At 54.6% G+C, this 446,062-nt stretch overlaps 6 protein-coding genes and 2 long non-coding RNA genes across 17 annotated transcripts; 3 read left to right on the top strand and 5 right to left on the bottom strand.

Annotated features, from left to right (window-relative positions):
• Positions 1-4,116: 4,116 nt before the first annotated feature.
• Positions 4,117-118,482, bottom strand: GRK3 (G protein-coupled receptor kinase 3). 2 transcript variants are annotated; one of them, XM_028527900.2, is made up of 21 exons: positions 118,268-118,482; positions 94,879-94,955; positions 65,915-65,988; positions 56,305-56,406; positions 54,462-54,536; positions 49,535-49,596; positions 46,460-46,511; positions 44,203-44,294; positions 42,377-42,476; positions 35,410-35,488; positions 33,200-33,330; positions 30,836-30,930; positions 28,133-28,240; positions 21,808-21,874; positions 21,234-21,334; positions 19,043-19,109; positions 17,928-18,023; positions 14,203-14,365; positions 11,315-11,451; positions 8,879-8,992; positions 4,117-8,291 (listed from the first exon to the last, which is right to left on the bottom strand). In XM_028527900.2, exons 1-21 carry the CDS (start codon positions 118,378-118,380, stop codon positions 8,130-8,132), a joined length of 2,067 nt encoding a protein of 688 aa, XP_028383701.1. In that variant the 5' UTR covers positions 118,381-118,482; the 3' UTR covers positions 4,117-8,129. The 2 variants fall into 2 exon arrangements, with proteins under 2 accessions (XP_028383701.1, XP_035870426.1); XM_036014533.1 differs by lacking the exons at positions 65,915-65,988; positions 118,268-118,482 and having other exon boundaries at positions 94,879-94,957.
• Positions 118,483-179,628: 61,146 nt separating this feature from the next.
• On the top strand, positions 179,629-191,740 carry LOC118497862. The gene is made up of 3 exons (XR_004900372.1): positions 179,629-179,640; positions 186,129-186,134; positions 191,685-191,740. It is a non-coding gene; the product is annotated as an uncharacterized LOC118497862 (long non-coding RNA).
• Positions 183,711-191,242, bottom strand: CRYBB2 (crystallin beta B2). Its single transcript, XM_028528797.2, has 6 exons — positions 191,166-191,242; positions 190,597-190,676; positions 187,747-187,865; positions 186,691-186,823; positions 185,446-185,588; positions 183,711-183,975 (listed from the first exon to the last, which is right to left on the bottom strand). Exons 2-6 carry the CDS (start codon positions 190,648-190,650, stop codon positions 183,807-183,809), a joined length of 618 nt encoding a protein of 205 aa, XP_028384598.1. The 5' UTR covers positions 190,651-190,676; positions 191,166-191,242; the 3' UTR covers positions 183,711-183,806.
• Positions 191,741-197,059: 5,319 nt separating the features above from the next.
• Positions 197,060-203,500, bottom strand: CRYBB3 (crystallin beta B3). 2 transcript variants are annotated; one of them, XM_036014144.1, is made up of 6 exons: positions 203,445-203,500; positions 202,084-202,178; positions 200,616-200,734; positions 199,585-199,717; positions 198,578-198,720; positions 197,060-197,358 (listed from the first exon to the last, which is right to left on the bottom strand). In XM_036014144.1, the coding sequence occupies exons 2-6, from the start codon at positions 202,156-202,158 to the stop codon at positions 197,193-197,195; spliced, it is 636 nt and encodes a 211-aa protein (XP_035870037.1). In that variant the 5' UTR covers positions 202,159-202,178; positions 203,445-203,500; the 3' UTR covers positions 197,060-197,192. The 2 variants fall into 2 exon arrangements, with proteins under 2 accessions (XP_035870037.1, XP_028384556.1); XM_028528755.2 differs by having other exon boundaries at positions 202,084-202,174; positions 203,445-203,496.
• Positions 203,501-206,452: 2,952 nt separating this feature from the next.
• On the top strand, positions 206,453-206,948 carry LOC118497922. Its single transcript, XR_004900437.1, has 2 exons — positions 206,453-206,594; positions 206,628-206,948. It is a non-coding gene; the product is annotated as an uncharacterized LOC118497922 (long non-coding RNA).
• A 1,500-nt stretch (positions 206,949-208,448) lies between these two features.
• KIAA1671 (KIAA1671 ortholog) lies at positions 208,449-371,878 on the bottom strand. Of its 3 annotated transcripts, none has more exons than XM_028529058.2 (13): positions 371,793-371,878; positions 325,062-325,215; positions 321,674-323,278; positions 319,598-319,685; positions 313,934-316,726; positions 309,286-309,420; positions 220,100-220,218; positions 218,283-218,538; positions 216,747-216,921; positions 214,816-214,940; positions 212,582-212,715; positions 211,717-211,799; positions 208,449-210,490 (listed from the first exon to the last, which is right to left on the bottom strand). In XM_028529058.2, exons 3-12 carry the CDS (start codon positions 323,224-323,226, stop codon positions 211,721-211,723), a joined length of 5,457 nt encoding a protein of 1,818 aa, XP_028384859.1. In that variant the 5' UTR covers positions 323,227-323,278; positions 325,062-325,215; positions 371,793-371,878; the 3' UTR covers positions 208,449-210,490; positions 211,717-211,720. The 3 variants fall into 3 exon arrangements, with proteins under 3 accessions (XP_028384859.1, XP_035870035.1, XP_035870036.1); XM_036014142.1 differs by having other exon boundaries at positions 208,449-210,486; XM_036014143.1 differs by lacking the exon at positions 309,286-309,420.
• Positions 371,879-377,164: 5,286 nt separating this feature from the next.
• On the top strand, positions 377,165-382,911 carry TMEM211 (transmembrane protein 211). The gene is made up of 4 exons (XM_028527752.2): positions 377,165-377,290; positions 379,401-379,618; positions 380,423-380,561; positions 382,643-382,911. Exons 2-4 carry the CDS (start codon positions 379,418-379,420, stop codon positions 382,903-382,905), a joined length of 603 nt encoding a protein of 200 aa, XP_028383553.1. The 5' UTR covers positions 377,165-377,290; positions 379,401-379,417; the 3' UTR covers positions 382,906-382,911.
• Positions 382,912-383,879: 968 nt separating this feature from the next.
• Positions 383,880-442,615, bottom strand: SGSM1 (small G protein signaling modulator 1). 6 transcript variants are annotated; one of them, XM_036014786.1, is made up of 26 exons: positions 442,506-442,615; positions 442,374-442,417; positions 426,472-426,547; positions 424,355-424,517; positions 422,151-422,303; positions 419,717-419,784; positions 419,283-419,437; positions 419,028-419,159; positions 416,007-416,131; positions 413,791-413,858; positions 412,520-412,683; positions 412,215-412,347; positions 409,883-410,047; positions 408,220-408,358; positions 405,864-405,928; positions 403,864-404,009; positions 400,110-400,238; positions 398,781-398,963; positions 397,448-397,516; positions 395,947-396,537; positions 393,849-393,973; positions 391,481-391,563; positions 390,800-390,909; positions 389,443-389,539; positions 388,224-388,391; positions 384,923-385,911 (listed from the first exon to the last, which is right to left on the bottom strand). In XM_036014786.1, the coding sequence occupies exons 1-26, from the start codon at positions 442,522-442,524 to the stop codon at positions 385,823-385,825; spliced, it is 3,459 nt and encodes a 1,152-aa protein (XP_035870679.1). In that variant the 5' UTR covers positions 442,525-442,615; the 3' UTR covers positions 384,923-385,822. The 6 variants fall into 6 exon arrangements, 5 of the variants coding, with proteins under 5 accessions (XP_028384160.1, XP_035870679.1, XP_035870680.1 ...); XM_036014787.1 differs by having other exon boundaries at positions 385,823-385,911; positions 419,292-419,437; XM_028528359.2 differs by lacking the exon at positions 409,883-410,047 and having other exon boundaries at positions 383,880-385,911; positions 419,292-419,437.
• Between the last annotated feature and the right edge of the window lie 3,447 nt (positions 442,616-446,062).

Raw genomic sequence — 446,062 nt, 5'->3', positions numbered from 1 at the left:
GCAAACAGGATGCCTTAAAAACTGCTTCCTCCACTGCCTAGAAGGAGCAAAGTAGGGGCTTCGACAGGTTACGTGTAGCGTGCAGGTCCACACGGCTGGGGTTGGGGTCAGGGGCGGGGTCAGGACTTGAATCCAGGTCTTCCTGACTCTGGAGCCCGCAGTCATTGCTGCTTCTCTCAAGAATCCTTTCAACCAGCAACACGGGGCGTAATTCCTTTCCTTCCTTACCGGGCACAGCACGTCCCCAGCTGGGCTACGATGTGACTTGGCCCCAGTTACAGAGCCAGCAGCAACGAGAGGGGGAGGAGTGGGCCTGCTGGGGCCCATGTGGCCACTGCATCATCATCCCTCAAACAACCTCCAGATAACGTACTAGAATGTTCTCAGGCTCTGACCGGGTAGCTCAGTTGGTCACAGCATTGTTCCAATACGGCAAGGTTGCAGGTTCGATCCCCAGTCAGGGCACGGACAAGAAGCAGCCCAATGAGTGCTTCAATAAGTGGAACAACAAATTGCTGTTTCTCTCTCCATCCTCTCTCTCAAATCAATAAATAAGAATTTTTAAAAAAGGAAAGTTGCCCTGGCTGGCATAGCTCAGTGGATTGAGCTCGGGCTGCGAACCAAAGTGTCGCAGGTTTGATTCCCAGTCAGGCCACATACCTGGGTTGCAGGCCATGGCCCCCAGCAACAGCATATTGATGTTTCTCTCTCTCTCTCTCTCTTTCCCCCTCCCTTCCCTCTCTAAAAATAAATAAATAAAATCTTAAAAAAAAAAGGAAAGTTTACTTTTCAAGTGCGGGTGACAATGCGGCACAACCAGTCTTCGCTCTGCACCTGGCCGCAGCCCTTTGGAAAACAGTTTGGTATTTTCTAGAACATGTGAACTCGGGGCGCACCCTACGACCCTCGGCTCCCGCCCCTGGGGAAAACCTTTACATCAGTACTCCAGGGGGCGTGTCCACAGATGGTTAACGTAGCGTTGTTTGAGAAAACAGACAAAGACGGTGAAGGAAATGAAAGCCCATCGGCAGTAGCATGGATAAATGCAGCGCATTCCTGCTACTGAAACCCACACAGCAAGGCAGGCGGATCGGCCACAGGTCCACGGACGGACCAGCGTGAGAGCAGCACGTTCAGTGAGTGAAGGGCAAGCTGCGAAATTCCTTGTATAGGACGATCCCGTTTACGCCAAGTCCCATATGGACAAACTGAGCAGTATGTCATTTAGGGACACCATTCTACACAGATGATAAACGTGCAAGAAAAGAGAACGCTGAACGGAAAACTCAGAAAAGCGGCTGATTAGAGAAAATCCAGAACAGGGAGTACATCTCGGGGAGAGGAAGGGGTTTGGAGGTTTGGTTTCTAAGGGAGAGTGACAGTTACCCACAAGGCAATGCAGAGAAACCAGGGACACGAAGGGGTGAGGGGGAGCCTTTCCTTTTTGTTCTCCAGGGATGTCCACCCTAAGCCCCTCACAGTTACCCTTAGAAGGGGGGGGTGTGTTTGGCTGGGATGGTCCCGCAAGAGCATCTAATCCAACTCCTCCAGTTTAGGGATGAGAACACTGAGGACCAGAGAGAGCTTGCTGGGAGCTGGGTCCCTAGGGCTACCCGCTCCGTCCAGGTACTGGGGAAACAACTGGACGTGTGCGCCTCTCAGGAGGGGACCTCGGTTCCGTGATGCATCCGGCCGAGGGCTCCCTCAGGCTGCTTCGGCCCCAGGAGCTAGCTGCCCACACAGGCGTTGCATGGTTTTCAAACTGGCAAGCACAAACACCTTCCAGAAAAACTCACTGGCTACAGGGCCCCACTGTGACCTCCTTCTTTCCTGACTAGCAATGCCCAGGAGGCGTTCCCAGCTCCAGGACAGGAAGTACCCACCCTGCCCTCCACCTGTGGACCCACAAGCAGACAGCTCTGCGCCGGCGCGGTGGCTCTGGGGACACCTCCTCCACATGACAGGCACATGCACCATGGGGTCCTTAGTATGTCTCCACACGAGCAGGGATGGAGAGTGAGAGGCCTCAACCCCAAGACCCCCCGGGAGTACGCTGGGGAGCCTGGCGTAGCTCCTGGACAGACTGGAGACGAGATGGGCCCGCTGGCTTTGCTCGTGGCCCTGGCGTTCTCTCCTTCCTTCAGTACATCTTACAGGAGGAACGGGCGGGCAGTCCCCAAACCCCCGCAGCCATGGCACTGGCTGAGCTCCGACGATCCACGAAACCAAAAGAAATGCCTGTCGGCAGGCCATCCCCTTCCTCTCTGTAAAATCAGCCTCTCCACGCGTTTCCCCCAAAGTCAGGATTCTTCAGAGTGAGTCACCTCCTGTTGTCTTACAACTGGATAAACGCCGTTGTTAACTGGGGGGAGCAGGGGTTGGGGGAGGCAAGCAGCACGCCAAGGGAGGCATCTTTGTCCAGATCCTTTTTATTGAGATTTACATACGCCGTTTATCAACACAGAGACACCAGCCTCGCTGCTCCGAAATGACTGTTAAAGACGGTACTGCGGAGGGTTACACACCACGCACAGCAGCTCGGGGGACCGTGGACGTGCGACAGCATCTGAGCAGCACCCTACTCCACACGTGCGCTAGTGGACCCTTCTTAACCGTCCACACAGATGGACCTCTCGCCGAGGTTTAATCAAACACAAAGGCTTTTGCCTTTGTGACCTCCTATTTTGAAGCATCTTGAAACAGCGAGAAGAAAGTCCCATTCAAACGGGCCACTTCCCGAAGCGGTACTTGCAAATAGTGGATTTGTGAAGACCAGGATGTGCCTGGGGAACCTTCCGGTAAGCACCTGCTAAATCTCGTGCAACAGTCGAATCTTGAGGCAATGGCAAGACGGATGGTGGTGATTTGGCACAAGACAAGTAAGACATGAAGGATGCCTTGCAGGCCAACCTCAGCTCCTGAAGGTTGACCTTGAAGGGACCTTGACCCGCCTGCTCGCTGGGGCTCATACACAAGGCTTTACAGGGCTTTACAACCAAATCGACATCACCGGGGAGTGACAACGAAGGAACGCTTTACTGGAATCCTTCCACCGGTAGCCAGTCGACAGCAAAGCCCTCGGAGGCCTTTGGAAGAGGTAGAGGAAAGCAGATTCCCACGCGCTCGCCACTGGACGCCACTAACAGCGCACCCTGCTCTCGGCACAGGCCGGAGGGTGCGCTCTCGCTGGAAACAGGCCACAGTGGTGGGCAGACGTGCGCCCCACTTGCTATTCGCGGGATTCCGATGTTATTTGGGGAAAACAGAAAGGACCACCATTTCTTTAAATTACCAACTATAGACACAAAAAGGAGCACAAAGGATAAGGAATGTTTTCAATGAAAACAAACTGAAGGAGTCGATAAATCATATAAAATGCTTTGGTGCTAAAATGGAACTCTTGTGTTATATGTATGGAGTTGAGCAATCTTTATGGTAACCAGCAAGAGCCAAATCTATTTATTATAATTCATTAAAATATAGGAAAATTCGATTTAACAATAAAACTGAAAATAGCCAGTGTTTAGCTTATAAACCATGTACCATATATACATCATGGGACATGGTCAGCTGAGAAACAAATCCCATTTCAAGTCCTTTGTAACATAAACACACGATTAGAAAGATTTCCCCATTCTGTACTCTTCCATTTTATATTAGGACAAAATTTAAAAATGGAAGCATCGTTCCCAGTTTCCACAGATGATGTTGAGATTGTTAGGAATAGGAGTGTTAATTCTAAGCATGTGAGTTATTTCATTCTAAAATGCAGGGGTTTTTTTCATGTATTTTGATGAAATGCATATACTGCTAACCCATTTTCTGTAGTGTGTGTGTGTTTGAATAAAGGCAACTAAACGGTGGGGTGCCGCATTTACCGGCCACCACCAACCCAGGCAGGTCGGGAGTGGGGCCCCCCCGAGGCAGCAAGGGTGCTGGTTCTTGGTACCCTGGGGCCTTTGGATGCTGCCCTGAGGGGGAACCTGTTCCTCTTATCTCTGAGGACAAAGGAAACGGAAAGCCCACACTGACTTGAGAAAACAAAGGATTATCTTTTCAGAGTTCAACTTCTGTGAATTCTACTGTAATTTTTTTTAAATGTGGCCTGCATTTAAGAAAAAATTACATTAACATGAATCTAAGTTAATTCCAGCCTCTGAAGTCAACCTTACCATGTTACAGCTTTAGAAATTAGAGTCTTGAAAACTCGAACCATCCGAGCTCACTCTAGAAATGGGTACAGCTTCAGCAGCAGGCTCAGTCCTGTTTTTCTGGGGGTTCTACTGCAGTTTCAATGGGTCTGCAGTCATGTCCGAAACTGACCGACGGGGGAATGCACCCAGCACCCACAGCCACCCAGATGCCGTGGTCCTCCCTACGGCCGCAAGGCACACACACACACACTGAGACGGGGCTTTAGCTCCGGGGCCCCTGAGCCTTCCTGAAGATGCTCAATGACACGTGGCAGCAACTTAGTTTCAACAGAAGGTTCTCGTGGAGACAGCAAAGGGCTTCTTCAGAACTTAGGCAGCTCCACGTTCAAAAATAAAGGGACCAAGTTTCAAAATAATCACTAGCCGACTTCTCTGTAATCAGTGTGCTTGATGGTGGCAAAGGAATGATTTTTTCCCCATTTCTCCCACTGCTCTCCCTGTGACACCCAGTCCACCCCCCTCCAGCCGCCACCTGGCACAGACCCCAGGGACGCCCAACTCCTGTCTGGGTAGAAACGACAGGTCTGTCGCCCGATGGGGAGCAGTTAATTCGTCAAGCATCTCTGAATGACACCGAAGCACGTCCCTCAACATGACGACGAAAAAAAAATCACATATGATTAAACTGCACAAGGTAAGTATGAACTTAAACCAACACACTTCCAAGTTTGTTTGTTTTTTTACAGACTTACATCAATCCAAAAAAATCCAGCTTTGAGAATTTTGCTTTTATTTCTCTCTAGGTTAACATTTTGAAACATCAGGAAAATCAATTCCACTGACAAATCCAGTGTCTTGAATTGGTCCAACTATAATCCTGAATGAAATAAAAAATCATTACCAGACAAAGCACACTTTGGCCTTTTTAATCTAGTTGAATCATACTGTTAATTGGTAAATGATATTTTTTTAATGGTCATTGAGGGCCTTAAAACAACTGCTTCTGATATTTTACGATGTATGTCCAACTGCAAAGCAGAGTAAACCTTGCTTAAAGCACGTCGCCGTTTGCTGTTGCAGTCTTCCTGGGCCTGGTGCACCGTCCGAGCTTCCCCTCCTCCGTGCACCTTGACCTCCGGCCCTTCCTTTTCAGACACAGAATCCAAGCAGCAACTTCAGTGAACCGACCAATCAGAGGCACGAGGGAAGGAACATCCGAGGCAGCAGTGACATAAGAGCTGATTCCTACAAGTTTTGCTGAAACATCATCTTTAAATATCATATAAAAGAAAAAATCATGATGGGAGGGATAAATGCACCGAAGAGAGTGTTTTAGGTTAAAAAAAAAAATGACCTCAGATTCATGAAAGTTTTAAATTTTCTCCATATATATTGTATAGCAGCTTAAGCAACCTATTTTTAGATTTTACTTTGATTCCTCTGAATTATTAAATACTTATTATAACATAACTGTATAAAAATAATATCAATTCAATCATCTTCTTTGACAGCGGTTAAGTACCCCAACCATTTAAACATACTCGTATATATATCTCTAAAATAACGAGACAACTTGTGCAGAATTTTTTCTTTTTTTAATGGCCCAAACACAGTAAGGGTCAAACATCTGGGAATGACACTTAATACCGCCTGAAACAGCCACGTACACCCGGACTTCCACATCGATGGCCTTTGGCAGCGCTGGCACCGGGTGCTGACCGACCCACAGGTGCCCAGGGGTGTCTCCCGTCTGGTAGCAGGGACATTTCCCCCGCCAGAAGGGCCAAGGCCTCGGGCACCAGACCGGCCCCCGCAGGACTGCCAAACTGGAGCCCCACATCCCAGAGACCTGCCCAAGCGAGCTGCCACCCCACCTCCACCCCCCGGCACGGAGCACCGTCATAACCTCCCCCCATGCAGGTAACATCCTTCTCAGCCACACTGTTGCATACCAGGTGTGAGCTGGGGGAACGGAAAAGCTTACTTGGGGTAAGTCAGGGCGTAAGGGTTCCTGGGCCATCTGATTCCAGTTCCTATTTCTAACGAGCCATTTCTAAATTTCTAAGAGATTCACCTTCCCTTCCATGCCAGAGCAAAAATTGTACCTTCTACAGAGAAGCGAGTTGGTGAGGCTAATACCCCGGCCAGGCAATGTGGGGCACCACGCCCAGACCCTGAGGGGCCCAGGTGCCTTCTGCAGAGCAGCTGGGAGACCCCTCGATTCTGCATGCTCGTGTGTGTCTGCCGTGGCGGGGGTGGCAACAAGCCGGGGCACCCTCCCTCTTTACAAACCGCTCTTCTGTCTCGGTGGGCTTTTCGGCCTTTTTTTTAAAAAAAAAAACCCAGAACTTAATGACGGTTCTTCCCTTTCCGAACCAGGACTGCAGGCCACACCCCGCCCCCTGTGCTGGAAACAGCAGACGGCAGACGGCAGTGTGTCCGTTTAAACTCCAGTGAACAGTTGAGATGGACGGTGACCCTCCAAATTTCTTTTCCAAAGTAACTCCCATGAAAAATAAAAGACACTTTCGGTAATCATCTTCCCAACTCTGAAAACAGACTTTCCTTCACACAGCGCTCTCTGTCCCAGGGAACATGGCAGGGAAGTGCATGGAGATGGGGAGCCGCCAAGAATACCACGGACAGGACGACTGGGGGGCGAGTCACGTGTACTGTTTGTTAGTGGTTGACCTGGCAACGTACATGCGACTGCACTACGAGCAGGACAAGCAGGTGGACTTTCAAAGTCATCATGATCATGACCTTTTCGTCTGACGACACGGAAGGTGTTGGGGGAAACTCCCTGCTCTCATCCGCCAGCATTCCCGGGGCGGGAGGGGGGCAGGGCACTCGCCGGGGAGAGGCCGCTGCTGAGATCGGGGGACCATCTTCACGCTCCCACGTCACGGTCACCGCACACCCGCCCGGAGTGAAGGGTTAGTCACTGACGACAGGTAGATGACAACGTAAAGTCCACATACACAGCTGACCCATTTTGACACATTCATTCTTTTTTCAAGAAACTTCATTTTAAATTATACTAAGAGGTGAGACAGTCTCCTTCCCTTGCACATCCGTCGCTGATATGTTTTCTGGGGTCGGGCAGAGGGATCCAGAACTACCGTGTCACACCACGGCCTGAGAGGGGACACCCCGCAGCCTCAGCCCCGAACGCGATTTCTGACAGTCGTTATTGCCCTGAATTTAACACCCGCCTGCCTCTCCCTCCCCCAGAGTCGCTGTAAACGTTCCCGATGGTCTACCTCGGAGCGCCCTCGGTGCTGAGGGGCCCCCGGGGGCTCTGCGGGCGCGCTCCCTCTGCTCCCCTCGGACTGCGGGCCCCCGGCCGAGGCAGACCCGCACCTGCGGGGGCCCCAGTGCCGCCTGTGCAGGGACCGCCTTCGGCTTTCAGCCCCAGGCCACGACGGGGGCTCTGACGCGCACAGAGGAAGCCCCGGCCGGCCCCCACCCCCAGCAGCTCGCGGCAAAGACACACGGAACCGGCAGTGACTGTTCATGGGTGAAACGTGGCCGCACCGGGACGACCGATGGCCCGACACTGCGGGCAGTTACGTTCCCTCTTGGCGAGTCGAAGGTATGTTTGATATCGGACGTAAGAATCCAAGTGATAAGTAGGAGTCGCCTCGAGTTCAGGGTTCGTAGGTACCAAAATGAGTGTGTAGCAAAGAGAAAACTTCCTCTTCTTCAGTAGTTTTGCGTGTGGACAGTGGGACGGCGCGGGCGGCGCTCTGCAGAGGGGGGAGGCGGCCCCAGGCCTGAGCAAGGTCACGACTCCTATTAGGAGTGTCTCAGCGTCCGTCCGGGGTCTCCCCAGCGGCGGGAGAACCCCGGAAAGGGGTGGGCCACCCTCTGCTCCTCGTCCTCCTCCGGAAGGCTCCCCTCCAAGGGCTGGAGACGCCCGGTGTGGACTTCCTCAAGGCCCCGTCGGGGCCAGGACCCGCCCCGCCCGGGGTGTCAGAGGCCATTGCTGTTCCTGTGGCAGAGGGGCGGCTTCGAGAGCTCCACGACACCCAGCCGGGGCCTGTTGAGGAACTTGGGGGCGCGCCGCAGCACCCGCTGGGCCTCGGTGAACGTTTCCGTCAGCTCTTTCTTCCACTGCACAAACTCGGGGTCGCTCTGAATGGAAACACACAGAGAGGGCGTGACAGCACGCTGCATTGTGCCAACACACGTGGGCGCTGCTGCTGGTGGTGGCCAGGGGCCTCTGCGCTCCCCCCCCCGCCCTCAGTGTATCCACTGGGGGTCCCTGTGGAGGAGACAGTCCCCGCACCACCCCACCGAGACCGCGGCTGGTGTCGGTCCAGAGATTACCCACGCTCCCTGGTTTCCAACCCAACTCAAGTCAGAACCATCGCAGCTGAGGAGCTGTGACGAATTGAACACATCTTCACAGGTGGTAAGGAGGTAACTACACGCATGTTTGTATCTACTACTGGTCACTCTGGTATCTTACGTTTATTTAAATAGACCAGCCTCCAACTCAAACCTGCTGCACGATCTGGAAAATGATGTAACAAGTAAAATTCCAGGCCCCGAGTCATGACTGGGCAGAGTTTCCAGACGGGGTCATCGAATTAACTCACGGACTTCCTCCTCCCGTGTGCTAACATTTGCTTCTCTGGAAGTAATTTATCTTTTCTGAACATGGATAGATGGACAGATACTGTTCTAAATTGCACCCGTAAAAAATGACAAAGACTCACCTCACACTGCAGGACAAACTGCTTCCCTCCTTTTATCCTCAACAAAATGCACTTTTTGTCTTTAATCTGAGTTTCTTCCACCGACACGATCTGCTCCATGGTCAGCAAATTTTGCTAATCCAAAAAATAAAAAGCATCAATTACTTCAAGTCATTCAAGATTTAAGTCAAATCAGTAAAAAAAAAATACTGAAAACTACCAACTTAGGAAAAGTAAACAAGAAAATGTGGCATTTTTCTTTCTTTGGCAATGTTCTAGAAGTGGGGTGAGAGGACTCACAAAGGCCACACACAAGAGTTCAAGTCATAACAGCGCAAAAAAAAAAATTCCCTGCGAAGAAAGGAGCATCTGTATGAGGCCCAACAGCACAGCTGTTCCCTGCACACGGGCCCGGCGTCTGAGTGACCTCGGACCCCAGGAGTCCGCATCACACGTGCTTCTCGACTCTGCCGGCCACGCGGTGAGGGAGCAGGGCTCGCTCCCGTCACTCACGGGGGCCCGGGCTGCACTGAGAGGCTGCGGTTCAGCTGCCGCCCAGAACACGCTCGGCCAGGCCGGCGCGCTGGCTCCCGCTGCTTCCAGGACACCAGAACGATGTGGTAAACACAGGCGACGTCCTCGGGAGACTGTCACACCAGGCCCTTAGCCTCACTGCGTGAGGGGCATGCTGCGGTGTCCGGAGCACCTCACCCACCATCTCCCGTGTTTGGGGGAGCACTCTAGGAACCCCAAGTGGGAGCACCACCGTCATCGACGCTCACGTCTGCTTTTTTCTCACTGACACCGCCCATCCCCCCGTGTGCGTTAGGTAGCTTCTCACACAGAATACTGAACGCCTACTCTCAAAACTACGTAACGCATTGCATCTGATGTTGAGCAAAGGAAGATTTTTATTTAGTTTTCAGATATCCTGGAAAGGGGGACAATTTCTGTCCAAAGTGCACAGCAGCGCCCAGTGTACGCAGGGCCCTCATTATCCAGAATTACACATAATAATACTAGTAATAATAATCATAAACTGTATATGAATCACAGTTCAGGTGCTGAGTGCATACAGAGCTATGCATTACAATGTATGTTACGTACTGCATTATTGTATAATACGTAGCAGCACCTGAGTTATAATTCAGGACCCTCCACAAAGGGTCTTAATAATTTTAACTCAGATCCTAGGTGCATTAATTTTTACGAAATGCCTTTTATGGCCTTAGTAACAGTGAGAAGATCTTGTTCGTTTATAAAGAATGTAATATGGTGGGGAGTGCTGGGGGGGAAATGGAGACAATTGTGCTTGAACAGCAATTTAAAAAAAAGGAAAAAAAAAAGAACATAATATATAACAGCCGCTCGCGATTACACAGCAACCTCACCAACGGGCTTTAAAAAACACACCCGGGGCAGCCGACCAAGGTCTGGGCTTCCCCCTCCCCAGGCTGCCGACCGCTGGAGGACGGACGGGCCCTGCTGGGACAGGGCCAACACACCAGCCGCGCTTTGAACCCTGGGAACCAACAGCAGAGACATTCTCCCCATGGCGACAGGCCCTGGGCTCCTCACCCAGGAGGCGCCTGATGAAGGCTGCCTGGCCTGCTGGAAGGAATCGTGTGGACCAAGAGAGGCTTTTTATCTCGTTCCTGAGCATTAGCTCACGCAAGGACCTTACGGAGCAGCTGTATCTTCCTGTCTGTCGTAAGCAGTCCACCTACACGCTTCCGGCGAGGCAGGGACAACAGGAGGTTTGGTTTGCTGACTGCCTTGGGGCCCAGCACCACGTGCCTCCTGTCACGTGTCCCCTGCCACGGGAGGCCGGCTGTGCAGGGAGACGCTGAGTGCACAGGCGGGTCCCGGTCAGATCACCCCGCACGGAGCCGTCCGGCTGTGTCGTGGGTGCCAGACCTTCCCTCTCTATGCCCCAGCTCCCTCTTCATAAAATACGAGTTGGGCCCCCAAAGGTTGCTACGTATTAAATGGCTGTTTTAAACAGCACCTCGCTGAAGGCGAATCTGCAAAAGGGTGTAATGGCTGTTACGTCTTCTATTCCTCCCACTTTACGGATGAGGAGACGGCTCAGGGAGTCAGTGTAACGGCCTCAAAGTCCCCGAGCCGCCCAGCAATGGATTTAAACACCTCCGTTTGACTCGAAGTCCTAGGTGTTTTCTCTCTTTGGATCTACCCAACTGTTCTCCAGCCTTCTTCCAACCTGTCTGCTTTGGGCCTCACTGAGCAACACCTTCTATGTGCAGACATCGCCAGATCCTTCCTTGACTCGGGCGTCTAAAACTTACCGTTTGAACGTCTAACTCTCACACACACACAAGTTAAAACCGATGCACAGAGCTTTGGAGGATATTTTGCAGAACACGCCGGCAATGCGGAATAACCACACGGCACTCAGTGTAACGGCAGTGAGGGCTTGGCGGTAAGCAGGAGACTCACCCGAGACTCGCCCTCTCCTCTCCATTCGAGCCTGTTTGGAAAGAGGTAAAAATACCGGCGCTGCCACTGAGTCAGGAACGGGTTTCCCAGTTTCAGCATGTACCCGTGCATAATGCAGTCTCTCCCCAGGGCGTAATCTGAGGAACAGAAAACGTCCGCAAGTTAAACACGGTCTGAAACGGAAGGTCTGTATTAGTCGTAGGAAAAAAAAAAAGAATTACACCCTTTCTGGAAAAATCAGATTTCTAGCTATATGCGTTGTAGAAATCATTGCTTCTTTGCAAAAACTTGTAAACATATTGGGGTGACACTGGTCGATACCATCACATGTGTTTCCGGTGCGGGATTCTGCGTCGTCCGTGCACTGCACTGTGTGCTTCCCGCCTGAAGTCCGACTTCCGTCCATCACCGTGTGTTCGATCCCCTCTGCCCTTCATTACGCCCCCCCCACCCCCCTGAGCCCCCTTTCCCTCTGGGAACTGTTGTCTGTGCCTGCGAATTTCTGTTTGTTTGCCTTGGTTGCTCACGTGCTACAGAGATCATTCTTTCAGTCTGTGCACGCACGGGAACCAGAATTTAAAGAAGGGAGGTTTCTTCCGCTCTTGCTCTGATGTCAAGCAGTCGCATCTCCACTTTCTGATCAGTTCACGGCGGCCGATTACTGCTCTGAGCGGGCAGACGTCTGCTCCGAAACCACTTTTCAGGGTGCAGAGCTAATGCGCACCAAAGAGCAGGGGGCAATCGGGCCCTCGCTCCGAGAACCTTTGCCTCTACGTGACCTTTTCTCCCTGAATACTAACAGCATGGGAATTTTCATATCCAACTAAGCTAAAGCAACACAAGGATCAAAGCTGTTTGTTCCTTGACTTAAAATTGTATTTACCTCTCAAACAGATGGCCAGGTACAGAGGCCAAGCTAATATACACGAGTCCTGGGTGCCTTTTTATAGCGATGTACTGTCTCTCAAAAAAAAAAAGGTTCCCTTTAAGTGGTTTGCTCTGCCTTCATTAAAAGCGTGAGTGACAGTGCTAGAATCAGTCACTCTCACTCATTCATTCAACAGTGAGTGAGCAGCGAGGTGCTGAGCGGGTTCCAGCCATCGAGGACTCAGCAGTGAGCAAGACGACACTGCTGCTCGCCCTCGGGGAGATGCAGACTCAGGTGCGCAGGCCACGCCCACGCTGTGTTCCGAGGATGCGAGCCCGAGGGCACAGAACCACAGAAGGCGGGCTGGGGAGGGGCAGCGGAGACGCCCGGCGATCCCAAGGTGCCATCTCAGTGGGAAAGTGTCTGCATTTCTAAAGTGTATTTAAAGTCTAAGTCTTGCTCGTTTTTACCTCAGAGACCTAAGCCCAGACTATTTCGTTCTGTGAAGGTGACTTCTGAGATCTTCATCCGAGACCTAGTTATACCCAAATTAATTACTTACACATGAAGATAAGTTCATTAATTTGTTCGGCATTCTAATTATAGCTTTCATTAAAAGGAAACACTTCAGCAAGGACATTGAGGGGTGTATTTTTTTTTCTCTGTCTAGATTCTGGTGACACCACAGCCCTCCCCAGAGCAAATGACCTTGGACAGAACTAGAACTCCATCACTTCTGAGTGACACCTGCTACAGCAAACACCATCCACAGTGATCTCCATGGACCCTTCCTCTGCAGAAGAGCTTGGAGGCAAAGCCCCTTTCCCTGGGGAACAGAGGTGGCCGCCTGGCGCACTCGGGGGGCTTGTGAGCAAGGGGCGACTCGTCAAGGACCAAGGGTGCTCCTCCCGGCAGGTGACACATGCTACTGGGAAACGCTGGGCAGGACGCACAGGCCTCACCACGAAGCTCCCACACCCCCCACCAAAGTAACCACAGTGGGAAGCCGTTCCAGGTTGTTCTATTACACAAAGTTAACCTCAAAAGGTCTTTGCTGAGAGGCAAAACAAAAGGGCATCCTGCCATAATCATCCATCACAATCTGGTCAAATATCCAAGAGCCATAACATCTTAGAAAAATCAAAGAGAGACAGTATTTAGGGAGTCAAAAAGAATGATCTATTTAATATTCAATGTTATGTATTCAACTTTGAAAATCATAATAGGCCACTGGACTTGTAAATACAACTACGAGTTGGCATTTCTTAATGCTGTTTGTAACGTGAGTGTGTTAACACACGTGTATCTCTTCACAAGTGACAAGCAGCGCTAAGTCCCTCACCAGGACTGGCCACATGTTTTGCAGGGCCGAGCAAAAAATGAAAACGTGGGCCTCTGGTTCAAAAATGATGAAGCACAGCCAGGCAGTGAGGGTGGAGCTTCAGCAGAGCAGGTGCACCGGCCCCAGGACGCCCAGGACGGTGGCCCTGGCCCTGTCACACTCGCCCGTCCAGGGAAACCTCCCGAGGAGCCCCAGCGCTCCAGGAGGACACGCTAACAACACTGCTGACCGTCTCCACGCATTCTCATTTACATGTTGACTGCAGCTTCGAAATATTACACTGAAAGCCCTGGCTGGTGTAGCTCAGTGGATTGAGTGTGGGCTGTGAATCAAAGCATCGCAGGTTCGATTCCCAGCCAGGATACATGCCTGGGTTGCAGGCCATAACCCCCAGCAACTGCACATTGATGTTTCTCTCCCTCCCTCTCTCTCTCTCTCTCTCTCTCTCTCTCTCTCTCTCTCTCCCTCCCTTCCTTCTCTAAAAACAAATAAATAAAATCTTAAAAAAAAAGAGAAATATTATACTGAATCCTTCCAAGAAGACAGAACTAAAACAATTTATGAAATTTCCCCTCTCTACCAGAGAGTGCTTTGTAACCCAAAGACTTTCTCAACTTTACAAGACATTTTGAAAATCCATTGCCTCAGGAACCTCACGAGAGACATGAGCTGTTTTACCTTCTTCGTGGCCAAGCTGCTTATTTTTGGCTCTCTTCCTGGCCTCGATTTTATCCGTGTCTGCGTTCACCGCCTCATAAATGGTCTCCACCACTTCCTGCTGCCAGCGCTCGGAGATCACCAGCGGGAAGTTCCTGTAGAGCTCCTGGTCGCAGTCCAGAAGCTGCCATTGAAAGAAATCGAGACATTTATGAGTTACCGCACTCACAAAGGCGAGAGGTTCAGAAGTCCCCTAACCATGTGCAGGAGCGTGACACTACCGTGGCATGTAATCGTTCAGAACGTTTGATTGTGACAAGTCTCTGCTCACGACAACCAAGCCACCAGGACCCACAGATGGCCGTGACGGGTGAGCAGTTGCACCCCCACTCCCCCCGGGGCAGTTAGACTCACTGATTTTGCTGACGGAAGCTAACACACACAGGGTTTTATCTGAAGGGCTAAGAGGCTCTGACAACAAACAAAACGTCACGTATGGTGCGGATAGTTTGTCCTGGAAAGAGGCTCCTACAGTTTCTAGAAACACGAAAAGGGAAAAGCCGGGAGACTTTTCTAACCACCTTCAATTAATGTGAAAAGTGAGGAAAACAGATTTTAAGTGGGGCTGAATCTACCTTTCATCCCACGAACCTTCCAGCTGATCCAAGTTCAACCGTGTCGTCAAATGTCTGAGCAGGAAGCTCAAGGTGCACGGGAAGTTTGGGCAACTTCGCATTTTGTTGTGTGTAACGCACACACAAAACCATGGTGTGCATTGTACACGGGGTAATTATAATGCGCATCCTTATTTTCCCCTCAGAAACCTCGGCAAAAAAGTGTGCACTATACACAGCAAAATACGGCAGCCTTTCAGCGGAGCCGCAATAAAAACCACACTGCGTGACCGTTTCTTCCCCACCCTCTCCCTAGTGAGGCTGCACGCTGAGTGCGGGTGCAGACTACGGCTTTGGGCATCGGGCTGCGGTCTTGTGACAGGAAGGCTAGTGGGCCCACGGAGGGAAAACCACACGGGTCCTTCCAAAGCACAGGTGCCGCTGTGAACCTGATCTCTCACTCCTCGGCCAGAGGGGCAAGTACAGATGGTCTCCGACCTAAGATGGTTGGACTTAAGGAAGTTTCGACTTTACGATGATGTGAAAGGGATGCGCATTCAGTAAAAGCACGTTTCACATTTTGGATTTGGGTCTTTTGCAGAGCGAGGGGTGTGGGGTAAGATACTCTGCGATGCCGGGCGGCAGCAGCGAGATGATTCTGTCCAGCCGCGTTTAGGTGGGCTGGGCCATGCTACGATGCTCTGCAGGTCGGGTGTGTCATGTGCATCTTCCACTGACAGCATCTGCGACTCACCACTGGGTTTATGGGGACCGAACCCATCATGGCCGAGGAACACCTACACTGGACCGACACTACAACAAGCGAGTTACTCACAGAAGGAGAAGACAGGATGAGCATGGGTGAGGTACCGGCCCACGAGCCTGGGGCCAACTGACACCATACTGGGGGAACGGGCACCCCGGGGCCCACCCTGGGGTGCCCCCACCTGCTCTCCCCTGCCCGCTGCAATCCTGTGCTGATCTCAGGGGCACCGGGATTCATTGAGCTTTCCTCCCAGGTTTCTCTGGGCGTCCAGACCTGGCCCTGAGCTGATGGGCTCAGGTGTTCTGAGTGTGAACGCTCGAGGTGTGTACCTGTGAGTGTGTGTGTGTGTCAAGCTGTCAGAACACCAAGGCCGGAGGAGCACCCTGGGCTTAGGGACACTGGGCAGACGCTGAAGAGTGTGGCCAAAGTAAAAACACTCCTTTCCTAAGCGGCTGCTCTGAACCGGCCAGCTCTGCTTTCTGTGCAAACCCGTTCCACCTCCCGCAGTTCCGGAGAGCCGTCTGTGTGACCCTCCCTGTGCTGCTAAAAATGACTAAAGCAGGGAAGGACATCTATCTTTATGTGTGAGCTTTTACAAAAAATATCTACCATCTGGGCTGCTTTCTAAGGATAAAGAGCAGAGAGTTTCTTCCAATGCGGCCCCCTGCGGACCAGGCCTCCCGGGACCCTCGCCCCGGGGCTCCGGCTGCAGCCCAGCGGCACGCCACGTCTGGCTGCCAGTGCGCTCGTCTGGAGGCGCCGAACCACGACGACAGCAGCAACTGGTGTGAGCGCCATCATGTGCCGGGAGGCTTCACCAGGCTATGTCATTTATGCTCAGAGACCCTCGGCAAGGAAAGAGGTCGCTTCCCAGGGAAGGAAAGCGACGCTCTCCAGGCTGCCGAAATGGCCCCCGTTCTCTCGGCCAACGAGTGCAGACCTCAGCCCCGTCCGTCCGGCTGCAAAGCCCAGGTTGTGGTTTACGAACTTTCCAGTACGAGAATCTCTTCTTAACCTCATGATGTTCGAGGGCCCCCCCGAGAGAGGGAGGGTAGTGCGTCTGTTGGCACAGTTCCGCCGTGACAGCAGAAGGCCTCTTAGATAGCTTTGTAAGTGGGCGGTTCCCCAAAGCCCTGCCATGGGCACCTGCACCCCGACTGGCGCTGTCTCTCCAGAACACAAAGGATGCCTAGTGGTGCCCATGTCAGGTCCCCGTCACACAGCTGTCGCCCACGAGAGCCACTACTCCAGACCAGAGGTGGCCTTGACGTTCTCCACACCCCTCTCCCCCACTCCTGGGAAGCTGGTCCTAGGAACACCAGCCTCGCCTTTACAACTCAGCTCCCCCTCTCCCAGCCCCGACCGCCACCCCCTCCCGGGTTCCCGTCGAGCTCAGCCTCCTCCTGCTGCTCTCACTGGCTGCTCGCCCTCCCGGCAGCCTCCACGTCTCCTCCAGCAAGTGCCCACCCATCTGCACCCGTGTCCTGCTTCGCTCCGGTCTGTGCATCACTGGTCTGTGCATCGCTAGTCGCAGCTCCTGCGAGGCCCTGGTGCTCCACCTGCCAGTCTATTGCCCGCACCCTGCTGGTGTGTTTGTGAGTGTTAACAGCACTGCAGCCTTCTGGAGGGGGAGCCACTTGGTAGGGAAAATTGAAAAATTGCGGGGGCTTAGATAACAAGGCTACAAATGCAGGCAGCTGAGGGGAGGCCAGGTGCACCCGGGAGGGCGTGGGGAGAGCCTGAGGCAGGGGTGAAAGTGGGGCAGACGAGAGCATGACGTGCAGCAAGACTCGCTGACTCTGCAGCCCAAGGAGGGCTCTCTGTTCCCTCGTGACTCACCGTCGCTAATTATAACTTGTCTACTGGGGAAAATAATATATGAACCAAAGTTTGAAAAATGCAGAGGGTTATATTTAAAAACAGTGATTATTTCACTTCTGATTGACAAACGCAACGTGATTCACACTGTTTGCACCTTTCATCCCGACGCAGAGGGATGGGAACACTCGGAGGGAGCGAGGTGGCCGCGTCTCGGGCACGAGAGGGCGTGTGCTTGCTGCGCCCGTCTGTTTCCTCTCCCGCTTCCTGCACGAGTGAGTTCCCCTCAACCACGGACACACGCGGACCACTAAAAACCTGACCACGTTGCAGTTCATCAAACATAGTGTAACTAGCCCCCCCCCAAAGCTTTCTGAGTTTCTACCTAATTTAGTTCCTTGACTTCTCCACTCTCCAGATGTGCAGTATTCATCTGTGAGTTACAGCCCGCCAACGGGCCAACACTAAAACAACCACAGTTTGACTTCTACTGAAAGACAAGCCCCCCACCCCTTCCAGACAACCGAGAGCAAATATCACACGTGTACCTTGATGCCCTTGGTGTCCTCTTCATCGAAGGAGCCAATGTCAAAGGCGTCGGCAGCATTGACTTCTCCCCGGGGAGGGATCAAGGGTGGAGGGTACTGGGAAGCCCAGAGAAATGAGGTTCAGTTACCAGGTGACCCCCCCCGACCCCACCCGCCACTGCACGTGGAGAAGGCAGAGGGAGACCCAGCACACACCCCTCTGCAGCACCGTGGCAAGGCCCACACACAGCACGCAGCCTGCTCCACAGGCGAGCTCCTGCACTCAGGGGCCCCAAAGACAGATTTTAGACAAAGACTCATGTTCAAAGTCTTTGGATAATTATTAAGTGTAACGGAGGCTCAAGACTGCACACCCTCCTGGCTCAACTTGAAGGAAGCACCTTTCCCCAGGGGATGCGGGACCAGGTTCACTGGCCGGGGCCTTCACGTTCTGCAGGGCAGACAGGGCGCATCACACCCTCCCAGGCCCCGAGGCTGATGCTGGCCGAACCAAAGCTGGGCCTCTCGCTCTGAGCGGGCAGGACTGATGAACCACTATTTCTCCACAGCCTGAGTGCACGCAAAAACGAGCCCAGAGCTGATCATCAACATAAAAAAACCCCACCTTTATTTTGGGGTATTTTCCTCATCAATGAGAATACAGAAATATCTTAAAATAGGGGAAGGGAATTATGCTGATGTACTGTCATGTGAATTCTTACACTGTGTGGTACTGGGCTAGAAAGTGTATGGAAGTTTACAACAAAGGTTTCCTGTACATTTTTACATCGAAAAATATAAACATACTGAGATAAGAAGTCAAAAGGATGAGCTAAAGCTAAAAAAGTCTCAGTTATATGGCCATTTGAATTAGCTGGATAACAGCTCCATCTCACCATTTATCAGTTTGTACAGAAAGTATTTTCAAAATGTTTAAATCGGGAAATGGAGAGGCGGCAGTTAGTGAGCTATGCGGAAGTGACCACCCAGCCACACCTGGATGGGACAGCAAGGAGGAGGACACCATGGATGGGAAGCCGGGGTGGGGGGCAGCCGGGTGACCCTGGGACAGACCAGGGAAGCAGACCCGGGAGCATGGTGGTGCCGGGGGTGGCGGTGGGTCCCCCAGGCAGTACCTTTTGTAAGTAGACGTGCTGCCAGTCGACGCCTTTGAAGAAGCTGTGCTCCTTCACTTCCTCTGCACTGGGGGGGAGAGAGGCAGAGCGGTGGTGAGCGAGCGCCTGGAAATCTCAGAAACATTCTGCAGAAATGGGCTCCCATTAGGAACACAGGGGGGTAACTATTTCTGGTTCCTTAAGAGAGAAAGTAAAGAATACTTCCTTCACAGCAACACAGGAAACACTGTGATGTTTTTTTTATTTTATTTTTACTTTTGATTTTAGAGTGGGGAAGGGAGGAAGAAAGAGAGGGAGAGAAACAGCCACCAATTGCCTTTTGTACAAGCCCACAGCCGGGGCATATGTCTTGACTGGGAATCGAACCAGTGACCTTTTGGTTTGTAGGACAATGATCAATCCTCTGAGCCACACTGGCCGGGAACACTGTGATATTTAGAAGTGCTGCAAGTCGAAGCTAGGAATATGGTCCCACATATCATTTATCTGGAACATTTATTCCAGTGTGGGAGTTTTCACAGATTATATATTTATTTATTTTTCCGTAACCATGAGAACAAATTTAAATAAGAATTAAGGAGATTTAGACATTAGAGGGATTTATAGCAATGCCTTAGAGTTACCATAGATAAAATGATAGAAATATGAAGCACCAAATATTTATTTCGAATCAAATTACAAATCTAAAAGAATCCTGTATGCCATGTCCGGGGGGCAGCGGTGTCTTTCCTCATGGAGGGGATGTGACACACACGTCGCACAGGAACTCAGGGCTCAGTACCAGGCGCAGCAGAAACTACGTAATAAACACACTTACATCGCCTTGTAGTGTAAATACTACTTCTTTGTTTGCAACTCTTGAAATCAGCTGATGTGCAAACCATAAAGACTGATAGTGATTACAGAATGGGGAGTAAACAATATCAAGTTGACAACGTAAAAATCAAAATGAAGAATGACAAGCCCTGGCTGGTGTGGCTCAGTGGATTGAGCACCAGCCTGTGAACCAAAGGGTCGCTGGTTCAATTCTTAGCCAGAGCACATTCCTGGGTTGCAGGCCAGGTCCCCAGTAGGGGGCGCATGAGAGGCAACCACACATTGATGTTTCTTTCCCTCTCTTTCTCCCCCCACCATCTAAAAATAAATAAATTAATTAAAAATAAATAAATCTGAGAAACAAAACATAACAAAAAATCAAACAAACAAGAAAACCAAAATTAACAGTGACAAAAACTAGTCAGTGGGAGAGAAGACAACAAAGAAAGGCAGGAGTGGCAAAACCTCAGTTTCATAAAGTAGGAACTCAAGAGACACTGTTTGTAACTGATGGAACAAGGCACCACTGGGTTAAGTCTGTGACTCAAAGCTACAAAGGTCAGGCAAAAGAGAAACCAAAAATAGTGTTTCATTTATTTTGAGAAGGTGGTAGAAAGGGAAGGCTCTGTAGATGGTAATGAGGGAGAGGTATATTGTCATCTATTATAGTAGGAACTGGAAATTTCTGGAGTTAATAAACATGTCTATTACACATTATCTGGCTACCAACATAATATACATACAATATGTACACAAACACATATGCTACTTTAAAATATACACACACACACACACACAGCACACACATACATAACATATGGTTAAAAGCTGTTTCTTATGCAGAGTGAGCCTGGGGGTGGGGAGAGATATGGGGAAGGTCTGTGTTAAGTCTTCCATAAGATTCCAGGCATTCCTGGGTTTTTTTCCTGTTTTTTTGGGAGGGTGGGTGGGTGGGTGTGGAGCTGGGGGGCAGGCAGGAGATGGGCAGAAAGCGTGTGTAAGACGGTGGTTACACAGCAGAGAAAATACGTGAGAACCCAGTCAGGACGTCACACCCCCCCAGGTGCAGACTCGGTCATCACGAGCCGGTGCTGACCACCACTCAACCCTAACCAGATGAATCCTGTAGTATCAGAATTCATTTCCACCACCGACGTGATGGATCTTTAAAGTTAAAACGTTAGCGACTCCTTCAACTCGTCAATTACGAAACCCATGAAACAAACAACACACATAATTTCTCGTCTGATTTCCGCCCCCTGGAACTGAAAGGGAAGACTCGCACGGACCGAAGAGGGAGGATTTCCGACACACACTGAAAACGACCGTTTTGCCTCCTGAGTCAAGATGCCAACAGGCAGACGCGCCAGCCTACCCGCCTCCGTGGCAGCCGAGCCGCTTACTGACTTCCCGCTGCAGCAGGCCCTCCAGCAGGGACCGCAGCTCCGGGGAGAAGGCGTCCGGGAGCTCCACATTCTGTGGGGAGACAACACAGGGTCACAGGTGCGTCCGTGGAAACGGTGCCCGCGCAGCCAACCGGCCGGAGAACACCGTTTCTTGGATAAGGATTGTGTCAAAAATGACAGCTGCGTCACAAATTACTACTTCCTCTTAAGAAGCAAAACGGCTGCTAATCGCTTTGGAAGTCAGTGCACAGGCTGGGGCGAGGGGGGAGAAAGGATCGGGTCTCCCCGCTTTGGTGCATCTCAGTAAGTTTCCCTTTCGTTTGACTTCTTCAGTCTTGCCCTTGATTTTCTATACCTTTTTCCTCCCGATTGTTAGCCCGTCTTGATTTTTGCCTCAGCGTCTATTTCCATTATTATTTTTTCCTTTTTGCAGACTCTTTTAGGGATTGGGCCTTCAGTAATGTATTTAAAGAGAACAAAATTTTGCACCGGTCGTAACGGAAACACGACATTGAATGAAACGAGAGTTTCTGAGACCCTTACCACGGTGAGCGTCATCCGGTCTATTTCGTGCTTGTCCTTGGTCTTATGCTGTCTGAACGGGCTGTGCCTGCGGGGATGAAGACATGCAGCACGGATCACTGGCCGACATTTGGGTGGAGAACTGTGTTCTGTCACCACTCACTCAACACCACAGGACTGCACAAGCCCCCTGGACCTGTCGCTCGCAGACCACACACGGCGGCCAGGTGCGGCAGGCCCCGAAGAGCCAGGCATGTGCGTGCCCACCAGGGCTGCCTGGTCACCCCAGCACTACAGCACGCTTTAGCAAACGAGCTCCAACTGACAATCTGAAATGCCACTAGAGAAATAACTAGCCAACAGGTAGTTGTTAAAAAATGAAAGCCACCTGGCTGGCGTAGCTCAGTGGATTGAGCTTGGGCTGGGAACCAAAGTGTCCCAGGTTCGATTCCTAGTCAGGGTACCTTCCTGGGTTGCAGGCCATAACCCCCAGCAACCGCACATTGAAGTTTCTCTGTCTCTCTCTATCTCTCTCTCCCTCCCTTCCCTCTCTAAAAATAAATAAATAAAATCTTAAAAAAAAATGAAAGCCATTTATACAACATTGGTCACCTAAGTATTTGAGATAGTAAGTTTCATATGGATTTTTTAAGAAAAACGGTTATTAGTCCCTCAAACCACCCAAGCAACTGCGGTCGAACCACAACGTGGCCGAGAGGGAACCGGCAATTCTAGGCAACACCTTCCTCTGGCGACAACAGAGATGCACGAAGAGTTCTGGGGCCGCTCGCTCATTTGTCACTTCGGGAGACCCGGTCCTATTCGTCGGACAACCCGGGTTCGAGGTGTGACTTGGCAGTTTACTGGGCCGTGAGCCGGTCACGTGAACCTCAGGATGGATTTCTTCACCTGCCGACGGGCATCACGCCGCGGACCTCACAGAGACGGCGGAGGGGACACCCAACGCGGCGGGTCCGTGCTAGTGGTAAAGACGGCGGCAGCCCAGAGCGGGCGCCCCGCCCAGCGGCCGTTTGTGAGGCTAAGAGAGAGGAGTCTCACTTTATAAAGTGAGCATCTGCTCGGTACGCTCTGCAGAACAAACTGTTCTCACTCTTTCCCATGCTCTTAAAACCCTGCAGGAGCTGGTCTTTAAAGGGAATCTCAGCATTAGGAGAGTAGTTAACATGCAAATTGGAAAACCACAGCCTTATTTACTTATTGTATTTGAAAATTACATGGCGAGACATTAAATCTTATAGTGAGACACGCCTGTAAAATTAGTAATCCCATGTATACACTTATCTACAAGGCATACGTAACATAACCTGAGGTGAGATTTTATGTAAAACATTTTAAAGTTAACTATATAAAAGGGATTAGAATGTTGAACACACAAATCAATGGGATTTAGAAAAAAACTAAAATTCCACTTATCTCTGCACTACCTACCGCTTACTGCAGCTGATCGGGCCACCGTACTGAATTAAGTTATGCACCGAATCCTCTCTTGAGATTATTACACTTCAGAGCATTTATTACCTTAAATATTTTAATTTTCATTTTGTACAAGAGAGGGCGCTCTCACACTTTATGTTCTTTCTTACCATGCAATGAAATACAAAGTAATTGCCATCTCTTGAAAGCACTAATTTGAAAAAAACAAAATCTAAACAAGGAGAATTAGTACCAAGCAAACACAGGCTAATCTTTGAAACTGATTTTGATCAGAAGTACCCTTTTCACCCTAATTGCTTCCACGGACAAAAAGGTAAGACCACTGCATTTGAAAAGCAAGTAGAATATAAGAGCAAACCGTATTGAGTTGTTATTTATAAGATACTAAGCATTAAAAAAACTAGCATTATTCTTTTATGCAAACTACACAGAGATAGTAGCATGTTCCTGGGTCCAGAGAAAAAGTTCCTGTGTTCAAAGATAGTGTTCAATCTTAGGACAACCGTGGCCTTCCTGCTGGACACAGCTCTTTCCACCAAGTTCCCGGATGTTCGAAAGGGACCATGTGACGTCTCTGAGTTTCTGTGAACCCTACAGCACAGCTCCCGGCTGCAGGGTGGGAGGACCCTACTCGGCTCCTGACCCCGCGTCGTCGCCTGCACCTGCTGCCGGAGGAAAGGGCTGCGCCCCGACACTCTCGGAGGAGGGCTGCTGTGTTCTGAAGGGAACGCCCTGTGCTAACTTGAAGACGCCTCCCGTGAGGCCAGAGGGAGGCTTGCGAGGGAGCTGGAGTCAGAGCTGGTGAGTGAGCCCCCTCCCGGCACACAGGCCCACCGCTCCCGCTCCCACCACTCCCGTTCCCGCGTTACAGATGCAGCTCTTCCCTTGTCCGCTGGAGCAGGAAGGGTCGGAGACACGTTCCCGCTCCCCAGCTCTGTGCCGCGGCGCTGAGAAAGGCTGCGCTTTCCAGTGCAGACCCTGATGCACATCTGTTTCCAATGTGTCCTTGATGACTCTTTGTGAACGAGACCAAAGACTCGGTTTCTATTTCGGAAAACGTTCAAGAAAACCTCCAACGGCAGTAATCGCCACTCGGAGCGAGCACGCGGCGCTGACAGATCCTGCGAGATCGCAGCGGCTCCCCCACGCGGCCCCAGGCCTGTCAACGGCTCCCAGGGCGGGCCCAGTTCCCCGAGAGGCGCAGGCCCCATTCTGGCCGCCCCAGGCGATGTTGTGGGCACCCCATTCCCACGGCGGTGGTCAGATGCGGCTTTGGAATTACAGGCAGAGTGGGAGAGCGGCAACGCTCCCCCACACGAGCTGGGAAATCACTCAAAATGTGATGAATGATGGGCACACGCACACGTACTATATTCACAGTGCAGGGAGTTCAAACATAACACCTTCACCATCGCCAGTGACTAAAACTTCCATCAAAAATTAACTCCAGAATACCAAAATGACTGCGTGTTACATGCATCCTGAACCGCAGCCAATGGCTGTCAAAATATTTACAAACGTTCCTTTTCCCCCTCTCTCTCCATAAGGAACAAACTCCACAGCCTCAGGCAGGGCCCAGCTCTCCCCAGACCACCCCTGGGCTCTCTCCCTGCGTCTGACACCTCTGGGGAGAAAGGACCAATGGTGACAAGCTTACGATCAGGCCACTGTCACTCTGATCCTTTTCTCAAGAGACGTCATACCCAGACTGAGGATCATGACGGCAGTTCCACGCCTGCAGCGTGGACACCTCGTCACACGTGGATGCTCCTCAGTGCCCGACGGAGGCACCTCCGGTGGGAGTCGTGCCCAGCACCCAACCCGTGGCCTCTGAGTGGCTCGGCCCAGCAGCACGGTGAGTCCAGGCGTGCAAACAGGTCCTCGAGCCTGGACAGCTTCCTCACATCCAGGTCCCTTCCGCTCCCGCCCTGAGGCATTCTTCCAGGGGGTCAAGTCGACCCCGAAGCAGCAGGGCACACTGGCGCGTGCAGGAAGAATTCAACCACAGGAAACGGAGGCGAACAAGACCCCTGGTGACCGGGGCGTCCACCTGACTGCCCAGGTGTGGGAGGAGGGCAAGGTCTGCTCTGGAGCAGTGTCCCCTCCTCAGCTGACCTTTTGGGTTGGGGGCGGCAGCTGTCCTGGGCATTAGCAGCAGCCTGGCCTCTGCCTGCTAGGTGCCAGAGGTAGCCCCTCCCCCAGCTGTGACAACCAAAAGTGCCTCCAGGCACTGCCACGCACCCCTGGGGTGGGGGACGAGCGCTGGGTAGTGGCCTGCACGGGGTGGGCTGCTCCCTGCTCTCTGCCCCCTGCCTGGCCTGCTTCAGCCTCCCAGGTCCCTCGTGCTGGGGCTCCCTCTCTGGGAGTGTGAGGGCTGAACAGGATGCTCCACGCACATTTTCAAGGTTCTCCCACTTGCCGCCTTGCGAGAGAGCAGAACAGGTGACATTATCTCTCCATTTACGACTGAGGGGGGAGGGCCCTGAGCGTGGCCCCACCTCTTGCAGCCCCATCCCAGCACTCTGCTTCTGAAAGGCCCGCCACGCAGCCTGCAACGCGGCTCCGGGACACGGCCACCGTGTGAGCCGGCACAGCCCACCAGGCTCCTGATCCCGGTGTGTAAATCCACCTGCTCTCGTGCGAGGTCCTCAAGGACTGACGAGGTCCTCAAGGACTGACGGCCTGTGGCTTCCTTCCACCCCACCCTCCCTCTTTCCCGCCCGCCTTTCCCCGCAGCACCCAGCACAGCCTCGCACATTGTAGGTACTCAGTAAACGCTTACTGAGTTCAACCTAAATCAATTAAGTCAGAAAATATTCCCCCGCCTTTTGGTGTCAGTGCCGAGTCCTTTCCAGTGAACGGCTTCCGAACGACAGACTGGCGTTCGGTCATGAACCCCTGTGGGGAAGAGCCCTCGAATCCAACCCCGTGCACGCCGGCCGGGTTCCTTCCCTGCTGGGCTGAGCAGACGGCCACCGGGCAAGTGACAGGGGGCCTGCTCTCCGTGAGGTAGGACCCGTCTTCATCAGGTGGCTCAACTGCTTGGAGGGCCACTCTGGCGTCCACCTGAAATCCTCTCCCACCCTTCAGGTGCCCGCTCCCTGGGGCTGCGCAGCACGGCTTCTGCCCAATCAGTACTATGGGCGACCCAAGAGCTGGAGGTCCGTTGACCGTCTCCAGCGGGCCGGGATCTCCAGCCCTTTCCCTTCTCGTCCGTCCCATCCCATGCTCATGAGCAACCTCGGGATGCCTTCCTGTCAGCCATGGCTCCTCTAACAGGGCCGCGCTGACCGTGACTCAACCAGGCCCGACACCAGGTACTTCCCCAAGGAATGGATACCTCGCAGGCCCGCACTCCGAACTTGACTTATGGCCAAATGAGACTGAATTCACTTTGTTAACCACAAATCACATTGCCAGACGGTGTTGCGTTCATTCGACAAAAGCCTCGGATCTTTGAAAACCCCTGTTACGCCAGATCATCCCTGATATATATATATATATATATATGCGCATGGACGTTATGACAAACAGAATAGCAATACTAAACAAGATAAACGCGTGCACCAAGCCCCAGACACCAGGCTTTTGTAGGTCTCCTCGCATCGTTTTACTGCAGGTTTCTGAATTGTGAGTCGACCGTTCAACAGCCGAGCTACTTCTCAGTTTTCATCACAATGAACTTCCCGCAGGTGTGCACTCTGGCTCCGACCTCATCTCCAGCGAGGTGACCCAGGTCATGACCCGGGCCAGTCTGCACGCCTTCGCCCAGCACGCGTGAGTCCCTGGGCTGGAAGGATGTTTCGTGTGGAAGTGGCTTTCTCTGATTAGCCTCGCAGAAGCTCTCTAATTAGGTCAGCTAGTCTGATGACATGAATTAAGGCTGCCCAGGCTCCACAGATAGAATAATTCAATCCAGGACCCACAAGCCCTGACTCTCCAGGCAGTAATACAATTTTAGTTCCCAGGCGGGCAGGGCGGGCAGACAACAACTGGACTGTGAGTCCTGGGCGGCAGTGAGGGTGCTCAGGACCTGGCTTGGGGGTGAGAGGTCAGACCCGCCCCCTCTCCAGAATGTGCTAGATACAGTGAGAAGGAGCAGTGGCGCCCAGTGAGGTTTTCCAAGGGAAAAGGGAAAAGTTTAGCAAAATACCAGCCTCGCATGTTCAGAAGAGAAATCGCCAGAGGGAAAATCTTGACTAGGAGCTTTTAACATGAGGTGCTTTTTGTCTCTCTGTGAATTTTTAAATGTCCAGCATGAGAACGTGTTTTGAGAGTGCTTTCATTTCACCATCTTCCCACTGTACGTCACCATTTTGGGTAGTTTAGGATCTTACCCTTAGGTCGGATATAACAAATTAAGCACACAAACTTACACAATTTCATTTTTGTGTTTAAAAAAAAAGCGTGCACCTTAAAACGGCTTCACTGGGGTCTTTACCCACTTTTGTAACCTCAAGATGCCCACAGCCCCTCAGACAACCATGAGGGAGTGATTTCTAAGGGAAAAAACCCCAACACTCTTCAATTACCCACATTTTAAAACAATACTTATTCTCAAACAAGTTGTGTCCATGGAAATATTTCAAAGCAGTCTCATTGTATTTTTAATTAAAAAATGTTTTTGCAGCAGTCTTACTTCACATTTAAGTACGCTGGGATTCCTGTACGGTGTGGATCGGAAACACCACACCGTGAGCTCCCGTCTGCCATCGTGGGCACGAAGCTCCCCCTCCCGTGAGGCAGGAAGAGCCCCGTCCAGACCAGCGTCCGGCCCGGAGACCCCTGCGTGACCAGCAGTCACATGGGGGACCTGGTGCAGCCACACCTGCCCGGGGTCGGCCAGCGTCCACGCCCCGCGGCGGCCCGGGGAAGGGCGCGCTCCACTCACCCTCTGAGAAGCTTGAACAGCATGCAGCCCAGGGAGAACCAGTCGGCACTGCTGTCGTACGCCGTCCCCTTCTGCAGCACCTCCGGCGCCATGTACCCGTGGGTGCCCCTGGGGAGAAGACGGGGTGTGCGCGTTAGCGGAACGTGTCCCCCGGATACGACATCGCCAGCTTACCGGGAGGTCCTGGCACTGCTCTCTCCGAGGCAAACGAGGGACGGGGGCCTCGGAGCTCCCGCACAAACCGGAGTCATCCCACACCCACCGGGGAAACGCTTTCTGTCTTCACTAGTAAAGGAATTAATGTAAATAAACTGCCGTGCAAAACAAATGTGAAGACTCGCCCACTGTCTAGGAGATGGAATCTGATTCTCGCTAGTCCCCTCTCCGAGACAGCCAGAGAGAGCGACAGGTCTGCTGCCCAATCAGGAGCTCTTGTGAGGAGCCATGAGGGACTGGGGGAAAGAGGGGGACATCGGGGGACACAGGGGGGACATCCACTCCCGTGGACCTGCACTCACACACGCTCAGGCAGAGCTACTTCTTTGGAGTCGGACAGAATCGGACTTTAATTCTGGCCCCACGATGCGCCAGGTACGGGACCTTGTTCAAATGACTTAATTTCCCTGAACCTCAGTTTCCACACCATAAAAAAGTCGACAGCGAGAGCCATGATCTACAGGGCTCTTGTGACGGCAACAACCCATTCAAAGCAGCTATAGCCACGCTCGCCCGGGCCAGCCAACGTCCACCCAAGGGCATGGACAGTACTGTGGCCACTGGGCCGCCACCCTGCTCACTGGGCCCTGCCTGGATAGCTCCCTGGGCCGCTGGCTCCAGGCTGGGGGCCCTTCCTGTCCTGGCCCCGCTGCACGGCCAGCACCTAGCGCACGGCCGAGGGTAAGGAATTGCTTGCTGAACGAAGTAGATGACGTAACCCTCAAAACTGTCAAGTGAAGTAAACATCATTGCTCTCTCCTCTTTACAGGGGGAAAAAAACAAGGCTGGCACAACTGCAAGGAGGATTCGAACCCAGATCTGCTGGCTCAAAAGCCTTTGTCCTTAAGTTGCAGCATGCCTTCTTGACTTAAAAATAGAGGAAGTCCTTTCATGTTCCGTCTTTTTAAGTAGCAGCCTCACCACTGTCATGTAAACACGGAGACCAACCTCCCCAATCCCACCCCTGCACAGATGCTGCTCAAACACCGAGACCGGCCCACCTTCCGAGCTGACACGTGAGGTGCAGCAAGGGTGGGGGAGGCTCTCTAAAGGAAAGAAATAACCCACATCCGAAAGTCAATTCCACTGGAAGATTAGCTCCTACGAGCCCTTGAACCCACACGCAGCCGTGGCTTTACTAAATTGAAGAAATCAGCGCACTGAATAGCTGGGGCATTAAAAATTCCAACGACTCTTAAAAATATCTGATGAACTCCCCGGGCGCAGCTCACACAACCACAAGCGGCACTTTCACAGACGTGAAGTGCTGCCCAAATGCTAATGCCTTTATCACCACGCTGCAGAGTCTGCAGAGGGAGAGAAGCCTGTTTACAGAAACGACGCTGCCCGCTGTTAACACACGATTACAGCTTTAAGAGGCGCGTCTGATCTAACGCAGGCCCTCGGAACGCCTTGCAATCCAGAACGTTTTACTTTCAGGCCACAGAAAGCAGGGTCTGTGGTTGATTTTCTGCACACACGCAGGAAATGGGCCTCCTGTGACCGCACGACACAGAGATAAGCGTTAGCTCGAGGGGAAGAATAAAGAGTCGTTTTAAAAGAATGATACATTTAAAAAGAAAAGAGTGCAGCAGAAGTTGTCCGCTTTTCCACAAACTGCACACCTGTCCATACTTTCCACCCACACGAACTGATAACATGAAAGAGATACTCTGTGTCGCGCAGCCCAGAGACACTCCTGCTGTCGTCTGAACAATGCTGGGCTCGGAGGGGTCCCCAGGCCAGTGTCGGCACCCTCCCACTGAGCACGGTCCCCGCCGGACACGGCTCAAGGGCTGCGGAGGGGCCGGGTGCCGGCGGCCGTTCCCCTGCGTGGTCCTTTAGAAGACCGACAGAGTTCTCAAATCCAACAGCACGACCTGCATTAAAAGCTTGAACAAGCAAGTAGATGGTTGGTTTGGTTTTTAATTTAAAAAAAGTATTCCTGATTTCTCCTCAGAAAATAAAAGAGAAAAGTGCTATTTTGAAAAGGAAGGAAGACACAGACAGAGAGAGACACCTGACCCCCGGCCATCCCTGCAGAGGTCCCTGCGGCTGCCCCTGCGCCTGGCACGTCGGCCTCCTCGCTTCTCCCCACCATGGCTGCCAGAGGCCCAGCTGACCTCTGCTGTACGGAGGGGGATGCTGGGGCCCAAGAGGTGGAATGCCTGACCAGGGCCACAGAGCCGGCGGGATCCGGGCCTGCTGCCAGGGCCCCTCTTTCCCACTGACCGCCGGGTCCCCCCACAGTTACCCGGGGTCGCCTGTGCTCCGCGAACAGTGAGAGAGCGCGCACGGCTCTCACCTCCTCTCCCACACCACGGGGTACGGCCCCTCCCTGACCCGGCATGAACATAGAAGGAAAATCACTGATGGCAAGAAAAAACCTGGGGGATGGCGGGGGGACCCATGATAAGGTCGGGGTCTGAGGAAATAAACGAGCTGCATTACAGAAACGAAGCGAAGAGTCGGCGATGCGCTACTCACACACTCGCGTGCGGCTTCTTTTTGGAAAAATCACAGGCGAGACCGAGGTCCGATATCCTAACGTGTCCGTATTCGTCCAAGAGGATGTTTGCTGGCTAAAGAGAAAGAGAAGATGACCTTTGAGAGGGCCCCCCAGAGCCACAGAGCCTCTGGGAACTTCTGAAGCTATGGGCACTTGATATCTCGTTATTTTATCACACTTTCCTCCCAAACACAAACTCTAGCTTTACGTTATCACAACCAAGTAGGGCACCTATAGTATTTCTCCCGTTAACTTCAGCGGAAGAGTGGTGGTGACGACAGAAGCTAAGGGCTCTGCCACTCAGAAAATGAAACACGAGGTGAGGGGGGAGGGGCTGCAGCCACAGTGCATCAGAGTTCGAGAGCACACTGTTTGCACGGAGTCCCGGCCACGCCAGTCCCGATCAAGGTCACTTCTGTTTGTCGGTGCGTGGTCGACACCGGGCCCTACCGCCTGACCAGATACCAGTTTGACCACAGCTCGGGTGAGTGTGCCCGTTAAGATTAGATTCAGTCAGCACAATCATGAAAAAGCGGGCTCCTCTCCCTAATACACATCGAATTACTGTCATCTTAATATTTTTCTGCTGGAGATCAACTATTGTTTTGCATGAAATAAAAAATAATGGCATGCTATTATAAAAAGGGAGCATGAATAATCATGAGTGATTAGAATTAAGTTGGAACAGAAATTAAATAATGCCACTGTCTACTGAATAGCTTAGAAAACAAAACTACAGCAGAAAGATGATGAGAAACCGGCTACAGATGCAAATTAAAATGTATTACAATAGCGCTTTATGGGCCTTTGGCATGCGTTTGATTCTTCTGCAAAGCTCACATGAGGAAGGAAAAGGTCGCGTGCCAGCCACTGTCTACTTATTTCTGATTCGATGAAAGTAACATGTTTTTCTTCTCTATGCTCATGTGAGAACTAAAGGAATCATTCTTTAACTTGGAAGAAAGCGTTAAAATTTACTAAGTATTTCATGACAAAGACAATGTGCTAAAAAATAAAATAGTTTAGGGTCACAACAGGTAACCATAAAAAGCAAATCAAAATGTGTTTGCTTCCTGGAGGAAAGACGGTGACCTGTGACCTGTGCCCTGCCGTTGGCTGCCTCTGGTTCATTCGAGCAGGAATCTGAGATGGGAGGCACACATGGTCCCCCTGGGTGCTGGCCTCCCACTGGGAAGTGGTCACTGCCATCATTTTCTTCTCCGTGTCCCCGAAACCCTTCTGTACCTGCCCGTCCGCTTCCACAATGCACCGTGGCCCCTTCTACGCTGCGGGCCAGGTGCGTGTGGTGCGGGCCAGGTGCGTGTGGTGCAGCTGCCCTGAGCAAACCCTGAGCCCCCGGGGACCGCTGCCCCCGGGGCCACGCATCGTGGCCAGAATGGGAAAACTCAGAATAGACTCATTTTACTTTTTCAACTCCAGTGAGCTTTTCAAAATGTGTTTGTTTATGCATGTAACACCCCCTTCTGCCTCTCCCCCAAGTTAGCAACCATCAGCTTGTTCTTCTCCATGGGTCTGTTTCCGTTTATCCGTTTGTTTTGTGCATTTGTTTAGATTCCACATGTAGGTGAGATCCTACTGCATTTGTCTTTCTCTCTCTGACTGATTCCACCTAATACCATCTTGGGTCCATCTACGTTGGTGCAAATGGCAAAATTTTGTTCTTTTTTACTTTATTTTTTTATTTACTTTTTTTTTTGTTAATTTACTTGCTTTCAAAGTCCAGGGAGATTTTAAAGCAAACGAGAACAGAAGCCCAAGAACAGCACGCTGGGGCTACGTAGTTCTAGGATGGAAAAATGGACCCATCCATGGTTCTCCGGGTGACCTTGGAACGAAGCCATCTGGGAAGCTCTGCAGGCCGCCCCGCCCCGCCTGGGGTGCGCTGGGACTCGGCCACTCTCCGTCTTGGGTCACCAGTGAGAGTCCCGTGAGACGAATGTTCTTTGCCTGTTATCTCTGCCCATCCCCAGTTCTAACCCAGAGCCAGGACCAGAGCAGTTGCTTAGTGAACATGAACTGAATGACAATTAACTGTGAAATGAGCTCCGCCAAAAAAAAAACTCCCACCCTGCTTTCCCTGAATTCACCAACTCCCGTTTCCGAATGAGAGTATGAGCTGCACCAGGCACGGTGGCAGGCGCTGAGGTGACAGGGACAACTAGGACAGAGTTCAGAGTCGGGAAGAGGCAGGTGTCACACAGATGACAAGGTCTTCAGGGAGACGAGGAAAGTGGCAGGCCGCAGTGGAGGACCGGGGCTGCCTGGAGGGTGCAGACCCAGGGGCAGGCCTCCCCCGCCTTCCCCTCCCCCGCCTCCCTCACCTTCAGGTCTCTGTACACCACGAAGCGGCTGTGCATGTGCTCCAGCCCCAGGATGATCTCGGTGGCGTAGAAGCGCATCTCCTTCTCAGAAAACACCCCGTGCTGGGAGAGGTGGTAGTGCAGGTCGCCCCCTGGAGGCGGAGACGCAGAATTTAACCCAATAATCGTCGTCCTAAATAGTCACAGTGTAACAAAAGAAGTCTGCTTCGTCTACAGGCCTATCTTTGATTTCTGCGGTCTGACAAAACGCTTTAAAAATTAAAGAGAAAAGTTGAACACGGAGAAGACTTAGAAGCAGCGCTGGCTGGGACCGCACAGAACGGAGCCATCGTTCTCAGGCTGGTCCCAGAAACACCCCCGGGCGGGGGAGCTGTTCTGTTTTGATCCCCCAAATCCCATCTGATAACTGACTCGACCTACATGCAGCCATGCAGCAGCTGTCTCAGCAACCGGCTCTATGGACAAACCACAAACAGACAGACAGATAATAAACTGGTCGTACTGATAGACAGTTCATAAAGCAAGTGACAGTAAAACTTTTGAAATTTATCTTTCATTTACAGTTGACGCACCGTATCATATTAGCTTCAGGTGCACAACACAGGAGTTAGACATTTATGTAATTTACAAAGGGATCACTTCGGTGAGCCTAGCGCCCACCTGACACCACACGCAGTGACTGCAGTGTCACTGGTTATATTCCCTGTGCTGTTCTTCACGTCCCCGTGAGTATTTTCATACCTCGCAACTTGTTCTTAATTCTTGCACCTTTTCTACCCTTTCCTCTAACCACCCTCCCGTCGGGAGAGGAGAGTTTCTGTTTTGTTTGTTTGTTTGTTTTGCTTTTTAGATTCCACTTATCAGTGAAATCACATGGTGTCTGTCTTTCTCCAGCTTTTTCAGTTAGCGTCATACCCTCCAGGTCCATCTGTGTTGTCACAAGTGGTAAGATTTCCTTCTTTTTTATGGCTGAGTGACACTCAGTTGTACAAATACACACCACACCTTCCTTACCCATTCGTCCACTGACGGACACTTAGGATGCTTCCACATCTTGACTACGGTAACTAGATACAGTAAAACTTTAACTGGTAAAATCCCGGTAGGGTTATTTGGGTGTCCCCAGAAAAGTTCTCCCAACTTTGCTATGGGTTTGACATTTTTCATACCAAAGTGCTGGAAAAAGCAAATAGTCCCACGGCCCAATGCTACAGAGTCAGAAAACGCCACCAGCAGGGAGAGAGACCGTTTCTGTGAACCCGAGCGGCAAGCGTCCATCGATCTGCAGAAGTTACTGTGTGTCTGACTTGAATGCTCCGGCTTCTGGGAGTACTGTACCCCCTGCCCACACACACACACACGTGTTCCTGCACAACCAGGATTACAGGGTCCGGGTCGGCTCCCAGCCCCCCGCTAGGCGAAGGGAACGCCACGTGGACCTCTCTCACCACCGACTGGCGCTGCCTGTTCTGACGGTCACAGGAACAGCGTCACCCAGAACGCGTGCTGCCGTGTCTGGCTGCTGCTGTTCATCGTTATGTCTGTGACAGTCCCTCGTGCTGGTGGACAGGTCCAGGCTTCAACACTCAGAACACAGTAAAACTTCGCACGAAGTTCAAAAAGGGCCCTTACCTTGTTGAACTGTATGCCTTTTCACTTCAGCTCGTTACTAAAAACACTTTCAGTATATACAATGCCACTTTCTGCTAGCAGACACTATTGCTCTAACTACCCTTTCCCAGCGTTCTCAGGGCCCTCATTCATTCCCAGTTTAACAGATCGATGTCGAGCGGATCTGGGCTGAAGGCACAGAAAACTGGGCTCAAATCCTTCGAAGCTGGTTTTCAAATACGTTTAACTAACATTCTCACGAGATATTTCATTCCTGAAAGTTGAGGGTCAGGAAGACAAGCTAATTAGCGATCGGAGCCAGCTGCGGTCCAGAAAATCAAGTTTCACTGTCAGTATTTTAGGAAAAGCTTTTCAAGAAAATGCCACTTCCTGGGGAAGGACTGGGAGGGCCGGGGGGAAACCACGGCCCACATTTTTAAATGAATTCTAACTAAAAATCGCAGCGTCAAAAGTTTCCTTAACCTTCAGGAAGCAACTCGTTGTCAGAAGGGCCCCGACCCCCCCGCCCGACCACTCGCCGAGATTCCACGGCACAGCCAAGCCCCTCGGGGCGCCTGGGCCCCGCCGGCCCCGCTCACCGTTCATCAGGTCCAGGATGAAGCAGAGCTTGTCCGGGGTGTGGAAGGCGTAGGTCATGCAGACGATGAAGGGGCAGTCCTAGGGTGAGAAGACGCAAGGAGGGGTGAGAAAAGCGAAGGCTTCCCTGAGAAGCGCCCCGACCACCGGATGCCACCGACGGGTCTGTGCAGCCACGCTGAGCAGAGACGCTGTGCCCCCCCCCCTCGATGGCGACTTCGAGGGCACAGGGAAACGGGTCCGGGTTCACGGTCAAATGCACAGAGACACGGCGACACGAAATGGAGCGGAGGAACTCAAAGGTCCTCGCTCACCAAACTCAATCGCGGCTCTTCTGGCTACAACTCCAAAAGACTCGGTTCTACAGAAAAACATCACTGCCCTGCCAGTCTTTCTTTGGCCTGCATTTGCTTTTGGTGGGTCACATACCCGTTTCGATCTTCACTTCTAAAGCTGGAACGCTGTACTGTTTGTGTGTGTGTGTGTGTGTGTGTGCGCGCGCGCGCGTGTGTGGAGGGGGGGGAGGGGCGGTGTGTAAAGCTCTCTTTGCCCGACTGCCCTGAAACACTGAGAATAAAAGTAAAACTAAATTCCCTTTGGAAAGCGCAAAACTGTACCAGGGTCAGGGACTGAATAACTCAGCTGCGACTATGTCCATTTTCCCCAAATTAACCTATAGATTCCCTGCAATGCTAATTAAAATAAAACTGACATGCTGACTCTAAAATTTACGTGGTGACGGAGACAGAAAACAAAGCTGGAAAACCCACAGTGCCGGGCAACAAGACTTATTATAGCCAACCAGAGAGCGCGGCAAGTAACCCAAGGACACACGGATAGGCAGTGGACTAGAACAGAGCCCTGAAACGGCCCCACACGTGAGCGGTCCGTGTACTTGTGACCCAGTGGCAAAGAGAGCTGGGGGAGTGGCCTCTTCCACCGCTGGTGCTGCGGCAAGTGGGTTTCTGGGCAGTGAAACTGACCATGTCCCCTGCCTCGCACCACACTGAAGTCCACTGTGGGCAGGTACACGTTGAAAGGTAAAACAATAATGCTTCTAGAAGAGAACAAGAGAGAGTGTCTTCCCTGGCAGGTGCAGCTCAGTGTCTGAGTGGGGGCCTCTGGATCAAAGGGTCACTCACTGGTTTGATGCCCAGTCAGGGCACATGCCTGGGTTGCAGGCAGGGTCCCCAGTAGGGGGCGCGGGAGATGCAACCACACATTGATATTTCTCTCCCTCTTTTTCCCTTCCCCTCTCTAAAAAGTAAATAAATCTGAAAACAAAAAAAAAAAGAGAAAGTATCTTCATGATCTTAGGGTAAATATCTCCTCAACAGGCCACAAGAAAGCACTAACAATAAAACATTGATAAACTGGACCAAACAAAACTAAGAATGTCTGCCCTTCAGAAGGCACCATTAAGAGAGTAAAAAGACAAGGCACAGAATTGGGAGAAAATATCTGTAATCCATAAATGCAATAAGGCCTCTTATTTAGAATATATAGAAAACCCTTGTAAATCAACGAAGAAAAAAAGCAATCAACCCAATGGGAAAATGGCAAATGACATGACAATAGTAGTTGCACGGGCACTTCATGCGAGCGGCTAGCAATGGCCCGCAAGCCTGTGCACAGAAGCTAACCTCAGTTGTCCCCAATTAAACACAAATTAAGAATCACAGCGTGCCGTCGCTCGGACTCGCAGACGCTCAGATCAGAAAGACTGACAACGCCACATGATGGGAAGGCAGGGAGTGAGCGGAGGGTCTGCACGCGGCTGCGAGGAGAGTCGATGGAACAGCACTCTCACCGCTGGGGGCTGGCCCCGGCCAAAGCTGAGCGCCGCCTGCAAACTCGGAGCGGCACGTCCACTCCGGGCCGTCCACTGCATGGGAACCGGTCCTTGTGTGCGCCTAGGGGCCTGCACGGGCCTGCTCCTCCCAGCACTGCTCGAAATGGCCCAAACCAGGAAACAGCCCAAATGCCTACCAGGTTAGAACAGATCCCTGAATCGTGGAATACCGGAGCACAAGGGTCAGCTGACTTTTTCTACCAAGGGCGGGACAATAAGGATTTCAGGCCCTGCAGGCCCCTTCAGTCTCTGTCACATACTCTTTGCTTATTTTCTTTGCAGCTCTTTAAAAACATCAAAACCATCCTTACTGCATGGGCTGCACAAAACAGGCCACCAGCCGGATCTGGCCCACCGGCTGTACACAGCTGGCCGACCCCCGTGTTTAGCAAGGGAACACACTGTGGTCGAGGGCGACAACACGGATGGGTGTCACAAGCAACGCCGGATGACAGGAGCCAGTCACAAAAGAGAACGTTTACACCAAGTTCAAACACAGGGAAGGCTACATGATGGCGTCAGAGTTAGTCCGGGCGTGGGGAATGGGGCTGCGCGGGGCTGTGGGTGGAGGCTCCTGGAGCCCCGGTGACTTTCTGTCCTGCGGCCCGGGTGCTGGGCACACACACGCACGGCCCCCTGGGGAAACCCCTCAGTGCTACGGCCACGCCCTCTAACTGGGTCTGCACAGACTCTGTAAGTACAGCGGGCACTTGCCACTCTACTGATTCAAATACAAGATGGCACAGGGGATCTCTATCCACTTTTTTTAAAGATTTTATTTATTTATTTTTAGAGAGGGAAGGGAGGGAGAAAGAGAGAGAGAAACATCAATGTGCTGTTGCTGTGGGCTGTGGCCTGCAACCCAGGCATGTGCCCTGACTGGGAATCAAACCTGGGACACTTTGGTTCGCAGCCTGCGCTCAATCCACTGAGCTACGCCAGCCAGGGCTTCTATTCACTTTTTTTTAACAGAAATAATCTGTAACTAGAATTCACGTTGCTCAAACCTCTGTGTGAAGGGCCTCCAGATAAACTTGAGTTCACAGATTCCTATAAACTAAAGATGCATAAACTTGAACTCCATCTCCAGACATCTTTTGGAGGAAATGACTTCAGAATGAATTACAAAATTCATTTTGTGGTTACCTAGTTTTCCTTAGAGTTCTGTTGAGAGAGTATTAGTGTTTCCTGATTTCAAGATCTGTTTTTAAATCTTTATTGTAATTTTTTCCCATTACCATTTAGTCCCATACACCCCACCCCCAGCACTCACGGCACCACTGCCCATGGCCTTGAGCCCTTTCTCCTTCCTCGCTCAGTCCCTCCACCCCCAACCTCCCCCACACTAGCTGTCATCTGCTCTCCATCTATGAATCTTCCAAGTCTGTTTTGTTTTAAATTGATAAAATAAAGATGTGAGCATTTTTTATTCAAAGCCATGTGACCCTTGGGTGGGGGGCACCGTCCCACTTGGAAACCCACCCACATCTCCCTCGTGGCGCTCCTTCCTGAATGGGGTTCTCCACAGGCCCCGGTTTCTGGTCTGTGAGCACTTCAGCCGCAGAGCGGAGACGTGGGTGGACCCAGAACTCAGCAAAGCCACGGCCTTTCCTAGCTTGGGGCAGCAACTGCGCTCGCTTCACCGAGGGGGCGGGCAGCCCCCCCCCAGGGGTGTTTCTGAAGATGACAGTACACGACCTTGGTTCAGGACGGTGCTGAGCACACGCCCAAAGGTTCAAGTGTACTTAAGAGAAATCAGGTTATTAAGGATGGGCGTGAATTGTAGATCTAGAATCCTAGGCTATCTGAGTAGAAAGGGCCCTTTAAAAAAACTACCTGGTTCGACTTCTTTATTTTAAAGATGAGGAAGCTAAAACCCCAAAAAAGGGGAAATGACGTGCCTGAGGTCACAGAGAAAGTTGGTCTCTGGCCAACACGCGAACCCCATGCCTCCTGACCCTCTGCAGGGCTCCTCTGTGAGGCCTCGTGGAGAAGCAGGACCTACACCGCGACGTGAGCTCGGACCCCGGCTATTTGCCCCCCACCCCCACCAGAGCTCCCTGGCCGGACACCTCCCCTCTCCAGGCTGAGCAGCTGCCACACGGAGTCCCACGGGGGCTCTGGGACACAAAGAACCAAACCCTGACCGACGAGAGCCAACAGGCAGCAACCGAATGAGCGGCGCTGGCACAGTTCCCAGGGTACCTACCGGTAAGGTGTTCTGTCTTGATGACAGATAAAGGTCAACAAGAACTAGTGAGTTTTTAGAGGCACAGCCTTAAATAAAGTTCCTCAGCAAAGAACTAACTGTCTTTGATTTCCTGTTGGCAGTAAGCGAAAGGGCTGAGTTTTGCAGCAACTCTGTATGAAACTGCGATAAAACAGACCGTGAAGGGTTTCTCTAAGAAACGTCTCCACTTCGCAGGCAGAGGGAGCTCCTCAAGCAGCAGGCACGGCTCATTACGTTACCTTCCCCCTGCACACACCCAGTCTCCAACTGCTGTCAGATTTTTAAAATCCTCAGCGTTGGCCCGGAAAGCTCTCCACGGTGTGGTCCGGTCTGGCCTGTGCCTGCTTCTCTCTCTCCAGCTCCATCTTGCGCTACTCACCCCAGCATGTCTGAGCCCCGCTCTGCGGCCTTCCCTCCGGTCCCCAGTGCCCCCTGCTCGGGACCGGACGTGCTCGGGACCAGACGCGCGCTGGCACCTCCTGAGACCTCACGGGAACGCTCCCTGACAACATCTCCACTCTGGTAAGTGCCTGCCTGGCACTGCGCCCTCACCGTTCACAGCTCTGCCCATGTGTCCCGATCCCCCTTGCGCTTCTGGGCTGATCTGAATACCACCGCCCTCTCTCGGTCCCCATGCAGCTCGATGAGAGCTAGGAGCAAAGGCTCCTTCTGGGACCCCCGCCCCACGGCAGAGCGTCGGGCACGGTCAAGGTCCTCGGCTGCGCTCTCCCCAGCCACGGGCGCACTCACTCTGCCTCTCGAACACGACAGCCCTCGTTACGACACACGGAGTACAGGGTAAAGCCGGCAGCAGCCCTTCCCAGCAGTGCAACATCCCACTTGACATTGAAAGGAAAAAAAAAAACCCCACCCTTCCCATAAGAAAATAAACAATAAAAAAACCTATCATGAGTGACTGCAGCTCAGAGTCACACCACTATCTTAGAACATCATGTTGATAAAGGCTGATTTAAAGCTGAGCCTCATGAGGCCATTTTAAACTGAAGATCACTGAGAACCTAGAAACAGTGGCTTCTGGTTAGCGAAAACAATGCCAAATAATTTTATTACAGCTCTTTTGGTTAAGTGTTATATTTATATATATATTAACACAAACTGAACAGTTTTGGTATTTGAATAAACATATAAACTCCTTTAAATTAGTTCAAAGCAGTAATCCAATAAAACCCCGAATTTCTACTTATCTCCCCCTTAGCTGAGCGCGTGTAACACTGCTACACGAAAACCGCGTGGATACTTCGCCAACACCCACAACTGCTTCCCGCAGGCTTTCTTGAGACTGCGTGTCCGAGGCTTCGAGAAAACTCATCAGACACGAACACCCCCTAATCGCCGACACTCTGCAGTGAGCGCACACCGCTGTGCGGAGTTTAAGACAGACATTTTGGCTGAAATCAGACGCCGGAGCCGCGCACAGCGAGTCCACTCGGGGGCGCAGGCTGCTCAGCTCCCATTCCGATGGACGGAAAACTCGGTCCGCGCACAGGCCAGTGGCTCTGACCTGAAGCGCTCAGCGCCCACACGCTGGGCGGTCGAGGCGCATAGCCAGGAAGGGTTTACAGCTGTGGCATCCTCGCTTGTGCGAGTCCAGCTAAGTTACGACGCTCTTTTGCTTCAACAGCAGAGAGCCCTTCCAGAACCATTAAAACTAATGCTAGAACACCATTAGCCACAATGCAATCAGCACAGGCGATACACGAAAAGCACGGGGCCCGGACAGGGATGGTCAGAAGGGAACCCTGGGAGTGTGCCGGGAAGCCAGGGGCTTTGGGTAAGGAAATTAACCTCCTGGGTCTCCGGTTCCCGGCCTATTAGACGAGAGAGATTCTTTGATTCACCATTAGAATCCGGTTCTTCCAAACCCTCGGGGTGAAGATGACCTTATTTAGGACCCAGTCGTGGTAGGGGGAGGCCCCCCCACACCTCACTGCGTGAAAGCCTTCCTATGCAAATCCATGTGGGAACTGTGCAGCTCGGGTCTGACCACTCCAGGCTCGCTGCCTCCCTTTCCTTCCAGCCCCGCCCCCCGGCCTCCGAGAACACTGGCCCCCAGGCCCACGGGCGGGAAGGGCACGCCCAGGTGTCTGGGGTAGGGAGTGGTTCTGGAGGGGCCTTTATACACATCTGTCCAAGTAACGAAGAGCCAAGTCTTCCTCCTGGGTGATGCCACTGACAGAAAAAAAGTCAGAATGGGACACTCTTTTGCAAGTAAAGACACAGGGTCAAAGCGTGTTTTTGCACGCGCTGAGCTAAACATACCGGCTAGACATACAAATTACACGCCCAAAAGGCAGGCACACAGCCCTGGAAATGGAAATCACCAAAGACCACAGCAGGTGCAAAGTGGCAGGTGCTGAGAAATAAAGTCACCTCAAAAGGAAACACTGCCTGGGACAACCCCCCAGGGACGATTCAGAGTCGGCCAACCCCGGGCGCTTCCTCTCCGTCTGTGTGGGAAGGGCGCCGGGACACTCCCCCATTTCTTCTCTGCGGGTGGGTCCTCCTCAGTCTCGCAGTCGGTTCTCAACTACCCCTGCTGTTCTTGTCGCCGGTAGGATTGCTTTCCTGCCTTCCCTCCAACCATCTTTCACAGAGAAGTCAATCGTAACTAAGCACTAAAGGGAGAAGGCGTGGGTGCTCCCGGTGATGGGTACAGTCCTCTCCTAACTCCAAAACGCAAGAGCTGACACCTGAATTGGACGCCATCTCAGTGCCCCTGTTCCCTGTTGCAAATGCCAACCTGCCCAGGGACTGGCCAGCCCCCTACAAGTCACCGGAAAATGCCTGCATTTCGAATACACCGTCCTACTATCAAACAAACAAGGACATTAAAACAAACAAGCGATGTTCAAAATTCAATACTTACTCCTGTGCTCACAAGCGACAACATAATCCTCTCGTTCAAGGCTAACGTCTCGCCTTGTTTCATCTTGATCCTCTTCTTGTCTAAGCATTTCATTGCGTACCTGGAAACACAAACATCGCTGAGAAGTCAGCACTGGGGACACACCCAGACTGACGGAGACACGGCGTACCACCCTGGGGGAGCCTTCTAAAGACTGGGGCAGTGTTTAAAAGAAGCAAACTGGCACCCAAGCGCCATGCAAAAAAATGTCATTACGTGTATGAAGAGAAGGGAAACCAAGCCCCTCTCGCGGGGGTGGGGGGCGGTACGACCCCCCTCCTTGGCCGTGGGCCGTGCAGAGTGACTTCCAAAGGGCACAGCATGGAGAAGGGGGAGAGCAGCTTCACGGTACAAACGTCTGACAGACACGACCTCAGCCAAGGGATCAAGGTCAACGTCATCAGTGCTACTGCACTCAGACAACAGGTAGCTTTACTATGATGTGGTGGGAACGGCATCTGACCGCGGGGTCTTCCTTCTGAAGGCCCATAACTCCAGTCCCACTGAGGGAAAGAAAGGCAGCAGACAAAGGCCTGAGCTGGAGGACAGGCTTACTGCATGTGCCAGCTTTTGAGAGTCACGTAAAATAACAAATGTGCATCAAGAGACAAGTTGATGCTATTTACTTCTGCAACATCATGCAACAGGCTACACATTCAATTACCTCAACAAGCTGCAACAATGAGGTAAAACTAATAAATGTAGTGAACTGTAGTAAGCGATAAGTGAAGTGCATCGTGTAGGCTGGAAGGGCCCACCGGGGTGAGTGCAGGACCGAAAGGACGTTTTCCTAACAGGACTCCGCTCTCACAGCGCACCCTCACTTTTACTTCTTACGACAAGGCAGGCACGTCTTCTAACCCTACTTCACACACTAGGGCACGGAGGCCCCGGGAGGCCCAAGCTCGGCCCAAGCGAGGGAGACAGTGCGGAAGTGCGTGTGCCCTAGCCGTGCGACTCCAGGGGCCCACACTCCAGGTCCCTGCGCTACCTGTCCCGGCACGACACCAGGCTTCAGACACCCGGGCGCCAGGCACCGGGCTCGCCCTGCACGGGGTCCCAGAGCGGGAAGAAGAGCAATGGGCACAAATCAGTGAAGGTAAGTTCCAGCCCCCACATGATAAAAAACACGCCAACCACTGGTCTAGGACAGACGCAGGCAGGGGCTGAGTGGCAGGCCCCAGGTGAGGGGACCCCAACTGCTTCTTCTCACGCCAACTCACTGATTCCGTAACCAACCTCACAGACTATGCCACCTGCCCGCCGTTCTGACCCGCCTGTCACTTCCTCAGACTTCTAGGTCTGTGTCTAACAAATCGTACTTTTCCATTGTGTTTTGCCTTCTGAAATGTGTTCTTAAACTGCTTCTCCATTAGCAGAAATCCCCCCGCCCCACTTCAGAACTCCACCTGCACTTCCTAGAAGACCCTTCTACCCGGCTCACAGGCACTTAACTGCCTCGCATCAACCCCCATGAGATAAGTGACTGCGGTGAGACATGGAACCCCACGATCTCGACCCCCGTACCAGGGCACCTGCCCTTGCCATGGGCACCCAGCTACCCATCTCTGGAAGCCACGCCCCCTGGGATGCTGTACCATCCCAACTGCACACACTAAGTCCTGGGTGGGTCATGATTTCGGAGAGAATGTCTACTTCTTTCAGAGCTACATGACTTCAAGAGCGAGATCCGGGGCTTCCAACCATCCGTGCAGGGATTTGCTTTGGATGCAAGCACAAAGTCCTCTTCACAGCCCCAGAAAAATGCGTGAGCACCGGACACTTACATCTTCCCAGTGTCCGCCTTCCTGCAGCCGTACACTTCACCGAAGCCTCCCCGGCCGATGATCCTGTGTACGCTGAAATCATTCATGGTCAGCTGTGAATTCAAAATGCAAGACGGGATCATGCAGCTGCGTGAAAACTATGTTGTAAAGATTTACTTCCGTGCAAAACACAGACCAGTTGCTGAAGCGGCAGCTCTGCGGGAGGGACCTGCCCTTTCCCTGGCGGACGCCTGATGCGGACAGAGGAGCCGCACGTGGCGGCCAGGCTCCCCAGGACCTCCTCCGGCTCCACCCCTGAGACGCACAGAACGGAGGCACCTGGGGACATGACAGAGCGGAAGCCGCGCCAGACTGCTTTTCCAACCTCATCACCCTTAGGCTGCAAGACACATCCCTTGAAGACAAGTGATTGTGAAATTTCCAGTCAAAATGAAAAGCAGCTGCAGCTACGCTGGAGCCTCGAGTTTGGGAAAACTCGGCACTTCCAGGCCCCGGCGTGGTGGAAAACTGAGTCCACGGCGAGGGCATCAGCGCTTCCCTAACCGGGAGCCATATGGTCAGAACACCCAACAGATGCTGGCCATGTGAATTTTTTATCGATAACATCAGCGCAGAGAGGGGACTCGTGCTGGGCATGTGAGCGTGAAACAAGCCTGAGTGTGAGCGAAGGACACACAGAGGCTTTATTCATAAGCACTTTCCCCTTGTGTCAATGCTAGCTCAGTAAAGCTCTGCTTCATGCGGACTTCTAACAGCTCTGGACGGTGCAAAGGCAGCTAGAAAACCCGACCGTCATGGAGCGAGGCCTCTGGGTAAGAGCAAACGCCCGCTGTCCACACACCCTGGCAATGAAGGGTCGGGTTCCTGAAGGCTCTCCCAAGAACCCCTTAAAACTCCATGCGTGCGCCAGGGTATGGGCAGCTGGCCCACTGGCCACCCCGGGAAGCATCCCACGGGATGCTGAGAGGACACCAGGCACGGGCATGAGGAAGATCCACAGCAAATATCAGGGATTTTTTTTTTAAGATTTTATTTATTTATTTTTTTTAGAGAGGGAAGGGAGGGAGAAAGAGAGAGAGAGACAGAGAGAGAGAGAGAGACAGAGAAACGTCAATGTGCGGTTGCTGGGGGCCATGGCCTGCAACCCAGGCATGTGCCCTGACTGGGAATCAAACCTGCGATGCTTTGGTTCGCAGCCCGTGCTCCATCCACTGAGCTATGCCAGTCAAGGCGGGATTTTTAAAAAACTATGTATTATTGCCTTTCATCAGGAAATGTGACGGAAAGGGGAGATTAAAAAAATAGGTAAATAAGCCCTGGCTGGCGCAGCTCAGTGGATTGAGCGCGGGCTGGGAACCAAAGTGTTCCAGGTTTGATTCCCAGCCAGGGTACATTCCTGGGTTGCAGGCCATAACCCCCAGCACCCGCACATTGATGTCTCTGTCTCTCTCTCTCTCTCTCTCTCTCTCTCTCTCTCTCTCCCCCTTCCTTCCCTCCCTAAAAATAAATAAATAAAATCTTTAAAAAAAATAGGTAAACAAAAACCAACTCCTCTTCCAACAGAACCATTCAAGTAAAAAATGCTAAAAAAATGCATCCAGCTGACAATTAATTAATTTTTCCCCACTGCAAGCCCACGTGTGGGGGGGAGGGGGGCGGGCAGGTGGGAGAAGGCAGGAGAGGCCGCCCAGAGAAACGTGCGTCCTAAAGGCGAGGCAGCGAGAGCCCGGGGCCTGGCGCTCCTGACGCTGACACGAGATGCAGCACCGAGGAAGCACATGGTGGAGGGCGGCCAGCGTCTGAGGGCTGCTCTCAGCGCCCTCAAAACAAAACAGGAGACTCTGGTCTAACAAAAAATGTCTTCGTCTGTGTTGCACGATCACACCTACTCACTCGGGAAAGGACAGGCACTTTTACCGCGGTGGCAGAGGACAGACACAGGCACACGAGAATCACGTCACGCAGACTTGTACTTGCACTGCTATTTCTGTCCAAGGGTCAGCCGCTGCCTAAAATACCCTTTCTTAAGTCAATAAACACATTCCGACGGGAGCATGAAAAAGGAGAGTTAGAAAACCCAGCGTGTTTACAGCGGGGGACGACGGGGGACGGCTTGTTCGAGCCGAGGCCGCAAGCAAGCACATCTGCTCGGGCGGCCTGTCGCCCTGGGGGGGTCGGCTCTGGGACCCAGCGCTTTCTTAGGAGCCGGAGGGAGCTTTTATTTTAAGAAAGAAAGGAAGGCGAAGATGATACTCACGTGGATATTTAATTCTACGTTCTTCCACTGGCAAAATCTAGTGAACTTGTCACTGAAAAAGAACACAAACGATTACTTGAAAAGTGAAACATCGAATTAACCGGATTTAGAGAGCGGCGCTGGAAGAGAAGCCAGAATCGCACTCCCCTAACAGGGCAGGTTCCTATAATGCGCCCTCGCTAGGCAGCCCCGCGGCGGGTCTGCTTTATGCTTCGCAGGAGAGGCACCACGGTCCTCCTTTACCTGCCCGCACACTTCAGGGGTCTGTCTTAATCCACCCTGTTCCACGGGCCCACCCAAACCACATATGTAAAATCACATGTTAGTGGTGTGTTTGATTTAACCCCGACATCTCAAAAATTATCATTTCAGCGTGCAGCCCACATAAAGTTACTGACGAGAAACTCCACACTCTTGCTTCTCCTGAAGCCTCTGGGGCCCGGAGCCCAGGTGCGCTGCCGGCCCACACGCTAATGCAGACCGGTCGACTGCACTCCACGCGCTGAGCTGCGACCCCTGGACAACGCAGCTCTAGATGACCAAAAAGTGAGTGTTTACAGGTAACTGTGAGAGCAGCGGACCCCCGACGTGCTGGGCTCCGAAGGCCCACTAACTCAACTCGACAGCCCTACAGGCAGGCACTGTCCATTTCCATTGTACCGCCGAGACCCAGGCCTGCCCAGGGCCACGCAGCGTGAGTGGGCGGAAGAGAATCTAGACCCGGACCACCCACCGCCTCTCCAAGAAGCGCAGTGTCGGGCAGGAGCCCTTGGACCACAGGCATGCTGCAGCGATATGCAGCTGCCTCGGCTGCCGGACGGGCGCTTTGCATCCGTCAAGTAAGAAAAATGTCTACTTAAGAGATACGTTAATTTGATTACTTTTAAGTTAATGTTCTTATTAAAGTACAAGCTACAGGTATTATCAGCATTATAATAAAATGCCCCAAAGGCATCTAAATACCCCAGTTTTCCAGGAACTTCATCGAATATGCATTCCAAGAATTTCTTTAAAATATTTCTGGGGCTAATAAGCAAATTGAAAATCAAAAGCAGAAGAACTCTTTGTTATTAATAGTATCTTTTCCCATTGAATCTAAAATGACTTACAACGAATGTTTCCTTGATCCTCCTAACATCTCCGTGAAGTTGGTAAAATAAACTGTATTTTGAGATTTCATACAGTTTTTTTTAAGTACGGTGAGAGCAAAAGGCGGAACCGCATTGAGCACGCCCTGTGTTTATAACCCCCGGCGGCTCTGTGAGATCCCCGTGCTCTGTCGGCTCCACGGTCCCCGTTCCTCACACACATTCCCAGCTGGCAGCAGGGGGTGGTGCTAGCTCTACACTCTAGCCGGGCAGGGCGAACAGCCCGGGGCAGGGAGAGCCCAGCAGGCCCAGAGGAGGGTGAGGGAGGGAACAGGGAGAGGTTTGGACCCCGAGGCCGGCCAGCGTTAGACTGCTCAGCAGTGGAAGTCCACACTGCCCGAACAGGGCCCGTGGGCCTCGTTCAGAGAAGGGAAGGCCTCCCCACAGACTCCACCCGCCCTGCCAGGACCCTCGGGGGGAGGAGGGGGCGGAGACAGAAGAGGAGCCCTCACTGCTGAAGACTCCCCCTGTATTACTGCACTGCCCTGTGGCCTCACAGAGTGTGGCCAACGCCACCCGCCCCCGCCAAGGACAGGCAGCAAGGCTGCAAGGTTCTATTCATGGAATGTCTGCATTTCAAAACCCAAGCTCCGAACTCTTGGTCTGGTGACGGGTTTTTTAAACACTCATTTGAGAATGTATTAATATAAAAAGCACCCGAAACCAAATTGATTCAAAAATAATCCGAGTATATAAAATAGCTTCACTTGTATTTCCTGTGACAGAGTGACCAGCTCACTCGTGGGGGGAAAGCCACTGGGCAGGTTGAAACTCTTCCCCAGTTTAAATTGCCACCCCCACCTCTCCTCTGCCCCCCAAGGGTCACACAGAAGCCGGGCTGACCCAGACTCGGGAAAGGTCGGGTTCGAGAACCAGGAGCCACGGAGTCAGCCCTGGGCCAGCAGCCGGGCCCCTCCGTGGCTCTGCTGCTCTCTGGCCCAGTTCCTGCTCCCGCCCAGGAGAGTGCGACATCTGTATGCACATTAGCTTCCCAAAGCACTGACTCGCTCCAGGATAAAATTATCTCTTGAACTCTAGTAGAACCACAACACAAAATTGTTTTTCTCTAAATCACTTGAACATGTGGAGGAAAAAAAAAACTGTGATGAAGCAGCATTTGTTCTTAAAGGGCAATTACGGCCCAGCTGCACGGGCTCCGACGAGGAGACGCAAGCACGCTGCCCGTCACGGGTGTGCAGCCGGGCTGCGGGGGGAGGGGGGAGCTCGGGCAGCAAGAACGCAGACTGGGCTTTACGGGGCGTCACCACAGACCAGGGCTCCACTCGCTGACACCGGCGGGGAGGTGCAGGACACTCAGACAAGCTGGACACTTTCACAGATGTCGCTGCAGTGTTTCAGACTTCAATGATAGGCACGCTCCTCGGCAGCATGAGTGACCCACAGGGACTTATGTATCAGGTGTGTCAGTGATACGCAGGGTCAGAGACGTGCATCTGCCCACACCCTTCGGATTCTACGAGAGCCAGGTGCACAGGCCTGTCCCACTCTGGGGACGTGGTTCCAAAGGCCGAACAAGTGAGTCAGGTAAACTACAGAGCGGCGCTGGCATCAGCGAAGGTGTCCCAACGGGGTACTTTTCATACTGGGGTTCCCCAGCCTATCTAAGCTTTAGGCCATTTCGAAGCTGAAGAGCCACTAGTCAAAGGGACGTTAGGCTACGAGAATCAAATGACGCTGTGGCGTGTCGAGGGCACGGGCGGACTCGAAGCCGGCCACACGGCACGTGGTCAGCACCACGTGGTGCGTGAGAGAGTCAATGCGCACAGGAAGGGCAGCATCTGCCACGTTCAATGAGGTACGCCTGCACAGTTCAAGATTTTGTATATGTACTAAAACTGCAATATAATGTTCAATGTCAAATGTAGCTCATGAAAAAGATTTTATATATATACATAAAGTTTCGTACCTTTCCATAAATTTTTGGAAAATGTTGCCGCGAAGACTGTCACAGATCTCCTCTATGTACGGCTGGAAGGGAGAGAGAAGAGAGGTCACACCGCGTGAACAGGAAGGCATGAAGTTCATGACCAGCAGCTGAGACTCCATCCGGGCGCGGCTGTGGGTTCGCATCCCTCCCACCGCGCCTTGCACGTGCCCTCCTCGGCACACGTCCGGTTTTCACCAGCAGATCTGTCATCGTGACTGTTTACTTAATAATCGTCCACACCACTCGACGGCACATTCCGTGACGGCGAGGACAGGTCGGTCCTCTTTGCCATGGTAACCCGCCTGCCCAGCCCGGCTCCCGGAGGGTCGCAGACATGTCTGCATGGCCGGGGTCGGCTCAGCGGGGGCTCGGCCTGTGCAGGCCCTCGGGGCTCACACTCGGAGCTCCACGGTGCTTCTTGGTTTGGTGACTTGCTGTCCCCGTCATAAAATTCTTAGTAATTTCCGAACAAGGGGTCCCTTTTATTTCGTACTGGGCCCTGCGAGTTCCGTGGCACATCGTGTAAATGACTATTAATTATATAATTACTACCAATTACGATCATTATAAACTATCAGCATTATTGTTGAGTTTTAAAGACTAAAAGCTAAGGGACCCATGGAGTAAGATTTTTTTTTAATCTTTTTTTAAAGATTTTATTTATTTATTTTTAGAGAGGGAAGGGAGGGAGAAAGAGAGAGAGAGAGAAACAACAATGTGCGGTTGCTGGGGGCCGTGGCCTGCAACCCAGGCATGTGCCCTGACTGGGAATCGAACCTGCGATGCTTTGGTTCACAACCTGTGCTCAATCCACTGAGCTACGCCAGCCAGGGCTGGAGTAAGATTTTTTAATTAGCTATTCTTCTTATTGATTTTCTGCCTCCTGGAGTCAGGAGTTGAAGATAACACAATGGGTGGGGGAGGGAAGGGGGAGGCTCGTCTGCACCCTCATTTTGCACACAGGCCGAGGGCAGACATGTCCCCATGGGTTGTGAGCAAGTTCACGGCCAAACCGCGTGGAGAACAGTCTCCTCCAGTTTCGTGCCGCTTCACAGGCCAACACGCACACAGCCTGGCTTCTACCCTCCATGCGAGGGCCTTTAAACCAAGAACTGCAAAACTATCAAATGCCAACCTTTCACAGTTCAGCACGGAGTCAACTAGATAGTTTGGGCAAATACCTCGATACCCTGCACTCACAGAAAGATGCAAACTCAGTGCTTTTCTGTCTTCCTGGATCATTCTGAAAACTTGCTGACAATAACAGAGGACCAGATCTGACACCGTCCAAGGCAAGTGATGAGACCAGGAAGTCGGCAGAAGCCACAGGAACCGAACGCAGGCAGCAAGAGACAACCACAGCCCTCTGGGAGCCCCGCCTCCTGCGGCAGAACGGAGACTCTCGGGGCTGTCGCCGAGCTGGGCGGGGCACTGGGACTGGCCACTGAAACCAACTGGACTCTGTCCCCTCCTGGCAAAAGGGAAAGCCGAACTATCTCTGAAGCTCTTTCCACTCTGAAATCTTGTGCTTCTAGGATGACGTGTAGTACTGATCTCAGCTAAGTCCTCTCGATGCGAAAGGCTGAGGGCCACAAGCCTCATGGGGGCCACAAGCCTCAAGAGGTTCAAAAGACATCCACAGAGCAAACAGTCAAGCATTCAAAGGTCTATGAGAAAGCTTGATTTGTAGATCACAGACGTCCTATTTATAAAAACAATTATATTACTTTTACATATTTTATCCAACATCCCATGCTTTCTGCTAATAAAATAAAAGACAAAAGTTACTAGAAATTGTTAAGATTGAATAGTATATACCACATTGTCACTTTTCAACAGAAAGAACCACACCATGCGCCAGGTGAGCAGTGCAGAAGCCGGAGCTCTGCGTGGGCTCAGGGGCTGCTTCGCCTCCTGTGATCTGCACAGGGGGACAGTTGTGGTCGTAACTAATCTACAATGCGATCACGAGAACTCAGTAAGATAAAGACTGCTGAGCCCGACACAGGGCCTGGCGTGGTTTAGGCATACTTTAAGGCTAGTACCCGTTCCAACCATTGTCACCAAATGTGCCTATGCAATAGTCTACTTCTAAAGTCAACTCTGCAAACAAAAAGAATAAAAAGCATTTTAGCCCTGACCGGTGTGGCTTAGTGGGCTGAGTGCTAGCTAGCCTGCGAACCGGAAGGTCGCTGGTTTGATTTCCAATCAGGGCACGCGCCTGGGTTGTGGGCCAGGTCCCGGGGTTGGGAGCGTGTGAGAGGCAACTGTCTCTTTTGCTCATACACAACAATGTTTTTCTCTCTCACTGTCTTCTTCCCTTCCCCTCTTTCTAAAGATAAATAAGCAAAATCTTTAATAAAAAAGATTTTTAAAAAGCATTTTATATTTACTTTCAGAGTATTTGTTTCACTCCCTTCTCCTTGATAAGAAATTTCAACTCACACATCATACTTCCTGAGTTCCTTCCTATAGCAATCAAAATAGCTTGGTTCTGGCATGAAGAAGTGACACTATAGATCAATGGAACCGAACAGAATCTGGAAATAAATCCACTCGTCTGTGGTCAGCTGATGTTTGGCAAGGTGCCTAGGATACACTGGGGGAAACGACGGTCTCTTTGATAGCTGGTGCTAATAAAGCTGGGTACCCACAGGCCGAACGAAACTGTTCCCTTACCTCACACCATATACACAAACCAACTCGAGATGACTTTGAGACTTAAATATAAGACCTGAAACCATACACCTATTAGAAGAGAACAGAGGTGGGAAAGCTTCTTGACATGGGTTTGAGCAACAATCTTTTTTCAGATAGGATGTCAAAAGCGCAGGCCACAAAAGTAAAAACGGACAAGCGGGATTGCACCCAACTAAAAAGCACAACCAAGGAAACGAACAACAGAATGAAAAGGCAACCCAGGAACGGAAGAAAATATGTGCAAACCATATATCTGATAAGGGAATAATACCCAGAATATATAAGGAACTGAACTTAATTGCAAAACAAAACAAACAAGCTAGCAAACAAACCTGATTAAAACTGGCTGAGGACCTGAACAGACATTTTCAAAAGAAGGCAAACGAGTGACGAAGAGGCACACTGGACGGTGTCCAACGTAACCAGTCACCAAGGAAAGACACACCAAAACCACCACGAGATGGTCACTGCACACCCATCAGGATGGCTGTTCCCAGAAAGGCGAGATGGGAGTGTCGGTGAGGATGTGGAGGAAAGGAAACCCTTGTGCACTGTTTGTAGGAATGGAAACGGGTGAGGCCACTGTGAAAAACAGTATAGAGGTTCCTCAAAAAATTAAAAATAGAACTACCGTATCATCCCACAATCCCACTTCCGGGTATTTATCCGAAGAAAATGAAATCAGCCTCCTGCAGAGACAGCCGCGCCCCCAAGTTCATTACGGCGGTCAGGACACAGAAACAATGCAAAGTGTCCGCTGTCGGCGAACAAAGGAACAGTGGGAGGGGACACATACAAGGGGCTATCACTCAATCTTTAAAAAGAAGGCAGCCTTGCCACAGGGCAACATGGATGAACGTGGAGGCCACTACGCTACGCGAGATAAGGCAGACACAGAAAGACGAGGACCGTGTGGTCTCACTTAGATGCAGAATTCATAAAAGCAGAGGGTGGAATGGCTGGGGCGACCTGGGGCCCTGGTGAAAGGGTACAGAGCTTTGGTTGCGAGGATGAGTAAGCTCTGGAGAGCTCGTGTGTCATGGGACTGTATAAGGAAGAGACTGGTCTTCAGTGTTCGCACCACACACACACACACACACACACACACACACACGATGAAGCGTGCGAGGTGACGGGCGTGTTAGTTTGATTGCAGGAATCACTCCACAATGCATACACATATTGAAATATCGCACTGCATGCCTAGAATTATTTACAATTTTTATTTGTCAATTATACCTCAATAAAGTTAGGGGGGATTTCAACTCAAAGAATGTCAACCAACCTCGTGGCCAATGACCCTCTATAAACAGGACATGCAAGTGTCCAACGTCTACTTACACTTGAATGTGTTCTGAGGGTGCACGTTACAATGAATTGCACTAACATGCTCCTAATTTTAATCAATTTAATAATGGCTTTTCCTTCACCTTTGAAATAAGAGCCCATTCTGTATCTTTTTTACCACATCATTTTTGTATATATATTTTTATGAACAAATCAGTAGTGTTTTTAAAAGACATTCTGAAGAAGTAGCTTTTAACTGGGTGCTCCCTGAAGGCAGGAAAAGAATGTTGCTGACCTGTGCATCTCACCTGGAACTCTTCCTTCGTGTTACCTGTGCTACAAGAAGAGCTAAAACCAGAGTGGTAGAGCCCAGGTACCGTGAGCCTTAGCAACGTTACATGCAACTGGCTACAAGCCTGCCTGTGAACCTCACCAAAGCCAAGTGGACACTGAGCTTCTGACACTAGAATACCATGGAGACAACACAAAGCAGTTATTCACACTGTGTTTCTTGAATGGAAAAATCTGGTAACAGCGAGCATTTGTGGGCACTGTGGTAATAGGCCCAGTGCAAGGCAACTCACGTGCACCTTGCTCACGGAACCCTCGAGACACACCCCCCTACCCGCCCAGGGAGAGCCCACCGTCATCGCCACCCACACAGATGAGGACCAGGGTCAGGAAAGGCACACAGGTTTCTCCATGCAGGTCCATGATTTCAGAGCCCAAGCTAATGACCAACTAGACTCTACAGAAAGGTCCCACAGCTGAAGAAGAAAAGTCCATCTATTAGTAACTATTGTGGCAGAAAGGTTAACACTCATTTTGTTCCTGTAGCCACATGTCCCATGGCCCACACGTCACCAAGTCCAACGGTTGGCAAATGAGATACGTTCATTCTGAAACACTCTCCTCTTACCTGGAAGAGGGCTGACGTCACTTGCTTCTTCGACAGATGGCTCTGGACATGCTCGACGGCTTGCTTGGAGAATGGCTTTTAAAAACCAAAAACAGTATTTTTCAACAACTATAAAACACAACCAACCTTTGTGGTATACGATACCACAACAGAAATTTAACACAACAATTATTAAACAGGAATCCAGAAACATAAAAATGGTCATTATGTTAACATGCATCCTTTAAAAAAACTTCTGCCAGATGTTTGTGGGCCATGGGAACACACGCTGGCCCCTCTGAGCTTCCGGGTCTCAGACGCCACCCTGGGAGGAATGGTGAGAGCTGAGAGCAGAGGCAGCTGACTGGTATCTGACCCCGCAAGAATTCAAGAGGACTGTGATTCAAAAAAAAGTATGAAGAATTTTATCGTCACCTTATTAACCAAAAACATCCATTGACTAGCTGATAACGGGACACCTAAAAACATAAAATAGCTACAAAGTTGAAATTTCTATATAAGAAAAAAGTGAATGCACGAAGACATGTGCCTAAGTCTGAAATGCCAGGGTTACGAAACTGAGCCAGGGTGTGGTGGAGGCTCTGGGTGAGGGAACAGTTGGCTGTCACCACCACCGAGGGCACCGGCTCTAAAGGAACGAAACTCATCCCACTGACGGCAACTGCAAACTCTGTCCTCCCCAAAAACTTCAACTTATGTCTTCTTCTTTAATGCACAGTAAGAAACACTTAAAAACCGCATCACACTGCTTAAAAAAAAAAAAACCCTCCAAATCGCTGAACAATGTGAAAACTAAGTTGACAGAGGCTTCCCCAGCGGGTATGTGGCACTTGCCACAGTTCAGCTGCCTCCCGCCAAGGCTCGGAGCACCGACGATGAGCTCCAGCCCGGCGATTCTCTCTGCTCTGGGGCAGGTGGGCGCAGAGAACACCACAGTGACACCGCCAGAGGTGCCGCCTAGCACCACCGCTATCCGAACGCCAGGTGAGAACTGAGAAAGCCGCGACCGATGCAGAAGCACCGGTGTGCATCCTCCTCGGGGCCGTGCCGTGGAGCGAACCTTCCGTGAAGAGGGACGCACTGTGTGCCGGCCCTGTCCACTACCGGGGCCACGGAGCCACGTGTGGCTACCGAGCACTTGACGTGTGGCTCGTGAGAAGTCAGGAATTGAATTTTTAATTCCATTTGATTTTAATTAAATTAAACAGCCACTTGGGGCTAGTTACTACCGTACCTGACACAGAGGGCCAGGGCTACTAGGGCATTCCCTTGGAGGACAGTCTTAATGTAGAGAAATTACATGGGAAATTTTTATTACTAATTTCTGCACCCACTCCTGGTAGAGTAATTTCCTAGGAACTTAGTTTATTCTAGTGACCGAGTTGAACTATTCACCTGATTTACAAGAAAAAAATTCAACCATTATTCAACAACTGATGGATACAGTGAATATAATAATTACAATCTTCCTTATTAATTCAAAGAAACCACTGAAGGCTTACATTTATTCTACTTCTGATTAACCTAAATGTAAAAGTATAACTTAAATTAAAAATAATAAAGTTTCACTTCCCTGAGAAAGTCCTGAATTGAGACCAGCCGTTGTTCCGAATTAGCTATTGCATTTCATCATTTTTGGCAGAGAAAGTATCTGTTTTTTTACTATAATAAGAGTATATGGAGCAATGGATGTTGTGTAAGTATCATCAGGAAGCAAATGACAAAACGTGGGTAGCATTTCATTTGTAAGCACCTCCTCCTGTTTTGCTTTCACTCTGGAAACACGGCAGGCTGCCTCGTCGGCACCCACAGGAAGGCAAGAGACCCACAAAGAAATACTTACATGTGAACAAGACAGCAGCTCCCTCATGATGTAGGTGTCGTAAATCTGCCGGCTTCTGCAAAGGCGATCTTCCTCACTCTCGAGCTTCTCATACTCTTTTATCTAGATTTTAGAAAGTCATCGTTGTTAGGCACGTCTTCCTAGAAACCTGCTTTATTAAAAGACATGACTAGCCTTGGCCGAAACCGCTTCCACGCCAGATCCCGAGAACCGTGGGACCCACTAGCCCACAGGAAACCACCGCCCGTGCTGCTGTCACCGTGAAGTTGGGACCACTGAAACCCAACGCCAAACCTACAGGTAAAATTTTTCTGCCCAAATATTTGAACAAATTCAAGGAATAATAAGCCTTCCTGGAATTGTCATCCTTGAAAACAAGTGTAACGAAACGGAAACCTGCGTTCCGGGGAACTGTGAGGCAGGCTGACACCTGGTTAAACAATGCTGATTCTACAGGAGGTTTTCACGAACTGTAATGATCCAGCCACACCGGAAATTCTAGTTTCTCGGGCAAATGGTACGCTGAACCATAACACTGGCTTTATTAAGCACCTTGTGCTTCATAAACTTCAACTTGAACAATAGAAAAGGTAACTCTTTTTTTAAAAAAGATTTTATTTATTTATTTTTAGAGAGGGAAGGGAGGGAGAAAGACAGAGAGAGAGAAACATCAATGTGCAGTTGCTGGGGGCCATGGCCTGCAACCCAGGCATGTGCCCTGACTGGGAATCAAACCTGCGATGCCTTGGTTTGCAGCCCGTGCACAATCCACTGAGCTACGCCAGCCAGGGCAAAAAGGTAACTCTTAGTAGGCCACAGATACTTCAGGCTCTTACTTTTACTATTCAACATTTACTATTACCAGTAAGGCCACTCATTAAAGAGCAGGCAGTCCACTACCGGTTAGCTCCAGACAGGATGTCCTGATTGGAGCAGAACAGCAAAGACGCCACCCCCAGTTCTGGCAGTTAGCTCGTCCTGGTGACCTGGGCAGACAGAGGCCTGACTTCAAGGTGCAAACTTTGAGTATCTACCTACCCATTTGACATTTCCACACCCTCTCTACCCCAGCCAAACATGCTCTTCCGCTCCTCTTCTTTATCACAAAAGTGAGTAAAATCACACTCCTAGTAGCTTAAGCTAAAAAGGAATAATCATCATTTTTTCTCTCCCTTGCTCACACCCCTGCCCCCACCACCCTCTAGATCCAACTCCTTAGCCAATCATCTTGGTTTTATCCTCAAAATACATCATGAACCCAGGTTATGCTTTGGGTCATAGCCGACTAACCGCTAACAGAACAATCCTTTTGAGGGGAAAAAAAATTCTGGACACAGAGAATACACTGAAGCACTGGAATGAGCAAAGTACACTGTTGGGAACCGCCCTGCCTGGTTTCAGAAGCTGTAACCCTCCCCCCACCATGGCTAAGGCTGAGTGAGCAATGAGCGACCTTGGGACCATAAGCCACTAAGGAGACAAAGCTTATCTCCCTGGCAGGGGCACCGAGCCTCTACTCCTTTTACTTCACCCTGCCTGGCCCCCAATGCTTGATTGGTTAGCCAATGACGGGTATGATTCCTTAAGGGAGGGACAACCTAAGACCGTCATGATCGTGGGGGCCCCCAGGGAAGAACTCGGGGGGCTATAGAAAAGGGGTAATGGACCCTCACTCCTCAGCTTTGACATAGCCTGAGTCTTCATTCTGTCTGTAAGAAGTCTCCTAATCTCTTGGCTGCCTTACTTCCCCTGCCTGACTTAAGCCTGAAACAATGCCAGAGGTGGGTACTGCCCTGTGCTGGAAAGGGAGGGTTCCCTATGGCAATCAGGCCTAAGAAAGAATGCATAAAATCCTATGAAACATGCTTTGCTAATACCCTCAATTTAAATGATAAGGGACCAAGCAGGAAGTGAGTTTTTTCCCCACAGATTTATAGCCAGGTAACTATCTGACTCTGAACCAGAATAAGCCCTCAGAGTTCTTTCAATGTTATCTATTGTTTAATCATTTCTGCCTGACAATGATTTCTGAGCTTTACGTATACACCCTGTATTCCTATTCAAATTAAACCCAATAAAAGCCTGTCAAGGCAAGGGTCTGAGGCGCTCTCCCCCTGAGAGAGAAGCCTTGCTGTCCCTTTTCCTCCACAGGACTCGGTCGTCCGTGTGAATTGTCTCATCCACAACGCCTTGAACGCTGCGGGCCGGTATCTGCGTCAGCACACAGCTAATGGGGAAGGGCATCAAAGAGAAGCTGGAAAGTGCGAGAGGAGATTCCTGAAAATAAGGAGCCAGAGGGGCAGCTCCAAAACTCTGTGGATATAAACTGTCACATCTCTGCCGGGCCCCACGATGGCACATGGACATGGCAGCACAAAGAAGAAGTCCAGCTGAGGCGAGAAAACAGAACCAGCTCCATTGCTTCCAGCTGTTTGAGAGGACAGAGCGTGATGGCGAATAAGCCGAGTTAACTACTGAAACAAAAAGCAACACACTTTGGAGAAGCGCCCGTTTCTCCAAACGGCCATCTATAATACATCAACCAAAATGTTCCCGACACAAGCTAAAATTACTCTGCATATGAAGAAACAGGACAATGTGCCCTGCATGTGACAGAACGGACCATGAATGAAGACCAGTCCGAGATGGCTCTGATGCTGGGATCATCAGACAGGGGTTTACTCAAAGACATAACAGAAAATATGAGTGTAATAAATGAAAAAAGAACAGAAAGTAGCAGCAGAAAAATATTAACTATGAAAAGAACCAAATGGAAATTTCAGAACTAGCCCTGGCTGGCTTAGCTCAGTGGATTGAGCTCAGGCTGCGAACCAAAGTGTCGCAGGTTCGATTCCCAGTCAGGGTACATGCCTGAGTTGCAGGCCATGACCCCCAGCAACCACACGTTGATGTTTCTCTCTCTCTCTCTATCTCCCTCCCTTCCCTCTCTAAAAATAAATAAATAAAATATTAAAAAAAAAGAAATTTTAGAACTAAAAAAGACAGTACCTTAAATAAAAAATCCAATGGATGGAGGTCATTGCAGACTAGAGATGCCAAAAGAAAAAGTCAATGAGTATGAAGACAGAGCCACAGAGAATACCCAGTCTGAGCAACAGAAAGAAACCATATTTGGAGGAAAAATTGAAAAAGACTCCAGTAGCATTTAGGATAATATCCAAGGATTACAGATTCACGTAACTGAAGTGGCAGAAGGAGGGAAAAGAGAAACTGAAGTAGAAAAAAATGTTTTAAGAAATAATGGCCCACATTTTACCAGATTTGGTGAAAAGATACCAAATGTACAGATTCAAGAGACTCAGCAAATCTCACAAAGGACACACACGGTGTCTATGATTACTCCACTGAAATGAAATGCAGGCGAGGGTACAGTGGGGTGGGCAGGACCCTTTTACACGTGTCTAAAAGAAATACATTGGACATATAAAAACACTGAGAGGGCATGGAAAAGATATATCGTGAGAACAGTAAGCATAAGGACACTGAAGTATTTATATCAATATCCAATGAAATCTCTTTCTTTCTTTCTTAAAGATTTTATTTACTTATTTGTAGAAAGAGGGGAAGGGAGGGAGAAAGAGAGGGAGAGAAACATTGATGTGTGGTTGCCTCTCATGTGGCCCCCACTGGGGACCTGGCCCACAACCAAGGCATGTGCCCTGACTGGGAATCGAACTAGAGACCCTTTGGTTCTCAGCCTGCACTCAATCCACTGAGCTACACTCGCCAGGGCCAATGAAGTCACTTTCAAAGCACAAATACTACTATAAAGAGGGAAATTTCATATGAGAAACATAACCATAAATATATGTGTACTTAGTAATAGAGTTTCAAAATACATGAAAAAATTTGACAAAAAAAAATTGGCAATTCTACAGTCAACAGTTAGAGATTTTAACACCCACTCTCAGAAGTCGACAGAACTGGATATGAAAATCAGTAAAGAGGTAGAGGATCTATCACATCAGCCCCTTTGATCTGACTGATATTTATAGACTACTCATCCACCACCCCCCTCTGTTAAATTCTCCACGGGCTTCAGAACACACTCCAGACTTGTTACTCAGGCCCCCACGACCATGACTCTGAGCTGGTCTCACCCTCCTCCACCCCTCTCGCCCATCACAAACACCCCACGCTGGGCTTTCAGTTCCTCCGACACACTAAGTTCTTTCCCACCACACCAGGGGCTACCTCAGCCATGACCTTAACCTAAGACGGTCTCCCCAGCCCCGCCCTGTTCCTGTCTTCCAAAGACTAGCCTCCTTGTCATTCAGGTCTCAAGTTCAGATGCCACCTGCTCAGAGAGCCAGTCTTTGACCCAGCTCTCTCAGGTGGCCACCAAGTCACAGTACATCCGTTTTGAGTCTATTTTGAGTCACTGCATAGTAGTTATTACTTCCTGATATATTTCTTATGTTCCGAGTCACTGCATAGCAGTTATTACTTCCTGATACATTTCCTGTTTATTTATTACTTGTTTATTGTCTGTTTCTCTCAACAACAACAAAAAGAAGCTAAAAGACAGCAAGGACTTGGCCTGTCTTATTCGTCCAAACAATACCTCCCAGTATCAGTGTTTGATAAATATTGGTTGAATGAGTGAGGAAAATTCTTTAGAGTCACTTTACTCCCATCTCATATTTATTTTGTTTTCTGTGATTTATCTTTAAATCTAGGTATCAGACACACACTTTTATACGCTGCCTCCAAATCTCACTGGAACCAGCAAGAGTATAAACCAGCACACTGAGCAGGAGGTAACCATGTGCCAGGCACTGTTCGGGTGTGCTGCGTTCACGCAGGACAACCCTACGGGATGGGCGCTGCTGTCACACTCATTCTTAGCTGCAGAAAGCCGGGCAGAGAAGCTAGGCTGCCTGCCCGAGTTTACGCAGCCAGCAACCCCTGGGGCCCGCATCCCCAGCCAGGCAGTCTGCATTCAGAGCTGGAACCCTCACCCGCTGTGTTACGGCGTCCCGTCTGCCTGAACACTACAGTACAGCAATTATGGCTTAGAAAGCCGCTGTCCACCCAGCATCCTACCTGAGCCTCAGTCAGCCTATCGTGTAGCAGGAGATGATTCTAACCTTATTTCACAGATAAGGTAACTGAAGCCCAATATGAAGTCCCAATACTGTGAGCTCCTCAAGTACAGGAACAACATACTGTTCACACTCTTAAGCTCCAGGTCTGAAATGAGGCAGATGCTTCCGAGTTTGCTCAGTAGCTGGGCCCACATCCCACAGCTAGTGGGAGACACAGCTGCACCTAGGTCCTAGCTAGGCCTTCTGTCTATGAGTCACATAACGGTCAAGATGGAAACTGATTGCACGCACACACGGCGAGCATACATTAAGTATTACACGTGGGCGTTACAGACAATAAACGGTGAGAGCGCCGAGGGAGTAAGCGACACAGGAGACTGGGAGAGCGGTACAGGCAGGCCCGTCAGAGAGCACAGAAACTGAACTAGACCTTAAACTGAGCCGGGCCTGGGCTCCCCACGGCTGAGAAGGGGAAGCAGCACTCCAGGCTGGGGAACGGACAGAACAAGCGAAGGAACAAAGAGATGGGCTCAGTGAGTTGGAAATGTGGGTTATCAGGGGAAGTTCTACATGAGAAGGTAGTGAAAGTTAAAGCAACGTAGGCAATAACTAACAAAGAGCTACGTGGCTGTCAGGATAAGCTACTAGGACCTTAACCCACAGGAAACAGGTAGCACTGAAAGTCTGGGGCCACAGAAAAAGGGAAATACGACGTACAAAACAGACACTTTAAGATAGTCCACAAGAGAGTTTCCCAAGGGTTGGAATCATCACACAGCCACCAGAAACACGCAGGCTGATGAAACCGAGGAGTCGGAGAAGGGCCACTGACAGCTCCAACGCCTCAAGACCACGCTGACTTAGAGGACTGTGTGTGAAGCCCGTGGGCTGGCTGGCTAGCTGCAGCGGAAGGAGACAGTCCCAGTGGCTCAGGAGCTTCGCAGCATAGTCCTCCCAGAGGATCATCTGATCAACCGGCTCCACGGGGTGCTAAGCCAGAAGAAAGGTGAGCAGAGCCGGGGAGGGAGCCAGCACAGGGAACCCCGATGTTGAAAGATCAAATGGAAACACTGAAGCAGCAGCAGCACACACGCCACGTGGGCAAGAAGCACCTAAGAAGCAACCCCAAGCAGATGGCCCGGCTGCTCCCTCCGAGCAAGTTATCTGTTAAAGGAGATTTCTCCATATTCGACTAGGTGGCTTACGCATGCTGAAACTGGAAAGGTGACGATTTTAACAACAAAGAAGGAACAATTTTTTTTCAACAGGTATAGCTGAAATACTCATAAAATGCCTGGTTATGATTCAGAATGAAATAATGAAGTTCCTTCATGCTGAGCAAAACCCTTTTGGATTTCACTCACTTCTTACACAGTACTAAGTAAATGTGCATCGCAATTTGACCATTCTTCCTGGAAATACATTGATGTAATCTTAGCAGAAAAAGATCAAGTTTTCATGTATCAGTAACCCAGAAAGGAAGCAACGGCCCTCCGATTTTCAAACCTGTGCAAAAATGACTAATATCAACCCTAACGATGCTGCTTTCTTTGGGGTAAAGACACCTCAAGTTCATGGGAACAGCACATGTCATTTTAAAAGTATGCTTTAATTAAAAATACCTCCTAATTCCTGTTTGACTTTTCTCTCTGAGCCATCAATTATTTAGAAGTGTGTGTGTTCCCAGACAGTCCGGGATCTCCTGGTGAACTCTGCTATTGAGTTGGGTCTTAATTCCACTGCGGTCGGAGAACATACTCGGAACAATTTCAGTCGTGAAATTTGGAGAAGCTTTCTAATAAATGTTCCATACGTTCTTCTGAAAAAATGCAAATTCTAACTTTGCTGGGTGCAGCATTCTGTGTCTGTCAGCTGGGTCACGTTTATTTATTACTCCACGGAGATCCTCTCTGGCCTTAACCAATTTCTTGTCTGTTCCATAAGCTCTTGAAGTACACATGTCGTCCACTAGGATTACAGGTGTATTTTGTTTTAAACCTGTCCAGTGTTGCTTTGTATATTTTGAAGTAATGTTATTTACCACGTACACACTTAGGACTATGGTACTGGCCCTTTTATTGTTCTAACATAATCTCTCAGTCTCCAAGCAGCATCTGAGCATCAGGGTGCTCGGATGCTGGCGTGGCTACCCCAGTTTGTCTAGGTTGGTGTTTGTGCTGTGTATCTTCTTCCACCCTTCTGTTTACAAGATGTCACCTGTAAGCAGCATGTAACTGGGTTTTTGGTTAGTTACCAAGTTTGACAAACTTAGTCTTTTACTTGGAGTACTTAGTCCACTTATGTTATATATAAGTAGTTACAGATGGATTTTAGCTATCATCTTACTCTTTGTTTTCAATTTAACCTAACTTAGTGTTTTATACCCCCCTTTTATTCCTTTTGTAGATTAATACAATGTTGTTTCATTCCATTTCCCCCTGTATTAGTTATATATACAAATTTTATCCTTTTAAAAGTTACCTTCGTGATTACAATATGCATCCTTGAATGATATCCTGATGCAAATCACTGCTATTACCATTCCCCCCATAATTCTAGACTCTTAAAGCACTTGAACCCCTCTCCACTTGGGTGCCACTGCCATGCGTGTTAGTTTCACATGCATTTTAAACTCTAAAAACATTTTGTTACTGTTTTACATGGTAAACACCTGTTCGTATGTTGCATGTTTATCCTTTATGATGTCCTCCGTTCCTCCTTGTGTTTCCATCTGGGGTCATTTCCCTCCGCTTAAGGCAGCTCCCGTCAGCATTTACTTAAAGCAGGCCCACTACTGGCAAATCCCCTCAGTTTTTGTCTGAAAACACCTTTATTCCACCATCATTTTTCAAGGAAATGTTTGCTGAAAACAGACCTCTGGGAGGGGCAGATTAGTTTTCCTTTCCGTACTTGACAGTTGGCCATTTCATTGTCTGTCTGATCTTTCTTAAAATTCATTGACTTCTAATAACTTATGTTTATTGTGCCTTTCCCACCACTACTGATCCCTCTCGGAGCCCCTCCCTCCCGGTCACAGCCACCGCACTGCTCTCCACGTCCCCACGGCCTGTTTCCTCTCTGCTCCGTCATTTCTTTTACAATGTCACCGTCACCTCAGTCAAAATATTGCTCCTCCGAAAGTACTGTGTCTTTTTCTGCTCTCCGGAGCCTTTAAAATTGTTATCTCTGTCAAACGTTTCCATAGTCTTATACTGATGGGCAAAGATATGTTTCCTTCATAGACATTTTGCTAATGGTTTTCTGAGTTTTCTGAATCTGTAAATTGCTTTCATCATTTTGTATAATCCTTACTATGATCTCCTCGAATATTGCTTCCGCCCAGTTCTACCTATGTTAGGCCTTTTAACCACGTCCCACATGTCTGTAATGTCCTTACCTTTTTCTTTCTTTTCTCTGTGTTTCAGTTTGACATTATCTATTATTCATTAATTCTATTACGTATTATAACCAAGCTGCTATTGGTTTTAGCCATTAATTCTAATTTCAAACATTATACTTAATGTTCTAAATGTCCAGTTGGTTTTCATAATGAAATCAAATCATGCTGAAATTCTCTCTCCTTCCTGAATGCCCATATTTTCCTGTAGTTACTGTCTCGCACATATTATTCTAGTTGCTTGAAGCTCCTGCCAGCTGTCCCCAGCGTCTGATTCATCTGTGGGTCTGCTTCTACTGCCTGGTTTGTGAGGCACGTGACCTGGCCTCGTCCGTGTCTAATAGTGTCTTACTGTATGTAGGACCCTGCAGATTCTCTGCAGTTACATGTTCTGCCTTCAGAAAAGACAGAGAGGGCTCCCCTCGTACCCTGCCGCACAGGTGCTGAGGGGCCAGTCACCCCACAGGGACTGAGCCGGGCTGGGTCTGAGTTGGCTTCTTGTCTCCCGGAGCAGCCTTCGGCCCAGGGCCAGGCCTGGACTCTGTTACCCCCGGACTGGCCAGCTGACCCAGGTGATCAGCAGCCACAGATCCTGAGCGTCAGCAGAGCACGCGCCTGCCCTGTGTTCAGACCCCTGCCCGCAGCAGGGTCCCACATACGGTCCGGTGCTGCTGCGAGGCTGTGGGGGACTCCAATGCCTTCCAGGAGCTTTTAGCTCCTCGCCGCCACTCTCTGCCACCCTCTGCCGCCCCGTCTCCAATCTGTCACTCTAGCAACGTGCGACCGGAAAACTTCGTTCATTTCTCTTTCCTCCAGTAGTGGCCCTCTGCCGGAGAGAATGTCTCCAGAAGCTTCTGCGGCAAATAACACGGCTGGGAACTTTCAGTGTCCCCCTGGGTGATTCTCCCGAATCCGGAGTGCAGCTCCTCCTCGTTGCTTCCGGAGCGCTCCGGACCCCTTGCAGGTAGGGTCTGTGCAGACGTGGTCGGCAGCTCCAGGAAACTGCCTAGGATACCTTGTACTACTAATTACTTTCAATGAATTTCTAAGTCTCTGTAAGATTTTTACTAGTCTGAGCATCTTTCAAAGTACATTTTAAATATGCTTCAAAAATAAAAGCACCAGTAAAACAGTTACTTCTTACCTCTTCATAAAACTTCACCTGAGGTACAGCTTCATTAATTTCATTCAAACAAAAATCTTTAAATAGCAAGAAACCTAAAGGAAAAGAATAAAACATTTCAGGGTGGGCAATAAATCGAAATTGTACCCCACAAGGTATTTTCAAAGTAATGCACTTACACGTCAACCTTTTCCTCCCCTAACTTAAAAATATAAAAACAAAGATTTCAAGAGGCTAATTATACCCTCGAGGGAAGGACTCCAGGTAAGTAAGAGTCCCCCACACACGGCTCTTTGCTTTGGGGCCCGTCTCTATGGGCAACACCCCCCCACTTCCAGAAAATGCATGACAAGCAGGGCTGGCGGTCACCACCACCTGCAGCCGCTGCTCACCACAGTGAGCAGGAGGATAAACAAGGGGACAGGAGACTCGGGTAGAATGCAAGTGTTGGCAAGGGTCACCATGGAGCTAGTAAATACTATGTCCACAGAAACGGGGCGAAACTCCCTTAAAAGACAAAAGGGCTTCCACAGCCTTTCTAGTTTCTTCTCTCACCACTCACTACCTCGGAGTCCAGGCCAAACACCTCACGCCGGAGCAGATCGCCCAGTCCCGCGCCTCACCTTCACACGGTCGGCGGCGTGCACCTGGGACGCCGCCCCACTGCCCAGTGCCCGGTGCACAGTGGGGGCGGCGCACATCTGCTGAGTGGGAGTGTATCTGCTTGACCCTCCCAATGATCCTCCGTCAGAGCACTTAGCGCGCTCTGCTTAATTCTCCGATTCATAAGCCCCCGCCCCCTTGCACACCTAGTGCCTAGCTTAATGTCCGACACAGGCAAGCCTGAATGAATTCACGAAGGTGAGCAGGACAAGCTGATGTCAGTCAAAAGCAACCGAAAAGTGAACGTAATTAAAGGGCTGCTGCAAGTCACAGCAGGGAACTGAAGGAGTCACAAAAAGTCTCAAATGCAGGAAGAACACAGACAGGATTCCCCAAGTACAACAGAACCCAGACAAGGGAAGCAGCTCTGGCAGACTTTTAATTAAAGCTGGCCTAGGAATCACGTGACTGGAAATTGCCTGTTGCTGCTCCATAAACTCCTCTCCTTAGTTCCAAGAACATAACCTTTGAAAGTGGTGAGTGGTCACTCACTGGAACTGAAAGACAAGCGCTAGGACTACTTGGGTGAGTAGGCAAGGTCAGACCCCCGGGGCCGGGAGCCGGGGCGGCGAGAACCAGGCCGCACTCACCCAGGACCTGGGCAGAGGCCGGCACCTGGGAGAGGTGAGGGACTCAAGCCGCAGACCAGGAGGGAGAGCTGACTTTCCACCTGTAAGACTGTTAGTACTTTCACTTGAAATAAAAGCGATGGCTGCCTTTTTGTTTTCATTCATTTCAAAGTGATTTTAAATTTCCCTTGTCATTTCTTCTTTGACCCCAAGAGTCATCCAAAAATGTTCAGTTTAATTTCCCAATATTTTATTTGTTTTTTTCCCCCCAGGTATTTTTCTGATACTGGTTTCTCTTTAATTCTCTTGTGGTCAGAGAACACATTCACTATGATTTCAATGCTTTTCACGTCACTGAAACTTGATTTTGGTCCCAAATTTGGTGAATGTTTCATGAGCACTTGGGAAAAGAAAAAAGTGTAGAAGGTAGAGTGTTTCACTAGACAAAATAAAAAGCCTATTAAGCAAACTTGGCTGATAGTTGAATTCAAGTCCATCCACTAAATCCTTAATGAATGTCTGTCTATTCTTTTATCCATTGTTGAGAGAAGGCTGTTGAAATCTACATTTGTACTTACAGATTTGTTCTTCATTTTACAATTCTGTCAGTTTTTGCTTCATGTATCTTGTTTTTATTTTTGGAAGAGGAAAGTAGGACAAGAATGTGAACATATATTTTGATCATACTAAAGATGTTTTTAAAAATGCCTGACACCCTGGCTAGGTAGCTCGGTTGGTTAGAGTGTCATCCCGATTCGCCAAAGTTGCAGGTTCGATCCCCAGTCAGGCACATACAAGAATCAACCAATGAATGCATGAATAGGTGGAACAACAAATTGACCTTCCTTCCTCCCTTCCTTCCTCCCTTCCTTCCTTCCTCCTTTCCTTTCTTTCCTTCTCCTTCCTCCCTCTCTTCCTTCCTTCCTTCCTTACTTTCCCTCCCTCACTCCCTCCCTCCCTTCTTCTTCTCTCTCTCCTCCCTTCCTCCTTCTCTCTAAAAAATGCAATAAATAAAAATTTAAAAGTAAAATGTCTAAATGGCAACATGAATGAATCTACCACACACGGGCCACTGGCTTTTGACTGCACTTGGAATCAGACTGAACGTGGTCACCATGGCCTCTGGAGTCTGGTCCCCACTTTCCTCTCCAGCCTCACCTTACAGCACTCGCTCCCATGCTCACTCCACCGAGGCCACGTGTCTACATTCCAGTTTCTCCAACACTTGGAGATCAGTTTCTCCAAACTCGATCTGTTCTCGGGGTCTCTCACGTGCTGTCCCCGCTTCCTTCAGCACGCCTGGATCTTGTGGACTGTCAGAACTCAGCTCAAATGCCCTAAGGCCTTCTATGTTCTCACCCATCTTCATTCCGCCTGTCTCTCTCTCTCCCCCCACCCTCATCTCTCACTCGTTCCCTCTCACAAACACAAACACAGGTGTGTGCACACAGACACATTTTGTTTATACCTGGGATGACCAAAAATCACCGTATGCATATACCGACTTCTTCACCACCCCGTCCCCACCGCACTGGACGCTGCCCTCAGGCCCCACGCGCCTCGTCCTCGGCACGCGTGCAGGAACAAGCACGCTGACTGGGACAGCAGAGGGGTCGGAACAAAGAACAGAGGAAGGAAGGAAGAAGTTGTGGAGAAAAGAAAGGGGAAAGTAAGGAAAGTAAAAAGTCAGGAAAATGGGAGGGAGGAGGGACAGAAAAGAGGGAGGGAAGATGAGGAAGATACTGGGGAGGGGAGTTGAATGAATGAACAGCCAACTTAAAGTGTTTCCAGCTACTTTCTTCACTGCAGTTGTCCCGCTGTCGACGTGTCCGACGAGCCCAAGAACCACCGTAAGGCACCGAAGGGGAGGAAAGCCCCTGCCTTCCTCACGTCTTCACACAAACTGGAGCTCTGCTTCCCCCGCAGCCGCTGCTCAAGGGGAGCGGCCAGGAGACACTTTGCCTTTGGGCTGAGCTCTAGAGCACCGTGTTCCAGGCCGAACGCAACTGACCTTCATCAGACTTAAATCACACTTCAAAAACAAATGAAGTTCTTCTCTGATTAGAACAAAATCGAAAGGACAAAAACTGGGAAATAATGTGCCTAACAGGTTCCTTTCGTCAGATTTCTCCAGACTTTAAAGAGTAATGACCCACCAGCTGTTTACCAGACGATTATAGGGGCTGTGTTTGCCCTTGTTTCCACGGCGAGCTGCACGAGCACTGACAAACCTCCGAGGGCAGCACAGTGTGGGAACGGCAAACCACCCCAATTTTCCGCAGCAGTGTGCAAAAATCAGCAGAAAGAACTGCACTGCCTTTTATAGAATATTAATGAGAAGTTCTGAAAAATGTTCAATATCAGTGGGGTCTAGGAGAAATTTTGAAATTTTAACTCCTAAAAATTTTTAAAGGGAAAAAAGAAATATGAAAAAAAAAAGTTTTGTGAGAAATAATACGTGCGCTGGGTTTTGCCCAAGAGACGCAAACGCTGGGAGGGAAGACGGAAGGCGTGACTGCTGAAGCGCCGACCCATCCGGGCTGGTCTGACAAATCGTCTCCTAAACATCTTCTAAGGGCCCCTGCGCTCCGCACTGGGAATGCGGCGGGGAGGGTTTTCTCTACAGGGGTCTGTGGGAGGGTGTGAGAGACAAGCAAGGAAGCCAGCAGTAAAGTTAAGTGTGTAATTTATGGTAAATGACATAAAGGGATTTCAAAAGGTGTTGAGATAGATGATAAAAGGAGAAAGAGATTCAGAATTCAGTAAAGACTTCTCTGAGCTGTGAGATAAAGTACAAAGCATTTCCATTTAAAACAGGCTAAGATGTCTAATCTCACTCCTATTCCATAATTTATAAGCCGTCTTAGCAAGTGCAGTAAGGTAAGAAAAGGAAATACAAGTTATTCGAAACGGAAAGAGAGAATTAAAACTGATCCTATTCATAGATAAACTGGTTATCTACATAACAAACCGAATCTAGGATAGACTGGGACACCTAAGTGGATTTAACTGCATTTAGCAGGGCCACAACACGACAGGCCATTAGATGAGAATCAATGACGTTCTGATAAGCTCACATCACACAACTGGAGAGCAAGTCCGCCTGCAACAACCTCAAAAAACAATCAATATTTAGGAGCCAATACATAAATAAGAGATACGAAAGACCTCTATGCTGGAAACCACAAAACATTACTGAGAGAAGCTGAAGACCAGGTACAGGACTGGAAGGATGTGCTCGGTTTACGGACGGACGGGAAGGCTCGGTGTCCCCCGCACTGGAAGGCTCCGATGGCAACTCCCCCTGCACTGATCCTCAGGTTCAATGCAATCCCTACGTAACCCCCGCAGGCTTCTTAAAGCAACTGACCTGCTGACATTAAAACGTGAGTGGAAATACAAAAGAAAGTAGAATACCCAGAGCATCTTGAGAAAAAAAAGTTCAAGAGCTTAGACCGCCCCACGTCAGCACTCGTTACACAGCCACAGGAACCAAACAGCGCCGTACTGGCCCGAGGCTGGTCGGCGGAACAGAAAGGACGACCCAGAAACACACCCACACGTACACGGTCAATTTATTTTCAAAAAGGGTCTCCAAAACGATTTATTGGGAAAAGAAGGCTGTTCAACAAGTGGTACTGGAAAAACTTACATCCACATTTTTCCATTTAAAAAGGAAGACGACCCTTACCTCACACCTTAGAGAGAATTAACACAGAACTAAGTTCTGATCCCAGAACTAAGTGCAAAGGTAAAACTATATAGCTTCTAGAACACGTATAGGGTATCTCCACAGAAAACAGTTATTCAGGAGATTTCTTAGGCAGGGTACAAAAAGAAAGGATAAATCAGATTTTACCAAAATTTAAAACTTCTGCTCGTGCAAAGGCATTTGTAAGAACACAGATCCACCATAGACTGGGTAAAATATTACAAAACTTAAACTGGAAAGAAGAAGCTTTGTATCCCATTTCTATATATATTTAAAACCCTCCTACAAACAATGTGTAAAAGAACGGGTAAAAAAGTGTCCCCTTCACAAGCGAAGAGACACGAGTGGCCGATAAGCACACGAAATGGGCTCGACAGCGCTGGTCGCCATGTGAACGACAGCCAACCACGTAGAGGCCACCGCCCGACCTCCTGCAGGACCCCTGCACGGGAGGGAAGACGTCTGACCCCAGCAGAGGCGGCGGTGGGAATGCCCACCTGCTGAGAGGTGTGTGCTGAGAGGCCCCACGCCCCACGCCGCTGCCCTGGCAGGCAAAGAGGGGGCCGACTGTGCTGGCTGGGGCGACGGATTCTGCGCACTCACACAAAAATCGGACGCAGACATTTATAGCAGCTTTACAGAAAACACTCAAGAGCTAGACACAACCCAGATGTTCTTCAGTTGGCACACCACAGTGTACGGAACACTTCGCAACAACACGGAGGAGTGCATTGCTGGCACCAGCCCCACGCGTGGCTCTCCAATGCATCACGCTAAGTGAAAGGAACCAGGCTCAAAAGGAGGCAGACTGAACGACTCCACCTGTATGTCATTCCGGGAAAAAGGAAACCGTGGAAACAGAACACGGGTCAGGGTTCACAGGGCTGGGGTGTGGGGTCTGGTCTGACTATTACAGGGGTGCTGGGAGAGGTTAGGTGACGAACTGCCCTACACCTAGACTTTGGGGGTGGTTATGCAACTTTATGCACTTGTCAAAACTCATAGAACTGTACACCCTAAATGGCATACTTTAATTTATGTACATTAAACCATGAAAGAAGAGAAATGAGATTCATACAGTTGAGCCATGTACAAGGCTCAAAAGATGCTCCTGAATAGTAGTCACACACTGGGGTCTAACATTTCTGGAGGCCAGTGCCTGATCACCTACTAACTCACAGAGTTCTCGTCACCTGCAGGGTGTTCCTCACGAGGCACTGGTTTGTGTGGGAGATAAAATCACTCGCGCCCAGAGGCTTGGGACGAAGTGAGTGATGACAGTTCTCCGTAAGGCAGAGGTCAAAAACAACTATTTTGACGCATGTGGAATACACAATATTCTTTACAAGCGAAAATAAAGGAAACCTTAAAGGATCAATAGAAAAGCAAACTCAAAAATAAAGAAAAAAGGCATGCCAGTATTAAAACTGAAATCTCATCACATCCCTCCTGGCTGAATACTAGTCACCGAAACTCTCCAGTGAGTCCCTTTCCGTTTCTTCCAAGTTCCAACAGGAATGAAATAATGTAAATCAAAATGGATTTTAGCTCATTGTATGTATCTATTTCATATAAACCTTAAACATGCAGTGGGACCTCAGTACCTGTAGGCTCCTGAACTTGTCAAACCTGATGCTCAGTAGCATTCTGAAGAGAAAAAATGTTTCAGCACTAGCGCTCGGTGCTTGCTCCCAACTGGGTGCGCTTCCTAGAACTTGGATGAGCAGACGCCGCCCCGCAAGAGAAAATGCTTCACCCGTCGCGGCGCCGTGTGCTCACCCCTCGTCGGGACGAATTAACGAACGGTACCAAGGTACCACTGCGTTTATTTTCATTTCACTCTACTTAACAAGCTGGAACTTGCACTTCTTGACTTAAAACTTTACAGAAAGAGAAAAGAATCAATGAAGTGTAATTCAGGAATATTGTAAATAGTTAGATCTCCTAAAATCCAAGTTATCCATTCCACGCCCCGCAATCTAAATTCAGCACATGCGGGCTCAGTAAAGCCCTCCCACATTAGCTAGCGGGACCATTCATCTAGACACTGGGGAGATGCGGGGCCCCGGACACTGAGGCTCCTCAGACAAGTGGACAAACGGTAACGAATGCGGCCAAAGAAAAACCCATGGAACGTTCTAAGCCCCTGACTCTTCACGCAACGGAGAACAAAAAGAAAACTGGGACTGGGAGGAAAAGGTAAAAATTCAGTGGCAAGAAATACCTACCTTAACTCTTCTAATAGTTGGATTACTTTCAGCCTTTTAAAAATATTGTATCACAAAACGATAGAAAAGAAAAAACTTCTGGCCCTGTCACCAGCCTGTGGTCACAATGTTCACTGATCGGAGTTCTGTGCACAAACTAACAATTAAAACAAAGTGAGATGTAACGTGATTTCAAGTGAAATGGAAATAGTATTCCGATCAGCCACCTGAAGTGTATTTATTTCCCAAAGACTTCCCGCAGAACAAGGACTGACACCGGCATCAGGGGAACGAGGGTGAGGGTGCTGCACAGGTCACACACGGCCAGGGCACAGGTGACGGGTGGGGACTGAACCCTAACCGCGGTTGCAACAAGGAAGAGACACGATGAGGGTCAGTCAGTTAACACCCATGTGTTCACTCGGTGATCGATCACTCGTGAGGCCGTGTACTTGGGATTTGTGCCCTTATGCATATTTCAATAAAACTTTATTTAAAACAAAAGAGAAGCAATCAACAAGCATGCATGGCATGATACTCGAGGGGTAGAAGGAAGTTCTCCCAGCAATGGTAACCGGTTGCAAGGCACTGACAGGCAGACGTAAGAGATAAGACCTGACTGCACTGCACGGGTCAAGTGCCAAACTCGCTTCATAAGGTGGGAGAGAAAGGGGCATCATGCTCCTCCCGTTACCACACTGCAAGCCCACTGGGCTCCTAGTGGCCCTGCATGCTGCTGCCCCAGATCAGATGGTGCTGTTCCAGGCTTCTGACCTTTTCCCCTTGAGTCACACAGGAGGTTGGGTACGACCAGCCTCCTTCATCTGAAGGTCCGCACACCACACTCTGCCCACAACCTCCTAGCACCAACGCACAGTGGGTACCCCCCCTGCCCCGCACAGTCGGCTGTAAGCACCTGTCACTCAACGTGCCAGGAGCCCTCCCTACCTACGGGGGGAGGGGGGTCATGCTCCCCCCTCTAACCAAAACACACTCCTCCTCTCAGCACCCACTCCCTTCTCACCTCCACCGACTGTCTCACAACCCACTCACCCCCTTCCACTGCACCTGGTTAACACCCTCTCCACCTTCAGGACTTCAGCCAAGCATCACGGAACACAGTCAACTTTGAATGACCCCTGCCGAGGCCAGCTGGAGCTCCCCCCTCCAACTCCCAAATCCCAGGGTTCCCACCACTTCTGAGGCCTCACCCCACCACACTGCCACAGTAGAATTCTATTGTCCGAATGGACAACACGTTCAAACTTTTAAAGCATATATGAAAATAATCGAAAGAGAAAAGTTTCCTCCTCACCCCGCCCCTCGCCTCCCCAGCAGTCACCACCACCTTCGGCCCCAAGGGACCCAGTCATTGGCCCCCGGGGCCTTTTCCGGGAGGTGTCATGGGTCATTTCTGGGCCAGGGTTGTTAAGAAAGCAGGGTGACTTCTTCACCCTCGTTCACCCAGCTAGAGGCAGAGGACCGTGAGTCCTGAGGGCACCAGCACCACAAGGGGGAAGCTGAGCACATGCGGGGGGCGGGGGGGGGGAACCTGACACCTGCACCCCCTGCCCTGCCCTGTTACCCGAGAAAGAAACGCTTCTGTGTGGAGCCGCTGACATTCTGGGTCTCTTTGTGACACAGGTGTTTGCTCTTCGTTCCGAGACAACAAAAAGGCACAAACACCAGCTCTCTTTTGCCCCACATTATGCACGCCGCCTGCCTGGGCCTTTCCTCCGTGACACCGCACCTAGGAGATCTCCCTGTGCCCATCGGCATGATCGGCCGCCTCTCCAGCTGCGCGGCGTTCCCTCGCGGAGGGAAGAGCACGCTGTACGGAGCCTGTTCCCTAATGGCGAACGTTTGCGATGCTGCAAACATTCCGCTTTCACAAAACTGCCACAGTGCCCTCCCCACACATCGTGTCTCGTGTGTCCACGCATGCCCAACTCCTCAGAGTGAAAACGTCACAGGGACGTTCTGTGACTTCACTGAACCCGACCCAATCAGCCCCGCTGGACCGGTGCCCACTTCTGCTCCCGCCGGCAGATGGCCTGGGGGGCCTGTTCGAACGCCTGGCCACACCGCGAGTGGGCTACTAAACTTTGGGGGGTTTTGCCAATCTGAAAGATAAAAAATACAGTATTTTCAAGAGTAACTGCAATTTGCATTTCTCTTATTTTTTAATAAAGTTCAAAGGCTTTTCACATGTTCTGGTTCCATTTGCTCTTCGTTTTTCATGACCTGTGCGCATTCTGACTCTGGGTTAGGGCTCTCTGGGTCACTACGGCCTTTCTGCACTGGGGTTCTCCGCTCGGGGAACCTGCCCCGCTGCGCGTCGCCCGCCCCCTCTGCCCAGGTACTTGGCCCCGTCTGGGTGGTCCAGGTGCCCATTTCCGGTTCCGTGTCATGTTCCCGGCATTCAGGGAAACACCTCTAGCACGTCCCCAATAAAGGAGACGCTGGGCTTTGGGACAGGCAGCTGGGATTGTGTTAAGAAAGGATGCACCTCTTTCTGCATCAATAAGGGCCAGTTGTGTATATTCATGGACTCAGCGCCTTCTCTGATCCCCAGCACAATGGCCAGGACTTAATTGGCTCAATAAACATTTGATACGTTTCCTAAGGGGACAGTCAGGACGGCTGGAGGCAGGGTCCCCGGCGGCTGCGGGAAGCAGTGAAGCAGAGGCTGCCGGCACGGGGAGAGGAACAAGTGCTCCGAGGCAGGAAGTTTCCGCGGACAGAAGGAAAGAACGAGACTCCACATCTGGACGGTGCGGTGCCCACAGGAAAGGGCGGCAGGGATGCTTCGTGATGCAGCGATGCTCTCGAGGGTGCCGAGGGAGCTGGGTGTCCTCCAGCAGGCGAGGGCTGCATTTAAAAGAGTCCCAGCGCCTCCAGGTATTTCCCCGGGAGACAATACTCTGTGTGTGCCGGATGCTTCGAAATGCCAAAAAGCCTGCTGGGGAATAGCTTCTAATACAAGTGGGCAATTGTTTCATAAAAAAAATTACAGCTCAGCGTTCAAACCCAGGTCTGAGGAGTTCAGAACTGGGGCTCTTCCTCCTTTGGACTAGCACACATGTCCAAAACTGAGCAACACTGAATTCGTACCCCTCCCCCACCACGGCCCTGCGCAACAGGATACCCATGTGCCACCACACTCGTCCCTGAAGGCCCTTCGCATCCTCGTCCCATTCCTTAGGCCGACCTAAAACCAGTAACCTCGGCGTTGAGCCCTGCACTCCAACAATGCCTGCCCGCCCCTGCCCCTGAGGGCTCCTACTGGGTTGGCGGCCCCCCGACCTTTTCCAGCTCGCAGCACACACAAACTAATTACTAAATTCTGTGGCATGCCAAAAATATGTATTGTACTTTTGCTGATCTGACCAAAAAACCCCACAACAACTGGTATAATTCTGATTCACCCGCACCGGATGGCTATTGCTGTGCTGGCTGTTGTCATTTTTTTGACACCCTAAGGAAAAGGAGGCCAGTGTCCCTGACTAAACAGTCGGGTTCTGCACGTTTTAAAAACTGCAGCTCACCGCAAAGTGAAGATGCTATCACGGCGAGAAGCTCCAACGAAAGGAGCCTGACGGCAGCTGTCGGGGTGCGGCTGCCACTGCCCACCCGCGGGGGCCAGACGGCCCACATCCGCAGCTGCGGGGCCTCCAGCGCCTTGTGGCTGGGGCTGCTTTTCACACTCTGACTTGAAGTTGAATGACTATGAAAGGGCTGCTTACTAGAGAAATGAAACCGCTTCTGTGATGATGATGCCCTAATCTACTCTAACTTATACCCAGCTGATGACACAGTCCTTCTTCAAAGGCAGTGAGTGGCGCTCTGGGTCTCAGACCACCTCCCAGAAGTGGGACATCTCCATGGATCAGGAAACGCTCCTTCCGGCCTCTGTGCACGGTGTGGCGGGACAAGTCCCCGCGGTCTGTCTGCTTGGAACTGACGCCCCGCCCACCCCTCTGCTTCCGCGACGGTCATGTTGCACCCATCCCAGCAGGGCACGGACGCCCATGGGGGCTGTGGTGGAGGGGACACGGGGTGTGGGTCGGCGGGCCACCGCTCACCCTGGAATGCTATCATCACACTGAGAAAATAACCACTTGGTATACAAATATCCTCTTAACACAAAAAGCCACGAATGAGAGTTTTTACGGCGATGACAGTTGAACAGATTCCACATTAAAACAGAAAGTCAACAGGAGAAAAGGAGGCAAGTCCTCCGACGTGTGGAACGCCGACCCGGATGCTGCAGAAGCACCAAGAGGGAACAGCCTCATCGCAGGTCGCCTTTGGTCCAGGGCGCCTGCCCTCCAGCTGGAGAACAGCGCTAATGGGTACCTGGTCACAGGACGTCCCCACGGCAGGTGCCAGACAAAACCCTCCCCACTCCCCGTGCAGCAGGGACAAGAGACACCGGGCTGCTGAGGGTCCAGCTAACGCAGGAGGAGCGCAGGCCCAGAGAAGGCGAGCCGCAGGGGAGAGAACACGCAGGTGGAAGCAGAAAGTAGGTGACAGAGCAGAACTGACACTGGTCATCCGAGGCGGGTGCCAGGAGAAAAAGACGGAGACGAGAGAAAAAGGCGGACGCCAGCTCGGGGGACTTGAGTGACAGTAACGAATGGAACTTCATCCTGCAGTGGGGGCGTAGGGCACGCACGTGGCGTGATGACGCGGTCTTCTTCAGATGACCTCATCACAGTTAGAGACAGGGCTGGAGAGTAAAAACAAAACTAGGGTAGCCAGTCCTGGAAAACGGGCGTCAGGCTGGGGTCCAAGTGACACTTTATCCAGAGGCTGGACCGGGGTGCGACCACAGGTACACACGGAGGTGGTGGTGGTGGAGAGGGACAATGACAAGGCGTGTGTGACAAGGTCAGACAGGATCAACAGGCATCGCAGAAACTAAGTACACTATCACCCCCGCCCCCCAAATGGTGCTTAAGATCTTGAGGCTTCTTTTCGCTCACTCCCACATTCATTAGCCAACCCATCAGCTCCTTCATCCAGAACAAAGCCCCAACCCACCCCCTCCTTGGATTTCCACAGCCCGATTATGACGAAGCCACCGTCGGCAACCTCCGGGAGGGCAGGAAGAGCCTCCTGATTCATTCCCTGCTCCCACACCCCCACTTCTGCCCTGACAATCCTTCACCGTGAAGAGGCGAGGATGCTCTGACAACGTCAGTCGGACGTGGAACAAACCCACCAGAGCCTCCCATCAATCACACTCACGACAGAACCCCGAGTCTTGCCCGCCTCTCCCGCTCTGCCTTCTCCCCGTCTCCCACCCCTCGGTGCGGTCAACCTTGGCCTGTCGGCTGTTTCTGAAACAGACCGCGCTTTTCCCATCCCCAGCTACTTATGATGCTGTTCCTTCCACGGAGAATGCTGTTCCCTCTCTGCTGAGAAAGTTCTTAGGCCTGATCTTCATGGGGGCGGCTCTCCTCCTTTCTCAAAGTCAATCACTTTCTGCAACCACTTCCTCAAAGAAGCATTCCCTACACAACTACTTTAAGCAATTGCCCAGCTACCGTATTTTGCTGCGTAATGCACACCCTTATACAATGCACACCCACGTTTTTGGGCACATTATGCATGGGATTATTATAGTCGTTATTATATGCATGGTATGTAGCCATTATACCCATGTATAATGCGAACCCTTATTTTTCCCTCAAAAATCTGGGCAAAAAAGTGCACATTATACATGGCTAAATATGGTAGTTTCTTTGTTGTCACTCACTTGTTATCACCCAGTGACAGCCACAACACCTGGAAGTCAGGTGCCCCCACGCCCCAGCCGTGGTGAGTGCCCCCTAAACCCTGGCTCCACTGTCCACCAACAAGCTGCATGGTTTTAGTCAACTCACTTTGTGCTAATGCTCCTCAGCTTGCTGAGCAATAAAACTACGGGTCTGCGGTAGACAGAATCTAGTGTATCATTCAAGCCTAATATTCCATGGTTTCATGAATTCAACTGTGACTGAGATTTTTTTTTTTGGTTTTCTTTAATTAAAAAAAAAAAAGGTTTTGATTACAGCTGACGCAGGGCATTCTATTAGTTCTCCTTCCCCTTTCTGCCCAGCCACCCACACTCCTCCCCTCTGGCAACCACCAATGTGTTCTCTGTATCTAAGTCTGTTTCCGCCTTGTTTATTCGTTTGTTTTGGTTTTTTAGATTCCACATGTAAGTGAAATCATTCGGTGCTTGTCTTTTTGTATCCAACGTGTCTCGCTCAACATAACATCCTCTAGGCCCTTCGTGCTGTCACACGATGGCATAACATTCCTGTTTACAGCTGCGTGGTATTCCACCGCACACACGCACCGCAGCTTCTTTACCCGCCCGTCTACCGATGGACACCGGGGCTGCTTCCGTATCCTGGCCACCGTAAGTGATGCCGCAGTGAGCATGGGGGCGCACACATGCGCTCGGTTTTGACTTCATTCCTTTCTGCTATTGCTCCTCTACTATTCTGACAGGGGAAGAAAGGGGAAAAGAGATAAAGGAAAGAAGTGGAAGAATGGAAGGAGAAAGGAAGAAAGGAGGAAGGAAAGAGGAAGGGAAAGGTACAGAGAAGGCGAGGGTTTCTACAGAAGCACTTCTTCTGGGAAATTAGTCACCCTCCGTCCCGGCAACAGCAGCCGGTTCGGGAAAACACCAGCCACTTCACGCTCGAGAGCTCGTATACCAGAGTGCAGTCGACCTGAACGCCCGGCTGCCCCAGGAGACACTCGTCCGCGAGGCAGGAAAAGCCTCCTCGTTAGTGCGGTGAGTCAGCGTGGGGACTGAGGGCTGAGCCCTGGAGCATGGCAGGTCCCTGCTCTGCACGGCCAAGTCTCGCGCAGGCCACCACTGCTGGCAAGACACCTCACAGGGCACTTCACCCCCGAGCGGCGGTCCTCTGACCCGTCAGGCGGGGCTGTTCTGGGGACTCAGTGACGTGCACACACAGAGCACTGACCACGTAAGGCCCTGGCAGCTGCTGCCCCGTCCTTCAGGCGGCCCCACCCAGACAGGCTCAGGGCTCCGCCTCCTTAGATGCCACTGCAGGTGGGCAGAAAGGATGGCCATCCTCGCATCCCTCTATGGAGTTGTAGCAACAGTGGTGTGCATCTTGGGTTTCACAGGGTTTCACAGGTGGGCCCGGTTTTACAGAGTTAACCCGTTTTCCCGCCAAGAGCATAGTACTTTCTTTCAAAAATAAAACTACACTTCAGGGCATGATACAGTAACAAGGGCCAGACTTAGCCTCTTACCTTGTCAACCAGAACACTCTACAAACTGTATGAAACAACAGTTTTCGGGCATGGAAAGGGAAGGGTGTGTGGGAGAAGAGCAACAGACGAGAGGGCCCGGGGAGGGGCCAGCCCTCGGCCTGGAGGCACCTGCTGAAAGCCGGTGCTGGGAGGGGCCAAGCAGACCATGCAGCCTTGCTGAGGTACAGGCACCAGGAGCTCAGGGGAGCCGAGGTGCCTGGAAACACCAAGAAAATACGTAAATGAAAGGAAGAGCTGCAGCTAATAAGCCAGTAGTGATAGCAATGTAACACACTAGAAGACACACAATCCAAAAGAAGACAAGAAAAGGAAAAGCCACAAGGAAACGAATAGGAGACTGCGAGACATAAATCCATCTACACTGGTAACTATTCCGTCGTGAATGGTCTAAACAGTCCAATGAAGAGTCAGAAAACAGACGTACCCGGCAAACACTGATATCGAAAAAGCTGGAGTGATTCTATCAGTATCAGACAAAGCCGACGTCAGAAAAGTGCCACCAGGATACAGGACTTCTCATGAGGGCAAAGGGGTCAATCCATCAAGATGACCCGTCAAGATCACGACATGCAACAACCGTGGCGTGCGCCTGCCAACGGGAAATCCGGCAACCCGGCACACGCCCGGAGCAGCGGCAGGGCACGCACGCAAGGCCTGTGTGAAAGCGCCCGCGGCAGCTCTATTGATAATACCCCAAATCTGAACAAGCCCAGTGCCCGTGAACAAGTGAGTTGTGTGAAGTCAACACCACGGACTACCACTCAGCAACAAAGGAAACAGAATCCCCACACAATGAGCCCCGGGGCGGGCATTGTGCCCAGGCCAGTAAGCCAGACACAGATGAGTGCACACCGTCTGATCCTATTCATGTGAGGTTCTGGAAAAGCCAGGTGCGACCTGCTGTGGCTCACGGCAGACCGGAGGGTGCCTGGGGCTGAGCTGAACGCAAGGTAGGACATGGTGCGTACTTTTGTCAAACCTTGACCTCTGAACCAAAATGGATGCCTACTGTTGTACGCACTCACACCTCCCTAGAACTGTTCTTCAAAAACAGGAACACGTCATATTGCACATTAAGCAATAAACAAACAAACCCAAAAGTAACAACCGGATTCTTACACGTGTGGTGCCGCAGTGGGAGGGAGTCAGGCGCCTTCTGAAACCCGCCCACTGACCAGAGACAGCGGGAGCGAAGGGCCCAAACCGAGGTCCCCAGGAGCTATTCCGGGCCAAGGTCTTTTCCATCGCCCATTCTGAACCCACTTGTTGGTTTAAGAGTAGAAGCCACAAAACAAAACTAATTTCAATCTTGTCAAATAGTCATGAATTGTATGATACGCAAATGGATTCCTAAAAAGCAAACTTTGAAGATCAACGGTGATTTTTTAAAGAGTTACAGTGAAAATTTCAATTTTAAAAAAAGACTTCTTTGGCGAGTGAGTGCATCTTACAAGGTAAGAATATTTGCTTCTGCAAGAGGCTGCCCTAGTTCCTATCTTTGTGCTCCGCTGTTTTAAATTAGTCTCTTTGAGGGGCTGAACAACTCTCCCCGCTCCGCCTCTGCCGGGATCTCTCATCCACCCCAAACCCTAAGAACCTTCTCTGTCCATCGGCAAGCAGCAAGCCAGCAGAGCTGGGACAGAGCTCTGAGCTCAGGCAGACCCAAAAGCACCAGGCAGAACCGAAACCAGACAGGACAATGCTCCTCAGCAACTGGCCCACTCTGCAAATCAGGTCCCGAATTCCAAGATGCATGGACAAAAATCACTGCTCCGTACCCTCAGCTTCTTCCCTGAGCCTTTCCTGCACCTTCTGGCCCCAAATGAACCCGAGGACATGGTGTCCCCTGCAAGCCCCTGTCCCTCCCACCCCCTTGTGTGCCACAGTATACAATTCATTACATATCCTGTCCTCAAGACTGGAATTCAGTGGCCTCTTTCCACCTCCACGGCTACCCTCCCACGGGTCCAGAACCCAGCACCCTCGTTCACCCAAATGTGGCGGAAGCTGCAGCTTCCAGGGCCACTGGAGAGCTCTGTGAACACCTCAGTCAGACATGCCTCCCCCAGGCTCAAACTTCCCTGCATGCCACCTCACTCTGAGTGAAAGCCAAATCCTCATGATGGCCTAAAAGCCTCTAGACTCCCATACCTGTCACTCACACTCAGTCCCTCGGCCATAGCCCCGCCCCTGCCTCCTGCCACACGGCTCCAGGCTAAGGGCCTCTGCCCTGCTGAGCTCTCTGTCCCCGGCCCACATCCCCTGGATACACACACACACGGGCTCGGCTGCCTCTCCTCCTCAGGTCTTTGCTCCACCTTTTGCGCCCTTTATAAGTGGTGCCTTCTCAAAATGCACAGTTTGAAACCCACGCCAGCACCCCCGCCTCTCTCCCTGGCTCTCCAACTCTCCACACCGTGTCCCTCCCACCGCGTGTCCAGGGCGGGCACCCCGCACCCCGCTGCACTACGCTGTCCTGGGCCTCCCAGGGGCTGCGTTTCCTCGACGCCCAGGCGAGACGCTCCACCAGCAAGAAGGCTGTGACTCGCTGAAGGCTCTGGCGATGGTTAGCATTTTTTACTGTATTTTTAATGAAGGCGTGCGCCTCATCTTTAGGCAGAGAGCTACCGCACATTTAATAGACTACAAGTTGTGTAAACATGGCTTTTCTACACACTGGGAAGCCCCCAGATTCACGTGACTCCCTTTATGGCCATGTTCACTTTACTGCAGTGGTCTGGAACGGAACCCACAAGATCTCCGAGGTCTGCCTGCACACGCGTGTTGGTCTGCCCCCCCCAGCCCCGCCCCCCCCGTAGAATGTCAGCTCCATGAGAACCGGCCTCGGCACTGGCCACTGAGGCCCTCACTCCCCGGTGCGTGCATGGCGCACGGCGACCCCGGCCGACTGAAGGGCCGCACTCCCGGCAGCAGGTTTCAGACGCGGCCCGGCCAGCCCCTCAGAGCCTCAGCCCACGCTGCCTGGCTTTGACTTTGACCGGAGGTAGGAATGCTGAAACAAACCAAGGCGAAGCTCTACAACTCTCAGAAAAGATATTTCTTTCCAAAAGAGCTAAGACCAGGGGATGCGATGACAGTGCCCAGCCGCCTGGCACTTCTGAACACACCGGGGGCTCTGCGCTCCTGCAACGGCCCCGTCATCCCCTCGCCATCAGTTCCAGAGCTGAGATGCGCTTTCTCCGGGAGAGGAGATGCTTCCCGCCCAGGCCCTTGAGCATCGTTGTCTGTCGGTACACATTAAGACCCCTCACTTGCTCATATTGCTGGAGCATACATACCACTGTCTCCCCTGCAGTAGGCGGGCCCTGGCAGGGAGAGGGCGGCTGGTGGAAGGCTGATCGGCAGGGCTGACTTCTCGGCGGAGCGGAGCTTCCCCACGCTCGCCCGGGACTTAAACACATGCCTCAGCAACATCGCCGGGGGCCCCCCAGGAATCTGAGGGGCTCCTGGGCAGCATGAACGCACCTCACCCCGCTGAAAGCCGGCACACCAGGGCTCTGTGGCCTCACTCGTCTCTGTCTCCGCGCGCACCTCTGTTTAGTGGGACGGTCCCAGGGAGTCCCAGTGAGGCACTCACACGAGCCAGGCTGTGGACGTCTCACCCAGCCAAGCACAGAGCGGACCTGCTCCAGAGCGACCTCTGTGTGTCGCACCCAGTTCTGGATTTTAGTGTCATAATATACGAGGGGGGACCCGAAACCTGGAATTTATTTATTAAAAAATTGTGTGTTATTCTCACATGTTTAAGCTTTGGTCGCCTTCGAAGTGCTCTCCCTCTGATGCAGCGCACCTATCGAGACGTTTTTCCTTCCGCTGCTCAGAACGGTGTTTGAACTCGTGGATCTTGATTCCTTTGAGTGACTCTGCCTCTTCCCCATCGGCTAACTGTTTCCCCTTTGGGGTTTTTTTTCATCAGGGAAACAGAAAAGTTGCTCGGGGCGACACTGGGTGAACAGGGAGGGTGGGGCAACGGGGGTCAGGCCAGTTTTGGTCAAAAACGCCTGAACACAGGGCAGTGCGGGCAGGTGCACTCATAAATCCCCCACCATGAAATGATGAAATGGGCCAACACACATGAAAGAGTCTTAAAAAAATTCACTGAAGACGAAGGCAGCCTCTCCCAACAACGCCAGCTGGTGCACTGGTACAGATGGGTGCTGGATCCCGCACCCAGCACCTAGCGGGGGAAGCCTGTACTACAAAGGCCCTGTCCCCCAGAAGGTAAACCAGGTTTTGGGGGTCCCCTCTTCTTTAAATGTAAATTGTATAGCGCGTGTGTGTGTGTGTGTGTTTTAAAGGAACTCTGCATGCATGGTAATTTAATTTCCAAACTAACTTCTCCTGGTGATGGGCAGAAAAAAAAGCGGTTGTTAATGAGCACACGCCCCATCCAGGCTCTGCCTCTCAGGAGCCTTCCTGGCACGGGGAACACTCAGCATTTCAGTACACGTAGCCATCACTGCCTTAAACTAGGAGTAATTCCGACCAAGCAAGGACTCCGAAAGGCTCAGGGAAACCAAAGAGCAACAATCCAAAAGATCACGGAGTCGCCAGCCTGCGGATCGGAAGGCTGGTGTAGTGGGCACGCACCGGCGTCCCCGCCGTCCTTGGGATTGGCTGAGGCGAGAAGGTTGTTATTCCGGTAGAATGAAGCTTTCCTGAATTGTTCTCGGCTGATCTTACTAGAGCTTACATGAAGGCTCTAAAAAGGAAGACCAGCTCTAATAAACAGGTTTTAAAAAGAGAGAACTACGTTTTCTCATAGAACTGGCTTGGCTCTTGTGTCCTCTCTGATACAGAGCTGCCTCGCGTCTCTCAGACACCCCAGGTGTTTGGAGCAGCAGGGGCAGCACTGGGGGGCGGGGGGGGGGGCGGCGGTGTCCCCCAAGCTGGGCCGGCTCCGACATTAGAAGTGGTAGCAGGCTTCCTGAAGCCGACACAGATACGAAAATCCACTGAGCCCTGGCTGGTGTGGCTCAGCGGACTGAGTGCCGGCCTGCAAACCAAAAAGGTCGCTGGTTCTATTCCCAGCCACAGCTCATGTCTGGGTTGCAGGCCAGGTCCCCAGCTGGAGGCATGCAAGAGCCAGCCGATCAACGCATCTGGGTGTTTTTCTCACACACTGATGTTTCTCTCCTTCTCTTTCTCCCTCTCTTTAAAAAAATAAACAAATAAAGTCTTTTTTTAAAAAATTAAAAAGAAGAAGACAACCAACTGAGAAGACTGCCTGCCAGCAGGTCTGTAAGCACCAACAGCTCTTCCCTCCTCCCTGGTGTCTCTCTTGTCTGGGCAGCATTTCTATTAGGAGTCCCAGGTGGAAAGTGCGCAGAACCTGTGCCCCTGATTTGTCTGGGCTGAAAACCCAATTAGCTGTGCTCAGTCAAGTGTTCATCTCTGCTCTCGGAAAGTTTAAGTGGATCTTTAACTTGTTCCCTCACTAAGGCTGCACAAAGACCTGGATAATTGATGCAGAATTGAATGGGGCCCCAAGGTTCTTCTCCTGGCTGGCGGGCTGCGCGCGCTCGGCTAGAGAGAGTTCTCCGGGGAGGACAGGATGGAATCCGGGAGCCTTCGCCGGGGAGAAGGAAGGCCCTGCAGGGGCAGAAACTACCGCAGCCCAACAAAGGTGGGAAGCAAAAGGGAAACAGGGACTGAAGGGCTGAGGCTGGCCCCAGGGTGGGATCTCTCTCCCTGGAACCACAGGCACAAGTGCTCAGTTTACTGTAACTTAATCCCAGCCTTGGAGTTGGAAGTTGCAGTTATCAATATTTGCAGGTTTTAAAAAACAGTAATTTGGTAAATTGTAAAATAGATTGGAACAGACAAAAAATAACCTTAGCATGTTTTATTCTGAGTGTTTTGTGTTTTTTAGTATTTCTGTGGTCTTGTATAATTACCAGTGTTTATTAATAGATACCTATGACATTTGTGTCCATCTTTACTTCTTTATTCCTACAGGGACAGCTCAGAAATGTCTTTTAAAAGGACTTCTGATGCAATTCCTGTTTTTCCAATGTACTGCTTTATAATGAAACACCTTTTCTGTCACCAAAGCGCCTGGCAAGTCTATTTCTTATGTCTGAATCCAAAATGCCAAAAGTAATTTATGCATCCTTTCTACATAAATGTCCTTTGAAATGATGCAAATATGTTTGAGACCAACGTTAAAAAATACGTACGTAATCAAAGTGAAAGTAAAAATTAAAAAGCAGAGGCACCAGACTGGAAAGAAGGGAGTCACATTGTTTCTGTTCCGAGAGAGGGCCCTGCAGAAGGAGAGCCCCGAGGAACTCACACACACAGGTGAGCGTGTGCAGGCACACACACACACACACACACACACACACACACTAGAACTGGTAAACTAGTTCAGCAAGGCAGCAGGGTGCAAGGTCACTGTACAGAAGCCCACTCCATCCCCAAGCACTAGCAGTGACGCACGAAAAATGACATTAAGTAAACAATCTCATTCACAATAGCGTCAAACATACTCGGGAGCAAATTTAACTAGAAGGCTAACAACTCCAAAGCACGGCCGAGATAAAGTGAAGGCGACTGAAATAAATGTGGAGACATTTCACTTTCGTGGACTGGAAGACTTAATATTGTTAAAATGGCAACTCTCTCCAAACTGACCTATAGAAGATTCCTATCAAAATCCCCCAATTCTTTTTTTTACAGGAATTGAAAAACTGACGCTAAAATTCATGTGGAAATGCAGAGGACCCAGAACAGCAAAAAAGGCAATTTGGATTTTAAGAAAGAACAAAGAGGGAGGAATTTTATTTCCCAATTTCAAAACTTACTATATAGCCACAGTAATCAAGACTGCACGTTAACAGAACAAGACGGAGAGCCCAGAAATAAGTCCTCACATTCGTGGTCAACTCATTCTCGACAAAGGTGCGGAGACCACCCAGTGGTGGAGGGAAACACTTTTCCATAAGCGGCTTGATTCAGACGACGGGAGATCCTCATGCAAAAAGGGGTCGATTTAGACCATTACTTCACACCAGTCACAAAAATGAACTCAAAAATCAGCCAAAGACCTAAATGTAGGACTAAAAATGATGTGACTTCTAGAAGAAAATCTGTGGATTTTAGGTAGGCAAATAGCTCTTCTACCTGATACCACAGTATGATTCACAAAATATATACATATAAACTCCACTTGATCAAAATGAAAACTTACTGCACTTCAAAAGTCTCCATGAAGAAAAGAAAGATAAATAAATAACCCATTAACTGGGAGAAAATACTTGTAAATCATACGTATGATAAATAACGTAAATGAAGACAATCAATTTCTTAAATGGGCAAAGGAGTTAAACAGACATTTCACCTAACACGATGAGCAAATGGCGAATTGGCACAGACGCGTCCGATATCGTTAACCACTAGGGAGACGCGAATCGAGGCCCGAGGAGGTGGGCACGGCTTCCTCCCCCAGAGCGCGGTGAGCCAAAGGGCAGACAGCAGCAAGTGCCAACCAACATCACTCTGGCAAACCTGGGACTCTCGCAGAGTGATGGTGAGAAAGTAAACCACCACAGCCACTTTGGAAAGCGACTAGTCACTTTCGAAGAAGTTAACCGTGAATTTACCACACAACCCCACAAGTCCCACTCCTAGTTATATACTCGAGAGAATGAAAACATGCATGTACACGCTTGCACACGAAGGTGCACAGCAACGTCGCTCGTCACAGACACAAAGTGAGGGTAAACCAAGTGTCCATCAACCAGTGACTGGATTAAGAAATGGGGTCTGAGCCCTGGCTGGCGTAGCTCAGTGGATTGAGCACAGGCTGCGAACCAAAGTGTCGTAGGTTCGATTCCCAGCGAGCACACATGCCTGGGTTGCAGGCCATGACCCCGAGCAACCGCACATTGATGTTTCTCTCTCTCTCTCTTTCTATCTCCCTCCCTCCCTCCCTTCCCTCTCTTAAATAAATAAATAAATAAATAAAATCTAAAAAAAAAAAAGAAATGGGGTCTGTCCGCATAACAGAGCATTACTCAGGAGCAAGAGAATGAAGCACTGGTTACAGCTGTGGCGTGAACCTCCGAAACCTTGCGCTGAGTTCAAGAAGCCGGTTGCAAGAGACCGCAGTCTACACGCGGTGAGACTCCATGCACAGGGAAGGCTCAGAAAAGGACCGTCACTGAGAAGACTGAGAGCAGGTTCCTGGCTTCCGGGAGCTGGGATGGAATCGGGGGTGAGGACAGAAGGGCACGGGGGTCTCTTTCGGGCTCGGAAGTGGTTTACAATCGGAGTGTGGAGACGGTTGCAATGTTACAATTTACTAAAACTCATCAAAGTATAACTCACAGAATTATAACTTACAGTGAGTGACTTTTATGGCATGTAATATCATACCTCAATAAAGCTGTTGTTTTTAAAAGTGAAAACTGCACAAGTTTTGTTTGGACCAAAATCATGGTTTAGACACAAATATTATTTCATGCCAGTTCAAAAAGACTAATCCTGAACCTCTGGGGTGAGCTCTGCAGCCAGTGGTATAAAGCGACATGTCTCCCGTGGCAGCACGTGATGTGCTATTACATTAACTGTGATGTTCTTCATGCAGGAGATTAACATTTGCATAACTCATGAGTTAAGTGTCTATTTTGGAGTCTCTTCATAATCAGGAACATCCTCCTCTAATAGGAGAGGGTACGCAGACAGAGGAGCTAAACAGATTGTCGACAGACAGATGGAATTTATCAAATGCCATGTTCCTTGCTTGCATACGATGAAACTGTCATTTCCATATATATTATAGGAGAAAATTGTAACAAAATTATCTTAGCCATTACTGACAAATCCATTTTACTGTCTATTCAATACCCAGCACCCCTTTAAAACTATTCTTTCAATGAGCCAAAGCAAGAACACTGTTTCATTATCCAAGTATGTAAATTTTACTGACAGCAAATTAGGAACCAACTTAATTAATACACATTAAGACATATAATTTCTGTGTAAGAACGAGGAGGATAAAAGCAGCCCTTTTATTCTGAAAATTGGCAATTAAAAACAAAGAATTAAGCATCTATCCTGCTGCATTAGTTTTCCACGTATTAAATCACCACACACTCAGTGACTTCTAAACGACACCCTTTCTTTATCGCCGCGTCCAGCTGGGCTCCTTCGGTTTCTCTGCATAGGGTCTCCCGAGGCCAAGGGCAAGGTGTTGGCAAGCTGGGTCCTTATCCAGAGCTTCGGGGAAGAAGCTGCTCCCAAACTCATTCAGGTTGTTGGCAGAGTTCAGCTCCTATGACTGTAAGGCTGAGGCCCCTGTTTCCCCGTGCCTGTCAGCAAGGGACCGCTCTCGGCTCCCGGAAGTCACCCCCGCATTGCTTCCCCTGGGCTCCCCTCCACCTGCGAAGCCCGTGCGTGTGCCGGGATCTCTTCTGCCACCCGCCTGCGGGAACTCTCTGCTGGAGGGAGGAGATGAAGCCCGCCCAGGCCACACCCACCGTTACAGCTGCGAAGTCACTGGGAGCAGTAATGCCAGGGGGCGACGGTCACTGGGGTCATCTTAGAATTCTTCCAACCACACCTGCCTTCCCCGTATGCACTAAATTTAAAAGCAACCCAACAGTTTTACTTTATGAGTCCGAGAAACAAATGTGGAAGGAAGAGCATGATTAGAAAACTCACCCTTTTGCAACTCCCTAATAACTGTTTTAGACACAGATCATCAGTGAAAAAGGAATAAACGGCAGATGACAGCTTCATGCGGAACCTGAGAGCTCAGCACACCTGAGCTCACTTACAGACAGGGCCAGAGTGACACCTCTGTGTCGTGTCCCTCCTGCTGGAAAGTACACGGCCCCACCTGTGAAGGACTCTCGCCAAAAAGGTCAAACCTAAATATAACCAAGCTGCCAGAGCTCACGCTCCGTCCACGGGAAACGGAGGACATGCAGGTGTGAGCTGAACGATGTCACGAAGCAGCAAACAGAAAAACCCAGAGCGTAAAAGGACCTACGACACAAGCGGCCCAGTCTCTTCCCTCAGTCACTTCTCTGTGGGGGGAGGGGTGCCTGCTGTTGATTAAAAGAGGCATTATTAATGATAACAGTACGAGAATAATATTTGGATCCTGCTGATTCAAACCAACCAGGAAAAAGGCATTTTAATCAAAAAGTGGACTATAAAAACTCAGTGTTAGAGTGTACTAAGAACCACCACGAATTTTCATTGGTTGGGACAGAGGAAGGCCTTGAGGTGGCGTGAGGAAACACGCACATTTTTTAGAGCTGCACACAGGGCTGAGAGGCCACGCGGACTTCACTAACCGCTTCCGAGTGTTTCAGCAACCACAGAAGGAGGGGACGAGCAACGCAAGTGGAGCAAAACGGTGGAAAATACTGACCCCGGGGGATGATACATGTTTGGGGGTTTGTTACTCTAGTCCTCCTCTGTGTATGACGAAAATCTTGACAATAAACTATTTCATTTGCGAGCTTTCACCCACTGGGCAGCTGCCGAGAACAAACCCTTGAGTGGAGGGCCTTGCACACATTCCCTGCTGCACCCTCACAGCAGCCTCCTGCAGCAGCTGCATCACGTCCCTGCGTTTACAGATAAGAAAACCCATGAAACGACCAGCAGTCCGGGGGCGGCCGACAGGTCTGCCCATCACCCAGTCTCCCAGCACAGCCTCAGAGGCCCAGAAAACGGAAGGTCCCTGTGTTTTTCATTTCACTAAACATTTTTACAAGCTGGCTAGAGCTCCGGTTGGAAGGCGCCCCCCCCCACTCCCCCGGAGTTCTGCGCTACCCATCGGCAGGGGGCATATGGGTGGGGAGGGAAGTGAGAAAAGGAGCTGATGGGCGAGGAGATGGGGAGTGAGACAGAAACAAGAGAGCCACAGAGTAGGAGTGGCTCTCCTTAAGGAGTGGTTACTCCTTAAACCACAGGAGTAACTCGGAAATCAACACGCTGGCCACAGGAGGAGATGGTCCCGGTCAGGGGCAGACGGTATGTGGGGGCCTGTGGGGGCCGGGGAGGGGAGTCGAAGGGAGGACGCAGGTGCTGAAACAGGGCTCCAGGCCTAGGGAGTGAGAGCGCTTCTCTCCCAGCTCGGTCCTTCTTCCCCTCCTCCCCAGTCCCCAACGCTGGCCAGAACAGGAGCGTGCCACAGAGCAGCAGGGGGAGGGCCCAGGCAGACAAGCGCTGGACACATTAAATATGCAGCCATGTCAAAATGGAGCTAGAGGTTTCTGTTGGGCCATTCACCTCGACCCCCCTCCCCACCCCACCTCACCCCACCCCCATCGGTCACTGTTCTTCTCTCTGAGCTTCCAAGTGTACACTCAGCTCCTCCTGGCCAGCTCCAAGCTCACAAATTGGAAGGAAGGGAAGAAGGAATTATTTATTTAAACAGTGTTTTAATTTTTTAACAGCTGAGTTGAGATGAAATTCACAGACCATCAAGGTCCTGTGAAGGGGGTCTTGGGGAAGAATCGGTGTGGCTGAAACTAAAGTTCAAGGCCACATTAATGCCACTAGCCCTCAGAACAAAGGTTCCTGCCGTCTGTCAGGTGAAGCTTTAACCAAAACAACAGACAGGTCGTGTCTGGGGGTGGGGGGCCGCATGTGTGTTGGGGGGACGGCAGACAGAAAAGGGGTCACAGAAGGGGGAGCAAGGGGCAGCGAACACAAGGGAGAAAGAATCCTCCACGTGTCTCAGAAAGTGGGGTGAGAGCGGCGTGGGGGGTGGGGGGGCAGGCCTGTCACCACCCACCAGGACATCTGCATCACAGGGACCCACCTGCACACGGGCAGGCTGGAAATCCCTTCCGCTCCCAGCAGCATCATCCGCGGTAGCTGAGAAGTGGAAACAAGCCAGACGCCCAGCAGTGAGTGAACGGACAGACAGAACGCGGCATGCCCACACGCTGGAACAGTGTCGAGCATAAAAGGCGATGAAGCCCTAACTCCTGCTCCACACGCCACGGGGGAGCCTCCCAACCATGATGCCGAGCGCTCGGTGCCAACGGCCACACGCTGGAGGATTCCACTCCCTCAGAACGTCCCACACAGGCCAAGCCGCTGGGGCAGAAGCTGCTCAGCGCTCAGCAGTCTCCAGGGCCTGGGGGAGGGGGAGGCCGGGGAGACACTGCCGGCGGGCACGGCGTTTCTCCGGAGGGGGCTGCGGACGCTCCAGAACGAGAGCGTGGTTGGCGGCCACTGTGCAGCTCTGCAAGCACACTGAAAAAGCCACTGACTGCACGCGGTGGGCCAAGTGCACACTACGTCAGCGATATCTGAGTATCGTCTTTAACTAAGAATGTTATTAAAAATGTTTATAATACAAATAAAGTTTAAGAATGTGTTTACATTCTTTTACTCTAAAACTCTTTCATTTTAATGAACAAGCCATTTCGTTTCTCCCTTTCCTCTCAAAGATACAGTGCTTCTCTCTTGTTGCCATGACAGTTTCTTTCTTTCTTTCTTTGTTTATTTAGGTCCAAGTTCAGAGGCGGAGGAGAGCGTTTCCATACCGATGACAATAAACCAAACACCATGAAAACGATGAGAAGCAGCAATAAAAAAAATGAGATGAAAGCCACAGCCTTTGAACCAAGCCCTGAAGGTGAGGACGACACAGCTCTGCTCTCTGTGAAGGGCCGTGAGCTTCCCACACACTGTCCTCGGAGCACAGAAAGGCTGCCCTTTGCCCGGATCACGCAACTCACCTTCCCACCCCATTTCACAGGTTTTCAAAGAAGCGAGGTCTACTGAAGGTCACCATGAGAGACTGGCTAATTTCTGCAGAGTAAGTACAAATTGGTGTATAAAAACCCAAAGACTTTCTGCCCTGGTTTCTGCTTTACTGGACCAAAAAAGAACATCATAACTCTTTCAGAAAATAAACCTATCCAGTTCTTACCAGGTGACCTTCTGCAGCACATTTTATGTTCATTCTTTCCTTCCCAAGACAAGTTATCAGAGCAGAGAACTGTGAACCAAGACAAGTCACTTTGACCCAAGTCCACACCTTCTCACCTGTGTGTGGAGGGGCACTCTGAATTATATCTAAGAAGAGTCAATGTCGCCCTGGCTGGTGTGGCTCAGTGGACTGAGTGCTGGCCTGAGAACCAAAGGGTTGCCGGTTCCATTCCCAGCCAGGGCACATGCCTGGGGTGCAGGCCAGGTCTCCATTAGGGGGCGCATGAGAGGCAACCACATACTGATGTTTCTCTCCCTCTCTTCCTCCCTCCCTTCCCCTCTCTCTGAAAATAAATAAAATCTAAAAAAAAAAGTCTGTGTCCGAGGGGTCAGTCTGTGTTTATGAGTCATGGGAACAGAACAGAATGCAGAATTAAGAGTTCCAGGAAACTGCAGTAAGGCCTTAATTTCTTGAAATTAATTTCTTCTAGTAGTACAATAATTAAAAAACGGAGACTCAGCTCCTCGGCAAACCTGGTCTGAACAACCGTGGGAGGCACACAAGGTGCAGAGAATGGAAAGGGGCACCCACTCTCTCTCTTCCGCTCTGCAGATTTCAGGTAAAGACCCCGGAAGGACCCGCCTACCACACCACCACGGGCAGATCAGCAACGCCGCCGGCTGGCAGGCCAGATGACGAGTCCATCCCGGCTGAGAATAAAACATCACTCTGGAAATTTCTGCACAGCACGAACTGATTTTGGGAAGTGGAGGGAAAAGGGATGTGGACTGCAGCGCCTCCCTAAACTGGCCGACCGTGCGTCACCTCCAAACAATCCGCGGGCCTTTCAGAAGGCACGTGAGGACAGAGCTCATTTCCTCATTGGCCCTGAAACTCCTCCACTTGGAAGCAACTGTTCAGTCCCAGTGTCCCCGGGCGCTAGCAGTGGGAGCCACAGCGCACAACCACACCACCGTACGTCTGCACGCGCCAGGGCCAGCATCAGCCACGGCCGGGCACCGCCGAGAGAGGCGGGTCCTTGGCCTCTGTGTAAACAACAGGGGGAGTCCTGGTGACCTGCTGGGCACAGACTCTGAGTGGGGCCACAGGATACACCTAACTGATGTGGAACCGACAAGGACGAACGGCATACGAAACCCATAACCCACGAAAACTGCCGAGATCGAGTAACCCAGCGGCACACCGTGGGAGGAGACCGCCGAGACTGGGGTAACTAACGTCTGTGAAGGCCCAGGCCCACTCCCTGTGATCCCAGAACGTGCCGGAGCCCCGAGAGAGGCTGGGGGTCCCAGAGGTACGTCCAAACAGAGAGAGCTTATTTCCGGTTACCAGGTCCCCGGTTTTGGCAACCTCCCGAACTTCCTTAACTCAAGCTAGTCAGTTTCCCACTAGTTTACTCACAAGACACATTACTAAGAATACAAGTCACCATTAAGTACCCGACTGATTACATGAAACTTCCTCCGTTCCCAGCTGGAAGGAGCAAGTGTGTAAAGCATCGGGGCTGCAGGTATACACTCCCACAGGGTCCCTCGGTGCCGCTACTGAAGTTACAGTGCGCTAAAAGAATAAGCAGGACTTACCGATTTTCTGATTGAAAATCTTGTCAAAGGTTATTTCATTCCTCTCCGCCAGATACTTCTGCATCACGCTCCGGATACTAGAAGAGAAGAGTGACACGGTTTTAACCATTACAGCCTGTACCACGTGCAGCCACTGCCAGACGGGAAACTCAAGCTGTCTGTTGTATGTCGAGGATGCCAGCTTGACGAGAGACGCTCTTACGGATGCCCTCAACTGCTCGGAAGGCGGGCTCGCCCAGGAGCTGGGCACATCGCAGCGCCAGCCGTGACCCTCTCCTGCGCCTCAGGGCCGACCTGACGTGCCGGCTCACCTCCAGAAAAGAACTCACGGATGTGGGGACTGTGCATCACTGACAGCTGACAGCACGGCTTTCCTAAACATGCACAAGCATGCACACGCACACGCGGAAAAATCTGCTCCTCGATCAATGAGCTTCTCAAAATAAAAGCTAAAGTTCTCTGGATATATATGATTAATATTTTTAAAAATTGTATTTGTGCACACCAACAAAAAAACTACATAATCAGAAGAATGCCTTCACTTTCAATAAAATAAAAAACATCAAATGCCTTCAAAATATCTGAACTTTATAGGGAAAATTACAAATTGTATTAGAGACATCAATGAAGATCTTAGTAAGTAAAAAGATACACCACAGTTGGGACCAAAAAGATTTAATATTGTAAAAATCCAAAGACTACCCAAATTTATCTATAAAATCAATTCGGTCCCCCACCAATACCCCAACAGGGTTTTTCACGAAACACAGAAACAGAGAAGCTCTTTATAAAATGTACACAAAACGGGCTCATGAATAGCCAAAGCATTTCCGAAGAAAGTGGGTGACGATGATAGGGCTTGTTACGAGGCTAAAAGGATTAAGACGGGATAAACAAATTGATCGGTGAAACGGAACAGACAGCACATAAACCGAGCCACACACCCATGGAACTCGGATATGTCACAGAAGTAGCAAGGCAGAAAAATGGGGAAGGGGGGATATTCAGTAAGCGAACCCCAAAAGTGATTATCCAAATAGAAAGTGTACAAATTGAATCTCCATCATTCATTGATGGACAGCAACTTGGCATTGCTTTTTTTTTAACTTTTTAGAACAAACTAATACAGGTATACTTTACATATAACTAAAAGTATATTTAAGTGCACCATTAAATGAGTTTTCACATGTAACTACTATCCTGACCAAGATCTCAAATATTTCTATCACCCCAAAAGGTGCCTCTTTGCAATCGATCTCCTCACACTGTAAGATCCAGGCAACTACCAATCTCCTGTTCATACAGGTTACTTGCTCCAGTTTGAGCATGTTATACGAATAAAACCCTACAACGCCTTGTCTTTTCTGTGCAGCTGCTTTCACTTGGAGGAAGCAAGCTGCACCCATATCAGTGAATGCAAAAGCGTTTAGTGTTTTTGCACTGCTGAGCAGTGCATCATTGTATCCCGCCGTTTGTTCACCCACTCATCTGTGGACAGACGCACGGGCTGTTGTCGGTTTGGGGCTACCGTGGACAAAGCTGCTTTAAACACTTGTGTGTGAGTCTCTCCTCACGGGCACGTGTTTTCATTTGTCGTTGGTAAACATCTGAAAGTGAAATTGTTGGCCATATGGTAAACTATACTTAACATCGTGAGAAAGTGCTCAGCTCCATTCCAGACTGACTGCACACTGCGGTCACATTGCCACCGCCGACGGGTGACGTTCCCGTGGCCCCTGCCGAGACGTCGGCTGTCAGTCTCTCTGGTTTGAGCGACTCTTGTTGGGTGTGCAGTGGCATCTTACATGGGCCTTACATGGGCCCTAGTGAGAAATGATGCTGAAAATGTTTGCACACGATTATCGGAATGAGTTTCTCTTCCTTTGTGAGGTGTGTTGTGAAATCTTTTGCCTATCTTTTCACTGAGTGGTTTGTATTAATGGAGTCAGTTGTAAAATTTCCTTATATAGCCTGGACACAAGTCCTGTGTCAGCTTATGAGATAATAGTATTTTCTCCCAGTCCACATGCTGCGTCTTCCTTTTCTCCATAAAATCCTCCTAAGGCGAGCAGTATTAGTTGGTGAGTTCCAGCTTACTGAATTCTTTTTCTGGTGGGCAGTCTGTGCTGAGAAATCTTTCAGGTCCCCCGGTCCTGAAGATTTCAACCTGCATTTTCCTTTAGAAATGTTCAAGTTTCAGCTTTGGTGTTGAGGTCTAAGATCCAATTTTTGCGTATGATTACAAGGTAAGATGGAGGTTCTTTTTCTCCGTATAACATAATACCAAGTTGCTCTGGTATCCCTGTTGAAAACACTACCCCTTCTTCAATGAGTTACCCCTGCGTCCGTGCAGACTCCACCCACACGCGTGTAGGTCTGTCCTTGCACTGCCCTGCGGCACTGATCGACATTTCTGTCCCCGCACAGATGCTGTCTTGTCCTGAGCGTTACAGGTCTGTAGTAAATCTTGGAACCAGGTGACCCAAGGCTTCCATCTTTGTCTTACTGCTTTTGTTTGTTTTGTTTTTTCTGGGGTGTTTTTTTCTCTCTCTCCCCTAGGCTCTTTGCGTTTCCATGTAAGTTTTTTAAGTCACTATGAAAATTTCTTCCCAGAAAAAGCTTGCTGGGGCTTAATTGGGATTGTGTTGAATCTATAAATCAATTTTGGGGGAATTAACCTCTTAATAATATTGCATATATAATCCATAAATATGACATATTTCTCCATTTATCTGGGTCTCCTTTAATTCCTCTCATCAGTATCTTATAGCTTTTGATATAGAAGTCTTGTCCTTTTCTCGTAATAATTTTCTCTGGTTTGGGATCAGGATAACGTGATTCATGAAGTGATATGGGAATTATTCCTTTCTCCTTTATTTCCTGAAAGAGTGGGTGTAACATTCTATTAATTCTTCCTTAAATGTTGAATAGAACTCATCAGTGAAGCCATTTGAGCCTAGAATTTTCTTTGTGGGAAGGTTTTAAATTAAAATTCCCACTTCTTCATAGACACAGGGTTATTAATATTTTCTATTGCCTCTCATATTAGCATTGACATCTTGTGTCTTTTATGGAATGTGTCCATTTCATCTGACTTGTCAAATGGACTTCCGAGTAACTAAGGTGAGTAACAGCAGCCGATCTGAGAGAACGAGAACACAGTATCTGATTACAAAGGGGCGGGAGCCACAAGAGCAAATGCCGGGGTAGGATGTGGACAGTACAGTTTAAAACATGTGCATTTGGTCTTTGTCCCAGTTCTAGGCACAGAGCTCCTAAAACCCTTGCAGTAAGAGTGTCTATTCTCAAGGAGCGCTTTCCAACCGTACATGACTTTATGCTAATGAGGTGACTCCTGGGCCCTTTGACAGCTTCCTGATAGGGCTGGCTGCCAGAGGAAGCCACCAACCACCAACCAACCATGTGATTAGAGGCCTGGGACTTGCAGCTGCACCACTAGACTCCTGGGAAGCTAGAGATAGAGTTCAATTACCAATAGCCAATGATTTAATCAATCATGCTTACAAAATGAAACTTCGACGAAAACTCTAGAACGATGCAGTTTGGATGACAGCTTCCGTGTTGGTGAACCCACGGGTGTGCTGGGAGGGGGTGCTCCTGGATAGGACATGGGAGCTGTGGGCTCCCTCCCCACCAAGCTGGCCCTGGGTAATGACCACTTTCCAGTTCCAGAGCTGTACCCTTCACAGTAACACAAATCCTAAGCATAACACTTTCTGGAGTTCTATGAGATGTGGTAGTGAAATACCACACCCAAGGGGAAGGTCACAGGAACCTCGGGTTGGTGGTCAGCCAGGCAGTAAAAAGCAGGTGAGCTGAGGCCCCCATCTGCAGTCGGTCTATGAAACGGGCCAGTCTCGTGGGACTGAGCCCTCACCCTAGGGGGTCCATGACGACTCTGAGTTGTTAGCGTCAGAATTGTTTTGACTTCAAGGACACCCAGGTGGTGACAGAGAACTGAAAATTGTTGGGAGAAGACATAATGCATGTGTCTCAGACCTTAATTTGGGTCATGGCTTCACAGGGGTAGACAAAACTTACCCAGGTGTATACTTGAAATATTGCCGTTTATTTTATGTTAATTATACCTCCAAAGCTGCTTTTTAAAAATTATACCACAAGGATGCAATCAGCAAAATCCTAGGTGTGGGAAACTCTACACAACAGACAACCTGGTTTCCTTAACAAAAGACGTCAAGAGGAAAAAGGATGGATGAGGAACCTACCTATGGTTCAAAGAAGACTTAAAAGAAATAACCACCATCAGGCATCGTGTATAGACCTCAGTTCAAACTCAAGTAAAAAAATAATCGTGTAAAAATTGAAGAAATGTAAATACAGATGGAATATTTAATATTTAGGAAGCATTACCTTTTCAGCAGCAATAGTATATTATCGCGTTTTGATGTTTTAAAAGTTATCTTTTAGGAAAGCAAGCAGAAATATCTACAGATGAAAGAACACATTGTGTCTGGGTGTGTTTCAAAATAACCCAAGGGAACTAGGAGGTGTGGATGCACCAGAACTGGTAATGTGTCGGTAACTGACAAAGCCCCCTCCCGGCCCATGGCGACATCAATTTCCATTATATTATTCTCTCATTGCAGAAGTTTTTTAAAAATTCAAATTCTGGCCTCCCGATTCCTGGATTATTACTCTATATACCTCCTCATCAAATAACACACACACACACACACTACATGTATTGATAATACCTTATATATTGATTAGAAGCCTAATTTTTTTTTAAAATTTAGTATCAACTGGCTGAAGATACATCGACCCTACCTACCACGACCTGTTGGGGTCCTGCTGTAGAAGCACAAGGCCAGTACAGTAAATGTTGCATCGTGACTTTTAAAGCTCTTCTGCTGCTACGGTGGTTGAGAGACCAGCCGCCGGGTACCTCTGCTCTGCACTCGCCCAAGAACGGGCGAGCTCTGCGGTGCCTCCGAGCCTGACTACTTACTAGCAGAGAAACCGCCGTATGTGTGACCCAGCTAGACGTCTCCCGCTATTAAAAGCCTCGACATTCTATGCGAGGTTTAATTCTGCTCTACTGTTATGTCCAAAGAAAAACGCAGTTAAACAGACAGTTCAGATAATGTAAACTTAGCACCGGGGAAAGGCAGCGGTGCCTCCCTGGGACAGTTGTGAAGACCGAGCAGGCGGGTGCGAGGAGGGCTTTGCCGGCGCCAGTCGGTGCCACCGCTGACCACCTGGAAACCCGACGGGCAGATTGTTCTGAGAGATAAGATGATGAGGCAGTCACATCAAGACTCAACTCCCCCCAAAGGAAATTGCTTTCTCTCCTGTGGAGTAACTAAACGTTGTCCACCAACCATGAAAGACCCAAAGCAGAGCTCCCTTATCTGGAGTCACAGTAAAAGTGTTACCACCAGGTTCAAAGCCACCCAGCTCTGCCGGATGACTCGGAAGGGGTCTGTAAAAGTTTCTGGCACAATTTAACGCCCGTGCTTTTCCAGTTTCCTCCGTTCACCAGATCTCTGGCAGAAAGTCTTGCATATAATTTACATACCATTAGGCAATTCCGCATGAGACCATTTACATTCAGAAGATCACAATCCAATTAAGCTAAATGTGACTCCTTTTGAGTTTTTTCCTACAATGCTTTGACAATCCACATCATGTTTTTAATGTCTTTTTCTTGGCAATGTATTACCTGATACTGAAGTCATGTAACAGACTCGCAGCTCCCCGGACTAAAAGGCCCATCATCATATCCAAAACTCATCCCCGAATGGGTGCGATCTGAAGGGTGAACACATGCATGGGGCCATCAGTTCACCTCATCAAAGCCTGTAAAGATCTACGCAGTCCCTTCGAATTGGTTACAATAATCACTTTAGGATCCACTCCTTCTTACCAAAATACTTCCGAATGGACAGCAGTACATAAGCAGCTCTGCCCTACTGCTGGGCTGTTCTGGAGTGAAATTAGGCCCCAGGGACTGGGAGACCACAGGCAGGGCAAGTCCAAAGAGCCTGGTGCTCGCTCTTCGCTTCCAAGAGCCATTTTTAACGCAATTATCTCACTGAAGAGACATCGAGGGCCTCTCTCTGGCCCATGGTCCAAACTCCTTAGCACGTTACAGGGAGCACTTCCAAAGGGGCCCCGACCCAACCATCGCCACATCCGGCCGCTGTCTGGCTCTCACAGAGCAGCCACACCGGATCTGTTTTCCCTGTCCTATTATCCTGTAAACCTCGGTCCCTCTGATGCTTTTCTTCACCTGAAAACCTCCCATGCCTCCCAGGATCCTCGCTGTGGTCCTCACTTCAGTTCCCACTGCATGTCTGATGGCCCTGCTGCATCATGTCCCACAATGCACTGTTAAAATACTTTGCATAATAAATGATACATATATATATATAAGTAAATGCACAGTAAATATATATTATGTACACATATAACCCGGAGCCCTGGGGCAAATGCAGTCCCATTGGTCAACAGCGTTTCTGCTCAGGGAACACAGACTACAGCAAAGTGAAGAAAGAAGGCCCGAGATTCTGAACAAAATATTTCCTTTCAGTACGAAGTTGCTCAGAATGAAGATCTTCCAGAAGCCATCTGCACAGTCTTCCCCTTGACAGGGAAGTATTTCCTTTCTAAGGGCAGAAAACCATGTTGGTGTGCGGTACTGGGGTGTACCTGGACTGATAAACATCTGAAACCTGGGAAAAAACCACTGACTCATTCCTTCTTTCAGAACACGCGCGGCAGCCTTCCCCGGGGCCAGGCGCTGTGTGCAGTGGGGCCCACCGCGTCCCCACCCTGACGGCGCCCGTGTCCGGGGGGGGGCCGAAGCACAGTCAGCAGGAAGCCCCAACGTGATGTGACAAGTAGGTCTCCACAGGGACAGGGACAGGGGCTTCTGACCCCGTTCAATACGACCGGACTGCAGGACCCAAGGGGCAAAGACGAAGTGCCAGAGAAAGCGTGGGACCACCCGGGAAGGGTAAGTCACGTTGGCCAGCACCAACTAACTGAATGAAATGGACAAAGGGCAACAGAAACTTAAAAAAAAAAATACCCAGAGAAAAAGGCCGGACCACAAGTAGTCTACGGCTTTGCACTCACTTATTTCCACCTCTCTGAGAATACGCAAATTATCGCCCACAAGACTAACACCCAGCTTTTCGTGGCTTATTTACAGCAAACGTCTCCCTTCCGAGGACTGACAGGTGGCATGTCCTTCCTACAAGTGGCAAATTGCTGACTTGTTGGATGCAAATAGGCCTCCTGCCCCCACTCCTTCCTGAGACGACGTGAACCAGGGCAGACCGCAGTAAACAGGTACCGTCGAGGCGAACAGATTTGCACACCGAGATGCGCTCCACGTGAGACCATCCGGTGTAATTTCTCTACGACTTGTTGTTTTAATTCGATGGATGCCCTTTGGCACACGAGAACGTTTAGCTTGTGCCACAGGCCCATCAGCCTTCCCCTTTACGATCTGCAGGTCTGGGTTGCCTGGGAGAGCCCTTTGTTACTCCAGAGCACTAAAACGATATTCTCACATCTTTCTGTTTTTAATATTTTCATGATTATCCCATTAAACACTCTGTGAACCCCAGGCAACCTGAGTGAGGATCCGAGTGAGAATTTTAAAGAACCTGACGAGCTGATCCTCATTCATCTGCAGGAGAAAAATGGGCAAAGGTACCTATTACCATTTTTAAAAAGGAAAACAGTGGCGATCTCTCCAAATGTAAAGCATTGCTATGAATTTATTTTTAAAGATGTTATTTATTTATTTTTAGGAGAAGGGAGGGAGAAAGAGAGGGAGAGGAACAACAGTGTGTGGTTGCCTCTCAAGTGCCCCCTACTGGAGACCTGGCCTGCAACCCAGGCATGTGCCCTGACTGGGAATTGAACCGCCGACCCTTTGCTTCCCAGGCCAGCATTCAATCCACTGAGCCACACCAGCCAGGGCTAGCATTTAACTTAAAACAGTGTGGCGTTGGTTCGGGCACTGACACTTAAGTGGCCCAGCGTGCAAAGTCATGTATATGTCTATTGACATTCAACTATGCAATGTAATTTGGTTTATGTATGAAGGGGGCATTCTGAGTCATTCTGGGGGCATTTGGTGGGGAAAGCAGGGTGTGTGGCCCCGCTGGACCCTGACCCGGGCCACCTCAGATTTCCAGGTTCCCTTGGAGAGACCCGGCCTCTTCCCGACAGCGAGTCTTCCCATCCAGGACTGCCCCACGGCTCCGCACGGGTGCCCGATTTCTCTGACTCCTCTTCCCGAAGTTTTGTTGCTCTTCATACTGGCCTACTTGGTCATCAGTCAGTGAGCCCTGGTTTAGAGCAACACACTAAAAGACACTTATTTTAAAGTGATAATTTTAAAATGTTTTGACAAATTAATATTCAAATAATTAAAAAGCAGAAAGCCAGCCCTGGCTGGCATAGCTCAGTGGATTGAGCATGGGCTCGGAACCAAAGTGTCCCAGGTTCAATTCCCAGCCAGGGTACATTCCTGGGTTGCAGGCCATAACCCCCAGCACCCGCACATTGATGTTTCTCTCTCTCTCTCTCTCTCTCTCTCTCTCTATCTCCCTCCCTTCCCTCTCTAAAAAACAAATAAATAAATAAAATCTTAAAAAAAAAAAAAGGCAGAAAGCCGCTCAAGTGATTTTAACGAGAGGCACGCTGCACCGTTTCATTAGGCGTGGCAAGCACACTTAGGCGGCAGGTCATCTCACACAGCACGGGTTATTCTTTCCCTGCTTCATCTAAACGTTGGAGTTATGATTTAATAGCTGCTTGTCACTGAATAAAGTTCAGTGAGGTTGTTTGTACTCAGAGTGAACGGACATGATTTTCTGAAGTTTCAGTCTGACTATGTGCTCCCTCTCCTACAGCCTCCCTGCATCTTTCTCTTCTCGGCCTTCTCTGAGGCGTTGCTGGGGCCGGAGGTTACAAATCTGTCTACGCTGCGTGCATGAGTCAAGGCTCTTTGGCTGCCCATGAAAACTCTACCCACCTCTCTGCATCGGTGCCAGGAAGCTTGGTGTTGAGTCACCTGATGCAGTCTCCAAAAAGCACATCGTCCTCCCTCCTGTCTGAGTGACAGTCTGTCTTGCATCTGTGCACGGAGCTCTCACAGGAAGCTGTGTCCTAGGTCACGGGTGCTCTCACACGGGACATGGGGACGCCTCAGGTTTCCGTCAGCCCCGCAAGAACACAGTTGTGGTCCTCACACCCACGCATCTGCTCTACTGTTTTTAAAAACTGTTGCAAGAACTTTCAAACACGCAGTGGAGTACAGTGAACCTCCATAACTGTCACTCGACACGTGTTATCAAGATTATAGTCTGCTGCTTTTGTCCGCCCCGCCATGCTCCCCCGTTTTTTAAAGCATTTTAAAGCAAACCCCAGACCACATGTCTTTTTACCTTTACTACTTTCGTTTGCATTTCTGAAAGTTAGGGGCATTCTCCTTACAGAAGCACAACCCACTGTCCCTCCCACCCCCACCTGGAAATAATAACAGTAACTCCTGAAGATCTAACACGCAGTTCCTATGCAAATTCCACGATTCTCTCATTTTGTACAGTTGGTGGGTTTGATCAGAATTGAATGAAGATCGTACATTTGTTTGAATGTTATGCCCCTTAATCCTGTTTTCATCTGGAGCCCATGAAAACTCTACCCAGGTGGAGTAGAGTTTTTCCATCCCCACCACCCACCTTCCATCCCCGCACCAGTGACTCGGGGAGGAAACCAAGCCAGCGGTCCCGGGGGGTGGCTCCATCCTGGGTGTACCTGCCTGCTTCCTCCTTTGCTCCTACCCCCAAGTTTCCTGAAAGCTGACAGGGACCTCTCGAGACCTGACTCTGGCCCAGTCCCCCTTCTGAGGGCAGGGATGCTCACCACGTGGCCTTGGTACTTCACGCCGCCTCACCTACAGGGAGGCACAGAGTTATTCTTCTCGGTGACGTGAAAAGGACTTCCAAGATTCAGTTGATAATTCTCGGAAGAATTAGCCTCCATCAACTAGGACCTATGGGTTACCCTAAACTGTCTTTCTTACAGCAAAGGCAAGAGACGTGCTTATTTGTTACCCTTTTGATTGTCACTATTCAGAGACAGAGCTGGTGCCCTATTCTTCCTGCCAACGGCGATGAGTACGGAGGGTCCTTTTCCTGTATGTTCGGGGATCCCTTTTGTGGGAGCACGGGAGTGCTGGCCTCCTACTGTGGATGTGACATTTGGGTGGTTTAAAACAACAGAAAGCCACCACCTCACGGATGGGTGGGCGGGACGCCTGGCATGGGTCTCTCTGGGCAGACGAGACGTCGAAGTGCCAGCAGGGCTGTGGACCCAGTGGAGGCTGAGGGGAGAACCCAGCTCCTCACGGCCGCACTCCTGGGCCCACACGCCCACTCCACCCTCAAGGCCAGCACCAACTGGCAGGTCGGCCCCTTCCTGCCTTGTAATGGTACCCTGGGCCCCCCCACAAACCCAGGATAATCTCTCTATCTTCGCATCCGCACGGGAGCTGCCTTACTTCCATCTGCAACCTCGCCCTCGCGCCCTGCACCACAGCACACTCAGAGGTTCTGGGGGTGAGGAAGTGAGCGTTTCAGGGGGCCATTATTCTGCCTATCACATGGGTTTCAAGAGACAGAGCATCTTAATCAGCTGCAGCCATATTCTTTCCATGTTCCAACTGCCCCATCTTCGGCCAGGCGAATCCCTTCTTCCGGGGTGTGTGTGTGTGTGTGTGTGTGTGTGTGTTAGGTTTGGTGCCCCCCTCCCCACCCCGACCCCCGCCTGGCTCCTCTGAGGCCGGACACAGCAGGGGTCCGGGCTTCCTGCCCAGCCCCTGACCACGCCCTGGGTCAGGTGCGGCCGTGCGGCTGCCCGCTGAGACGAGGCTGCGGGTTCCGCTCGGGCTTTTCCGTGGCTAGGGAGGGAGGCTAAATACACAGATTTGAAAAGAAAAAAGAATCACGAAGTTAAAATGACTTTCTAATTCAAATTTAATCTTACAGGGTTTTTACTTAGCTCTTGCCATGTACTCATGTATTTGCCATTAAGATCTTAATTCTTATTACCCAGCTGTATCTGTAGAGTCTCTATGAAATAATTTTAAATAATAGCATTGAGACTTCTGAATGCAGCTCTACTTATTCTTAAAAATACAGAGGGCAATTTGGCGTCACCTGGCAAAACCGTGAATGCCTGTATCTTACTTACTTCTCCGGGGGGCTATCTACAGAACACACGGGTCCAGGGATCCACAGGCAAGCACATTCCCTACAATAACAGCAGCTGTGATTCCGGACAGAGGGGTAGGTCGGTAGCAGGTTTTATGGCACATCCGGCAGCAATTCAGAAGCCTGAGATCCATCTGCACGTTACCAACAAGGCGAAGCTGAACACGCCCCACTGGGTGGGGAAGGCAAGTTGCAAATGCGCTCACTAGTGTGCTCCTGACCCAGAGAACTCCGCGCCAGCACGAGTTCAACCACCTTTCCGAGCAAAGGCTAAACACGCGACCTGTTCTATTAATTTTCTATCACGACTTAGAATGCGCCACCAACAGCGTTATCAGAAACAACATTATACCATTATCTCAGTACATAGAAATCCTTTGTGTGCTGAGGGTAACTGATAAGGGTGTTCCGAGCCAAGGAGACCCATTTACCTGGTGACAGGGAGAGAGAGGAATTTTAATTTTGTTTTTAAGATAAGGGTGCACGTGAAATTATAAAACCATGTTTGGGGTGAGAAAATATCAAAAACCCTTGACATGAAGCTTTTCTCAGTTTGTAGCGCTGCCATCATCATTTTTTTAAACAATTTTATTTATTTATTTTTAGAGAGAGGGGAAGGGAAGGAGAAAGAGAGGGAGAGAAACATCAATGTGTGGTTGCCTCTCGTGCGCCCCCCACCGGGGACCTGGCCTGCAACCCAGGCACGTGCCCTAGACTGAGGATCAAGCCCTTTGGTTTGTGGGCTGGCACTCAGTCCACTGAGCCACACCAGCCAGGGTGGCCATCATTTTTGATAACTATCCTGTTACTTACCATAACATTTCTGACATCTCTTAAGGAATTACTCATATATTTACTATTAAATCGGTGTCTCCAGGAGAATCATATGTGAGTCACTGGAGCACCCCTTCAGTTCCCTGCGGTCGATAACCCTTTACTGAAGGAAGACGATGCATTTTCAAATGCGTTAGTAATGTCTGAAACTGATGATGTTCCTCCGCCCAAATCTAAGAGCCTTATTCTCTCAGACGGTCTAGGTGGCAAAACACAATCTGCAGGTGGCCATTAAAGTGCATAGAGTTAGCACTGAGGCCAAACTGAGCCTTTTGCTGTCAATGTGACCTTGAGCAATTAGCTTCCCTTTGAACCTGAACTTCCTCCTTCTGAAATGGAGATGATGAGTATTGTAGAGACGTTCCCCAGGGATCAGAAAATACGGGAAAAACCTTGTCCTCTGAGAAATAAAATTTTACATCGATACGTGACACAGAGGGCAGAGAAGTGCCAAAGGCTCTGGAGCTGGCTAGCCTGGCTGTGGCTTCAGGGGCCGTACTGGCAAACCCAGCAGAGGCCGCCCACCACTGGGAACAGGAAACACAGGAACATGGGAACACGCAAAGACAGACAGACAAGTCGACACCAAAGCCACTCCCCGGCAGGGAATTCGAGCATCCACATCCAGCGTAAAGCCACCCAGGGAGGGATGACTTGGTCCCAGCTGGAGCGGACGAGCCACAGGCCAGACCCTCTGCTGCATCCGGTCACAGGCTGGTGCTGGCCGTGCCACCCTGCAAGGGCCACTGCACTTCCGGGGGGGCAGTCCGCAGGACCGAGCGCTCTGCTCACTCAGACCTGGGGCACTTAGACTCCTGGGAGAGTCAGTGCTGAGTGTAAAGTAGTAAATTTTACATTTTAGTTACAGCTGGGATTTTTAGATGACCTGCTATGTGAGTCAATGCACTTTGGAGACTGGTGGCCTCTAGCTTCACAGATTCTCAAAGGGGTCTTTAAGTTTTAAAGTAAGAACCACCAGTCTCTAAGAAGAAAACGGCTGACTTGGCTGACTGGCATGAACTTCACGAGACCCGCCCAGGGCAGGGAGAAGACCCAGGCTCTGGTCTGAAAGGCCAAGGGCCGTCCGCCCGCAGGGCCACGGGAGAGATGCCCGCGTCTAGCCAGATCGCCAGCGCTCCCGCAAATAAGCAAAACACGCCTCTCTGCCTCTCCACGTGGACAACGCTAGAATAATGTTTTCTTTTTAAAATTTCTACCCACTATAGAGAGTTGTAAGAACTAAGAAGAAGAATGAATACATGTCAAACTATAAAGCATTATACACAAGTATCAGTGGAAATGTTTTTGCTCTGAATTCAAATCTAGGTCATAAATATGAAATGAGTATCTGAGGTTGCTGGGTTTAACAAGTTACATACACACAGGTACACACAGATGTACCTGTGACGCCCAACATGCTCATCCTCATCATGACCATTTCAATACGGACCCCAGTTACAACCTGGCTCTCAGGAAAGTCACCCAGGGGCGGGTGAGTGTGAACGGGGTGGGACCCCGGAGGCCCTGCAGCAGGGCCCTGCTCTTGCCGCCTGCTCTGGCGTCCTCTGTGCTGCCCGGCAGAGTCCAGAGGTGACCACTGGCCGGAATCTGAAACCTGAAACTCCAATCTCCTGTGGAGGGTCTTCCACCACCTGCCTCACTTTCCAGGATGAAATGGCCAGAGGAAAATAAGTTATTTTTATAAAGTAACCTGAGTGTTACAAATCATTCCAAACATCATTCCCCTGTAAAGCCAGTCACTTGATTTAAAGGACAGAAACACAGAGATACTAGCTGGTTTTCCACATAAAATTAAAAAGAAAAAAAAATCTGCCAAATGATTAAACCCTAAGAAACCCCTGACCATAAAACTCAGGGGTTTGGGGGGGTGGGGGGAGTAATCACTGACGTAGCATCTTCTCATTCATTATTTACAAACTGCTACTGTGCGGAAAACACCTTTTCCTTCTGGACCAATAGTAGCTGCGATGTCTTATTACATACATAATAACCTTTCCTCGACTGTCACTAAAAGCCAATCAGGAGGAAGCAAGTCCTGAATGGAAAAGAAAGAGTGTGCCCTGGCTGGCGTAGCTCAGTGGATTGAGTGCGGGCTGCAAACCAAAGTGTCGCAGGTTCGATTCCCAGTCAAGGCACATGCCTGGATTGCAGGCCATGGCCCCCAGCAACCGCACATTGATGTTTCTCTCTCTCTCTTTCTCCCTCCCTTCCCTCTCTAAAAATAAATAAATAAATAAATAAATAAAATCTCTAGGAAAAGAAAGAGCACAAAAACGTGACACTGCACACTCAGTACTGTCACGACGAGAGTCACTGCGTCATTCCTTTCCCAGTTATGGCAATAAGGAAAACAAAGGCAAATGTAGGTGAAAGAAGTGGGACCCCCTGAAGATGTGTACTCAAGTCCCATGGCCTCAGGCATTAGGGTTACTTCCATTTCTCCCTGGAGGATGAGCCCCCACATCCATAGCAAACACAAGAGCCACCTTTTTTTTTTTCAATCCTCATCCAAGTACTTTTTTTTCATCACTCTTGGAGAGAGAGAAAGAGAGAACCATCAACTGGTTGCCTCCAGTACGCACTAGGACGGGGGATTGAACCCACAACCTAGGTATGTGCCCTGACCAGGAATCGAACCCACAACCTTTCAGTTACAGGACATGGATGGATGGATGGATGGATGGGTGGATGGATGGATGAGAGTTTCTCCAACCAACTGAGCCACACCGGCCATGGCATCATCTTTTGAAAAGATACATCTAGTCCTGGCCGATGTGGCTCAGTGGATTGAGTGCCGGCCTACAAACCAAAGGGTCACCAGTTCGATTCCCAGTCAGGGCACATGCCTGGGTTGCAGACCAGGTCCCCAGCAGGGGGCATGCAAGAGGCAACTACACATGGATGTTTCCCTTGCTTTCTCCCTCCCTTCCCCTCTGTCTAAAAATAAATAAATAAAATCTGTAAAAAAAAAAAAAAAAAGATACATCTAAAATATCATCACAGCCTTAGTCACAAGGCAAAATGAAAGTCTGCAGTATTTCACAGCTGTGTAAACGCCTTCCCATATAACATCTAGTTCATTTTTAACTTAAACCCTTATCAAAAGCAATACAGACACAGAAAATTTAGAAGAAATAACCTGAAAATATAACCAGGGTTATCTTTCCGGATAAGATAACAGAGAGCAATGGACTGACTTAATTACGCAAGGCAGAAGGCAAGAGCTTATCATCCGGGAAAGCGGTTTAACGGTGCTGTGAGGTTTTTAGCTCGGGAAACGCACCCCCTAAATCCCTCAGAAGAACACTTCAACACGAAGCTCGCTTTCTCCCTAAAATATTTTAGCTCATAATTACCTAAAACTTACACGGGCCGAGCACTCAGCCCTCCACAGAGCGGTCGCCATCACGACACGCCTGTAGCCCTGCATCCGGCCTCCAGATGCTGACCACGGGGACAGCAGTCCCCTGAGTGAACCGCGGCAATGAACTCTAAACCATCTGAGGCGCCCGAGGGTTTCTCCCGAGGATGGACCTGCACAGGGACTCCACCGCACCCTTGAGACAGGACTTCCTACTAGGTTTGCCATCACTGAATTAACTATAGTACTTCTACAAATACGTTGTTGGTCTTCGTCAAGTTTGGTGTTCTCCCTCGGCCAGGTGGCAGGGACACCGAAGAGCACAGATTCCAGACGGGGGCGCAGACCCCAGTGTGGGGGGGGGGGGGGGGCGGGGGGAGTGACTGAGGAACGGAGCACGGCTTCCTCCAACAGGCCCAGGCAGGTGCTTTCTAATGTCTGACGGCCTCTCAACTTGTTTGGCACGGCCACAAGGTGACAGTGAGAGGTCAGCGCGCAGAATGATTTACAGGAACACTTTCCGACGCCACGGAGCTTCCACCAGAGATGTTCCCCAAAGACGACCCTGGATGTCAGAGAGGGAAGGCACCCACCCAGGGCACGAGCAGACTGGACACCCTCCGAGATCTTTTCAAACGTGATACCCTGCAGTGTCACGTGAGTGACCGTGACCCAACGATGTCTAAGGGGGACTAGGATGAACCGCCTCCACTCAGTGTATCGCAGCCTGTGGCTTTTACATGATGCTTTTGGTTCATTTTACTGAAGCAAAGACCTCTAAAGCGTGAGTCAACTCTCCTCACTGCTTAGTTATCTATGGTTAACTAATACTGAGGCTAACGCCGCCAGAGCCAGATGGATGTATGGATGGATAGATGGATGGATGGGGGGATGGATGGATGGGTAGATGGATGGATGGATGGATGGATCGGTGGGTGGATGGGTGGGTGGATGGATGGGTGGATGGATGGGTGGATGGGTAGATGGGTGGGTGGATGGATGGGTGGATGGGTGGATGAATGGGTAGATGAGTGGGTGGATGGATGGATACATGAATAGATGACTGATGGATGAATGGGTGGGTGGGAAGGAGGGAGGGAGGGAGGGAAAAAGAAATGGGGAGAGTAAGGGAAGAAAGAAAAGGAACCAAGTAAGACACCATGTACAGAAGGTTCTAGACACAGAGACAAACAGAGCTAGGGAAGAAAACTGAGAAGAAATCTGGGAAACTCGTTTGGGTATAGGTCTACAGTCAACACCGGCTCTGCCCCGCCCCATCGGCAACCCGACTTTACGGAAGCCCCGCCTCTGGAGCTGTCCCTGGGAGCGCAGGGCCTGAGGGCACCCCCGTGTGTCCCGCCTCACATCTGCTGCAGCCTCGTGCTGTGTGAAGGTGTAACGTCTTGTACTGCGTATGACCCCAACAGCAGCCATTCATGGTGTAACGAAAAGAAAATCATCTTGTGATACTTCAGTCGTTTTCTCTCGAGTTATCTGTGACTGAAATTAGTGTTTCCTCCTGTTTACAAATACACTGCATGGGCAGAAAGTGCTCACAAGAGACTTGAGATTTTTATGGAGACACTTCAGGACCAGAAATGAACAGATGTCACGTCATACAGATGGGAACCAGAGTACGGAGGGTTCAAGCAACTTCCCGAGGACCCGTGGCAAGTTGCCAGCAGAATCAGGTCCATGTTGCTTCATTCCTAACCTACAACTTTCTCTTTTATTGCATGTGACATACCATAGCAGGGAGGTCACAGGAAAATGAGGGGCCAGCGATGACAGCTGGCCTCCCAGCTGACTGAGGAGGAGGGTCTGGCCCAGCTACCCTCCTAGAGTCGCCTTCCCCTGCTCCCGCGACCCTAGAAGAAGGGAACGGTAGCGAACAAGGACAGGCCCATGGCTGGGTCGAGGCTGCCTGTGACCAAAGCACCAGTCACCACGTATATAAACTGCAAAGATGTTTCCACTGTCCTTCCTAATGGGCTCGTCCTACAGGGTCCTGCACAAAGTACTGGAACACGTGTCTGCTCCACACGGAAGCTGAAGCACAGACGACCTAAAAGAAGATTTCCTAAATTAGAAGAAACGGGATCTGAGTGAGGAGCCAAGGTATTACTTCTGCATTTGAGACTGCCGGTAGCAATCAAAAAAAAAAAAAAAAAAAAAGGCCCAGGGGTTCTAACGTCTAATCAGTGATTTAAAAAAAAAAACAAAAAAACAGAGAAGAATAAGGAAGCGAGAAATAAAAGCAGCACAGGCAGGTCTGGGACATCCAGCCTCATCAGCATGCAAGTCGCTTACCATACAAATGACTTAATAATGAAGTAGAAGTGGCCAGCTAACTCAATCGTCCCCATTTCCCCGTTGCCAGTGCCCAGAGAATGCAGCCGGCCAGGACCATCTGGCTCGCACAGCGCAGCTTCACCTTCGGCAGCCTCCAAGCACACAGCTTCCTTCGCGGAGGAAGGTATTTGAGTGGAAAGTGATTGTTATTGCAAATAAAGCAAAAAATACTGTTTTGCCCTTTTCCCTGAAATGGAGATTTGGCGGGGGGCGGGGGGGGGGCGGCAGGGGTGCATAGCCTGAGCTGCCCTTTTTTCTTAATGGTAGAAATACTGTTTGCAGGCTAGGGGGAGTGGGGGGGGGGTGGTCTTGTATACCATTCCTCATTAAGAGCAGCAAGCCTGCACTCCTTGTGTTAAACAGAACAGGCATTTAACCCTCCAGCTCCTCGTGGGAAATGAGGAACGGACTGCTGATTCACTTAGCCGTAATTACTGTTCTCCAGGGTCCCGGAGGAACGGCTGCTCTCCAGCAGCCTCTGAGGCCGGGCCTGGCTCTTCCGGCGCTGTACCAGCAGCTGATGGAGGCAGCCGCGAAATGATGTTTCCCCAAACACCAAGCATCGCTATGCTGTCCATTCCTTGCAAAAGGAGAGGAGAGGATGTTCATTATTCCTTTTCAGGAGAGGGTGCAGCAGGGTAGAAAGAACCCGGACCGAGGGAAACCTCGGCCAAGTTCAGCTGTCATCTGGGCCGAGTTCCTGAACCTCCCCGAGCACCTGCTCCTTCGGTGAAATGGGGCTAATGTTACTTCCATGACAACACTGGGGAACAAATGTATCACTTCTGCAAACTGCCTGGAGGAGGGTAAGTTCTCCATAAACGGTAGTTAGTGGGTAGTGAGTATATTGCTGCTTCCTGGAAGTTACCGTTCTCTCCCTCATCAGGGCTACAGGGACCCCAGCATTCTCTTCTCTGTTACTCTGAAACCCAACTCTGCTGGCCAGGCACTGACTGATGAAGACCCAGGCTTCCCTCCTGCCAGCCTTGGTACCTGACCCAAAAGTTCCCGTCTCGGCCCAAGCAGATGTGGGCGAAGCCAAGCTCAGCGTGCTGAGGAGGCGCTCTCAATAGGCGGTCTCTAAGACACTGCACGTAAGAGACGGGGGTGGGGCCTGGGCCTCGGCGTGATCTAAATGGGCGGGCGACTCCTAGCGCTGATGCACGGTGCCCCGCTCTGGCAGACTCCAGAGCCCCAACGGACCGCACGGAACGTCTATCTCCAGGAACTGACAGCAACGCACCACACTCACACCTTCACACGCACACAAATTAGCTCTGACCAAGAACAAAATAAAACCTGAAAGGTCAGAACAAACTGCACTTTGTATCTGTACCCCAGTGAAACAGAAGCAAGAACATCACCCCTGTTTCTTAAGTTCTTTCTCCCCACCTTGACTTTCCAGGTCAAAGCCAGGCTGGGGCACAGAGCGGGCAGGCACAGAACACCGCTAAGACCAAAGCAGAGGGGACTATTTCAAGTTCTCCCCCTGCCTGGACTTTGCGAAGTGACCGAAGAACCCCCACTTCATGAAACTGAACAACTTCTCGAGATCAATTTCCTATGTCAGTTTCACAAATAGGAAGATGCAAACTCCCATAGCATTTGACTATGTAGATTATGGCGAGGTAGCTCTCCAAAGGAAATAATTAAGAATTTGTTGTAAAACAATGAGCAAACATAATGTGTTCTCTGAATGCAGACTAATAAAAGCCATCCCCAGTCTTCGGTTAAAGAGAAATCTTCAAGAAACTTCGCTTTAAAGTAAACCTCTCTCTTGACTCAAGTCTGGTTACTTCCCACCAGGCCGTAAGCCCCTCAAAGGAAGCGGCTGCGGCACGGAGTGGGGTCCATTGGAGCATCCCCTTTGGTGCCTCAGAGAAATGGCTATACAGCCTCATCCTGAATTTTAATGTCATGAACACCACCACCAATCTCCTTAGGTCTGTCTTAATGCTCCAAAGAAGTGAAAAAGAGAATCTTTATAAAAGGTTGTTTTCAGAACCTCTTCCCCTATTCTGTGAATACTTTGAAAGGCCAAGGTTTGCAACCGATGATCCAAAATTTGCAATGTGCACATAAGCAGAAATGCCACTCCCGGGGAAAGATCAGGTTCGTGTTTCTCAACCTCCTTCAACCACGTGGGAGGTCAAGTCCACCCAACTGCAGTTTGTTTGGAAAAGGTTTACAGAGTAATGAGCCTAACGTAAAAGCTGTCTTGATCACCCTGGGCCTTACTTTTAAGATGCTGATCCCCTGTAAGCCTCCGCTTATGAGACTTAGACCCTATTAAATAAAAGTATTTCTTTTCTGACACAGCCTGAGACAACCGGCATGCCTATCTGAACAACAGTGTTTGGAACAGGCCCGCTCCGTGAGTCCAGGGATCAGTTTGCTCTTCCCGATAAAGCCCATTATCTGCTTCATTAGCTCAACAAATATTTCAGTAAGCTAGAGCAGCTATACAACTTGGACAAATAGTCAGCTTTTACAGGATTTACACTCATTGGTGCGTTAATTGAATAACGTGTCAAGATAACAAAACGGTTGTCTCTTGCTATCTCAGAAAAGTAACATCCCCCCCGGGGCAGCCTGGCCCATGTACTGAGGTTCTCCCCTGACGCCGGGGACTGCAGCCCCAGCGTCTCCTGTCTCATTCCAGTTCGCTAGAGAGCTCTGCCGCCTTCGTGTGCAAAACCGTGGAAAAGGCAAAGCAACTAAAATAAGGAAGCGCACAGATGACTACCAGGGACTTCAAACAATTCACTGGAAATAAAAAGTCACTAGTGAGAGACCAGGGGATCGTTTCAGGTTTCTCATTTAGATACTAAAAACGCAAATCCACCTCTCCTTTTCGAGAAGACCGGTGACTGGTGAGCACACGGATCACTCCAAAATGAACGAGAAACTCTCGTTGGAAACGTCTTGTCCGACCAGGAGCCGAGAGAGTGAAATCGAGCTAGCCTTTTTGAGTCACCACGCTGAGGCATTTTCACACTCGACTGACTCTTAAACCACATCCAGAAAGCCCCCAACCTTCCATCCCCACCCCGAAATCCAGCAGGTAGGCCACTAACAGGCCCTGCAGTGACAGGAGGAAAACTTGCAAGAGGTTTCACCTGATCATCTCAATGTCGAAGAACCCTCACATCCAGCCCAGGGAGTGGTGGTTACCATGTCGATGGTCACATTAGGGAACTAAAGCCAAAGCCATTGAGATAAACACAACAACAAATTAGGATCCCTGGGGGAGGCTCCAACGGCACAATCCAAGAGTCTGTTTTAAAAATAGCAACAGAATATCAATTACTAAAGAGCCGTTTCCTAAAATGACTCTCCTGTTGATATCTCTCTCATTTCTAAAATGTCAGGAGAAATATGCTCCCAGTCACTGATTCTGCCTTATAAGAAAAAAGCCTTACTGAGGGATACCACCTAAAGCAAAGGCATTTATTTACACAAGGAAGTGAACACCCTAAGCACAGAAGCACCTCCTAAGAACACTAAAAAGCAGAAGTCACACTAAGTTCGAAACACTGAGGGAAAAAAAATGAACAGAGGTTCCTAACTTTAGTAATATTATATATCTCACAACACCCCCCCCAAAAAACGACTGCACATGAGTCAAGATCTATTGAATTTACATACAGAAACTCTACATATTTAGGGCTCCTTGACCTTTGAGGAGGGTCGGGAAGGCAGCAGAAAGAGGAATTAAGCATTTTATTCCACATTTATAGAAATGTAGTTTGTTATTTTTAATTAAATTCAGGTTTGTGGGGGGGTTGTTTTAACCCATTTCCCGTGTGCTGGAAATTTTAAACAGCACTGATTACTGGATGAGCTTTGGATGCCTTCAAGTCTGGACTAGGAGTGTTAATGTCACAACCCTCCAAATGGTCTGCACTCCTCGATTTTTACTGTTTGGCATTGCTTTTCAAAGAGCACTGCCTACGGAACCCACCCAATACGTGGGCTAAGAAGGGCCAGCAAGCCAAAAAGAATGAGCAAGTGTGTGTTCATTTACACACTTTGGCTTTTCACAACAAATAACTCGAAGGGGCTGATCCTTTCTATTGTCGTAGCACTTGGGCTCATACATGGGCCTGTAAAAATAATCTGGTGATGACTTAGCATCAAGAGAAAGATTTGTTTTTCTTATATCTAGTTCACACTGAAGCAGTCTTGGGCGTGTAAGGCTACAGAGGCTGATGCTTTCCAATGGCGAGTGGCATTGGTGTAGATTCCAGTATTTGACAAGACCACATGGCCTGAAGTTCACCATAAAGAGGAGGTCTCTATTATTAATTCCACCAAGAGCTGTCTAGGGTCAAGAAGCCGCATTTGCTGACAACTCATGACAGCGTGAATTAGGAAAGTGGGGGTGGGGGTGAATCCAACCCTAATGCTGGTTTAAAACACTATTAGAAAGTCACCATTCATCAGATGAAGAATCTTTTCTGGGGTTGTGCTAAGGATGTGAATTAATGAAGTCTTTTACTAGCTCATCAATAATAAATCATTTTGCAGCTGAGATAAAATTACAACTTGGTAACCAATGTCAACTCAATAAATTTAATTTAAAAAAAATTTTTAAATTATAAGTTGGTATGGCTTCACCAAGCCCCTTGCCAATTCCACGGGGTCCTTCTTCTGGCCGTTTAAACAACAACTTCCAGTCTGGAATCACCCATTCAATGTGCATTTTTAAGTGAATCCTATTCCAATCTTTTAACCAAGTCCCACCAGTGGACCTGTAAGTTGAGGGAAGCAGCTCAGGTGACACACTCGGCACCCAAAAGAAGATCGAGTGGGTCGCGGTCCACTCGTTACTGCCCGGGACACAAAGAGGAGAGGAAAGGACGGTAGGCAGCTGACTAGACTGTTGGACCTCGAGGGGAGCGAGCCCTGAAGCTGCAGCTTACATACCTGGGACAAAGGGCACCACGCCTGCACTGCCCGGCTAAGGAGCCCCGAGGGAGCTGAGCAGAGGATGGAGTTGGAAAACCGGACAGCAGGAACCAGGGAAGGAACGACCAGAATGGAAGGAGCTCAAGGGAATGACAGGAATAGACAGAAGAAGACGAGAAGGATGGGCTGGATAGGGAGGATAGGAATGGGGTAGAATGCACGGCAGCGATGGGGCAAGAGGGACAGGGACGGGGCAGGAGGGAACTCCAGGGAGGAACATAGGGATCAGGCGAGAAGGATAGGCAGGCATGGGGCTGGACTGAGAGGCAGGGATGGGACAGAAGGGGGCGACAAGTATGGAACTGATCCAGCGAAGTCACAACCACATCCTCACCAGCCCCTCGCTGGAGCGCTCGCCGCGCGCGGGGCACTTTGCGGCGCTCCCTCCCCGAGTCCCCCCAACAGCCCTCCGCTGCCGCGTTCCTGAGACGGGAACTGGGAGGCCGGCTCCGCAGTGCCCACTCCCCGAAGTCGCCGGCGGGGGAAAGCAGCAGCCGGGCGCCCGAACCCTCCCAGACGCAGGGGGTCGCTGGCGGCCGCTGGGGACCGCGACGCGGACCCGGGGAGCCGGTACCTGGGCTCGGGCAGGACGATCCTCTTGCTGGCTCGGGCGGCCGGGGTCGCCTTGCTCTTTTCCATCGCCATCAAGTAGCTGACATCGGCCAGCACGGCCTCTAGGTCCGCCATGTTGGCGAGCGGCGGCGGCGGCGGCTCCTCGGGACCCGGACGGGACGCGCTCCCGCCGCCGCCGCCCGCTGCGCCCCGACGTGGGGGGGCCGCCCCGGGGCAGCCCCCCCGCGCGCTCCCGACCGCGCGCGCCCTTTCGCGCGCGCTCCTCCCGCGTCCCGCTCAGCGCCCGGCGCGCAGCAGCCTCGCGCCCGCCGGGGTCACCGCGCCCCGCCCCCCGCGCGCGCCGCCCGGGGCCCCGCGCACGCGCCCCCGCCCCTTCCGCGAGGGGTCTGCGCGGAGAGCGCGCCCAGCGGTCCCGGACCCTCCGCGCTGGGACTGGCTGGCGAGGCCCTCCCAACACCGTGCCTCCTGGCGGAGTCCCCACAAGCACTGTCCCGCCCTCCCCTCGGGGTGGCCACGAGGGACTTCCTCTACTCCTCCTCCTCCGGACTTCCCGCCCCCTGCTCCTCGCGCTCTCACGCCCCTCTCTCGCCCGGGACCACTGCAAGTCGGACTTGGGCGAGACCCGACGCCTACCACCCAGGGGGCGGCGGGGAGATCGCTGTGCCCTGGACAAAGTAGTTCTGAAACTGCATGGTTCAATCAGCATTCTTCCAGAAGGTCTGGGGTGGCCCCAGCGATGTCCCCGCAGGTGATGCTGCAGCCGTGGTCAGGGACGCTCCTAAACAGAGCCCCCCACACCTCCTCCTGACCCTGAACATCCCCTCCGTAAACTCAGCAAAGAGAAACCCAACAGTTGGAGAAAGTTATGTGTCTCATGCCAAGCAGAGCAAAGTGGGGTGAGAGCTCCCCACTGGGAGCCAGGCAGCCCTCAGGGAGCCCACCGATGGGGGAGCTGTCTGCTCAAGGTGGCCACCGCTCCATTGCAGACAGGTGCCAGAGGTTTGAGTTTGGTTATTAAAATGGTGGCTGAGAACTAGAACTAGTATCCCTCCTGTTGTTTTTCTCAGTTAAAGAGAAAATTAGGGAGCACCTCCTGTGCACGCTGACCCACCACAAGGGTGATTTGGGGAAGTGGAAAAGCTAGAAGCTGAAACACCAAGGCAAGAGGGAATTTCCAGCTTCCTAATCCTCAGTCTCAGGGTCTGGTTACCACTCCCCACGTGGGCCTGGGGTTTTCATCGGCTTCTTACTTTTCTAGAGCAGTACACACACTAGTGCACATTCAGAACCCATGTGGTGCACTGGAGTGGCGTTAAGGGACACCCAGAAGTCTTCAGAAGACCTGAGCTAGGAATTCATTTTTAAAAATCCTTTCAGTTCATCTGCATGGATCGTATCACACCGTGAGCCTAGATTTTACTAGGATTTGCGTAAATGTTCTGTCAGTGGCTTGCAGGGTTTAAAGAGTTCACCAGAAATGGCTAAGGGTGAATTTTGGACATTACATGTGATGTCACAGCAGAGGCAGCCTGACCTGGTCATCACAAGAACCCTGCCTTCTTTCATTTGCTCTCTTTCCCTTTCTCAACCGCCCCTCGCCCCGGCCCCAAATCTGCTCCTCCTCTGTCTGCCATCACAATCGGCAGGTTTTACGAGACATTTCTCAAGATCCACAGCGTGATGTTTGTGAGGCTGTCCAGAAAAGGACAAGGGGGGTATAAGAAGTAGGAGCACAAGTCGACAGGGTTTGGTTGGGCAGCAGAAGCTCTAGATGACCAATGAGCACAGAAGAACAAGAACAAGACCAGGATTTTCATGAGCCAAATATCAAACTTCATCTTCCACCCACTTTTTTTTTTTTTTGCCTAAAAACAGGAACACAGAGTGTCTTGTCAAGGGTCACCCCAGGAGGAGGGGTAAGTTCCCAAAAAAGCCAAACATATTTAATACAGTTTCTTTCAATGTGTCTTTTTATCATGCCAGCTTTCTCATGATCAGATCATCAAATAAATACATGCTTCTGCCTACATGTTCATGGTCCTCCAAGTACAGAGATTTTTAAACTCACCTCTTTCACTCAGTTAAGAATTTTTCTTTTTTGGTGGTGGTGGCTTATTTTGTTTTTGTTTTGTTTTGGGGGCGTCGCAGCCTGGTGTAGTAAGTTTGGAACAAGAGACACACCTGAATTTTTAGATTTTATTTGTTTATTTTTAGAGAAAGGGGAAGGGAAGGAGAAAGAGAGAAATATCAATGTGTGGTTGCCTCTTGCATGGCCCCTACTGGGGACCTGGCCTGCAACCCAGGCATGTGCCCTGACTGGGAATCGATTCAGGGACCCTTTGGCCTGCAGCTAGCGGACCAAATCCACTGAGCTACACCAGCCGGGGCTAGAGACACCTGAATTTCAATCCCTGCCCTGCTCTGACTAGCTGGGTGATTTTAGAAGCAACCTATTCCATCTCTGCGTTTACTGTTCTCATTAACACTGGCACCACTCCCTCCTGCGTTGTTGAAAAGACGAAGGAGGAGAGACATATAAACATGCACCGTCCCTGACACCCAGTAGGTCTCCAATAAAGATTACTGCACTTCCTCTGTTGATTTTGCTTTATTTTACCCTAGCAGGCTAGATACTGAAACTATACTTGAAGCAGGAAGACCCCTTACTGAAAATAACATCTCCCTGGGGCATTTCTGGGAACCAAAATGGGCAAAAAAATGATTAGCCTTTATAAACATAAGCAATTGCTCTTTGAGAAAAAAGAACAGAGAGTCCAGAATTGGATCCCCTCCACCACGGACGTCGGCAGGCTGGATCCCTCCCGGATGTCTTTCTTCGGTGTTAATAGTGTGTCAGCCTCGGTTCCGTGGCGCTCTCCCTGGCTCCGTCTCCTCCTCCACCCTCCTCTCCTCTCTCCCTGGACTCGCCTAATGCTGAGCCGTTTGGTGTTTGCTGTAAACAAAAGGCACTAATGACCCTGATGAAGTTGTCATAACCGACCTGCTGCTGGATCCTGTTACTGAACACCATCCCCAGCCTGTCATCGCTACAACCATTACAACCAAGGGAGCCAATAAAGAGCCACCCATCTGGACTCAGCCAATAATGTTCCCCGGAAAATAAGTTTCCTCCCGCCCCCTTCCCCAGATGATTTACATGACTTTGGGCGCTCGCTGCTTGTGAGAATAGATGAAACTCCGGACTTTGAATGTTCTCTTTTTCTCTTGTCTAGGACTCCCCCTGGTTGGGGGAGGTGTTGCTGAGATGGATGGGTTCGAGTGTATGCTGCTCTCCATGGTTAATTTGAATAGCAGCTTCAAAAGAAAAAACTAACTTAGAGAATTTATCTGGGTTTTCCTGGGACTTCCTACTTACAGTGAGAAAAAGCTGAGGGGAAGGGGCTTATTCCGGACATTCATCAAGCATACATAAAAAAAAAAAATCAACTCTAAGACTCCAATGAGAAGATTTCTGACTCAGGAATATACTGGACCTTAATTCACTAATATCACAAAATATTGAATCCAGTCTGTGCTGAGAGATAACTTGATTTGTGTGATAAGCAGTCCCCTGAAGCCAGTCGCTTCTCAAGGAGACCACAACACAATGGAAGTTTGAATGAGTTTATTTCCAAATAAGCTCACTCTGTCAAGTCTGCAGGGCCCCGGCCCCACCGCACTCCCATCTTTCGGTCACACGTCTGCTCTTGCTGCGCACGTCACAGGAACTGCTTTTTTGCTATTTTAACAGCAAAGCTTTACGAACTTGAAAGGCAGCTCCATACATAGCAACTCAATACTTGAAAAGATCTGCCCAAAGGTAAGAAGCCAAGCTTTGGTTTACCCAGCACGGAAATTTTGTTCGGTACAGAAGGACCTGCCTTGAAATATGTGGGTGGAAACAAATTTCTCTACGGGGGCTCCTGGGCAGGGCAGCCCCCTTGAAAGAGAAGTCAAGCTGTGGTTCTGAGGGTGGTCTCGGAAACCAGGTGGGCTGAATTAGAACCCCAATGCCCGTACTGGTGTGCTGTGTGACCTTAGGCCGGCTGCTTAGTCTCTCTGTGCCCCCACACTCTCTCGATGGTACTAATGGGGTTTCTATGAGAACAGTGTGGTGACTTATGAAAGCACTTTGAACAGTGTCTGAGACACAGAAAGCACCGAAAAAGCATTATTGTCATCATTATCCTCACTGGCATTGGACTATCTCCACATGACACAAGGCACGGTGGAAACGGACCAGTCCTGGAGATGAAAAAGCGGCGCTGGACGGGACTGGCTGGCTCTGGCATCGCTGACTAATTATAATAAGCAAGTCTCTTAAGCTTTTAAAATCTTCCTCTCCACCGCTGCTTAATGAAGGGATGGAATGAGCTGGTCCCCGAGGTCCCTTCAAATTTCTAAAATTCTCTGGCTTTATTTAACCCTGTGGTGAATCCCTTTGCAAGGGGAAGAACTCTCATAACCTTCAATAACAGCTTGGGAGTTTCGGTTTTTACTGTCCTGGGCAATCCCTAAGTATTAATAATTCTCACTGTCGTCACAGTCACAGGTGATATGAGCAATCTACCGGCAAGTTTCTAGAAACCAGCACATTTGTATCTGTCCCTCGGGCATCTGCATGTACCATGCCGACCTTGCTCGATAAACATGTATTGAATGAATAAGCGCATGAATGAGTGACATGAAAGGCTGTAGGTCATTTGCCTCAAAGACTCAGCCTTCTATCGGAAGCTAATCTAAAGACAGGGAGAAAAAATGCTATTGAAAACCACAAGTGCCCACTAAAGAGGGTGCATCCTGGTAAAGGAAGGGCCCTCGCCGTCAGGTCCCTGCTGGTTCTTGCTGCTGCTAATGGCCTAGAAAGCTCTCCAGTAGCTGAGAAGCAAGATGCGCTGGGGCTCTGCGAAGGTGGGCCTGGGAGCTTCCGGCCTGGGGATGGAGACAGCAAAAACCCTTTGCCTAATAGAAGGCATGGAGGAGGATTGGAAGAAGGAAGTAAGAGAAACCAAAGAGACAGCCCGAGGGATGGGCAGCCAGTAAACACCCCTGGAGGGCGGGGTGGTCCAGAGAACATTCACGAACAGGAAGTCTGTTCTGTCTTCTGCACCATTTTAAGTTTGCTGCTCTGCACACAAATGTCACGTCTTTCTGGTGACTCTGACGACTTCATGACTCCTATTTGTGGTGGCTTTGATGGCGGGATGCAGGGTGGTGGGGAGCCAGAACCCACACGGGGATCTATGCCTGTGATAAAGAAACAGCTCAAACACCCAGAGAACACGAGCTCAGCAGAGGCAGGAAACCAGGACCAGCAGTGGGGAAAGTGGGCTCCCCGGAATCCTCAGACTCCCAGGGGGAAGTGGGGGGGGTGGTTTGGCTTGCCCACAGGACTGGGAAGCCCACCTGGTCTCCCTCTCAAGGAATGAAAAGATGACCGCTGGGTATGCGAGTCCCAAAAGGCCAGAATTTTCCCACATTGCCCAGTTACCCTTAACCTGGTGGCCTTCCTTCCAAGATTCTGTCTGAAAGGGCATGCGCCACTCAGCTGAGAAATTATTTCAAGACCAACCCAGGAAAGGCCCCCCGCCCCTGGCCTGCTAAGAAAGACCTCGCACCCCACCCTCACAGTGCAGGTCATCTGGGGGCATGCCACATGGGCCAGTGACTCTCCCCCCACCTCTCAGCACCCATCTTGTCTCGTCCGGGTCTGTTTCTTCTCTCCAGACTGGGGCTCATAGCAGCCGAACTGGTCTCACTCTGTCAGAGCTCATGGGTATAGGCTCCAAAAGGCCAGACTCAGTCACAAAATGATGGCACCTGGGCCAGGCCTGGTGTAACCCTGAACCAAGAGGACCCCCCAGGAGCCGCCAGCAAGGTGGTCGCATGCCCCTAAGAGGTGCTTGAAACCAGAACCGCCAGACACGTGTGTGCCGAAATGGCCAATGTGCAGATTCAGATTCAGATCTGAGGTCTGAGGCAGGGCCTGAGAATCTGCATTTCTCACAAGCTCCTAGGTGGGGCCCCTGCAGGAAGGTTGGAACCTCTGGCCCCACCCCCAACTTATGAAAACAGCGTCTGCCCTGTGACACCCCAGGGATTTCCAGGCAGGTAAAAGTGTCAGAAGCCTCCCCGCTAGGTCACTCTGGAAGCTTTAGCTCAGGCCTTAACACTGTTTGGTCAGTCGGCACCGGGGGAGGATCCCAGATTAGAAATGGGTCAGATCAGCTGAGCCCGAATGGGAAGCCCCTAGAGAAAGGAGAAGGAGAGACATGTTAGACAGGTCAGCAGGGCGAGGCTGTGCAGGGGCCGGGAGGGGAACCGCAGCTATCTGGGGACAGTGGGAAGCCAATGGCAGGTTTCAAAGGGAAGAGTGATAACATCATGAGTGCCTTTTTGTAAGATTCTTCTGGCCCGAGGTATAGGACGGGTGAATGAGGGAGAACCCTAGAGTGGTCCAGGGCAGCCACCCTGGAGGCCTGGATGAAGGTGGCGATAGTAGGCAGACCAGCACGTCACAGGTGGAGGCGCATTAGGTGTGCCAGCTTAGAGGGGGCAGTGGGGGGGGCAGGGTGGAAGCCTCCAAGGTGTAAGTCCGAAAAGAAAGCCTGCCTTCTCTTTCCTCCGAAACCTCCAGAGCAAGTCTCCCGTAGTCATCACCCCAAGATGCCCACAGTGTGCCAACCATTCATCCTGCTTTTAACCTCTCCCTCCAATTCATCTGAACTTCATTGCCCCCTCCTCAAGAACCTTCGATAACTCCCCATTACCTACCAAATTATCTTCTAGCTCCTCCGTCCACCCACCTTTTTATGCTCTGCCTTCTATTTCTGCCCGATCCATGCCACATTAGTTCATGCTCTAGTCAATAAATATTTATTGAGTACCATCAATGTGGCAAAGAAATCACTAATCTGCCAAGAGAGAATCAATCCCAGGGAATTTATAATGATAATAAGCCACTTTGGCTGTATAAAATGTAAATAGTAGGTAACACGTATTACGTGCTTACTGCGTGCCAACTATCACTCTGTGTGACCATCTCATTAAATCCTCCCCAAAAGCCCATGACGGAGATGGTTAACCTCAATTTAAACTTGAGATTAACACCAAGTCATTTCAAAACAAGTGTGATAACTAAATTAACGGGATTTGAACCCGGGCAATCTGAGCCCAGAGTTGGCTCCCCTAATTCTCACCTTCTAAATGTCCCCACACTCACAGTCACGGGTTGCGGGGTCAAACAAGTTAGCACAGTACAGCCTCAAGTGTGAAGTAGGCCGTAAAAATCCCATTAAAATGATCTTCCCAAACTCACCTCCTACTGCTCACAAGTCCACTCACTCGGCCTGGGTCACACTGGGGCCAAGTCAATTCCAAATCTGGAGGCTTTTCCCCCTGGTGCCTTTGCCTGGCATGCCCTCCTTCAAGGTCTTTGCCTAGCCTCTCACCATTCAAGTCTCTGCTCAAATGCTATACCCCAAACAATAATGCAAAGCGGCAAAGAATTCTCTGCTGAGGCTCTCTATCCTAAGCTCTTTTTGCTTTTCTTTCCCTTTTTGCTCTTTTTCTCTTCCTCTCCCCTTGCCCCTTTAGCCCTTCAGGCACAAATGTCCCTTTCTTCGCCATGTGCTGGTCCTTTCATCAAAAGCTGCTGTCATGAAAAGGTCTCCTATCAGTCATTTACACTTTAGTGTGAATTTGTTCATAGGTCAACTTTCCCAGAAATGTCTGGTTCTCTAGACCACACGCTTGATCATAAAACAATAGGTTTTCCCCTTCTTACAAGCATGCGATTCACCAGGATCGTTTATGTACTTGTGTGTGATCTTTTAGGGGCAGCAGCTCTGTGAACCCCAGACATCATTCACCTGACCTCTTTGGACTAGAGCAGTTTTGGGGTGCTGGCCTAGTTGAGAGGAAAAAGAACGGTCATTGACGTAGGCTTCAATTTGCATTTCGCTTTAAACATTACCTGCACAATCGCAGACTCAGCGGCTTAGACTGTCTCAGTTGTCTCCTCTCTCGTGATGGGAGTTAACAGTTACAAAGATTATTGTGAGGACAAACTGAGACAATCAGGCGCACAGTAAAGGCTCAGCTGACTTGAACGAGTGATGTCCACAGAGGCGGTGCAGAGAGGCCTGACCGACTTTGTGCCTCGGCCTGGGGACACCCACAGGTGCTCCCAGGCCCCCCCCCCCCCCCCCCCCCCGCACACCATTGTTTCTGGAAAGAACTGCATGGGGAGCATGGCCGGAGACCACAGAAGCCCTGAAATCCAGGCCACTTGCAAAGCTTGAACACTCTCCTTCCAAGAATCGCATCCTTGAGGCAGATTGTGAAGCATTTAAGACTTAATCGGGCATGGGAACCACTCCAGTCCTGAAGCTCTTCCTCCCGTCACAGCAACCAGCCTGTGTTGCCCCCAGCCATGCTGGCCCACGACGTTCGGCATCGGTGGAATCTGTCGGCATCACCAAACCCGGTCTCTCAGAGGACGGAGGTCAGGCCCCTGGCGGGAAGCATAGCCCAGCCACTGTCAACCCAAAGCTGAAGTGATAATAATGGAACGATGGTGAGGGTTCTCTGTCCCACCTCTCCGGGTCAGATTTCAGATGAAAGAATTATCTTATCTCCACTCATTCCTTTATTCACAGATTCCTTCATCCCATCAATCACTTATTTAACAAATGCTTGTTGCGGCCCTACTGTGTGCCAGGCACTGGGGTGACAGTGGAGCCAGTAGACACCCCCCAACTTCACAGAACAGCATCCTGGCAGGGGGACTTCATCAGCAGTCAATTGATCATTTAATCAAAATCGTTCTGTGTGCCAAAAGGGTATGGATGTCAGAGAGTGCCTACAACAGGAGACCTTCCCATCAGGTATGGATCCAGGAAGTCCTCTCGGAGGAGGTGACATGGAAGCTGAGAACTGAAAGATGAACAGAAAGGGGGGTAATTGGCTTCCAGGTGGAGGGTAGGCCTAGGGAGAAGCCCTGAGCAGAGGAGCCTGGGCAGAGAACAAGCAGACCGGGTACGAGGTGAGGTCTGAGACAGGGTCCAGGTCCGTGCCTTGGAGCCCACACCAAAGAGCTGGTTTTTGTCCTGCGAGCAGTGGGGAGCCCTGGACGGCATTCAACGGGAGATGACATGACCCATTTGGCCTCGTGAACGAGAGCTCTGGCAGCTCTCTGGCTAATGATCTGCCCCACCCTTTAGCCCAGTCCCAGAAAAGGTATGTGTGAAGGTGGGGGTGTTGGGGGGCAGGCTGGATTTTTCGGGAAGACTTTCCTTACCCACTGCTTTAAATAGGAAGGAGAGGAAGCAAAACAAATGGTAGCTCTGTCCAAACTGGCCTTGATTTTTCTAAACAAACAAGACGCAGGAGCAACATGAGGCCGAAGTATTTCCACCCCGAGGCCTTGGAAAGAAACGCCTGTTTTGCTTCCTCCTCCGAACTGCCAGGCACCAGTGTGTACTATGCAAAGAGATGACACATGCAAACCGTAACTCGCTGGGCTGATGGGTTGACGACAAAGGTTCTGCAGGGTCAGCGGGGGATGTGGGCGCCGGAACTGTATTCGCTGGCAGCTGACCTCTCCCCAGGGGGCACCCATCTTTGTTGCTCCATCGTCCCATCACCATCTCTGTGGACACCCAGCGCATGATTAGCAAACTCCTTCCACTGAACCCTTGCTCAAGACATGTTGCTACAATGGGCAGCCCGCTTGGGAGTCCTTGGGACTGTTCCGATCACTACTTAGAACCCAACAAATGTGCAAGGGAGAAAGTGGTTTCCCAAGACTGTGGGGTTACAGTCCAGACATCATGGCGTGCTTGGCCCCCACAGCCTTCATCCGCCAGTCAGGAGTTCCAGGACTTAGGCAGCTCCCTGGGGGCGTTCCGCCCATCTAGAAGTGGTGTGGTTGTCCGTGACCAGCACTTGGATGGGGCGAGGCCAGTTGGCTGGTCAGAGCAAATTTCCTGACTGCATTCTGCATCTCCATCCAGAGAAAAGGCTTTTGTATTCGTTATTGTTTTACAATGAACATGGCCGAAAAGGCTTTTTTATTAGTTATTGTTGTGTAATGAACATGACCGCAAACGCAGCAGCTTAACACAATACAGTTTTAGCATCTCAAAGTTCCCATTGGTTGGGAGTGTGAGTATGGCTGAATGGGGTCCTCTGTTTGGGGTCTCACAGGGCTGCACTCTCAACCGAGGCTTGATTGGGGAAGGGTCTGCTTCCAAAATTATGGGGTTACTGCCAACATTGAGTCCCTCGTGGCCTGTTGGATTTAGAACCTCAGATTCTTACTGACTATTTGCCAGAGGTTGTCTTTAACTCCTAGAAGCTTTACTATCTACATGAACTTGATCAGAGGCAGATGGAGATGCATGCCCGCCTGCGGCCTGGAGTTCTCCAATGCAGGACACAGAAACATCTGCCCCTCTGCTCTCCCTCTTCCTGCGGGGGAGGACCCTGCCCGCAACATCCCCCTGGGCCCCCCTGAGGTCTGCGCGCCCACTGCTTCTCAGGACCTTGTGACGGTGACGCCCGGGAGACTTGGTGTGCTCAGTCCCCACATTTAGAATATGAGCAGCCCTTCCCAGTAAAAAACCCTGGTGCTGCTTTTCTTGTGAGGGTGTGCAGACTGGGTCGCGCTCTGTGACCACAGTAATGTCAGGGGTAGGTGTTTTCCACTCTCCCTGGTGTGAGCAGGCATTGCAACAGCACAGTTTCCATTATTCTGGTCTCTGGGCGGGACCTGTGGCAGAGGTCCGCTCCCCTCACTTAGACCCATGAAATCGCCTCTGCCATATCATTAGACCTCTGTTATTTTTATTTTGTTTAACTCTCCATCACTTCACACACTCTAAGCACTCAGCGAATGGGAGTGATGATCGCTCCTCGGCAAACATGAGCGTGACGGTCACTAGAGAAGTGACGCTCACCGTGGAGCAGAAGTAACCCCGGGCAGCCCTGCTGAACTTGACCTCTAGACGCTATGATGCTCTCAACTCTAATTTGAGGTAACAAGGGACTTTCTTGTGATTAATTTTGAGAACTTCTGAGATTTGGTTACAAGAAGAAATCCCCTAGATCAGCACTGTTTAACTGCTACTCAAGGCCAATTAGTAGGTCATGAAATACACTCAGACGGACGCAGGCAGCAGTGAAAAATAATGAGGTAAAATAGACTGGAATAAAAATCATCAGACAGTGAGCCACACAGGTAGTTTTAAGTCTCGTTTTGTGAGACGTTTGTCCCAGAGGTGCAAGTGTGTGCTCGCTCACGTGTGCTGGGCTGTTTTAAACAATGAGCTTCTTACTGTGGGCCATGATCGCAGACTTTGAAAGTCCACAGGCATTCTGGTTACTGCCAGGATAAATTAATCAGCTGACTTGACTCAGGTGAACTCTAAAATTGAGGCCCTAGCCCTGGCCGGGTAGCTCAGTTGGTTAGAGCATCACCCTGATACGCCAGGGTTGCAGGTTCAACCCACCATCAGGGCACATACAACAATCAACCAATGAATCCATCAATACGTGGAAGAACTACTCATCTCTCCCTCTCTGTTTCTCCCTCCCTCTCTCTCTCTCTCTCTTAAATTTAAAAAAAAATAAATACATGATAAAGTTGAGTCCCTAAAACAGAGGCCCCTCCCTGATCCGTGGCTGCTCCCACCAAGATACAGCCGCCCGAAAGGAAGCTCTGCCCGTGTGGTCCCCGATAATCGCCCTCGCTCCGCCCACTTTCATGGAAAGTGGAAAACTGCAACCACAATGACCGATGCAAATTGTTCTGGGTGAAGAGGCTCTCAGACTTCTCGTGTTGGACAATCAACACTTCGGAGAGTCGGCTTTGAGAGCGTGGCCTTTTAACAGACAGGACACTCATAAGAGGCTCCTATACAAGGCCAAAATGAGTGCTGTGTGATTTGGGACAAGGCACGTAACCACTCTGGGCTTCCGCGTTTTTGATGGCGACACAAGGAGTCAGTGGAGCTGGGAGGCAGAGGAGGAGACATAACCTTTGCTCATTGCTTGTCTATATTTCTCGATTTCCAATCAGGGGGTGTTGCTTATCGGAACGAGATTTAAAGGTAAAAGGAGAGACGCTACACGGTGATTTCTCAACGTTGGGAACTCGTGCCCTCTTTTAATACGGTGGAAACTCTATGTGCTTGAACTGCCTTCGCAGTTTTTGCTGTTTCTAGGCCAGCTTCAAACCTGACTCAAGACATCTATAAGGAAGAAGGGAAGGGGGGGGAGGGGAAAGTAGCAAAGCCAACTTGAACGCATGGCCTGGGGGTGTGGATTTCCCTGAAGATTTGGCGGAGGTACGGCAGAGGGAATTACACCCCACAGCACACAGCAAAGCTGCCCGCGTGCCGCCTGGGACCTCTCTGCTCCTCCTCCGTGTTCCCTGGGTACCAGGGCCGTGTCTTTCTCATCCTTCACCCCATCCCACCCTGCTGAATTTTGTTGGCAACGTGCTTATACTGGGAACCGGGTTTCCCAGATCGCCTTTCTCTCCATGGTTGTGGGTTCGAGTTCCCGAAAGTGAAGTAGTGAGGGCCCAGGGAGCCTCCAGGGGAAAGCAGCCGTCACACTGGGAAGGTCATCCTTGGTGGGGAGCAGGGGGAGGCTGACAGATGCAGAGGCGGCAGCTCCCGGTCTGTGCCCTTTCCTGCCGTGTGTCCACCTCTCCCTGGTTCTGCTGGGCAACGGTGATGTCAAGCTCACCTCTGGACACTGAGCTGTGAATTCAGGCGGCAGCCGTGAACTTCTGTGGATTTCCACATTAGCCCTTTTCATGGGCCCCTGCATCAGCCGTATGCATCAGGCTTCCAGATTTCCCAAGCTCCGGCTCATGTACTCGCACCAGCCCCTGTTAGTGATCCTCTTCGTCCTCAGCTCCCCCTTTGTGAACATTTTCCCCCACCTTCTTGCACAAACGTGTTTGTTCTGTTTGTATAACATAGCCCTTAGTCCACAATACCATGTGGTTCTGCTTCTGTGACTGCCCCTCAGTGACCCCCCTGCCAGGCTCTGCTTCCCGACCCCCAACTTCAAAGACAGCAGGTGTGAGATGGAGCTGGAGATAGCAGTGAGCATCCAGGCCCTGCAGGACCTTACGGCTTAGAGAAGGACCACGGGCTGAATCCCGAGGGCACTAGGGAGCCGTTGCATGTGTTACACAGGCGCGTGGCATGGCCATGTTTTCGTTTTCACACCACAGTGCTGTGAAGAGAGTGGATTGGGGGAAGCCAGAGAGACTGTGGGGAGCCCAGTGAAAGGACCGTCACATAGGCCCCAAGTATTCATTTTTATCTCTATGGATAGAGCAGTTGTGCAATGAAAGTTAAACTTTAATCATGACGTGAAAGGTAATCAATCACTCGTGGAGCAAATATTGACCATCTCTGGGCTCTGGCTCCTTAGGGAAACGTAGAGGGTCACCTTGCTTTCCATCCATGATCCAGAACTTCAGAGTTCCTTAAAATAGTGACAGTAGGGGTCAGGTCAACAAAACGAACTAGAAATAATGGATGAGTAGCCCTGAGATGACGGACAAGAGGGGACATTTTAAACAATAGCAACATGACGGCACCCGGGACCAAGTTCGTAGAGGCAGGTTCATCGGCCATAGGAGAAAATGTTAAAGATAAAGAACGTAGCCCTGGCTGGCATGGCTCAGTGGATTGAGCGCAGTCTGCAAACCAAAGTATCGCAGGTTCGATTCCCAGCCAGGGTACATGCCTTGGGTTGCAGGCCATAACCCCCAGCAACCTCACATTGATGTTTCTTTCTCTCTCTCTCTTTCTCCCTCCCTTCCCTCTCTAAAAATAAATAAATAAATAAATAAATAAATAAAATATTTAAAAAAAATAAAAAAATAAAGAACGTTGAAAAAATGAAAACGAACACTCTGGTCTCCATTACCATCCAACCACTGCCATTTCAGCTCCATTTCTTCATTCGTTCTACTCTTTTATTTTTATTTTTTTATTTTTTTGATGTTAGAGAGAGAGGAAGGAAGAGAAAGAAAAACATCAATTTGTTTTCCCACTTACAGATGCATTCATTGGTTGATTCTTGTATGTGCCCTGACTGGGGATTGAACCTTCAACCTTGAGGTATTGGGACAATGTTCTAACCCATTGAGCTACCCGGCCAGGGCCCACGTTCACACTTTTTTCAGTTCATAAAGAACAGGGTGTGTGCACACCGATTTCTAGAGCAGTTTTCTGAGCCTCTGCCTCAGTATGACATTATCTTTCTGAGAATTAAGCCCTAAAAGAAACACCTACATTTTTTTTTCTTTCTCTGACAGAAAAAGAGAGAAAAATAAGGAAGAGAAAGGTGGGATTGGAGTATATATTTTGGTTTTGATTTAAAAAAAGATACAGCTGCCTCGAGCGTCATTCTTTCGAATTTCTGCGTTGAGATTTACATTCAAGAGAAGAGAAGGTTCCCCTGAGATAGGGGCCCGTGGACCTGAGCGAGCAGCAGGGGGCGGGGAGGGGTGTGGAATTACCCAATGGCTCAAAGAAAAGTCATTTTCATTTCTTCTGAAATTAAGGGAACTGTCTTAATTCCCAGCTCGTAACAGGGAAGTAGAAAGAACTGATAATGCTGGACTGCCAGGGCTCCGGTGCCCTTTGGTTCACCCGCGTGGGTCCCCGGGGACTGTGACGTGGAGGAGACGCTCCTGGGAGCAGCAGCGGCTGGGAGAGAGCGCAGGCCCCGGGGCACCCGGCGGAAGTTCAGGGATGAGCGCGGAAGCTTCTGTGCCAGTTCTACTTCTCCGGCAGGGGCGGGGGCGGGGGCGGGTGTGGGTGCTTGTCTCTCTGTCTTTTTCTCTTTCTCTATATGTCCCACACACACACTCATTCCTTTTAGAAATAATATTGTAATGACTATAAGTGGTGTCAGGTGAGTGCTAGATTTATTGGGGTGATCACTCCATAAGGTGTGTACATGTCTGATCAGCCCTGACTGGTGTGGCTCAGCTGGTTGGGCGCTTTTCTGCAGAGCGGAAGACCACCGGTTCAATTCCCGGTCAGGTCACCTGTCTGGGTTGCGGGTTCAGTCCCTGGACGAGGGCACGAGAGGCCACCGATTGATGTTTCTCTCTCATATCAGTATTTCTCTCCTTCTCTCCATCCTTCCCCTCTCTCTAAAAATAAGTAAATAAAATATTTTTTAAAAAAGGTCTAATCACTGGGCTATACACTTAAAAGTAATGTAATATTGGATGTCAACTGTAATTGAAAATAAAAAATTGTTTGAAAAAAGAATAGCAGTGCGACCATAGACACATGAAAGAATAAATACTCTATGAATACGCTTGAGCCACGGTTCCCAAGCAGCGGGCTGACCCGGCCCCCTTCCACGTCCAATCCTGTAGTTTGTCCCTCCTGTAAACTCCTAACCCTGCTCTCTTCTGTGACCACTTGGCGAGTCCCTTCCGTTTCCCACTCCTTGCCAAAGGACATGGCTGCCTCCATTTGGTTCCTAAGGTTCTGACCGTTTTGCTAACCTGTGTCAGGCACTGTGCCAAGTGCTGGAGACATGGGGACACCGGCCCGGGCAAGGGCCCTGCTCTCGGAGGGTTTGCATTCTCACAGGAGACAGAGATAGCAGGTGACTAGATGCACCAGGCCCTGCGAGACTGTGACCAGTGCTGTGAAGAACTACACGGTAACTCGGAAAGAGTGCCGGAGAGGGGGCTCCCTTTGGCTGGTGGTCAGGGAAGGCCTCTCTGAAGAGGAATGGAAATCTGCGTAGATGCTGGAAAGAGGAGAAGCAGGAGAAGAGCACTCTAGGCAAAGGGGAGAGCAAGTGCAAGGGTCCTGGGGCAGGAACAGGCTCAGAGAATTTGAAGTTCAGTGAGCGGAGGGTGATGGGTGGGAGTACCACTGATGAGTTCAGAGAGACGGACAGGAGTCGTGGGTCACAGGGCACCTGGGAGAGCGTGTGAAGAGACACAGGGACCCACGGAAGGCTTTTGCTTGTGTAGGGGAAGGTCTGTAATTCCTTTGTGGAACATTCACAGTCCTTTTGCCCAAAGCCCCCAAACATTCAGACTCTCTTCGGTTATCAACATAGACATGTTTTTATGTACAGATTACGGTAAGCACTTGAAGCGTTAGGGATTCACACTGGGCCTCGTATATCCCAAATCTTAGAACTAAACGCAGTGTCTGAAGGTTGGCTATTTCAATATCATTTATCATTTTACATTTCCTGACTAATTTTCTTACTTGGTTATGAAAGTAATCATGTGAAATCCATTGAGAATACTTTGAGAGTGAGTAACGAAACAAATCATTTAATAAATAAAGATGACGATCACCATCACTGTGTGCCATATGCCTCGCGGCTTAGTTATGTGACCTTTATGCCTTTGCCCCGTCCTGTGAGAATGAAACTATGGTAATCATATTTCATAAATGAGGAAGTTGAAATGCCAGGAAGTTAAGTGACTTTCTCAGGGTCGCACAACTGTAAATGTGAAGCAATGTGTTAAAAATCTATGCTTAAACTTCCGTCTTTATCCTCCAGGGATGCCCCTGGTCCTATTTTTTTTAATGAACTATTTTTTCAGTATTACATGGTTTTTAAACTTGCTTATTTTTTAAAAAAGATTTTAGTTATTTATTTTTCAGAGAGGAGAAGGAAGGGAGAAAGAGAAAAAGAGAAACATCAATGTGTGGTTGCCTCTCACACCCCCTGCTGGGAACCTGGCCCACAACCCAGGCATGTGCCCTGACTGGGAATCGAACTAGTGATCTTTTGATTCATAGGCTGGCACTCAACCACTGAGCCACACATCAGGCAGGGCTGTTTAACTTTGTTTGTTACTCCTATTCTCACCACCCCCTGCCTTTGGCAACTGTCAGCTTATTCTATTTATGGGTCTGTTTCTGTTTTGTTTTGTTTATTCCTTTGTTTCATTTTTTTAGATTCCACAGACTATAAGTGAAATCATATGGTACTTGTCTTTCTCCGTTTGACTTATTTCATATAGCACAATACCCTCTAAGTTCAGCCATGTTATCGCGAATGGCAAGATTTTATTCTTTTTTATGGCTGAGTAATATTTCATTATATATTTTATATTATATTATAACACATATACCTCACATCTTCTTTATCCACCCATCTATTGATGTATATCTAGGTTGCTTCCATATCTTGGCATATCTTGTCTATTACTAGTAATGCCATAGTGAATATAGGGGTGCATATATCTTTTCAAATTAGGTTCTATCATTTTTTAAATAAACTTGCTATCCGAGAATAGATTTAGATCTGCAGATATATTGTGAGGAGAGAGTTCTAACATGCCACTCCATTTCCCCTCTTATTCATGTTAGTTATATCTTACATTAATATGGTGAATCGGCCAGAAGTAATAAACTTCTGTTTTGCAGTAGGAAAAACAAACCAGGGAAATTTAACTTCGCTAACTGATAATGAATAAGGAAATCATTGCCCCCAATAGATTGTCCATGCTAAAAATGCAAAACGGTTTTGATAACCGTTGAGATAAGTGTATAAATACGCACGAATGTACGAAGTTTTGCTGGAGTGGTAGCCAGGGTTGTTGGCTCATGACTCTTTCTTCCCTCCCTGGCTTCCTGCCTTCGCTTCAGAATAAAAGCATGGACTCCCCGACTCCACCGAGGCATGACCTGACAGTTGCTTTGGCCGATGGCCTGTGAGCAGAGGTGACGCAAGCAGAGGCTTTAAATATACTTGTGTGCTGTGACCTGGCCTCGCTCCAGGTGGCCACTGCTCCCTCATCCCGGCCCCAGTGAGAGAGACACAGAGAGCTGCCCTGCGTCCCAGCCCAGGGAACCTTGGCTGATATCCACACCCAAGGGAGGGGGAGAGAGACATAAATGCTGTTTGTTGTGAGCCATGCAGGTTTGGGGGTTGCTACGCACCATTATCGCAGCAGTAGCTGACACAAGGGGAGTGTGACAGAAACATTTGGGGGCCCACCATGTTTCTCCTTTTGTGTTTTATGTTGACTCCATGGAAGCAAAGTGGCCCTTCCAGGAAAAGTAAGCAATGCCCCCCCTTCCCCCGAAGACAGACTCCCAGAGGGAAGAAGAGGTGATCGCACATAGAAAATTTACATCTTGGGCTGCTTAGGAGTTTTTGCCACAGTATCTTCATTGAATACTTCTGTTTCTCATTTATTTCCTTTTTCCTTATAGTTCTTAATCATCTACAGTATAGCTATTCATAGAGTAGCCATTATAGGCTAAACACTTAAACGAAGCAGACGCTTCATGGAAATGACCCCCACGACCCTCTTGCAGAATTAGTTTTGCCCTGGCCGGGTGGCTCAGTTGGTTGGAGCGTCATCCGTTAACCAAAAGGTTGAGGGTTCCATCCCCATTCAGGGCACGCACCTGGATGGCGGGTTTGATCCCTGGTTGGGGCATGTATGGGAGGCAACCAATTAATGTTTCTCTCTCACTCTCTCTCTCTCTCTCCCTCTCTCTCTCTCTCTCTCTCTCTCTCTCTCATCAATACACATATCCTCAGGTGAGAATTAACAAGATTAGTTTTATTGCCCTCAGCTTACAAAGGGGAAAGCAAAGAGCTTGACTGAGTCACACAGCTGAGCCCTCACACCTAAGCATGCGGGTTGAGTTTCCATCGCCTTTATTTTTTTTTCCTATTGCAACCATTTTAAACTGGACACCTAGAATTAAAGGCTGGGATCAGAAACGAAGAGCTAATACTGGGCTTAGACACCAGGGCAGCTTGGTGAGAGAGTCCCCCAGGGCAGCTAGATGAGAGTACTTCCCAGAAACCCACCGGCGAATCTGTTTACTAAGCACCTACTATATGCCAGGTATGCCATTGCCGGAGACGCAGAGCATCCCAAGGTAAAGAGTTTGAGTTTTGTTCTGAAATCATAGGGAGCCACAGAAAACTTTTAAGTTCTAAGGAATCAATAGGAAGGCTATTGTAGGCACCCAGGATAAATATGACAGTGACATGGACTGGGCGAAGGTCATTCAAAAGGCACTTGGAGGGAAGATCAATAGTGTGGGCTGGGTCATGGGGGCTGCAGTGGAGGGAACTAAGAAAAAGGAAACGATAGAGTTTACTTCAGATTTTTTCCCAGGAAACAGGGTGACTGGTGGTGCTATTCTCTTAGACGGGGGCTCTGGGGGAAGGAGAGATCTCTGTGTTTATTTGAGAGGAGTTGGTGAACTCGCTTTTCGATAGGTTGAATTGCAGGCGTGAAATACAAGACAGAAGGTTTATAGACGACTGAGCGTAAAGGTCTCAGGTACAAACCTGTGTTGACTGCTATTCAAATAAGATCAGCCCATTCAAATTAGGTCCGTGTCCAAGTCCTGATTTCCCAAGAGAGAAAGATCACCCCCGCTGAATCTGAAAGAGCCATGCAGCTGCGGTGTCTGAGTTTAAGAAGGCTCCTGATATGTCTGTCCTGGGACACGTCACTAAACCAGAGAACCACCATGTTGGTGTTTCTTATGCCTAAGTGTTTTATTACAGAAAACTTCAAATATATACAAAAGCAGAAAAAGTAGTACCTCCATCTACCCATCCTGGAGATCCACCTACCATCCTTCATGGTCATTCTTTTTTATTTTCTTCTAAGATTTTATTTATTTATTTTTAGACAGAGGGGAAGGGAGGGAGAAAGAGAGGGAGAGAAACATCAATGTGTGGTTGCCTCTTGAGTGCCCCCTGCTGGGGACCTGGCCCGAAACCCAGGCATGTGTCCTGACTGGGAATCGAACTAGCAACCTTTTGATTCACAGGCTGGCACTTGATCCACTGAGCCACACCAGCCAGGGCTGTTCATGGTCGTTCTTGTTTCGTCTATACCTACCCATGGCCCTCCTGACACTGGATTATCTGAAGCAAATTCCAGACATTATATTATTCTATACATGTACATTTCAGTGTGAATCTTTACAAGAGAGGGACTCTCTCTCTTAAAATATATAACCACATTATCAGTATTACTCACAGACACTTAGCAGTAATTCATTAATATTATCAAAAACCCAGTCTTCAAATTTCCCTGCTTGTATCTCTGGCCTACACACTTTTTTTTTTTACAGCAAATTTGAGTTAGGATTTAAACAAGGTCCACACATTTGCATTTCGCTGGTATGTATCTTTAGTTTCCTTGATCTGTAGTGCACCTCTCTCTCTCTCTCTCTCATTTTCCTTGCAATTTGTTTATTAGAGAAAAAAAACTGGGTCATGAGCTCTATAGAGTTTCTCACAATATAGAGTTTGTTCGTTGTATCTATGTGGTACCTTTTAACATGTTTCTCAGCCCTTTGCATTTCCTGTAAATCGGTCATTGTACCGAGACTTTTGATCTGAATCAGGTTAGAGTTTGGGGCAAGAATATCTCTGGGGTAGCTGAGTTAGTCCATCAAAAGGCACAGGATGCCTGGTGGTCTGGGGGTGGGGGGCTGTGATCCATGCACCGATTGCTTCAGGCATTTGCAAAACGGTGCTATTCTCATCCTGTTCCTCCTCCTTTAGTAGTGGTACTACTTTCATAGAACAAGCTTTTCTGTATTGACTACGTGATCACACTAAGATGCAGTTCTCACAGGAAAGGTAAGATAATTGCTAATTCTTTTATTTCCCAATTTTCAGAAAAATGATTTGGTTCTTTAACCTCCTGCAAAGGAAGCCAATGAGTTTTGGGGGTTTTCGTTTGTTTGTTTTGTATTATTTTTAGTGTCATCACGAGCTTATAGACTTTAACATATTTGGTGTAACAATGCGTTGCTGGTGTTATTCTCTTAGGCTCTCAAGGGGTCCGTCCCATCGTTAGCCGGTGGGAGCCAGTGAATTGGTATGAGTCCTTTTGACACCAACGCCATCATCTTGGAAGTGGGGGTTCCTTGCTTTCCAATGCAACAAGTGTCCCATGACCATCTTACACATTTCCTGCCCCAGTTCCGAAACCAGCCACTTCTCCAAGGAGCTCTGGTTCCTTTCATCAGGAAATTGTCCACGGAGACCTCAGTCTGGCCCGTTATTCCTGGGTCAGCCATTGTTTCTAGGTTGTTACAGTGACCAAAGCTGGGAAGGACAAACCTTTTTTCAAAGAAATTATATCACGAGTCCATACCACTTGCAGTTCAAGTTTAGGGTTCCGAGGGTATGTTCACTTGGCTGATTTGGTGTTTTCATATCTTTCCTCTTTGGCTGAAAATCTTGGTTCTTAACATTAATATAAGAGTGTATTTATACACTCTTATACACTTTATTTATACACTTTTACTGTTATACACTTTTATTTATACAGTATTTAAACACTTTATACATTAATACAATAATGTATTAGTATAAGAATATACATAAAATAGTATTGAAATTATAGTACCAATGGCATTATTACTAATACTATGATTGATGAGAATGCTTTAAGTTGTCTTGGTTGTTCTTGCTTGTTGTTTTTTACTTCTTTTTTTCTCGGGGGCGTCCCCCTCCAACTTGCTGAGTTTCAGACTCCCCTGGGTGTGGTGAGCCACCCCATCAGTGCACAGTTGGGTTCGTTTGTTTCATGTTGCTTTTGCTTTTTAAAGTAACTTTGCATTTTCATTTTGACTCTTCATGGTTATAAAGGAAAGGTACACAGTTCCCAAGTCAAATCTACAAAACAAGATATTTTCAGAGATGAACGTTTTTTTCACTGTGTCATCCGCTCCTTTCAGACTGCGTCTTAGTGTCTGAAAAAGCTCCGAGTACCTCTTCGAAAGGACAGCAATAATGCTGGGTGTCATTCAGCCTGTGATAAACGATGGGGTAGCTCTTTTTCCTAAGGAAAGAAGAAGGGAAGGTATGCCACCTGCACCTTGGAGCCACTTTTGTTTCCCCCAACGAGGGCCAGCCCGTCAACATCCCATTTCAAAGCCCTGAGGCACGGCCTGCAGGAGGACACGATGCTGCCCTGATGCCCAAAATCGACTCCCTTGGAGGTTTTTCCATTTGCATGCAGCTAGCTTCCTTTTAAGACAAAGAATGCTTTCCAGAAAATCTTTATTCTCTCTTTGGGATTTTTTTTCCCCCTTAACGCTTTTTGAGTGAATGTGTCAACACAAAATCAGCCGTGTCTGTAACTCCCTTCTGCAGACACACACACGGAATATACTGAGCCTCGAAGAGTGAACTTGCGCGTTGTCCTGGAGGACTGGCACGGCCCGGGCTTGCAGCCTCGACCTCATCGTTGAGTGCTGTCCTCTCTCTTGCCTCATCGCCAGTGGTCTCTCTGTCCTATTGGTCCCACCGCTCAGGGGCTCGGGGATCCAGCCCTGGAGACCTCTTTTCCGCCTCACCCCATTCCTCTGCCAGCATCTTTCATGGTGGATGAGAGCAAATGCCTAGGCCCCTGCCCCCCATCATTCCACCTCAACAGAACCACCACAATGGTCTTTCTAGGGAATCACGCACCTACAGGCCTTACGCCCTTGCTTACAAATTGCCGATGGCTTCCCATCCATCCATCAAGGAACAAAATCCCAAATCCTTAGCACGGTATTGGCACCTGTGATCATCTTGTCCCAACCTCATGTTTTGCTGGTCCAGGGAACTGCCTCTCTGCTTTTCCCTCTTCACGTTCTCAGAGCATGTCATGCATTGTTCTTCCTCTCTGCCTTTGCTCGCATCGTTTCGCTATCCAAAGTGTCCTTCCCACAGATCTCCACCTAACCAACTCCTACGCACCCTGCAGCACCCCGTTGAAGAGTCGCCTGTCCCGTGGATCTCATCTCCCTGGAATTACTAAAGGGGAATTACTAAAAAGATGTTAGAAGCTCTAGGGAGAGGAGGAAGAGGAAAGACAAGATGGGTGTTGGCACTGAGGTCCTATGAGTGGGGGGACGGAAAATCTTGTTTTTCCTTGTTCTTATGCCATGTAAATTCTCTTCCCAGAGTTCCTGTAGCAACGTCAGTAAAAGACTTATTTTTCATAACAGACTGTGCAGTTAGCCCTTGGGTTTTTGTTTGTTTGCTTGTTTTAAGATTAAACCTAAGTGCTAAGGTAGCTTTAAGGTGGGCACACAATGAGGACAGAGATCTCCATTAGGACTCGGTCATATTTAAACTATAAACATAATGACCATTATACCAGTTAGAATGCTTTTCACTGCAAGAAACAGAACCCCAGCTTGAAGTGATGTGGATCATAACAGACATTTGTTGATTCGTATCAATGAAACTTGGTCAACACCAGTTTCAGGAACAGCTTGATCAGGCTGCTGACTTCATTTTGTGCAATTGTCTTATTCTGCCTTCTTCCACATGATGGTTTCATTTTTGGACTCACTTGTATTACAGTGACAAATGACTGGATCAGTTCCATACATCACATCTCCTTGAAGGAAAGAGAGGGCTTCTTTATCTCAGTCACCCAACAAAATTCTGTTTCACTCTAACTGCACCAAACTTGGGTCGCATGCCCACATCTGAGCCAATTGTCATGGCCAAGACAACTCATTTAACGTGCGGTTGGGTGCCCTTCTCTGAAACAACCAAGTGCAATAGTAGAACTTTCCTTCTTTCTTTTCTCCCAAATTTATGGAGATATCATTGACATATAACATTGTTGTGCAAGCTTAATGTGTACAATGTGATGATTTGGGACAGGTATGTATTGTGAAATGTTTATCACAATGTGATTAGTTAACACACCTTCACCTCATGTAATTACCACTTTGTGGTTATGGTGAAAACATCAAAGCTTTTCTCTCATCGTATCTTTCACACATGAAATACAGTATTGTTAACTACAGTCACCATGCTGTCCCTTAGATTCCTGGAACTTGTTTACTTTATAACTGAAAGTGTGTACCGTTTGGCCATCATTGCCCATTTCCCTCCCCCTCCCACTCTCTGGCAACTGTCATTTTAGAGAATAGCATTTTCTGATTGGTTTAGGCCAGCTGTGGGGCGGGGCTTACCCCTGGAGCTGGAAATAGAGTTCACTTTTCCCTAAATTACCTGACTACCAGACACACTGGGGGTGGAGTCAATATCCTTAAAAATCACAGACTCACACCTGCAGGGAGCAGATGTGAGGCTGCTGCTCAGAGATTAACAGTGTCTCTCTGGACAAGATTTCCTTTTGAGATTTAAAGAGTGCCTTTCACTTTGGCCTCTGACCCTCTACCACTGTATTCTATTACTCTGCTGCTTCCCCAGTGAGCACGGATGTGTTCGCAACTTTTCTCTGTTGGATATATTTCATCAAGGGCTCCAAACGCTACCAAAAAGGTGCTCTTGGATTTGAACTTTATTTGGAAACAACTTTGACCTTGTGTATGCACTTAACCACGTGTACCCACCCACCTTGTGATCCCTGCTCCTTCTGTCAGGCAGGAACACACAGTGGTTAGGAATTCAGACTGTGGGGCTGGATGGCCTGACTGCATACAGTAGTGGTTCTGCCGCACACTTGCTCTGGACCTTGGAGAACTTACTTAACCTTTCAAGCCTTGGTTTCCTCATCTGCAAGGTGGGGTCATAGGCGCTCACACAGCATGGAGTGGCCATCGGAGTGGAAGGCCATGATGATGTATATGCAACACTTGGTCCAGGGCCTGGCACACAGGAAGTGCTCCATAAGTGGGATGAAGATGAGGGAGATGATGGCAAGTCACTGGCCTTGGCTTTTGCTGGGTCCTTGCCAGCTACGTGGAGTCTGTCACTACAAAATGTGACATTCTCCATGGTTCGAATAACAAAATCTAAAGGTTACTTTTCCTTCACATCTGCTTTTTCTTTGGCAAGGATTTATAGCACCACAAACAATGCAATCCAAGGGACGCTGAAATCTGAAGTTGGCATTTGTGTAACACTATTATTATAAAAATAAAATTGTAAAAGGGAAATGGGGGAAGTACTTGAAAAGTGATTGTAGCACTGGAGGTATTAAACTATTAACACTGAATTATTAACAATAATTAATAATGTTGATGTTAAGCAGTTCCTCCCAGAAGAGTAGTGTCAACCTGTTTCACAGACAAGGAGCACCCCCTTCAGGAGAACCGTCAGTGGTCACGGAACAGGAAGACACCAGGAGTCATGCATTTGATTGCAAATAGCCTCTAGGCCCTGGCCAGGTGGCTCAGTGGGTTGAAGCCTCATCCCAGCTACGCCAAGTTTGTGAGTTCAATCCCCGGTCAGGGCACATATAAGAATCAACCAATGAATGCATAAATAAGCAGAACAACAAATTGATATCTCTCTTTCTTGCTCTCTCTAAAATCAATAAATACATTTTTTAAAAACCTTTAGTTTTCAGTGAAGCAATGTCTCTGTCCCTTCCTTCTCAAACAGAAACCCAATTTATAAAAATCCTCGTCTACCTAGATTACATTCCCCGCTTCTCTTCTTTCCTCCCCTCGCTGAAATAGTCGCTCATGAAATCCATGCCCCAAACACTGCCCTTTGCGGAAGACACATTCCGGAAACGAAAACCAGACCCAGAAGGAATCGCTGCCCTCCCACGTGCGTCGTGGCACTGTTGACCATAGCCAAGACTCCGAAACAACCTAAGCACTCGCTAGCAGAGGCAGGGGCAAAGACCACGGGAGGTGTTGTGGAATACACCCAAGGGAACGTTCCTCAGCCACGCGCGAAAGGAGGAAACCCTACCTTTTGCAACAACGCAGATGGCCCTTAACAGCGTTACACTGAGTGAAATAAGTCAAAGCCAGAGAAGGGACACTGCATGGTGTCCCTTATAGGTGGGAACTAAAGAAAGTCAAATTCATAGAAACGGAGAGGAGAAACGTGGTTGCCTGGCGCTGGGGGTGGTGGGGGCAATAGGGCGAGGCTGGTAAAAGGGAACAAATTTTCAGCTGTAAGATGAGTAAGGTCTGAGGATCTAATGTAAAACACAGTGATTAGAGTTGATAACACTGCATTGTATAATTGACATTTGCTAAGAGAACTTAAACGTTCTCACCAAATACATCTATCTCTCTCTCTCTCTGTATCTATATATATATGTGAGGTGATGGATGTGTTCATTTACTAGGTGGGAGGAACCTTTCACAGTGTATACATATGTCAAATCATCGTGAGGCACACTTTAAATATCTTATGATTTGACTTGTCAATTATGCCTCAATAAACCCAGAGGGAGAAAAAAAAAACACACAAAGAAAACGGCACATCCCACACCCACTCAGCTTTTGTTATATCACTCAGCTCCGGTGTTCGTGTCGCTACAGAAACATCAGCGCTAAGGAGAGAAATCAGGTCTCCAAAATCTCCAGCAGATGCAGAAACTTAGGCGATTCTCAAGATTTGGAAGCTACTAGAACCCTCTGCACAGGCAAGTGGAGGTGAGAAGAACTGGTTTAAAATGAAGACGTTCGGGCCCAATCCCAGAGACCCTAAGTTACAGTGTCGGGTGGGGCCTGAGAGTCTGCATTTGCCCTGGCTCCTTGGAGGACTCTGAAGCAGGGGTGGTCTGGATGCTTCAGGGACCTGGTCGGGAAGCTCAGAGGACTGGACCCCTACCGTGGAAGACACACACAACAGACACTTGGTAGATTCCTGTCTCGGGAGTGTGAGACAGGGTGTGTGTTATGGAATGAATGTTTATATTCCCTCAAAATTCATATCCCCCCTGGCTGGCGTAGCTCAGTGGATTGAGCGCGGGCTGGGAACCAAAGTGTTGCAGGTTGGATTCCCAGTCAGGGTACATGCCTGGGTTGCAGGCCATGACCCCCAGCAACCACACATTGATGTTTCTCTCTCTCTCTCTCTCTCTCTCTCTCTCTTTCTCCCTCCCTTCCCTCTCTAAAAATAAATAAATATAATCTTTAAAAAAAATTTCATAGCCCGTCTTAGCTGTCACCACTTTATCACCAGGCCAGCTGTACCACCTTCCCCTCTGCCATCTCTCTGTCCCTCTATTTTCACCGTTGCCTTACTTCGACCCAGCCTCCATTCTGGGCCTGGCAAGATGTTTAAGATAGGAGAATCCAATCACTCACCCCCATTTTCAGAATTCCCCTGTGACTGAAAAAAAAGTTATACTTCTTCAACTTAGTACCCGAGTATTTCGGAGTCTTTAAGAACACAAATTTTCCATTATGTCTTTGCTGTGTTAATACATGCTTTCACTGCAAGTGGCAGTGAATACAACCCAACCTCCCGTAAGCACCAAAGAAAAGGTATTGGTTTATATAAATGGAGAGTCAGGCAAGAATGTGGGCTTCAGGCATGGCTTGATCCAGGGGTTTGTGCCATCACCAGGACTCTGCAACAGGTTTCTTCTTTTTGTAGCTCTGCCTTCCTTTGCTGATTTTGTCTGTCTTTGAACAGCTTTCTACCCAGCAGGAACATGACCCCAGAGCTCCACACCTCATAGCGACAATCCTTTAACCAGAACAACAGGGAACAGGCTTTTATTCCAGCAAGGAGCTCTGAAATTCACCCTGATGGAACCTGTTGAGATCTCATGCCCACGGCTGGCCATACCGATCAATTCAGGGATTATCACAACTATTACCATCCAAGCCTTTATTGCATGCAACGGCAGTCTATGTTTTCTCACTGGCTTCCAACAGATGGTGATCGTATTATTCCTCTCTGTATAGTGGTGCTCTGTAAATGTGAACTGGATTTTTAGAACACACGGGCGGTTGTCCCCTTTTCTCATGCACCCTGGCACTAGCCCAACCCAGGCCTCAGCAATGTCTCCGTGGGGCCCCCATTCATGGTAATGAATAAGTAAACCTCACATTTTACTGCCTCGCCCTCCCTCTGGCTTCATAGGACCTCAGCTCGTACAATGCCCTCTGCAGCCAGGTGCTCGTGACTTCTCCGAGGCTGTCTCCACACGAGCTTATAAAACGGCCGTGTTTTCCCTGTGGAGTGGTGGGCGTTGCTGTCTTTACCCGAGCTCCATGTCTTAGGGGGTTCAGTCCCCAGTCTCCATCCCTGGGTCTCCATGGACATCCCGGATCTCTCTGAGTGGCAGAGTTGAGGACACAGCCCATCCTCCTAGTGGCTGGCAGGCCCCGCAGCAGTGCTGCTCTGGCCCCCATGTGTCACAAAGGTCTCTGTGGAGACCCCCTCAGGTTCCCTCTCTTCCCTGGGCCCAGGCACTGATCTGTGTACCAGGCTGGAGTCAAAGACCAGAGGCGGTCATCACGCTCCACTCAGAATCACTTCTGCCCCCTGGTTTGGAGACACAGGACTCGAGTCAAGTTTGTCCTGCTGGGTGCCTGTCTCTCTGTCCCTGGTGCCCAGAGACTCCTGGCTGCACCCAGAGGCCGCCTCACTGTTTCTCGCACTGGCCTGGGTGTGTCTGGTTGTGGCTGAGACCTTGGCCACGAGGACTGCACTCACAAGGATGCCTTGGTCGTGTCCGACCCTCTCTGGGTGGTGTGCGGGGGCTGGCCTATTGGGTGACTGACTTGCTGAGGCTGTGGTTAGTGCATCTGTGGAACAGGGCAATACTCCCAACCTCTCAGCTCTGCGGGGCACCTAATAAAAGACTTCGAAATGCCCAAGGGGGGTCTCTTATTTTATAGGTTGATTTAGCCCAGTGCCCTAGTCCCCTGTGGTGCTTAGAAATAGCTCCCTGGAACACTTCTGATGGTCTAACACACCTGCTTTGCCCAGGTCATGGAACGGGGGTCACGTACAAGATACGGTCTCTGCCTCGGCATAACTTTCACCGAGAAGAGCTGTGTCTAAATCAGTGAATCTATCATCTATCTATGTATCTATGTATTGGTTATTCCTATTTGTATTTTCAGTCTCCAACCCAAGCGGAATGCAGAGTGGACAAAGTCAGCTGATCCACCAGTCCAAGCTGAGACTTACGGGGCACCTACTATGCACTCTCAGCTTATGGGGCACCCACTATGCACCAGGCTGTATATCAAGTATGCTGTCTTCAGTACGTTATCAGATCCTCACAGCGGTCCCACAAGGTAGGGACCTTCTTCTTCCTAAGTGAGGAAGCAGAGGCCTGGAGAGGTCTACCCATTTGCCCAAGGTCACGCAGCAGTTAAGTAGCAGAGATGGGATTTGAACCTGCATCTCTCTGATGATTAAGTACAAGTTTGTTTCTCATTCAAACATGTTTCCTAAACATAGGTGTCATCTGTGTTTGAATTCACAAGATGTAATTCCTTCCAGCACACAGAACATGCCACATGAATGTCTGATTGATTCAATGAAGAAATATAGCAGGGTGATAGCTAGGTAGCAAGTGAGATGGCTAGCTAGCAAGTGAGATAGTCAGATACATTCATAGATGGGTGATACATTGATTCATAGATACATAGATGTGGGTGATAAATTGAGTGATTTAGACACAGCTATCCTTGATAAGAATTATGCCAGGGCAAAATCTGTACCTTATGTTCTTTCTGACTCAGAAATCTATGCCAAGCTGTGTGCCCAGTAAATATTCTTCATCTGCTTACTAGATTACAGCATCCTGGGTGGTTAGGTGTGCGAGCCAAGGATTTTTTAAATGAAGGTCTTGCTTCTAAGACCTCGCATGTGACCGGGAACCGTCTCTGACAGCACCATCTGAATGTCCCTGGGCCCAGAAGGCCGTGCAAGACCGACACTGCGGGATGGTCCCATGGGTTCCGTGCTGACGGGCCTGGCTGCGGTCTATTCCGTCTTGTGCAGGTCAGTTTCCATCACAGACCAATGGGAGCTCCTTCGTTTTTGGGGACCAGAGCCCAGGGGGCTTCGGCAATTAGAAACTTCATTTCATGATGACACATGATCCAGTGGGGGGAAGGGTGTGTGCCCAGGCTGGAAAACGGGTCAATCTCATTGTCAACAGAGCCCATACTTGCAGGAGCTCTGCACTGTGATCCCATTCAACATATAACCCAAAACCAGGCTGAGTGCCGAGGGCCTGGCTGAAGGGTCTTGATTTTAGCGATCGCCCAGAACCCTCAGGGTGAGGCCATTCCTCCTGGAAGGGCAGCCCCCACAGCAAATCCCGAGAGCGGCATGATGTGGAAAGTGCCCTGGACTGGGAGAGAAGAGGCTGCCTTAGCCCCACCTCTGCCACTAATTTGCGGTGTGACCTTGAACCCAGGGACTCTGTTTCCTTAACTATTTAACAGGAGAGTTAAACACAAATAACTTCCTTGCTGACTTTCCATCTAGGATTCTGTCTAGGGTTTGGGAGGGGGGAGGAGGAGGAAAAAGGGAGGGAGTAGGAAGAGGGAACTGGAGGTGTGCGGGAGGCAGTTTCTACCCGTCTTCACGAGAACCATTGTTTGTGCTCATTCTTTTTGACTCCGAATCCTATAGCATTCTGTCGATAGCTTGCAATTGCAACGGGCCGTGATGGAAGTATCCACCTCATGGAAATTTGCAGTTGCTACATCAGAGCTCTTTTTTTGTTTTTTAAAGAACCAGTTGCTAAACATTTACGATCACTTCACTGGCTAACATTTACTGAGCACCTACCGTACACTAGGCACTGTATGTAGATGATGTCTCTCTCACTTCTAGCTTCTACAGCCATGTGACAAACTTTGCAAAGGCTCCAAGAGATGCAGTGACTTGCCCAGTGTCACCCAGCATGCGGGAGATGGGGCTGATATTCAAACCCAGGACTGACAGAATCCAAACTCTATGTCCTCCATCCGCCACCACTCGTGCCTCTCTGAATGTGGAAAGCCCGAGGTGGTCAGAGCCACAAATACAGCTGGACCACAGCCCCGAAAGGCACCCCAGGGAGAGAGGGGTGCTGGATCATAGAGATGCTAGCTCTTGTTTCTCTGCCCAACAAACATCTTGGGATAGTCTCACCACACACACACAAACACACACACACACACCCCGCCCCTTAGCATTTCCCAGCTCACACTGCGAACACTGAACTGGCCTGGGCTCCACTTTTCCCATTGCCCTCTCCTGGCGGCTTTGTGTTCCGTGAACTTACAACCACGTTATTTAGTGCCTTCGCCAAATGTCGGTTTACAAGGCTGCTTTGGGCGTTGAAGGTCAATAACACTGTAAATTTACCCCTGTGCTAGGCTGATGCATATACACATCATGAACCAATCAGAGGACAGTCTCAGGGTGTTGGATGACGGGTTAGACCCTGTGCTCCCAATGTGGACATTGCTATGGATGGAAGGTTCCACATAAGCTAATTCAGGGGGGAGAGGTGCAGTTCACTGCAAGCGCTGCGCCCCCTTGGTTCATTAATGGTTCACCCCTCCAAAGACCTTCCTTCCTCCCCTTCACCACAGGAGGAAATAGCTCCCAACTGGGTCTGGAAAAGCAACCCGGCAGAAACAAATGATAACTAAGGTCCATTATCAAAGACATTTTGAATAAAAGCCATATGCCCTTAATGAGGTCAATCGAGCGCCCAGAAAAGTGATTTTTTCAATGGTCCCTATAATGTCGAGGCAACTCACTCCTCTGCCATTGACTCGGGACTGAGTTGAGCTGATTGGTTTCCCCAGGACCACAAGGATGCCCTCTCACACCTCACGCGGCTGAGTTTTAATCGGCGGCAGATGCTCGGTGACTTCCTGGCAGAACTGGTTCAGTAGCAAGCCCGCTGTCTCTGGCGGGGTCTCTCTGGACCCTCACTGGTCATACAACTGAGCAACGTGAATTTCCCCTGTAGCCTGATTTCCCACCCCTCCAGTTACTTCCCATGAAGCCCAGTGAGCTCCGTGGAGTACATGTGGGTAGAAATTCACATCCGCCAGCATCTCTCCCGCCGAGGTGGCTGGGAGCCTCATTGGCAGCTCTCAGTCTTTGGCTCAGAAGTGGTTTAGCGAGAAGCTGTCTCTGGCTCCTTGGTAACCAGCATGGAAACACTCAGCAGGAGGATTTCAGCGTGAGGTGCTCAGCTGTGGGGTGCCCACAGCTGAGAAGAGCTGTGAGCACCCCACGGTTAGGAAGTGAGTACCAGGGATCCAGATGAGTTTTGCTCCTGACTGGCCGTGGGGGCTTAGCCAGGTGACTCTCATCCTGATGCAGACCTCAAATTCCCTGGGAAATGTGGCGGGTGGGCTTACCCAGGGCTGGGAGAATCGAGTGGCTTCGGAGGTGAGGCCAGTGGAGTGAGTGAGTTTGGGGCACGGGACTAGGAAACCAGAGACTGCCTGTCCCACCTGAAAGAAAACCAGCAACAACATCAACGATAACACAAATAGTAGCCGTGCCAGTTAACACGATCGAAGGCGGGTCATTCCGGGTCCCGTCTTAAACACTGCGCATGCTCATGGGGGTCTCATAACACTCCACTGACTGAGTTCCAGCTCCACTCCCCCAGTGAAAAAGCGGAAGCACAGAGATGCTCAGACACTTGCCCAGAGTCACACAGCTGATGAGCGAAAAACAACATCCTCCGTGGATCCGAGCTGGGAAACACGCGGCCAGTCTCAGTCTCCATTCTAGGAGATCTCAAACCTCCTGCCAGTGCTGCCAGTCTTAATCTCCGTGGAAAGCAGAATCTGCTCATAATAGCTGCTCGGTCAAGGCTGATCGAGTCATTATCTGGGAGTCCCGTCTCAGGTGACAGCATCGGTTCAGGAGTTACCGGTTCCGGGTTAAGCATCTCCAGGTTTTCGTCCACGTTGGCCGAACTGCACAGAGGCTGACAGTGCACAGAGCCCATTTGCTCTCTGGCCCTTTAAAGATGACGTTTGCCGAGCCCAGGGCTGGCAATACCAAGGGGCAGGGAAGCGGGAAAACCCAGTGGGATGCACTGGAGACGGCAAGGGGTGCGCAGGCTCCAGCGGGTCAGGGGAGGTGAGCGACCACATGGTTAATGGGTGGGTCGATGAAAGGGAAAGTGGTTAGGAATTTGGCCGAACGCTCAGCCCAGGCCAAAACAAAAGTCTTCCGATGTGGAGCAGCTTCTCCGGGCAGTAAACAGCATTGTTCAAAGGCAAGGGGCTGGATCAGGTCCTGGGCTGATTTTGAAGCAGATGCTGTTGCTATTCACTCAGCCAATCCATGCTTCGTTCACCAGGAAGGAGGAGAAGCCCGGCAGCGGAGCGTGCTGGAGTTCAAGGGAGGGGAGCTGGGTTGCAGGTGGGGAAAGCCTATCTTTCAGTCCCTCCTCCCTTCCCTCATCCCTTTATCAAATGCCCACTAGGTATCGGCATCAGACAGGCACCACCGAGTGAGGAATGATGCAGGAGCATAGGACGTTAAGGAGACAGAGCCTATGGGAACATGAGAAGGGTGCAGAGAAGGGAGAAAAGGAAATGAGAAAGAAAGGGAAACACAGCAGAGGAAAGGAAGAACATCAGCAAGGGAGGCACACAGAGATACAGAGGCAGAGAGGGAAGAAAGGTGGGAGAGGGGGTCGGAAAACGAAGGGGATCCACAAAGGGTTGGGCTGTGAGCGTCACAGTACATGACCACCCTTCCCAGTTTCCCTCTGCAGTGCTGGTCACATGCCGGGCACGGATCCGACGCCACTCCAAGCCCTGAGCAGTTCGGAGGCCGTGGTCCACTTGGTTCTCGCTGGAGGAAATTCGTCTCTGATGTGCCCCTTGGGAGGGCAGGACATCGCCCGATGGGGTGTTAAACTTGGACATGGACCGGCTCACAAGCAGAAAGTCTCCCAGCTTAGGTATCTGGCAGAAGAATGAAAAGAGCTTAATAATCTGAGGAGATGAGACTTATGGACAAGTAACAGGATAAAAGTACTGTGGAGTCACAGACTTTCGGAGCTAGAAGAATCCGAGTGATGACGACGATGATGATGATGATGGTGGGGGATGATGACAACAGAGCAGCAAACTAGCACACATATTGGTTTCAACACATTCCAGGCATGATGTTCGTTGTTTTGTCAGTTTTGTCTCTGAATCCTTCTAAAACCCCTACAACACGTGTTTCTGTTATCTCCGTTTTTCAGAGAAAAAAATTGAGGCTCTGAAAAGCAAAGCTACTCACCAAGGTCAAAGGAAGGTGGGGCTGGGATTTGAACCCTTCTTTCTGAGCCCCGAGCACACACTAAGAACTGCAAAGCCACTGGTTTTCTGATTATGGACCCTGGACCATCAGCATCAGAATCACCCCAGGGTGTGGCCATTTAAGATGTAGATCCCTAGGCTTCACCCACACGCCCTGAACTTGAATGTCTGGGGGAGGGTGGTCTCCGCTCTGCATTTTGAACCAAGTTCCCCAGATCAGGTCCCTGCCTTGGCTGAGGCTTGCAAATCACCATATGAGACTCAGGTTCCAGGGCAGCTCTTAAAATGATTCATAAACAGCCTCGTCCCTTCAGGGCAGTGCAGACCGTTCTGCCCCATTGACTTTGAATGAGACCACGTGACTGACTTCACCCAATGGAGTGTGAACAGATGGGATGTGATAGAACCTTGAACCCCGTTTGCACACTGTGCCTTGTCTCTCGAGCTTCTGCCATCCACACAAAAAGGAAAGAGCAGCTGTCCCTTCAGAATCAGACACGGGGCAGAGCTGAACTGTCCCAAAACCCAGATCCAAGCACAGCCAACCCATTGTGTGAAATGGAAATGCCGCATCTCACCATAAACACGTAAGCAAGTAACCAAAAGAAGCAAGAAAAGTAGGTGCTTGTTGTTGGTAGTCATTGAGTTGAGGGATGATTTGTTATGCAGCATAACTTCAGCTATGGCTGACTGATACAGCTAAAATATATAGCCTGTGTCGTGTGTCCACTTCTATATTGTGGGCCCACTGTTCTGGGGAGAAGGGACAGAGAACTTCCAGCAAATTGTCAAGAGACCAGGGGCCCCACAAGTATTGAGAGCCACAGATCTACTGGAAAGTCCTCCCCGTTCTCTGCGGAACCCCAGGCCCCAGGACTGACTTGAGCTGAGTGAGTTTCCACAATCCCTCCCTGCCTCTTATAATGCAAATGTTTATTTCAGCCTTAAACTTTAAGGGGTCTGGCCGAATGTGCTACAGCAGTTCTGAGGGATAGCCTTCAGATCCACTTTCAAATCTTTAAACTCTTAAAATTATCACAAGAGACAAAAAGAGAGAGAGAGAGAGGGAGGAAGAAATGGGAAGAGGAATTCTTAAAGCTCAGAGACATTTTCTAATATTCCCCCCCTTTGGAACCTTATAACTTGCCCATTTATCTCTCCACTGGAAGGAAATGTATCTCTACCTCTGAAATAAACAGCAGCAACTCAGTCAATGTTTTGCCAGAAACATGAAAAATTAAAAATATCAGGTCGGGCTGGCTTCTGTGTAAATATGTACAGGATCTACATTCGACACCTCCATCATGAAAATTATGTTAGCATGTCACAGGACATTAATATTTTCAAGACCATTGGGCAATATTTCTAGAAATGTGCGAATACAGGCAATTTACATTTTTGTTTGGACCTGCAGGCCATGAAGGAAGAGCCCCAAGGACACTTGGTAGGAGGGGCGAGGCCCCCCGGAGGGTGGGACGTGACTAGTCAAGGTTTCATTTGTTTTGCGTCACTGCTCATCTATTATCCAAGTCGGAGGCCAAGCAAGCCGGTCTGTTAGCAATCTCTTCGCCTGTGCCGGCCGCATCCCCTCGGCTGCTATGGGTGGAACATTTCATCACGGATGGATGGGTTCTGCCCGGTCAGGGAGACGCAAGTGAACTTGAACGGAGTCCAGCTGGCAGGGTTTCTGATTGCCAAAATGCCCTGCTGCTTTCAAGGAGAGCAGAATTCACACAGTGATCGGTGAGGTGATCAAGGTGATGCAGGGTGAGAAAGGGCGCCGGCACTGGCAGGCCACCACGAAGGAGGGCCGCACCGGAACTGCAGGAGAGGTTCCGCCCCCGACCCCGCTGCTTAGGATGGCGGGAACGGAAAGGGCTTCTCCTCCCCTCCACCTCCCCTCCACCTCCCAGTAGCGGTCATGCTCTCGGTCCTGTTACGTTTTGATGCATCTTTTGTTTGTCATTGTTGTCAGCCTAGGTTTGGATCCCAGATTTGTTGTGCATTGCAAAGGCATTACTTAACTTCTCTGTGCCTCTGTAATCTTACTGCACAGGGAGGACAACACGCCTTGAAAATTAAATGAGCTGGTAAGATGGGTAGTGCCATGCGGAAGTTAAGAACATGGGCTGTGCAACTTCTGGCTGGATTCGAATCCCAGCTCTACTGCTCACCTGCTGTGCAGCCTAGAGCAAGCTGCTTCGCCTCTCTGTGCTTCAGTTTCTTCATATATGACATGAACATGGTAATGGTTCTCACCTGGAAGGCTTGTCTTCATGTCACTACAGTCAGCACTTCTGGGCCCAAGTCTAGGACCTGGGGGATTTATAGTGTTCTCCCAGCTGGTTCTGCGAGGAGGTGGGAGCGCAGGGCATCTCTGTGAGAAAATTGTCTGTGCGTCCTTGGATAACTGACTTCCCTCCTCTGAGCTTCGGTCTCTGCATCCATAAAATGGAGCAATTAGACTGAATGGTCTCTTAATTGCTCCTTTAAAACTTTGTGATTTTTGTGGGCACGTACACGGACCCCAAAGATGCTGCTTCATGCCTCTGTGCCTTTGCACATGCTGTGCCTCCTGCCTGGAGAAACCACGCTCCCTCTGTCCCCCGGGGAGCATCTGCTCCCTTTGCACACATCGGGCCTCCGGTTGTGTCCTCGGCAAACCCTCCGTCTCATCCACGCAAAGAGGAGGAAGCCTGGCCCTGGCCTCTCTACTCGCTCTTAGACTTGGGCTCCTGGTGCACTCACCCCCTTGTGTTAAACTCATGGGATGCACACAGACCGAGCCTGTTCATCCTCCTGCAGCCCCACCGCCAGCAAGCCACGGAGACTTCCTCCAGGGGGGTTTCCCTTAACAGACATAAGCTGGACCTCTCTGCAGGAAGGGGCCAGGAGACAGGCAGGGGGACAGGGAGGGTGGTCCAGGCAGTGAGTGAGGTGAAGACAGGTGTGGGGGAGAAGATAGGGAGGAGGCCAGCTTCTCTAGTTTGGAGGCGAGCACCGCAAGCCCTGGTTTTATTCTGGCTTAGGATAGAGCTTAAAGTAAGTGTCCAATGAATATTTGTAGAATGATGGAGAGGATGGATGGATGGATGGGTGGGAAGGGATGAGATGAAATTGGATGGATGGGTGGATGGATGGATGGGTGGGTGGGTGGATGGGAAGGGATGAGATGAAATTGGATGGATGGGTGGATGGATGGATGGGTGGGTGGGTAGATGGAAGGGATGAGATGAAATTGGATGGGTGGGTGGGTGGGTGTGTGAATGAATAATCGTGGAGTCAGGATGAAAAGCCAGATGGAAGCCTGAAAAGCCACAGGGACAACAGAAACTCAGGAAACCAAGACCCAGATGAAAGGCAGTGTATGTTTGTCTGGGGAGAGCCATTCAGAGAACGGGGTTAGCTGATCCCAGCCTCATGGGCGAGCATTTGGGGCATCACCGGAGTCTGTGGGGTGAGTGTACATCCAGGGTTTCCTGCAGCCGGGCTCTGAAATGGAACGAGCGTGTTTGGAAGTTGCCACTTTCAAGCACCAAGATGACAGCAGAAGGAGAAGAGGGGGCTTCCCAAACCCTATTTTCTCTGCTGAGGATGCCCCTCCCCTGCCCTTGACCCTCAGCCTTTCAGCCCCTAGTATCACTTCTAAAGGGTCTGCACCGCTCTCTGGCCTTGAAGCATCTCAGCTCCTTATGCGGCGACCTCCAGAGAGCCCACCCCTCTGCGTTCCCCGCCATGATGGCCCTGGGCCTGCACTGACTTAACCTACTCCGTCCAGATAATCAGTTCATGGGCGAGAGTGCTCCCAGCATATGAAGGCAAAGGAACAATATAAACTATACGTCATCAAAGATACATTATTGCAATACAGACTGCAGTGTGATTCTGACACGGACGACCCAGAGCCAGCGCAGGCTCCCGGGCTCGGAGCAGAGCGCCAGCAACACCGCCTGGACTCCAGATGCCAGCCGCCAGGCCAGGGGTGCCCCGGCCACCTGCATGGCTGACCTCCTGGCTACAAAGGTGGGGGTTCCCACCACCTCCCAAGGGTTTGATGATTCACCAGAACAACTTACAGAACTCAGGAAGGTGCTATGCTTATGCCACAGTTTTCTTGTGCAAAATGAAAATCTGGACCAGCCACATGAAGAGACACATAGGATGTTACGGGCTAGATTGCACGGCCCCGAAATCCATGTTGGAGCCCAGACCCCCGACACCCCTGAACGTGACTATATTTGGAGACGGGCCTTTACAGGGGTGATTAAGTGCAAATGCGGGCCTCAGGGCGGGCCCTCATCCAACCTGACCTGTGGCCTTACAAAAAGAGGGACTTTGGCACAGAGGACAGACCATGTGAGGACACGGGGAGAAGACAGCCACCTGTCAATCAAGCAGAGGAGACTGAAGAGAAACCAAACCTTCCGCTGCCTTATCTGGGACTTCCAGCTTCCAGAACAGTGAGAAATCAGTTTCTGCTGTTAAAGCCAACTGTCCTGTGAACAAAGATACCCGTGTCCCCTGGGAACTCCCAAGGGCGTTAGAGAGATGCCCCCTCAAGCATCAGCGACGAAGACCAGCCCAACCCAAATACACGATATAAACATATGTGCTTGGTACATGTATATATAAATCCTGTTTTGAGTTGTTCTGATTGTGCAGATGTGGGCAAAGGTAGGTTTACAGCGGTGATACAGGTAAATAATGCAGTCATTAATAAACAATAATACAAGAACAAATACACTCTGTGTTTTGCGTACTTGACCCTGTATACCCGTGTTTGCTCACCCTTGTGTACTGCGAAGATCTGCTCGCTTACATCAACAGGAGTCGTCTCTGGCTGGGAGATCTTCCTTCTGGGAATGTCAACGTTTGAGTGAAAATGCGTTGTGGTCAGAATTCTATTTGTCTTCGCTTCTCACGGTCCGTCTCGGAGGCTCGGGCCCATTGCAGGGGTTAAGAACTTGGATCAGATTCCGTCTCATGAGCCGGATGATTTTTCCCGGATTTTGCTTTCTCCTGTTGCCAGAAGGAGTTTATAACCATGGCTTCTGCCCCAGAATCGCCACCATGGACGGAGCCTGATACGGTGTCTGGGACCCAGTCATTGGCTGTCATGGGAACACCATTGTAGCGATCACAGTTAACGCTGTTAGAACTCATCTCGGCACCTGGGAAGTCACCTGGGAAACCACATCAGTGAGCACCTATGGCACGCGCAGCAGCGGGTGAGCAGAGCAAGGACACCTGTTCCCCCCGATGCTCCTAGAGACTTACAACCTGGAAGAAGTTCCCTGAGCCCCCACAGGACACAGGGTGGCACATACCCAGGAGGGTCATCTATTGAGGTTCTGGTGGCACCCGAAAGGTAAGGGACCAGCAGGGTCCCACAGGGCTCAGGGAACGGGGGCGGGGCTGTGTCACAGGAGAATGGCACCAGGGCACAGGGCCAGGGTAGTCTCAGAGTGCCCATCATGCCTGTATCTGCCTTTCCCATCCCAGTCTTAGGGGTGAGCACGTCCCACTCCCCGCCTCTTCTGGCTCACGTACCCTGATGCGTGACGCGTTTCCAACAGTAGGTGATGTGAACTGCGCAGGAACCAATGGCAGACGCCAGGAAGACTCTCATTTTACAGGCAGGGACACTGAGGCTCCAGGAGGTGGTCAGGTGGCCAAGCTCACCCAGGTAGTAAGTGGAAGAGTCAGGATTTGAACCTGGGTCGGAAGCAGGAGCAGCCTCTTCAGTGGCCTGTGACACCAGCATCAAGCCAGGGTGGAGCCAGTGGCTGGTGGGCGGGGCCGTCTCCTTTATCCCTCAGGGACAAGAATCTTTGCTCTCCTACACCATTCCAGATCTGCACCTTAGTACCAGATTATAACGACCTAAGGAACTTTGAGAAAAAAACAAAAAACAAAAGCCAGGAAACATCATCCACTTAAAGATGGTAATTTACTGCACATGGTAGTGCCCAGGAGAAATTGTTATCATACCTTTGCAGGGGAGTGGGTGGGGTGATACAGTTTTAGGTTTGTGTGTGTTTGTTTTTAAATCATGTGATTTGCATTTTAGAATTAGATTACTGGGTCTCAGTGACATCTCCAAGGCCATTTTCTGAACCACAGTTGAGTAAAATTACCCCGTAGGAAGGAACAGAGGGAGAAAAGTGAACACTTGTTTGTGTCCTAGAAACACAAGCACTGTGCTAAGTGATAGACACGCATTCTCTCAGTAAAACCTCCCAACATTCCACGCTGAAGCTACCAGCATTAACCCATTTCACAGACAGAGAAACTGAGGCTCAGAAAGGCGAAATGACTTGCCCACCCTCCCAGCTACTGGGTGCGTGCCTCCCTCTGTGGTCACGCTTCCACTGCAGGGAGCACGATGCCCACCTCACACAGGTTGCAGAGCCCCACAAACCCAGGGCTCACTCTTGGCTTTGCTTCCTGCCCGGACCGCTTTTGAACAAGCATTTTCTCAGAGTTCCTGTCCCATGTCTGCAAGACCAGAGCCATGATACTCATGTGGCAGGGCTGTCGTGAGTGTTCAGGGGGAGGTCCTATCTGTGAAGCACTCAGCACAGTCCCTGGCACTGGGGGTCACACCATAGATGTCCTGGATGAAGCTGTACCCAGACCTTGAACATGAAGGAAATGGTCAACAAACCAAAATCCTGGCCACACCCACTCTTCTGGCTACATATGAGGAAAGAGATAAGCAGGAAGAGACGTAATTTTTGCTGTCACAAAGCTCACAGCCTTGACGGTGAGAGAAGAAAGACCATGGAAACAGAAAGCAACCGAGTGAAACCATCTATGATTGTGTGAGTCAGGGCACTTCCAGTTGAGAAAGAAATGCCTACTCAAACTCACTTTCTAAAACACATTTATGGGCTCATGCAATGGAAGAGTCCACTTAATTTTAACTTTAACTGTAAGGTGTCAGTGTATTAATTAAGAGCTTCAGGTCTGGTTTGATCAAGGAGTATCAACACCAGCAGGCCCAGTATCACTCAATAACAAATGATTTCTCATGTTGTCTTTACAATTCTGAAATGAAATCCACAGATAATATAATCCACCCATCACATAGTTTAATAGAAAACAAATATAGTGTCCTGTTTATAAGGGAGAGAAAACAGAATAGATTTATACTAAAAATTCACATCAACATTTAAATATTTACACACAACTCCACTAGACTATATAGTGAAGTAGGCAAAAGCTTGTGCATTTCAGAGATGGGAGACACCATGTAGCTGAACATTGTCAACAGACTTACTTCAGATTTAACACATTAGCTTAAGGGCTACATTAGTATGTTCGTACATACAAGCACGTCCTGTAGAAAGTTACTAATTATCATTGCCCAGTAGAATGCTTCTTGGTTTTCCATACCTAAACTTCACAGAATGTATGTATCTCAACATATGTTGATGTTTACATAGGAAAAAATTGTATGTGTCTCCAATATTCAATGCAACATTTTAAACAAAATGCTGCACGGACTGCCTCTGATGCTACACTCTGAATACTGCTGGTGGGCCTTCAGGGTCACTTTAGAAAGCACATCCAGTGTCCCCAAAGGTGAACCGGTGTCACAGCTGCTAAGAGAAGCCGTGTGACCCTGAACAACACCACTGTGGATTTTCTCTTCTAGCCCCATCATGGAAATACGATTCACACACAGTAGCCCGCACCCCTGGAAAGGCAGTTATTCAATAACACCTGACAGGGGTGCACACTTGGGAAACCAGCACCCCGATACAAACAAACAAAACCTCCACCCCCTCCAGATCTCCGTGCACCCCTCTGCAGTCCGCTCCCGCCGCCACTCCCAGCGCCAGGCAGCCACGGACCGAAAGCTGCAATGCCATTGCTTATGTGACGACATTATAGACACTTCATGCCTCAGGGGGAGTGTGTCAATAGCAACTTTACTGTGTTCTGGTGGCATTTCAGGTTGGGCATCTAGCACATTATAATTGTCCTACTTGAAAATAATGGAAATAAGATTTTGCCTCCTGGGAAGGTGACATAGAAGTAGTTTTTCCTATCCCTTCCCCCAGGTACAGTAGAAACAACGTAAGAAGAACTTGCAGGGTAGAGGGAAGATGGAGATAGGAGAGGGATGTCTGGACTGGGGAGAGGGTGCAGGAGGACGTAGTCCGGGGTCCTCCTGACCTCCTGCAACCCAGAGTTGGGGCTCTGAAGCTGGCAACACAGACACACCAATGGGTGAGGAGAAAAAGACAGAAAAAGAAAAGCCTGCTCTTTGCTGGCACGGGACAGGGAAAGAGGAAGCCTAGCAGGACACAGACTTTTTGGGTTTTTAAACAATTTTTATTGAGAGAGAGAAATTTGTTGCTCCACTTATTCTCACATTCATCGGTTGATTCTTGTATGTGCCCTGACTGGGAATGGAACCTGCAACCTTGGCGTGTAGGAACGACACTCTAACCAACTGAGCTACCCAGCCAGGGCTCAGGAGAGAAGACATTTATATAATCAATGGTCTCCTGCATCCAAACACAGAAATATTGGTGGCCCCACACACACCTGCACCAGCGAAGCCAGAGGAGGGAGCTTAGACTTCTGCCCTCTTGGAGCTGCAAGGCAGTTCCCAATCCTCTTGCTGGGATGGCAGCAGGGAGGTCCAAGTAAGGGGCCAGGACTTTTATACCCACCAATCATCAATGAGCTCCTGCTGGACTTTGACTTCCAATTGGTTGGTCATGCGGAGTTCCTCCTACTTCCCACTGGAGTGGCATTAGAGGAAGCCTAGGAAGAGTCAGCAACTTTACCATGGCTCAGGGGCCACCCCACCCCAGTGTCAGTGGAGACCACTGAGGAGCAGGAACTGCCCACCGGTAGTAACAGGAACCCCACCCCTCTGGTATCGATGGTGGGAAACCTGGACTTCTCGCTCCTTCCGGCAGTGACCAGCTGACACCCCTACCACTTGCCCTTGTCAGGGAAAGCCAGCTCAAAGCCCCAGGTTAAGATTCAGTCTCATAACATAACACAAAAATGTCCAGGTTTCCATCAAAAATCACTTGTCACAGCAAGAACCAGAAAGAGCTCAACCCGAATGAGAAAAAGACAATTAATAGATGTCAACAGCAAGAGAGCAGGGATGTTAGAATTAGCTCAGAGCGATTTCAAAGGAGCCATCATACAGATGCTTCAATGAGCAATTACGAACTTGCTCGAACCGAGTGAGAAAATAGAACGGCTCGGCAGAGAATTAGGACAACTCAGCAAAGGCACGGGAGCTGGAGGGGGGGAAAAGAAAAAAGAAACAGATGGAAATGTCAGAACTAAAAAGTATAACCGAAATAAAAGTCTCTGTGGGTCACCTAACGGGAGAATGGAGGGGACTGGGGAAAGGCCCAGCAAACCGGCACAGAGCACAAGAGAAACCATCCAGTCTGAACAACGGAGAGACGCCAGACTGAGAAAAAGGGACAGGCTCTGGGACCCGTGGGACTGTGACCGTATGTCCAGTACTCGTGGTGTCAGAGCCCGGGAGGAGAGAGAGGGCAAGTTGAAAACTTACTCAGAGAAAGAATGGCTGGGAATTTCCCCAATTTGTCAAAGCACACGCCCTGTGCTTGCATTCAAGAAGCCAGGCAAAGCGAAGCCACACCCTGATTGCATCCCTGAGAACTGAAGACAAAGAAAGACATTTAAGCGCAGCCACCGAGAAGCTTGTGAGATGCATGTAGGATGTGCATGAGGCAGGGAGCTCATTCATTCTGTCTGTGTAGCGTTTTGTTGCACGAAAACCCCACCATTTGTGGCCCCGTCGTCCTACCGAGGGACATGTGGTTTGTTCCTGTTTTTGTGTGTGTGTGTGTACGTGCTGCCGAGGCAAGCACTTGTTCCTTTGTGTGTGTGTGTGCGTGCCCATTAGAGAACAGGGCTGCCGTGACCATTCTCATGCAGGTCATCGGTGAACACGATGTAGGCATTTCTGTCGGGGATACACGCACGTTGGGATGCAATTGCGGGTAGCTGTGTGTGCTCAGCCTTCAAAGGAAGTGCCAGACTGCTTTCCGAAGAGCTCCAGGTGGTCCCCGTCTTTGAGAAAGCCAGCAACGTTGGACAGCTTCCTAAACTCCCCCTAGGGGGTGATACCGCCTGCTCTGAGCATTCACCCAGATGTCAGGGGGTCCTGGCTCCCTCCCTCCCTTCGTCTCTGCCTCAAGCTGCCTCTGTGTGGGTTTCGCCTTTAGATAGGTCCCCGCGTGATGGCCGGACAGCTGTCAGCAGCTGGTGGAAAATGAGGCATTGCTCTCCCCTCTCCCAGTCCCCCCGGCCTAAGTTGAGGAATTGTTGCCATTCGCATTCATCACGTGTGCATCAGTAACCAGTGATGGGGAGGGGTACCACACCGATGGGCCAGGCCTCAGTCATGTGCTCATCTGGGGATGGAGGTGGAGTCAGCTCCACCTGAGGTTCTCACGTGGGGAGCGAGGAAGAGATTTCCCAGAGAAAAAGGGCGCCGTTACCAGAGAGTTGCCGGGTAACAAGGATATCACGTATCTGTCACAAAGGTCAGAAGCTGCACCCTGTGACACGGGCAGAGCTCTCCACAACGAGAAGTGTGAAAATGGGAAGGGTTTCTGAGTCAGCATCCAAACAGAAGTCAGGAGGCCAATCTTAAAAGATGACATTTATAAGGGGTAAATATAAAACTTTACACTGAGGTCTTAAAAATCGTGCAAGATGGATTTTGCCAAAGCTCCTGTGAGTAAAATACATGGGCTATTTTCCAGACTCAGTGCAAGTCCAGAGGACATCGTCAGGGCCCTGGCCAGGTGGCTCGGATGGTTGGAGCATCACCCCACACACCAAAAGGCTGCGGGTTTAATGCTCAGTCTAGGTTGCGGTTTTGATCCCTGGTTGGGGCGCATTTGGCAGGCAACCGATTGATGTTTCTCTGACATGGATGGTAAAAAACAACAACGGTACATTGTCAGGGATGTAAAAGTAAAAGACTTTTTAGGCTACATTAACAGAGGTATTAGGTCTAAATGAGGGAGGTGATGATGCACACTTGGAATACTGAATTTTGTTCTGATTCACTTCAAATGATAAAGGACAGTAGAAGAGAGTATCCAGCTAGACAGAGGGAGCTTGACAGCAGCCTTCTAAGATGTGGTTGAAGAAACACAGAAAACCTTGCTTAAAGGAGAGAAGCTTGGGGCCTGGAGGGCAGGGAGGTGTGACAATTGTCTGTGGACCTTGGAAGAGCTGACGCTCGTAAGACAAGATTGCTTATGTTCTGTAGGGCCAAGGAAGGTGAGCCCAGGGGGTGCAGCTGCCTCTGCTCGGACGACGGTCGTAACGGTCGCCTGAACAGACGCATCTGAGCCCCGGGTCAAGGCTGACTGAGCGCTTCCCGAGAGTGCCGCAGCTTGGTTCTGCACGCCAGAGGGGTGCGCAGCCGGTCAGCGTTCCTCAGAGTGTGTCCTGCTGGACTTGCTTGGGAGTCCCCTGGACATGGAAGGCCTCCTTCTCACACCCACATCACACACGGAGCCTGTTAGAGGTGCCCACGAGGCGTTCGGCCGGGGGGCCAGTGTGGCTTCCGTGGAGCCAGCATTGTCCAAACCCATTGGCCCAAAATATCTTCTTTTTTTCTCCTAGTAACATGTTCTAACACCATTAGGACTCATGTCCTGTGAAACACAGTTTGAGGAACTCTGGGCATTAGGACCTCTAGCTCAGCCCATGAGCCCATGACTTGGTGGGGTGGGAAGATCAGGAATGGCTGTATAATCTCTCTCTCTCTCCCCCTCACCATTTTACCAGGGAGGGCACTAAGCAGGCGGCAGAGGGGGAAGGCCTAGTCAGACTGGCATTCCAGGAGGACCTGGTGCTGGGTGGAGGAGGGGCCAGAGTCGGAGCTGGGTGCGGAGCGGGATGGGTTCTGCTGAGCTTCAGATGCCGAGGGGGAGCCGGGCGGGGGTGGATCACTCAGCCCATCAAAATGCAGGAGACGTGGCGTGCTGCAGCCGGAAGGCGGCCCGTGGAGAAGCAGCCCCATCCCCTCCAGGATTTTCTCACCCTTGTCGGTGCCTCCCGGTTGGCATGTCTGCCTCCTCCCACACAGGCATCCCGAAAGCCAGAGCCCAATTCTTCCCCTGCGCTGGGAGGGGGGCACATAAAAAAATTCCACAGGGGGGAATGGCATCTGCTTTCTGATGGACCATCTCTAAAGAGTGGCAGAACCTCAGGTCCCAGGCAAGGGTCCTTCCCCTCTTCGTCCCACGGACACACACACACACACACACATGCACACGCACATACACACACACTCGCACACACTCCACACCACCTCTCACGGCCTGAGACGCCAGCGCTTCGCCATCTCTGCGCAGGGCCCTGTTTTTCTCTCGGGGCCATCTGTCGCTGACTCCGCTATAAATCTTGCTGTGTTTCCTTGCCATATGGCGTAATTAATTGCTTCAAGGCACAAAGGACCCTACTGCTCCACAGGCTGGGAGCCAGCTGGCTCGCTGAGGAGCAATTTGCCACGAGGGGACACGGCCTGGCCCCTGTAGCCTGTCACCCAGCTCCCACAGCGGGACCCCAATTGGCCAAAGCCCCCGCTCCCCGTGGCAGCATCTGACAGCCGCTTGGCAGCAGCAGGACACTTGCCGTGACACGGGTGGCATTTACAGACAGTAAGGACACATACCACCTATTGCCATGAAAGGGACTGAGTATCTGTTAGTTCAGCCTGGACCCCCCATGTCATTTATCTTTGTCATTTAACCACTGAGTCTGTCAGTTCCACCGGGGCTGTGGTTTGTCGGACTTCCAAATCTTTGGGCAACAGCTGAGGGGGAAAACTAAACACAGCCACGGGAAGCTGGGATATGGAGCAAACCCCTCGCCTGGTGTTCAGCTGCCACATCGGTAAACAAGGAGGATGAGCGTTCAGTTCCTTTCCAGCTCAGGTGTGCCAACATACCTCTGATTGACCAACAAATACCCAATCCACAAGCAGCCCTGTGCTAAGTGCTAGGGACACAGCTCTGGTGGGCAGACAGGGCCCCTGTCCTCACAGAGCTTGCTCCTAGAGAGGAAGAACCGTACCCGCACATGCTCACGCACACCGTATCAACAGACCAGAATAATCACAGATGTTGGCCAATGGGATGAGGGGCTGAATCAAGCAGGGGAGGAGTTTCAGAAAATATCCGGGTCACCGCCTTCAGAGAGAGGAATCACGGAGGCCATCCTTGAGGAGGTGATTTTTTTGTTAAATAGATTTATGGAGATATAACTCACATACCATAGCATTCACCCTTTTCATTGTATACTTTTAAAGCATACAACTCAATGGTTTTTAATAGATTTGCCAAGTTGCTCAATCATCATCACGATCCAGTTTTGGAACATTTCTTCACCCCAAAAAGAAGCCACTTCCCATTCCTCCCTTCCCCTTACCCACTGGCAACCCCTAAGCTACTTTCTGTCTCTACGGGTTTGTCTGCTCTGGACAGTCACTATGAATGGAATCACATAAGGTGTGACCTTCTGCGAAGGGCTTCTCTCCCGGAGCATAACGTTTCCGAGGCCTCGCCACGGCACAGCAGGCATCAGTACGTCACTGGTTTTTATTGCCAAATAAGATTCCATTGTAGGGACAGACCACGTATTTTCTATCCATTCATCAGTGGATGGACATTTGGGTCATTGCTACTTTGTGGCGATGGTGACTGATGCTGCTGAGTTTCTGTGTGGACACGTCTTTGCCTCTCAGCGAGAAGTCTAACCTGAAGTCCGGGGGCTGAGAAAGAGCCGGTCGTGCAGAAAGCTGGGGAAAGCCTATTCTTGGCTGAAGGATCAGCTCAGACGAAGGTCTGGGCATGCGTGAACTCCAGGACCTGCTGGGTGTCCACAGACTTTAGGGAAAGTAAATAAGCATCTCGTGCGAGCTACACAAATCTAACGCCACTGACCTTTGAGTGGCCTCGTCCTGAGCTTTGTCATCTGTGGTTACTCGGTCCAAGGGGTTACCATCAGCTCAGAGGAACATTCCTTGGGTTGGGCAAATTGGGGTGACTCCTACAGGTGCCCCAGTTTGGGGGAAGCGTAGGGATGAGGGGTCGAGGGGATGGAATGGAGTGGTTCATGGTAGCGGCCAGTGTACGGGTAGGGGGAGCTAAACGGCGGATCTTGGCACTGGCATGCACACATATACCCCACACCCCACCCCAGGAACCCCACAAAACCCAGCCTGGTTGCCTGGTTGCAAACATCCTCTCCTGGCCTCTATATCACCTTGGCCACCAGTGAGAAGTTCTTTTCCCCTTAAGGGTTAGGGACTATTTGTTTTCCTCCCAGCTTTATGGGGATATAATGGACTTATAACATTGTGTAAGACACTCATATGTTGCAAAACGATGACCGCCAGAGCATTTGCTAACACCTCCATCAGGTTGCATCATTTCCATTTGTCTGGGTGTGTATAGTGAGGACATTTAAGGTCTACTCTCTTAGCAACGTGGAAGTATAAATACAGCGTTATTGCCAAGAATCGCCTTGCATTTGGTTTTAACCCGCCTCCTCCTGGATCAGCCTGCGCTGGCTGCAAGGGGCCGAGCTCAAATGGGCTCAGATGCTCCTTCTGAGGGTCCGGGGCCAAATGCTGCTGCAGGGAGGTCTCACAGGGTGTGAGACAGCAACAGGGCGATGCATCTGCCCACTCAGCAGTGAAAGGAGATGAGGCTGAAAGCAGTTAGGACCACAGAGCCTCGGTCTAGGCCACAAAGCCAAAAACACAAGGGTTGGGGGTGGGGTGGGGGGAGCTGGCTCTTGAAAGCGGATTCTTGAGTTCTTTTTAGAACCCCTCGGTCCACGAGTTTTTATAGCCAATAAAGCTTCTTCACACAAGACTCAAGCTCCTTATGTCTTTCTGTTTTATCATTCTTAACACTTTATCTCATAGTCCATAAGGGCTGTTGTAGCGCCAGCCATCACATCTATATCACGGGCAGGACACAAGAGGAAAAGGAGTACTATTTTCACCAACTTATCAAGTTTGCTTCTTTTAAGGATGTGTCCCGGAAGTTGTATCTGACAACTTTTGCTTACATTTCCTTGGACACTCCTGTCTGCGAGGAAGGCTGGGAAACAATGCTTACGTAGCCAGGGATGTTGGCGATCCCAGCAGCAGAGCGTGGCTGTTGCTCAGGTGGAAGGGGATGGTGTGTAACAGGCAACTAAGAGCCTCCGCAGAAAGTCCTGATGTTAGTCACCTCCTCAGAGAAGGCTCCCCTGCCCACTCCATCCAAAATAGCACCTCTCACTCTAAACCTCCCCTCTGATCCGTGTTTCAGAGATTGTATCAGTCCCTGAAATTACTTCTGTATTAGTTTCTTTATTTGCAGACTAACTCCCCCCTCTAGCATGGACACTCCGTGACATCAGAAACTATACACGTCTTACTCATCACAGGACAGCCACCCAGAACCGCAGGCGAGTGTCGAGGGGCCCCCACCCCCAAGGGGGCTGTGAGCTTTTAATGAGACGCTGAGTACAAAGCACTGAGCCCAGAGCCCACCGTGGAGGGGCTGGGACTGGTTAGTGTTTGCTACACCATTGGCCTTGGCATTGGCATTGGCATTGGCATGGCCATGAGATTGAATTCTGGCCAGTGGAATAGGGGTGGAAGTGACATGAGCCACATCCAGACCCGGCCTTTCAACCTCTCAGGCCACCCCGCACGCCCTGTCTTTCCTCCTTGGCCCCCGACTGAGTGGAGGCCCCTTAGAACAGGGAGGAGCCTCACTGTGGAAGGAAGAGGTCCGGGTTTCCAGAGGATGGCAAGGAACGCAAGCCCCCACTCTCATCGGACTGGGACGAGAGCAAGAAGTAAATCTTCACAGTTGGGGGCTGCTTTTCGAGGCAGCATTCCATTCACCGTGGCTGCATCAGAGACCACCTCGAAATGCACCTTACAACGAAATCTTACATCTCACGATTCTTTGGATCCCTTGTCTACATTCCCCGCCAGTTTCGCCTGGGGTCATTTCCATGGCCGCATTGGGCTGGGCCGCAAGGTCTGAGAGGGCCACACCAATGTCTGGCAGCTGATGCTGTCCATCCTGGGCCACCAGTGATGTCCTCCCTGTGGCCTCTCATCCACGAGGAGGCATGCCTGGGCTTCTGCACAGCCCAGTGGTCCCAAAGTTCTAAGGGGGCAAGAGACACTTCTGGGCCTCATACAAACGACCTAGCCTCACAGGCTGCAAGCATTGCTCGAGCCACAGAGCAAGTCCCAGATTCGAGAGGGGGAAGAAACAGACTCCGCATCTTGCTTGAAGAGTAACCCAAGCCCATTTGCAAAGGACTGTGGACCCAGAGCCACGGGACCTTTTTGTGTGTATGTGGGGGGGGGGGGTGGTCTTAGTATGTCAGTCTACCCCAAGGAGCTAACGTCACAGGATGTCCATGGCTGGCATTTCCACCCCCCACCCCTCGTAACCCTTATTTCTGTAGGCATCTCCTGGCGCACATGTGGCGGCAACAGGGGAGTCAGTGGGAACCGAATCTCAGCAGGACAGGCCGCACTGACCGAGCTCGTGAGCACAGGGAACTGCCCCCCACCTCCCCTGCCCCAGGCTTGGCTCAGCCTGCAGCTCGGAGGAAAGGTCACCCTCTGGGCTGGCAGGAGGTCTGAGGCCAATAGCTGTTAAACCAAACAAACACCCATTTCCACTGCCGCCTACGCAGATGGGACCGATTCTTTCCTTGAGACAGAAAAGGCTTCTTTGTTGTTTGATACGCTGACCTCGGCAGCATGGAAACTAAAACTAATGCCGACGGGGAGAGTGCTATATGCTTATCCTGTTCTGCCTCGCACTCACAGACACCTGCGCCTGGACACCGAGGTGGGGGAGGGAAGAGAGCTCCGGACGTGAGCAGAGGGCCAGGGGTCTTCAGAAACCAAAGCCGATGTTCCTCCTATGAACCTGTCCATCGGTACCATCCCGGACCTGTTCATCCATCTACCCATCTTTCTCTCCACTTCTCTGCCATTTCCCCATCCACCCACCTATGCATCCATCCATCCATCCACGCACCCTCCCACTCATCCGTCTGTCCATCCACCCATCCATCCACTCGTCCATTCAGCATTTACTGAGTATCTTCTCTGTGCCCAACACCATGTCGAGAATTCACTGGTGAACGAGACCCACGAAGAATTTGGCCTCGTGGAGCTCACCGTCCAGAGGAGGATTCAGACAACCACAGAGTAAACAAAGCCATAAATATTGGAATTGCTGTGGGCAAGCTCGCTGAGTCACTGCCCAGGGGGTGCAATCTGAACTTCTCTTCTGTGTCAGTGTTGCTGTAATAATCGTGTTGCACATAATTATTTTCTCATCGGATTCCCATCGCCACTTTATGAGGTTGTTACTATTAATATTTCTGTTTCACAGAAGGGCAAGTGGAGGCTAAGAAGGGTGACTTGCCCAAGGCCACAGCTGACAGGTGATGGAGCTTGGATTGGAGTCCAAGTGTGCCCACGGGGCATGGCAGAGCATCAGGAGGAAAAATGGTCACATCCGGGGTCTTCCGCTTCCATCTGTTCCGGGCCTGTAGCCACGTCAGGGTGAAGCCACGTGGGGTCTCCCACAAAGTCGCCCTCCTTGCACCTGACCTTGGCCTGATGACTGCAGCCTCTGGGAATGAGATAAATATTAACCCAGCTTGCCTCCGCTGGACTCCGTGACACCCCCATCTCCCACAGGGCCCATATCCTGCCTCCCAGGGAGTCGCCGCACCAGCTCGGTCCCTCCTGGACATCGGCACATGGCCGGCAGCCATGGAGTCTTTAAAAAGGTCTTTGAGGACGTAAACATAGACGTCAGTCGCAGACAGAGGGAGGGGTCACCACCCCTGGGGCTCGGAAAGAGCCTCTGACCACAGTCCTGCTTCCAGCATCCACACTGCCACAGGCTTGCTGTGCGGCCCGGGGCAAGCTCTCCCCCGGACCTCTGCTGCCCGCTGCCCACTACCGATGGCACAGCGCCGGCTGAACTCGTCCATCCAGACGTGTTTGAGGACCGGCCGTGTCCAAGGTTGCAAGGCAGGCCCCGGGGAGTGACTAAGCATGGAGCCAGTCACAGCAGGGACGGCACAGGCTGACATGGGAATGGGGAATGGGACGGCTTGACCTAGATTGCAGGCCGCAGAGGACTCCCTGGGAAAGTGACATTTCAGCGGAGACCTACAGGATGGACAGAAGATAACTAGGTAAAGAGCCAAAAACGGGAATTCCAGGCAGAGGAATCGGGATCTGCAAAGTTCCCAATGTGGGAGAAGCCACGAGCCCAGGAAGCTGTCAGAATGGCTGGACCCCGGGGTGAGGGGAGGACGGTGCAGGGAAGACACCCAGATGCCCCAGGGCCTGAGCGTGCAGGGCTGTGGAGATCCCACCAAGTGTGGGGACCTTCGGCAGAGCTAGGAGGAGGACCATGAAGCTCCGGGCGATCCACATAGTCACGAAACAGGGTCTGCGGAGCCACAGAGGGAGGCCAGGTGGAACACTGGGGCTTCAGAAACAATCCTGAAAAGTTGCCAGGAGTGGATTCTGTCCCAGAGCCTGGTTGGTGGATAGGGAGACAGAGGCTAATGGCTTTGAGTGGAGCTGGAAAATTCTCACTGTAGGAAGGCAGGGCTCAGAGCCCATGTGAGCAACTGCATAATTCATTTACCCTTCACCACTGGCGAGAGCACCCCCTTGGCCCTGGGACCACACTTGCTGTGAGAGCCGTCAGTTGCAGGTAGCAGAGTAAAGAGAATTTATTGGCTCCTGTGTTTGAATAGCCCAGGGGCGGACCTTCAGGTGTGGCTTGATCCAGGGGCTCAAATGATGTTACCAGGATCCAGTTTCTGTCTCGCACTTCTCAGCTTTACTTCCTTGGAGTTGGTTCCCTATGTAGAACCCTCATCAAAACTGGGGTTGGCAGCTCTGCATCCCATTCTTCATCCCTCCAGAAGCATCAGAAAAGAGGCTCTTCTCAGGACCTCAAGCCAAGCAACAAACTCTGATTGGACCCATATCTAGACCAGTCAGTGGCCAGGGGGATGGGATGTGCTGATTGGCTTAGCTTAGGTCACATGTTCACCGCTGCATCCAGTGGGTGGGGCCAGCCTCCTTCAAAGCCTAGAGAATGACAGGACGAGGGGCGGGGGTCTCACCTTAGCAAAACTGGGGCACCGTTGCCACATAAAAGACGAGGGGGGGTGTTAAGGGGGCGGATAACAAACTGGCTGAGAAGAACCACCACGTTCGTGGAGGGCCCTTCCTGGGGAACGGAAAAGAGTTATTTCAAGGTTGCTAAGATTTGAAGGGTGATATCACTACCGAGGGTGTGGGAGGGGGGCTGGGCGTCAGTCAGCCCCCCCATAGATAAGGGGAGGAGTCATCACCGGAAATGGAAGAGCGGGAGGAAGTAGGGGAACTCCTGGATTGAATTGCGTTCTGAGCCCGCAGGTACGATCTCTCCATTGAGGACAGCTGCTGGCCGCATCCCCTTCTTTCCCAGACACCTCTGCGCTCTTAGGACGACCGTGGGTCCGGGCTTGCCCGCACTGTCTCTGTGCGTGACTGTTGTCCCTGAGTGGTTCACGGTGCCCCTTTCATTCTCCAAGTGTCCCGGGTTGGATGAGAAATTAGAGTCCCTGTATCCATCCCTCCTTCCCCCGTCCCTGCCCACTTCCTTTCTCACAATAGCCCCGATGATCCTGAGAACGATAAAAACCTGAATTCACATTATTAACAACCGAAAAAATGCATTTCTTCCCCAACAAGTCTGACCTTTAAACAACTGTGGTCACCGTACCTTCCCAGGCATGCTGTTATCCAGGCCCGGGCAGAGGACCTTCCCACACAGACGGGTGGGATGACTCCTTTTTAAGGAGCGAAGGAAAGAGATTTTGCATGGACCCAGTTCCAGCCCCACAGGCTTTCCTGTCTTCACCTCCCTCTGCATTCCTGACCCCATTCGTCTCCACAATAAATCCCCTGTTTGAAGGTAACTTGCGTGGGTCTGTTTTTGCTGCAACAAAGAGAGGTGTACCTAAAATAGGCCAGGGCCTGGGCCCGCGGCCAAGTTCGAGCGAGAAACTGGGTCAGGCAGGGGAGGGAGCTGCAGGCGGGGTTCCTGGAGGATCCGGCCAGACGGCGCCCGCCGAAAGGGTTCTCCTCCGTGCCAGGCGCGGACTCGCAGGTTCCAGGGTAATTTTATTTAATCCTCACATTTCCCGAGGAGGGAGGAACTATTACCTGCAGTTCAGGGAGGAGGAAACTGAGGCTCAGAGGGTCAGGATTTGGGGCTCACTACCCAGTCTCCTGAGTCCAAAGTCTGCCCTTTGGGGTGCAAAGCAAAGCTGGGCGGTCCAACACTGCAGGTCAGGTGGGCGCTGCTATTTGTGCACGCTTTACAGGCGAGGGAACGGGCTCGGAGCGTGGGAGTGACTGGTCACGTGCAAGCCTCCTAGCGAGCAGGCATCATGGCCAATATCTGCACCCAGGTCTGTCCACGGGCGCATAACCACTGCTCCACACTGCCTCTCCCCATCAGTCCTCCCTAGACAAAGGCTCCCAACACTCCAGTCCTTGGTCCCCATACGCAGGGTTTTCCATGCCTACTTGGTGCCGAGCACACAGTAGGGATGTGCTGAGTGCGAGTACCTGCCTTGCCCTTAGAGCCCCCCGTGCCTGCTACGGGCAGCTCCTGGAGTATATATACCCCATCAGGCCTTTGAGCAGATCCTTGTCCCCTCCCCAGCGACAAGGAGGGACCTGAGTGACAAGCTGAGTCTGCCCAGAGGACTGGCATCTGTCCCCACGCAGCCGCCTCCCTCCTCGGATGCATTTTCATTCCCTTTGAGAACTGCCCAATTTGGGCAGCTCAGGAACAGATGTTCCTTAATGACCACAGTTTATCATGAGTATTTTTGGTTCCTTAATCTTGGGAAATTGTGGGGACTTTGTTGGTTCTCCAGGGAGCCGATAAAACATTTTCCATCAACGTCTTGGAAATGGCCGCAGTGAATCGGCATCATAATTAGTTAGCTCTAACTGCATATTAAATCGTCCCAGACCTTGGCAGCTTCGACAAGAAGCAGTTGTCTTTGTGGGTGAGGAATTGAGGAGCACCTTAGCTGGGTGGTTCTCGCTCGGGGTCCCTCATGAAGTTGCCGCTTCCATCTTGCTCTGCTCTTTAGAAGGGAGCCAAGAAGCCCCGCCCACAGTCACAGGCTCCGCCCTTCGAGAGGAGCATCAGAGAATGTGTGGGTGTGTTTTCCACTAGTAACAGGCACTGTGGTAGAACCCGACGTGAGCCCGGTTCTTTCCCCTCCCTGTATTCCTGCTCTTGCCAAGTGACCTGCAGTTCCTCCTGTTAAAGGGATGGAGTATAGTCCCCACCCTTGGGTGCTGGGCTTGGTCCTGTGACTTGCTTGAGTCAACAGAATGAGGCAGGAATGACTCTGTGCGGGTTCTGAGCCTATGCCCCGAGAGGCTTTGCGTGTTCCGACGTGCCTTCTTGCACCCTGACGTCTCTGTCATAGGGCCACGTCCGAGGTGGCCCCCTGGCCCCAGGAGAGGATGAGAGACACGTGAAGCCTACCAGAGCTGCCTGGCTCAGCCAACACGCATTAGATGGGTAAGTAAGATTGACACTCGTTCAATGGCACTGAGATTCCGTGGTTGTTACGCAGCATTACAGTGGCCATACCTAGCTGATACAGGCAGGCGGGCTCAGGAATCAGCCAGTCCTGAGTCCAGATGCCAGTTCCACAACTCCCCAGGTGTGTGCCCCTGAGCAAATCACTTCACTTCTCTGGGCCTCGGTGACCTCATATGCAAAATGCGATGATATCGGCACCTCTCTCCTGGAGTTTTTGTGATGATTAAGATCATGCCGATACGGTGCTTAGAGCAGTGTTGGGCACTGTGGTGTTACCGTAACAAAGTGCTCTGAGCCTATGGCTCCAACACTGACGTGCGGCCAAGGGTAGGAATTGACTCTCTAGCTCAAGCATCTGCTGTAGCTCCCTAGTTCCCAGTTCCCTCCTCCTCGACTCGCTGGCCACTCACCCTCTCTCTCACCAAATAGCCAGGACAAGGGCACATCTTGGACCTGGAGCTCCAGCCCTTCCAGCACATCTGGAAGCTTCCACACCGGGCTGGCTCAGCTCCTGTGTGACCGTGGGACAGTCCTGAAACCAGCTGGGCCACAGAGCGATGAATGGCACAGGTTCTAGAATCTGCCACATTGGGCTCTTAACTCTGGCTTCGCCGCTTACCGTGTGGGCGGCTCTGGAAAGTGCCGGTACCTCTCTGTGCGTCTGTTTCCTCGCCTGCAAAGTGGGGATCGTCAGGACACTTCCCTTACCGCACCGTTTCAGGGGTTTGATCCTTTCAGACATATGGGGTCCTGTCCCTACACCAGGCATGTCTGAGGTGTGATAATAGTGGTTAGCGGACGTGACTACTCATAACCATAGTTCCTCCATCTGTAGATGAAGGGACTGGCGTTGTCCTGCGGTCCCCTAGGGCACAGACAGTGGAAGCAGATGCTGAAGCCTCCCATGGGTGGGGGAAGCCTCCCATGGGTGGGGCATGGGTAAGATAGAGAATCCCCCTGGGTAGGACTCCAGGCCCCCCACTTCCACTCTGACACTCTCTTATCTGCTTTGCATAGTAGGGTTCCTTAGGCTAGATTATCCAGAAAACAATTTCTTTGCCAAAAAAAAAAAAAAAAAAAAAAAGAAAAGAAATCGGAGACCTTGAATCAAATGGTCTCCCAGGGCCTCCCCAGCTCTGTGTTTCGGGATTTCATTGCCAGGAGCTGACTCCGGGCTGAGCAGTGGGCGCCAGAGGTCGCAGCGCCGCCGCGTTCAGACCCCTAGTGACTCCCAGGGCCAAGGCGAAGCCGCCCCGGCTCCAGATGTGGCCCAGCGCCCGCTCCGCTCTGCCACCCCCAGAGCACCCTCTCCCTAATGGCCCTCCTGCGCCAGACCGCGCCATGCTCTGTTTCCTTTTGTGTATTTTAAACCCGCCGCTTGGCTCCCTGCCGCACTAGGCCAGAGGAAAACAACTTGCAGGGGGGAAAATTCCTTTAAACGTGAAGATGCGACGCCAACCAATCACCTCCATACACCGAAAGCTCCGCGGCAGGGGTCATCGGAGGGGTGCCTGGGGTGGGGGTGGGCTTTCTCCCTCCCCCTCTGTTTTGGCCTTGTGTGAAGCGCTTGTTTGGAGTCTGTGGTTGCCACGCTACAGGAGCATGTGGTGGCTGTTTCTGAGAGGCGTGTGGAGGACTGTTTGTATCAGTCCCACATCTCGACGAGCTCAGTGGGGGGCCCAGCAGTAGGGCCGAGCCAGGGGAGGGGGGGTCCGTCTGCAGGAGGAAGTGGGCTGGCCCTGAAGACCTGCCACAAGGACCAGCCCAGCAGGGGGTGCCTGGAGGATGGCCCTTCCCCCCAACATGCTGTGTGTTCTGCAGAAAGTTTCTCCACCTCTCTGAGCCTCAGTCTCCTCACCTGGCCAGGAGGATCACAGCACTTGCCTGAACCGCCTTGTTCCCTCAAGGCAAGGAACCACAAGCGAGGTGAGAAAAGTGCATCTTTGCTGAGCGTCTGCCGAATGGTACCCGTTGTCTTCTTTACTGTGCCCATTTCACAGATGGGGCAGGCGAGACCCAGAGAAGTGCGGTACTTCAGTAACATGGGAATCCCCACAATAGCACTATCAGCACTGCTATTATGCCTGTTTTTATGAATGAGAAACTAGGATTCCTTAGGTAACTTGCTAAGTTTCCCGTAAGTTACGGGGCTGAGATTTGAACCCAGTCAGCCCAGTTGTGGAGTTCTTACCATCAGAACTCAAGGAGTTTAGAGAAAATATGGGGTGAACGTATGGGGTGTCCATGGTTCACAGCAACCCATAAGGAACAACGTAAATGTCCACCCACAGGGGCCGGATTAATAACCCCCACTATGTCCACGCAATGAACCACCTCACAGGGAGTAGGATGAACGCCCTACACCTGCTACATGTTAGCACGTGAATAAGTCTTAGAAACACAATGTTGACAGAAAAGAACAAGTTACTAAATGATGCACAGTTACTACATGATCATGTTTAGGAGAAGTGTGGAAACAATACTGTATATATGGCTCATGGATATTCACAAATGCAGCAGAAGTAAAACTAAAATAAAGGTACAGGTGGCACCTCAAGGCAGGGGAAGAAAAGGGACTGGTTTGGGGGTTGCGGTTGAGCGGGGATAGCACTGTATCTGTAACATTTTATTTCTTATAAAAGAAATGTCTGAAGCAAGAAATGAACTGTTAAAGGGAAAACCACAGGCCCAAAATGGCGTCGCCTGTGCCAAAAGCCCAAGATACGAACCTAGATTTAGTACCTGATTAACTGCAGTTTCTACCTCTCCCAGGCATATAATCTAAGTCAGCCCGTCTGGAATTTTCTGGTCAACACCAAGTAGGTCATCTGTCAGCTGGGCCTCTCCATCCCCTGTTGGGAACCACCGTGCCTGGTTTCAGAAGCTGTAACCCCCCAAGGCTAAGGCTGAGTGAGCGACCTTCAGACCAGAAGCCACTAAGGAGACAAAGCTTATCTCCCTGGCAGGGGCACCGCTTCTGCTCCTTTTTCTTCACCCTGCCTGGGCCCCAGTGCTTGATCGGTGAGTCAATGATGGGTAAGATTCCCCAAGGGGGGAACAACCTAAGACAGGCACAACCATGGGGAGGCCCCAGGGAAGGACTTGGGGGACTATGGAAAAAGGGGATGATGGACCTTGCCCCTCAGCTTTGACAAAGCCTGAGTCCTCCTTCTGTCTGCAAGAAGTCTCCTGATCTCTCGGCTGCCTTACTTCCCCTGCCTGACAAGCCTGAAACAATGCTGGAGGTGGGTGTGGCCCTGTGCTGGAAAGGGCGGGTTCCCAAGGGGATCAGGCCTCAGAAAAAATATGTAAAACCCTGTGAAACCTGCTTTGTTTAGAATGCTCTCAATTAAATAAGGGTCCAAGCAAGAAGTAAGTTTGTTCCTCCAAGTTTTACAGCTTTTTAGCTATCTGACCCTGACTCAGAATAGGCCCTCAGAGTTCTTCGTGTGCTATCTATTGTTTGACCCTTGCCTGTATTCCTGTGCAGATGAACCCAATAAAAGCCCATTGAGGAACAGGCTCCTGGCCCTTCTCCTTTGAGAGATCAGCCACTTTTCCTCCCCAAGCAGATCATGTCTTGGTAGACTTATTCTCATCAGTGGTAGCCGGGGGTGGGAGGTGGGGGGCAGGGGTCCTGCAGGCAGAGACCCCCCCCCACAATCTCCCACCCACTCCCACCTATAAAGAAGAGGTAATCTACATGCTAAAAACCCTTCTCCTTCTCTTTCCTCCAAAAATGATATCCCAGCCCCCAAATAATCTTTTCTTTTGTTGATAGCTCCCTTGCCCCACCCTTCTCCCTCTTATGTATGTATCCGTTGGTGGATTCTTGAACGTGCCCTGACCAAGGACTGAACCCACAACCTTGGTGTATGAGGACAATGCTCTAACCAACCAAGCTGAGTTACCCAGCCAGGGCTCCACCCACTCTTCTTCATGTGTTTTTTTTTTTTAAACAAATTTTATTTATTTATTTTTTTAGAGAGAGGACAAGGGAGGGAGAAAGAGTGGGAGAAAAACATTGATCAGCTGCCTCTCATATGAGCCCCAACCCAGGGACCGAACCTGCAACCCAGGCATGTGTCCTGACCCAGAATCGAACCAGTGACCTTTCACTTTTCGGGATGACACCCAACATAGTGAGCCACACTGGTCGAGGCCCACCCTCCGTCCTATAAGACTTTCCATTTCCTGCAGCCCCTCGGAGAGGCCTTCCGTTGTTAGCCGGGTGCTGCCAGATCCAGGGACCCTTTGTCAAGACAATAAAATCTCCAGATTTACTCAGTTGAATTTTGTTTTGTAACAGAACGAGTGTGCTCTGAAAATGTGAATGAAAAGGGGGCTGGCTATGCAACAAACCTGGTAAGCTCCGTGGCCACAAACGACCCCACAGGGTGGTCTGGTCACAAATTCCCGACTGAGCCAGTAGTCATGTCCCGGGCCTAGAGCTTCCTTAGCCAAGTGCAAACCTCATCTGAAGCGAGCTGCGTCCATTGTTCTCGTGCATCGAGGCTGACCTCCTTCGAAATGTCAGAGCAGTTTGTTTCCAGGCCTCTCGAAGTCTCGGCCGCAGGCACCAGGGCACAGGACCTCGGGGCACTAGACCACAGAGCCTCTCATCATTGTCTCGTCCCCCCGCACGGTCTGTGTGCTGTAAACGCTCACTGTGGACTAGCCTGCAACCGCCTATGTAAAGGAAGTGTGCATTTCTCTGCTTGCTTTTGATCCCGTCCCACAGATTTCCCCGCCTTGCTTTCTCCCGCCTCCTCCATCTACCACAGTGGCTTTCGTGTACCTTCCTCGCATCATCTCTTTTATTCTAATGTATCAAATAAGCAGCCAAACTGCCGTCCTCAAAAGAGCACCTGAGATCTTGCTCCCAGCCTATGCCGTCAGTTTGGCTCCAATAAACTCATAAAAACTTGCTACGGGTTTGGACGTTTCTTATGTTGACACAAAGTATAAAAAGTAGAATCAGGTGAGCAGCACAACTGCCCCTTACGAGGAGTGGGTGCACCGGAGACGCCCCACCCTGTCCCTTGGTATGCCCTCACCCCAATAGTCACTCAAAGAAAACAGCTTCAGGCCTCCCCCACACCCGCCCCTCAGGTCCACACACTACCCAGAGGGAGTGTCCTCCAGTGCCCACTGGGTCAGACCAAGTCACTCCCTCGTTGAGAACCCTCCCATGGCACCCCCTGTCTCCGGATCAAGCCCCACTGTTTTATGTCAATATTTACCTTCGCACCCTGGGCTCTGCTCCCTGGCCTCTGGCCATCCTCCCTCCTCCACTCCGAGGAAAGAGGTCGCGGTTCACACCTGCAGGACCACCTGCGTTTCCCCTCACCTGATAGGGTTTTTCTCACCTTGCTAATTTCGCACACGTGAACCCCTTGTTCTGGCAACCCCTCCCCGGCCAGCCTTGTGCTTCTGATACTCGGAGCCAAACCCTCCCCTCCTGGGCCTCCTGGCCCAAAGCTTCCTGGGAGGTGGGCGGTGCCCCACTTCCCCTTGTCACTCCCTGCTGTCATTGTTGAGAGTTTGCTCGTGGTGAGCAGTTGCACGTCAGTTGCACGTCAGTTGCACGTCACAGCGAGGGCCAAGTTCAGCTCTTTTCATTCGCAAGCCCATGCGGGCCCTCCAGAGTCTACTCAAAGGACAAAATGACCCCATCCTCTCATCTGGCCCCCTGGCTGACCACAGGGGTTCCACCTGCCCACCCTCCTCAGCCTCCTCCCACCAAGGCTCCAAGACCTAAGGACCACAGGCAGCAAGCAAATGCACCCCAGATTTCTCCCATATTTTCTTCCCTGAACAAAAGGAAGGGAAAATGTGGGGCTGCATGTGTGTGTGCCCATGCAAGGAGGCACAGAGGGAAAAGTCTAAAATTCCTTTCCTACTTGTGACTCCACATCCATTTTTAGTGGAGTTGCTATTTACATGTCAAACATACAGGGTGGGGCAAAAGTAGGTTTCCAGTTGTATGGAAAAATAACACAATGATTAATAAATAATGCTATGAGAATAAACTTTGTTTTGTGTGCTCACAACTGGATACCTACTTTTGCCCACCCCATATATATATTATATATGTACATGTTAAATATATTATTTATATGTGTGTGTGCGTTTTGAGGCACCAAAGTGTCGCTGCTGGCCTCCAGGCCTCAGTTTACCCGTTTGTGAGATGAGAGACTGGGCCCCCTTCAGCCCGGACCGTTCATCTGAGCCTGTATCACAGCGGGGAAGGGAGGGGGGGGGCGGAGTAAAGACCAACGCCCAAGGTGTATACTTTGTTCTAGCCCTTCCCCTCCCTGTCTGTAGCCCTGACTGAAGTCCCACCATTTGTAAACCCCATTCACCATCCTGTTTAAAAATATGCTCACCCCCAGTGTGAGTATCCCCAGTTCCCCAGAGCGGTGGTTCTCAGCCTGGGGTGATGTCGCACCCGCACCCGAGATACCGGGCTGTGGACACTCGGTTGGCCGGCACGACTTGGGGTTGGTGCTGACATCTAGTGGACAGAGGCCAGAAATGCTGCTCAAATTCTCGCCAGGCCCAGGACAGCCCCCAGGGCTGAGGGTAAGAAGCGCTGCCCTAGGCCAGAGGCGTTTATCAGATACTTTTCTCACATGCCCTAGACTGAGACGGCTGGAGCAGCCTGGTGGCCCCGAGAGAGGAGAGAGCGCTGAAAGTGTAAAAGAGGGAAGGTGTGTTGGTTCCGCGGCAGCCAGCTGCCTGGCTCTGGAGCCGTTACTCCGCGGAGCCCGTTCCTGCTGCATAGGCCCCAGGAGCCTTGTTTTCAGATGAGAACATTACGGCTCAGCTGGCGAAGGTGCGCAGCTATGAAGAGTTAGATTTACACCTAAGGACAGATTCCCGAGTCTGTGCTCTGGAAGGGACCCGTGGGGATGGCCACCAATTCAAGGAGGAAGAAGCATGTCTGCTGGAGCCTGAGCAATGAGTTGGTTTCAGAAAACGGAGAGATCAGCACAAGCGTGGGTCGGCCACGCGCGGAGCACGAGGAATCCATGAAGCCATGGCTCTGCCCGCACTGTGACCAAGTCCGGGGGAGCAGGTTCCACCAGCGGACGTTTCCTTCCTGTTACAGCAGCTCTTGGAGCAAGAGAGAACTTCATTGGAGAAGGAGGGTCGTCTACGCATGCGCCCCGCTAGGGCCCTGTGCCCGCGATTGTGTGAATGCGCAGGGAACAGGCAGCGAAGCGAGCAGACGCACCCTTGTACTCGTGGAGTTTCCGGTTTTGTTGGGAAGGAGGGGCAGACACACTGTGAACAATTACAGTATATCTGCAAAAAAAGCGAGGGGCTCATGGGAGGGTCTGATGAGGAGACCGGCTAAATGAAGATGGATGGAATCAGGGGTAATAATGATGAATAGAGAGTGCCTACCCCGAGTCTAAAAGAAAATAAAGTTTTAGACCAGTGTCTTGGGCAGAACTGCAGCTGTGGACACTGGCAACATGGACCACCTGGGTGGTCTTCCTTCCTTCCTGGGTTAAGGCAGAGAGGAGATTTCTCCCAAACCCACTCATTTCTGTCTTATTTAAGGGAAAGCGAATAATAATGCCACAAGTCACAGCATTCATCACACAGTTCTCTGAGCACGAACATCTGCCTGCTTTAAAGAGAAAGATGCAGAAAGACAGGCTATTTCAAGAGACACAAAAGCCTAAAGCGGTGGTTCTTACACTTGGCCTTGCCTCGCTAAGCACAGACCATTGGGCTAAGCACAGACCATTGGGCCTACCCCCGGGGGCTAGATTCTGATTCAGTAGGTCTGCCATGGGGCCCGAGAACACACCTTTCTAGCAAGCTCCCAGACGCTGCAGCTGCTGGGCTGGGGACCACAGGTCGAGAACCATGCCCCAGGGCAGCCAGACGGAGCTGGGGGTGGTTACTAAGTCCAGGCCTGCTCAGACTGAGTGTCTGTGTTCTCAAAGGAGGAGCGACGTTGATCATAACGTCTTCCAGGTGTGTCCACGGCGTAGCAGACGGCAGGATTTCTTTCTTCCTAAAGGCTGAGTGACGCGTCATTGCACAGATAGACCACATTTTGCGTTCTCCATTCATCTGTCAGTGGGCATTTACGTGGTTTCTATGTTACCTTGTGAAGAATGCTGTAACGAGCATGGGGGTGGAGACAGTGGTCTGGACACCTGGATGAGACACCTTAACGAGGTCACCTGCTCCACCTGTGCTTCCCCTCCCCCCTTCAGGCTGCAGGGAGTGGGAGTGGGGTGGGGCTGGGCCTGGCTGAGTGGCTGCATCTGGGATTGAGCTCGCACCAGGGACGTGACAGTGAGGCGAGGGAAAAGAAGGACGAGCATGGGGAGAATGTACGTGCTGAGTGAAGAAAAGGTGGGCATTCAGGAGGAGTCCGAGCACTAGAAGAGAAAGGCACTCCGGGAAGAGGACAGAGAGAGAGGAGGAAGAAGATGGGAGTGAATGTGCAAATTAGTGAATGAAGGGGCGGAAGGCGCTCCCATCCTTGAGCTCCTGGCAAACTCCTATTCTTCCTACAAAACCCCGCTTAAAAGCCCCGGAAGCCTTTCCTGACTGCACCCCACAATCTCACAGCCTCTCCTCAGCCTTTGTCACATTGTGTTCATTTATTGAGTCCCCGCTGTGTGTCAGGCACTGCCCTAAACACTTCACACACTCCTTGCAACCCAGTGAGGGAGCACTAGCGTTTCCCTTATTTCAGGGGAGACAGAGGCGCAGAGAGGCTACTTTAAGTCATGCGGCCGTGTGGCAGGATGAGGCTTTGTCAACTGCCTCCAGCGACAGCGGGTGAGAAAGTGATTTCCTTCAGCAGAGAATCATTGCTGGGTGGGTTCGTTTGTTTCCCCTCCCAACAAGCTTTGGGCAGGAGAGCTGCAGAAAGAGATGGGACCCTGAAGGCCTGTCCCTGTCCTGTCAAAGTCCCAATGAGACCGTGGTTTCCACCCGCTGGCTCTCTGAACCTCTGTTTCCCTGCTGCGGGAGGAGGGGTTCTGAGACCTCTGTGACTGACAGGTCTCGGCTCCAATCAGGGGCCAAGCTGTTCTGACCCTCCCACCACCACCACCTCTCCCACCTGCAGGGAGCTTTGAGGATGACGCTTTACTGCCACCTGGTGCTTAAAGCAGAAAATGTTTCCTTGAGCGCGGAAAGGAGAGGACGGGCCTGCCGACTCCCCGCCGCCCCCAGACAAAGAGAAGGGGAAGCTGTCTGCCCTGAGAGGAGAAGTGGGTGAGACCTTGTGGCTCAGGACCTTGTGAACACACCAACGCACGAACATGCCATTGTGACCTGCCTCTGGGGTGCAGTGGGGAATGCAGCATTAGTAACTCCCAGGCTCAGCGTGGCAATGCACTCAGGTGAGAACAACAGGCAGTGGGTACCGTTTCAAGGGCTGGGGCATCCATCACATGCCCCTGGGAGCAGCCCTGTAAGAGGGACCCCAGGTGGTCAGCCGTGCTAGCCACTCAGGGGGCAAAGGGTTTGTCGTTCAGGCAAGAACCAGAGGCTCAGAGAGGGTGGACTATGTGCCCAAGGTCACACAGCTAAGTAGCTGCAGAGCCTTATGGCTCAGTGAGGGCTCTGTTGTCCTACCTTCGCCCATACTTTCTGGCTCTGGCTCCCTCTGGCTCTCTCACACACCCACACAGCGCCCCGCCTCCCACTGGGGAAAAAAAGACACTGCAGCCAGAAGGCCAGTTGCAAGTCACACTTTATTGTTCACTCACCAAGAGGTGTGGGGGGTCCTGGGCAGCAGACCAGGCCCCTGGGAAAGGGGAGATGGGGGGCATCAGTTGGAGGGGTGGAAGGCGCCCCGTTGGTGCCACTGCATGTCGCGGATGCGGCGCACAGACTGCACCTGGGGGTGGGGGGCCCCAAAGTCACTGCTGTCCTTGTAGTCCCCCTTCTCCAGCAGGTACTGCAGCCCACGGTAGCCAGGGTACTGGTAGCCGACCCACCTGCAGGGCCAGAGGTGGGGGAGGGGAAACAGATGAAGGTGGGGGGGGGAGAATATATTTAAGCCATTAGGAAGGGGAGAGCCTCCCAATCTTCATCCTTTAAAGTCCATCCCCTGCTTTCCTCCTCCTAATGGGGAGCTCACTACCTCATGCAGCAACTCTTGGCTATAGGCCTGGCACGGGGATCAGAGGAAGGAGTGATCTTAAGGTCCCTTAAGCTCAGAATAAGACAGGCCTCTCACCCCAACCCCAGGCCCAGCGGCCAGGCCACAGGAGAGAACGAGGCAGGGCTGGGGTGGTTCCCGGAGCCCCTGTGCTCCCTTCGCTGTTGGAAGCCATCACCACTGAGTGAGGGGGTTGCTCCCTCTTCCCAGTCAGTGCCTGATGAAAGTCCGTCTTCTCCCCAGAAAACATCTCCCGGCCCTGGCCCTCGGGGCCCTGCCCGGCCATCCCCCGTGGACACCTCCGCTCTGCGTCTCCGTCCCGAGTCCCCACGTTAGCGCTATGGTCACTCTGGCCTCTGCAGCGTCCCTCACACCCACCAGGCTGCTGTCTTCGGGACACCCCTCTTCCCCCGGGGACCCCCAGGATTCCTCAGGGAGGGAGTCTAGAGTGTGTGATTCTTACATTATTTACGCTCGTCCCCAACTGGACTATAAGCTACGCAAGGCAGAAGCCGGGTCTCTCACACACAGCACCTGGCTCGTGCAGGCCCCCACCCCCACCCCTGCAAACTGAATCAGTGAATGACTCAACGAGCGAGGCAGGGGACGATGAACACGGAACTTTGTACGCTATTTTAGGAGTTGGGCAGCCCCCAGAAAGCGAGTCTGTGTCGGTCAACTACCTCCCTAGGGGAAACAGAATCTTGATTTTAGCATATTCCAATTTCCGTGGTGTAAAAACTCCCCCAATGGCTGATTACACGCTACCAGCAATCCCACCACCGGCTCACGGCAGTTCTGAAAAGTTAAGAGCCAGCGCTCACAAGCTGGTACAAGCCGGCCACAGCACGCCACTGTGGGCCCCCTGAAATCCAACTCCTTCACAGTGAGAAATCCCCCAACCCCGCTGGCCAAGGCTTGCGTGCTGAAGAAGTCTGGTCTGGTGGGAAATGACAAGTCCTTTCACCCAACTCAGGAATCCCTGCATTCCCAGTCTCCTGCGACCCGTCTCCGCCCACCCGCCTCCCCACCACCATTTCCTGTCCCGCTCTTCGGGGCTGAGGTTAACGCCAGAGTCTTTGCCCTGCAAAGGTAAGGTGTTGCCCCAAAGGCAGGTCTGGTTGGAACTTCAGGGGCTGAAAGCCCCCACCCTCGGGCTGATGATACCCACGCCCACCTCCCGGCATGAAGGCTGAGCTCGGGAGAGTGCAGGATCCCCCGAGTTCGGGGTGGGCAGGATGCAGGACACAGGACCCCAGGGCCTGGGCTCCCAGGGCAGGGCCAGCAGGACCGGGCCTGGACTCACGTGCCGTTCTGCACCCGCACGGAGGACACCTTCTCCTGGTAGCCGTGGGCGTGGAAGCTGGGCACGTCGTCGTCTATGATCTCCATCTTCTTCCCCGTGAAGTTGGGGTTCTCGTACAGGATGATCTTGTGCTCCTGGCTGTCCTGTTGATGGGGAGCGGGGCAGGCGGGGAGTGTCAGTGCAGGGGGGGCGGGGCGGGGGAGCCTTCCCTCCCGTCCTCATGCCCTGGGGTTGGGGGTCAGCAGCTATGACTGCGGCCCTTGGCCCTCCGCCCCACCTCGGGAGCGTCTGTGACAACTGCGGGGAACAGCGGCCGCTTGTCCGGATCCTACTGGGAGCTGACAGGTAACGGGCACTCGGGGCTCTGCGCTTCAGGGAACGTTTGACTCTGAAGTGTCATCTTCCTTCCCATAGCCTCAACTCCGTTTTTAAAATAAAGGAGAGCCGGGACCTACACACACACACACACACACATACACACACACACACAGCCGTGTGGTGTCGCCAGGAGACACTGGACATCTCTGGCCTTCCTCCCTTCCTCTCCACGTTCCTTCTGTCCTCCTGTTCCTGCCACATTTTCCTTAGTTACCTTCTTTAATCCTTTAAACCACTCTCAGGCCACTTGGCCAGTGAGGAAACAGAGACTCAGAGAGGCAAATGACTTGCCCAAGGTCACACAGCTGGGAGTGTCAGAGCCAACCTAAGAGCCCGGGTCTGTAGGAGGTCAAATCCCGTGTCCTCCAATCTCCTGTCAGGCTTTGGGGAGACCTAGGCAGGGCCGGGCAGGTGTGGGAGTGTGACCGAGCCATGCTGGGTGCTTTGCCCGCTCTGGAGCTCACACCGGCTTGAGTTATTAATGAGAGCTAAACCCCCTCTCCACCACAAGCCATCCCAGAATTTCTTTCAATATTCACAAAGGCTAAATTTATAAGTAACTGAGCGATTGCCCTCTGACAGGAGCTGTGCAACCTCAGGGAGTGGAGCCCTGTGGGGTGGTGCGATGCAGCAGCTCTCAGGCTATGCATGACGGAATCTCAGGAGAGTAGATAGGAACATACCCATTTTACAGAGGAGAAAACTGAGGCTCGGGGAGGGGAAGTGACTTTTGCAAGGCCACATAGCCAGGAAGTCCCCTGCCGACCAGAAGGGGCACGCGACTGGAGGCGAAGGCTCTGTCTGCTCCCTAGACCCCCTGCCTCCAAGGGGACAGCGACACGAAGAAGGACGAGGGGTGGCACTCACCACCTTGATGGGCCTCAGGGAGCTGAGGGAGTCCGTCCTCCGACTGCTGGTCCACGAGTCCCAGCGCGGGTACTCGCCCTTCTCAAACACGAACTGTTCGCCCTTGCAGTTGGCTTGTTCATAGCCCACCCAGCTGCAGTGGTGAGAGAGACAGAGAGACAGAGAGAGAGAGAGAGAGAGGGAGAGAGGGAGAGAGGGAGGAGCTCACACCTGCTCAGCCTCACCAAGGAACGGCAGCCCCACCTAAACCCACACCCAGCAAATCCAAGAGCAGAATCACCCTGGTTATCCAGCACCCAGCGCTATGCTGACCCCATTCGTCTGGAAACCACTCAGGAAGTAAGACAGGTGCCCACACGACAGCCTGGCAACACATACGGACCGACAGGGCCCGTGCACAAGGTCCCGTGGTGTGTGGCATCAACAGCCAGCGCTCGGGCACAAAGGTGAAGGAGTGGCCGGGGCCACAGAGAGAGAAGCCCCTGCAGGCTGGCTCCACTACGTGACGTGACAGTGGTCACATCCCACTAATCACCCCTCCCCTTCTCTCTGGGCTCAGGGCCAGGCCTGCTGACCCCTGAAGGCACTGGGGACTCTGCTAAGACCCAGGGCAGTCGAGCTCTGGGAAGGGCGGTGTGGACGCAGAGCCAGGACACCTGGCTTTGAAACTCCCGGGAGAGAGGATGTTCCCGGAGCCCCAAGAGTCGCTGTGACTGTGTCCCTGCCTCGAGGAAGTGGCTGACCTCAGGGTCAGGCTTTTCACATGAGCTCTGTCCCTTCCTCCTCGGGAGGACATGGCTGTCCTCGTCCTACAGCGGAGGAAACTGAGGCTCAGAGAGGGAAGTCAACCCAGCCCAGAAGTGGTGGGGGCAGGATTCGAACCCAGCTCTCTGACTCTGAAGCACACATTCTTCGGATAGGCTGCCGGGCCCCAGATCCTGGCCCCCCGGTAGCACGGTCTAGGGGCACAGTGAGGGCAGGTCGTTCCAGCTTCACAGCCCGGTCGCCGCACCCTGGCACCCCCGACCAGGTGAGGCCGCCCTCCCCGGTACGTACGGTCCGGCCTGCACCAGGACGGAGCCTGCCTTCTCCACGCCGGTCTCCTTCAGGTTGGGGCAGGGCCCGCTGAGCTCGTGGGAGTGGCCTTGGAAGTTCTCCTGGTCAAAGATGATGATCTGCAACAGCAGCGAGAGGAGAGTCAGGCCCCAGCAGGGTGGGGAGGAGGGGCAGCAGGGCAGGGGGTGCGGGGGGGACCAGAGAGCCTCGCCGGAGGCTGAAGGGTCCCACGCTGGGGAGTCACACACCGAACGTGAAGCCAGCCGGTCACCAGCTGAGAGACCTTGAGCCTCAGTGTTCCCGTCTGTGAAATGGAAAGTGAAGCCAGAACTGACCTCACAGGCTCGTTGGAAGGATTAGAGAAACGTAACGTCAGCACACAGTATACAGTACTGGCTCGTGCAGAGGAGGCAATAACGACATTAGTTACGGCACCGGCGGAGGCCAGTGGCAGACCTGAACTTGGAGGCCACGCTTGTCTGACGCTGTTTCCCCCGGAGCAGCACTTTGAAAACTCTAACGCGGGCACACGGCACCCGGGACCTTGGGAAGACGCAGCTGCCGAGTGAGCAGGTCTGGGATGCAGCCCCAGCGTCTCCGTCTCCCACCAGCTCCCGGGGAGGCGGGTCCCACTGGCCTGAGGTCACAGCAGGAGCAGTGGGGTGCGAGGCCACAACGCTGGAGTTTCTCCCGCTCCCGTCAGAGCTGGCCTGGGACCACCGTCCTCCACCCACTCGCCCCACCTCGCCAGGAAAACCACACGCACATGTGCCCTTTCTTTAAGCCTCAGAGGCTTTGCCAGTCTCCCTCTGACCTCCACCCCTGACCTCCCTCTGACTTCTTAAGGGGACTTCACTTCCCTTGCCTCACCAGGTCCTCTGAACGGCCCAAGGCCTCAGAGCCAAGTGCTAACGGGGAGGCCAGCGGCCACATTTACGATTCCCGAGAGCATCTGGGAGGGGCAGGGCAGAGGTTTTCCAGCCACGCTTCTGGGAGTTGCCTCGGGCAGAAGAGGGCTCAGGGCAGTGAGCTCCCGGCGGGCAGCCGAGCAGTCCACACGGCCAGCAAATGCGTGCCTCTCTCCCAGGCCAGGGACTGGCCACACAGAGCCCAGGAAGAAAGGCCCACCTGGGCACGGAGACAAATTCCACGGGCTCATCTGGCCTTCATGGTCACTGCCTCGGCCGCAGAGGGCCAGGAGACACGGGCACTGACAGTGTTTCAGCCACACCCAGCTGCCCAGCCCTAGGAAGCCACTGGACTGGGCTGAGCCTCGGCTTTCCCATCTGTGGAATGGGCGATCAAGCTGGTTTTGCAGGGTTTCCAAGAAGAGTCAAGACTGTGGAAGTGGGGGCCAGTTTATTGTTACCCTGGCCTGGGAGACGAGGGCTTGCAGGGGTGAGAGGAATACAATCTTCCCATGGGTGTGGAAGGCCGGGAGAGCCCCACAGCTCAGTAATGAGCTGCTGTTGATAACTAATGGGCGTTCGGTGTTGCACGTGGTGCCTGCCCCTTTAAACCTGCGCTGTCCGACACGGAGGCCAGAGCCACGCATGTCCACTGAATGGGCAGCAGCTAGTTCGAATTAAGATGTGTTTTCAATATGAAACACCCATCAGATTTCGAAGATTTAGTATGGATACCCTAAGGTAACACAGCTCCCTAATCATTTTGCTATCGATTATACATTAGGATATACTGGCTTTAATGAAATACGATATGAAAACTCATCTCACGTCTCTTTTTACTTCTCGAACGCGGCTGCTAGGAAGTGTAACACTGCGTGTACGTGACCCCAGTTCTGTGTCTGTTCCGTGACAGAGCTGCTCTCAACCCGCCACACTGGCCTTCCTGCTGCTCCTCTGGCTCCTCCAGCTCGGGGCCCCCCTGCCCCCTGCCTTCGCACCTGCTGTGCCCTCCGCTGGAATGCTCTCCGCTGCCCTTGCTCCCCGGGGGTCACACGGCTGCTCCCCGACTGCACCGGGTCTCCGCTCTGATGCCACCTCCTCAGAGAGGTGCTCCCTGAGTGGCCGCCAACGCACCGGTCCTCGTCCACCCCAACCCTCGGGACCCTCTGTGTTCCTTGCCAATACTCCTTGAAGTATCTATTTATTGGTCTGTGATTGTCTGTCTTTCCTCTAGAAAGTAAGCCCTTCAAGGGACAGAACGGGGTGACCAAGGGCCGTTCCAGGATGGACCCCCTGCCCAGGGCCCAAAGGGCAGCCTGGTGGACGGTAGCGGGGAGAGGTTTGGGGTGGGGGGGGGAGTGATGAGCTTAAATTGGGATAAGATCCCACCACCCTTGGGAGGGCAGGGAGAGTGAGGAAGCAGAGAGACATCGGGAGAACCCGGCACGAGCCAGGTGTGAGGCCGAGTCTGTGTTCTTTGCCTCTGCACAATCATCCCATGTCGTAAATTCGAGTCTCTTCATTTTGTGAATGAGGGAAAAGAGGCTCAGAGAGGTCAAGTGGCTGGCCCAGGTCACACAGCAGTGTGTGGCCAGGGCTCAAACCCCATCTCCTCTTCACAAGGCCTTTCTTACACGGGGCTGAGGGTCCACCCTAGCCCTGGGAAGCCCCCACAGACAGTAGGGTGTATGTGTGTGTGGGGGGTGGAGGTAAGGCAAAGAAACCCTAAGTCTCCAAAGCTGGAAGCTGGTGCTGGGAGCTCTGGCATGCTGGTCATGGGCCAGGGTGTGGGCAAGCAGGGGACACTGAGGCCCAAGTAGGGACACGGACAGAGAGAGGGGAGCCCGGGAGGGCAGGTGCCAACCCCACTGTGCAGAAGGGAAACTGAGTCTGGTAGAGGAGCCCTGCTTGTCCCCTGCTGCACCCCCCGTGTGGTACCGACCTTGGGGTTGAGGGGCTGTGGCTTGCCCACTTGGGTCTGGGGGTCCGAGGCCATGGCGGGCTGTCCCGTGCAAGGACGACCTGGAAGACACGGGGGAGAGGCAGTGAGGACCCTCTGGGCCCTCGGCTTTCTCCTCTGGGGGCCGCAGGCCAACGCTGTCTTTGTGTCCCCGCTTCCCGGCTGTCCTAGAACTGTGCGGCCAGCAGGCGGCTGCCCAGACGCCCATCCTTAGCTTCCCTTCTTTGCATGCAGACCGGCTCCGGAGGGAAATCTACTAGGAAGTAAAGCCATACATCGGAGCTTCAGTGGCGCCTCAAGTGGGTGCCGTCACTCAGCTCCAAACGAGCGCTGCTACGCAGAGAATGCAGCCCCAAGGAGCAAAGGAGGTGTTAGGACCCTTCTCCTCATGTAACAGACAAGAAAACGGAGGCTTAGGGCATGGAAGTCTTTGCCCAAGGTTGCCTTGTCAGGGAGGAGTGGCACCTGGATTCACACGCAGGTCTCCCGCACCTTCTGTCAGGGGTGAGCATGAGAGAAAAAGGCAAGACAAGTGAGAGAGGCGTTCTTACCAGTGACAGCGGCCCCTGGGAGTGCCTGTGGAGCCCGGCCAGCGGGAGGTGGCCTTTATACCTTCCCCAGGCGTGCCGGTGCCAAGACGGGTGACCGCTGTGTCCCCGCAGAAAGCAGGGCGAGAATGCCGGATTAAGTCCGCACCAAAGCCCGGGTCAGCAAATGACCACAGACATTGTGTCTCCGCACAATAATGTCATTAGCTTTCAGATTTGGCCATGCCAGGGCGGTCAGGCGGCTGGACAAGGAGATGCCCGGTTTGCATGCATCAGCCGTCCGGCTGCCAGGCTGGGGGCAGGCTGGGTTCACTGGCATCGTGGTCAGGCAGACAGAGGCAAAGCCCGATGGCTGTGGATAAAAAGATCAAGTCAAAGAGGGTGGTTGGGCATCATGCATCCATTCATCTGTCCGTCCGCCCATCCAACAAATACTTATCACCCATCTACTCGGTGCCAAGCTCTGCTCTGGCGGGGAGGGTGTCAGGGAGGGGATCTGTCCCGGCCTCGGCCCCCCAGGAGAGCTCACTGAAGAGACATCCTCTTAGCCTGGGAAAGCAGGCGGGGGAGAGAGTTCCAACCAGGGGCAGGGCTGGGGCGGGCTGGGGCCTCCTCGTGCAGGGCGAGGGGCACTGAGCTTCACAGTGAAGGGCGCTGGGCTGTCCCAGCACCTGCTGCTCTCAGAGAACCTCTCGGATCCCTCCTGCCGCCCCCCCACCCCCTGGCGGGCCCTTGGCCTTGCTCCTGTTTCTTCCTTGCAGCCAGCCTGCGCCTCGACCAAATCCAAGGTTAGACAGCAGAGAGCGGGCGGCACTGGGGCTTGGAAACCAGGTTCCAGCGAGGAGACCAGCTCTCTCTTGCCTCTCACGTCCCTAATACACACACACACGTGCACACACACGCACACACGCGTGTGCCCCGCTCCCTAGCCAAGCTGTTTCCCCTGTGGCACTTCTCACCACCCGACATGCGTTACTCCTCTCTGCGCTGTGTTTGCAATCAGAAGCGTGCGTCGGTGAGCAAACGCAGTGTGGCCGGTCCGCACCATGAGATGCCATCGGCCTTAACGCGGAAGGAAATTCCGACACGTGGCGGCATGAATGAGCCCTGCAGACATTACGCAAAGTGTGATACCCCAGACAGGAGGGGACGAATACCGCACCGTTCCACTTACAGGAGGTTCCCGGAGAGTCAGGAAGCAGGGCAGGGGGTGCCGGGGGCTGGGAGGAGGGCAGTGGGAGCCGGTGTGGCCTGGGTGCGGAGCTCCCGTTCTGCAGAATGAAGCGCGTTCTGCAGACGGTGGCAGGCGATGGGCGCGCAACGGCGCGGGGGTGTGAACACCGCTCGACCGCGCAAAGTGATTTAAATAGTCAACTGTATTTTACCACCATAAAATAATGTCGACTCCCACCCCCGTGAAATGTATTGGCTCTCAGTTCCGGAGGCCGGGAGTTTGAAATTCAGGTGTCAGGAGCCGGGCAGTCTCTCACTGCCTCGGGTGGGGCGGGGCGGGGGGGGGGGGGGGGGCGGCGGGGAAGGGGCGGCCTTCCTGGCCCCTTCCCGCTTCCGGAACCTGCCCTCCGGCCTTGGTTTGTGGTTCGTCGCTCCTGTCACGTGACCATCTTCTCCCTGGGCGTCTTCCCGTGGTCTCCCCTCTGCGCATGTGCCCAAATGTCCCCTTTCCAGAAGGACTCCGTTCCTACCGGATTCAGGCCTACCCTAACGCCCTCATTTTAACTCAAGTACCTCTCTAAGCCGCTGCATCCAAATCAGGTCACGTGCTGAGTACTGAGGGTCAGACTTCAACATACGTTTTTGGGGATACAGTTCAACCCCTAACACAAGTCAGTTAACCTTTGCAGGATGAACGGACAGATTCAAGGCCTGGCTGTGTTTCAGGAAATAAGAGACAGCTGCTTGCGTTTAGACGGTATGAGATCTCATCCTGAGACAGGCACTGTCCGCACTTATCGCTTTCAACTCGCCCCACAAATCCAAGAGGTCATTGTCACCGCTGTCAATCACCCCGTTTTACAGAAGGGAGAGCCGAGACTCAGAGAGACCGCGCAGCTTCCTGCAGGCCGCAGGGTCGGTGGGAAGCAGAGGAGGGCTCTGTGGGCGGGGCTCCGGCTCAGCTCCCTGGAGGGCTGTCTGCCGTCTCATTACAGTCAATCCTCACACTTTTGAAGTAGGTGATATTAGTCCCTCCTGTTACAGATGAAAAAGCGGAGGCTTAGAAAGCTTAAGCGTCTTGTCCAAGGTCACACAGCAAGGAAGTGGGAGAGACAGGATTTGAACTGAGAACTCAGGGTTCCTAAGACTCCAAAGCTTTTATCCTATGCTACTTCCCTTCTCTTACCTCGGTTTTTTCTCACCTGCAAATTGAAGTGTCCTTCTCCTTCACACTTGGAAGAATTTAAATATCACAGCGTTCATAATTGCACCCTTCATGAAAGGAGCCAATCAGGAGGAGTCCTCAGTGGAATTTCTGATCCCTATAAAGCACCGAGTAACTGCACCCCTTCCATTATGCATTATTAGTGCATTTGCCGGGGCTGCAATTTTTCAAAGCCTTTTATATTCATTCCTCCTCCATTCCCTTCCTCCAAGGGGTGAGGCCAGAGAGTGTCAGGAACCTGAGCGTTCTCTATGTGCATTCATTCATTCATTCATTCATTCCCACATCCTGAGCACCTACTGTGTGTCGGCTGTGGACTCGGTGGGGAGTGATGCAGTAGCATCCCTGTCCTGGTGAGACGTAGGGCCCCAGTCCTGTCCCCACCAGCCCTGCTCAGCCCGGGCCCGCTGTCTGCACGAAGGCTTGTCACACTGCGGAACCTCCAAGCCTGGCCCCAGAGTCCAGTCTCCTTGTTTCCACTGGGGCCCCTGACTGTCTCGAGTGACTGGGAGGGGTCTCTGCTCCCTGCAGCCATGAACAGGCCCCCGGGCCACCCCTTCAGATGAGGAGGAGGAAGATGAACACGTGGAGAGCCCACCCTTTGTGTTACCCATTGTTTTCAACCTGGTCTGCAAATCAAACTCACATTACTATAGAAACCTATGAGATAGGGACAGTTTTCTCCCCATGTTAGACATGAGGAAACAGGGGCACAGAGAGGTCCAGCGAGGTGCCCAAAGACACACAGGAAGTGGCAGAGTCTGAGAAGGAGCCCAGGTGGGGTGGACCAAGGGCCCAGCGCAGTGGGGCTGCCTCTGATCCTCCGACCATCCGCTTCTCACCATGAGGCAGCACTGCCTCTCAATGGAACAGTAAAGTGATTTCAGGGCCCTGAGCCGCACGCCCCTGTGACTGAGGGATGATGCTCTTTTCCCCTGTCCCTCCCAGGTGGTGCCCCTGCGTTAGACAGAATCTGAGCCATGGCTGGAGCTGAAAACAGCCTCTTGGAGTTAGGCCTGCCGTCCAATGCCAGCCCCCAGGCTCCCCGGCTGTGCGTCCTCGGCAGCCGGCCTGCCCTCTCTGCCCGCCCCGGCCATTGGGAGGATGGAGTGGGACAGTGTGTGCGGGCACGTGCGGAGGGCTAGCACTCCCTGGAACAGACGGCTTTTGCAAGTCTGAGGCTTTGGACAGAGTCACTCAGACATCCGTGACCTCCTGGGTCTGCCCTGGGTCTGGGGGTCCAGCTGAGCCTGGCCCGAGGGAGGGAGGGAGGGAGGGAGTGAGGGAGGGGGCACACTGAGCCAGCACTGGCCAGGACTCCTTGGAAGCCTCCCCCTGACCCCTCACCGGGGAGCCCGTGCTGGGCCTTCCTGGCGTCAACGGCAACCAGGCACAAAGGCCGGCGCCTGGCCCGACGCCTAGAACTCAGTAGGTGCCCAGTCGGCGGAGGCCGTGCCCGCAGGCAGCAGCCGCGGCAGCAGAGGAGGCTTCCGGACAGCTCTCCAGAGCAGGAGCAGCCCGAGGGCTGGGTCAGATGAGCTTTGGGGACAGAGGTGAACTGTGGTCCTGGCCCCACCCCTTAGAAGCTGTGGGTGGCCCTTGGGGTCATTCACAGGCACACCTCGGAGATAATGCGGGTTCCGTCCACACCACCGTGAGCGAGCATCACACTGAAGTGAGTCCTAATCCTTGTGTTGGTGGAGGGTCGTGCCTTCAATTTGTAAAAAACGCATCATCTGCGAGGCGTGGCCGAGTGGAGCGCAGTAACACGAGGTCTGCCTGCCCGTCAGCACCCGGGGCCTCGGTTTCCCTCTCTGCGAAGAAGGGTCATCATCACGCTGTAAAGCACCCGCCTGCCCCTAATGGATACGCCGGAGGCTGTGGGGCTCATGAGGGAGTGTTCTAGAACAAGCACACAGCGCTCAAACCTCAGCGCTACCGCGTCCTACCTATGCGGCCCCGGAAAAGGGATGCCCTCTCCGAACCTCAGTTTCCCCACCTGTTACATAAGTGAATAATGTGCTGTTTCCCAGGGTCATCTCTGCTGTACAAAAAGCCCCAGCATGAGGTCTGGCCTCCGGGGGGCACGTGATTATAAAGCCTGACAAGGCCTCTCTGTGTGGGGGAGGGGGGCGGTTCCAGTGGGGGAGGGGGTGAGGAGGGGGTGCTGCTGACATCCATGTGGGGGGCCCCTTGCCACCACCCCACCAAGACTGAGGCCCCGCCCCAGCTCTCCCATACTCACAAAGTATGAATAACTCAAAAAGATTTCTTGCCTATGCACGTTTTTGTAAATATGCAGGCTGAGCTCACTGAAAATCCCTGTATTCTTTGCAATGCCTTCCCGAGCAGCCCCCCACCCCCAGGCCTCCCACGCTCCAGCTGGGTGCCGGCTGCGGGGGGGGGGGGGGGCAGGGAGGGGCTCTGGGCCCGAGGTGTAAGCGAAGTGAGGAAAGGAGGCAGGATCGGCTTCTGGGGGTGGGGCCCTCCCGGAGGCCAGCTGGCACCTGACTGTCAGACAGGACAACTCTCCCTGCTTTTCCCCTGGGGCCAGAGGAGACTCATATTTATGCCTGGCACTGCCACATGGTGTCCCCCTTGGGCCCACGAAGCCACTGAGGCTCAGAGCAGTGACAACCCGTGGCAGGAAGTGGGATGGGGACTTGGTCCCCAGCCCAGGCTGCAGGACCCTCTGGGCAAGGGGACAGAGTCGCTGATGCAGGAAGAGAGCTGGTTGGGGGATGACACCAACTCGGTTCACACAGACCTCTGCAGTCCCTGCGGGCCTCCCCGCATCCCCTCGGTCCCACGGGCTCTGCCCTTTCTATCCACTGCTGCGTCCTCAGGCCTCGAGCAGGGCCTGGCATCCGCTGAGTCAATGAACGAAAGCAGACTGGCAGACAGAGGGGGAAATGACGGATAGATGAGTGGATGGGAGGAAGAAGGGAGGAAATGGAGGGAAAGAAGGAGGGAGGGAGGATGGGGAGGGAGGGAGGAAGGGAAGGGAGGGAGGAAGGGAGGAAGGAAGGGAGGAAATGGAGGGAGGGAGGAAGGGAGGAAGGAAATGGAGGAAGGGAAGGGAAGGGAGGGAGGGAGGGAGGATTAATGGGTGAATCGATGGATGGAGGGGAGAGAGCCGGTGGGGTGCATCGATGGGAGAGTGTGTGGCAGAATGGACAGAAAGCTGCATAGGTGGAGGAAGGATGAATGGATCAGTGGGAAGAAGAAAATATAGAAAGGTGGAAGGAAGAAAGGCAGGCTGGCTGGCTGGCTGGCTGGCTGGTTGGCTGGTGAGACTGACAGATGGAGACGCGGACAGCCAGACAGTAGAGCTGTACATGTGGCTCCGCTGGAGGGACTGGAGCCCAGGGTACAATTGCCGCTCACAGCCCTCCCCTGGGGTCTCAGAACCCCCGAGCCCCAACCTCCCTCGGGCAGCCCCTCCCACAGGCTCCGCCCCCCAGGCCCGGCCCACTCAGGAAGTGACTGCAGACGAGCATGGCAGGTGGGGGACCGGCCCCAGGCTTTATTGCGCAGATTCTGGGGAAGGGGGCAGCCGACCCTGAGGCGTCCCCTTCTTGCCCTTGCTGCCCCGCAGAGCAGAGCGAGCCAGGCCCCTGGGGCGGCGCCCTTCAGCTGCTGAGGAAGCCGCCCCGCTTGTGCCACTTCTGGTCGCGGATGCGGCGCACGGACTGCAGCTGCGGCTGGCTGGCGTCCCACTCGTTCCAGTGGCGGTACTCGCCCTGCTCGAACACGTACTGGCGCCCGCGGTAGCCAGGGAACTCATAGCCAACCCACCTGCCGGGAGACCGAGGCTTGGGGTGAGGGCTGCCCCCTCCAGCCTCCCACCTGCAGCCCCACTAAGCCCTTCAAAGCCAGCACCTGGCCGTGCTCTGCACCTGCGCAGGTCCCACCTGGGCTCCCCAGTGCCCTAGGGGTGAATGCAAGCTCCGCCCCTCAGCAGGTCCTTCCCTACACACCTCTGCCCTCATCGCTCAACATTCCTTCTTTGCACCCCTGCTCCAGCCTCTCTGATTGGACTTCCCTTGAACTTGCATGCCTCTGAGCCCTTACACATGCTGTTCCTTCTGCCTGACACACTCTTCCTTGCCTGATCCTTACGCCTTTCCCTTTTTCATTCATTGTCTTTACATCCCAGTTTGGATGTCCCCTCCTCCAGAAAGCCCTCCCCGATTCCCTCATAAATCAAGTGCCTAGTGGGGACTCCCTGAGCCCCTCTGCCTGTCCCATCACCACCCTGATCACAGTGACTTGTGAGCACCTGGGCCCTTGTCTCTCTCCCTCTCAGACAGTGAAATGCCCGAGGCTGTGCAGTCCTGGGTGCCCCCTGCTCCGCACACCCCAGATGCTCAGTAAACAGTGTTGGGTAAATTATTCTCAGGGAGAGGTGGCACCTTTCCAGTCTCGCCCCCTGGATCACAAGCCCACAAGTGAGCCGTGGTCACCAATGCAGGGAAGGCAGTCCTGAGGTCACATTAACAGAGATAGGGAGCCTCGAAGGAGGGAGGTGATGGGGCTACTTCCCAAGTATTACTCAGGTCGCCCCTAGAGAACCAGGGTCACCTCCTCCCCTGTTAGGAAGGACAAGGATTGTGTAGAGGAGGAAAAAAAATCTGAGCATCTGTTCAAGGGCCCAGGGATGTTCAAAAAGCAGCGAAGACTTGCATGGGGACAGGCAGGGGAAGCAGACTTCACTGGATTCTTTAAAAAGATACAACTTCGTATAAGATAAGTCTTCCTGGGAACCCAGTGGCACAAGAGTGCAAACGACTGGACCCTCTCAGGACGAGGGCTCTCGGGCGGGGCTCTGAGCAAGGACAGACGCAGCAGCAGCAGCTGTCCATGACCCTGACCCGAACACAGGGCCCCCAGACCGGAGGCTCGGGAAATGCCAGCTGTCCAGGGGACAGTGAACAGACACGCTGTTTGCAGCCAGGGGCGTGACGGAGCGGAGGACGGATGGGGCAGGGGCAAGAGTGGGGGTGGGGCCCCTTACGTCCCGTTGACGGCCCGGACGCTGGCCACCCGGTCCTGGAAGCCATGAGCCCAGAGGCTGGGCACGTCATCGTCCACTATCTCCATCTTGCGGCCGCCGAAAGCCGGGTTCTCAAACAGATGAAGCTTGTGATCCGGGCCATCCTGGGGGGCAAGGTCATGCTGTGAGCCGGCCAGAGCAGGGGTCAGGCGGGCTCCAGGCTCAGGGAAGGGTCAAGTCACCACAAAATAACACCCACCCCAAGCCCCCTGCCCGAGGGAGGGGATGCTGAGGTTCCTTCACCCCCAAGCCCACTGCAGGAGGGATGGGGGTTTGGGGGGGTCCTCCAGAGCTGGCCTCCTTAGGGACCTTACAGCCAGAGATCCATGAAACCAAGAGGGGGAGGCCCTTTCAGGTCTCACTCAACATTAACAGCAGAGAGGGAAACTGAGGCATGGAGGGCGTAGACACAGGCCAAAATTAGTAATGTGGGAACGTTCCTTCTGTCCTAAGCCGACTCTGATTGGGTCTCCCCAGCTTTCCCTGCCCACGACTGTGACAGGAGGCGGGGCTGGAGCAGCTGCGAGTGTGAGGGAAGTAGGTGGGGGACACGAGCGACATTGTAAGTGTCACACAGACCGAGTCCCTTTCAGGTGTTTGAGAAACGCAAGCAAAGAACCCAAGCTGTTTCGCAGTTCCTTTCTGAAGCCATTTTCCAGGCTGTCTTTCTTCGACCACAGTACGGATCTGAGACAGGACTGGACGGCTCAGCATTTTCACAGGGTTACAGGGGGGAGGGCCAGCGCCTGCTGGCTCATTCAGGATGTGACTCCTGAAGTCCTGAACCCCAGCCCAGGGACCATCCAATCAGCCAACCCTATCATTTGGGTCAGAAATGATGAGGACCCTTCCCAGGCCAGGCCCACACCAGCCAAGGCCTCCCCAGAGCGGTGTACCCAGCTGGCCCGCCCAGCTGGTGGCCTGTCCCTCCTCTCAGAGCTCCCTGAAGGGGGCAGCACTGTACTCACAATGTGCAGAGGCCGGAGGGACAGGAGGCTGTCACTGTGGTGGCTGTTGGACCAGGCGTCCCAGCGAGGGTAGTCCCCCTTCTCCAGGACATACTGCTCCCCGCGGAAGGCCCTGCGCTCGAAGGCCAGCCACCTGCGGGAGCACGGAAGCCTGGCTCACCTCTGCCGCAGGTGAGCCCAGAGCGCACGGCTGCTGACCTTTGACCTTGCGCCCCCCTTTCAATCCTGTTCCTGATCCTGGGTCCTGCTGTTGAAGGATCTACAGGGACAAACTGGGAGCTGGGCCTCGAGCCTGAAAACCATCCCAGGAAGTAGTATTGAGGGGCTGTTTTGCACACGGCCTCTGTCTAGGGCGCTCTGACTCTGAGAAGTCCTTCCTATGACATCTGGAGTACAGTGTCCTTTAGATGACTCCTTATTGTTACTGTGGCCTTGTCACCATCTACATGTGTCACTTGTTCATTTCACACAGCCTCTCTCTGAAGTATGTCCCGTTGTTCTGCCCACTTGCCAGATGGGGACACAGAGGCCCAGGGGGTGAGCCCCTTGCCCAGGATCACGCAGGCGGTTAGCGCCGGAGCCTGGGCTTTCAACCCAAGGGGAGAGCCAAGTCCAGCTGGGACACCTGTCTGCCATATGGACACGGACCTGACACTTAAGCCCTCTGGCCTCAGTTTCTCCACCTGTTCAATGGGGACGAGACTGGCAGGTCTCTCCTGGGCAGTGGCGAGGATTCGGGGCTCTGATGCATGTTACACTGTAGACGGTGTGATCGATATTGAAATTACACTGATTAGACCCCTCCTGTCGGCACTGACCTAGGGGCTGGGCTGTCCTGTGCTCTCTTTCCACCGCACCCTGCCGTTTACTGCGGAGATGTGAGCCAGACGACTCTAAGAGAATCCAGCCCGACTCCCTCGTTTTACAGATGGGAAAACTGAGGGTGCTGCAGCAGATCTTGAGCTCAAACCGAGCCTCCCGACTCCCAGAAGGCTCGGGCTGTGAGGAGGGGCAGGGGTCCGGGTACTTACGGCCCCGACTCCACTTGGATGGAGCCCACCTTCTCCAGCAGGCTGTCGGTCAGGCTGGGGCACTCGGTTGAGAGCTCGCAGCGCTTGCCCTGGAAGTTCTCCATTTCATACACGGTCACCTGGAAGGGCAGCGTCCTGCATGTCACAGTGGGGGTCCCAGTCCCAGTCCCAGCCCCACCCACTGCCCTGCTCGGTCCCCTGTGGGGCAAGGAGGGAGGTGCAATCACCAGCTCCAGCAGCTCAGCCTTGTACCAGCCTGGAGCCAGCACCTCCACGGGCTTGCACTGCCCCCTGGTGGCCATGGAGGGGCCTGCCACAAGGAACCTTAAACCGGGGATTGTCCCTCTGGAGGAGCCAGTCTGGAACCTAATAGAGTGAAATGACCCCAGGAAGGGACAGGAGGGAAATGAAGCCATTTGCAACCAGAAAGGAGTGTAGACCCTGTCCTAAACTTTGCAGTCGAGGCCAGAAATCTATATTTTCCTTAATGTGAAATATCCCCTTTTTACAAAGCCTGTGCAGGATGGACCAATTGTCAGCTTGCAACCTCTGGGCTGGCCTCTGCCTGCCCAAGGCGGGGGGGGGGGGGGGGGGGGGGGGCAGGGACCGGGCTGCAAAGACACGGGGAAGTGCTGCCTGTCCCCGCCTGGAAGCACAGACTGTCTCTGCAGGAGGCCCTCGAGGGACAGACGTCTGCTCAGAAAGGGTAGGTCACTTGTCCCGGGTTGGTTAAGTCAGAAGTTCCTTTGGCCCCTGCACTGGAGTGGGCGGGGCAAGGCCCACAGGCGCCAACAGCGGCGGCACCCGCCTTCCCGCTGGGCAGCTGCCTCTGGTGATGTGCCAAGGCCCCGAGAGGCCGTTAGATGACACGGTGCCCCCTCCCCAGGGGGAAACTGGGGGCCTGTAGGGCAAGGCTAGCTGACATCGCCCGTGGGTCAGCCCAGAGCCAGGCGGGCCTCTCAGAGGCTCTTCTCCTGCCTCCTCCCCCACTCTGGTGAAAGTCACCAGCACATCCTCAGGAATGCCGCTGCCCCCAGGTATCTCTGGAATCAGCCCATCCTTGGGCAGTCTGGGATGAGAGCCCCCAGGGACCGCCTGGAGAGGGCGGAGCTGACCAGTCCCACCCCCGGTGGCTGGCATTGGCGATGGCACTTGCACTGAGCCCCCATGTCAGCTCTGGGGGCTGAGGAGCACGGCATTGCTCCTGAGTTAAAGGTGGGGCGGTGGAAGCCCGGAGCAGGCTGGGGATGGGACCGGGGTCTGCAGAGAGTCAGTGCCGGGACTCCTGAAGCCGCTGAGCCTCTGTGCCCGGGGAGGGTGTGTGTGCCCAGGCGCAGTGAAGTCACGAAGCAAGTTCATGGCCAAGAGGTGAGGTGTCCTCCTGGCCCTGTTGGCTCCTTTCTGGAGTGAAGCTGACCCCGAGGTCTAGGAGGAGCCCTGGGCCCAGAGCCCCCAGGCCCTTCCTTACCTTGTAGCTGCCCCCAAGGCCTCCATGGCTCTTGCCAGCGGCAGCCCGCTCCGGTGCTCCGTGCTGCTCTGCCATCTCCTCGGGGACCACTCTGGCTTCAACCAACGGAGAAGAGTCACCAGGTCCTTTGGAAGATGAGCTACAGAACCTTGCTGCCTATGGGACGTGGTCATTGCTCACAGCCTACATTTGATCTTTCAGTCATTCGACAAACATCCACTGAGCACTGCCCATGAGCCCACCATGGGTCAGTAGGACCAGGATTGCCATTTTACAGAGAGCAACCCCAAATCCCAACTAGGTGAGGTCACTCCCCTGAGGCTGGGGTTGGACCTGGCTCTGAAGCTCATGCCCTTCGCCCTTACCCAACCGCTCCCCCAAACCAGGGTGTTGGGGCTCTGTGCAGACATTGCCTCTGGGCCTGGGCGGAGGGCAGGCCTCAGGGGTTCCTCTGCAGGAAGATCTCCCACCCCCGCCCCCCAGGCTGCAGTCCTTTGTCCACTCATTGCTCGGTTCACCAGCTTCCTCCAGCACCTGCTCAGGGCCTGGCCCTGGGCTGGGGGACCAGGAAGAACAGGAGGCCACAGGCTGGTGGGAGAGGGACAGACAGACAGACATCCTGAGACAGTGTGATGCGGGACCAGGTCCCGGGACACCTGCTCCAGCCCAGGTTCCATCCATGCGCTCATTCATTCTGTGCGTACTTCCAGTGCAAGAAACACACACGGCTCCCCTCACCCCCACGGGGATGTAACACACAACTCAGGCCGGCCACAGTCATGTGGGCGGGTTCTCCTGACTGTCACACACACACACACAGACACACGGGACTGCGCTCCAGTTTATCGGCACAGGCACCTGCACACACACGCAGGCTCCCACGGGCTTCCACGGTCACTGTGCAGTCACTTCTTGCCCGCCGCAGGACGGCTGCCTCTGTCCGTCTGTGTGTGTCTCTGACACACACACACACGCGCCCATCTCAGACACCCACAGTGCCGCACAGGCACCCTGCACCCAGCCGCACACAGCCGTGTGGCTCGTACACTCAGGACACAGGCCTGGTCCAGCTCGGGGGAGACTCCCAGAAGACATGGCAGCCCCCAAACGTGCCCACTCGCCTCCCTCGTCTTTGCAGGCTCCCCGTTCCAAGCACACGCCCAGGGGCTTAGCCCTGGCTGCTGCCCTCTGTCAACAGCAGGGCTTGGTGGCTGTCTCAGGTCCTCCCTCTCAGCTCCCACCAGGTGGGTCCCCAGTTGGGGCAGAGGCCAGCTCTGCACGCCTCGGGAGGCCACCCCAGGCCTGGGCCTGCTGGGGCCGCTCCTGCCTCCCCGCCCCGCCCCACTCGCCCCAGAACGAACCTGTCGCCGCTGCCCGGGAAGAACAGAGAAGCCAGCGCCGCCCGCAGACGGTCCCCCTTTGCGAGGAGCGTCCTATTTATGGGTGATTTCCGACAGCCCAGCACGTCCCGGCCTGCTGAGGCAGCGGCCTGTCCACCCGATTCCATTCGGGCTGTTTCACTCCAATGACGGGCCCAGGGAGGCCCCAGGGCCTGTGTGCCCTCAGCCATGGCCTCTGACCACGGCCCGGGGGTGGACAGACCTCGCCAGCCTTGTGGGGAGCCCAACAGCGCCAGGAGCGGGCATGCAGGGGGGTGGGGGGGCAGGAAATTCTCCAGTGACCACCCCCACCCCTTGCTTTGGCCTCTTGGTGCCACCATCTTCCTGCTGAGATGCCTGGCGCCCTTGGAAAGGCTCTGGTTCTTGGAGGGAGGGACCCCAAACCCCTCAATTCTTCCAGGTGCCCCGTGGCCTAAATTATAAGTTCACCTTAAACAGAACTTCCCAAGTGGATCTAACTCCACCCAACCACTTCCATGGGAGGCTGTGCCAGACTCACCTGAGATGGGTTTTGTTCCTATAACAGGCATCTACAAAGGACCGCTACCGTTTATTGAAGACCTACTGCATGCTGGCCCCTGGGCCAGCTTCTCGAGCATCGTGTCTACGCCCCGATCAGCCCTCTCCGGGGGGGAGGGATCACGATCCTAGGTTACAGGCGGTTCGGAAGCTGCATTCAGAGAGGTGGAGCCACTTCCCCAGGGCGCATGGCAGCGAGGAGGAGGAGGAGGAGGAGGAGGAGGAGGAGGGGCCGGGCTGCTGCGGGTGATCACGACTGCCCCCGCATTTACCACCGAGTGAGTAGAGCCGTGCATTTAAGTGTCGAGCAGCGCCGCTGGCCCAGGACAGGCGTTCACTGTGGCTAATGTGTGAGCACGCTGAGGGGCAGGGGTTTCTTCTGTTGCTGTTTTTGGCAAAAATTCTCAGCTCTGCGTAAAACCCGTCGCTCCACACCTTTGAGATGTTGCTAGCACACGGGGTGACAGGTGGGCTGAGGGGACAGGTGGATCTGTGTGGCCTTGGGTGAGTCACAGGGGGCTCAGACCACCTCTTCGGGAAACGGAGCCGTCTCTCTACTCGGGTCACGGACGGGTCACGAAAGCAAAGCTCTCTCAGCACAGCTGATCCCTTCCCTGCTTTTGTTCACGGAGCATCTGCCTGTCACTGACAGTTCGGGCTGAGGGGGGCCTTCCCGGGGGGCAGGTGTGTCATGGGGGGCAGGGTTGGCTTTGCACCCCTTAACTTGGGAGGCAGCCACCACCTCCTGTCAATAGAAGGGGGGAGACAGAGATGGGGACAGCCTATGTGAGAACGTGACTCCCTCCCTTCAGATCCTCTAGGATCTTGAGGACCCACTATGCGCCCAGCACTGCCGTGTGCCCCATTTCCCTCACCCAGGGTTCCCAGCCTCGGCACTGTTCCCCGGGGCCAGCTCGCCCTGTGCACCGCGGGATATTGAACAACATTCCTGCCCCCCACCTCCATGACGAGATGCTGTAGCAGCTCCTTGCCCCCCTTGTGACAACAAAAAAGTGTCTCCTGTCGTTGCTCAGTGTCATCTGGGGACCATCATCAACCCATGAGAACCACTGTCTAGAAGTCTTGCCCACCGGTGTCACTGTCCCACCCCCGTTTCAGAGAACCCATGCTCAGGGAGACCCCACGGCCAGGACGTGATTGCATCAGGGCTCCACCCCACGCTGAGTGGGAAGCCGGCTCTGTGCTCACGGCCCCCTCCCGGGACCCCAGCCACCCCCGCCGGCTGCCTGGCGCCCAGCTCAGCCCAGCGCAGAGGCCGACTCGGCGGGTGCCGGCGGCTTGCACGAGAGAGCCCGTTCGCTTGCACGCCGACACACCAGCGTCTCCAACGCAACTTGCATCAAAGCTTTATTTGCTATTTCCATGGTGCGAACATCTCTGTACATGCGGAGGTCATCCGGTTTCGTGGCAGTTGACGAGGTCCCCAACTGCTCTGGGCGTGCGTGTGAAACCTCTTTGCAGTTACAAAATATAAAAGCACTTGTCAACGTCCAATACTCGGTGAGGTCCGGGGAGCCCCGAGGTTTCGGCGTTAAAAATATAGGCATTTTTCTAGATGGAGTCTCAGTCCCGTGATGCGAGGTTCTCTCTGGGGTTGGAGAAAGCGCCTCTGGCCCGCCCTTCGCTCCGAACTGCCGGGGCTCGGGAAGTCTCAGCAGGCAGCCGCTGGAGCTCCAGCAGGCGGGGGCTGAGCTTCCCCGCATGCGGCCTCTGGTTCCCTCTCGGTCGTGACTCCACGTCCGACCAAGGGACATGGGAGGAAGACTAGGAAAACACATAGTATAGGCAGAGATACTCCCACTCCCCCGTCTTACAAAGCATTTTGGAAATCAAACTCATGTGGGAAGCGCACGGCTTGCAGAATGTTGGTGTGGTTCAAGGAACAGCACAGTACAAAATACCTTCCGTGACACAGTACATGACTCCGGGAGCCCCCTGGTTACAGGGTCTGTAAGGCCGTGCGGAGTAAGATCATCAGAAAGCTGAAATTCTTGGGCGATGGCGTAATAGTTTTGAGTGGGTGTGGCACCCCCAGAGACGCTCAGAAAAGAGCCGGTCTGACTCGGGAAGACGGGGAAGACGCTGAGGCACCAGTTACAGGGGCAGCTACTGCAGGAGGGCCTGGGGGTGGGGTGGGGGGAGGGGCTCAGAGGATACCCTGCCAGAGCCCTCAGGCTGACTTTCTGGCACCTGGCTTTCTGCCCCACTCCCTGCAGGGACCAACCCCAGCAAAGGACAGACACCTCGAGGGCGGGGCGGGGGGGGGGTGGCAAAAGACAAAGGGAGAGACGGCACACACAGACTGGCTGAGGGCATGCGCACTCATTCCAAAGGGCTCCATCCCCAGAACCTCGCTGCCGGGAATCCCAACAAGGAGGCTCCTAGCAGCTTCTCAGCACAGAGTTCGGGATGTGCAGCTCTCCACGGCAGTGGAGCCCCAGGCAGAGCCCCTGCCAGCGGTCCAGTGGGTCCCGCCCACGTCACGTGGCTCCTTCTACTTGATGGTCGTCCCTCCGACCCCTGGCACTGTGATGCCCCTGGGTGTTTGCTTCCCCGATGTAACACGTGGATGTAAACCGATGTAACACGATGTAACACGTGGAGGAGGAAGAAAGGCACAGTCAGAGGGACGGAGGTTCCTGCGTTACCGGTGACATGCCACAGCTTAATTCTGGGGGTGGGGGGGGTGGATGGGCAGAATTCCCCACTAGAGCGCACTTTCCTCTCGCCTCCCCATCTCCCCTTAGGCTCACCCCGACATGCTAGTTCATACAAATCAGCGGTCATCTAGCTGCCTGTATTAGGGGACAGGGCTTTGTGGGAGGGGCCACAGGGACTGACGGGGAGACACAGAGACTGGAGAGGGTGGGGGAGGCTCAAGGGCCCTCTCCTTGGGTGGACACTGTCTTCCCCCAGGGCTGGAGACCCCAAAGGGAGCGTTTGGTGTGGGTGACCCAAGCGCACACCTGTGGACTCTGGGCTTTGCGATGACACCCGGCTCCTGGGGAAACCCAGGAAGAGCGAAAATGTGTTGAGAGGGCAGCTGCCAGCACCCGGCGGGGGCGGCTGAGGTCTCTCCTTTAGGAAGTCACGCCAAGGGGGTTCGAAGTCCCTTGCACAGCTGGTAAGGTTTAGGGTCTCAGGCCTCTGCCCATTTCTGTTCTCCCTCCTTAGCGGTGCCTATAGCTGGCCATCTCTTCCCGGGATGCACGAGAGAAAATGCACTTGTCCAACAGCACATGACCTGGCTCGTCCCCCTGGCCAACATCCCCACCTGACTGTCTCTGCCCCAAGTCCTGGACAACCCGAGGCTGCCAGGTCACCGTCCAAACACCAGGAGGCCTGTCCCGCCCCAGAGGTTCCCCGGTGGCATGGAGCAGTTCTCCACAACACTGCTCTCCGGGGCCTTGCCGGGGGACTTCACAGGCCGGAGGCCTCTGTTTCCCTGGGCAAGAGACCATGGAGGGGATCTGCTGGAGGGGAGAAGACACAGACTTATCACGAGATCCTCAGTCAGAATGCGGACGTCCAAGGGTGTGAGTGAGTAGGCGGAGGGAGGGAGGGGGAGAGAGACAGGGAGAACGGGGAGGGGACGAGCAGAGATTACACACCCATCGTCATGTGCTTCCTGCGTAAGACCCTCATTCGAGGAGAGCCACAGGCCCAGAGGAGGAAGGTCAGAGGGCAGGGGACTTGATTGCATACAGAGGATTAAGGCATATTAAATTCGTTAAAAAGGAGACGGTTTCCAAAGATGACTCCAGGCTAACTCGAGAAACCAGCACACAAACCCGTGCTTTGCCCCGAAGAGCTCACCCAGTTTCGGAAAAGGGGAGAAGCCCAGGCCCCCCCCCTCAGCTCTCTGCAGAGGCTCCGGGCACCATCCCTCCTGACCTCGCCGCACCGGGCTGGCAGGGAGCCCGCAGGGGGAGGGCCGCCGCTGCCCGCCGTGGCCATCTGCCCTGCGGTGGGGAGGTGAGGCTGCCGGAGGTGAAGGAGAGCAAGGAGGATGTTCGGGGCCTGCTCTGGTCGGTGGAAAGGGGCGGACTTCATGTGACTTAATCTCCAAAAAATTAACTGGCTCTTAATTTCCAATCAAGGTGTGTGTGTGTGTGTGCATGGGCAGGGGGCGGGGGTGGTTAGGCAAAAGAGCTCCGGCTCAATCTCATGGCCAAGTGTCTTTCTTTCCTGCCGGCTGTACTTGGGCTGAGACAAGCCACGTGCAGAATGGAGAGCCGTGCGTGGTGAGCACTGACGCCCTCACGGAAGAGAACAGGCCATTTCCCGCTGCAGCCCGAGAAGGGGCCGAGGGGCCCTTCCCACCCCCGAAAGACAACGAAAGCAGCAGCCGAGAAAGGAAGTCAGAATGCCAGCAGTATCCTACAGGGGACTGAGGACCTGGAAAGCCACCACATCGACATCGTCATACAACAAGAGATGGCCCTTAAACCCACAACAACAAAAGTCAACCGAAGCAGTTCCTGGAGGAAGTGAATCCCCAAATGGCCAGAGAGAACCGACTGGCCACTTACTCAGGGAATGGAGAGAACACAGCTATGAGCGAGGGAGGCCCAACCTCCACACACGGATACGAGGGTCTCCGGGTGCACCAGGCTGGGCGGGCGACAGGGTCCCACCAGTGCCCATCAGTAAGCGGCCAGAGCTCAGCCTGCAGGACTCAGGGAGGGCGGCTCCCGTCCCTGTCCATGGTGCTGGCGCGCAGCCGCTCTCCAGGCAAAGGCGGGAGAGACGAGACTGCTCTCTGCCCCAACCCCCGCCCTGCCCCCCCCACCCCCGAGAGAGGAAAGTGGTGGGGAGATGACAGACCACGAATGGTGGGCAGATAAACAAGGACTACCGGAGAGGTGGCTGGGGAGAGGGGGACTTGAACACCATTTGCAAATCACGGATTTATGAAGAAGGGTTCCCACCTTTCGGGAAGTTGCAGGGGGGAGGGGCATGCATGTGCTGTGCCCCTCACTGTCACATCGAGCCAGCGCTGTGCAAGCACCCACTAGGAAACTGAGCCCCAGGGCCCCTCAGCAACCACAGGGGGCCTCACGAACTGCCCGAGCGTCCTTCTCACTGGTGGGCGTCTCCCAGGTGAGGTTGGCACAAAGTTTATGGCAACTCCGGGCATGGCAGCTGGCCAGCCGGGCACTTCTGGGATGTGTGCTGGGGCCTCGGGCTTCACAGGCGGAGGAGGCTGGTGCTGAGGATTTCCGAAGAGGACAGAGTCGAGATGGCAAGGGGGAAAAAAGGCAAGGTAAACCTCACACATTGCTACCTGGGATCTAGCACTTCTGTCCAGAGTCCCCCTGGTCTGGCAGGGAGCGGGGTCTCCCCTCCAGAGAAGGGCTTTCAGCGAGACCCTGCCTTCCTTCATTGGGCCCTGAAAAGAGCACTTGGTCGGGGGAGCCCAGCGGGGGTTGGTAGAGGAAGCGGCGAGAAGGAACCCTCGCTCAGGCCGTGTTCCGAGGCCAGCGTGCAAACGCTCTCCGTGCCCGCCGCTCGGGTGGCGTTCGAACGCAGCTCTGGAGAAAGAGACGCGCGGGGTGGGAAAGGCACTGCCGTTTGGGCTGTGGTGTATGAGCCCTTGAGGTCAAGGGACAAAGGTCAGTCCACAGAAGTCAGAGCACAGAAAGAAGAGGAACCAGGAACAGGTAGGCAAGCGTGACCACTGGGGTCTCCAAGACGCCGGGACAGGGGTCGGATAACCTGAGATGATCGGATGCTTCCAGCAGAGCAGGCCCACCTCTCCGCCCACTCTTCACTGCGAACACACGCACACACAGCAAACTTCAAGGGGGAGTTGGCTGATTATTGCTTTGTCACCTTCGGAAGCAAACAGATGACACACGGTACGAGAGGGCCACCACGCTCGGGGCCCCCCCGGAAGGCTAACCAGAAGGATGGGCATTATTGAAACATCGGGGCTGCTGATCCTTCGGGAGAGAGATGGGACTGGCCGAAAACGTCATGGGAGCCACCCCCGCCCCAGGGACCTGCCCTGCACACAATTCAAGAAGGAGACCCAAGTCCTCTTGACCAAGACCTGCCTGGGGGTTGGGGGAGGAGGTGCCTTCATGATTCAGGTGTTCTCCGGAGCCCTGGGAGACGATCCAGCCTGACACCCACGCACCCGGAGCTGCTGCTGCTGCAGTGTGCAGAAATGCATGGTTTCTACATACCCCCCCCCACACACACACACAACCACCAGCATGGGTGTCTCTGGGCAGCCTGGCCTCTCTCCCAGGCCGACGACGTGCGGTCCAGGGAGACAAGTGAGTGCTGAGGAGGGCGGGCCTTTCCAACCCGGTCAGAGGTGCGGTGCGGGGCCCTGGGCCACCAGAAGGAGGGGTCCCGGCAGGGAACCGTTGTGCAGGCAGGAACGGCAGCAGCGTGGCCTCGTCTCGGGGGCTGTGACAGTTAAGGCTTCTGTTCGTGACACGTGGCAGTGACCCTGTCTGGGCAGGAAGGGAGAGTCCTGTCAGCAGGGGACGGGGGGCCCCGTTTCGCTCTCCCACTGAGCCTCTGAACCTTTCCTGGCATTCCCCGAGCCGGCTGCCCACCAGCCATGGGCCGGGAGGGACAACGTGGGCTTTCTGTGGCCGCCGGTTTGTTTCCTGAGGGGGGTGGGGGCTCGGAAGGGGGTGGGTGGCTGGAGGCCGTGGAATGAATGCGGATCTAGAGACTGGTCAGGGTTCCGGCCTCGGCGTCCTCAGTGGGTTACTGGAGGCTGGACAGAGGTGTCACGCACACGGCCCTAAACACGGTAAGCGCAGGCTCCGACCCCTTACGCGGGACTGTTCAGCACAGGTTTACCGCAGGAGTCGGAGCTGTTTTGGAGCTGGTGACACAGAAATACGCACACCTATACGCAGATGTGAGTGTCATGTAACATACGTGACGCCCCCGTGATTGAGCACAGGACGTGCCCGCAGTGCAATGCACGCGTGTTCCCACCAAGTGGGGAAAACGGTCTAAACAGCACGGACCCACGCGGGCCAGGTTCTGTCGCTGCGTGGGAGAGGGAACGCCCCGCTGCCTGTCTGGTTCCAGGTCTGCAGGCAAGGGGCGGTGGTCTCCAGCGTAGCTCACATTGGAGCCGGCGCTCACGGAGTGTGGCCTGGGTGCCCCCCGGCCCAGGCCTTCCAAGAAGCACGTGCGGTGTCGCTGCAGGGAGCCCCTGGGACCACCTGGCCCCTGGGGGCCGTCACCCGCTCCACAGACGGGGAAACTGGAGGGCAAGAGGCTCGGTAGTCCGGGCCCTACGCCAGGGCGTGTCTGATCATTGGCTTTTTAAATCTTTTTTCCCCAAATTATCTTCCAGTTACGCAGGTAGAATATAAACGCAGAGGCTGGGCACCTCGCAGACGAGGCTGCTCGTGGACCCGCTGTCCTCTCGCTCCATAAAAGGGGACAGAGACGCCGTGAGCAGGGCCGGCCAGGGCTCCGGCTGCCTGGCCCCTCGCCCCTGCCGCCCAGGCGGCCCAGTGGTGTGTTTGTGCCTAAAAGGGAACGCGCTGTCGCCACACTGTGCGGGAACCCAGAACAGCCGGGCCCGCGGTCTTTCTTCCCTGGCCTAGGGTTCGCAGTCCCAGGCCTCTCTGACCCTCGGCCCTCCGCCCGCCTTCTCGGACTCCTTGAACTGCAGGCCCTGCCCGGGTCTCCCCACCAGGGCCCCTCGTACCTGGTCAGGCCTGGTTCTCATACAGGCTTTGCCTCTTCTTAGATTTCAGCTCCTTTAGCCACTGGGGTGAGGGCTCTTCGGACCTGAAACCACGAAGCCAGGGAGGGTCAAGTGCAAGCGAGGCCAGGCGCACCCTTCAGGCAGGGCGGGGGGTGCCCGGCTCTCCACCTGCCGCCGTGCCAAGGGGGATGCTGAGCAGGGCGCTGGCCGATGCCAGCCCCGCCCATGCTGGTGTGATTGACAAGCAAGCAGTGGCCATTAGTCCAAGCCTCCCCCAGTGAGATGTTAAATAAGCCCTGGCACGTCCACTTGATGACATAATCCGCAGCTATAAAGTGACACTTACATGACATTATTTCCGTCCATCCGACCATCTGCCACCCGAGCATCCTTCCACCCCTCCCTCTCTCCACCCACGCGAGTGCCCGCCGCGGGAACGTGTGTGCCGGCCGGGCCAGGCCGTGGAGTCCAGGTACGTGGTCAGGTGTCACTCTAGGTGTGTCTGTGCAGCTGTCTTCGTTTTAGACGAGATCAGCATTTAAATCTGTAGACTCTGCATCCAGCAGATGACCCTCCGCAGCACGGGGGGCCTTATCCACCGGGATGAAGCCGTAATAGACAAAGACTGACCTCCCCGAAGAGGAGGGGGTCCGGCCAGCAGACCGACTCTGAGACCCGAACTTCGACGTCAGATCTTCCTGGGTCCCCATCCAGCCTGCGGCCTGCCCTACACGCCTGGGACCTGCCAGCCTCCAACACCCCGAGAGACGATTCCTCAATACAAATCTCTCTCTCTCCCCCTCACCCCCAAGAAGCGCACCCCGAACCTGGGAGCGCAAGGGCCCTCGTCCCCAAGACCCCTCACCTTTCATCCTTCTCGACGCTGGTGGGCAGCACTCGACTGCCCAGCTGGAAGGGGGACTTGGGGGTCTTGGGCTGCGGGGCCCAGCCGGGGGACTCGCCGGGACTGTCCGCCTCTGACCTCTTGTGCAGCTGAGCCTGGGGAGGGGAGAGAGCCGAGTCTGTGACCACCTGTGGGGTGGGGAAGGGCCCCGTCCGGTGACATTGTCACTGCATGGTGACATGCGGTCCCCACAGACAGGAAACACGGAGGCGGGGGCGATGCCACCTAACTTGGGAGGGTCAGAAAAACCACAGGTCAGCCCTGCTGCCCGTGCGGCTGGCCGTGACCACCAGGCATCAAGGAGCCAGCACCGAAGTCCACAGAAATTGTGGCTGAAAAGCCACCATGTACAGTGTCCTCGGCACAGGACAGTCCATCTCCTTCAGCTCCGCTGTGAGGCGGAGATACTAGCAGGAGAGGCTGACCTCTGCTCAGCCCCTTGCTCCTGCATCCATTGGAATGGAATGCACTGCAGTTTTTCCAATCCGATTCCCACAGCCAAAGGGTGGGGTGGGTCTCTACCCACCCATCAGTGGAGGGCACGCAGGGAACAGAGTGACTCAGAATGGCGTCCGCAGAGTTCCCTTGGGGGACCACGTGTGTGTGATGGTGGCGGGAAGCCTTCGTCCCCGACTCAGTCAGGGGACAGCCCCGGCAACGGCGGCCACCCCCACTGTCCTACTGACGGCTCTGCGCACGGAGCGCCCAGCGTTTGGACGCCGCCAGGCACGAGTTATATGACGTAGGTTTCCCCATTTTACAGGGGAGAAGCCTGAAGGCCAAAGGCCGAGCACTCTGCCCAAAGTCCCACAGTTTTCAAGAACTGGGACGGCCCCTAGTCTTCCCGCCTCTGATTTCAGGGGGCTTCCCAGAAGGAGCCAGACAGCCCCGCCTGACTGTTGACAAACGCTGGGCGCTGCCCCCGGCTGGCCGAGGGCCACCAGAGCAGAGGGGCTGCCGCGGGCCGGGGAGCTTGTGTAGGTGTGAATGGCAGGTGCCTCGTCCTCCCAGAGCGCGGGGCTCCGGACTGTGTTCGGGGGCCTCGGGAGTCACTGGGGGCATCCGCACGGGCGCCCCCTCTGGGGGGCAGGGCCTTCTGCTACCCCCTGAGTTAGGCTGCTTCATAGGCTGCCATTTGTTCCCACGCTTAAAAAAAATAAGGCCAGAAAGCTCCTGGCCGACGGCAGCGGCTGCGAGGCCGTCACGTGTTAGGGCCTGTAAAGTCAGTTACGGGGATAAGCGTGCGTCTCTGCCATGTGCTGGCTTTCCGCTCTGGCGAGAAATGACACGGAAAGCAGAACTCGTGTCCACTGAAGGGGGGGCACACCCACGGCCCTGCCAGGGGCTTCCCAGCCGGCAGGGAGTGTCGGGGTGAGAAATCCCACAGACAGCTCGGCCGCCTTCACCCTCACTTCCTCTCCAACAAAACGGGAGGAAGGACCCACTTCGGGTGGCGTCGCTGGGGCCACGGGGCGAGTACACAGTGCATGGTGCCTGGTCCAGAGCGGGGGCAAGGGGGTCCCCTCCCCTACCCAAATGAAGCACCGTTGCTCCCAGGACCGTGAGAGATGACTGGTGGACCCGGGGAGGGAGGAGTGGGCCGCCCCTCGCTGCCTTGGGATTCCACGGTCCAGCTGGGATTCCAGATCAGAGAGTGGGCAGTGTGGCTCTGGGGCTGGCTTCCCACCGCCTTTGGAATGGAAACGATCCCTTCACGTGGTTACCGTCCCTAGCAGACCAGACTCAAGGACATCAGGCTGCATGTATTCCCTCCCGTTCCCCTGACACCCAGCTCCCCGCCCCATGCTCATGGGGAATGGTCAGCCCCTTGACAGAAGAGGGCGCCAGAGCTCAGCTAGGAGGCCTGACTGAGCAGCAGGCTTGGGGACGGAGAGACACAGGGTCCAGGATGAGAGGCACGGACGTCCGCTCCCAGCCCTGCGCCACGGCCGGGGTCCTGGCTTTGATAACACATGGTGGTCGTGTGCGGTGTCAGCACGGGGAGAAGCTGGGTGAGGGGGTCTGGCCTAGTTTCCCAACTGCTTGTGAGTCCAACTGTTTTAAAAATGAGGGCGGGGCGGGGGAAGGAAGGGGCTAAGTAGGGAAGGAGGGAGGGAGGGGAGCGAGAGCATGGGGCGCGGGGCCTGTCCTTTCTGTCCTCTCTGCTGCTGGGTCTGGGGGGGGGGCACTGGTACCTTCAGCGCGGCCGGGTCTACGCCTGGAAACACCGGCATCCTCTGGGGGTGGCTGACGGGTGTCCTCTCGGTCCTGGGTGGCTGCTCCTCGTCGTCGGACTCGTCTCTCCTGGGGGATTTCTCTTCTGTTGCACAGAAAAGGGCAGTGAAGTCACTGGCAGACACCAGGCATGGAGCTGTGGGTCCCAGATCCTCTGCGCACGGACCCCCACGCAGTCCTCACAGTGGCCCTGACAGAGGTTATGGCTGGACCATTCTATGGGCGAGGACAGACTCGGGGGCTTGCTTTCTTCGGCACAGCTCCTGCCGAAAGGTGGCGGCAGAATGGACGGGCATCTTGCTGCCGGGACTACGCACAGGCAGCCTGGGCTCCCGGCTCGTCCCCCGTTGGGGAAGTGGAAGGGCCTCTCCGACACAGGCAGGGAAGGAGACAGAAGCGCCTTCAGCGGCTGGTGCACGGGGCCAAGCCCTCGGAGAGAGGGGGAGGGGTTCTGCTGTCTGTGGAAGGGCTGCCTGGAGTCGGACCTGGAAGCCACCTGCCTACACCCTGAGGCCCCCTTTCTGGGACTGAACCCCACTGTCACGCTTCACCTCGCAGGCAGGCGAGACTTCTGGGGGACAGACAGCAGGTCCCCGCTCCTGCAGGAGCGAGGGTGAAGAGTCCCATCCTCCTGGGGACAGGACACAGGACTGGGCACAGTGAGGAGAGGGGCCAGGGGGCGGGGACCAGTGCTCCGGGGCCCCAGGCCACGCAAGAAACGGGGATGTGTGCAGAAAGGGCACCCCAGGCCTTCCCCAGCGCCTGGCCGGTTCCCGAAGGCTGCCATGCACCAGCAGGCTGCTGCCGGGTTCCAGCGCTGAGGCGTGGGGGGTGGGGGGGCGGTAATTGTATACTTTCAGGGGCGATTGTGTGCTTCTGTTACCACTTTGGCTTTTACTTGCTCCAGGCACCTCCGTGCAATTTGGCTCAGAAAACCAGGGCAGTGCACAGAGAGAAGTCTTACTCAAGACATTTAAACATTTCCTTGAGTGACAGACCTGAGACAGGAAAGGGAGCGAGAACTTTCCCAGCGTTTAGGTGTCCGGTCAAAGCCACGCCCCTCAGAAGCCACGCCCCTCACTCAGCTCCGAGCCTGCGCAACCCAAGTAAGCAAAGTCCCTGCAGCAGCTTTCGGGGGACTACAGGCCATGTGTGGAGGGGGGCATCACCTGCTATGGTTTCCATTACAAGATTTCATTGCTTAAAACTCTTCCATGAATCTCCATCTACAGATAATGTCTAACTCCTTGGCAAAGAACCGTGGCTTCCCAGGAGCTGGCCCCGCCTACTTCCCCAGCACAGCTCCTGCCAGAACCGTGGAGAGAGGCCCGAACCCGGAGAAAGCCCGTACCACACACACAGAATGTCCTTTCCACACCTCTGGTCTTCAATCTGTTAATATTCTGTCGGGACTACCTTTCCCTGGCTAACTTCTACCTGCCCTTTAAACTCAGCTCAAGATCTGATAGAAAATGCAGCCAAAGAAATCCTTAGAGGAAAATGTGTAGCCTTAAATAATTCATCAGAAAGCAAACAAGACGAATAATACAGAAGTGGATCCTTCAACTTGAGAGTCTAGAAAAAGACCTGAAAACAAACCTGAATGACACACAGGATGGACTTAGTAAGGGTAAGAGCAGAAACCAGGAAACCCTATTAAGTTGTGGCTTTGTCCTTTGCAAACTGCAGAGCTCCAATTAGTGTGTCATTCCTCAAAAAATTTTTTTACTTAGTTGCTAATAAGCTGTGCAGAATAAGAGATCACGGTTTCCTGGGTAATTACGTTCTAATGCCCTACAGCCCTCAGATCAGAAAGGTCTTTCCAGTGCTTCACCACCCGCCCCCCTTCCTGCTGCTCACGACGGCCCGTGGAGGCCCCTGAGGGGCGTACCTGTCGAGTCCTTGAACATCCACGCGCTGTCGGCCTCCTCCTCCAGCGGAGACCTGCTCTCTGACTCGCTGAGCCGGCTGCGCCGGAGCGAGTGCGAGATGGGAGCCCGGCGGCGGCTTCTCTTGCTGAGCTGCACCCGGGTCTTGAGGGCACTTGAGTCTAGGACTGAGGTTTGCTTTGGGAGCGGCAGGGAGGAAGAGGGAAAAAAGTGAGGGACCACTCGCTGAGGACACCACTTGAGAGAGAGAGAGAGGCACATGGGTAGCTGCCCTGACACCCGGGATCCTATTCAGGTGGCATGTGGGCCAGCATTTCCGAGTTTTAATAGTAACCTGACACCCCCAGGAATCGAATGAAGGCCTGTGCCTGGCACGCAGCGGGCACACGATGGGAATGCCTTTCCCTCCTGGTGGCATCACACGAGCCCATAAACTACAGCAATGCTCAACACATGGCAGGGGCTCCCCGGACCTCTGTTGGGTGTATAACTGAACACAGCACCCGATGCAATCCTCATCACCCACACCGTGTCCGTGTGTATACAGTGGGGCGCCCCATGGAGGATGAACTCGTGTCTTCCCCCATCTCTGTCCTTACTCAGGGGTGCCAGCGAGATGCCCTGACCGTACTTAGGAAGGGGAGTCCCTTGGGGGCCCTGGGGGAAGCCCTGCTCCCAAAGCAGTGGTGGTCTTTCTCTGGGGGAATCTGGGTGGCCGCCCCTGAAAGTGTGGGCTCGAGGCTTTGCTGCCAGGAGGGCAGGTCCCTTTAGCTTCTGTGGCTGAAGGGGGATGCACCTTCAGGAGGGTGGGGGGGCAGCCCTTTCGTCAGGGAAGGAGGGTAATGGGACCTCCGTGTCTCAACGACTGACAAGGGAAACCCACCTGGCCTTTGTGGGTGGGGCTGCTCGGTGGGGGGAGGGGAGGGAAGAGGACACATAAGGGTCTGGAAGGGGCTGGAAAGGGAGGCAGTGGGGCCTGGGCAGCTGGCATCCTGGAGGGTGCCTCTGCTGGGAACCTGGAAAAGCTGAGTCCTCTGGGCTGTCCCTGGGGACCACACAAGGGGTACACACCCCTGGAGGGTCTCCCCTTCTTAGAACCACTACCTCCCATTTTCAGAGATGCCTGGGTGCCCTGGTGCTGGGGGCACCTCTCACTAAGCAAGACCACTATGAGAGCACCCGGCAGGAGTGGGGTCGAACTTCCTGCTCACGTAACAGTCGTGGGCTGGGACCAGGTTAAACTTGAACCCACGCAGTTGTATCTGAGGCTGCAGAGCCCGCTGTGCTGGTTGGAAGTGGGTGAGGAGGCAAAGGCTCAGGGATGTGAAAGCATTTGCCCCGGGACACACAGCAGGCGTGTGACAGGTGTAAGTCACATGCAGACAACAGTCCCACCTCAGACTGTGCCCTCTGCACCCACCGGAGGGCGCCGGGCACACACATGCTGCCCCGGAAAGGGGCGGTGCACCAGGAGGTGCCGGAGCACCCCTCTAGGAGGAAACGACCATCTCCGGCACAGGCTCCCGGTGGGAACGTACATCGATGAAGGAGAAGTCGTCCACGGTCCTCGCCGAGCCGGTGTCCGGAGGGGGCAGCCCGTCCGTCCCATCGGTGGACTCCAGGTCGGTGCTGGAGCGGTCCACGCTGGTGCTCCGCTGGTCCCGGGAGCAGTCCTGCTGGTCCCCGGTGGAGGTGGCCTCCGTGTGGGAGGACAGTGAGGACAAGCGGCTGCTGGAGGCCTGCTTCCGCGCCGACGCGGCACTGCTGTCTGGCGACGGGGACTCGGGGGCCAAGCTAGGAGGAGGGAAGGGAGGGAGGGCGACCGGGTCAGGCGGGCTGTTTCCGAGACTGGACCATCGAGTGCAGGAGGTGGCGGAAGGAGACAGGGGCGCGGGCTGCGCTCTATACTCCGCGGAACGAGGCCGGACCCCCAGTGGGGGAACGTTTCGCGTGCACAGCCAGGCGCTGCTCGTGTGCCCCCAGAACACCGGGAGGGGTGTGGAATGGGAGCATTAACCTCAGGAAATTAAACAGTAGCCTCTCTAAAGATGAGGAGGCGGAGGAACACACACGTGCAGTAGCTTTCCCACACAGGAGGGACTGACTCTAGAGTCCGTGTCCTCGGCCTTCTTGACCTTCTTGAATTTCTTCCCATGACAATACACTCAAGTGCCACTTGGGTAACGGGGATCACATAAAATAGAAAACTCGTAAGTAAATCAAGTCGTTACACTGAAAAGGCTCTCCCTGCGCATAAAAAAGACACCCAGGTCAAGGGCACAGGAGAGCCTTACCCTGAGGAAGGGTGTGTGGGCGTACCAGCCACTGCCTCCCTCCTGGGAGGGCCTGTCCTGCAAGACACCTCCACCCCGCTGCACCCTTCAGCAGAACCTCCAACCCGGGGGTGCTGGTGCTTTCGTCAGCTCTCGGATGATCGGATGATCGTACCACTGGAAACAGACAGGGCTTTCCCGTGCAGGGTGGGATTGAGCCAAATCCACAAAAAAGAAGAAATACCATCAAGGTGGCAGCAGATGGCGCTGCTACCTAGGGCTGGGAGCACAGCGGCTCCCTGGATGGTCAGGCAGGGGGCGCTGCAGTGTCGCTGGGAGACAGGAGGGGGTGCCTTCCGCCCCCGCACCCCGCGGGGATCCCAGGCCCCCGGTAAGGGCTAGGGGATTGGAGACCCAGAGAGAGAACAGGGCGGGCTATCCCGCAGCCAGCGAGCGTGGAGCTGGGATTCCATACAGGCCTGCCCCCTGAGCCCGGGCTGCCCTCGAGAGCCCTACGAGCCGAGCCGTTAAAAGCAGCAACACTGAAGGCAGGCGCGGCCTATACAGCCACGTGTTCCCCCCCCCCCCCCGCCCCCCCCCCCCACACTGAACAAAGTCTAGAAAGACAAAAACCATTAATGAACGTTATGTCTGTGCTGAGATGACTGGTGGGTTTCATTTCCTTTATGGTATTTTTAATGTGGTAAAATACACATAACGTGAAATTCACCATTAGCGAGAGGGCGCATCTTGACAACGCTGCGCGCCCATCTCCACGTGGGTCTAGTGCGCCTTCGCCACCCCGGAAGGAACCCCGGCGCCTGCTCAGCGGTCACTCCCCACTCGCCCTGCGCTCCGGCCCCTGGTGACCACTAACCTGCTTTCTGTCTCTGTGCGTGTGCCTATGCTGGGTATTTCACATATCATTCAGTATTATTTTTAAATATTTTCTCAATTTCCTCTTTACAACAAGAATGGTTTGCTCTTACAATTACGGACAAAGCAAGCTCCAGGAATACAGAACACTGACAGCCACCCAGATGCCCCGCCCAGCAGCCAGGAGCCCCGCCCACCCCTCCTACCTCCCCCCACTCTGGTGCTGGTCTGTCCACGTCCCATACTGGCTGTCGGCTTCCTGTACGAGGGTGTCAGTGTCCTTGGGCTCAGGGGGCCGCCTGGTGAAGCACTGTTTCAGCTGATCCTAAAAGGGCAAGCCAGACAAGAGGTTACTACTGCGGGAAACTCTCAGAACCTGGTCCCAGCCGATGCAAGCAGAAATGCATTGCCCCCCGCCCCCCTCAAGCTACCCCAGGTCCCAACTGCCTTAGGGGGGCAGGTACAGATGTCCCCACTGGGCACTAGCGTGACCAACCGTCTGGGTTTGCCCAAGATGTCACAGGATGCAGGGCTGTCAGTGCTGAAGCCGGGCAAACTGGGACGAAGGAGTCCCCTCCCCAGTCCACAGGGTCCTGCTGGGCCTGTTCCCCTGCCCAAGACCATCCTCAGTGCCTAGCTCCGCCTTGCACTGCAGCCAGGCCGAACCTCCCTCCACCTTCAATGCTCCCAGGACTTATCAGTCTGTCGCCCACCATGTGTACCCCACGCCGGGTTTCCACAGCTGCCACGCTTCCCCCATAACGACCAGCCAGCACAGTGTTCTTGGAGCATTTAACTTGTGCTGGGGCCCACCAAGCTGTTTACATGTCGCCTTGCACCTTGCAGAACTACATACACTCCCCTGGAAATCCCACAAGGTGGCGCTTATCACAATCCCATTTTACAGATGAGAACATTGAAGCTTAGGAGGAGAAGTGACACCCCCCCAAAGCAAACAGCCAGTAGGTGGCGAAGTGGAACTCAAACCCAGGTTGGGTGATTGGACCCCCAAATCCCTGGGCAGGAGCCCCCAAGTCCCTTGAGTGCTTGGACCCCCAAGTCCCTGGTAGCCCCTGGGCCCTGAGTGGCCTGGACCCCTTGGAGAGGGTGCTGGCTGCCACCAAAGCGGCTGCAGGGCCCAGCCCAGTGCCTGGCAGAACATCTCCATTAAATTGAATGAACTGCCGACTCCCCAACTTGTCCGTGTGGGAGAAGACGGAGCGCTCCAGGTGGAACCAAATGCCAACCCCCTGGGTGGCCACCGGCACAGGGACAATTCAAACAGCCTTGGCTCCTGCGATGTGAAGGGCACCCCCAGAGACCAGTTTTTGAGGACCTGGGGCCAGCAGGTGAGGAACACGAAGGGAGATGGGGGCCAGGGGATGACGGCAGCCTTGCCCCCGGCCCCAGGAAGAGCAGCAGGGAGGTGCCACTTCTGTGCCCCACCTGAGGGCAGGAGGCAGGGCCTGCGTATTCAGAGTGTTCATCCCTCCCCATCCTCTAAAGATAAACAAACAAACAAATAAAATCTTAAAAAAAAAAAAGATAGAAAAGATGTACACGAGGATGGGATTCAGAGCAACCCCGTCGGCCACTCCCAGCACATGGCCGCACCCAGAGGCCCGAGCTACAGCCACTGTCCGCCCAACCCTGATCCTGCTGCCTGTCGAAGCCCTTTCTGGCTCTCGGTAGCAAAATAACACGTGTTCGCTGAGAAACACCGAGGCGACACAGAAAGCCCCAGGGATAACAGTTTAAAATGACCCACCACCCAGGGAGGACATTGAGTCCAGGCTCCGGCACACAGCAGCTGTGTGACCTTGGGAAACTTACTTAACGTCTCTGTGCCTCAGTGGCTAGACAAAGCAGGTGTGAAGCCTTTGGGAGAATGTCATCTCGGTCACTACCCTTTCCCACAGACTACCCGAATTTGAAGGGATTCGGGGGTCAGGACAATCTAAGGGAATCCACTTCACACATGACGCTTAAGGAAGCAGGCTGCTGCTTCTCAGCACTGCCCGCAGGCAGGGTCCCGGGTCACCGGTGCAGATTGCCGGTCAGCCATGCCTCCACGCACTGGCAGGCCCTGGCCGGCCGACCACCCGGCAGCAAGGCTCGGGCTTCTCACCCAGGGCTGTGACACCTCCAGATCAACCACAAAAAAATAAATAAATAAAAAAAGGGCCTGAAACTCTTCTAAAAACTTCCTAAAAGTCAAATTTTTAAAATCTGCTTTACAGCATGTTCTTCCAATCCAGCCTCGCCTCACAGGCCACAAAAGCCCTCCCTCTTTGCGGGCCAGCGGATGTCCACACGGGAGTCTGAGAACACAGGGTGAACTGAACTGCTGTGGGGGACACGCGTGTCCAAACTGCCCCCGTCTGGGCCGTGTGCTGGCCTCTTTCGACATGTATTTTATCAGACATCCCGATCTGCATTCAGCTGTCACTGTCCCGGAGGGTGGTCACATCTGACCATTCAGGCCTACGAGGCCCTTGGAGCCCTCCCTTTCTGGGGGAGAAACTGAGGCATAGAAACAGGAAGTGCTGTGCAGCTCTCAGCTCTCAGGGCGAGTGACAGGCGGTGCTGGGGGGGCCTGGGCCCAGGCTGTGGGGCTCCGATCTCAGCACTGCTCCCAGACGCCCGACATCCACCCGCCCCACTTCCCTCAGGAGGCCTCGCGAGGCTCGGGTGAGGAAGTGCACACTGAAATGTTCTAAAACGCCTCAAGAACTTTGCGGGTTTAAGAACCACTCGCTGGACGAGTTCACCGAGCTGGGAGCCATGGCGGAGGGAAACTCCGGGCCCTTGTCTGGCCGGCGAACGGGGCTGCCCCGGCCCAGGACGATGGCGACAGCTCTGCAGCACCCGGCCCGGGAGACCGGGCTACCAGACGCCGAGTTTCGACAAGTCGTAACCCGTCCCGAAATTGAAAGCTCGCATACCCTCGACTCAGCAGTTTTCATTCCAAAGTTTATCTCAAGAAAATCATCAGACCCACTTGCCAAGACCTACAAACATGGACACTCCCTGCAGAGTTGGTTCCCACGGCAAGACGCCGGACGTGACTGTGACCTGAAGGCCCCAGGGGTGGGCACTGGGGAGACACAGCGTGCCAGTCAGGCACTGGGGGAACACAGCCCAGGGACATGGTGTTCGGAGGGAGCATGGACTGTCCCTGAAAAATGCCTGCTGTGCACCAGCAAACGCTTTTTAAAACATGATACCAAAACAGCATGCGTGTTGGGATACCAGTCTTGTAAAAGCAGACACATGGATGTACATGCGTGTCCGTAACGGAAAACCTCTGCGGAGTCCCACAACCCCTGGGCCCACACCCGCCGGTGGCGCTGTCTGTGCCGAGTGACAGGCTGTCTTTTCATTACTGATGCTGGTTTTCCTTGGTGTCCACGCTTGTGATTCTGTATCTCAAAATAACCGGACGATAAAATGAAACACAGCCCCACCTCCGATGCTCCCCCCTCGTACGTGTCAGGAATGTGGAACAGCCTGGAAGGCGCCCTCTCCCTGCCCGTCTGTGTCACAGCCTGCGCGCTCCTTCTGTAAAGGGCCAGATGGGACACACCTGGGCCTTTGGGAGCCATCTGGCCTCAGTCCCAAACACCCCACTGAGCCGTCGTTACCCAGAAGGCAGTGCGAGCAGCATGTGAGTGCGTGTGGCTGTGTTCCAATAAAACTTTATGTGCAGACAGGCGACTGGCTGCCCGTGGCCCGCGGGCCGTCTGCTGACCCCTGCCCGCAGCGCTCAGACGGGCTGTCGGCGGACTCGCCCACCACCGGGTCTACAGTGGCTGTGGAAGGAGTGTTTGTGGGAAGGGGACGTTTCTGAAAATAACTTCTTTGCAGGGAGTGGGCATGAACTCCTGAACCAAAGGAGAGAACGCAGCTGGCGAGAGGGCAGGGAGAGGAGAAGCTGTGACGCCTGCGTGTATTCTGGGGTGTCTGACACATCCGCCCAAGAAAGAACCCTGAGTCAGGGCAGCCTCGGTGGCCCACAGCTGACAGGGCAGTTCCGAGCAATTCAAGATGTGCACCCCACCCCCCCTGCAACTCAACACCCCCAGCTGTGCAGGGAGCTCTGAGGTCACGGGCCGGGCTGGCGTGCTCGCCTTGCTGTCTCAGTGCCACCGGGGGTGGGGTGCACTCAGCACCTTCCTGCACCGTGTCGGGTCAAACCTGCACAAGGGCTGAGCGACAATGGCAATGAAAACTTCGAAGGCTAGCGCTGAGTGCTGATGCTGTGCCGTGCACTTGGCCTTCTAATGCCCTCCACAGCCCTATGCAGTAGGACTTGGCACGGGCCCATCTTACGGGGGGGGGAGACTGAGGCTCCAAGCGGCAGTCTGACATGCCCAGGGTCAGAGTTGGAAAGCTGGGGAGCTGGGGTTTGAACCCAGTTTGCCTGGTGTCCAGCCTTGAGCTCCTAAAGCTGCTGCATTCTCCTGGCTCTGGCTTGATACAAAGAGCTCTATGGGGTCCTCGATGACCATGTCACAGACAGAAAAACAGAGAGCCAGGGAGGCGCAGGGGTGCCTGGCCAGGCCCAGAGCCCAGGTGCCCCGACTCCATCCCTAGGCGTGTCAGCTGATGGGGTCTCAGGCCCAGGAAGTGGAGAAGGGGAGGGCCAGAGGCCAAGGAGAGGCCAAGCCCCCAGCTTGTTACACTCGCCCCACGCCTCACAAACCCCGGCCCCCATCTTCAGACGAGAAACTGCAGCCTGCAGGGCCCCAGGTCTCCTCAGCCCCTCTCCTGCCCGCTGTGCCGGGGACGCTCCGCCTGGCTGAGTGCTGTGCCCTCCAGTGGCCACAGGGGGCGTCAGCCTCTCCCAGAGCTTCCCAACCCCGGGCCTCGATGGGAGCCCTGTCTCTCAGCACCCTGACCCCGGGGGTGGTTCTAAGTCCCTTGCATGATTTGTTGGGAGCCTGTCCCTCCCCGTACACACCCCGTCCAAGAGGCGAGAGCTGAACTTCATCACCTCTGCACTCCCTGTGCTCGGTCACAGTACCCAACTAAGCGTCAGTACTTAGTAAGCGTAAGTAACTAAGCCTATTCACTAAGGGTAAGTGCTTGGTAAATAGGAAGAAAGGGAGGGAGTGCAAGGAGGAGGAGGGGGGAGGAGAGGGAAGGAGGTCAGGCCAGAAGGAAATGGACAGGGATGGGGACCGGGGCTGGGCAGACCCCTCCCCCACAGCTGCCGGCAGACACTCCCCAGTAGCCCTTCCTGAGAACCTGGGTCTCAGCTAGCGGGGCTCAGGGCCGTCGACAGGCTCCTGGGCAGCCCATAACGCCACCTCAAGCCATAGCACAAGCCAGGCCTTGCCCCTGCCCTGGCCCAATGGCAGGGGTGAGATGCTTCTCAGGGAAGATTGGGGGGACAGTAGCTGCTAAACCCTCTAAACAGGATCTAAGAACAGTGCAGGTGTGTCCAGGTGTGGCTAAGGTGTGGCCGGATATGGCTGTGTGTATTGGCTGGGCTAGGGGCATAGCTCAGGGTCCAGGCTGGTCACTTGGCTGGAGTGGTTGCCCACGGACTCAGGACACACCATGGGCACCGTGAAGGAAGGTCTTGGGGTCACCTGAGATTGGCAGCAAACTTGGGGTGGAGGAAGGAGAGGGGAGAGGTGAAGGACAGGCAGAGGCAAACAGAGGCAGAAAGAAGCATTGAGAACCAAGACAGAGCAAGACGGAAACCGAGAGGACATGGCCAGGACCGAGACACACGCAGAGCCGGACCTAGAGAGAGACGCACGGGCGAGGGAGACGAAGAGGTGGAGCGGGGTGAGTGTCTGGGCCCCAGGACCAGGGGCTGGAGGGCCCCAGGACAAGGGGCACTGTGCTCCGCCCACAGGAGCACACCTGTTCCTGGACTCCATCCCCTGACCTGTCGAGGCAACTCCAGCTCTGCTTTTTGCTGACTGTGCCTGAACCCTGCTGACCCTCAATTTTCCCACCTGTAAGAGGGGGAAAGGGGAGGCACAGGGGCGGTGGGAGAATTCCCTACAACGCCTGGAGAGAGCCACACAGGTGAGGCACGAGGTGAGGGCCCAGTAGATGCCAGCTGACCCGAGGAGGACGCTCTCCAGTTTAGCTCCCAGAGCACATGACTCGAGCAAACACTCTGACACCCCGCCCGAAGGAGGCCAACAGTCGCGCCTTTCAGCCGAGAACAAAGGGGCTGCCCAAACCAGATCCGCAAGCGTCTCCCTCGACCTGGGCACTGGCCCCGCTGCTCCACTCCACAGGGCGCCTCGGGAAGGTCACGCCACACAAGGAACTGGGCTGCAGCTCCGCCCCGCGGGCCTGTCGTCCTCCGGGGCTGAGCCGCCCCCCTGAGCACCCGGGCTGCACAGCGACAGCTCTGGCAGTGACACACGGTCTCCATGGGACATGTGCATCGCCCCAAGTGACAGGGACACACGTTTGCAGCTGGTCCTCAGGGGGCGTGTTCGGTTTCTCTCAGGAGTACTGGACAAGGCTCCAGGGCGAGGCTCTGCTCACGGCCCCAGAGGCTATAAACAGAAATGACAGCTGGGTAGGGCCCCCCCGGCTCCTATCACCCCGGGGGCAGAGTCCCCCTGACTCCGGGAGCCCAGCGGGCAGCCTGCAGCCTGTGTTCCGGGGGTCAGAGGTGAGCAGGGAGGTGCTAAGAATAGGAATGACCTTGAACACTCCGGCAGCACTGCCTTTGCCTGGCCCCATGTCAAATTCCTTCCGTGGGCCACCCAGTTTCATTCCTGCGGTTAGAGACTATTAACATCCCCATTCACAGATGAGGCAGCTGAGGCTCTGGGAATTAAACAACAGCAGCATCAAACACACACGGCGCTGACTGTGCGCCAAGTCGCCCATTTAGTCGTCCCGACGGCCCTCAGCAGCAGCTACCGTTGTCCCCCCTACTTTCCAGATAAGAAGCCGGAGGCACCGAGAGGCGGAGGGACTCGCCCAGGATCTCGGGAGGGAGGGAGAGAGCCTGCTTCAAACCCAGGCGCGGGCTCTGAGTCGACGGCCTGCTCCCCAGCCCCTCCCTCTACCATTCCCGTTAGCAGGGTGTCACCCAGGCATAGCCCCTCTGGGGCACTTCTTGGTGCGATCCGTCAGCTGCCGGCCGCAGCTGGGGCCCCAGCTCCTGCAGGAGGCCTCGCCCGACTGCCTCCTTCCACAGAGGAACTTGGCCTCCCCGTGGGGCCCCACAGAGGCCCCTGCGCTCAGCCCAGCAGAGAGCCTCCCGTGCAGGGCTGAGCTTGGAGCTGGCTGGACTGTCTCCGCCGCACTGCGAGCTCCCTGAGGGCAGGCACTGGGGTCCGCTCACCCTCACACCCCGGTGCCCAGCTGAGAGACCGCCACGTGGAGGGGCTGATACCAAACAGGCGGATGAATGGGTGAGTGAGGGAGGGAGTGAACGAACAGACCCATAGCGGGTCGCCTCTCTTACACCTGTGAATAACACCGCCGTTCATTCGGACTCTCGCACCGTACCACAGGACTGCCTGTTTTTCTGTACGCCCGTAGCATTGAGCTGACATTACTCTTCAAATAAACCATCTTCTCTGAAGCACCGCATTCAGCCTGCTGACAGCAATGAAAGTGGACTGGCGACTGTGGTTTTTTTTTCCAAGGTGCAAGACAGGAGAGACTGGCTCAGGAAAGTAGGACAACCTCCTAAATAACCAAGAACCTTCGCACAGGGGAAGGGAAGGGGTGTAGAACATTCTAGAAGTACTGAGATACGCTGTACGAAAACAGACAAATTCAACTTCCCCTTGAAGTCTCAAGTCCTATTAATGGAAGGAACGTGGGTCTAAGGTTACGACGAGCCGAGGGAAAAGAGAATTGGGGGTTTTAAAAAAAACGCATTGAACCTAAGTGCCGGGACCACCGTCGCGTGGAACGCTGTTTATTCACTGAAAGGAACTGCCCAAAGGGGCGGGGCGGATGGACGGTGTGCGCTGCTGGGGGGTGGGCTCCAAGGCGCACTGCCAAGTGACACGCTGCCAAGTGCGTACAGCAAGACACGAAACAGGCGGCGGCTCGTGCCTGTGATGAAACAGTGTAGTGTGAGCGTCTGAAAACCACCCGACCCTCAGAGAAGGACGGACTGTGATGGGGTGGGGGAGGGGAGGGAGGCAGACACAGATTTTATTCTACCTTTTCTGTAGCATGCTACCTGTTTTGTAGCATGGCTAGGAATTTTATAAAAACAGGTTTAAAAAGTGCAATTCCCTCCGAGTATATAATCTTTTGTCTCCAGCTTCTTCGCGTCGCCGGCGGGGAACCTGCCCCCGCCCAGCCTGGCTCGGCTCCTCTCAGAGAGTCTGAAAACAGCCTGAGCCGAATGCGGCTTCTCTCCTCTGAAACGTCGCACGTGCAAACATCCATCTCTCGTGTTTATTTCCGGCAAGGGCCCAGCTAGTCAGGGACAGAACTGCAGGCTTGAACACGCAGGCGGGAACCTGGTGGGAAGGCAGGGAGCTGGCCGTGTCCCCTACTGCCCAAGGACCCCAAATCACCAGGACCTGCCCAGGGCGGGACGCAGCTGCCATCGCCACCGTGGCCTGTGGCAGCGAGGACTCCAGGGTCTCAGCGCTGCTTCACCAGCCCCCCATCTGGTGGTCTGCCCAGCCCAGATACGGACACAAACCCAGATGCGCACATACACAACTACACACACACACGCCCACACACACACACATAAACACATCGACGTATGCACGCAACCAAGTGTGCACACAGCCACACCCGCACATACTACACATACATAAAACATGTGCACACAAGTGCACACACAATACATGCCCACACACACACACATCTACATATACACAAACACATACACATATATAAAACTACACACACACATAGAAATAGGCACATATGCAAATAACAAACATACACAAGCACATACACATACAACACATGTGTACAATACACACACACACACAAGAACACACACAGGCAAGCATACACACAAATTCGCACACCCAGGGATGTTCACAACAGCACCGTGTGCGGCCACAGGTGCCTGTCCACAGGGCGTGTGGCCCTGGTTTATCCCTTCAAGGGAACCCGGCGCTGCCCAGGAGACAGCGGAGACTTTTAAGTGCTGACTGGGCCCCAGGATCACTAGAGGGGTCCGACCCCAGGGACCCGAGGTCCCCCTGGGCCCAGAGAGGGCCACGAGGAGGAGGCAACGGAGCTTCATCAAGGGCACGTGACAGGGCCTAGGCCTTGAAAAGTGGGTCAGACTGGGACAGGTGCGGGAGAACAGAGAAAGCCGTGCAGGTGAGGGAGCAGGCTGGGGACAGGTGAGGCGGGGACGTGACAGTCAGACTCTGCCGAGACGCCACCACGTGATGGACTGGCCGGCCCCTGCGCCGTGGCCCGCAGAGCAGTGCTGCATGGGAGGGGCACAGGGAGGATGTGGGGCCTGCTTTACAGGCGCAGGGGCCGGCGTGCAGGCCTGCGGCCTCCAGGCAGCCCTGGCCCAGCGGAGAAGAGAGCTCAGGACCTACACAAACAGGGCGCCCCTTCCCTGGGAGTGGGGCCCAGGCAGAGGTAGGGGCTGAGCCTGGACGCCCACTACCCTCGACGGGCACAGTGGCACCCGTGTGCAGATACACCCAGCCCTGGTGAGGGCGCAAAACCAGTTGGGCTGACATTCCATCCCCTGGGTGGGAGCCAAGGGCTCCGTTTCCTTCTGGTGCTTCGCCCAGGCTGTGGCTTTGTTCTGAGCCCCTGCCCAGGGCCCAGGGCGCCGCCTGTTGTAGCTCACAACCCAGCCCTCGGAAAGCCAGAGGTCCTGGAAAACGCCCTCGAGGATGCTATCTTTCTGGCTAACTCTTCACCGGGGCAGAACCATCTCCTCCCGTGTTTCTGCCTGCCCATCACGTGGCCCTCCCTGGGTCACCAGTTGGTGAGAGCGCTCAGAGAGCCCACACTGAGCTCCTGGGTGCAGGGCGAGGCCCCAGCACGCTGGGAGCCAGCTTATCAGCGGGCTGCAGAGACTGGTGCGCAGGGAGAGCCTGGAGACCTGTTCGGGCAGACACTGAGCCCTGGAACAGCCCACAGAGAAAGCAACGGACCCGTCTGGAAGGAGCTGGGGCCACGCAGGCTTGTGGGCAGGCTGCAGGAGCCCGGGCATCCTTGGGGCCAGAACTCCCCGGGTGGGACTTGGAAGTCAGACCCCGTGACACCTCGGGCTCCCAAAGGCTGCTGAAACGTGCGGCGAGGCGTCCGGCTGCCGAAGGACCCTTTTCTCAATTTGGGGGCAACAAGCAGGCTCTGGGGACTGGAGGAAGCTGGCACGGGGCCTTCTGGCCCATCTTGGGGGAGCGGGTACCATGGCCAGGTGCCCAGCAACACCCTTCGCCGTGTCAGCCCCCACAGGGCCCTCCCGCCAGCTTGTGAGGTGGGTCGAGGTGTTGCAGCATCACTGGCCCCAATCCCACCCTCACGGGCCAGGTGCATGTCAAACGTGGGACTTCTTGGGTCTTAGAGAGGCGAGGGGCAGGCACGCTGTGTGTATGTTGGGAGACGGCCCCGGTGCGGTCTCCAGCGGGGTGCCCCTGCCTCGGCCCTACGGCACGTGGCCGGCAGTCCGTAGGACGTTTAGCAACACCCCTGTCTGTGCCCACCAATGCAGCCCCGCTCCCAGTCCTGACCACCAAAAATGGCTCTGTACACAGCCGGTTCTCCCCTGAGGGGCAAAGTGTCCCGCGCTGGAGAACTACCGGTCTAGGCCAGGCAGTCTGGGTGAGCGTGAAAACCGGCTCTTGCGAGGGGAGTGGGTACAATCTTACTTTTTCATGCAGGCCGTACATACAATGTCACCGTGCATTAAAATTTCATGGAAAGGAATCAAGAAAAACTGTTCTAAAGACCCTTTAGGGACCATAATAAAAAACACCACAAGATGTGGGGAACTACTGGTGCAGGGCGTCACCCCAAAGGTGAGCGGTGCGGAGGCCGCAGCGCACAGGCTAGTGATCTACAGTGTGTGACGTGCTCAGCGCTCGGCCGGGCACATGGTTGGCAGTCAGGGAGAGAGCGCGCTCCTCACCAGGCTCAGGAGTCAGAGGACCCCTCCCTGGCTCTGGAACCAGCAGGAGACACAGCGCTGAAGAGGCAGCGTGATACTGGAAGCTTTTAGAAACTGTTTTCCAAATTCTTGGCATAGGTCTCCACAGGGCCAGCACGCTAGCCGACCTCCCTCAGAGGGTCCGGCAGAATTATAGGAACTGGAAGGATGCTTGCAGCAGTGACTACCCTGGCTTCCAGAAAAATAAGGCCTTGGCTACAAACGCTGCTCTCTGGAGGGTTAACCGCAGCAATTACGGGAGTGAGACACAGGGCAGGACAAAGACCCTGGGCGGGGCAGAAACCTCAGCTGAGCCCACCCCCCCCACCACATGCCTTTGCCAGGCTCTGAGGGGCAAACACCCGGGGAGCTGGGAGGTCCTGGGCTGACACCTCTCTCTCCTGGGGCCAGTGCCGGCTGGACAAAGTCCAAGCTTGTTGGCTGGTCACTTGCAGCCACCCCCCGCCCAGGACACCGCTCAGCTGGCTGCTCCTCTGGCTTCAGCGACATTGGCCTGTGTGTGGTTCTGTGACAAGCAATGCCACCCTCTGCCCCGCTGCTGTGACCCTCTGCCCCGATGCCCGTCCCTGCCTGGTCCACTGGGGTACTGCTGCTCCACCTTCGCGCCCCAGGTCTCCCCCGAGCAGGGGAGCACGAGGTCCTCACTCAGAAGTCTCCCAACGCTCTGACCACCTGCGCCCCAGGCCGAGTGCCTCTGAGGGCTGGGGCCACACGGGGTCACATCCCTCTCCCACCGTCTCTCTCCCCACCGCCACACCCAGGGCCAGAACACTAAAGGTGCCCAGTGAATGTCTGAGGAGGGAGGGAGGGCGGGAGGGAGGGAGGAACATGGTCCAGGCTGTGGACAGCAGAAAGGTACCCAGGCACTAAATGACCGAGGTGCCAAGTTCCAGTGTCCTCAACCATAGAAACGGGGACGGGAGGACCCACCTCTCCAGGCTGTCACAAATCACATGCAGTGAGTGAAAGGCCCTAGCACACAGGAAGCCCTTCTCTCCTTCCATTCATTCGTTGAAGCACCTACTCTGTGCAGACACTGTGGACCAGGGGTTGTCCTTGCTCTGGGGGAAGCTGACGTTCTGGGGGAAACAGACAGAATACAGGACAGACTAGACTACAACTGTGGCACAAGGTGGTCCTGAACCTTGGAGGAAAACAAAGGCGAGGCAGGGGCCAAGGAGTCCAGGGCCTGGGGGTGGGGCCTGCAATCCTAAACAGGGTCAGGGTCAGGGTCAGGGTCAGGGGGAGTCTCTTCGGAGACGGAGCAGAGCTCTGAAGGAGATGAGGGTGACAGCCACGCAGATGTCCCGGAGGAGGGCGTCCCAGCAGGAGGGACAGGCCAGGCCAGGGCAGGGGACTGGGGGCGCCCCACCATTCCCACAGGCGGCATTTTTGGCACTTGCTGTGCCGGTTTAGGCATCTAGGCGGGGGGCCAACGCGCCCTCCCTCTCCCCTGCCCCCAGATCACATTCTAGGTCTACCATTCCTTCTGCTCGCCCTTACACCTCGAACTTCCCACAGGAAAACATGCATCAACAACACGAGGTGTGAGGTGCTTACTCCGCCCCGCAGACTGCGGAGACTGGCCCCGGGTGAGAGGCGAGGGAAGGGGCAGGAGGCCAGGGTCAAGGTCGCCCTGCTCGTGCAGCGCCTCGATTCCCAAACAGTCCCTGCTGCTCTTTGCTCTCTCTCCCGTCTGAACACTGACCGAGCGCTGCCTGTCTCCGGGCAAGGCCCTCTGCCGGGAACATTCGTAACTCTCCTCTCCAGACACGAACACCGCACTTGAGGCCCTCCCATAATCCGCTTCCACTGGGGGAGGGGAGCACACTGGCCACATTTTCCAGGTGGGGAAACAGGTTCAAAAGGAAGTGACCTGCCCGGGGACACACAGGCGCCAAACCCAGGCAGCCCAGACCAACTCTGCTTCCGCGGTTACCTTCCTGGCCTCCCCTTATCCACCCAGGGCTGCGGCAGACGCAAGCCTGGCTCTGGGGGCCGCTCTGGTCCCCGGCTGCAGTCATCGTAAAGTAACATTTCGGTGATCTGTTGGGGAGGCCTGGCGGCCAGCCTGGGAAAAGCCTGAAATGCAGGTGAGGGATTCATTTGAGCGACAACACCTTGGAAAAATTCTGGGACGTGGAAATCCAAGTGTCCCGGTGGATCTGAGGTCAGATGGACCCAGGTTTGAGTCCTGGCTCTGCTGCACGCCGGGTGTGCGACCTCCGGGAACTCGCTTCACGTCTCTGAGCCCACACCTGCTCCGTTCTTGTTTACACTAGTGTTAGATTCTACCGCACACCGATGAGATGAGCCTACCCACAAAGGACCCCACGACCAATGGAAAGTGGACTTTCTGCGGAAGTAACCTTCTGAGTGTGTCACGGGGTTTTTAACACACAATCTGTAAAGAGAATCACACACACACACACGCACACACAACACCGAGGCAAAAGACGGCTCTGCTTGCCAGCCCCGAGTTTCCCACTGAGTGCCTTGGCGCTGGCTGGGACCTCGTTCTAGAAACAGGGAATCCGAGGCCTGGACAGGGAAGGGGGCTGGGCAGGCGACTCTGCGAGTGGCGGCAGTGTTCACAGGGGACTCTAGAGGCTGCTCCTGCAGGTTGAGGGGCGCCAGGACCAGTCCCTCCCGGCCCCGGCCCTGGGACATACCGGCAGAGCCTCAGCTGGGCCACACGGCAGCCTTGGGGGACTCACGGTCTCTGTCACTACCCAAGGGGCAGCCCCTTGGCGAAGGCTCGTCTTTGAAACCCACGGCCGCAGCCTGCGCCATGACGGGGTGAGATCTGGGTCCCGGCCGCCCCCACCCGGCACCCCCAGGCTTTCTGGGTCTGTGCCGCCTCCAGTCTAGTGGGTTTTCAACTCAACCCGCCCCCTGGGGGGATGAGCCGGAGGCGTTTCTTATTCTCCCTCCAGCTCCCCATCAGCAGCCTGCTGACAGGCAAAGGGAGGCTTCCAGCAATAATCAGGGCACTGGCACTAGGCCGGGGCCCCGGGCGGGCCCTGTGGCTGTCAGGTGGCTCCGGGGACTGTTGGGATCCACTCGCTGTCCTGAGGGGACAGGATTCCCGGCTGAAGCACCTGGATGAGGTGCTCACGGCGGCCGAGGGGGATTACAAGCAGGTCAGTCAAGCACTGTGGAGGGGCGAGAGGGTGTTTTCCCCTCCGACCCTGAGGTCGGAGGTCACACCCCTTGCTGCTTTTCTCCATTTCTGCAATGAAACATTGTCAGACGCTGATGTCAGCTGCACGGGGACCCTGGCGGGGCTGGGGCTTAGGAACGAACGGCGAGGGAGGCTCGCTCAGCACCTCCCAGGGAAGGAAGCAGGTTCAAAGTGAGTGGGGGCCCCGGGCGGAGGCAGGCCTGCACTCCAAAGCCCACTCTGCCCCTGCCTGGCCGTGGGGCCCTGGGCCAGTCCCTCGGTCCCACCGGGCCTCGCTGTCCTCGTCTGTCCAGTGGGGATTGTAACTGTGCTCAATCCCCCCAGCCGTTGTGAAGACCACACAAGTTCCTGGCTTAGGTCTGGCGAGTCTGCTCCTCCCCACGTGGGAGGCCACGTGACTCTGAGAAGTGTCCCAGCCGAAAGTCCACACTGTCCTGTCAAACCCTAGACCTGCTGGATGAGCCCATCCAGTGGCCTGGGGCGGGGGAGGGATGTCCTCTACTGAACCGGACCCAATGGACAGCCAGGGGCCAGGAGTCAACATAAAGTTTACCAAGGAGGACACCAGCCCCTATAAAGGAGCTCAGAGGAGCTGGATGTGTACGCAGACTGCTAGGGTCTAAGTAACAGCAGTGGGTGCCGATTGCTTGTCAAGTGGGAGACAAAGCAGGGAAGACTACCTGGAGGAGGAGGCGTGTGAACTGGACTTCGGAGGATGGGGACACCGCCAAGAAGTAACAATAAGGGGGATGGAAGCAAAGGCGTTCCATGGAGAAGGATCATTCAGCAAATGGTAAACGCAGAAAAACTCAGAGCCTTTAAAAAGCTAGTTAATAGTATTAAAAAATAAAAAAAGAAAAAGTGAGAGAACATGAGTTGTGTTTCTTATATGCCAGGCAGACATGTCCACAATGAATCCCCTCAAAAACCCTATGATGTAGATACTACTGTTATCACTCTCGTTTTACAGAGGGAGAACCCGAGGTTCAGAGAAGTTAATTCACTGGGCCAAGGTCACACAGTACATACACGCAGAGCCAGGATCAACTTGGTCCAGTCTAACCCCAAACCCAGGCTGTCCTAGTTTTTCAGAGCTTTGCCTCCGGGGCAAGGGGTGGGGAGCACACATCCGCCTCAGCCGAGGTACCCAGAAACTGGGGCTGGCATCTGTCCGAGGTGCAAGGCAGCAGCTAGGGCTCGGCCGTCCCTGGGTCCTTGGGTGCAGGAGCCCCATCTGTCAGATGAGAAGCAGGAGCCAGAGGAGCAGAGACCAGCGTTTCATGTTTCAGAGGCGGTGAGGATTTATGGGAAGGAATGGTGGGAAGGAGGAAAGGAAGGACAGACTGACAGGGAGGGCACCCCGCTGGACAGCCGGCGCTTTAATCTGCTACATCAGGAGAAACCTGAGAGAAACCCAACTTTGCCTTTAACAACAATCCAATTCCAAGCAGATTTCTCAAATACGCGAACGCCCGCCACTTAGCCCAGTGCACGGCTGTCTAACCACCATGCTGTACGCCCGAAACCAGTGCAAAATAATATTGAATGTCAAGTGTAATTGAGAAGGAAAACTCAAGAAGTAAATAAAACAATATTTGAACGCCCTCAAATAGTGACAAACTTCACTGCCAAACAATGTTTGCCAAACTCAGTGCCTTCTGCAGGAAGGCAGCGGTCTCCTCCTGCCTCCTCATTGGCTGCAGATGCACAGGGGCGGGGCCTCACCTGTGGCCCGGAGTCTGCACACCTTGCCTAGATGACAGCAACTGGGGGTGGGGGTTGGGGGGGTGGGTTCCAAGTTTGAGGACAGGAGCTGCCAGACTGACAGCGACATCACCCCACTAGCCACAGCCCGTAACACTGTTTCGAAGCCGGACCTGCAGGCCAGATGGCAGCCGGTGCCAGGTCCTGTGGGGCCAGGGCTGAAGATTCACGGGGACCACGCGCTCCCTGTGGCCAAAGAACCGGTTCCGCGGCTCTTCTGTGGCCTCCGAAATCTCACTCGCGGCGTGAGAAGGCTCGGGGAGGGGATCGGGTTCTGCAGCGGTCGGACGGGGCGGTGCACGCGGCTGGCTTTCTCTTTCTCGGGTAACTGGGTATCGGCGCCATCTCAGCGGGGGAAACATTCTGACAAATTAGAAGATCCACCTCTGTGGGGCTCCTGTTGCTAGGCAACCAGAGGCTGCTGCTACAGCGCAAGTCCCACCCCCTGCCCACCGGGACTGGAGTGTGGGATTACGGGGTGCTTCAGATGTGAGAGGTCTGCCTGCAGAAATGCTTGGTAGAGACTGTGCGGCTCATTAATTCTTAATCTTAAGCAAATGACCGTTGTTTTTGTGGTGTCTCATAGATTGTGGAGTGCTTCCGTGGGGTTTACCCCGTTGTGTTTTCCTTTCGTTTGTCCCCGTGAAGCAAGGACTATGGTTGTCCCCACTCAAAGCCAGGGGACCGGTGAGAGTCAGGGGCTTGCCCGGGGTCCCGGAACCAGCACTACTGGAGCCAGGGCTCGGATTCGCGGCCACTGAACTCCGGGCTTTGGAAGGTGCCAGCCAGACCCGTGAACTCTCGGTGTAAATGAAAACCACCGGCATGCAGCTTCAGGACGGTAAGAAATGAACATCCACTTTGATGGGCCGTCTTTTTAAAATAAAATAAAATAAATACGGGGAGACGTGTGGCCCCTTGATCGGCTTCACAGAGCATGGAGGGGTGAGGGGTTAAAAAGCTGTAGGCCTACCCAAAGCCCTGGTGGTCAGAAAAATTTTTTTCCTGATTCCAGAAGTTACATGTTTCCCTGTAAAACACAAATGCACACCTAGACATTCAGATACAGACGCACTGACAATAAAACGTTATCGGAAGATAAACGCCACCCACCATCCCACTGTCGGAGAGAACCACTGTTCAAATGTGGGCGGACGAACTGCACTCCCCGTCAGACTTCTGAGTGGCAGCGGATCCGGAGGGGGAAGGGCTGCAGGGCAGCCTGCCAGTGCGACGGCCGCTTCACGTCTGGGTCTCCCAGGTGAGCCGAGGGGCTGCTCCTGAGAGATGCCAGGCCCCGGGTCTCACCTGCTGTCTGGGCTCAGGAGGGGAGGAGGCTCCGAGGGGTGGGGATCTGGTAAAAGGCCACACGGTGAGTCCCGGGAAAAGCCTGAGAGCTCTGTTTTTGCAGCCCCCCTCCCGCCCCCATTACTTCCTCCTTCCCTTACCTGCTTGGTCAACACCCTGGCCAGGAGCTGGGGTGGCTGTTAGCAACATTGATGACTATTTATGGAGTGCTGACTTCGACGCAGGTGTTTCGTACACTGACGACCTGCCCGAAGCCGCCCACGGCCGCGTGCAGAATGAACCCTGACATCCTCACCGCGTCCTGCCAGGCCCTCACTGCCCACCCACCACTCCCCGCTGCTCCGGCATGGGGCCCCTCGTCTTGACTCACCGCCTGTGTCAGGCAGGCCCCGAGGCGCACCCGCGCCACAGTCCCAGCCTTGTGAGACCCCTTCCCCTAAGGGGGCCGGGACCCGCAACTTGCTTCGGACGCACTGGGCTCGGACACCACCCCGTGTTTGCATCACACCACAGAAGACTCTGCCTCACTGGCCGACTTGCTCTGTGGGGCGTCCAACCTGCTGGCGTCTCCAGGCCACAGTGGATGGGGAAGAGTTCCCTTGGGCCACACAGTAAATACACAAACACTAACAAAAACAAAACAATCTCATAATGTTTTAAGTGAATTTACGACTTTATGTTGGGCCACATTCACGGCCACCCTGGGCCACATGTGGCCCGAGGGCTGAGGGTTGGATGCCCTGCTGGAGATACCCCCTGCTGTCCCGACACAGTGGTGGGCCCCGCTGAGAATGCCCCCACGGCAGTGGAGTGCAGGCAGCCTCCAGCTGACAGCCCAGAGCCCCCCGGTCCTCAGCCCATGGAAAACTGAAGTCTGCCAGCAACTGGAGTGGACCCAGAAGGGGACTGATCCCCGGTCATGCCCCCGCAGCACACAGTAGGCCCACAAAAAGCATTTGCTGCGTAGAGGAATGGTCTCAGCAAATCCATGTGACACCTCTGACAACTGCAGAGTGTCGATGCCATTTTTGAAGGGGAAACTACAGCTCACAGAGGTCAGTGACTGACCCAAGGTCACACAGCAAGGAGGCGGCGGAGCCGGGATCCAAGGCCAGTCTGGCAGACCCTCACTGGACACCACGCACAGCCTCCCCTCCTACCTCCCAGGGCCTCCCCGGTCCCAGGCAGGCCTGCTGCTCTCCAGGCTCCCCCTCACGGGAGCAAGGCCGGAGGCCACAGCCCGCCAAGCCTCCAGGGTCCCACGGCCCTCCCCGGAGCACCACACCAAGGGGGCCTCAGCTCCCCCTCCTCGCTACGTAATTGCCTCTCCAAACATACCGGGCAATAAGCATTTATTTTACAAGTGTTTTCAGAGCAGCATCCCCAGAATTTCCAACCAGAAAGAGATGAGCACACATGCTCAGGAGACCCCTTAAGACTACGCCTAGACCCCTTATTAATCATTCCTGCACTGCCTCCCTGTCAGGGGCTGGAGGGGGTGGGATGTGGCCGGCTGGGGCTTCTCTCTGCTCATGCATGGAAGCTGGGCTTTCCTCTCCCTCGGAGGGGAGAACCGGCAGGGTGGGGTTCCCAGGCCGGCACAGGCAGTGCGTCTGCGGAGCCCTCCTGGGCAGCCCGTAGCCACAGACCCCAGGAGGGTGGATCAGCATCTGGTTCACGGCAGGTGCATGGTAGGTGTCGCCCGCCCACCTGGAGTGGCCCAGGACCCAGGGTCTGCTCAGCAGCACCTCGGTGGGCTGGAGAGACACGGGCCTGCACTTCTTTCCCGAACTCTGAATTCTGCTGCAGAACACTGTTGTTGGAAGGTTTTTCCCACCACAGCAGGGTGGCGGTCCACCTCCAGGGTAACCGCCAGGTGAATGAACAAATGGAAACGTCGGGATCAAGAACTGTGCTGCACTTGATAATGGGAATGGGTTCCACTTGGCTCCTTGATAAATCCAAGAACCAAGAGCAGAGTTACTCCCAAGGGTGGCTCTCGCTGTCGGGAAGGAAACGGTGGGCCTGCTTTCTACAGATAAATACATAAAGTTCATGCAGAGACTACGGCATTCTGAAGCTCATGTATTTACTGCCTCTCCCTGCAGAAGAGTTAGACACCCCTCTTAAATGCAGGTGTCATCACATGACCCACCCTAGCCAATAAAATGTGAGTGGAAGTGATGTCACTGGTTTCCAGGCAGAAGCTTTAAGAGCTCAGGCATGGCTGTCCGTGTTCGTGGTCCCTCAGCCACACGACTGGCCACGTCCCAGGCAAGCTGCTCCATCTGCCTGGGCCCTGGACTGGCGACGACGTGAAACACAGACATAGCTAACGTCGGTGGACAGGTAGAGCGCTCAAAAAAGAAATGCTTTTCTGCTTTTAACTGCTGAAGTTTGAGAGGGGGGCTGTTTGTTACTGCAGTATAACCTCACCTACCCTGACAGATACAAAGGCAAACCATTTTTGAGATGAGTGCAAGGAGAACGGGCCATCGCATACTGAAGATCGACTGCAGGACAGCCACTCACTCGACATCTTTAAGAGCAGACGCTTCGGAGGCAGGCAGGCCCAGCGCTCTGCTTTCTGGCTGCGTGACCCCAGGCATCTGTGCTCGACCTCTCTGGGCCTCAGTCTCCCCCACCGTACACTGTTTACTGGCTGGAAGCTTTCCCAGCTGGGTGCAGGTCCTGGCGGGAGGACAAAACGAGTGACTTTTTTTCTGCTTTGAAAAGAAATCCGGTGATGGGAACATGATGACTAGAAACTGCCCTTGGGCAGAAAGAGAAAGAGAGTCTCGGCGGGGCTGGTAAGCCGCACCCACCCTGCTTTCCCCAGCACAGCTCCCATCCGCCTCCGAATTAGCAGTGAGCTTTGGAAGGTAGGCAGATAGACAATGGGGCCCCAAAGGAAACAGAAGAGATTAATCTCAAGTGTCCTTGTTTATGACCTGCTTCCACTGGGCCCGGTTACTGGCTATTGCCAAAGTCTCCCAGCCTGAGGGCAACCCGGGCAGTGAACACCATCCCACGGTTCCACCACCCTTTCCTCCAGCCCTGGGCCTTTACAGAGAGACCGCACAGGTCTGGGGGTGCAGGGCAGAGAACTCTGGGTGTGCGGTGGGCGGCTGCTGCCACCCATGCCCTCCTGTCCCCAGATTTAAAAAAATACAGAAATGATTTTATGTTCGAAGCACAGCACGTTACTCTTTAGAAAACAGCAAAATGTAGAAAGCCAGTAACAAAACCTGGTGGCTTGCCCATGGCAGACATCAATAATCAATTGCAGAACTGAGCCCAGGCAACCCTGGGGAGCCATTGCTGGCCATTTAGCATCAGCAGGTGGCTGCAGACCTATTTGGTACCCTGCTGCTGGCTCGCCAGCTGGTTATTTTTCATCAGAATCTTGGGATTATGAAGCTGAGAGGTATGGGAGAGGTCATTCTAACTCTGCCTTGCGTCTCCAGCATCCAGCCTCTTCTTGCTTTCCACCAGAGACGGGAGACTCCCCCACCCACGTTCCCTAACGTCTGCGATGGCTGTATACCCCTGAATACCTACAGCTTCCAAAGGCATCCCGGCCATGGAACCTGCCTATTCCGCTGCTAGGGAAAACTTGCCGGTTTGCTGTGAAGTAAAAGTCCCACTACTGGTCTAGGCTCTGCCTCGGAGACACCCAGGACAAAGCGCTCCCCCCCCCGTGCCCCAGGGGCCCTCCTGCAGAGGTCTGCGGGTCTGCCCTGAGCTTCGTCTTCCCCAGGACACACAATCGGGCATCTTCTGCTGCAATCAGAGCACACGTGAAGCGCTGCATGCGGACGAGGCTCAGGAACCGGGGAGATGACCCTGAGTGGCACATATGGGCCAACGGAGGCAAAGTGGGGGCAGGACTTTCTCTGGCCCCACCTCGGGGTCCTGCCAGGACACCGGGGCTAAGGTCCCAGCTCCCTGACTCCTGGTCTTGGATTGTTTCCATGACACCGAGTTCCACGTTCACCCTGTCCCTCTCTTCCAAGGGGACAGGACCAGAAACGCCACTGTGTGGCTCAGTGGGGGGAGAAAACGGGTTCGGAGTCCTCCAGACCTGGGTGCGAATCCTGATGTTTACTGGCTATGTGACTGGGGTAGGCCTCTCAACGTCTCCGAGTCTTGATTTCTTTATCCAAGAAACAGGGACCACAATGCTAATGGTGTGTGCATGCGCATGCGCGTGGGAGCGAGGCGGGGAGAGAGAGCGGGAGAGAGAGGAGGGAGTGTATAAAAAGAGAGAATGAAATGGAGCTATATGTAAAGGGCTCATACCATCTGGCACATAAAGCCCAGAGGAGCTTCGTCAGGACTATGAGCTCCCTCCCCTTCTGCCCCCCCTACATGGGGCCAGGGCAGCTTCCAGCTCGGAGCTCCAGTTCGCTGCAGAGCTTGGAGCTCTGGGGCGGCGTTATGGCTAGGCTCACGGGCTTAAGTCCAAAGCCCCACATCAGACGCCGATTCTGTAGCTTCCCAGGCACGTGACCTTCAACAGGGCATTTCACCCCCCTGAATCTCAGTCCCCAAAACTGTTATAAGGCCGAGGACAACACCCACCCCTCGAGATGTCTGTAAGGGTTAAAAGCCCCACACGTAAGCAGCACCTGGGGCAGCCCGGCACACAGTCAGCACCCAGTCACTGCCACGGCCGTCGGGTGGCTGCCGCGTAGCTCTCCCCAGGGGCCCAGATGGGGGTGTGGGTAGGACCCACGAGGGCAGTCGAGAAGGAAATGCGCTCACTGTCCACTTCTGGCACTGACACGCACCAGACAGCCACGGGAGAGGCAGGATCACCTTCTTTCAGTGGCTGCCACTTCAATGACATCTACAATGTCCTATTTCCCCACTTAAGAGGTGTTAATTAGTCACACGTCTGGCTTCAATTCGATTCTCAAGACTCCGAGAGCGGGAAGGAAATTGCACGAGTGTGGATGCAGACGGAAAACCCAGCAGCCCCTGCTCCCAGGGGCAGCGGCAGAACCCGCACAGTGACGGGCACTCGAGAGCACAGCCCAAAGGGTGTGGGACCCCAGGTCTGTGTCGGCGTGAAGGGAACGGTGGGGGTTGGGCGCCAGAAACACACATCCAGTCGTGACGTCACGGCAACCCTTTGGCAGTCAGCGAATCTCTCCGGGACTCAGCCGTCACACCTCTCAAACGGAATGTGTGTGACGCTGATCGTGATGATCACTAACGTTTACAGAGCGTTTGCTCTGAGACGCTCTGCTACGAGCTCCACCTGGGCGAGCTTGTTTCATCTTTACTTTGAGTCTGTGCATGCATATGTGAATATATATACATACACACGCGATTATTATCTCCACCTCACCTAAGGAGAAGCTGAGGTTCAGGGACGTTAGGTGTCTGCCCCAGGATACCGAGCTGGCAAGGGCCAGATGTGGGGTTTAAACTTGACTCTGGCTCTGAGCTTTGCAACCACTGCAAAGCCCTGCCTGGCAAAGCTGCAAAGCACTCGCAGCCTCCCCCTCTCTGGGCTCGCTCAGCGGGCCTGCCTCAGCTTCCTGCTCACCCCAGGACCCCGGCTGGGGTGTGACCCCGGCTGAGTGTGACCCCGGCCATGTGTGAGTGTGGGGTGGCGGAACTGCCGACGAAACTCCTCCTTAGGTCTGCCTGTGTCAGGGACACTCACTTTCACGTGCAGGCTCTCTGAGGGATGACTTCATTTCAACAAATTGATAGAAAAAAAATTGCTGAAAACAAAATGATAGCACTTTTTAAACCAATTAAGAAAGTCTGACACAGTCACGTGGCTGTCAAGGGGGTAGGGAGACCCTTCTCTCTCTCTCTCTCTCTCTCTCTCTCTCTGTGTCACACACACACACACACACACACACACACACACACACGCTCTCTGCCAGGAGGGCTGGGGCAGGCCGGGGAGATGGGCCCCGCCCTCCCCCCAGATCCTGAACGCACGCCAGCCCAGCCTGTGGTAAACACAGGAATGCAGCTGCCAAGCCCTCTGGGGCATTCATTAATTAAACTCTATGGATTTGCTCTGTTCCCGGAAACCTCCCCTCATTTCAATAATAACTGGAGGCCAACCAGGCTCGGGCTGTAAAAACAGCAGGCAAGCTCCTCAGCCAAGGTGGACGGGAGCGGAGCACCGGGGAAGGGTCGGGGCCTGGACCCCATCCAGGCCTGCCCCAGAGGGCTGTGTGAGCGTGGCCTGGTCCGGGCTACGCCCGAGCCTCGGCCCCGTCTCAGAACAAGGGGGGGCTGGCACCTGGACCACAGGGGGAGCTCCTGTGCTGGAATCTCGGGGCCCTGTTCGCCTGCCCCACCAACGCCCGGATGGGATGATCTACACACCTACACACGTCCCTTCCTCTCCGTCCCGTAGAAACAGGAGAGAATAAACTGTGTCGACTTCATAAAGGCAGGGTGCAGAACAGAGTCTCTGAACGGAAGCCCACGTGCATGGCTCCAGGGGCAAAGCAAGGACTGGGCCCATGCACACGTGTGTCACGCAGCGTACCAACTCTGCAGGGAACGGGTACGACTGGGTTCGCCCCGCTGCAGGCACGCGCCCCACCCCCAGAGCCAGCTTTTCTGGCCGTGGGCGTCTGACAGGCGGCAAGTGCACTCACTGCAGGGAGGCGCCCCCGCTCGGGTCAGCCAGCGCCTCCCGAGCACGCCTCTGGACGGAGATCTGAGACGTCCCGGATGCCAAGGGCCATCTCCGGAGGTTCCTAATGTACATGTGCCCAATAAGAGGCTCTGGTAAGTCCCGTGTTAAAACCATTGTTTAACCAAGTGGTTTTTCAATGCATCGTCTCTGGTATTCTTTTACCCATGGAAATCCCAGCCACATGCCGAATGTAGCGAACAAGAATTCTGGGAAACTCTCAGACCAGAAAAGTAAGGGGGAAAACCAGTCATCGGCACCCTCAGTGGAGCCAGGGTGGGGCTGGCTGGCTGGACAAGTGTCCTGAGGCCCCTGCCCCAACCTGGTGTCCAGGGAACACACCTGTGAGATGCCCACCCTGGGACTCATCCACTCATTCGCGTCCCTTGGGTCCCTCCCGGCAGCCTCCAGGGACATCTCACGAGTAAGAGGCCAAGGGCCCGAGAGGCGTGGGAAGCAGCCCTACTTGGGGTTTGACCCAGGGCCTGTCTCCCTCGGACCCTCTGTTCTCCCTGCTCTGTGCCGCCTGGCCCGGCAGCTCTCAGCCCTGGCAGCACCTCGGAATCGCCTGGGCAGCTTGGAAAACGCCAGCTTCCTGGACAGCAGCCCAGACCAATTATGTCAGCCTCCTAAGAGCTGGGGCCCGGGCACCTGCATTTTTCGAGAAGCTCCGTTCCCTAACAATGGTCTGCAAACTGAAAGGCTGAGAGCGTGGCCAGAGTGCGGGTTTTGGGAACGACCTACCTCCTGTTTATGGATTCTGTGTGTCAGGTTGAATCGCATTGATTTAAAACACGTGAGGATCCGAGTGTGCACGTGTGTGTGTGTGCATGCGTGTGAGTGTGTGTGTGTGTAAGGTTGACTTAAATTACTTCTGGGAAGAATGCAAACAATCAGGAACCATCTCTCATATAACAACAACAGCCATGGCCACCGCCGTAACCACCTCGGCGGCCACAGGCGTCCCGGAGGGCTGTCCAAGAGCTTGGCCATTTTACAGGCCTCGCCTGCATCGCCCCTAGAGCAGCCCTGGAAGGGGGTGCCCCATCGCCCCTTTTTGGAGAGGCAGAACCCGAGGCGCCCAGGGACCGAGGCGCCCGCCCAGGGCCGCCCAGCGGGGAGGTGACCGAGGTGGGGACTGACCCCGAAGGCAGTCTCCCTACAGCCCGTGGTGCCTCGGTGAGAAAAGGGATGGCGTCACCGTCACCCCTCTCTCAGAGGGCAGCGAGAGGACCTTGTCTCCACAGACCGCGAGGCCCCCGCTGGGCCCGCCCCACAGAACAAACAGAACCGGACAAAGGGACGGGCGGGCTGGCAGCCAGGGCGGGCCGTTTCCCGGGATGACGTCAGCCTGAGCCAGTGCAAATGGCCCCCTCACCTGACCAGCCACTCGGCCCCGTGGCCTGGAGGGCAGCTTCGTCGGGTCCCCGGAGGGAAGGAGCGGCTCCGTCTGGCCTGCCAGGGCCTGGAGGGGGAAGAGCTGCACCGAAGGCCTGAACCACAGCGGGGGCCCTGAGAAGCAGTGGCCCGAGAAGCAGTGGCCCCGGTCTGCTCGGGGCCGGGAACTGGGCACCACTGGGGGGCTGACAAGGCACCTGGGACATGCTGGACACCCTGCATGCCCAAGACCCCAAAGTGGGCGTCACAAGGGCTGGGCTGCAGGCAGGGCCCCTGGACCCCCTCCCCAGGGCTGGGCAGCACTTGGCTGGGGCCTTGAGCGAAGACCCGGAGCTCAGCGTCCGAAGTCCAAAATGAGAGCAGCCCTGGTCACTGTGTCGCTGTGCGCCACCAGTGAGGTCTCTGGTGGAGGGCAGCAGACGGCATCACGGCCTGTTTCCCACTTTCCTTCTCTTTTGTGAGCTTTAGGAAACTTGCTAAGCAAAATCACAGGCATCTAATGTATCACAGAGAGTGAGGACCACCTGTAGATTAGTGTGGTGGGGGCTGGGGCCCTGGAGCCACCTCTCCTGCTGGTCCCCACGAAAGCCACCAACAGGATGAGCTTCTCCCCCTCTTGCAGGTCTGGGACTCCGAGTGGCAGATGTTCCCCGGGAAGAACACGTGTGGAGAGCAGCGGCGAGAGGGGCTCCTGGCCCGGAGGAAGGGGTCCCTGTGCTGCAGGTGCCGGGGTGGGGATGCCCAGACCCACAGGGAATCGGGGGTGGGAACCGCCCGGACTGAGGTGTGATTTCCTGGTCCCCTCTGCCCCAGCAGGACGTGATTCTCTCACAGCAGCTCACCTTGCTGGAGTCTTTCCAGCGTGTTTCAGGTTTCACGGGGGGCCCGCTCTGCTTCTGTGCACTCCCACTGCACACACTCACACCGCGGCCGATCGAGTTGTGTAAGGACGAGCACAGGCGCAACTAGCCTAAAAAGGCCCGGGATCAAAGACCATGGGTCTCACTCATTCATTCACTCACTCATTAACCCACTCATTCACCTACTCATGCAAGAAGTGCTCACTAAGTGCCAGGCAAGGAGGACTTATTGAAAGGAGCAGGAAGGACTTTTCTGGAGTAATGAGAATGTTCTAGGTCTTGATGTCAAAACCTATCAAGCTGTACACACACTTAGGGTATATAAATTTGGCTGTATGTAAATCATATCTCCAAAATACTTATATTTTATGTACTTACTTACAATATCCTTATAACGCAGCAGTGGCTATAATAACATTCACATGCACACTGAACATGTTTTAGAGTCAACTCTGCGCCAGCATTGTCCTTGGTGGCTCACATATGACGAGCAATAGACCCTTCACGACAACCCTATGAGGTACTGTTATCCCCACTTTAGAGCTAGGGGGACCGAGGCACGGAGACATGGAGTAACCTGCCTACGTCCCACAGCTAGTGGGCTGCAAAGCTGGAGTTGGGGCAGACAGACCTTCTGGCTCCAGAGTCGTGCCTTTAGCCATTGATCTGCTTTTTCCGATTCTCAGCAAAACAGAGCGAGGCCTCTGTCCTCAGGGCACTTGCGCTCTTGAGGGAGAGACGTGAGGCACCCCGAGACTCAGCTCGGGAGAGCAGAAGCGCCCAGCCTCGCTGAACCCCGCAGCCTGACCACGGGGGTAAAGGAACATCAGGCAGGTGACTGCACCCTGTTCTGTTCCCAGCCCTTGGCAGACCCTGCGCGCAGGTCACCTGACGAGCGGCCCCAGGAACCTCCCATGGGCAGTGCCGCGGGCCACCACATCCAACGGGATTCCAGATGAGCTCTCTCTCTGGAGGCTGCCTGACTCCAGCCCCATGCGGCCGCACCAACAAAGACCAGAGGGCTCGGCACAGCTGGGAGAACGTTGGGGTCCAGGAAGACGGCTTACAGGGGTACACACAGGCATGGAGCAGGGGCACCCGCAGAAAACCGAAGCAGCCTGCCCAGTGTAAACAAAGCTGGATTTTCTGTTGGCCGAGACCAGGAGTGACCATCAAGTTCTTGATACTCGACCACAATAGGTCACCAGTCTTTTGTGGTCCTCCCAGAGGACAGCCATGGCCCCGGGACAGGGGGCAGTTTGCCATTGAACAGAGAACTCCATGTTTACAAACTAGAGCCTCTCCAAACCAAGTTCCTAGCAAGAAGGCACAGCCCCACTGAGGCCCAGCCACCCACCTAACAAACGCGTTGGGGGACCCCCGGAGCTCAGAGTCCATTTACATGCTCATCCATACACTCATCCATGGGTCCATCCACTTATCAGATGTTCACTGAGCGTCACAAATGTGCCAGGCGCAGCGCGCAGTTCTGGGGCTGTGCCAGTGCCGATAAGTCTCCGCACTGCTTTGTGGTCCAGTGAGAATTGCTAGAAGAAATTTGGAAGAAGGTGCAGGGACCCCTCGATGAGGTCAGGGGCATTCATAATTCACGCCGCCCCTCCTTGTCCACTCCCTCATTCATTCAAGCACGTGAGTCCGTTAGAGCAAACCTGCAGCAGGCCCTCCGCACGGCCATGCTGTCCCTGTCTTGCTCCCTGGTGGATCCCTTGTGCCTGGCACACAGATGGTGCCCAATAAATGCTCGTGGACCAAGGGAACTGCTGTCAGGACTTGTTTCTCAAGGCGTTGCAACCCCATGGGACAGTGCCACCTGGGGCTCACGCTACACGGGCAGGCTCCTGGGCCCACAGCCAGGACCCTACTCGCTGAACCAGTATCCAAGGGGCCCACCAACTTGCACTCCAACCTCCCAGCATAAGCCCCCGTGGCCCCGAAGAAAGCGACAGCTCAGAGTGGTCAAGACCCTGGGCTGAGGTCCCAGACACGGGAAGGGGCAGTGCCAGATTCAAGCCCAGGACCCCCAGCTCTGCCACTCCTGCTGTCCCCCCCAACCCTACCCTGGCAGCCAGCAAACACCGAAGTGGCACAGACACTTCCCTCCCCACGGTTCAGCGCGCAAACCTGGAAGTTCACACCTGTGGCCCCGCGCGCCTGCAAACCCGCAGGGCCCCGTGTTACATGAAAGGATTAGGGAACTCATTAGGCAGAGCTCTGACAGGCTCTGTTCCGTTTTTATCCCTCCCCCAAAGGGGCCTGTACTTCTGCAGCAGAAGAGGAAAAATAACTATCCAGGGTAGGCTATGGGAAAGCCTCCAACCGCTCTGCCCTCACCACGTATCAGACTGCCTCTTCCTTATCTCTGTACCATTGCCTCCTTCCTGATTAGCTGTGGCTGTTAATGACCCCAATACACTTTCACATCAAGTAGCCACCCAGGGGCAGGGGGGAGGGAGGAGGGAGGGAGGCTCAGGGCGCTGCAAGGAGGGTAGGGGAGCCCAACGGAAGCCAGAGACTGGGAGCCATCGGCTCTGTCACTGAGGCCAGGCCCACCCGACAACGGAAATACACACAGGTGGGGGGTCGTTCTGGGACGAAACAGCCGTTTTAAGAAGAGGCTCAGCCTTCTTAAAACTCCAACAGAGCCTGTGTCCCTGGTCCCATCATTCCAGGCAGAGGGAGCGGCTTGTGCAAAGGGCAGGGAGGAGGGACAGTTGTCCCAGGGTGGCGAGCAGCCCCAGGGGGTTGGCGAGGGAGGCCGGGGAAGCAATTATAGTCATTAACTGTGGCTGCTGAGCGCTCACCACGTACCAGGTGCTTGCTGAGCCCTTGCTCGTCCCCACGCGGAATGCTTACCGCCATGAGAGAAGTACAATGGTTCCCTTGCTACAGATGGGGGAGCCGAGGCTGCAAGCCACCCAGCTGGCAGGCAGGAGCAGGGATTTGAGTGCAGGCTGACTCCACTAGGAAAAGGCCCTAAAGGGTCACACCGGAGCCTCCATCTATAGACAGGGAAACTGAGGCCCACACGCAGGGCTACAGAGAAAGGCTTGGCTCAGGGCCGCGTGGCCTGGATCCTTTTTCTGGAAACTTCCCCAAGGCGGGAGCTTATCTCCTGGTTTTTAGTGCCTCACATGGCCGACTGCAGAGTTGCGCAAACAGCAGGAGCTCAGCAAATGTCAACGCTGAAGGGTATCGAGGTTCAGAATCACGGCTTCTGAATGCCCCCACTTTGAATTTAGAAGCATAAGCTCCAGCCCGGGCTCCGCTGCAGCCCTGCTGTGTGACCGTGTGCAGGTTCCTTGCCCTCTCTGGGCCCTGGCTTCCTGAGCAGCGACATGAAAGGGGTGGACTGGAAGGAGCCGGACGTGCTGACAACGGAGGCACGAGGGCAGGCTCACGCCCGGCCGGCACTTGCTCCTGGGCTCCTATAAAAACTCATGGCGAATGAAGGTCTGTTCACCTTCATACGCTCTCCAAACCCAGCACCAGACGTTCCAGAACCTTCCGGGCACTTCCCACCAAGATGTCTGTAGAGGGTGGGAGAGGCAACTGCCTCCACAGGGCCACCACCTCCATCCCTCGCTGGAACCCGGAACAGAAGGTGGGTAAGCACCCAGAACAGAAGAACAGACCCCCAGCTACGACTGGAGGAGTTACGGAGGTGAGAGACAGGTGTGCCTGGGGAAGGGCTGTTTAGTTGCTGAGCGGCGGGAAGGCAGGGCCCCGATGATTCCTGGCTCTGGCAGAAGGCAAATGGGTGCAGAGCCTGCCGGCACCGGATGGGAATTCGCCGGTCCTCGAAAGGGATCCTGGGACTCGAGGGGACGTGCCCCGCCCTTCCCGGCTGGCAGGTCAAAACTGGAACGACGGTAAAGCACGGCCTGTGTGCGGTGTCGTCCCGGGACACCTGAGAAGCACTGCATGTCACGCTCATAACTCAGCAGACATAGTCTGCTGGGGGAAGAAATGCTCTATCCGAGTGCAAACATTTGCCTAAGTGTGTACCTGGAATCGAAGGTCACCTCACCTGAATGCTAAGGAGTTTCCAAAGCCCTGGACTGACGTTTGGGCTTCGCTCTGAGTCCGGCAGCTAAAGCCTTGTGGTTCCCCAGGGCCTGGCAGGGACCTCCACTCACCCCTCCCGGCTCCCACGTCAGACTCCCACGCACATCGGTGCTTCTCAACCAAGGGCGACAGTGCCCCCGGGGGCACATTCGGGAAAGTCTCGGACCAACAGACAGGGTGCTGCTCAACTCCCTCCAACGCACAGGACAGTCCCCGCCACACAGGGTAATGGGCCCACGTGACCCATCCACCGTGGTGTGACCCCTCCTCGACACCAGGGCTCCTCTCAGGAGAGGCATCCCAGGTCCCCCAGCCCACCGCCCTGACGGGGAAGGACAAGAGATGAAGCATCAGCGGGCCTGGGCTGGAGTCCAGGTAATGAAGGGGGTGACTCTGAGCAAGCCTCAGCTTTCACCACTTGTGAAACAGGGGTCACAAAAACAGTGCTTATACCCCACAGGGCTCCTGCGAGGGTGGGTTAGGAGAATATAGTTCACTCAGTGGCCGGCACAGGCTGCTCTTTAAGCCTTAATTTCCCCACCTGTGAAATGGGACCACAGCCTCTGCTTCGGTGCACCCTGCAAGCGTTGTCCCTCTGGCGCCGGGGAGAGGCCACGCCCTCCCAGATGGTCTTGCTGGGCGACACACAGGTCCCGGAGAAGCAGAGGCTGCAGAGGGCCGCCGGGCCAGTGGCAGACTTTCCGTGAGTGAGAAGGAAATGTTTTTGGGGGTGGGGAGTGGGGGAATGGGTGAGGTGGTGTGGAGGTGACTTCCAGCTGGAAGACGACAAGCCCTGGGGATGCAATGGACAGCGCGGTGACGACGGCCACTGACACCGTAGTGTATGTGTTTGAAAGTTGGCCAGAGAGTGGGTCCTGAAAGTTCTCACGGGAGGAAGAAGTGGAACGACGTGAGACGGTAGACGGTAACTAGACTGACTGTGGCAGAGGTTTCCCAGTTTGTACACAGGCAGTGCCTTAGGTGGTACACTTTGATACGTCACATGTACATCGTATCTCAGTAAAACTGGGGTGGGGCCCTGGCTGGGGTAGCTCAGTGGATTGAGCGCGGGCTGGGAACCAAAGTGTCCCAGGTTCGATTCCCAGCCAGGGTACATTCCTGGGTTGCAGGCCATGACCCCCAGCAACCGCACATTGATGTGTCTGTCTGTCTGTCTGTCTCTCTCTCCCTCCGTTCCCTCCCTAAAAATAAATAAATAAAATCTTAAAAAAAAAAAACTGGGGTGGGGCAATACTTCAAAAGCTATAGATTGGGAAAAAAAATCTGTGTTAAGCCACTGAGAGTAGGCATTTTGCTACTGCAACATACACTAATACTGGCTGTAACGTACTATATTACGTAGCTACTATAACATACACTAGTCTGACTACTATATTGAGATTATAGGAAGACTGCCAGCACTAACGTGCACTCTGCAGCTCCTAGGCTCCAGGCGCTGTGCTGAAGCCCTTCAGGGGGAAACTGAGGCTCACAGAAGACAAGCCACTTGTCTGAGGTCCCACAGCAACTTAGTAGCAAAGCTGGGATTCAAACCCAGATCTGCCTGAAAGAGAAAGCCAAGCTCTTGCCAACACTGACCGAATTCTACCCGCACCCCTTCTATGTCTCCCACACCAAGAAAGGACAGCTAAGGATACCGAATCTATTCAAAAACAACAGTAGAAACTGTGGACAGACTCTGCCGTTTTCAACTCTTGCTACAGCTTATGTTTGGGAACCCCCTTTGCATGGAGCAGGACCACCCGGAGGGCTCCCCCGGCCGAGAAACCGAGGTGGGGAAGAGCCAGGCCTGCACGCCGCGCTCTCAGACCCGAGCACGGGGTTCGCTGCTGTTTACGGCGCGGCCCTCGCGATGAATGTTTGATGAGAGAGATGGGGAGATGAGCACTTAGGACCCAAGAAATGGATTCCCTCCCATGCCGGGAGGTTGGTGCCAACTCCTAAAAGGGTGAGTGGCTTGAAAGCCCCTGGGACCCTGAACCCTGGCTGGCCGAGCAGCCCCCTTTACATGCAGGAGCCCGAGACGGGAAAAGGACCCACGGGGAACACCCAGGGCTGCCGCCTCGCAGACCGTGGGCAGCCCACGCAGGTTCTTCCCGTCTCATGTGTGGCGGGAGGGACTGAGTGATGCCCCCGGCCACCCTCGGGCCGTGGTGGGAAGCGTGGATGAGGAGGAACGTGCATCAGGCATCTACTGCTGCACGACCAACAGCCAGCCCCCGGGCCCAGCGGCTCAAAACGACGAGCATCACCTTGCACCGTGTCTGGAAGTCAGGGACCCCGGAGGGCCTTAGCCAAGTGGTTCGGGCTGGCAGGTGCCACGTCCGGGCTGGCGGCTGAGGGGAGACCTGGGAGGCTCGCCGCGTGGGCCTCTCTCCACACTGCCCAAGTGCCCTCAGCCCACAGCTGCTGGCCGCCCCCACAGTAACTGCTCCAAAACAGGGAGAGGGTGGCTGGGGGGAGGTCACACTGTCTTGTGTAACCTGATCTCAGAAGTGACGCCATCACTTCTGCTGTATTCTGTTTGTCACACAGACCAGGCTGGCACAGGAGGAGACTTCACAGTGGTGTGGCTATCACAAGGGGAGCACCCTTGGGGGCCAGCCTGGAGGAGGCTGCCGGCCAGTGTCTGACTGTGTCTTACCGACCACGGAGCACCCAACGAACGACAATGAGGGATGACGACGACGGTGGTGGGGACGGAAACCAGTTATCGGGACTCGACTACACCCCCAGCTCTGTGTCCAGGGCTCCGTGTGCGTTACCTCCACATAACCTCCCCCACAGCCTCCGAGTAGCGTGACAGCGCCGCCCTGCGTCACAGAAGAAGAAGCCGGGGCACAAAGGGACCAAGCCGCCCCCTTCAAAGGCACATGGCAGTGAGAGGCGGCCCCAGGGCTCAGGCCACGGCCACTGGATGCGCCACTTGCTTTCTTAACCAGCCGCGGGGCCACAGGGGGCCTGCAGGAGCCTGGTGTGGGCCACTTGTCATAAGCTGTTACTGCAATGTCAATGACAGGAACTTACAATTAAAGAAACTGTATAAAAACCAAGGTAAAAACACGCACACCGTATTACTTCCCCGTTACTGCATTTTGCAACCACCCGCGACCTCGAGGTCATCTGTACACGTTAAACCTGCACAGGGCAGACACTGTGTAATAATGACGCCCTGTGCACCCTTCCCCAGCTCTGCGTGCTAACTGGTGGCTTACACTCGGCCCCGGCAGGAGGTTCTACACCTCGGGAATAGGCAACGGCCACAAATCAGGGCTTTCCCCCCCAAAATCCTGGCTGTTGACCGTCTGCCAGCAGACCACCGTAACTGACCCAGCACATCATTTCTTCCAATAAGGAATTGTCTTGACGACTCCCTGCGAAAGAGCCCATTCTTCATAAAATCCAAAAATACCACGTTCCCCGAGATACCGATCAATCCAGATTTCCTTCCTGAAGTTTCCGACTTCCCGGTGAGGAAGCAAGAGGTATTTGTCTGAACAAAACATAATGTGGTCCGAAACCCCAGCGAGGGGCAGAAAGTGAGAGTAACGGTGGGGCCTCCGGGCCCAGGAGGACAGCTCAGAAACGCAGATGAAGGCGGGTCCACCCAGGCCCGCCCCGCAGGCGTCCCGCAGGCCCAAAACGGGCCGACCCACACATGCAGCCACGGGGGCCAACGAACCGGGGAGCACGCACGCAGCAGCACGCTGCACGGGCAGTGCAAAGACCTGTGGGTCTGTACCCAAGACCCGTGTGACCTACATGTTTTTTGAAGGTTGGCAATTTTGTTCAAAAAAGGGGGGGAAAAGACAGGAAGGAAATGCGTGTGAGTGCCAAGAACGGTTTTCACGGATGTGAGAATGGTGGGTGGACTTTGTTTTTGTTCGGCTTCTCTACACTTTCCCAGTGTGAGACGGGCACGCCCGTGTGTTCGGTCGGAGGGAGGGGAGAGGCAATGGACGTTGTGTTACCCAGACAGAGCCCCACGGAGCAGCCACGCCCTTCGTCCTGCCCTGCCAGCGTGTCCCTCCGGGTCCCTCCCAGGGGCACTGCATCTGGGCACGGCTGCCGGCCCCCGGTGGGCTCATGAAGGGGCCATTGTTCTCCGGGTGACATCACTCTGCTGCCTGGCGGCTGGGAAGGAGACCTGAAGCGGGCGCGGCCAGCCCCGAGGAACCAGCCCGGGCCACCTGCCTGCCTGTCCGCGCCACGGCAGAGGTGCTGCTGCTCCACGCTGGCCTTCGGGGCTGCAGCGACATCGGGCACCCCGGTTTCTCGCTCGAAAAGACAGCCCGAGGCCAGAGCACGTGGCAGGGCTCTGGACATGCAGTGGCCGGCAGCGTTTGGCACAGACGGCAAAAGATGAGGGTGGGGGGCATCGCAGCTGCCCCCCCCTCCCCGAAGCCCAGGTCTCCAGGAGACATGCAACAGCCTGTGCCCGGAGCACAGAAGGTGCTCAGTAAGTGGCGGATGCAGCTGTTAACTCCACTCTTAACTCCCTGGCTCAAAACCTTACGGTACTAGAATCCACCATCCTTTCCAGAGCCCCCAAGCCCTATGCAGCCATGACCTGCCCACCTGCTCAAGCTCATCTTGCCCCCAACCAATCACTTTGCTGCAGTCCCCCTGGCCCCCTGGCCCCCCTGCTGTTTCTCAAACAAGCCGGGGTCTGCCACAGGGCCTTTGCACTTGCTTTTTCCCCTCCCGGGATGTTGTTCTTCCTCCAGACCTTCATGCTGATCTCTCCTGAGATTATGTCCCTGGTGACTCTCCCTAAAGTGCAGGCCCCGTGCCCTGTGACCATCTTATTCAGAGCTGTGATGATTATCTGAGAATTTCTTGTCCATTTGTTCAGTGGCGTCTTTGTTCACTGCATTTCCCTGTCCCGTGGGTCCATGAGAGCAGAGCCCTTGCCCACCTGCCTTGTCCTCCGCCTCGCACAACAGAGGGCCTTGAGGACAGAAGCCTCAGTGAGTGAATACACAGTTTCTATTGCCATCATGTCTCAGATTTTCCCATCGGGCTCTTGACAGGTGGAGAACCCCAGACCACCCCAGCCTGGATCCTTGGTGTCAACTCTTGGTGTGTGGCAGGGCCACGCCACTGGTCCTCTCCTGGCCTCAGTGTGCCGGTCTGTGATAGGGCGATGGTGCCGCCAGGCAGACGCAAGCGTGAAGGAGAGTGAACTTCGGGACGGCGGATACTACGTGAGCTCCTGGGCAGGCTGACGCCATCCCAGGCCCCGGGGAGCCAGGCCGACCCTCTCTTGGGGGAGACGGAATAAACCAGCGGAGACTGAGCTCAGTGCCCGGGGGTGGGAACAGGGGGAGGGTGTGGAGACAGATGCATAGTGGGGATTCGAGTCCTCCTTGGCTGGCAGGCAGCCTCCCTGCGCAGGGGCTGGGAGAGGAGAGCATTCCCGGCAGAGGGGATGGAGGGCAGAGGCCCTGGGCTGATGTGGGCTAACTGACAAAGAGCAGGAGGTCAGGGTGGAGGAGGGGAGCAGGCGTGGAGGGCAGCGGTGAGAGCTGAGGTCAAAGGGGGGACGGGGTCAGTCCCTCAGTCCCGCAGGCCACAGTCAGGAGCCGGGACTTTCTCAGTCTGGGGTGACTCCTGGGGATGGCCTGGCCCCTTAGGCTGCTGGGTGGAGAACGGACTGGGTGGGTGGGGCAGAGTGGGGGTGGCCAGGAGGGCGGGGCAGACCGAACAGTGGCCTCCAAAAAGGTCTGTCCACATGCTGACCCCCGGCACCCACGCATGTGACTTGACTTGGGGGAAAATGTCTACGCAGATATGATTACCTCAAGATGAATGACCTAAAATGAAAGGATCTCAAGACGGATTCATGCTGGGCTCTCCACTGGGCCCGAAGTCCACGGACACGTGTCCTTCCAAAGACAGAAGAGAGGCCTGGTGAAGACGGAGGCAGAGCCATCAGAAGCTCTAGGGAGGTGGCACGGGCTGACAACACCCTGAGCTTGGACTTCCGGCCTCCATGACCCCGAGACATACATTTCTGTTGTTTCCAGCCCCCAGTGTGTGGCAATGCATTAGGGCAGAGTCAAGAACTCAGTGCAGAGGAGGTACTGATGGAAACCGGGGCTTCTGAAGACGCGAGTCACAAACATCTCTTTACTTTGAGATCCTCTCCCACTTGCTAAATAAAGAGAGGGTTTACGTGTCTGGGGGTGGGGGGGGGGCACTGGGCCCTGCGGAATATTTCAAGCATCCATTTCACTCTGTCATTGACGCAGAAGCAAAAACTCCCACTCAGCCTTCCGCTGGAGGGCTGAGTCCTCAGCACGGGCGCCGAGGCTTCAACTGTGGCTCTCCACTGCAGGGCGCTTGTGGGTCCAGCGAGGCTGACACACACACCCCCCGTAGTGCTGGAGTCCCAGCCCCGCCGATCCCAGCTGTGTGACCCCTGGCCTGTGGCTTCGCCTCTCTGTGCTTCAGATTTCTCCCCCACGAAATGCGGGCCCACATCCCACCTCCCTCAGGGGCAGGTGTGCAGATCCGATGAAGCCAGTGCCTGGCAAGTGGCAGGCGCTCAGTGTGTGGGACCCCTTCCTCCTCCTCCCAGCTCAGGCCAGCAGAAAGGACACCCCAGCTATAATCGTCGCCTATAATGCCCCCCAGCCAAAGAATACACAGCAGTGGTTCTCCACTGGCGGGGGGTGGCAGGAGGTGATTTTGCCCCCAGGAGATCCTCTGGAGACATTCCTGGTTGTCGCTCGGGGGTGCTACTGGCATCTGGTGGGGAGAGGCCGGGGAGGAGCCTGCAGGACAGAAGGCAGCTCCCCCACCCTCAGAGAATCCCCTGACCCAAGACAGCGACAGTGGTGAGGCTGAGAAACTGACACATGGCAACAGGTGGGTGTTTCGGTCAAGCCCTCGCTACTTACACTCTTTGACATTTGTATGTATATTACACGCTTAGGTGCTGAGGTGTTTGTGTGATCCTCCCCTTAAAAGGCTGCTCGGCAAAGGCAGGGATTGTACCTGTTCTGTTCACGGCTCTTTCCCCGGTGCCAGCACCTGGTGGGTGCCCAGCCCACCCTGGTGGGATGACAAGGCGAGTGAACGAGCGAAGACGTACAGGTAACACAAGCCTTGAGCTCAGTGTGAACCTGGCACCCAGCAAACCCCGTGAGGGCTCGGCCAGGTTCTCACCCTCTCTGCTGGTGCACGGACCGGTCTGGCCACCTCGGCAGGGGGGAGCCGGCACCCATCCCCCCCGACCCTGAAAGGGAAGTGAAATGCACACTTGTTAAGCACTTCCTGTGCGTCAGGTGTTTAACAGGCGCCAGGGCTGTGCTGGTTCCTTCTTGTTCCAACCCACTGGACCACCTACCAGCAAGGCCCAGGTGAAGGCCCATTTTACGGATGAGGACACTGAGGCAGAAATGGGTGATTTACCGTGCCCGGGGCCCCTCAGCCAGCACCCGGCGCAGCTGAGACTCAAGCCCAAGCCTGTCCTATTTATTCCAAAGCCATCTTTGCAGGACAACCCTCGGCCCTGGAAACCCCCAATCCCCACTGCTATTCGGGCCCCAGCCTCCCGTGGCACTGCCCTTGCTCCTGGGCTCTGGAACGCTCTGCAGCATTCTGTCTGGCTCCTGCGTGGGGTCCGCCCAGTCTGCTGGGCCTCGCACAACGTGCCTCTTCCTGCCTTTGTGGCTCAGAAACAATGAGCTCGGTTTCCTTCATTCCCCCCTTTCTTTCTCGGAGGCAGAGGCAGGCCATTAGCAAATTATGTCAAGGCTGGACTTAGACGACATTTCAGGGCACGCCTTTGAGGGTTACTTTAAGCCTGCCACAGTGTCTTCTACGCTGCTTTGGGCAAACACGGGCCTAGGGCAGGCTTTGGAACCGGATGGATTATTTAGATAAATCACGCAGACCGAGGCCCCGCCCCTCTCACCGCCAGCTGCGGGTATTACCGCCATCCCCAAACTCTGAAGCAATTGCCTGTGGCTTTAAAAGTGTCCTCCCATAAAACAACTACCAAAGTGAAGTCCCCAGGTAAAAGGGATTTGTGTGGATCTTCCAGTTCACCGGGAATCTGTGAAAACGTGGTTCGGGAGAAAAGCTTTGGGCGTCACAACTGCCGACTTGTGAAGGTGCATGTACCGTAGGGCGTCACACGGCGGCAGGTACCTCGATGCCCGAAAGGGACAGTGATGGGCGATGTGACCGTGCGATGGGTGATGGCAACCCCATTTCACAGAGGAGCACACTGAGGCCCAGGGACGGAAGGAGCCCAGCAGAGGTCGCACAGCTGGCAGGGGCAGGGCCAGGGTCGGCACCGAGCCCTCCGCGACAGAGCAAGTGTTCCCATCCCCACTCCGCCCTCGCCCCGCTGAGCAGAACAGCCCGGCACCCGACGGAGAGGGCATCTGTGCAGGGGCTGTGGGCTCGGCACCCCGAGGGATGTTTGTTTCAGCCTCGTGAGCCTGAGCTCTACCCATCTGACAGAGCAGAAAACCGAGGCCTGCGGACGGGTCAGGTTTCCTCAGCATGGACACGGGTGGCGGAGTCTGATTCGAGCTCTCGACCCGGGGCCAGCTGGTGCCGGCCAGTCGGTGGACACCGCATGCTGCAGGGGCAGGGACCGGAGGCCCGGGTTCAGCTGGCGCGCACTCACCCTGTCGGAGGCGCCGTAAGGACGGTGAGCAGAGGCAGCGGCGGCCTGCGCGGCACGGACTTCACCCATCCGTGCGGCGGCACCCACTCGTTACACAGACACCGAGGCCAACCCCAGCTGACCCCCGGGGTCCCAGGGCCCCAGGGTGGGAGGGCTGCATGTTGCCAACCCCCACGCCTGAACCGCATCGCCGGAGAGGCACCAAGAGACACACACACACGGATGGAGGCAGAGACGGAGGGGCAGAAAGAAGCCCCTTTCCAGGGGTTGAGGGGCCTGTCTCATAAACTCAGGCCCCACTGACCAGGTCCAGGGCCACGAAGCAGCACAGACCCATGAGAGAAGACGTCACATTCACGAGACACCTGTTTGCGCCTGACTACTCTGGTGGCTGTGTGGCCCCCCCAAAGCTCACTGCACCTCTCTGGGCCAGCCAAGGGGGTGCCGGGTCAGCCCCTGCACCTTGAGGGCAGGTGTGAGCGTCTGCAACTTCGGCAGTGCAGATGGCAGGCCCGAAACCTGCTGCAGCCAGGGCTCCGTCCCTAAATGTTGGGTCCCCGTCGACCATCGGGACTTGCTGCAAGGCTGGACCCAGGGAAGGAGCTGGCTTAGCCCTTCGCCCATCCTCAGCCCCCTGAGAAGCAGGCCAACGCGGTCCGGTGCGACCCTGCCAGCCCCTGTCTCCGAGGTCAGCCCTGGTCGCTGATGTGGGCTGCCCTCAAGTTTCCTACAAGTCCTGGAGAAAGCCGTATGCCAGGGACAGCCCTGGGGTGGGGGTCAGAGCCTGGGGCTGGAGCCCCAGCTTTGCCACTCACTTCCTGCACTGCCCCAGGCGGGTGCTTTCCCACTCCCAGCCCACCTCTCCAAACCACGGGCAAAGTCCTTGAGATTGCATCCACACCATCCCCCAGCAAGACACGGGCCAAGGTTTTAATCATTAGCTGTCATTTCAGCCTGTCTGCCAAGCCCCATCAGCCCTGCCCGAGGGAGACAGGGTACAGCCCCAGGGCCCGGCCCGAGGCCCCATCCGGGCCCACCCATGCCACGCCCCAGGTTCACCGCTGGTGGGCAAGCCCACCCACCCCCTGGGGTCTCCTTAGGTAATCAAAGGCAACCTGGAGACTTTGCTTGATGAAAAGACAACAAAACCCACAACTCAACATGCACACGACAGGGACACTCAGCCATCCTGGGAGGGTGAGAGGAAACGAAGCAGGTGTCAGCTAATCCTCCCTAAAAATAGGGGAGGACAGGCGTTTCTGCCAGGGGCCAGGCTGTCGCCACTCAGATAAGTCATCTGGCAGGGCCGGCCGAGTCCCGCTGGGTCCCGCGCTGGCCCGTCCCCACAGACAGGGGATTCCGGATGATTTCCCCACCGGAGCGGGGCAGAGCGGCTCCGCTGCCGGGGGTGGGGGGCCGGCTGCCGCCCGCCTCCGTGCCAGGTGTGGGGAACAGGAAACGGTGGGGCTGCATGGACAATTACTCTGGAAGAGGCAACTTCCCGGGCTGGGTCTGTGGGACCCCCTCCCCTCCCCACCACCACCTGGGGAATGTGGGAGGGGAGGAGTTTGGACTGCTGTTTTAATACTTAAAAACAAAACAAGCAAAAAAAAAAAACAAGCTTACAAAATCTGGTGGCTCCGAGTCCGGGTGCCTCTTCCTCAGGGAAGAGAACCTCTGCTGGCTGCGCGCGGAGAAGCGGCGGAGGGACTCCCGGCTCCGGGAGGCGAGGTGCCGGAAGGACGAGGTGCGCTTGAAGGGGGTCCGGCTGGTGGGCTCCCCACCGGCCCGCTCGTGGCTCACCGTGGTGGTCACCAAGTTGAGGGCGTCCTGGAAGGACCTCCTCACGGTGCCCACCCACTGGGTCATGTGGGTCTGGGCCACGGTGAGTTTGTCCCCCAGGTAATCCATGGGGCTGGCAGGTGCAGGGAAGAAGCAGTTCCAATGCCAGGGCCCCCCCTCTTCCTACTTGCCACTCCTGGAAGTTTGGGGCTTGCTCGGAGAGAAAAGCTGGCAGCCCTCTTCAGCAAAACCCAGAGCGAATCCACGTCGCCGAGCTAGAAGGCAGCTGGCTGCACCCACGGGTCTCGTTTAGAAGAAGAGAGTTCAGGGTCGGGCTGGGAGTCCGCCCGCCCGCGCTGGAAAGTCAACACGCCGGGAGGTCCAATATCCAGTCCCTGGCGATCACCTCGCTGAGTTGGCTGTGGCCAGGAGCTTGAAGGAACCAGCGGCGCTGGCTCCAGGGCGTGACAGTCCCTCGAGGTGGGGGGAGGAAAAGACGGTGGCCCTGGGCACCCTCGTCCTCACTTTCCCCCAGGTAGGCGGCCCCTCCTGGGAGCACGCTGGAAGGACCCGGTGGGCAGGCTACGAGCCACCGCTGCCCCCTGCCCAGCTGCCCACAGCTGGGTCCCGCTCACCTGACCCATGCAGGTTTTCTGTTCTCTGGCCAGAAATCCCAAACCTGTCGGCCGGCAGGCAGCTAGCTCATTTCCGGAGGCAGCCACCAGGGCCCCCGGGTCCCCTGGCTGAGCAGCCCGGGATGACATCAGTCCCTGTCTTATCGAGGGGCTTCGCTGCCCAGGAATGCAGGAGGGGCCTCAGGGAGGCAGACGCCCAGGGAGCTGACGCCCGCCCCCATTTTCTCCCCCAAGTCTCAACTCGCTCACCGTCCCACGGGGCTGACGGTGACTTCACGTGCCAGGCTGCCCGCCCGCCCTGTGCCCTCGCTGCCGGCGCAGGGAGATGCAGCCGCACGTGGGGCACACGGGTGCATGGACTCGCGTGTGTCCGGGGTCTGGCAGCCCCGGGAGGCTGGAACAGTTGAGGAGCTGCCTCGAGGGTGACAGGCCAGCTTCCCGGGACCTCTGGCTGGCTGTCGGTCTGTCTCCCTCTGGTGGTGGTCTGTCTCTCTGTCAGGTTCTCTTCTCCCTCTCCCCGAGTCTCAGTTTCTTCTCTCTCTCTCTCTCTCTCTCTCCCCCCCTCCCTCCCTCTCGTTTTCTCAGCCTTCTCTCCCTGCCTCCCTGGAAGGCAACCCTGAGCCAGGTGAAACAGCCCTGGAGGTCCCCCAAGGAAGGAACTGGGCTGGGCTGTATTTCAGTACCGGCAGGGTTGCCATGGCAACCCTGGGGCACAGCATCTGCCCCATCCTGGGCGGGCAGGCTCTTAGCACAGGGAGCAATGGGAATGATTCACGGTTTACACTGGGTCACATGAGCTCCTGGGTTTTAACCCTTACGGAGCTGGAACGGTTGAAGTTCGGGGCAGAGGCACGAGACCATGGCGCCTGAGACCGGCAAGGGCTGTCAGGCAGGGTCAGCAGCAGCGGGGGCCCGGAGGGGGGGGGGGTACACTTGCTGCTTTCTCCCGATGCCCCCATGTTGCAGATGCGGAAGTGCAGACTCAGAGACGTGGATTCACTTGCCCAAGGTCACACAGCAAGGGTGCCAGCAGGGCGCGGACAAAGGCATTCCCTCCCCACTGTTTTCCAGATCCCAGAGGGCACCTGGACCAGGGCTGGAGCTCAGTAAATATTTACTGTCCGAACACCGAGTCCAGCGCTGAAATCCGGATCGGTCTCGCTGCATCGGAGTGCTCTCCCCCACCCGCGTCACCTCGGCCTTGAGCAAATATTTGTTCCCCAGACACCGATCAGAGGGCTTCTCTCGAGAGGGTTTTCTCGAAGGCACCAGATGACACAGGTCTCTTTCTTCTCTAGACTCCTTGTCCTCATGGCCGTTTGTCCAACCACTCTTTCTTTCCCTCCCTCCCTCCCTCCCTCCCTCCCTCCCTCCCGCAGGCAGAGAGCGCCTGCTCGGGGCCAGGCGCTGGTGCGGAGACGGAGAACGGTCCCTGACGTTGGGGCTCACAGGCTGGCAGGGCACTCAGTGGTGGCCGGTATTTACTGGAGCCTGAGTCCCGGATGCCATCCCAAGTGCTCCCAGGAATTAACTCATGAACCCGCACGTGCACCCATTTTACAGAGGAAGAAACTGAGGCCCAGAAATGCAAAGTCATTTGCCAAGGTCACACAATGTCGTAGGCAGCCTCCAAGACCCCCCCCAGTGATCCTTGCCCCGTTATTCACACCCCCGGCGGGGTCCCCCGCTACCACAAGGTTAGCCTGTGTGCCCAAGAGAAGGAGGCAGAAGTGACTGCGTGTGACATCTACGGCTAGGACATAAAAGGCGCCGCAGCCTCCACCTTGCGCTCTGAGGTCACAGTGGGGGCAGCCAGGCACCAGGTGGTGAGGACGCTAAATAGCCCTATGGACAGACCCCATGGGGGGAGTCGGAGGCCCCGCTGACAGACAGCGCTCCCCAGCCAGCCACGTGAGGGGACCTCGATGGAAGGGGGCCCTCATCCCAGGTCAACCCTCTGATGGTGGGAGCCCTGGCAGACAGCTGGATGGCAACCTCCTGAGACACCCCGAGTCAGAGCCACCAGCCAAGCTGCTCCCCGACTCCTGAGCCACAGAAATCACAAGAGACATGAGCGCCCTGAGGCAGCAGAGAAAGGGCAGGACAACAGTGGCTCTCACAGCAGCAGGCCCTGCACATCAGGAAGCCCCGCCCATCACACAGATAAGAAAACGCACAAGGGGCCCCGCCCACCACCTACACAGCCTCCAGCCGCCCAGGCCTCCTGGACCCTGAGGCTTGTCACTTCCCTCACACGCGTGTACAGTCAGCCCCCTGTAGCTGGCAGGTCACAGCCCTGCTCCCCCGCCCCGTGGGACAGGAACTTCCAGGTGGAAAGAGCGGAGTCCTGCCCACACCAGAAACCACTAAAGAGCTGGGAAGGACTGTAGCTTTTGAACAGATAACCTGGACACAGAGGTTGATAATCCAGCGGGAACCTTCGGAAGGTAAAACGTTCAATCGAAGCAATAGGTAAAATACCTTTAAAATGATAATACCTGGTGTGGGCCAGGCTGTGGTGAAAGAGACACCTAGGCCCACAGCAGATGGAAATGGGAGTCAGTATACATTTCCTGAAGGGGATTTAACACCCCAGGTCCAAAGTCTCAAAAATAATGGCCTGCCAGTTAATGACACACAGACGAAAGTATATTGATACCTCTAACTCACTTTGACATGCAGAAAGGAAAAAGAAGCGACACGAAGGAATGGATGGATGGCCAGATTTTTATAAATACACGATCGATAGCAAAGGTTAGTAACCTCAGAATCTAGCTGGTGGGTGTATGTGCGTTCCCTGCACAATCTTTCTGTAGTTTGAAAATTCTCGTGACAAAGTGCTGGGGGTGGCAGGACGTGCCTGCGTGTAGACCCTGAAGTTTGTGACCCAGCCCCACATCCTGTAGTCTGCCTTTGGAAATGAGAATGACCTGTGCAGACACTTTGCTAGAAGGATATTCAACACACTCGGGTATGTGTGTGTGTGTTTTCTTTTCTGAAAAATTAGTCAGAACCTGATTGTCCAGCGGTAAGAGGCTTGCTCGGCACAGCCCTGAGCTACGATGACGTCAGAGCCAGACGGGGAAACCAGCCATCCCAATCCCGCCTTCATTTACAGTGTCCATCATCGTGGGTTTGCGCATTCATTTTCTTTTCTTCTAAACACGGCATTACAATATTCTTTACCTTGATTACTGCCATTTGTTGGGAGCCCCTCTGAAGTCTGCATCCTAGGTGAACGCCTCAGTCGCCTCATCTTAGTGAGTCCCAGCCCTGGATCTGCTAAGTCACTACAGTACCATGATTCAGGGGTTGGACACCTGCCTCCGGCTCTTATTAGCTGTGTGACTCTGGGTGGATTACTTAACCTCTCTGATTTTCAGAGATGAGATCATCCAACTTATCGCTGTCCTTGACGCCATCAGTAGCACTTACCGTCTGCCAGGCACCGTTATTGCAGCAACATTACCTCATCTGCTCCTCTCAACACTGAAACCAAGTTCACACTGTGATTACTACCCCCATTCTACAGATGGGGAAACTGAGGCACCTCAATGACCAGTCCAGCGCACGCAGCTATTAAGTGGTGGAGTTTGCTCCCCTCGGCCTCACATCTTTGACAGGGCAGAGGGTGTCCTGGCCCTTCCCAAATCAGCAGGGTGCAAGACAAGTGTCTGCAAGAGCAGAGAAGCCCACGAGGCCGGCATCACACAGCTCCGCCTCCTCCCACCAGCGGGGAGAGGGGTGCAGGAGGGAGCGGGAGAGGCCAGATTGCTTGCCCGTCCCCTCCAGCCTCCCGCTAGGTACAAAGTGCTCCGAGACTGCGATATAAAAAGCGTCCCTCTCCGAAAACTGGGGCAGTGCGGGCACGCTCTCCTCCGGAGGACTGTTTCTGCACACTCTTCTGTTCTCTCCAGGAAACTCTTGGGAGGCTGCTGGGCATCAAAAAGGAAAGAAAGCCATTGCCTTACATAATTAATCCAAAAAAGGCTGGAGCAGCTGCTGAGATCCAGGAAACCAGCAGGAATGCGGTCCACGGTGCGAGGCGGGCCCCAGGGAGCACCATTTCCAGACAAGTGTGCGCAGTTACAAAAATCAGGACGTTGGTCACTCATTCACTCAACAAACGTTCCCTGTGCGTTTCTTTGTGTGTGAGCTCTGTTGGGCCCTGAGGGGGTCCATCGTCCCTGAGGAGCTCGGGGTCGCTCTCTGACCCTCAGCCATTAAGTAGGAAGGGTGTCCCAATGGGCCACTTCAAAGCTGGGGCTACCCTTCTCTCCAAAGTGCCCGATAAAAACAAGCACGCTAGAGGATTCCTGGTCCAATGGAAGAAAACGCCAGAAAAGAACAAGCACTTGCGACAGGTGCACCAAGGGCTGGGATGGACGAGTCGGTAACACGCTGTGGGAACGCCAGAGGGGAGGTGAAACCCCGCCAAGAAAGAGGGAAGCCGAGGAGGGAGGAGCAAGAGGGACACTGACCATTTACTGAGGGCCTGAGACTGGAAGGGGAGCAGCTGGGCGGGGTTTGGGAGGATGCTTGGGAGCGCTCCAAGGGGGCTCACCTCGGACAGCCCGTGCAAAGGCCAGGGCAGGGTGGGGCAGGGCCATTCTGTCTCGCCTCTGCTTCCACACAGGCTGTACATCCCTGCCTAAGGCTGCCCTCCCCCGTCTTCTGTCTGCACTGGGCCGGCCCCACCCCCACACAGCCTGCAGCAGCCTTTCTGAACCTCACTCATGAGGCCCTCCTTACATCCCGCTTCCCCCGATGCTCCACGTTCCGGGACTGTGCATCCCGGGCCTAGAGATAGACTAACGTTAAGTTAGGAGGAAGGTGGCGCGGGAAAAAGAATAACAGCCATTAATTGAGGACTTACTATGTGCCAGGAACCGGCTACCCACACGTCTCGCCTCATTTAACCCTTCCAACAACCCTATGGGGTGAGTCCCATTATTAGTGATCCCCATGACACGCAGAGGCAAAGAGATGTTTGAAGGGCTGAAGGGACTTGCTCAAGGTCCCTGAGCTGGCAAGTGGGGCTCTGGAACCTGAAGCCAGGCCTAAGTGATTCCTAAGCCCTCCCTCTTCTGGGGCACAAGCCAGACTCCACCCACACCTCAGGGCCCTCAGAGCGGTCGGTGCTGCCCCACGCCCCTGCACGAGGCTGGTGGCTATTCTGCACACTTCTCTGGGCCGTCCGCAGACCTCCTGGGGTAAGGAAACGCCGGCAGGAGGACCTGTCTGGTTGTAAATCAGCCCGTTTCCTTTCTCGCCGGGGGCCTGAAGACTAACTCCTGGGAGCACAGGGGAAGGGCTGACTCGCGGACCCAGCTTGAAGCTGCTTTCTCTCCCCCTTGGATGGGGCAACGCTTTCAGAGGGCCGGCTGGTGGCTCAGGTCTCCCTCCAAGGTCAGCGTCCCTTAGACCCCGAGGTTTCATCGCAAAGAGATCAGAAAGCTCCCTGCCCCACTTCAAAAGGCCATGGTAAAGAAGCAACTAAGACCATTCTTGCCCAGCGCATGGTCAGCACCCAACGAATGGCAGCCACGAGGGATGATGATTATTCTGTTCCAACTCCTACCATCTCAGCGTTCGAATCGCAGGATCCCAGACGGTGGGAACTGGGACAGCCAGCTGAGTGCCTGGGCCACCTTTCCACTAGACTGCAGGGACAGGCCCCGGTGGGTGCCTGGCTCAGCACCCACAGGAAACCTGGGCAGGCGCCCTCTGATTTCCTACGGGAGTCACTCATGAAACTGCGCTTCGCCGGGTCTCTGGCCTCACGTCCCACCTGTTCCCCCAGCGTCTCCCCGCCCAGCCAAACTGGACAAGTGGCCACCCTGGGGCACACTGCTGTGCTGCTTGTTCAGCCCTCTGCACGTGCTCCTCCCTCTGGCTAGGACGCCACGGCAGCCTTCCTCACCTGGCCGCTGTCTACTGTCCTTCACAGCTCAGCTCAGGTACACCCTCCTCCAAGAAGCCTGCCCTGATTCTTCACACCCATGGAGGGTCGCCCCACCCTGCTGTGTCGCCCCCACCGCATCGCTGGCATGCTGCACTGAGCCCTGATTTGCCCATCAGGCCCCACCCTGGACTCTGGGCCCATGGGTGGCAGGAATGTGCTCTGCTCACCCTTGATTCCCAGCATGCAGCGTGCAGCAGGGGAAGATGCCTACTGGGTAAAATGAAGGAACCACTGAGGCTTGAACCTCAGCCCCACAACTCCCAACATTCCTCTCCCTAGGCTGGTTTCCAGGGTAACGGGGGAAAGAATTCTGATGTGGGAAAAACCACCAAACACAAAAAATGACTCCCCCAGAAATGGCTCGATCTTACAAGTCCATTCCAGATTATTTATAAACCAAGCCCGAGACGACTTCCTTGTGTACACTTATCACATTCTTATTCAAATAGTTATTTTAGTGGCCTAAGATGCCCTCAGTTAACCTTCAGAGGGGAGAACAAAATAATCTGGATAAAAAAACAATCTAGAAATGACCAGGAACTCATCTCCCTTCTTCATCAGGCTGTGCTGTGGGCTCCAGGGGGAAGAGGCATCCCCCACGCTAGGGACAGCTGGCTGTGTGTCCCGCCTGGCGCGGCGAGGCCGATCTGTAACGACAGCCCCTCCTCAGGGAGCTGGGGGCCCAGCCGCCTCGCCCATGGACACGGGCTGGGCTGAGGGCTCCACCCAGTTCTTCCCACGGGGCAGCCCACTGGCTCTGGGGACAGTGGGCCCCAGATGTTTGCTGCCACCTTGTCCTCAAGTGTCCAGGGAAGGGGGGGTCCCAGGGGATGTCTGTCTGGTCACCTCGGGCCAGGGGTTGGTCCACGTGTTTCTACCATGGCAGCTGCATTTCCACATTTTTGGACCAATTAGCAAAAGAGGAGGATGGTGTTGGGGAGCAGCAATGAGAACAGGGCGAGGGTGTGTGATGTCCTCTCAGGGACTCGCCTCTGAGCGGTGAGCCTGTGGTCCTCGGGGGGAACTGTCACCTCAGCAGCACCCAAGGATGTTAAGGATCTCCATGGGGGCAGTACAAAATTGGAAGAATGAGGAGGCCTTTCTTTCCTTGGTCCCTCCCTTCTGAATGCAGCCAGTATTTAATTGAGCACCTACTATATGCCAGGCATTGTGCCAGATGCTAGGGAGACAATGAATAAGAGAGGATGCCCCCAAGCCCCAGGGGTTTTTATTTGGGTTTTGCACTAAGTATGATAACAAACTGAGGTAGTTCTCACTGCTGAGGGCCTACTGTGCGCCCTGCCACCTCCTGGACCTGTGGTAGCCAGGAAGGTGGAAGCCAGGATGCCATTGTATGGACCAGGAAACAGAGACTCAAGACGACAAAGCCACTGGCCCACACCACACAGCTGCCACTACACACAGAGTCACAACTCGAACCCAGGTCTGGCTGAGCCCCAAGTCTGCGCTCTTACCCACTAGGCTACTCTACCCTTCTGAGCCCCCCCACCCCCACCTGTTCCTCAAACCGAGGCTAGACTGTGGGGGGTGCAGAAGATGGGGCCATGGGACCAAAGATCTTACCCCATGTTCCTTTTTCCTCCTCCCCACTTCACCTCCTCAGCCTCGGGGCAGCCATGGCCCCCTGCTGACCACGTGGGCAGAAGGCTCCCCAGGAGGCCTCGCAGACCCCCAACACCCTCAAGGCTGACAGGGGCTCAGCCACAATGACAGCTTCAGAGGCCAGAAGGTCCAGGCAGCCCACCTGGCCCAGCGGAGGGGAGACGGGGGTGGGCCCAGACCTGGGTCCGAGGCCCGCCGGGCTATGCCACCAACCACTGGGGATCCCCAGGCAGTGCTCCTCCTGCTCTGGGCCCTGATTCCCAAGAGGACGGCCCCAGAAGGCCACAGGAAAGTCCAGCTCAGAACCCTAGGTCCCCTTCTCCAAGGCACCTAGAGAGGGTGCCCCAGACAGGGGCTCAAATACCACGTGGCCTCGGACACACACTTGACCTCCTCTTGCCTGAGCGGCCTCATCTCACAACTGCAGATCGTGACACCTGCCCCCTGGGTAAAGTCTCAGTGGCGCGCACACAGTAGGCCCTCAGGACAGGCCCTCAGTAGGTGCGACGGTGCCGGATTCCAACAGCAGGTGCCCAGGGCTGGGTGCTCACACTTTGAAAACAAGCTTAAGGAGAAAACCGGCTTCCCAGAGGCCAAATCAACATCTCTTCGCCCGAGGCGAGGACACGGCTAATACTTCCCAAGCGCCGGCAGCACCCCGGGTCCCACGAGGGACCATGAGGAGACGAGACCCCAGACGGAGAGCAGAAGGCGGGGGAGGACCTACCTGGTGACCCAGGGACTCAGAGCTCAGCAAACGTTCTGTAAAGAACCTGACAGTCAGTATTTCAGGTTTTGTGGGCCACATGTGGTTTTGTTTTTTGTGTTTTTTACAACTTTTCAAAAACATAAAACTCCATTCTTCGCTCGCAGGCCACCGTCGGGTGAACCGTGCCCCACACACCCCCTCCCACCAGGGGATCGGACGAAGCAGGGGATGCCTCCCAGTCTGACTGTCCCTGGGGGGGGCCGTGTTCCTCTCAGCGTCTTCGGGGATAAAACTCCAGCAGCGCCCAAGCACTGGCGGAGACATGGGGCAGCCGCAGCTCCCCGGGAATGAGACGCACAGAGGCCCAGCCACGCTGGGAAACAGGCCCGCAGGTTTTTTTCAAGTTTAACATGTACTGACCGTGGGGCCCAGCCATTGCACACCAGGGACTGGCCCAGGAGAAAGCCCGGCGTGGGCCCGCACGGAGGGCCGTACGCAAAGAGGTGGTCACAGCGGCCTGGTCCCTAAGAGCCCCACACTGGAGCCGACCCAGCTGTCTATTAGCTGGCGAGTGGATGCACGGACTGCTACATCTGTGCAAGGGAAGAGTCCTGGGCAATAAAAAGGGACGAGCTGTTAGCACACAGCACCCAAATAGAAGCATCTCAGGCTAATTATGCAGCGTAAGAGGAACCAGACAGAGAGGAGCACACAGTGCACGGCTCCATTTATATAAAAGTGGAGGAAACGCCAGCTGACCTACGCAACCGGGAGCAGGTCAGGGGTCACTAGTGGGGGGATGGAGGAAGGGCTGGACTGCAGTGGGGCATGAGGAACTTTGCGGGGGTAGACACGATCCATTATTTTAACTGTCACGATGGTTCCATGGGCATACCCATATGTCAAACTCATCGGATCGTGTGCTTTGAAGATGCGCAATGTATTGTGTGTCCATTATATATCAATAAAGCTGCTTTTAAAACAATGGTGGTGGCTCTTATACTAACCAGAACCCTGAGGGAAAGGGGCATGGGGGGGTAAGCCTTGGTCAAATGGGACCAGCAGAAAACAGGGTGGGGGCTGGGAAGGTGGGGCCTGCAGGGCCAGAGGCCCAGCCACACCTTAGGAGTCTTGGGCGGAAGCTAGGACCAGCTCTGCTGGGGACAAGAGAGACAGAACCCCTGAAAAGCTCTCCCCTGGGAAGACAGGCCCCCACTGGCAGCCCCTGCAGGTGGCTCACGGGTCCCTGTGGGCTCCAGGACCCCCGTGGGCTGTGCGGCCTCCTGTAAGTCCTGGCTGGACTTCCCAGGTGCCAGAGCTGGGTGTGGGTGCTGGGTTCACCAGGGACCCGCCATACAGCCGGTCTCTCCTCATCGGACGAGCCCCAGGGCCCACACCGGAATTCCCCAGGAGCTGCAGACTTCCCCCACTCGCCCCGGAAAGAACAGGAAGAACTCGCAGCTCAGTTCTGCCATCTGCAGCGGGCAGGGAGCAGGCTGGCTCCGCGGCTCCGATCCTTCCTTCTCCATCTGATCCCAGGGAGGGTCTGACCTCCCCCCTCGGGCGCTGCACCTTTACTGGGGATGTCTCTCCTGGCCAGAACGACAGGCCGGGGACAGGGGCCGGAAGTCACGGGCTAGCCAGAGGCGTGGGCCCAGCCAGATCACAAAGGACCAGGGAAGAGACAGATCATGAAACAGGAAACAGCAGGACAGCCTGGCGCGCAGAGATGCGTCTGGGGAGGTTTACGGTCCCCGGTGTGACTGCGGCCCCTGACCCGCATGCTCTTTCAGAGACAGACGTAGACACTACACTTTGGTGCTGTTTATTTTCTTGCTCCTGGACGCTGGAGTGGGACTCATTGTGAAGCCTGGGCCACATGGAGCCCCGTATTCGTAAGAGCCTCTTATCTCCTAGAATCTCCAAAACCACAGCGTGAGACGAAGAGGGAATCACAGAGAGGGAAACTGAGGCCCGGAGGCATTCAGTGTGGTGCTCGAGGCCACCCCGCTGGGCGGTGGCAGAGATGGGCCTGGAACCTGGGTCAGCCGGGCTGGCAGCCCACACCCGTGCGTGCACACATTCCGGAGTGGGCCCCCGTCAGTGCCGCGGGGAGCCCCACGCCAGACGCGGCCCGCTTGCAGCTGCCCGTCTGCTCACCAGAGCACCCCAGCCCCCGAGACGCTCCATCGGTGCCGCCAAACGGACGCGTGGACCTGGCACAGGGCCCCTCACGGTGTCGGCTGGTGCTCGGTCGGCGGGGGTCTGGAGGAGGAGGGAGGAGGAGGAGGAGGGGGAGGAGGAGGGGCTGGATTCCCAGGAGCCCCAGACCCACTGGACACATGGGCTGTGGCCATTAGAACACACACTCATAATTAGGATGCAGGACACACCACTGGTCAAGACATCTCCTTAGGTGTCCGTTTTCACAGTCACCTTTCTCAAGACACACAGCATTTTCTAATGAGGCTGCCCTGAGCTTTAACCCCGCCTCTTCCTATCAGAAAGGGGGCAGGGCCAGGGGGCTATGCTGCTAAAGAGAACTGCCCCCGGGCCCTCCCCCTACTCGCTCCCTTGACGTGTGTCCTGGCCACTCTCACCTTTGACCTCCCACCTCTGCTCTGAAGGCGGGAGGGCGAGGCTGGCCCAGCCCCACCACTGACTAAGCTGACATGTGGCCTTCGGCAGGTCCAGGTACTGCTGGCCCCCGGCCTCCCAGCCCAGGGGACGCCGTCGACGACCTGTGAGAGGCCTGAGCTCAGCAAGCCTCCCCTTTATTCCTCAAACCCCCCCCCAGGCAGGCAGGCTCGCAGCTGCGCACAGCATCCCCCACACCTACATTTCGGCGGCGGACACCTCTGGTCCTGTTCGACCTGCCCCGCCCTCGTCCCTCTGGGGTGGCACCCAACGTCCTCCTCGTCCTTGCGGACAGAACCACTCCCTCCCCACAGAGGTCTGAGTGGCTGCCACTGTGTTCCGACGTAAAAGCCCACAAGGGGTCCTCTGGAGGGGGGCGACCCAACGTGGAAACTGTGGGGGTGGGGGGCAAGGCAGGGCCCCCAAGGGGCCCGCAGGCCAGCGTCTCCCCATCAGGAGCAGAAGGCAGCGGGGACGGTGAGTGGACGTGGGCGTATGCAGACAGGTGAGCATCAGGCACGGTCCCGAGCCCCTCCCTCCTTCCCGGACCTGTCACTTTCCGAGTGTGACGATAAGTGCGCAACTGCCTCCCCTCCCCGCCCAGCGCTCTCGTTCCAAATGGACCCGGTGAGTGAGCTCCCTCGGAGGAAGGGCTTCCCGGAGCGGCAGAAGGGGGTGCAGAGTGACGAGGCACAGGCAACAAATGCCACGGAGAGGGGACCGGTGAGCAGAAGCAGGTCAGGGAGGGGTGGCCATCACCCACACACCCACCCGCCCACGGTGGGCCGAGCGCAGGGTCAGCCACACCACGGGCGCCACTGGGTCTTTCGTGTCACTGATGTTCCGCCCACAACCCCCACCCCACCCGAGGTCCCCTCTCCTGCTGAAAGATGAGGAATCCGGGCCTGAACCAGCTCCCTCTGCTCTCCTCTCCCCTTCCGGCTAGAACCACAGCCCCCCGCCCCTCGCTGCCCAGACCGGGAGCCTGGATCAGCCCCCCCTTAGTTCCCCTTCTCCCCTCACACCCCCACCCTCAAGACTGCAGCCTGGGCCAGAGCACTTCTTCCCCCTTTCACAGTAAAAAGGGGTGGTCTCATTCTGGGGCAGGGACCCAATCTAATCATCATAAATACTATTAGGAGCGAACAAAGGTTTAGCTTGTGATGAAACGGTCCAGCATCTGAACCTTCACGGTCCCCTGAGCCCATGCCTCAGCACCAGATTCAAGCCCCGTCACCTCTGGTCTCCCCACTTCACCCCCTGACCCTCCAGTCCTGCCCTGCCTAACAAGGAGGACTTCACCTCCCTGCCATCCTGCAGCCTCCGCCAGAAGTGCCCCCTCGGCTCCCCACTACAACCGGAACAAACCCCAGACGTTCTCCCCAGGCACTCAAGGCCCCCACCTTCTCCCCGAGCCCCCCACAGCCTCTGTTCATTCCTGGGCCAGCCATATGGGCTTTAACTCCTCCGAGCTGGTTCCCACCTCAGGGCCTTTGCACATGCTGTTCCCACCACCTGAAGCACTCTTCCCCCAGACGCCCACATGGTGGGCTCTTTTCTCAGGTCTCTGCTCAGACGCCACATCCTCTCAGAGGCCTTTCCGGCCACACTGCCCCTCCCCCCGTCTCTCTGCCACATCATCCTGTTTACTGTCTTCAGGTGTTAATCGGTGTGTGCTGTTCACCCCCATTAGCCGTCTCTCCCACTGGTCATGCACTCTGCAGGGGCAGGAGCTCTGCTTTGCTCGTTCTACACCGACGCTCCGTGCCGAGACAGGTGGCACAGAGACACTCGTCAAGTGGACAAAGGAATGAATGGGCGAACAAAGAGTGGAGCGAATACACAGACCCACAACTCACACTCCGTGGGGCTCGGCTTGCTTGCCCCCAACACAGAAGGGGCACCCCCGGCACCCACAGGACGGCGACGAGCCCTGACGAGCCCTGATGAGCGGGGGCCCAGGACACGCTCAGCAAACATCTGCTGTTTGGAGCGCCCCAGCCAGCGCGGACGGCGGGAGGAACCTCCCCTCAGCCCCTCACTGCATCAGACGCACTGAGAAGCCAAAACCCTGCAGCTGAGCGGTGGCAGCTGAAGGTGCAGCGGAGGCCGCGTGTAAGCACCCGATTCACTGCGCCACCCAGTAGCCATGGCAACTGAAATCTTTCAGTATGGCTCTGTCTCGCTTTAACTTTGCACGCAGGAATTTCTAAGGACGATGCTCGGATGTCCTTCTCTGGTGGCATTCCACAGAAGAGGTATCTTCACTCGCTTCCCACAAGGACACAATGCAGAACGCCAGGTGCGCATGAGGTGAGCGGGTTTGCAAAGACAGATGGGTGTCATTTTTAGAACTGTGAGTCTAAATCTGAGTAGAAACCAAATCATCATAATGACAAATACTATTCTAAGCAAACAAGAGCTTAGCTTGTCATGAAAGGAACCATTACTTTAACTAGTTCACTTTGCTGTTAGACATCCATTGACTGCCAACTGTGCGCCAGGCCCTCTGCTGGACACAGGGGACACCTACTGTGTGCCAGGCCTGCTGCTAGACGGGAGGTACACCTACTGTGTGCCAAGCCTGCTGCTGGACACGGGGACACCTATTGTGCATGAGGCCTGCTGCTGGACGCAGGGGACACCTACCCTGCACCAGGCCCTCTGCTGGACGCGGGGGACACCGCAGTGGATGAGACAAGGAAGGCTCCTGCCTTCCTGGAGCTGCTGGTGCGACGGCCGGACTTCCAGGGGAAAGGCATTCCCTGCGAGGATCGGCAGGAAGCCGCGCGGCAGAGGGGAGGGACTGGCCCGTAGGATCATGTAGATCATCACTCGTTGGCTGTGTGACCCTGAGCAAGTCGGTGCACCTCTCCGAGCCTGTGATACAATGGTATAACAATACTGTCTGATGGAGGTGCTATGGGAACCCCTTGGGTTAACAGGAGAAGTGCCTTGCATGGAGGCTGGTATACAGCAAGCACTCAGTAACGACCAAAGAAGAGGGAGCCTGCCCCTGGCTGTCTCTCTCTGAGGCGCCCCGGAAGAGTTCTCTGGGTGTGGGTGTTTCCAGAGGAACCCTGTGTTCTAAAGGGCCCAGGGGGTCAGGGGGCCATCTGAGATTTCAACCTTTAAAACGAGTATGGGGAGAGGATGGGGGGGAGAGGAAGTGGGGCTCAGCTGAGCCATGAGCTGACGAGCCTCACGGCTACCGGGAAGCCCTGGGAGCGCTTCGGGCGGGCAGCCGGGCCAAAGTGGCCATTTGCTGAGAGCAGGGGCCTGCGGGGGGAGGCCGCCACGGCGGGCCTCTGGCCGGACTAGCCACCAGGTCCCTAGAGACTAAAGAGAAAGATCGAGACCCCCCTGGTGGACATGACGCCGGAGCCTAGGGCTCCCCAAGCTCACTGAGCTGCACCCCTGAACCCAAGAGCAGGAAGAAGCACGGGGCCAGACCCCTTACAAGGAGCCACCCATACCCCCTGGCCCCTCACAGCGGGTGTAAAACCCTGGCAGGTGGAGTGGCACCTGAGCATCAGGCTATAGCCCAGACATGAGGGCTCAGACCACTTTTGTGCTTGAGCACAGGCCACCCTGTCCCCAGTTTCCGGCTCCTGCATCTACACATGCGGTTCTTCACACAGAAACAGCTCCCACACCCCTCTCTCCCACCCCTGCAGGCAGCCCCGGCCCACCTGGAAAACCCTATTCAACCTGCAAATGCCCCGGCAGTCTATGCGTGGCTGGGCATGGCCACTGCAGACGCAGCACGCCTCCAATGCATTTGCACAAAGATGTCCATGGCAGTGCTGTTTACAGTGCACACAACTTGACATGCCTCACCTGCCCCTCTAGAGGGCGCTGCTGGCTCATTAAACAATGGTGCAAGGTAAAGACAAGGCCATCTTCAGCGAGAATGAGGTAGACCTGTTGTGCTGATGAGGAAAGATCTCATAGCTGTAAGAGAAGTCAGGCCACACAATACTGCGTCTCACGGGGTCAGACTGGCATCAAAAACGCGTGTGTACCCGTGGGAGGGCAGAGAGAGGCAGGGATACAGTCTCACATGAGCAGAGAACAGGTCTGAAAGGAGACACCGGAAACTGCCGTCCACTTCTGGGGACTGCAGTGGGGAGGCGGCAGGGAGACGTTTTTCTTTGGAATGCCGTTTTGCGCTGTTGGAAATGTTTACCATGACTGTGTGTTACTTCTTCAATTAAACGAAATCAATTGCAATTTTTAAACCTCATCTGTGTTAAATTTCCTCCCCCTAACAGCGGATCTAATTCCGCTGTAGGGTGTGGACATACTCCAGGTGTCAGACCGTCGCACGTGCACCCATTTATATGGGTGTCACCCTCCCCAGAGGCTGGGGGTGCGGGGCCACACCTCTACACCCACCCTGAGAGTCTGGCACCTCCTGGGCACGCAGTAAGTGCCAGAGGAACAAATGACACCAATAACACCCAGATACCTCCTGCCTGCTCCTTAAGAGTTTTCCATTTTTACCCAGCCACTGTTTATTATAAAGCTCCGACTGCTGCATGCCACTCAACTCACACCCGGCTTCTCCCCGATCTGAGTCATGCCTGGCTGACCACAGCGGTGCCACTGGAGCCCTGCTCAGGCAGGTGCCCTGTCCCAGCTGGGGTGTCCCCCACCAGGTTCGGGGGGCTGGTCGCTACAGCTCACAGCCCCTTTGTCACCAACAACAGACCTTGGCCGGTGGAGGGAGAGCTGCCCATTTGCTGCAAGGTGGGGTTTATTTTGTGGTTTGTCCTCTGAACTTCTCCAGGGTCAGCCTGAGTCCAGTTCTCGATCACTAAATCACATACACGTGAGTTCCCATCTCAGGTTCCTGTCTAGGGGACCCAGCCCAAGACCCCCCCTGGCACATCAACTGGGGCATCCAGTTCTGTCGACACAGCAGCTGAGCATCCCCTGAATCCATGCCTCTGAGAGGGGGCGGCCTCGACAGTGGCGCGTGCAAAAGCAGCAGACAGGGAGCCGACACTGGGAAACAGGATCCACCCCATCCAAAGAGTTTATTACACCCATTTTACAGACGAGACAAACTGAGGCTCAACGTCAAGTCCCAGAGGGAGATTTGAACTCTGCTCTCTCCGACCCCAAAGCCTTGGCTCTTCGTTCTGTGCCGGCCGCCCAGCTGTGAGGGGGCTACCAGGCCCGGCCAGCATCAGAACGAGGTGCCTTCAGAGCAGGCTCTGAGTAGAGTGCCCACCCAGGCTTTGCCGGCAGGCTGCTCCGCGGCTCTCAGACAGAGCTGCCAACATGGTCAGGAAGAGGGGTCCAGGGGGCTGCTGTCCCGCAGCCCGACAGCGCTGGGGCTCGGCATGGTGCCTTGGTCCTACACGGGGCCCGCCCAGCATGAAAAGCAACGTGGGAAGCAGCCCTGGGCAGGCCTTCCTGGGGGTTTCCTGCCCACCTGGGCAAACCGAACAACAGGAAAAGTCTGCAGCGGGGCCGGCGGGCAGGGGGCAAACCAAGGTGGGCGGGGCCCTCCCAGCCTGGCTTCCCTCCTCAATCCGTTCTCAGGCAGCACAAGACGCACATACTAAGCACCTGCTGTATGCCTGGCTCTGTATTAGGACCTGGTAAAGAAACACAGGCCCTGCCTTCCAAACATTTTATTCATTCATTCACTCACTCCTGTATTCAGTGCATTTATTGAGCACCTACTGTATGCCAAGCCCTTTTCTAGGAAATGAGGATACACATCCTCATTGAGGGTAGGCATGTCCCTACCCTCAAGGTTTTTCACCTTTTATTCACTTATTCATTCATTCAACTCAACATTCAGTGAGCACCTAGTGTGCGCCAGTGCTAGGAGCTGGAGAGACAGAGACGAACAGGTGAAGGTCCCTGACGGTCAGAAGTTTCATTTACTCAGTCCTTCTCTTCCTTCACTCGGTTCTATAAGCAGTTATTGAGCACCTGCTGTGTGCCCAGCCCTGTGCCAGGCGCCGTGGACGCAGATGTGAAGCGGGACACCCCTGGTGAAGAGCTGACTCGAGGGGCTCCTCACTCACTCACCCACTCACTGAGGGGACGAACGGGGCAGGCACGGTGCTACGTGACAAGGACACAAATTCAGGGTGCAGCTGCTGCCCCCCGTCTCCCGGTCCATTCGGTCAGCACGAAGGACACTGATGGAGTGCCTCCGGCATGTCGAGAACACAGACGTACGTAATCCCTGCCCTTGACTCGCCGGCCTTCCTTCATCACTGACGGGCTCAGCTCACCACACGTGTATTAGGCACCTACGGTATGCCAGCCCCCCGGGGAGCAGATGCATGACACCCAGGCCTGGCCCTGGAGGAACAGAAAAACCTGCACATGGGGCGAGTGACAGCTTGGTTCCTCTGTCAGGACGACGGTTCCTCAAAAGCTCAGAGAGGCGGGCGCTTGGGAAGTTCCGGAGAACTGCAGGGGTTCGGGGGCGGGGCCCTCAGCCTGCAAGGAGGGCAGGGAACTGCCACAGTCAACACCGCAGGGAAGAGCTGGGGAGTGAGGAGGAGGTGAACCAGAAATCCGAGTGAGAATTTTCAAGAACTCAAGGAATATTCTAAGTTTAGAGGAGGAAGGAAAAAAATATCGGCCCCCACATCCAACTGAGGCATGTTCCACACCCCACAGCTGGCGGCCCTGTGGGTTGTGCTGGGTCCCTCCAGTCTTTGGGGCCAAATGCTTGCCCCCCCAAAAAAAAAACACCCAACACACATTGAATCTGTCATCCCGTGGGGCTGTGGGGAGGATTCCACAGGTTCATCCACATGAAGCCCTTGGCACAGTGCGTGGCACATAGTAGGTGCTCAGTACATGTTACCTGGTATCATTTTCTTTTATTTCCAACTGTGGTGCTTTTCCAATATGGCTGCGTATTCTTTGTCACTCCTCCCACGGACAGGCGGGGCCCCTAGCCCCTCCCCTTGAATCAAGGGTGCTTGTGACTGCTTCGATCGCAGAGGACAGCGGAAGTGACTCCATGTGACCTCCAGGGCCACATCCATCACAAAGGGGGACGCAGTGCCTGTGGTCTCAGCCACCACGATGGCTCTGGGGGTGCTGAGCCGCTGGGGTCTGGGGAAGCCCACGCTGCAGCATCAGCCACGTCCAGGCGCTAAGTCAACAGCCCCTGGGACGCCCAGCCTCCACGTCATCGCAGGTACCGACAGCTCAGTCTGGGAACCTCTGCGTGGCTCCGGCCCCGCCACTCCAGGCTCCCAGCTGACACTCCAGATATCCTGCAGCAGCGTCCCCACGGAGCCCTGCCCACTCTCCTGACCCAGTGAATGCTGTGAGCATGAAAAAGCGGTCGGTGCACTGGCTCACATGGCTCAGTTGGTTGGGCGTCATCCCGTAAACCAAAAGGTCATGGGTTCAATTCCCAGTCAGGACACATGGCTGTTTTGCGGGTTTGGTCCTGGGTTGGAGACAGTGCAAGAGGCAACCCAATCAGTGTTTCCCTCTCACACAGATGTTTCTCTCTCTCCCTCCTGCTCTCTCTAAAACCAATAAGCATGTCCCCGGGTGAGGGTAAAAACAAGTGGTTTGTCTGCACTGCATGTTTTGGAGTGGCCCCTTGTGACGATGCATCCCCACCCCCTGCGTCCCTGGCCTACATGCCCTGTACGAGCTGGGGGGTCCGCTCACCCAGGAAGCATGAACCATGTTACAAACTGTGAAGCTGGTGCGCACAGGAGCCCCTGGCACCACTGCGCGGGACACTCTGTCACCAAGGCCACTCACCTCCCTGGCTGGCCTGGGAGACACTGACCTGAACTCACGTGGCAGGTCGCCCCTTTGTTCCGAGATGGGACTTAGGTCATCCCTCTGGAGGGCCTGCTCGAGGACAAAGGCTGCTTTCACTGGGCCCCTGTCGGCCACCAAGGGCAGGCCCTCTGGGGCAGAGCGGGCAGCAGGCAGCCCCCAGCACTGCTCCCCCCACTCTGGGAAGGTGGCCCAAAGGCAGGGTGGGGCCCAGACAAGCTGAAGCGGCACTGGGGGCTGGCAAGGGCCTCCCCGCCCCCTCTGGGCCTTTTCCAATCACACCTAAAGCAAGGACAGGGCAGGGCCCAGAGAGGCGATGGGGAGGTAGTTTGTAAACTCTATGAAATGTGAATGGTTTAAAAAAAAAAAAAAAAGGCATCCCCAGGATTAAAGTCAAATGATAAACACAAATGAACAGGGTGGGCTCCAAGGCAAGACAGCACGGAAGCAAATCTTAGCGCCACCACTGGCCAGCTGTGTGATCTTCTGCAAGTGAATCAACCTCTCTGAGCCTCAGTTTCATCACCTGAAAAATGGAGATGATAACAGCATCTCTCTCCCTGGACTGCTGTGAGGATGATACAGAGCAGCAGAAAGTGCTTTGCCTAGTGCCTGCCTGCCATGGGATAAACTGTGTTTCCCCAAAATTTACATGTTCAAGCCCTAAGCCCAGCACCTCAGAATGAGACTGTATTCGGACAGAGGCCCTTTAAAGAGATGATCAAGGTAAAATGAGGCCATTGGGGTGGGCCCTTCCCCAGTCTGCCAGGTGTCCTTACAAGAGGAGGAAGTTTGGACACAGACAGACACCAGGGCGCGTGTACACAGAGGCGAGGCCACGTGAGGACACAGTGAGAGGACCGCCCTCTGCAAGCCGAGGACAGGGGCCTCTGGAGAAACCAAACCTGCTGGCACCTTGACCTTGGGCTTCAAGCTTCCAGAACGGCGAGAAAACTATTTCCCGCCGTCCAAGTCGCCCCATCTGCGGCATTTTGCTGTGGCAGCCCTAGCAAGCACACACACCGGCACCCAGGAGGAGGTAACCTCGGACCTCCTGTCACCTTGTTACCTTTGTGATTCTGAACTAACACCATGTCAACACGAATGAGCTCGTGTTTCACTAACGTGAGGACGTTCGATACAAAACATAAATGCAACACTAAACAGACTACATCTCCTAACAACGTCCCTCTGCCCCTAAGAATGTCTACGTGGAACACCAGGTGTTCTTAAAAAGAAAGTAAAGAGCAGGGGTTTTTTTTTTCAATTTTTTAAAATTTATTTTCGGCCAGAGTTGACTTGGTAAAGCACTTCCTCCAGTGGTTCGGACCGGACTGCTCGCCCACAGCCTGTCCACTCGCCACTTCGCACTCCCCGAGGAAGAGCCCCAGCCGTGTCTCTGGGGCCCTTGCTCCCCGCCCTCTCCCAGAGCGGCCAGGCCTGCACCTCCTGAATGCCCCGCCCCCCTCTTCCTCGGGCCTTAACGCCCAGCCCAGGGGCCTGTCCAGAGAAGGCATCCGCACACAAGCACAGCACACCAACTCGAGAGAAGCCAACGAGTGCACTTCCAAGACGAGGATGTTGCGCCCGGCGAGGAGCAGGGACTGGCCCATGGTCTCACGGCCGGGACCAGGCGCCAGTGTCCGGGCTCCCGACTCAGCAGCGCTCTCTGCTGGCCCCTGAGGCCTCCCTGCTCACCAGCTCTGCCTCGGACGGGAAAACCACGGATTGGGTCCATTCGGCTTGAAGCTCCCAAACCCAAGTCCCTTTGCAGCTCTGGAAAATCCCTTTGGCCACCAGTGACAAACCGAGGTGGCAGAATGGGCGTCGGCCAGCATCGTGCTTTTAATGTCTGCATTGTTAATGGTCTGAAGCCAGATTTGCTACCCCCCCAAAAAATAAATAAAACAAATAAAAATAAAGGTGCAGCTTCTCTCCAAACACAAACACCGTACAATTTAACAAAACTCCCTCCCCACCGTTTATGCTCTGCGGCACACCCCTGCTGATTTTGGACTTTGCCCGGAAATAACCAGAGGCTCCGCCCGGGAGCTGGGCAGGCTCACCCCACCAGGACTAGTCCTGGCAGTGACCCTGCTCTCAGGGCTCCTCCACCTTCTGGGCCTTCCTGGCCTTCCCGGCCTCGGGACACAGGCGGCAGGACACCCGAGGGGCAGAGACCGTGGGCTCCAGCATAAAAACCCAGCTCTGACACCTCCCCACTGCGCGACCCTGGGCAAGTCAGGGCTCCCCCAGTGTCTCCATCTGTAAAATAGGGATAAAGGGAGCACGGGCCTCCATGGAGAGGGTTACACACACTCAGGTGTGTAAGGGTGTCGCCTCATTCCCACTTTAAACAGGCAGCCGCTGATCAAGGTGATTTGTTGAGCAGGAGCGCCCTCTAGCGTCTGGACCTGGAAATCACTGCAGGGAAGGCAGCCAGCCGACTCCGGGTACGAGATAACAAATACCCTTGGGAAGGGATGTAAAAAGGTAACAGCTCCCATCTATTTAGTGTCTACTATGTGCCCGGTGCTCTCCCCATTATTCTCCACAATGAGAGGCTGACAGTATCCCCATTTGAAAAGAAAGGGGGGCAGTTCTCATCCCTGGATGAGGAACCTGAGGCTCAGAGACGTGAAGCCACTTGCTCAAGGCCACACAGCAGGGAAGGCTGGATTTGAACCCAGGTCTGTCTGGCTCCAACGCCCCATTCTTCACTGGAGCCCTAGAATTGGGAGACTGTGCTTAGGAGAATCCGCCCACTATTTCGGGGTAGCGATAGAGAAACTGAGGCACAGAGAGGATAAGCCGTGGACCCCGTGTCACACAGCCCACACACCTCAGGCTCCGGGCTCCCAGAAGTGTTCGTCATTCCTTTCGGCGGCCACAGGGTCGGCGCGTCCCTTCTCACTGCCCTAAGCCCTGGAATGTCGGGAACTCGGCGCGGCTCCTCTGGGACAGTGAGGGCTGCCAGCCCAAGGGGCCTCCGCCTGAGACCAGGGCTCGTTTCTGCCCGTCTGCGTGAAGTCCCCAGCGGCCTGCTGGGGGCCGGGGAGTGGCCTCTCACGCCTGGGGGCCACCAGCATCGTGGGATTCTCTTTCCTTTGTATGTCAAGGACCCTGCGGACAAACAGGGGCACTGGTCCCGCTGGAGGGGCCACAACAGGTGGGAAAAGAGTGGGAAGTTGTCACCGTGAAGGGACTGCCAAGGGGCGCAGCCTTGGTCCTGCTGAGACCCCACAAACCCGGCCGGGGGGGGGGGCGTTTTTCGGGGCTGCCCACGCTGAGAGGATTCGGCACCTCTTCCTGGGGGGCCCAGAAACGCCGGGGACTCTCTAAGGGGGCGAAGAGTCTCATGATGCGGGTTTGCTGTTTAAATCCTCACGGGAGTCCTTTACAGTCCCTTCCCAGCATCTCCAGGACCTTTAGCTGCGGGCGGGGCAGGAGTGACAGGAAGACGGAGGCTGGGAAAGGACGGGGACTGTGAGGGCGCGGTGTGTGTGGTGGGCGTTCCAGACACAGCGTGCCTGAAGCCAGACCCTGACCCGGCCCCCGGCCCCCGCCCCCTGTCCCCTGCCCCCCCCCCCCGCCCCCTGTCCCCTGCACTATTCCGAACAAATGTTGGCAGCAGCCCCGTCCTTCCCACTGTCGGGCCCCACTCGCCCCGTGGCTCCACGCTGCTCCCCTTCCTCTCCCACCCCACATCCCCTCCCTCGGGAATCCTGTGGGTCAGCCTTCCCAACCTATCCAGAACCCACCCGCTTCTCGCCACCTCCTCCGAGGCCCATGGTCGGAGCCACCATCACCCCCACCTGGACAACCTCGGGGGTCTCCCTGAATCGGCCTCTGTCCTGCTTCCGCTGCCCCCTGCGCCTTCGGAGCACAGTCCTCTGAGGGGCTTCAAGGCCCTGCGTGACCTTGCCGGCAGCTCCCGCCCCTCCCTCACTCAGCTGCAGCCACCCTGGGGCCTCCTTCCTGTTCCACGAACATGCCTGGGCCCACTCAGACCTCAGGGCCTTTGCACTGGCTGCTGCCTCATCCCCCCCGCCTCCCGTGAGCTGTTCCCCCCCCCCACCTTTCTAAAGCCTCTGTCCCAGGGCCACCTTCTTAGGGAAACCTCCACCCTGGCCCGGCCCAGCCCTCGGGGCCTTCTTCCTGCTCCCTCCCTCCCCCCTCCCTCCTGCCTCAGCCTCCTGACACCCTAGGTGACACTCGTGTATCACGGCCATTCTTGATGGCCTGACCCCCACCCGAATGTCGGTCCCCGAGGCAGAGATCTTGGCCTCTCGTTCACCAATGTGTCCTAAGCCTGGCACCCGTGTTTAGCTGAACCAAACGGAGGGGCCACTGTGTGCCACCACCGGGCTCAGCTGCCCAGCACTGACTGAGGGCCTACTGTGTGCCATCACTGGGCTCAGCTGCCAGCACTGACTGAGGGCCTACTACACGTCAGCCTGTTTGTGCTGCCTCACTGAGTCCCCGGGATGTCCCTCGACGGAGGTGCTGTCTTCGCTCCCCTCCTCCAGGTGCCCACTGGCTCTGAGAGGCCGAGACAGTTGCCTGAGGCCCCGAGCTCCAGGAGTGAGTGGCTCCGTGGGGGTCAGAGGCCAGTGAGCCTGACTCTGAGACCCTGACCACTCCCCCCACCCCCACTCTGTAGCCTGGTTCTAAAAGGTGCCTGCAATTCGAGTCACATGCACGGGTCTCCTGATGCAAGCCGTCCTGTGGCCCAAACCTCAGGCCCGACCACGCAGTACAAAAATAGCCCGTTCTCGAGCCAAACCAGACCCTCAGCGCGAGCGGGAGGCACTGAGAGCTGAGATCCAGAAGCCAGTAATAAAAACAGCAGCAGCAACATGCCAGGCTCACAGCCACTTTAACCCCCACAGCCCCTTTGACAGGCTGGAGCATCTGGGCGGTCCCTCAGTCCCCGGCTGTTGAGCACCTACTATGTGCCGGGCATTGTGGCAGAGCTGTGCTCTGTAACCAAGCACATTAGCTTCGGGGCCAGACTCCCCAAGTTCAAGTCCCAGCTCCGCCCCTGGCGGGCTGTTCACTAGCAGGTGGCTACCCACCCTCTTGGAGTCTCGGTTTCCTCATCTGTAAGACAACACCACCGCCCCCTCTCTCAGGCTGCCGTGGAGACTAATCTCGGGGCCACGTGTGGGAGTGCGTGGAGGGAGCGAGAAGCCCACTCCTGCCGTCTCGGGACTATTGTCACCAGTCCTGGGGCGGCGGCCGCCTGGGCGAGGGGTGAAGCTAAATGCATGAGGAGAAAGAGAGCCGACCTGACCAGATTTAGACATTTGGACATTTTTCTGTTGGAAAAAAAAGATCCGGTCGTGCAGTGGAGCACGGGGAGACGGTGCTCACCGCCGCCGTGGAGAAGGGCGTGGTTCCCACCATCCGGGGGAGGGGGAGGGAGAACGAGCCCTTGCACCACAGACGCTGGCGAGGAGGCGTCTGACAGGGGGCCGGCACGGGGCCCGCCCCTGGTCTTGGTCTCCACTGCGCACAGCCTCTTCCTGGAAACGCTGGTGGGGTGGGGGGTGACCTCCAGCAGCCGCCTTCGCTGTGGCTGGCGTGGAGTGGCAGGAGGCGGCCAGCCAAAGTCAGCCTCCCGGGCTCCCCGGGCCCAGGGAGTCCGGAGGGGGAATGCCTGTCACTGTATTCACACACAGGCGTGCGCACACACACATGTGCTCGCACACACACACACACACACACACACACAATCTAAGTACCGAGCACCCACTCCAAGTGCAGCGCTGTGTCAGGCTGCTAACGTCCCTCACCGAAGCTGACCCTCAGCATGGTCCTGCTAGGCGGGGTGGACCACCCCCACCTTCACTCAGGTGGGACCCTGAGGCTGGGAGCGGCCACGTGACTTGGTGACTTGCTTCCGACGAAGCCGGGATGCCAGGCCAGGGCTCTCCCCACCAGGGCCCGGACTGGCCCTGGGCAATGCCCTTCCGAAATCCTCCATCCCGCCAAGCCTGACATGAGTGCAAAGCTTTCCTGCAGCCTGGCAAGTTGCCTCCACCCCACGGGCCTCAGTTTCCCCATCTGAGAAACCGGAAGAGCAGACTCAGCAGTGAAGCAGCTAGGACGCCACGGACGGAGGGGGGCCGGGGCCCTTGGGGGAGCTGCCCCGTCTCTCCGGCTCCCTGAACGCAAAACCGGACGATCTTGAGGTCTCCCCCAGAGGGTTCCCGCGAGGAAACGTGTGGCACGGAAGGCACCTGCGCAGGCCGCCCAGGATGCTGTGAGCGCCCGGCAGGAACGGCGGTGGTGACGGTGGCCGTCATTACTGTCACCACCGCTGTTGTCATTGACGACCACAAGCGACCGGCTCGGCTCGATGCCGGTCTTCCCACAGGGCCACCGGCCCCGTCTGGCTGGGTTATCTCAGCAACAAAGTAGCTTCAGTAACTCAAAGCAGCCGGTGGTGGCAGCGGTCACCACCAGCTACTGTTACTAATGATTTGAAAAAGAAACTTGATCTCCCTCCCCCACTTCCCAGCTGATGCTGGGCCGGGGCCTGGGCCTGACAGCGGGGGTGGGCGGTTCCTCCCCAGAACAGAACCGCAGCGCCCCGCAGACTCCAGCCGCCCACCGGCAGCCGCGGGCGTCCCACCAGCAAGCGGCAGCTCGGCCGACACCCACTGCAGCCCACACCTGGCCTGCTTCTAAGAAGTGGTTTCAGGAAGTGGCGTGAAAGGCCAAAAAAGACTTAAGGCTGCGCAGAATTGTCGTTGAGGGGTTGTGCACATGGTGATCGCCCGGGAACCACACAAGTCCCTGGACCTGGGACACCGCCAATAAGTCAAGGCTGGCGGCAGGGGGGACAGTAAGCAGCCATTAAACCTCGTGTTCACAGAGCGACGTTAAGTGATGTGGGCAAGCGTGCCCGTGCCGGTGGGCACACTCGGAGATGCGTACACCCCACCCCCCCATTCAGGTGCTTGGGGCGACTAGGGAGGCCCTGCAGTGGATGAACCTCAGGCAGCACACCGAGCGGGGTCCCGGACCAGACCCTGAAACAGGAAGAGGAAGAGGACTCCGTAGAAATCTGGCACAACCTGCATCACACGGCGTTTCTCGGCCCCGGTGCTCACCCACACCTCGGGTCAGGTCCTTCTCTGTGGCAGTTCTGGGGGCAGGGGACATCCCGTGTCATCCCCAGCCTCCCCCCCTCCAGATGCCAGCGCATCCCGCCCACCCCGGCTGTCACCCCGGCTGTGACCGTCGAAGCGTGTCCCCAGACACCGCCATGTCCCCCGAAGGTTGCGCTGAAGGGGAGCCCCTGGAAAGAAGCCCGGGGCAGGGTGGAGTCCCAGTGTCACCAGGGGACGCCTGGGCCGCAGGGTGTGCTGGAACCTCCTCTGCTACCTCTGCAGCCCGTCTGTAAACGGGAAGCATCCCACAGCAAGTCTCACTGAACCAGGGCACAGGGCCACTGCTTCCGACCAGTGTCGGCGGTGTCGGGGAAGGCCTCGGGGCAGAGCTGACCCTGACTGGAAAGCCTGCGAGCGGTGAGGTGAGGACGGACTGACCGGGGCTGAGCGAACGGCAGAAGGAAGTGTCTTCCCCACCGTGCGGATGGAGCGGGGAGAGCCGCCACCACCCTGGGCCTGTGTCCTCGGTCACTCTCGACCTGGCGGTGGCTTCCTGGGAAAGAGTGTTATGTGCTAGGGAGCAATGTCCAGGCTGCACAGGAAGGGTCCCAGCCGGGAAGGAGGAAGGCGGCCCGCCCTGGACCACCCGGCTGCAGAGCAATCCAAAGCCTGTGGGTTGCCCACATTCCCAGGAAGGCAAGAGCTTCCAGCCTAACATTCCAGACGGGGGCCAGCCCTGCTGCGTGCGTGCCAGGCCGTCCGTGCAGAGATGGGGACACTGCGGGCGTGCTGCAAAGCCAGCGGCGAGCCCACGTGCTGCTCCACACACGCGGGGACCTCGCCACCTGCCCCCAGGTGACTGAGTGGGGCTCTCTCCTGGCCCCACGCACAGGAAAGGCCTGGTGGACCGCCTCACCCCACGTCTTCGTGGTTCAGATGGGGAAACTGAGGCCCGGAGAAGCAAAGAGGTGCCCAAGGTCACAGAGAGAGTTGGGGCAGAGCCAGGTGAGAGGAGCCGTGCCCCTGTCCACCCCCAGCGCTGCCCCTGTGCGGCCAAGGGCTTTCTCCACCTTCCACCCCCGCCGGCCAGGGTGAGCGCAGGCTGGTTCCTGGAAGCCCCCACAAGCACGCTGACTGGTCTTGCTTGTCCTCACGCACACACCAGCCCTTTGCACATGCTGTTCCCTCTTCCTGGCACGCCCTTCCCTGCCCTACCTACCACAGTGCCTTCTCGCCAGCTCCCACGTATCCCCAGTGCCCAGTTTTCCCCTGGGGGGCTCTCCTGGAACCCGGCCCCGGGTGAGATCATGTCCCCAACAGTTTTGGGTGTGACCCCATCCTCACACACACGTGGTCTTTGCCCCAATGCGCAGGGCCCACGGCGACACCAAGTCCCCCAAGGTTGGGGACCACGTCTGGCGTGCTCCCCCGAGTTCGCTGAGCACAGGACAGTGGCCATCTGCTGACGCGCCCAGCCCCCGCACGGAGCTCCCAGGCCCTGGGGGTGGCAGGCTGCCCCTTGGTCCGCTCTGCGTCTCCAAATCTGACACCCACTCCAGCACACAGGTGCTCCCGTCGGCACCCCCAGTGGTTCTCTAACCCGGCAAACGCCCCACAAGGTCACTCGGCTTAACGCTGGCCGTCTGAAGTTGGCGTCAGATCCCGCCGGTTAGGGGCGCAGTCTGGCGAGACTGCCTGACCGCACCCCACCCCCCTGCTGCCAATACACACTCCAGACACCAGTGGCGACTCCAGGGTGTCACCTGTGTTTCTGACCGACTGGCTACACGTCAGAGGCTCCCGGGACCCTGCCCTCCTGCCTTGGGCTCAATGAGCTGGCTGCGCGGCTCAGGGAACTCAGAGAAACGCCAGTTTATCAGAGATGGACGTGACTCAGGAACGCCGGATGGGAGGGCTGCACAGGGCGAGGGGCGAGGGAGGGACGGGATGAGGTGCTTCCCCGAGCTCTGCGTGCAGCCCTCTCCCCGAATCTCCGAGCGTCCCCCGACCCCGGCCTCTCGGAGGGGCTTCACTGCAGAGCCACCAGGATCCAACTGCGGCCTCCAGTCCCTCTCTCCACCCTGGGGGTCAGGGGGCCCTGGGGGTCGGGGCCGGACTGACAGTTCCCACCCTGTAATCACACTGGTTGGTTTCCCTGGCAGCCAGCTCCCACCCGGAGCTCAGGTACGGCAGAAAGGGGCTTGTAATGAACATCGAGTCATCCTTATCGCTCTGATCATTGAGGAAGTGCCGAGGGTGTTTAGTGGCTCCCAGGGTTTTCAGGCGCAAGGAGGTCTGTGTCTGAAAGGGGGACAGACCGAACACACATTTCTCACTGTAAGTCACAGTACCTCAGCTGCCCTGACACCCAGCCCAGGGCCGGGCACATGCCGGTCACGAGGACCCCATGTGCGGCGGAGTTTGGAAACTCCTTCCTCACGCTCTCCATGATCTTCTGGGTTTTCTACCCCATCCACAGGTGGTTGTTTGATGAAAAACAAACCTACGTTAACACGCGTCACACAACATGCCACCGTCTGAATGTCCACAGTCCAAGGCTCAGGGCCTGGAGGGGCTGCTGAGGTCCAGCGGCTCCAGGGGGTTTGGGAGGGCCGGCGGCTCTGGCGGAGAGGCGGTTAAAGAACTAGCCTCCTAAAATTGTATTTTTAGGGCCTCCGGAAACTTCCCTGGGTGAGAAGGCATCTGAAGTATTTGCAAACATTCAGCAGCAGGAAAAATAATATTTTCCACATCTTTGGCTTTGGCGCCTTCTCAGCCCAGTGGCAAACGTTCTCAGAAGCTCCAAGACCCACTTGTGACAGTCCCCCGTGAAGCCCCTCTGCTCACGGAGCCCCCACGAACGTCCTCTGAACCGCCACGCCCTCCCGCCCACCCTGCAGCCTCACCGATGAGGGAACAGGGCCCCAGAGAGGGGGAGCGACTGGCCTGGGGACACACAGCAGGTCCGTCTCAGAGTCCGAGCAGAATGTGTAAAGCACTTCGCACCCCAAAACCACTTCCACCGCCCCTGGCATGTCACCAGAAAAAGTTTTGTTTTGTTTTCCTTCTGTTATACAGAAGAGAGAACGAAACACGAGGGTTTCAACTCTTTCCTTTGGCTTAGTTCACTAAAAGTAAAGCGAAATCTATTGTCTTCATCCCCTAAAAGCCGGGGCGGTCTCACACGCACACAAAAGCAAGGGGGATATGATTTCAGAATAAAGAATAGCCCTTTAAGGCAGAGAAATGTCGCTCCCCGGAAAACTCACGAACGCTGCCCTTGTTTCTCTGTTGTTTTGTTTTTTTCCCCTCCCGGTGGCCACTTGCGCCCGGACCACTGATCCCCAGGAGAGGCAGGACTCCCACGCTCTCCCACAGGTCCCCGTCCCCTCCCCCGACACCCCTCCTCCCGGGAACAACCGCCCGTTTGTTAAAGAAAACAGAGAGGTTGCTGGCGGGCAGAGCCAACAAGCGCACTTGGCAGGAGGCGGGAGGAGAAGGCCAGGAAGACGACACCGGCCGGCCGCGGCCGCACTCACCCAGAGGTAGCGCAAGAGCTTCAACAAGCCGGGGCAGTAATAATACTCCATCTCGGGGGCCCGGGACTATGCCCACAGCATCCCGCACGCTTCCAGTTTTCCTCGGGAGGGGGCGGCTCTTCCCACTGGGCTCGGCGGGCAGGAATCAAGTTCAAGGCGGCATGAATCATTCAGAGGCCGGCCGGCAGCCAGGGGACCAGCCAGCCAGACACCCTGCGCCCTGCTAGTGGCCAGGGCCGCCTCCGGGGCGGGGAAGCCGCAGCCCAGGTCCCATGAGCCCTGCCTGCAGCATCTCTGGTGGCTGGTCCAGGCGGGGCGGGTCCGGGGCGGCTCCTCCTAGAGCCCGAGGCACTGTCTGCCTCAGAGACTTTCTGTCTCCTGAGGGTGCTCGGGGTATGGTGGGGTTTTCAGCTGTGAGGCAGAAACAGCAAAGGGGTATGTGTGTATGTGTGAGTGTGTGTGCACGTGTGTGCAAGTACGGTATGACTGAGCAGTTGTGTGAGTACCATGTGTGTGGTTCCCCCCAAACCACACATGCGGGGGGGGGGGGGGGGTGGCGGCGGCGGTAACTCTTCACACGGAAAGGAAGTAACTCAGCTCAGGGTCTTGCTGGCTCACAGGGTCCCTGCCGGCCCAGTCAGGTTCCCTCCAGGCTGCTGAGCCACCCCGGGAGGAGGACCCGGTGGTCCCCACCGCCCAGCAGGAGAACACCGAGGCCCAGAGAGGGCGAGGGGCGCCGAGGCCGCACAGCCAGTTGGAAACCGAGCGGAAGCGGGGACGCAGGCCTCCCACCCGTGGGTCCCGGCGTCTGTCCACTCCTGCAGGGGCGGGGGCGCCAAGGAAGACAGCAGCCAGCTCTCAGAGTCGCCCCCGCCAGCCAGCCGCTCCTGCGGGTGGGGGCAGCGCCCGCCGTCAGGGATGGAGAACTCGGACTGCAGCCCTGGCTGGGTGGCCCAGTTGGTCAGAGCGTCATGCCGACGGGCCGAGCTTGCGGGTTCGATCCCGCCCCCGGGGGGCACACACAAGCATCCACCGATGAACGTGTAAGTGAGTGGAACAACAGATATCTGAGACCCGTGAGTTAAAAAATAAAAACGTAAAAACAGAAAGAATGCGAGCCACAGCGTACCTGCGGCCAGCCCAAGGTGACCTCTCCAGGGTGTTCCCCTCATGGGTGCAGGGACTTGCCCGGTCTCGCTGCCCCTCCACGCCCCAGCAGACCCTTCTGTTGGGGGGGGGGATGGCGCCCCCCTGCCGTTCAGGGTGTTGCAGATTGGATGAGGCAGAATGACACCCCGAGTTCGGCCCCCTCAGCGCACCCAGTGGAAGCTGTCGTCCCGCCCACCAGTCAGACAGGGAGCCGGAGCCCAGACAGAGGGGTGCAGGGCGACTCTTGGCAGTGGGGTGGCCCTGGAGCCCCCTCCCAGTCCAAGGAGGAAGAAGGGGGAGGGGCGCAGGCACTTGGCAGAGCTGCCAGCCCCCCCCCGCCCCATCCCACCCCTGCAGGCCCCCGGCCCATCTGGGCGGCACACTCAGCCCCACCGCCCCGTGTGGCGCCGCCGCCGCCTGCAGGGCAGCTGACAGGAAACGCACTAGCACCCCGGGGAGAAAGCTGAGCTCAGCAGCTCGGGAAACCACGGTGACTTCAGAGCCTTTCAGAAGCAGGCCTGTGACTTCCTCCACGCTCAACGCCCACACCCGACCTGCGGCCGGCGATGGGGCCCGGCCAGCCACTGCCCCATGGCGGGTACACCTGGAAGACCAGGCGGGCCCTGCTGGCACCCAGTGGATGGGCGGACTGGAGGGCCGTGGTCGGCGCGCAGCTGGAGGGCAGAGCCCCCCAGGCTGGCTGTGAGACTGGGGTGTGTCTGGTGGGGGAGGGGGTTGTGCTGTCCAAACCACAGTGAAGTCGGGGGGGTCGGGCCCTGCCCAGTGAGGGGCCCACAGAACAGTGGCCCAGGTGGCCCAGGGGTCTGACCGGGGGAAGGGCTGGCAGAAGTGGGCTGGGAGGGGCAGACAGGGGTCAGGTGGGAGGCAGTGTGCTCCCTGAGAGGGAAACCCGTCTGGTGAAGGAGCCATCGTGGAGAGAGGACAAGGCAGGAACACAGATGAACCCGCAGAAGTGGGAGGAAGCAAGGAGACAGATGGCCCGAGCAGCCACCAGGGACAGAGAGAACCAGGCACAGTCAGGGGAGAGCGGGACAGCAGGGAAGAGGGTGGGGAGCGGACCGAGAGACACCCTGGCAAGTCCAGGGTGGGGACAGAGCCAGGCCCGGCGGAGGGCGTGGGCAGGCAGCGAGCCCCACACGCCCACGGCCCCCGGGGCAGAGGCCGCCCACTGCACCCTCACCCCAGGCCAGAGGGACCCCTGCCTTGTCTGGGTGGCCTCACTCTCGCCAGCCCAGAAGCCCCACCCCCACAGGCCCTTCTTCACCCGGCCAGGAGAGCCCCCGGCGTGCAGAGGCACCCCCACCCCACCCCCACACACACTGGAAGCCTCCTCCGCACACCGCTCTCCCTCCACAAACCTTGCCCACCTTTCACCCGCTGACCCCGCAGCAGCCCCGCCCCGCCCCGCCCCACGAGACACACCTGCCCTCGGGGCTCCTGCGCATGCTCTCCCGGAATGCTGCCCCTCGGGAAGGTCTGTCCACCAGAACCTGTACACGTCACCGTATTTGGAAACATGTTTTTGAAGACGTGACTGAGTTAAAGGTCTTGAAATGAGATCATCCAGGACTACCAAACCCAGGAGCCGTCAAACACGGAGAATGCAGCATGTGGGCGGGGGCATGGAGTGGCTGGGACGAGCCCACCAGCCAGAGAGTAGCTGGAGCCATGGGCAGCTGGAAGGGGCAGCAAGGGTCCTCCCAGAATCTTCGGAGGGGGCACAGCCCTCACTGACACCCTGATTTCAGACTCCTGGCCTCTGGAATGGTGACAGAGTGAACACCTACTGTTTTGCGCTGCCCTAGGGTGTGGTGACTCATTATGGCGGCCCCAAAAAAGCATGCACCCCCCCTTTCTCTTCACCTGGCTCACCCCTGTTCATGTTGAGGTCTCCAGCCTGAGATCGAATCACCCAGCCTCCCCGCAGCCTCCAGCCCAGGCTCCAGGCAGCTCCCAGCCACAGGGCCCCCCAGTGGGCCCTTCTGGGGGACATGCTGCCTCTTTGTGAGTCCTCCCTCCACTGCCCCTCCTCCTGGGGCAGCTCCCCCAGGGCCTGCCCAGCCCCAGTCAGCCCAGCTGCCTGCACCCTCACATGGCCCCTGGCCACAGCGGGTCTTCGGACCACCCTCGTCCGAGTCATGTCACTCCTTCATGCCAGGAAAGATGGAACGTCTGAACGGCTGAGTGTGTCTACTCAGAGGGCTTAGCCTTCAGCAGAAACTCCCATTGGTGGGAAGGACGGGAGGTTGTTAGAACTGACATGGAAAACAGCCCCCCGCCCCCCGAGAGGTTCTTGTTGGGGTGCTGGAGTCGGTGGACAGAGAGGAAAGGCAGGGGGCGCTGTTCGGTTTTTCGGTGAATCGCCCGTACCGCGGCAGCAGGACAGCCGCCGGCAGCGATGCAGACCTGGGCCGCAGGGCTGCATTCCTGTGTGGGGACAGGGCAGGGCCGGCGCGCCTGCCTGGGGACCCAACCCGCCGCATTCCTCCCACAGCCCTGGCCGGACTGTGCGGGCCCTCGCAGGCAGCCGAATGTAGGCCTTTGGAACCTAGGCAGCCTGCTCGCTCGCCGGGTCCAGGCGCTGCACCGGGAGCTAGACAGAGACGGCACTGCCATGCTCCCTCCTCACCCCACCCCCTAGAACTCAGAAGGGGCCTGCACACCCCCACACACCTGTGGTCCATGGTGGGGAGGCGCCTTGCCTCTCGGCTCGGCCTTCAGTGCCCTTTGCCACACGGCCGCCACCTGCAGTCCCAGCCTGGCCCACTCCCCGGCCACACTGCACCCTCGGCCTCCCAGCGCTGCTCAGGCAGGGCCCTCCGCGGGAATGCCCGCTCTGTCTGTGGGAGGTCAACCACCTCCCAGGCCCAGTGCACACAGCACGTGCGCAGAAAGTCCCCTAATAAGCACGAGTCACTACGCCCTCCTTGGGCACATCAGGGTGCTTGGTGTGATGACAGCCTGTCATCCCCATGGCACTGGGAACCCCCCAGTGCAGGGCCGGGGTCCCCGTGGAGGTCCTGGGGCTTGGCACAGGGCCCAGCGCTTAGTAGGTGTTCTGTGGCCACTTCCTGAAGGGAGAGAACTCCCAGGTCTCCCAGCAGCAGTCAGTCCTGCTGACAGGGAGACAGCATGTGAATCTATACGTCCATAGCACTCCAAGGGCAGCCCTACTGTGTGCAGGGCACTGGGAGTGCCAGCCACCCAGCGAGGCCCCCAGGAGCCATTCACGTGCCCCTGGAGACTCAGGGCACAGACAGAGCGGAAGGCTGTCCAAGGGGGAGACTGAGGCTGAGGGAGAGGACAGCACGTCTTGCAGAGGCCGGCCGCCCAGGACACCGGTGAGGGGGCGGATGCTGAAGGCAGGCTGCTGGGGCCCAGCCCTCAACCCGGCACCAGCTAGCTGTGTGGTGCTGGGCTGGCCGTGCAGCCGCTCTGTGCCCCAGCTCCCTCAAGAAAACCAGGGGGGATGACAGCTGCCTGCCCCACGGGGTGACTGGGGGGGGATGAGGTAATGCATGCCAGGTGCTCGGAGCCCCGAGCCTGGTGCGCACTCAAACCATCTCAGCCACGACTCCCTGCTGTCACGCCAGTGCGGCCTCGCTGGCTGGCAGGGTCCCTCGGAGGGGCCCGAGCTGGGGCCAGCCCATCAGGACTGGGGGCTCTCTACCCCAAACAAGGCACCTCCGAGCCCATCCCACAGGGGCAGAGCCCACCCATAGGGTGTCATCACCCTCTGGACATTTGAAATCACTTCAAATACACAGCTGGAAAAAAAAAAAAGGCAAAACACCCTCATGCCCACCCTCCCACCCAGCCCAGTCGGCTCCCTCCACCAGGCAGGGGGCTCACGGGGCAGGAAAGCGACTGGAGGGTGGGGGGGAGGGTCAAGAAGGAGCCAGCCCAGCGCAGAGGCCTGAAGCACGGGGCCACACTACCCTGCGGCTGCACCAAACACGAGCTCAGGGAAAGAGGCCGGATGTGAAGACCGCCGGCGGAGGGCCCCCAGTGACGGCAGCACCCTGCAGAGGCAGACCGGCAGAGGTGGGGGGGGGCCGGAGGCTGAGAGGGGCCGGGGCCAGGGCCAGTGGGGCGACCGCTCATGGGGACGGAGTTTCTCTCTGGGGTGAAGAAGAGCTTCTGGAATTAGATGGGGGTGGCGGTTGTGCTACGTTGTAAATTTGCTAAAAATTACTCGTTTGTCCACTTAAAATGAGTGAGTTTTATAGTATGTAAATTACACCTCTGTGGGCTTTTGGAGAGGAGGGGGAGAAGACAGAGGAAGAGGAAGGGGGAGGAGGAAGGGAACTGGAGGAGACACAGGGGGGAGGGGTGGCCGGAGCACAGCCGCTGTGGATGAAAGCCCCCACCTCGTCCCCACCGCGGCCTAGCAGCTGGGACACACGGCGTGTGGAAAGGAAACGGACGAGAACCCCAATGGGGGAGGCAGCTGGTGACACGTGTGCCCTCGTCGATGGCATGCGTTAAAAAAAAAATCTAAATGTCAGGGAAACCTTGGCTTTTTCAGGTGTAGCGTGAAGGGCCTAATGCGGGAGGGAGTGAAAACCAGCAATAACACGCAGTGTTGAAACTAGATCCCCTCCACCCTGCCCCCTGCTGGTCGCTTGGAACACTGCACAAGGAAACGGGTACGGTCTTGAATCAGGAAGGATGGGTGGGAGGGAAGAGAGAAACTGCAGCTAGAACTCGCCCTGGAGGATGCTCCAGTGTCACCAGAATGTGGAGGCTTCCAAGAGTCCTGCCTGTGGCAACTGCCCCCTGTACGAGCCACTGCCCTCCCCCTAGCCTCGGTTTCCCCGTGCGCTGTGGCAAGGGTTCAGGCTGTGTGTGTGACCCGAGACTGCCCACAGCCCGCGTGCTGGCTGAAGGTGTCTGGGTGTGGCTAAAGGTAAACACACACAGATTTGCTCCAGCATATACACATGGAGAGATTTACATGCAGGTTTTGCTCAAGACACTGGACGGTCCGACCCCTCTGGGCAGGGGCGAGCTGGAACACACGTGCTTCCGTCCTCCCTCCCCGCCTGCCACGGAGCCCCCATCCCCACCTGGCCTGGCGCCCGTGGGGGCTCCTGACACAGAACCTCGAGGGAAAGCACCCACAGGCCTGGACTCAGAGGCCCAGAGGCGACCAGGTGCGTCTGCCTGAGGCCAGGCATTCAGGAGTCACCAGGTTGGGGGCTTCTCAGGCGTGTGAAAGAGGACTTGGTTCTTGGAGCTCTGGCCCCCGTGGCTAACTTCTCAATTCCACCCCCCAGACTTCCTCTGTTCAGCACGGCGGGGCCACCCCGAGAGCACGGGGTCCCTCCCAGGAGTCGTGTGTCAAGGACGACAAGTCACTGGTGCGGCACAGTGTCGAGCCCCCTCCCCCGCTGGCCTTGCTCTGGCTGAGCCCCCGACCCACGTGGCCCGTCCAGCCCCCCTCTCTCCTCCTCACCCTCCCAGACCCGGCTCCGCTTGTCCCTCCAGCCTCTCGGGTCCCCCCACAACCAAGGCAGGGGAGACGACGCACTGTCCCCTCCTGGCTGCTGACTCAGCCGCTCACTCGCTCACTCAACAAACACTGGCCGGGCGTCAGCTCTGCACGGACCTCGCGGAGGTAAACAAGGGAGCCCGGAACCCCACAACCCTGCAGTTCTCGCCTGGTGTGGAGAGACGAGAGTCAGAAAACAAGCTAACTCGAAGGGCAGGCAGAGGTCAGAGTAGAGAGGAGATTAAACCAGTGCAGGGGGGCAATAAAAACATGGCGGGTTCATGAGAGCCAGACACGGAGGGGAGAGACAACGGTCCCCCGGCTAGCGAACAGATCACCAAACTCGGCGTGTGCTGACGCACGCCATGGCGAAGGGGGGGCCTTCTGCACACTCGGGTGAGCGAAGGAAGCCAGGCACCAAAGGACAGTGTCTGACTCCATTTACAGGGGCCGGGCGCACACACACCCAGAGGGGCAGACAGTAGGAGACAGGTGGCCCAGGGCTGGGAGGAGGTGGGATGAAGGGGGGTCGGCTAACAGGCACAGCTTCCTTTCCGGGGCTCAGAGAACGTTCAGAAGGCGACCGTGGGGGGTGAGCGAGCTGAGGTGTGCTCTGTGAGCGAGCCAGTTGCATGGTGTGTGACTCAGCTCTCCACCGAGCTGTCACACTGAGGAGAGTGAGTCAGTTCCAGGAAAAACAGGAACTAAATGTAAGTCCACGTGGTTCATGAATGTGGAGAGTTTCAAGGTGATACGAGAGGGACCGGGGTTTGGGAAACACCAAATCCGTGCGTCAGAGCCTCCCAGCAGGCTCCACCTGTGCTCGGACCCCAGGCCCACGCCCTCCCTGCTGCGTGGCTTGGGCAGGTGACTTCACCTCTCAGGGCCTCGGCTTTGTAGTCTGGAGAACAGCCCCGCCCTCGGACGGTCGCGGTGGGAACGGACCACACCACCGGAGCCTGGTGCCTCCCGGGGTGCGGGAGACGGGGAGGCTGTCGAGGAGAGGGTTGGGAGTGCTTGCTGAGGGGAGCCTGGTTTCTTCTGCAGTTAGTACAAGTCTTTTAGAATGGAGGGTTGGATGGGTACACAGTTTTCCGAGTACTGAACCTAAAGCCATCGAACTATACACAGAAAACAGTGGCAGGGTGCAGAGGTAAACCCACTCTCACCCCAGGACCTAGTGATCGTGCTCCGTGGCGTTCGCCCAGAGGAGCCGGAAACTGAGCCCCACACAGAACCACATGGAGAGGCTCACGGAAGTTCCGTTCATGATTAACACAACTTGGAACGACCGACGCATTCTTCAGTGGGCGAATGGACACATTAGCCACGGCATACCCAGACCACGGAATATTATTCAGCGCTAAAGAGAAACGTGCAATCACGCCGTGAAAAGACTTGAGGAAACTGGAAGGAGATACGCTGAGTGACCCCAATTGCAAAGACAGGAAAAAGGGCAGGGATTGCTGTGGGCGGGGGTACAGGGGGCGGGGGCAGCTGGGGGACAGGGTGCAGGAAGGGAGGAAGAGGCAGAACACAGGCTTTCGGGGCAGTGAGACTGCTCTGCGTGACACCCTACGACGGACACGTGTCACATCAGTACAACACACAGAGCAAGCCCGAGTGTCAACTATGGACTTGGGGTGATCATGACGTGTCGATGGAGGCCCATCGACTGCATGTGACGGGTGGCCCACTCTGGTGGGGGAAGGTGACGGCAGGGGCGGCAGGTGCTACGTCATCCATTCACTCCACACACACGTGATGTGTGGCCACTAGGCACCGGGCACTGTGCTCCGTGTTCCTGCCTCTCAGAGCCTCCACTGTGTGATGGGGGGACCCTTCTGTGACAAAGAATGTGCTGGGGGACAGGGGAGGGGGCCGGGTTCCTCCTTTAGACATGCGCCAGGGAAGACCCCACCCCCACAGGGGTGTCGTGTGGGCTGACAGATGACTTGCAGGGAGGGAAGTAGAGAGGGAGGGGGGTGGGCAGGGCGTCTGGAGGAGAGCAAACAGCACGTGCCAAGGCCCTGGGGTAGAACCCCCCTCCCCCGGCATGTTAAGGGAACACTGTGTGGGCCGGTGTGGCGTGCGTGGCGGGAGCGTGGCACGTGTGCAAGCACGGGAGGTCACATGGGTGGCCAGGGGCCAGGCCAGACACGGTCCGGCACACCATCCTGCAGACACCGGATTGGATCACAAGCACAAACGGAGTCCTCACCCTCCAGGAACAGATGCCAGTCCCACTCCTCCCTGGCGCACAGTAGGCGCTCAGCAAACGTTTCTGGAGCGAATCACGAAGTCCGCCCAGAACCCTGGCTGCTAATTCCTGCCCGGCCGTTCCCGGCTTCCAGCTGTCTTTCCCGGCCACTCAGGACGGGCAGGAGCGGGCTTCTCTGACCCGCTTCACGGAAGGGGACAGCGAGGCCAGCGAGGTGTCCACACCAGAGCGGCAGCATCCGAAAGCGGTCAGAATCCAGGTCTGGTGGGGCTCCTCCCTGGTTCCCGAGGGTGTGTGTGCGCCCCTGGCAGGGGGAAATAGCGTGGACCCCAGCAACCTGCCCGGGTGTGGCAGCCCTCTCGTGCCAATGTCACAGGCGCAGCAAGTGATCGTGCCGCGAGCAGTCAGAAGTGCACCTGTATGTCAGCGATGCGTCTGTACCAGAAAACAACAGTCAAGGTTGCCCCAGTGTGAGCTCATCCTCACACATACTTTCCCACGGAGGAAAAACAAAAGGACTGGGTCGCTGTCACCCACTGGGCTTCCACTTCCTCACCTGCGAAGTGGCGGCAATGCACTGTGGGGCTGGGTGGGGTGACCGGTGAAAAGTTACTGTGCTCCACAACCTCCTCCCAGCTCCCAGGAAACCATGGCGCCTGCAATCCCACAGAGGCCCACCAGGGGGCATGCGTGTGCTGGGTTGTGTCCCCCTCCACCACCTCAACCACCTCCCCTGTAGGGGGCCAGGTGTCTCTGTCATTCCTGGCCTCCTGCTGGCTGGGTCTGCACGCTGCTGGGGGGCCACCCGAAGCCTTGGTCCCCGGGGAGCGCACAGTGCCCAGGGGCTCCAGTGGCACAAAAGAAACACAATCCATCTGGGCAGGATGCCATCCTTCCAAATCCTCCTAGCTGCAAGGGGTGAGTCCTCCCACCAGGATACGATCCAGGTGTTCTTGTTTCTTCACTGCGTGTCCTTAGGTCGGTCACCACCCCCTCTGAGCCTCAGGCGGCGAGGTCACTCGGGAGAACAGTGCCAGGAAATGGCAGTGGACAAGACTCATGAAGGACCAGGCCTCCGTTTTCTCCTCTACAAGGTGGGGACATTGGATGCTCACCCCTCGGGGTTTGTGAGGACGAAATGGGATACCTGAGTAATGTTTGCACGTGCTTAGCGGTGTCTGCAATGCAGAAACTCAACGTATCATACAGAGTCATAGTAACAGCAGCAAACACTTATAAGGTGTCACAGAATAACACCTACTGGGTGACAGGCACTGTTCATAGTGCCTTGTGTGCATCAGTCCATCTAACCTCACTGCACTTCCAACGCAGAGGCTCTGCCATCACCCTTGCTCACAGGGAGGAGCAGAGGCGTGGAGACGGTTAGCCTCCTCGTGGTCGGACGCTGGGGAGTAGCAGGGTGGGGGTCAAGCCCAGGTCAGCCGGCTTAAGACGCGTGCTCTTTTCTGTGTGCGTATTGTACTTTAATTTAAAAATTACTTTCCCGGAAACAAAAGGGAAAGTAGATAGATAATTGGTCTTCAGCAAAATAAAAAATCTTTATGCACAGAAGACGGTGAAAAGAAAACCCACAGAATGGAAGAAAGTATTTTCAAATCATGCGTCTGAGAAGGGATGAGCATCCAGAATATACATATAATGTGTGTGTGTGTGTGTGTGTGTGTGTGTGTATCACTCCCATAACTCAGCAACAGGAAAACAAATGAACCGACTCGAAAATACGCAGAGAAGATACTCGACTGGCCAAGAAGCCCATGGAAAGGTCTCAGCATCACCAGTCATTCGGGAAATGCAAAGTAAACCCATAACTGAGATACCACTTCCTCTCATTAGGCTGGCTATGATGGTTTTTCTTTCAAAGCAGAGAAATACTAGTGCCGGCCAGAAGATGGGGGCATCGGCACGCTCGTGCACCGCTGGCGAGCCCACTGTGGAGCACAGTTTGGTCGTCCCTCAGAAAGTTAAACACAGAATCACCCCGTGTTTGTGAGCGATTCCGCGCCCTGGCAAGTACTCAAAACAGCTGACAGCGGGGACGCAAAGAAGCACCAACGCTGATGTTCCCTGCGGCTTTGGTCACAACGACCACAAGGCGGCAACCACCCAAGCGTCCATCAGCAGAGACGGAAGGACAGGATGTGGTGGATTCGGACGACAGGATGTCACTCAGCCCTCAGCAGGAGGGGAGCTCTGGCGCCTGCTCCCAGGGGCATGGGCCCTGAAGACATTCTGTTCAGTGTGGTAAGCAGGGCACGAAAGGGCAAGCAATGCACGATCCCGTGTGCACGAAGCACCTAGAACAAGCCACGCCACGGACGCAGGAAGCAGCACAGAGGCCGCTGCCGCAGGCTGGAGGGAGGCAGGCACAGGGAGGCAGGCACAGGGAGGCAGGGTTCAACAGTGCAGAGTTCCTGTTTGGGATGATGAGGACATTCAGGACAGGGACGGCGGTCGTGGCTGCTCAGCATGAGTGCAGTTAGTGTCCATTTTCTAAGCATAAACTGGTTAAACGGTAAATGTTGTCTTATGTATACTCGAACCACAATAACCTTTTAAAATGATATTGCCCAGACTGCCGCAACAGCCTCCAGCTAGCCTCCTGCTTCTGGCTGATCCTGTTCGACCGCTTTCCACAATGTCCACTAGAGGGCGCTCCGAGCCGCATCTCTGATGGTGCCCTGCTTGTAACTTTTCCTGGCACCTGGGCGCCTCTAAATGAATACCAAGCCTTACTCTGACCCTGAGGGTCCCTCTCCTGCTTGTCCACCTTCTCCTGCCACAATCCCACGCCTCCCCAGGTAACCCCCTTGCAGCTCCTGGAGAATCCATGTCCCCCATTCTTCTGTAAGTATGTGCATGCCATCCCCCTTGTCACCCCCCCACCCCCAGGGAAATCCCTTCTTCCCCCGAGTCCACCTCTGACGTGTCTGGATTCCTCCAGATGCTGTGATGCCTCTCTCCTCCTCGGCGCTCACCCAACACCAGCCTCTTCACACGGACCTGCAGGGCCTGGTGTGACCTGACTCCTGCCATCCCCCACCCTCCTTCTCTCTACTCCAGCCCGAGTGACAGCATCGTCGCTGTTATTACCATCACCTGTCGTGCCACTAAACACATCAAGCCCCAGGACCTTTGCACTTGCTGTTCCCTCTGCCTGAGGCTCTCCCTCTGAGTCTTCTACACGGCTGGGTCCTCCTCCTTCAGGTCCCAGCTCAAATGTCACCTCCTCAGAGCCCCCTCCTGACCCCTAATACGAAATAGCCCCCAACACCCTCTCCCTCTGTCACTCGGCTCCCAGCACCCTGCTCTTGCTGTCTGCACGGCACTCGGCAGCATCTGCAAGTCTCTCGCTTTTGACTCTGGCTCCTTGTTTAATGCCTGTCTCCCCGTCCTAGTGCGAGCCCCGGGAGCAGGCGGATCACACACCACTGCTGCCCGGAAGGGCCGGGAACAGCACAGGACTCACGGCAGGTGCTCAGTAAATAAACACCCGCCGAGTAAGTGATGGGCGAACAGATGAGCGACAGACACTGTTCACCACCTCAGATTACACAGTCATGTGTTTACAGTCTATGGGTGTGAGCAATGCGAGAACAGAAATGACCTTGCTCATCTTTACAGCTTCAGAGTTTTGTGAGTATCAGTAACCGGGTAGGAGATGGGTGGACGGACAGACAGACGGATGGACGGGTGGATGGATAAAGGGACAGACAGATGGATGATGGACGGTTGGAGTGACAGCTGGGTACATGGATGAATCAACAGTCCTCCCGACAGAAAACCAGAGGCACAGCTCATCGTTTGCATCTTAAGACCCAGGAAACAAAGCGTTCTAGTCCGGCTGGTTTCCATCCCGAAAAGGAACTTGAATCGGCTGAGGTGTGAGTTACTCAGGCTTCTCCAGCCCTTCCCACCCAGCAGTGAGAGACAAGAAGCAACTAAGCAATGGAAACGGCCACGTGCCCGAGGACTCCTGGGCTTTCCAAGGGCCTGGCACACCGTCCGGCTTCTCACCACCACCCCACTCCACACGCACGCCCCTGAGCCCAGGCGCCGTGCGGACCCCCCCAGGCAGAGAGGGGGCATGCTGGCCTCTGAGCCGGCTTCCACCCGGCCTATCTCTCCCACCCCGGGCTTCCCTCCCTTCTCCGAGCCTCGCTCCCCAGCAGGCCGGGGGCCTTGGGGGACAAAAACTGTGTCTTCCCGTCCTAGAAGCCCGGTGCCCAGCACACATCTGGGGTCACAGCATTCACACCCTGGGCAGATGGTCTCTCTTGTCCCACATCCTGTGGTTCAGGGGCCAAGGCCTCCTTGTGCAGAACCTGACAACCCTCACTTTCTCTCCGACTGTGTCATACACAATCCTGTTTGTGGAGTGACCAATGGCCCCTCCCAACTTGGCCAACTTCCATGACAGGTTCGGGGACCTGGAGACTGACTTCCCCAGACTCCCTTGCTGCTAGGAGTGGCCCTGCGAGCCAGGCCTGGCCCGTGACATGTAGGGGAAAGTCTGGAGGCCGCCCCGGGAAAGCTTTTACTTTCTCGACTAAAAGGGCAGACCCGGCTGGCATGGCCCATCTTGGCTCCACGTCTTCCTGCCTGCAAGGCGACCTAGTCCCGGGGTAAGTGGCAGCCACTTTGGGGCCATGAGGCTTGAAGCATGAGGGAAAGCCCAAAAGACTCTCAGAAGTGCTGAGCTGAGCTATGTCGGCAGCCTCCGCCTCTGCACATCTCACTGTGTGAAGCAGAGCAGCACTTCCGAGTAAGCCAGTGGGCGATATTCCTGACACACGTTCAGTTCAACATACACAGGCACGGGCCTGCCATGCTACGTGGGAATGCCGAACAGCATGGGATGGACTGACAGTCCACAGCCCAGGCTGCAGGCTGTCCCCTCTTATCTCAGGATGATGGCATTCACAAGGACTCCTAGTACAGCCATTAGAATCCACACCCCCCTGCCCCACCTCAGTCATCATAATAAAACCACCAGGTCCAAGTGCTCTCGGACTTCCAGTGATGGCGCTGGCAGGTCTGTGTGCAAGGACGGCACTGTGATGACAGAGCTGCCGGGAGGCGGTGCCACCCCCAAACACAAGGACCCCCGTTTCATCAGCAAGAGAGGTGGGTCGTCTGCACTCACCATTTAAACGCACGCCGGGGTGTCCAGGAGGGACGCGTCAGAGTGAGGTTTAAAAGCAATGCCAGGCCCGTCCTGGACTCTGGAACCCACTCCTTGTGCGGAGCACAGCTTCACGCCCCTAAACCTTTGCCCAGGCTGTTGCTGCACCGGGCAAGCCTCTTCTTCCCGGGCCACACCCATCCGGCAAACCCCTGGTCATCCTCCAAGACTCACCACAAGTGGCCCCCCTGGGTGAGGCTCCCCCACAAGGAGACATGTCCCCCTCCTCCGGAGAGGCTTTGAACCCAGTAAAGGAAGGAAGGCACATAAAGCACATGACACATAGTAAGTGCTCAACGAACAGGAGCCCTTAGAACCCCCTGCAAGTATTTATCTACCTTCGCATTCACCCACACCCTGTTCACAACTGTGGCCTGGTGCCCGACGCGGCACCTAGCACGGGCAGACAAGCATGTGTCAAAGGAAAGACGGACATCCCCAAGCGCTCCCCCTCAGCCAAAGGGGATGATTTCCCGGCCCCCAAACACACCTCTTGTGTCACCCACTTCCACACTTTTCAACATTCCCACTTCCCAAACGCTGCCCCCCCCTTCCACCCAAGCAGACCCCCCCAGGCCATCCTCAGGCCCCCGAGGACTGAGTGAAAGAATCTCCAGCCCTTCCCCCAGGGCCTGGTGCACGGTGGGCCCCAGGGAATAAGCTCATGGCTAAATGAGGCAGCAATTGCCTGCTGCGGGGTTTGGGGATTTCGAAGAATATTCTCGAGGTTACCAGATGCCCACCTGCCAGCCCCATCTCAGGGGACCCCCGCAGCCGGTGCCTTCAGAGTCACAAGAGGGGCCCCTGGGGGACTGTGACCCAGGGCTGTAACCCCAACCTAGCCGACGTGCTGGGAGATCCCGGCGTGAGTGCAGATAGAAGGCTCACTTTATGGGAAAGAGGGCGCGTCCTCCACGGGGGGGCAGGGAGGAGGACCAGCACCGGGCTCAAATCTACAACATGAAACTGAGGACCTACGGGGGCCCCTTAAAGGAATGGGGGAGGGGGGAGACCAGGGAGCCAGGGAGGCGGAATTGCGGCCGCAGCTCCGCCTCCAGCTGCTGCAGGGCCCTGGGCCAGAGACCCCCACCCCAGGCCTCAGTTTCCTCAACTGCACAAAGCTCCCGAAACTGGGGGCGATCTCCTGTCCCATCAATAGCCCTTGGAGAGAACGCAGGGGAAAAAAAAACACTGACAGCAAACGATAATTAACAACACAGTAACAGCAGGCAGTAATTACCGGGCAGCCCCCCTCTACCACTTCAGCTGCACCCCCGCCTACGAAGCAGAGAAGTGGGAGGAGGCTCAGCAGAAGGTCAGGAGTATGGACTCCACGCTCTGACCGTGGGAGAGGCACTTGCTGGCTCTGAGCCTCGGTTTCCCCGTCTGTAAAATGGGGGCGGCACTAGTGCCTACACCACACAGTACACACCGGAAGAACTAGGTGCTATCGTTGTTACGAATCCCCTCTCTACAGAGGAGGAAAGCAGAGGTGCTGAGTGGCAAGCCACCTGTTCACCTCTGAGCAGTGGCCGGGCCAGGCCTCAGGACCTCACGCTCAGGGTCTGCCCAGCCTGTGGTCCAGCCAGGGGTGGGCGTGGCTGTGCAAACCCGCTCTGGAGGGTACCAGGCTCCCTGCAGCGGGTGGCCGGGGCCAAACAGCTAGCAGCCAGCCCCGGGCAGGACTGTATCACGTTCTCGGCCACCGGGCCCAGGGTGTCTCGTTTCCTCGTGGGCTGACGCGCACCGAGTGCTGTGGGCTCAAGGGAAGAGGGGGCTGCCAGGGCTTGGGCACTAGCCGAGGCACGGCCCCCTGGTGGGAAGGACCTGGGTCCAAGGCCGAAAGTGAAACAGGCTCAGTTTCTGTTCCAGATCCCCACTTGCTAGCTGTGTGGCCCTGGGCAAGGAGCTTTACCTCTCTGAGCCTCAGTTCCCTCCTCTGCAAACGTAGGGGTTTATACGCCCTCATGTGGGGGCGGGACTCGGACTGACAAGGCCTGAGGCTCGAAAACACGGGGACGAACCGGAGCCTAAACTGGAAGCCAACAGCACAAACTCATTCACCAAGACCGTGTGGGACTAGCACCAGGGAAGCCCCTCTGACATGTCACAATGTACAAAACCCAGGTCCAACCACTTTCCTGAGGGGGAGGGGCGGCCAGCAGGGCCAGGGGCACAGGCCCCAGCTCCAACCTGGAGGAGCACCCGCGCTGAGTCAGGCCCATTCTCTGGGCCTCAGTTTCCCCACTTAGAATGAGAGAGTTGAAAGGTGACAAGAAAGGGAGAGGGGAGGAAGAGGGGGAATGAGGAGGAGGAAGGCCAAGGGAGGCAGAAGACAAGGAGAGGATCAGGGAAAAAGTCAGGAGATGGGGAGAAAGGAAAAGTGACCGTGGACCATTCTGAATGCTGAGCGATCTGACTGCTCACAAAAACATTCTTGAGGCCAGACAGGACCATCCTCATTTTAGAGAAGGAACACCGAGGTTCGAGGAGGTCCATGGGGTCACTTGCCCAAGGTCACGCCGTGGCAGAACAGGAACATGAACCCACTTCTTTCAGCCTCCAGAGCCCAATGCTAAGGTCCAGGAGTCAGGTTTTTGAAGCCATTGGGAAGGGAGCTGAACACGGCCACCTCCTGGTGGCCACTCTCCAGAATTGCAGGCATGAGTCCCAAAAGCCCAGAAATGAGGTCTTCCCCTCCAGCCCTCTGGGGTTCAGGCTCCCCCCCCCCCCACCTCTGGAGGAGAGGAAACCAAGCAGGTGGCAAAGGGGCAGGGGCCTCGGGGCCTGAAGGAGGGAGCTAAGGCCAGCCAGGCGAGGACAAAGGCTCCTAGATGAGAGTGAGTGGAAGAGGAGGAGCCGCGCAACCGGGGAGGATGCCGGCCAGCAGAGGCTCTGAAAGGCCAGTTCTAAATGCTCTTCTCTCTGTCACCCTCATCTTCTCACACTCACACACACACACACACACACGTTCAAGCACCATCAGATACGTGGAGTCGGTGCCACCGGAGAGTGAATGGAGGAAAGGGTAAGAGAGAGAGCCGTGGAAGGGAGCATTACATGAAGAAAAGCAGGTGGGTCTCAAACGCGTGCAGGCTGGGGCTGAGGTCTGAACGCTCGGGGAGACGTTCCGGGGCTGCACTGCAGGTGTCTCCCAGGGGGTCCGCGTGCTCTGGGCCCGCTGCCCCGCCCCCAGTCAGGCTTTCTGACTCCGGGGTGGCCATCACCCTGGCAGGTCCCTGCCAGGGCGTCCTCCTCACCCCGTTTTTCAGAGGAGGGCACCACGGTGCAGGGAAGTGAGGTTTCTTGCCCGTGGCCGCGTAAAGATGAAAGGAGTGGACCTAGGGTTCAGATGCGGGAGGACCCCCGTCTCACAGACACGGGGCCAGGCACGAGTATCACCGGAAAGCACGAAGCTGTGCGAGCAGCAAGGACCTGTGAGCGGGACCAGAGTCGCCTCGCTTAAGGAACACCTCTCTCAGAGGCCCCCACACGGGACCCAGGCCCGAAGGGACTTTGAGAGCAAGTGCAGAACTCCGTGGGTCTCTGAGTATCATGGAACGGAAGTCCAAGAAAAAACAGAAAAGAAAAGAAAAAGAAAATCACCGAAAACCGGAAGCGGCGAGGCCCCGGTACCCATCTGGGGTCGCTAAGGCTCTGGAGGAGGGGGCTTCCCTGGGGTTCACCGCATCACCGACCTGCCTCCTTGCACAAGCAGGAAACAGGCTGAGGGAGGGGGTGCTGGCCCCAGGAGACGCAAAAACAATAATAGACATCATAATGATAGCACTCACTAAAGTGTTGGCCGTGAACCCGGGGCCACGCTAGCTACTTCCCACATCATCCTACCCAACCCCTGCATCAGCCCTGTGAGGCAGATACTATTATTATGCCCACTTTACAAAGCAGGAAACCGAGGCAGAGGCCCATCCACACATGGAGCTAGGATTTGAACCCCAGCGACCTGGCTCCAGACCCAGCCTCACATTGCCTGTCTCAGCAGGCTGTCGACGTGCTGGGCCCGGCTCACACTCTCGCTCCGCCCTCCCAGTGGCGCAAGAGAATTAGGAATCGCAATCGAGTTTTCCATGTGACGAGCCACAGAGAAATCAGGTGAATTGCTCCAACAGGCTACGAGGAGACGGGGGTGGGATTGGAACCCAGGACTTTAGGGTCGCAGCACACGTTCTCTTCACGGCTCCGTGCCAGGCAGATGGGGTCACCTCCCTGCACTGGACCGGAAACCGTAGAGGAAGGACGGCTTTCTCGGCACAGCCACCAAAGCCCCTCCACGGCGTCAGACTCCCAGACAGGCGCCCGCCCCCCTCGGCCCCCACAGGCCCCTGGCCGGCCGGGCTCTCCACACAGCCATGTGTCCACAGGTATCTGACGATCTACCCGCCGGCACGGGCACGCTGCGCTCCGGCCACGCCGGTACCACTCACCACGAAGGCCCCGCTCCTCTTGTCCTTGCAGAAGCTGTGGCTCCTCCGGGGGCCCAAGGCCGCAGGGGGCGCCTGCCGGAGCGGCGGCTCACCGCCCTGGGAGGCATCCTCCCTCCCCAGGTCTCGCGACGGCACCTGAGACACAGAACACAGGAAGAGGACTTTCCTGGGGCTTCGCCACATTACAGGGGGGACATGTCACACCACGAGGGCCCCTTCTGCACCTGACAGGGCAAAGCAGAAAAGGAAAGCTCCAGAACGCCCCGCCCCCACTGCCACCCCACAGCCTCAAGGATGGGAGGGGACGTGTCGGAGCAGCAAGTCTGGGTTCAGCCTGGCCTCAGCCATTTAATAACTCTGTGAGCTCAGGTGAGCGTCTTCACCTCTCTCGTCCTTTGACCACGTGGGGAAAAGACCAATAACAACAGCGCTCGGCTTCTAGGTTCCTTCCTGGGAGAACCCAGCAGGGAACAGCACACAGAAAGCGCATGACATAGTGCTGCCACCAGGGGGCGCGCGTGCACGGTCCGGGGCACCTGGCTTGTCTCACACTGGTCTCCCCCACAAACCTGTCAAGTGGGGAGCCCTCCATCGACGTCATCCAGCCTCACTAATGCCACTGGTGACTTTTGCTGACCTCGTTTTAGGTACCTCTCCACGCACCCCAGCACAAACGCACACACGCACAGACACAGAAACAGTGTATGAACAGGACGGGACTACGGACGGAGCCCTGAATGTGGCTGTCTTTCTGCTCAGCCACAAACAGGGGACACCCCCACAGGCCAGGAGACACAAGACGCCAGAATGTGGAGTCTGCCCGTCTCGCACCCTCCCCCCTCGGACAAGGAAGGACCAGAGAGGAGAGGCACCTGCTCCAGCACGCACAGCATCGCTGAGGAGCAAGGTTGGGCTCCAGGTCCCTTCCCACAGGCTCTTTCCTTGCTGCCTGATGAGACTCTCGGGGCCCCTCCTGCCTCCCTGGCTGGTCCTCCGTAGGCCCCCCCACCCCCTGCACCACATCTCAGGGGCAGGTCTAAAGGCAGGTGGGTATGTCCCGAGCCAGTCACAGGGCCTTTTCCTGCCGCAGCACTCCCTTGGGGATCGCCCACAATGCCCTGGGGCTCTCCGTAAATCCATCCAGACACCGACCACCGGATGCTGTCTCTCTGTGCTGGGACTGCAGGCCTGCAGGCCCCGCTGCCCACTCGAGGCCCCCACTCACTGCCTGGCTCATCTCAGACTTCACGCGTCCACAGAGGGCCTCTCAACTCCCCTCCCCCACGGCTGTCCCTCCCCCGCACCACCCATTCCACATAGAGGCTGCCCAGGCCCTCAGGCCACCTGCTGTTCGCCTCCTCTGTCCACCAGGTCAGCTGAGACTTTGCCTCCAAACACGCTGCGAAGCTCACATCGCCTACCAACAACTCAAAATAGATCAAAGACTAAACATCAGAGCTGAGACTAGAAGACACTTAGGAGAAAATACGGGCGTAAATCTTCCTGACCTCGGATTGGGCAAGAGTTTCTTAGATATGACACCGAAAGCACAAGCAACAAAATACGAATAAACTGCGCTTCATTCAAGTGAGAAACTTTCTACAAATCATAAAACCCTACGTCTGGTAAGAAAACGTGTATCCATCATATGTAAGGAATAACTACAATTGAATAACAAAAAACAACCCCGTTTCTTTTAAAAGTGGGAAAAAGATGGAACAGTCATTGCTTCAGAGGCAGGCGAAGGACCCACGAGTTCCCACAAAGATGCTCAGCAGGAAATGAAAACCAAACCCGCCCTGAGACAGCCTCCACCGAGACCCACTGAGGCGGCTGGAGTCAGAAACACAGAGGTGCGGCTGGCGGGACGGAGGGCGGCCGGGACGCTCACGCACTGGCACTGCCCTCGGGGACGGGAAGTGGTGCTGCTGGTTGGACGGCCGCATGGCGGCTCCTGAAGGCGACACCCGCAGTGACCATATCGCCCTCGATGCCACCCCTGGGTGCGTGCCCACTCAAACACTTCGTGCAAACGTCCACAGCAGCATTATTCGTAGCAGCAAGAGGGCAGAAACAACACAGCTCTGGCTGCTGGCTCCGTTGGCTAGAGTGTTGTCTCGAAACACCAGGGTTGTGGGTTCGATCCCCAGTCAGGGCGCATACAAGAATCAACCAATGAATGCACAGATCAATGTTTTTCTCTCTCCAAGTCTCTCTCTCAAATCAGTAAATAAAATAAAAGTAAGGACCTAAACGCCCATCCCCTGATGGAAGGACAGATGAATAAAACATGGTCTGTCCGTGCGGTGGAGTATCACTCAGCCTCGAAAAGGAACGAGGCCCCGACACTCGCCGCACCACAGACGCACCTTGGAGACGGCATCCCACCAGGGGTGTCCAACTTTCTGGCGTCTCCGGGCCACGCTGGAAGAACAAGGGTTGTCTTGGGCCACACATTAAATACACTGTGACACGTGATCACGAGAACACCTCATAATGTTTTAAGTGAATTCTCGATTCTGTGCCGAGCCGCATTCACAGCCCTCCTGGCTGCTCGGCCCAGGGCCCAACACCCCTGCAAGCCAGTCACGAGCACCACTACCGAGTGACTCCACTTGCACACGGAAGGGGCGGAACAGGCAGCTCTACTCGGATGGAGCGCAGGCTGATGGTTGCCTGGGCCTGGAGGGTCCAGGGTTTCCCGGGGGCTGGGGTGCGTTCACAGAGTTCTGCCACCGCCATCACACTCCATTTCAGGATACCTTCATCACCCCCCAGAAAACCACACGTGTGACTGCACCAGGGTCCCTCCGCCTTGGGGCTGCCTTCGGTGGGGCAGGGTGACCGTCTGCAGTGAGGTCCCCGGCCCCCAGCCATGGACAGCCAGGAGCCCACTGTCCCCAGTCACGTGACAGAAGAATGGGCCCAGGGGGGTAGGGTGGGGGGCAAACTGCACTCACTGAGAACCATTAAGGGCCCTGGGGGAGGAGGGTGCCCCAGTTCACGGCCAGACTCATCCTTTGGGGGAGGTTTCCTTTCTGAACCACATGTTTCTACAACGCTGTAAAGTGCACACCAGCACTCACCACCTTTTGCAATAAGGGAATGTCACAATGATAACAAAACACTGACTGAGAAACAACTCGGCAGGGAAGGCGAGTCCCAGAGGACATCAGCACTGTCACGGCGGCCGCCCCTGGGGGCTGGACAAGGGAAGGGGTCCTGGGGTTCACCGTTTTATACACTCCTGTAAGGTGTCAGTTTCCCACAACCGCTATTTTGCATTTATGCCTTCTCTGTATCGGTGTTCGTGTCCTGAAGAGCAGAACGTCTGTGGGCAGGGGGGAGGAGCAGCGAGGAGCCGGCCCAAGGCCTCCCACCTTCATGAGGAAACGGATCCCCAGGCGGCAGCACCGCTGGGCCGCACACCCGAGCGGGCATCCAGGGCCAGGCCCGGCGGCCCCCACCCCCCCCAGCACTGTGCTCCCCCACGGCCAGCAGGGCCCCTGGCGCGGCTGGCACGCAGCTCCGGTGTCCCATTTCCACGGTCCCTTCCCTCGGCCAGCGCTCCCACAACGACAGCCTGCAGGTGGGGATGGGCGAGCCCCCTCTCCAGAAGCCCAGGGGCAGAAGCCGGGAGCAGGCCCTGAGCGCATGCCCACTGGGTGCCTGGTGCATGCTGGGTGCTTTATCTCCTCTCAGCCGAGGGACGGTGCTTTGTGGCAGGGATCCCTGTTAACCCTGGTGGGGAAACTGAGGCACGGGGAGGCCAAGTCACTGCTTTACACAGACACGCATCTGAATGGGGTCACTGCAAGAGACGTGGGTTCAAAGCCAGACCCCACCACCCACCCACCCCTAACCTTGGGCGAACCCTCATCTCCTGACCTCTACTGACATAATCCCATTGTTTTGTCTCCACAGCAACCCTGTCTGAAGTGGTCAGTGCTGCTCCCCAGGGGTCTCCATCAAGAATGAAGGTCAGGTGTCCAGAGTGGTACCCTCATCACCTGCCTTCCCTCCCTGCCTCATCCCACCACCCCTCCCCCAGACCCTCCAGGGTTCACCCCCTAAAGCCACACGGGGACGGCCAGGAGGCTACATAAGACGGCTCCTTCACACAGCCAACCACCATTTCTTCAAAGTTCACAAAATGTCGAGCAAGATGCTGAATACCAGGATTGAACAATGAATGTGACACCCACACACTGGAATACAGCAGGCGCTCAATAAATGATATCTATCATCATTCTAGGCCAGAGGTTTCAAACTAGTGCCTACAGGGAGCCAGCAAGCACATCTTTTTAGACTTAACAGCATTTTTAATAAGCTGTCCTCATTTGACAATGGGAAATTACATATAAAAATCTGTATTTTTCTTTTCAGATTCTCTTAATAAATTGGACCTGCCCTCTCAGGCCCCTTATTCTCACTGGTCAGAACCAGCAGGAATGCAGCAGCAACTGCCCCTTGAGATAGGGCCCGAGCTCTCCATCTGCCCCAGTCCTCACCGCTCCCTAGCGCCTCACGCCCAGCCTGACTCTACTCATTGACACACCCGCCTGGCCCACATGGGCTCTGAGGTTGATGCCGGTGGCCTGCGTGTTTAACCAGCGTTCGACACCACGGGAACTGCCTTCGTACTCACCCTGTGACCGTCTCGAGTCCCGGAGTCCCGCCGACAGGGCGACGCTTCGGCCTCCCTGGCCTCCAAGCTGTCCCCAGGGAGGCTGCGCCGTGCCTTGTGCTCCCGCCTCCTCTCCCTGGCTTCCTGCATGATGGACAGGCCCTCTCGGATCCTGGCAGGAGGGCCCTTCTCCGAACAGGCCCTTTTGACATCCAGCGGTGACCTGCCACGGTGCTGCGGGTGGTCACCCCACTGGGCCGCATGGCCCTCCTCACCCCTCCAGCTGGGTTGCCTCGGGGCCCCTTTCTTCTGGTCGGCTGGGGAGGATCTGGGCAGCACCCCGGCCCCAGCATCCGGGTCCTCCCGGGCGGCGGGGTAGTTCTGACACTTTGCACCGGGGTGCTTACTAGCAAAGGTCTTCGTTTCATCCTCTGAGGTTCCTGAGGTCTTCCTGGGAGCCCCAGGGCCAGAGGAGACCCCTGGGTGTTTTTCAGGAGGAGCGGGGTGTGGCAGAGCCCATAGCGGAGAGCCAAGTTTGGGGTTCGTGGCTGCCCCCGGGGTCTCTGGCAGCGGCTTGCCAGAGCCGGGACTAGAGCTGTGGTTTGTTTCAGCAAAGCTGGCTCGTTTCCAGGGACCCTCAGCTTCCGGCCCTTCCTTCAGGCTCCTCCTCCTCCACTCTGCCCCGCCCGGCAGGCCAGGCCTCTCCTGAGACCAGCCACTGGGCTCCGCGCGCAGGCCCGCCACCTGCTCCTGGGCCTCCTGCTTCTTGTACTCCGCCATCAGGGCATCGATGTCAAGAACGCTGGACCTGTAGCCGTCTCTGACTTTACCTGGGAACGTCTCGCTGACCGCCCCAGTCTTCCTTCTGACCAGGAGGTCGCCGGCTTTCAGGCGACTTCTGGAAGCTGGGGTCATCTGGGGAGCACTGCTGGGGGACGTCTTGTTCCCACTGTCCCTCCTGTCACTCTGAAAACCAGTGCTGTCCTCCGGGCACCGCCGATGAGCACAGACCGTGTCGGGGTCGATGATCCTTTCCGTAGAAAGACCCATGATCCTGTCCCCAAGAGGCGGTGAAGTGTGTGCTGGCTTTGGAGTTTTTGAAATGCTTGCGTGGTCACGCTCTCGGCCCTGAGCCCAGTTTTTACTGCCCACGGTCTCCCGTGGCTCTTCAGGGTTGGGAGAAACCAAGGGAGAAGCTAAAGGATGAGGAGATGGAGGTGGAGCTGTTTTTCTGGAATGTTCTGTCAAGTGTTCCGGTCCTGACTTAACAATACTCTTCACTTTTTGAGTATCGGGAATCTGATATGTCACTGCAAAAAATGTCACCTTGGGTTCCACAGAGGACCCCGGCTTCACTGCGGGAGGAGCCGGGTCCCGTGAAACGCCTGGGTCCCCGTCCTGGGCCGCCACCCTATTATGGGATGGCTGAGGTTTCCTTAAGGCCCCTGCCGTGGAGCTCCGAGGATCTGCGCCTCTCTGCTCCGCCTTCGAGGAGTGTTCCGGGGCCAGGAAGCTGAACTCATCGAACTTCACGTCGTGGGGAAGAGTCCGCCGCCTCCACCTGTCGAATCTCTGGTCGGAGGGGCTCACCCTCCGCACCCTGGCCTCAGGCTCCCGGGCCGGGGCTGGCCTCAGCTCGCCCTCACCGGCGGCCACAACAAGGGGCCCCTTCCGCACCGGCCCTTCGAGATGTGGCCGTGCTGGGAGGTCGGAGGGTTCCTCCTTAGCCCTGGAAGGAGGGTCCGGGGGGCAGCCCCAGAGCGGACCCCTCTCTCCTGCTGAAACACAGCCTCCTGGCTTGCTCCCGGCCCCTTCAGGCCCCTGGTGCCGGGTCTCCCTCATGGAAGCCTGCATGGCCCTCACACCGGAGGCCTCAGCGCCGCAGGGCCCAGCCGAGCGCTCACTGGCGATGACGTTGGGACTCACTTCCGAGCCTTTCTCGTCACTGACCACCACCGTGGCTTTGTGCCAGCTCCCGGCCGCCCCGCCGTTCCACTTGGGCGACGGACCCCGGAACACGTCCTTTGGCTCTCGGGAGTCGGGGTGCAGCCCGCTGACCTCCTGCGTCCCTCGGGCCTCCCAAATCAGACTGGCCCTTTGGACGGACCCCGCCTGACTGTCCAGCCTGCACTCGGGGTGGGCAGGAGTGTCCTCAGGGGACAGCTGCCCCCCCTTCAGCGAGGGCCGGGCCCTGCCACTCCGGAGCGTCAGGGCCTTCTCCTCGGGCACAGTGGGGACAGCCTCACTGTGCGCGCGCTCCCCTACTGTGTGCACAATGTCATACTTGGGCTCCACCCTCCGTGACCTGGGAGGGTTTTCTGAGCCCTGGAGGAAGGGGTTGTTGCTGCGTTTCTCGCCCGGGGGGCCCTTTTCAGGGAGGGGCGTGTGATACTGTTTGGGGTCACCATTCGGGAGAGGAGTCCGTCCCAACTTGTCTGTGTCAGGATTTCCGGGCCGCCTGGAGTGCTCTTTCTGGAGGACCGTCTTTTCCAGAGGCTCCCTCCCCAGCCACGAGCTTCTCTCGGGCCGGGGCCTGGGCTCGGGGACATGGGTCACAGCGCCAGGGGGTGTGACAGTGTGTCTCTCCACGTGATGCTCGAACACCGTGGCCCTCACAGTCTGGAAGCCCCCGTCGTCTTCCGGGGTGTTGTCGGAGGGGCGCAGCACCCCCGCCGGGCTCACCCCGCAGCAGCTGCCGGGGGCCGGGGGGCAGCTGTCTCTCCTCAGTGTCCGCCCGGATGGCTCCCGGAGCGTCCCCAGCTGCCAGGGGCTTCTGGGAGCGGGGGCTCCATCTGAACTAGGTCCTTCCTTTGGCTGAAAAAAAGGAAAAAAAGGAGAAACAATCCGACTTAGGTTAAAGAATACGAAGTGGGAAGGAAGAGGTAAGGCGACTGAAATGGCTGCTTTTAAAAGCAGATCCCAACAGTGACTCTGGCCGGGTAGCTCAGTTGGTTAGAGCATCGTCCTGAGATACACCAGGGTTGTGGGTTCAATCCCCACTCAGGACACATGCAAGAATCAACCAATGAACGCATAAGTGGGTAGAAAAACTAATCGACGTCTCTCTCTCTCTCTCTGCCCCCTTCTTCTCTCTCTGAACCCAATACAAACATACCCTTGGGTGATGAAAACATTATCAAGGATGGAACCCATCTAGAGTGGGCAGGGCTGTGGGGAAACAGACCCTCGGGTGTGGTTGGAGAGAATGTAAGTGGGCACGACTTTCGGACCATTCGGTACATCCACCACGACTTTTAAATTCTCATTTCCTTCCATCCAGCCAGTTTTCTCTCAGGACTCCTTCTTCGCTCACGAGCACAGGTCCAGGCGAGCGCGAGGGTGGCAGCGCCGGTGGTGGGTGAGAGCGAGCGAACGCAGGCAACATCAGCGCCCCCTGAAGGGCGGCGCGAAGTGAATGTTCGCACAGCTGAACCGGGGGACACTGCTAGGACGCCTGGGTCCTCAGAGCGGGGCGGGTCCGACCCCGTGACACCCAAGAACACGCAGACATTGTGCCGAGGGGAGGAGAGCGGGCTGCAGGATGGCGCGTGTATGAGATCGCACATTTATTTACATGCTGCGCCTGCGTGGTTCACGCACACAGGCAGCCGCAGAGGGGGAAAGGACGCAAGTCAAACCGTGAGCAGCAGAAAGGAAATAGGGTGAAAAAAATTACCTTTTAATTTGACACACTTTGGTTCTGTGTGACTGTTGTAATAGGCATGTATTCCTTAGTAATTAAAAAATTTTTTTTGTTGGAAATACGTCTACATCAACAAGTGAAACAAAGAATTAACCACAGGACACCAATTCCATTCTTGGATATACGTCCTGGAGAACTAAAAGCAGGCGTTCAGATAAAAACTTGCACCAAAGGGCACAGCAGTGTAAGTCACTACGGCCAAAAGGTAGACGCCACCCGAATGTGCGCCAGCCGAGGAACGAACGAACACAACGTGCTCAGTGCTTGCGGTGGAGCACCATTCGGCCAGGAAAAGGGGCGGAGTCCCCACACACATCACAGTGGGAATGAGTCCTGAGAACGGTGTGTGAAGTGAAAGAAGCCACACACAGCAGCTGTGTGTCGTGCGACTCCCCTTCTCTGGAATTCTAGACAAGTCTACACGGACAGCAGATGCCTGGTTGCCAGGGGCCAGAGCTGCAGGATGGGGCGTGACGGGGTGAGAGGTTTCCATATAGGGTGCTGGAAAATTCTGGAACTAGCTAGCAGGGAGGGTTGATTGCACCGCACTGACAATATACTCAGCCCCCCTGAACTGCAAAGGACCCCAAACTGGAAACAACCCTAAGGTCCATCGAAGTGCGAATGGATGAACTGTGGCCAACCCATGAAACGGAGTACTGCTCAGCAATGAAGAATGAATTATTTTTTAAAATATTCTACTTATTTATTTTCAGGGAGAGGGTAAGGGAGGGAGAAAGAGAGGGAGAGAAACATCGATGTGTGAGAGAAACATTGATTGGTTGCCTCTTGCGTGCCCCCAACTGGGGACCTGGCCTGCAACCCAGGCCTGTGCCCTGATGGGGAATCGAACCAGCAACCTTTCGATTTGCAGGCTGGCGCTCAATCCACCAAGCCACACCAGCCAGGGCAAGAAGAATGAATGATTAATTCATGCTACAATGTAATGAATCTCCAAATAATTATTCTGAGTGAAAGAAGGAAGACTAAAAAAAACGGCACTGGTTCTGTTTATGGAAAACCCTAAAAAAACACAAACTTATCTATCGTGACAGAAAGCAGAGCAGTGGCTGCCCGGAGGAGGAGAAGGGAAGGATTACGAGGAGGAAACAGCCGTGTCTGGGGACGTTCGTTATCCTGATTGCGGTGACAGTTTCCCAGGTGTGCCCGCATGGATGTCAGACTCACCAGCTTGTACCCTTGCAAGGCGTGCAGCTTACTGCATGTCAATTACACCTCAACAAAGCTGTTTTTTAAAAAACTGCAACTCTGCAGAACCACAGAGCATGGACCACAAACCAGTTCCACCTAGGAATTATTTACGACCTTTTACTTATGAAAGAAACCAAATAAAGGTACTTTTGGAGCAATTTAATTGCTGGTAATATCCTTCCTTCTGCTAATAGGTGAGTCAGGGATGAAAAGGAAGCAGGGACCACAATTAGGGAAAATTGAGGGGGTTTCTATTAACATTTAAAACATTTTTTTATTGATTGATTTTAGAGAGAGGGAGTGGGGGAGGGAGGGAGAGGGAGAGAGAGAGAGAGAAAAAAACATTGATTTGCTGTTTCACTTATTTACGCATTCATTGGTTGATTCTTGTATATGCCCTGCCTGAGGATCGAACCCACAAACTTGGCACATTGGGACGATACTCTAACCAACCTGGCCAGGGCATATTAACATGTTTTAACCTTTATTAAATTCTTAATACAGCAGCCATTCTTACACAGGAAAGCCATGTCCCTTTTCCTCTTTGCACAGAGAAAATAAATACTCAGCAATTGCATTTGCAAAATGCAAAAACATTGCAGAACAGGGCATCAGACCCATCACGCTGGAAGGGACCTGCAAAGTCTCAGCATTAAAAGAAGAGCGGTTTTATTGTTTTCGAGGGGCTTCCGATTCTCCCCTGGCTATTAGATCATAAAAGCTCTTCCAGTGAGCGCAAGCACCCACAGCCAAACACAATGGCTCCTTACCTTCTTCCTTGGTTCCTTAGCAAGCTCGTCACTCAGCTCCGAACACCTCTCATACTTGACTTCGTTGCTTGAAGCAGAACTTGAAAACCTGGCAGAGATCCAAGTTACTTGGATGGGCCGGCAGCTGTGACTCCCTCCACCCCACACCCTAGAACCAGCTCTGGGACCCGGGGGGTGAAATCAGCATGGAGACCATCGGAGCAACAGTGCCCCCCCGAAGGGGCTTTGAGAACAGACCTTTCCTTTCTGGGCGCCAAACCTACAGAGAAGGGCCCCAGCGGGGACAGCCTACCTTAAACACAGCATCGTCGGGAGGCGGGAGCCCCCAGCTTGGGGAAGAGACCTGGGTGCCAGTGCCGGCTCTACCGACTTCCCACTGTGGGAGCTTGGGCCGGGCTGCTGACCTTGCCTGAGCCTCTGTCTCCTGATCTATAAAACGGGGTTAATTAACGCCTCCCTATTACCTTCTGTAGGGCGGAGAAGAGGCTACTCAAAGCCCTAATAGCTACATGAGGGCGTTTAGGGAAGACTGCAGATGCCCCAGGAGGGGTAATGACTGGTTGTGGTTGGCAACCCACAGCCACAACAGCAGCCCCATGGCAGACCAGCCACGGGACTCCCTCGGGGGCAGTGGGCCGTCCTGGAATGTGTGGGGGCACGGGCCTGTCTCTGCCTCTCTGGGTGACTTTGCCCCATCACTGTGCCTCTCTAGGCCTGTTTTCCCACTTGCAAAGGGGACAAGGAAGAAGGCGGAGTTCTGAGCCAGAATTTTTCCATCTCTGAGAAGTTCCCTGGAGTGGATACCTAAAGATTTGTTCAGGGATGGGGGCTGCAGAGAAGGAAAAAGAGAGAGAAAGCAAACCTCTGAAACTCGACTCACACTGGGAGCCTCAGTTTACCCATCTGTCCGATGGGACTAACCCAAGGCCCTACGATGAGAGAAAATGTGTGGGTCCCTGACCTGGGTGCCCCGTCCTGTTACCTGAGCTCAGGTGTTCTCAGGCCAGCACAGGCGAACCACCTGGGAAGTTTTTAACAACAAAGAAGACAGGAGCCCATCTCCCCAGACCGACTGAATCGGACTCTCTGGGGGTTTTTTTCCAGGTGATTCTACATGCTGAGAGCCAATGGTCTCATTCTGGCCTGGCCGGCTGCCCTAGTTCCCAGGCCGGGCAGGGCAGGCTGCCCGGAGGTCCTGCCCCCTGGAAGCTCCACCCCTGACAAAGCATGTCAGTGGTATGCATGTCATTACCGAGCCAGGGGACACGCCCAGGGGCATCTCCCTGTTGTAATCAAGCAGTTGTGGGAAAACAAAGGAACGAGAGATATCAGAGGCTGGGCAAGCTTGGAAAGTCATTGATCCAGAACAGGATTAACGATGTCACTTAGCACTACAACGCAGTGAGGGCTTCCCATGGGCAGTGCGACCCCCAGTACCATGTCTCTGAGTCTCTATCCTTAAGGAAGGTCTTAGGATCAGGAGACAAGAAACCAAGGCTCAGCTGGGGAGGTGACCTGCCCAAGCTATCTCCACCCATCTGGTCATATTCTGAAGGCCACTCACGGAGGTCGCCACAGGCCATATACTGTATTTTGTCACATAGGACACACTCCCATGTGTATGTGCACCCACGTTTTAGGGCTACCCATGTACAATGCACATCCACACGTTTCCCTCAAAAGTGTGGGCAAAGAAGGGTGTGTTATTCACAGCAAAATACGGTAGTAAGTGTCCATAGACTTTAGGAAAGGACAGCTTAGCTGTGGAGACAGGCTCAGCTAGAATACATCAGGCTCCCGCCTTCCTGACAGTACTTTGCCTTCCCTATCCCCGTCTGTGAAATGGGCACAATCTCTCCCAAGTGCAAAGATGAGAAGGGACAGGAAAACCGGGCTCCTGGCCCCACTGCTGGCACACACCTCCTCTGAGGGGTGCAGCTAATGACACTTCCTCTTAAGGCTGCGGGTAAACCCGGAGAGGGGGGTGTCCAGCAGTTCCTTGTCCTGGGGGGCCTACGGTGGGCAGTTTGGGGCAGCTCGGGCACAGGGTGGACCCCGTGGGACAGTCCTACTTACAGTCTGGTCAAGTCTGCCGACAGCGGCCGCGCCTGGAATGCCTTCCTTCTGACCTCCGGCTTGGCCTCGGAGCTCTCGGTGGCCCAGCCTTTGATCCGCTCTTGGACGCTCACCGCCGCTTTCTGCAGCTCTGGCGCAGCCGATGGGGACTCAGGGGTGGCCGGTGGGGACTCAGGCCCCTCGGCCACAGCCACGGCCACAGCCACGGCGGTCTCCTCCCCGAAGAGGCTGAGGCGCTTCTTGACGCTGCCCCTGGAGACCCACTCTCCCCGGGTCCGGATTTCCCCGTCGGACACTCTGCTCTTGACCTCGGCCGGGTCTCGGCCATTCCCCGGCCTGGGCGAGGGGGACTCGGGAGCCCTCTCCGGCTCCCCGTCCAGCGTGGCTCTCTGCTCCCCAGGCCTCCGGTCCTCCGTGGAGCTGACCCTGGCCGAGCCCGCCTGCCTAGAGAGCACCTTGTCCTTCCGTTCTTGGAGCTTCTTGGCCACCTCCAGGAAGTCTGCATCGGGGTCCCGAAGGGGGGCCTCTGCTTTGCCCAAACCCGCACCCTCCTCTTTGGGCTCCGGGTTGGACCGCTCCGGCCCCCGCTGCTGGCCTGCAGGGACCGCTGTGGCCTCCTCGGCCACCTTCCTCAGCAAGGCCTCCCTGCTCTCAAACCGGGCCGTGAGGTCCACGGACAGGGGCCTGGGCCTTCGCACCCACGTCTTCTCAGGGGGCGTGGGGGGCGCTTTCCCCACCACGGCCGCTCCACCGGGGCCTGGTTTCTGGGGCTGAATGGTCTCCACGAAGATGGCCGACACCGGCCTCCTCTTCGGGCGAGGAGGCCTGGGCTCCACGGCGGGGCTGCCCGTGTCCTCCGCACCGCCGGCCTTGGCGGGAAGCTCCCCTGGGCCTGCCTCCTCCTGCGTGGTGGCGGCCGGCATTGCGTCCTGGGACAGGGAGGCCGGGCGGGGGAGGGCTGCCCCGGGCTTTCGGGCGGGCAGGGCGGGCTTGGCCGCCACCTCGGGCTTCGAACCCGACTGGGGCGCCTGAGACACACCCGCGCTGGCCTCCTGTGCCCCTTCCCTGGCCCGCTTGCCCAGCGCGGGGCCGGCTTTGGTGGTTTCGAAGAGGATCTCGGAGCCGGGGATGGGCCGCAGGGAGGGGGCCTTGTGGAAGAGGGACGAGCTTCTCCGCAGGCCCTCCCCGCCCCCCGCCTCCTGCCCCGCCAGGCCGGGCATCCCCTCGCCCGGGGCCTTGGCTGCCGCGTCCTGGGGGGGCCCGCAGGCAGGAGCCGGCCTGGCCGGGCTGGGCTGCAAGGATGCGATGGGGGTCTTTGGGTCCGGAGCCTTCTCCCTGAAGAAGGGTTTGGGGGCGAGCCGGGGCAGGGGGAGTAAGCGTGCAGGACTCCTCAGGGGGCTTTTTCCTTCCGAGAGCCGCGCCGATGGGGACCCGGGGGCGTCCCTGGCCTGGCAGAAGTAGGACCGCGTCAGGGTCTCCTCCTTGGCGACCTCAGCGAGGCCCGGCACTGCTGTCAGGGTCGTTATGGAGCCGACCTCCACCCGCGTCACCATGGCTATGGCTGTGGATCCATGGGGACACCAAATATCCGAAACGCAGGAGCCGCTGTCAACACAGAACAAGACAAACAGAGTCCACTTAACATTTCAGCCCGTGTCTGGGTCGAGGCAGGCCGGGGCTCCGAGCTCTGGACAGCAGCTCCCTGCTGACCTCACCGGGCAAGCCTGGGCCGGCCTCCCCACCTCTCCGGGCTGGGGGTGAGGGGAGTGGACTGAGTGGCTGCTTTTGAAGTTCCTTCCAGATCAAAGGGTGGGGGAGGGCACCAACATTCCCTATCTAGGACTTGCCCAACTCAGCTGATCTCAAGGCCAGCTCTTGGGGTGAAAAATGACTGTCTCCGCTGTACAGATAAGGAAAAGGGCTCAGAGAGGCCAGGAGACCAGCCTGAGTCACTCAGAAAAGCAGCGGGGTCAGGCTTCGGACCCAGCCGGATTCCACGTCCACGCTGCACATGCCAGCACGAGCCCCAGTGACAGCACCCCCGGGTCCCCTCGCTCCCGGCACCCAACTCCTTTCCCACAGCAGAGCCCGCCTCCGGGCATCAGCGTCCCAGCTGATCCTCGTCCCCACCCTGGGCTGCGTGCCAGCACACGAGGGGTGAGTGACCGTCCCCGCTCACACAGTCACCTGAGGCCAGAGTCCCTGAGGTCACAGAGCAGGTGAATGGCACTGAACCCAAGCCTCAGCCACCGACCAGGCCTATCCTCCCCTCCCTGACCCTTCCAGATGCCTTTAAAAAAAAAGCCATCTTGATTTTTCACTCATCTACATTGTTATTTGCCTTTGGGTTCTTTTCTGGGGAACGCCCATTGCATGCTGGCTGCCGGCGCCGTCTCAGTGAGAGTGACAGCTAATGGGGAGGGCACACAGGGAATGAGGCCTCCAGGCTGGCCAAGGGCGCCCTGAGTCTTGCACGTGGTGCCATCCCCCCAACCCCATGAGGGTGGGGGGGCACGGTGATGGTCGACCTCATTCTGAGGCCCAGGCATAGCCCCTTGTCCACCCAGCTCTGTATGACCTGCTCACTCAAGTCAGGGAACCCCCCCGGTTGCATTAACCCCCCACAAGCCCACGAGGCGGGCAGTACCGGCAGCTCCATTACAGAGACGAAGGGAAAGGGCTCAGAGAGGGCGTGCCGTGTGCCCGCATCACACAGCTGAAACTGGACCTCAAGTCTTCAACCCCTTCCTCTCTGCCTTTCCTGAAATTGTGTTTTATCACTTTTCTGGTCTTAAAAAGTACCAGACAAGTCACTATTCCTGAATCCTGCCCACTCCTACCCCACCCCCAGGTCCCCACCATTACAACACGGTTCCGCTTCCCCAGAAAACTGCCCCCCGCCTGCCCCCTGCAGGTGGGCTGGCAGTAGAAGGTGTTTCGGCTCCGTGCCAGCCTCCCGCTTCCCTTCCTGGGGCCCCGCACCGCTGCCCCCGGCTCTGACTCACGCAGCAGCCAGCGGGAAAGAAAGGCAGACAGATTTTGATATTTTCTCTTCCTTACACGCTCGATGGTGCTAACAGATTCCTTCTCCTCAAACCCGAGAACACTGTCTAGACATGTCAGAAGCAGAGGAGAGGGGCGGGTGAGGAGAGGCGGGGAATCCGAGAAAGGGAGAACTCGACCCCCACGGACACAGAAGGCCCTGCTGCACACCAGGACTGTTCACCTTCAGAGACGACCCCTGTGACCTGTGGAGACCCTGCTCAGGGACACATATGTAGCCTGAACATGACACGCAGGACAATAACAGGGCTCAAACGACAGAGGGAAAACTCCCTGGCAGAACCCATGGGCGCCACCCACCCCCAGAACACTCCACCCCGCTTACCCGAGCCGGCAGGCCCTGGCTGGAGAGGCGTGACTGCCAGAGGAGGCCGACAGACGGTGTCACATCTCATCGCACGCGGGGCTGTCCCCACACTCCCATGGCAGAAGCCGGCGGGGGAGGGCGGCTCGTCCCTGCAGGCTGAGTCCCAGCAGGCCTGGGGAGACACGGATGACAGCCTCAGTCCCGCGTCCCAGCGCTGTGCGTGCAGACGGTGCCAAGGCGCCGGCGTCTCCTGCAGCCGGGCCGACTCACGCTCCTTTCGGCTTCCCAGCATCGCGGGCTCAGACACCGGCGCACGGAGAGTGCGGGCCACGGCAGGGGCTCCCTAAAAACCTCCCCTGTTCCTCTGCTTCGTGTTTACTGAGCACCTACTATGGGCACGGAGACGAACGAGACACGTCCCCTGCACCGGGGGAACTCCCCGTCTCACGTGAGAAGCGTACACACATGCAAACAATCATAACACTGGGCAGTAAACACCGTGGCTCACAAAGGGGCACGTGGGGGCACAGGGCTGGAGGGTTCATGCCTAGAACTGGGAGTGGTGGTCCCGGAAGGCTTGCCTGGCTTAGAGGAGGTGACCACGGAGCACTGAAGGCGCTGGCTGATCTGGGAGCCGGCTCTCCCGCTCAGCGGTGCTTGTACATTGCATCTCTCGGAGGCTCTGGACGCCTCCCCAGGGCCTTTGCACACGCCGTGCCTGCCCTCTGAGATGCTGCTCTTGCTCAGACACAGGCCCGCCCCTGAGGTCGCAGCCCAGACCACTGCCCCCTGCAGCCTAGCACAGTCTCCCTCTTCCCTGCCCGCAGAGCCCCGCAGATACGCGGCAGGCCTCCTCACGGCTACGGTTACATGTGATAGTGCATGATGCTCCCACCAGTCTTTCCCACTCGACGCTAAGCCCCCACAGGGCCCCCCGAGTCCCAGTAGTCAGCACAGTGGCCTGGCCTGTAACAACAGCACCACCTACGTAATTACTGAGCGAATGCATAAATAAAGGAAGAAATATTCTCCTGGTCCCGCTCCCCACCCTCCTAGGATGCTGCATGAGTACAGATGTTGGGAGTCTCGTCACACGCAACACTCTGGGACATGAGATGAGTTTCTCTGGCTCTGGCGCACCTCGGGGTGGCCACGGGTCGAGTGCTACAGGGTGACAGGACCAGAGAGCTGTGCAGAGTCCAGCTGGACCCTTGGCCACTGTGGGAGGCCCCGCCGGTCTCGCTGGGCCACAGGGCGGAGCCCCAGTGACTCGGACGGGCCACTGGCAGGCGCCTGCAGTGACCATACTAACCCCACACTGGCACCCCAGCTCATCTGCCCAGATGTGAAGCGGCTGCTTCTCTGGACGGCTGTTCCTGGGAAGGGAGTCGCCACGAGCGACCGCTGCCGACCCAGGGTCAGGGGCACCCAAGCGTCACCCCACTCTGGGCTCATGAAGCCGTCCCAGCAGCCACACCGCAAGGAAGGGGGAGGGAAAGGACAGAGAACACGGCCTCTTCATCCGCACCCGTCCCAGCCAGAGAGGTGCCTCTGTCATCTGTAATCCGCTCAACATTTTCGGGCTTCCCCTCAGTTCCCATTTAAAATGCCTGGTGTGTAAACATGGCTGCACGCACGAATCCGTGAATGAATTAACAAGGCAATGAACGAAGGGGGAGAAGTTTTTAAACCACCAGCGTGAATGGCTAAATAATATTCTGAAGGCGTTCCGTTCCCTAGGTTCTAGGCAAACCGAGAGTAACCCAGGAGTCCCAGGTTTTTGCTGAGCCCATTGTAAAACACAAAGACACTAACTGGAGTAGATGCTTTAAACCCCACTCTCAACGCATCACATATGTTCTGCTTAATTTGAGAGATGGTAGTCTCTTCCAAAACATTTTGGAAGCCCACACAGCGGCAAGATGCTACGCATTCCTGGAGTGGGCCTCACTTGCTCTTTTTAAAATATTTTTTGATTGATTTTACAGAGAGAGGAAGGGGGGTAGGATGGGGGCAAAGAGAGAGAGAGTGTGTGATCAATTTGTCATTCTATTTACTGATGGATTCATCGGAAAGCCCGTCTGTCTGTCTCTCGCATGCACTCATAAACTTGAATTTTGGGTGTGCCCTGGCCGGGGATTGAACCTGCAACCTTGGTGTATCGGGATGATGCTCTAACCCACTGAGCTACCTGGGCAGGTCCTCGCTTGCTCTTTTTAAAATTATTAGTGCTGTGGCTAAAGCCAGGCAAACAAGGCTCCCTGGAGAAAGCTGGGACCCCGGGTGTGAGCCACCCCCTCCTAGTCATCATGGACGTGGCCCTAGGGGACAGAAGGGCAGGGAGGCTGCCCTGGGACGTCAGGAGGCCACGGGAGCCCGGGAGACAGGCAGGTCAGTCCGACCTCGAGCACCTGGAGCAGTGGGTGGCAATGGGTAGGTCTCTGCTTTTTGCTACGCCTGCCAGGTCCACAGGCTTGATTTTGCTGAACTGATTTGCAAAATTTAAAATTCCATTTCCTGCAATTTCGTGCAGACAAAAAGTCCCATTTTTCCTGGGAAATGAGTCACCAAGACCAACAGGTCCTGAAACTGGGTGCCATTCGAGAGCACTCGTCCGTCCATCCTTCAGAACTTCCTTCCACACCCCGGGCTCCGGGCTGGGTGCCGGGCGTGCAGCCGGGAGCCCAGGGTCTCCCGGGAAATCCGAGAGAACCGCACAGGGCCAGAGACGCGCTTCCATTCAGAACCGAACAGTGTGGCAGCTTTTCGCTCCGACTCAGAGGCGCTGATGCGCTCTAACAGCTGTTGCCAATTCTTCATGCTCACACCCTTCACTCCGCTCTGGGAGCTCACCAGCCGTTCACTCAGCCGTCTCTGGGCGCCGTTTCCTGGGAATGCCACCATCTGCTGAGGGGCTCGAGCCAGTCCTGACACCTTCCAGCATCTTCCGGAACGTGACCTGGGCTCCCCGGTCTGCAAATCTGCGTGGCGCACTGGGCAGAGGGCCACGTGTGTGCCCGTGTCCTCCCGGAAGAGCTGGGCTGCAGGAAATGTGTGTGGCTGGTCCACCCACAGGCCCCAGATGGAAAGTGTCTCATGTCGCTGCAATGCAGGCATCCTCTCTCCTCCATCCCCACGGCTGCATCCTTAGCTCATTCATTCATTCATTCATTCATCCCAAAATGCAATTATTGAGCACCCACCAGGTACCAGGCTCTGGGCAAGGTGCTGGGGACAAGGCCTGTTCCCGTGGAGCTGGTGGTCAAGAAGCGGGGACAGACAGTAGACGTAGACAAGCAAGACGAATGTCTGGGAGAATACGCACGCGGAGCGTTGGATGAGGGACAGTGAGGGAGCGGCCAGGGAAAACTTCCCCAAGAAGGGCACTTAAGACCCGCCTCCTCGCTGACACCCCAGTCTCTGCTGAGCCTCCTCCACTCTATGCTCCTAGCCGCGGCCGGAGTGACTCTCTGACAGGCGAACACCACCACCGCCTCGCTGCCCTGCGCAAAGCCCATGCGGTCTCCCCGCCGACTTGTGGATACAAGCCGAACGCCTTCCCTGAGGCCCGGCAGGGTCTGGCTCCTCTCCACTCCGCCAGCTCCAGTCTAATGATGGATACCTCCCCATCCGTCTGTCTGTCTGTCTCCCGCATGCTTACAGTGAACCCCAGACGGGTCACAAGACATGCTGTGCTTTCCGTCATCTTCAAGCCTCTACACTGCCATTTGCTACTACCTGGCTGATCTCTAGCCATCCCTCCATTCTCAGCTCCAAGCTGCCACCTCCTCCAGGAAGCCCTCCCTGATGCCCCACATGAGTTCAGGTGCCTCCTGGGTGCCCTAGTGTCTTACTCCCAGTGCTTCTCTCTAGCCCAGCACTGATCGCGCACCTGGTAACTGCCTCTGTTTCCTCCACGAGACCGGGGAGCTCCTGGCCAGGAGGTACCTGAGTCCAGTTCACAGTTGCATTCCTAGGATCTGACCACCACATTGGACACAAAGCTAGTACCCCAAAAAACACTTTAAGAGAGAGCATCCCCAGATAATAGTATCCATGCCGGCGTGGGTGTGGAGAAACTGAAATGCTCACCTGCTCCCAGGGCCAATGTAAGTTGTAGGAGCAATTTGGCAACGTTCGCTTTCCACTAACATTTTTCCGAAACTCCATCAAGAGGCAGGCATCATACCAAGTGACTCTGTGCTCCTTCTGCCGTCTCCCATTTAATACTCTCAACAACCCTGTGCTTTTCAAATTATTACCGTACTACAGATGAGAAAAACGCGGTTCAGAACACGAGCCAGGTCCCACGCCAGCGAAAGTCGAGCTAGGCTCCGACACTCTACCAGTCAGTTGTTTTTCTCCAGCAGACCCCCCCCAAAAAAACATAGCGTTTTGACTCGACAGTCCCACACTTCTAAAACCTTATCCCACAGAGGCACCTAAAGGCAGAGAAAGCCATGCACCCAAAGACACCCACGGCGGTGTCATCGACCCAAGTGCAGAATGACACAGGCGGGGCTCGGGGTGCTGACCCTTATCTGTAAAAACCCAGGGTTCCTGACATGTCACAGACGTTGCAATGTTGGCAGGCAGACGGACCTCCGGTTCCCCGTCCGCCCAGAACGTCACTCAAAACCCCGTCACCCCACACACTCCTTGACTTTGGGATCAGGAAAGATGGTCGCCCTGGCTGTGAGAGCAAAAATTGAGCAATGATGGACACCCTGTGCAAAAGGTGACAGTGCCCCAGCTTCCCCGTGCAAGGGGCTCATCCTGCAGCCCCGGAAGGGGCAGGCGGGAGGGAGGTCTGTGGGACCCCCTGGAAAGCACTTGGGATAATCCCGTTGGGCGAGGGTGACAGCCCGCACATCGCTCCTAGTCAAGGCTGTGACAATAGCTAAGACTGTTTGTGGGCAAGGTCTGGAAGAGACAAATGAAAAAAAAAAGTGTCGAGGACCTGGGTGGAAGGGCTGGTAAATTTTGAAATGCCTTTTTATTTTATTTCCATTAATGTTGCTTGTGCAAATAGATTCCTTTTCCGGCCCCCCACCAGAGGTTTCCGCCTGCACTGTGCTCCCCCCACCAATTCAAAACGAAGAGCTTCTACGGCGCTCTCCCGCCCACTCTCAGAAGAGCACCCACAATCCCACGTAGAGGGTCCTGTTATGACCCCATCTTACAGATGAGGAAACCGAAGCTGGAGGCCTGCAGCGACCTGACCCCGACCCTGACCCCGACCCTGACCGTGGGAGGTGGGAGTCACCGCTGTTTCCCCCTTCCCTCCCTGTCAGATTTCTCCCAAACCCCACAGGGAGTTAACCACAACACCTGCTTGTATGATGTTCATGGGCAAAGGAAACCTCACTCCCATTCGGGTGGCTATTATAAAACGAAAAACCAAAACACAGAGCACAAGTGGAGAAGGTGGAACCCTTGGGCCCCATGGGTGGGGACATACCGTATTTTTTGGACTATAAGATGCACTCCCCCCACCCCCAAATTTGGGAGGAATAATGGTTGTTAATGCTGCTGTTATGTTTACATTTACTTTGGCAAAATACTTTGTTGTTTGTGTTATTAAATATTTTACCACATTTCTTGCTTCAAAAATTTTTTCCCTATTTTCCTCCTCTAAAACCTAGGTGCTTCTTATGGTCCAAAATATACGGTAAATGGTGCAGCCACCATGGAAAACAGCACGGCGGTTCCTCAAAAAATTAAACACAGAATCACCATGTGATGCAGCAACCCCACTGGTTGATATGGTGCCAAAGAACCGCAAGCAGGGACTCAAACAGAGGCCTGCACGCCGTGTTCAAAGCTGCATCAGTCACGATGGCCAACAGGCAGAAACAACGCAAACGCCTCCTGCCGGATGGACGGGCGAGCCAACTCGGTCTGCCCACCCACACCTCGGAGTACCGTCCAGCCTTAAAGGGGAAGGGAAGTCTGACGGGTGCCTCATGGATGAACCCGAAGACACCGCGCTAACGGCAAGAAGCCAGACCCAGAAAGACCAATGCTGTTCGACTCCACTCACACGAAGTACCTGGGGTAGCCATGTGCAGACACTGGAGGCAGAACGGTGGTGGCCAGCAGCTGGGGGGTGGGCTCAGTGTGCAGTGGGAATGGAGTTTCAGTCAGAGACGACAGAAAGTTCTGGAGGGGGTGGTGCTGATGGTTGAGTGAAAATGTAAATGAACTTAATGCCACTGCATTGTGCACCCAGAAACAGTGAAGACGATACATTTGAGGCTGTGTATAATATATATTGTGCATATAGGTTATGCTGTGCATGTTGATTGATTTTTTTTTGAGAGAGAGGTAAAAGGTTGGGGGAGAGGGAGAGACGTTGATTTGTTGTTCTGCTCATTTGTGCATTCATTGGTTGAGTCTCGTATGTGCCCTGACTGGGGATCGAACCCACAACTGTGGAGAATCGAGACGATGCAGTAACGAACCGAGCTACCTGGCCTGGGTTATGCCCTGTATATTTTACCATGAAAAAAGGAGGAAAGTAAAAATCAAATGTAAAGGAAGCCTAATGCTCAAATTCTAATCACCATGTGACTCAGCTCACGGGCAAATCTCCACGAAAAGCCCTCATGGTCCGCACTGGGCTAGGACCCGCCCCCCGCACCAGGAATGTAGCAGGAAGCAAAGGAGACCCCGCTCCTGGTCACAATGGGTGATACAATCTAGTGGGGGTGGAGGAAATTAAACACCATAAAATAGGGAGGGGGTGGTGCCCGGGTGGGGGAAGAAAGCAGGACTAAAAAAGCCCACAGGAGGAATAGTCAGGGATGCCTTCCTGGAGGAGGTGACATATCAACTAACACTGGCAAGAGTTAGCCATGAAAGGGAGCAGGTTGGTGCCAATAGCAGAAACACCTGTGCAAAGGCCCAAAGGTGCGGGAGAAATACAGTGTGAGCCCGTTCTTGCGCCCTCCCTGGGGCCAGGTGGGGCTGTCGAAGTACCACCAGTCATGCTCTTCTCACCCCAGTCCGAGTCCCACTGAGAGCACAGGACCCCACCCGAACGCCACAGCCGCACGGTTCACGTCAAGGTGACCACACGCCCGTGTTCACCTGCGACAGACCACTCTCACTCTCCGAAGTGTCCACATTTGGACAACAAATTATTTCACCATCCTCTTTTTTTTTTAATTGTGGTAGAAATCATATAACATAACATCCACCTTTCCAACCATTCCAAAACACACAACGCTGTGTGCGCCCCAGTACTGGGCACCCGTCGCCACCACCTGGCTCCAGAACACTGTCACCGCCCTGGAGGAAATCTGGAACCCAGGAGGCAGCCCTCCTCATTCCCCACCCCCGCTTCCCCCGCCTCCCGTAACCACCCATCTGCTTTCTGCCTTCGTGGATTTGCCCCTCTGGGTGTTTAACAAAGACGGATTCACCCAGGATGTCTCTCACCCTAGTTTTGTCTCAGTTCCTCCATGAACCTGCAGGGGGAGCCTCTGTGAGCACCGCCCCTTGCAGGGGGAGGGGCGTGTGCCTCAGTCCCCACCTCTGGGGAAAGAAGAGGTTGAACGAAGGTTCGGGTTCGCTGAATTCCCTGTGATCTTAGAGATTCCGGGATTGGGACCTGGCCAGACTCACCGGGTCTGTGTCAGCCACCTCTCCCCACCCTTGGCTCGTCCCCTGGAGCCCCGCTTTCTGGATTCAGAGACACGTGGTCTAAACCTCCCGGCCCCCCACGGTTCCTTCTAAACAACTGGTGCTCAGTAAAGGATTATGGGGGACTGCACAAAATTCTTACGCCCCCGTTGACAGAAGAGTGAGGGCTAAGTGTCCTGCTGAGTGTGCCCGATTTCTCTAAGAACTGCCTTAATTAGCGTAGTCTTGGCTTCTGTGTGAGGACATGTTTACACCCACAAAAGGGTTCTGTGGTTCATTAAACGGGTTTGGGGAACTCTGGGTCCAACAGTGATAATAAACTCATGTCCTCCCCGCAAGACTCTTGGGAGCCTTTAATGTGCTAACGTGTGTCTTAGACACCCCCAGGTCTTGTCTGAGCCACTGCACGCCCGTACCCTGGTCCACTGCAAGTGCAGGTCCAGAGGAAGAATGTTACAACTTATCTTTGCGCCTCTACTTCAACATCCGCCTTTTCAATCTTCCTGGGCCTATTCCTTCCTGCTATTGGTGCTATTTCTGGACTGGCTAAAGCACTCACTGAAACCATTAATCAAGCTGCATTTTTTGTTTTGTTTTGTTTTTTTGTTTGTTTGTTTTTACCTAGACCAGGAAAGGGCAAACGGTAGTCCCCAGGCCGCATTCGGGCTCACTGCCTGTTTTTTGTAAATAAAGTTTTATCGCAACACAGCCTGTTTATGTACATATCTGATCTATAGCTTCTTCCAAGATACCAAGCCAGACTTGAGGAGCTAGCACAGAAGCAGTTTAGCCCAGAAAGCCATAAATGATTTGCTATCCTGCCTGTTACAGAAAGAATTTGGGGACACCTGCTGTGGACTGTGGAAAACTCAGTCCCCTGAGAAACTGGACTCGGCCGGGGGGGTGGCGGTCCCCTCTTGTAAACATCCAAAGCTCTTGCAGTCTTCTGGCTGTGACCCGCCCCACCACCAGACCTATTCAGCTGTTCCACACGGTAACTACAGAAAATGTAAAAAGACGGCTGAGCGAAAACATTTTTCGTAACCCCAACTCTAGCATTCTGATGTATATCAACGTGTGCATTTCCAAGGTAAGTGGGAACTTTTTGGACAAAGGAAAAATGAACCAGATCATGCATGCTGTTTAGGAACCTGCTTGTTTACGTTGTTTGATTTTAATATAAGTCATGACCACCTTTCCCATCCACAGCTGCACAACTGCACGGCCGACTCTAAAGCTTTTGTGCATTCCGTTACAGGAGAGCCCCTCATTGGCTAACCCATCCCCAGATGCTCAGGCTGCGTCCAATCATGGACCATTCAACTCATCCAGTGATCACCCACACGCAATTACTTTCCCGGGAAAAATTTTGCCAAGAAGTGGGCTGGCTGGTGAAAAGGGAATAGACCTTTTTCAGAGCTCTGGATAGATGCAGAAAGGACCTTCATACCTAAGAGAAACACACCCCTTGTTTTACTTAATTCAAAGCTTCAGAGGTCAGGGTTCCCAGCCTTTCCCGGGAGGCAGACCCAATAAAGATGTGTGAGGAGCCATAAACGGGGCCCCTGGCTGGCCGCGCCCTCTCTGGGAGCCTCACTGGCTCTGATTTATGACACAGGCAAGTTAACTGTAAGGTTTGCCAGGGCAATTGGAACAGCTCACAGACAGAGGATGGAGCCCAGAGGCCGTGTCCGGCCTGGCCTGGACCAGAGGCAGGAAGGAAGACCCGGCCCCGGAACTGAGGCTCCCAGCAGAGGAAACTGAACCTTTTCAGAGCTCAGCTCAGCACCCCTCACAGCACAATGCTGGACTCAGAAAGACAGGATCACACACGCTCCCTCTTTAGGCAGGCTGCGGTGTGCTTATTGTGTTTCAGGAAGAAAAAAAAAATCATTCCCTCCAAGTGCAACAAGGTTTCTGAAGGAGTTCACTTATTTTGGCCTAACAGCTGCAGTATGTGAAAAAGCTCAAACCCTGGGAAGGTCTGATCATGACACTCCCCGGCTTTAACACAAACAGCCCCCACTGCCCATTGCACTGGGCAAGGTCAAGGCCCCCCAAAGTAAGGAACCTGGTCTATACTGCAGGCCCTGCCTACACTCCCAGGTTGCTGAATGGGTCCCGTGACTTGAGTGTCTCTTTCGCTCAAAAGCCTTTTTACCCATAGCACAATGTCCATTTGCCCAGAGCCCAGCCAGCCTTTCAGAACACTTTTAATGGACCCCTCTTCCAGGAAGTCTGTCCTGATTTCCTGACCAAAGTGACTTCCAACCTTCCTTGGCAACTGACCTGATTCTAATGCCTTGTATCAGAGGTAAGCGTGAGGTTCTCCCGCTTGCAAGGTTTAGAGCTCCGCTCCCCAGCCAGCCCAGGGCATAGCCCCTTCATTCAGGGTTCCCCTTTCTAGAACCCACTCAACGCCTGGCACGTGGAAGGAGAACAGGACAGTACTGGTTCCCCAGTGGCAGGAGGCAGCCCCTGTGGCACACGCAATGGTTTTAGGAAGCACCTAGGACGCTGTGATGCCCAGGCACAGCATTACGCGTCTGTGAATGACGTTCCGTGAAAGCTCCTTCCTGCCTGATTCCTGTGGGGCCTTGTCGTGAAGTCCCGGAGTTGGTCCCGGCTCCGGACCACGGTACCCCACACCCCCATCACCCGCTCCTCCCCGGGCTTGGGAAAGAGCAAACAATCACGAGCTCAGGCCATCCGCTGCAGCAGATTTTAAAACATAGTTTTATTTTCATTGCATTTAATGTTACTGTGATTTTGTATTGAAGACAAGTGACACGAGCTTTCTACTTACAATACAGATTTTCATAAAGATTGTTTTAAAATTGTATTTAGCTCTTGAAAAAGTGAAAAGTTTAAAAATAAAATAATGGGACAGGGTTTTGGAAATCACCAGTAAAGTGGAGTGAAAAACTACAGATGCAGGTTCTCCAGCAGCTCCCCTCCTTAAAGCTAACAAGCCAGAGACAAGCGTCCTTAGCCTCCTTTGCAGCTAGGAGGGGCTATGTGACCCAGTGCTGACCAAAGAGACATAAAGAGAAATGTCTAGAAGACTTCTAGGGACGCTTCTGCTAGCTGGTAAAACTGGCAGATGAAGTTTGTAGTGCTCCCTCTCCTTCCTCCTACCTAGAACAAAGGTGTGATGCCTGGAGCCAAGGCAACCATTTTGGGACCATGAGGTAACAAAGGCTACTTTAAGGGTAGTGGCATGGAAAAGATATTTGATGACATAGCTGAGCCACTGCACTAACTCTGAGCCACTCTTCTCTGGATTTCTTGTTGTTGTTATGTAAAAATAATAATAATAATAATAATGTACTATTTAAGCCATTTTTAGATAGTTTTCTGTTATATAAAGGCAAAAGTGTTCCTACTTAACACAGAGAGTTCAGTCAAATTGGACAAATGGACACATTTCTAAGTAAATGCAGTGAACACAGGGTCTGTGACAACCACTTTACCTCCAAAAGCTCATTTTTTTCGTGCATAAATTAAGTCCAATGACACCTGCCTCAAACGACTCAGGATTAAAGGAGACGGTACACGTAAAACACCTGTCAGCAGGCTTGGCACACCGTCGCTGTCTGCAAATCCATGATGAGCGAGCGACTGAAGAAACAAAAAGCACACGAAGCCTAATGCAGGGATTTGCAGGTTGGCAGAATATTTCTGGGCGGGGGGCAAGGAGAGGATCCAAATTCTTTAAGAACTAAGGGACAAGCTCTCTGATGAAGGAATTGGGGAGAGACAGGGATTCAGGGGAGCCCACCGTCACCTACACTCGAAGTGTACCCATTTTACAGCTAGGGAGAGGGAAAGCAAGGACAACTGGCTAAGTGGGTACTGTTTGCGAGGCTGCCTGAGACCTGCCACCAGCCTGCCATCCACACAAGCCTTGAGGAAAGTCGGGGGTGGGGAGTGCCAGAGAATGCAAACACCAAATGGCATCCCCCAACCAGCGTACCAGAAAAACCTAGCGAGTGGTGGAGACTGAACCCACGTCCCAGGGATGCAAACAGTCCCCGGTGCATCCCTGGCCAATGCACTGCACCCGCCCCACCCCCACCAGCCATTCCCGTTTGCACACTGTCCCTGGCAATGAACCCGCAGCGGCGCTGACACGTCCTCTCCTGGTTTTCCCAGGAGAATAACTGTGCCTCCCACGCCCTTCAGGCAACCAGTTCCTCCCGGACCAGCTTCCAGCACCCCGTAAACCTGTCGGGGCCTGGCGTCGCCAGCCGCGGGGCACAACAGACAGGCCCCGCTCCTGGCACTGAGCCTGGGCCTCCTCTGAAGGTGTACTCCTGGCCCCACCACCAGAAAGGGACCCCAGCGAGCTGTTCCAAGTCCATTCAATTGCTTTGTCTTCCAAACTATTAAGTGCTGGGCACTGGGAAAGCCTGGCATTAATAATTACCATCATCAAATCACTAATTGAGCACTGATTTTGTGCCAAACAGCACATTAAATGGATTTCCTTGTTTAATCCACCCTCTGAGGTGGGTCGTAGGATTAGACCCACTTGACGGATGGAGGTAAGGTCTGGGGAGAGCCAGTAATTTGCCCCAGGGGTACAGCCAGGACTTGAACTCGGGCGCCCACCCACTCTTTCCGCCCTATTAATCCTGGCAGCGCCAACAGTTGCCGTGTTATTAGTTGCTGCCCATGGGGTAGGCACTGTGCCGAGGGCTCTACATTTAATGAATTAAATTAAGTCCATTTAATTTAATATATTGAGATTAATTTCTTTTCAAGAAATTAAAAATGGATTTTAATCTGTTCAAACAAATGACCTTCCGGGGTTGATAATATTATCACCCCCATTTTAAAGGCAGGTAAACTGAGGTCTCAAAAGGCAAAGATGAGGCCAATCACTTAGTCAGTTAGCTGACCTGGGATTTTGCTCGCACTGTCCCCAGAGGACGGGGGCTGTGCCATCTCGTCATTCACCCGGACCACCCGGCACAGGGACGGCCCGGCCTGGCTCTGAGCAGGTTTCCAGGCAAGTTTGGGGGTACAGCCTGCTTGTCACTAGAGCACAGTCTGGGGAGGCAGATGTGGCCACAGACAGTAACCACAGCAGAGGTGACACTGAGACCCCCAGGAGAAACAGCTTGTTGTAGACAGAATAATGCCCCCCAAAGAGGCCCAGGTCCTCACCCCCAAAACCCGTGACTCTGTTACTCTACCAGCAAAAGGCCTTTACAGGTGTGAGTGAGGGAAAGCTCTGAGGGAAGGTTATCCAGGATTATCCTTGGGGCCCAATGTCATCAAAAGGGTGCTTACAAGAGGGGCAGAGAGAGAAAACAAGACGAGGCTTCAGAGACCAGAGTGACGTGGGCCACAGCCCAGGGATGCGGCAGCCTCCAGAAGCTGGGAAGGGCCGGGAAGTGGGTTCTCTCCTAGCGCCCCCAGAAGGAACGTGCCCCTGACACTCACACATCAGACTTCTGACCTCCACCACTATAATGGAAGAAGCCTGTGTTGTTTAAACACTAAACTGTGGTGATTTGTTACAGCAGCAATGGGAAAATCATACAGAGCTCAACCTGGCTGGGGAGGGAGGAAGGGGAGGGCTTCCTGGAGGAGGCAGCATGGTGCTGAATGGCTGCCTGACTAACCTCAAAGTTCAGGCCTTGACGGAATTCTTTGGGTCGGTCCCCCCAAGGCCCCCAAAGGCCTTCACCACCCATTCCTTCTCGTTAGGCCTTCCACGGCATCAAATCCTCAAACATACATACTGGCCCTGCATTTTCCATGTAGTTACCAAAGCTTAAATGTCAATGAACTCAAATTAAATAACAACTTAAATTCAGAGCCTCAGTCCTACTAGCCCCACTTGAAGGAACCAATAGGCTGGTGAGGCTAGGGAACTTACAGGACAGTGAAGAAAGTTCCACCAGACAACAGGGTACCATCCCGACACACAGATGCATAAACTGAGGCTCCGAGAGACCAAGTCGCAGGGGCCGGAAGGGGCCACTGGCACTCAGTCCCCGGATCTTCCAACCTCCTTCTCAGCTTCCTTAACACAGGGCACATCGGCCAAGGGCTGGCTGGCCCAACGTGATCTAACGGAACCACAGATTACTCACCCGTTGCAAGGAGTCATGACCTGCAGCAGCACAGGGAACAGTTTATTTTGACCTCTCTGTCCCCCTGCCTTAAACACAGGTGGGCAGAGGAGAGGCCCTGGGTAATGAACGGCTCCGTGGGATGGAGCCCCAGAAACGAAGCCCCTCATTCAGGGCGCAGAGCACTTGTGGTTCAGGCGGAGGGCTGACCACCGGACAGGTGCCCCAAGTCCACGGTCATTATCAGCTCTGCCTACGGGGCGACACGTGAGAATGTGCAGTAGGGCACCAGGGTTCGATTTCCGAGGTGACCTTCATCACTTGTAAGTGAATTAATTCTCTTGGGATTCACTGAGTGATATACAGAGAGTACAGTCAAATTTTCACACTTCTAGTTAACAGCAGTTAAAGAGTTTCAGGGGAAAAATACAGTTAAAAATAAGTTATAAATTCCTTCTGGGGTAGGTGCAGTAATGGGTGGGTAGAGATGAAAGGGAGGTTTCTCACTGTCTACACTTTAGTAACTTTCCATTCTGAATCTTGTGACTGTATTCCCCTAGCCACATAGGTAAGAGTTAAAATTTAAAGCATTTCGGTGCAATATGGACCACTGAGATCCCATTTCTCAGTTTATACAGATGAGGTGGATGGGTGTGTACACACACACACACACACACACACATAAATGGATACTTAGGGAAAGTATCAGAAGAATATATAGGAAATGTCCAGAGAAGTTAACTCTTAGGACAGGAAGATGAAACTACAGGTGTTTTTAATCTTTTTGCTTAGTTATCACTTAAAACTTTTTTACAATAATAACAATAAAATATTTTCTTTTTTACTGCAACAAAGTAGCTTCTATTTATTGAACGTGCAGCCTGCCTGGTGTGAAACACTTTGCAGGCAAAAAAACCTCCTCTCTCCCCGCAGCCTCTGAGGTCAGGGAACACTTTACTCCCATTCTCCCACGAGGAAACTGGAGCTCAGAGACCCTGAAATCAAAAGCCCACCCTCTGAACTCCTCTGCTGGGCTGCCTTCTGATAAAGTGGATGTGTTTGTAATAAAGAAAAGCTTTTCAAACGCGAAGTGGAAGCACAACGTGGAACGGACTGAATTTCTGCACAGAACGCAAACGTCAGCGTGTCCGAGCCTTTCTCCAGGAGGGCGCTGCAGGCGCCTCGGTGCCGGCCCCGCGCCCCCACGCCCCCACGCCCCACATGCCCTCAGCCCTACATGTCCAAGGCTGCTTGCTGAGGGGGCCCGTGACTCTCGGCCCCCACGTGGCAGGTCAGTGCCCGCAGGGCAGCCCTCCTCCAAACACGAGCTGAGGGACCTGGCGCAGCATTGCCCCAGCCCCCGCCCTCTCTGAGGCGGGCGATCGGCACTGTCATCTTACCCGTTACCACACCACCAGCGCCTTGCCCTCCACGTCTCACCTCCACACTGCCCAGCGGTGTTTCCTGGGGTCGCACCACCCCCAAAGAACCACCCATGCTCCTGGGGGAGCCCGCCTGAGCTGCGCCTGGGAGCTCAGCATCCCCGCCCCTGCCTGGTGGTCACCAGTGGGGACCAGGAGCAGCCCCCCTCCCTCAGCTCACAGTGACAGCCAGATCGCCAAGCATTCCCTAGGAGTTGGGAGAAATCTCCCAGTGGTTTTCTTTCTGGATCGTTAAACCACGGCACCTCCATCCATGACAAGTGCTGACCCCGGAAAGGAGACAACCCTGCCTGGGTTTCAGGGCCAGACACTGGGAAAGGGGAGATCCCAGGTGCACCTGCGTCAGACAGAAGAAGGTTTCCAGGGTGGTGCAAGCCAGTCAGAATTATGACTAGAACTTGGGGTCCCTGACTCGTGATGGAGTTTTTTATATAAGACGTATATACATATACTATGTGCATTATATGTACTTACAAGTGTTAGTAAATATTTGCATATCTATATGTATTGTATACTTTATATAACTCATGTACCATAATGCTCACTGTTATATATTTACAACATGTACTTATTTGTGTGACACAGATGCAGCACATACTTGTCTGTACGAAATCAAGAACGTTTTTTGCCCACGGGTTCCATAAGCACGGGCTCTCCCAGCTACAGGGCTCCAGCGTTAGCTGCCAACGTGACCTCACACCAGGCATCATCTGAAAACCCCCAGCAGTGCGCGCCTGCCCAGCTCGGGAGAAAGGCCAGACCAGCCCGGCCGGTTGGTCCAGTCCCAGGACTCACGGGTTAGCATTTTTTAAGACAGAAAGTGCCCTAAGGATGCTGACAAACTGTGACCCGCATCCAATCCTATTCAATCGGCCTCTCCCATCTCTTTCCACGACCCCCACTTCTCTGCAACTGTTGTGGGGGCCAGCCTCTCTCCCCAAGGCCAGACCAGCCCCCTCTGGCCAGGAGGACCGCACCCACCTCCCTCCTGGCCTCCTCCACGCAGGAGCGGGTGTGACCTTTCCGAAAGGCCAATGGGAACACTTCATCCCCTGCACAACAACCTTTCAGTGAGGTAAAGCAGCGAAGCTTCTGGAAGAAAACATGGGATACATTGATCTTAAATAAAATCAAGTAAAACTTCTGTTCATCAGAAGATACCATTAAGAGAATGAAAAGGAAGACAGGGACCGGGATAAAATATTATATACAAATTATACAACAGGTGGGACATATTTACAGATACAATTTGTAACACTCTATAAAACAGTATGTTTTATATGTGCACATACATGTGTACACACACACACACAGGTCACCAAGGGCTCTGTTCAAAATATATAAAAACTCTAAACCAATAAGAAAAGACTATCTCGCTGTTGTTTGTTTGTTTTTTTAAACCAAAACACTTGAATAGGCACTTTGCGCATACAGAAACAAATCTCCAAATGCTCAATCCGTGCATGACAAGACACTCACCTTCGCTGGTCATCAGGTAAACACGCACCGAGATCTGACCCCACGTGGGCCGCGGCAGCCAAAGTGACCGACACGGACATGAGCCAGTGCCGACAGGGGTGCGGAACCGGTTCTCGGAGGGCGCAAACCCTTCAGAGTGCGGCTTGGTAGGAACTTCTAGCGCGGACCTACACCTCTAACCCCTGACCCAGCAGTTCCTGCGCCTGCGGCCGGCAGGCGCGAGGGCACCGGTCGGCAGCACGCGCCTGCGCGAACGCTCGCTACAGCTCCCTGCAGGTAGAACAGCCGAAACCCGGAGCCCCAACCTGCGCATCTGCAGTCAGCCCCGCACATCGTGGCGCATTCCTGTGGTGGAGTGTAAGATAGCGATGAAAAAACCAAACCGCCGCAGCACACGCAAGCATGGCTAAGCATCCCAGACACTGCGCAAGTGAAACAAGGAGGACCCCGAAGGGCGCGTCCTGTGAAACTTCTCTTACACGAAGCTCAGGAAACGGGCAAGGCTGTCTATGGGGACGGAAGGTAGACTAGGTCAGTTTGGGGATCGCCGACTGGGAGACGTGCAAGGGAGCTTTCGGGGGGCCTGGGAATGTTCTGTATCCTGATATGGGGGGTGGTTACATGCTCTGTACGTATGCAAACATGGATGTTTACACTTAAGGTTTGTGTGCTTTCTTATATGCAAGTTATGCTTACGAAAACCTAAAATTTCCATGCTGAGGTGCTTATGAAACAAGGCCACACCCCTCACGGAGCCCCGCAGGATCTGCGCACCCCCAGGGTCTCTGGCCAAACCCGCCCCACCCCCTCCCTCCTGGCTCCACCTACCGGGGAGCTCTCTGCTTCCAGCGGAAGCGGGGCGGATCTGTAGGAATTCCGCCCTTGGGTGGGAAAGGCCTGCAGGAAACGGTCAGTCACCTTCTCTTTTTTTTTTTTTCCTGAGAGTGTCCGTGCCCTCGCGTGAGTGCAGAGAAGGCCCCACAGAGACATCCTGCCCCATCATCCCGGCTCTGAAATGCCACCCGAGCAGATGGGGCTCCGTTCCCGTGAGTCATCGCAAGCCCCTCCGCTGAAGGCAACTCACCCGGCCAGGTTACAGAAAACACTGTACAATCTCCTAACCCCGCATAAACACCGCCGGCTCTCGGTTCTCTCAGGCCCTAATTTTGCCAACATAATCACCAGGTATTAAGAGCTCAGAGGGCGCCGTGTTTGGGGGAAAACATGCAGGGCTGGCAGCCAAGAGCCGCTGGTCCCTTGCCCTGTCTGTGTCCCTCTGTATGGTCCATTGCCCTGTCTGTGTCCCTCAGTATGACCGTGCAGAGCATGGACTTCCAGCGTCCAATCTCATCTAGACCTCTACCAGCTGTGTGACCTTAGGCAGGTGAGTGCACCTCTCTGAGCCGTAGCTTCATCTGTGAGGGTATATAGTCATGTGCTTTTGTAAGGACTAGAGATTACTGTATGAGGTGCTTAGCACAACGCCTGCAGTTGCCATGTGCACAGACTCCTGTCCTCAACAGTATCGTTATCACCCAGAGGCAGGGATGGGGCGGGAACCCGTGGCATTAGACTGCTGGCCAGCTTCTGCACGTGTGCAGGAAAAAGGAATGGGACGGGAGGAGGGACAGGCTATGCCTGGCGTCCCAAAGAACACAAGGAACTCGAGAGGCCTGAAGAGTGTATACAGCAGGCACTCAGTATACAGGAGCTCTGCTTGTTATAAAATTTCTCCTCAGAAAGTGAACCCAAGAAAATGACCTCTCTGGACTTAAGAGATCCTTTTATGCCCAAAGTAACAATTAAAGGTGTGCAGGCAGCCCCCGATCTCAAGCCAACGCAGGCACAGGTGACCTCTCCCTGGTCACAGTCGCCCTCTGCCTGCGGGAGGCAGCAGCGCTCACCCCTTGTGAGCCGCCAGGGGCAGGGCCTGCCCCCGTGAGGCAGAAGCTGCCGGAGCCCCGCCCAAACCCTGCTGGCACAGGTGGGCAACTTCCTCCTGCTGGTGGGACAACCGAGAAGCATGTCCCACAGCCCCACCCCCAGGCCCCCAGAGGACACCTGCCCATCAGCACCCCTAATGGTGCACCACCCCCCAAATAAACCACTTGCCCTGGTCCCCTTGACTCAGGCTCTGCTTCTCGGGGAGCCCAACCCAAGACACCCTTGTTCCTAGAGTCACTGGCTCGGAAGAGGTGGACTTGCTCAGAACGCCCGTTCTCCCCTCGGGTGCCCCGACACAATGAAGAGACACGCCCCACTGTGAAATGGGTCTGCACACACTGACCACCGAGTCAAGTGAGGTCCCAACGCTTGTGCTGGCTCCATTTCTTAAAGTTGCAGTGTATTCAAAAGATTCATTGACTCACTACATATCAGCTCCCCCTGCCCCCGTGTGTAGGGATGGGGAGCTACTGAGAGCCTCAAAAAGTGGGGGTCCCTGTTTATGTATAGTTTAGAGTTAGGGAGTTGAAAAGACAGGGAATGGATAAGGCGACAGGCCAGAACAAAGATGGCAGCATGTGACAAGGCAGGTGAAGGGAACTGGTCTTTGATGTGAATCACAGTTGGGCCCCATGGATTGGGTGATCGAGGGAGGCTTCCTGGAGGAGGTGACATTTCAGCTGAATGACCTAAAGAATCAGAGGGAGCCAGCCAAGGAAAGGCCATGAGGCCTAGGGTTAAAAAAGAAAAGAAAAGAAAGCAAGAGAGCTCAGAGGACTGAAGGAACAGAAACGGCTGCCAGCTTGGCGGGAGGGGAGCACAGGGAAGCGGCAGGGGCCGGCCCGGAGAGGGGGCACCGACCAGACTGTACGAGGCTCCGAGGCCACCTGTGAGAGTGCATCCGGGGCTCTCCCCGAACCACCTTCCTCTCCCCGTCGCCCATGCATTCTGATCCGCTTTTCCGAGTGGGAGAGGGTGGAGTTACCGCCCGCCTGCCAGCAGCCTCACTGAGTCCCCGCGTCCCAGGGGAGGGCATCTCACATGTCGCCATCCTCCATCCTGCGTGTCCAGGTGAGAATTGCTGGCTTCGAGGCAGGCCCGGGGAGAGACAGAGGGAGGTGCTCTGAGACCAGCACCTGGCAAGTGGGCGTCAGAGTCGGAAGGGAGCTTTGGGGAGCAGTGCCTCACACTCCAAACTCGCCTTGACCTTAGGCAAGTTTCTCACCTTCCTTAGCCTCCGTTTTCTCACCTGGCGAGGGGGTTAATAGTCCTTTCTACTTGCAAAAGTGGCCTATGGTCCGTGTGAAAGCGCTTGGCACCGTTCTTGATCCCATGTCTACTGGTCTCCTGCTGTGCACCAGGCGCTGGACGCAGAGCCAGGCCACGGCTGTGAGTGAGACGGGGCTGGCACGGGGCGTGGCAGGGTCAGCGGTCACAAACACAGGACTTCACAGCACGCAGTAGTAGGTGTGTTCCCTCATCTGGGTCCCTGTCCCGCACTAAGGCCCAGAGCCTAGAGCTACAACACGGACCCTGCAGATGGAGACTCGTGTCTCCTGGCACAGACCCACGCATGGCACCCTTAAAGAATCCAGCTCTAGCCCTGGCCAGGTGGCTCAGCTGGTCGGAGTGTCACCCTGTGCACCAAAAGGTGGCGACTTTGATCCCTGGTCAGGACACATAGGAGTTGTGGGTTCAGTCCCCTATCGGGGTGATAGGGCAGGCAACCGACCAATGTTTCTCTCTCACGTCAGTGTTTCTCTCAAATCAAAAAACATATCCTCAAGTGAGGATTAAAAAAAAGAAGAAGAATCCAGCTCTTCGGGGGCGACTCAGCTCTGGCAGGGTCCAAGCCCCAGCCCCTACCCCCACCCCCACAGGCAACACCCCCAAGCCTGGGAGACAGCCTCTCGGGAGATCAGCCGAGGGCGCGGCCACTAATGCCAAGGGTGGTGTCCGCCAGCCCAGGCATGAATCATGTCCCGCCCACTCCGTAGAGGACGGGGAGGGTCCGCCAGACCCACGTCCAAAAACACTGATGTGCTGTGGCCGTGCCCTCTGGGGACAGGCGGAGACGCGAGCGGAGGAGTGGCCAGGGCGAGCCCAGGTCCTGACCTCCCACACGGGCAGAAATAACCCCAAACACAAAGCCTCCGGCGCCCAACGCAGCTCTGAAATAAGCTCTGGACCAAGGTGATCGCTTCCATGCTTCCCCATCACCCTGTCTCGACAGGTATTGTTATTTTTCCTACTTGAGAGAGGAGGAAACTGAGGCTTAAGGAGATTAACCGCCTCATCCCAGGTCATTCATCTTGTCAAATTCCAGAGGCCAAAAGGCCGACCCACTCTGCTGGGCTGGCACGGGCGAAGAGAGGGGGCAATCCTGAAACTACACAGAGGCGGGTCCGAGGGTTGGGCCTGAGTGACAGGTCCTGCCCGGCCAGTCCTGCCGCAAGGCCGAGAGCTGGAGCCCGCAAGGCAGGGCTGGGGGCGGCTGTGACCCTGGCTGGGGACTTCAACTGCGTGTCCTGAGCCTCAGTGTCCCCAGTTGGACGAAAGGGCCCTGGCACACCCACCAACGCCAGGCCCTTCCCACTGATGAGGAGGAAAGACCCGGCATCCAGGCAGCCACTGGAGCTGAGGCCAGCATGCATGAAGCTGCCCACCGGGCCGCGTGACTCCACCTCTCGAGGAAGGGCAAGGCCAGGGCGCAGGCTGGCACCTGCTGTGTCATGCCTGTTGACACCTAGGGGTGACCTGTTCACGCTGGGGCTGGGTTGCAGGTGGAATATTCCACAGCCCATTTCCAATACCGCAATGCAGGGCTGCCGCTGGCGTGCGTGTGCGTGTGCGTGTGTGCGCGCGTGGGTTTGCCCGCATATGCTCGGGTCCAGGGAATAGGCTCCCAGGTGGCTGGGTGGGTACAAGGTGTGTGTGTATATTTGGAGGCGCTGGTTTGGGGTGTGGGGCACCTGGGGACAAGCTGGGGTACAACAGTAAACGGCGTAAACATTCACGGGGCGGCTCTGCCTGGGAAGGCAGGGAGTGGTGCTGGGGGCCTGGGTGTCTCCACTCACCCTAGAGATCTCAGTCTGCCTTAGCAGGTGGGGGGTCGTGGGGGGAGCCAGGATCTGCACGAAAACCACCCCCGGATGGGGAAGAGGCCTGCTGGGAACTGCCAATCACCTTTTCTTTTTCCCGAATGATGCCACTACCTGTGTGTGTGTTAATGTGTCAATGGTGCCCTGATCAGACAGACACCTCCTCCTCCAGGAAGTCTTTCCGGACTTCCCGCCACCACCTCATCAGGCAGGCTGGTGGTTGTGAATGGGGGGAGGGAGGGAGGGGCTGGCCAGGTTGCCGTGAGGGACAGGGAGTGGGCAGGAGGACGTGGGCAGCGTGGGAGCGTGTCAGCAGTGTGCAGCCGTGAGTCCGAGTGCTTGTGTGTGTGCACACAGGTGTGTGTGTGTGTGCACACTGGGGCAGGACAATAGTTAAGAGCTCGGACTCTGGAACCATCCTGCCAGGGTTTCTATCCTGCCTTAGCCACTTAGAGCCTGTGGGATTCTTTCCAAGCCTCAGTTTCCTCATCTGTGGAATAGGGGTAACAGCAGCGCCCCTCAGGGGCTGGCCGTGGGGACTAAACCAGGGAGTGCATGAACGGTACGAGCACAGGGCCTGGCGTGTAGTAACCGCTCAGCGAAGGGCAGTCTTCCTAGCATCACATGCAGTGGCAAAGACATCTGTGCATCACGGGGTACCTGCCATCATGGTGTGGGTCCGTGTGTGTGCCATGTGCCAGTGGAGACACTGGGTGCCACGCCGTGTGTCCCTGGGCGCCATTTGTGTCTTCTCCTCAGACTTTGGGTGCTAACATTAAAAATTTAATTCCTACCTCATCACGTAACGTATACACTCCTCACTCAAACCAGTTAGGACACAAGAAACCGAGGCCCCCTGTTCCAAACACAAGAATGAACATCTGTGAGGCATCAAACTTAACAGCCCCCCGACACCTTCCAGACACCTGAAAATGGGCCCTGGGTTCCAGCAGAGAATGGCAGCTAGGTGACACCCCTGTCCTCAGGGAGCTCACAGTCTAGACTAAGGAGAGATGCGGCAGAAGTCAAAGAGGAGCCCGAGAAAGGTTTCCAACCAAACTGCGGCGAGAGTACAGGGGACGCGTCAAGAAGGTACAACGGGGAAGGAGGCGGCGGAACAGCCTGTGCAAAGGTCCAGGGGCGGGAGGGCCGCGGGGACCTGGAAGTGCACAGCTGGTGTCCGGGGCAGAGGACACCAGGGCCGCACGAGGCTGCAGAGATGGGCCTGGAAACACAAAACAATCTCAGTGTCCAGGGACCAGGACTGGTTAAACAGACTGCAGCACTCAACTCTGTGGCGATTTTACACACTCGTCCGAAACGAAGTTTACAAACCCAGGTGATGGAAGAAACCATTAATGGCGCGATGCTGAGTGAAAAAAGGAAACTTCAAAGCCGTATACATCTGGGGTTTTGCTCTCCCCACCCGCAAAAAAATGTAACCAGCCTAATCCATCTGCGTGAAAAACAAATGCCTCCCCCAAAATATGAGCCCCTACTCCACCGCCCCACCCCGGTATTTCACAGCGCTTCCACGGGCTGCGGGCTTCTGGGTGGTATGTATTCCTCCTGCAGTCGGGCATTTATAATGTCCGATTGAGTTTGTCTTTCTTTCTTTTCTTTTTTTTTTTTTTTGGTATTTAACAAAGACCAAGAAAAGCTCCCTGCCTTCTTCTGTCCAGATCCCCACACCCTAGTGAGTTTTCTGGAGCTGTATTTTTAAGAACATAGGCTTTTTTTCTGTCCAAATCTCAAATAAACAAAAGCGCATTTGGCAGAGGCCCCGGGTGGGGGGATGTGCACCCCACCCACCCTCCCGGTACCAACACTGCAGCTAAGACAACAGCAAGTGTTTTCTCGGGGGGCCGTGGGGAGGGGGCTCCGGAGCCCTTGCTCCAGGGCTCGGGAACTGGTCCCAAATAGTTTCCTCCCCACCCAGGGACCCTCCCTTTCCGGTGGTTCAGGGTCAGCCCTCCTCCCACACTCCTGCTCTGAGCCAGGGCGTCCCCCCAGAGCCCTGACCAGCCCTGGATTCCTGGGGCCTGGAAACCCAGAATCTTCCATCTTAAAGACCACACAGCCCAACTCCCTCCTTACACTTGCGAGAGGACTGAGCCCCAAGAGAGAGGCCCTGAGCTGCCCAGGAATGTCCAGGAAGCAGTGGCAAGGTCCACACTTGAACCTGGACCTCCTCCCCAGGACCATTCACTGGACAAATATGTGTTAGTTTAGCATCTACAATGTGCCAGGCTCTGCTCGGAGTGCTGGGGACGCGGCCACAAAGCAAACGGACAGGGTCCCCGCTCTGGAAGGCAGAGCTTTCGGTAAACAAGGGGACGAAACCGGGTCTGAGCCCAGCAGGTGTGCAAAGGAGATAAAGCAGGATGTGTGTGACTGCGAGTCCAGCCTGGGAGGGTGGAGAGGACGTTCTCAGGAGGTGACATCTGAGCTGAGAAAGAATGTTCCAGAATGGAAGTCACTGGAAGGCCTTAGCAAGGCTGTGACCCGTCTGGAATCTCCCCCCAGGCACCCGGTGGAGAGTAAACACACTGGAGGGCGGAGGCCCTTGCTGCCTCCCAGGTGGGAGACAGGGATGACCGGGCCCGTCGGGTGGCTATGGGGATGGACAGGAGAGAGTGTGGCTTCAGACACAGGTGACAGGACCGGCTGAAGGACTAAGTTTAAAGGGGAGAGAAAGAGTATGAGCCACCCACCCCATCACCACAGCCACACAAAGCCAGGGGAAATCAGAACCGAAGGGAATCCCAAAAAGATCAATGCAGAATGCCCACCACGCAGAAGCGGTGAGCAAGCTGGCCGGCCTGCTAATTCCACACCAGTGCAAAGCACAGAGAGTCAGAGGCCTGGGTTCAAATCCAGGCTTCACCACGTACTACTCACATGACCTCGGACAGGTCAATGCTCCTCCCCAGCCTCATCTTTCCTTGCCTGTAAAATGGGCATGATGATGCTGGGTCCAGGCAGACAGAGAGGCCCCAGTGCAGGACCCGGTGCAGGGAAGGCTCTCCTTTCCCTCCCTGTCTTCGGTGTGATCCCCAAGGGCCCTTCTCAGGTGAGTTAAATCGCCCCAAAGCCCATTTTTGAAGAACTAATATAAATAGTGACTTTCTTCCCAGAGGATCATATGAAGCAGAAAAGGGAATCCTTCCCACCGAAGGGGGGTCAGAACAGAGACACCCTAAAAATAACAGGTGTGTACCCAGTTCCGGGACTGGGGCTGGGTAGGAGCCTCCACGGTTCTGCCCCCTGCCGCGCGGCAGGGCGGGGACAGCCCAGGACCCCGGCCTCTGGCTGCAGCACATCCCTCCATCCCTGGAGAGTGTGGAGCGAAGGCAGTCGGGACTCCAGGTTCAAAGGCTGTGAGGCTCAAATCCGGGCTTGGCTTCAGAAAACCACTCCCCCTCCCCGTGCCTCAGTTTCCCCACTTGTGAGTCAGGAAAAACAAGCCCACCCTTGCGGAAGGCTATGAGACCACCTGTAGGAGTACTTGAGCTGGCTGGGGGCTCAGGCGAGGTGTTCCCAGGACCTAGAACGTGACAGTGAACACCACCTCCAAAAAAATGCCCCGTTCCTCATTGGGGGGGTGGTGCACAAGCCGTGCTACTGTCCACGGCAAAGGGGTCTTTGCAGAGATGTGCTCACGTCAAGGATCTGGAGACGCAGGGGCCAGCCCAGATGATCCGGGTGGGTGGGCCCTAAAGGCAATCACACGCGTCCTTGTAAGAGGGAGGCGAAGGGTCTGGGGAAGAAAAAAGGCAAGGTGACAACCCCAGCGGAGAGACGCTTGAAGATGCAAAGCGTTGAAAGTAGAGGAAGGGGCCTCACAGTGTGCGCAGCCTCCACAAGCTGGAAAAGCCAAGGAAACGGATTCTCCCCACGGAGCCTCCGCAGGCCCGGCACCTCTGCTCGGTGAGACTGGTTCCGGACTCCGGCCTCCAGAACCAGGAGAGAGCGCACCGCCGCTGTTCTAGGCACTGGGTTTGGGACCGTGCGTCACATCAGCCCCAGGAAACTAGCCCAGATGTCTTCCCCATGCCACACCGGATGCGGTGCTGGACGGTCGGAGAACTCCCGCAGGTGGAGGCCAGACGTGGGTGTGTTTTGAGACCTCGCAGGGAGATCGCCCCGGGATGAGAAGCAGGGGTCTGGGAGCCGGAGGGGCTCGAGTGCACGGCCCCTTGGACACGGCCTCCCAGCACTCACCCTCAGGCTGTGGACTGGACTCCTGTCACTTGCCCGCCGCCCCCCCAGGACGGTCTGCGCTCCAGGGCTGGGGTCCCCCCGACTGCCCCCCACTCATTGTCACCAGGTACTGCCCCAGCACTGACACTACACGCTAAGCCCTGCAGACACAGACCTGAGCAAGACGGGCTCCCACCCACCTCGGGAGGAGCTACAGCAGGAAGCCCTAAAGCCCTCGGATGCAGGCTGCCTGGGGGCTGCAAGGGGCAAGTGGGGAAGGCTTCCAGCAGCGGAGACCCCTGAGCTAGGTCTGGCAGGGGACCCAAAACCCCAGTGCAGCAGACACTGTCCATGCCCCCCACCACCCTGCACACTCCAACAGTTTCCGAATACCCCCGCTTCCACCTCTCGGGGAGGTGAGATTCACACCATCCTGGAGGCCCCCGTGGGGCTGAGCCCGTGGCTGCAGAGGCAGAGGCAGCCTGGTTACGAACACACCCAGCGGTGGCCTCCTTCCCTCCCCCGTCCCACTGTGCCCCTCCCAGGGCAATCTTCCCCGGGACCGCCTCCCACACAGGCCACCTGCACCCAACACACTGCCTCCGGGTCTGCTCGGGAGCCCACAGCCCTGCAGGGGGCGGAGTGAGGGAGGTCCGTGACGCGGGAGAAGGCTATCACCACGATCTCGCACATCATCGACCGTCACGGCCCGCATCATGTGTCAGCTGCTGCCTTCGTCACGCCTGCGTTGTCTCCTTCTCCCATTAGTGGAGGAAGGTGCTAGTATCATCCTTTTTTTTTTTTTACAGAAGGGGAAACTGAGGCACAGAGAGGGGAAGTCATCATAAAAGTCTAAAATGACTTGTGTTCCGGCCCTGGTCGGGTAGCTCGGTCGGTTAGAGCATCATCCTGACACACGAAGGTTGCGGGTTCGATCCCTGGTCAGGGCACATACAGGACTCAGCCAGTGAATGCATCCATAAGTGGAACAAATCGATGTTTCTCCCCCCTCAAAACCAACACATAAAAAATAAAATGAAATGACTGTGTCTTCATCCCTGGACCTCACCACCTGTCTCTCTCCACCTCATTCACTATGCTTCAGCCACACAAACCCTTCTGTTCTTGAACTTGCTGCTCCCCCCACCCCACCACGGCGACTTTGTACCTCAGGATCCGCGTCAGCCCTGTTCCACTGCCCAGGGAAGAGGGGAAAGAGGGGGTGCCGCCTCTCCCCGAGTCAGTGCTCTGCTTAGATGGCATCCCTTCGAAGGGGCTTCTCTGAACGCCCAGCAGCGCCCCCGTCTCACTGCCTGCCACATTTACACTCTCTGCACGACCCTTTTCATGACAGAAATGATCTACCTTATTGGTTTACTTGCTTTTTTATCTGGCTGGCACAGAGGCCAACAAACTCTGGGCCATGAGCCACGACTGGCCCACCACCGATTTTTATATGGCCCGTGGTCCAGGGATGGCTTCTGCATTTTTTAAATCACCGCACGGGGGGAATTGAGAGAATAACATTTCACGACCACACGAAAACCACATTTCAGTGCCCGTAAATGAAACTGGATCGGGGCACAGCCGTACCCGCTCGGTTAGCTGCCGCCGCCGGCCACTTGTGCTGTGAAAGGAGGTCAGCAGGTGTGATGTGGTCACAAAACCAAAACTAGTTACTATCGGGCCCTTTATGGCTGGCCCCACCCCGGGGTGCAGGGCCTCACCTGTCGCTTCCATGGGTGAGCCCTGCCAAGGCAGGTGCTCAGACGACAGAGGAGGGAGATGGTGAATAGAAGGGCCCACAGCCAGCAGGGGGCTGGGCATCACCTAGGCTTGCGATGGGTGAATGAGTGAATGAATGCAAGCATGAATGAATGAACCTCAACGGGAAGCCACAGGTGTCTCCCTAAGATTCCTCCAGGGTCCCCCACAGAGGAAGGGTCTGCCATCCCCTGGGCAGGCGCCTCTCCAGCAGCACCAACCTGGCCTTGACATTCACTCTGTGAGCCCAGAGCTCTAAAGAGAGGACGTGATTCATTCCAGAGGAAGGAAACCAGCCCTCAGATCCGGGACCAAATTTAACTCCTCTCCTCCACGCACCTCCCCCCAGACACACACACACACACACACACACACACAGCGTCTCCCCACCTCGCTGGGTGAGGAGGTAAGGAGTGCCCAGCCCAGCAGCCAGGGCTGGGGAGGCCGTCGGCAGCTCCTGGCTCAGCTTTCTCCTGAAGGGGCACCCACAGCTCTCTCAAAATGCAGAAATCCTCCACAGAACGGCAGTATTTCAGAAAAATTCTTCCCTCTCCCCTTCCCTTTCGTCCCTTCCCCTTGTCTCTCGGCCTGGAGACAAAGAGGGAACTAAAGAAACAAGAGACGGAGCAGGAAGGAAGGACCTTGCACTGCCCTGGGAATTTCCAACCCAGCAAATAAATGAGCTGGTCTCTTGGGAGGATAATAACGTCCTGAATGCCTGGGAGACGGCACCTAATTTATGTGTCGTTCCCAGTGGAGGGGGGAATGGATATGCTCACACTTTGCCATGTGTCGCGTCTGCACAGACAGGTATTTTTATTTCCCAGGATGAGACTCCTTTTCCAGGGGCCCACACCCCAGAAACAGCAGCTCAGCTCAAAGGTTCTAACACAGGTGGGATTCTCCTGCCGGTACCTCTGGGTCTCAGCCCGGGATCGTTATCACAACCCTCCAAGTGCTCCCGGGTGAGGAGGCCCGTGTTCGCTGCCCTTTGCCTGCTCTTTCTCCCCCGCAGCTCTGTTCCCGATGGGCAGGACCCCAGAAGCCCCCATGTAAGGCGGTTAAGGCCACACTCACGAAGTTGCTGCAGCTTCCTCGTGCCTGTCCCGTAGCTGACCTTCCCTGGGCTGGCGAGCCCTGCAGCACAGGCAGAGGTAAGATCAACACTCCCTGTTCAGCGACCTTTGAAGATGGACCTTCAAGGTCCACGGACCTTCCCCTCCAGGGGCATCGAGGGCTCACGAGACAGAAGCCAGTGGCGAGGGCCACACTGAGTGCTCTTCCTCTTAGCTCTGTGCCCCCGGGGAAGCTGCTGAACCTCTCTGGGCCCCCAGGGCCTCCGGGGATTTTGGCACTGCGCTCCCCACCCACCAGAGCTCTGAAGATGCAAACCCCCCAGGGAGGTCCATGTGCTCCGGGCTGAGCCTGAAAGCGCACCATCCATCCGTCACTGCCATGCCCCTTCCCTGTCTCTTCTAGGATGGCCTTTCCCCAAAAGGGACTCCGATCACACCGTGCCCCTGCTTAAACCCCCAGAGGCACTCAGAATCAAACCCACCCCCTTCCGCGGCTGCGCCCCAGGCTCCCTTGCGCATTTTGCCGCAGTCACACTAGCCTCTGCTGCACTCCCAGCCTTCAAGCATGCTGTTCCTTCTGCCTGGAACAGCCCTTCTCCCCCTCTCCTCACCCCTCCCTCGTCCCTCACACATCCTTTACGTCTCAGCTTTAACGGCCCTCCCTCAGTGTAGAGGGTTGAATAACGTCCCTGTAAAAGTCATGTCCACCTGAACTCTTGGAATGGCACCTTTTTGGTCTTTGCAGATGTAATTAATTAGGTCTCAGTGAGGTCACACTGGACTAATTGGGGTGGGCCCTAATCCCATGACTGACGTCCTCATAAGAAAAGGAGAAGATGCGGATTCAAGCCCCGGAGCACCACGGACCGCCAGAAGCTGCCAGAAGCCGGAAGAAAGAAAGGACGGGCTCTCCACTACAGCCTTTGAGGGAGGGGGGCCCTGCTGAGGCCTTGATTTTGAACTTGGGGCCACTAGAGAGAACACATTTCCACTGTTCTGAGCCACGCAGGTCCTGGGTACTTGTCAGAGTCCACTCCGAAAGCCCAGCACCAGCCTAAGTCCATCTTCCAGACCTTCTCCGAGGCCTCCTGCTCCTCCTGCTCCTCCTACTCTTCCTCACTGCAGTGTCCGTGTCCCCTCCAGGCCCAAACTCCCAGAGAGAAGGGTTCCTGCCCGGGGCTCCCCGCAGCAACCAGTGCACAGCAGGTGCCAATAGGATCTTCCAAATGAATCAACTGGATAGGCGCACCAAGGGAAGATCACAGAGGCTGAGAGACTCATCGAAGGCCACACACACCAGGAAGAGGCAGGCACCAGCCTGCACACCACTCACTGGCTTCCATACGAGTGACCTGGGGGCCAGATGCTAACACCCAGCCTGCTGGCTTTGGTCCCTGCAGGGGAGCCTCCTTCTCTCTCCCTCCTGATGACCCCCAGCTGCCAGGCCCGTGCCCTCTGGGCTCTGCACCAGACCAAGAGCCTGACCTTGGCAGAGACCTGTCTCAGCACAATGAACCCAGAGATAAAGCCTCTTCACTCCTGTGAGGCTCTGGGGCCACTGTGGGCAAGAGGTGCCCTGGACTCGGGTTAGCCCAGCACCGGCAGGGCCGCTGTGGCCACGGCGCCCAGTGGGGCCCGCTCCCTCTCTCACCCCGCCCCCGCTCCTCCCTCACACACCCTCATTGCCAACTCGGCATTTACGGAGCATTTATGGAGGCGCACAGTCCAGGGGCTGGACGTGAAATGGCACTGACTCACGGGAGACAGGGAGTCCCAGGCAGGAGAAAGCCGCCGCCTGGCGCTGCTGGCCTGTCCTTCACGCTTCGGGAAGGCTTGCTGATCACCCCTTTCCAACAAGGTGGGAGCAAAGCCGGCAGGCCGGCAGCACTGACTTGGCGGGAACCCGATGACACTGTTTCATTTCTTTGGTTTGTATTTTTAGAGTAAATGTCTACTATGGCCGGGGGTGCTGGTTTTTCCCATGTATAGTAATGATACATAGACTTGTATTAAAATATTAGGTAACAACATAGGAGAATATAGATCTGGCAAAAGTCAGAAAGTTGATGTGTGGATGACAGAACGTGGGGACTCTGCCTTCATTCATTCATTCATTCATTCGCTCACCTACTCGCTCCAGGCAGACACACACAGCCTTGGTGGTTCTGTACTAACTTCCTCAGCTTTAGCCAGAATTGAGTACTGTGTTCTGTGGCTGGGCCTCTTGGCCCAGGTGCCCTTCAGAATCATCTGGGGAGATTTCTTTTTTAATACTGATGCTCAGGGCCCTCCCCCCCAGACCCAGTGACTCCGAGCCCCCAGACAGTGATCCCGGCACCTGTATTTCCTAAATTCCCCCAGGGGGTTTCTTCTGAGCAGCCAGTCCCAGGCACTCCCCGTGAGTGGGGAGCTGGGTCCACGGTGTCCAGAGAATATCCTGGAAGAACGGGATCCAGGCCTTAAGTGTTTTCCAAAAAAGACTCACGCCAGGCCACGCGTGCCCTGGGCCAGGGAGAAGCAGGCCAGCCCTCTGCGGGGCCCTGGGGCATGTCCTGAGGAAATTCAGTCAGGGGGTGGAGGCTGAAATAGTTCCATAAAACACAGCGTCACACAACAGACATTCTAACGGGAACTGAGGCCCAACAAATACAGACCCTAAGAGTGTCCCATAAAAATGAGCTTTGGCCGGGTAGCTCAGCTGGTTAGAGCATCATCCTGATACACCAGGGTTGTGGGTTCAACCCCCAGTCACCACATATACAAGAAGCAGCCCATGCATGCATCAGTATGTGGAACCAACAAATCAGTCTCTCTCAAATCAGTAAATAAAAAATTTTAAAAAATAATCTCCCATAAAAATTACACTCCAGCCACACCTACTAGGGTGGCTGGTGTCAAAAATACAGAAAACAACAAGTGCCGGCGGGGCAGCAACGTGGAGAAGCCGGAGCCCTTGCACACTGCCAGCGGGGCTCAGCTGTGAAGCGGGGTACGGCTGCCGCGGGCAAGTCTGGTGGCTCCCGAAATAATTAAAACGAGAATGAGCTCATCTAGCCACCCTAGGGGCTATACACGAGGTGAACTCAGAGCTCTCTGCGCACCCCTATTCATAGCAGCACTATCCACGACAGCCACAACAGGGGAGCCACCCACCCACGTCCATCCACAGACGAATGGTAAACAAACTGTGCTCTCTCCACACAATGGAACATTACTCAGCCTTAAAGAGCAAGAAGGTTCTGATACATGCCACAACATGGGTAATATCATGCTGAGTGAAATAAACCATGCCCTGGCTGGCGTGGCTCACGCCAATCAGTGGATTGAGCACCAGCCTGGGAACCGGAAGGTTGCCAGTTCGATTCCCAGTCAGGGCACATGCCTGAGTTGCAGGCCAGGTCCCCAGTTGGGGGCATGGCAACCAATTGATATTTCTCTCTTTCTCTTTCTCCCTCCCCCTCTTTCTAAAAATAAATAAATGAAATCTTAAGATATATATATTATTTTAAAAAAAGGAAATAAGCCAGTTACAGAAAGACAAAGACTGTGTGACTCCCTGACATGAGGCACGTACAGTAGCCAAACGCACAGAGACAGGAAGTAGAATGGTGGCTGCCCGGGGCTGGGGGAGGGGAAGTGGGGAGTTAGTGTTAAATGGGGGCTGAGTTCCAGTTGTGCAAAATTTCTGGAGGTGGATGGTGGCGATAGCAGCCCAACAATGTGAATGTGCTTAATGCCGATTTTACACTTAAAGATAGTTCAGAGGATAAATGTATATTATGTATGTTTCACCACAATTTAAAAATAAATATTAAAAAAAAAATAAGGCTTGGACCCAACTGCCTGGATTGCACCTCTGACTGGCAGGGTCCCCATAAGGCTTTGTCCACCAGGGAGGGGAGGTGGAGGTGGCATTTCCCCTGCAAAGCCCGGCAGACTCGGGCCCAACCAGAGGCAGGCGGCCCATGGGCCAAGCCGGGGGTGAGCGGGAATGAGCGGCAAAAGGGCCCAAACCTGTTCCTCCACCCACTGGGGTGCTGGGTGCTGGGTGCTGGAGCATCTTCACGTCACAACCTGCCCTGTTGGCTCTGTGTCACCCATGGGAGTGCCTGGCGGGTGGCCAGAGGGTATTTGAGCTCCACCCGGAGCACCTGCACCCCCAAGCCAGCTGACATCTGCTTGGGGGGTGGGGGCAGCAAGGACAGTCCCTCCAACAAGGCGGGAGGGGGAGGGGCAGGGAAGGGGGTGAGGAGAGCAAGTCAGGTGGGAAGACGTAGGGATTAGAAAGCAGGAATCCTTCTAACGTCTTGTCCCACTCAGGCTTAGCTCCCAGCTGGCTGTGTGACCTTGAACGAAACACTCATCCTCTCCAAGCCTTTTGTTCTCTCCTCTGAAAGGAAAGCTTCCAAAGGAAAGGCACAGAAGTCCAGACAGCCCTGTGAGGGCCGGGATCCAATGCCCGCCCCTGGGGAATCTGCCGGCCCGCTCCACAGACAGGGAGCTGCCCAGTGTGAAGCCATCCTCCCCAGGGGCATGCACCTGGCTCAGCGTCCCCAGCTGCAGCCGGGCCAAGAGCCCCGAGTCGCTGGCGCAGGAGGCAGAGAGGGAGGCCAGGCTGTCAGGGGCCCTAGAGACCAGGGATTCGTGAGCTTGCTCAGGCCCCAGGCGGCTGCCGCACCACGCGGCCACTTCCCACGGGGCAGGCCGTGCAGCGAGCCCACTCTGAGTCCAGGGGAGTGGATGCTGCAGTGAGGCCATCCCTGCTGCTGAACAAATAAGCCAGAGCTCCCAACCTCTGCCGGTGAGTCAGCAGCGTCAACACCAAGTGCCAAGGGACCCGGAGGCCTGATGAAAAGAGCAGGACTTTGGATCCCCGCTCTCCCTGCCCTGCCTGCATTTCCTGATTCGCTGCCCCCTCTGGGGCTGCGTTTCCTCATCCAGAAAGAGGAATCAGTGCTGCCTACTTGGTGGGGTCATCCAGAGGCGGTGACAGTACGGTGTCCCACCACTGGTGACCTACAGAGACGGCACTTCCGCATGCCACTGCCCAGCGGGTGGATGGGTGGGCACCCAGCTCGAGGGCAATAAATGCTGGTCAAAGCAGAGCGGGACCCCAAGGTTACTGCGCAGAAGAGGCAGCGGGAGCCGAACTGAGGTGGGACTGAAATCTCTGCTCCGTCCTAGCAGAAGCATGCGTTACTCACTCCCAGGACGGAACGTGAGACGTCTTGTTGCGCACACACCCAGTGTCACCGCGGCCCAGCAAAGTAGTTCCCCTGTGGGCGGCCCGCTAGTTGACCAGGTAAGGTTCCCAGTGCACCGGCGCACAGGGTGTGCGTGTGTACCACGGTGACACACTGATAAATGGGCTGTAGTGTAAGTGATGCACGTCCATGTGCATTAGATCAAACTAGCCCGCTGACCGTCTGATGTTTTCTAAGTTTTAAGAAATGACCCCTATGGGGTGGATCCACACAATGCAATACTATTCAGCTGCAAAAAAAGAACGAAGGCCTGATACACCGTAGGACGCAGATGAACCTTGAAAACGTGACGCGAGGTGAAAGAAGGCCGTCACAAAAGACCACGCCGTGTGCGATTCCATTCACATTAAATGCCCAGAACCACCCAGAGAGACCGGAAGTGGGCTCATGGGGGCTGGGGGCCGGCATAACAGAGGGAAGGGGTGAGTGCTGACGACCACAGAACACTGTGCCCGTAAAAATGTCCCCACATCGGTCACCGCGAAGTCTGTAGAGTTCTGTGAGCACATTGAAAACCATGGAATTGTACACTTCTCTAAAAATGGACACCTTTTTACTGAACACATCTTTTATTGCACACTTCTACAAGTGTCCAAATTTTTTATTTAAGTGCAATTGACATGGAGCACGACATTAGTTTCAGGTGTAAATGTAATGATTCGGTATTTATAAACACTGGGAAATGACCGCCTAGATAATTCTAGTTAACACTAGTCACCATGTATAATTCCAAAAAAATGTTTTTTCTTACAGTGAGAATTTTTAAGATTTCCTGTCTTAGCAAGTTCCAAATATGCAATAAAGTATCATTCACTGCCATCACCATGCTGCACGATACATCTGAGGACAGTTCATTTTATAACTAAATGTTTGTATCCACCCCCACCAGTTCTCCTACCCTCCCCACCTCTCCCAACCACCTGTCTACTCTGTGTATCTATGAGCTGTTTTGAAATTCTACATATAAGTGAGACCATATGGTATCTGTCTTTCTCTGGCTTATTATAATTTAGCGTCATAGCTTCTAGGTCCATCATGCTGTCGTAAATGGCAAGAGTTCATTCTTTTCTTTTCTTTTTTTAAAGACATTAGGAATTGTTTAAGATTTTTTTTTTATTTTTAGAGAGGGAAGGGAGGGAGAAAGAGAGAAACATCGATGTACGGTTGCTGGGGGCCATGGCCTGCAACCCAGGTATGTGCCCTGACTGGGAATCAAACCTACAATGCCTGGTTTGCAGCCCGTGCTCAATCCACTGAGCTACACCAGCCAGGAAGAGTTCATTCTTTTTTATGGCTGAATAATATTCCATTGTACATGCATGCCACCACCTCTTCATCCACCAAGGGGTGCTTAGGTCGCGTTTGTATCCTGGCTGTCCTAAATAGCGATGCAATGAACACAGGGGTGCAGATGCCTTTCTTATGGTTTTCATTTTCTTTGGCTAAATACCCAGAAGCGGAATTCCTGTGACATACGGTAGTTTCAGTTTTCATTGTAAACTGAATTGTATACTTTAAATAGATAAATTGTATGATATGCAAATTCTATCTCAATAAAACTGTTACTTTTAAAAAGTGAGTCGAGATCAAGAAAAAGGTTAACGGAAGAACAACCCAGGTGGTGCACAAATATGAAAATTGTCCAGGCCAACACCAGAGCGACTGGGGCCTGGGAATCAGCACACTGACGGGCCAGAGCCTCCGAGCGCAGCCTCTGGGTGGAGGTGAGCCCACCTCCTCCACGGCCGTGAGCCAGAGCCTCACCTCTCCGGACCTCAGATCCCTCACCCCCCAACACCAGCCAGATCGCTCTCCCCAAATCTGGGAGCAACATCTGGGCTAAACCACGTTGTGGTACAACACTCAGCCTGGAGGACCCCAAGGGTACCCCAAGATTCAGCCGCCATCCTTCAGAGCAGCTGAAACATGAACGGGGCTAGGGGCCCCCTCTTGGGGGGTGATCTGGCACGGCATCGGGGGGGGGGGGGGTGTCGTGGAGGAGCAGACGTTTTCAAGGCCGGCCCCGGGAGAGGACTCACAGGGCAGACGCTCCCAATTACGGGCATCAGGTTGGTGAGGGGCTGCTTCTTGTCCACACAGCCCTGTGCGGCACCAGCAAAAACAAGCCTAGTGACCACTGTGGCTGCCTTTCCGTGATCACCTACCGTGTGCTGGGCGTTCCAACACACACTCAAGCGTGAAGTCACAGTGAAACACACAAGCAATGCAGAATCAGACGTCAAGGCGTGAGTATTATTAATAGCAAGTGTAATGGATTACGAGGATTCAACAAGATGATGCATAGCAAGTGGGTAGCACAGGGTCTGCTCAGTCGGTGTTATTGTTACAAATGAGTGGGGGAGGGGGAGGGAATGGGGAGGAGGGGAGGGAGAGGGGAGGCGGCACCGATTACGGATCTGGTTGTGCCGGGAGCCTGTATGCGTTGTGGCGCGTCAACCTTGTAAGATGAAACCTACTCTTATTAGCCCGTTTCAAGGAAACAGGACGGATGAGGTTTGTAACTGACCCACGGTCATGGAGCTGGTAAAGGGCAGCATCACCCACCCACCCCTGACTCACTTCTGAAAACCAGGCTCTGTGAACCCCTTCCTCTCTCTGTCACGTCCAGGTCCCCACTGGAGTCCCGGTGACTTCCTGGTTTACAGACCTTCCTAGTGGTGGCCGGCTGACCCCGTCACTCTTCCCAGGTGTGGCCGAGCCTCCTGAAGCCGCTGCTGCAGCCGAGGGCAGTGGAGGAAGGGTGCCTGATGAGCTCAGCTTACAGGGGCCACCTCCAGCCCGCTGGGACCTCCAGTGGCTCTAACTTGGAGAACGCCCAGGCCTCGGCAGGGACAGGAAGCATCCGTGAGCGATAAAGATCAGGACTCCAGGGCCCGGAGTGCTGGGTGTGGGCCCAACTACCTGACCAGGCCCCTGTTCTGAGCAGCCCCCACCCTTGAAGTAAGAGCGGCACCTCCGGGCCCTGTCCCGAGAAGGTGGTCCGGCGCCCGCCGGGCCTAACCTCCAGTGCCGCCCATTGTCAGTCACAGTGTTCCCAGAAAGGGGCTGGCTCGTCACTCAAATCAAGAAAAATTACACACACATATAAAACGCTGGTAAGAACTCAGCATCTGCTGTGTGCCGGGCACCTCTCCAAACACTTCACTGATTTTAACTCGTTCCACCCGTAACTCGGCGACCTCACTGAACGGAGGAGAAGGTGAGGCTCAGAAGGGGAGTCAGCTAGGTGTCCTCAGGGCGGCCTCCCCCAGGTCACACCCCTAGGAAGTCACAGAGCCTGAATCCAAGCCACCTGAGGATGCACCCCAAGAGGCAGGGCTAACACCTCTCGGTCCTATGCATGCTGCGATGGACAGGTATAAAAGTCACATTCCAAAATATTAGCACTGGTTATCCTTCAACACGGGATCCTAAGACTCTTAGCTCCTCCTTTTTGTTTACCTGTATTTCTAAACGCTCAATAATGGGAATGTATTGTCATGTGAATGTATCGCAGTCAAGATAAAAAGAGAAGAGAATTATTAATTGGGAAAAGGGAAAGGAGCCAGTGTGTGCAGGTGTGGAAGCGACAGCAGGCTACAGCAGAAGGCACACCAAGCGCACCCAACGCGCACAGTGGACGCTTTATCCCACATCGCCATGCCGTGCACCCCAATACTCGCCCACGTGACCTCGGCCAGGCTGAAAGGCAGGCACCAGCACCCCCATTCCACAGGTGTGAACCCCAAGGCAGAGGGGAAGCCAGTCCCATGGCTGGTGAGAAAGAAGCAAAGGCAGACCTCACCCCCCAGGCTGCCTACTTCAAACCCAGGCTTCAGTGGCTGGCAACTGCTGCGGTCCACAGAAAAGCCACCTTCCTGGAGGTGACTCAGGACCCAGAACAGGAACTGGTGACACCCAGAGAGCCCCTGAGGACACCCAGCTGACCCCAACCGAAAGCCAGGGCAGATGGCTCACACTTGCTCTGCTGGGTCAGCCAGCATGCTGGGCATTCCAGAAATTCCTCCAAAGTTTTTGGATGCCTCTAATCGTCCCCTCTTCCTTTTAATGATCGAAAGAACTAGAGGCCACCCTTGGAAGCATGATCGCTTCCTCTCTGGAGTCCCACCCAACAGTGACCAGGCGCATCTCGCCATCCCCGGAAGAAGGTGTCTGCCGACTGCCAAAGCTTCCCAGTCTCATCCAATCATCCAAGTCCTGGGGGCATCAGGGAAGCAGGTCTGCCTCCAGGCTGGCAGGGGGCAGGACCAGGAGAACACGGTCCCCGCCCCAGCATCACCGCCCTGGGCACACTGTTCTGTGACCCCCCGTCTCCCTCTGTGAGGGCATGAGCTGTGTCCCAGGCAGCTCGGACACACACCCAGGGCCAGGCTCAGGCCCCAGGACACAGTAGGTGCTTAATAAATAACAAAAATGAAAATGATTGGCAAACCCAAGAGAGGAAAGGACACCCTGCGCTGGAAGTTCTGACGGGGGAGAGTATTTCTGGGCAAGCTGGGGAGAAGGGAACTGACTGCGTGAGTTATTCCCGGGAGCTCTAGGTCGGCAGGAGGCGGACCCAAGTTCAATTCCAGCCACCGCCACTTCTCCCCTCAAGCTGAGTGATGTGATGGGGGGCTTTCTGTCTCCGAGCCTCAGTTTGCTTGTCTGGAAAGGGGGCTAGTAAAACCACCTGTCTGGGAGATTCTGAGGATTGATGAGAAGATACACACACAGTACCTCCTTAGCAGAGGGCTTAGCACACAGTAGGCCCTTGGAGAACACAGTAGGCCCTTGGCGAACGGTGGTTTTCTAGGCTCTACCTTTCAAATGCCTGGTTTGGACTCTTCCCAGAAGGGGTAGGTAGCAGGAGCAGAGGCTCTGGGGCCCACTCACACAGTTCTCCCCCACAACCACCCCCACCCACGCCCACGTGAAGGGCACAGAGACGGGAAGGGGATTGCCCGGGGGCACACAGCAGAGAAGCCGGTGCCAGCACTCGGCTGTCGGGGCTCTGGCCCAGAACCGCTCTAGTACTACTCTCTGCGTTCTCTCCCCGTGACCCAGGCCCCTCCCCGTGTCCAGCACAGCCCCCGGCAGGCAGGGGTCAGGTCTACAATCAGAGACAAGAGGTCTCCAGCGCTAGGGCCTGAAATGAAAGGGAGACACAGGCTTGGCCAGCTTCCTAGACCAAAGGGCTCTGGAGTTCCCCAACCAAGTCACTCCCCGGCCCAGCCCAGGGCACTGGGCAGGGCTCAGTGGGCACGGTGCCCACCGAGGCCCAGGCTTCATGTCCGGGCAGGCGGCGCTGTGTGTGTTCAGAGTGACCTCGGTGTACCCAATGCACCGCTGGCCTCCCCTGCAGCTGGGGGCCCGGCATACTCCGAGTTTCCTTCCCCGCACCCCCGGCAGGGCCTCATCGCACCACGCCGCCACGGGTAAACAGGACGGTCCCCAGAAAGGGCTTTTGTCACTGAGGAAGCAAAACAAAAAAGAAAAGAAATATCAACAGAGTCGGCTGGGAAGCTCAGCCCTGACCCGGGCCTTTGAAAATACAGCTGTGTCTCCCGCAGGCAGGACTCACGCCCCAGGGCCCCAGGGCCCCAGGGCCGCAGGGCCCCTGCCTGCCACCAGCTGATAAGTTGGGCGATCAATGCCTTTGACCTTTCAGGGCCTCAGTTTCCTCACTTGTAAGGTGGAAACAACACCAGCACCTGTGTTTCTAGGATGAAGAAGGGATTTGATAAAGGATTTGAGCAAATGCACTGACCCCATACATCAGGGCAACTAGCATGTAAGAGGCAGCCTATCCATGCAAATTATTGTTAATTACTGCCACTATTTCTGCTGGTACTGCAAACAAGAAATATTTATATTGTGATTTATAAAGCAATTCCTTGGCGTAACTTACACAGTTTCGTTGTTTAAACACTAAGCTGATCTTTTTACCGGGAATGGCTCAGGGAGCTTCACACGCTGTTAACTCACCTAACCCCACAATGATCCCACAGGGAAAAATCTTAGCATCTTCTTTCTGCAGGTGAGGACTGAGGCTCAGAGAGGCAAAGTCACTTGCCCAAAGTCACACAGCAATGGCGTGGTGCAGATGGGACAGGATACTGGGGTAGTCCAGCTCTGCCCTGCTTCGCCACCAGGGAGAGAGGTCCAGGACACAGGGGCGGCAGCTGGGCCGGGCCATGTGGGTCCACATGCCTCCTTCCCGGTCGCCGCCCTGGGCACGCAGCGCCCTCCCTGAGCCTCAGTTTGCTCGTCTGTAAAACGGGGACATGAGAGTCAAGTGAAAGATGATGAGCACAGCACCTAGGACAGAATGCTCTCCACTTACTGTTTTTATTCTACTATGAAGCCCAAAAGGAAGTACTCAGAGACGTGAAGTCGCACGCCCAGGGCCGCACAGGAATGCCACACCTGCACTACTCCAAGCTCTCAACCTCCCGACCCGGCTTCCTTCAGACACCCACCCCTGGCGTCCAGCAGGATCCCAGTCTCCCCATAACTGCACAGGACGCACCGCACCACCGACAGGGTAATCTGCTGTCGAATGAGTGAATGAAGGCATGACTTCTAACCCTGCACCCAGGTCGGATGGTCTCCGGCAGGTTCTCATAACCGTGGGCCCCCTGAGGCCTGCTGGGTGCTTCCACCTCGGGGCAGTGTGAATGCCCCTTACATGCACAGCTCCCAGGACTCTCCCTGACTGGCCTGGAGCTGCTTCAGGTTCAAGGACGCTAAGCGGTTGGATGAGGCCCTTTGTCCCTCCCTAGCTAGAGAGGCTTGCTCTGGGAAGAGAAGCTGGTCGACAGTGACCCACGAACAGATGGCCCCCCAGCCACAGCAGAGGGGAGAAGCACCTGCTCCAGAGGCACCTGCCTTCTATCCTGGCTGGGTGGCTCAGGTGGCTGGAACGTCATCCCATACAGCAAAAGGTTGCGGGTTCGATCCCCGGTCAGCATGCATATGGGAGGCAACCAGTGAATGTTTCTCATATTCACGTTTCTCTCCCTTTCTCTCTCTCTCTCTCTCTCTCCCCTCCACCCACCCCCCAGCCTGTGTGGGTGTTGGCAAGGTACAGCCACTCTGGAGGGAAGCTGGACAGGCTAGGTCAACATTCTAAATAGGCTTTACCCCAACCTGGGATACAGTTCCCTATCCCGAAATCTGTCCTGATTGGCTGCAATGAGTGTGCAAAGATGCGAACAGGAGAGTTTATTGCAGTGCTACATGCCACAGCAGAAACAAGCAACACCAACACTCAGTGTCAGCCGACAGGGGACCGGTTCGGCGCTAAGAGCACCGTCAGGCTTCGGAGTGTTGCTCAGCTTCTCAAAGGGGCGGGGTGAGTCCGCACGTTCTGAACGGGCAGAGCATCCACATCTGCTTTTAACTTACCTGCGAAGTTTACTGTTTTATGGTTGTTATTAAAAGACTAAGTCTACATTGCGTTGACTCATTTGTTTATTCCGTGACTATCGACCGTGGAAACAGCAGTGGACACAGACAGGGTTCCTGCCTTTTGCAGGGTCGATTCCAGAGGGGAAAGAGGGCACAGTCATGACTCCACTAAGACCACCCGAGGTACGAAGAGAAGGAAGACGACCCGCACGCACTACGCACTGCACACTGACCACGCCCCGGTCCCGCCCCGGTCCCTTCCCGCTCACTCCGAGCAGCAACCCTTGGAGGCGGGGTCCCTTTTCATCCCCATTCACGGACCAGGAGACTCTGGCTCAGGAGGTTAAGCCACCTGCAGGAACTCACACGGCCTGTAAATGGCGGAAGCAAGATTCGATTCCTTCTGCCTGGCTGCCGAGTGGACGCAAAAATGATTCCGATAATTAGCACGGTGTGATAAGGGCTGGGGCGGGAAACTCACTGTTCACTTAATACGGTATCATTTTGCCATCTTTGAAGTGTTTGGTATGTTATGTGTTATTCTCACAGTGTGTGTGTACCCCTCTTCTGATTCCGTGATGTAAACATCCCCAGGTCACGCTCTGGGGACATAGTACATGTTATTTTCATAATATAAAATACATACATACATACATACTGTGTTTATCACATCTGACTCAGACATGTAAACACCCAAAGATCATATTTTGGGGATACATTTCACATTCTTTTCTTTTAAAGGATTTTATTTCTTTATTTTTAGAGAATGGGAGAAAGAGAGGGAGAGAAACATCCATGTGTTGTTGCCTCTCATGCACCCCCAACTAGGGACCTGGCCCACAACCCAGGCATGTGCCCTGAGACTGGGAATCCAACTGGTGACCCTCTGGTTCACAGGTCGGTGCTCAATCCACTGAGCCAACCCAGCCAGGGTGTATTTCATATTTTTAATGGAGACAAGGCCACAGAACATTTCAAAGGTCATTTAACTGAGCAATTAACAAAGGCAGCCATGATAACAACGTCCCACAGGTCACGTGTAGCCCTTTCACTTTGCCTTCCCCCTCCCTGCCTCCCATCTGTGGACCAGAGTCCTGGGGCGTGGATTCCTGAGGACAGGCGCTCTCTCGACTTGCCCAGGGAAGATGCTCGATCAACCACTCAGCACACCGAAGGAAAACAGTGTGTGCGCATGTATCTCTCAGTTCCAAGTCTGCGAGCTTCCTCCTAAATGGCAGCAGTTTGGGCAGCACAGTGGGAGGGAGCAGGAGGACCACTCGAAGCCTCCGTTTCATAAGCTGCACAATCAACAGTCCCCAAAGCACGTATCACCTGGGTTTGTCATGAAGAATTTTTAAAAGAACAAAATAAAATAAAGAAAGAAGACTGTAAAACGCGCTACGGCCAGCACCGGGCACCCGTAAAAAGTGGCGGCTCTGCCGCATGAAGTGCTTTACCCACATTCTCTCCAATCGTCCCATTTCACAGAAGAAGAAACTGAGGTCCCAGGAGGGAAGTGGCTCCTACAGTCTGGACGGGTGAGTGTGGGAAGGAACGTGACCTCCTGGACAAGGGTCTTCCCGCTGCCCTGGTCTCAGCCCTGAACCCGACCCTAAGACAGCCTTCCTGTCTGGGTATTTAGGGAGGGGCTGGGGCATGTAAAGAAGATTCTGGGTATACCAGTTATTATGCAGTTCTCCAAATGAGCTCTGCCTCTGCTGCTCTCTCTGCCTGGAATGTTCCTTCTCCCCTCCTTGCCTCTTCCTTCTCCTCCTTTAAGACTCAGGTCAAGTTGGCCCCCCCTTCCACACACACAGGCTGGGAGAGGGGCCACCTGCCTGGAACACACCCTGAAGACAGGCTGATGATAATCATACCCTCCCTCGGCAAGCACAGACCGGTAAGGACCTGGCCTGGTGTTTCCACACACTGGTTCACCTGGCTTACAGAACGAGCCTTTGAGAAAGGGGAGCAGCCTATCCTGGGCCCATTTTACAGATGAGAGAAACCGAGGCTCAACACAAGTACCATGCCCAAGACCACAGCCAGGAAGGGGGCGGGGCCAGGGTTTGGCCCCAAATCTCCCTGGCTGGCTCCCCCTCCTTTCCGTCCCTGCTTTCTCCTGGAACCCTCCCGGGATTTATCCCTGCTGTTGCCAGACTCACCCTTACCACCCTTTGTGGCTTCTTGACTCGCCTTCACTGACTCCGAATATCTGCAAACTGCAAGCTGAGAGTTCAAACCCCCCTCTCTGCCCAGGCGGGCTGGCGAAGACCTCCCGCACCACGGAGCCCCAGCCCGCACCCAGGGAGTATGGCGTCCCTGAGGATCTGGAGGTTTGTCCCCCTCCCTGGGCAGGCAGACCAGGAGTGTTTAGGAAGGTTTGCAGAATGGAATGAAATACTGACACTTACAATAATTAAGCCACCTCCCCGGGGGTGGGGGGGGGGTTCCTTCTCCAGATAAAAGGCTAGGCCTCCAAGAGCTCTTCAGCTGAGTGGCTCTCTAAACAGAACGCTGACCCAGGTCTCTATCCAAGTCCGGTCCACCATGACCTCTCACCTGGATTTTTCTAGCAGTCTCCGCACTGGCCTCTCAGCCTTCCTTGCAAACCCTGTCCCAGCCAGCCTCCCACAACGGCAGGGCGAGCTTCCTAAACACAGATCTGACCTCGTCCCCCTCCTGCAGAAGGACTTCTGCATCACCCACCTCACTGCCCTGGGACAAAGCCCAAACCCCTAAGAATGGCTGACTGGGCCCCTGTCAGCCCCCCATGCTCCCTCCTACAGCCAGGCCGGGCTGTTTCTCTTCCTGCCCATACCACCCGCTCTTTCCACCGCAAACCCTCCAAGAAACTGCCACTCCAGACCTCTCCCCAGCTCAGGACAGAAGGCATCGGCCCCTCCCCCCATCACAACTCTCCTTGTCCAGACAATTGCCTCTTTTCACAAAGGCTCGACCCCTCCCTTAAGGATGTGGTTGCCAGTGTCTTGAAATACTTGAATGAATGCATGAATGAATGAATGAGTGAAGGAACATTTAAACTACTCTTTTTTTTTTAAAGCATTGAAGTTTTTTTTAAGATTTTATTTGTTTATTTTTAGAGGGGAAGGGAGGGAGTTACATAGAGAGAGAGAGAAACATCAATGTGCAGTTGCTGGGGGTTATGGCCTGCAACCCAGGCATGTACCCTGGCTGGGAATCGAACCTGGGACACTTTGGTTCCCAGTCCTTGCTCAATCCACTGAGCTACGCCAGCCAGAGCTTATTTAAACTACTCTTCGGGGGCTCTTTTCCTCAGTTGGTTGGAGATGTATTCAGGTGAGGCTGACAGAGGAGAAATGTCAGGGACAGACTGCAGGCTGCTCCAATGTCCTGCCAAGGTCGGCCCTGAATAACAGCCAGCCTCTCCCAGGACCTCCAAGGGGAACGAAGCCCCTCCAGCCTCAGAATTTCGGGCGAGGGCTGCACCCCTACATCGAGAGCCAGCACAGCTGCCTCACAGGACTGTAGCTGATTGCTCCATAGCTAGAACGTAAAGGCAGGAGAACAGATCCTCCACTGCCCTGGGTCACACCATTTCTATAGTGCGGGCCACAGAGTAGGTAACCCCCCATACACACGTGACTCAATCAGCCAGGTCACGTGCCCCACTGAAACGTGCGCCCAGACACCGTACTGAAACCCGGCACTTCTCTCAGGTAATTGCACCCTTGTCAAGCAGGCAAATCCTTTAAAAAGGATTCCCCTAAAACCACCAAGACCGGGGCTGGTGCCTGCCCAGCTCCCTCGGAACTGTCCCGGGGCTGCGATGCCAGCGTCTGGGGGGGAAACGCATGTTTGTCCAGGAGCCCCGATGGATTAGCAAAGGGAAAGTGGGGCCAAGGGAGAAGCCGTGTCCAAACGCCCTGGTTACTGATTAGCCAAACCCCAGAGCTTCTCTCTGCAAAGAGGGGGGTGGGGGTGCAGAGGAACAATTAACCCCTTTGGAAGAGAGACAAAGTTGAGCATCTCTCTAGTCCTACAAGTTTAAAAAGGCAAGGGTCCCGGGAGTCTGCCCTCAGATGCTGCAGCGGAAGCACAGGGGCTGGGATGTGGGAAAGCAGGGGCCACAAATGAGGGCCCACTAGTAGCTGCAGAGCCCCTACCTGTTCTGGCACCCAGCATACCTACTAACCTGCGAGCCAAATAAGCGGATGGGTTGTGATCCCCACCCTCGCCCCATTTTGCCCAGAGGGGAGACCTGGGCTTCGAGAGATGAAGTGTTTTGCCCAAGGTCACAAAGAAGCTGCAAAGAAAAAGCTCTTTCTTTGTGCAACAGGTAATAGCCCTTTCCTTTCCAAAGGTAATGGCTGCTCCCAGCTAGAGAAAGTTCAGGGCTGCGGCAAGAAGCCCGGGCCACCTACGCGGCTTGCGGAGGTCACACGCTCCGCTATGGCACTCAGGGCAGGGTTTCAGGGTGAGGCGCCCCAGCTCCTAGGCGAGTGTGTACCAGGAGGGTGTGGAAAGGTCAGGTTCGGGCGGGGGTCAGTGGGCTGCCTCGCTTCCCAGGCGCCCCGCCTATACCCCAGGCGGCGCCACCAGCAGGGTGGGGACAAACCTAGCCGGCCTGGGAGCCGGGGAGACTGAGCCCGACACCCGTCAAGGTGCCTCTGCCCTGGGAAGGCGTGTGGAGCGGAGCGCAGAGCAGGCCAGGCGGGGAAGGCGCATCCACAGCTCGGGTGCCCCGGGGCCCAGCGCGCAGTTCTCTCTACCGCCCCTGCTGCCCGCAGAATCCTTTTGCCCGGGGCTCCGCTACGCTCGCTATCCTGTGTGTCCACCTCCGGGGCCTCCAACCCACACCAACACCCAGATCCTAAAAGCTCCGGGCTAGGTATCCCGGATCTCCAGCGATTCTTTCAGCTCCCGACCACCACATTTGCCCTTGGACCAGCATCGGGGGTGTAGAGAGAGACACTAGCTCCTAGTCTCCAATCACCGTCCACTGTCACCCCCAGGCTGGGAGCAAGTGGGACTCCAGGCCGCCGGCGCCCGATCCCCTCTTCGGATCTTCAACCCGGTGGCGCGGGATCTTCCCGCGGGATCCACTCCCAAGTCTCGGGAGACAGGCTTCCCGGCTCCCACATCGGGATTCCCCCCTCCCGGCAGACCCCGAGCCTAGGGAGATCCCAGCCTCTTCCCCGGCCAACTTTGCCAACTTTTCTCACGGGGCCTCAGCCTAGCAAAAACTTGGCGGCCACAGCCAGTCACCGCCTTGCTATCCCCTTCGAGAGCCCGGGACAGGGGGCATATGGCCGGCCCCCACCCCCTGCGGCCGCCGCGCAACCTACCCTGGAGCTGCCTTCAACGCTGGCCCGCGCCGCGCCGCCACCTGCCCGCAGCTCGCCGCACCTGCCCTCGCCGCCAGCGGTCCCGCGCAGCCTAGCCTGCTGGGGGCGGGGCCTCAGGCAGGGAAGCGCCCCCCCGTTTCCATGGGAACCGCGGCTGGCAGCGCCTGCGCGGAGGGCGCTGGGGCGGAGCGCGGCTGTTCGGACCCTCGCTCTTTCCCGGTTCTGGGGGCCAAAGGGAGGTCGGGTGGGTCAAAGGTCGCGAGTCCTCCTGGGACACTCCTCCCGGAAGCCCTCCCCCATCCGGTCCCAGACCTCCCGAACGTGCCGTGCCCAACTTCTAATGTTGTTCAGGGTCCCCGTTCGCGTTCTTCGGGCGATCCCCAGACCCCGTCCAGGATCCGCCGCAACGGACACCGACCCGCCACCTGGTCTGCACCCCCAAGAGCCTAAAGCAGCCGGGGACCTCAGGAGGCACTCGGTAAAGTCTCACCCATTGAACTGCGGGGCCTGCAAGCGCCTGTCCGGGAGCGAGCGAGGCCTGCGTGATGCGCTGGCGCCCTCTCGCGGAGAACGGGGGACTGCACGCAGGGCTGGGGGCCTGGCCCCACCGAGTTCCCTACGCTCCCTCCTCTGTTGTGTGCCAGCCTCTGCCACGGTGTTGAGGTGGGAGCTGAACGACGAGGCGTGTGTGTAGACTTTTGGACAAGATGAGAGACTCAGAGGAAGTCGCTCTTGAACGGAAAACGCCTGCTTTGTCGTGCGTTACTCATTTCATTCCATAAATCTTTATTAAGTGCCTACTGTATGCAGGGTGCTGGGGACACAGAGGTTAAGCAGCCTGCAAGAACCAGGCTCTGGTGGAGTTGACAGACATAAATAATAACTGCAAAGATTCATTGCATTTGTGACACGTGTTCCTAGGGAAACAAAAGGAGCGTGAATAACTAAACGAAGGACCTAAAATCGTACGTGCATTTATTCTAAGTTACAGCTCAGTAAAGTTAGAGAAAGGGGAAACCTCACAGTGTGTGGCTGCAGGATGACAGGAAGCTCACTTACCTCGTGTTTGTGTGTGTGTGTGTGTGTGTGTGTGTGCGTGTGTGTGTGGAAAGGGAACTGTTACAGGAGATACACACCATATCCATTGTTTCATTGAATCTGCACGGCCCACCTTTTGAAGTCACAGCCACTGGCCCCCTTTCACTGCAAAGCAACCTGAGTCTCCCTAAGACAGGGGAGTCAAACTCATTTTCACCAGGGACCACATAGGCCTCGGGGTTGCCTTCAAAGGGCGGAATGTAATTTTAGGACTGTATAAATGGAACTGCTCCCTAACTAGGGGCAAGGAGCTTGGCACAGGGTAGAAACAAGGTGCCGGGCCGGATAAAACCAGGTGGAGGGCTGGATTCGGCCCGCGGGCCTTGTGTTCGCTGTGCCCTAAGAGACTCGCCAGGAATGGCGAGCTTGAGGCCCCGTGGGGTCTGATGCCAGGATCTTGTCCTTTATCATCTGGATGGCGTGAGCACAGTGATCAATACCGGGACCCCCACTCAGTGGCTTTTACACACAACTTCCACTCCCGGGGAGACGTCCGTGTGGCAGGAGACAGAATGGTGGGGTCGAAAGTCAGACTCCCTCTAGCTCCGCCTGTAAGCTGGGCAAAGGCCGGCCAAGTCGTTGTCTACTGTCGACTGTCCTCTCTAGAGCTCCCGTATTCACCATGCCCAGCATGGGGCTTTGCACGTAGTACTCACTCACTCAAGACTGAGCTCAGAAAGATACCGGTTAAATACATGAATGACCAACAGCCAGCGGAGTCCATCTGCTACCTCTCCTCCCTAACCTTCTGGGAACTCCTGCCTTTCCCGGGCCAATCCTGGTCAACCCCAGTGTGGGGCTGAGGGCTCTGTTTAACTGACTGTTCCCTGTCTCAGCTCTGCAGACAACTGAGTCTCCCTTGGCATCTCCTCTCTCTCTCTCTCTCAGAACTGAAGCATGGAAGGGGAGCAGATAGCCCTCCTCCTGCCACTTCCCCCTGCAGAAACCCCAGTCCCGGATGAGTTCCCAGCCCTGACCAGCCCAGTCCCCGCAACTCTACTTCCCCCAAAATGCCTCAGCCCAGCGTCAAGGCTTCTACCCCTGTCGAGCTCTGAGGGGTATCAAACCACAACTCCCAGAGTCCTCCTAGCCCCAGAAGAGGCAGGACTTCCTGGCTCAGTCCCACCTTTGGTGATTCCCTGGGCATTCCTGTGTCCTCCCTCCCAGGTGTGACTCCCAGCCAGCACACACCCAGAAATTAGACTCTGACCAAAGAGGTGTCGGGTTGTAGGTTGTTTCCAGAGCCTATACCCCACCCCCATTCCCAGGCCTGGCTTTTCTCTTCCTGAGGATAGAGAACAGAGCCACCCAGAGACTTTCCCAGAACCCCTTCTCTGCTGTCTTCTACCCCCTCCTCCAGGAAGCCTGCCCTGATTTGGCTGCCTGTTCTCAGACTCGCGCAGGCAGTTCTGTCCAACAGCGCTCTGTGCGACAACGGAGATGCCTGACGTCTGCACTGTAACATTAGCCACAGATGACTACTGAGCATTTGAAATGCGGCCAATGCGACTGAGGAACTGCATTTTAAATTTCATTCCATTTTAATTAATTTAAATCTAAATAGCCATGTGTGGCTATGGTTACCATATTGAACAGCACAGCTCTAGAACCCACACGCTCCTTGACGAAGGCCACTGTCATGCACGTTGGGTGATGAGAGCCGGCGCAATCTTTGAGAAGTTTTTCCCAACACCAGACTTTTGCCCATGCCATGCCCTCGGGCCGAACACTTCGCCCTCCACTGGCCCATCATCTGTCATGACTACATATCCTTCCGCTCCGCACTTGAACGTCAGCTCCTCTGAGAAGGCATCCCCTGCCGCTCCTGCCCACCACGCCGCAGCCCCCAATCTTCCAGCACTGATGACGCTGTCGTGTCGCTGCCCAATTACTTCTCTGTCTCGATGTCTAGACTGTGAGCAGCTTGGGAGCAAACACTAGCCCAGAACCCAAAACAGAGTTGACACTCAATAAGTGTTCATGAAATTCAACGTTGAATAAATGTTGTCACGTGATACCATCCAGCGTCTGGCTCGCAGTAATGCTACTAATGAAATTTCTAGTTTATCGAGCCAAGTCTTTGCCTGTGATGTCTCATTAAACGCCACAATTGTCTTCTAATAGATGCTTCTATTATTTTTTTAAAAGATTTTATTTTAGTTTAGAGCAAGGGAAAGAGAAAGAGGGAGATAAATATCAATGTGTGGTTGCCTCTCATACTCCCACTTCTGGGGACCCAGCTTGCAACCCAGGCATGTGCCCTGACTGGGAATGGAACTAGCGACCCTTCGGTTCACAGACCCGCGCTCAGTCCACTGAGCTACACCAGCTGGGGCCTAGATGCTTCTATTATTATCCCCCTTTTAGAGATGAGAGATCTGAAGCTCAGAGAGGTTAAGTAAATTGCTCAGGGTCACACAGCCTGGGTTCTCCCAGAAAACAGAGCCTGAGGCACAACTTCTATGCTGATGCTTTATTGGAGATGTAATTGGGCCCAACAACAATGCAGGAAAAGGGACTGCACTGCGAGCCAGGAAAGGAGGAAAAGCAAATTCAAAACATACGGAGTTGGCCACGACGTCTCAAAAAAACACACCTGGGAGGTCTCTGCAGGAGCCACTTTTTGAGAAACCAGGCAGGTGAAGCGCAAGAACTTCCTCTGCTACGTGTCCCATCTCCTGTGTGTTGCTCTCCACAGTCGGGCCCAACTGCTCCTCACTTCTGGGCTCTGATACCCGAGCCTCGGGGCAGCCACGAGGGATGGCAGCTTCTCGGGAGTCTGGAGGAGGAGGCAGCAGGGGCCCTCCCCTTGCCAAGCAAGAGTCTGGTCCGTCAGGACAGCCTGGATAACCCCTGAGGATGTCAGGAGACTGGGCCGCAACTCAGGCCATGTCCCTGGAGGCTGAGCTGGCCGTGGGGCTGCAGCCACTGGCCCAGGCCGCCTGCGGGGGGAGGCAGGCGGAGGCTGCGCAGTGTCCAGTGCCACACAGGATGCAGCTGCGTGCAGCTGAGAAGGGGCATCGGTCAGGCCTGATGCAGCCAGGGAAGCTCCGACCTGGGATTCAGACCCAGTTCCCGCTAACTCCAAAGCCCCTGGACAAACACTGATCGAAAGGAAACAATGACTGAATGAATGGGGAAAACCCTGGCAATCGCCTATTCCAGGTGTCCTTGTTTTATAGGTGGAGAAACTGAGGCCCAGAGAGGTCGAGGTGCGCTGGCCAAGGTCACGCGGAGTGGGGCTGGCAGAGCTGGGGCTCCAACCCCACCCCAGGCTTCACCGGACCCTCCTGATTCTCACCACACCAACTGGCGTGTGCTCGTTTGTCATGCCAGCATTTCTAGCACCTCTAGTTCTCACCCGCCAGCACCCATCCCTCACCCTCTGCTAACAGCACCTCAGTTTTCCTCCTAGAAACCACTCCGTCCCCCACCTTCACTCCATACCGTTCCAGTGGGGTGAACCTCCAGGCATTCCTACTCTCACCCCCCAGTCCTAAGGTATAGGACCTAAGTGTGGCCAATCAGAACATCCCATTTCCCTGGCCAGTGATTGGCTCACCGGTGGGCACATGATCCAAGTTTGGCCAATGAGAGTTCATCACAATATTTGCAGCAACTGTGTGCAGAGGAGCAGAGGAGCAAACCGCCCCCCCCCCCCGCCCCATCCCCCATCTGGGGTTGCTGAGCCTCAGAAGGTGAGCCTGGAGCCACCAGAGGCCAACTCCGAGAGAGCATGTGCGGGAGAGTGAAGCCAACCCAGCAGAAAACAGCGGAGAGATGCAGAGGGAGAGGGGGGTCCTCAGACATTGCGTGTTCACCTGTGCCTAAAGCCGTACCCTAACCTGTTCGCTTCTGGAACCCCACGCATTTCTACTCGAGCCAGTTGGGAGTTGCCCCTCCAAAATGTCCAACAAAAGACAGAACAAGCACCCGCTCTGTGCCATACCCTACGCTGGACGCTGGGGTCAAGATTTTTTCAGGCCCAGTGCCCATCACTCTCTGGAAGTCCACAGCCCGCAGGGAAGATCCTCTGGAGCCAGAGAAACACGCAGATCCGTTCCCAGGCAGAGAGGCAGAGAGTGAGCGTGGAGGCAAGAAGGGCCACCCCTGGGTGCCACTGCGGCTCGGCAATCCCTACTCGTGCCTTCTCCTGCCCAGGGAACACCACACCCTCACCCGTGTGATCTGCGGCTGGCCTTTCTGCCTTCGCCCAGCTTGCTGACTTAAGGAACCAGGAAGAAATACACACACCCACAGGGCTTATCACACACCTGGGCTTTGCTCACCAACCTGTCTCCTTCAAAGAGAGGGAGGCACCTTACGAGGTCACAGACGTGTGCCTAACACAGGAGCCTGAGCAGAAGAGGCCACGTGAGAGGGTCTCCCCCTGCGGTGTGGTGAGTCCGAAGGAGGACGGGTCAGAGGTCAGGAGGGAGTGGAGAGGAAGCTGCTAGCTAGGGGCCATAATGGGCCCTGAGAGTACATTCCCTCTTTGCATGTGGCTGCAGCCGCGGGAGGGGTGGCTGCCCAGGCAGCCCCTGGAATCCGCTGGGGTATTTGACTTTTAACCTGACATTTTAGGGCTTAGGGCCCAGTTGGGAGGCCAATTCCCTAACTGTAAGTCCCTAGCCCAACACTCGCTTTGGCAGGTGTAAAATTAGCCTTTGTTGTGTCATCTGTCAAATGGGAACTACCATGACAGGACTTACGCCCCAGCAGCCATGGGGCTTATATGGAACAAGGTACTCCAAGTGTTTGGCATGGTGCTTGGGGAGCACTCAGGAACTGCCGACCACCGTCCACAGGCTGTGCTGAGCGGGAGGAGAAAATGTCCAGTCCCTTGCAAGCTCCCCTGAGCTGGATCCCAGCTAATTGGGGCCCGGCCGGATGTGGTTTTGGGTTATAATGCCTCATTTAGCTTCCCGGGCACCTGGACAGTCGGCGTGATTTTCCCAGGTGACATTGAGCACATTATCTGGAGAACAAAACTCCTTTCAAGGTCAGAAACGCCCCGAGAGCCACTGGGGCGGCCAGAGAGAGGCAAAACCACGGGCATCCGTCGGCTCTGGGCTCCCCAGCTTCCTGGCTGGAATTACACCCCTTGGCACCCTGCCAAACCCCAAGGAGAGGCTGATTTGCGTGGAGGAAGGGGGGGGAATCAATATTCCCTCATTCAAAGGGCCACATCTCACTCGCTGGACAGCAGCCACGAGGTTACTTTCAGCCCAGGAATAAAGTCTGCCACGTAACCTTGGCCTACCTGCCCGGGCTTCTCCTGCCCCCTGCACCCCACAGGTGATGTCACCCCCTTTACCCTTCACCACCACCCCACCCCCATTTTCCAGAGAGCTGAGGGGACATGCCCAAGGTCATGGCGCTGGGGAGGGGAGCGTGTGGGCTGTCTGCTTCTCCCCACAACGTCACCCGGCCCAGGGACTGAGGCCACGGCCGCCTGCCCCTGGGGATTTCTAATCTGCTTTCACAGATGGGGAAACTGAGGCCCAGAAGAGTGGGGCAAACTCGCCACAGTCACACAGCTGGGAAACAGTAGGGCGAGTGGCCAGCCTCCGAGCCTGGGGTTCCTGCCATGGTTAAAGTGCTGGCCGGGCTTAGCGCCCCAGAGTGAAACCAAGGTTGAAAGGACTGGCCCTGGGAAGTCTGCACAGGTGCCCTTGGCTGGGCTGGCAGCTCCGCTGCTTTTGACCTTGGGTGCCCTTGGGTAGGCTCAACCCTCGGGGCTCACTTCTGGCTATCAGTGCCAGCGTGGGCACACCACCTTCCTGCTCCTCTAGGACGGTGTAGGCAAACCTTTAAACTGACTCGCTTTGTCATTAAAATAAATTGTGATTGTAAATGGACAACCAGTATCGTGCCGCAAAATAAAACAAAACCACTGTGGCGAATACAAGGAAAGCCCCACTGCAGCCTCAGACGCTCACTGGACTCCGCTGTCTGCTCCCGTCTTTTTAAAGGGAGACACTGCCAAACAGCCGAGAGGGGTTTGAGACCTGTCAGCTTTGTCTCTGATGTGGAGAGAGGGGCTGAAGGAGAAGTGAGAACTAAGTTATTCCGGCTTCTTATGGTTGAGCGGCACTGAAGGCTGGGTCCAGGTGCCCCGAGTGTCTCCCGTGAGGACCACCGAGGCACCGTGGCGGCCGCGGTCTTCATCTGGAAAACTCTAGAGCGGTTACTCCCCAGAGGCCCTCGCCGTGCTAGGTAACGTCCTAAACCCTCTGCGTGGGTTGCTGCGTGTGCTGGAGGGGCTGCGTGTGGCCGGGGAGGGCTCCAAGGCTTGGGGTTTCCGCTTCCAGAGCTGGTCAGGGCAACCCCCCCTCCACACCAGCCGTTAGCTTCTCCCGTCGCATCACGAGGTCGAAGGGAGGCCGACGACCGGGCGCGTGAATGCAGGACCCGATCCCTGGCTGGGCGGTGGGGGCACCTTGGAAGCCCCCATTTCTCTGCTTGCTCTGGAAGTCTCCGCCACTGACCTTGCTCGGCGACCCCCAGGTCACCGACACTCCGTGATGGGGGCCAGCGTGTGGGCAGCCCTGGAACTCTCCCTGACCTGCATCTCGGCCCTTAGCCTCATCTCCCCTGCCTGGTTCCAGAGCCCCACCTTCTCCTTTGGGGTCCTCACCTACTGCTCCTGGCCTCAGGGTGACAGCTGGAACCAGAGCTGCGGGACCTTCGGGTCCCTGGATGATATTCCCGACTTCGCCTGGAAGGTGAGTCCTCAGCTCCACAGCTCCTCAGCTCACTGGGGCCTCAGGGGCACTGCCAAACCCACGAGGGCAAAAGGAAGCCAAGATCTGCACCGCCAGCCCCAACCTGAGCCCCTGACTCTGTAGGTGTGGGTGGGATCTGGCTACCTGCATTTCAGCAAGTCCCCAGGAGGGCTGTAAAAGCGGCTGTCGGTTCATAGAGCACACCTTTGCACAAATTTGGAAAAGGAGCCCCTTCTTCGGGACACTATACCGCCACCTGCTGGAGAGTTACTGTAACCAACATGCACATCTATGAGGATCTCTATGCATCTCTTAGAGCTGTGCAGCCTACAACCTGCGCCTACCTACCTGGCCCCCCTCTAAGCACCATGGGGTCGGAAAACCACAGCTAAGGTGCTGTAAGGCTCTGTTAATGATGCGCATTACAAAATTTGACGGTGGGGACAATGGGTCAGGAATCCCACTCCGATACCTCTAAGGAAGATTCTGCAGCCTTCACAACTAACCATTACAAAGGTGCCTCTCCTGGTCATCCCGCCATATAGCAGGAAGTCGCTTAGGTAGGCTATGGCGGTTGTAGATCCAGATCTTAATCCTGGCTCTACTACTTAATAAGTGGTGCATCCTGAGGCAAATGACTCTACCCCCCTGAGCCTCAGTGTGTGCATATGTAAAATGGGGATGATAATAGCAACACAGACCTCATGGGGTTTCCAGAACTCGGTAGTTGGTGGGTGAGCAGAGGACGCAGCCTCCTGCCCCAACCCCACTCAACGGCCTCTCTCTGCTCTCTCTCCCTGGAAGACCGCAGCTGCGCTTCTCCTTGGAGGCTGGCTCCTGTTGGCCTTCAATGCAATCCTCCTCCTGTCCTGGGCGCTGGCCCCCAAGGAGCTGTGCCTGAGGATGGGCAGCGGCAGAACGCTGGGCATGCAGGCCGCTGCGGGTAAGTCCGCTGTCACATGTAAGACATGTTTTGTGGAGTGAATGAATGATGAATGAAAGGAGGAAAATCCTGTGAGCGGAGGCTGGCCTCCTGGGTCCAGTTCTAGAGACAAACCCAAGGATGGCTGACTATCCCTGGTCCCTCAGCAAGACAGACATGGGGGGAGGGAGGGAGGGATATCTTTAACATCACCCTCACCTGCCCTTAGCTAAGCCCAGTCCTAATAGTCTGGCCCCCTTTATTTCTCTCCTGTCTGTCCACTTTGCATCATCCTTTCCCGGGCCACCGCACACCGCTGGGTAGGCTGTGCACTGCACCAGGGTGCTCAGCTGAGGCTGGAAGGCTGAAGTGTAGCCTACGCTCCCCCTGCTGAGCCGTGGGGTTGCATCCGCCCTGAGGGGCTGCTTTTCTCCGAAGCACACCCGGTCTCTGGATGATCCAGCCCAGGCCTTGACGGCAAAGCATCTCCCAGTTAAATCTTCATGCCCTGTCCAAAGGGCTCCTGTTAACACTGAAATCAGATCCTGCCACTCAGACAGGTTTATCCACCCTTCTTTGACCTCCTGTCACACTCGGAGCAAAACCCAAACTCCTTACGTGGCCCATGAGGCGCCACCTGATCGGCCCCCTTCTCCCACCAACCTCACCTCTTACCCCCTCTGCCAGGCTCAGCGTGCTCCGGCCTCCCCGGCTCGCTGTCTGTTGCTCATTTACACCGAGCCTGTTCCCTCTGCCTGGAATCCGCTGTTCTCAGGTCTTCTCCTCCCTCACTTCCCCACTTCATTAAGGGCTCTGCTCACGTACCACTGCCCCGGTGAGCTCCCCCCTCCCGAGATTCTCCTGTTTACTTTGCTTTAAATCTTGCACAGCACTTACTACCTGGAATCTCTTATGTGCTCTCCCGATTCTTGTCCATCACTCTCCTCCAGAACACCAGCTTCATGAGGATGAGAGTATGTCTGTCTTGATATCACCAGCACCCGCCACAGTGCTCTGTGCACATCACAGACACTCACTAAATATTTGGTGACTCAATGGACAGAGATACAGGGCTCGTCCCAGGCTCGCACGGTGGCGCGTGGTGATGAAGCACATTAGGCATTTACAGCTCAATGAGGATTTCCCACAACAGGGGTAAGCACAGGGTACAAGGAAAAATCCTGGGACAGCGGAGGATGTTAAGGAAAGCTTCCAGGAGGAGGTGTCACTTGAGCTGAGTCTGGGAGGACGTGTGGGGGTTAGGCAAATGTTGAGGGCATTTCAGGTAATGGGAACATCAGCAGCAAAGGCATGGGGACAGGAGAGCAAGGCACGAGCAGGGAACTGAGGGCAGACCAGTGTGGTTGAAGAGCAGCAAGGGAGGCTGAGGCGCGTCTGATCCTCCTGCACTGGGAGTGCCCAAGGCGAGGGGGATCCGGTCCCTCTCCTCAGTGTCGTCAGGGCCCACCACAGCACCTCGGACGGTTCTGATGCATGAACGGTGGACTGGTGAAGGGAGGAATGAGTGAGTGGGTGAGAGGAGGAACTGACAGAGGATGATGATGGCTGTACTAGTGGATAGATGGATAAGGAAAGGGGGGGACTGGAATGTGGTTGCATGAAAGATGGGGATGCATGCATGCATGGATGGTTATGGGGGACAGGTGGCTAAGCGGGCAGGTGGGTGGGTGTTTGAACAAGGCAGGTAGAGGGATGGAGCGAATGCATGGATTAGGGTACAGCTGAATGGACGGATAAGGTGCGGGGGTAGTTGAGTGACGGGTGGATAAAGGAAAGATGAGTTTTTATGATATTAACTTTGTATGGCAACAGACGGCTACTAGTCTGAATTGTGGTGATCCCATCATATGGTACATGCATGTCAAATCACTATGTTGTGCACCTGAAACTACCACATTGCATGTGAACTTTAATAAACAAAAACCGTTAAGGATAGATGAGCTGGTAAATAAGTGAATGGACAGATGAACGGGGTGGGGTGGGGTGGACAGGAAGGCAGGTGAGTGAGTGAGTCTTGGGACGGAACATGAGCCCAGCGCCGCCCCCACCGACATGCTGGTTTTCCTTCTCGCTGTCCCCAGTGACCACCACCGTTGTGGGCCTGCTGGTTTTCCCCATCAGCCTGGCCTCCCCATTCGCCAAGGAGGCCTGCGGGACCTCCTCTGTGTACCGCAGTGGACAGTGCCAGCTGGGCTGGGGCTATGTGACTGCCATCCTCAACGCCGTCCTGGCCAGCCTGCTGCCCGTGATCAGGTGGCCAAGCGTGATCCAGGTGCGGGGCAGGCCCATCCACTTCGCCAGCGACATGGAGAAAATCACGGTCATGCCCGAAGGGAGCAAATAAAATTTTCCCAGGAGGAGGAAAAAGAGCCCGTGCCATAGCTCTATGGAATCGCCACACACCCGGGCTCATGTCCCACTTCCGCTGCTCCCCAAGGCTTCAGGCCCGCCCCTCACCTCTCCGGACCTCAGTGAGTTCTTCTGGAAAATGGGGAGGTGGATACTGCCACCTCGTCTGGTGGTTATTTTGGGAACTCAGGGACCGAGGCCATGACTAGGAAATCACCCCCATCCAGGGTGACTGGGATACATGGTACACACACTGTGTGCAAAACGGCCTCACTGATTCTCCCGCCTAGATCCACACCCCTTTCCAACGTCAGTTTTCAAAGCCCCCACCGAGTGGTGGGGTCTGCTTCCCCATTGCCTGAGTCGGAGCTCGGCCAGGAGACGCACTCTGCCTGAGAGAATGCGGCGGGAAGGACCCGATGCCCATCCCTAGCCTGGGCCTGGAGAGGCCGTGCCCCCTTCTGCTTGCTCTCTCGGGACCCGCCGTCGTGGCCATGGAAACAAGCCTGGGGTGCCTGCAGGAGGACAGGCACGTGGCCCAGCCTCCCCCGCAGCCCCGGCCAGCAGCCTGCTGAGTGTCAGAAGCCACGCTGCCCAGCCGGCTATCGGCTGACCGACCCAGACGCACGAAGAAGTCCAGCCGAGGCCAGCCCGTACCATTGACATGCAGAATCACGAGCTAAATAAATGCCTATTCTAAGCCGCTGGACTTGGGGTGGTCTGTCAGGCTGCGTTATCTCGGGAACCGCTAAGCTGCAAGGGATGAGAAGTGACTCATCTGCCTTGAACTGTGTGGGGAGAGACCAGGCAGCTACTGTGTGACTCCGCCCCCACGGGGTGGGGGGGTGAGTCGCCATGGTGGGAGAGGGCGGACAGGGTGTCACAGACAAACTTTTCTGTCTTTCCAATGAAAAAAAAAAAAAACTCCCCCAAACACAGAAGCAAAAACGACCCGGATTCACACGTTTTGCCGTTTATATATATTTTCTCTCCACACGGACACAACTTTTCAGTAAACAGTTATGAGATGTGCTGGTAACACGGAGAAAAGGAGGGCGCTCCGGAGACGGAGCGGCTCCCGCACGCTCAGACGACACGAGGACGCGGGCGGCGGACGCAGAGCCGAGCGGGCACGGCAAGCTGAATAAATAGGGGTCATTCCGAACCACGAGCATGGACGTGTCTCTGGGACCCCACGGGAGAAGGCAGAGAGAGGGGAGTCTTGTGCTGTGCTGTGCTGTGCGACTAGCCCGCCCAAAACTGAGAGTCGGGAGACCTAGGACCTGGGTCCTGCTAACATAGCGCCCCCTGCAGTGAACAGCTGTGCGGCGAAATACTCTTTCCTCTGGAGAGGCCTTTTGCATGTTCTTTCCCATCTGGGGAGGCTGGGGGTCCAGGGTGAGGAGATGTGCAGTCTTCAGAAGCAAGGGCCCTCTGGGCCTCATCCGTCCGGCCCAAGGGCCCCGCCTGGGGGAAGGTGGGGGTTCGGGTGCGGCTGGAGGTGCTGACGCAGGGCAGGCCTTCCCTGTCCTGGTTTGCTGGGGGCTGCAGGCCCAGCGCTCCCCCGTGCAAACGCCTCTATGTGCTTTCCGTGTCTCCCCCACCTCGCCACAACCCTACCTGCCGCTCTCTGGAAGAGCAGTGCTCCCTGACTCTGTTTCTCCCGATTCCGGAGCATTCGCAGAACAGAATTGGCAGGACCGCTTTCCTGAAGGACAGGTGGGCAGGTGGGCTACCTAGCTCAGGATCTGTTTGTGGACCGGTGACCCTCCGTGAGAAGACACGGCGGGGACCGTTTCCACACCTGGCCGCCGTGGAAAACACACCTGTACACCTGTGCCCTGGCTGACCTCTGTCTTCCTCCTCCATCCTGAGTGAGCAAGGGCACTTGGGGAAGAGCTGGCCTCCCTGACCACACAGCTTCCACCGACACGCGCGTTCCAAGCTCCAGGAGCACCGGACCCAGCGTGTGGCAGGAGAGGCACCGTCTTTCCGAGGGGTGGGGGCGGGGCTCCGGGCCGGGCTCAGAAGAGCCTCTCACTGTCTCACGCTCGCAGATACGTCTGCGGTCCCAAAGACACCTTTCCTGACAAGAAGAAAAGAAGCTTCTCCCGGGGCAAAGCGGAGAAGACTGAGAGAATACAACGAATGGAATCCCACACCCCCGGGGGGAGGGGTGTACAGGACTCCGTGTGCTTTTTCTAAGTGGGAGGGGCCTGGGGACCCGGGCGGCTTGGGTGGGGAGAGAAGGGCTGGGAGACACACCGGCAGCCCCTCCTCTGAGCCAGGAGGTCTCACACGTGAGGGCATCTGGCGATATCCGGGGGCACTCTGGGTTGTCACACCCGGGGTGGGGAGGAGGGTGCTGCTGCCCTCAAGTTGGCAGAGGCCGGGGATGCTCCCTGCTCAGCACCCTGCGGTGCCCAGGAGGCCCCCTGCCCCGGGAAGGGCCCGGCCCGAGGGTCGACGGTGCCGAGGTGCAGAGACCCCCCTGCTCCAGGCCGACCCGCCAGCCGTGGGCCGGTGTGTCTGCAAAGGCCCCTTTCGGCATCTAGGGGTGGCCCCACGGACACCTCCTACGCCGACTTCTCACACACCTCCATCCCCAAGACCCACCTGACACGGCGGTTTGGGGGGCGGGGGAGGGGAGAGAGAGGAGACCGTCCCGGAGACCACAGACAAAGACGTTCCCTCAGTCCACCAGCTCCCGCGAGGGAGAAACCCCACACGCGGGCGATCTTTGGTCACACGGGAAAACGTAAGGCTGAACTCGGGGGACCACCCCATGACCCCCCCACCCGGCGGCCAACGTCGGGGCAGTTTCTCTCTGCACAGACGTCCAGGCTCACGAACATGCCCCGGACCTCACTCCCGGGCGGCCAGGCAGGAAGCGTGGGCAGGACAGGTGGCCCTCACTTGTTCTCAATCAGGGTCTGCACCTTGTACACGAGGTCCCGGGCCAGCTTCAGGACCTGCTTGGTGTTGTGTCGCTCGGCCATTTCTGAAAGAGCAGAGGGCAACAGCTCATGAGCCGCCGCCTCTGTCTGTCCTCAGGACACACCGCCAGCACCCGCCGGGGTCTCCGGGCCTTCCCCGCCACTGTCGCCTGGTGTCACCCCCGGAGGGGCTCTTCCGGCGAGACCTTGGGGATGGCCAGCACCTCTGGACCTCAGTTTCCTCATCTGTGAAACGGGGATGGCGACAGTGCCCACCTCACGGGGCGACGCTGGGTCAGCGTGTGCCTAAAAAGGTTAGGTCTCCCATCCCCTTTCCACAAATGCAGTGACGGGGGGCTAGTTCAGAAAGCGATGCCGGGCACAGCAGATGCTCACACGTCCAGAAGGGAGGACGTGACGGCAGGGGAGGGGAGGGGAGGGGAGGGGCGGACAGAAAGTAAAGTTGATTAATTTCATCAAGAGCCTCACAAAACGATCCGATCTTTAAGGCAGAATAACCCTAAGCTGGGACATACATCAGAAAGAAGCCACTTAGCAGAGGGAAAAGGCGGTAGGACCCTGGCTCCGGAATGGGGTGCCGAGGTCCCCCCCAGCACCACTGTGACCCCGGGAAAATGTGCAGGGAGATGTGGCGATGCTCCCCGTCGGCTGAACCGGCTGAACCGCAGGCACGAGTTCTCAGGCTGCATCGCATCCCCGTCGGGGCCCTCACAGCTGTGCACAGCGGGGCTTCCAGGGAGCAGCTGCCGGGATGACGCAGGGCCAGCACCTCGGGGAGGTCACGGCGGCCCGGGGAACAGGGGTGCCCACGTGCAGCCAACTCCAGGTGTGACAGGCTGTGCAGCTCCCTATAGGCGCACACACCCCCTTGGGAACTGCACTTATCTAAGAATGGAATAAAAATTCTCTCTTCTTTTGAGCTATATGTATTACTTTTTCAAAGGGCTGCTACGTTGTTAGGATGTAAATACTTCTGTGGTTCTCGCCTAACTCCACACTAAGGGGAACTTCTGGCCCAAGGGGCCGTGCGCTGAACCAGGGTGGGGGCCTCTGTGGTCAGTGAGGAACCGCTGTGGGTTCTTGATCACGCCCTCCAACGCAGACAGCCCAGACGCCCAGCGACAGGGCGCGGTCAGTAAGTTAGACAGTCACTCAAGGCATATTCTGCCATCTTAACAAGTGATTGTAAAGGCAGCAGTTTTAAAATGAGTAAGTGGGGAAAAAAACTAGTTACGACTGGATTCTGTGACGGTAATAACATAAAAATATCCACGACTATGGAAAAGTCTGAATGGAAAATGATTTTTTAAAAAATGAACCTACTGCATGTCATGGGGTTTCCCGGCTTGGATCCTGGAGCACAAGAGGACAGGGACTACAAACTACGTGAGATCGATCAGGCCTGCAGTGTAGTTCCCAGTACTGGGTCCACGTTCATTTCTTGGTGGAGAGGAGGGCACCAGCACCAGCTGACATATTAACATCAGGGGCGGCTGGGGCAAGGGTATCAGGAACACTCTTTGGACTGTATTTGCAACTTTTCTGTACATCTACAATTATTCTAAAATAAAAAGCTTGATATAAAAAAATGCTTCCAGAGGAGGGTCCCACATGGCTTTTTTCTTCTTTTGCTTTTTCCAAAACCAAAGTTTAGTTAAAAAAAAAAGAAATAAACACTGTAAATAATAACAGTAACAACAGCTTCCGGCTATGGGGCCGCTAGTATGAGCCAGGTATCACATGACGGGCTTTGTTCCCGTCCTATTTAATTCTCCTGACGTCTCCTGGTGTCTCTGCGATTGAGGCCACGGCATGTGTTTATGCCCCAGGAAGCTGGATCCCAGGGATGTGCAGTCACTTGCCCAAGGACCCCCGTCTCCTGAGGGGCAGAGCCGGATTCAGAACCCACACCTTATCTGGTTTCTGAGGCCTGCCTGTCTCCCGTCACTTCAACTGCCTTCCTTTTCCTGCCTCTCCTGCACGTGTTGGCCCTCTGATGCAGACGGACACTGTCACCCCATTTTACAGATGGGAAAGCAGATGTCCAGAGAGAGGGCGAGTGACCGGTCCACGCGCACAGCTGGTTGGTGGCAGGGCCAGGGTCTGCCCCGAGCCTGATTCCAACGCCCTACTCCTTCTGCCAGATTCCTGAGGAAAACACGTCCTTGGCATTACAAGACGTCGACGCATCCATTTGGGAAGAGACGCAGGAAGTGGACAGAACCCCCCCCACCCCACCCCCTTCCTCGTGCGTCAACCTCAGTAAATCTCCGTCCCGCCCGAGGCCCCAGGAAGGGGCCCTCTAGGAGCCACACCCCTCAGAGGAGTCCCCCCCCCCCGGTGGTCACGTGGGTACCATTAAAGAACTTGATGATGTCTGTGAAGTCCATGTTGTTCTCCAAGATGATGTCCCGGTAGACCTCCACCAGAGCCAGCGCGATGAACAGGACGTAGTGGGCGGACGAGACGTGCTTGGCTGCCCAGATGGTCTCCCAGACCGAGAAGACGTCATCGTAGACGAGCTCTGCGGAGACACCGACGAGCACACGCACGGGGAGGGGGTCGGCCACGGAGCTCACGGGCTGCCCGCCCTCCGGGAAGATCCCAGGCCAGCCGTGCTCCGAGCTTCTGTCCTGGCGCGGTGGACAGAGCTCAGGCCGGGAGCCAGGAGACCTGGGCTCTGTCCTTTGAACATCAGAAGCCTCAGTTTTCCCTGTCTGTAGCATGGGCCAAGCGAACACAGTGAGTGGGAAGTGTCCAGCTCTGACATCCTGCAGGCAGGGGAACTGAGCACGTGCAGGTTTAACGCTGACCTGTCCCTGCTCTGCCCCTTGACCCATGTCCCCCTCCCGCCCTGTCCCCTCCCCCATCTCTTCTAAGGCCCACGGGGCCACCTCCCCTTCCCCCTGCACACAGAGCTGGCCGCTGCCTGTGGGTCTAGGGAAGAGAGAGCATGAAGCAATGGTTAAGGGCAAGGCTTCCTGTGTCCAACAGACTCGGTCTGAATCCTAGCTCCATCTCTTACTACCAAGGTGACCTTGAGCTAGTTACTCTCTCTCCTCATTTCTCATGCGGCGATGCTGACCGTAGCAAAAGACTAACGAGAAAACACACAGAAATGGCCCAGCACTGTGCCTGGCACTTAGTGAGGCTCTCCATGTGTGTTAGGCATTATCCTCAGCATCACCCCCAGTTTGCGAAACAGCAAGGCACCACACTATACGTGACTTTTAGGTCCCATGCGAAACATGCTCCATGGGCTTCAGAGCTCTCGGTCTCCGCTAAGCAGCAGAATAGAGTGGAGGGGACTGGCCTTAGGAGGTGGACAGAGGGGGCCTAGATCCTGGTGCTACTCCTCCTGGCTCTGAATTCGACTTTTCTCGGCCTCAGTCTCCTCATCTGTACAATGGGGACTGTAACCAGACCTGCACTGCAGGATAAGGCAGGTAAACTGGCCATCAGCACTCAACACATGGGCGCTACTCTCCTCCCCCAGCTTCTGCTCGGTGTATCTTTTCCCCTTGAGGTTCTGCTACAAAGAGTCTGGGAACAAGGCTCCAGCTGGAAGTCTGTACCTCGCTTGAAATCCAGCAGGAACCAGCGGTAGCAGAAGTAGAAGTGAGTGTAGTCCCCGTTCTGATGCATCAGCTCAAAGAGCTCGGAGTCCAGGATCTGTTGGGGGAAGCAAAGGCGGGCATCAGCCTTCTGGGCAAAGGCCAGACCCGAGGGACAGCTGAATGAATAATGGTCCGTCCCCACGCCCGGACACCAGGCAGCCCTTAGCCACCAGTTGGAGTTAAAAAAGCAGGCAAAGGGTATGAAATGCAAATCAACCTAGCTCAACCCAACACAGTCATTCCCCCCAGGCAGATATGCAAATGGCCCATAGGCACAGGAGAAACACGCAATGCAATGCCGTGAGTCATTAGGAAAATGCAAATCAACACCCCAATGAGATGCCACTTCACACCCACTAGGTCGGCTACGATACGAGTGACAAGACGGCAAAGCGTCGGTGAGGATGCAGAGAGACGGGGAGCCTCCTACGCTGCTGGTAGGACTGTATGCTGCTGAGGCTGCAGGTGCACTCCTAGACACGCCCCCAAGGGAAGTGAAAACCTACGTCCATATAAAAACTCGCATACGACTGTGCAACATCATCCCTAACAGCCAAAGAGCGGAAATGACCCAACATCCGTCAATGATGAACGGATGAACCAAACTTGGTCCACCCCCTCAATGGAACACGATGGGGGACGTGCCAGCACACGCCCACTGTGGGTGAGCTGGGGGAGCATTACACTCAGCGAAAGCAGCGTGACGTGAAAGCCACGTATCGCAGGGACTAGCGGTTGCCGGGGCCTGGGGAGAGGGGCCGACGCTGCTGGGCACGGAGTGTCTTTCGGGGACAATGAGAGTGCTCAGCACTCAGGTGGTGCTGACGGCTTCACAACTGTGAATGTTCTAAAAACCACCGAACGAAGCATTTAAAAAGGGTGCATCTCGTGGTGTGTGAATTGCATCTCAATGAAGCCGTGTGCGTCTGTGTGCACGTGAAACATACCCAAACATCCCTCAGAGGAAAAGGACCAAAGCAACTGAACATCCTTTTGAAGAGCCGGGGCCACATCCCGGTCACTGTGTGGTCACAGTGCCTGGACGGAGTAAACGCTCACTGGGAATGAATCTGCTATGCCTGATTTGAATTGTTAAATTAAGGTTGAGCTCAACTGAGTTGTTCAGTTCAATTCTGAGTTAAGTTGAATGGAGTTTCTGAGCTCAGCTCACCTGGCTGGGCTGAGCTGAGCTGAACTGAGACAGGTAGGACTGAGCCACTGGGTTGAGTTAAACTGGGCGTGGCTATTGAGTGGACCTGAGGTCCACTGGGTTGCGGGGGAATAAGGTGTATTACTGAACAGGACTGAGTCATACCTGGATCAGGGACCTCATGTTGGCAAAATGGGTGTCCATGGCGCCTCCGTGGGGGAAGTTCTGGTTCATTCTCTTCATGAGCTCCGTGAAGCAGCTGAAGGCCAGAGCCTCTGGGGAGGAGCACGGGAGGCGCCATCAGCTCCGCCCCTGCCCAGGGACCCGGAGGCCCCAGCGGACGGTCTCAGGCCCCCGAGCTGGTTCATATTTGTCACGGTCACTGCTCTGCAGTTTTCTCACGGCGTGCTCGTCTGGTGCTGGTGTCAGGGCACCGGCGGGCCCTTGTGTAAGGACTGGTCTCACAGAAGGACCGGAGAAGCACTCCCTCCTAGTCCATCCCTTTTGGAAGGGTTTGGGAAGAACCGGTATTCCTCCTTCTTTAGGTTTCGTGGGAATCACCAGGGAAGCCACCTGGGGCTGGGTTCTCCTTCGCTCTCACTCATGTCCGTGCCATCAGTGGCTAGCAAAGGCCCGGCTGGGTGTTGGGCACTAGGCATCACGCCGTGGCCATCAGGGAACATGAGGCCTTTTTGCTTCACGAGGACCCTGATGAGCTCACCAGACAGGCCTTCTGGGCACCCACACTGACCCCTTCCTCAGCCTCACAGAGGGAAGCTGACCACCCTCCCCTGCAGTAAGAAGGACATTGCACCCCCAGCCCCGGGGCGGGGAGGACATACTCACCGTCATCCAGAATGACCAGCAGGGGAGCCAGGAGGTCACACATGCCCTGGACGTAGCCGATCTCAATGTGCTGCCAGATGTAGCTGCAAGCGGGATGCAGGGGCTCAGCATGGACACCCACAACCTGCCTCCCCAGCCTGCTCCCCCGCTGCCTGCTCTGCAGTCCAGGCCCTCGAGCCTCACCAGGACCACTCCCTCGTCCCCCTGCTTGCATCCTGTACCCAGTCTCAAGCCCTTCAAACAACGCATGCTCAGCCCCCAGGATGGCCTTCCCAAGCTCCTGCACGCTTAGACACCCTCCCCGGCCCCCAGCGAGTGACAGGCCAAGGCCCACACTCCCCAGCCGGGAGTATATGGCATTGCCCGTCTCTTCCCAATCCATCTGCACAGTCTCCCCTGTCGCTTCCCTGTACTTCCTCCTCTCCGCCACATGCAGGTATTCACCTTGGCACAGATAAAGCACGCACTCACGCCCCTGTGCTTTGGGCCCAGCAGTTCCCTCTGTGTGGAATTCCCACCCGTCCCTGAATAACAATAGCTACCATTTACTGAGCACTTACTGTCTACTCAGCCCACTATGCGTGTACTGCATCATTTAACTTTCAAAGCAATCATAGGAAAAGAATGCCATTTCACCAGTGGCGTTAGGCACAGAGTCATATGCCTAATAATAACTGACGGAGGCACATTTTGAACCCAGATGACTTCACCCCCGGGTGTGTGCTCCTAACCTGTAGGCCAAATGGTTTCTTCAGTTTCTCCTAATTTTGCCCAAGTCCATCTTGAATGTCACCGCCTCTCTGAGGCCTTCCGTGATTTTCCCTGACGCCATAACCAGGCAAAAATCAGTCTATCCTTCCTTTCCCCTCAAGCACTTTTTCATTTTAATGTAACATCATATTGGTATCTCCCAGACTAAATTTTGGGAGGCAGTGATTGCTTAGTTAAGAGGCAGTGCTTATGAATGAGTTAGGGCAGTCGTTAGTAAACCTTTTTAGAGAGGTCCAGATAACAATTATTGTTAGCTTGGTAGGTCACATCTTCTCTGGCTCAGCTACTCAACTTTGCCAAAGCAATTAGTGTGCAAACAAACAGGCCTGGCCGGGTTCTAATAAAGCTTTATTTCCAGGACCAGGTGATGGGCTGTTAGCGTGGAAGGAAGTCCAGGATGTATTATTGAGTACAAAAAGCAAGTTGTAGAAAAACAGTTTGTAGTATAATCCCATGTAGGTGGAAACTTTAAAACGTGTATGCTACTATATTATATATCATGTAACAACAGTCCCCACCTTTTCAGCACCAGGGACCAGTTTCGTGGAAGACAATTTTTCCACGGACGGGGGTGGGGGACGGTTTCAGGATGATTCAAGTGAGTTATGTTCAAGTTCACCTCCTGCTCTGCAGCCTGGGTTCTAATAGGCCTGACGGGTATCGGTCCATGGCCTGGGGGTTGGGGACCCCTGTCATATAATATACCATCTATTATATATGTTATATATAATAGATATATATATAGCGCTCTGGAGGAATATTCCCCTATATATTAGCAGTAGTTACTTCTTCTGGGTGAGTGGCACACGGGAAGAAGTTTCTCTTTAGACCTACGAACTTCCGATTTCCTTGGCTGCCTTAGGTTTTTTATCAAAATATAGAAATGATCCCTGAAAGTACAGTCTTGACTTAGACTTTTTTTTTCAAGATTTTATTTATTTATTTTCAGAGTAGAAAGGGAGGGAGATAGAGAGAGAGAAACATCAATGTGTGGTTGCTGGGGGTTATAGCCTGCAACCCAGGCATGTGCCCTGGCTGGGAATCGAACCTGTGACACTTTGGTTCGCAGCCTGCACTCAATCCACTGAGCTACGCCAGCCAGGTTGACTTAGACTTTTAATAAGCATGGGTTACTTACCTATTTTCAGAAATAAAGGTAATAATTTTGAATGAAAAGTAGTAAGTAGCCCTGGATCTTGGCTTAATAAAATAAAGCACAGATTCTAGAGCCTGAGAGACGTGGGGTGACTTCCCGCTCAGGCCCTGCCCAGCTGGGGGCTGGGGTCGATGCAGCGCCCCCTGAGCCCCCACTCCCGACCTGTAAAGGGGGCTAATGCTCGTCTCCTGGGCTTGTCGTGAGGACGGAGTGAGATGATGTCCGTAGAGGACCTGGTGTGCGGTTAGAGCCTAATAAATGTCCTCTCTTACTATCACTGCTGTGACTGGCGTGCCGTCATCAGCGTGGGCCGGAATGAGACCCCAGGTGGGCAAGGTGCGCGCTGAGAGGCTGCGGTTCCAGCTGGGCTCCCCGAGGCCCCCACCCTGCCAGCCCCAGCGGGTGCCCTGCCGCCCCAGCCCCGCCCCCCGCCCCGGCCACCTGCACATGATGTTGCGCAGCTTCTCCAGGTTGGCGGGCGTGAAGTACCAGTAGTTGCGGTCGCACCGCTGCACGTCCTTCTCGATGCGGTGCAGGTTCACCGTGTACAGGTCCAGCAGCTCCGGCTGCGCGCCCGCGGGGGAGGGGAGGAGGAGAACAGTCACACCGGCCCCTCACAGAGGCTGTCTGATTGAAGCGGTTCCCCCTCCCCCACAACCCCCCCTGCCGTCACTGACGCCAACATCCTCTGCCCCCCAGGGGGGGCCAGCCAGGTGTTTGACTTGGTCCCTGTTGTTGTTTTCTAAGCAAACCTCTTCCACTTTGGACGATGAACACTCTTTTAATTTTTTTCTTTGATAAAACGATCCTATAAGGTACATGGACTTGGCATCCCCACCTTAAAGATGGATAAACTAAGAGAGAGTTACAACCGCAGCTGGAAGGAGGTCCCCCTCTGCTGGAGCCTGCTCGGGAAGAATGGCAGAACTCAACAGAACAGAAGCCCAGTTCTGGAAGTGCGCCTGGCCTGGTGACCGGACCCAACCACCCTCAGGAAATGGCAAGGCAAAAGGAACATTGAAAGGCCAACAATTAACCCGAAAAGGCAAGATAATACCAAGGCTGGCTTCTGTCTTGAGGTAATCTGCCACATAGGGAACATGTAAGTTTGGATTTAATGATGCTGTGGTCCCACCCACCCTCAAGGTAAGGAATCTAGTAAGAGACCTCCCCACATTGGGGCAGGACCCCAAAGAGCCACACCCCCAGTGGGGGAAACTGGAAAAACTAACATCCCGGGGTCTATCTTGAAAATAGGGGCCCAACTAAGTGTAGAAGATAACTCCCCGGACCACTAACAGACTCAAATCAGGGTATGAACTTATGCCGGCTCGTAACCCAAATTCCCACCACCCAGAGGATCTACTTTACAATGGCCTCGGGCTGGCTACGCCCCTGCGTACCAGGAAGAAGCTAAATACAACCCTCTCTTGAGAAATCTACCTTCCACCTAGGCCTCAGATAATGTAAGCGATAAAGTTTCAAGAATGCTTCAGAAGAGATTTGGGCAACTGGCAAAGAGTCTGGGGATGGGGTGGCGGTGGAGGGGGGGTGTGAATTACCGAGATATAGAAAATGTAGCAAACTAAGAAAAAGGAAGCAGAGACTAGAAAGTAAAATCATTTAAGTAAATCACAATTTTTTGCAGGAGAGAAAAATAAACGCAGGTGACAAAACGGCACATACATTATATTATTATAACGTACACCACCGATCAGTCGCTAACTGATGCACGCTGTAATGCAGCATACAGCATGTGACTGCACTGGACGGTGGGGGTGGGAGAGGTCCCACTCATGTGACGAGGACCTGGGGGTGGAGAAGGAAGAGGGCCGAAACCTCTTCTCCCATAGCTGGGAGTCAACAGATAATGTCTAAAACTGAGGAAAAACTACAAAAAAAATATCAAGAAATAGCATCGAGCATGTTGTTTACAGACACGAGGGTAGCCACCAGATAATTTGGGCAGAACAAGCAGCTACTCTGGCCTCTAGGGAGGCCTCTCGTGGGTGGCCGGGGCGGACAACCTCCGGTGGGCGTGTCTGTGCCCAGCCTCCCCTGACTGTTTGCCTCTCTGAGGACCACTGGCCTGCAATGTGTGTCTTTGCCAGAAATAGCGAGTTCTTTGAAGGAAAACAGACGAGTGCTGCAAACCTCCCCCCAGCTCGGACCCGAGCGTCAGCCAGCTCGCTCCCCACCCAGCCTGCCGCTGGCTGAGTGCTCACTGTGTGCTGGGCCCAGAGGATACAGCGCAGCAACTCTGAAAACAACTCAGGCAGACAGACAGGGGAACTGAGGCTCAGAAAGATGAAGCGGCTGTCTGAGCTGGTCACTTTGAACCCAGGACTGTTTGACTGCAAAGCCCGTGTCCTCTAAGTGTTACATCACCTTCTCCCCCAAATGGGTTTCCGTGGAGAACCCTCCGTGGTGGGGAACATGCAAGGAACTGGAGGTCGTCTGGATAACTGAGGTTGGGGGGTATGCTCCCTCCCCACCGCAGCGGAAGAAAACGGAGTGGAGGAGGGTCCCAGACACTTACGGAGTAGGTGACGCCGCTGGAAGACACAGGGGACGCCTCGCTGTTGGCAGAAGTGCCCACGGCGAGGGAAGCCAAGGCGGGGAAGAGACTCTCCATCTCGGGCTCCTCCGAGAGGTTGTCCTCGCTGTCCGCCCGGCTGTGCTTCTCCGCCTCGCCAGCCCCCCAGCCCTCCGTCGGGGCGCCCTCCTTTTCGGGCAGAGCCACGTCCATGCTGCCCGGGATGGACATGAACTCATCCATGCTCTCGTTGGCCAGGAGGTCACTCTCCAGGCTGTCCTGCACGGCTAGCTCCTCACGTGGGGCCTCGTCCCGGGACGTGGTGGCCTCGCTGCTCTGCCCTTCGTCCATGCTGCTGTCCCCAGGCCGGAGCGCCAGGGAGGCGTTCCGCTGGGGGTCCAGGACGCTGTCTTCCGTACTCAGGCTGGGCTCCGAGTGCTCTGAGAGGCCGGAGGAGAAATTGTGGGAGGAAGGGTGGCCGGAGTCTGGGGAACAGGTGCCATTCACCAGGGTCCCGTTGGGGATCTTGGGCTGTTTCTCCTCCAGCCTGCCTTCCGCTTCCACCTGCTCCACTTCATCCACAGACTCAAACACCTACAGACAAGATGTGCAAAGACAGATGGACTAGGATGGACCCTGGTGCTGCTTCCAACAGTAACTTCAATACCATCACCAGGGGATCGGTTCAAATACATGTGATGGAATACTACACAGCCAGTAAAAAGGAGCGAGGCTGAACAATGGGTAATACATGCTCCCATTCGTGAAGAATAAAAAAGTGACCTATGTCCATGAAAATACATAGAACAATCCAGAAAGAAACAAGGAAGCATTGCAGTGGACTCTGTGAAGGGATTACTAAGGAATTTAAATGGAAGGAGAATACCTTTCATCGTACAAACTTATGTGCACACAATTTAAGTAAAATATTAGTTAACGACGTAAGGATCAGGCTGAACAGAGATCACACCCATGTGGCTGACTGTTATGGATCAATTTTCAGAAGTGGTTCGATGCACAGATGACCCTTGAGCAATGTCAGGGTTAGGGCGTCAACCACTGGCCTGAGCATCCACATGTGACTTCCAACTCCCCAAAAACGTAACCAGTGGTCTACCATTGACTTGAACCCTTACAGATGATGTCAGCCGTTGAGCAACACATTTTTACATCATATGTATCGTACACTGTATTCTTACAGAAAAGTGAGCCAGAGAAAAGGAGGAGACACAGCAAGCTGACAGCAGTGTTATTTCTAGGGCAGGCAAGCGGGGGTGAAGGGTGGTCAAAGCCAAATGGAGCTTTCGCTGCAGTATCTTAATTATTTTTACAGGGAGAACAGGTTCATATGTTACGTGTGTAATGAAAAACTCAATCTTTAATGCCGGTATAAAAGCTAAAACAAATAAACCAAAAGTGACCCACAGACGATGGATGTCCAAGCCCACTCGCCCAGGCTGGAGGGCGGGGGCGGGCAGGGAGGGGCGGGGCCTCGGGAGGTCACCTGGGTGCTGCTGCTGGAGTCGCTCTGCAGGCGCACGTTCTGGCGGCCGGAGCTGCAGCTCTGGGAGGACTGGGAGGAAAGAGGCCGGAGGGAGCGAGGGTGAGGCTGTGTCGTCCTGGCTCAGGGTCCCCGCGCTGAGCTCAGGACGGGCTGCTGGGCAGGGAGTCAGGAAGTTTGAGCAAGGCCCCTGTCAAGGCCTCAGGTTCCTATCTGTAAAGTGACAGAGGGTGGGGAGTTTCGCTCCCCGACCCCTGGAGCCTCCTCAGAGGCCACACCAGCCTCTGGGCCTCTACCTCCCACGCCTGCAACCAGAAAACCCCATCTGTAGTTGCTCTGAACTCAAGACTGCTGGCTAACATTTCAGTTTGACTCACAGCCACTTGTTGCAGGAATGGCCCGATTTTTTACTCCCTCTTTGTATAGGTGCTTTTTGCCCTTACAACTTCTAGTTGCTGGCTACTCTGATGCTAGGCGTGGCCACGTGACCTGCTCTAGCCAATGGGATGCTAGCAATGTCCACAAGGGCAGAGGCTTCCAAAGTGCCTGTGTACTCAAGGGTCTGTCTTCACGACCTGTGTTCAGGATGACGACACACCCAGGTGAGCTGGCTGGACAGTGAGACGTGGAGTAGAGCCAAGTCAACCAGGGCGTGTGAAGGTCAGCTAAGCATGTCAAGGCCAACTTTTAGTTGACCTTCAGAGTTCAGAGCTGCCCCGCTGACCCTCAGACACACCAGTGAAAGTAAATGTGTGTTGTGGGAAGTCACTGACCTTTGGGGGTTGTTTGTTACACAGTATTAGTGTGGCAATTGGTGGCTGATACATCACTAGTGAAGAGAATTCACTTTCTTTTCAGTTCCCGCTTTGGGCTACTAAATTGGAGATTCTGTGACAGCAGGTATGTTTGAGCTGGCCGCTGAAGTATTCTGATATTCCAGAACATTCCTGACAGTACCTGGCACATGGTAGGCACTCACTAAGCATTTGTTGAATAAATGAAAGTCTTGCACTGTGGTAGGTGCTTCATATACACTATCTTCCTTAAGCTGCACAGACCCTCCCTATAAATATTATTGCCATTTGCCATATGAGGAACCTGAGGCCCAGAGGTTCGGGTGCTTGCCTGAGTTCCCAGAGCTAGGAGATGGTGGGGCTGGAGTTCAAACTCAGGACTGTCAGACTCCGTAGTCACCTTCCACTGAAAACTAGGGGTGAGGCTCTGTCCCAAGGTCCCGGATACCAGCCCTCACTGTTCCGACCGCAGCCTGATGGAGTGGACCCTGGCTTTCACACCTTCACCCCACCCCCACTCCCTGCGCTGACCCGCCCATCACCTCGTTGCTGATGGTGGAGTCCCGGTGCATCATGCGGTGCAGGTGGCCATCCAGGCTGGCCCCCGACGAGCATTTGGCCAGGGCAGCCGCGTGGGACTCCCGCTCCCTCTGCCGCACGATCGCCTCGCAGCCCAGCCACTCGGCCATGGTCTGTGCGTAGCAGGCGTGAATCTGCTCGTCCACCTGCCAGGGCAGACACAAGGTCACCCGGAGTGCTGGGACCCCTGGGGAGAGCCGACCCGACCAGGAAGACCGGGTGGCCCTGACCTGGGATCCGGAGCTCTGGAAACACCCATCCAACATGCATGGCACAACGTCCAAGCAACATTAACTGAGCACCTACTATGCGCCAGGTACTGGCTAGGCCCTGGGATAAATAACAGTGGGCAAAGCTGCTCTTTTCATCCAATCCTCCCTCCCTCCCTCCTTCCCCCACCTTTCTTCCCTCCCTCCTTCCCTCCCTCCCTCCCTCCCTCCCTATCTCATTAATAACTTCTCTATTGCTACATGCTGAAAGGGTAATACAGGGTTAAATAAGGTATATTATTAAAACTCATGTCACTTTGATGAAAAGGCACACACGTGTGCCACACACATGAGCAGATGCAAAACCTGGGGAAAGCACTAACGGGGTGTGTATTTTAGCTAGTGGGATTCTGTCAGAGCGGAGCACTGCTCAGCCAGGAGACGGAACCAACTGTCCATCCGCACAACAGCTTGGATGGGTCGCCGGAGAATTACGCTCGGTGAAACAATCAACCCAAAAAGGTCCTTTACTGTGTGATTCCATTTATTCACCATTGTTGAAATGACAAAATTACAGAAATGGAGAACAGGTTACTGGTGTCCGGGGGTTGGGGACAGGGGTGAGCGGGAGGCACAAGGACCCTCATAGCCCCAGAAATGCTGTGTGTTGACTGTGGTGGTGACCCGCAAACCTCATGTGTGACAAAACTGTATGGAACCACCCACACACACACACACACACACACACAAGTAAATCGGGAAGCCGGAATAAGATGGGTAGAGGGCGCCCATGTCAACAGCCTGATTGTGGTGCTGTACCATGTAGTTCTGCGAGATGTCACCATTGCGGGGGAAATTGGATACAGGACACATGACGTCTCTCTGCATTACTTCTTACAACTGCATGTGGACCTACAACTATCTCAAAATAAAAAGTTTGTTTTATAAAATGGCGTCTGTGGCTCATGCCGTATTTCTATCTGACAGCGCCGCCCTGGGGCTCCGTGGCTCCCCCATCTCTCTGCCCCACCTTGGTCTGATGTGGGACCCTGGCTCCTTTGGTTGCCCACGGGGGTGACTAACCTCCTTCCTTTCTGTCTCCGTCATCCCGAACTGGTAGTGGCCCAGCAGGAAGGGCCACACAGCCTTGCGGATCTCGGGCTGGATGCCGCCGTAGTAGACCAGGCGCAGCAGCTCCTGCTCCTCGTAGCTCTGCGGTGGGGAGGGGGGAGAGCACAGGGCGCGGTCGACAGAGAACCCGGGGCAGACCCTGTGCCCCGAGAACTCAGACCTAGTTCTCGGAGATCCTGCCACAAAGGAGCACAACCTCATGCACCCAACATTCACTATGCTACGTTATGACAGAACAAACCCTGGGGTCCTCCAGCGGCCCACTGATGGGAAAATGGCACACCCCCAGCAGGGAGGCATCTCAGACTCAAAAGGGTGGGGGCACGTCTGTGAGCGCCCACACGAAACCATGCTCTATGTGTGTTAAGTGGAAAAAACAAGATGTAGATCACGTCTCACGTGAACTCATTTTGTTAAAAAAAAGCCAGTGATAATGAATTCATATTTCTACTTAATTTTCAGTCAATTTTGTATACCGTGCTTATTTGGGAATATAATCTTGGAGTTTTTAATCTTGACTAAAGCTCTAAGAATATTGTCTTAAAGCAAACGAACCCACAACGAACACTGGCAGCTGGTTCTGCGTACACTTAATAACGGGTGGGGGGGCACGGGAGGATGACTTGAACAACTGTTCTGTCGTGGGGCAGATTTCTCTCTGCTAATTCTTTACAGTTCATTTTCAGGCAAAGGCCTTGCGGATGCGTCAGTGGGGCCGACGGACCAGCAGCAGGTTCCATCTGTGTGTGTGAAGGGCCAATGACCGCTGCGAGGCTGCCCTGAAGGGCACTGGGGTTTCCTCTCGCCACTTCACACTACGCTCCAAAATTAAAAGCATATTTCACACTTTACTGCTAGTCTTAGGTGTATCCAACCACAAGGGCAAAAACAGCCACTCTTTCTGTCCCTGCTGGGAATATTGGTTTGTATCATGTAGACGGCCTTGTCAAAGCTGTTTAAAAATCAGAGGACTAATTTATGGCTGGGGCTATAAACTCTTCATCAAAAACCCACACCCTTTTCTCCTGGAACCCATAGCTGGACTCCATCTCCCAGCCTCCCTTGCAGTTAGGTGTGGCCATGTGACTATGGCTCTGGCCAATGGGACGCAAGAGGAAATGATGTGAGGCACTCCCAGGCCAGGGCTTCAAAGAAGCAGGTGTACTCCCCTCACACTCTCCATTTCCCCTCTGCTGCCTGGAGGCAGGTGACCCCCAGTCCCTAGAGGATGGAGGGGCCACAAGACTGGCAGCCCGCTCTGGAGGGCGGAGAGGCGCCCACTCAGCGGGAATGTTCAGTGAGCAAGAAATATTCCCCTGGTGTCAGTCAACTGAAAGAGCAGAGACTCTATCTGTTACTGCAGTTCCGTCTACCCTGATGCGACAGTGAAACTGGGAACGGGGAAGTCACAGCCAAACAGGTTGTAAAAGGACTGCAACAACATCAGATGAGAAATAATCATTTCTGACTAATTTACTATGTCAACAAATTTGTCCTCGGACCAGTGCCTTCTAAACGGGAGAGATCATTAGAAGCATTTGGGGAACTTTCAAAACAACATAAACTCCTGGGCTCTGCTCCCAGAGATGCCCCCTCAGCAAAGCTGGAGCGGAGCCCGGATGTGCATAAATCTTTCCAGCTCCTCGGAAAATGTGCACTTGCGTAGACGGAGGGAAGGGGAGTGTCAGGACCTTTGCTGGAAGCAGGCTGGCACATCTATTCAAATGTTAAATGCACACCAGTCAATTTTATTTCTAGGAATCCGCTCTCACAATAAAAGCACTAGTACAGAGAGGGTTATGCTTATAAAGATGTCAACGACAGCACCGTTTCACATGGCTTTGTAAAAAGGGAGGGGCCAGACGTCTGTCATTAGGGAAAAGTTGGAATGAATTACGGGCCCACCCACCCACGAGGTACTAGAGCTCTGACATTCGGTAGTTCACCTAGAGATCTGAAAGCACGTCCTTAACACAGCAGTAAGTCGGTTACTTAACATACAAGTGTGTCATCTCATCAAAAAGAACCCGAGTACAGATACTCTTACGCATCCATCTATACAGATGTTATCTGTGGGTATGTAAGCGTAGACAAGGTCTGGTGGGGCCTACACCAACGAGTCCTATTCAGTGAGGCAGGGGATCCAACCCAGAGGAGCAGAGCAGAGACGTATTTTTTCGTCCTGTGAATGACTCTCTCCTGCAGAGCCCAACTCCAGACCAGCTTGCTGACCAGGCCTCATCCTTGGGCCCCGTCCCCGCCTGCCTGGCCCAGGGGTAGCAAGGACCCTGCTGTCAGGCTTGTGAGAATCTCCGCCTGCACATCTGATCAGGATCGCCATCCCCACCCTTCATGCATCGCTGGCCTGTCTTCGGCAAGAGTCCCCTACCCTTGATGTCTCCTGTTAGTACTTTTCCATCCACGGGCCCCCTCTCTGCTCGTTGGCCATGGATTAGCAGCTGTCTGTACCGTATGTGGGACTGAGCCAAGTTCTATTCTGATGTCTGGTTCCCCCCTTGCAACAGTACTGAATAAAATCTGTCTTTACAGCCAAGAAGTGAAAATAAAGATAAAAATAAAACATAAAAAATGTCTATCCTTTATGCAAAATTTGCTTTCTTCATTCTTTGAATCGTTCCAGTAAATACGCATTCCTCCTGTAATTTAGAAAAACAATTGTTTTTGGCAAAAATGTAAAACCGCCCTTCTGTTTGTCCAGATTTGGGAACTAGTTTGTTTTTCTCACCAAGTCCCCAGGCAGTCCCGGATCAACACACAGACCAGCCCCTTCTCCCCACGTGGGGAAGCTGCCGGCTCCAGGCGTGCGCCAGCTTGGCCTCCCGGGCCGAGCGGAAAGGCACCGGCTGCCCGAGCCACCGGGTGAGCCAGCGTGCAGGAAACAGCCGTGTCTTCCCAACGCCTGCTCCCGGCAGCAGTTAAACCAGCACCTTTCAAAGCGGATTCCGCCTTCCACCAGCCACGGGAGGGATCTAACACAGGCTCCTGTGGCCAAACGCATCTGGGGGGTGTTGCATGTACCCTCCCAGGCACCCCCAATCTCCTGAGAGTGGCAAGCACGTTAGCATAGTTAAGGTCCTTCAGGAAAGCTGTTTAATCTTATTTCCCAAACTATTTGACTATGATACTTTTTTTTCCCCAAACATACACATTTTCCTTTCAGGGACATGTGTTGTTAGTCTAGTAAGAAAATCTCGGAAATCTATCTCCATCTGAAACACCTGAACTGCAGAATCTCAGGCGCTAACACAGAGACGGGAGAAAGAGTTTCGAAGGTGGCGGGGTTTTCCCAGCCCAGCTGTCTCCCTCTAACTTAGCTGCTCGCACCATTTCAAGTAGATTTGACTGGATTATACATTCCTTCTCATGGGGCCTCATGGCACCTTGTGCGGGACTGAGCATACAGCTGATGCTTAATAAATGCTTAGTGGCTGACTGATTTTTACTCCTTCTCAATGAGGATGTGTATTTTCCATCCTCCCTGGTCCTCACCCCAACAGGCGGAAGCGGACCACGGGTATTGGGACGCTCAAGAGGAGGAGGGGCCTTCAACTTGGGCATGCAGAACTCCAAGATATCAGAGTGTCCTCAAGTCCCCACAAGTAGGGGGGTCTGCTCCCCAGATGACAAGCCGCCCCCACCCCCCACAGTCTCTGTCCCACTCCAGGCCACCTGGGCCCAGCCTTACTGAGCTGTCCCGCAGGTACTGCTCCCAGATCCCGGCCGTCAGCCCGCGTCCAGCGTCACACGGCAAGTCCGCAGACACAATCCTGTGGTTGACCAGGGCTGACAGGTGGGTCCTCACGGTGGACAGGTGTCTGCAGTACGCAAGCCCTGTGGGGGCAGAAGGGGACAGGGTCATCATCCACCACCCAGCCCTCCTGGCCTTGTTACCTGGAGTCCCCCAGGCGCTGTCCACAACCGTACTGAACCCTCACGACCCAGCCAGTTCTCGCTATCCCCCTTTCCAGGTAAGGAAGGTTAGGCTCAGAGAGGTACAGTCACCTACTGGCTTGACTGCTTAACAGCTCTGTGACCCTGGGGAGGTCCTACCGCCTTTCCCAACCTTGCTCAGGGTGACGCCACCTCCTCTGCTGGAATCCAAGACATTTAATGCACAGGCTGGAGGCGAGAGGGGGCTGCTGACCCTGTGGCCTCACTGTGCCCGTGGGCACCTCCAGTCCACGCCAAAAGAGGAGGAGGATGGGGGAGGCGGGCCTGGGTCAGGAGGGTCCTGGCAGTCATGACCAAGATGCTAAGGGTGCTGGTTTGCTTTCAAAGACGGCCCTGCCTACCAACCTTCACCCAACCCACCCCGGGTACCTGCAGGGCACAGTGCCTGGCATACGAGGGCCACTCGGCAGGTACTAGCTTGTGTTCGTTTAGACCACATCCCTTTCTTCTGGCTCCCCCGCCATCACATCCTGAGAGAGGACCCTGGGCCTTCCGGAGCCTGAGGACTGGCCCCGACCAACAACGTGGATAGCCACGATGATAAGGATGATGATGATGATGATGATGATGATGATGATGTAACAGGTAACACTTATACAGCGCATACTACGTGCCAGGGAGCCTTCCCCAGAGCTCCCACAACCTAACTCATTTCATTCTCTCCACGGCAGGTGTCCTTAGCATCCCAGGGCTACAGATGAAGAGACTGAGGCACAGACTGGTTTCGTCACTTGCTCAGGTCACACTGCCAGGAAATGTGGGGTTGGGATTTGAACCAAAGCCTGCCTGGCTCCAGAACCTGGGCTCTCAACCACCATCAGGGATGAGCCACATCGTGTGATGACGTCATTCAAGACCCCTCTCCACCCCCTCCCCTTCCTCCAGGAAGCTCTTCCCTTTGGGTTCCATAAATACTTGTCCATTGTCTGCTCCATGCCCGGCCCCGCACTAGGCACTGCGGATGGGTGGTAATGGAACAGGTAAAAACCTCGATCTTGGAGAACTCATGCTCTCCCCGCCTTTCCAGGCACTCTGGGATACAACCTGTGTGGCTGTTTCATGGGCCAATGCAGGACGTGTTAACGCTTTCCTACACCCCCACACCTGCTGAGAACTGATGGGGCAGAGTAGAAAACACAGAGCATGTGCAGGCAGGCGGGCCTGCATTTTGGTGCCAGCTCTGTGGCTTCTTAGCTGTGTAACCTTGGGCAAGTCACTTGGCCTCTCTGTGCCTTAGTTTCCTCATCTGCTCCAGTGAAACAATCAGAGTACATATATCATGAATTTAGTTTGTAAGTTATTTGGAAGGGACCGGGCCACCTCTCCCTTCTGCTCCTGCCCACAGGGGAAGGGAGCTGACAGCTACTGAGCACCCGTGATGGGCAACGCCAGGTGCTGGGGGCCTTATACACGCGTCTCACTCAGTCTTGAAAACACTCTGAGGGGGGCACTGGGAATGCCTCGGTGATTAAACCACACCCCTGCCACCAAGGAACCACATTGCTCACTGCCCTCTCTTAGGACCAAAGGATACTATTTAGTCCCGATCTGTACATGAGGAAACTGAGGCTCAGAGAAGTTAATGTAGCTTCACCAAAACCAGGCATCTGGGGAATAGGGGAACAGCGGTCCAAACTCCTGAGCCAGCCTCCTTCCCCTGACATTTCTGGCACACAGTAGGCACTCAATAAATGCTCCCTGGAGACCACAGTGGCAGACAAGGTCAATACGCACATCCATAGAAGGCTCTGGAAAGGATCTGGTACTTCATATTGTCACAGAGAAGCTTCAGGGGAGCCCTGCAGGTGGAGGAAAAGGGAGACACTTAGATCAGATCCGCACACAACCCAGCTTTCCTGGGGAGGAGCACAGCTCGTCATCTCCAGGAGCGGATTAAAATGAACCAGTCAAGGGGACTGTGGGGTATTGTTTCTACCCATGCAGCCTCACGGCCCTTCTGCCATCAGCTTGGGAGTCACTGCCCGACTCTGTCCCAACGATTTGGGTGGGGCTGATTCTACCCAGTGCTTGACTCAGGTTGGAGTCACAGTGATTGGGTAAGAGGTGGTCACATGATCCAACCTAGGCCAATGAGAATCAGCCCTGGGACTTTTGTTGGAACTGCGAAACGGACACTCTTCTCCCCGATTGAGTTCCTAAGCCAATGAGATATGGGGCAGTGGCAGCTGGGATCCATTTTTGCTACTGCACAGAAGGGCCTGCCTGAGAACGAAACCATCATAGGGGCAAACAGAGGCAAGAGCTAAAATAACAGAAAGGTTCCTGTTTTGAGCCCCTGGACCCAGCCATACCTGAAGCCACCACACCTGTGGATTTCTCATTTCTGTCACAGATTTTCCTTTTTACTTGAACAAGTTGAAATTGGCACCCAACACCTTCAGAAAGAGTTCTGACTCCCAAATGACCCGGCTGACCCACACAGAGCCAGAGGGGGAATCGGAGTCCAGCTGTCTGCAGTCGGTGACACCTCAGAAATTTCTCTTGCATGGGAATTTTGGGGGGCTTTTGGCAGAAAGAGGAGAGAGGAATAAGGCTCCAGCATTGCTGGAGAAAAAAAACAAACAAGGAGTGCCAAAGGGAGGGTTGTGCATTCTTGCAAAGAACACAGTAGAGCAGTATCTGCATATTCATCCTCAAGACACCCAGGGGACACCCAGGGGACACCCAGGAGGCTGAGGAGGAGGCAGGGCTGAAGTCCTCCAGTTATACATGGAGGCATTAAACTTTAAAGACACCCTCTTGGTGCCTTCAGGTTGATGAGGCTCAGGCTTGCTCCAATTACATGAGAACAGCATCTCACTGACAGCCGTCCCACGGCGTACCTGGCTATCTGCAAGGTGGTGAGCTCCCTATCACTAGAGGTGTGTAAGCAGGTACAATGAGAAGGGGCACTAGGTTAGAACAGCATTTTTCAGTGGTCTACGGACCACCAGCCCATAATCACTTGGAATTTCTCCTACTCAAGCAGGGCCACTAGGAAGCCGTCCAGGAATTACCAGGGTTGGCTGCCCCCCAACCCCCATGGTGATTCTGATGCACATTAAAATGTGAAACTCTCCAGTTACATCGGCGCTTCTTGGACTTGAAAGTACACATGTGATCTTGGGATCCTGTTAAATGCAGATTCTGCGTCAGCAGGTCTGGGATGAGGGACTGAGAATCTGCTCAGGTGATAATGTTTCCGCAGACCACACACTGAAAGCCGGGGCTTTGAAGGCTTCAGAAACTTAAATGCAGCCCCCACCCCTGATGTGCCTACGGCTGAAGACTGACCACCCCCTGGGACAGAGACCCAGCAGCCTGGGCTGAGGGGGAAACAAGGCCATTCTCGTAAGCAGGCTGGGTAGTTCCAAAGAGCCCAAAGCTCTATGTGCAAGGAAAGAGCTGACCTGGGGATTTAACTTCATACAATAAAACAGTTTGTCACTCAGCGAGCATGACCATGTGCCAGGTACCACCTGTTGTCCACTTCAAACCTTCACCTGAACTTTCCTTACAATGGCCCCACTAAAGTAAGCATCTGTGTCCCCATTTGGTGGAGGAGCAAACCGAGGTATGTGTGGCTGTCATTACACGTTATTTCTGGTTTCTGCCTTAAAGGAGCATGAGAGAACTGCATTTCCCAGTCCCTCGTGAACAGGTATGAATGGAAATAACAGGTGCCTCATTTGGGCTGGAGCGCTGAGTTGCTGGTTAAGAGTCCCCACCCCACTAGCCTCCTTCCCCTTGTCACTGTGATTGGCAGTATTCAAGGTGGGGGGGGCTTTTAAGGTGGAGAAAGAAGAGTCCCGGCCTGACCTGTAACACATACATGGTTTGCATGACAAGTCACCCTTCACTGTAACAGCCCCTGAGATCACAGCATTGCTTGTTGCTGTGCTACACCTTGTGTATCCTGACTGATGCACGCAAGGAAGCCCCAACAGCCAGGGCTTGACAAGGGTATGACTGAACCCAGCCTTGGATGATCCCACAGCTTCTGAAGTCACTGCAAGGCAAGCAACAGGGAACCTCCAAATCTTTGGTCAATCCTTCCATTTCCTCCTCCCACAGCTCAAGCCCCTCCTACCTCTCGTGGTTGCAGCCATTGGTTGAGCTGCCATCAGCTGAGCCACTCTGTGAACAGGATGAGCAAGAGGATTTGTGGGGGCTGGGCTGCCAAAGGGGTGGCAGGTTGCTCACGGAGACATCCATCAGGTCCTGGGGCACTGGGGTGGGCAGGAGAGGCAGAAGAAAGGCCCTGGGTGAGCCTATGTGGGCTACAGACACCTCACCCCAACACACGCAGCTCACTCCTAAGCCAGCACAGGGATAGAAAAAGGCCCTGCACGTCACAGTGGGAAACAGCGACCCCAATCACTGTCTGACCCAAGTCCTTGAGCCCGCCTGATCCAGTGAAAGCCACCACCAAGATTTGGGGCCCCCAGCAAATGGACAGAGCTGATGACAGTGCAGAGACAGAAGAAGAAAACACGGAGAGACCAGAGCCACGGAAGCAGGCCCCATCCCCAGAGCAGTCCAAGCCTCACGCCATGTTGTCACTCAGCTACCCTCACAGGGGGCGGGGCCGAAGGAAGGGGCCCCACCTAGGGTTTCGGGGGAAGGTGGACAGGCTCCAGTCCCCACAGGTAGACTCGCTGGGTGAGAGAGTCTCTGCTGGTGGGACAGAGGGAGCCTGACCCATCTGATGAGATAGGGCTGCGAGGGCAGGAACCAGTGGAGTCCTCCAGGGAGGCAGGCGCCTGCACTGTCCATGGTCCTGAACCGAACAGCAGCTCCACCGACCAGCCTCAGGCAGGCTGGCGACCCCCCACCATCACAAAGGAGGCTTGTTATAGCCTGCATCCCACCCCTGACCCACTGAATTAAAACCCTCTGGCACTACAGCCCTCGAGCCTGTGTTCCAGAAACCACTCTGATAGAGCAGCCGCACTGGAGAACAAACGAGGCATGAGGGCTCTCCCAACTCCCCGTGATTCCGGACCAGCTGCTCCCAGGACACAGCGCTGTTTCTGTCCCCCCTTTCTCTCCCAGCTCCAGGAAACCACAGCGTCTGCGATGCTGCAGAACAAACACACTGGTGATGTGGACATAACAATGTCCATGGCTAACTTGCTGGCCTCTTGGCAGATTGAGACAGGTGCAAAAAAATCTTCTTTTCTGGCACAGGGCTTGGGAAACATTTTCTGTGTGAGGCCAGGAGGAGAATATTTTTGGACTTGTGAGCCACTCGGCTGCTATCGTGACCCCTCCGCTCTGCGGTCACAGCGCAAATGCAGCCGTGAACACAATGTAAACAAGTGAGCGTGGGTGTGTTCTAATAAAACTTTATTTATGGGTACTGAGATGTGAGTGTCATGCCATTTTCACCTGTCACAAAATGTATTTTGCTTTTGATTTTTTTCAAAAATCAAAATCTGCAGAGAAAGACCAGCAAGCTCTGTATGTTCTAGAAAAACAGCCCCAGTTCTTCGTCCATCCCAGGGAAACGCTGATCAGCTGTGGCCAGCACGCTCTGCCCCCAGCCCTTCCCCCCCATAGGCATCACCAGTGCATCCCCCTTCCCTACTGAACCCACAACACTCCACGCTGCCTCCTGCAGGGCACAGGCTGGACTGCACAAGGGCAGCGGGCTATCTCCCGCCTCCATCTCCACTGGGACCAGCGCTCAAATGACAACATGGCAGAGGTGGCCGGCACCCAGCCCCAGGGGTGGGGGATCCAGACATTACTGGGGGGCTGCTGCTTCAAGCCCGGCGTGGGGAGGGTGGAGTCCTGTCTGGTTTGCGCCCACTGACTGTCCCTGGCCACCACCAGCATGGACCGGCCCACGGGAACCACCATCCAGGCAGGGCCCATGGAGACGGGGGACGTGCTGCCCACGGGGCCGGCAACAACTTGAGACACAAAGCAGAAAGCATCGGTGAGCTGGAAGGTCCGAGGTGGGCAGAACGCTGGAACGACTGGAAGAAACAGTTCCTGGGGGCTGAACCTCTCCCCTGCCCAGCCCCCCACGGCCCCCAGGTATCGTATGGGAGCGGAGAAAGAGCGAACAGCGACATTCATGAAGCACCTCCTCTGTGCTGGGGGCAATGCTGGACAGAGGAGTGCCGTATCACCCGAACGACCCAGCGAGGGACGCCCTTCCCCCAGTTTGTAGAGGGGAAAACTGAGGCTCGGAGGGACGCACAACCTACTCGGCCAAGGTTCCCCGGCAGGAACTGGCATAGCCGGTCTTTTTGACTGAAGTCCCCGCTCTCTCTTCCCACTGACCACAGCTACAGCTTACTGAGTGCAAGCACGACCCCTTTTACAGATCAGGAAACTGAGGCCCAGAGTGTTTAAGCAGCATGCCCAAGACCACCCAGCTGGTAAGTGGTGGAGCTGAGATTCCAACCCAGGGGATGAGACCCAGAGATCCTATCCCCTGGACGGCTGGGGCGCCATCCCCTGGGGGGCCTCTGGGAGCCAGACAGAACACATTTCCCAGTTTTCTCCCCTGAGGGGGAGCGAGCCGGGCACTGGCTGGGGGCTGCCCCAGGGAGCACTGACTCCCTGGCACTGCTCTGTGCCGCAGCCACGGGCAGAGGAACCCAGGGGGCCAGAGGAACCCCTCAGGCACAGAGACCCTGAGTCTGGAGCTGGCAGGGGGGTGGCGTGCACAGCGGGGAGGGGGGGTGGGGGTGGGCACAGCTGGCATCTCCCCACCAGCACATGCAGGCCATGGAGGCTAATGTTGATCTTTCCCAAACAAGGGACACCCAGCACCCAGCCCGGCTTCCAGCAAGAGCCTACACGTCACTGGTTGGAGGATGAGCCCCTGCAGAGCCAGTTTTCAGGGAAGGTGGCCCCAGGGCCATCGGGTCCTCACGAATACATCAGCTCTCCAGTGGGACTGCGAGCCAATGGGCAGCCTGGGGAGGCTCCAGACCCTGATCCTGGGAGGGAATGGACATGGGGATGAATGCTTCAGGACACTCTGTGGCTCTTACTGACGGAGCAACATGAGACCCTGCTCCCACCTGGCCACGGATGAAAACACGAACTCAGCCACGGAAGACCGTACTGTCCCGCGCCCCCGTCCACCTCAGTGGTGGATGAGGGAGTGAGTACTAGCGTCCGGGCACACTGCCTTCGACCTTGCCGGGAAGGACGTCTGCCCCTCACTGCCCAGCCGAGGCCACTGAAGCAAAGGGAAGCTCAGAGCCGTCACCCACCCAGTGGGATCATGGGGGCCACAGAGAGTTAAAGAACATGAGGTTAATGGAAAGAACCTATAACGTAACACTGATTTGTTTAACAGACATCCATACGGTGCCTCATACATGCCCGCCTCCTTCCAAGAACTCTTCAAATATTAATTTACTTACTCCCAACGACAGCCCATGGCGATGGTAATCCTAACAGCAACAGTCTCCGCTCACTAGGCGTCTGTTTCACGGCGGTCACCGGCAAATTGTCGGGGTGTACTAATAACCATCACCTCCCGTGCTAGTGCCGAGTGCTTTGCTTTGCTCTGCTATTCTGTCACTTACTGAGTGCCTACCGCATGCAAGGCCTTATCCTACGGGGTGTGCACTGATGACCACAGCACCTCACTGAACCCTCACGACACGTTCAAGTACAATAACTCAGCAGCAGCTAACATGGGGGTGTTCTCTGTGCCAAGCGCCTTATCTCACTGAATCCTCCCGAAGGCCCTATGTAAGTAGGTGCTATCGACACCCCCATTTTACAGATGGTGAAACTGAGGCACAGAGTTGACGTGACTTGCCCAAGTTCAACCAGGATTCCAGAGCCCACATCACTACCTCTACCCCGGGCACCGCCCGGCCAGCGGCACTGGCATCGTTGTCAGCTAGGCAGAGGGTGGTTATTTGCTCTCATCTGGGGGAAGCCGAAGCTGCCAAGACATAAACATCCTGATTCCAGGCCCCCTGCAGGTCCCAGAATCCAGACCTCAGGCCGCCTATTTGCAAAGGCCTCAGTCGGTTTCGGGAATGGCCAGCCGACAGGCGGCTCGCTGGGCGCAGGGGCGGGGCGGGGCGGGGCGGGGCGGCTCACCGAACTCCGACTGTAGGCTGGGGTACACGATCCTGAACACGTAGTCTGTGGCCTCGTCGTCTTCCTTGTCCGAGGACGTGGACTCTGCGGAGCCCTGAGGGCTTCGCTTGCGCAGTTTCGGGAAGACCTTGCCCTGAAAGAACACACCCCAGTGCACAGTCCCTGGGAAGCACCCCACCCCTGCGGCACGGCCCAAGGGTCTCCATGGGGCATGCATGAACCCACAGAGCCGCGTGAGGGCCCGTGGGCAAAAAGGACCACTGCCCACGGCTGCACCCCCCCTTTCCACCCCCACGATCACTCACCTTCCCCCGCTGAGACCAGAGCGGAGGGTCCAGCTGCCCGTGCGGGAGCAGCCCGTTCTCCAGGCACGAGAGGAACTGCAGGAGGTGCCCTCCCTTGGGGAAGTGGAAGGGCGGCCTCTGGATGCCATCCTGGCTGACCAGCACCACTGTCCCGCCGCTGTCCACTGCCACCGCGAGCCGGCACAGAAGACCCAGCAGGGAGTCACTAGGAGGCATGGTGACGGGCCCTCCCGGCAGACACCCGCCCCTGCGCCCCCCAGGCATGCCGAGCCAGACACGCGGACCTGCTCTGAGGCTCTGGCAAAGGCCAGGGCCAAGGCCAGGGGCGGTTTCAGCTCCCCGGAGTCCCTTCCATCCCGCCCACCGTCGTTGCTGACCGGGGGCTGTAGGAAGCGGTTAGGAGGAGTGTGGTTGGCCTCCCCTCAGCCACCCACCAATGCCCCCAAACACCCCGTGCCCCTCAGGCACCCTCTACGGATCTGCCTGACCTGTTCTCCTATGGAGGCTTTCAGATCTACCCCTCCTCAGGGCAGCGGGTAACTGCCGCTCGCCTGTACGGAGCACTTACTGGATATAAGCACATCGCATTAAAGGCGGCATCTTATTGTAGTACTCAAAACCTAAGACATGTTATTGCCTATTTTACAAATGATAAAGCCGAGGCTCAGAAAGGTTATGTATTTTGCCAAGGGTCACACAGCTAGTAAGTGGCAGGGCCTGGATTTGAACCCAGGTCCAGCTCATTAAATATGCTCAAATGTTTTCTGCCTCGGTGGGCCACAGAGCCCTTGTTTTCCAAAGCAGGATGACTCTCTGCTTGTTATGAATGTCCCTTCTTTCAGCTTTAAAGGGGGACTCTAGTTATTCATCCCAGTCTGCAGAGCACTGACTTTGGAGTGACAAAGACCCGGGTTCAAGTCCAGGCTCTGGGAGTTACAGGCTGTGTGTCTGTGTGCCACGCTGCTTCCTCCCCTGGGGACTGGGAATGACAGGGCCCCTATCACTGGACTGTTGTGTCGACTAAATAAAGAGCATGTACATTTTCAGAACCACGCCTGGCGCTCACAAGCACTGAGTAATAGCAACCAACGCCCCGGTTTGACACTGAGCCCCTATACACATCGCTTGGTCCTCACAGTCACCCCACTGAGAGGAAACTGAGGCTCAGAGAGGAGCCCCTTGTCGGAGGCTGCCTGGGCAACGAGGGGGTGAGGCAGGCAGGGGGCCCAGATGGAAGGCCCCGGCCCTGTGCTCCCCGCGGCGGTCCCTACCTTGCTGGTGGCAGTGCAAATACACGATCTCCTCCAGGCGGATGGTCATGGCGTAGTCCCAGTAGACGCTGAAAGGGGAGGGAGGGTTGGACCTGCAGGATGTCTGCCCACTTCATCGTGGGCAGAGCCCAGGGGGCCTGAGGACCACACCCAGGGGCTCCTCTACCCTTCCCACCAGGACCCACTTGTCCCTAACATGTGTTATCACAATCTTCCCAGACCCTATGTCCCTGTCTTCAGTCTCATCTTTCTAAGGACTCCCTCCTCCACTGCCCCTAGTCCACGTGGCTGAGGCCCCACCTCACACACCTCCCACCCCTGAACTCCAGGAACAGCCACCTGACAGAGGCCTGACCAATCAGCACATTCCACTGCTCTGGCTACAGTGATTGGTTCAGAGGTGGCCCCGTGACACAAGCAGAACCAATAAGATTCAATTATTGGATTTATGTTAGAATTACTGGTGAGAGAGGCTCCTTTCTGCTGGGAGAGTGGTGGCCAGGATGCTAGCAGCCTGGAGATGTGAGGGGGACAAGAAAAAGCCTGCCTGGGAGTGGCATCAATAAGCCGGGGCAGCGGAGGCAAGAGATGGAATGCATCCGAGTCTTCCTCATTTGAGTCCCTGGATCCAGCCCTGCCTGAAGCTGCCACCCTGAGATTTTTCAGTTCACATGCACAAATGCTTAAGTCAGCTTGAGTTTGGGTTTCTGCCACTGGTGTCTGAGTCTTGACTGACTAAGACCCTGACTTCAGGCCCCTCTATGTTCATGGGCAGGAGTCAGGATAGCCACTCAACAGCCTCGACTTCACGGGTCCTAGCCGTGTGACTTGAAGGCTTGGCCGAGCTTCAGTTTCCTCCTCTGAAAGTGGGGATGATGAGAATACCTGCTTCACAGTGTTGCTGTGGGGGTTCAATGGAATCAAGTGTTTGGAAGGGCTCAACACGGCAGTGACACCTTAAAAAAGTACTTGGCCAATGGTCCCTGTGATTTACTCAAGGTTTGCCATTTTCAGCTCCAAGCCTACCGCTATCTTGAAACAGATTGTTTTTCCTCCTCCGAACACAATGGGAGGTGGGGCCACAGGAACTTGGGCTTGGTGGCAGCCACAGGAAGGCACTGCTCAGGTCTCCTTCACGGGACCCCGCTGTGGGGCGCAGAGCTGACCAGCGGCTCCAGAGGCCACCCCTCTGGGTACACCGCCAGCTCTGTGCCAAGGCCACACTTCCTCCCAGCTAGGACTGAGTGCGCACACATGCCAGTGTCGGCCTATTCCTGAGCGACAGGGGACTCCGGCCAAACGTCCTCAGAACTGCACTGTGTCCGAGGCTCTTCCTGCCCAGCCCCCCTCCCTCCCGCTCCTCCCTCGCAGGGTCCACGGAACACAAGACTAGAGCTCTGGCTGGGCCCCTTGAAAACAGTCCCCACTCTACTGAGACGCAGATCTACAGGTGAGGTCCTGTGACGCCTGCCCGCTGCTGCAGGGTGCTATGCGGAGGGGAAGGGAGGGCGGATGGCTGTTAGGGCTGGGTGACGGGTACTCAAGTCCGGCCTGCTGTTATGTTGGAAACTCTCACAGCCAAACGTTTTTTGAGAAAGACCATGTAAAGGGAAAATGGGGCGAGATGTGGGTGCAGAGCAGCGGACTGCAGGGCTTCTCCTCCCCACCGGCTAGCTACCAAGATGCCTCAGGCTGAACTAATCAGGCCGCCATACCTTTGCCAGGTGGCTTCCCTTTGTTCTTCCTAAAACCGTCCCTAACTGTGCCGGGGCACGGGGCATTGCGGCAGGGAATTCCCAGCCCCAAGTTCCTTTGGAGCAAAGCCTCGGCTGGGTCTCATAAATCCAGAATATCAGAAGAGACAGCCCTAGACTAGAGGCCCACCAACCGACACTTCCTGCCTCCCTTTTGCATAGAGGGATGGGAAAGTTGGCAGCAGATGGCAGAATATTTGCCAACTTGGGGCTTGTGCAATCTTTGTTAAGATATTTCTGGGTTGTCTTTTGGCCAGGATCTGCCTGACTCCCACACCCTGAGATTCTTCCAGTCGGTTTCCAGGTGGTCCCTAGTCTGTCAGTGACCCGTGAGGCCACCGCCACAGGGAGGCTGGGCCAAGCGGCTGCAACCACCAGAGGGAGCAGCGGGTAGGGTCAGGGCCCAAGGGAAGGGCCCAAAGATCCCTGTGCTGAGGGAGGGGGAGGGACCTGGCGCCCCACCTCTTCTCATAGTCCAGGTCTCCCACAGAGCCGTTCATCAGCTGGTTGGGTGTCCACTTCAAGGTCATGACGTCGGCGGTCTGGTGCAGGGACAGGTATCCCGGGACGGCCTCCATGTCGTCTCTCTGTGGAGACAGAAGGACTCAGGCCTGGTCGTAGGGTCGGAGCCCACAGTGAACATGACCGGAACCCGGAGGTTAGGACGCTCCCTCTGAGCCACGGTCATCTGGAAGACCCCAAGCCTCCTTCTAAGCGGCCATGCTAAGCAGAACCGTTTGCAGCCAACCACCCAGGATGGGCTCTCGAGGTCCAGCTGTGACAGCTGCCCGCTCCCCACGCTCTGACACTCACACTTCCCTTCTGAGGCCTGGGGCCCTGCTGCAAGGGTGGGGCGGGGGGGTCCTTCAGAACCAGGAAGGAGCTCCATCCCTCTCAGCATCCCGCTTTCTGAAGCAGGAGACCATCATCTGCCATCATTTTAGCCAGTCCTCCAGGAGAAAAAGTGTGGCAGCTGAGAGCTACCTCCCAGTCCCCGGACACGACCCAGAAGCCCCTCCCTGAGTATCCCCACCATACTCCCTGCCCAGCAGCCTGGCCCTCCATCTCTCCAATCTGCCTGCAGTTTCTCACCTGCTCTCCTATATCCCAAGTTGGGGGGGGGGGGGGGTGGTGGAGAGGGGTGTCTCCAAGCCTCACCTACAGAGGTGACAGCCCCTCCCCCAAATTCACCTCAGCATTTGGAGACACACAGACGGAGCAGCTGGTGTGCGCCCAGCCTGGTCAGGGTCGCACACACTGTCTCAGTCTCACCACCCCCACCCAAGCCCGCAGCCCCGGCAGGGAGCATGGTGCAGACTTCCACCCACTGTCAGTTCACATCTTAATGCTCCTGGAATGAGGATGCCTCTTACCATCAGCAGTGTTGCACCACTGTGACATTGCCATTGTCTGACCTCCCGAGAACTGGGTCACAGCTGTTCATACTGTCACTTCCCTTAAGTTTGGTGCATGGGGGTCACTGTGCATGTGCAGTGCAGGTGCTATTCAAAATGTCTTCAGAAGGATCACCCTGCAATCCAGCTTCGAATTGAAAAGTTACCGTGTGTATGTGTGTATGTGGAAAGGTCGGGACCTGCAGGGACGCCCTCAATATGAGACTTTTTGGAAAATCAACAACCAAGTGCAATGCCTGCAAGAAATGCCGCACCTCCTGTGCTCTGGGTCAGAGGTCAGCAAACTCTTTTTAAAGGGCCAGGCAGGGAATGCTTCTGGCTTTGTGGGCAATACAGGCTCAGATGCTGCCACTCAATGCGGCCAGTGCAGCGCGAAAGCAGCCACACACAGTATGTAAACTGCGGGGTGTGGCTGGGTTCCAACAAAACTTCATGAAAACAGGCGCAGGGCTGAGTTTGGCCCATGGGCTATAGTTTGTTGACCCTTTCTCTTGATGGAACAGAAAATGATACTTGGTGGAAAAATAAGGATAATGGCTCCAAGTCAGAGAGTGATGCAGAAAATTGGACCCTGAAAGGTAGTGTTAGGACTGTCTTTAAAAAAAAAAGATTTTATTTATTTATTTTTAGAGGGAGAAAGAGAGGGAGAGAAACATCATCATGTAAGAGAGAAATAGTTGCCTTTCGCACACCCCCAACGGGGGACCTGGCCCACAACCCAAGCATGTGGCCTGACTGGGAATCGAACCAGTGACTTTTCAGTTCACAGACCGGCGCTCAATCCACTGAGCCACACCAGCCAGGGCAGTTTTAGGACTGTCTTAACTAATGTATTTCAATTATCTTTTCCCTTATATATGCTTATAAGAGTAATGTTATTATTTTAAGAAACTATATCCAAATACATCTCAAAGAGCTCTTCCAAAAAGTACAAAATAAAATTTTCAAGTAGTGAGAGAAACATTGCATGTAATTTAATCTAATTTTAAGTTCCTGATAGCTATGTTTAAAAATGTTCTATCTTAAATCCACGGCTTCTTAGGTCTCAGGAAACAGGGTCTTGCACCCATGAGATCGGGCACTGATGCTCAGACAGAGATGTGACCTGCCCAGGGACACTGGTGATTGAGACTGTGACCACAGAGCTGAAGTGGCAGACAGCTCTCCCTCCACTTCCTCTCAGTGGAGCCCAAACGCTATACTGACCCTGAGGTTTCCGGGGAGGGGACAGCCCACGAGATACCCCGTGACAGTGCAGCTCCTTGTACCTGCTCATCTCCCATCCCTGGGGCCTGGCCTAGTGCGGTGGCACAGGGGGTGACAGGAAAGTGGCATGGACTCTGGCACCAGCCAGCCTGACTTGGAATAATAACTCCGTCCCTTGCTCCACCTGCGGGGGCTCAGCATTACCATTTATGATAACAGCATCGACCTCAGACGGCTGTGGTGAGGTTTAAATGAGCTGGTGCAATTAAAAAGCATTTAGCACGGTGCCTGACACATAGAAAGTGCTTAATAAATATCAGCCGTGAGGATGTTTATTTTGATATCCTAAGCATCTAGCACTTAGCAGGCTCCGTATAAATGTCTGCTGAATGAGTGAAGAATAATAAGAGAGAAGGAAGGGACAGATAGCTGAGTGAACAGGTAGATGGACAGTTGGGCTGGAAAATAAACGGGCAAATGGGTGGCTGGATGGGCGAATGGATATAAATACAGGCAGATGGGTGAAGGGATGGTGGGAAAGGCAGGAACAGGAGGTGGTGGACACAGAGACTGGAAGAGAGGTGGCTGGCTGGCTGGCTGGCTGGCTGGAGGTACTGATGGGATGGGTGGATGCACGGGCGGACTCGGTGGCAGGAACACTGGCATGTGGATGAATGAAAGGGTGCACGGAAATACTGGCATATGGAGAAGGAATGGATGGAGGAGATGGCAGATGAATGAATGGATCGGTGAGTAGGTGAATGGATGGATGAGTGAATGAGCAACACGGAGCCAAAGGGAACTTCTCTGTAACACGGAGCCAGACCCTGGTGGGAGATCTGGGCCCAGGACGAACTCTCACCGGCTGAACGAGAACGTTGTTCTTGCCATACAGCAGGGTGGCCCGGGAGTTCTGGTGCAGGGACTCCACGTAGTCACGGGCGGAGAGGGATGGGCGGTCATCCATGCTGCCGCTCGAGTGCCTCTTCTGGATCTGGCAGCGTGAGCGGAGGGAGAGAATGAGGCCTGGGGGGACCTCCAATGCCCCACTCCATCCTCTGTCCACACCCCAAGCTGGGAACTCAGCCTGACTCCCACACAGGGTCCCAGTGCCTACCCCACTCACACAGAGGGCTGGACGCTTGGTGGGCGAGTCCTGCCGCAGGTGCGAGCTGTGGATGCGGTGCCTCTGGACGAGCTCGTCGGCGGAGGGATCGGTCCAGAAGTGATCCGCCGTCTTCATCTTGGTGTACTCCAGCGCACAGGGGCCCACTGCGGAGCAGACGGGCGCTGGCAACCCTCCGCCCCAGAAAGTCTGCCCTCCCGTCTACCCCCGCATGGGCCCCTCACGCCACTGCCCCTCCCCTCCAGCCAGCTAGGAGGCCCCAGGGTCCTGCTAAGGAGACGCCAGCATAAGACGCTGAGAGCAAGAGACAGGGAACAGGTAAGTTTTTATGGGGAGACTAGAAGGAGGGGAGAGAAGCCTTCAGGCGGTGCCCCAGGGGCCAAGATTAGAAATTTAAAGGAAGCTCAGAGGACCAGACCACTCACCCAATAAAGATGCCAGGATGGGGCCATCCACAGGGTCCATCAGCAGCGCTTCCTTTTCATAGTATTTGCTAGCAAGAGAGCAAAGAGCATGCAGGTTTGGAAGGTGACCAGCAGGTGGCGCACAATCCACTACGGCCTGGTGGTTAAGAGCAGGCAGCCTGGGTTCACACCCCCTCTTGCCAAGGGGTTACCTCTGTAAGCTTCAGCTGCCCCGACTGTAAAATGCGGATAATAGTGTATCTCCTGGGGCTGTCGAAGGCCTTTCGAGGGAGACAATAGATGTGAGGCGCTTCGTTTAGCACAGTGCTGGGCATGTAACTGCTTAATACATGGCCGTAACAAAAGCCTTAATGAGGTAGCAGGAATAATCGTTATATAAGGCTGCTGAGGCCTGGCCGGTTCTGTCTGCTGCTACCACATCTCCCATTTCAGACAGGAAGTCATTTAGAGGCACAGATGATATCTACCCTTCTAATGTTATTGAGGCAATAAAGTGCTTTTTAGCTGTGGTTATCCCAAAGGCTGTATTAACAGGCCTTTCTGTCCAGATAACTCACACGGGCATTGCTGGGCTGGAACACTCAAAAACGCCCCCCCCGCCCCAACCAGCTTCTGACTCTTCAAAATAAGATGTAAAGCCATCAATCAATACTGCAATGTTCAGGCTGAATGTTTTTGGTTTCTGTTTGAGTTGTGGTACAGTGGTTTCTAAGTCTTGGCAGACTTTGCACAGTCTAGACGGTGGCAGAATTTAGCATTGGCAAGGACCTGGTCCTGACCTCCTGAGGGTTCTCGGCTCAGAGAGGGTAAGTAACTTGCTAGAGGCCAACAAAGTGGCAGGAGGTTGGTATTGCTGTTCAAGTTATTACTAACTCCTTTTGATGGATTTATTCAGTAGGAGAATGCAAGGTCATACACCAGAAGCAGTCACTTCAGAGGGCAGGGGCAGAGACATGTTACAATGTACAAGAAGGTGAAGAGATTTACTGGAGCCCCCGAGCCTAGATTTCTTTCAGTTCCTTGCCTGCCTCAGGGCCTTTGCACTCCCTGTCCCCCGCCCCCTTCGCTTCGATAATGCCCACACCCCCTTCAACTGGAAGCTTAATTAACTGTCATGCCTTCCAGGACACTTGCCACAACCACCTGGAGGAGATTTAACACCATCTTTAATCTCCTGTCTGTCTTTATAATTATAATTACTTGACTGTTTTCTCTGCCATAATAGGAGCATCATGCAGGGAAGGACCTTGCTGTGTACTTTCACACCTGTTTTCCTTGCAAACAGGCCAAGAATAAGAGATGACGAGACCTACTGTGTGTGAAGATGTAGTTAAACAGACACTTCCATCTACCCAAAGATGGGGTGATTCTCAGATATTTCTCTCCCACCCCCGGCTGTGAGGAGTCTCAGACTGCAGAGTCCTCGAGGGCTCCCCACTGCTCCCGGCACAGCACCACAGGTGAGACCAGTGTACCGCGACACCTGGGTTAGTGCCTGGCTCACGGTATCGCAGGAGGCCCTCACACGCTGATTAGATGAATACACGGACGAGTGCTTGCCAGGAGGACTGCTTCTATAAAACCCCTACGTCAGATAATTCTGAGCCAGGGGAGAAAATGCAGAAAGAGTCCTCCTGCACTTCCCAGATGCTGGGTGCTAGCTAGCTGCTCTTTTTTAAAAATATACATCTTATTGATTATGCTATTGCAGTTATCCCATCCCTCCTTTACTCCCCTCTGCCCTGCACACCACTTCCCACCCAATTCCCCCCTTTGGTTCATGTCCATGGGTCGTACATATAAGTTCTCTGGCTCCTACACTTCCTATACTATTCTTGCCCTCCCCCCATCTATTTTCTCCCTACCATCTATGCTACTTATTCTCTGTACCTTTTCCCCTGCTGGCCTCCTCCCACTCCCCCGCTGATAACCCTCCGTGTGATCTCCATTTCTGTGGTTCTGTTCCTGTTCTAGTTGTTTGCTTAGTTTGTTTCTGTTTTTTTTTTTAGGTTTGGTTGTTAATAGCTGTGAGTTGGTTGTCATTTTACGATTCATATTTTTGAAATGTTAAAGGGATTTATCTAAGAAAAAGAAGGTCAAAAACATGGCCAAACCCTCTTCTCATCCCTCTCGCATGTGGCGGCAACCCCTGTCCTGTTCACTGAGAGAGAAAACAGGCGCAGAGAAACTGAGTGATTTCCCTCCAGCCACGTGGTTAGCAAGGAGACTGTGGGCTTAATTCACTGGAGAAGGGAGATCACCCAGATCTCAAGACCCCATACCCCACTCCAAATGCGAAGACCCTCCATTGCTATTAAACAACGTAATATTCCCAAGGGTCTAAGCTAGGTTAGTTCAGATTCAAATATCCATGCGCAAGGGGGTGCAACTCCCAAGACTGCCAGCAGGTGGAGGCAGAGGGCACCCAGCTCACCTGCTGTTTTCCACAAGGTAATGCACAATTTTGTCCAGGACCTTCTCAAACAAGGCCGTGCGGATCCACAGGTGCTTGATGGCGAGTGGGGACAGGTTGGGCAGTTTGGGCAGCTTCCGCACATTCTCCTGGAGGCCCTGGATCTGGTTTCGCCTTTGAGATCAGTAAAGGAAAAAACATATTCACAAAACGGAAAATCCAACAAGAGCAATATGCAAATGGAACAAAATGTTCAACCTCTCTAGGAAATAAAGAAGTGGCAACTAAAACAAACGATGTTGCTCCTGGCAAATGGGCAAACAGTTGAAAAAAATAATACACAGTGAGCTTAAAGGCGTGATGAAACAGACAATTTCACACACTGTTGGTGGGTAAGCCAGAATCCCATACTGGTATTTCTCTCAATACCTACCTACCCACCCGTCTATCTGCTGGAAAGGAGTGCTGGCCGTGGACACTCTTGGCCTATCGGTCCTTCCGTGGCTCCTGACTGCCCTTGAGACGACAGGCAGGGCGCTCCGTGACCTTTCTCCCGCTCACCTCTCCTTCCACCCCCATCTCTCTCCTTTCCGACCCATGACCCAGCACAGTGTAGATTTCCGTGGATCCCTAAGGCCATCAGGCTCCCACCTGAGGGCTTTCCCGGAGCTGCTGCTGCTTCCTGCCTCCCCTCCCCACCGCACACTCACACCTCAGGTCTGAGCTAGGACACCCCCTCCGGCAGGAAGCCCACTCAGACCAGCCAGAGCTGGGGAAGGGCCCCTCCCTGTGCCCCTCAGATTCTGAAGCACAACTCCCTGCTCACCTTTCTGTCTTCCCCTCCACATGTGACCTGAAGGGCACAGGCTAAATGTTCCAATTATTTTTTAAAATATAATGCTTCCCGAGACTCCACCACGGGGCAGGAATGGTTCCTCTCCATGCCTGCATCTCGGGGCCAGGCACGGTGCCTGGCACGCAGGAGGGGCCCAGTACACACGTGCATGAATGAGTGACGGCATGAATGAGTGATGGCGCTCCCACACCCCCAGCACAGGTATCTGTAATGCCTCTGTTAACGAGTCACGCCCAATGTTATGGAAGGCCCGTGGAAACCCACCCCTTTAAGAACTTATTATCAGCAACACCTGGGAATTTAGCAGATGGACTGCAAGGCACCTGAGGATCAGGTGGCTGAGGATGCAGATACCAAGTGGGGGCTGGCAGGGCCCAGTCCAGAGCCCTGCCCATCATGCGGTTCTAGCCAGCAGCCCTGGGTGGGCTGGGCCTGAAGGAGGAGGAAAGGGCCGTTTCTCATCCGGTGAAGGGGGGCGATCACCCATGGCAGACACGGCAAACACGTGGCATGCACACCTCTCTCCCTTTCCTTGCCCGTAACAGACATGGTTAATCGATCCATGCACTCTTTCCCCAGAAGCCCAATCACAGCTTCTGAATTTTTCACAACACCATCCTCCAGGCAGCCACTAACATACACTGGAGCTGAAACCTGTCTGCCACCCCTGACCAGGCTCCAGGTTGGGGGACTGGCTGTGTGGTCAGGACTCTGGGAGGGACCCTGGTGGGAGGCGCTTATGGACACACACTCAGGCCAGGAGCCTCCCCAACACACACAATCAGCCCGGAAGACGAGGGAGCGGAGCCACGCCCCCGCCCAGGGGCCGCCGCAGTGTGCTTCCACGGGAGGCCCTGTGGACAGAGGCCACACGTGCTCCACAGCACTCCGCTCGTGCCGCCCGCAGAGCAGGGCTTGGCTCGCCGCAGGCGCTCACTCATGCGACACTCGTTTCTCGGGCATTTACCAGGTGCTAGGCTCTCCCCGACGCTGGGGACACAATGGGGAGTAACACGGGTGTAGTTGCCTGTCCTCATGGAGTTCAAAGAGGGGAGACAGACAACAATCAAATAATAGCAAACAAATGAATAATTCCAGATGGCGATAACCACTGGGGAGAAAATAAACAAGATGGTATGAAAGAGATGTGGCGTGAGGGCTGGAATGTGCCCCTCGCTGGGGGAGGGCCTGGGTGGTGGTAAGGGACCAGCCGCAGAAGATGAGTGACTTGCACCAGGCGGAGGACACGCGTGCGCAGAGGCCCTGGGGCGGGGCTAAGGTGCCGGAAGGCCCGACCTCACAGAGCCTGGGAAGGAGCGTGGCCTGCTGGGGGACGCTGGCCCAGCTTGCCCCCCTGCTCTGCACTCACGCATTCTCGATCAGCTGCTCCAGGTCCTGGACCTTGCGGCTCAGCTCCTCGGCGGGCGGGAAGGTCTTGCCCACCTTCATGAAGAGAGCCGCGATCTTGTTGCTGCGCAGGAAGCCAGCCGCCCGCCGCCGCAGCCCGTGCAGGACGCAGGCCTCCACAGCCGCTGCGGGGACACGACGGTCAGCAGGCCCTGCCCTGCCCACGCTCCCCATCACGCAGCTCGGCCAGAGTCCCAGTCACACGGGCACCGTGGAGAGTCAGGGCCCCCCCCCCAAATCACAGCCTTGTGATGACGTCACAGGGGAAGCGCAGGTGCCTCTCCACCTTCCACCCCAGAGAAGGCGGGGAGAGAGCTCCTGTCCCACACAGCAGACTGGGAGCTCGCTCCGGTCAAGGTTCACAGAACAGAGTGAGAACATGGTAAAAGTTCCTCCGCGCTGGGCCCCTTGTGGGGTGTCAGACCAGCATTCAGGCTTGCCTTGCCTAACGACCCCTGTAACAGCCCGGGACGTGAGAGTCCTACTCAGTGTCATCTCACAGAGCAGTGCGCCGGCGCAAGCCCCGCCGAGGTCACGTGGTGCACAAGAGGAGACTGGGAAGTTCTGGTTGAACTGCGTGTCTTAGTTTTTCGCTAGCAACGACGACGTTCTGAATGCATGTCCGAGTGCTGCCTCGTGGCCCACGGATGTCAGATACTCTGGGCGAGGAACTCTTACCTAGCTTCACTTTTGCATACACGCCAAGCAGCGTTCACTGGCTTATGTGACAGTAAGTTAACCAGCTACTCGGGCTTTGTACCCAAGGTCTGATTCTGCTGCCGGCTCACAGGGACCAGGGACAAACGGTGCCCCAGGGAGGTCTGTCCGGCCCTGGTCGGTGCCACAGAATCTCTCTCCCCCAACAACTGGATTGGAGTTGGCACTTTCTGTTGCTGTAGGTCTTTAGGCGACAGGTATGTTAGCAAATCCTGAATGCGTACTACTGGCAGATAGAATTGCCCAGGTGAAAAAAGAGTGTATGTGTGTGTGTGTGTGTATATATATATCTCCTTATATTTATATTTATGTGTATATGTGTAGCACACCACTATCATATGTATGTGTATATACAGATACACACACACATATATTTGTATCTATATTTCTACGTATGCAACATACATATATATTTAAATAAACATATTTCACTCTAAAAAACAAGACCTTGCCAAGTCCACCAACAAAGAAGTGGCAGAGGCGGGATTTGAACCCAGGTTGGCCTGGCTGCAAAGGGGCTGAACTGACACCAGTGGGCTCCAGGTCACAGTGTGCGCTCAGCATGTCACCGGCCCACGGGTGGCGTCCCCAGCCATCTGGATGGAAGCCAATGGGCCTCTCCACACGGCCAAGACCGTGAGAGGGAAATGACAGCATGCCCTTCATTACGGGACACTGCAGTCACAAATAAATAAACAGCTTTTGGGGGAGAAAAAAAGGAACTTGCCCACTTCTACGTAGACACTGATTATGAGCTGAGTCCTGACGTCGGGGACACGCAGAACGCTCTCTCGCCAGTAGGAGCCTGCAGCCAGACCCTGGCAGTGCGGCTGTCTCTGCCCTCGAGAGCCCAGCTGGTTCAAGGGCAGGAGTCCGAGTCACTCTGAGCCCCGTCCTGCCTCCTCTGCTGACCCAGCAGGACCAGCCCCTCAGGGCTGTCGGCAGCTCTGACTTAATTCCATTTTGTTTTTTTTAATTCCCCATCCACCTCTTCCTTCACTTGGCAACAGCCACCAGCAGAGCGAAGAAAGGACTGGCGGGAAGGACGGGGAGCCCGTTTCTCAGACGCAAGACCACCGTCGCTGGGGGCGGGGCCTGTGCGAACTGAGCCCGAGGAGGGGGAGTCAGGCCTCCCCTGCTAACCATGGTGACCCCGTCCAGGTACACAGGTCGTGCGTAACTTCTCCTCTAGGCTTTTCTGCATCTCCCAGCTCCCTAAGGAAGTCCCTTTGGAATCTGAAAAGAACTTCAGTTACAAAGCAAAAAAAAGGGGCGTGAGGACCCTTGCTCAGACAGGCGGGTTCCCCAAGGCAGCCCCCAGAGGAAGAAGCCACTTTTCAAGGCCACGGGCCACGGACTCACCACAGAAGGAGATGATGTGGCTGCTGTCTTCGTGGACGAACTTGCGCGTGACGGCCTCCTCCATGATTTGCTTCACCTGGAAGGCAGAGGCAGCTGGAGCGGGCGCCCCGCCCCCAGGGCCTGCTCGGCGTCTGGGATGACAGGTCCACGCCCGCTTTCCTTCCACTCCCCTTCCCCTAGGTGCTCTGCGGGCCCACGGCCTGTGGTCTGAGGTAGCTCCATGCCACACGTTTTCCTGCGTTATTCTTTCAGGCTCTTCCCACGACACACTTCTTCTCGGGTGTGACACAAAATGTCATCTAAGGCAGCCTGCCCCCCTCCATCCGCCCCCATCACAGTCTCCCTGCTACAGATACTCACACATTCCCGTCCTGTGTGTCTCCTTACTGCCTGTCTCCCCTTCTAGAACACACACTCCCTGAGGGCAAGTTCACTGCTGTACCCGTGGAGCCTGGCACAGCGCCTGGTGCATACTAAGTGCTCGATAAATAGTTCCTAACTGAGCGGGTGAATGAGTGAGTGAACAGGTGTATAACAGAACCAGGAGGGTGTCGTGGGGAAGTTCAGCCCTGGAACCCAGCAGGCCTGGTTTCAGGCCCCTGCTCGGCATTTATCAGCTGGATCTGTGATCTTAGTTTGGGAGACGGAGGCTCGGGGAAGGGGGGCAGTGCACCCAGGGAAGGGGATCCAGCCCCGAGCGGAGACGGGATTCCGGCCGATCCAACTCCCGGCCTACGTGCTTCTCCTGCTGCAGGCGGTCACTCAGCAGACACTTCTCGAGAAGGTCAAGATGGTCAGGAGGCTTCTACCACTGCCTGGCGTCCATTCTCAGGAGCTCCAACAGCGGCTCGCATCCCTCCCACGATGGGGCTCCCACTCTTTTCGGAACTGGACTGGCTCCAAGGACAGGATGTCAGGAGGCAGCACAGAGGGGCTAAGAGCCCGGAGTGCGGAGTCGCTGACCTGGGTCGAACCCTTGGCCATTTGCTGCCTGCCTGGGCCTGGGCCTGGCCCAGTCACCCGTGTGTGAAACCGAGTGGGTGGTGTCAGCAGCCCTGCCCCACAGGGCTAACGTGGGGCTTGGATGAGACTGTGGAGATGCACCTGCATGTGCACCTGGCACCCAGCAGGGAGTCACACAACAGTAGGGACTCGAGCTGATACTGTCACTGCCTGGCCCGCAGTGGATGCTCCGAGTTAGCCCACCCCCACTCACCGCTGGGGCGGGGCTGGCCTGGCCCCACCCCTCCACCCCAGACCTCTGAGTACCTGCCCACCCCACCTCAGGCCCCACCCTGCTAACCTTCTGGAAACCAGCCTGTCTTCCCGCCATCCCTCCCTCTACCTGCAAATATTTAAACAGCATAAAAGGAGGATTAATCTCAGGACAGAGTCGGGCAGGGAAATCCTGGCCAGTGTGCCAAGTGGGAAGGGGGGGACCCCTGGGGCTTCCAGGGCCTGCCACCTGCCCACACCCAGGTGCCCTTGAGCCGCCCACCTGGAACCCTGCCAGGTTCCAAATCAACTTGCTGCTCCTCCCTGCCCCATCCCCACCCTGCGTGTGTCCATGTCCCCTAAACTGAGGGAGGCAATAGCATGACCCAGTGCTCAGGGCCATCATAGGGATTACAGAAAACAGGCAGAGGGCCCCAACGGGGCATGGCGCACAGCGCGCACCGTGCAAAGGGAGACGCTGGTGCACTAAGAGAAGGAACTGCCGGGCCCCGGTCACACTCCAGCTTTGCATTAGTTGGGTGACTTCGGGACTCCGTTTCCTCATCTGTGAAATGGGCACAGCCCCCACACCACCTGTCGGGGCTGCTCTGTGGGAGTGCCATAAACACACGCACCAGGCTCAGACACGGGGTCAGGGCCCAGACCGCCTCGTCTGAAATAGAGTGTCTGGCTTTATGCTCGTCCTTGGAACTGACCACGGCCGATTTTCACTCCACACCTGTGGGTTTGTGCATTTTGTGTCTGCCTGCTTCGAGGAAGGGATCGGTTTGGGGGTCACCCTGAGTATACTAACAGTACCAGCACAGACAGCAATGCTCACTGAGTATGGTTCCAGGCAGCAGCCTAGCCCCTCTGACACCGGATCTCGTCTTCCCTGCGAGTAAGGCTGGGTCGGCCAACCTTTCTGTGAAGGGGCGGACGGCAACCACTTCGGGCTGTGAGCTAGCTAGGGTTGCCAGACTGAACATAGGATGCCCAGCGAAACCTAAATTTCGGATACGTTTTTTAGTGTAAGTATGGACCAAATGTTGCAACGAACACACACAAAAAGACTACTTACTGTTCTGAAACTCAGGTTTCACCGGGCATTCTGAATTTTCATTTGCTACATAAACGCAGCAAACCTATCTTCAGGCCACATCCAGCCTGTGTTGCACAGTCTTGCTTTCAAGACGCTTTAGGAACGGAAAATCCATGCGTGGCCCGGGGGCCGTACTCAGACAGGCTGGGTCTGGTGCCCCGGCCCCCTGGCCTACGGCACCGGGTGCAGGGCCAGTGGCGCACGGCAGCCCTAAATGAGCATCACCGAGGCTGCCACCTGCTCCTCGCAGGCCTGCTGCCTCAGTCCTGACTCAGAGCGCCCCCGTCCCACCTGGGGTCTCAGGTGGGGGGCGGCTGGCAGCGCTGCTGGGTGAGTCATGCTGAGCCAGCTCTGGCCTATGAGAGGGTGGCCCCCAGGCACCCTGAGGCTCGCATTTGTGAGAAACTTGGCAGTGATGGGGACGGTTAAATTAGGATGCCTGGAGCACCTTGGGTGGCTTTAAAAATAACTCTCAGCATGGAAGGGAAGTGGGAAAAGAGGGGGATGACGCAAAGGCCCCTCAACAACCACTGGGGCAGGAGGGTGAGCCGAGGACGGCCATGCCGCGCCACGGCCGCCCCAGCTGCCGAGAACAAAACACGCAGGCCTGCTCGGGCCAGCAGCTGGAGCCCTGATTCAACTCCCTGGCCCTCGAACACGGGCCCCAAAGGGGCTGTCATGGGCTCACCTCCTTGCCTTTGCTCACGTAGTGCCTTCTGCCAGGGGCCCCTCCAAGTACGCTCCAGCTGGCTAACCTCAACTCAGGCTTCAGCCAGGGGTCACCTCTTCCTGGGAGCCTTCCTAGACTACCCACACCCCAACCAGGAGTAAGCATGCCTCTCCCACAGTCCTCTGTAACACCCGCCCTCCCAGCATTCCTCACACGAACCGCAACTGTCGCTCACTCATTTAGCATTTGTCAGTGCCTCCTATGTGCCTGGCTCCAGGCAGCAATCAGATAGTGTTCCTGTCCTCATGGGGGTCACAGTCCAGCAAAATATAAAGGCATTCATTAAGTAACTCACACGAGTGGATAATATCTGCAAAATGAGGCCAATTCTCTGCAGCAGAAGAACTTGGCTCTATGACAACAAATAACAATGGAACCGGTGGGGAGGAAGGTCATGGTGGGCTTCCTGGAGGTGGTGATGCTCCAGATCTGGAGTAACAGTGAACTCTCTGGGTCTCGGGCTCCCAGCTCCAGAGCAGAGGGAACATTGTCTGTGCGCCTGCCCCCACAGAGCCGCCTTGGGGCTCACGGGAAGGAACAGATGCGAGAACACGGTGGTGGGGACAAGCACTACATGGGAACAGCTGGCGGCTCTTTATTTTTTAAGTTGTCATGGGCGAGGCACGCAGGAGGCGAGAGCTGGGAGGGGCCCAAACAGGGCTGATGGCGGGTGGGCGACAGACACAGGAATTGTGCAGGAAGCTCCAAAGCACAGACGCAGACAAACGTGGTCCGGCGGGTGGGGGAGGGTGCTGCCGCCCTGCAAGCTGTGACTGTTTCCCTGGTGCGGCCTGATCTTCGCTCCTGCCAAATCCTGGCCCTTCCCCTCCCCACCGCCCGAGCTCTGGTCACATGTGCCCTTCTGTCTGTGTGACCCATGTGATGCCCCCACCTGGCCCTTGCTTGCACAGCCTCCTCCACCCGATATCCCCCCATTCCCACCTCCAGCTCCAGCTCTGGAAACGCTACCCACTCCTCAGGACCGGGTGTCCTCAGCTTCACGCCCTCCTTAGGCTTCCAAAGTTGGGGTGACCCCTCCTCTTCTGAGCTGTTAGAGTGACACCCACTGCATAGCTGTGAGAGTCCGGTTCTGGGGTCTAGCTTCCAGAATTCAGACCCCAGCTCTCGCCCTCAGGCTCTTGGGCAGATCAGGGTCCTTCTTTGAGCCTCAGCATTCCCATCAGTAAGACGGGTGATACAGCACTAGCATGTGCCTCACAGCTGTAGGGCGGCCCACCGGAAGCACTGCACACAACAGCAACCACATAGTAAGAAACTGATACTTTGTTTCATGTAACCACAACCAGCACAGATTTATAAAGCGTTCACTGTGTGCTTGCACCTGCTCCTCGGGCTAGTTAGGAGAGATGGGTACAGTTATCCTCCGTCCGTAACAGACAGGGAAACGGAGTCTTGATGAGGTTAAATGACTTGCCCAAGAGCACACGGCTTCCAAACGGCAGGGTAGAGATTCGAACCCATGACTGACTGCCCTGGACAGAGCCTGGCACATGGCAGGTTAATTCCTTCACTCCACAGACATCTGAAAGTGCTTCCCAAGGCACTTTCCAAGGCACAAGCCAAGGGTGGGGGGGGCTTTGCATGCATGAGCCCAAAGCATCAGAACAGCCGTGCACTATGGGTGTCACTGCTATCACTCCCATTTTCCTGCTGAGGCAGCGGGTCTGGGAGGGCCCAACGTCACTGGCCTGCAGAGGCTGGGATGTGAATCACAGTCTCCTGCTTGCGGTCCCAGGTCAAGGTGGGGACCTGAGCAGCCAGGTGGCCAAGGCACCTGCTCCCTTAGCCCAACTCATCCAAGTGTCCCGGCCACAGCCAGTGCCCTGCTCCAGGTGCCAGGGCCCAGCAGCGCCTGCTGCTCCACCTCTGCCCCAGCTGTCACCTTTCCCCATCTTTCATTGTCCCTCCCAGGATCCCCGGGGCCTCCTAGCTGCCTCTCCCTGTCACACGGTGAAGTAAAAAAAAAAAATTCCAACGTGAAACAAAGTGAAAGCAGCCAATCTGCAAAGACTACACACGGTGTGGCTCCACACACGATGCTCTGAAACAGGCAAAGCCGTGGAGACGGTGAGAGACCAGTGGTTGCTGGGGTTTGTGGGGGAGGGGAGATGAACAGGCAGAGCACGGGGGATTCTGGGGCAGTGAAAGTATCTACACGGTGATACTACACAGCGGTGGACACACGTCACTATCCACTTGTCAAGCCCGCAGCGTGGACACCACCAGGAGTGAGCTGGAAGGCGACCGTGGACTCCGGGTGATAATGACGTGCGCGTGGAGACCCAGTGGGGGGCGCTGTGCATGTGGAGATAGGGGGTGCATGCGAAATCTCCATACTTACCACTCTAGTTTTAACAGGGAACTAAAACTGCTCTAAATAATAAAAGAAAAAGATGTCCTTTCCTCACTCTGCTACTGATGGAGGATGTCAGCAGGGGTCTCAGCCTTTCAGCAGACGGCTAAGGGCCTCCCTCCAGTGGGGCCGCTCTGCCTCCGCACCCCCAGCCCCGCCTTGGCCCGCCGGGGGCTCTGGGCTTCAGGGAGGGGGGCCCAAAGGTGTCTGGCTCGTATGGCACTGCGGGAGCTCGGCCACGGCTGGTCAGCGGCCCAAAGCTTCCTTTTCCGGGCTCTCTGGCTCAGTTCAGGACAGCCTCGCCCCATGCTCCACCCCTCCCACACACCCCACCCTGCCCACCACCTCCACGCAGACACCCAGGGCAAAGCCACACAGGTGTCCTCCTGTTGGTGCAACCCTGTGACGCGAGGGAGCTGGGACAGAAAGGACATCAATGATAAAGCAGTGGCATGTGGACCTTCAGAGCATTAGCAAACTCCTCCCTCTTCACCTGCCCTAAACGCGGTTGTAGGCCGGCAGGAGACAGAGCGCCACCCACTCAGCTGCTGCCAGCCCGGCCCCAGTTAATCATTTACAGGCCTGCTACACGGGCACCAGGCACGGTGCTGGAACAGTGGAAGGACTGGCCGGCCCGCCACAGCCTGGATGGAGTGCTGTCCTGTGGCCGAGGCTGGGGCTCCATCCACGGGCCTCCCACTGCTGCCCTGCACAGGGGCCGCAGACACCCCCTGACAAGGGGTTCACCTGGGGGCACCTGGCTGAGGTCCTTCTGGCCAGTGATGTCATGCACAGTCGCTGCTGGAGATGAGGGGGCTGTGAAGACTCCCGCCCCCCCCCCCACACACACAAAGAAAACAGCCAGAGTGTTGCACGTTCCCAGCCCACACCCTGGAGACCAGCCAGCTTCCTCCCGGGTGCGCTGCCCACCGCGTGTGGCGGCTGCCCTGGCAACACACCACACGCCCACAGACCCACGTGCCTCGGGCACGAGGAGCACGCACCCAGACTCTCGAGCGTACCTGCGCTCTCTGGAGGGCTGCCCAGACTCTGGGGGCCGGGCAGGTGCAGGAAAAAAGAAATGGAATTTCTAGATGAGGGCTTAAAACACACACAGCAGGAACCAGAACACCTCCGCCCAGGAGGGGAGAGCAGCTGAATGGTCTGGAGACCGGACTAGAATCCAGGCTCCGCCTCCAACCAGAATGCTGAATGTAAAGCACTTAGCACAGTGTATAGTGCACGATAGAACCTTCTGGAAACGCTCTAACCCTGTGCTGTCCAACCGTATCACTAACCACACATGGCCACTGAGTACTTGAAACATGGCTGGTGTGACCGAGAAGGCATTTTCCATGTAATTGTACTTAATTTACATTTAAGTGGGCACGCGTGGTTCATCACTCACACTGGACAGCACAGGTGGGGAACACAGCAGGTGCCCAGTAAATGCCAGTGATGGTTATTATCAGGGGTTGCTGTGACGGGAGGCGCACAGGGTTAGATACGAGAAGGCTGCACTTCGTGCTGAGCACGGGGCTGCACGGTACTGGCCTGTGCGTCCCGGCATCTCGCGGTGTGGTGCTGAACCGCATCTGAGCGTCTGGGTTGTGGACGACATAGAGGTACTGGTGATAGCTGAGGGCGGCCTCTCCGTACGGCAAGTACAGAGTGTTTGTACGATTGCAGGGCTTTGTACATGCCCAGAGTGGAAATCTCTCATCCGCAGACACCTGCCACACAACAGGTACCCAGGCAGCACCTGGGATCACAGCCAGGCCTGCAGCACGAGAGAGGATCCTGCCGCCACTGGAGGCGGAGCTCCAAAGGCAGGCGCCCTCACTCCTTCGAGATGGACACTGACGGGCTCGTCTGCCTGGTTTCCATCTCCCTGTCTGGCCCTTTCTCCTTGACTCTGCCCTGGGACCCTCCTTTGCTCTCAGAGAGCTGCCTCCCCTTAGCCCCTCAGGCTGGACCAATCAGAGCACTCCGTCCCACCATGACTGGTGCAAAAGAAGGATATGACCCAGGCTGATGAGGCCTAATCCTAGGACCGTTGCTAGAACCACGGGGAGGGGGAAGCTGCTTCTGTTGTGACGCCAAGCTGGCAGATTGTGCCCAGGGAGCTGCCGGGCAACATTCTGCCTCCCCAGAGAGAGAGACGCAGGCCACAGAGCCGACACAGAGAAAGACAGTGCGGAGAGATGGAGAGAGAGGGGTCCTAATGACATCACTGGACCCCCTGGATACAGCCGTACCTGAAGCCTGACTCACTCCAAACTCCCCAAACCCTTGAACCAATAAATCCAGTTTTTAGTGTCTCTTTTCCTTTTCACTTTATGTTGACATAGCCATTTATTGGTGTAGCTAGTTTTATGAGCAACTTATTATCCAACTTGAAATGCACTGAGCTCAGTAAAATATCCTGTTCTGCTGCTTCTCAGCTACGTGACCTTGGTCCAGTTTCTTAACCTGTCCGAACTTCAACTTCCTCATCGGTAGAGAGGAGCTGCTATTTGTACCTACTCTATAGAGAGACTGCTTTGTGGATTAAATAAGATAGAGCACGTACCGCAGTGTTTAATAAATGGTGGCTGTCATAATTCGAACTTACTAATTTTAAATGTAATTTACTAACTAAGGGTAAGTAAAGAAGAATTCATCCAGTGCCCAAGTATCGCCAAGTCTCTTGAACCCTTGGGACTTCAGTTATCTGATGTTTAAGTGGGCCTTAGTGCCCAAGGCCCTGTTCCTGTCCTTTATAAACATTGACGGCCCGAGTTCCTCCAAAGTTTTGCAAAGAAAAGGCACAAACACCTATTCATCTCCTGTCTCCTGGTGCTACTGAAAGAAAGAAAAACAGACCTCTTCTCATTGGAGCGCAGCACCCTGAGCTGCCTCACCCAGCGGCTCCCAGTGGCTAGGGGTGCGCCAGCCCGCTCCCGAGGGTTCCTGGCCTCCGTAGGCGGAGGGCTCACCTCCAAGGGGCCAATGAGCAACTGGGCCCAGAACCAAGATCCGGCTGCCCACCCAGGGCGGCCCCACAGCCAGTCAAGACTCAGCTCTCCTGGTTCCTACCCAATGGCTGGTCCCTTTGAGCCCCCCTACCCCCTGCCCAGCCTGCAACGCTGCTCCTGTGGCACGGGGACCCCCAATCCCGGGTCCACCCAGGGGGAAGGAGCTCGCACGCTGAGAGCACCCGCAACTCCAGGCGGGACCAGAAAGGGCGGCCCGATGTCCTTGTGGAATGGAGCCTACCTGGCGAGCCAACGCAGCACCTGGCTCACCCATGAATGCTGTTGAGTGCCTGGCCAGCAGGGGGCGCACATCAGCACTGCCGTGTGGTAGGCGATGCTCTGGCGGTCAGACACCCGAGGACACTGAAGCCAGAGAGGTTCGCACACAGAGAGGCCACGAAAGGAGAGGCCCACGACCTGACTCGGGACTGTCCAGCTCCAAAGGCCGGCCTCTCCCTGACCCCTCACTCTCAGCATAGCTCACAAGCACGTGTGGGTCACTGCTTCGGGCTCCAGGGCAATGCGGAGCGGGGTTCTGGAGCCAGACCCCCACGCTGTACCGCCGACAGGCTCCCTGCCCTTCCGCAAGTCACTGGCCATCTCCGCGCCTCAATGGGCTTGCCTGTGAAGGAGTGTTGCTCCACCTCACTCAAGGGGCGCTGGGATAATTAAACAACGTCACCCATATAATCAACAAATGCTGTTTTAAAAAACAAAACTCTACCCCATGGAACTGGTTTGGGTGCAGGCCTTGGTTGCCTGGAGAGGAGTCCAGGCTCCCCCTCCCACACCCCAAACATCTTATCAGCTGCAGATTTTAATAAGTCTTAAACACAGACTTGGCAAATTCCGAAGACAGAAAATATCAGGGAAACTTGGCTCTCAGAGAGGGATGTCAGCCAAACCAGAGACTCGAGCTCCTCCGAACCCTGGAGCCTGTCCAACCTCGTCACTTAGAAAGCAGGAAACGAGACAGGGGGCACGGTTGGGACAAGGGGTCAGGTGTCCTCATTTCTCGTGGTGATGACGGAGGTGTCCTTCCCACCCGCCAAGCAGCAGCAGCAAATGCTACCTCCCTCCCCCAGGGCCCTCACGAGGCTGCTGCAGCGGACACCCAGCCAGACTGCAGGGGAGGCCGAGCCAGGCAGGGCAGCCTGGGCCCTGCCATCACATCGCGCTGGGGGCTGGAGCCCAAGCCATCTGTCCCCAACAGAAGCTCCTGGAAGCTGCATTGTCAGTGACCTGAAAAAAGCATCAAAATGCACCTACCGCTACGGCCACATTGTTCTCGAAGAGAAGCTCTGCCGTCTTAAGCCTGAACGCATGACACACAGACGCTGTTTGAGTCAACCCAGCCAGCTTCAGAGAGCCCCGAAATATCCCAACAGAATTCTGGGTTCATTCTGCAAGCATTTCTGGAACCCCACACGGCCCAGCGGGGAGGAAAGGGGGACCTGTGATTCCAGCCCAAGATTGAAAGCTCCAAGAACAAGGCAGAAGTTTTCTCTGGGCTGCACGACTTTGCAGCCCCGCTCACGTGTAACCTACATCTATTTGCGGCTCGCACGAAGCCTGAGCAACCCACAACGGGAGTGAGTTCACGTACCAGCCTCCCCCGCCCCTCCCCGCCCCTGCTTGAAATGCTCTCACAGCTCCTGTGTCGCTCAGAGTAAAAGCCACAGTTTCCCAGGGACGGCCAGCCTCCTGTTCCTTCTCTGACTTCATCTCCTCCTCCTCTGCCCGTGTTTACTACCATCCAGCCTCCCCGGCCTCCTCGCTACGCATTGCTCCCAACTCCGGGCTGTAAACCCTGTTCCCCGTGTCCGCATGGCCCCCTCCTTTCCTTCCGGTCTCCAACCTCCTCCAGACGGTCAGCCCTTCCCACTCCTCTCCAGCCCTTTCCGGTTTTATTTTCCTCGTGGCACTTGTCGCCCCCAATAGATACGTGTTGCTTATCAATCTGTCTCCCAACTAGAGCGCACGCTTCACGAGAGCATATGCACTGGGATGTTGCTCTGCTCTCTTCTCCATCTGCAGTTCCTAGAACAGGGCCTGGCATGTGGTAGACGCTCGGTAAATATTTGTGGACAGGGGAAAAAAGGAAAGGAGGAAGGGAGGGGAGAAGGGGAAGAAAAGGGGAGGGAAAGGAAAGGAGAAAGGAAGAAAGAAGAGGGTGTCTTCTTCTAAGAACCATCAGAAAGCGTCCATCGCGGCCCCCGCCATCAGCTGACTTCCTGCAGAAGGATTCTGAACAAGACCCTCTTTGCTCATACACCCTCCACGGCTCCCCACCGTCTGATGGGGCAAACGCTACAGCCTGACAAACTGGAAGGAAGGGAATTCTCCTGCCTCCTCTCCTTCCCCTACACACCACTGGCCCCCACGGACTCTGCGGAAGCTCATGGCTCCCTACCACGACCCTCTGCGCGTCCGGGTCACGAAGCCACCCATCGGAGCCCGACAGAGGGGGACTGAATCCCGGCTTCTCCGCAGACTGCCTGTGTGACCGTGAGGCGAGCCACTGGACCGGCCTGTGCCTCTGGTTCCTCACCCACCCAGTGAAGGGCTGTCCCGAGAGCAGAGGAGGGGGTGCTTGGGGGTGCCTGGGGCAGTGCCCGCACAGAGAGGCCTCTTGGCCTGGACAGCAGCGCCACGACGGGCTGACCGCTCCTCTGCGGGGGAGGGGGGGCATCCTGTGCGCTGCGGGAAGGGGAGCGGCACCCCTGGTCTCCACCTACCAGATGCCAGTCCCAACCACAGTTGTCACAACCAGAAATGGCTCTAGACATTGCCAGTAGTCCCCTGGGGTAAGGCTGCCAGATTTATCAATACATACTTATACTGAAAATGACTCGTTATCTGTAATTCTAATCTAATTGTGTGGCCTATATGTTATTTGGCAGCCCTACCTGGGAGGCAAAATTAAGAAAATGAAGACCCTTCATTAAGAACCACTTGCGGGCCCAGTAGTAACATCAATTTTTCCTCTCACCTTCCTCCAAACTTCTTAGCGTGCCCTGCCGACCTCCCGACCCCACTGCCTCCCACGCGGGATGGGCGGCTCGGCTGCCCCAGCAAACCCCGCTCAGCCTGTGGTAATGGCTCCCAGGCTGGCCCTGCCACCAGCGCGTCTGCAGAGCTAATGTGGCTTCCTCTCCTGCACCCCCTTTCAACCCTTGCCTCCTTCCTGGGGTCTGTCCTCTGCCAGCAAGCCCCCGCCCTGTCCCCTCCAATTAGAGGCCTCTTAGGCCCAGCCTAGAGGCAGGAAAACAAGTCACTTAGTCACTTTGCTTCCCTTATCAACTCAGTCACGTGGCTGGCTCCTTTAATGGGCGTTGTCATGGCAACGGGAAGCCGGTGCCTGCTCTCTCTGGGAACCAAAACAAAATTAAGGGGTGGAGGTGGGGAGGGAAGAGGAGGGGCGGGTGAAGGGAGCCAGGAAGGAGCCAGAAGGAAGCTGGTAGGATTTAACTGGAGGAGATCATGCTGAGGCCACCCTGTCCCAGCTTTCCCGTGGTGGCCCTGGGGAGACAGGAAAAAATCAGACGCCTGCCCTGGTGACGCTCAGGCTAACTCGGTGGGTGTTTTCACATTGTTTATCCTGACGGCTGAGTAATTTTCATCCCCTTTATGAATACACTGAAACCCAGACACTTGTGAAGATAGCGCGAGTTGCTCATCCGGGGACTGTGCAATTCACAAGCAAATCAGTTTCAGCTCCTTCTCTCCTTTCTGTGCTCCCATGTCCTCCCCACCCCTTCCCCCTTGCTTTTGTAAGAAGACCAGGGGCTCTGGTGCAAGACCCCAGTGCACCCAGCACTGTTCTCCTTCCTCTTGGAACTCTTCCTACTCCTGGTACTCCCACTCCTCAGGTTCACAGAGCTCCCTGCAGCCGCAGTGTTTTCACAGACGCAATTCCCTCTGCCAAGAATAGTTCTCCGTCTCTCCCCACCTCATGCCTTCCTCTAAAAGGCCCCCTCATCCTTCCCACACCTTCTTGGACACGAGACACGCTCACGACACATAACTGCATGCAGCCACTTCTCCACTGTGTACGCTTGCGCTGCAGAGGGCCTATCCTTCAGACCTGGTGCGCTGCCTGTAATTACCTTCGTAATTACACTCGGGAGGTCTGTCGGAGTCTGTCTCCCACACTGGAATGTCAGCCCCAACAGGGACGGCCTATCTTGTTCCCTGCTGCATCCACAGCGCCCAGCCCAGCCTCTGACACACGAAAGCCCCCCCGGGAAATAAATGCGCCAGCATCTGAACCCAGCTCTGGCTGATCTCAAAGCTCCCTCTTGACCTGCTTCATGAGGCTGGGTCACAACAGCTCCCTGGTTCAGCACTGGACAGAGCTTCCAGACCCACAACCCCTGCCCGCCTCGTGGCTTGGGTTGCTCAGGCAAAGCCTGCAGACCTGCCTGGCTGAAATCCAGAAACTGACTGTTCAGCCGCCGCTGCCAGAAAGAAGGATGCGGGGAGCCCTCCAGGCAGGCTGCGGCGGCAGGGATGTGGCTCCTCTGAACCCAGACGGTGAAGGGAAGGAACACCCGATCTGACCCCCAGATCTGTATGCATTCCACTGGGGACCGGCTCTCTGCTGTTAGGGGTAGGTGGTCCCCAAAGAGGAAGGAGAAGAGAGAAGTCTGCTTTGGAGGGAACGGGCTTGTCACTAGGCCCGTAGGAGGCAGCCATGCCGAACAGGGCGGCTCACAGACAGAAGACTTGAACTTGTTCCTCTTCACTTGTGTGTACCCTTGAAACATCACTTTCTCTTTCTGAGCCAGTTTTCTCCAGCGTACCGTAGAAATTATGCCACCCACACATGCCAAAATGACGGCACTGTGCACGTGAGGATGGGCGTGTTTGTGACAGACAGTGGGAACCGCCCGGCTCTTCTGCCAGGCAGTCCGGGGGTAAGTCCCCAGCTCTGCCCCGCCTGGCTGTGCGCTATCGATCAACTCATTCTTCCTTCCTGAGCACGTTTCCTTGTCTGTAAAACGGGGGCAACCTCACTCTCCTCGTGAAGTTCATGTGCTGTTCCTATACAGGGCGGGGCCCAGAGTAGCCCCAGGAAACGGACACTCAGGTGACTAAAAGGACAGGCCCTGAGAAATGTGAACTTCAGGAACAGCCGCCATCATGGGGCTGCTGCGTCTGGCCTCCAGGGATGCGGAGTCAGTGGGTACTTGAGGCCCTTTTTCCAAGCCTGGAAGGTTCGACCCCACCCCCTTCAGGTGCAAGCAGGATCCCAGGAGGTCCCTTTGGTCAGATGGTCTTGGCCCACAGCCGGGCAGAAAGCTTATTCTGTACCCCAAACCCGGCCCTTCCCAGGAGAGAGGATGCAGGCCAGGTGGCTGGCCACCAGGGACAAAGTGTTCCCCAGCCCGGGCCAATTACCCAAACCACACAGATGTGGTGGGACCACCAAGGGCACCAATGCTTCCCTCTCCAGGTGTGGAAACGGAGCCTCGAGAAGGAAAGGGACTTGTCCAGGGCACCAGGGGAGCTGGTGGCGGAGCTGGGGCCAGGGCCCCAACTGGAGCCCAGGCAGGTGCCTCGCTGACAGTCTTCTGCCTGCAGCCCCCTCCCGACGGAGCCAGCCAACTGCCACTCCCTTAAAAACACAGCCATTCCAGGAGCACACAGGTGGGGAGCAGAGGTTACATCCAGGTTTGGTTAAACAACGAACAAAAAGACTGCGGGTCTATAACCCGAAGGCTTTGGCAGGGTGAGGGGGAGGGTGTCCATATACACCCTCCCCCCAAATAGCCATCAGAATGTGTCTGTGGGTTGTGCTGGAAAGAGGGTCTAGACAATTTTCTTCAGGTCCCCACAGGGGTCTCCACAAAGGCAAAGCCGAAAAGCTCTGGGCCTTTCGGAGGGATCCCATGTATCCTGTACGTTTCCTTATTCAGAAAGGTCAGGATGTGCAACCAGCCCTGGGGCTGATCCTGGAAACCACACGGGCACGCCACACACACACCCACGCACGAGGAGGGCGGGGCAGCACCAGGCGCCTGCAGCCTGGAGGCTGCCCTTGATGGCTGTCTGCCACCACAGGGGGAGGGGCTTCTTGATGTTCAGAGCTGGCACCAGATGCTGACGCCCCGAACACACACAGACTCGGGGATCAGGCCAGCCCCAAGATCTGCAGGCTAAGGACTCAGGATACACCCCTGATGCCGGCTCAGCAGCAACGGGGTCCCAGGCAGAGGGATGTGGGTGACCTGAGGAGAGCAACACACGTACAGTCACGGGCCTCACTCGTCCACACATCACACACACAGACACACACAGTCACGATCTCATGCATTCACCCATCACACACACAGACACACACAGTCACAGCCTCACTCATTCACACATCACACACACAGTCACAGCCTCACTCATTCACACGTCACACACACAGACACACACAGTTACAGCCTCATTCATTCACACATCTTACACACACACACGGACACACACAGTCACAACCTCACTCATTCACACAGATTCCTGCATCACACAGACACACATTATACTTAAAAACACAGATAAACACAGATACAGATACATGTGCACACAGTACACAGAGATAACACTGTTATCTCTGGAGGTTATCTCCAGACAGACGCACAGATACCATGCTCACAGCCACATGCCTCACCCACACAGGCATGTACACACATACACACACGCACAGAGTCCAGGCATCTAAATGCCTGCCGGACACCCATCCCCACAGATTCTCCCCTCTGCACGAAGTCATGGGTGGTTAACACTAGGCTAGACCCGGCTCCCCGCTGGCCCCGGAAGAGAGGAGTGGGGCAGCAGAACCCTGTCTGACTCTCACCCTCCTTCATGGGCGGAGGGTGGAGGGTGAGGGGCCCCTGCCTGCCAGGAGAGTGCAGGCACATGCCCACAAGCAGAGTAGCCCTCTGACCAGGGACTCTCAGGGACGGAGTCCCACTGGCTCCTGGGGGTGGCTCCAAGGGCTGAGAATCCGGAGGGGGAGTGTGGAGATGTGTGGGGAAAGGCTTTATTTTCCCAAAGGGTTATCTTCCCCCTTCCCTGAAGTCTAGCCCTCCCGCAGCCCATGCAGACTTCCCCCTCCCCGCCCTGTCAGCCCCCTACCCCTCTGCTGTCTCAATGTAGTGAGACCCACCCACCGGCTCCTGCAAGAGAGGGGGTCCTACCCAGACACAGGCAGGAGAGCCCCACAGCTGGAGAGCCCGCATGCTGCACGCAGCAGAAAAACACCCAGAGCCCCCACCCCCAAACTCCCAGCCTCCTCCAGTCCTGCTGGAGGTGAGCACCCACCCAGGTGAGCCCCACAACCAAGGTGGCCGCCCCCTAGCACCACTGACCACCCCCACTTCTGAGACTCCTTCCTGGGTGGGGGGTGGCCACGACTGTCCCCACCCCCGGGGGTTGCGGGGGAGGGGGCGCCCCCTCCCCCACCTCACCACCTACCTCCTTCTTGACGGTGCGCAGCAGCCTCTGCCGGGTCTCCGGCCCTGTGGGACAAGACGGGAAGGCGGCTGTTCAGGCGCGGGCTGGGGCCGGGATCGGGGCTGCCCTCCCGCCACCCCCGCGCCCCCTCACCCGTGGGGCCTGAAGCCATGGCTGGGCGCGCAGCGTTGCAAGTCCCGGGAGGCAGTGGCAGCGGTGGCGGATCCTGCTCTCCGGCTCCAGAGCTGCCAGTCGCGGTGGGGCGGGGCGGGGCGCCGAGTGACGTCAGGGCCCGTCCTGCGCGTGGCCCCGCCCCCCGGAAGCACACAGCCGGGCCTTCCAAGTTCTCTGTGTGAAGGTCCTCCCCTCGTCATGCACACCCGCACCCCCTCACCTCCAGTGCCGGCCTCCCCACGACCCCACCCCCCACCTTCCTGCCCAACGCCAGTGCCCCAGCCCCTTTATGTGTGGGGCGGGAAGGACCGCATCACTCATTCAATGTCTGCCATGTGCCAGGCTCGAGGAAGTGGCGGGAGGTGGTGGGGACACTCTCCGAACCTCCGTTTTCTCATCTTTACCACGGGTATAATATGACTACCTCGTGGGAATGACAGACTTAAATGAGAGTTTGAATGGGAAACGTTTAATGCAGACCCAGGGAAACGAAGTCCAGCACCTGCAAAATGTCACTGCATGTTCTTCGGCTAAACCCTCACCGTTTTTCATCCAGTCCGCCACCCCCCACCGCTCCCCCTAACAGCTGGCAGTCCATTCTGTGTATCCGTGCCTCTGTTTCTATTTTGTCCCTCAGTTTATTTTGTTCAGTAGATTCCCCCTGTAAGTGAGATCTTATGTTATTTGTCTTTCTCCGACTGGCTTGTTTTGCTTGGTGTGATAGCCTGCAGGTCCATCCATGCTGTCCCAAAAAGTAAGATTTCCTTCTTCCTTTCTGCTGCTTAGTATTCCATTGTGTAAATGTACCATAGTTTTTTGATCCACTCATTTACCAATGGGCACTTAGGCTGTTTCCAGCGGTTGGCTATTGTAAAGAATGCTGCTATGAACATAGGGGTGCACATGCTCTTTTGAAGTGGTGTTCCAGGGTTCTGAGGGTATACTCTCAGAAGTGGAATCACTGGGTCATAAGGCAGTTCCGTTTAATTTTTTCAGGACACTCCACACGGCTTTCCGCAGGGGCTGCACCAGTCTGCATTCCCACCAGCAGGGCACGAGGGGTCCCCTTTCTCCACAGCCTCTTCACACTTGTTTGCTGCTTTATTGACGATGGCCATTCTGACAGGTGTGAGGTGATGCCTCGTGGTAGTTTTAATTTGCGTTCCTCTGATGATTAGTGACATCGGGCATCTTTTTCTGTGTCTATTGACCATCTGTGTGTCCTCTTCAGAGAAGTGTCTGATTCAAGTTCTTTGCCCACTTTTAAACTGGATTGTTTGTCTTTCTGGTGTTGAGTTGTAGGAGTTCTTTATATGTTCTGGAGATTCACCCCTTATCAGTTGTAGCATTGGTGGATATGTTCTCCCACACGGTGGGTTCCCTTTGCATTTTATTGATGGCTTCTTTTGCTGTGCAGACGCTTTTTAGTTGGATGTAGTCCCATTTGTTTATTTTTTCCTTTATTTCCATTGCCCTAGGAGACATATCAGCAAAAATACTGCTCCGAGGGATGTCTGAGATTTTACTGCCTATGTTTTCTTCTAGGATTTTTATGGTTTTGCAACTTACATGTAAGTCTCGTATCCGTTCTGAGTTTATTCCCATGCATGGTATAAGTTGGTAGTTGAGTCTCAGTTTTTGCAGGTATCTGCGTAGGAGCACCTGTTCTTTGCAGGGCACTGTGGTGTCCCTCAGAGAAGGGGCAGGGAAAGCACAGGCGAAGTCCCATCCCTCATGGCCCTTACGTTCCGTTGGTGGAACACCAACCATAAAGTGCCCAGGAGTAAATCTATCACATGCCCTGTAAAACCAGAGGGCAGAAGAATTGTATTTTCTGGGAGGCATTAAAGAAGACCTACTGGAAAGAGTCCCAAGGACCACGAAGAGGCAGGTACTCCCTGAGACGTGCAGTCCAGGTATAACTAATGAGACCTAGGAAATGTTTTCTAAGAACATGCCACACCCGAGGACAGGGCTGGACTTGGGGCAGGACACCAAGCGAGTCCACAAGTGATGTCTGGGAGTATCACATCCAACCCAATACTCCAGAATTTTCTCCTCTGACCCTCCTCTCTTCTCCCACACCCTCTCCCCTGCCCCCCCCCCCCAATCAGACGAACCAGAATCAAACAAACCAGAACACACAGTAGGCTTGGCCACTACCCAGAAGGCACCCAGGGCCAGGTTCCACAGCTAAATCTAAGCAGTAACTTCCTTGGAATCACGAGCATAAGGATTTTCCAGGAAAGTCTTAGCAAGACTGCAACTTGGAGGAACTAAATTGATGTCTAAATTCAGTACAAGCCCAAATTAACGGACAACAGCCTCTGTTGTATTCTGGAACTCAGTGCACTGATTCTAAAGTTCATTTGAAAGAAGAGCCAGGAATTTTCTAATGCTTAGCAGATTTAGCTTTTTCTAGTCCGTAGAAGTTTTTTTTCAAGATAGAGCAAATGAACATTGCATTATAGCACTAAAACTCTAGACAGATAACCTCAGCATTCCTACAGATTTGGCAGGATGGGAAGAATGTACAGCTTGCAACTATTTCCTTTCCTGCAATGAATTTTCTGGCTATTAATGTTGTATGCCCTCTATATTTTAGGCATATGGAAAAACAAATGGAGCTCATTATTCATTAGTCAAGTCAATGTAATTGCTTTTCAAAGCTAGACAATGCATGTGCATTCAACAACTCTAAGAGAACTAGGAAGTCTAGGAACATTTTCTTGGGCTGGTACACTGTCTCACTGAAAGGCTGAGCAGGTCCTTGGACATCTCAATGTCACCTACATTGTGCTGTCCTCGCAGGTCATCACCACACAGGTGCACATGTCGTCATTTGCCAAGAACTGCCTAATGCAACTAAACGTCAGCTCTGATTCTCCAACTTGCTTCTCTTCTGTTTAATTTTTAAATTTCTGTTCAGTGTGCTAAAAGCAATACACGTGAGATCTATCCTCTTAATATCCTTTTTTTTCAAATCCTCACCCAAGGATGGATATGTTTATTGATTTGAGAGAGAGAGCAGGAGGGAGAAACATCGATGTGAGAGACATCGATTGGTTGCCTCTCATACGTTCTCCAACTGTACCAAACCTGCAACCTAGGTATGTGCCCTGACCGGGAATCAAACCCGCAACCTTTTGGTGCACAGGTCGATGCTCCAACCAACTGAGCCACCTGGCCAGGGCGTAACACACTTGAACTCATCTTGCCCCACTGAGACTTTGTATCTGTTAGTTAGCAGCTCCCCAGGTCCCCACCCCTCCTGAAAGCCACCATTCATGGCATTCTCTGCTGCAGTGAGTCTGACTATTCTAGTTATCTCACACAAGTGGAATTATGCAGCATTTCCTCCGGTGACTGGCTTATTCCACTTAGCATAATGTCCTCAAGGTCATTCATGTTGGCGCATATTGCAGAACTTCTTCTTTTTAAAGGCTGAATAACCTTCCATTATATATATAAACCGTATTAACTTTATCATCCGACCCGCTGATGAACATTTAGGTTGTTTCCATGGTTTGACTATT

The sequence above is a fragment of the Phyllostomus discolor genome, chromosome 13 (genome assembly GCF_004126475.2).
Source record: "Phyllostomus discolor isolate MPI-MPIP mPhyDis1 chromosome 13, mPhyDis1.pri.v3, whole genome shotgun sequence".
NCBI lineage: Eukaryota > Metazoa > Chordata > Mammalia > Chiroptera > Phyllostomidae > Phyllostomus > Phyllostomus discolor.
The sequence above is the reverse complement of the archived record's forward strand: the minus strand, read 5'-3'. Positions and strand labels throughout refer to the sequence as shown.

What these genes read in the sequence shown, in the direction of transcription:
- SGSM1 (XM_036014786.1), bottom strand. An exon ending in TTCCAGAGCCTTCTATGGAT is followed by an intron (nt 404,010 to 405,863) that starts GTGCGTATTGAC and finishes CTGCCCCCACAG; the next exon opens with GGCTTGCGTACTGCAGACAC. An exon ending in ACTCCAGCAGCAGCACCCAG is followed by an intron (nt 396,538 to 397,447) that starts GTGACCTCCCGA and finishes TCTTGTCTGTAG; the next exon opens with GTGTTTGAGTCTGTGGATGA.
- CRYBB3 (XM_036014144.1), bottom strand. Translation starts at nt 202,158, where the DNA reads ATGGCAGAGCAGCACGGAGCACCGGAGCGGGCTGCCGCTGGCAAGAGC. An exon ending in GCCTTGGGGGCAGCTACAAG is followed by an intron (nt 200,735 to 202,083) that starts GTAAGGAAGGGC and finishes CTGCCCTTCCAG; the next exon opens with GTGACCGTGTATGAAATGGA. An exon ending in CCCTCCGGCCTCTGCACATT is followed by an intron (nt 198,721 to 199,584) that starts GTGAGTACAGTG and finishes CTTGCCCCCCAG; the next exon opens with GATGGCCCGGATCACAAGCT.
- CRYBB2 (XM_028528797.2), bottom strand. Translation starts at nt 190,650, where the DNA reads ATGGCCTCGGACCCCCAGACCCAAGTGGGCAAGCCACAGCCCCTCAAC. An exon ending in CACAGCCCCTCAACCCCAAG is followed by an intron (nt 187,866 to 190,596) that starts GTCGGTACCACA and finishes CTGCTGTTGCAG; the next exon opens with ATCATCATCTTTGACCAGGA. An exon ending in GTCCTGGTGCAGGCCGGACC is followed by an intron (nt 186,824 to 187,746) that starts GTACGTACCGGG and finishes TCACCACTGCAG; the next exon opens with CTGGGTGGGCTATGAACAAG.
- GRK3 (XM_028527900.2), bottom strand. Translation starts at nt 118,380, where the DNA reads ATGGCGGACCTAGAGGCCGTGCTGGCCGATGTCAGCTACTTGATGGCG. An exon ending in TGACGTCAGCCCTCTTCCAG is followed by an intron (nt 49,597 to 54,461) that starts GTAAGAGGAGAG and finishes TCTCCCTTCCAG; the next exon opens with CCGTACATAGAGGAGATCTG. An exon ending in TTCCAAAAATTTATGGAAAG is followed by an intron (nt 46,512 to 49,534) that starts GTACGAAACTTT and finishes GTTCTTTTTCAG; the next exon opens with TGACAAGTTCACTAGATTTT.
- TMEM211 (XM_028527752.2), top strand. Translation starts at nt 379,418, where the DNA reads ATGGGGGCCAGCGTGTGGGCAGCCCTGGAACTCTCCCTGACCTGCATC. An exon ending in TTCCCGACTTCGCCTGGAAG is followed by an intron (nt 379,619 to 380,422) that starts GTGAGTCCTCAG and finishes TCTCCCTGGAAG; the next exon opens with ACCGCAGCTGCGCTTCTCCT. An exon ending in GGGCATGCAGGCCGCTGCGG is followed by an intron (nt 380,562 to 382,642) that starts GTAAGTCCGCTG and finishes CGCTGTCCCCAG; the next exon opens with TGACCACCACCGTTGTGGGC.
- KIAA1671 (XM_028529058.2), bottom strand. Translation starts at nt 323,226, where the DNA reads ATGGTGACGCGGGTGGAGGTCGGCTCCATAACGACCCTGACAGCAGTG. An exon ending in TCGGCAGACTTGACCAGACT is followed by an intron (nt 319,686 to 321,673) that starts GTAAGTAGGACT and finishes GATCTCTGCCAG; the next exon opens with GTTTTCAAGTTCTGCTTCAA. An exon ending in TAGACCCGGCCGCGCTGAAG is followed by an intron (nt 212,716 to 214,815) that starts GTACCAGTGCCC and finishes TCCCCTCCCCAG; the next exon opens with GCTCAGCTGCACAAGAGGTC.